At 33.6% G+C, this 535,245-nt stretch overlaps 5 protein-coding genes and 1 pseudogene across 18 annotated transcripts; 3 read left to right on the top strand and 3 right to left on the bottom strand.

Moving 5' to 3' along the window:
- Positions 1–28,671: 28,671 nt before the first annotated feature.
- Positions 28,672–57,275, bottom strand: LOC143233998 (bifunctional 3'-phosphoadenosine 5'-phosphosulfate synthase-like; annotated as a pseudogene). Its single transcript, XR_013018468.1, has 12 exons — positions 56,944–57,275; positions 50,947–51,061; positions 45,269–45,504; positions 41,631–41,769; positions 41,019–41,137; positions 40,305–40,530; positions 39,138–39,343; positions 38,224–38,355; positions 36,969–37,100; positions 35,889–36,031; positions 31,679–31,804; positions 28,672–30,074 (listed from the first exon to the last, which is right to left on the bottom strand). The product of XR_013018468.1 is annotated as a bifunctional 3'-phosphoadenosine 5'-phosphosulfate synthase-like (transcript).
- Positions 57,276–123,001: 65,726 nt separating this feature from the next.
- LOC143235694 (protein spaetzle-like) lies at positions 123,002–126,077 on the top strand. The gene is made up of 3 exons (XM_076473909.1): positions 123,002–123,323; positions 125,082–125,250; positions 126,012–126,077. The coding sequence occupies exons 1-3, from the start codon at positions 123,076–123,078 to the stop codon at positions 126,075–126,077; spliced, it is 483 nt and encodes a 160-aa protein (XP_076330024.1). The 5' UTR covers positions 123,002–123,075.
- A 28,177-nt stretch (positions 126,078–154,254) lies between these two features.
- Positions 154,255–313,286, top strand: LOC143233996 (calcium/calmodulin-dependent protein kinase type II delta chain-like). 6 transcript variants are annotated; one of them, XM_076470977.1, is made up of 20 exons: positions 154,256–154,552; positions 161,739–161,833; positions 191,528–191,587; positions 254,006–254,060; positions 266,711–266,776; positions 276,013–276,085; positions 278,472–278,574; positions 280,820–280,903; positions 285,003–285,097; positions 286,263–286,385; positions 289,062–289,142; positions 291,027–291,069; positions 294,192–294,281; positions 298,778–298,831; positions 301,183–301,260; positions 301,934–301,966; positions 303,114–303,189; positions 303,736–303,830; positions 305,113–305,227; positions 308,751–313,286. In XM_076470977.1, the coding sequence occupies exons 1-20, from the start codon at positions 154,425–154,427 to the stop codon at positions 308,878–308,880; spliced, it is 1,677 nt and encodes a 558-aa protein (XP_076327092.1). In that variant the 5' UTR covers positions 154,256–154,424; the 3' UTR covers positions 308,881–313,286. The 6 variants fall into 6 exon arrangements, with proteins under 6 accessions (XP_076327094.1, XP_076327092.1, XP_076327093.1 ...); XM_076470976.1 differs by having other exon boundaries at positions 154,258–154,552; positions 289,059–289,142; XM_076470979.1 differs by lacking the exon at positions 266,711–266,776 and having other exon boundaries at positions 154,255–154,552; positions 289,059–289,142.
- An 8,358-nt stretch (positions 313,287–321,644) lies between these two features.
- On the top strand, positions 321,645–361,997 carry LOC143233993 (heterogeneous nuclear ribonucleoprotein F-like). Of its 7 annotated transcripts, none has more exons than XM_076470966.1 (11): positions 321,645–321,809; positions 327,347–327,451; positions 328,391–328,480; positions 331,840–331,983; positions 342,118–342,256; positions 350,164–350,336; positions 350,551–350,616; positions 354,713–354,903; positions 356,196–356,331; positions 357,105–357,365; positions 357,671–361,997. In XM_076470966.1, the coding sequence occupies exons 2-11, from the start codon at positions 327,361–327,363 to the stop codon at positions 357,718–357,720; spliced, it is 1,341 nt and encodes a 446-aa protein (XP_076327081.1). In that variant the 5' UTR covers positions 321,645–321,809; positions 327,347–327,360; the 3' UTR covers positions 357,721–361,997. The 7 variants fall into 7 exon arrangements, with proteins under 7 accessions (XP_076327081.1, XP_076327083.1, XP_076327082.1 ...); XM_076470968.1 differs by having other exon boundaries at positions 328,391–328,546; positions 331,847–331,983; XM_076470967.1 differs by having other exon boundaries at positions 321,651–321,809; positions 328,391–328,546; positions 357,105–357,279.
- LOC143233991 (cell adhesion molecule Dscam1-like) lies at positions 360,643–445,090 on the bottom strand. 2 transcript variants are annotated; one of them, XM_076470961.1, is made up of 19 exons: positions 444,807–445,090; positions 421,140–421,541; positions 417,380–417,541; positions 416,326–416,607; positions 408,022–408,141; positions 403,866–404,039; positions 401,532–401,679; positions 400,487–400,623; positions 393,734–393,868; positions 391,108–391,275; positions 390,153–390,223; positions 384,543–384,780; positions 381,331–381,429; positions 376,105–376,296; positions 375,128–375,412; positions 372,908–373,078; positions 369,474–369,652; positions 368,767–368,915; positions 360,643–361,934 (listed from the first exon to the last, which is right to left on the bottom strand). In XM_076470961.1, exons 1-19 carry the CDS (start codon positions 444,862–444,864, stop codon positions 361,847–361,849), a joined length of 3,258 nt encoding a protein of 1,085 aa, XP_076327076.1. In that variant the 5' UTR covers positions 444,865–445,090; the 3' UTR covers positions 360,643–361,846. The 2 variants fall into 2 exon arrangements, with proteins under 2 accessions (XP_076327076.1, XP_076327077.1); XM_076470962.1 differs by having other exon boundaries at positions 369,482–369,652.
- A 62,149-nt stretch (positions 445,091–507,239) lies between these two features.
- Positions 507,240–509,066, bottom strand: LOC143235693 (uncharacterized). Its single transcript, XM_076473908.1, has 2 exons — positions 508,920–509,066; positions 507,240–508,163 (listed from the first exon to the last, which is right to left on the bottom strand). The coding sequence occupies exons 1-2, from the start codon at positions 509,064–509,066 to the stop codon at positions 507,240–507,242; spliced, it is 1,071 nt and encodes a 356-aa protein (XP_076330023.1).
- Between the last annotated feature and the right edge of the window lie 26,179 nt (positions 509,067–535,245).

Raw genomic sequence — 535,245 nt, 5'->3', positions numbered from 1 at the left:
TGAACATTATACTCACATGGTTATCACAGAAAAGTATGCATAAATACTAGTTCAATATCGCAGTAGTACGTAATGTTTTCAAGTTTTTCCACGCAACGTATGTGTTTTTAAATACAAAACTAATAGTGTCATTAATGCATTGTTTTTTTTTAAAGCGCAGATAGCCCTCAGGTAGCTTTGCGGAAATTTTAAAACAAAGAAACAAACACGTTTTTAAACATGCTCCGTCAGTATTAACCAAATAAGATTTATCTATTTGTTAGTTATGAAAACTTTATTATTTCACGAATTTTTCACTTTGCTATTCCTTCAAAATAATGTCTTAATGAATCGTATTCTTGCTAAAATGTTTTGTTCGGTAACATACCATTGTTAGAATGTTCACATTTATCGTTCATATTTCTTTGCAGAAAAACTCTGTTTCTGTTTCATGTAAGACAAAAACAGACAAGCATTTTTGTAAGTAACTAGTTATTATATTAACTCCTTTATGACACAGACATAACGTCATGTATCTGTGGTTTTGAATTTTGAACTTTTCATAACGCAGACACATACACAAGCAATCAACAGTTAACTAACTAAAGTTATTTAAAATTAACAATTAATCATATCTTTAAAAGGTATATATTTATAAGAAAATACACAATAAACACAAGAAGTTATAAAATAGTATGGCAATCATCGAACGTCAAAGTTTTGTCGGATCATTTCCAACATATCCACTTTGTCTTGGCTAGACATGACCACGTGGTTAAGGCACTCGATTCGTGATCTGAGGGTCGCGGGTTTGAATTCCTATCACACCAAACACGCTCGCCTTTTTAGCCGTGGGGACGTTATTATGTTACGATCAATCCCACTATTCGTTGATAAAAACGTAGCCCAAGAGTTGGTGGTGGCTGGCGATGAGTAACTGCCTTCCCTCTAGTCTTACGCGGCTAAATTAGGAACAGCTAGGGCAGATAGCCCTGGTGTAGTTTTGCGCGAAATTTAAAAATCAAAACAAAACCAATAACTACAGATCAAGACAAGTTTGCTACATCGATTAAAACTAAACATGACCTCAGTAAATAATTTAGCTAATTTTTACATACCATTGTAAGGTGGAGTACTTAGTGTCATAAACCGATAAAGATTATAATTCTTATATTCGTCAGGTAAGTTTCCTCGCTTTTAACTCTATTTTCGACTCTGTATTTTTGGACTTACGTTTATCGAAAATGAAGACTGTGTTAACCAGAAGTTAATATTAATTAATTATCAATTACAGAGTAGCTGAGTGCGCTCACTTTCCCGCCCTTATTACGTTGTACGTAAGTGTCAGTTAAACGTTAAGGACTTTTGTTGTTTCATTATTAAAACTTGGAGCCATTCATGAATTTCGTTGAACAAGGCTTAAATAAGACTTGTAGTAATAACTTTGAAATAAAAATAATGCATTAATAGTTAATCACGAATAATCAGATTAAATTTGAAAAAAAACAAATAACAATTTGAACTGTGTTACTGGTTGCTTTGCTTTGCTTGTAATTAGGCACAAAGCCACACAACAGGGTATTTGTGCTCTGCTTACTACGGGTATCGAAACCCAGACTTCAGCGTTGTAAGTCTGAAAATATACCGCTATGTCGCTGGATGGTTACTGTCCTAACATTCTTATCGAGTTAGGTATATATTAAACTTCGTGTTCTTAAGTATTAGAATAAAGAGTCGTACACCATGTTGTTTGTGTAGATATTAACAGTAGATTTCAACAGTACGTTAATGACAAAAATATTTCCCTCTCCATAACTAGGAAAATCCACCATCTTACTGTAATGCACGTATTGATAAGTATATTTGTATATGAACTTAGGTCAGGTGGTTAAGGCATTTGACTCGTAATCTGAGAGACGCGGGTTCGAATCCCTGTCACACAACACATTCTCGCCCATTCAGTCAGAGGGGTGTTATAATGTTATGGTCAATCCTACTATTTCTTGGCAAAAGAGTAGCCTAAGACTTGGCGTGGATGGTGATGACTAGTGGTCTTTCCTTTAGTCTTACAATGCTAAATTAGGGACGGCTAGCGCAGAAAGCTCTCGTGCCGCTTTACATGAAATTTATAAACAACCAAACAATTTATTTAATATTCTTGTTTACCGGAAAGTAAAACGATTGTGCTTTTCTAACCTACGAACGCAACTGACATATTAGGGTGTTTTTATTTAAATATAAAATGATAAAAACTTTGAGATCCTTTAATTTTTAAAAACGAAGGAGGATTAGTTCTTTAAGTATTTTTATAAATTATCAGCTTGATGTACACAAGATGAAGTTGCCAATATAATGGTGATACGCTCACCATCCATGTGTTTAAACATTAAGTCCCATTGTGTTCCCTTTCCATATCTGCAATAGAAGCATTGGTTATTCTAAAGAAATCTATATCTGTGTCTCTCTTGTCAAGAACAAAAATCTATCGCACTGTTTGGTATTACACCACAAGGTCTAACCTCGAATAGAAAACCGACCTTTGTAAAATAGACGCTATGGATTTTTAGTATAGAGGCGTTATTAACTTGCAATAGTCTTTAAAACAAGTTTATATCTTACATCATCGCTGGCTTGGCAAGATATTTTAATGCTAGTTACTCAGATAAAGGTAACCTAAAAAACTTAAAGAAAAGTGCAGTCAGAAAAATTCCCATCTTCAAACTCAGATGTTTAGACATCTGACACTAACCACGTGAGGAAGACTTAGCCATACGTGTACGTCTAATGGATTGGAATGATTTATTTTTTCTGGTAGAGAAGTATTAGTTCTTAAGAAAATGAGCATAACGAACTAAATTACTGCAGAAGCTAAACATAAGCAGGAGGTCAACGTCCCTGGAGTGGGTGTGGATTATCTTATTGGTTTTGAGACGAAGTACCCCCCAAATAACCTTAAAGGTTTATGATAGAGGTAAGCAAAAACAAAGATAAAAACATACATGTCGATTTAGATATAATATTGCTGAGGCCTTTTGGACACTCTGTAGAAGAGGTAATGCTTCGAGAAGTTTGGTCTCGTTACACCAAAATTGAATATGAAACTGGAATTAGTACACCAAGATATTTTGTGAAGCGCTCATCAACATTAAAAAAAACAACTGGGCCAAGAAATAAAGATTTAGGCAAAGTAGAAGCCGTCATCAGCTGAGGAAAGTTTACTTTTCAAATAGAGTGACTGGCCTATGGAATGGGTTGTCTTTGGATGTTGTAGAAGCAATACATTTGAGTTTGCTTGGAAAAAAACTTGATAAATAAATGAATAATAAGAGCTGGCTTTTTTTTATTACATAATTTTTGTTTGAGTTACAGGTCCCTTTTGTCCCTAAGCATTATGTTATGCTAAATTAGTGCCTTATAGACAGTACCATCATTGTACTGGCATCAACAAGATGAACAAAAAAATTGATATCTTTGTAGCATCTGTGTATACTCTATGAAGTGTTAATGATGCGTTATGTACAATACACTCATTCATAAATTTGGACATTTTCCTTTTTCCTGTGGGTAAAATTAAGACATTTATATGGTCATGCTGTTGTTCTCTTTATTATGTAAGCAACGTAATGTTAAAACTCTGACAATGTCTTAGAATTAGTGAACCTGTGGCAACTGGTGGTAAATATATATCTGTGTTGAATTTTTATAACTTTGTATTAATATGTGTAATTGAATCAAGAACTTACAAATAAAATAAGTACCTTTATAAATAAAATACTTTAAGTATAACCTTTCCAGCAGAAAAGTTGAATACGCCTCCCATCTCATGTGTTTAGTGTGTTTGTTTGTATTAGAAACAAAGGTTTAAATCCATATATCATATATCCATCATTGCCTAAACATATTGAGAATTTAAGGTCCTGTGAAGTTTCATGTGATGGACATTTTATAGATAATATAAATACTCAAAATGCAGACTATTTGTATTTGAATTTTACTTGGAAATATACTTTAAAAAATAGTGGTTTAGCAACTTTTGTCTTCACCATTCATCTTCTATGGAAATGGATCTAGTCCAATATGGTTTTCGATAGAGTCTGCACTAATCAACTGGATTAACTTAAACTCAGTATTTATTGTACGTAAGTCCATGGCATTGTTGGCTACAGAATACGTATATATTCCATAAAAAATCTTCAACAGAAAATACCATGAGGAATCTAATTCATTCATTAATTACTGCTGAGATCTCCGATGTATCTTGTATAGGATTTCACCCAAATGTTTTGGTCTGTTACAAATAGAAACGTACTAATGCATTACATAATGCAGTTTGTAGTGGATTGATAGTATAAAGCAAATCGGTAATTTCAGGATTAACTTGAAACTAAATTAATTGAATATGAATTTATTTTACGTATTTTTACTGCAAGAAAAATTGAACTTCTCGCTTTCGTCTGCAGTTGTTGCGCAATATTACAACAAAAGTATGTGTTTATTTCGTAAACACTTGTTTAGTTGAAAGCGTAAGAGGTCGTTTCACGTTTTCGTTAATTGTAACTGATTCTACTTTACCTTCACATTGTATAAATTGCATTACTTGTGATCTTATGTCCTTTTAGGACGAAACTTAGATGAAAGTTTTCAGAAAAAAAGAATTATGAATTAATTTAAATCAAAATTATCTCTTGGTAAACATTGCTTATTTAAGAAGAACATTTTTTTATTTTAACTTGTAGTAAATGCAAAACTGGCAAAATTAAAGGTGTTGAAAAGGGTAAAATTAAAATCAATTTTTTTATTAAAATCATTTTAAGTTGTTGCTTCTGAATTAAACACAAAGCTACACAAAGGGTTGCCTGTGCTCTGCCCACCATGGGTATCGAAATTTGCTTTCTAGCGTTGTAAGTTCGCAAACATACCGCTGGGCTACTGGGGGCGCTGAAATTGTTTTAAATAAGAAAGCTGGAATATAATGTTACGTATTGACTGCAGTAAAAAAATTCCTTTACTTAGAACAAAATCAGTTTGGCATCAGTTTTTATAAATAAAAAACAACAGCATTGATACTATCCTGCGAGCCGTCTCAAAATTTATTTTAAAGAAAGAGCCCAAAGTACGGAATTAACTTCAAAAATCAATAGTTGTGGTGAAACCTCACATCACTGACGCTTGTTTTTTGGTTGTTGTTCTCGTTTGAAACGTCCTTAACGAGGAATGTTGTTTTTCATTCCAATCGAGACTTATCAAAGAGACAGACATAAGTCAAGTATATTGTTGTTTATTATTGTTCTTCTACCTGCTTGGAAAAGTTCGATAAAAATATTCTAATATGAAACGAAGTCTTTCTCATTATTATTTTTAAAACTTTCTTGAACAAAATATAATTAACATCTTTTCATTCAGTCCAAACACTTTTTCATTAATAGATACAATGTCTGGCCCTTATAATATTAATTAATTACTTATTTATGCTTTATTTAATGATCAACGACTCTAACCCGTTTAACAATAATTTTAATGCTTCACTCTGCAAGGCTCTATTATACTGTTGTAGTTTGATACTATTTTAATATGCTTCACTCTGCATGGCTCCATTATATTATTATAGTTTTATACTATTTTTGGCTACTAACATTTAGTTTTGTAACCTATGGCGCTAATAATATATGGTATTGCAAGTCATAAGTATCAGGTTATCTTGTTGAAATCTTACGTTCGAATAAACGTTCTACCTTAATATTACATGTTTAAGGCAAAAAATAAAACTATTTATTAAATACTGGTGCACAAGAATCCACATTGTATGAAAGCAAACTAGCTTATTCCAGAAAGGTTTTATCTTAAAACGTGTTTGTTATTCTTGTTATAACTCTTTTATTTAGTACATTTAGAATATCGTCCTTACTTAATCAGTTTTATTTTTATATTTTGCCAATTTTGACCAACTATTTATAACTACCAAATGTGCTTTAATTTTAATTGTTAATTTGCAGGTAAACACAAAACTATACAATGGACTATATGTACTACGCCCATCACGGATATCGAAAACCAGTCTCTAGCAGTAGATACCCGCAGACATACCGCTACGCCACTCGGATAAGCAGTAATTGTAAGCATAATTTCATACTGTGCACTTGAACAGTTTTTTTTTGTTTGTTTTTTTAAATTGTGAGGCTCAGTATTAATTACTACTTACCTGACTTGTCATTATCTGAGCAATATACTTGTGTATCTAAGCATAAATGATGTACCCACTATATTGTTGTAAAGGATTTACTATTATATATTTATTTTAATATCGATGATTGTTTCATTTAAATATATATTAAAAAATGTATGCAACTTATACTTTTAAATCTGTATTGCGAAATTCCAGCATATTCACTGAATTTAGAAGATTCTCGAATGTAATAATCAAAAATATGATTTTTACGAAAGCAGTAGCGTATGATCAATATTGTTGTCTCAGCCGAAGTTTCTGGAAAATCTTCTCTCAAGCTTATAAATGGTAACCAACACAATGCAGAGAGGCAGTATATATTGCTGATTTGTTACAGTTGGTATACCATAAACCTCGAAAAAAACGTTTATAGATTTCAAGCATTACAAACCGTTTAACTTTAGCAGATTAACTTCGGACGTTAGCATTTCTATGAGAACATTACGCATCTTCGCCTGTGAAAACTCACATGGAAGCAGCTGGAGAGAGCTTACCGATAAAGTGAACTGCATCAATATCAACTTGAAATTAGTTTGCTCATCGTGAACTGTCGATAAAATATTCAGTTACAAACCAGATAAAAAACTCGATATTCTTTGTAAATTTATGCAAAGGTTTTATAAACACACAGTTTTCTTTCTTATCAGAAATATATTTTAAATTTAATATATAAACAATAATACAATACATTTCTGATAAGAAAGAAAACTGTGTGTTTCACTCTTATTGGCAGATATCATAAATTTGATAAATATCTGCATTAAATTAATTTTTAAATGAAAATTTAACTCAGCTTAAAGCTATTTTGAAACATAATTCGCAACATAATAAACTTGAGGCTCGTCCAAGATAAATTATGATACGTAACATTGTACATTCATAAGCTAATAACCAAATACGCAAGTTCATTTTGGTGATGTTTATTTTAACTAAAAACCATATATGTTAACAACAATAAATTTGTTAGTTGTTTCATGGACCGAAATGCAAGCCAAATGTTTTTATTCAGTTACATAATAATTTATAACTATAATAAAATATAATAATTTACAGTGTTATTCGGAATCTTGCATGTTACAGTATATTTGTTTTACTGAAATTTATGACGTAAAATAATTTTTTTTAAATTTTGAAATGTTAGTATTTTCATCCAAAATACATTAATATCAGCTATTAATGTGGTCTTATTCTATTGTTAGCCAATACAGTTGTATTTTAAAAATAGAACAGGCATGCCAGATGATTAGAGCGCTCCACTCGTAATCTGAGGGTCGCGGGTTTGAATCCCAGTCACACCAAATATACTCGCTCTTTCAGCCGCGGAAACATTATAATGTGACGGTCAATCTCACTATTTGTTGGCAAAAGAGTAGCCGCCCAAGAGTTGCTGTTGGGTGGTGATGACTAGTTGTTTTCTTTCTATCTTAAACTGCTAAATTAGGGACCGCTAGCGCAGATAGCCCTCGTGTAGCTTTGCGAGTGTGTGCGTGTTTTTCATATTGCAAAGTCACATTGGGTTGTCTGCTGACTCCACCGAGGGAAATACAATTCGAAAAACGTTACTATAGCATAACTATCATACAAACTTATCGAACGCTTACAAAGTATCCATATTTAAAAGTATTTAATCTTAAAATAAAATAGTAGTGTTTCTTTGCTGGGCGTACGTTTTAAAATAAAAACACTTCCTTTTCGTAGAAAGTTCCCCTGAAATTAATACATTTGTTATTTTTTCTAGTTGTATTTATCTATTGAACAGTTTCATTTAATAATTTATTTGTGCACAAGCCCAAAACCCAGCATGCATGTTTTCACTTTGATCATTTGTCCTGTATCCACCAGCTTTCTGTTACGTTTTGTTTTCCTTCCAGTGTCTCCACCTACAATAAGTTTTTTTATATAATGGTAATGACTGATTTAAATATTTGTGTGGATAATATTAAATGGGTCACCATAGAAACCCATGACGTTACTAAATGTGTTTTAATGAAATAACAAAACTTTTGATCACGAAAATCCACTTCAAATAAAAATGTATCTCAGAACGACTGGTATGGGTATTAACATTTTAATTTATAAGCAGAGAACAACGTTCTGACCTTCCTAGGTCATTTTTAGAGCCTATTAACCTGAGGATGACCTAGGAAGGTCAAAATGTTGTTCACTGCTTACCAATAAAAGAGTTAATATTTACCAGCCGTTCTGAGATACATTGAAATAACCAAGATTTAGAAATGGCTGTGAATTACTAACAAAAATTATGAAGTAAACAAAACTATATTCAAAATTAAATGCTAAACTTTTGCGTTTGACCCTGTAATGTGCAGTTTTGCACCTACCAACAAACAAAGTTACACGATAGGCTTTCCACGATTTGACTACCACGAAATATCTAAAACCGGATTTTCGCGTTGTAAGTCTTTAAACTTACTGTTAGCCCACTAAAAGACAAATCCAAATGACGATTCGGTGTATCTAATTTAATTTCCTGACGGTGATTTGTGACATCATATACTTCTTGTTAGTTTGTTGTGTAAAATTAACTTCACTAATTTGTGCGCTGCTTTCTGTTTCTATTAATAGAAACTAATTAAGTGCTATTAATAGAATAAATTCAAATTATTACGTCTGTATTTTAGAGTTTCTTCTCTATCGGGTTTCATCACATATTTGCTATTTGGTACAATTTGACTTTTCGTGGAAAGTAGGCGATTTTATTTTACTATTTCTTTTAGATTATTGATGCGTTAGTATTTTTTGAAAACATTTAAAGAGGACTTGGTTCGATAACATAAATCTGTCCAATAGGAAACAAAGCTAGGAAAACAGGTGCGGAGGTCAAATTCCATGATTTCGTTAAGATAGAATTTGAAGTTATAAGCAAAGAAAGTTATTCGCTTATTTAAAAAAATAATCGTTTGATTTGACACTTAAGGCTCGTTGTATCAAAAGCCTCTTTATAGTTGATTTTATAATAGTTATCGAGTTATAAATTTATATTGTTATCCTTACCATTTTTAGTTTGGGCACCACTAAATTTGGATAAATGCTAATTACTTTTGTATTTGTATGACGTGCCATAAGAAATTATTCATTTAAAAATATCTTGTAAAAAATATTTCCGGTGCCATTATATGAAAAATTGTGAAGAAAACTAGTACGTGAATAGGCTCACTAATTAAATTCTTTCAATGAATAACATCGGTCAAAGACCTAATTTAATTTTGCTTAAAGTAATAAACATTATTTCTATATGTAAATATTTTCTCTCCCATACATGAAATGTAAATTACTTTTAAAATTTAGCTTCAAAGTTATTTTGCTTCATAAATAGAACCACAGCATTTTTTGTTAACAACATTCAACAATGTCACAAGATTACCCGAGAAAAAAATCAGTATTTTGTTTTTGTTAAGATAGCTTGCAGTGAAACTAAAAAAAAAACACAAAAAGCGAACTTTTTTCACATTTCTGTTAACATACAGGAAAATACATCTTATCTGTCACTTAGTTCGGTGGGTTCTGTGAATACCGTTAAATTCGATAGAATAAATTATCTTGCTCAAAACGTGGAAAAGTTTCATATTTCGGGCAAGAACAGCACACACAGAGGAATAGATGAATTGTAGTCGTGCCACAACAAACCGCTTTTTCCAACTAGATTACCGAACTCGCACATGACAAAATGCTCTTTTTTTTTTAAATTTTGTTCAAAGCTAAATGAGAACTCTCTGCGCTAGCCGTCCCTAATTTAACAGTGTAAGACTGGAGGGAAGGCAGCTGATCATCACCATCCACCGCCAACTCTTGGGCTACTATTTTACCAATAAATAGTAGGACTTACCCGACACTTTATAACGCCCCCACAGCTGAAAGGGTGAGCATGTTTGGCGCGATGGGGATTTAACCTAAGACTCTCAGATTACGAGTCGAGTATCTTAACCAGCTGGCCATGTCGGACACTCTTATTTTTACCGAAGTGGTAAGAACTGTAAATAAAAATTTTTGAACGAGTACAACTTCTAATATTAGTGTTACTTAACCCATATAAGAGCTACCAATATTATTGAAATATTTCAACATTATTCTTTTCTAAAAAGGGTGATGAATAAATATAAACGTGCAGTCAATTCAATCCCTTGTATCAGAGAGTATACAAAATATGATTGTTTTAATGGGCCGTTTAAAACCGTATTTTATCATATAACGTGTTATTTCAATAAAAAAAATTGCATTGCATTTGTTTTAAAGTAAAAGAGACTGAATACAGTGCATTGTTGGTAAAAATATGTTTTTCTACGCAGAGAGTATATTTATCAGATTCGAGCGCTCAGTTCTGGTAAGTAGTTGCGGGAATGTTTTTGCGCGGTATGCCACAATTCCTTGCCATTTCACTGAGTGCAAGGAAGAACCGCTACGGAAGTAAACACTTTCTGACAATTGTCATTTCTAAATGGAGTGTTAAAAGGAAAATATTCAATTCATATCAGCTTATTTGCCATATTATACCAAAATCATCCATGTAGGTACTTTTTTGTCATGAGTATCACATAAAGCTACACGAAGGCTATCTGCGCTATCCGTTCCTAATTTACAAATGACAGACTAAGAGGTAGGCAATTTGTCACATCAACCACTCTCAACGTTTATAGTACTCTTTTAAAAACCGATCAACAATGAGATTAATCATCACACTGTAGCCCCCAAGGCTGAAAAAGCAAATGTGTTTAGCGACAGGGATTCAAAACCGTAAACGGTAATTGCCAGTCAAGCGACCTTACCACCAGGCCATACCAGAACTGATTGCATACAACATCGACATGAAAGAAACTTAAAAACTCATATTGACGAATAACAAGAAATATTCACTGAAACAAATTACTTTATTTATATGTCTTTTCGTCCATATTTCTATTTCTTTTAGTCAGTCGATGTAGAAAGCCCCGTTTCTTTACATGAGAAAAACCTAACAAAAAGGAACCATATTGTTAACAGTAAAACTGACGATTTAGCACACATGAAAACTGATGGATCGATGTTCATATTGATTAAAAATTTGAGGAGTTGGAAAACAGAAGAATACGTTCCCTGTAATGTATACTTGCATATAAGCATCTTTACGTATAATTGTGTCTTTCTACGATTAACCGTTTAAGAGGTACAGACCACGACAAGCAGACACACATCTGACTATTATATAAAAAATACATTGTATATTGTATAGAGCATAAGTATAACGATTTATGATTGATTAAGTATTATATTTCAATAACACATTCGTAAGATGTTTTTAACGGATCAATGAGTTTTACAAAACATTCTCTTGTATATCATGTGAGCAGACCCCCGATTAGTACAGCGGTATGTCTCCGGATTCACAACGCTAAAATCAGAGGTTCAATTCCCTTCGGTGGGCTGAGCAGATAACTCTTTGTGACTTTGTTACATGAAAAACACACACACTCCTGTGAGCATTTAAGTCTAGTGTTTGTCTTAAAAAAATAATTACATCAATAAAAATATTTTCAACCAAGTACCACATAAGGAGATTACTACTATTCATTGGTAAAAGAGTAGTCCAAGAGTTGGCGGTGGGTGGTGATGACTAGCTGCCTTCCCTCTAGTCTTACACTGCTAAATTAGGGACGGCTACCGCAGATAGCCCTCGGTAACTTTGTGCGAAATTCAAAAACAAACAATATACTTATTTTTTATTTCTTTTCTTATAACGTTGTTAAATTCATGGATGGGTTTAACCGTACCATGTCGAATCAATTGATTGTAGTTGAACGAAACTGAATTGAATATCTCCTCTTTGACAATGGCAATTGTCAGAAAGCGTTCATTACGGTAGTGGAATGCAACCAATATAATTCCAGCTCTATTTAGCGAAGTTGCGCACTCTCTTGTATTCAAACCTAGATATTTTGAAAACAGTTTAGTATGGTCAACTTGCTTTTCTTTTATAAAATCAAACGCGATGAAATTTTAATAACACTTGGAATAAGAAAATACGGTTAAAAGTGATGTACAAGACAACCGTATTTCATATACGTTCTAAGTTAAGGAGTTGGAGTGGCTGTGAATTCTATACTAATACATCAATATCTTTAGGAAAATTACCGTTAAATTATTTCAACTGACATCTCATTGTAGTTATATAAACCATTTGGCTGAAAATATTCTTAGTCTCTTTGTTTGTTTTGAATTTAACGCAAAGCTACATGAAAGCTATCTGCAGTAGCCGTCCCAAGTTTTGGAGTGTAAAACTAGAGGGAAGGCAGATAGTTATCACGACCTAACCGCTAAATCATGGGCTATTCTATTACCAGCGAATAGTGGGATTAAATACAGATTATAACGCCACCACGGTTAAAAGGGCAAGCATTTATGGTGTGACGGGAGATTCGAAACCGCAATCCTCAGATTATGAGTCGAGTGTTTTATCTTCCGGAGATTTGGCCATTCCTGCTCTAAACTTATCAATTACGCCACTTAGCCATCAGGTAGCAATTAAATAATACAGATCTTATTTATTATGCTTAGTACCATGTAAGATTATTCAAGTCTAATCAGTGATTAGTTTACAACCAACTTATAACTGCTAACCTATTGCCTTCAACAGTAAAGTTCTGAGAAACATTGTACGTTATAGTAGCAATCTCGATTCAACACTGAGTCTTCTTGGTAAATGTGTTATCAGCGCCTTCTATATCTCGCTGATAGAGGGATGAAATAATTAATTGCACAAGATAATCGATGTTTTTTTCTGACTTCTGTGCCATACTCATTAGTATAAGTTTATTTTAACTTGTCTTCTTCTCGTATATGGTATTATTCCGTTTTTATGCAATCTTTGTATTTTATTGGCACGAGAGACTACTGCAGATCGATCGCAATAGAGGGGTTTAGTATATTTATTAAGATCCTTATTTCTGTCTTTTATTGGTGTTTTTGCTCCATCGGTATATTAGATTCCACATCCTCAAGAGAAACTGTTAGATATTCATTAAAATGATTTGATGCTTACATACGTGCGACTTTTATTATGGATACGTTTATACTTTATGATATTTGTTTTGTATATTTTCAAAGAGACCTTGACATAAAGGAATATGACTATCTCTTTGGAACTTTTTCTCTGATTATTGTTAATATTTATATATTTATTGTGAGAGCTAGGTACCCATTGTGGAACAGGATTGTGTAATGGTGTGCTTTTTTTTTATCCTTCTATCACGTACAATCCTACTTAAGACAGCCCTGAAGACAGCAACAAATTTAATAGACTAAAGCGTGCGGTGATTAAATTCAAGACTGGTATCGCATGGAAACTTTTAATTACATGGTCCTATTTACGACACTTTTAAATCCGCTTCATCATTCTAAGAAGATGGAAATAAACACGTTATTTTAATCAATAACAGGGAACGTAACTAAGTAAATACAATTTGTATTCCAGCTGACGCGATTGTCTGATATTATCCATGTTCTATCGTGCGTGTTTTTATGGGTGTATGTACGCATGTACATACATATATATCCTTTTCTTTGTTCGCCTCTGTTATGCTAGGCCTGGCATGGCCAAGCGCGTAAGGCGTGCGACTCGTAATCCGAGGGTCGCGGGTTCGCGCCCACGTCGCGCTAAACATGCTCGCCCTCCCAGCCGTGGGGGTGTATAATGTGACGGTCAATCCCACTATTCGTTGGTAAAAGAGTAGCCCAAGAGTTGGCGGTGGGTGGTGATGACTAGCTGCCTTCCCTCTAGTCTTACACTGCTAAATTAGGGACGGCTAGCACAGATAGCCCTCGAGTAGCTTTGTGCGAAATTCCAAAAAAAAACAAAACTGTTATGCTTTTTTCCATTATTTAGCGCATACAGCCCTCGAGTAGTTTTGCGCGAAATTCTAAACAAACCAAACCTTGCCGCCTGGTGTAATGCATCAAACGTATTAGACCAATACATTACAACGCCTTCTACTAGGTGCTTTTTTTTCAGCTTAAACATTGTAGTGCATATCTTAACAATTATCCCCTTATAGTTTTAAGTGTTTAAGCGTTTCAAGAAAGTTTGTTTGTTTGTTTTTTGAATTTCGCAAAAGCTATTTGAGGGCTATCTCTAATTTAGCAGTGTAAGACTAGAGGGAAGGCAGCTAGTCATCACCATCCACCGCCAACTCTTGGGCTACTATTTTACCAATAAATAGTAGGACTTATCCGACACTATCTATTGGAGGGCTATCTGTGCTAGCCGTCCCTAATTTAGCAGTGTAAGACTAGAGGGAAGGCAGCTAGTCATCAGCACCTACCGCCAACTCTTGGGCTACTCTCTAACCAATGAATAGTGGGATTGACCGCCCATTATAGCGCCCCAACGGCTGAAAAGTCGAGCATGTTTGGATGCAATCCCGCGACCCTCACATTACGAGTCGCACGCCTTAACACGCTTGGCCATGCCGGGCCTGTTTCAAGAAAGAAAACGTACTCCATGAGTAATATATAACAAATATTCAAGTACAACTGCAGGTGTTATAGTTAACTTCAGATAAGCGTGGCTATTCCATTACTACTAAAATGTTCCATGAAGGTCTTTTAGAAATGCAAAAGAATGCTTATGAATTGAAATTAACATTTGAACTGCCACAGTAGTATTTCCTAATCATGTTACTGTTTGGGTAGAGGCCAGTTACTTAGAATATACGGCAGCTGGATGGATGGAAGCAAAAGATAGTCATTGATAGAGTCCAATCAATTTGGACTAGTGTCACTAGTGAAGCAGTGGTTGGACCTTTTATCTTACATACTTGTGTTAATGATAATGGTGTTGTGGAATAATTATTAAAGTTAGCTGATGACATTAAACTATTAGGTATTTCTATCTGTATCAACGATGAAGAAGTATTATAATATAATTGGAATCAATTGGTAAGTTAAAACGAATACCTTTAAATGTCGTAAATATGAACAAAGTGACACAGTTGAATCACACTCTCAATATAGGTAAGTTTGGCATGTCAAACACACCACCATAGGTATCGATACCCTGGTTCTACACTACACTACATGTTCGTGGCAGAGGTTTAGTTTGAAGAAAGGGAAACCAGGGGACTTCTCTCCCCAAGTGGGGCGTTCAGAACATTCTTGTTTCTTTTCAACCCCTCCTGTGGAATTTTGAGTTGACCCCTTGCGATGAAATCATGACCGGTATTAAGACTTAAAGGACAGTCGGCTTTCCCATCTGGAGTACAGGATGTCAGTATCCCGTTTTGTCCCGCACACGATTTAAGTTAGTTATTATTTTCATGGTTTGTGTTGGTTTTTGTTTTATTGTTTCGGAAGTTTTGGTCAGTTGTGTTTCACCATGAGTAATTCTGTTAGTTTAGACAACGCCTGAGCTATCTGGTCTGTTCAAAGTAGTAGAATGAAGATCAGCAAGGCCGATGACATGTCGTTGGTTGAGGTGACCGATGATTTGGCCAACGAAGGAAAACAGAGAAACAGCAAGGCAGGAGGGGGTATACGGTTTCTAGCGTTGTAAGTCTGCAGATATACCATTGTGCCTGGATGGTGGACAGTATACATAGGAAGAGTTACTAAAGAAACAGATCGCTACATGAACTCCCTGATATACCTTCATTTGTTTCTTCCTACTGCTTGTCTGATTTTCTTTATGCCGACATTTTGGAAAATATGTCTAATTTGCCTTTATACCTGTTGCCTAATTACAAGCTTTTGTCTTGTTTGTATGTCTGTTTGGTTGACTTGTTATGTTTAACGAGGAGCTCCTCACTAAACGACAGATGAAATGAAAAGACGCAATGTGTGAAAATTATGCGATATTTAGTTGTTCTTTTCTCAGCAAGTCCGCATAAACGTGTGTTATTTTATGAAACATCCAGAGGGATACGCCAATCTATGATTGGTTTCTGCCTGTAGAAATGGGTGATTTGTTATCCTAATTCATTATCTATGGAACTCTCAGCGTTCTTCCGAACTTCTTGTAAAACGTATGAAGAGTCACTGAGACAACGAGACAGAATCTCAATATATTTGTTCCTGTCGAGATTGAAACAAAGTCGGATTCCAAGGTAACCTGAAAATTTTAAAATGAAAATTTCCGAGTCATTATAAGTGTCACAGGTTTGGGTATGACCACGATAGCATACCACTTAACTAACTAACTAACTAACATGACAGTGTTCTTGGTTATATATCTCACAAACCCCGAAGAAGCTTGCCAGACAACCAGGAACGCTGAGAACCATTTGTTTCTCTTCAGCCTCACACGCGGTTTTTAAAATATTGAACAAATAGGAGGCTTGGAAGTTAGTTGAAGATGTGAATTATACCATTCAGCACTGTCAATGTTTCTTTCTTTAAAACGCTAATATTTCATACTTTGAATGCTCTATAATGAAACTATTTTGAAACTACTAGTTACATAAAGTCTGATGGTCAGATAATCTAGTTCAAATTAGATGTAATAATTAATGAAGCTATGTATTTCCTCTCCTAGATAACACTCTTGCAATGTAACTCCGTAAACTTTGTTTAGTTACAACTCTGCTAAAAGTGCGATACCACAGGGTATTTTTGTTCAGTTGCACAGTGAGCCCAGACATACGTAAAATCAGCGACATATTGTGCAATAACAAACACTTTTAACGACTCGCACACGTTACACAACTTTTGTGGTCACTTTCTAAATAGTTCGTTCTTGTGAAATGCCGATGTACTACCGAAATATTTTCATGATAAATACCTCGGAGCACGTGTAAAATTGTTTATTTTCTTGTCTATATCACTACGACCTTGCTGTATTGCTTTTCCTTTCCCTGTAATTATGTTGCTGTTGATGTGTTGAATTGGCATGAACGAGGTCGTGACTACCTCTGTCACCACAGAGAATACAAGTTGATAGGTCCGAAATTACTGTATATAGGCTCTTGAACGTCTAAACAACATAAATATACTATAAATGGATAAAGATACAGATAAATCATTGAACATATAGCAACTAATATGAATATTATTGTATAAATAAAATATAATATAGATGTAATGACAGTTAAGCTTTCTCATCTCGTTACATGTTACATTGTGTCCAGTACTTGTCTGATTTTCAATAATGGACATAATAGTCTGTATGAATCAGGTACTGTAGACAAATTACTAAAGTTTCATGGCAAACGTATCAGTAGAAAACATATTTCTGTCACAAATGTGACGGCCAGATGTTAAGGCTTTAAAAGACTGAAGAAGAATGAATATTTTATTTCATTATAGTGGAGATGCTGACACTTAAACGTCTTCATTAAAATAAAAAAAAATTAGTAATAAAATTTTCATTCAAATATTTTGCACAAAGGTGGCACTAAAAACAAAATTCAATAATTTGGTTTTGTCTTTTCAAGGATAGCATCTTCACAAACAACGTCTTATCACTTCGAAAATAGTAAAAATTCTGGAGTTGTAACGAAGCTTCTTTTAGAATGTCAATGTTAGAAAATACGGGTACTTTTACAATGTTTGCCAAGCATGAAGCCAAGACTTTTGTAATGTTCGTGTTGTCTAACTTAATTAAAATGCGGCTTGAAAGAATGGTTAAGTGATTAACTTATTCTACGTACAGTTGTTTTATTGTGGAATCTACCGAAGAAATTTAGTTTTTATTAGGATTTGGTTTGGTTTCTTTGGAATTTCGTGCAAAACTACACGAGAACTATCTGCGCTAGACGTCCCTTATTTAGCAGTGTAAGACTGGAGGGAAGACAGCTAGTCATCACCACCGACCATCAACTCTTGGGCTACTCCTTTACCAAGGAATAATGGGATTGACCGTCACTTTAGAATGCCCTCACGGCTGAAAGGGCGAGCATGTTTGGTACTACGGGGATTCAAACCTGCGACTCTGAAATTACGAGTCGAGTGCCTTAACCACCTGGCCATGCCGTGCCTTATCCTATATTAACTTCTACATAAGTACCAATCGGTCATAATCATAAAGAGTGTCTTATACTTCTTTTGTACAAAATAAATCGACCCCAGATAAATATTTTTACCTTTTGAGATCATTGTCAGTAAAAATGTTCCTCTCACCTGTGAAACAAACTAGTTTCTAAACCAACAAAAAGTTTCACTTAAAATTTCGATTCACATAAAAAAGACGTATATATTCTTTCATTGATAAAACACAACCATTACCATACCTAATGTGTTCCAGTTTTACACAAAAAGTATACCAACAGTTTAATTACTTTAATTTAAAATATATTTCTTAGATTAAACGTATCCGTCTTGATCTAAACCAGGACTCAAAAATAAAACAACCCAAACCTGAAAAAGTTTTACCATTTTTACTGCTTTTATTACAAGCTACAAATAAAAAAAATAAGTTGAATTTTTAACTCACAATATAAAAGAATGTAAGTCTTTACTGTTGAGGAGCCCGGCATGGCCACGTGGTTAAGACACTTGACTCGTAATCCGAGGGTCAGGAGTTCGAATCCCCGTTGCACCAAATATGCTCGCCCTTTAAGCCATGGGGGCGTTATAATATGACGGTCAATCCAACTATTCGTTGGTAAAAGAGTAATCGAAAAGTTGGCGGTGGGTGGTGATGACTAGTTACCTTACACTACTAAATTATGGACGGTTAGTACAGATAGCACTCGTGTAACTTTTCGCGAAATTCAAAACAGGGTATTCTGGTTAGCTTTCACCCACCACATTTCGTGAGTAATTAAAATATATCTTAAAATCCAAATATCTTTTATTTTGGGTTTTACTTCAAAAATCCAGTTTATTGTCAAAAATAATTATCAGCCTTAGCGTTTTACATGATTAGATTTTGTTATTTAACAGAATTCTTGTTGTTGCCTTCTTGGTTCAAAAATCCACTTTGTTTTCTTGGGGTAATCCGTTTTCGGATTTTAGCGTTGTAAATCCGTAAAATTACCGCTGACGTTCTGTAGAGTAAATATTCTTAAAAAATTCGTCTTCACATTATAAGGTTCAGAATATGTATGGTTTGTTTGTGTTTTGTTTGGGAATAAGCACAATGGGCTATCAACATATCGCTGTGTCATTGAAGGAGGAGAAGCAAACCTGATCTGACCGAGAATTGTATGCTTTAAAATAGCCTCAATATACTAGAATTATAGGATTTTCATATTCTTTTATTATTCTATACCTGCCTAACATCCTATCATTATATTAAAATTTATTTCCTGTAATAAATGTAATCTTTTCTATCTTAATCTGAAGATTCCACTTTTGAAATAATAGTATAAATATTACTACATCTAATTATAACTGCTTGTTTCAGACTGAAAGGGCAAGTATGTTTGGTGGGAGGGGAGATCGAACCCCCGCACCTCAAATTGCTAGTTAAGCGGCTTAACCTCCTGGTCATGTCGAACCATTTTCTCGAATGAGAATTAATCTGTCTTTATACACGTATACTAAAATAACCTTTAATAGGTATTCAGAGTACTGTGTTGGAAAAATCGATAATTAAACTAAATTATTAAATGTGGAAAAATAAGTGTTCTCATGATGATATGAAAATATGGTTTGTTGTCCCTGATAGACTAAAGGGAAGGCTACTAGTCAACAGTATCCACCAGCAAGTCTTGAGCTACTTATTTGCCCCTACATCCACATTTTTGGTTTTTTAACATGGATACGCGAATCGAGATACTAGGATTCATTGAATGGCATGCTAAATTCCAAGTCATGCCTGGTGTATATGTCGTTACAACATGGTTACTAGCTATTAAGATGAAAATAAGTACGATGCATAATTTTACACATTAACTGGTTAATTTAAACTGCTTACAATAAACTGATCATATGATATGTTAGGTGGTTTCGGGAAAGGCGTGATATAATGGTTGTTTTTTAAGTCAATACATAATATTTCAGTCTTCTTGACTTTTAAAGGAAATGTCAGGAGATACTGGAACAGAAAGAAACATCTTTATCAAACAACATTTCTTTTACTAGCTGTCCAAATATAATCTTCATCAGAGTCCAAATACAATAGTAATCGAAAGGGAAAGTGACTCTTCCTTTGAACTATCAACCCCTATGAACTGACTGAATAGATGATTTAACGTGTTTCTTAGGTGTACAACACATCAGAGTCTGTCCTGATGGAGTGATTTAATTAATATTGGACCGGGATTCAATATGACAACTGATAAACGAGCAAGAAAATATTTTATGTAATTCAGCCAATACTTTAAAAATAAATCAAATTGAAACGTTCATTATCATTCTGTACATGCATTTTATTAAAGTATAAGCTCCAAGAAATGTTTGCACATTTCAAGAGATTTTGATAAGTTACTAATAATGTCACGTTGAGGCATTTTCAAGAGATTTTGATAAGTTACTAATAATGTCACTTGAAAATGCCTCAACGTGACACTATATGAGCTTTCACTGTGAAGTAGAGTTACGTTTAAATTACTAAAATATTGCGTAAAATGTTGAAAATATTTTAAAATATGTAAAAAAGTGTTTTCCATCAGCAAACTGTAAACTATTTTATAACTAATTGTTGAATCAGTGTAAGCAGGCGTTTTGTGTTTACCAACAACACAAATAACGTGCACTTTACAATTCAAAGTTGTCGCCATTTTGATATTTCGTTTGTTTTCACACAAAGCCAAACGTTCCGTCCCTAATTTAGTAGTGTAAGACTAGAGGGAAGGCAGTTAGTCTTCACCACTCACCGCCAACTCTTGGGCTACTCTTATACGAATAGTAGGATTAATCGTCACATTATAACACCCCTACGGCTGAAAGGACTAGTATGTTTGATGTAACAGAGATTCGAACAAACGACCCTCAGATTAAGAGTAAGCACCTCATCCATCTGGCCAGAGTTCACTTAGAATGTATATATTCTGAAGCTAAAAAACTAGTTATTATCGATTTCCAAAACAAATAGAAGTATAAGAAGTAAAAGTGGATCCTTTCTTATACGTAGACATTATGTGGCTCAATTTAACTTCTTCGATAGAAAGTTTAAAATATCAAACTTCCGGAACTGAACATCTTAGAAATTAATAAGCCTTACATTTGGGATAAAACACTTGTCAACTACAAATCTTTTTTACATATATCTTAATTAGCTTTTGCTGATTCAAAACTAAAGTTGTGTAGGAAATTTCATTTTATGTCTTTCAATCGCGCCCTGGCCTGGCATGGCCAAGTGGATAAGGCACTCGACTCGTAATCTGAGGATCGCGAGTTCGAATCACCGTCACAACAAAAATGCGCACCCTTTCAGCCGTAGGTGCATTATAATATTACAGTCAATTCCACTATTCGTTGGTAAAATAGTAGCCCAAGAGTTGGCGATGGGTGGTGATGACTAGCTGCCTTCCCTCTAGTCTTACATTGCTAAATTAGGGACAAATAGTGCAGATAACCCTCGTGCAACTTTGTACGAAATTCAAAACAAACCAAATTTTCGTTCTCTCTGTGGCTCATTGGTAGGTCTAAAGGCTTATAACTATAAATCGGGTTTCGATAACTGTGGTGCCAAGAGCACAGACAGTTCATTATTGCTTTCACCACCAAAGTTGAACAGAGGTTATGTTTTCATCCTTATGTGTGTTTGTTTATGTGGGTGTGGGTTATTTGTCGGCAAAGATTTCTCAAACTCACCTAAATGGATTTGGTCGTAGGTTGGTATATGTTTAGACTACGACTCAACTTAGTAGTGGTTAATTTTTGGAGTGTCAAGGTCACAGAAAGGTTAACAAGGAGACTGGTTTTCTCACTACTTTCTTCTCTATAATCCAATAACAAATTATAGGACTTTGGTGGAACTTACTGAACATATCTAGAATATTATTACTCATTGTCCTGCCAAAAATGTTCCGTTTTCTATGTTAATAACGGACACAATTTCATTCTTTTCGAAAAACAAACATGATCAAAGGTACGTGGCGAAGTATGCACTCAACTGAAAACCACTCAACTTAACAGCAAAGAAGTAACTTATTTTTTGTTCCCACAAGTCATTGTCCAAAAGACATTTCTTAAGTAATGCTTCAACAGCATTCGGAGTTCAAATCATAGTTTTTAAATAATTATACTACTATATATATATACAAAAAAAGCGTTTCAAAAAATCATGTGTCTCTCATATCTAAGCCTAACCAAAAACTTCTGATATCACTGTGAAACAAAATTTTTACTTTTTCTTCTTCCTGGACAGAAAGTGTTATTTCCCAATTGCTTATGCATAATGTAAATGGAAAATACCTATTTTTGTCTTCAAACTTTGCTTTTGTGATCTCGGTAACGAAATTTTCAAATTTACCCATTTTCCAGAACATTCCAGGTAGATTCGGTGCTAAGTAGCTGATACAGAATTTTCTCGAAGTTACAAGAATTTTCAAGAAATTTCTAGAATGTTCTAGAACTTACGAGAATTTTCAAGGACCTTTTAAAATTTTCTAGAACTTTCCATAGCAATATGTATAAGGGGCTCACCACTCTCCACTTCAGTTTTGCTCTAGCTGCGTAAGTGAACACATAAACCTCTTTGATTTTATCAAAGATGACATCAAGAAGCTACAAGCATTTTCCAGACGCTTTCTGTTATGTATGTGGCCAATTTATTAAGACAATTGCAAAATAGTACTCTACGACAGCATCTGACTTAGTGTGTGAAGACTGCAAGGCATATTTCAGCATGCCTGTCTGGGATCAAGACAAACCCTGGATACTTCATTTCACCTGCAAGCACTCTATAAAAACTATAGAAAACTCTAAAACTCTAGAAAAAGTAAGGCGGACAATTTTTGCTTGCTTGAATAATAAGATTTTATATTATACAAATTTCTGACCTTTTAAAATATAAATATCTTTTAATGCGTTTTAATAGTATTGGAAAAAATATCACATATACAATATTTTGCATGAACCTCTTACACATTAGTTGGTGACGAAATAAAATTATTCTTCATAATAACAATTTTATTTTGCTCTTTTGCAGTATGGTACAGAGAGAAAAAGAAAGCCATGAAGTTTTCTATTCCAAGAAGTTGGCGTGAACCTACTGACCTCTCAAGCAATTGATACTTCTGTAAGGTGGACCCTTCCAAATGTTGAGCTGGCAAGAATGCATCTGCTCTCAGGTATCCGGATCTTCTATCATCCATCGCAGGGACACCGCAACGCACTACAACAGGAAGCACTGGTCACAACGGACCGAGTTCTCTGTGGGGAGGCACAATGTCAAGTATGGGCCACTAGTGGAACTTCAGAATGCGTTTTTCCTACCATTGTACATAAAATTGAGTCTTATGAAACAATTTGTCACAGCTCTTGATAAAGAGTCTGCAACCTTCAAGTACTTTCGATACTTCTTTCCTAAAGTGTCTGAGGCAAAGGTCAAAGTTGGTATCTTCGTTAGACCACAAATAAAGAAGATCTTGGAGTGCACAGAATTTCCCAAGAAGTTAAGTAGAAAGGGAAAAAAGCGTGGGCAGCTTTGTTGCAGTGGTTTTAAGCTTCTTGAGCAATCACAAGGCCGAAAATTATGTGGAACTAGCTGAGGCTCTGATGAAAATCTAAAGCCAAATGGGCTGCAGGATGTCACTGAAGTCCATATCCTTGACGCTCTTCTTGATAAATTCAAGGATAACATGGGAGCATACTGGACTTTTAATGCCGCTACCAAGGAGCGTATAACGAAAACATGATGAGAGACTATATTTGGGAGCTGACACGTGAAAGTGGTTTACATTACAGTCGCAAATCTCTAAGAACTACTCACTGCTAAACATTTTTGTTCATTTTTGTGTAGCTTTAGTATAAATACATGTAAATCGTGATTCATATGTTGTTTTATTCAGACGTTATGTAAATGAAAATGTGCAAATTTGCCAGTTTTTACATAGAAAATATGATAATTTCTAAATTTCATTATCCAGGCCACAAAAACAAAGTTTGAAGGAAATAATGGCCATTTTCTGTACTTTTACGACATAAGCAATAAAGAAATAATACATACTATCCAGGAACAAAATTTTTGTTACATAATGTATTCAACAAACGGGCCTCTTGAACAGTGACTTATAGAAAAAAAAGGTAGATATAGGATGCTATTTGAAGAAAAATGTGATAAAATAGATATGAAGTTGGCGTAATTTTTATCATAAATTTTAGGCCTATTAGATTCAAATATTTTACCAACTACCAGCGTTAAACGGTGTATCCGTTAAAGTCTGTTAAAAGTCTTCCTGGTTTGTATTTGTTGTTGTTTTAAGCCTACTGAGTGAAAACTTACGATTAGCAGAGAATTTATGAGATACGTTTTACACAATGAACAATTTTACGTACTTCATTGTTTGTTAATCAAGTGTTTGTGTCTCTAGTTTCTACTTTTTCTAGTAAAGACCTCGATCTAATTTTTTTTAACATTGTTGCTTGATAATATTTTCTTTATTTTTTCAACTTCTTTGAGCTCTTTTGACTTCGGGCCCGGCATAACCAAGCATGTTAAGATGTGCCACTCGTAATCTGAGGGTCGCGGGTTCGCATCCCCATCGCGCCAAACATGCTCGCCCTTTCAGCCGTGGGGGCGTTATAATGTTACGATCAATCACACTATTCGTTAAGAAAAGAGTAGCCCAAGAGTTGGCGGTAGGTGGTGATGGCTAGTTGCCTTCCCTCTAGTCTTACACTGCTAAATTAGGGACGGCTAGCACAGATAGCACTCGAGTAGTTTTGTGCGAAATTCAAAAACAACCAACAACCAATCTTTTCACTTCACACTAAATGACGTTTTGTTGAAATTTTCGAGAATATCCTGACATAACTGTACGTAGGTTGTATTTGAACGAAATATGTTAATGTTCTAGTTTTCTTTCTAAAAATATAAAAATACAGCTTATATTATAAAGTTAAGACATTTTGTTTTATACAATAACACCTGTTCACAAACAGAGATGCACTTCCCTCATATAAAACAAAAGAAAGGCTCAATTACCTATTTTCTACTTGTGTAGAGAATCACATTATGCTTATGTAGTATATAGGTAACAGACAACGGTGTCTACAAGTTGAACAGAGATGAGTTTTCGGCCTTACCACGCTTAAATCTTGGGTTTAATTCCCTGCATTGGATATATCAGATATCTCAAAGTGACTTTGCTCTAAAGCAAGTAAATTAGCAAATAGACATCAGTTTAAAAGCATAATGAAGTGGTTTTATCTATGGCAACATGTTCCTAAGTGTTTCGACAGAACATTGGTCGTTGTTCTTGGTCTAATTTCTAAAGAATATGTTTACAAATTCTATATTGCAATATACAAGACTGATTATTGGTTTAGAGCAAAAGGTGCATTGGAGTGTCTGCTGTGTCCACTGTGTTCAATCGAACCTCTGATTTTAGTATTGTAGGTCCCACCGGAGGACAACAGATAAAAAAAATAACATCTGATGAAGAAACTTCTTGAACAACGTAGAATGGAGTGTGTCATCTTTCAATTGGTTGTGATCCGTAGCACAGTATGACTTTCAATCTATTCTTTAAAAAAAATCTTGTAGCCGGACCTGACCCAGTGTTAGCACACCAGACTGTGAATTCCATGTTCCGTGACGCTAGCATTCTATTGCTTCAAAATAGCTTTTCATATTCTCGGACCTTATATTTGTTGTAAGAGTCATGGTCAAGTCCCACATTTGATTACAATAGTACAAAAATTAGCGGTGGGTTCTATTAACTGACTGCCTTCTCTTAAGTCTATCAGTTCGAAACTAAACCCGGCTAACCTAACGTGAATGTTGAAAACAAACTATTTCAGCAAATGAATAAGAAGGCCCGGCATGGCCAAGCGTGTTAAGGCTCGCCCTCCCAACTGTGCGGGCGTTATAATGTTACGGTCAATCCCACTATTCGTTGGTAAAAGAGTAGCTCAAGAGTTGGGTGGTGATGACTAGCTGCTTTCCCTCTAGTCTTACACAACTAAATTAGGGACGGCTAGCACAGATAGCCCTTGAGTAGCTTTGTGCGAAATTCAAAACAATGAATAAGCATATTTTAAAAAATAAAAATGCTTCGTTTGTGATTATTGGTTCGAATCAAATAACCAGAAAAAATATTTGACCGCTTGTTTACAAGTATCATGTTTTGTTTGTTTCTTTTCAAAAAAATAACAGCTATTAACAAGTTAAGCAAAACTAGCGATAAACATGGTATTTGGCTGTATGAAAATTTAATATTATAACTTACTTTAAAAGAAAATCATGTCCCATCCTAGTAACTATGCATCTGTAAAAGCTCTAGAAATTGGGCCTAAAGCTTATGCATTAACAAACTGATATAAAAACTAGATGGTAGTAAAAAAAAATTCTCAATACAAATATGAGTGTTCACGTTGAAAGCCTGAAAAGCTATTTAACCTAATATCTTATTGTGAGAACACGTCGTTGATTTTCAAAAGCTACAGAATAAGGACGCTTACAAACATATATGTATGATGTATTATGTGTTATAAATTCCAAAAATGTATATATTATAACTGTGCCTTGAGTGGCCCAATGGCTTGCGCAATCAGACTGTGAATTCAATAAATTACAGCTTGTGTTTCTTTCTCGTGAGTTTGTTATAAAAATTGAACAGAGACAGTATCACATCAGATGAAATAGTCTAAAAATGGATGGCTGTTGTTTTACCTTGTCTGTCGGTTTAAAATTATAAATAGAATCAACTATACGTCGATAGTTCTTCATATTGTAAGCACGAAAATCTGAACCGATCGAATAAAGTGTTTGCTTATTTTTTTGGTTTTGAATTTCGCGCAAAGCTACACGAGGGCTATCTGTGCTAGCAGACCCTAATTTATCAGTGTACGATTTGAGGGAAGGCAACTAGTCATCACCACTCACTGCCAATTCTTGGGCTCCTCTTTTACCAACAAATAGTGGGATTGAGTGTCACATTATAACGCCCCCACGGCTGAAAGAGTGAGCATCTTTGGTGCGACGGGAATTCGAATCCGCGACCCTCAGATTACGAGTCGAACGTCATACCGAGCCACAAATAAATGTAATCGATTCTGTACTATGAATTTACTTATTTCAAACATCTTTATCAGTGAGGTTTCAGTGTAGTTTATATTGTTTTAACGCAGTAATTCGATAAACAGTCTATGGTGTGTAAAAAACTCAAACATAAACAGGATTCCATGTCGATGATAAACTGCAAGTCAAGTCTACAGTTTACATTAATGTATTTCTTAACATTTATCTTTTTGTCTAAAAGAAATGATAATAGATATATCGATAAAGCTTTGCTTTGTGAATTTTCTGTTTTGATTTACAAAATGAAACTCCACATAAATCCCGAGCATTAAATAAAATCTTAGAGGGTCAAACGTAATAAGAAAATCCTCTTTTTTCATTCTCGTGCCTGACAAAAACGAATAAGAGATACAGGAAAATTATTGCTAAAAATCGTGTGTTCGATAAAAAGATTTACTTGTTTTCGGGTATTTACAAAAAACCGCTTAATGGATATTTGCCCTAAGTCGTCGCTAAGTTTGAAGTGATTCAATAGAAGAAACTGTAACACATCAACAGGATCCACAGATATGTCTTTGGTTATCCAATTTGTAAAGTGTACATTTGCATTCTAACCGTCTGAATGCAACAATAACGCAATTATGTTTTTGTTTTATTTTGTTTGTAACTAATTTGATATTATATACTATGTATTTGTCCTTCGCGGTAAGTCTACGGGGTTACAACTCTAAAATCAGGAATTCGATTCCCGTCGGTGTACTCTGCAGATAGCCCGATATAGTTTTGCTATAACAAAACAAACAATTATATATTTATTTCGGTTTAATATATATTTAGAAATGCATGTAACGTACACTGTTAAATGTGTACTCGAAATTCTTGCCTGTTTACTAAATTTGTAGAGGATTCTCGAGTGTAAGAATCAACAATGTAAAATAGATATCTGTACGTACAATACTTGTGATTGGCAGTATTATGACAGCTGAATTTTCGATAATCTTGCCTAACGAGTGCGCCATTGCAACACGCGGGAAAATAGTTTTAATAATACTGTTGGGTCGCTACAGTCAGTACACCATAAACTTTGGAAGATATAATTTTTGATACATGCTCATTAATCGGAAAGCTACAGATATCTGACTAGGAACGTAAATAAATTTCGAACATTACGAGCCGTTCAACTTCAGAAAATAAACTCAGAACATTAGTATTTTCACGAGGACATTAGTTATTGTTGTCGGTGAAACAGCTAGCTAGCTTCCCCGTCAAGTGAAGTATACTTGTGTGTCAACACAGAATTAATTTGCTATCCGTGAACCGTCCACAAATAATTCAGTTCCAGATCAGATAGAAGATATTGTTTGTAATTTTGGAAGTTTTGCTTGATGACAAAAATCATTTGAACAATTGAAAGTCATTTTTCGTACGATAATTTTAATTTTTCATATAGCAAAATACTTATTATACAGTGTTTTGAAGGCGTTAGTGTGTACTGGATACCTTAACGTAGATAAAGTAGATTTATAAAATTATTCAAATCTCTTTTTCTTCATGATTGATATCAGTGTCATAACTACGTTGAAACGACACTTGCCATCAAACTTGTATATAAAGGGTTTACAAAAGAAATAGGGTCAACAGCAATTTAAATGCATAAGTTATACAACAATTTTTCAGCTAATATTTTTCTAGAAAATATACCAATCACTGTAACATTGATTACTCAGATTCCAAAATCAAAATGTACAAGAGTTTCGTTACCATGTTTTTAATTAAACTACACATCACAAATCTAACACTTTTCATTAATTAAGAATGGGTTTATATATTTCGACTTAAAACTCAAAAAGTTTGTTTTATATAAGCTATAATTTTTTTTAATTTCTTCTTCAAAAGCTCCAAAGTCTCAAAGTAATGACTTTATTTATCAATGATGTATTCACAGTATTAATTTAATTAACGGTCAAGCTGAAAACGAAAAGCATGACCTATGATTAGTTTTAAAAAGATTTACGTGCACCCGGAATGTATCATAAAAAGTAGGTGTAGGAACAGCTGTTTTGTGTTTTTTAGAAATTACTCAAATGTGATACTTAAATTACGCATTTGAGTTTCATATTTGATTTAGAAGTTACATTATCTTTTACACAGTCTTATATAAAGCCACGTTTTTGCATAATTTTAGATCTTTACTGTAAAAGCTACAGGTCTTCACATACGCTTTAATCGCTTGAAACGTGTTAATAAAAAACTAAATATAATGGAAAAGTTATTAGGAAACAAGTAGTTTATCTATAAGAAAATAATGTATTTCGGTTACAAAATTACAACGTACGTAAATCGTGTTCTCAAAGTTTTTATACTGATTAAATAGACTTTTATATTAATATCTTTCATGTTTCATTGATCTGTATTTAAAACTACAATCGTAATAGCGTTAGTACCTTTAAAATAGAATCCACTTAAGTTCACTTTGTAAGTATTTATTGTATCGGATAAAAACTGTTCGAAATTCGATATCTTTGTACTTCGTGACCTAGCGGTTTAAGTTTTGAATAATTGTTTATAAAACTAGTTTTTTTCAGCCGAGGATTGGTAATATTCTGACAGAATTTTCCATGCTGAAGGTGCCATAAAGCCATCTGGAGGGTCTTCACCATTTCTAGCTAGCTGACGCATTTTTGTTCCCGAGATGAATATAAAGTTGCTCGCTCTTTCTGGTTCAAAAAAAGCCATCTTGCCTTCTTTTTGGTTATAGGCTGCTACCCGGAAAGGAATTATTTCCAGTTGTGTTAAACCAGGAGCCATAACCAAAACCTGGGAATTTAGTACACGTAACAGTCATTAAATAAAAATTGTTTCTATGAGGCTTCACCATGAGAGAGAAACATAATTTTGTACATAAATTAAGGGTTATAATTACTTTACATCGTTGGTAAAAACAACATAAGAGAATATGTATAGTATTCAAGTAATGTGTTTTGTTGACACTCTTACAATAAATTTTAAATGGCATGTTCTTTAGCCTAATTTAATTTCCCTATTCCCATATGTATAATTCAGAATACTTAAAACCAAAGCAATAAATGCTAACAAAAACGCCTTATTCTGTAATACATTTAATACTTACGTATTTTGCACGTCACATTGCCTTGTACTTTAACTATTCACGATGATTTAAACGAATTAAAGAAATAGAATTCATGTTTTCAGAAAATTATTATTTTTTAACTTCTCCTTAACGTATAGTCGGTAAGGTTATTTGTTAAAAGATAAATATAAAATAACAAGTATTTTGATAATTTTATGGAGTTTATAAGTCACACCCATACATGTAAAATAATGATTTTATTCGTATTTATTGTTATTATATCTTTTGAAACGTTATAATTTAACCAACAAGTTTCGTTGAATTTCTATGAATAACGTTTTGCGTTCTTTACCACACAGTTATAAAATAAAACAACTGCGCTTTACCTGTCGCGAACAAATGAACTTCAGATGGTAGCGTGTAATTCCACAAACCTACAGCTAGCCCAATAGAAGGCGATATTTATAGAAGAAATGTTGCTTCTGTTGAAAAGTTCCGCAACAGACTCTATTTTCATTGCATATGAATATAGTGTTTTCAAGGTGACAATAGCCTTTTTAACTTTTTCTTTGTGGTATTCAAAGTAAAAAGTTAGTTCGGTTTCAACTATCATTATTGAAACCATTTAAGCCACAGAAGATGTCAAATAGTATATCATTCTATAGAAATCTTTTTTATTTGTTAATTTAATAGCAGGAAAAAAACATACAATTAAAACTATTCACATCAAATAAAAAGGTCTAAGTCGTTTCTCCTTGTGGCTTTTCATAAAGCAACAAAAGCATGCTCACACACAGAAATGTTAAATGACATATTTCAATCAAATATCGATATTTTAAAATTGTGATTAGCAAAATAAATCTATACTTGGTTCATATATTTCTGAGACAAGCGTAACAAAAGTTTATTGATATTAAAGTGTAAAATAAAAGGTTACTAACGTATATGATGAGTTGTTTTAATTTTCCTTATAGATTTCTCCACGAGCCCTCTGAAATTCTTACAGACGTTTTATAGGTTTAGCTATTAAAGCTCTTAAAAGGACCGATATATAGAGGAACTTTGTTATTGTCTTTATCAAACTGATTACTCTTATTAACTTGCTATTAAGAATAATTTACAATGATTACAAGATATGTATATTTGTGCATTAATTTTCGTGCACTTAACTCGCTTCATAATGCAACTTCCTTGCATTTATCACCAAAATTAAGACTTTTAATAATATTATTATATTAAGTCAAGGTATTAAGTGGATAAATGTTACTGACAATACTTACTGTGTATGATTGTGAAATTTGTTCATCATGTTTAGTTATCAAAGCCTTACCTTCCCGCCATGAGTTGGCTCATACAAGTCTTCCTTGGTAACAGGATGAGGCATTCCTGCAGGATCTCGTCCAACAATGTAAAAGTTGGCTCCAGTAGACATTCTGGCTTTGGCATGCCACTGCACCTACAATCAACCAAAACAGTGGGACAAAATGATAACTTATTCCATCTCCATGAGGTAAACACAGAAAGAACATGGAATGTAGTAAGTGTGTAATTTTGTTCAGTAATATTTTCGAAACGTGAGGAAGTTCATGAGTTATACAAAACGAATTTAAGTCACTCTGAGAGACAACTTTTCAGACATGTCCCTATGACCATTTTGAAGCCAATTCATTCTTCTAAGCATGCATGAGTCAACAAAAACTTTGTTTATCAAACATAAACAAATGGTCTTTCGAACGTAGGTATATCTTTGTTCGCGGGTAATCTTTATAATCTAGTAGTTACTTCAGAAGAAATAAGTGCTTTGTTGTACGTCTGAATAGTTGCATTCATTGCATTTATTTAACATTGGTATCTGTTAATAATAAATTTTAAATGACGAATTAACGTACGACATGAAAGCTAAGAACCTTTCTGTTTAACCAACTTTCTCTTCCTTCTGACATCACACGTTTTACGACAAATCCACCTTGTGGACATAGTTTAGTCAACATTTTTCCATTGCTAATTAATTCTAACGAAAGATACTTTATAGCAGTCTCCCAGTAATACTGTATTGACCACTGCAGCATCAATAAGACATACCACATTATCATTTTTCTTGTGAATGCTACAATATTTTTGGCTTTCTTCGTGCCTGTTACTGACAACATGTCTTTATCCTAGTCATTTAGTGCTTCAGGTGACCAATCTAACATTACATTTGTAGTTTAGACTAAGTCGAAGTCTCAAAAAGTAAGTAATTCTAATAAATTACACGATTATAATCGAAGAAGTAATTTATTTCGCGAGATGTTATCCAGAAAAAAGTTTGTTTGTTTTTGAATTTCGCGCAGAGCTACACAAGAGCTATCTGCGCTAGCCGTCCCTAATTTTGCAATGTAAGACTAGAGGAAAGGCAACTACTCATCATCACCCACCACCAACTCTTGGACTACTCTTTTACCAACAAATAGTGGGATTAATCGTAACATTATAACACTCGAGTGCTGGGCGACTGGAGAAAAGTACTGACTGTATTTTCTACAACCATCACCACTTACAACTTTTCATATCTTCGTAAATAGAACGTTTAGAATGTGCTCTGAGGAACTGGACTTATAAGAAATGGACGAGATTCCATAAAAAATATTGCTAAAGATAGGAGCTTCAAGTTCGATATTATAAAACGCATCATAAGTTATATGTATAATGGTGATACCATCATGCAGAGCCCGGCATGGCCAAGCGTGTTAAGGCGTTCGACTCGTTATACGAGGGTCACGAGTTCGAATCCCGCTCACATCAAACATGCTCGCCCTTTCAGCCGTGGGGACGTTATAATGTGACGGTCAATCCCACTATTCGTTGGTAAAAGAGTAGTCCAACAGTTGGTGGTGGGTGGTGATGACTAGCTGCCTTCCCTCAAATCTTACACTGCCAAATTAGGGACGGCTAGCGCAGATAGCCCTCGAGTAGCTTTGCACGAAATTCAAAACAAACAAACAAACCATCATGTAGTTTACTAAATTAAATAGTGTCTGTAGTAATAAGACATAAGCTATAGTTTTATTATCATAAACCAAACGAATACATTTTACACCCTTGTTTTCAAACCAATAAATATAATTAGGAGTACAATTTGTAATAAAATCGTGAAAATGAATACTTTACACGTGAGTGTAACAAGAGATGTACACGTCAAACTAAACACAGTTTAAAATACCTCATTAACGAATATATAAATAAGACTTCCATCCCCCACTTCTCAACAAACAGGTTATATACGTAACAATAAGACTTCTATCCGCCACCTTAGATGACACCCACAATGAATATTTTTTTCTAACTGAGTTAGCTAACATAGGCCTGTGATGGTTTTACTGTTTTAAAACTTTTACATGTTCTACTGTAGTTCCTGTTCGCTGAATCTGAAAACGATATTCATTTTTCTTCGTTACGTACAGTTTTTTATGCACAAAACGTCATATGCACATTTACACAAGTGAATCATTTTCATTGAAGTCGGGTCATATTCTGTAATGCTTAAAATATTGGCAACCACTGGCTATAGATTTCTCTAGACTAATCTGGATCAGAGAGCCTTATCGATCATTTCATAACCCAAAGATAATAATAATCGATTGTGGTAAGCCAAATAATAAATTGATCTAAATAAAAAATTTTCTTCTTCACATAACACAAAAAAATGAATATTATTTTCGAGATCTGCATAAATAAATTGCAGAAAATCCGTTATTAAAACTAAAAAATGTTTATTAAGTTTAAATTCACAGGTCTGTGTTATTAACTGTTTGAATTTGTTCTGAATTTCGCACAAAGCTACTCAAGGGCTATCTGTGCTAACCCTCCCAAATTTAATAGTGTAACACTAGAGGAAAGGCAGCTAGTCATCACCACCCACCGCCAACTCTTGGGCTACTCTTTTACCAACGAATAGAGAGATTGACCGTCACATTATAACGCCCCCACGGCTGAAAAAGTGAGCATGTTTGGCATGATGGGGATGCGAACGCGCGACCCTCGGATTACGAGTCGCACGCCTTAACACGCTTGGCCATGCCGGGCCATGTAATTAACTAAAGGTGATGGACCAGTAAGTAATTATGTACAGTAATGATCTACAATTTGAATATGTTAATAAACTTCCATCCTCTTCAGACCCAGCATGGTCAGGTGATAAAGGCACACAACTCGTATTCTCAGGGTCGCGGTTCGAATCCCCGTCGCACCAAACATGCTCGTTCTTTCAGCCGTGTGGGCGTTATAATGGGACGATCAATTCCGCTATTCGTTGGTAAAAGAGTAGCCCAAGAATTGTCAGTGGGTGGTGATGACTAGTTGCCTTCCCTCTAGTCTTACACTGCAAAATTAGGGACGGCTAGCACAGATAGCCCTTGTGAAGCTTTGCACGAAATTCAAAACAAAAACCACCCTCTCACTTCCCTTGTAATAAGATAGCCTATGTTTCATAAAAACTGCTGAACGTTGTCTGATGTACACAAGTCATTCCTGACAACAGAAGTTAAATACAATAAAAACACGTTGAGTAATTGAGTGCTAAATTAATATTTGATTATGAGTGAAAATTTGTTGTTTTTATACGCTTCACAGAACTCATGCTGTTTATAACATTAAAAACACTTCACTTTCTTTGTTAAAAGGTGTATACAACAGCTTTTTCCAAGCTGCATACACCATTGAATTGCAGCTGAAAGTTTAGCTACTTAAACGACGCCAAGAGAAACACTTCTTAATCTAACAGGGGCAAACAAAACATTGAAGATATAAAATAAAGCAATTTGGAGTAAACTGTCAGCTGTTCACTTGACCCATATATAGATAGCATAACATCTGCTACCCGAATCCATGATTACTCTTAAGGCCCGTAATATATGGCTGTAATCGAAGATGTGTTTATGGCTAAATCTCTGTGCAACGTTAAAAACATGAAAAGTAAATGTGGCTGAAAAATTTATTGTTACTCGTTAAGACGTCTACCTGAAGTTATTGAACATAAAGTCAGACTGATTACAGATATTTGCGATGGTTTTACTGTCTTGAAATTTTTACATGTTCTACAAAAATTCCTGCACGCTGAATACGAAGATTCACTTTTCCTCATCACGTACAAAGTTTTTACAGAACGCCATATATACACAAGTGAATCATTTTCATTGAAACTGACTCACATTTTGTTATGCTTAAAATATTACCAACCATTGGCTATAGATTTCTCTAGACCAATCGCAACGTGAAAGTCTTATCGATCATTCTAGAACCAACGAGAAAAACACTGCTAGTATATATACGTGGTAGAAAAAATATACATTATTTTCAAAGTCTGTGTACCTGAATTATAGAAAATTCATTATTAAAACCAAAAATTTTTTTGATGTCTAAATTCACGTGCATACGCTCTTCTTACAGTTCTTCTAACAACTAACAATCAAAACCAAAAGTTCTGGTTTGAATCCCAAAATGTATGAAGATATTTATTTTATTTAAAGAGCTTTCATTATCGTTACAAACTGCTCACGTACCTCTGATGGTCCTGCATACATCATGGGTGAAGGAAAGATGGCTAACACAGTGTTTTTTGGATTAAGAATGCCCTCATTCAATACTGCTTTGTATTGTTTCATCCTGACAGATAGAGGTACATCGTCTTCCTTTGTCCAACCGCCTGAGATAAAACAATGAGGATAATTATTGTAAATCGACGCAATTAACTATAGTACTAAAGAATTTTGAGCCCTACCGTACAAATGTTAAAATAAAAGCACCAAGTAAATTTGTTTTCAATGTGTAAGAATCACGGTGTGGAATTTTCAGACAAAATGTCGTAAGCTTTAATAATCGTTATCAAAGAGAGTTTGTTTGTTTGTTTCAAATTTCGCGCAAAGCTACATGAGGGCTAATTGCGCTAACCGTCACTAATTTATTTGTATAAGACTAGTGATCACCACCTGCCGCCAACTCTTGGGCTACTGTTTCCAACAAATAATGGGATTGAAAGTCACATTATAACGCGAGCATTTTTGGCATGATTCGAACCACCGACTCTCAGATTATGAGTCAAGCGCTGTAATCACCTAGCTATGCCTGGCCTTTATCAGTGAGAACAGTGGTTTTACATATATTATTGCATTCTGAACACATAAGGGATTAAGTAAAAAAAAAACACGTCATTAAAACACACGATCCCAAATACATTTCAAACCAATTTAATTCATTTCAAAATTCATCAACACTATACCAAAATTCCAAACACTAACTTTAATGAAAACAATTACGGAAATGTTTTGATCAACAAACAGGATTTAATTGGCTGTCTACAAATTCGGGTACAACGCTTTTTCTGAACTAATACAATCAGTTCAAGAAGTTAACAAAGAAAATGATATCAAACATAATTTGCCCTCGTATACTTTTATTGTAGTTTCGTAACAAATAAACGCTTAGTTTCATAATTTTTTTGACAACAAACCAAAGATATATAAGTATATATATATATATATGTAAAACAAGAAGCGTAACATATAGACTACGTCCATACTGTAACTATGAAGAAATTAGTTTCACCTTAGAGAACTTGTAAGCCTAATCACTCTAGTATTTACCTAGAGGATGAAGAAGGAGAACTGGTTTTTTTTGTAACCCCTCTTCAAGAGTCTCTCTTCAGTATCTTGCATTAACAAGGCATGCCCGTTGTGAACTGGGTTACGTAATTGAAAAGCAAACACTGCGTCTGCCTGGAAAGAAAGTTTACGTTACAAACCTATTTGTATAATTTCTCTCGTTTTCCAAATTAAGGAAAGAATTTTATCATCACGAAATCAAGACTTGTTAGTGTTTTAAGGTATATTAAACTTAAAGACAACTTTGTACTATTTTTACATAACATCTGCAAAAACTGTTGGATATACACTGCTGGCCAAACTCTTAAGGCCAATGAACATAAAGAAAAAATATGCAACCACTTCATCGGAGTCGAGCTTCGAAAGATGAAAATAAGAAAAGGGAAAATAAAAATAAAAAACTTTTTTTAACATTTAATAGGGAAAATGTGAACACTATGAAATTATCCAAAATACTATTTTAGCGTCCTGGACTTTGCAGGAATATCATTTGGTCATTTTCAAACGTTCTCCTGATATTTTTAAAAAATTCGACTTTATTGTATCAATAAATTTGGTAAGAATCAAATTTTCCTGTTGCTTCCTTCACGGTCAGTAGCACTCAGCATAGATATATACACGACCCGTAATAAAGTGCTATTAACCTCATGGATATACCTGACAACATTCATCATATCAGTTTCTTTAGAGTATGTAAATTAATTTTATATCTTTTGATTCAAACAAATATTCCTTATCTACGAATATGGCATATAATTATTACTTGTACATACATATATCATGATACATTAACAAAATCTGTTTCTAGATATTTATTCGCATGAATAATTGCATACTAAACTATAGGTTTGTTTAACTATTGAATAATATTGTTTATAGGGTTCATATACTCTGTTCATCGACAACAGATAATCAACTTATTCCTATTGGTAAAAATAAATATACCCTATAGATAGATGTTATAACCATCATGTCTTTTTCTTTTGCACGCCAGTGGCTCAGCGGTATGACTGCGCACTTATGACGCTAAAAACCGGGTTTCGATACCCGTGGTGGGCAGAACACAGATAGCCCATTGTATAGCTTTGTGCTTCATTCAAAAAACATTTTTTCTCTTAATTATCATTTTTAACGAAACGTTTGATAAATGAAATAAAGTGACAAACGTTCCCTAACTGTTAAATACTGCTCCATACTGCTATGCGACTGTCATAGAGAAAGCATATAGGTGTCTTACTTTCATATCTTTGAATTTTTCCCGAAGTTCCAAAGGTGTCAATCTATATTCATCTAAACCATCATTCCACCGAATTCTTTCAAGAACATCTAATTCACCGCCAGCCAACCAATTTCCACTTTCCATAATCATCTAATAAATCAAACAAAAACAAATATTTAACGCTGATTTTATGGAACTAACACATTCAAGTGTCCTTTTTTCAAATAATTATAAATTAAGACAGAATTAAAGAATCTTCCAGTTCTAAAAAAAAGAAATGGTTATGTCAATTCCAATTCTAAAAAAAGAAATGGTTAAGAGAATGGTTATGGTAGTTTCAGTTCTAAAAAAAGAAATAGTTAAGAGAATGCTGATGGGTGTTCCAATTCTAAAATGATTGGATAAGAGAATGGTGATGATTGATCCAGTTCTTGAAAGACTGGATGCGAGAATGGTGATGTTGTTCTAGTTCCAGGAAAATGTATTTGGACTGATAAAGAAAATTAAAAAGTGCTATTGTTAATGAAGCACAGTGTTAAAGGATGGCACAAGTGCATGTATTTGTTATACAATAAGGATGTTCATACATCTTACCATCCATACAGACCAAATACGACCAAATATTCTAAACTCTTTAATGTATTACTGATGGCTCTCACTGATATACAAAACAAATATTCAGTTCGGATTTAAACGTATTTCTAATGGTGATAAAATCTGGAAAACGCGATAAGTTTTAATCAATATCTGGTAGGTTGTCCGGTGTTAGTTTTGCATATTTTAAAAATAAAAAAATAATAGTGTTACTCGGCTATCGTGGTAAAGAATAATTTTAGTATGTAGAAAATCTGTTTGGGTTTTACTGTTTTAACAACATGTTTTCATGATATGTGTTGTTGTTTTGTAACTATTAACCTTATTTTTCATCTCACCTTCACGTAAGGATGACCTATATTGCTGGTTCCGAACTGCCTACAACAACGTTCCTCTTTCCTATGTTCGTAAATTTCGGCTTTTCGGAGAATGGCAATGTTCCTACTCTCATATCTTAAAGTAAAATCCGAACAACCGGATAGTCTCTCCTTATCCTCAGTTGATATGGGCAAAACGATTGGAATAGACTGGTTACTTGTTCCTTCTATGATGTTTAAAATATATTAAAAATATTACATTCTAAGTTATTCATTCGACGATTTATAACGGAAAGTCTACCCAACTTTCATTACGGAAATCAAAGAGAAAATGAAATTAGGGACTATCCCATCTTACCATGGGCGTCCGCAGAAATTTTTCCGAAGAGGAGCAAAGTTTTCTGGAGAAGGGCAAATTAGTGAAAAATTGTGGTTAGAATTTTCAGAAACATTATATATATATATATGCTGAATAATAAAGAAATAATTATGTTTCTTATTTATCCAGAGGGACAAGCTCTTGCTCACCTCCGAACGACCATACACCTCACTTTGAACTTTAAAACATTACTACCAATGGGCTTGGCATGGTGAGGTGGTGAGCATAATCAACTCGTAATATGAAGGTTACGGGTTCGAATCCCTGTCACACCAAGAATTCTCGACCTCTCAGCCGTGAGGGCGTTAAAATATGACGTTTAATCCAAGTATTCTTTAGTAAAAGAGTAATCCAAGAGTTTGCGATGGGTGGTGATGACTAGCTGCCTCCCCTCTTGCCTTATGCTACTAAGTTAGGAACAATTAGCGTAGTTAATCCTCGTGCAGCTTTGCGCAAAATTGAAAAACAGAAAACAATTACTACAAAGGACAAACGGCATTTATGCGCCATTGACTTCTGACTTGTTTTTACTCAAACTCAAGTTTGACGAAATTCAAAATTGTTCTATTTAAATATGTTGCATAACAAGCCTGTGGCACAGCGATATGTCTGCGGACTTACATCGCTAAAAAACGGGTTACGATAAAAAAAAAGCCCAAGTAGGCCTTTCTGTAGTTTTGAGCTTAATTACGAACAACAACATTTCGGTTAAATAATACAATAAAACAAATAAAATATTTAACACCAATGTTGTTGACATATCATAATACGAAAACAGTGATTATAACATGTAGTATGAAATACACTACCGTCAAAAAGACAGTTAAAATGCATGCATTGTAGAAACTGTCGCTCTCTCATAAAACCCTGCAATGGAGTAGCCCAGCCCTCGGACAAAACTTGCACCCACTGTAGATCTAATACATTTATATCTACGTGAGGTAGGGATTTAGCCTCATTCTTGACCTCATCTAGTCGTTCTTTTGGAACGAACAATTCCTTAGCCGTGTCCACAGCTGACTCAGGGATGATCCCCTGAAAACGAAAAAAAAAAAACATAACTTGTACAATGAAATATCTTTTTGGCTTTCTAATATTATCATTTAGAGTACCAACCATCATCTGAAATAACTAATTTCAGTTTTAAAATAATAAATTAATGAAAAGGAAGTTATTTCTTAAATATAGAATTGATGCATAGGAATCGAATCGAAAGCTTGTTCTCCATTTATTTGATGATAGTGTTTATGTAGTTAACAACAATTTTCAGGTCAACTAAAACAAATGTGCTAACCACATCACGTGTAGTTGCAAAAAACATTCTTAAAATGTTAACGTTAGAAAAAATATTTAAAATAACAATAAATTTATAAATAAAAGGACTAAAAATTAAACGTTGTGAAAAGCGACATCTCTTCATTTTCAAACGACAAACAGGGATCTCTGTTTGTTGTTGCTGTTGTCGTTTTCGTGTGTAATAGTACTGAATCCATAACTTCTCAAAATGTACCTAAAACATGTACCTTGTTCTTTAGTAAGTGAATGACCTGTTGAACACATTCATAAACAGTTTGTTCTCCGGCCTTAATAACAAGTTCAGGCTTGCTTGGCGGTTCATAGGAGGAGTCAATGCCCGTGAATGCTAGAAAGTAAAAACATTAAGCCAGCTGCTGAATAAGTATTCTGTATACAGCGTATAATCACGCCATCAATACTATTTGTAGCCATGATCACAAGTGTGTTAACACGTTAGTGAATGAATACGCATATTATCAGATTGTTGCAATTACATAAATAAAAATTATATATTTATACCAAATTTAGGAATAGGAAAAATAGTACCCATACTAAATGCCTGATAGTCAATGACTAATGTATTGTACCACACACTTATTCATATGCCATATAGTGAAATAGCACAAAAATATATATACCAATCTTTTATGCTTAAGGTCAAGTCTTCCCTGTTATTTGAAAGAAAAAAAATATTGAATAACGCATTATGTTAAGACGATGTTAAAATCACATCTTAAAATAAATACTATCTTCATTGTGCCAGTTACAGTTCTATAACCTACGTATTATAACAATATTGCATTATTTTATTTAAACAATATATTATTTAAGAATCGTACCTTTAATTTTTCCGGCTCGGGCCTTTTTGTAAAGCCCTTTAATGTCTCGTTTTTCACAAATTTCGATTGGAGTGTCAACAAAACATTCGTAAAATGGAAGACCGGACTCTTCGTGTATGACACGTGATTGTTCTCGATCCTGGAATTCAAAATTAATAATAACGCAAAAGAATACAATATAACAGTCCAGATGAGGGAGTATAAGCAATGGAATGTTGTAATAGCGTCTAGACTAGCGGTATGGCATGTTCCAAATTAAATGGTTTTCAGATCATTGAATCAGGATGTTAGAGAAGTCGTCATATCTCTGGTAATAAAGTTATTGTTTAAATTAACAAAATAAAAAACACTAAGATAAATTCTGTTCATATTCAGTCTCAAAAAATCGATAATTGTTGGTGTTGAATAAAAAATTCGCAGATACTGATTTTTTTTCGATTTCGCATCTTTATCTGTTTGTTGTTAAGCATAAAAGTACACAATGGGCTATTTGTGCTAGATCCAATGAAGGCATCAAACCCAGATTATTAGAGTTATAAACGACCAGACTTGGCGTATTTGCTAAGCCTACATGGTTTTGAGAGTATAACTGATTCAATACATAAAGATATTCCTATTTTTTTTGTTCTGTATTACTGGACTAAAAATCTTTGACAACAATTACCCGATTCATTTTAGAGTTCTGATATTCCTAACCTCAGCAAAGCCAACCATGGAGCAGTCGTAAATGTGTCACACTGTAGATGAAGATCCAAGGTTAAAGCAACGATAGTCCTCTAAACGTGAGATTCAATTTTAACTGTAAATGGAGGTCATAGGTGTAACAGTTAATGCTGCTATTTCTTTAAGAGGATCCTCATATCGTACAGGTTTAAGTTTAGTAATGTACAAAACTTATTATATCCTTATTTATTACATCACTTGCAATGGTCAAGATCTCAAGGTAGTTTATAATTGGTTTTCTATCACAGTTATTGTTGAGATGTGTCTTGAATCTGTGACTAATTCTAAGTTCTTGCACTTAGATATTATTCTATTTACAAGATTAAAGTTTCTTTGTTTGGAACTAAGCTCTGATAACCTTGTTATCAGTATTCAACAATACTAATTGTACGAAATACACGGGTATCGAAACCTGGTTTGTAGCGGTGCGAGTCCGCTGAGCCAGTGGAAACACGAGGGTAAAGAATGAACTGTTAATGCATTGTATCTCGCCACAGTGAGATTAAATAAACTGATACACGATATGTAAGCGTTTGAAAACAGAGGGCAGTTCTTTAAAGAAAAACTACTGACTAAGAAATACTTAAGGATTGGTAATAAATTTAAAATTAATGTGCATACAGATCGGCTCAATAATGCGCTTATGTTTCGTTACGCTGTGCAAACCTGTAAATGTTAAAGGTACATACAATGGAAACTTTGGCACATTGTCGAGGGTTTATGTAGTTTTGTCGAGAAATAAAGAATTCTGAACAATGCTGTTGCCAGCATGGATGATAAAGTATTCTTTTTTAACACCATTTTCATGTTTTATGTATCTTTATTAAACCTAAAAAAGTCGCTTGTAATACAATATGCTTAATAGAACAGAATCTTGAATCTATGAGAAATTTCGTACTCCCGCCGTGAGAACAGAATTTGTCACAGATTGAAATGCATTTCAACCGTAAACTTCGCTATTTCGTCTTAACGTATACAAACATATGCTGTTTCTATATAAATGAAATATAATCGACACCCTACTCGCTAAAGTACATCTCCTGGGAAGTGATATGAGATACTACAACTTCCCACGTTTGTAACTTTACAACAAACATGTTTGCATAGCAAAAGAACTGAAACGTATCCTTCAGTCAACCAATACGCACATTGATTTTAAATCTATCATGAAGCCTCTTATCTGACGAAATCAGTTGTTTTCATTTAAAGAACGAATTTCTATTTTCAAACGCCCACAAGTTGGGTATAGGCTTACATGAGTTCAGTGTGGACGACACCGCTTGTTTATACACACTTATAGAAGAACAGGTGTTGGTGAGCTGAATCCGGCAAAGATTCGAAAGTATTTTCAAAATGACTGTGAGAGGAAACCAAATGTGAATGAATTCAAGATTTGAGCGGCACAAATGATATGCTGAGTGACAGGATAAAATAAAATTCTTGTATTACGAAACTTAATTTCCATTAAGTACGAATCACTCAGTTATGCAACTGTTTATTTTTTTATAGCAACGCCATGTCGGGCTAACTGCTGAATCCACTAAGGGGAATCGTATCCCTAATTTTAGCGCTGTAAATCCATGGACTTACCGCTGTACTAGAGGAGACTTATGCTTTGTTATTGAAATTTTAGTCACTGTTTTAGAACTAGAGCTCAAGAGCTAAACGTTACCGCCGTATGGAAACAAAATGTAATTGGTTGCTTTTTTTTTTAAACTGCAAAATCTAAAAATCGAACTATTACAATTCCGTAGCTGGATCTTTTGAAATATATTTTTTTAAAAATAAACAAAACTTCTTGAATTGAAGAAGAAAGAAACATCTCTAAGTTAAAGTATGTAAGATTATACTTTATATGCTGTTACTTAGTGTGCCTGTTAACTCTATTTCCACGTTATATCAATTACACAAAATCAAAATCAAACGCCCGGCATGGACGGTGGTCAAGGAGCTCGACTCGTAATCTAAGGGTCGTGGGTTCGAATCCTCGTTACACAAAACATGCTCTCCTTTACAATCCCTGAAGTGTTGTAGTATTTCGGTCAATCCCACTATTTGGTGGTAAAAGAATAGCCCAAAGGTGGGTGATGAGGACTAGCTGCCTTCCCTCTAGTCTTACACTGCAAAATCAGGGATGGCTAGCGCAGATACCCTCGAGTAGCATTGCACAAAATTAAAAAAAACAAACAAACAATACACAAAATCAAAAGTTCTTACTTATTTCTGCAATAGTTTTTTAGTCAGTTTAACATCTGTTTCTAATTTTGAGCTGATTCCTTAGAGAGGAGACACCCAGCGAACATCACTCATCACCCATTCCTGGGCTACTACTGTATGACCGAATTGTGGGATTTGTTTGTTACCATTTAACGCACCTACGAACTCAAAGTGCGCAATATTGTCGTAACAGAACGTGAACTATGGACCCGCGTATTCAGTGTTCCGTACGCTACCCACCGAGCCTCACTTGTCACAGATATTACTTTGACTCTTTTAATCGTCACTATTAATGCTATAAAATCTGGAAAAGCAGCATTGAGCTGAAAACCATGAATCTTCGGATCCATACTCTGGACGCATTAATATCATGATCATGCCTGCTCCACATACTAAATCAGAAAAGCAGCAATAAAAGTCATTTTTGTAATACAGCATATCAAAGATTTATTTTAACTTTCTAAACTGGTGCTAGTTTTGGCTCCAAATACTAATATCAACACACTGTTCATTTTGATAATTAATGCATATTTGAACAGTGCTGAAGACAGTAAGTTTAAAACTGTTTAGGAACTAACCATACGAATTTAAAACTGTCAATTATTTCGTCGTCAATATTTGGTTTTTGGATATAATAAAATTCATTTTACATCATTCAAGGTTACAGCTTTCAATTCAAGAATACTCCATTCCCGTACCTTGGCAAATGGACTGATAAAACTGGTTAGAGCCACTACACCACTGTCAGCAAATAGTTTGGCCACTTCAGCCACTCGACGGATATTTTCCTCTCGATCTTCTGCGCTGAAACCTAAATTTTTGTTTAAACCATGACGAACGTTATCTCCGTCTAGAGCATAGGCTGGAATTCCTTGAGCACAAAGGTAATCTTCTACTCCGAACGATATTGTAGTCTTTCCAGCTCCTGATAAGCCTTTACAAGAAGAGAAAAAAAAGACATTGTTCAGCTGAAGAAAATGCTACTGATATCGCTAGCTACGTTAGTATCACCGTAATTTGAAGATAAAAGTGAAATATATCGAATCACATGGGAAAAGAACAAAATACAAGTGTTATACCATTGTATAACGCTCAAAATTATAGAGACTTTTCCCTCATGTAAATAAGTGGAGTGATGTTTTCTGCTAATACAAACGTATGAAATATATATATATATATTGATTAAATGAAAACTGCTTAGAATATTTCACCTTCAGATATTAAGATATGCTTAAAATACATCTAAACACGGAAAGTAATGCTTGAAAAAATATTTTTGAATCTCTGAGAAACTTTTCGTAATTGTTACTCAATCTTTACCACGAGCACCCCAGTGGCATAGCGGTATCTCTGCGGACTTACAATGCTAGAAACCCGCTTTCGATATTCTAGGTGGGCAGAGCACAGACGTTCATCGTGTAGTTTTGTGCTTATTTCCAAACGAACAAATGTCGTTTTTTATGAGACTTTTTATAGCACTCAATATTAATCGCAGTAAAGAAGCTTTAAAGAAGGGACTTTACGATTTTACCAGAAACAAACGACATGTATGAGAAACGGAAGAATTGCTCCGATAACTCAAGGTATGCAGTTTTAAAAAAGCATGTCACATAATAATGACACAAAGATAGGTCAATGTGTAATATGCATTACTCACGACTATACGTGATATTCGCCTTTTTCTTTTGTTAAAAGTCGTAAGCAGTAATATGTTTATTTGTAAAAATGTATAAAAAGTGCATGTTATTATTTAGGGTTTCAGTTTGTGTTGAATAACTACTGCATAATATACAACAATCCAGGCAACACTAAACTGAACATGCTATTGTGCGCTTTGATTGCTGATGTAAGAGTATGAATGAGAAGATTATTTCCTTAGGTTTTCTATTGAATTTCTCACATTATTAGTCTTTGTTCTTTGCATTTAAATAATATATATTTGTTTAGTTCTGAACTCCAGAAGGAAAAACAACACACAAAAATACCTAACAAATCAGAATAACTGGACGAAAAATGAATATGAAAATTCGAAACCCTTGAGGTACATGAATCAGGCCAAATTCTGTAACTTGTACGAAAACATTTTGAATTTTTTTATACGGTATGCCATATGAAGTCAATTATCTATTTTAAAAAATGATAACTTATGAGCAAAGAGCTTAGATCTTTTAAGCTTACGTCAGTATTTTTCTTACAAGGGTAGTTTGCTGTTAAACGTAACGTTATAAATTTTACCTCATGACGCCTAATTATTTTTAACACTGGAAATCTTGTTGTTAGAGGCTTTAAGGGGTATCTTCTTACAGTAAAAATAATGTCTTCATCTAATATATATATAGAGAAGTACGTATATTGAGCGACGTATCGAAATGTCCAGATTGGAGACTCAATTCTGATGAGCACTATAGTGAAGTTACAAAAGTAGCAGAACGCCCTTCACTTGATTTCAAAGAACAGAAAAAGCCCTTAAGGTAGCAGATGGTGTTAGGTGGTTGCTCTATCACTCTGATTAAAATAGTTAAAAACTAAGGAAAGTTATCCCTGACTTCTAGTGGTCTCTTTTTAAAGGTTTAATATTTCAGTTCCAGTTCATAATATATAATAAAACTTCCAAGTCAAAAAATATGGATTCAATTGGAGCTTAAAATGACTCATCTCAGGTGTTGATAATAAATTGCCCTAAAACAACGACGGGTGTTATTAGTAACTTTTTGAATATCGCTTGGAATTTATTATACAGGTGACTTGTAATATTTCTAATACACCAATTATTCCCAAGATAGCCGCTACTAACAATTGTGAACCTATATATAGTGTTAAACACATATTTTCTGTGTTATTTACCTCTGTCACCGAAGGTGACGGAAGCAATGTTTCCAATCCTGTGTGTGTGTGTTTATGTGTTTGTCATCAAGAGTTCTCGTTAATGGCTGAATGGATTTGGATAGAAGTTGGTATACGTTAGGCAAATTACCCAAAGTGTAAGTGATTAGAATTTAGAGAGTCAAGGATAAAAACACTATCTGTTAACATAGAGACTGATTATTCACACTGTTTTTGCTCTATAACTCAGTCAGAATTTTTTTCATAACTGTCCTTCCAAAAAGGATTCTTGTCCGTTGAAAATTACGAATATAAGAACGCATTTTATGTTTTTTAAGGGTAGAATATGACCAACGATGCACAGCGGGAGACACTCTCTGGGACAGCGGTAAGTTTACGAATTTACAACACTGAAATCAGAGGTTAAATTCCCCTCGGTGGACACAGCAGATAGCTTTATGTGGTTTTGCTATAAGAAAAACACACATACACGTACCAGGTTTATGCACTCTTCTGAGTGCCCTCTAGTAATTTATAAAGAACTCACAAAAATATTATATTTCAAGGAACAAATTCGATCATTTATATACATATATTCTAATGGATTTACAATTATACGTTTATTTTAATATCTACTTGTGTTACAGTTTTATGCATGAGACGTATATTGTTGGCGGTGTATTGCGCAAGTCCTGCCTGTTCTCTAAATTTGTAGAAGATTCTTAAGAGTAAGAGTCAACGATATTTGTTTTACAAAAACACTGGCGTGTTTTCAAACAGTGTTGATCATTTAAAAATCTCTCCTTAAACTATATAAACTGACACGTCAAGAGACAATTATTGTTATTGGGTTGCTACAGTCGGTGTTCTATAAAACTCAGAAGTTACAATTGTAATTAATATTTACTAATCGGAAAACTACAGAATTTGCCCAGAGACATTTATAAATTTCGAACGTTATAACCCATTTAACTTCAGTGAATTAACTTCAGATGTTAGTATTTCTGCGATGACATTAAATATCTTCATCAGTAAAAAGTCAGCGGTGTGAAGCTAACAAAACTAGCTTGCTTAAGCAAGGTGTTACAGTATGAAATCAGAATTAATTTATTTGTCATTGACTTGAATCGTGGATAAAATATTCAGTTCTAGATCGAAAAAAAGACTCAGTATTGTATGAAATTTTGTAAAACTGTTGTATATAAATCATCGTTTGAGATAACTATTTATAATAGTCCTTATTATCAACTGTATTACTATTTGTACATTAAAATATATTTGGGTTGAAAAAGAAAATTGTGTGTATTAATCTTGTTAGCAAATATCATAAATTTGAAACATATTAACATTTACTTAGTTTCTCAATTCAAATTCGAATTTCCGGCTGTTTGAAATCGAAATACCTAACGTACGTAACATAATAGGAGATTCGTCCGCGATATATTGTAATACTTAACATATATATATATATATTATAAGGTACCAAATGGCGGTATTCACTTCATGACATTTCATCATGAGAACCTGAACAATAATTAAATTCGATAGCAATATATTAGCTGGTGTCGCTAGTTCATTCAAGGTTTCTGTTGGAAACAAATCTTTGTTTTATGTAATTTCCACTCGAATGAAATTACGTTCTTGTTGCTTACTGATTCTGCCTTTCGTCAGCATAAGTTTATTCCTAATCAGGTCCATCAAGCATCTGTTTTGCCATTTTCGATTTGCATGCCACCTTAAATGATAAGATTAAATATCACTGAGTCAACCCTAAGTACCGACCACAGGTAGTACAAAAAAACACCAGTACCTGCTGCCTGTGTCACTACTCTGAAATGAACAGCGAAATTGATTTTTATAAGCATATAATCCCAGAGCTGAAACTGTGGCGTACGTACAATAGCGTATCACAGCTCAAACCTTGAATCTTCTTATCTACAGCTGGACGCTAATCACAGTAGTGGAAGTCACAGTGATGTGAAGGCGTAGATACTTTCAAAGGGACGCAATATGAGCACGCATTCACATTCTGAAAAACAGTGGTAGTACCAGCTACGTGAGAGGCGACCAACTGAAACAGTGCCTAAGAGAAAAAAAAATCCATAGGGTTTAAAGCTATATTGCAATGTGCAACGTCTGGATTTTGCACGTAAAAAGATTGACGTCATACGTATAATAATGATGAAACAGAACGTGAAATATTTTTTTGAGTATTCGACTTTTCCAGTTTCGAAAAGAATAGTAAACATGGACGAAATCGTGCGTGCAGTCATACAGCAACGCTGTTTTAAGACGACCTTCTCTTTCATCTGCATATCATCTGACTGAAATGAAAATGACAATATTTTCTGCGTCGGTGAAAGTCGAATGGAGTGCGTTGTGGTATAAGTAAACAATCCGACAATTAAGTTATGCCAGCTAGACTTCTAAAATTACTGAGTCCTTAATAAATAAATAAAGTAGTGTATCTCTCCCTAATTAACGTTGTTACACTTACTGTTATGTATCGTTCATTAGGCTTAATTTCATGAGATTGGCGATTGCGGTAGAAAATATCAGTAGTGACAAGTGCACTAAATTAGAAATGCAATAAGTTAAAATATAAATTTATATATCTTATAGCTTATTAACATTGATATCTCTTTAACTTAAATATGTAGCTACACTACAGTTATTTACCGACATTGATTGTTTGTTTGTTTTTTTTAAATTCGCGCCAAACTACACGAGGGCTAGCCGTCCCTAATTTAGGAGTGTTAGACTAGAGGAAAGGCAGCTAGTCATCACCACCCAACGTAAACTCTTGGGCTACTCTTTTACCAACGAATAGTGGGATTGACTGACGAATTATAGCACCCCAAAGGCTGAAAGGGCAAACATTTTTGGTGGGACGGGGACTCGAATCCGTGACCCTCGGATTAAGAGTCGAGTGCCTTAACCACCTGACCATGCCGGGTCTATTGACACTAAACATAATACAATCTAACTAATTATCAGAGTGGAATTTTAGATTTAATAATAGATTACTTCTCTTCAAGGCGTTTCTGGTTTAAGTAAATGTAGTTATCGAGTTGGAGTTTTATGGCATAAATAAAGAAGATCGGGATTGAACACAGAATAACTTGAACAAATAATGTCTACTAATCTGTTACACAGCACGTGGAGAACAGGTTATAGTCGTCGATATTTTTTATAACAGGTGATATTTTCACATAATTAACCGAATGACAATTGCTTCTTTTGTTATAAAATGACTACAGATTGATTTTGAACTGCCCATCAAATAAATACACAAAAAAAAAAATCTAATGTAAGCCTCCATACAAATGTAGCCAACATTTTAGGACGTAGTTAGAACATAACATAAAAATCAATAAATCAATCATTCTTTCAGGTTTCTAAAAGTAAAACTAAGTAATGCATTAAAATGAACCTCAGTGGTATCGAATACCTTATTGCTTGGCAATGATACTCTTATTTTTTATGCAAGTTAACAAACAGAAAAGAATTAGATCCTGACAGTTTACATAAAGCAACAAAATTCAAACCTTACCTGTAAACCATACAGTGCATCCACGAAATCCTCCCCGTTGGCCCATAATCTGGCCTCGTTTTGCTCTGGAAACATGATGTGTTTGTTCGAAGACATTCGTAGCTTTCAGTTGAGACTGAAAAACAAATTCGGATTAGCTTCGCAAGAACTCATGTTATAGTAATTAGAATAAATTATTTACGTTTTGTATGAACAATTTGCATATATTAAAGAAGTGATAAATCGCTAAGTATGATATCCCTAACACCACAATCATGTTTAGCACCTATATATATATATATATATATATATACATATATTTATATGTATATTGTTCAGAGTAAATTTCTGTTAGAAGAAATTTATGGTTGGACAATTATCTTTTTATTTATTTTTCCGAAAAGGGACCGAAGATTAACTGGAGAAGTCACCTGCTTTATTCACTCGCACCACAGTGCTGTACTGTCTGTTAGCAAGTCAGTAGACATTAAAATGACGTAGCATAAGGAACACTTAATGTTGCGCTTTGTTCTGTCGGAACGTCAGTGAAAAGTGCGCATGTCATGAATCACGAGAAACATTATGCACATTGTAGGCTATAGCAGAGCATAACATACGAACTTCAATACTAAGAAACAAAAATATTTGTTATTCTTAATTTTGGTTTTATTTACTCTTGAAACAGAACATTTTGGGGAACCTAAGAAAGTACTTCTAGTGTATGTCGTATTTCTGAATGGAATTAATCATACAAGGATACTGTTAAACATTGTGGAGACAACAAAGACATAATTTTAAAGTAAAGAACCATCAATGTTCTCCTAGAAACGGATGAACTCGCACAGCGGTTTGAGTCAGTAATTGGTTTTACTCTGTTTTGAATTTCAGGCAAAGCTACACGAGGGCTATCTGAGCCTAGCCATCCCTAATTTAGCAGTGTAAGATTAGAAGGAAGGCAGCTAGTTCTCACCACCCATCGCTAACTCTTAAGCTACTCTTTTACCAACGAATAGTGGGATTAAATGTTATATTATAACGCCCCGACGGCTGAAAGAGAGAGCATGTTTGGTGTGACAAGGTTCGAACACGTGAACCTCGGATTACGAGTCAAGTGCCTTAACCACCTCGCCATGCCAGGCCAGCAATTGGTTCAGTAACACATCTTAAGTCAATATGAATAAGCATATTTATCCGCGAAATGACATTTACGTCTAAAATAAACACCTCAAATTCAAAATCAGTCACTGTAAAACATAAACAAGAATGTCGAAAGGTCACAAGCTTTCATTTATACCTCGAAATCAAAGATTGTTTTTGTGGAGATGTTAGAATAACATAGAATGATAGCAGTTTTATTTATCCATATGCCTGATACGTTTCCCAATGAGCGGCGTGAGGAGGTGGTTAAGGCACTCGACTGGTAATCCGAGGGTCGCGGATTCGAATCCCCGCCACACCAAATATGCTCGCTATTTTAGCTGTGGGAACGTTCTAATGTGATAGTCAATCCCACTATTCCTGGCTAAAAGAGTAGCCCAAGCGTTGGTGGTGGGTGGTGATAACTAGCTGCCTTCCATCTAGGCTTACACTGCTAAATTAGGGACGGCTAGCCCATATAGCCCTCGTGTAACTCTGTGCAAAATTCAAAAACAAACAATTTTCTACTGAAGAACCTTAATGAACTTTAGAGCCGTTGTTTTAAGCATGCTTTTGGAAACTGATGTCTATATAGAGTGGAAGATATTTTCATATTTTGTTAAGTGAATACAAATTAAATTGAAATCACGAATTCAATCAATAGTATCTAAACATCGTCACCTGACAATGGAAAATGTGTTTCGAAGTACATTAAGGGTCCTGAAATCTTGTTCTTATATAAACTATGGTTATCCTGAACCATATAAAATAATAAGAATACAAGCTACTTTCTTATAAACACCTATATGTCAAACTCAATATTAGTGAACGTTTAAATTTGTTTATTTCAAGACAGTTTTAATTATAATATTTCTAACCTTGATTTGTTGTCTTTCATCATAATATTATTTTTATCATTAAATATTCCTGGTGTTTTGTGGGTTTTGTTTTAATTATTTGAAAATTTATGGTAGAAATATTTATAAAGTAATTTTTTTCCGTTCTTGAAATGACTGAATTTGTGCATAATTACTTCAAACCAGACCCTACGTCAAAGGAGTGTTATCAATCGCTCTAACTTTGATAAAATATTTACACTGTATTAACAAACATCCCGTCGAAACGTGATAGCAGTGGATAAAAAGATAAAACCAATTTTTTAACGCTTGTTAAAAAACGTAAGTGGTTGAAAAGTGCCAAGAAACATAAATATTTAAGAGTTGTTTAAAAATGGAGGTAAGTAACTGTCAAATCCTTTAGGTAGCAGTATATAGATTTACTCTTTAAATTAGATAAGACAAAATGTTTATTTTTTATGTGAAGTTAAATACAAGAATTCACAATGGGCTGTCTGTGCTATTCCAACCACGAGTATCGATACTCGACTTTTAGCATTGCAAGTCCGTTGACATGTCGCTGAGTAAAACAAAATGGTTTGTTTGTTTTGGAATTTCACACAAAGCTACTCGAGGGCTATCTGTGCTAGCCGTCCCTAATTTAGCAGTGTAAGACTAGAGGGAAGGCAGCTAGTCATCACCACCCACCGCCAACTCTTGGGCTACTCTTGTACCAACGAATAGTGGGATTGACCGTCACATTACAACGCCCCCACGGCTGGGAGGGCGAGCATGTTTGGCGCAACTCGGGCGCGAACCCGCGACCCTCGGATTACGAAGCGCACGCCTTAACGCGCTAGGCCATGTCAGGCCCCAAAACAAAATGTATGATTAACTTTGGATTTTTATCACTTGCTAAGTTTTCATTTTTTTGTCCCTGATTATCGTTTGGTATGACGATAGGTTTAAGAAATTCAATAAAAAGTAAAACATAAAATCGAGTTTGCGAAAATATTTACTTCATGATTTTTGGTTTTTTATTTACTTTTACAACTAACTATTTTTCATTAAAAATCCACTTTGGATTTATAATTTTTCTTCAATATGGCGAAGATAGCTCTAATATCAGCTAAGAAAATAATTTTTTGTATTAAATATCATGAAAATGTAATTCGAAATTCGCTTATGTAAACTTCGGTTATAAATAACAAGTGTTATAGATTTATACATCTTATGGTTTTGTTTGGTATGTTTTAAATTTCGCGTAAAGCTACACGAGGGCTATCTGCATTAGCCGTCTCTAATTTAGCAGTGTAAGACAAGAGGGAAGGAAGTAATCACCATCCACCGCCAACTCTTGGTCTACTCTTTTACCAACAAGTAGTGGGATCGACCGTATCATTATAACACCTCCACAGCTTAAAAGAATAGCATGTTTGGCGTTACGGGGATTCGAACCTGGGACCCTCAGATTACGTGTCAAGTGCCAACCAAGTCGGCCCGGCATGGCCAAGCGTGTTAAGGCGTGCGACTCGTGATCTGAGGGTCGCGGGTTCGCATCCCGGTCGCGCCAAACATGCTCGCCCTTTCAGCCGTGGGGGCGTTATAATGTGAAGGTCAATTCCACTATTCGTTGGTAAAAGAGTAGCCCAAGAGTTGGCGGTGGGTGCTGATGACTAGCTGCCTTCCCTCTAGTCTTACACTGCTAAATTAGGGACGGCTAGCCCTCGAGCAGCTTTGTGCGAAATTCAAAAAGAAACAAATAAACAAAGCCAACCAAGTTAAATAAACTGTTAAATATCAGAAGAATCAGGATATAACAAACGGGCACTTTAACTTGTACAACGCATAGCTAATTAACAGTAACTGCTTATTTCAAATTTAAAGACTTCCAGTGGTAAATTTCCTTGGTGGACTCAGCAGACAGCCCGGGTGGCGTTGCTAAATGAAATTACACACACACACAGTGGTAATAAAAAATATTTTACTTTCGTTTCCGGCTTTCGTCTTTATCATAATGGAACTTCTTTTATCAAATATCCAATGAGATTTATTTCATAGTTTCGTAAAAATTAATTTATAAAACAGCAAAATTTGGAAAGAAAGAAAAACTAAACTTTCAATGAAAGAGGTTAAAAACAATGTCAAATATTAAAAAAAAACAAAATATCAGCTAAAACTTCGAGATGTTACGATGAAATCGAAAAGAAAAAGGATAAAAACTGGTACCACAAAAAAAAGATATTTTAATATTGACAACAACTTTTGTTCGTGGTATTTTTTCTTCTCATCTCTTGTTTATCGTCAAATATTATTTGAGAAAATAAACATTTAAGGCAATTAATCCAATTGAAATGATTAAGAAGAAACAAGACTGGTACTTAGAAATGAAAAAAAAAAAATTGAAGTATGTGTTTTCGGTGTACGAAAATCACATCGGGCCATCTGCTGAGTTCATTGAGGGGAATCGAACCTCTGAAGGTAGCGTTGTAAATCCGTAGCCTTACCACTGTACCAATGGAAAATTGTTTTACACTTCGCACGAGGAGTATCTGCATTAGTCATCCCTAATTTAGAAATGTAAGACAGCTCTTTATCACCACCACCAATCCTTGGATTACTCTTTTACCGACAAATAGTGGAATTATTCGTAGCATTATAATACTCCTGTGGCTGACATAGGAAGCATATATGTTGAAGGTGGATTCGAACCCGCTACTCGTAGATTACAAGGGTAAAGCCCCTTAACCATCAGACTATCCGGCGCCCAGACTAACGTTCCTAATGTATAAACTTTGGTGGTGTACACTGTAATACACAAACCAGTCTTTGAATATCGAAATATGTATTAACAGTTTTCCAAATGCTTCTTCACGTATATCATGTTCATGAAATTTTAAATAAACTGGGATATAAAGGCAATGCTGAAGCTTACAGTTGTTACAGAGCTTTTAACCGTCGTTGATTTCCCAATACTCCGTCGTACATAAACAACGTGAGTGAGGTTTACGTCTCATATTTTTTCCATATATAAGATCACCTTAATTATATTTTCGTCGTTTTTCTCCATAATTTTTTTCTTTAAGTATGAGAATATTTATAGAGAAAAAAATTAGATCTTTGCAAACTGTAAAAATATTTTCTTTCGTCTAGTCAATTCTTATGATGTTAAAAACTCTTTCACAGTACTTTAAAGACGAAAAACAAATAACAATAACAGGTAAAAGTATCTGCTCCTTTCTCGTCATTATCATATCGACTGAGAATCGGTATTGTACAGATTGTATTATATTATATAGAAATCGTAAAATGCTTTAGTTGCATTTATTGTTGAACATAGTTAGTTCATAAGACAATATTTAATTTTTTAAAATATTTTATATTATATGTTTACAAAATATACAACAAATGTTTTATCGTCACTTCCTGCAAATAATAATGGCTAATTTGGGTCCAGGATATTGCATAAACATATGTTGCATTATTATACTAAAATTATCAGAATTATACTAGAAGTTTTGTTGTTGTTGTATTTTGTAAAAATTAGAAAACTGGACTTTATCAAAGCGTATACTGTAGCAAACTTCTGGCATTTAACTTCTACTATCAAAAAGGCTCACCTTTCATTCAGTTTGTTTGTTTATTTTTTGAATTTCGCCCAAAGCTACTCGAGGGCTATCTGTGCTAGTCGTCCCTAATTTAGCAGTGTAAGACTAGAGGGAAGGCAGCTAGTCATCACCACTCATCGCTGACTTTTGGGCTACTCTTTTACCAACGAATAGTGGGATTGACCGTTACATTATAACGCCCCCACAGCTGAAAGGGCGAGCATGTTTGGCGCGACGGGGATGCGAACCCGCGACCCTCAGATTACGAGTTGCACGCCTTAACACGCTTGGCCATGCCGGGCCACATTTCATTCAAATAAGCTTGTAAAAACTAAATATTGTTTTTTATAATTACAAAAATTAAACCAATAAGGTGAAAAAACTTATCTATCAAGTGATCGAAATTAAGAACAATATATATTTTAAGTCATGCATACCGTGTATAAAGGTGCAGGGCGAGACATAATGACCAGCAACTACGAAGTCCGTTCAGTTCTTAAAAAAATAATAAGTTACGCTAGTACATCGAACAAAATAAATACAGTCTGGGTTGAACTTTCAGTTTCTTTAGTTTTCTCACAAACGTCTTGACCTATTTTCTTCTATACATCTGTTATTCCCAGCCTTTTAAATATGTGTTGAAGACACACAGGAGAGAAATCTCCACTGATAGAGTAAAGTCCTTGAAACGTGACGTTGTCTACCCCTACTCACAAAACATAACAAAGTGAAAAATGCTAAGTCATTGCTATTGGTTCTTGAAGATTACTATGTGTATTATCTTTATATTTTTTATCACTTTGAAGCACTTTACTAGGTGTATAATGACTAAGCACTTTAACATACTCAGTATAAACGAAGGGCATCGTGAAAACGTTATCACAACATGTATTACTAATATTAGTAATACATTAGTAATATATTAGCTAAAACGTAACCTCAAAATTAATGTCAAAACAATCTGAAAAACATCTAAATGTTACACACTCTTGTCCTTACGCACATATTCAGTAATGACATGGCGCCGTATCGCTATACTTTAACACTATACATGTACATTGACCCTACTGTTACCCTCAAATATTATTCTAATCAGTAAAGATTAGCACGTGGTCTTTAGTGCTGATAGATATGTTCCTTATGTACTGTACCGATATATTCTTAATCCAACTTTTTTATTTTTCTTTAATATTTATTAATTATTTGTAAATTACATTCGAAACAATAAAATAGAGTACTTTCGTTTGTTATTCTATGAATGACTCTCATAATCTAATTCCCGATCGTTAGAATACTTTTGAGTGGAAGAATTTGAAACTTGCGTAGACTTATTGGCGTAAATAAATATATATACATACACACACATATGTTAGTTTGCTTAAGGTTGTTATAGCATGAGAAATCTCTCCATGTGTGTCTATTACAGTGTGTTACATAAGTAACACCCACGATTCTATTTAATGAATACTACCGCATGATTAGTTTGTTCCTTACTTTATATTACGTTTTGTTTGAGAGCCGTTTCCAAACTATAGTAGCTTCCGCCTAAAAACTATTCTTCTGACGATTTGAATATTCGCCGTTGATGGAAGTATATGGCTAAAATGCGATCAGTTAAAAATTCATTCTCTGTTTATTCGATTTCTTAAGTAAGTGTGAAGAAATGGTTCATTTCTGTTATTTAATATTGATTCTTGAAATTAATAATTACACTTAATATATTAGATTGAGGAATAATTCGTGAGCGTTTTTAAATAATTTCATTCAAGCATTACATGCAAGACTATACAATACTTCAATGCATGAACACATTACACCCAAAACATTTACTATGATACTTTATTTCATATAATACCTAGGTATATAGTATGCATTGTTTTAAACGAAATTGCAAGAAATTAAATGCGAAAAGCAGATGGTGTCGAAAATGCTCGATTTTGTCCACTTGACAGTCCATTTTATGAGCTGAAAATGAAAGCAAAAATTAAAGACATATGAAAATCAAACACACCATCTATTAGAGCAAAAAATTATCTACCAAATGACATGAAATAATTTGCGAAAGCGTTTCATTTATGAATATATTTTTTTTAACTTGAAAAAACGCTCACGAATTATTCCTCAACCCAATAATTACTCGTCGTCTCTCGAATTATGCACTTAAATGATTACATACACTGTTTATTTTGACGAGATATTTTATTCATTCAAGTAAGATTTACCAAATCATATTATCATATACATAATAGATTTATATAAACCTCGGGGTCAAATTATATCAACATTTTACCGAAGTCCTCGTGAAAAAAAATGGATAGAGATTCAACCATAGACAGTTTAATGGGTAAATAAGTTATGATATCATACATACAACAAATCATGTCACGTATTTCACAAAGATAAGTGGATTTTTGTTATTTATTTTTTCCCCTATTTTGGTAAGAGAAACTGAGAGAATAATTCACGAATGTCGCTTTGATGAAGAATACGTATTCTTTGTTAATATAAGTAAAATAACCAGCCTATGGTTAACCAAGGCGATTGGTCTCTGGGAAAGTGTAGGGAATTTTTATGATCGAAGTTATAACTTTTGCACCTCAGAATGCCTTTTCTTCTAAGTAGTTGAACATCAAAAACATCACGTGACTTTCAATGAGGCCATTCTATGAAAAAAAATCAGTAACTTATACAGCCCATTTCCTAGTGAGTGGGTAGTAAGTTTATAGACTCCAGACACTAAAATCCGGGGTTCTATTCCCCGAGGTAGACAGAACGCAGATAGATATTTTGTAGCTTTGAGCATAAATTCAAACAAGCACTCTAAAACTCACCAACTTGACACATTTCTGATAATATCAACAGCTATTGAACAGAACAGTAACCATTTGCTCTATAGTACAACTGGGCATACCCCTAATGATCAACGTGCTTAATTTGATATTTGTTTCCTGTTAGGAGTTAAACAAAATCACCTTTCTCAAATTGAGAAGATCAGATAAAACAAACCCAGAAAATGACAGTGAGCGTTGTTGATTAGCTGCCTTTCCCTCTAGCGTATCAGTTCAAAATTAAGGACGGCTAGTGCAAACAGTCCTTAAGAAGCTTTGCAAGTATGTCCAAACATAAACTAAAATCGTACCTTTTCTAGGGATGAAACGCAACTCTTGAGTCCATGTTGGTCGCTTCAAATACAACAGAAATGATAAACGTACGGCATATTTTTACAAGTTGCACATAGGAGAATAAAGTAGGCTTATATGAAAATAAAGTTTCGAATATTTTTCTTAGTAATATTTTTCGCATCACAATAAAACTGTTCGTAAAATTTTAATTAACAAAGAAAAACGTCACTATTATCTAACATTATAAGACAGTAATGTACTAAAATATTTTTAGGAAGTCAAATATCTCAGATTTAAACAATAAAAAATAATTCTAACATAAATAATTCAAAATTTTCATTAGTCACAGCTCAATGGCGCAACGTACTAGCAGCAGAGCTTAAGCAACAAGTATGGACACATTTACTGATTTCTATGTTTTTTTGTTCACAGTTAAGCTACATAAGATGCTATCTGTGCGCTGCTCACCACAGGTATCGAAAGCCGGTTTCTAGCGTTGTAAGTCCACATACACACCGTTATGCCACTAGGGGCCTAATTGTTATGATAAAATTATAAAAGAAAGCTCACAATGATTGATTATTTTATCATATTTGTGAAACACAAAATTCTAATTTTTCAACCGTAGCACTACCTTGAACAACAACTGTAATTTTATAACAATAAAATAATAACGCAATTAGTAAATAGACTGAACGTTTGGTACAAGAAGATCATTTCACCTGAAACTTTCTTAATAGGAAGAGCATAAACATTTATAAATGTGTATGGGAGTGCATTTCTCTTCATATAGTTTAAGACCTCAGGCTGTTTTAGAGCAGTCTTTTTATGCAGGTTACATCACGGACGTGAGTTAAGATATCAAAATACTGACTTCAAATCGACACTAATATGTAACCCATCATTATAAGTAGTCTAACTTGTTGATATTTTCATATTGCTTTAAGCCTAATCCTGTTGTTGATTTTTTCAACTTGCCTTAAGCCTAATCTTTTTTTGTTGTTGTTTACAACCTGGCCTAAGTCTAATCATGTTGTTGTTTTCAACTTGGCCTAAGCTTTCTTCTGAAGTAACCGCTATAAATCAATGACAGAGAGCGAATCGAATGATAGATTAAGCATCCTATTTCTAAATTTTTAGTAACTTTAACTTTGGTTTCGAATTTTTGTTCCCATATTTATATGTTGGTGCATTTCATTCAAGTCTCGAATCATCTTGTGGTGGAACGAATATATCAGCTGATAAACTAGTTTGAACAATATCAAAGCAACTTCAAGTGCGAAAAATAAAATTGTATTATGGTTTTTTTAAACATCTTACATAACATGTTCTTTCTTGTTTAAGAAAACGTCAGACTATATTATATCTCACGAACCTTATAGGTATCATGATTGAGGTAGCTTTTATTACATTTTCCGATGGTTTCTTGTTTATTTCAAGTTTTTAGTGATGTAGAGAAAACCCTCTTTTAGAAAAATATATATTTAAAAACCGTTCATTTGGGTTGAGAAAATTTTTTACGTAGAGGAGCGAACAACGAACAGCGAACCTTCTTCGGTCATCGTCAGGTTCACAAAGAAAGAAAGAGGTAACTGACCGGAAGCTGACCACATGTTTGAAAGGGGTTCTGTAACTGAGTGTCGAAATGTAGAGGGCGTGCTTAGATGTTTGGATATATAATTTTATATTATTTATTTTATTATTTTTAATATAGGTCTAAAGGTGTTCCTTTGTATTGGTTTATTTTGGGTTTAAGTTGTTGTATAAGTAAGGCTTCTTTAATTGTGCGTTTGTTTATGTTTGTTTCTTTATTCAGTATTTGAGTGTTTTCTATGGTTATGCTGTGTTTATTTGACTTGCAGTGTTCGAAAACGTGTGAAGGTGACTTTTTATGTTCTTTGAATCTGGTTTCCATTTTTCTACTCGTTTCTCCAATATAGAAGTCGAGGTATTTGTCACATTGTATTTTATAAATAATGTTGGTGTGGTGTTTGTCAGTGTAGTTTTTACATAGTATAGACCTCAGTTTTGTGCCTGGTTTTTCAATAAATTTGGTATTAACTGGAATGTCATATTTTGTTACAAGTTTTTGCCAAATGTTGGTTATTTTTCTACTGATGTTGGGAATATATGATAAGCAGTAGTATATGGCTTCCTGATTTTTTGATTCGTGAGATATATTTACTTTTGTTGGTTGATTTTGCTTTCTGTCTAGGTGTGTGTGTATAGTGTTTTCTACGGTTTGTGGAGGAAACTTATTGATGTTGATGACGTATTTTTTATTTTGTCTAACTCATCGTTAATTTTATCTGGTGTTTCAAAGATCATAAAAAGTCACCTTCACACGTTTACGAACACTGCAAGTCAGATAAACACAGCATAACCATAGAAAACACTCAAATACTAAATAAAGAAACAAACAAACAAACGCAAAATTAAAGAAGCCTTACTTATACAACAATTCAAGCCCAAAATAGACCAATACAAGGGAACACCTTTATACCTATATTAAAAATAATATAATAAATATTAATAATAAAATAAATAATATAAAATTATATATCCAAACATCTAAGCACGCCCTCTACATTCCGACACTCAGTTACACAACCCCTTTCAAACATGTGGTCAGCTTCCGGTCAGTTACCTCTTTCTTTCTTTGTGAACCTGACGATGATAGAAGAAGGTTCGCTGTTCGTTGTTCGCTCCTCTACGTAAAAAATTTTCTCAACCCAAACGAGCCGTTTTTACATATATGATTTCAAGTTTATGTTGTTGTTTGTAAGTATAAATATGACTATGCTTGTTATTTGTTTGTCGGATGTCAATAAAATGTTTCTTAAAATTATTTATGTAAAAAGTTATTATTTACTTTATTTAGTGACGTAATATTTAATGATTATCTGGTTTCATAAAAAGAGTTTTAAAGTTAATTACTTTAAAGGCAATAGTTATAATATGATTTGCAACATAACTCAGTAAGAGGCTACGTTGTGTGTTCAGTTCAATTGTAAATTGTCTTTGTCAACCTGAAGATGACCTAAGAAGGTCGAAACGTTGTTCTGTACATTGTTTTAATTAATTGTAATACTTGTACTAGCAGTCTCTAGAACAGATTATGTCAAGTACTCAAACCTTCTGTATTTTTATCGTTGTCTTAAATGACAATTGCTACATGATAGCGTCTCGTAGTTTGTAGAAATGTCTATGCTTCAGTTGGGTAATGTGTATATACAGGGTGGCCTCATTCTCGCTGCATAATATTATGCGACACCATGTTCTGTGAGACATTTTCCTGAACATAGCAAGGGTTATTGTTCCAAATTCCGCGGTAACAACTGCCTTTAACTCATCATTAGTATAACATAATAACATATGGATCAGTAGGAACTTACGGGCCACCCTGTATGTATATATAAATGCGACAAAGTAAGCGCAAGTTAAGTCGGGAAACGTTAAGTTAGTGAAAGTGAAGTTAAACTGTGTAATTGTCAGCTTAGCAGTAACGTGCGATACCTGAAAAGAGTTTCACAGGTTAACAGAGATAAAAAGAATAATTTGTTTTGTCACAGGGTGTTATAAAGTAATTGAAATTTAAACGAAAAGGAGACAGTTATTTAAAATTCTGAATACAATTATAGTAACCAAGTATAATGCAGGTAAATCTATTGCAGGTTTTGTAGTAAGAAAAAATTAATTAATTTTCTCAGTTGGATTCTAAAGTAATTGAATCAGCAACAGAATTATTTAGAATCTTCGATACAACTGTGATATTCTACAGTGTAATTTATTTATACATTTAACTTGCTTTGAATGTATTGTTTTAAAACAAGTGGATTGTGTGCTGCTCATGTGTGATTTTTATGAAAGGCATCTTATTAGATCCACTTATTTGCGTTATAACAATATATACATGTCCTAAGTTCAAAGATTATTTATGAATTTCTGAAAATGCAAAACATATTTTAAGTGTTAATTATGGGTGTGGTTTGAATTTCGCGCAAACCTACACGAGGTCTATCTGTGCTAGCTGTCCGTAATTTGACAGGGTAGGCAGCTAGTCATCACCACCCACCGCTAACTCTTTGGCTACTCTTTTTACCAATGAATAGTGAGATTGACTGTCACATATAACTCCCCCACGGCGGAAAGGGCAAGCATGCTTTATTAAAGTTAGAAATGAAAACAAAACTCATTCTCTTTTTAAAAGTTTCTGTTAGTATTTTCAGAGATATTGGATTTTTTTTTTCGCAAATACTTCCACCTCATACTATGCCCACTATTATCCACGAACAAAAAAGAAGCAGTTAAGTCTCAAAATGTTGTGAATCTGAAATCGCATTGCTTATTTATCTGTATTTATCGTGTTACATTATACGAGTCCTACTTATACAGAAGTCTTCTAGACTTCATACTTTAAATATCTTCTTTGAAGAGAACAAATAAGTAGAGGTCTTATATGTATTTGTTGTTGTTTCTGTTTCTTTTCTAGCAGTATTACAACCTTCACTTATCAAAAATATTATATTAGTAATAGATAATGGCGCATTGTTGCCACATGAAGGCTTCAGTAAGAGGACGACAGCTCACAACTAAAAGTATTTTAACGTAGAGAAAGATGTATGTATAGTTTTACAGATAATGGTAAAGTTCGTGACGTCTAATCCAACTTACATACGTTCATCGTTCAGGCAGCTTTTAAACCAGTGCACAAACCTTTTACTCGCTAAGAGCACACTTCTTACTTGCTCAGAGCACACTTCTCACTCGATATGAATAACGACAGACTGTACATTTTGTTGTAATGAAACTGTTCACTTGTTTGTTTTTATTTCGAGCAAAGCTACACGAGGACTATCTGCGCTAGCCGTACCTAATTTAACAGTTTAAAACTAAAGGAAAAGTAGCTAGTCATCATCGTCGACTGCCTACTCTTGAGCTACTCTTTCACCAATTAATAGTGGGATTGACCGTCACATTATAACGCCCCCACGGCTGAAAGGGCGGGTATGTTTCGTGTGACGGGAATTCGAACCCGCGACTGTCAAGTTACAAGTCGAGCGCCTTAATCACTTGGCCATTCTGCAAAGAAATATACACATAACCTGAATATTTTTCCTAAAGTTTTCTTTAGGAACAAAAACATGTTTTTTGATTGGCGAATTAAAATTATATATGTTTCGAAGATCAGCTGTACACTTTACATTTTTTAGCTTTGTTTCCTATATATTACTTCTGTTCATAAATTAATTTATGAGTTACAACATCAAATGACTCAAATGAAGTATAAACAGACCCAGTAAAAATAGACAAGTGAAAGAAAATTTGGCGAACGAAGGTTCCAGAGCACAACTTCTTGGTCCATTGTTCCACATACATAATTAAAAGGATCTCCCGACGAGTCAATAATGAGCTTAACAATTACGACACTAAAATCTTTGATTCCTTGCAGTGGCCAGAGCTCACACACATTTATCACTGTGAAACTCTACACTAAAATCTTTGATTCCTTGCAGTGGCCAGAGCTCACACACATTTATCACTGTGAAACTCTACACTAAAATCTATGGCTTTGATTCCTTGCAGTGGCCAGAGCTCACACACATTTATCACTGTGAAACTCTACACTAAAATCTTTGATTCCTTGCAGTGGCCAGAGCTCACACACATTTATCACTGTGAAACTCTACACTAAAATCTTTGATTCCTTGCAGTGGCCAGAGCTCACACACATTTATCACTGTGAAACTCTACACTAAAATCTTTGATTCCTTGCAGTGGCCAGAGCTCACACACATTTATCACTGTGAAACTCTACACTAAAATCTATGGCTTTGATTCCTTGCAGTGGCCAGAGCTCACACACATTTATCACTGTGAAACTCTACACTAAAATCTTTGATTCCTTGCAGTGGCCAGAGCTCACACACATTTATCACTGTGAAACTCTACACTAAAATCTTTGATTCCTTGCAGTGGCCAGAGCTCACACACATTTATCACTGTGAAACTCTACACTAAAATCTTTGATTCCTTGCAGTGGCCAGAGCTCACACACATTTATCACTGTGAAACTCTACACTAAAATCTATGGCTTTGATTCCTTGCAGTGGCCAGAGCTCACACACATTTATCACTGTGAAACTCTACACTAAAATCTTTGATTCCTTGCAGTGGCCAGAGCTCACACACATTTATCACTGTGAAACTCTACACTAAAATCTTTGATTCCTTGCAGTGGCCAGAGCTCACACACATTTATCACTGTGAAACTCTACACTAAAATCTTTGATTCCTTGCAGTGGCCAGAGCTCACACACATTTATCACTGTGAAACTCTACACTAAAATCTATGGCTTTGATTCCTTGCAGTGGCCAGAGCTCACACACATTTATCACTGTGAAACTCTACACTAAAATCTTTGATTCCTTGCAGTGGCCAGAGCTCACACACATTTATCACTGTGAAACTCTACACTAAAATCTATGGCTTTGATTCCTTGCAGTGGCCAGAGCTCACACACATTTATCACTGTGAAACTCTACACTAAAATCTATGGCTTTGATTCCTTGCAGTGGCCAGAGCTCACACACATTTATCACTGTGAAACTCTACACTAAAATCTTTGATTCTTTGCAGTGGCCAGAGCTCACACACATTTATCACTGTGAAACTCTACACTAAAATCTATGGTTTTGATTCCTTGCAGTGGCCAGAGCTCACACACATTTATCACTGTGAAACTTTACACAAAATCTATGGCTTTGATTCCTTGCAGTGGCCAGAGCTCACACACATTTATCACTGTGAAACTCTACACTAAAATCTATGGCTTTGATTCCTTGCAGTGGCCAGAGCTCACACACATTTATCACTGTGAAACTCTACACTAAAATCTATGGCTTTGATTCCTTGCAGTGCCCAGAGCTCACACACATTTATCACTGTGAAACTCTACACTAGAACAACAACTATCAATCAAAAGTGGTTTTGTTTTTAACATGAAGTTTTGAAGGCGACAACTAATTATCCCCTAATTCTATCATCGATATAAGTATTTAGTAATAAACTGTGATCATTGTTATTTGCTATATATCAGTTCCATGTGATTTATTTCTATCCGTCTTTCACGCGATTGACGGCTCAGTTAAAGAACATTTTGTGTTAACATCTGGTATTACTCAAAGTTTTATGTGTATGATTACAACTGTTTTGCTATTGAAATTTACACGGGAACAGGAACATATGCTACGTCAAAAACATTCAATGTTACTTAATTTTACCACAGGCCCGGCATGGCCAGGTGGGTTAAGGCATTCGACTCGTAATCTAAGGGTCGCGGGTTCGAATCCCCATCGCATCAAATATGGGAGCGTTATCATGTGACGGTCAATCCCACTATTCGTTGGTGGTAGGTGGTAATGATTAGCTGCCTTCCCTCTAGTCTTACACTGCTAAATTAAGGACGGCTAGCACAGATAGCCCTCGTGTAGCTTTGTGCGAAATTCAAAAACAAACAACTTTACCACCTGTCGACTAAACTTGTAAATGTTTTTGTAATATGTACTATAAGAATATTGTAATATGTACTATTATAAATAATACGCTAGCGTTTTCTCGTGGAAAAGCTGTAGACTTAAGCTGCTAAAAACTGGGTTTCGATAACTGTGGTAGGCAGAGTACAGTGAGTCCTTTTTCTAGCTTTGTGCATAACAGATTACAAAGATAAACAAATTTAAATAGAACTAAACTTCTAGTTACTTATATAACATATGTATCCAACAATAAATTATTTCAGCACTAGTTACGCTCATGGTAAAATATGAATAAGTTAGCTAAGCTGATCATATGAAAATAAAATAAAGTGTTGTTGTTTGATGGCACATTTTAAAAACTAACAATTATAGTTTACCCTAAAAAGAACTTTGTTTAGAGTTAAGAATAATACTATAATTCTTCAATTTATCATTTTCTTTTAGCCCATTAAAAGATAGGATCGATAGTACGTGGGAGGATGGGTTTAACGTTTTATGGCGCAAAGCAACAAGGTTATCTGCGCCTGGATCGATAGTTCGCTCTCATTAAAAACGTAATAAAGGACCTGTGATTTTTCACTTTAGAAATTATGTGCCGCGCAGTAAAATTATTCGTTTGTTTTTGAATTTCGCGCAAAGTTACTCGAGGGCTATCTGCTGCACTAGCCGTCCCTAATGTACCAGTGTAAGATAGCTAGGCATCATCACCCATCGCCAACTCTTGGACTCTTCTTTTACCAACGAACAGTGGGATTAACTGTCACATTATAACGCCCTCATGTCTGAGAGGGTGAACACGTTGGATGTGATGCAGAAAAACTGGAGACTATTTAATTATTAAATATTAAGCAATTCTTTTTACAGACGTTTTAAGTCCGTTTAACTTAGATCTAAATTTATCTATCATAATATGAGTTTAATCTTAAAAGCTAGTCATTTGCCTTTCAGTCACACGTAACTTTGATTATAACGATACGTGTGTGTGTGTTTTTTCGCATAGCAAACCCACACTGGGCGATCTGCTGAGCTCACCGAGGGGAATCGAACCCCCTAATTTTAACATTGTAAATGCATAGACTTACTGCACTTATTGATACGTGTTTCTTAATTTATGAAATGATTTTTGTCTTTGTTATCGCAAAATCAAGAATTATTCTTCGGTCTAAAAAAAATTATGTGTTCAATTGACCTGATTTTAATCATTACTACGTATTCGAAAACGTCACAAGAATATAACTCAAATTAAGCAAAAATATATATTAGTTATCAGGATAATTTATCAATTTAATTTTACTTTAAAATCCAACTGAAACTCTTTTATTGGTGATTGTAACTTTTTAGTTGTAACTTTCGTTTATAGACATTTTTTTTAAAATTTATATTTATTTATTTTCGTATTTTAAGAATAGTAATAATGTTTCAAGGCAACAGGTGTCGTGAAAAATATTCTCATTGAATTCGATGTGAATATGGTGTAAATTGACATTAGTTTTATTTCTAACCAATAGAGGGCAAAACTTATGCCGTAAAACATATCACCAAAAATATTTGAAAAGGTTATGGTTCTGATAATGATTTATCTGCTAAATTATCCATGGTTAATTTTTATAAGCATAAGTATATAGACTTGAAACGTTAGCGGTTGTACTAATAATATGTGTGGACACAAAAGACATTTCTCAAACCAAGTAAAAATAAGATATCGAAGCCGTTTGTGAAGGTGACAAACATTTTTAAAACATTAAGTTAATTGACGAAGGTAAATTTATGTTAAATATTGTTTGCGTAACTAATGAAATTTAACACACACACGTGGTTCTTCCAGTGCATGACGTGTATTTACGCAGCTTAAGATTTACTTAATCACATTTGGATTTTTATTATTACAGCATCGTAATTCTCTATATTATGGTTAATAAGCTTTATTATCACAATTTGTAGGCCCGGCATGACCAGGTGGTTAGGGCGCTTGACTCGTAATTTGAAGGTCATGGGTTTGAATCCTCGTCACACCAAATATGCTCCTCTTCCAGCCGTGGGGGCGTTATAATGTGACGATCAATCCCACTATTCGTTGATAAAATACTAGCCCAAGAGTTTGCGCTGGGTGGTGATGACTAGTTGTCTTCCATCTAGTCTCACACGGCTAAATTAGGGACGGCTAGAGCAGGTAGCCCTCGTGTAGCTTTGTGCGAAATTCAAAAACGAACAAACAGACAAACACGAATACTCTGATATCCCGTTATTATCATAATTTCGATAAAAATGAGCTTCTAAGTAACCTATACAGCTACAACATGCATGATGAGAATGGTCCTAAGTACCTCTCTCCTTTAACTATAGTAAATAGACCTGAAAGGAAAGGCCACTTAGTGCTAAGCTGTCTTTTAGGTACTTAGTTTTATTTTTAAAAGGGTATTTATGTGCAGAAATAAAATATTTGTGTATATCGAGGTACACATGTAGGTCTATTTTGTCTCTACAGAACTCTATGTGCAACTTAACATGCACAAAACATAGTGTAAAACAGAGCAATAATTGTATTTAATATATGAACATGGCAGTAAAGGGCAATACGTTACTGAAATTAAGAAATATCAAATTTATCAGAAATATGCTAAAATAAATCTACTAAAAGTACAGGCCTTAGGGTTATGGGTTAAGTCCCCGTCGCATCAAACATGCTCGTTCCTTCAGCCATGGGGGCGTTATAATGTTTGGGCCAATCTCAATATTTGTTGGTAAAAGAGCAGTCTGAATTTGGCGTGGGTGGGGATGACTAGCTGCCTACCCTCTAGTCTTACACTACTAAATTAGGGACTTCGTGGAGCTATGCGCGAAGTTCAATAAACGAACTTACGGTACAGCACCCAGACGCAAGTCAATAGAAGGATAAGTACAAGAGAAGACTTGAGGTACCTGATCATTCCATAGATACAAATGTACATATAAACAACGACGAAAAATAGGGACTCTCAGAGTTGGTGTTACCGTTAAAATTAAGCGTAAGAGGTTGTGTTTTTTTTTAAATAACAGGAAACCCTATCTCCTTTCCTTTTCCCTTGGGACTTCATGGCATGCTATGCACGTCACTATTATATGTGTGTGTTTTCTTATAGCAAAGCCACAGAAGTCTATCTGCTAAGCGCACCGAAGAGAAACGAAGCCCTCATTCTAGCGTTTTAAATACGTACACTTACCGCTGCACTAGCGAGGGGTTGTTATATGATAAGAACTTATATTTCTAATTCCTCAAACGTTATTTGTTACGTTTATTAATTCATTTTTATTTTTGTAACCTGCATATTTAATTCTTAGAAACTTTTATTTCTTAGCTTTGTTATTTTCTGTCATTTTCAATAAATTTTTAATAAGGTCACTGTTTGTTGGTTTTTTTTTTAATATTCCTGTGAGTTTATATGCAGTTGTGTTCGTGACATTTCAGTAACAAAGTCTGTAATTTGTTTGTAAGGTATATTACTGTATTCAAAATATTCCACTGATTGCTAGAATACAAACAATTTCAATGTTATCGTAAAATATGGCAACTGCTAATGAAATAAAATCGCTTGAAGTAAGATACACAAAATTTGTACCTTTGCTTATCAGTAATAAACGTGATGCAGTAAACCATTGGATTGTGATGAATAAAAATGAGAAATTAGATTTCTTAAATTTCGCGCAAAGTGACTCAAGGGTTATCTGTGCCATTCGTTTATTATTTAGAAGTGATAGAATAAAGAAAAGACAGATTGTCAACACCATTCACTATGGAGATGATCTGTACCAACAAAATGTGGGATTGGCCGCAGGTTATATCGGTCCTACGGCTGAAAGTGCAAACATATTCCGTAACAGTCGATTGCAAGTCGAGTTTTCTAACCGCCAGGAAGTGTCCATTTCAAGGATTTTTTTACCTTTAGAAAATTTAAGAGTGGCATATTGCTCGGGAAGAAATTTTGTTTGCTGGTTTCACAGAGCAAAATCAAAAAGAGCTGGGAAATTGAACCCCAAATTTTAATGTTGGTTAACGGAAACAACTGACCCAACATAGGAAATCAAAGCAATTACACTTTTTATACACCTCCGGAGGGCCACACGATTTATCTGAGACTCTATGAAGCACGATTTTTTTAAAAGTGGGAAAGAAGCAAAAGATGTGTTGGTCCCTTCAAAAAACTATTAGGACCCGATGTTTCTTTTGTACTACATTTCAAAAATATAAGCCATATAACATGGAATCACCTTCTACGAATGTCTAATGATAATCGTTCTTGACTTGACTTGTATTTAGTTTAAAATTCCTAATCTTTTATAAGTTATCAGAAAACTACCACACTTTCTGCATTTTATAGTAACATTTTTTATAAGCTTGAGATAATTATTTTTAAAACACCGAATGAAGTCAATAAACGTATACAGTACTGTACAAAATTGTAAGTAGAATAAAATAGATTTTAGGCTACTTTCAAAGCACAATGGACGGTAAATCATGAGTTAAACGTCAAAATTTGATCAGTCTTCCTATTTAGTACAACAGGAACCCAATAGAAGTTCTTGAGTTCAGCAAACACTTAATATTTTTTGTGTGTATTCCTACTGCTTTAATAACTGCAAACAATCTTTCAAGTGTTGTCACAGCATATTTCTTCAAAATGTACATTGGGATTTTACTCCAAATATCTCTAATACACTCCCAAAAATTTATATGGAGATATCTCTTGATTTGTCAAATTTCTGATATATCAAATCCAAGATCTGTTCAACTGTGTTGAGATCGGGGGTCTTAGTGGGTCATTTTATCATTTCAATGACTCCAGCTACTTCTTTCTTAGCTAAGTAATTTCTGCATAAATTGGATGAGTGTTTGGGGTCATTACCTTCTTGGTGACAAAATCCTTTGCCAATAACACGCAAACTGCTGTATTTACTATGATAGATCAACATCTGATGGTACTTTTACTGGTGTATTTTTCCATCTATTTTGCAAATATCTTCTGTCGCCTCAGCATTGTTTTCTTGTTTGGTTTTAGAATTTCGCACAAAACTGCACGAAGGCTGTCTGCGGTAGCTGTCTCTAATTTGATGTAACGGGGTTTCAAACCTGCAGTCCTGAGATTACGAGTCGAGCGCCATAACAACCTGGTCCCGCTGGGTCACAATTTAGCAGAAAAATACCCCTAAACCACCTCACTGCCTTCGTGGTAGATACTGTGCATTGAGGGAAGTATTTGTTTACTTTTCTTCCGCCGAACATACAACCTTTAAACCAAATATTTAAAATTTAGACTCATGTTTATCTGTTCATAACACCCTTTCCCAATTATCAACAGTCCAGTTTTTGTACTTTCTATCAAATTTCAGTCTCTTGACAATACTTGGAGATCGAAATTAAAGGTTTTTTTTTTAAAGTGCTAAAAGACTAAATATTCCATTCTCTTTGAGTCTTTTTGATATTGTAATCTGGACACATTTCTGTCGTTTGGTACTTACCTCTGAGCTTACTTCATCACTACCTTCTGCCAACATTTGGGGTAATTTTTTATTATAGGTTGTGGTCCGATATGACCACGTGTTTAAGGCGCTCGCAATATGTTCAACTCGCAATATGAAGGTTGCGGGTTCGAATCCTCTTCACAACAAACATGCTCTCCCTTTCAGCCGTTAGGGCGTTATAACGTGACCGTCAATGCCCCTTGATGATGAAGAGAAACCCACATGAAGTAAAAATGTATTCTCAAGACGGCTGGTATGGATATGAAAACTTTAATTAAATTAAGTACAGAACAACGTTTCGACCTTCTTGGGTCATCTTCAGGTTAACATGGAGAGTTTGAAACAGAGTATAGAAAAATAATTTGTCTTGTGAATTGGATTCTAAAGTAATCGAATCAGCTTGTGTGGACTTTTGACAAGAACAGAAAATTATTTAGAATTTTAGATACAACTGTGATATCCTATAATGTAAAGGATTTTTATAAATACGTTGGACGTGTTTTGAATATATTGTTTTGAAACAAGTAGCTTGTGTGCTATCCATTTATTGTTGACATTTATCGCCAACAAGTTACAGACACCTACTGTAAGAGAATCCCAACCCATATTCAATCCCCTAATACTTTTTACGGTAAGGAGCCCATGACTGAACACAGTTCTAAAAATGTGGCCTAATCATTGGCCTATACAAATGCACTGTATCCTGTTTAGATTTGTATTCAATATTTCTGTAGACACAACGTTAACTTCTATTTGTCCTACCCCTAGTAACACCACAGTGCTTGGACTACTTGAAAGACTGATCAACCAGAACACTAATCTTCCATAACAATATTAATGTTATTCCCATCAAATTTATACTCACATTTAAAATCGTAATATCATGCACGCATTACCTTGCACTTATTATAGTTAGAATTCATTTGATATTCATTCACCCAACTCACTAAATTATCCAAGTCCTTCTGTAAGACAGTAGGACCCTCCTCACATCTAGCAATATCCAAAATGTTAATGTCGTCAGCAAATTTAAATAACCTAACTACCATTCCTTCATCTACGTAATTTATTTAAATCAAAAACCATTCAACGTATTTGCCACCTTATCAAATACTTTTTGAACCTTCCATTCTTGTCATATACGTTGTTACTAATGTATATGATATTTCCTTGCCCAGTGGTTAAAAAACTTGATAACCAGATGGAGTTCTAGGACTTCCTACGACTATTAGAGTTACATTTAGGAATTTATTTAGCTGATTTTTGGTGTCATCTCTCTTCCACAAAGAACTAAAATTTTCAAGAAGATACAGAAATAAGTCTCAGTCTAACCACAAGTGTTACTTATTTCTGTGTTCTGACTACCACGGGTAAAGAAACTTGGTTTTGAGTATTATAAGCCGTCACACGTACCTCTGTACTGCTGGAGGCCCATGGTAATTACAATAATTGCTGTTAAGACATACAAGCTCTGAACTGAGCTGTGAAAAATTAATGTCATTTTAAATATACAAAAACCCACGTACACAAGTTGGCTTTGTGTTAAATCTTATGGTTATTACTTATTTTATAAAATTAACTGCATTATCTTATAAAATCTCCAATATATAAATTTAAAACTGCACAGAAGTAAGTGGATAAAAATCGACAGGATGTTTGCGTCAAAACATAACAATTTAGGAGATGTAATAAACAGGAATAACTATAGTTCAGTGACTTGTAACCATTACAGCAAGTTGCCCAACAGTCTAGAAATAATACGTTGAAAGTTCCACTTGTGCCTTGTTTATTGCTATAATACAAAACGTTTATTTCAAATTCATTGATTCTATGAAATGGCTCGGCAAGGCCAGATGGTTAAGGCACTCGATTCGTAATCCGAGGGTCGCAGATTAGAATCCCCGTCGCACCAAAATTCTCTCCCTTTCTACCGTGGGGGAGTTATAATGTGACGAGCAATTCCATTATTCGTTTGTAAAAGAGTAGATCAAGAGTTGGCGGTGGGTGGTGATGACTAGCTGCCTTCCCTCTAGTCTTTACTGCAAAATTAGGGACGACTAGTGCCTGATAGCCCTCGTGTAGCTTTGCGCGGAATTGAAAAACAAACTAAAGGTACAGCATCTAGACGCTAGCCAGTAAAAGCATAAGTACAAAAGAAGAAAGAAGTTTTGCAGGACTGTTCTGAAATACACGAGCCTAAATTTTCTTTAGAAAGGCTACAGTTTTGCAGGACTTTTGAGATGCATCAGTTATGTTCTGAAATACACAAACTGATCATCATTTACACAATAATCGATTAGTAACTGTTAAATTCGAGAATCGGCGAAGTAGAAATATGTTTAATATTAAGAGAGCCAACAGTATCATGGTGTGACACAACTTGCGGCTCACGTACCTGTTGCCACAGAGTACAAGTGAAAAATGGCGGCCGGTTATCTTCATGGCGTCCGATACATCATAATAATAGCAATTACACTTTTTATATACCTCCGGAGGGCCACACGATTTATCTGAGTCTCTATGAAACACAATTTTTTTTTAGTAGTGGGGAAGAAGCAAAAGATGTGCTGGTCCCTTCAAAAAACTATTAGGACCCGATGTTTCTTTTGTACTACATTTCAAAAATATAAAACATATAACATGGAATCACCTTCTACGAATGTGTAATGATAATCGTTCTTGACTTAACTTGTTTTTAGTTAAAATTCCTAATCTTTTATAAGTTATCAGAAAACTACCACACTTTCTGCATTTTATAGTAACATTTTTATAAGCTTTAGATAATTATTTTAAAAACACCGAATGAAGTCAATAAACGTATACAGTACTGTACAAAAGTGTAAGTAAAAAGAAAAAAGATTTAGGCTAGTTTCAAAGAACAATGGAAAGTAAATCGTGGGTTAAACGTCAAAAATTGGTTAATCTTCCTATTTAGTACAACAGGAACTCAGTGGAAGTTCTTGAGTTCAGCAAACAGTTAATAATTTGTGTGTGTGTTCCCACTGTTCCAATAACTGCAATCTTTCAAGCATTGTTACAACATATTTCTTCAAAATGTTCATTGGGATTTTACTCCAAATATCTCTAACAAACTCCCAAAAAATTATATGGAAATAACTCTTTGTTTATCAAGTTTTTTATCTATCAACTCTAAGTTCTGTTCAACTGGATTGAGAACGGGGGGTTTTAGTAGTCCATTTTATCATTTCAATGACTCTAGAAACTTCTTTCATAGCTAAGTAATTTCTGCATAAGTTGGATACAAACCAGGTTGTATGAAACTCAATGTTAAATAATATGTAACAAGTAAAATTAATGGTTTTATATTTCATATGAAAGTAAACTAAACTTTATAGTAACGTAGCTAGAGCGAAGAAAATGTTTAAGAAGTTAATAACAAATGAATTGTGAGATTGTGGTTATTGAACCTCAAGTGGACACTGAACAATAGACTAGCTTTTCTGCCAGTTATTGGTCATCGTTCGCTCTTGTGAAAACTTAAAACCATCTCAAAAATGAACACACTAATACCATGTTTACAGATGAACATCAACAAAGTCCAACAAACTTGTGAATTTTTAACACCAAAGAATCCTATTTTCAATTCAACTACCACTTATAGGATTGATTACATGGAGTAGTTACACGATAAAGATTAATCTTATCACTTGCGAGTTGTTCTTTCGCTCCCCGCTAGTAGAGCGGTAAGTCTACGGATTTACAACGCTAAAATCAGGGGGTTCGATTCCCCTCGGTGAGCTTAGCAGATAGCTCGATGTGGCTTTGCTATAAGAAAACACTTGTTCTTTTACTATCATGAAAGTTATTGGTTTGAAAATTGTCCTTTGTTGATTTAGACTAATATAATAATAAAAAAGCATGAGAAAACTTCCACTATTCTTAAAGATTCTGATCCTGTGGATACTTGCATTCTTTTTTAAAGATTCCAACCATGCGAAAACTTCCATCATTTTTAAAGATTCTGAGCATGTGGAGACTTGCACTACTCTTACATATCCTGAGTATGTGGAGACTTGCACTACTCTTAAGTATTCTGAGCATGTAGAAACTTGCACCATTCTTAAAGATTCTAAGCATGTAGAAACTTCCATTATTTTTAAAGGTTCTAAATATGTGCATGTTATTATTTTGCATAAAGAGCTTAAAATATTAAACTTTCTTAAATAAAAATGCCTTTCCATAGGTACTGTAAAATGTATTATTTCCAATTATTTAAATGAAATAAACATTCCATGGAATGTTTGTTACTAAATAGAATATTGCTGTAATACTGCTATAAACAGACAAGCTATTTCAATTTAAAATCAACCTTTTAAATGTCTTTAACAATTCCTATCTTAAATAGCTCAGCATCATGGTAAATAAAGGTGTGTGTATGTGTATGGTATGTGAAACCATATCAGGTTATCTATTATGCCTACCGAGCGTAATCGAATTCTTAATTCTAGAGTTGTAAATCTACGGACTTATCCCTATCCCCCACCAGGGAGCATTAAATAAATTATGTTCAGTTGTTTTCATGAAGGCTCACGGTCAGTAGAAATAAATAGCCCTTTAAACTTCCAGTGAGCCTGTCAGCAAAGGCAGTTGCCGTCCATTAAACTTAGTTTCATCGTGAAACAATAAAATCTCCAAAACAATAATAATAATAAAGAATGAGTTCGAGTATTTATCTCTCTTTTTCTTCACATTTTTTACGTATGCACATGTCTTGTATTATCCTGATATCCCATGTCACTCGTACTCTGCATCCTGATGTTAGGCCTAATAACCTCATAAAGTGACAAGTTAAAAAAAAAAAAAACAGCAACAGGATGACGAGATTTCTGTGTTACCTTTTCACACCAGCCAAAGGGCTCTTTAAAAGCTCAATTATCAGCCAGGTTATAGCCTCAGGTGTGACGTCATACAATAATTTATAACTTTCCTTGTAATCGGAAGTCCGCTATTTACTTGGGGCATAGTTCTTCTTTGGTAAACCTTTTTACGCTAATATTTTTATTTTATTTTTATTTCCTCCTTCTTTATTCCCTTCATTTTCTTCCATAGAATTTTTAAGTTCATTTCATTGCCGCCCCTGTTTTATTTTGTGTTTCTGTTTCGTCTTATTTTTTAAAACACTTTTCTCCATACGTGTGAAAATTTTTTTTCTCACACACGACGTGCAATTTGTATTGCATACAAAGTGAAATTATGTCACTCTGTCAACCAATAAAAGCTTTATTTCTACAAAATAATAGTATCTACGGTTTCCGATAAAAGAAGTGAAAAATTTTAACCAGTTACATTTTCTAAAGTGTGAAGGAAAAAATGTTTTCTGTTGTCTTCACAATAACGATAGATGGTTCGAAGCTTATCGATGAATATGGGGAAAATCCAACTCCATTGTTTATGTTTTTCAGCTTAATTTCTAAAATGAATGCTCCATCACTGCTGCCCAAAGAACATGTCATCGAGAACTTGGTGTCAAAGTTGCACTCTCGAAACAGGCCATCGGCGGGAACTATAGTTTCTAGAAGATTTAGCACCTGTCTCTTGGCAAGAATAACTGAATTGTTCCTAAACATTGTACTTTATTGTAATTAAGACATAAGCTGACCTCCACAATTATGGCTTTGTTTAATTACTGACTTGTTTCTGTGGGGTTACTTAAAGGAAATGATTTATATCAAATAGTCAGGGAAACTACACAATTTGTAAGATAATCTAAAGACAAAAATTAATAGTCTCACTAAGGAAGCCTTGACCACTGCAATGGAAAGCGTCATCCTTAGGGCACGCCAATGTGTAGCAGTTCGTAATGGCCGACAACCGCATGATATTTTATTGTTTGTGTTTTCTTATAGCAAAGCCACATTGGGCTATCTGCTGAGCCCACCGAGGGGAATTGAACCCCTGATTTTAGCGTTGTAAATCTGTAGACATACCGCTGTACTAGCGGGCGCGATCTTTTATTTTATTAATACATTATGGTTACAATAACGAATCGCATTCAGCTACAGTTTCATTAATAATAAACACAAGTTAAGCCAACAAATTTTGTTGTCAATAATTTCAGTTTTAAATAACTACACTTCTTTTAGCAGACTCTGTGTTATCTTTTGATTTATTTCGAACTTTATAGTTGTAACTCTGTTATTCTAACATTGACGTTGGTGGAAAATCTGCATAAAAGTTGTTAAATAAGGAAAATTAATATTTCTATTATGACATCTGGTATTTTAAAGTCTGAATTGTGCATTGTGTGACACTTGGTCTAACCAGATCAGGCACTTCTAAGCTAGAATAGGTATTCCTGACCTATGAATGCTGACCAGAAGTGGAGCAACAATCAATAGCTCTCCTGACCTATGTAATCATTCCGAACAGAATAGCGAGATAGTTCACAATTATAACTTCCACAGTACCAGAGGCGAACGTCATTGAAGAAGTAATGACATAGATTTTTCAGTTTGTATATATATCTTTCTTTGTGGTCGCCGTCATGTAGAAATATGATTAAATTGATTTTTAACTGTTATTGTCCGTCTAGTTAGCAAAATTTAAATGTTGTGGTTCAAACTGGTTTCTCTACATCGAAGAGAATGGACATGAAATTGGATTTTTGGTTTAAAAAAGTTAAAGATTTATTGGTTTGGATATGCAATAACAAGTCATGTGTGGTTACTCAACACATATTTAAGATAAAAATAAGATATATATATGTAAAAACGGTTGGTTTGGGTTGAGAAAATTGTTTATGTTGAGGAGCGAACAACATAAGATGTATTTTCTCTGCCCACCACAGAAATTAAAAGACAACTTTCGGTGTAGTTATAAAAACGTATATTATTAAGATATCGTTTTTATATAATCAATACAACCTACCTTTACCTAAAATGATATAGCTGATTAAGCAAGAACGCATATATTGAAAACTCTAAGATACCAGTCGATGTTGTTTTTTTAATAAAGCACAAAGCTACACAATGGGCTATATGTATTCTGTCCTCCACCTGTATCGAAACACGATTTTTAGCGTTGTAAGTCCGCAGACATACCGCTGAGCCACTAGGGGCGATACCAGTCGCCTTTTTGTGTTGTTATAAATGCGTAACTCGGTATTATGCTTGTCATTTATATAACAAAAAATTGTTTTTGTAGACGCTATGAATATGCAAACGATGCGTATCTCATTGCTGGCGTCGATACGAGCGATATGTCACAATTGTTTGTTTTTCGCACAAAGCTACTCGAGGGCTATCTGTGCTAGCCGTCCCTAATTTAGCAGTGTAAGACTAGAGGGAAGGCAGCTAGTCATCACCACACACGCCAACTCTTGGGCTACTCTTTTACCAACGAATAGTGTGATTGATTGTTAAATTATAACGCCTCCACGGCTGAAAGGGCGAGCATGTTTGACGCGACGGAGATGCGAACCCGCGACCCTCAGATTACGAGTCGCACGCCTTAACACGCTTGGCCATGCCGGGCCATCCCGTGATTATGAGAAACCCACTTGAAATAAAAATGTATCTCAGGGCTGCTGGAATAGATCAAAACTCAGAGACACCAGAAGAGTGCAAAGGTTTAAATAATTCTGTAAAACCTCAGTTCCAACTGATCATGAAACTGTTGGTAAAGTTGAAATATTTGAATTGTTCTTATGAATACATATAAAAAATATTATGTTTGTCATAGATAAGCATGGTACGAATGTGCTAAAATCTTAAACTGTACATAAATATCGAAAGATAATGTTTCTATGCAGGTCACAACAATCCATAGTTCCACCAACTCACTATTAGAACATATTTAAGGTAAGTCTTAAATTTACTGTGATTGATCCTCACCTTTTAACTTTCCCACAGCTGAAAAGGTAAACAGAATTTAATAGTATAGAGTTCGAACCCAAGATTCTCAGCTTGCGAGTCAAGCGCCGTAATTACCTGGCCATGATTCCACCTAACTCAACCGACGAAACAATGTTACATATTAAGTAGTCCAAAGGTTTAGAATACCGCTAATATTTATTTAATTACTTATTAGCTAAAACTCTTATTAAACTATTCTGTTTCGGATATAAAACACTCTATCCAACTACTTTGCATAGATATTATTAAAATTTCACTAAAATTAAAGGAATACCACAACTATGTTATACATTTATATTGCTATAACTTTGAAAAAAACTACAACAACTATTTTTAGATAAGTTGATATATAAATACTGGAATCGTCGTACCGGACTCCATTCCTTTCACTTGGAAGCGACGAATGTTCTTTTTGTATGTTTTTGTTGTTGTTGATATCAATGGCTTGTGTCATTATTGTGAAAAACCGTCGTATGTAAACCGGACGAAAAAAAAATTCAGTTAACGAGAATTTTCCGCGAAAAGGAAAAAAAACAGAAGTTTCAATGAAATGGGAACTAATGATTATCTCGTGTTGTTTCGCGGAATTACAATATGTAACACTGGAGATGTTTTTGGCGTTAATGAAAGTTCTGTAATAAACTTACTAATGTAACCCAATAAAGTAGACGTTTGTTTATTTCTGAAGTCACCAACCTTAATTTCGTACGTAAAGATTGAGATAATAAACACTGAACTAACGGCTACATATGTTATAATAAGACAATGTCATAAGAGTTTTATTTGAGGAAATCAAAATCATTGAATTATCTTCTGATTATGGTAAATTGTTTCAAATATTATGTTTTCTCCTGTAAAATTATTACACGTAGATACGACCAAAGTTACATGTCAGTATTTCCAATACATTCATATCTGTCGTTAAAAGAGTTTGATAGTTTCATAGATTCTGGTTAACAAAGATTTACGCTTCAAGCCCTCTTTAGTCATAGTTAGTCACATAATGCGTAAAATTACAACACTATAACGGCACACGTGTGTGTTAACATAACAAGCTAAAAATATTACACGTCAGTAGAAAGCAGTATTGCGTACGTTCAAAATAAAAAATATATAGGGAGAAAATAACATTACGTCTTTTTAACTGCATATTACAACTGTCTCAACTACAGTCAAGTTGTCATTGTCCACTTCTTAAAATAATGGAATTACGTTGCGTATTTCCTATATCTTCCCAAACATAAGTAAGATGTGTAAACGTCTACTAAACATGTTCTATAGATTTCATTAAATTCTACAATACGCATTATGCCGCGACATTATGTGTATTGACGGCAATTTTGTGTTGTTTTTCCAATACCAAGCAAAGAAACTGCCCACTCTAATTAAATATATTACAATATCTTTATGTAAAGGAACTCGTTAATCTTCACCACCAATGTGCAATCGGATAGATGGCGTAACTTGAAGATTCGTTGAAAGAAGTGAGGAGTGATGAAGGGTGGGAGGTATAAGAAAATTACCCATGTTTTGTGGCAGGCTACATCTTTCATAATCTGTTCGTAGAGAAATTCATCCTCGCATTCTAATTATGACGTAACAGGATATTTCTATCGAATAAACGACTGTCGTGTTGTTCAGCGAAGTATTGTATACCGTATTATCATCTTCAGACACTAGGCTTAAGGGTATAAATAAGCTTTTTTTTTATTGATAATAGATAGGAGTAATTCCATTTGCGCGGTTTCTCCATTGTTTAAATGGAAAGCGTCCTCATGCATGAATGGCTTCTATAAATGCCGTTGTATTTAATTCGTCATTATTCATAAATTTTACGTTCAGGAGAAGATCATACCAGAAGAAAGAGAGAAAATGAAGTAAATGGTTTATCTTGATTTCCTCTTCCGCTAACAAGGCAACAGTTGGATTGGTAGCTTACATCCCTTAGGTGTAGAACATATAGCTAAAAGCTGCAGCTGGGATCTAGAAATTACCCTGTAATCGCACGAGAAATTGCGTCACTGCAGGCGATGGCAAGAATGTCCGAACTGGAAAGATGGTCATGACCATTTCTAACACGTTGCGCCAATAGCACTCAATAACAGCCTTATGTTATTTTTTTTGTTATTATTTCTAGTGAAACGTAAACATACTTTCATAAATTCAAGTCAAGAACTCGACCATAAACCTTAACCTAAAACTACTATTTACTTTATGAAACTGTTTTAGTTATTACATAATACATGTATACGGGTTGAAAACTTGAGACATGTAACTCTGTTAACTGTTAAAGGCCTTCTGAGGGACATTTTACAAAATATGAGTAGAATGAATCCGTATTTGTTATTTCCATAACCTTCGAAATATTACATGGAAAATGATCATCAGTGAATAGAAAACCACTTATATCAACGAAACGGCCAATTGCAGACCCAATTATCCATTTAATAATACTATACTTTCAACTAATTTTCATCAAGTTTCACGCACCTGTATCTATTTCACCAATAAATGATGTTTTACCAGTCCATATCACCAATAACTGATGCTTAAACCAGTCAATATCAAGAGTTCGCGTTAACAAGCAACCGTGGGGAAATAAGATAATCTGTCGTACTCTAATATATTTAACCCCCTCACTCCAGAATCTACGGGCTGGAGATGTCAAGAGAACATTCTACTGTTAATACCAATATATCTCTTCGTCTTGCCAAGAACTGACTTCATATAGCTGCAGCACTGTGCCCAGGAACTTACGTTGAAAATGCAAAAGGCGACACTTGTATTATATTGCAGCAATACGAGTATTAATAATAGGAACCCCGCAAGACCTGATGGTTATGGCACTCGACTTGTTACCTGAAGGTCGCGGGTTCGAATATTCTCACATCAAACATGCTCGTCCTTTCAGCCGTGGAAGCTTTATAATGTTACGGTTAATTCCACTATTCGTTAGCGGTGGGTGGTGATGACTAGCTGCCCTCCCTCTAGTTTTATACTGCTAAATTAGGGATGGCTAGATCAGAGAGCCCTCGTGTAGATGCTCGCAAAATTAAAAAAAAAGAAACAAAAAATAACGGGAAACTGATTTGGAGTACATTTGAAAGACGTGATAAATAAACTGCAAGCTTATATCGGTTTAACCTTGGAAAGGTGTATCACACAGGTTTCCTACTTGATCCTCAGTGTCTGGGTGAAAAAAAAATTATATCATCAATAATAGCATTTCGTTCACAAGTCAAAAGACAGTTATGTAACTACGGTAGCTATACCTATTATGGACTAGTCGTTTTTTGTTTTCTGCAATCAATATTTGCTGTATTTTGTATTTTAGTTCTGTACCATTGTTAGCCCATAAATTGTCTGTGCTAAAAATGTGTCTAAGAACGGCTGCTATGGATAGTAACACTTTTATTAATAAAGTAGAGAAGAACATTTTGACCTTTCTAGGTCATCTTCAGGTTAACAAAGACAGAGTTTGCAACTGATCGTTGCCGGGGATGTTTTACGGACGAGAGTATAACGGGTACGAGATTGTAGGGGCGTTGCAATCAGATGTTCGGTTATTAATTAGTTTTGATATAAAGGTGTTCCCTTATATTGGTTTAATTTGGGTTTTAGTTGTTGTATAGGTTGGGCTTCTTTGATTTTGCGTTTGTTTATACTTGTTTACCTACTTAGTATCTGAGGGACCGGCATGGCCAGGTGGGTTAAGGCGTGCGACTCGTAATCTGAGGGTCGATGGTACGAATTCCGGTCGCACCAAACATGCTCGCCCTTTTAGCCCTGGAGGCGTTATAATGTGTAACGATCAATCCCACTATTAGTTGGTAAAATAGTAGTCCAAGAGTTGGCTGTGGGTGGTGATGACTAGCTGCCTTCCCTCTAGTCTCACACTGCTAAATTAGGGACGGCTAGTGCAGATATCCCTCGTATAGCTTTGCGCGAAATTCAAAAACAAACATACAAAAACAAGAGCATCTGTGTGTTTTCTATGGTCACTTTGTGTTTATTTGATTTGCAGTGTGAAGGTGTTTTTCTGTGTTCTTTTAATCTAGTTTCCATTTTTCTGCTTGATTCTCCAGTTGTTGTATTGTATTTTATAAATAATGTTGGTGTTGCGTTTCTCAATACAGTTTTTCTCTGTGCTAACCTTCTTTTCTGATGCAGCATAATATTTAGCTACGTGTTATTTTCATTTAATAGGCAAACATCAAACATAAGTGTTAGAGTTTAGAAACCAAACAAAAAACGAATTCAGTTTTATACTTAACTGACTACCATTACGTTACCTATTGTAAGTATGAAAATAATAACACTATAATATCAAGTTTCCAGATAGATTGTACATAAATTTGATTACACATATTTTATGATACTTTATATAAAATATAAGAGGTAACACTATAATATCATTATGCTACCTTAATTATCTTGAACTATTTTAAGACCCTAAACATTTATTTTCATGATAATAATAGCAATCCATATGAAAGGAACAGTTTCGGTCTATCCACGTGATTACATTGTGAATCTTCCTCAGCGACGGCCATTTTATTCGTAGCATTTTATGGTTTTGGTGTTAAAACACAGCTTGACAAAGAACAAGTTCAGATTCTGCTCACTTACGCTTTGAAAAGAAAAGCGCTTGCTATCTTTCCATAGAAATTCCTCTCGAGATGAATTTTTATCAAATTCAACTTATCTCGATAAGGAGAAATATTCCTAGTTACCTGATATGTAAGCTTTTATAAATAGAATACACTCATAAAATCGATGTTTCGATGTCCGAAGTAAATCTTTATCAACTTTCAAACATGTAAAAGAATCGAAACGTTCTCTCTCACTCAAGTTTCCACATAGATTGTGCATAAATCCGATTATTACACATATTTTATGTAGAATATAACAGGTTATCATAATATAATTAAAATCTAGTTGTCTGTAGACTGAGTGAAATCGGTATGGTATTTCATATTCAAATTATGAAAGTATCAACTCGTTAAAGTTTCTCAATATTGCTAATGTATCGAAATCAATGCATTGTTATCTTCCTCGGCGTCCTGAGAAAATACGAAATGAAACATCTTCTTGATGAAACTTAAAAATAAAACAAAAATTCAACCTTTTATTGTATAATCACAATTATTGAGATATTAATTTTAGTTAAAAGACATCATTAACAGTTTTAATTTGAGCGAAGATTAGAACACATTAATTAATCCGTATGACATTTTGACCAAACCGAGAACTAAATGTCCGTGAGAGAAATAAAGCTTCTTATTAAATCGCAAATATAAAACATAGGTTGTGCGATAATTGTTATTATCATTGTACTAACTGTAATTAAAAACATTATGCTGTTTTTTTTAAGATTATTAACATCTCCTTTTAACATCGAATGTTAAATCATTTTCATTAAAGTTAAAAGTATTGATATAGATAATGTAAAATCTACATAAACAATGTGTCTTCTTAAACATCAATGGTTCCCTTATCCAGTAAAAAAATGTTGATAAACCAATGATAAAACCATAACTGATTAAATAAAAAGCTAAATAATTACAATAAGATTGTAGTAATCTGATAAGTTGCTATCATTATTACCTATCCTATACCATCACACTAAATGTCCCGTGATGATTGTTTGTTTGTTTTTGAATTTCGCACAAAGCTACTTGAGGGCTATCTGTGTTAGCCGTCCCTATTTTAGTAGTGCAAGACTAGAAGGAAGGCAGCTAGTCATCACCACCCATCGCCAACTCTTGGACCACTCTTTTACTAACGAATAGTGGGATTGACCGTCACATTATAATGCCTCCACGGCTGAAAGGGCGAGCATGTTTGGCGCGACCGGGATGCGAACCCGCGACCCTCAGATTACGAATCGCACGTCTTAACACGCTTGGCCATGCCGGACCATCCTGTGATGATGAGAAACCCACTTGAAATAAAAATGTATCTCAGGGCTGCTGGAATAGATATTAACAATTTTACCAAAATAAGGCAGAGGACAACGTTTCGATCTTCTTAGGTCATCTTCAGGTTAATACTAAGTTTCTAATTATCAGTTAGTCGCTATTTTGTATCAGTAGACACTAATTACTAATTATATTGTAGTTTACGTTTCGTCAACATTATAATTCGCTGCTTTCTTCAAAGAAAATATTTATGGTGGGAAGGATTCGATATTGGATTTTCCAGATAGAAAGATTTGTGTACTATAATTCTTTCGGGGTTTGCTCCGTAAGAACGCGAAACAATTAAATACTTGGATGGTTTTAAGAGAGAGATATTCTTTGCTAGATTACCTGAGTGTGTTAGAGATTTCATGGATGTATGAAACTTCTTTCGTTTTATTTTCACAAGTGAGGTACATATCTCATTATCTCCCTATTATTAAGTTTTATTGTACAGTATTCTTCTATGACATAATAAACTATTGGAAATAAATCACTGGTAAAACATTACGTATGTTTATCATCTTCCTATATTCTAACTTTTTTTGTATTTTATTGTTCGTTTGTTCTCTCCAAATGTGGTGGAATCTACATACGCAAGAAATGTTCTAAGCGATTATTTCGCTCTTCATTGAGTCTTTGGGTGGTTATAGTTTCTAAATGCTACTTTGATTTTATGTTGTTTACATATTCATTTGACATAGGTGGATCTGGTCGTTTTTCTGTACTTTTCTTCCCATTTAATTTTGATGTTTATCTTTGTTACTTTAATTCTTTATCGATGGTCTAGAGAATCCATTGTCAAAGAAAGTTTTAAGGATGTATTTTCTTCCTTTTTTTTGTTTTACAAATCTCCATTATTCTGGAAACTAGGCTTATGTTACGGTCGACTTTATAAACTATACTACTCGGGTACTTTGACTAATACGAGTGCGTGTGTTGTCGAGGCACTTACCAGTGTCTGCGGGTTTCCTATAAACTCATGAAACATAAAAGGTGTATATCTTAGTAACCATAACAAATAGGTATGAGAACTTGTCATATTTTTTATTTCTATTGCTAATTATATCGCTGGATGTTGTCTGCCAAAGTGGTTCGCGAGTCCTTGTATGGGTAAAACGTCCTTGCACTTTCAGAATTCAGTCCATTTTTTAGTGATTACAAAAACAGTCACGATAATTGTTAATAATGAATATATTAAGTTTCACGATATTTAGTAATTAGTTAACACTTAAAATATTGTAAAGAAATTCTAACTCATTATTTTTCAAAATTATTGTAAATGGTTTGTTTTGAATTTCGCATAAAGCTGCACGAGGGCTATCTGCGATAGTCGTCCCTAATTTAGCAATATAAGACTATAGTGAAGGCAGCTAGTCATCACCATCCACCGCCAACTCTTTTACCAGCGAATAGCGAGATTGGCTGTCACATTATAAAGCCCCCCGGCTGAAAGAGTGAGTATGTTTGGTGCGACGGGTATTCAAACCCGCGACCCTCGGATTACGAGTCCAGTGCCTTAACCACCTGGCCATGCTGGGCCATTATAAATGGTCTGATGAACCTTCTATATTTATAACAACTTAAGTGTATACAATTACTAAAAAATAAAGATGTGTCCAGCAATTACATTGTTCCTTTAACAATCTACAGCATACTAGGAACGTTTGGACAAGAGAATCGTCACTGAGTGACAAGATCTTGAGACGCTAAACCTTTTAGCTTGGTTATGATTGACCACATGATAAGACTTTTCACATACAGTTTATGTTAAATGTAGAGTTTGACTCTTCAAAGATCTGATTCGCCCAGCATCTACTTTTATATTCTTAAGGGTTAACCAACGGAAAACTTTCTAGTCATATAATACCTTTACAGTTTTACTTACATAAAACATTCCTCTAGAAGGGTAATATTAACCATTTTTAACAGTGTATCTTTGTTTACATTTAAGTGCAGAACTTTTTGGTCTGTTTTGAAACTTCGCCCGAAGCTACATGAGTACCATCTGCACTAGCCGTCCTTAATTTAGCAGCGTAAGACTAGAGGGAAGGCAGGTAGTCATCACCACCCACCGCCAACTGAAGGGTAATATTCTTCACAAAGAAACCCGACAACTTTTATCGTGGGGAGGATAACCATCAATAATGGAAAGTACTATCCTATTGAATGATTAAAAACAATTCAAACTTTGGTGTTGTATTACGAATGTAAAAATTAAAAAATAACGTTAGTAATAATGAAATTACGACCTTTTAGGGGCAATGGGTATGTCGACTATTCAATCAAAATTGTAGTGCAGATAGTCCTCGTGTAGCTTTGCGCTAAATTCAAAACAAACTAATCAAAATTGTAGCAAAATTAACGAATCTGCTGGATATTTAACACTTTGAAGCAAAGATTCTTCAAAAGCATTGATTTTATCACTCATATTGGTCAAAGGGTTTTTGAAAACATCAGTGAACAACACAACCAATGTAGTCAGTGATGTCGAGAAACCCACTTGTTGAGAAATTTATATGCAAAAACGGCTCGTTTGGGTTGAGAAAATATTTTACATAGAAGAGCGAACAACGTTTCGACCTTCTTCGGTCATCGTCAGGTTCACAAAGAAAGAGGTAACTGCAAGTCAAATAAACACAACATAACCATAAAAAACACTCAAATACGAAATAAAGAAACAAACATAAACAAACGCAAAATTAAAGAAGCCTTACTTATACAACAACTTAAACCCAAAATAAACCAATATAAAGGAACGCCTTTATTCCTATATTAAAATAATAAAATAAATAAAATTATATATTCAAACATCTAACACCGCCCTCTACATTCCGACACTCAGTTACACAATCCCTTTCAAACATGTGGTCAGCTTCCGGTCAGTTACCTCTTTCTTTGTGAACCTGACGAAGGTCGAAACGTTGTTCGCTCTTCTATGTAAAATATTTTCTCAACCCAAACGAGCCGATTTTGCATATAAACAACCAATGTAGTTTTACACAATGTGCGGAACACAGGGTAATAACAAAGTTCCAATAGTTCCCTTGTTGTTGTTTTTCCTTTTTATCCTACTTATCCTAAAACAAATAATTGGTTCAACTGGTTCCTAGCATTATGGCCTCTGAAAACATTATGTTAGTATTTTAAAAAAGGTCTGGTATGGCCAAGCGTGTTAAGGCGTGCGACTCGTAATCTGAGGGTCGCGGATTCGCATTCCCGTTGCGCTAAACATGCTTGCCATTTTAGCCATGGGGGCGTTATAATGTGACGGTCAATCCCACTATTCGTTGGTAAAAGAGTAGCCCAAGAGTTGGCGGTGGGTGGTGATGACTAGCTGCCTTCCCTCTAGTCTTACACTGCTAAATTAGGGACAGCTAGCACAGATAGCCCTCGAGTAACTTTGTACGAAATTCAAAAACAAACAAACAGTATTTTAAAATTTGGATTGAAATATGAGGGAACAGTTATAAAAGAGACCTCGTGTCAGATGTATTTGTGTTTCAGGGATGGATACGGAATTGCAATCATGAAACAATATTTATAAAACAACCATCTTAAATAAAAGGAAAGAGACTGGTTAAATCGCTCGCCAAGCTGGTTTGGCAGAGAAGGTTGACGGTGGCTGGGTCCCCTCGGTTCATCGACCGTCTAATGTCAAGGGCAGCTGAGGTGTCATATGTAAAGTGTCTGAGGTGTCCTTTATTTAACATAGTCAACACATATTTAGACGTACAAAAAAAAAAAGGCATTAATTAAAACACTCGAAGTATACTCAACATACAAGACAAAAATAACTAAGAGCTAATAAGGAAATGTTTATTGACGCCGGAGATGGAGATCCATGAAACCTGGACCAACTCGTCCTTCCTCTATTCTGTAACTTAAACTAACATCTAACAAGCCCGGCATGGCCAGGTGGTTAAGGTGTTCAACTCGTAATCTGAGGGTCACGAGTTCGAATCTCCGTCACACCAAACATGCTCGCCCTTTCTGCCGTGGGAGCGTTATAATGTGACATTCAGTCCCACTAGTCATTGGTAAAAGAGTAGCCCAAGAGTTGGTGGTGGGTGGTGATAAATAGCTACCTTCCCTCTTGTCTTTCAGTGCTGTATGCCCCCCAGTGGCATCGCGGTATGTCTGCAGACTTACAACACTAGAAATCGGATTTGGAAAACACAGATATCCCATGTAGCTTCGTGTTTAACTTCAAACAAGTAAAAACTAAACACTGCAAAATCAAGGACAACTAGAGCATATAACGCTCGTGTAGCTTTGCGCGAAAATACAACCAAACATCAATATTTAAAGACAATAATATATATTGGGAGAAAAAAGTCCAAATGTATCGCACTATTTTAAAGAATAACGTTTAAGCTTTCTCTCCTGCTCATTTTCATTAATATATTATTTTGTACTTCATAATTTTCGGCAGAGGACGCTGCATGTTGTGCAAGTTTAAAGGCCAAAAGGTTGCAGATACGATTCAGCTCACTATTCCTTTTTATCATCCGTATTCCCTTCCGAAACAGGTCGTGATCTCGTGAGGGCGGAGTCGAGAAGACGGTAGCAAACGAAAAACATCTTCTTGATAGTAGACACTCATAAATTAACATTTGACAACAGGATCTTTCAGCAGCACTTATATCGGTCGCAGTGTAGGAAAGTAGAGCGTGACGTAAGTAATAAATATATTAAACTATTCACCTTTTATCACGGGAAAGAATGTACATATATCTCACTCAAACCTGTTGAAAACTATTTATTAACTGTATAAGTAACAAGTTTTTAACCCTTTCCTCACACATACACGCGTATATAACTCACGAAACAAGCCGAAACCATCAGCTAAGAGTCATAATTTGACGTTTTATGCCTACAAATGAAAAAAGCTGAGAAAATAAATAGTTCTGTTACTATTAATGTAAATTCGTCGTATGTTACATTGCTTTTTACTGCAAGTAAGTTTTGATATCAATCAGTATTTCAAAGTACAACGAAAACAATGACTATTTCATGTTTGTAGTTTAGCTCAAAACTGCACAATGGGTCATTTGTGCTCTGCCCATCACGGGTATCGAAACCCAGTTCGTAACGTTGTAAGTCAAAAGACATTCCCCTGTGCCACTTGGGCGACGTTATTATTTAGTTTCAGCATAAAACAGTAAACTAACTGACAGACTACTCAAGTGGCATCCTAGGACAGAGTGTATCATTACAATTTCATTAGGTTACAATTAATTACAAAATTAGTGTCAAGCCTCAGGAAATACTGGTTGGAAAACATGTTTTCAAACATCAGTCACACTTAATTAATGTTTTAGCAGCGTAAGGGATGGATTCATATTCTGAACAAAACTCTCAGTGTATGAGCATTAACAAATGTAATTCAAAAACATAAAATAATAATTTTTGAAATATGTATGCATGCGCCATCTAGTGGCTCAACGATAAGTCCGTGTTTCAATGCCCATGGTGTACACAGCACAGATAGACCATTGTTTTGGTTTTGCATAACAACAAATAAACTATATATGTATATAAGTGTGTGCTTAACTTATCAAATACTAAGAACCAGGCGTAGGCATCCTAGTAACTAGTGAGTTCTAGGTGCAGATAAAAAAGTTCTGGATTCGAAAACGAAATTTTAGCTTATGAACGTCCACAGCGTTATTGCGACAGCCAGTTTTGTTATTCAGCTAAAAGTTTGTTTGTTTTTGAATTTCGAGCAAAGCTACACGGGGACTATCGGTGCTAGCCTCCCTAATTTAGCAGTGTAAGACTGGAGGAAAGGCAGCTAGTCATCAGCACCCACCGCCAGCTCTTGGGCTACTCTTTTACTAATGAATAGTGGAACTGACCATCACAGTTTTACGCCCCCACAGCTGAAAGGGAGAGCATGTTTGGTGAGACGGGGATTTGAGCCCGCGACCCTCAGATTACAAGTCGAGTGCCTTAAAGACCTGGCCATGCCGAGCACAACGTAAGGTATTTAGATAGAGAAGAATGTTGCTGACAAGCTAGTCTTCCTCCGGTCAGCAGTTGTAAATCAGAAACGGTCAAGCCTGACTATTTAGCTTATGTCGACGAAACAAGAAGAAGAAACTTAATTACAAAACTACTGTTTGTTTTGTTTTGGAATTTCGCACAAAGCTACTCGAGGGCTATCTGTGCTAGCCGTCCCTAATTTAGTAGTGTAAGACTAGAGGGAAGGCAGCTAGTCATCACCACCCACCGCCAACTCTTGGGCTACTCTTTTACCAACAAATAGTGGGATTGACCGTCACGTTATACACCCCCACGGCTGGGAGGGCGAGCATGTTTAGCGCGACGCGGGCGCGAACCCGCGACCCTCGGATTATGAGGCTTGGCCATGCCAGGCCTTACAAAACTACATAAAATAGCTCCCTTTAATATATGCTATTATATATATATTCTTACGTTTATAGAAAATAACAAAATGTCCTGGAGTATGAAATTTATACTAATTGGAAGGTTAGACAAGTAAAGTTACGATTATAACTTTATACAAGAAGAGATTAAACCAGAAAGTCCTTCCACGTTTAGCAATTGATATTCAAATATTGTCGCATATCCTGACTGAATGATATTTTTGTAAAACGATCTCGCCATAATCAGAACAGACCTTCCAATAGCTTTTGTTGTTGTTTGTTTGTTTGTTTTAATTATTTATTTTGAAACAATAGAGAAGTAATATGATAGAAAACTGCCATTAAATATGAACATATAACTTATTTTTAAAGAACTCAATTTATTGCATTTTTAACATTTCCTCGTATCAGCTTCTGATTTCGAATACATCCTGATGAAACTCCACTACAAAATACTAATTATTATTATTTAATAACTGTGTATAAACTATGCTAGTCGGCTTTTGAATTAAAGAAACTACTTACTATATTCTGGATTAATTGTATGTGAACTTGATATAGTAAGCTATATCAGTTTGAAAGGTGATTAGATAGTCTTTAAATCAGATGATTTTAAAATTTCTCACAAAAAATCTCAAAGCGTAAGAAGTTTGAAGTTAACTATATTATGAACAGATTTAAGCATGATCAGTATTGATTTTACCCGTAAGTGTGACTGACTCATACCTGCAATTTCATCCTGAGACAAATTTTGCAGTAGCAGTTATGCGTTTTTTGTGTGCGTGTGTTTTTGTCAATTTAGTGTATTCACTCGTCGCCGGTATGCATGATTACTTCCTGGTGCTAATCCTGCACGTGCTTTACTCTACCCATAGCCAAATGGAACATTATTTCTTCCTTCCCTCGCCTCGAATAAGGTGCAAAACTACACTACGTGTTCGGGTCTGATGAAGCTCTGCGTTAGAGTTGTTTTCCAATATTGTAATTGCAGGTCACAGGCAAGAAGCAAATACTGAGTTTCCCTTCGGGTGTGCACATCAAGGCCGTTCTCTTGCTCACCGATGATTCGAATTTAAAAAAAAAAAACCTCTAGCGGTTAGCCAGTATATAAGCTTGAAGTCGGTCACGCCATCAAGAATCGCCCATATAATTTGAATAAGACTAAACAGTTCACTCTTCCTATCGAGGCAGCTATGAGCAAGGTGAGTTCATACATTTCAATAGTTATTTAAGTGTCATCTAGAAAAGTCTAAAATTTAAGCAAGCGTGAAATATATCGTATGAACTTCCATGTTTCTTAACTTCACACTCATTTGTTTATGTTTGATTTTTTTTTCACAATTCAATAAATTATTGATTTTCCCTGCTCTATCAAATAACGGCCTCTCTGTAGTTCATAGGAAATTCCAAAAATTAATGATCGAAAAGTAAGGAAGAATATGTTAATATGTCAACCAAACGACAATAGCTACATCCAGTGACAACGAGGCTTTTTGTTTAATACCAGAGCTCATCAGACTAGAATATAATATTTATGTCATTAACTGGCTGCTTAGTTAGCAAACAGCATGCATTTTCGTATATAATCTTGGATGGTGCTTATCTAATTAGGCTGTTTTAATGAAATTATATTGTATACAACCACTTTGAAATATAGCAAGTACATTTCTATCATATATTTATGACAAAATGGAAACCAAATTACTCAGTAAAATAGCCGCCATGTTTAGTTTTTCATATGTGCTTTTCCAATACAAACTGGATGTCTCAGAATTTATTTATTACTATACACTGTAGCTACGAAAATAATGGATTATTAGTACGTTCCCACGTAAATGAAAAAAAAAAGGGTTCGTGATTATAATTCTTTAATTCTAAAACTTTGAGCTGAAGCCTTGTTTGAATTAGCGCCCTCTACAACTACAAGAACTCTACCTACTAAATATTAATTACCGTATTGGAGATTTCTAACTACCTAGAAGCTGCAGTTTTGAGCTATATCACCTCTCATCAGTCCATCTAGCTCAATGATAAATGTAAAAAACTCATTTAAGTGAAATTCATCATCATCCATCTATCTGGACTGATGATAAATACATACCTCAAATGTACAGTCCTAAGCTAAGGTTTGTTTGTTTGTTTGTTTTGAATTTTGTGCAAAGCTACACGAGAGCTATCTGCGCTAGCTGTCCCTACTTCAACAGTGTAAGACTGGAAGGAAAGCAGTTAGTCATCACCATCCGCCACCAACTCTTGGGATACTTTTTACCAACGAATAGTGGGATTGATCGCAACATTATAACGCCCACATGGCTGAAAAGGCAAGCGTATTTGGTGCGACGGGGATTCGAACCGCGACTCTCAGATTACGAGTCGAGCGCCTTAACCACCTGGCCATGCTGGGCCGCCTAAGCTAATGAAGAAAAGCCAGTCTGGGTATTAAAAATCATCATTGATGGATGATATTTATTTTTGGTTGTTCTGGATAATTGAACCTGATTCAATATGTTATTGTTAAAGCACTTTAATTTTTTTTTTCTGATTTGGTTAATTAACACTTAAAGAATGACGTTTATTATTGGTAGAAATGAAATAAAACCCCTATAAACCAGGCGCTTCCAAAAAATGGAAATTTCTTCTTCAGGAGCAAACTGAAAATGATGGTGTAATCGAAAGAATGATATATATATATATATATAAAGGGAATTTAGTAAATTCAGGAAGATCATCTGGTGTTCCAGGAAATGCTTATTTCTCTGTGTACTATTGTAAGCATCTATTTCTGGTAGAATGTGGCTGATGGCGAGATTTACGTGAAAAGGGGATATTTTAATTTCTATCGATTCTTCTCAGATTTAGTAATACGTCTTCTTTTAACTGCTAGAGGTTAACTCGGGTTTCCCATGAGTTAAAGTCGGTCTGGTTTTATTTTATCCAAAACGAAACTATGGTTTAACAAAGTTTGGTTTAAAGTTGCTTCGTGTGAAATATACCTACAATATCTTTATAATTTTTTAATGTTTATCAACTTTGTTTATTACATTTTTGTTTGATATGGAAATTAAATAGAGCTGTTACAAGGGTTAGGGATGGCCTAGTGATTAGCCTGACGGGCTGCAGACTGAAAGGTCCAAGGTTCAATACATCATGCCACTGAGCAAGCCCTGCACTTTCACTGTGAGAAACTTGTAAAAGTGACAATTAATCCAATTATTTGGCTCATAGAAACAGACAACGCCCTTATTGGCCACCCTTCTCTTCTCATTTGATCGTAATTAGTAACGGAATTCTACGCCCAGGCCATTCAGCTCATGTGTCGTATAACCAGCCATTCAGGTTGAAAATTCCGCTTTCAGTACTTGTATTAAGCTATTCTAATGGTTATCGCTACATTTGAGCATTTTAAGCAAGACAAGTTTATGTTTGTTTATATGAAGTTTTCATAGTAATTTTCTTCTTCTATCTGAATTCTGCTGTAGATAAGTTTATATTTACACAAAATATTTGTAATAATTATTTTCATTTCACTAAAGTGTATTGTGGATAAAGTTACGTTTGTAAATATTCTGGAGCAGTACCTGTAACAAACAGTTGTTAAAATGATTTATGAAAAATAATATTGTTCAACCGATCTAATAACAAAATATTTAACTTTTGTTATTTTAATTTGTATATTTCATTCTGGTGGTATTAGTAAAACCAATCATTCAGAACTTAAATAAATCTAATTCAAATTTATATTTATATGTAATATACTGATCCAACTTCATCCCAAGTTATATATAATATACTGATGTGACTTTATCCCAAAATATATGTATATAATATATTGATCCGACATTTATAGCCACTAAATTGGTTTATTTTTGTACACATTTTTTCATTCGATTCACGAAAGAAACAACTTATTAAAACATTTATACAAATTCAAGTACCTCGTTTATATTACAATCACGAAAGGAAACTTTGAAACCTTTGAGAATACAAATTACGCGTAAAGGAATACACTATATAAATACTGTTACAGAAACAGAACTAATTACAACGCCTTAAATATACGAGCAAAATGCTAATAAATTTCAGTTATCCTACATTTTATTTTGCTTTAGTGCTACACTAATGTTTTAGTGAAACAATGTCGTAGCGACATATATTTAGACAAGCAGATAGAGTTATTCATGATGTTTTATATATACATTATTTAAGTCTACTTTTGAGTGTAATTACATCTCCCTAACTTTCGAACTTTAGTTATTTATGTATACGTAACTTTAGCAAGGAAAAAAAAGCTTGCAACTTCTATGAGTTGCAATAAGATGTCCGAAACGTCCGGAACCACAGGCACCTCAATTAATTTTACGGAGTGTGCTGTCCTTGTAATTCGAAACGAGTTTGGATTAATAACAGGATCAACTCGAACTTCTCATGCTTTGACAGCGCCTAATCAGTCACGCGCCTGAAATTAAGAAAAGTTGCAAATCAACTTTGGTTCCTGCCTTACTCCTGGATAAGGTGTATCTAAAGTATTGTAAGTTGCGGAAGTATTTGAATAATGAAAACGAGTTATATAGCTTTAGGATGACAAAGTTGCCTCGAAGCTTATCCAGAAACTCCGTTAAGAACTGGATCAGTTCCTTAGGCTTAACTGGGCAATTAAACTATAAATATGATATTATTATCAGTGCATTGCTTTTCAATTGGTTGGTATTCTTTAGTAGCCTGTCCACTCATTTGTCGAGGTGACGCTAAAAGACCACAACTGTATCTTGCTATGTAGACATTCATCGTATATAAGCCTTTTACCCTTGACGATATTAAACCCACACTTGCTAGAGTACAAATGTACTTCAGTTGCACCTTCTGTTTGTTCTATGTTCTTCTGCTACAAACATAAGATATATTTGAAAATTAAAAACTATATTGAGGTAGAAGTCTTCACTTTGAGGCATAATTGTCCTGTAGAAAGTTTGAGAAAAGGTAAAACTGTTAAACCTCTTGAAAAGAGCTTGCTCGTGTTAACAATTAAGACGTATATTTCATTATAACAGAAATCCGTTGATATAGCATTTAATTTATATAGTCATGAACAACTTACTGTATAACTTGCACAGCTTAGTTGACACTTACGAACAACAGTGAGAATGCACAGTATAGAGAAATGTTGTTATTAAGAATACTCAGTTAATTAGATCCTATATTGCTTCCACCGTCAAGATTTATTTTATTACTACTTCGTAAGATATACGGGAATGCTCCTGACGTGAAAGTTGGCAAGGAGTTTCTTCAATTATCAACAACTATTGTGATATTATCCCAACTTTCATGAATTTCCGTAAATCAACATGTTTAATAAATATGACGAAATATTTACGATCAAGCCTGTATTTTAAGCTGTCGATTTGCAAAATTGCATATCGTTTATGCAATTCATAATGCAATGTGGTATAGTTTATGAAAAGCCTGTGTATAACGTAAGTGTTGTATACAGAGAATTTGCAGTATAGTGGTATCATACTGGAACCGAAACCACAGTCCTGCGTTGACTCTATGGTAAGCTACAGAGCTTAATTTGATGCCTGTGGCGGACAAATATCATAATTTAGGGCTTTGAGCTAAAATAAAGAGAAACTTAAAAATAATTAAAAGCAGGTTCAAGAGAGATGTGTGATGTCCATTTCTTGATAAACTCCGAGTAGATATGTATAATTAATCATTTTTCTGAATATTTGTGGAATACACAATATAAATACTGTTACAGAAATAGAACTAATAACAACGCCTTAAAAATACGAGCAAAATGCTGATAAATTTCAGTTATCTTACATTTTATTTTGCTTTAGTGCTAAACTAATATTTTAATGAAACAATGTCGTAACGACGTATATTTAGACAAGCAGATAGAGTTATTCTTGATGTGTTACATATACATTATTTAAGTCTACTTTTGAGTGTAATTACATATATTGAGTAAATGGCATCGCTTGATCGTCACCATAACAATAAATACATACCATCGGAAGTTACCGCGTTCACCAACCAAGACATTTTAAATACGTATATATTGTATATGTTCAAACTAGCTTGTGTTATTGGTTTAAACCTTACTCAAAACTTGTTGGTTTTAAACTTACAAACGACACTTTGTCTTCATTCTGGTCTAGAACTGAACACTTTAACGATGACTCGCAATGAACAAATTAGTTTTGAGTTGATATTAGTATAGTTTATTCTTGGTTGGTCTTACGCCGTTTACAAGCTAACTTTTCATCAACGAAGATATTTAATGGCTTCGTAGAAATACTAACGTCTGAAGTTAATTTTCTGAAGTTAAATGGTTTATACTGTTTGAAATGTATAAACGTTCCTGGTCAAATATCTGTAGTTTTCTGATTAATAAGCGTTTATTACAGTTATAGCTTACTAGATTTATAGTATACTAACTGTAGCAAACCCACAATAATAAGCTGTCTCTTGACATGCCAATTAATAAACGTTTAGAGTGAGGTTCCCGAAAGTTCAGTTGGCAACAATATTCGAAGATACTCTAGTGCTTTTGTAAAACATGTTGTTGATATTTAGGTTTGAGAATCTTCTATAAATTTAGAGAATAAGCGGGACTTTCGCAATACATATTTAACAATATAAGCTGCATACATTTCTAAATATATATTAAACTGAAACAAACATAGACGTTAAAGTAGATATATAATGGTAAATCCGTTATAGTGATTTTTAAATTAAACTTACTTTGTGTTATACTAATACACGTATATCATACACTCGATTAAGTAAGCTAATTGAAATCGTTTTATGAATGTTAGTTAAATATAAATTTCTATAGAGAATACACTTAGAATATGCTTTATATCACATACTTATGAATCTTACCCCATTTTTCCAATAATGTTATTAATATTAAGTCATTTTACCAAAGTTAATTCATGTTAATAAATTTAACTAAAATAAGAAAATTGCATGTTTTTAAAGAAATTAATTACTTATTTAAATAAAGATACGACATCTCTCATTATTTTGTGTTTATTTCTTAAATATGTTTCTTTTAATGTTAAAATCAGACTGCATAAGATTGTGTGTGTACTACATACAATTTGTTTTACTTTTTCTTTCTAAACAAACGTTGCATTATTTTGTCATTTGTTATATGTTGCAATGTTTTATTTGGCACATTTCTATGCTTAGCTATTTAAATACTGAAGTCACATTATCTGATCAACTGAATATGGCATCTTACCGATATATATATATATATATTGTAAATCCTGTTGTTACTTGTATTAACACGTGCATTCTGTTACCTGTTTTAATGAATAAGCATGTATGTTCTGTGATATATTATGGTTTTTCTTATTTTTCCTACGTTATCCCTCAATTGTACATTTTACGTCTATGGAAACTCTATATTTTAAAAAGTTAAATGACTCTTTTTTTTCTGTTTTCATTTCCAGTAGAGAAACATCTGATATCTATTTCTTTGTTATATGTCTTTCTTTTTTACACTGATACGCTACTTTAAATTTATATATTTTCAGGTTTCAACACATTATTTTCTGCTAGCTGCAGTGGCTACGTTAGTGATAACGGAAGACGTCAAAGTGGAAGAGAGCCAATCTCGTGGGGTGCACAAGCTACCAGTAAAATATCGAGGTCCTGTCGTTTATAGTGGCCTACCACCACCAGTCGTTCACTTTCCTTCCTTCCCAAAGAATCCTAAGTCTATCAGTTATAGAAATGGGGAAGAAGGAGATGGTCCCTCTCGTCCAGTTGAGTACGTCCCTCTTCCTTATCATGACCTTCCTGTTCTCATATACCAATCTCAGCACGATCCTCCAATACATGTTGTAAACCAAACAGACACGTACAGCAAGAACTACAATGGAAGAAATACTGGTTCTTCATCCACTAAAAATAGGGATGGATATACCAATGGTGACACTATATCTTATGGTGTTGAGATAAAGGAAGATCGAAGATATGGACAAAATGCTAGCGCACTTGATGTTAGCAAAAGTAGCATAGATGTGAGCGGACCTGTGGTTCATGCAAATGGAAAGGTTGCATTCAAGAATGGGTCTAAACAAGATCATGGAAGTTACGATGGAGTTGAAAATAGTTATAGTGGAAGTTACGATAAAGGTATTAGGGGAATTGACACTAATAGAAGCATAGATAAAGAAATAAACGGTTATAGTAAAGGTTTGGGGCAGATTTTTATAGATCGTGAAAATGATATTAAAAGTTATTTAGGCCAAGGTGTAAATGGAAATGATTACAGAGAAATCATGAATGATGGATATAGACGTGTAAATCAAATTGAATCTAAACAAGCAACAGTTGGTTCTGGAAGAAGTAATGAAGATGGATATAGGCAAGAAAATCAAAGTGACTACAATAAAAGAATAATTAATTATGAATTAAATAATAACGAAGATTACAGGCAAATACATCAGAGTGACTACACAAAAGCATCAACTTCTTACGAAAGAGGCAGAGAATATAATGCACCAGGTAGCAATACTGCCTTGTCCGACATCTTTAAAATTTTTGCCACCCAACCAATCTTTATGGAAGCACCAAACGAACCTCAACCTATATATGTCCTTCCACACCCCGTAGACTATAGTAAACATGAAGTAAACCTGGATTACAGAATTTCTACTGGAAGCAAAGAACCATTAAGAAGAGAGAGAGAGAGAGGATACATAATTCCATCCATCGGGGGACTTGCATTTCGGAACGTTCAAGGACAGAGACGATTTCGTTTTCATAGTAAAGATCTCAATTTTCCAAACTGTAAGCAAGTAGCCGTCTCTTCTCTTCCCATTCAAATCTTCCCCTCACAAACTATCGTTCACAAAGCAGAAACATCAAAGGGTGGTCCACTAGCAAGCTTGAATGGAAACAATAATTTTGTTGTTTTGGAGAAATGTAAGGAATCGATCAGCGCCCCCTATACTGCGTTTGGTAAACATGGTAATTTAGAAGTCCATAAACCATCAACCAGTATTCTGTTACAAAAAGAAACTACTACTAACTATAAAGCCCCTGAAGAATATATCCTTCGTAAATACCAAAGTTATCAGCTATCTCCTACTGGCTTTCAAAATAATAAAGATTATACGTCCTCTGCAAGCACCCCAGAAACGTCTGTTTTCAGATTCATCAAAAATGGCCACATTTTGAACGTAGCGGGAAATGCATACACAGATAACATCCAAAATTATCCTTCAGTTTCCCAGCGTTATTTTTTACTTGAAAGGTTTGGAGATACCAATAGATATATTGATCATTTTGCAACAGATATTGGAGCAAACGTAAAAAATGAATATTATGATAATTCGCCAACAGGATATGAACAAGCGTCTGTAATAAGTGAACCTGAATCTAAGTATGGGAATAGGAACCAAGAAGAATACGGTCTGTTAACAAATTATAAGCCTAATTCTGGTAGCTATCAAGCTACATTGAATAGACTGGGAGGAGCTTTACCTCAAGGAAAAAACTTCGGTCTGCATGACATGCTTAACCTCAGGTTCCGCAATATTTTACGAATAAAAAGACTACCTATGTCTAAAGATTTTTCTGAATATAACAGCCGAGGTTCAGAATATGGAAGATCCTCTATTCATAATGCTCAGTATTTGAAGATGGGAGGTTATAGCAACCGGAATTTAAAAGAGAATCGCCACGACCCTATTAATGGCGTTAAATATTACAATGATATAGATCAAAAGAAAGTATCGTACCAAGTAGATAACTTTCCAAATGGAACACAACAGGTGCAAGATTTTGGAGAGAAACTAAAAGTTAATAAAGAAAAATATAATAATCAAGAATATCCCTACCCAAAGATTAATTATAGAGATCCCCCTACATTTGCAAGGGCAGCACCTTTCCATAACAGACCACCTATCATCATTTACCAAGGTTTAAGACCTCCTGTCCATGTATACAGCAGCACAAAGTCTGAAACGCCTACTGAAAAACAAAGACCGCTACTTCCTGCGTATAAACGTACCAAAGTTGTTCGCTCAGAAGAATTTCCAACGTACGGAGATCAAGCTTCTACAACATCTAATTATTATCAATCCTCAAGCGATGTCATGGAAGCCAATTTACAGAGCTATGAAATTGGAACATCTTCATTGAAGGCTTACAACCACCAACCAGCTCAAGATGAAAAGTCAACTTATCCAAAAAAGTCCCTAAATAGAGGCCCATGGATACCTGTGCATTTATTGGATGAATACGTGTGATTGACGTCGCGGAAACCAAAGATGAAACAATTTCTGAAAACGTTCAAACAGACACTCCTCGTTCAGCTGCTCAACAGAAGAACTTTCACATATCACCTGACCAAACTGACAAAGAAAAATCTAATGCACTCGAAACTTTAGCTTACACATCTCAAGAAGAATCAACGGTAGAAAAAATAGCGTATATAATAATAATCATATTTTGGTCTTTAACTAAAATAGGTTATGTTTTAATTTATTTTCTTTGGGGTAAGATAGAAACTTATAAATATTATCATCTTAGATATACACAAGTATTAACTAAGTTTTGATAACTTAAAATTAAGTATAGCTAGTAGAGACTAGCAAAACATTTGCGATCGGATTAATATCTTTATTAAAGCAGTGCCTATTTAACTATAGGATTTGAAAAATAATATAAAGGACAACGAAATCTAAAAGTCCACTTTCCTCAACCTTGACATTAGTTAAACATTTTATTACGTGTGGACCATATTCGATAAAGAGATAAATTATTACTGTTTCTTGTATACGATTTTTGCTTCACTTCAATTAGGGCTAAACTTTACCGCATTTAATGTTTTTCATAAATAAATTTACGATGTTATTCTACGACTTAACGTTAATCAGTTTCATTTAACGTTGCTGAGTTTTTAATATGTTATACAAAATCTCTTCTGAAATATATTTACATGAGCCATTTGTTCACATCCACCAGAGTAACGTGTGCAGACACATACGCATTTAAATAGTAAGGTGCGAGCGCATTTTTGGGACAAACAAAAACTGGTTATTACTACAAGAGATTATTTTTGTGTATAACAGTAAACCATTTACTAAAAGAGATGTTTTAAATCAATCATATGCGTATATTTATGTTTACTTAGCTTCAATTAGTTTCGTACGTTTACGGGTTATTCTTCTAAGTTAATCGTATTTAATTATATTTCTGCTCTATTTACATATGTTATTTGACGAAAGTTGTTTGCTTGCAATGTGTATAGTCAAGAAAATGTGTGTTTTATTACAGTTTCATTTGCAGTTGTTGTGTATTTAAAATGCTATATATTATTTCTCATCCATTTTCCAAACGAACGTTATGTTTTGCATTTGTTTTAATTTACACTTAGTGACACGCATTCACATTCAACGAATTTTAGAGAATGACAATATGTTTTTATTATTCGACCAAAAATAGGTCGAAATTCTTCCACACTCCACACACACATTCCATTTTTAATAATAAGCCTGTTCGTTTTAAATTTATGATAACTTTAGGAAAGGATATAATGTCATGGTATTCGAGAAGTTTCTAAAGAAGTAAGTACTAAGAAAAACTGGACCAAACCAGTATTTTTACGAATAAAATATATTTATATTACAACAAAAGATGGGTGATACAAATCCATTCATCACACTAGAGAACAATAAAACGGGATGTGAACGTCGTTCTATTGGATACAGATAATTTTGGACATGTAACCTCTCATAAACAACAGCAAAAAAGTAATGTTGTGAACGCCACTTAATGTAAACTGAGTTTTAACAGCAGAGAACGCAATATTTTAGGAAATGTTATATAAAAGAAATGACTCCTTCTTGAAGTCCAAGTTTCACTAGGAGATTTATTCTGATGAAATCTTCAAAGCCATTTTTTTATAGATCTTTCATGTATAACACATCAACGACACCTATTTAGTCACCAAATTTTTGTGACCATTGCCACTTAAGGACAATGACAGCAGGAAGCGGTCTTAATCAAAAATAAACCTAAAATTTGACTAATTGGCAGCATTATACCATGGCTTTGCCGCCATCACCAGGACACATCAAATTTCCTTCCAACAACATACACGCAGCATGCACTACACTTGAATAGTTCTTGAAATTTCTCGACGAAAGTGCTTCACGGGTAAAATGTCTAAATATGAATATTCTATGTAAAAACTGCCAAAATGAAACGCATTCACCTATTATCATATCAGAAGAAATGTATAATCTGGTTTCTTCTTAAATTTCTAACATTTTATAAGTATTTAACATAGAAAATAAAGACACATAGGCTCGTATAAAATAGGTACCACCATCTTGGTTGGTTGGTTGGTTGATTTAATGTTTTATGGCACAAAGTAACTAGGCTATTTGCGCCAAACATCTGGTAAAAAGTTAAAAGTAAAGTTAGTAAAATTCATGAAAGGAAATTAAGGTAAAACAAAAATAGTTTTAAAAAACATAAATAGCATAAAACCAATGTTTACATCTAGTCTACAACGTTAAGAGAAAAACTACAGTAATTCAAGTTGTAAAGGACTTTCTGTAGCGTAACTGTAATAATCATAATTCGCCAGGAAGACTAACAAGTAAGTACAAAAACCACTGTCAGTCACTTGAAGTTGGCCCTTCCATTCCTGGTTCCGAGTTATTTGACGTTATGGCCATTTTCAAAAGTAAAGTAATAAAAAGGTTTTAAAAGACGTGTAACAAAATTATAATAATAACTCGCCAGGATGACTAACACGTAATTCAAACAGCAGCGTAAGTCACCTGAAGCTGGCCTTTCCAGTCCTGGTTCTGAGTTATTTAATGTTACGGCCAGTTTATTATTTCAAATCGAACTAGACTAACTGTGATTTTTAAAAGGAGCCACATTAAAAATGTGTAATGTACAAATTAAAAAAAAAAACTTAAATGGTATTAAAAAGATTAATAGCCTTTAAAAAACTAAAAACATTACCAAAGTGGACAGTGTCACCATCACCAATAACACTGTCTAGCGTTATGGGCAAACCTTGGGACAGAACATGCTTAAAATGGTGCCGTCGTTGAGAGTCGTAACGATGACAAGAAAGTAAAATGTGCCTTATTGTGATCTGAGTGTTACACAAACTACACACTGGTGCATGAGTTTCAGATAAAAGAAACGATGAGTTAAAAAACTATGACCACTACGTAGTCTGGTTAGAACAACTTCCTCTTTCCGATCCTTACGGAAGCTAAATGGCCAAAGTCCAATAGAGGGTTTTATTTGAAAAAACTTGTTTTCTTGTCGCTCACTCCAAGTTGACTGCCAGCTGGCACGGAGCCGAGCCTTGAATACAGGACCATAGACCATGTATGGGAGAGGCACAGCGGTGATAGTGCCAGAGCAGATAGACTTAGCTGCAGTGTCGGCGAGCTCGTTCCCGCGAATATCAACGTGATCCGGTATCCAGAAACACTGGATAGAAGTCGATGTTAAAGAAAAATGGGCCAGTCGGTTTTAAATATCGGCAAGAACAGGGCGTAAACCAACGTGAAGCGATTCCAGAGCCAGTAGAGAACTAAGAGAGTCAGTATAAATAGTGCAGTTTGAGTACTGCTTAGCTTCTATGTGATCCAGGGCAAGAGAAATGGCATACAGTTCAGCAATGAACACAGAAGCTGTAGATGGGATTCTGCGCGCAACTAACAAACCACAACAAAACATGGCAGAGCCCACACAGTCACCTGATTTCAAACCATCTTCCTTTGAGATTTGAGTTCCTTTCAGTTTGAGTTCCACGATGGAACTCAATGGACGATTATAGTTACAGAGACAATCAGTTCGAAAGGAAAGAGGTGTTTGCTCTGCTCGAGTCTTGATGGCTAAGAAGGTAGAAGAAGAAGCAGAAGTGCTAGATACCCGGCAAAAGCTTCCACCTAGAGTATCGCGATGCTCCAGGTATCATTTACTTTCTGGCCGTCAGAGAGCAAGATCGAGAGGGGGACAGAATTATATGGCCCATTGATTTTTCGAATCTTGTCCCATATGACTTTCGAACTGGTGATAGAAAATATGCTGGTTGTGTACTTAATCCAAGATTCCTTCTGGCTCTGACGTCTTACCCATCGAGCATGTGCACGGGCCCGCTGTAAAGCGATGCGGTTCAAGAATGTGGTATATCTACGAAAAGTTTCCCAGGCTCGTTTTTGAGCCTTCCGTGCCATGTAACAGACAGGATTCCACCATGGACGAGGATATAGTAGAAAACGTGTCGAGGTTTTAGGAATACTCTCAGCAGCTGCTTGTATAATACAGTCAGTTACTGCTGCCACACAGTCGTCTATTGATGGCTTACAGACGATGGCAGGATCAGGTTCTGCGAGAGCAGTGAATGAGGACAAGTTTGCTTGATCCAGCTTCCACCGGGGCACGCGGATCGGGTGGCATCGACCACGGCCAGTCTCTCTCAACATTATAGGAAAATGATCACTGCCTCGTGGATTATTGTCTGCCCTCCATGAAGAAAAATAGGAAAATAATGAAGGGGCAAATTGAGAGATCAGCAGTAGCAAAGTACTGACTAGGCACATGGAAATAAATAGAAGAACCAGTATTTAAAAGAGAAAGGTTGTGATCAGAGAGCATACACTCTACAGAGCGACCCTTCCTATCTATATCAGCACTTCCCCAGAGGGAATGATGTCCATTAAAGTCTCCCAGAATGAAAAAGGGAGACGGCAACTGTTCAATGAGAACATCAAGGTCTGATTGATCACATGTCTCTCCAGGCGACACGTAGAGAGAACAAACAGCGATGGTATTACCCAAGGAAACACGAATGGCTACGACCTCCAAGGGTGTGTCGAGTGGCAAAGACAGGGTGGGCACAAGCTGATCAATCAACAGTGCCACCCCTCCTTGCACTCGTCCATCACGTAGTCTGTCATTTCTGTATAAAGAAAACCGCCGAAAGGTGATTGTATTGGCAGTTTTCAGAAATGTTTCCCGTAAGGAAAGACATACAGGATGGTAGGAAGCAATCAGTGTTTTAATGTCATCCAAATTAGAACGTAAACCTCGACAGTTCCATTGTATCAGGGTGGCCAATTTTATTTATGTGTAGGCGAATTTGGTGGATACTCCCTATGTTTACAACCACGTTTTTTTTTCTTTATTGTCTTTATTTGAGAGAGGTCTCTCGACCTCCATGGATCCTGCCCTGGGTAGATTGGGCAGGTCTTTGTTGTTGAAAGAGGATTCCAGCTACTGGGGACGTGAACGAATGATCATATTGCATCTTGGAGTGAAAGAAGAAGATGTACTTGAGGAAATGCCCGTACCTAGAACCAAAGGAAGTGAATCTTGTGGTTTGGTGAAATGTATATAAGGGACATAGATAGGTGTTGAAGTTGATTCATCAACTCTTTTAACCATGGAGGTCAAAAGACTTTTTATTTGTTTGGAGAACGATTCTTTAGGAGGCACAGAGAGATCTGTCTGCACTCTCATAGAAGTTGTGGAACGAAGTATAGCAGCATATGTTGGAGATGAGGTGGTGGATAGCAATTTTTGAGCTTCAGGGAAGTAATGTTATGAATCGTTTTCAAATGCTGAACCTCTTTTTCTTCCAACCGTTAAGGGCAAGAACGAAAGTAGGACGGGTGAGAGTCATTGCAATTGATGCAATGAGGGTCCATTTCACACTCATAGGCATCAAGATTCTTGCCACTGCAATGAGCACACGTCAAGGAACCACGACATGACGTCTTCGAATGACTGAACCGTTGACACTGGAAACAATGGAGAGGGCTTGGAATGTATGGCCGTACTTTGCAATTAAGATAATCTGCCTTGATGGTGGCAGGCGGACGTGGTGACGTAAATGTCAGAATGAGGACATTGTTCGGCACCATAATTCCATCGTTGCGAATGGATATGTACTGAAGAAACTCCTTGGGTGAAGAAACCAGCGAGAATCTCCGACTCTGGGATGTTCTTCAAATCCCTCTCATAAATAACTCCTCATGATTAATTCAAAGTAGCATGAAGTGTAGCCTCAATAGGTATATCCCCAATTGCCTTTGAACGCAAGAGGAGTTCACTGTGTTGAGATGTGGATGTTTCCACCAATATGTCACCAGACTGAAGCTTTTTTACTGACTTTAGAGTCTCTCTAGTCCCTTCTGAATGAAGAAGGAAGACATTTGCCCTAAAAGTTTGTCTGAAAGTGAATGCAATATGAGAAAATGAGGTACAACAAGTGGTACAGATGGTTAAGATTGCTTCTAAAAACTTCAAAATGTGGTTGTTTACCTATAGACAGTTTTATTCATTATTTTATTAAGATTTTTAATTGAAGTATCCATAATAAAGAGAGGGAAATTTCGGTACCAACTGACCCCACCCACCATGGAGCTCTAAGAGGGAATGCACTACAATGTCAAACATTGACACTGCAGCAACGCCAGGGTTTCGTGAGCACAATACACAAACACCAGCATCAGATACAATGTCCACAACACCTGTTGAGAACATCCAACACTGGTACTTGGTGTACCCTAGCTCGAGTGGACCAGCAGATTGATCCAAGAGGAGCCACCCAGAGGCCGTCCGTCTACAGAAATTCAGGGCCAAAGTGGCATGTTAGTGTTGGCCCCTCAACCACCAAGATCCTCCCCTCCCCTTCACGGGTTGCCATGCATGTTTAGACCCCAGAGAAGTGAAAGAACAGAACCTTCTCTGGGAGGTTCCCTCACCACGTACAGCAGTGACACACAAACCTTTTCAGTTAGGGGCCACAAACAGACTTCTCGTAACCGTTGGGGGCCACAAAAAAAGTGAAGATTAAAATTGTCCCACAGTTGTTTCACACAAGATGAATATCACATTTGAGAACACACAAATAACGATTAAATCAAAGAGTTTGCACATTATTCTAAGAAATGTTATGATACGTCAACTGTCACAAAGTCAGTGCGATGGATGGTGCTGCATGTCATCTACGAGCTTAGAAATGTCCGGCTTGATGTTTGACGTTGAAAGACGCAAAACTGCTTCCAGATGATCATCAGTTAGTTGATTGCGAGTGTTGTTTTTGTTCAGTTTCATATGCGGGAAAGCCTGTTCCCAGCAGTACGTGCTGCCAAACATGCTGGTGTGGACAAGTGAAATTCTCTTTCAGATTAGCAAATGTATCAGGAAACGTTTTGCAGAAGTCAAGCAAACTGTTTTCTTGGTAAATAGCACGCAGTTTATCAGATGCCTGGAGATCAGTAAGTTCGAGCTGATATTCTGCTGACAAGTCATCCACTGACACACTGAATAGATCAGCAAAAAGTTTCATCAACAATCTGTATTGGTCAAAGTTATGAAACTGTGAGTTGAAGGATTGAATCAAGGTATCTAGCTTCCCAACATAAACATGTGTGTCAATGTCCAAATTCTTCTGTAGCTGTGACTGAAAAGTGGGAAAGTGCACAAAGTTGCCTGATGCTGCTTACTGACGGAACAACTGCAACTTTGTCCTGATAGCTAAGACGTGATTTGCAAGCTGACTTTTTGCCTTGCAACTTCAAATTCAGATCATTCAAGTGTTGTGTCATGTCGACCAGAAAGCTCAAATCAGCTTGCCATACTGGATCAGTCATGGAAATCACTTCTGTGTCTTTGTTCTTGCTTCTGAGGAATTCTATCACCTCATCAATCAACTCCCAGAATCTTCTGAGCATCTTTCCTCAATTCAGCCTGCATACTTCACAGTGATACACAAGGTCAACATAGTCTGAATCAATTTCTTCAAGAAGATATCGAAACTGACGGTGATTGAGTTCTCGTGATTTGATGAAATTAATGGTCTTTGTCACCAATGCCATCAGTGCCTGAAAACCAAGTTCTTTACTGCACAGGTTCTGTTGGTGAATATAACATGTTACAATACAGTGTAACTTCACCAACTGTCTGTTCTGCTTTCCTCGATGCTTCATCAACAGTGCTACCAGCTCGCTACTTTCTCCGGTCATGGCTGGTGCTCCATCAGTTGTTACATTTACCAGTTTCGTGAAATCCAATGAAACACTACTACACAGTCGTACTGTCTCCTCGATTAGTTCCTTTGTGATATCAAACGATGACAAAACACCACGAACAAAAACTAGTAGCTGCGCTGTTGAACTGAAGTCAGTCAACTCGTCTCCTGTCAAAGAGAAGTAGACAAAGTTGGCTGCTTTATTTGTAAGCTGCCTTGTCACGTCTGCTGAGAGGTGTGAAATTCTTCGTTGAACTGTCATACGATTCAAAGCCACCGTCTATAGCTTGCGAAATGCTTCCGGACACAGATTTTCCGATGCAATAACCATACATTGCATGACAAAATCACCATCAGTGAACGGTCGGACAGATTTCGCTATCATCAACGAAATATCGTGACTGATCTCACATGCTGCACCTAAATCTGCTGACTGCTTTGAGAAAACGTTCTCCTGGTGATCCAGCGACTGCCGCAGAGATACAATTCGAGCTGTTCGTTCATTACTGACGTTGTGGAAATTTTTATGCTTCGACTCATAATGACGCTTTATATTGGATACCTTCGCCACTGCTACTGTCGAATGACACAGCAGACAAACCACGTTTTTCTGTTGTTGAATAAAACAGTATTGTGCACTCCAATCATCATGAAACTGCCGGTTTTCGTCATCCACTTTTCTTTTGTTACGAAATAATATCAAAATAGAGCTCGTAAGTAAATCTCGAAAAACAATTGGAACGCGTGAGATTTCGTAATTACGGAAATATTACGTCATTGCGCCAATGATTAAATGCCCATGCATTAACGAGATTTGCTTATTAATTTTTTTTATTGCTCGACACAAATATGGAACCATCCAGTATCTAATATAATGCATATTCTTTTATAGCTCTTAATCTTCGCGCAGGCGCGAACTCTCTATGTTTGATTTTCCCGTTGGACAAGGCGGGCCGGATTTGACCCGCGAGCCGGACTTTGTGCACCACTGACGTACAGGAATCCACACCGAGGGACCACCATCTTGGAAGTATCATATGGTAATAATGTATCATATCATAAATTTTCTACCGATTATGCAACTATATTTCTGTTACTATGCTAACTTTTCCATCTAACTCTTATATGAGTCATGTTAAGTCTTTGCTGATATAAAACATGCAGTTGTTCAAATACACATTTTTAGACAACTCAGTCTGTAAGCTGAATGCTAAAATAATTACATAGTGATGAAAAGATTACTTTGGAGAAATTCATCACTTCATAAATTAGAGGGAATGTCATAATATTGATAACAGATACTGTACGTCTTTTTTTTTTTTCACCTGCTAAACAATATCAAAAAAACACATTCAGTTAGGTTACAGTTACTTAAAACGTTCCACATAGAATAAGCTTTTCGTTTAAAAATATATTATTTTACATTGGTATGAATAGAATCAAATGTGTGAATAGACAATAGAACTGACCACCTACATTACATCAGTTTCAGATAACACCATGTTAGCTTTTACATGGTCAAGAAAAGTTGCGATCTGATAAACATATATTGTGTTAATGTACATATACATATATGTACGATCTTTACGCTTAGTAATTTTTCAGTAGTACTTATTTATCCATGTACATTTGATGTTTGTACTCCTTCCAGAGATTTGGAAGAAAAACAGTTCAGTATTTTGCTTGTAGGTTTATGAACCTTTACAAATCACGAACAAAGAAAACGTTTCAAACAATGGTGGTGGAGTCTCAAAAATTAGAGGGGCTTTCAGATTTCGCGGAATTAATTCACTTCAAAATTGATACGAACATGTAGGAGGACATTTATAACAATAATTCATATTTAGAATTTGGAATATTTCAAACTTCTGTCTCCTGGTGATGATCAAAGATATTTTGTAAGCTTTCATAATAGGAAACACGGATTTATAAGAAGGTCGCGATACTCACATAAGAAATTTTGCGAAATAAGGAACTGTGATTAGACTTCTGAATTTCATATCACGACCCTCCAAATGGGATGTTAAAAAGGTTGTTGAGGCGCACACAATTGTTTCCACTTAATTACATGAAAACGAGATGGATATATAATGGATTGTTCAAAAGAAACATTTACGTTTAGATTACGAAAGTTACAAATTTTGACCCATAATGGGAGAATCAAAGGGGTTTGGGAGTTTACCTGAGAATTGAGAAGAACATAAAAAGGTGTGAAAAATATCATTAGTAGTTGTTGTTTACCCTGAAATTTCGGAGATAATTTACAATTTTTTTATAAGTTGTTAAGATTAAATATCAGGTGTACTTAAATTTAACACAGTATACCAGTTGCATGCCTGTACGAGATAACGTTTTAGCAAAACACGTGAGAAGATTATCCCGCGAGAACTGTTCATTTGCTTTTGTTAGAGCTAAGCCACATTGAATTACACTATATAACACAAATTTTATTCCTGGATAGTATGTGTTATTTCTTAATTGCTTATGTTGTGTAAGTACAGAACATGATCATTATTCCCTTCAAATGTTGCTTTTGTGACCTGGATAATGAAATTTAGAAATTAATCTATTTCCTGTGTGAAAAAGGGCAAATTTGCACATTTTAATTTACATAAAATCTGAATAAAATAACATATGAATCAATATTTACATATATTTATGCTAAAGTTATACAAAAATGAGCAAATGTGTTTAGAAGTGAGTAGTTTTTCGAAATGGCTGCTTTCTCTCTGGCGGAGTGGGTACATGGAGCTCAGGGCAATGTGGCACTGGAGCGATGGATGATGGAAGGTCCGGATACATGATAGTAGATGCATTCCTGACAGCCGGACGTTTGGAAGGGTCCACCATGCAGAAGTAGCAATTGCTTGAGTGGTCAGTGGGTTCACGCCAAATTCTTGGAATAGCAAACTTCATGGCACTTTTTTCCCCTTTGTACCATCCTGCAAAAGAGCAAAATAAAATTGTTATTATGAAGAATAAATTTATTTCATCCACAACTAGTATGTAATAGGTTCAGGCAAAATATTTTACACGTGATATTTTTCTATATCATTGGAAATTTAAAAAATACAATAAAAGATATTTAAATTTTAAAAGGTTTAAAATTTGTATAATATAAAATATTACCATTCAAGCAAGCAAACATTGTCCGTCTTACCTTCTAGAGTTGTTCTGCAGTGCTCGCAGGTAAAATGAGGTACTCAGGGTTTGTCTTGATCCCCGACATACCGAAATATACCTTGTAGGATTCACACATTATAGCAAATGCTGTCACAAAGTACGTTTTCGCTCTTGTTTTGATAAATTGGCCACATACAAAGCAGAACGCGTCTGGAGAATGTTTGCAGCTACTTGATGCTATCTCTGATAAAATCAGATAGGTCTATGTGTTCACTAAGGCAGCTAGAACTAATCTGAAGTGGTGAATGGTAAGCCCCTGTATATATATTACTATGGAAAGTTCTAGAAAATTCTAAAAGGCTCTTGAAAATTCTTGTAAGTTCAAAAAAATTCTCTATCAGCTACTCAGCACTGAATCTACCTGGAATCTTCTGGAAAATAGGTAAATTTGAAAATTTCATTACCTAGGTCACAAAAGCAAAGTTTGAAGAGAAAATATGTCTTTTCCATTTACTTTAGGCATAAAAAATTGGGAAACAACACTTCCTGCCCAGGAATAAGAAAAAGTAAAAATTGTGTTACCTAGTGTCTGTATCTACCGTGGGAAATCGAATCTTGGATGTTAACGTTGTATTTCGGCAAAATGACCGCTATTCATCAGGGGCATTTCCATCAAAACAAAATATAATAATAATTATCAAGCAATTTGTTGCTGTAGTAATAACTCTTCCAACCACTAATGTAAGAATATTTAATTTCAAACAAAATATGTTTTAGTTAAGCTGTCACATAGATGACAATTATTATCATTATTTTAAGAGAACATATTATATCATTCGTCATGATGCAACAGTATTCGAATTTACTTTTAATTTGTTCACCATAAACTATCTACTTCAAATTTTCACACACAAAGAAATCTGTTCACAGCACAATATTAAATATTTTCTCGTTCGTAATGGTTTGTTTATCTCGGGGCAGATGTAATAAAAACATTATATATAATCTGTGAATGTTAAGAAATAATATCATAATTTTTCTAGTCCTCCGCTGGTACAGCGGTAAGTCTACGGATTTACAACGCTAAAATCAGGAGTTCGAGTCCCCTCGATGGACTCAGCAGCCAACTCGATGTGGCTTTGCTATAAGAAAACACACACAGATCACAGTGATCATGTTATAGACAAATTATGTCTTTATGCTAATAACGACACTTATGGAATAAAACACAACTTGACAGCATTCAAGCTGAACATTCACGATTCGTTAAACCTTATGTGTAATTATTTAAATAGGTGAAAGACATCTTTAATACTTTAACGACTACTTTCCACGGATCAGTGCTTACCAAAAGCCTGTCACCTGAACCAGAAGTCACACAAGATCTCCTAGGTTATAATTCTTCCAGGGTCACAATCTTTACAACACATGTGACCCGTTACGGAAAGGACAATACCATATCAAAAGAGTTTAAGAAAACAACTACTGACAATCTGCCTTTTTAACATTATATGGACTCTGTAATGACAAAAACGTTTTAAACTGAGATCTCGACCCTTATAGTCTCAAGACCGTTAATATATATATATGTGTACCTCGTCCCACTAAAATAAAGTGTAAAAAATTGAACTCCCAGCCCAGTACCATTACACAGCTATTTTTCTAGATTGTTTAATACGTAGCAGCAGCAGTTAAGTTTTGAGGTTTTATATTGAAAAAATATAGTTTAGGCATACTTTACCATCTAAGGTAAAACTTGAAACTCTTAAATTGGTATTCCTTCATTGAAGGTATACGACTTACAACGTAAAATATCTTACGGTTTGCATAGAAACAGACGTCCAGAAATGTTCCTTGTAAATGTTTATCCAGAAAAGTACAACTTGATAGCTATTTGGGTAAGTCTGTTTTGTTAATTCTTCGTCATTACATTATTAGAGAAAACTAGTACCTATTTACATCAATAAAGCATTACTTAAAATAATTTAATTTATCATTAAAAACTATAATAGCATGAAGAAACTTTGTAGAATGAACGGCAATTGCCTGTTGTGGAGACACAAGTGTAGAGGACGGCGTTTCGTCTTAAAGACGAAAGGCAGAAGACTTTTGAAACGTCGTCCTCTACACTTGTGTCTCCACAACAGGCAGTTTCCGTCCATTCTACAAAGTTTCATCATGAATACTCTGCCTAAACAATCTATCAAAGAATATAATAGCATGCATTTCTTAGTTTAATCGCGCTAATTGTAATGCTATTACATCTTAATAATTATTATCTTATTTGTTAGAAAATATGCAAACGTTTTGTTCAAGATGTGAAAATCAGATTACTATCTGAAAAGCAACGTACATTTAACGTTTTAAGAGGAAGAGTTATATATTATTATACATAGATGATGCCCGTCAGTGGCACAGTGGAAGGTCTGTGGATTACATCACTATAAATTGGGTTTCGATATCCGTGGTGGGCAGAACACAGATAACCCATTGTGTAACTTTGTGTTTAATTCCAAACAATCAATCAACCAATCATAGTTGACATCTATTAAGTCTTTGAAGAAACTGTCACAGTGCACGTTGTTATATACAGGAGATCCCCCAGTGGCATGTCTGCAGACTTTAAACGCTAGAAATCTTGTTTCGATACTTGTGGTGTGCAGGGCACAGATAGCTAATTGTGTAGCTTTGTGCTTAACTTCAACAAACCAATCTTATACTGTGTATCCGAAAAGTCTGGAACAATAATCACTTCAACTAATTTTATAGAATGTAATCCCCAACTGTCATTGTAATTCGAAACAAGCTTGAAGAGCATATTTCCACTTTCCTTGAATACTGCGAAACATGTTCATGTTGTTGTCAGTGGTACGACATTCGTCGCGAATTCGTTATTTCAGATGTTCGGTGTCCCTGAGTTTCTTTTTGTGTGCAGGCGTTTGCCTCGAGCAGTCCCCAGAAAAAGAAATCCACGGAAGACAAGTTCGAAGATCTTGGGACCCATTCCTGGGAACCACGTCTGCTTATCTAATGTCCTGAGAAGGTGTCATTCAATGAAGCTCTAAAATTAAGAAAAGCGGCAAATCACCTATGGTTACATACTTTTCTAACACTGTATAAATACTGCTCAGTAAGTTCCTGTATGAACTCTCACACTGATGTGTAGGATTATCACTTTCTATCACAAAACAACGAATAATCCATTAAAATGTCATAATGTAGTTGAATAGATTGAAAACGTTTTACTACGTATTATACAACTGGCGTGCAGGGAAACTCATTATATCCAATTTGCCCTTAAGCAAACTGTCTCACATTATTACATCACAGATAAATAACGATAAAGAAAACTGTTGCAGCATCTCATAGCATTCAGAACTTTTTTGTCCTCCCAATCGTCTTTGAAGCATTGTGGTTCTAACTTAACAATGTCTAAAACATTTTTGACCAAAACAGTTAACTTAATGACCGGCGACCGATCACTGTGCGAGAGTTGATAAGTTTTAGTTGACGAAACGACAACATCGATACTTCCATGTACGAACTATCACATCTGGAACATTACGTTTCATCAGGATTGCAACGAGACATCTCTCATTGTGTTTATTACGTGTGTACTTAAATGGGACATAAACGTTCTAAGGTAGTAAAGGAGTTCAAGAAAACTGGGATATTGTCAATACATTCCAAAACATCCTAAATTCTGTTTAAATACATATTTGAGTTCAAACTGTGTAAGTTGTTCTCGTAGATAAGTATATTTTCTTTTTAATAATAAAAACTTGAAAGTTTGTAAATGACATATTAAAGGATACAGTTTTAGAACACCGCATTTGGTGGTACACCTGTCTTATATTTTGCTTGCATCGTTTCTCGTAAATGGCACCGGAAAATTGATTATTCGAAAACGGTATAACCTCTTGATGATATAACCGTGAGATAGGATGACTTTCCTACTGCATGATTTTCACTTGATTTTAATAATTTGTTACTCGTGTTTATGTCTGAAATACTTGAATAAAAAATACATTTTGAATAGAAACCTCTATGATATGTACCCATAAAAAACCGTTTGTTTTCCCTTTAAAAATTTCTTAGTAGTTTCACCAATATACATACTGTACAACCATTGTTTTAATTCTGGTATACTCTTATTCAACCATTATAAAACATGAAGGCAACTGAAATTATAAGGTAAAAATTACAACATATACTAAGCCTGCCCGTCTTACTTTTAAGTAAGTTATATGTTTTTAAAGCCTAATTCTTAGAGATTGGTGTCTAGGAACTCTGCTGTAAAATTAATTTTATTTACCATAATTTTTTTCCAGACGCGTCTACATTTATGGTCGCTATTAGTAATATTTTGTATTTCCATGACAACTGCTCAAGTGCAAGGTAAGCCAGAACGGATAAGAAACCTGTATTCTGATCACAGTCAAATTCCTGTTTCAAGCGGACCATATGGAAAGGGTTACAACGAAAATTTATTATCTACTAAGCAGTACAACTTAAACTACAACAAAATGCAACCAACAAACAAGAGGCTTGTGCAAGGCTACAGAATACGTGCACAATCAAGTGAACCTTACCTGTCAGGTTACAGCATAGAATCGCAATCTAAAAACCAATATGGACCACATTACAACAGGATTTTGCAATCTAATAATCAGTACAGACAAAACTACAATAGAAGTCCACAGTCTAACGAGCACTCTGAGTTAGCACACAATAATAATCTACAGGTCAATGACCAATATGGATCAGACTATTACACAAAATCACAGACCAATGGGCAGTATGACGTCTCAGACCATAATAAACGTTTTCAACCTACAATTCAATACGGATCAAAAGGCAGCAGTAAAAATCCATATTTTGAGGGACAGGATGGCTCACGTAATTCTTTTAAGAGTCCAACTAGTACTTCGTTATCACATTTTTCCAAGGATAATAATAGGCCACTGAATGACAGAGGTCAACAATTGTATCAAAAAGTAGATACGCCCAATAAACAACACATTAAAGAAGTTCACCTGGAACATTCAGCTGTTCCAAAACAAAGTATAAAAGATTTGCATGACAAACCTCACAGATTTTCGTCTGATATGATGCAGTACCAAACACTGCCATCTACCTTTCCTCGATTTCAAGATGATCAACAAGAAACTTCAGTCTATACAAAACCTTATCAACTTTCATCTGCTTCCGACTATGATGAGGGAATGCTCGACGGGGATTTCTCCAAAATTGTAAACGAGATCCCAAAATATGTGGCACCTCCTGACCAATCAATGCAGAGTTCAAACCCTAACCCTCAGTCCTCGATACATTCAACTTTAAAGTATCATCAGGTAAGTAAATTATTTAAAACCAAATCTAGGTATAAGTTATTAGGGAGAGCTTTGCGGTATTCTGAAATAATACCACGGAGAGCAAAGTTACTGGACAAATTTAAATCTAAAAAATAAACTTCCGTAGGAAGTGACGTAATTAACGAAAACAAAACCGTTTACCCAAACTTATTTATTCCATTTTTTAGGGCTTGAAAATGTCCACATTGTCGAAGCAGAACTTATTCTATGACTATATAAATATGACCTTTGCTTCCATAAAGTTATTTTTCTCTCACATACAACGTTTTTGGCACGAGCTCTTCGGGCGTGTGTGGGCTACGGGACTAGTCTACCATATAGGATCACTTTTTATGTTATTTTATATTTCAATCAATCTTGTGTCTTCTCTGTTTCAGTACTTCTAAAATCAAATAAGGTGTAATTAAACTTTCTTATTTTGAAAACAAGAGATTAAATGAGACTGTTTATAATATTTTTTTAAAATATAATGATTGATTTGGAATTTCGCGCAAAGATACATGAGGACTAGCTGCGCTAGCTATCCTTAATTTAGCAGTGACAAACTACAGAGAAAGCAACTAGTCAACACAACCCACTGCCAGCTCTTGGGACACTCATTTACCAGCAAATAGCGGGACTGGTCGACACATTTGTATCGCCCCATGGCTGAAAAGGCGAGTATGATTGGTGTAATAGGGATTCGAACCTATGACCCGCAGATTGAGGGTTGAGTGGCCTAGCCGCCAGACCATTCTAGCCCAACTATATTGATACTGAGCATGATTTATCTAAGTTGTATACCTTTAAAACAGCTTTAAAGTATGTTCTTAACTTTAGAAGTCTATAACTAGAAACAAAGGAAAGTATGCTATTGAAGAGTAACAAGGAATATATCGTTTAATGAGTTTTATTATTTTTTATATTAAAAGAAAAATTTTAGCAAAAATTAAATGGTACTTTATGACAGTTATAATGAAATTTTTGGTACTTATAAAGTCAATTCTGTTTAGTTAAACCTTCCTCTACAAAATACTCGCCTCCCACTCAGTGGCATAGCGGTATGTCTGAGGAATTATGTCACTAGAAATCGGGCTTTGATACCCTTAGTGGGAAAAGCACAGATAGCCCTTTGTGTAGCTTGTGCTTAATTACACACAAAATACTTTTAAATGTTTCAAACTAATAACAAAATAATGGGAAAATTAAAAGCACACCTCAGTTGTTGTGACTTTAGAAGAAGCAGTTTTGAAAGTATAGAATATGTACATGAAGAGACGTCCGAAAATAAAAACTCTTCAGATAGGTTTATATAGCTCGTAAAATATTTTTTGCTTAACTGATTTGTTGTTTGTTTTATTAAATAAACTTAATATTCATTATTAACTATTCCATGTATAAATATTATAGTATGCAAACGGGTTTTTTCCTACCTATTTGTTAATATTACGTGCCCCCATAGTAATTTAGCGATATGTTTGCAGATACACACAGCTAGATGCCAGGTTTTGATACCCGTGGTGGGCAGAGCACAGATAGGCCATTCTGTAGCTTTGTGCTTAATTCCAATCAATTAATATAAAATATAATTCTAAAATAGATATTCAAAATAGACAAAATAGTTTTTATGTATTTACCATAAACATTTTTTGAATAAATGTTCTATATAGTTCGAAACGTTTATATATATATATAGATATATATTTGTTTTAATTTAGAGCCTTCCGCTCCAAGCTATTTATGCTGAGCAGCAAAAAAGCCATACTATTCTTAAACCACAAGAAGATCCACAATCCTTTGCCCAATCCATTGAGATTCCAGAGCGACCAGTTTCTGTTCCACTTAATGTACAGTCCCCCAAATATGAGGTCGGTTTTGTTCCCCTGTCTGGTCAAAATGTTCCAAAATCAGAATCAGCAGTTATCAGCCAAAATTCACCAAAATTTAAGTCCACTCTGCTATCTGAAACATCTCTTAAGAGTCAGTTCAGCGGTGTATCAAACTCCAAGAGCTTCAACATAGACTGTGGGAGTTCCAGCAAAACTGGTTGGTGTGACGTTGGACAACATTATCCAAAGTTTGTATATTTCTTATTTTTATAACAAGAAATTAAGAAATATAGTGTACTTCGAACATTACAAAATACTAGTTTTTTATACGTATATTATTCAGCATAACGACATATTAGAAACGTTATAATATATTTTGATTTATACTTAAAGCATCTTTTCATTATTCTTTTTAATTACGGATATTGACTTATATCTTAAATCTTATAAATTTTAAAGTTTTTAACTTAAATTTATCAATTAAAAATTGTAGAATTTTAGCTATGTTCTTCAAAAGTATATTCAAAAACGTTTTGGTTAGATATTTAATAACGCAACTCTAAAACATTTATATTTATATTTGGATTATAAGGAAACAGTCAGCTAAGGATGAAATTTTGACACTTTAAAATTATTATTATATATATATATATTGAACCAGTGGAAAGTGAAGTAAGACTGTCTGTCCCTTTAGGTAAAATACTACCTCTCTAAATCATCAGATGTGATACGCTATGACCACGTGCATAACCAAACACACTAGAGGACGTATTGAATAATCAAAGTGTGAAATCATTTTGTTGTTCTGATCGCTTTTGATCAAAGATAAACACTGAACTTTTTTGTGGTAACAAAACAAGTATTTCAGAAAATGTCATATCCTTGACTTCAAACAATTAGTAATTGTATACAGCGGAATATACCATAAAAAACGCAGTTCCAGTACACTTAATTTTTATAACCCCCTCTTGCTTTACGATGAGCAGCATAGGGTATGTTATTTCAGTTGCGAGGGCGTTATAATTTTTCGGTCAGTCTCATTATTAGTTGGTAAAAGAGTAGTCTAAGAGTTATTGGTGGTTAATGTTCAGTAATTGCATTCCATATCACTATCAAATTATGGACAGCTAATGCAGAGAGCTCTCGAGTAGCTTTGCGAAAAATTCAAAACAAATTAAATCAGACCACTTTTCGTTTTAACTATAAATGACATCTATAATAAAAACTGTTTATTTTAAAACGTGTTGGTGTTTCATAACGCTGCTCTTAACTGATGGTTGTTGTTGTTGATGATCGTTTTTAAATCAGGGTACTCGACTCGTAATCTGAGGCTCGCGGGTTCAAATCCCCGTCATATCAAACATCCTCACCTTTGCAACCGTGGGGTCGTTATTATGTTACTATCAATCCCACTATTTGTTGTCAAAAGAGTAGCCCACGAATTGACGGTGGGTGATGATGATTAGCTGCCTTCCCTCTAGTCTTACACTGCTAAATTGGAGACGGCTAGCTTTGCGCAAAATTCAAAACAAACAAACAAAATTATTCTGCTTTTTTTATTTGCCACAGAAAAGTGTTTCTGTGTGAAACGGTAAATGACTTCGCTGCTGAAAATATGCACGTGAATTTTAAATACAGATAGTACGAGACCACATGAAAAATCAAATGGAGTTTGAATAAGATTTTATTAAGCTAATTTGTAGTATTGCACGAAAAGTACTTCATCAGTATAATAAAATAAATATGTTTTCACGTATCTGCAGCTTACATTTACTTTTTTTTTACATTTATTAGGTCAGAAGTAAATTACGTCATACAAAAGTGTCTGGATACGATTAGAAGAATGTATGTGCAGTTCCCGGCAAAACTGGAAACTATAGGAGACAATGAACCCTTTGGTTACTTTTACAATTTTTCTGGAAACGGTTCAGATCAACGTCAATGGAATAGTTTTCCTTCCCGCATGGTGGCTCTATGTGATAGTAAGCAAAAGCTGGTATATCCAAGCTATGCCAAAGATTCAACTGGAAAATGGAATCTAATCGTCCAAACTGACGAATTTCCACAAAGAATACCAGTGGAATTGTGTCGGTAGGCATTTATTATTGTTATTCTTAAAGATTGTATGTTGAATTAAGAATCGTAAAATCGTGTACTCAGTATAAGAAGTTAAGGCTTACCTTTTAATCTTGTACTTAAACAGGTTTACGTTACATCATTCGAGATAACTCTCATAATTTATAATAGCAGCATTTACCGTATATATTAGAAAAATAGCTCCTTCATTAAGCCCTATTCTGTGTTGATTGAAAAACAATTGTTATAATTTTTTCTTCCTGCTTTGAAGATGGGCTTGGCATGGCCAGGTGGTTAAGGCGCTCTACTCGTAATTTGAAGATCGCTGGTTTGAATCTTTGTTACACCAAAGATGCTCGCCCTTTCAGGCGTGGGAGCGTTATAATGGTACGGTCAATCCCACTATTCGTTGGTAAAAGAATAACCCAAGAGTTGGCGGTGGGAGGTGATGACTAGCTGCCTTCCCTCTTGTCTTACACTGCTAAATAAGGGACGGCTATTGCAGATAGCCCTCGTGTAGCTTTGCGCGAAATTCAAAAACAAAAAACAAATACTTTGAAGGTAGTTTCTTTCATTATCACATTCTTTCCTTATTTGTTTAAACGTACACAATGGTTTTTCTGCACTGTGCCTGTTGCGGGAATAGAATCTCGAAGTTCAATGCTATATCCACTGAGGTTTACAGCTGAGCTACGAGAAGTTTAATGTTAGTTTAAAAAATAATGCATTTATACTGGTAAAGACAAAATTAGAACTTGTGATGTATACATTCAAAACTCGTATTTCGGATCATCACCAGTCGTAGTTGGGCAATATTTTTATAACTAGGTTATATTTTTATAGCTGAGCAATAAAAAAACAATTGAATTTTTCACAAAAGTGACAGTTTCATATTTAACCAATAAAAATTACAAACAAAAAGGAATAAATTTTAGTCCCCCGCTGGTACAGCCGTAAGTTTTCGGATATACACGGCTAAAATCAAGGGTTCGATTCCTGTCGGTGGACTCAGGAGATAGTCCAATGTGGCTCTGCTATAAGCAAACACACGCACATTTAACCGATAAAAATTACAAACAAAAAAGGAGAAAGTTTCAGATTTAACCAATAAACATTACAAAAGAGTGTGTATGTGCTTTTCTTGTAGCAAAGTTACATTTGGCTACCTGCTGAATCCACAAAAAAGTGAGTGAATTTCAAATATAGAACAAACTTAAAAATTGTTTTTTTCTTTAATAAAAAATCTTCTGAATAGAAAGAGAATAGAAAAAGCAAAGCACTTTCATTAATAATTACATCTACAAAGAAATACTTCAATAAATTATATTCTATGAATTCTGTGATTACATTTCATTTTTAAACTGAAATTTTAATAAAATTCATCATTAATAAGAAAAGAATTTTATTGAATGTCAGATACGAGTACGTTGTTTTAGAACTGTCAGACAATTGCAGAAAGGGCTACTGTCCCAATGGTCTTCCGCAGGAACTAGCAGTTATATATGGCTGAAGGGCAGATATTTCATCTCGTAATAACAATATTAATAGCTGATATTTTTGTCTTCCAACATTTTGTAAGAAATCAACTGAAAGTTCCCTTAGCATGGTTGAACTTTACCTAAAATTAACAACTTTAAAGTTTCAATTGAAATCATATGTTGAAATATTTTAATGCCATTTTTTATTTTTAGTTTTTAAACTTTTATACTAATTTCTCATACTTATTTCTTGTTACCAGTGTCGCTTTCAATGATTTTTATTTTTGGTTTTTAGGTCTCAGGATGAGCCTTGTGGCAACATAGCAGCTTGTGGGCTCAGTTCTCGGTGTGTGCAAAAGTACGCTTATCAGCTATTGTTGAGTATCGATCACGAAAAGCCTGAAAAATGTCCAACCATGAAACTGTATAAATTTCATTCGGCTTGTGTATGTTTTGCGCAGAGGGTAAAATTAAATGGTTAAAAAAATTCAACTTATTAGTTTTTGGCTTTTTTGCTTCATCTATTTGTCAGTAAAAATATTATTACATTCTAATTATTCGTTCCTGTTGAATGAGCGTCAGATAAAATCGTTGGTTTAGGATTCCGTGACTAACGACATCTAGTAAGCTGATCGTAAAACAATCTCGCTATCGTAATTTTGAAAAACATTGTCATGCATTATTTGTTAAAACACAAAATAGGTTTAGCTACGTTTTCTGTTTTATATTATTAAGAAAAAAAAACAGAATTTTTTAGCTTATTTATCAAGTGTATTCTATGTTCATTTATGCGATTGTTCATATTGATAATGTTAACTAAACTTGATAATCATTGTACCATATTATTACACACGTGAATAACTTTAAATTACTTTTTCACGTGTTTTATAAACCACGTCATTCTTCAAACAAAATATGTTGCTGTTTAATGAAATGTTGAAAGAAAAGCAAGACAAATTAACAATAAAAAGACTGTGCTTTCGGGAACCTGTAATGCACGTGCCTTGCACATTGTTTGAATAAAAACATTTTCAGTTTTAAATACGCCGCCATTGTCTTGTAATATTCTCGACGATTTCACTCGATTTAACACGCGAGGTACAATCGTTTTACCATTTATCACAATGCACCATAAAACTGCAGCACAACTTTAGCTAGCACCAAATAGCAACTTCGTCGCATGTTATTGATAGTAGTATAACTAAACTGTAGTACTTTTTTATAGGAGAAAGAAAATTGGTTTTCAAAATTAAAAGCCAACCAGTGGCACATCGATATGTCTTCGGACTGACGCCACTAGAAACCGGGTTTCGATACCTGTGGTAAGCATAGCACAGATAACCCATTGTGTAGCTTTGTGCTTAATTCTAAACAAACATTCAAAATTTAAAAAAAAAGTTTCCATTTAGCTGCATGTATGTTTTATTTTATAACTGTGTATGCAAGCTTCTCTGAGGCATCATAGCGTGTCGTTGGGTCACAGCATGAGTAACCTTCTAAAATATGCATGTTCGTTAATCTTTTCTTATTTTTTGGAAGAGTTGAAATGAATCTTCACCAGAACGAAGTCTGTAAAGAAACAAAGTAATAGCAAAGATAATATCATGTTTTTGTCGATTGTAACTAGTGTTTTCTTATCCGTCCTTAATAGCTTTTATAAACAAAACATGGTGTATATGCCGACAAATGTATATTTGGAAAAACACAATTTATATAAAATTTACATATTATGCACACGTCAGGTTTACTAACTTTCATGTGTGGTATTTATATATTTATAATATTTTATTTTAAGTTCCTTGTTTTTTACATATATGTTACTTTTCCATATTATTGTATTTAAACTGCTGTAACCCAATGACTCAGTGAATATTTCTTTATGAATATTTAGTGTTTAAAATAATAAATATTTTTACTTAAAAGTCACAGATCTGTGTTGTGAATTTTTACTTTATTTTTTTTTTTAGAAATAAGCAACAGAAAGAGAAGCCAGTGTGATACATCTGTCAAAAATATATAAATTTTATTACTTACAGCAGAAATATTATTAATCGTCAAAGGTTTTTCTAATGATTTTTTTTCAACTACACAATCACGTTTTAACATTTATCATATTTTAATAAAAGACGCCTTATCGTACCTTGTATATAAAAGACTTAGTAACAACTGATCCAAAAAATGAAGAATATTTTAGTTGTGTTTTCTCACAGCAAAGGCACGTCGAGCTATCTGTTGAATCGAACCCCTGGCGTTATATATCTGTAGACTTACCGCTGTACCAGCGGGGGACAATATATTTAGTTTGACGACAATATTTTCTTTTTTCTTCATAACTAACTAAATATATGCAACGTAATTAACATTAACTTTTTATCAAAACACGCTACTTATATAGATTAGAAAAACAACAACAACTTAGCAATGAATATAGGTAATTTAATATTCTGTTCTCAACTTCTCCTTATAATAAGGAAAATGAATTATCTCAGCAATTGGTACCCTTCTTGTTATCCATAATTCCGATAGCATTTCACAAGTTTCGGCCAACTTATGAAATTTAGGTTAACCATATAGCCATATTCTAAGCTAATAATGCACGAAAAATCTGTGCAAAACATAATATAAGCCCCTGCCAATGTCTTCTCATCAATAAAAGGCCAAATAAATAGAGCAGCTTTAAAATAGCGTGGCAACTGAGACAAATTACTATGGTACATTATACTGTTTAATCACACTCAGATGACAGCTATCACAAAAAAACTATTTATTATCAAGACAAAAGTGATTATAAATATAAAAGTAATTGAATAACAAAATCTTACAATATATAGTAATATTGTTTGTACTCTAATTCAAAATATATGTAAGTGAAATGTAACAAAACGAGATTTTCTTATCTGACTTTAACTATCCACTGTTTTCCAAACTTTAAATAGCGGTGCTCCTATAACTCAGCAAAGTTTTAGTTGCACACTCCACCATTTCATATTAAAATATATAACAGCAAAATTAACATTTTATTTTGATGTCTGTAACTTTAATTTAAAAAATGCCTGTAAGTAATGAGTTAACGTGGGATTAAGAAAACAAGCTTTGAGAGCAAAGTTTTATAGTTTTGTTAGATTATTGTCGTCTGCAGCTTTTCTGTAGTTTTATAGTTTTGTTAGATTATTGTCGTCTGCAGCTTTTCTGTAGTTTTATAGTTTTGTTAGATTATTGTCGTCTGCAGCTTTTCTGTTTCTTCGGTCGTTATTTTGTCTCTCCCTCCAAAAGGCTGCCGCTTCCCTTATGGGGACGCGATCAAAGGTTTGAAAAATATTGAAGAAACCTATATACTATATAGGTATATATGGTGCACATAAAATGATCACCCACGACTAATAAATAAAATGTAACCCCTAATTCTCACTAAAATGTATAAATTATAATAAGATTCTGGAATGCTCTCAATAATAACGTATCTTATAAAAAAGATATAACTACGAAGGTTAGTATTACAATTTAAGTATTTGACAGAAACCGATATAACTTAACTAATGACGTAATGTTAACCATACAAGGAGCTGATCACAAGTTACAGGTAAGAGCTTTCATTGACGTAAAGCAAAACTAATGGTTGTCGTCATATTACAGTAGATCATTACAACCTTTTAAAATGAGTTCGAAATTATAGCTTTGGAAAAGTAGTGATATTCTGTAAAACTATTACTTCAATAACTATGGCAAGATTATTGTTGAATTCCTTGTGAAACTGAATAAAAATTGTGTTAAAAGTGCAAGAGCAGAATCCTTGTTTGTTTGTTGTTTTTTTAGATGTGAGAGTGGGTTTATAAGCTTTGTCTACGAAATTTTGTAATGCTGAAGAACTTCTGTTGTACTTAATAAACTTTGAAAAGTAAACATTGCAATATAGTTCATTTGCAATACATATTGCAATACAATATAGTTGTATTGAGAAATGAAAAGTTTACAACTTCCAAATTAAAACTTTTATCGAAAACTGAACTTAAGTGTTTGATTAATGTTACCCGTGTTTGTACGAGTGAATCCAAAATGTTTAAAAACTTAAGTACATGAAGATATAACTACCTGCAGTGTACTATACTTCAAAATTATTCTAAGATTTTTTAATAAATAAATAATGAGTTAGGGTTTATACTGTTGTCCTGTTTAAAGAGAGAGATGGCCAAAGTTTTTCGTAATGCGTCAGTAATCAATATGAATAAAAATATTAACAGTTTTCACATTCCAAAGCATGAAGGTTTATATTAACTATGCCTTCTACGAAACAAGCACAAAGTATTGCATGTCTTTTTAACACATAATTTTCACTTAAAATTCATAACTTGTTTCAAAGAATTACTTAATAAATTTTAATAATGAGTGAATATTAATAGTTATTATTTATTATAACAATAATCACTTTGTCCAACTACGCATGTGCGCGCACTTAACGGGTGTAAATCAGGGTTGTCAGAAAATTTTCTTGAATTTTACCAAATAATTTTCTAAAATATACCAAAAATTCTTGGATTTTACAAAGTTAAATAAAAAAGCATATAACTAATCTTATTTCGTTTAAAACTTACTGTTTTTTTTCTTCTTCATTGGTATACAATTTAGTTTCCTTCATTTATTTTGCACAATTTTTCAGACTGTTTCCATTCTTTACATGTCGTGTTTTCTAAAAGATTTTTGCCATATAATAAGGTATATAGTGTTTCCATACTTAACCGGGTACGATTTTTTTACATTTATATTGTTTATCAAAGAGAACAGCCTTTCTGTTGCAACTGAACAATGAGGCAATGATAGTAAGTTTATCATTAATTTGGAGATAATTGGGAAAATAAATTTATCTCCATATTCTTCTTGAGAAATATAATACCAGTATTTCTCTGGTTCTGAAATTTCGTTCTCTTATAAAGTTAACTCTCGACATTCTATATTGATATCTTCATACTCTATTTTTTCAGTAATATTAGGAAGTTTAGTGGCCAGTGGGATAATTGAATGTGGCTGTTTTAAGACACTTTACGAGATCAAAAGCTTCAAATAGCTGTAAATATGTGAACATACCAGATGACACAAACCATTTGTACATTTCCTTGCTTAGTTTGACATAAAAATTCAATATCTTAAGCTGAAATTCTTCGAATTCATTGGTTTGGATTTTGGAAGAATATTCTAGAAAGATACTTTCAGTTCTTGCTTCACGATATATTTCACTAAAGAGAAAGTAAGTGGAAAGATCATTGATGTTAACCTTCGATATATCTGCATCTTTTGGTAGTTCTCTTTCAATAAAATTACCAAGGATGCCTTTCATACTACTGTTGATGGAGGCACGTAGTCTTGGAATTCTGAATTTCTCAGTTTGAAATATGGCAGAATAAAATTTAGAAATGCAAAGTACATTTTTACAGTTGGATTCTGTAAACCTTTTAGTGTTGTAGGTGCTAAAGTCGTCTCATCTTCTAATGCCGCTAAAGTAAGAAATAAGACAAGTGCTGGCCAGTAATTCAGTAGTATTTCTACTACTTGTTGAGTAATAACCATCGAGTACAGCCATGATGTAAAATCTTTTAGGATCAGTCTGGGTAAATTACTGAAATTCATATTTAGATAATCTTTTTAGGCTGTTTGACAAAAATATTAATAAATAATTCTATTCAGCTCCTCTAAGGAAGTTGGAAGTTCAGAACATGCATAGGATGCACATAAATGCAATGAATTGCATACACAATTTTGTACAAAGAAATATGGCACTTTCTACTTTAGAAGACTTTGAACACCACTTTTTGGCCCCATCATTACACTTGCATAGCCTATCAGATTTTTAAATGGAATTCCATGTTGTTCAAATAAATTTACTATAGAATTGTAAATGCCTTGGGGAGTACATCAATTGATTTTCAAAAGAGTTAAAACTTGTCAACTGTTTTTTTTAATGTGACTATCATAATATCTAGATATTATAACAAGTTGATTTTTTGTAGATGCATCTGTACTTTCATCAATATTACTGAAAAGTTAATATTATTTAATTGTGCTATCAGAATTTCCAAGTATTCCTTACCATTAACATTACGAAAAATAGCTGTTCCTTTTGTTCTTGCACATTGACTTAGTAATTTTAGAATCAGGGCATGCATTAGATAGGAAGCCTGGAAGATGATCTAGTATTGAAATGGGGAAATTGTGTTCTGCCACAAACGCACACATTTTCAGTTCAATCGAAGCCACTTGAGACATGCTATATAAAGAAGTAGAAACCGTAAGAATCAGTTACTTTATAAGTCTGGGCACTTGCTTCAATATTTTTAAATGTTTTTCACTGTCAAGATGTTTCTCAAGCATGGTAACAGCCCCAGATGAGTCACAACTGCATATTTTACAAAATGACTTATTTAAGTTTTTCGAACTTCGACTAAAATAACTAAACTTATGATCATTAAGCCATTTTTGTGGCAACTGACGTTTCTGTTTGTAACCAGGCTTATGCGGGCTTACTTTCTTGCATGGATTTTCTACTAAATCACTATACTTATCTTTCCTTTTTCATCCATTATGATCTGTGGGTTAGGTTAAATGTAAATTAAATAAAATTATAAAAATCAAACAAAATACAAATTTAAAATTAAACAATACATTACACTGTAAACAATACTGACACGTACAAGTCACATCTCATAAAATCATAACAATAGATACAGTATATAGAAACAAGACTAAAAGAACCCCAGGTGGATCATCATTGTCTGAAATTATCTTGCGCATGCGCAATGAGCCCTTATAAAACATATTCAAACATTTAGACATAAAACTCGCCCTTATGAAGCATTATCACAAGGTCAAATTTCACGTAAAGGAAGCAATGAATTTGAAAATCTTTTTTGGCTATGCAACAGATAAATTAGCAAAATTTTCCAAATTTCATGAAGGTTTTACTAAATTTACCAAACAGAGTGAAATTTGCCAAATTTGGTAAAAAATTACCAAATTCGGCAACCTTGGTGTGAATATAGTTTAGGAGACATTTTGTACAACATATTAAAAGCTTATCAAACTTTTTAAAAAGATCTAGTTTTATATCGTAGAATAACATTATAAATTTATTTATTTGTAATATTAACCATGGTAATGTTTATCCCTAAGTAAATTAAAGCGGAAAATGTACACAAGTTACAGTGTCAGTTTATCTCTATTGAATATAAGCCATACTTAATAAAGGCTTTAACTATGTCAGGACTAAGGAAATAGATTTATAATTTTGGTGTCTGCAATTAGAATTATTTTGTATTGTTTTAGAAATTATAATTTAAAGAATACTGTTACAATAAAGATACTAATATGATGGCAAATACTTTGCAAGTCTCTGCTAGTTTAGTATATTTCTAAGTGTATTTCCTGGGTTTTCTTCGAAATTGAAACTAAATGGCATTTAAAACCACTTTTTTCTTCATGAACTAATGGAGTATAGCAGCGTTTCCTAAACCTTTCTAACTGGGGACCGGTTTATTTTTGTCTTTTTCATGAGACCCGGCCTCCTAAAATGCCTAATTAAATAACCTACTAAGAAATGGCTAAGTCTTAACATCAAGCTGGAAGCATTAGTTTTATCAATACATCATCGATTATAAAATATACATGCGTTTTATAGTACTACTGTGCAAAAAAATCATACTCCATTGTTATTTAATCTTTACGTTAATTGTATATTTCTTCATGTTATTTTAAGAAATAAACTTATCTAATGAGAAGTATATATATGTAAAAACGGCTGGTATGGTATACCATACCAGCCGTTTTTACATATATATTTTTCTCTACAATTGGGTTTTCTCGTCATCACGGATTATCTAATGAGAAGAATGATGCTGCTTTTCATCATACAGCAGCTTCAGGAAGAAAAGAAGTCAGTTCAATCCTCAAATCTGGCTTGATATCTTATGTGTTCATGTACTTTTTTTTAAAGAAAACCAACGTTAAGAAACCTAATTCGCATTTGTAAGTCGTGACAAAGGGCATAAGAAATCTCACTGCTTAATTTCAAAAAATTAATTAACGAGACATTACTAAAACGGTCTATCAGTGTGGTGTCACAAGACAATTCAATAATAGAGTTAATTTCTGATTCAATGAGTTGTAATCCTTCCTTATTTTCTTCATTAATCAAAGAGCATCTTTTGGGTTTAAAATCATGCTCTTTGATTGATGAGGAAATCTCATCTGGAATATTATCCTCTTCATCTTGGTTTTGTAATTCTGTTAAAGTAGAGAGAGACTTATAATTTCGCTTCCCAGCTCGATGTACCCACAAGTTATTTTTTTACAGCTGCTTTTATCTTTTCCTGGACTTTAAAAATACTTATGTTAGCATCTTGTAAATTTAGATTTAACGCGTTTAAGAAGCCAAAAATGTCACATAAATGGGCCCCTTTAATTAACCAATGGAAATTATGAAACCTGTCTCTAAATACAAATATTACATCCTTTGCTGATGGGGTATGTTGCCAAAACAACTTCATTGTTTATTTCAATGAACCTTTTTAAGACATTTTCTTTTTATAACCATCACAGTGTAATAGGAGATGCTCGTGTTCACATCCTAATTTTTTGCACAAAGCAGTAAAAATCCCTGAATTCAAGGAAGGAGATTTTATATGATTTATGAATTTAACACCTTTTTCAAAAGTGAATTTTCTTCACAGCTAATGCCTCTCTGTAAATGCTACGATGCACTCGTTCACAATCTAGTGCCACTGCTCGGGTCCTTTGAAAACTCCTATATAGGAGCATGCCACTGAGCGAGCACCATGGGTACTAAACATAACACATTTTTATTTCACTGAATACCACTCTGAATTATAAAATTATTGATTAAATTAAACGTTTCGTCAGCCGTTGTACTTGTTGGAAGTGATTTACAAAACAATAAATCTTCATGAATTGTGTCCTTATAATCATATCTTAAAATGCATATTAAATTATCATTATCTGCTATGTCTATGCTTACTTCCACTTGTAGTAAAAAAACTAACTCGACGTATAAGAGTTTCTTCAATAATTTTGGCCATACCCGCAATTCTACGCTTCAATTTATTATAAGATAAAGACAGTATACTCTACTGATTTCCTTTTTTTTTATATAAACGCGAGACGTAATTATTTTTACTGCAGGAAGTATTAACGTTTCACCAACAGTATGTGGACAACCTGTCTCGGCTGTTAGTTCTCAAATTGCATAAGAAGTCATAACCAAGTTTTCATTGGAAGATCTCGTGGAAAAAAAATGTGTGAAAATATCTTTTGGAAAAACTATTTAATCTACCTCATTTATAAAATAATCTTTTGGCTTACGCGAGTATTCTGGACGTCTGGTAATCAAATGGCGTTTTAATTTTGATGGTTTTATGCTGTCATTTGATAATGTTGAACAACAAAGAACACATAGTGGTCATTATTGGTACCTCCACTTATAAAACCATACTTCAAACATTCATCACAATACTGTTGAATCCAACAGGTCTTTGTTGTTTTTTTTCTTTGCTACCAAGCTGAACATCTCTTAAACGTTTATAATTAGGCCTATTATTTTCACTAACTTCAGTTTCACTAGAACTAGGCTGCATTTGCGCATCCCTTGAAGTTTTTTTTTTTTTCTGTGACGCATGTTTCTTCAGCCATCTATCCATATTGGAGAGGGGTTTTCTTTAAAATGGAAACTAAAAAAAAAAAATAGTCAGTACAAATTAAGTCACAAACATTTCTCTATCTTCTCAGAACAAACTGGCGATTTTAGCACCGACCACCAACAAAAAACTTGTCTGCTGCCACCTCGCACTACCAGATATAATACTCAGGGCACGCATGTCTTAAAATTTCCATTAATAGAGTAAGCAACTTGAATACATTTGGAATAAACTCCTAAAACCTTGATTTCAAAAAACCGGTTAACATGAATGAAAAAATGGTATATGAGACAAAATCATTTCTTTGATCTTACCTGAAAACAGGAGAAGATCAGCTTGGACTCAGCAAGGGGACGTCTCTAGCTAATTTTTGGTTTAAATTTACGACATTTCATAAGAATTTCAAGATTATCAACAGCGAAAACATAATATTAGGCTCTCTAAATTGCACTAAGTGAGAACATCTTAATTACTGAAGGGCTAAAGTTATAAAGGCAGCTGTCAATTTGTGAGTTCTATAGTTTCGTAGTACAAATTTTCACATTTTATTCTTGTTATGTCAATTTAGTTAAAATACTGAGAAATTTAAGCGAGGTGAAGTGAAAATTTAAATTATAATATATTGGAAAATATTAATTTTAGAATATATTTATATTAAGCGGTTTAATTACATTTTTCTTTAGTATACAGGGTTTGATTCCCCTCTGTGGACACAGCAAATAGCCCGATGTGGCTTTGCTATAAGAAAACACACACACTTTAATATACAACAAGGACTCGGAGAAAGTTTAGAACTGGCAGTTAGTAGTGAAAAGGTTAATATTAATTTAATTTTGTCTCTTACGTTTTCTGCAGACTGGCTTTTTTTTTTTCATGGACTAGTACCGGGTCGCTGACCTCACTTTGGGAAACACTGGAATAGATTTTCACCGTTATGCACTTTTATTGGTTTATGTAAACACTTAAGGATATTTCACCCATATTATAGAGAGACTGAGTAAAATAATTCAGTAAGAGAACGATTACATGCAAAGTATAAATGCATCGCTTAAAGCTCACCTGTGAACAGAATGTGTGGACGTTTTCTTATAGGAAAGCCACATCGAGCTATCTGCTGAGCCAACCGACAACAATCGAACCCCTGATTTTAGCGTTGTAAATCTATAGAACGAATAATGGGACCGTCACATGTACCAGCGAGGGCGAGGTTTAGCGCGACGCGGGCACGAACCCGCGACCCTCGGATTACGAGTCGTTAACAGAAGGAAAGTAAATAGTATAAAATCGTTATTTTAGAAACCCAGTAATAAATCCAGATTCTGTGATTTTGCGGAGATCAGTAAGTTGTCATGTCTTGTGGTATAAGATTAAACAAACACTTTATACAAACACTCAGAACGTATAAAATTGGTTTATGTTTAACTTTATGCTACTTTTATTTCTCTGTGTAATGAAAACAAGCCGCCATTTTTAAATCATTTGTCCTCTAATGGCTAACTTCTTTCCACGTCAAATGATATTATAGCAAATCACAATTTTTTTTAACTGTAGATTCGGCTCACTTTGCTTTTTCAGAAGATTTTATGTTATAAACCTTTTCGATTTAAACTATGCGAATATTGTAGCTATATAAAAATGGGATACATTTGCTGATGAAAATCGAATTTAATTCTAAGTTATAGCAAAATTGTGGCGAAATCACAATTGGATAAAATAGGTTTTCAGTTTACTGTGTTTGTCAATTTCATTCCAGGGAAGATTAACATAAAAATTTCCTAAACTCAACGATAAACAGCAGTGTATTATAAATACAAGCTGGTCTGTATACCTGTTTTCTTTGTTTATTTCTTTTTTTAATTTTACTCAAATCTATCTGCGCTCGCTGTACATCAGGTAACAGTGTCAGACTAGAGAGGAAGGCAGCTAGTCATTACCACCCACCGTCAACGTTAGGGCTACTTTTTTACCAACGAATAGTAGGATTGACCGCACCTGATAATGCCCTCACGGCGTAATTGTAACATTTCATTTTATTGTTGTTGATTAGGCTTGATAGTGAAACAGATTATGAACTTGATATCTTGTAAAGACATGTACTGTTATCCCTCCTTAAGAAGCATTCTTCCCACACCTAAAGAAAAAAGTTCGTTTTCTATTTACATTTACATAAAAATTGTCTTGATATCTATTTCAGGAAGTCTTATATTTTTCTAACCAGATACAAATGTAATGACGCTCCCATACTGTCGCTAGCTGTTTTATGTCAGTGAAACCATTTATTATTCTCTGCTTAATAACAATTCATGCGATTGAGACACAATTTAAATAGCAAAAATTAAGATTTATTTCAAGTAGGAATTTGATTTGCGTTTACTGCAATGGCTTTTGTGAAGATGGAATGTGTGTGCTTTGAAATCTTCAAAAACTTTGTTATTATTCGCCACTTATAAGATTATTCATTATTATAGAATGCTCTTTCCTCCTCATGAACCTATTTGCGTAAAATATTTTGAATCGTTCTAATAACTAAATTAAAAACAGATAACAAAAATCTGTATTTTCATTTATTTCCAAATAATATCTGTTCTATCTTTTTACTTCATTTTATTGGTCTTTCAGGTAATATAAAAACTATGCGACCAACTTTCCAAATGTTACATAAAACTTTCTTTTATTTCCAATAGCAATATCATTAAATTTGTTAAACTAAAAAATATGGTTGTGAAAATTCGATTAACATGGTTTATCATTGCAATTGTGTAATGCGGAAAGAGAAATAAGTTCAAGTTTTAGATATTAAAGAATAAACACAAATTATCTTATACTTTTAAGAGCCCCTCGTGGCACACCAGTAAATCCGCTGGACTCAAAACGCTAAAAACCTAATTTCGAAACCCATGGATGATGCTGAATTATAAACATGTTTCTAATCATTCGTGTTTCTGTAAAACGTTTGGCTTGTATAAGGCTGCTGTCATTTTAACTTGATAAAGATCGTTCAAAAACGCTAATAACATAATTTGTCAACCTTCTGAAACTTTACTGTACTTTTCACTAACGTAACTATAGCAACAAGATATTTAACTGACTTCTTCTGGTCTGTTTCCATTTTATTCCTTAAAAAGAAAAGAAAGTTAATTCATGTTTGTTTCCGATTTAATGAACCACTTTGAAAAGGCTACATTAGGAATGCATTCTTAGTCAGTGAAAACAATTATCCTTTGATGTCTATCTACAGAAACCATAATTCTATTATGTCTTTCTTCTCTTTTGCTGGATAAAATGTAAGTTTCATGGTTACATCAAAGATGAGTGGTTTTTTTACCCTTAGTTTCCGTGGTGCGCTGCATCATACTGAAACGCCACGGTCAAATAATACATATTTGCTCTACTATTCACTTCTCATATTATAACCAAATTACTTAAAGTATGTTACGCTACATCTTTAGTCAGTTTGAAGTTATCCATTTATACAAATAATTTTTTTTGCGTCACATCTACTGTGTCTTTCGTTCACCATAGAGAAAATATATTTCCATAGGTTTGGTAGAATACACAAGAAACTGAAGATATATATTTATATAGTCCAATATATCATTCATTACGTCATTTGTCATTGATTTTACTGGTAAAGGGTGTAATTCACCGAAGCCAGCATGCCTCAATCACAAGAGACGAACTGAATGATCAACTGTGTTTTGTATTTAACTTTTTACAATACTTGCATTTTCGAACCCAAACCAGTTGTTTATGTAAAAGACAGTTTCCAATATATTAAAAAACTCCATTCTAGGGTTGTCACATCTTCCATTGTTATCTACTGTCACCTATGGGCAGTTTTAGTCATTAACTATAAAAATCATCTAATCGATTTGGTACCCGAACAATCCAAATATGAAATAATAAGCATTCTTCAAGATATTGTAACTTAGAGAGGTACTCTAGGCTCGTTTCAGCTGATACTTATTTTAAATGTTGTACGTCACTTATTTCTTGACTAAACAATAAATGATGCCCCTCCACTCAAAATTTAAGTCAGATGAAGATGCTCTTTGGAGATCTTCATCTTGGAGAAAAAAACTAACCACAACCTTCTGCTACAGAAGACGCTTCCAGAAACTAATATCCAACAGATATAGTTTTCTCAAACTAAAGTGGCATGAAAATTCATCGCTTATTCGTGTAATTACGCCTCTTTCTTGGGGGCCTGGCATGGACAAATGGTTAAGCGCTCGACTCGTAATCTGAGGGTCGCGGATTCGAAGCGCCGCCACACCAAACATGCTCGCCCTTTCACCCGTTGGGGCGTTATTATGTTAAGGTTTGCCCGGCATGGCCAGCTGGTTAGTGCCCTTACTCACAATCTGAAGGGCGCGGATTCGAATCCTTGTCCCACCAAGCGTGCTTGCCCTTTCAGCCGTGAGAGTGTTACAGTGCGACAGTCAATTCAACTATACTTAATTATAAAAGAGTAGCCCAAGAGTTGGGTGGTGATGACTAACTGTATTCTTTCTAATCTTACACTGTTAAATTAGTAACAGCTAGCTCAGACAGCCCTCACTTGGCTCGCGCGAAATTTAAAACAAACCAAACTGGTTTAAAATTGACGTTTGTTTTATCCGGCATATCCTAATAATTTGACCCTCGCTAGTGACACAATAGTATGCCTAAGGATTTACAACGCTAGAAATCTGGCTTTATTACCCGTAGTGAGCAAAGCATGGTGTAGCTTTGTGTTTAACTACAAACAAACCTAATAATTTTAGAAAATTTTCACACAAAGTTCCACAAGTGTTATATACTAATAGACTAGAAGAAAGGTAGCTAGTTAACAGCACTTCCCGCCTTCTTTTGTGGATGATTTTTTGCGGAAACGAGCCCGAACCACGAACAGTCCGATCACTAGCCATTCTGATGCGTCCAATCCTAAAGTATTAGACACATCTATTTAAAACAGAAATATGATATCCTATAACCCGAATGTTTTCGAAAAATGGACTTTTCTTCTGCAGGGGTTGAGGGGTATCGTACCTTTGTGTTACATTGATTTTTTGAACCTACGTATTTTTCTGACCTATTAAACATATCATAAGGCTGCCAAAACAAAATCCTAGATTATGAACTCGTTTTTGCAAAACAAAACAATGACAGTTTTTTTTAATTGTGTTACTTAAGTTTACCGTAACAACCGAATATTTATGTACTTAAGCATTAAATCTTATTTGCAACCTTGTCAATGCTAACTCGAAGAAAAATGTTATATCTGTCTGATATAGGGCAGTAAAATGTGAATATGAAACAGCACTCCTCAAAATTCAATATATTATTAAAGGAATATGAAGGCGATAACGTAATCGTCTTAATTTCATGAAAACAGAACTTACAAAACTCTTACCTTTTTGTCTTTGCTTCTCTTCTCATTAATATGCGAAGTCTAGGATTCTTTTTAACTTTATTATTTACGTTTAAGTCTTATTATCAAGTTGTAAACTTTTTTTTAATCAAATATATATCGGAATTAAAGCTTCAACTCAAGAGTATACTATGTATTAATAACTACGTAGAATAAACCTTATGCTGTTTCATCTTTCATCAAAGACAAGCTTATGGTCTGAAAAGATCGAGGTCAGGCCTCGACAAATTTCATGCGCCTAGTGGTTTATCCCATTTTATTTGTGGGAGGGTTGTGCTAAGTCGAACATAAAATCTAGAACAGTTATGGACTCTTAAAAGTTCGAAACTGTTTGCTTTTCGCGTTGTCTTCCAGGGGGGAAGAATCCCTAGACTTCCGTAGGGAAGAGGTCCCGCCCCTAGTACAGCGGTAAGTCTACGGATTTACAATGCTAAAATCAGGGGATCGATTCCCCTCTATGGACTCAACAGACAACCTCTTGTGGCTTTGCTGTAAGAAAGCACACACAAACACACTTTTCGCGTTATTTTAGTCCTACATCGAACTTTGTTTATAGGATTTTAATAACAGATTCATTACCTCTATATGTGTTTTTTTTTTTGTTATTTTATTTTTATATTTTCAGAAATGAAACACTCTGGTAGCACAACACTTTACTAATCTCGCGCCATTTTGTTTTTATTCTTTCTCTCAATTCAACCAATCAGTTTACAACCACGATATATTATCGCTTTTGTTGATATCACGTGATCGTTAGAGGGATCAGTTGTTGATGTGAGAATTGACAAATATACACTGGTACAATGATTATCCACGCTGGTCTGGGGAAACAAAAAATCGCCGGAATACGAGTGATCGAAGCACCAGTCATTCCATTGTTTTAACCTAAATATAACTTGTCAATATAATCAAGTTTCCTGTTCAAATTATAATCTTTTTACTTATGTTTAATTACATTATCATAAAAAATTATAAAAGTCATCACAAGCATAATCATAAAAACGGAGTGTATATTGGTACTTCAGTCGGTTACATTCGCATTCTCCGAATTTCGTGAGTTTCACACGTTCATTACCACTTTTTATTATATAATTATTATTTTTTAAAGTGCCCATTCTCATTTCAGTTTAATGTAATTGCTAACATTGGTGTAAATAACTCCAAAATTTTGGGCTTTTTTCTGCTATAGACACAAGTGCTTTACTATCCTATATCCACAGCGTCATTTCCGCGGGTTTACAACGCCAGAAACCGGGTTTCGATACACTCTGTCGACATAGCATAGATATTCCATTTTACAGCTTTATGCTTGACTTTAGAAAACAAACTTTCTTTCAATATGCATTTTCGTTTCCCAGTAGCACAGCGGTATGCTTGTGAACATACAAGATAGAAACCAGGTTTCAATACTCTTGAGCAGAGTACAGATAGCCCATCAGTTAAAAATCAGCACAAATCTCTGCTTTGGTTTGGTTTGTTTTTAATTTCGCGCAAAGCTACATGAGGACTATCTGCGCTAGCAGTTCCTAATTTAACAGTGTAAGACTAAAGGGAATGAAGCTAGTAATCATCACTCACCGCCAACTCTTGGGCTACTCTTTTTTTACTACAAAGAGTGGGATTGACTGTCACCTTATACGCCCCTACAATTGAAAGGGCGAGCATGTTTGAGGTGAAAGAGATTCGAACCCGCGACCCTCAGATTACGAGTCGAGTGCTTTAACCACCTGGCCATGCCGGACCGAAATATTTTGTATTCCCGCTTTAACAGTTGAAGATAAAAGAAGCAAATCTAGGTTAGGCTTGAACCAGATGATTTACGATTTGAATGTATGACAGATCCTCCACGCGAAAACCCACGATATCATGCAACACCTGAACTTTTGCAACCAAAATAAATTATTGAGCAACAGTTGTTGTTTTTTTCAACGGATAACGAAAGCTCGAATAATCTACACACTAGTGTAGCCCCATGTTCCGTTAAATAGCAGTGAAATTAGGTTAGTATGACTGGCTTCTAAATGTTTGGCTGGCTCTTAGATCTGAAAATATTTATCGAGGCCTGTAATAAAATGAGGAAAACTGTTATTAACGCATTTCCTATTTTAATTATATTTAAAATTTTAAAATGTGGGAACCCTAGGCGTAAAAAAAAAGTCAATACATTATACTTGAGTTTAATGTTGTAAATCCTGCAATGGATTTACTTTATATATTTATTTTAATATCTGCATTTGTTTCAGTTTGATGCATGTGACGTATGTTGCTGAATGTGTATTGCACAAGTCCCACATGTTCACTAAATTTGTAGAAGATTCTCGAACGTAAGAATCAACAATGTGATTGCCAGTGTTGTTGCCAATTGAACTTTCTAGAACATCGATTAAAAGTTTATATATCGACGCGCCAAGAGACAGTCATTATTATTACTGGTCAGATACAATGTTGTTATTTTGTTGTTGTTATAACATGCAAATTGATATACATAATATGGTTATGTGTTATATAGTTGGACAAGCTATTTTGTGCTATATGATTAAAATAATGCCATTTACAGTTCAGTAACGATAACCGAATCAATTTGATTATTCAATAATTTTGTTACATGCTGCATTCTCTTTGAATAAAAATATAAGCTTAAGTTTACAAACAACGTTTCAACATGTATTACAAGGCTAGTGATACATAAACCTTATATATAAACTTACTAATCGATTGAGTAGTGGAATAGACTTTACAACTGAATTCGCCATTCATTTGTTACTCGTATTTATATCGTACCTTTGTTTCTACATACGCTGCGCTCGGTTAACCATGCGTTCTCTAACTATCTGCCCTGATAGTTGTTGTTTTACTAGTATACACCTACACAATAGACTACCAGCACTATGTTTACCGCATAAAAAAAAACACGAAACCCTGAGTTCAGTTTTGTATGTCCATAAACTTACCGCTAATCTACTAGGGGGACACAATTCTTATATCTACATGGCTGACTTTTTTTTTTAACTTGCTTACATTGAAACAACTCTCAGATTTAAATTATGCAGTTATTAATCTATTTGATACTGAAAGTTTTGATTTTTATAAAGTATATGAATAAGTTTTTAAGCTGCCGTGTTTTGAAATGCCATTAGTATTTTAATCGAATTTACCTTTGCGTACGTTATTCATTACAGCAGTTTTCCAAACTGTGCGGCGCGCCCCCTGAAGAAATAAGAATAAAAAATAAAAAATAAACATTTAATAACTTAAATTTCGTTGTTAATTCCATTTAAAAAAAACTGATTCAAGGAATACAAAAAAAAACAGTGCATTTTCTCCTATTATCAGTTTAGTATGAAGTCTTCTCGGTTCCTAAGAAAAATAATACTGAGAAGGGGGCGCCACTATACTAAGTTTGGAAACCATTGGTTGAAAGGATATTGCTTGTGCTCGAGACACTTGAAAATTTAATTACATTCAAAAAAGAAATAATACTGTAAATAACCTGGAAAATAAAAGCTTCTTATAAAAATTTAGTTTTCTTAAGCGCAAAACTACACAATGAGCTCTGCCCATTGTGAATATCGAAATGACATTTTTAGCGTTATAAGCCCTCAGACTTACCGCTGTAAGTCACCTGAAGGAATAGATTTTGCATTGAGAACTGTGCTTGAATAACATATTCTAGAATCGATTAGTAATGCTAAAATATCACATTAACAGCGTTTGTAACAGATAGGACTGTGTTATTTATGTGTCAAAACTCCTAGGCTTATATCCTTTCTTAAAGTAATTTATAACTATTTTACACCCAGCTAGTTTGCTGTCTTGAACACTGTATGGTGACTTTGATTCTCAAGCCATTCCACAAGTTTTTCACCTTCCAATCATGTAGTCCTGTCGCAGTACATACGACAGCACACAGTGCAGGCCACGTGACATCGTCTGTAATATTGAGCTACTGTTCACGGGATTTGAATCAATTGGAATCAATCAACTGTTACTTTTATATTTGTTTATCGATTTATTTACATTACTTCATTTAATTATTTATTATAATGATTGTTTTTCATCAAATTCCCAATCTGAAAGAGAAAGCCTCCCTAGAGAGAGCTAGTACAGCGGTAAGTCTACGGATTTACAACGCTAAAATCAGGAGTACGATTTCCTTCGGTGGGCTCAGCAGATGGTCCCGATGTGGCTTTGCTGTAAGAAAACACAAACAAACACATGTTTCTGAAAGATATATTTTAAATGTTAATTAATATAAGGAGGTGTAGATCGAGACTGCAAATTGCCGCTCGATATTGTAATAACAGTACAAACGAACAAAAGTACAATCTTGCCTCAAAGGTAAGAAATATTGTATTGCAAATGCATGAATAAATTATGATTTTTTGCTATTAATGCTCCACATGTCTGAACTTCTTGGTCCCTCTCTGTGACAGGGGTAAGTCTACGGATTTACAAACTCTAAAATCAGGGGCTCGATTTCCCTCGATGGTCACAGTAGACAGCCCGATGTAATTTTGCTATAAAAAAAAAACACATACACTGAACTTCTTGTTTCGTATGTGATACGTAATAGCAATTTGTTTTTTAACATGTTGTCCTTTATTCGCCATTAATAATGTAAAATGCTTTATGTTATTAGTGGAGAACAAAGAATTATACATAAAAACTGAATAAACTGTATGAGGATTACTTTTTATATGCTTCCCTCTTCCAGCCAGCAGTAATGAACTGTGAATTCAGCATAACTAATTAGCTGCAGCGGAACTAGAATATCAAAGAATGGATTTGGTCTCTATGTCATATGTTCTTCACTGAATTTCACGTTTTGGCAAGGAAAAAATCAGAAATAAATAATTTAACTTTGTTCTTTGGTCGTTGCAAATAGAGTGAAGCTTTGACACATTTTGGCAGAGATCTTTAACTTTGACTAACAGAAAACACACTACTGTATCGTGTGAGTGATTAAAACAGGTGACCTTCTTTGTTTGTTTTTATTCATTTGGCACCGAAATTTGGATTTACCGGCCAATCACTAATGTACCCATTTTCATTTTATGCTAAGACTTTACATAAAATAAAGTAGGAAAAGTACTTCGATAACGCTTCTCACTAGATGACGCGCATAAAGTAATGTTTTCTCTAGTTTTTTGCTGTATTGCTTTTTTCTGAAAAAAATAAACAAACTACAAAATTAAATGTCTACATTAGCATAGATTGTATCATAAAATTTCTAGAAAAGCCACGTCACATAGTAAATAGAAAAATTAAGTATAACTATTTCGAATATATATAGTATAGAACATGTCACGTAATATCAAAAAATCGACAGCTATCATGAAATAAAGCTACTACAAAATTATTACATAATGACGTAGACGAGAAAGTTTTTCCCACATTAAGCTGTATTGTATAACTTTAGCATTTTTACCTGGTCACCAGAAACGCACACTCTAAGGATTTAAATTTAGGCATCTACGATGTATTATAAATTAGCATTTTAAAATATTTAGATGGAAAACATTAAACACGAATTTACACTTAAATGCTGTAAAGATGGTGCAAAGTCACGCAGTTGGCTATCAGCATTCTATCCAACACTGGAATCCGAACTACGGATTATAGACTCGTAAAAAATTTAAATTTACTACAGTGTCACTGTAGAATAAACACAAAAATAAATATTTCAAGGAACAATTTCTGTGACTGTCTGGGCTATGAGAAAAATTTACTATGTTTTTTACATCAAATTTTGTGTAACAGACGTAAGCCTACTGATATGCCATTTAATACTGTCTCCAAATTCCGCCATCATAAATCTTGAGTTTAGGTCAGATCATGAGACAAATGTACTTAAATTACTTTCACCAATACATAATCGATTAGTTTTTCCGTTTTACAAATGCGCGACCCAATTTTATCAAGTATAGTGTAAGAGAAGAGTTTCTTTATTTTCAACTATAATAAATTCAAAAAACAACAACCAATAAATGTTATTTTGATATTTACATTCATTGGTTTTAACACTTCCAGTTTCATTATATTTACACAGTAAAAGAGGAGCACTGTCCTTTCATATAATTTTCGTATCCGAATATACTCGTAATATTATAGTATTTATTATTTGTTCTTTTTATGTGTAGGTTTCGCATAATATTTGGTCGAGAAAGCTGTTAAAATTATTTCATTCCAGCTGCCTTTGTCCACGAGTAGATGACACCTGTTCTGCCTGAAAAGAGAAATGTCTTTGTTTAAGGTCGTTAGCAGTAGTGTTCTTCGATGGTCGTTCAGTTAATATCAAGATGTTATGACCTCACCTGTCTCGTAATGAGAATGACCAGAAACGTGGGTAGCCCTAATCACCTTGGGTAAGTGTAATGTTTCTTGCTAACTAATAACAGTTTGATTTAGATAGAGTGTAACAGGATCTTGAAGAAGAAACAGTTAAGAAAGGCCAATGAAAGCGACAGTCCCATGTATTTAAAAGTAAATGCACACACTGTGTTTATGTTTACTACTGTAATAAAGACTATTCATTTTAAAATATCTTGATCGAATCTCCTTTTATTAAGAAGACCTATCCCATTGCTCGAAAGTTAATTCAGTTTTATTTGAATGTGCAGTTAGTGTTGAAATAAGAACGAGAGAGGACAGGCCTCACAACTGTCTTGTATGAATATGTATATTTTGTATGTTTTTATTTCAGTTCATTTAAACGTATATGCATGTTTATAAAGATGTGTGTCATTATGATGTTTTTATTTTAATTTTGTCTTGTTTAACTACCTACTTTTTGTCCTGGGACAGCGGTATGACTTACAACGCTAAAATCCTGGTTTGATATGTGATTATGCTCTAAAAGAAACATTTAAAAATTTATCTTGACAGATTTAATTTGCATTTTAATATTTTAGTATGTTTTATTAAGTATAATTATTTTATGTGTTCATCTGTGTTATAAAGGATTAGCGTAAATAGTTTGTGTTGTAACTTAAACATATTGATGTTGGTCTATATAAGAAGGTTCAACTTTGATCTGCTTTTCATACTTATAAAAGGTTTTATTTGAAAAAGCATTGACTACGTCATTCTTAGAAAAAGTTCTAATTTTCGTTGCTAATATCAACGCTAAAGAGTTTTGTTTTGCTGGTTTATATTAATTAACTTTTCAGCTATATAACAGTCAAAGAACCCATATTTGTATTTTTTTTTATTTTCCCTTTTCTTATTTTCATCTTTCGAAGCTCTACTCAAATAAGTGGTTGAGTATAGCAACGCAAAATGCATATTTTTCTCTTTATGTTCATTGGCCTTAAGATTTTGGTCAGCAGTATATGTCGCACAGATTTATGTTTGCGGAATTATGATGCGAGAAACTGGGTTTTGATACCCGTGGTGGGTAAAGCACAAATAGCCCATTGTGTAGCTTTTTGCTTAATTCAGAGCAACAATAAAATCCTATAGAATAATTTGGCAAATATGATTTTGTATTATTTTAATGTTTTGTCTTGTTTGTTTAGATTACGTTTTTCCATTTTAAATTTTATTTTTATTAAGTAATAATGATGAACTAAATACTTGTAACTTTACTTTTTGGGGTTGCATCTAGTGTATTTTTTATTATTAACCATATCTTTGTTTAAAAGATCTTAAACTATTGAAATACTGTTTCAATGTTGAAGAGTATATGTTACTGGTTATTTCGAATTTCGGGCAACATTACACAAGGTCTATCTGCACTAGCCGTTCCTAATTTAGCAATGTAAGACGAGAGGAATGCTAGCTAATCATCACAACCCACCGCCAACGTTTGAGCTACTCTATTGACAACGAATAGTGGAAATGACATGTCACATTATAACGACTCCAGGGCTGAAAGGGCGAGAATGTTTGGTGTAACGGGGAATCGAACCCATGACCTTTAGATTGCGTGTCAAGTACCTTAACCACCTGACCATGCCGGGCCTTAAGGTTATTATGAAATCGAAATCATGTTTTATGTTAAGGTGTGTGTTTGTGTCAACGTCAAGTGGTCTAATATATTTTGTATGTATTATTTTATCTGTTAAAGGTTTCTTTTGGATTTATTTCTATGTTAACAGGTATTATTGTCACTTGCACTGTATTTCCTTCGTTTAACTAAGCGTTTGACGTCTACGCTAAATGTGAGTCTTTTCAGGAGCAGGAGAAAGTTAGCGCACTCCCCCACCAGACGCGAATTCAAGGTTTATTTGGCTTTTCATTTTGAAGAGAAGCTTGAAGACGGAAAGTAGGGTATATGGATATATAATGTGGTTATATTTTCTTGTAACATTATGGTATTTATTTTGAATTTATTATCTTTTTCCACATGTGTGCTTGTTATTGTTTCCACCTAACACATGGTCGATAATGTCTGTAAGCTTATTTAATTCTAGCTCTCTTTATTTATGTGTTCTTAAGTGGACATTACTTATTGTGACCATAGTCTACCATGGGCAGGACACTGTTGCAGAGTTGCACTTATGTACGATTGACGACAGCGATCACTCAGGTGATATCTAAGAGTTATAGCCGCGCATATGATGTAATAATTGTTTATTGATTTGTTTTTGAATTCCACGCAAAGCTGCACGAGGGTTATCTGCGCTAACCGTACCAAATGTAGCAGTGTAAGACTAGAGGGAACGCAACTAATCATCACCACCCACGATCAACTCTTGGATTACTCTTTTACTGACGAATAGTGGGATTGACCGTCACATTATAACGCCCCCCCGGCTGAAAGGGCTAGTATATTTGGTGTGACTGGGATTCGAACACGCGACCCTCAGATTACGAGTCGAGCGCCTTAACCACCTGACCATGCAGAGTCTGATGTAAAAATAATAATGAATAAAATGTGGGTCGTGGCAGTTACTTGTTTCTTGCAAGGTACCCATTCTGGAAGAGGGTCTTCAAAGAGTAAAAGTAGAGCCAAGTAAACAAATTATGTTTTTACTTAATGTTATATTTTATGTTTCACTTTGCGTTTGGTCTCTCTTTTTTTTTGTCTCGTCTAATATCATACTCAGTTACTTATTTTCGGAAATTTATCAATACTTCATAATTACTATCATAACCGAATATTCTGTTATTAAGTAGTTATCCCATTATTCAAAACTTAACTCAATTTTCTCAAATATACCAAATCATCAATTTACTTTACTAAGAGCTTTAGATTTCTATTGTTTTACTGAGAATCTGAACGGTTATTCAATGCCATGTATTAGACAAACACCAAATCTGTCTGTGATGGCATAAAAGCTTTGAAAACAAAATATTAGTGGTTCGTTTCTGCTTAAAGGAGTGTTGAAGGCAGAGCCTAGCTGACTTTATCTGGGTTAAGAAACACTAATTTTATAGTAAAAAATATATAACAAATATAACCGTCATATTTGAGCTTAAACACGATAACCACAACTGAGTACTAAAGCTCTATACGTGTTAGAGTTTTATACACAATGAAAGTAAAGTACCGTATTACAGAAACTTTCACGATTATTCCGTGATTGTTTAAAACCACAGCACTTGCATTTCCATGGAAACGATGACTATCGCTAAAATTAGGATACTTTTTGATATATCTTCTCATGAATAGCTCAATTGAAAAGTGTTTAACATACCTCTTATAATTTTTTTTTCTAAATTTAAAAGCAAATACAAAAATCATTATAAACACAGCCCATTTAATATCCAGTCTGCGAGCCAATATAACCAAATTCGAGGAACGTGATTGGTTAAAAAGAGTTGCCATGGTTTCCAGTATTTAATTTAGAGCAATAAAAAAGTATTTCGGGAGAAGGCTCGATTTGTTAGCCTAAAAAATATACATTACTACTAAAAGTGCTTTTTCTTCAATCGTGTTCGACCACTATGATACGGTATTTATGGCGCGGGGTGGGCTGGACTGAGTTCCTTTTGCACAATATATTGGAAGTGTTCACGTTCAAGCAAGTACCGCCACCTTACAGCGGTAAAAAAACGATATTGAGCCTTCCTCGGCTACTTCTGTCGACAGGACCTCCATGGAAGAACCGAGATATCAGATCTTCTATCAGCAATATGTAAGGGTACTACTGACCGTGCTTTGTGTAAGATTTTGAATTGTGTTATGAGTTTCATTCTCTTCTAACCCGGAAATTAGTGCGAATTCAGCCACGTGGATGAGCAGTTCAGATTCCAAATATTGCAGGATGTTTAAATCAATATTAACGATTAACAACCCAACGAACGTGTCTGCATGACTCTCAGATTTTATTTTTAAAACAAACAAATTATTTATATCATGCTAATATCAGACGGTAAAGAAACAGTTCCAAAAAGTTCGCTTTAATGGAAAAACTGTTTGTTTGATTTGTTATTAAAAGCAAAGCTACATGATGAATTGTCGCTGCTACGCGCACCACAGACATAGGACCCTAAATGTTAGCGTTATAAGAACTCGCGCTTGCCGCTGAATCATTGAAAATAATCAAATTCATAATTTAATGACTGTATCTTGATATTGGATAAAACTTACATTTCATTAACCTTAGACATGGAAAAGTATATATACATGTTTCATTACGCTTAGCTAGTAAAATATATAGTTCCAAAATAATGTTATAAAGACTAAAACACATTCATTTTATTCTTTGCAGGATAATTTGAACTCTGTTCTTATGACAATAAAACGAATTCACTATTATTTTGACGTTTAATAACATTCTAAACGATTTTTAACGAGTGTCTTACCAGTTACATATTGTTTATAAAACTAGTATTTAACATCACTTTATCTAAGTTAGACTGACTTCATCAGTTAGCGACAGTATGCATAACACAAGAATGTTAGTGTCGATATCCACTTGGACATTGTCCTGAAAGGGGTCTGAGTAAGTGCGGTTTACTTTGACCCTTATGTCGTATCAATATTCACATTCACTAACAACCTTAAACCATAGTACGTGGGAAAGAAAAATATAACACGAACCTGATCCTCCCAGGTATTTAAAGACCTAAATCCCCGATAACGAAGCAAAGCTGAGCTGACTATATTGACTTTGGATTGAAATAATAAAAATGGTAATTATGGATAATGTACATTAATAGAAAATAAATAATAAATAAAAAGCACGAAATAAGTCATATTACAACACCTTTTTAAGGATAACTTTAATTTCATCAATTTGCGTATATAGTATATCGTGGATTATTAACTTTGCGTGCACATGGAGACAATGAATTGTATTTAAACATAATAAAATATAAACACCACTGGGACCAAAATGTTTGTTTGTTTTGGAATTTCGCACAAAGTTACTCGAGGGCTATCTGTGCTAGCCGTCCCTAATTTAGCAGTGTAAGACTAGAGGGAAGGCAGCTAGTCATCACCACCCACCGCCAACTCTTGGGCTACTCTTTTACCAACGAAAAGTGGGATTGACCGTCACATTATAACGCCCCCACGGCTGGGAGGGCGAGCATGTTTGGCGCGACTCGGGCGCGAACCCGCGACCCTCAGATTACGAAGCACACGCCTTAACGCGCTAGGCCATGCCGGGCCCGAGACCAAAATGTAAATTATGATATTAGTATTCGTAGTTTCTATTTCGTGTCTCAAGAGCCGTCCGTGGCTAAGTCGGTAGTGTGTCAATCTTTTGAAGGCCCGGCATGGCCAGACGGGTAAGGCACTCGACTCGTAGTCTAAGGGTCGCAGATTCGAATCCCCGTCACACCAAACATGTTCGACATTTCAGTCGTAGGATCGTTATAAAGTTACGGTCAATCCCACTATACACTGGTAAAAAGAGTAGCCCAAGAGTTAGCTGTGAGTGGTGATAACTAGCTGCCTTTCCTTTAGTCTTACATTCCTAAATTAGAGACGGTTAGCGCAGATAGCCCAAGTGTAGCTTTGCGCGAAAATGAAAACAAACATATTTAGACTAATGGACGAATTGGCATTAAAGGGCCAGTCCAGGTGCATATTAGATTCTATTTCTAAGAATGTGGCACACCGGGAAATTGTCGGATTTTCTGTTGGGCTAATCAGTGCCTATCGACGACTACTAAAAGAGATTAATTGGTGACATATTTAATAAATCAAATACATTGAAACTTTAATATTCGTTTGTTTGTTTTTTAATTTCGCGCAAAGCTACACGAGGGTAATCTGTGCTAACCGTTCCTAATTTAGCAGTGTAAGACTAGAAGGAAGGCAGCTAGTCATCACCACCCACCGACAACTCTTGCGCTACTCTTTTACCAACGAATACTGGGATTAGCCGTAAGATTCTAACTCCCCCACAGCTGCAAGGGCGAGCATGTTTGGTGACGGGGATTCAAACGCCTTAACCCATCTGGCCATGCCGGACCCATTTGTTTAGAAACAATTATTTTTTCATTTAGTATTATAGTTGACCGGTCATGGTACATTTTCATTAAATGTTCGTTTTATTTCGAAATCTGAATCGTTTGTTCAAGCCGAGATTATAAATATATAACTATGTATATTTTCATTAAGAAGTTTCTCTCTTACATTTTTTTTTACATCTGATGAAACAAAACTATAAATATGATAAGAAGTAAACGACTTGCAACTTTAGAAAAAGTTATCCTTGAGCATACTAATATTTCGACCTACACCTTCCTAAGAATTCCATGTAAGGCAAAAACTAAGTATAAACAACATGGGATTACGTGAGTATATAACAGTATTCCGAAAAAGGGCACCTATTGATCTCGCGACATCACATCACTTAAAAGGAGATATCGGAATGTTTGTCCTCCTTTGAAATAGCGTTAAGTATTCGGATTTACAACGCTAAACTCAGGGCTCTGATTTTACATCGGTGGACACTGCAGATGGCTCGATGTGGCTTTGCTATAAGAAACCACATGCGGCGGAATATTTAGAATAGCCTTGAAATAAGGCGGCCGTTCGGGACAAATAAACGTTTTAGCTGAATGTTTTAAAGCGTAATACAATGGATTGGTTGTTGACAGAAATATTGTCTTTGAAATACTGGAAAGAAAAATAGTGAGGGACATTAAATATACTAACTGCAAGAGATGCAGAACTTACACGTAAGAAGTACAAATGATTCTTACATTAACGGCACGGCATGGCCAGGTGGTTAAGGCACTGGACTCGTAATTCGAGTGTCATGGGTTCGAATCCCCGTCGCACCAAACATGCTCGCCATTTCAGCCGTGGGAGTATTATAATGTTTCGATCAATCCCATTATTCGTTGGTGAAAGAGTAGCCCAAGAGTTGGCGGCGGGTGGTGATGAGTAATTGCCTTCCCTCTAGTCTTGGTTTGGTTTGTTTTGAATTTCGCGCAAAGCTACTCGAGGGCTATCTGCGTTAGCCGTTCCTAATTTGGCAGTGTAAGACTACTGGAAGGCAGCTTGTCATCACCACCCACCGCCAACTCTTGGGCTACTCTTTTACCAAGGAATAGTGGGATTGACCGACACATTATAACGCTCCCACGGCTGAAAGGGCGAGTATGTTTGATGCGACCGGAATTCGAACCCGCAACCCTCGGATTACGAGTCGAACCCCTTAACACGCTTGGCCATGCCGGGCTCCCCTCTAGTCTTACACTGCGAAATTAGGGATGGCTAGCGCAGATAGCCATCGTGTAGCTTTGCGCGAGATTCAAACCTGTATAAATGTACGCGTTTTTTTGCAATTTCTTTTTTAATAGTTTCGTCCAGTTTGTTTAAACAAAGAATATTTGATATATTTCAATATACTAACTTTCACGTAATTATTTCATGTTGGGGGTAAAAGTATAGACAAATTACAGTACAGGAATGTAGTTTGAAAATATGAAAAATACCACTGGCCAAAAAACAGCTTCGTTTTATGTTGAGTCGTTTGCATCAATATTGTAATACTATAGTAACGAATTAATTTATAATAATAAATTCCTTATGTTCCTTCTTTAATTAATTGGACACTCAACATTTCGCTTTACAGCCTATTCAGGAGCGTTACATTAAAATACAGACTGTAACTCCAATATGCACAACAGAAATTATATGATGTATCAATATTGTTTTATTTGTGTTTTGTTGCATTTATTTTCATGAAACTGATTGAACCATTTTCACTCTGAAATTGTTCCCTGAGTTTTACTGGTAGAGCAATACCAATGACAGTAAAATTTCGTCACGTTGCTGATTTCAACTCCTTTATATTATGCTGTAAAATCTTTTTATCGTCATGTGTGAAAATATAAACAACTGCAATTACGAGCGCGATAGAAATATATTTTCATAATTTTATCCTTAATGTTCCATGTTCAATACGTCTCTTGTTTTTCTAAATATTTGTAGTTAGGCTAGAATTAGTTGTCAAACTTGGCGTTAACTGAAGTTAACATGCAGCGAATACTTTATTAGTGAACCCGTGCAACAGCAGTAGAATGCCATGTAAAGTATATAAAAGCCCGCATGTAATGGTGCATGAGACGTTAAAATGCGCGCGCAGTAAGATATTAAGAAGAGCGCAAGGAAGGGTTCATGAGAAGTACGGTACTCTGCACGAAAGGATCTTCATCCCTCTCTCACTCGTGTAGAATCAATATGAGCGCTGCAACAACTTGTACGAGATTTAGCGATAATTACGAAGTTAAGGAAGAACTAGGAAAGTAAGTTTATGCATTCCATTGATCTTAAGAATTATTCGTTACAAGTCTTTATTTAATATACCTACTTTAAAAGATATTTTAGATTTCTATAAATATTTATTATCGGCTCGCCAAAATATATTTATTTGAAATACTCTTAGTATAGTTTTGAGAAGCTCCTACGGTTACATATGATACAGCTGTTTTGTAAATTGTAGTGAAGTTTTCATGTTTAGAGTTAAAAGATAAATTTTATTACAACTACTAATAAATGCACAGACTCGTTATTAAAACCATAAGAGTATAGAGTGAAGTGTAAGTAACAGTATTTTCTTTAATAAAATATACATATTTGAGTGGTATTAAATTATGTTTGCTATAGCCTACACTAGGTCACTAGTGATGTAACGGTTAGCCTGCTTATTACTACTAGAAGCTAAATGGGTAAGTATAACTAGTGTATTTGAAAATAATAATATGAAAGTGTTTTAAGTACTGATATTACTATTGTTGATAAAACACAAAAGGAGAAACACCACTATGCTAACTTGTTCATTTTTGTAGAGATTTTCTAGATAGACTTTCACATCTTTAGATACAGATCCCGAAGAACTGTTGGTGTGCTAGCTGAAAAGAGTGTCAACATTAATTGATAATATAATTTTCTCCACATTTTGTGTGGTCATGTGGAGCTTTCACTATGTCCTTTCATACTAGGCAGATGAATTATCATGTTGTAAAGATCTCAATCTGAGGTGTCTGTGTAAGATATAAAATACCTGATTTGCAAGGTTTTGACATCTGTTGCACTTGCTTGCATTTCATAATAAATAGTTTCACAACGATGTGAAAATTACTAACCACTGTACAGCTCTGGTGCTGTGATTGTGTCAAATGGTTGCTCATAAATTTTGTTTTGTGGGAACCCTACAATGACAGATTCAGAAGTTGTTTTGTGAATGGTCCTAAAGCAAGTTGTCCTTTCTCTTGAAACAACTGTTTAGAGAATAACTTAAATCAGAAACGGCAGTATTCTTTAAAACATCAGTATCATCATGGATGGGAGTGAAACATTGCAATGTTTGACCATATGGGGTGATTTGGAAAATTTTCACAGCACTGTTTTTTTTTTGTGTGTGTGAATAAGGGAGTGATCTGGGACACTAAGGGACCACTTCTTACAGTTTTCACTGAATAAATTAAAACTTTAATAATTTACTTGTATTACACATATTACACTAATGGGAGATAAAAAAGCAATATAAATCAGGCATACTTTGAAGCATGATGTATAAAATAATATTAATTTTAACATATTTTTAAAATATTCACAGTTGTGGTTTTGAAAATTTTAAGCAATTTTAATATATGTGTATTAATAGGTGTTATAACTATTTACTGTAGTTTAATAAAATATCTTGCATTTCGCTCATGTTTTTTGTAATAAAAAATAAACAATTTGAACATAAATTATTTAAAAATAAAATGATTTATCTTCAGATAAAATATTTTTAACATTCTTTTAATTAGTAAAAATTTTATTATTAGATAATTTATAGAAATTGCGAACTTTAAAAATAAAATCATTTATTAAGTTTGTTAGTAACTGTACTGTAACATTTGAGCTGTTTCTTCTGTCTTTGCTTCGGTAAAAAATGAAATTTCCAAAAGTCCTTAAATTTCCGAAACACAAATGTTGGTATATTTGAAAAAATATTGCAAGTTAAGTAAGTATAATTATGCTGAACATTGTACCATAACATCATTCAGTTTTATTACATATCTAACAGGTGCATATTGTTCAGTATCAAACTTACTGCATTCATAGTAAAAAAAAAAAAAAAAATTTAAGACAACCAGTTTTATATGCTTTTTATGAAAGTAGAAAGAAACTGTGCACCACATATGTTTTAAATATACTATTTCTGAGTATTTAGTAAACACCTTTCATTTTATCACCACATATGCTCAATTTATGATGTATAGTTAACCAATTATAGACATCAAGTGCTATGCTGAAACCATTATTATAAATTTACTTTTAATTGTCTGAAATCAATTTTATTGTGAAGTAAAAGTCTGCATCAATGAAAATAAAAATGATTTTAAGATGATAATTTGGAACTAACAGACTGTACATTCAATAAAAATGGCTTCATTTAACTTGTTTATTAGTGTTTAATGACAAGTTTTAAAAATGACTTGTATGGATTAATTACAAAAACATTTTAATTATTTCTCTTACAAAATAAAGTGAAAATATACCAAAATAAAACATTTTTTCACTTAAAGAATAGCAACTTTGTTGCTATTCCTTAAGCATTACTTGCATGACACTCAATATTTCCTAAATACTTAAGCCAAACATACATATTATTGTTATCTTAATGTATACAATGGTACATATGTACATATATTGTTCATGAAGTATGTTTTTATAATTTAATGGTATAAAACTTGTATCAAATATTATACTTAATTCTAATCACCCTTTATATTGTAAAATATCTGAAGAAGCTACTGGGTTAAAGGTCAGGGTTAAAATATCGTTGGTACATGAAGAAAATTTTCCCCGTGCTTATAGACATGGTATTTCAGTATAGAATAAATGCTTATTAACCAATGTTATGTAACAGGTACTACATACAAAGTTAACTTTTAACAATCAAACTTCAAGGTAAAATAGATAATGGTACACAAAAAATTTTAGTCTAATATTTAGGCATAATATTGAAGACTAGATAGATGCATTTTGATTAAAACTTGTAGATAGTTATTACATCATCAAATTGGGGATTTTAAACATTAAGTGTAGCATAAATTGGAGAGAGTGTAGTTATTCATTAAACCCAACTTGCACATGTTATACTTTGATATAATTGTTATTCAAAAATGTCCTTAATTTGGGTTATCACATTCTTGTTGATTGGACTATGTAAAGGTTTTAATTTTCAGTAACAATTGATGATTACGACTGATTTGAATTTTAAATAAAATTTAATAGCCACTATAAATTGTGTTATAAGAAATGTTTGCTTGGAATGGAATGATTACATATTTATATAAAATTTGCAACAAAATGTATTTTTTGTCTACACTTTTGAATTTTGTATGTAAATGAAGAGCCAAAATGGTTGAAGTTGAAGTAGTGTACCAAGTTATGTTGATTTATTTTTATTTTCTTTTAATAATTCAAAGAAAATAGCTATGAACATTTGTATGTAAAAAAAAAAAAAAAAAAAAAAAATTGGTGATATGGAAAGCAATGTGAAAGCTTATTTTCAAATTCTAATTATTGGTGATTTATTCAAGTTTTGTTAGGTTGTACGTATGAAAGTTAGTTAACGAAATTTGAAATTTTGTACATGTCTCTTGTGTTATAATTACATATGTATTACTTTATGATTTATCTAAGTAAGAAAAATTTATCACATACTGAATATAGGCCTAGTTTTCCTCCAAAATTGTATTTCCAGTATCACTTTTAAGTTGTACAGGAAAATAAACTGTGTTTTGAAAACTCTTTGTTGTGGTTTAGAAAGTTAAGCATAGAAAATCTTGTTTGCTTATTGAAGAAAAATATTAACATAAACATTTTTCATTACTATTGATATACTTTGGTAGGAGAGGGTTTTTTTACCTGCTAATAAAGATGTATTGGTAAAAACAGTTATTTGTTAGGCTTTGATCATAGGGTTGATTACCTAACATTGATTTTATTATTAGTATTTTGTATCATGTATATATAAAAAGTTTTCTTTAAAAAGCTGAGTTAGGTTACAATTATATTCAGCTGCATTATAGCTTCAAACATGAAGCATTCCTTAATATAATTGTCATATATAGCATGCATTTAATATAATGATAAATTACTGCACATTGTGAGAAGCTAAAAAATGTTTAAAATTATAACAATGTTCACAACTATTTATGTTAGTATTTCATAGCCTTAGTTTTTAAACTATTTGTCATACAAAAGAAATTTTAATTAAACAGGTAGTTGAACTTTGGAACACAGTGTTTTTGTTTTTTCCATTTTTTTATAGGTAGATTTTGGAAGTGATAGTCCATATTAATACCAGAATAGGCCAGTGTATTGTTAAAGTACACTAAAACTGCAGTATTTGAGTTTTGCACTTCATGTCAAGTAGTCTCTTAAAGATGAAAAATAAACTTTCAAAGTTATGTAACTTATTTAAAATGACTTTTACTACCTTAATGAGAGAAACTGTTAACAATGTTTAAAGTTTATTTGGATGTATTTACAACTTGTATTTAAGTTGTAATGTCACCTACCTCAGGTATGTTAACACTCCTACGAAAAGTGGGGCCTAATAGGCCCCAGAGCAACTTGAAAAGTTATTAATATTAGGCTAATAATTTTGTATTTAAATGAAATTTAAATGATATTTAATGAAATGAAATCAAATGAAATGGCAATGTCATTTAAATACAAATTTATTAGCCTAATATTAATAACCTTTCAAGTTGCTCTGGGGCCTATTAGGCCCCACTTTTCGTAGGAGTGTTAAACTACTTGGAAATTATTTTACCCCAAAATATCCCAATTGCTTTTATCTTTGTGTTGCCACTTCAAACATTTTGTCATATGTATGTATATTAAGGATCTTGATACTACCAGATCTGTCCTATTTCCTGACCAGCTGCTTATGGATTTCATCTAATTATGTGTAATTGTTAGTTGCAGTGTTCTATTACAAGCTAGTCAAACTACTTTCTTTTCTTCAGAAATGAAGAATGTATAACAAAGAATGACACAAGCTTAGTTTTTTAAATTTCAAGGAAATAGTTTTTTACTATTATTTACAATTTACCTCATAAACCTCCAAAACTTTTCATGCAGACTGAAGAAATCTGTTGTTAGAATGCATTGTAACATACCAAATATTTATAAATATTTCATTTATAAACTGCACAATTATACTTTTTAAAGTATTCTTACCCATAGTGATTTTTTTCTTTTCACTTTGGTAATACTACAGTTTAACCTAATAAACTTTAGTTTCTTATAGGAAAACACACACACACACACACACACACACACACACACACACACACACACACACACACACACACACACACACACATTTTACATTTTTAAATATAAAATTAAGCTAAGAAGTTTTAATTTAGTGTATTTAAGGTGGTATAGTTTCATTGAGTTGAAACAAAGAGCTAATCAGTTGCTTTAGTGTTAACTGTAAAATTGGGGAACCTTTATTTTATATTTGTTTCATTATTTATCCATCATGATGGTTGCATGCTAACTTAACATATAAGAGGGTGATATAATTAGTAACTTGCCTGTATTTGTTTATACCTAAACAATAGAAAAGTGTAATTGAAACAGGATATAAGGAAATGTTTAGCAGGTGGTTGAGTAGTGTCAATGTGTGTGTTACATAAAATGGTCTGGTTAGAAACTCTATTTGTACAGGACATAATGAGAGAGGATGTCTTGGTAGTTTTATTGAGATTGGGTATATATTTGAAAAATAGTTGCTGTTTTATATGCACATATTAAATATGCCTGAAAAAAGTTAAATTTAGTTCACCTATTTGTTATTAATAAACTTAATCTATTGGCATTTTAGTTTGTATAGATTTAACTGTCATTGTTGCAGCTAGTTGATTGGTACTTCAACTCATTTAAAAACAGCTATTATTGAAGAAATAAACCTACTGAGACCCACGTTCATGTATTTATTATTAACTGTTTTATTTACTACCAGTAGCTTCCAGATTTTGTTTACATGTAAATGCTATTGATTTTATAAGTCTACTGACATGTTGTTTTGTGTATCTGTAACTGATACAATTGGTCAACACATTTCCAAACTTCTATACTTTTAGCTATTAGTGATGCAGTAAGTACATTCTATTGGTTTCCTAGTTACCAAGTTTGTATAAATGTAGCAAGTGTTGACCTATAGGGTACAGGTTTGCTTGACTTACACTTTTATCTATCTATCTAATATATAATGTGTGTGTGTGGACATAAGGTACACACATGCTAATACATGTTAATGTTATAACAATATTGTTCTGCAACACGTCTAATAGCAGCTTTCAGTTGCTATTCTGGACACATTATGTTTGCATACATCGGCTTAGCATATTTTGATGTTGCACATGTACAATAATTATGATAACCAACCAATAAACATCTTGTACATCAAACGTTGTGTAATTGTTGAGTTACACCATACACTGTAGCTTAAGTTTAGATAAGATGACTGCATAAAATGTAAGTAGGAAATTTGATAAGTATTATTAAAATAATTAATTTCTACGTATGTAACAAGTGTATAATGGTATGATAATATGTCATGATTAATAAAATATATATAGATAACTGCAGTTGAATTAAGAAATAATGCTACTTCCACTCCTTCTCCTTGTGAGACATTAAAGTAGTTTGTGGAAATAAATTTCAAGTTTGTATAATCGTAGTGTTATTGCAGTAGGTCTAGGTTTACTGATCCCCATTTCCATGTTCTCTGCTAGTCTTGCAAGTTTTATTTCATAGCAACAGGATTATTTGGTAATAGTTTGGGTGCATGCTAGAAAAAAATTTAAGTGGGTTTGTCCTTATCAAAGAGACTGATTAAAATTGGGGATAATATTAGACACTCAACCTCATGTTATTTCACAAGATGTAAGTAATTATGATAGCAAAGTTAAAATTATTGTTTTATTAAAATAACACTTGGTTCTAATGAATCACTTATTTTCTTTTATGCTTAAGACCAGCAGTTAGTGTAGCTGGTAAGTCTAGTAGGTTTACTTGTTTAGATGGAGTTGTTATTGGTCTTGCAACATCTCTGGCTCCCATGTTCATGCAGCTCTCTGTGTTTGGTTTACTTTGTCTACTGGTTTAGCAAAAAGGTTTATGTATCTATAAAGATATTTATTTTTATATGTCAAGTGCTTCCCTGGCTGTTTCAGGGCTAGTTAACAAGAATGCCATTTTTTTTCCAGTATTCTTTCAAAACATTTAGTATCAGATCTGAAATTATTTTAAATATTTTGTAATTTAGGCATTCTTATTTTTAATAACTTATACAAATATACTATTTTATTTAAATTAATTTAGAGAAGCATCCATCCTGCCATATTTCTTTTTGTGTCAATGTATTCTACTTTCAGTGTATGATTTATGAACATTTTTTAAAAACTCTTTCAGAGGTGCTTTTTCAGTTGTGAGAAGATGTGTTCAGAATGTAACTCTATTAGAATTTGCTGCAAAGATTATCAACACAAAGAAATTATCTGCCAGAGGTAAGATGAATTAATGTTGTATATTTACTGTTATTATTAATTTTCCACAGTATGTGTAAAGTGGGGGAAATTTTGTTAATATTTGAGTTTAAATAGTGAGATACTTAGTTGTTTCTCAGTCTGGATTTGACAGTGATATTTGATACAAAAGATTATATACTGTCATTAGGTATCACAAATGTTTTCATTATTTTCTTATGGTAGCTCTTGTATGATAAATGTATGCTTGTTGTGAATGTTATGTAAATTAAAAGAAGCCAACTTCTAATGGGGCCAGCAAAGTATATACCAGTTAAATTAACTTTTTTATAGGATTACTAACTTTCAAACATGCACGTTTCTACAACAACAAAAAAACCTCATCTAAGACATGTAAATGTACCTAGAAATCATTTGTTAGTGATACCTTACAAAGACAGAAATGTTCACTTATGCCAGTTGGTTATGACTTTTGGGAATATTACATTAGATCATGATGTAGTGTTACATGAATAAATATACAGTAGGCAAAAATCAAATGCTATGGAAGTGACTGATTTGTTGCTATGGTTTTAGCTTTTTGGCTTCATGAATAGCTAAAATATAAGAGCAAACTTACAGAATTGTCTTTTTTTTTTTAGTTGAATTTTTATGTAACTGTGATTTTACTTGCACAAATTTGTCTTTTCCTAAGGTTTCTAGATATATTTTTGAATAACTTCAAAGCAATATTGGAAAACTGAAAAAAAAAAATTTAATGCACAAAGTGTGTCACAAGGAAAAGAACTTTCCAGTACTCTGTGTGTTTGCATTTTCCCTCATATATATGTACATGTTTTCTGATGGTATAACATGTTTCTTATCTTTTCTGTACTATTACCTTTGTTAAAGCCTGTATTTATTTATTGAGACTATAATAAAACAAACAGTGTGATCTCATTCACTTAATACTTATGAAAGTTGTATAAATATGAAGGAAATGATGATTTAGAAGAATGTTATATAATATTGGTGATTTTGTACTTTTTTGTAATGATTTTTGACCTTAATACCTTTTTAAATTAGTATATCATGCTCTCTACCTTGTGGTCGTAACTATTGATAGTGGCTTTTCAACATGCTTCCATGAACGTAGACTGTTTCTGAGAAATTAACTCCCATTCGTTTAAGAACTTCTTTCTATTAAAATGCCATTAGCAGTTTATCTGTTAGAACTCAATGGATATTCTTATGTGAAGGAACTTGTAATTTTCCCTAGTGTATTTTATTGCTATAACAAATGAAATATCTCTGCATATGAAAAAGATTTTTGGTATAGTTTTATTTAACAATGAATAATACAAAATGCTCAAACCACAATTATAACATTAATTCATATCAGTTACCAACAACATGATTTTCATAAATTCTGCAGTTATTTTTCTTTTATTGAAAATAAAATTGCAGTAGCATTGTAATTAATTATCTCTGTAAAGGCTTGGAGAGGATTATTATTCTTTAATTGTATGGCTATTTTTGTTGCAAAACTTGCTATTTGGTTACATTAAGTACTTTAATATTTTTGGAATGTTATGAATTTTAACTTTTAGGTAATATCAATCCAATTTTATTTTAATATATATATATAAAAAATATATATATATATATATATATATATATAAAAAATTAATTTGAAATACAGAAATTTTTTTCTTCCCAACACAAAATCAGTTTCATACTTGAAATCTACAAAACTGACTTTAATCTACAGCATATTCTAAAATGAGTTTGTAACTTAGCAGTTTGTTCACATATAAATTATTAGTGCAATTTTGTCTTTTTTACAAACTATAGCAGCATGAGATTTTATGTATATTCCAGACACTTGTAGATAAATGCACAAAATGCCTATAAAACATTGAGCCAAAATTACATTTCTCGTGATCATAAATTTTCAATAATCATTAATTATCTTTCTATATCTAATTTTACTAAACATTTTGTCTGTAATTTGCACTGTATAAGATTAGCTTCATAGATTTTTAATGCAGTAAAAACATTGCTTCATTTACAGGTGAATAACATCTTCAAGAATAATTTACTTTAATATATTGTATTTTTCAGAATGTTTGTTTTTTTCTGCTATAAATACTGGTGTTAGTTTATGGAGCATACAACAGCCTAGAATAATAATAATAATATTTTAATACCCTTCAGCTTCTATAAATTCCTTATTTATATCATTTCTCGTTTGTTTTTTACGTAAATGTATACTAATTATTATTTTTGTTGATATACCAATAAATTGTAATTTCAAAATGGTTTATTTATATATTATGGCCTCTTGAATAGGTGTCACATTTGCTGAAATGCCTGAATTTGTCATGAGAGAAGCATTATTCCCATAAATAACAAAGTTTTTTATGCAAAAACATAATTTCTTGTCAAATCCCAGGTGTTTTCTGATTTACATTATAATTATTGTGTATTTGAAACTTAATTAAGCTTTGCAACAATACAAGTGAGTAATAGTGTAACCTATTGGAAATTGTTTAAAGAATGATATAAAAAAGTGTTTGTCACCAAGGTGTCTTTTCTAAACATATTTAATGGTATAAAACATAATTAGCCAATGATAACAAGTTTCAGTTTTCTCAAATAATAGAATCTTTGGTAAAAGCCCTTAATTTCCAACTAATTTCTGAGGTATTTATGATTTTTAAACATCTTTTGTATATTTTCTCCTAATGGTTTTTTTTAAGACAGCAAAATTTAGCACTTGTTTTTAATAACCCCTTCAGGTGGATTCCTAAACATACTGAGGAGATCTTGAGGGGAATGTTCTGTATTTTCAGTTTACCTTCTCTGGGATCTGAACATTTAGCCATGCGTTTGCAATGCATGGTGACCTGTGAAGAGATGAAGGGAATTCTGATGTTTGAGTGGTGGCTGGGTCACTGCAACATCCTACTCTGTTCTTGAATTTCTGGAGATTGGTAGCCACCCAGAGTCAATCAGCTGTTCTTTTCAGGCTAGTGGCAACTGAATGCCAGTGTTGAGCATTCTTGGTGTGTGTTGTACATTGTGTTTGATGCTGGTGTTTGAGGATAGTGCTTGCAAAACCTTTGGTGCTGTTGCAGTCTCCTTATTTAGCATTAGTAGTGTGTACCCTTGTTAAACTTCATGATTAGTGTGGTCAGTGAGCACTGAACCATTCTCCTTTTCTTATGGATCCTCAAATTCTAAAAAAAATAATGATACAAAAACAGCTTATGGGTAAATGACCATTCATAGATGACTGTTACATAGTCACCACCAAGTTCACTTCTTATACCTCTTTTTTTTTTAATTCATTTTTTTTGTCTGACAAATCCATTGAGTAAATGTCACCTCTTTTCATTCAGAAGGAATTGGATTGGCTTGCACTCTTGCATTGCATTCCAGTAGGCCTGTGCCCATCCTATCAGGTAAGACATCAACGCCAAAAGGAATCTTGGATTATGTTTACAACATTTCTTCTATCACCAGTTTCAAATTCAAATGGGACAAAATTTGGTAAGTCACTTGGAGGTATGCTTTTCATCTTGCTTTCCAATGGTCAGGAAGTTGCTGATGTACAGAGCATCGTCAATACTCTTGGCAAGAGCTTTTGTTGTATCTAGTACTTCTATTTCTTGGCCATCAAGTCTTGAGCAAAGCAATCACTTTTTTCCTTTCAGGCTGATTCTCTGATTATAATCATCCTCTTACAGTGGTGAAACTTATCCTTGTTCTTCATTGGTCTTGTAATGCATTGGTCAGACCTCATGATGTACAATATGAAATGCTGTGCCATCTCTTTCCTCTTCTCTTGCTCTTTTTGTGGCTTGTTTTTCCTGATTGCTTGATGATGGGCTGTTGCTTTACTTTTCTCTAAACCTGGGAAGGACCTCAAGATTTCTTTTAATTATTGTCCAATTGCTTTTACAAGCTGTCTCTGTAAAGGCTTGGAGAGGATTGTTATGCTTATCTTGTTTGGTTCCTCGAGTAAAACAACTTCCTCTCAGCTACCCAGTGTGGGTTCCTTCAACAGCACTCCACCATGGACCACCTGATTCAAGTTAGGTCCTTGATCTAGAAAATCTTTCTTAAGCAGGAACATCTTGACATCTTGTTTTTGTTTTCTTCTTCTTTAGAAGGTTTATGACGCAATGAGGAGGTATGGTATTTTGGGGGACCTTCATTCTTATGGATTGTTTGTTTGGTCATCTACCCATTTTTATTCAAAACATTTTACTTGACAGACGATCCTAAGTCCATGTTGGTTCAACACTTTTCCTTTCACATAGGAACTTGAAGTCGCTCAGGACTGTCTTTAGGGTTACACTCTTTATTATCAAGATCAATTCTGTCACTACACAACTTCCTCCTACTGTTACAAACAAACAGGTTCCATGTCGGTGATTTCCACATTTCTTGTTGGTTATTGAACATGAAGTTTATTCTGCAGCAACTTTAGACTGCTTTCAATCGCTTGTTGAAGTGGATCACAGCAAATGTTTTTACTATTTCTTTTTCCAATACCGTTTGCACGCAATATTTAGCACCAACAGGGTCTACACCAAAATTCCGAGCTCCATCTCGATGGTGATATTATTGATGTGGTAACTGAGGCAAAGTTCTTGGGGCTTATCTTTAGCTATAATCATAGTTTTACTTTTCACATAAAACAACTACGTGTAAAATGTAAAAGGACATTGAACATCCTCCATGTCTTCTCTTCCACCTCTTTGGGAGCAGACTGATGTTCCGCGCTCAAGATTTATCGTGTCTTAATTTAATCCAAATTTGTTTATGATTCTCTTGTCTATGGATCTGCCAGGACCTCAGCCTTGAAGGTGCTGTACCCTATTCATCATCTGAAGCTTTGGCTCTGTACAGGAGCTGTCTGAATTTCTCCAGTCCAGAATTTGTACGTGGAGTTTTATGAGCCTTCCTTTTAACCTCTGCCGTTAGCAACCTTTTTTTGCAGTATGCTACCTAGCATTGATCCTTATTGCAGCATCACACCCCAGTTGTCTTTCTTCCTTGATAGGTTATACTCTTTCAGAAAAGATGGTGTGATATTGTGCCAATCAAGGCACAATTGGCGGAATTGAGTTTTGCATTGGATGTCGTTACTGTCCCCATTGGTCAGCCCATTCCGCCATGGCTTATTACCATCTCTCCATGTGACCTTTTCTTGAATCATCTGAGTAGGGTGAATACAACCAACTGGAAATGTCATCTTCCCTTTGCAGAACATCGTTCAAACTATCTTCCTATTTCCGTTTATAGAACTCGTAAATCGGGTACCTGTGTGGGCTCTTCCATGGTTTATTGTGGCTCAGTGGTTTCTCATAGAATTCCCTCTACAGTTTCTTTTCAATACCGAGTTGTGTGTCATTTCTCTTGTCCTGGACCAAGTAGAAGCAAGGCAGTACATCAGTTGTGCAATTTACACCGACTCTCTTGTATCTCTAATGGTCCTGGGATCGGTTACCGTTAGTTCTTGTCGATGCTCACTAACGACTGTCCCATTTTTCTTCGTCTTTCATTAATATTCAGTTTTTCTGGATACCTCGCCATGTTGGCATTCGTGTGAACGAGCTCGCTGACACATCAACTAAGTCCATCTGCTCTGATACTGTCACAACTGTGTCTGTCCCAGTATGGAATACAATCCTGTATTCAAGGTTTGTCTTCGCACAAGTTGGAAACCTACTTGGGGTGGAACAACATCATAAGTTTTCAGATAAAAACAACCGTTGCTCATAGGCTGTCTTGTTTCTAAAAGATCGAAAGGAGGAAGTTATCCTGGTTAGGCTATGCATTGGTCACAGATTTTAACTTTAGTACTGACCTCTCTTCCTCAAATTTATATCCTTGTGACACTGAAGTCGCAAAAGTCCACTGTTTTCTGTCATGTCGTTATTACGACTGAGCAACGGTACCATTTTAGACGCGTGTTTTCTAAGGATTCAGCCCTGACATTAGACGATGTCATTGACGATAGTGACCTTGTCCACTTTGGTTGCATTTTTAAACTTTTACGATCATTGACCTCTTTAATTCTGGATGAACCTTTTATCAGGTTTTTGCACATTGTTTTGTTTTAATTCTATCCATTTTTACTATTCGTTTGGCTAGATAACCATGGTGCTTTGCGCGGAAAAAACCCAAACAACCAACCACGTCTAATCAATCAGGTTAGTAATTACGCTGTTTGTCTTTTGTATTTTTGTGCAAATATAGTTTGGTAATTTTTTCCTCTTGTTAATTGAAGGGGTAATTGGTCAAAAACAATGTCATCACAGAAAATTTCTTATAAAGAATACTGTTTTGGTCAAATAATTATAAAGAATGTTGCACTGAAGATGTTTTTTTTTTGTGTTTATTGTTCCAGTTTAGATTATTCAACTTTATTTTTGGTTGCCAACAGACAAACTTGTAGGATTCAAACACGTAACATATACCGCATTATATTTTAATAAAGGAACAACAAGGATCGTTCCACTGAGGCAGTCTCATTCACTTACAAATAAGAACAAAATCAAATTAAATATTTATTAAGTCTTTCATTTAACCCTCTTAACTTTACTACATTCAACGATCACTTAAAGTAAAGCGTTTTTAAAATCAATAAATAAAAGAAAATGGATGATTCGATAACAATGTTAATTCTCTTAATCTTAACTTCGAACTGATTCCTTCTAGAGAATTCTATTTTTTCATGAGAAAAAAGTTTCAAATGCCTGTATCTTTGTATGACAATCTTTCCATCCTAATTATCATCTTACTATCCTTCATTTGAATCTCTTACAAATATTCACTATCCATTTCAACGTAATGTTCTAAGACTGAATATGTTCAATTAAATGAGGCTTAACGAGTAACCCATATAATGAAACAATATCTTTAAACTTACATCTAGTGTGTTTTGGTTTTGTAAATATGACTCAAAATTTCATTTGCTCTACCATTAGCAACTGCACCCTTCTACATGGCGTAAGAGATTGATCACTTTAAACACCAATATCATTTTATTCCATAGCACTGTTGAAGTGATTTTCAACACAGCTACGATTTAAATTATGATTACTCACATTTATTAACTTCCATTTTATTATACTTAAGTCATCTGTGAGTTATTTGCCCAATCACTAAATCACCAAAATTATTTTGTAAAGCATTAGCATTCTTTTCACAGCTTGCAACATCTAAGACCTTAATATATTGAGCACATTTAATCAATTTAAATAAATAGTAAATACTATTCCTTTATCTCTGTGATTAATGTGAATCAGTAAGAAGAAAGGTCCCAACACTGAGACATGAGGTATCTCATCTGTAATATTGATCCAGTTTGACTTAACTCTATTTACAACAATGTTTTGCTTTCTTCACCCAGCCCCCCCCTCTCTTTTTAATCCAACAAGCAAACTTTCATACTTCTTTTCTTAGGGAATTTTTTTAATTATAATTTTGTATGAGGCTTGTCAAAAGCTTTCTGAAAATGAATCTAGATATTCAAAATTCACACTTTTTATACTTACTTATCATGAGTAGTAACTTCTTCAAAGAAGGATAGAAGATTAGCAAGGCAAAGATTTTTCCTCGGTAAAACTATGTTGACGATCTAACGAAGCTCCAAACTCTGTTAGGTTACTTTGCAAAAGCGTTTTTTTATCAGCTTGTGTGTATATAGTTAAAAGGAGTACAACGTTATAATAGATAATTATTGAAGAAAGGGACCAGCCCTGAAAAGAGTACTTATTTCACTGTTCTTATGCCACTCTATTCAGGAGTAAAAGTAGAAGTTTAGTGATGTCGAGAAAACCCACTTGTAGAGAAATATATATGTAAAAACGGCTTGTTTGGGTGGAGAAAATTTTTGACGTAAAGGAGTGAACAACGTTTCGACCGTTTTAGATATATAAAAAGTAGAAGTTTGATTGAAAGTTATACAAATAAAGCTATATAACATAATCATAGGAAGTAATCCTTCCTATATAATTGCTTAAAGGTTATTAACTGGAATTTGAAAACTGACCCTCCAATCTTTTAAACACGTTGAGCAACACAAAATAAGCGACGTAGACTCTGACCTTCCATTGTGTTTGGTATTGTGCTTGAGTGAAAAGACAGTTCTAGACTCTCATTGCTGGGGGTGGGGTGTGTGTTTTGGGAATATCGGGAATTTTAGGTTCCACTTATGACAGATAGAAAATGGGAAGAATGTTCCATTCACCCCCCGCAGCTACGTCCCAATTAAATTGTATTTGTTTTAAAGCTTCATGAACTTTGTTCTGTGAGAAGATATATGGTAAGCTAAGGTTAGTATGTAATAACGTAGGTGGCGTCAAAATGTTCTGATGACCCAAATTATTGTTTATTAAATAATATTTTTATGTTTATCGTATTCAAACAACGTGTGTGTGTCTATATATAAGTGTGTGTGTGTGTGTGTGTGTGTGTGTGTGTGTGTTTTGTTTTGAATTTCGCGCAAAGCTACACGATGGCTGTCTGCGCTAGCCGTTCCTAATTTAATAGTGTAAGACTAGAAGGAAGGTGTTCACTCACTGCCACCTCTTGGGCTATTCTTTTGTCTACGAATGGTGGGATTGGCCTAACATTATAACGCCTCCACGCCTGAAAGGGCGAGCATGTTTGTTGTGACTGGGGTTCGAACTATCGACTCTGAGATTACGAGCGCCTGGCGACAACTTTTAGTCTTGCGTTGGTCAATTGTGGACGACTAACGCATATAGCCTTCGTGTAGGTTTGTGCGAAATTAAAAACCAAACAAGCATTTCTCATACAGCTTATGAGGAGAAATAACAAGATTAACTAACTTATGAATACCTTAATAAAATATACTATTTTTGTTAAAAAAATTATGCAGGCACGATTTATTAAATTAATATTCAACTGCTATAAAATCTTTATCATGTGTTGCATTTTTAAAATCTTAGTTGTGGGCTTCATTTGTGCGGTGTAGAATGTAAGCTTGTAAATGAGACCTATGTAATTTGAATTAACTATGACTGAGTGGATTTTGTTGACTTTTCAAGTTTTCTGTGTTTTTATAAACAAGTTTTTAAATTGTTGCTTTTTATGTCTATACGTCAATACCTAAGCTGATATACCTTTTTTTTTTTTTTGGAATACTCTAATAACTATAAGCTCTTCATTTAGTGGTAGAAGATGTGTACTTGAACATTATGAAAACGGGAAGTGAAATCCCAACTGGGAATGAGTGAATTCTATGGAGATGTTATATACATGTTGCTGTCGTGTTCGGTGTGGCATACAAATATTGATCCCACTGTAAATGTCAGATCTATTTGTACGGCGGAACGACAAAGATTGTAAAAACTTCTAGACGTTTGTCATCAACATACTTCGTTCGGGCCTGGTTATGTTCAAGCAAGCATGTAAGTTCTAATTCGTCTTGCTTTGAAGTGGAGAAGAAAATTTGGCGCAAAAAAACGAAGTGTACTTGATAGAGAAAATTAAGTGAACAAATGAGTTACAAGGGACCTTTACTATTCTGTGTATTTGGAATATCCGTTGACGAATATACGCTAAGGTTGGAAGGGGGAGCGAAAATATGTCGAGCTCCCCAAACAATCAGGCCATGCTAGGCCTAAAGTTTTAATGGTCTAGTGAGAATTAAATTTAAAGACCAGTCCTCCATTTCGAAGAACAGTCATGGCAGCTATTTGGTGTTCTTCCAAAAAAGATGGATAAGAAAAAGTACTGATTGAACATGCAGAGTTTTTTGAAAAAAAACTTCCAACAGTAATGGTGCTTAAACCTAATAACAAGTAGTCAAATATTAAAGAAAATATTTCGAAATTATTACAAAAAGCCTGAAAATGTATATTATGTGCGATTTTTTTTCACGTTAAACTCTTTCCAACTAAATGACAATTTTTAGAAAGAGTTGGATTAAAAATAGTCTAAAACATTGCTTTTGATTATACTTCGTTTAATATGTTAGCAAGTATATACTAATGACGTATAAATTGGATATACAATAAATCCTAAGGCGTGAAACAGCTGCCCATTTTATTAGGCTTTCACCACGCACATTTGTGGAACACTCCAAGTATTTCCATACGCAAAAATAATTTAGTCGTGTGACGTGTCTGGGTTGTTTGAACTCTTAAATGAGAAAAATGGCCACATTATGGTGTGTATGCAAAGCAACAGGTAAAAGAAGGGAAGGAATCTTTCTCAACCTTCATATTCAGGGACAACCGCATAGCCGTCGTTATTAAATCGCTTCTTTGACCGGTGGTTTAAAAATATCTTTTATCAGGTTCAATCAAGAGTAACTAGTGACAGGAAATACTTTTTGTCAAAAATCAAATACTCTTAAACGTAGCATGCGGCGAGGATTGTGAAAGACTGTAGTATAGCGCCTGAGAACGAGTCTAAAAATTGTTCATTTCAAATGCCAAAAGAGAAAGGCTAGACTTAAAATAAAATTAAACGTTTAACTAGTTTTGAGTTATCAATGATGTCATTCTCATTTCATACAAACGTTTCGAATTAAAAATAATTTTAAAATATCTGCACTTGTTTAGGACAAAAACAAGTGTCAAGTTCGTATCATGCTTGGATATATCGGAACAGCCTTGTTCACAAAGTTGTTTTGCTATTTATATTAGAAAGCTTTGGAATACTTCGATTCTTTATTCTTCCTGAAAGAGTAATAAATGTCCACTAGAGGGAGGAAAGTTAGACAACGCCACTGGCTATCTGTTTTTAATCCAACGTTACACAATTGGCTTTCTGCATTCGACCCCGGATTTTAGCGTTGTAAATAAGTAAACTTAACCAGCGACCCACCAGGAGACATTTCCAAAGAGAAGTAATATAAGACGTGTTAACAACCTAAGAAAATTAATGTATTAATTATTTTTATTTTTTCGCCCTAAGCGGTTGCCTATTTTGCTAACCCAATATCAAGGATATTGCAAAAACAAGACTAGCTTCGTAAGAGTTAATGAGAACACGTATCTCCAAAGTTAGATTTATGTATTGCAACAATCCCGACTATCAAGTCTCTCCATTTACAAGTGAATCTGTCGAATATTAAAAAAATCTTTTGTTATTTCCAGACTTTTGTTATTTCTAACAGATCGACACTGACCATTTTAACTGGTACCCTGAGACATTGTTAACTTTTGGTGACTATCAATCATAGACTGTTACTGTATTATGATATTGCTTAATTAAAATGAGTTGAGATTAGACCTTCATTTTTAGTTCTTTCTTTCAATAGGAATAAAGAGCAGTAACTTGTAAGACTTTTTTTTTTTTAATTTGATCTTTCTTTACCGATGTATCTGAATTATTACTTTAGTCAACTAGTCATATTGTTTATTTCAAGGTAAAAAAAAACAACGAATAACAGAACACAGAAGTTCCATTTTTATGTGAATTTCGGCGTTGTTTTCACGCGTTTTCCTTCTTTCGTTTCATTCTGTATTGTACACATACGTTTTGAACGATTTTCACACATCTCTCCCATTATCAGGTCAGTGCTTTCCAGTTATATCCTTCGAGACTGTGTTTGTTGTGGCCAACTTGTTAAAATTTCTGTTACGTTATAGTGCCAAATTAAATAACGATGAACAACGTTACCTATTAAAGAACTTGTGGAAAGAATAAAAGTTAAAAACGTAAATTGTATGCACGATTACTTATGCTTGAGAGTTTACCGTTTCTGTTTACCATATTCATACAAAAATAAATGAGCAAACAATTTATATTAAAATAATTTATGGAAACACGTGGACATTTCATTAGTGTAGAGTAATGCACATTAGTCTAAGTATATTTATGAAAATCATCTAATGACTATTTCCTCGGGTTTGGTCTTGCTGCTTTTTCAGAGCTGATTCCTGTTACTCTAATTAATAGTTTCAAGAAAGAAAATTCACTGGATTCTCGCTGATTCTTTTTACTAAACATTTCTGGAGCCATTTTATATTTGAAAAATGCAGTTGAAATCATGTTCATTAACAAGAGGCCCGGCATGGCCTGGTGGGTTAAAGCATTCGACTCGTAATCTGAGGGTTGTGGTTCGAATCCCCGTCGTATCAAACATGCTCGCCATTTCAGCGGCGGGGGCGTTATTATGTGATTGTCAGTCCTACTATTCGTTAGTAAAAGAGTATCCCAAGAGATGGCAGTGGGTGGTGATGACTGTCTGCGTTCACTCTAGCCTTACACTGCTAAATTAGGGACGGTTAGCGCAGATAGCATTCGTGTAGCTTTGCGCGAAATTCTAAAACAAACAAACATTAATAAGAAGCTTATGGTCATTCTTGTAATCTAAATATCGTAAGATGAATATTTTTAAAGCATTCATTATAAATATATAGTCAAACCATGATCTATATTCAGGTATTATAACTTTAAAACCAAAAGTAGGATTCAAGTAAAAGTTAAAAACAATTTCCCTTCACATATAGATATAATTTTCAATGAAATAGAGTTGTACTGTATTAATTGCATTGATATAAAATTGTCATTATTAATATATTTTGTGGAGAAAACTTGTTAGCTATTTCAAAATGGCTACTGGTCATTTGGAACTGAATGGTAAAATTGAACATCTGCTTTATCAAATGTAATAATAAAAGATAGTTTTTAAGAATGAAATCTTTGTTTAGTTTTGAATGTTCATAGTATGCTAATACGCTCTGGTATTCGTACTCAAATGTTTGATTTGTAGATGTGGTAATAACACTGCACAACATTTTTTGTTTTTAAACTTTTGCTTCCTGAAAAGTTTTTGCTGAATGTGATAGATACCTGGTGGATATGCACAAATATAGTTTTGGTTTTGCTTTATCACGTAGGAACTCTGAGAAATAGACAGTTAACTGTTTACTGGCAATAACGTATTTAATTGCGTTTATGTTTCTAATACGCTATTAAGTTCAACATAATTAAAAGTGTTTTGCTCCTGATTTTCGTTTGTATTCAATGTCCGGTGCATCAGTTGCAGTGTCCAACAGTAGTCAGCAAGCATTGACGGATTCCAGTTGCCCTGATATAGTTTTTCCATTGTAGCAGTGTCCTGGTGAAACTGAAGATTTCTATGAAATGTCCAAACGACAAATTTGGATGTGATTTTCATGATCAGCAGCCAAAAATCTATAAGGGACACCCAACAGTGTTCAAAAAGCAAAATTTTTGTTGTGCAGTGTAACTAATTGAGTCCTTACGTTTATTTAACTTGCGACTTTAAGTTTGCCTCGATTGGATAACTGAGTTTCAATTTTAAGTTATCAAAGTCATAACCTACTTATGACATTGAGTGGTAGGACTAGTTCGGGGACAATATTTCGAACTCAGGATTTCGTCTATTCACCGTGTCAAAATGTTATTTTAGAGATGAGTTGTAAGACCAGATTAACCGACACACTTGCAGAGGGCCCTGTGATTACTGGAGAAAAAGTCTGTTTCAGTTAGATTCAAGAAGTCGCATGTTTTTTGAAAATTAAAACGTGCTCAAATTGCCTCCCAGTGGTACAGCGACATGTATGCAGACTTAGAAAGCGATTTTCGATACCTGTGGTGGGCAGAGCATAGATAGCCCTTTCTGTATCTTTGTGTTTATTAAGGAACAACAAAAATAACCGCACAGTTGGTTTGTGATTTACAATGACCTAACGTTTTTATCCTATTGTTTTAACATGGTGAAGAACAAGGATATTAAATAATTTTTTACATCAGTGCAGTTTGTGTATTTTACTGAGAAAAATGTAATTGTTTCTATTTGGGGAGGGGCTGTACGATATAGGGATATGTTTTATTACAAAAAGGATGCATATCGCAAGATTCTTTAATTAGATACCAATTAAGTACCCCGTCACACCAAACATACTCACCATTTCAGCCGTGGGGGATGTTATAATATGACGAATCAATCTCACTATTCGTTAATAAAAGAGTTGCCCAAGAGTTTGCGGTGGGTGATGATGACTAGCTGCCTTCCCTCAAGTCTTGCACTACTAAATTAGGTACGGCTAGCGCAGACAGCCCTCGTGTAGCTTTGTGCGAAATTCAAAAACGAACCAAACAAATAAACGATCAGTTTCTTTGAGAAAAGTGTGAGCAAGTTAAAAATTCGATACGGCAATTCTTTGCAAGCATGTAATTTTGTGGTAAATAAACGTCCTCTAAGTCTTCGAACATGCAAAGCTAAAAATAGGAGATTGTTTCCCCACGATGATCAGTGCACAGATAGATAGCCCTTCTGTAGTTTTGTGCTAAAAAAAGAAGTTGCTGTTCTCTTGGCGTATATTTTTTGTTTGGGTTGCATTACTCGTGTTTTCTTCTGCGTAAAAATTTTATTTACTCATTTTATTTGCAACGCCTTGAATTCTGTTTTACATATCACACAGTTTGTCTGGCAAAAAACAGTATCATTCCTAATCTGCATTTTATCTTCTCTCCAGGACGTTGTTTAATCAATTTTGCGCTAAGATACTCTAACACTATCTGTATCAACCGTTCCTAATTCTAGCGATGAACGTGAAGAAATGCAACCAGTTAGTCACTCGCCGCCAACTTTTAGGCTACTCTTTTTACCGACAGATAGTGCGATTGACCGTCGCATTTTAACGCCCTTATCGCTAAAGTACAACATGTTCGGTGATAGGGATTCGAATACGCGACCCGCAGATTGCGAGTGCCCTAAACATCAGGTTATCCCGAGTTATCTCTCCCGGAGGGCTCCATATGTGAATAGGATAAGATGAAATAGATTTTTAATATACCAGATATGCTCTTTATATCTAGTTAAATCTGAAAGCACACGTTTATTTATGCCTAATTCATTTTGTTTGTATTTAAGCCCAAAACTGTACAATGAGCTATCTGTACTCTGCCCACTACGGCTACCGAAACCCAGTTTCTAATGTTGTAAGTCCAAAGACATACCACTGTGCCTCTAGGTAGCAGATTTACTTGCAGAATTTTTTTTTGTGTTTCATGTGATGTTATAGTTAATACATGTGTCCGTATTGTACTTTACTTTAAACTTACGTATAGTATTTATAGCGTTCGTTTTACTTCAAACCCATTAACTTTATTCGTTAAAATTTATCATTCATTATTTTGGGGACATAATTTTCTTTTAGATTACATAGTACTTTCATGATGAATCGAAGTTGATAAAGGTGAGTAAAACCCTCGTTGTCTGTTAGTGGCACCTTTATCTGCGCCAAGGGGTTAAACTGTATATTTCTAATGTAATCGAGTATATTTAACACCTTCTATTGGGAAGTAAAGAGCTTCTTCTGCCGTGTTGTCGTTTAGAAAAATCACATCAGGCTATCTCGTGTGTCCACAGAGGGGAAACGTCCCCTGTCTTTAGCGTTGTAAATCCGAAGACTTGCCGCTGTTCCACCGAAGGACTAATAATATATATTTTAAATAATAATAATACTCATTTGCATACGACGCCGTCACATTATCTTACACACACACACACACACACACACACACACACACACACACACACACACACTGATTTTCTTCGAGATATTGAATATTTTACTTCCAAATCAGTAAGTAGTACTCATCTCTACACGATTAGAACTCCAAACGAATTGAATCTGATACGGTAAAGACTTTCATAGAAAGTCAGAGAAGCTTGTTAGTCGATTTTAAAGAATCTTTGCAGAAAGTGTATCAGACTTTGTGAGGAGCTTATTAAGCTCCATATTCGTCGATATGTGAAATGAGAATGTACAAAGAAGTCTGAAGAATTGCAAAGGAAACTTCGATCGATTTGTGAACTACAACTCTTCAAGAAACTACGGCCCATTTGATTTATTTTATACTAAATGACTTACCCGTCCAACTCACTTTAAATGCGTAAGAGTCCCCGGGGAGTGTATAATGGGGATAGATCCGATTGCCGACCCCCATTGTGTCACTTCTTTTCGGGGGTTTTTAAAGGTATATTGAAGATTTGGTGACAATCGGTCTTGTAATTCGCCAGTTGGAAGACGGTATACTTACTTTCGTCAAATAATGTTTTATAACCTGCATATTCAAATGACATTTCCACTCCAACAGAAAAGACAGAAGAACTAAATGGCGTTGTACGAATTATCATAAGTCGTTTTTGTCTTGTAGCAAAACTACACAGTGAGCTATCTGCACTCTGTACACCGCGGGGGGAGAGATCCCCTGAGTTTAGAGTTATCAAAGTACAAAGACTTGTTCGGAAAGTGCATGTTGAAGAAAACAAGTAATTATCTGAAAAGCAGATTTTAGATGGCAGAAGCGCTATCTTTGAACATAATTATTTGAAATAAAAAATGTGAACTTTGTCACAGGGCTTGACATAGATTGGTGGGTAGTGCGCTTTACTCATTTGTGGGTTTCAGATTCGATTCCCATCGCCGAATATGCTCGCCTTTTCAGCCGTAAGGGCGCATTATGTGACGGACGTCCCCGAATATAATAGTCCAAGAGTTGGCAGTTGTGATATTGACTACTCGAGTTTTCTCTAGTCGATCACTTAAATTTGAAACTACTAACTTTTAACTAAATTGAACAAATAAACAAACGAAATATTCTGGCATCATTTTGTCATTTAATTTGTATGTATGTGTGTGCAGCTTTTAAAGCTTCTTTAGGTAATTAAAACTTCGTAACAATAATTAAAAATGTATTTATTTTTATGCCTCAAAGTAGTTTTTGATTTTCTCTCGCCATTTTTTAATATATCGTTGTGTTCTTTCTTTATAATTACTTAATTCAATCTATTCATTGCTTTATCTTTCATGAGAGCCCTTCTTCCATTGTGAAGTTTTTTTTCATTCACCATAACAGTACATCTTTTCTTACGTTTAAGTCTATTTTCCATAACATGATAAATGATGAATCTCCTGTGATCAAGAAGAAATATTGTATTAACAACAGTGTGTCATGATAAATGGATAAATTACCGTAATGAACTAAATGCCTTTGGTAATTATCGCATTACTTACTATAAAGACACGCTTGATCATACGATATAAAAAGAAATTTAATAGCGAAGTAATCGCACTTGGATATTTCAACTTGGAATGATTCGTGTCACTTCTATGGCGTTTATTTTTAAGTACTCTCTCCAGATTTCGTATACTTCTCACTTTACTAATCAAATTTCACTAACATCAAAATTAACTTTTCTTAACAATTTAAATGCTTGCAAAACTCAAGTTTTTTTGTTTTTTTGTTTTTTTTTTTTTGCCACGAAGGCAGTCTTAACTCATCGCCATAATAAGACGAGTTTTGTTCATCTACAACCTAGTGGATTGCTGTGAAGAATTATGACGAAACAAAACACGCAATCAGTTTAAGATCCAATGAATGTGTTGGAATACTGTTCGAGCCAATAAGAGAAAACTTGATTATTTCATTACTTTCTTAACAAAATACGTTCTAAATCAAGATGAAAATACAATATTGTTTGGGGAGGGGGGGGTGGAAGAACAGGATGTATATTTTAGAACAATTCAGGTACACTACCTTTTCAAAGAAATTGGGGCTGGAATGTTAACTTCAAGAGGTAGGTTTATTTAAATTACTTGCCCCAAATGGTACTTTGTTTCAATTAATTTTTAGTTGTTTTTTTTTTCTTCATCATGAAGAACAGTCACATTTCCACAACTGTCTCCAAGCAGTGAAGGGTGGTATAGCTGTGGGACGTTGTGAAGTGGAGCATCTACATCTAGCTCTCCAAATTTCTATTTTTTTATCTATTTTAATTGATATTTCTTTATATTATTTCTGTATGTGAGACTAGCGGATGAAAGTTAAGACTGTTAGACGGTGTATCCCCACCGCAGTATGGGTCCTACTTACGGAGTCACCTCCTAAATGTAGGGTAAGTTTTCTATCCCACATTATAGCTTGTACCCTGGGACCCCTTCAATTAGTGGAGGCACTGAAAGAATGATTGTTAACTTTTCTACTCAGTCAGACATGAGTAGCCTATTCATTGATGGGAGCTGTTTACAAGCTCCACTCTCAAAAATATCTTAACTCAGGTTTGGGGATAGTGTAGTTTTGCACGAAAATTCTGAAACAAACCGTATGTATTATACACTTAGTGTGTATCAAAAATATTATAAATTAATTTCGTCTTGTAATTTCACAATTTAACTTTTCATTTAAACGTTATGAAATGTAACAATAAATGTTGTTAGATTTTTAGCAGGTTACGATAATATCACCTATTGTAATTGATTAATTTGAATAAAAAATATTCTGAGTAGTCAAAGAATTGGCACTAGGTTAAGATATATATGTAACTGAAGTAATATAAATTTGCATAGGCTGTATAAGAGGGACAAGTTCATTAAATAGTTTAATTAGTACGTACTAAATATATAGAACACTAAAATGCCCCCCAATAGAAAATTCTATTTTGAACACCGTTACTATGTTGCAGGAAATTATGTTAATAGAATATTTTTTATTTTCATTCAGTGAAAAAAAAAAGTTACTCAAACTAGTATTTTACTGATGATATTAATTTAGATATAATAGTGTTAAACGAAATTGTTTCTTATAAGACCAATAACAAAGAAAGCAGTTCTCAAACCCAAGAAAGAAACGTTTTCTGAAATTTTGTGGTAATTAAATAAAGTTTTGATTTAGCGAAGTTTTATAATTTTGTTGCTTTTCGAAGTAAATTAGCTACACAGAGCGGTGAACAACTTGCAACTTAAAAGGAGTTTGTGTTTCTCCTTCAAACGTTTACGTGAACAGCTTCCATAACTAAACGTCATACTAAATTAAAAGAGGATGCTATTAACCATTATTTGATTAATTTTGTTCTTTCTAGAGTGATATAGTAATATACTGCTTGAACAGTGGAATTTGTAAAATTCGTTGAATTCGAAAATTCCTTTATAATGCCGTCATACCGACAATCCGCCAAATTAAATATTTTTTATTCATGATGAACATTCGTGATAGTTGAAAATATTTTGATTAACAAAACATAGGTATGTTGAAGTGAGATTTCCTATTGTCGAAGAGTCTTAATTTGTTTGTTTGTTGAGTATACTTGGCTTATGTAGCATAATTAAACCAGTTCTAAAGCAGTATTTTTAACTATATAGTTATCTCTGATGTCAAAGAGCCAGTGTTTATCATTGAGTTTAAGAAAATGTCATGAAATGCATTGTTCTTGGTAAGACCAGTAGATGTTGAAGTGTCTGATGCATAAATCATTTTGCTCGTCTAAAGCACTTCTTTTAAAGATGGAACTTTAGACAAATATTTACAAGGCAAAGAACATCAGGTGGGATATGTACATTTGAGAAAATGTTTTTAACAAAACAACAGTCGCTTTTGACGAATTTCGTTTGTGTGAGACATAACACTTTTGTTTATTCTCTTTCTGTGTACGGCGATGAGTGTGGAATAGGACAGATCCATTGTGTAGTGTATATAATGCTTTGAATGTGTATGCTTTTGTATGTAAAGAACAGCGTCGAAACTGACTTGATAATGTTTGCTCGTAATTAAAGTCGAGCTGTATCGCATAATATCAGGTGCCTTTGTACGACTTCGACCACCTTTTATAATAATTTCTTTCTTGTATAACTCTTTCCTTTGCATATAGCCCCTTTAATCATTATGAGATATACGCCTTCTGAAATGTTTAAGATAACATATCTATAAGGATAAAACAACTTAGTAATTTACAGGACATGTCGTTTTACAACTTATCCATCTTTCTCTTTCTTTTCAATAATCTGTCTATTATATCTATACATCAGTTCACCAACGATGAATCTCTCTCTGTATGTTAACTTGTTTTGCTCTGTTTGCGTACATTTCTTATACATATATCTTTGCTATTTCTTTTATATTTCTTGTTATATACACGCACACGTGTATTTTATGGTTTTTGTCTTTCCATCTGTGTGTATTAGGTTCTCTACGTATAATGTGTCTGTTTACGAACGTTATTATAATTAATTTAAGGGGTATTAATCTACGTATATGTACATGTTTTAAGCCTTAAATTCCATGCTGTGAAGCTGTACAAATGACTCTCACTGGTGATTATTTTTACTTCATATATAGAGAAACTGATATATACGACATAACTAATCTGTCTCTAAATATATCTATGTTGAACGCATTCTGCAGCGGGAAAACAAAGCTTGAGAGACGATCGATGGAAGAAACAGTTTTTTTAATACAGGCAAATATAAGACGGACAGATATATTTATAGGTGAGGAAATTTTACTTCCAAAATGTATACACCATTGAGGTGCAAAGTGTTTGTGGGGATCCTTACTTAATTTTAAATGTTATTTGTGGGCCATTGAAACACACATGAAGAAGAATGGAAAAATAACAACCCAAAATAACTCTCGTTTAATTAGGATCGAAAAAAAATGTATGTAAGGGATATTTTACGTAATTGATATAACAAAGTGAGACAGCGATAAATCCACCGACTTCCAAAGCTGAAATCCGGGGTTCAATCCCCTACAGTGGACGCGGCAGGTAACCCAGTGTAGCTTTGCTCTAAAACAAACACAAACATTATGATACGTGACTGCATTTTCTGAAATCATTTATAATATAAAGGAATTATTTAAGAAATAGTCGCATATATTTTTTGATGTATTTAATTAACTGTATAAAAGTTATAATGCATATATAGTTTGCCCCTGAAGAAAAAAGGTTCACGTCTCGAAAGCGCTCGGGTTGCAGGATTTTTCTTGTTTCTTTCGAGACATCTTGAACCAACGTGTTGGCCCAGCATGACCAGTTGGTTAAAGCACTCGATTTGTAATCTGTTAGTCTTACACTGCTAAATTAGGGACGGCTAGCGCAGATAGCCCTCTTGTAGCTTTGCGCAAAATTCAAACCAAACCAAACTAAACCTGCGTGTTTTTCAAATGTCATGAATATACATCACAAGTTTGAATCTATGTTAATAAATCAAAAGAAACAAAAACGTTGTTGATGTTTATGTAAAGTTTGAAAAAAAATAAAAGCTAGGACTCGCAAAATATCTGTGTGTATATATCAAAGATACCATTGCTTAATGAACTAATACACTACAAACCTGACACCTAGCTTTGAAACTTTTTACGCATGTACAAAATCTGTATAAAAAAAGTTTCAAACAGGATTTTCATAAGTTGCATGTCTGTGGGCAGTTAAGAAAAACAATAAAATTATACTTGATTCAATTACAACGAAGGCAGTATCAAGACTGTCATATATTTTATGTCTGTGTGTTGCCATGTATATTGTAAGAATTGTTCCATGTGACGTACATAAATATCAAATATTCTGGGGGCTATACCTTTTGCTCCCCAAATAATTACTGTGTTCCGGTCTTTCATGCACCCCAAACTGTACTCTTTCTAAGCTGCGATGTTCCCGTGACCACACAACAATCAATCGTCCTGCACTTCGTTATTCTAACCGCGCACAGCCTTAGTGATGGGTGAGAAGTCTCAACACGTTGACTGCCATAATTTAATGACCCTGCCTGTCGATAGAACTTAAAGCCCAAATAACCAACTAGTGGTAGCATTGCGTGTGGTTCTCTACGTGTTTTTCTTATAGCAATGCCACATCGGGCTATCTGCCGAGTCCACCGAGGGAAGCGGCCTAATGATCCAATAGGGTCGATAGTCTAAATATATCCCTACTCTTTTAAAAAAGACTAGTAGTGAATATCCGCACATTGCCTCGAGATAGTCTAAATATATCCCTACTCTTTTAAAAAAGACTAGTAGTGAATATCCGCACATTGCCTCGATATTGGTGGACATGAAAATATTAATATCGCACATGGATTGGAAAAAACAAAATAGAACCAAGTAAATTTGCTTTTTCTGACGGGAAAAAATATACATAAAAAAAAAAAGACTTTAAGTGATAACGTATTTACTTTTATCATAGAAATCTATTATTGTGATAAGTCGTCTTCATTATGGTTAACTGCTAACATACCTGATAAATTTAGTGTCCCAAAGTGTGCTAATGTTAAGCCTATATATCCACACGATTATTTTGAAATAAAGATAATTAAATCTATTATTTTAAATTATACATCAGCAGAATTTTAGTTAGTTTTTTTTCTTATGATTGCATAACTAACTCTACAGAAATCATTTAAAAAAAAAAAAGGGGGGTAAATTGTCACTCATTTGAATACTATGCTAAAAGCACCCGTCGAAGAATACCTTTATTTATGTCGGACAATTCCCTACATGCTTCTGGAAAATTGTAAACAATTTCGAAAATCTAAATATCTACACTTTTAAACAATAAATGTGTCCATTCAAGTTTTCACGTAAGTCAGCAAATCCAAATCTGAAAGCCCTAGGAACCCCTCTTGGTACCTTATCAGGGAATCCAGCTATGAACACTTGGAAGATCTAAATATTAATGCTTGTTGTAAATTATCGCTTGCGTGACTATGTTGGCTTTCATACAGTTCCGTAGATCTAGTCCTAACAACTCTCCAAATGCCTTTGGACCCGAATTTGAAATCTTCAAAAATCTACATAGAAAATATTGCTTTTACACACTACTGACATGTAACATGCTATTGCAGTTTCACGAAAACCGATTCATTTCAGTCTGATTTCACCCGCTTAGCCTCCCCCCCCCTTCTAAAACGAAATTCCATTATCCCTTTCTTTTGGGGCTCCGTTGTAACTTTTGAATTATTTTCTTTTGACCGAGTGCCAAGAGTCTAGTACGAATTTAAAATAATTCATACGTAAATAAATAAAACTAAAAATTACCATATGTAAAGGTCGAAGAATTAGTGAATTCCTTTCAATTTTATTCAGAGAAGGTAGAAACTATGAGTGAGGATATCACAACTTTGAGAGCTGAAGTTAAGGAGTGTAAACAGGAAAATAAAACATTAAAACATGAAAATGAAGAATTGTGGAAGGAGATGGCAAGTTTTCGGAGGAAGATGTGTGATGCGGAACAATATTCTTATAACTATAATGTTTTGATTGGAGGTATTCCAGAGAAGCCTAATGAGAATTTGCAAGAAGTTGTTGAGAAGATTACAACTATTTTTGGGGTTGACTGTGCTCCTACAGATATTGACACTGTTCATCGTATAGGAAAGAAAACAACTGAAAATAAGAGTCTGAGACAGATTGTTGTTAAGTTTTGTCGTAAGCAAATTAAATTTGATCTGCTTAAACTTAAGAAAACTAAATTTCGCTCTCTTAATACTAATGATATTAAGGTCTGTAATGAATCTTATCCAGTTTATGTTAACGAACATCTCTCCCCATATTATCGTGATATTTTCATGCAAGCAAAACGAAAACAGAAAGATCTTGGCTATAAATTTCTTTGGGTATCGAATGGTAATATTCTTATTAGGAAATCAGAAACTACTCAGCCCATTGTTTTACGCTGCTTGATTGATCTTAATAATTTATAAATACTGCAATGGCTGATGATTTTGATGATATTGTTGGTGTTACACCAACTTTGTCTTCTCTTTCTGATTTACCAAATGTTTTTTCTGTTGGTCATTTAAATTTAATACATGTTAACATTCGAAGTCTTACTCAAAATTTTGACCAATTTCTTGTTTTTTTACAATCAAGCGTTGTTAAATTTCATATAATAGCTTTTTCTGAAACTTGGTTTGTTGAGGATGGATTTGTTTCCTTTTCGATTCCAGGTTACTCCTTTTATTCTTCATCTTCTGGTCTAAATAAGGCTAGTGGGTGGCAGTTTTGTTAAATTTGAGATACTGACTACGATAAAAGAAGTACAGTACATTAAGTCTGATGCTTTAATTTTATTTTGTATGATTCAAAATAAGAAATTTAATCTCTTTGTTGTTTATCGATCTCCTAGATTGCCTGTATTGAAATTTATTGATGAGCTTTCATTAGAATTGAATTTATACAAATATGATATTAATATACTTGTTGGTGATTTTAATATAGATGTTTTGGAATTTGATGATGTTTGTTACAAGAATGCATATTTTAAGTTTTTGTCTGAGAACAATCTTCGTATTATTATTTCTTCTCCTACACGGATAACCAATGTTACTAATTCTTGTATTGATCATTTTTTAATTAGTGGAAATACTGTTAAAATTGTTATTCTTATATTGTTGAGAGTTTTTGACCGATCATTTTCCAATTGTTTTATGTATAGACATTTTAACAGATCTAGAACATGTCTCAAATGTTCAAAAGATTAAGTTTAATGATTTGAGTTCTTGTTTAAAATTTTCAGATTGGTCCTGTGTTATGAATTGTTCTGATGTTAATGTTGCTTATGATAATTTTGCTGAAGTGTTAACTGATTGTATTCAAAGTTGTACTACTACTGTTTCTGTGTCACGAAAGTTTAGAAAAATTAAGCCATGGATTACCAGTGAATTGGTTTTGTTAATGATTAAAAGAGATAAGTTAAAAAAGAAAGTACATCAATTTCCTGATGATATTTATCTAAAGATTAGATTTAAGTGTTTAAGGAATTATGTTGTTAGCTTGACCCGTAAGACTAAATGGACTTATTATCATAACCTGTTTAAGAATGCTAAAACTATTAAACAGAATTGGAATATTGATAACTCTATTACTGATGTTAAAAAAAAAAAAAAAATTGTAATTTTGGTACTACTGATTTATCTGATTTGAATTATTTTTTTGTTAATGTTGCTAAATCTACTTGCTCGATCCTAAATTTTGTTCTCAGGGCATGCCTCCTGCTCCTTCTTCTTCTTGTTACCTATATCCTGTTACTGTATCTGAAACTATGAATAATATTTTCTCCTTATCAAATTCAGCTTCTAATGGTGTAGATGGTGTTTCGGTTAAGATTTTGAAAGCTAATGCTAATCTTTTGCACCAATTTTGACTTTTTTATTAATTTATCTTTACTCAAGGGAAGTTTCCTAATGCTTTAAAGTTATCATTGGTCATTCCTATTTATAAATCTGGTAATATTTTGATTTTACGAATTATAGACCTATTTTTTATTAATACATTTCTCTAAACTATTTGAAAATCTATGAAGATTAGAATTTTATCATTTCTTGATAGACATTCAGTTTTGTCTCCTTCTCAATTTGGCTTTCGGCCTGGGCTTGGAACGGAGGTTGCTGTTGCTAAACTTGTGGGAAGTATTACAGAAGCTTTGGATTCTGATCTTCATCAATTGCTGTTTTCTTGACTTACCCAAAGCTTTTGATTCTGTTAATCATAAAATTTTGTTAAATAAATTATCTTATTATGGTTTTAGAGGTATTGTTTTTGATTGGTTTTTTCTTACTTTCACAATAGAAAGCAATCGGTTTGTATTCATAATAATTATAGTGATTGGCTTACAATTAATGTTGGAGTACCACAAGGTTCTGTTCTGGGCCCTTTATTATTTCTCATTTATATAAATGATATTCTTTACCAACAGTTTTCTGGAGATATCCAAGCTTATGCCCATGATATTGCTGTTGTTTATAGTAAGCCAAATCTAATTAATGAAGCCATTATTTCTAGTGATCTTAATAAAATTAAAAATTGGCTTTTCTGTAATGGCTTATCCTTAAATATATCTAAATCTTTTCTTCTTCAGTTTAACCTTTATGGTGTCATTCCAGCTTTTCCTTCTATTTTTATCATTCCAGTGATTGTTATACTTACCCTAATTGTAAGTGTCCCAAATTGACTCAAGTTTCCTCTGTTAAATATTTAGGAATTATTTTAGATCGAAAATTAAATTGGCAATTTCATATTAATTCTTTAGTTAATAAATTAAAATATAGTTCTATTTTAATTTTTGAACTTAGTCATTGTGCTCCTTATCATATTTTGTTAAGTGTATATTATGCTCTCTTTCAATCTTTCTTACAATATTGTATTTCAATTTGGGGTGGCACATATAAGACTTTTTAATTCCTATTCACAAGTTGCAAAAAGTGTTTTCTCTCTTATTTTTACCCATAGGCTTGATACCGATTTCAGTAAATTTAACTCCCCTCTTTCATATGATAAACTTTATTTATATTTTTTAGCTTTATCTACAGTGCATGTTTCTTTTAATAGGCCTTTTAAAGTCACTTCATATTTTACACGATTTCAATCTTTTTTTCCAATTAATGTACCCACACCACGTAAAACAGTTACACTTCATCAATATCTTTATTTGGCACCTCGTATTCATAATTTTATTCCTTATAGTATAAGATCTTCTATTAGTCGTGTTAATCAAAAGAAATACTTAAAACAATGGATCTTAAATACTGATGATAATATTCTGGGAATTTTATTTTGATTTTGTAAGTTTTGATTTTATTTTATTATGTGTTTAACCATCACAGGACGAGTTAACTCTTTGTTGATGGTTTTATATTGTTATTTGATTTTTTGTGTCTAATTTATTGCTTAATAAATTTATTATTATTATTATTATATGTTAAGTTTAATGACCGAAACTGCTTATTTAACAAAGCAAGTAACAGAAATGAACTATTATTATTATTTGGGGTCCTGATTATTTTAAGATAACCCGAGTGTTTGCTGTGTATTCATTGACTGCAAATCACCTACTATAAAATAAAATTTAACATTTTTGGCTGATTCATTTCAACCATGACGACTTCTATTATTTACCTGCCTGCAACAATGTATTGCAGCCGTTTCGTCACCGCCAACAAACCGAAATACTTTATTTATGGGAGTAATGCCAATTTTGTAATCAGTCGCAAGACCGTCGACAAGTAGGTGTTTAGAGGTGCTGAACATGTTCGTTGACATTGTGATAAAACACTTTTGTTCTGTATTCATTCTTGTATAAACTGCACATAATACGTATCTCTGTCGGCTCGTTTAGATGATTTACGTATGATGTTTGTTGTTATTCAAATTAGTCTAGGAAAATGTTAAGGGTGAAACAGTGCCCTATAGGGTGTTAAAAAAATTAATATAGCAAGTGAACAAAGCTGGCAGCTCGGATCCGACTCTATTTCGTGTTCAGTTCTTCAGGTAAAATAATACTGTATATGTGGCTGCACCACTATCAAATATTAATATCTATTCCTGAGCTATATACGTGAGCTTTAAACAATTGGTATATTTTCCAATCAGGTTATTATTTAATCTTGCTTGTTTTCGGTGACTATTTATTTCGAACAATAAAAACAGAGATAAGGCACATCTTTACAGAGAAAGGCCTTGTTTACAATGATATGCGTTGTATAATACTAAGTGAGCACACCCCGTCATTTTATGCGTTGAGTAACAAATGCAGATCAACAGATCGTTTTTTAAAATCATCATTTGTGTTTTTGCCTTTCAATATGAGGCCCAGCATAGCCAGGTGACGGGGACGTTAAAATATGATGGCCAATCCTACTATTTGTTGGTAAGAGTAGCCCAAGAGTTGGCGGTGGGTGGTGATGACTAGCTGCCTTCCCTCTAGTCTTATACTGCTAAATCAGGGCTGTTTTCCATTAAGCATGGTACGTCCTAGTGGTTAGCGGGCTGTGGATCGGAAGGTTTAAGATTTAATTTGCGATATGAACTTTGAGCTGTGAGGGTATTATAACCATGACAGTCAACCCCTATACTCATTAATAGTTGCTAGGAGATTCTGTTGTGTGGTTACCATCTCTGTGATTAAAAAAAAAAATTCTGAATTAGACATGGCTATGCCTTAACCTTGTGTCACGTAAGGTGCTAATCAGGGTGTAAATATCAAATACCTAAATTAAAACTTAAATTATTTCATTTGCGAACTCAGGTTCATGTGTAAAAGGGAATAGTCGGTCACTTACAAACACACTGATATGACGTATTAAGCTTAACAAAAAAACAATGCGTCTTAAATAGTTATACCACTTATTATATTATGTTTAACAAAAATCCTTTTTAAATCAGATAATGGTTATTCTACAAGATTAGGACCTCATGCTTTCCGTCAAACAATCTTATTATGATTATAACGTTCTGAAATTCAAATGGAAAGGTGTTGTATCTAGAAAATTCACTACGAGTGCTCTGTTAAAAGTACATGATCAAATTTAAGTCTCCACTGAGGTGGTAAAAATCAGAAGTTTGATTCTGGATTGAGGCATGATATCAATCGGTTATTAGTAAGTATAGGTTTTATTCTATTAAAAATTGATATTATATATATTTCTTGTATTTTTACAATTCAACCCAAGTAAGTTTGGAAAGTTTAGGCGTAGTATTTGCTACATACAATATGTATGCATATGATATTTTATACACACACATTGTGACGGTCTGAACTAAACTTGACATACATTTTCTTTAATATATGTTGTTAGTATAGCCAAAGTTATACTTTAGTTACATATTTATTTATTTATGTTTCAACTTGTATATGATTTACGAATCCACCGCTCATGTTGTTTCAACGTTTAGTCAAATGTTTGTATGCAAATATTTAAATTATATTTTTATTTACATATCGTTCTTCATTTGGTTTATATGAACCAAAATATTTTACTTCTGATTTTTTACTTTCATTCTGTCCTGGACGTTACTTCCAGTCAAAATTATAGAATTAACCTATTCTAAGTTACACGTTTTTAAGACGTGAAGTCAGAAGAGAGATTTGTATATTGAGGAAATAATGGCCACACTAAATCTCAAACATTAAACTTGTTTGTTAATGTTTTGTGGGATTGCATTTTCACTTTAAGCTACCTGTCTTGTTTCTGTTATTTAACCCCTACCATCAGCCATCACCGCCGATCCGATGTAAGAAACTCTTTATCTTTTTAACAACGGCTTAAATATTTCTGTTATTGTAGACAGCACCAATGTTTGTGTAACATGACTGAAATCAATCATGAAGCGGTTAAAAAAAAACAACCAACTATGATCCCGTCAGGCATCGTGTCTGAAACGGCAGAAACGATGTACAGAAATTATACTGTTGCATTTCTATTAATGTTGCGTAAGCTAATAATCGCTATGGTACATGCGTCATACCTTCCATTTAAAGGTTAAATTATATCTACGGACATTTTGACGTTCTCTGCTCATACAGCGGTAAGTCTACTCTTTTACAATGCTAAAATCTGGGGTTTGATTCCCTCAGTAGACGTAACAGTTAACCCCATATGACTTTATTATAATAAAATACACACACGCTTTTGACAGGCATTTTATGTTTCTCACGTAGTCTGGCTCGCTGTGACCTTTGTCCACATTGAAAGATATGTGTAAATTTAATTATATACCTCAGATTCGCTCTTACAGTTTCTTCCAATATTTCATACATTAAATGTTTGTTGTATGTGCTGGGATTTTTACTAAAATTTTATATTTTTGTAATTATACATTAACAAAACGAAATGTTTGAAGTTAACCCAGCATTTAATATAAGTATGTATGTGCGTCTAAACAGAACCAGTAAGCATAAATGTTTGAGTTAAGATGAACCAAGATCGGTAGAAAGATTTATATCCATACATAACAACTTCATTTTTTTTGTATTTGGTGTTGGATACTATACAATCAGATATCAACGCCAGATTGGTGCAATTATTTTTGATTCATTATTGAATTACGCTGATACATGCTATTATCTAAGCTGTTAAATTCATTGTGTACTTTTAAAGTGCTTGGGTTTATTACGTAGCTGATATGTTTGAAATACTGTATTTATTTCAGATTTCCAGAAGCTAGAAAGGGAAGCCAGAATTTGCCGCAAGCTAAATCATCCAAATGTAGGTGAGTACATGTTTTGGTAAAATAGAGTTGTGCATCTTTACATGCCGTATGATGATATGCATATTTGTCATTGCACAGTTCCTCGTATGTACGTATGCAGACGTTTCTTGACTGAACGTTTCATAAATATTCTTTGTTGTATGATCGATAGTCTTAAAAATATGTACTATCTGAGATAAGTGAGCACTTTGTTATTATAATATATAGTTGAAGTAATTAATTTAATCACATCTGTTTACCACAGTTTTTGAAGCGAGTTACAGAAAGGAGTAATTTATAATAAAATGTATTGTTGCATATAATAAATGAGTACAGGTATATGGATATATGAAAGTTAGGCGTTCTAACTCAACTTATTTCCGAATATGGACTCATCTTGGGATAGTGATATGAATAATTGTGGTTAATGGAAGGGCTGATACAGTGAAACCTCTGACAATCACGAAAGGGCCTTTTAACCTGATACTAGAGCACGGATATTTTATGCCAGTTACAATAATATTTCGATTATCATAATTCAGGATTTTTCACATTATTGTTAAAAGCGCAGTTATATTGATAATTTCGCTTAGTATAAGCATTGTACATTTATTTAATAACATACTTTTCAGATATACTATTTATTTAACTCAGTCATTCATTAATTCATTAAAACCTTAAGGAACGTAATTTTTATTTTCTTTAATATTTTAGCCGGACCCTTTTATTTTTAGTCTAAAATTAACTTTTGTAGCATTGATTTTTGTGGATTTTAACTATAAATAAGTAACGTGATGCAAATTGCTTCTTATTTTTAAAAGAGTAATAATAATAATATTATACTTGTTACTCACGTAACTTGTATGTGCCTGATTTTGAAATAGACTGAAAAAGTATGCTGGACTGCTATTTTAAAAACTTTTTTCGCGAAATATAACTTTATGTTTTAATATAAAGAAATTTAACTTTTAATGCAGTGCAAGTAATAATGGTGCACTTAATAATAGTAAACGAACTTTCAGAAAAGTGTTACCTTGCTTTCAATAAGTTTTCTTGTTTTCTGATGAGATCATCTCGGATGTTTATTTTCGAATATTCCCCTAATACTACTGAAGAACTATCTGTGCTAGCTATCCATTATAATTTACAGATGGACCGGGAAAAAATTGGCTAATCAATAGAAACCGCCGCCAACCTTTGTATAGCCGAATACTGGGATTTGACCGTTATTCTTTCTTTTAGAAAATAGTAAAAAAACAAACTCTTCAGATACACAGTTCAACTTGTATCCAAATATCACATTTTTTTATATATTTCAAAACTGTTGACAAACTAAAGAGGTCAAGTCAAGATCAACAAAGATTTAAAGTGTTCCGAAAAGTTACAATCTGAAATACAACTTGAGGCCCATTTCTGGACTTATTTGGGGTTATACCGTCAACTATTCAACTACCCTCCCCGTCTTCTAAGATAGCCTTAGAACTCTATATCCGAGACCCTAACCCAACTATAGACATTCCCAGCAACCAATTAGCAACCCGCATAGAATTCACCACGATGAAGACAAACTCCATGTTCAACAACCACAACTATATACAAACAAATGACCTAAGCATGGGCAACCCAGTATCACCAGTTCTAGCCAATATTTATATGACCCAAGTTGAAACACAAGCAGTTAACACAGCATTACATCCACCACTATACTGGTACAGATATGTAGATGACAAGGTTGCGGGATTCAAATCTACAGAACACATACTTAATTTTTTCAATCACATTAACTCTATACATCCCAACACTAACTATACATGTGAACAGGAAGAAAGCAATCAAATATCATTTCTTAACCTCAAAATTACAAGAACCGATACACAATTTAAAACAGAAATTCACCGAAAAATCACCCATACTGGACTATACATTCTTTGGGACTCAGCACATGAAACAAAACAAAATTTCAACACACTAGGAAACCAAATAAACACAGCCATAAAACTATGCTCACCAGAAAAAATTAACGATGAATTAGACAAAATAAAACAATGTCATCAACATTAAGTTTCCTCCACAAATTATAGAAAACATTATACGTACACACCTAGATAAAAAGCAAAATCAACTAACATAAGTAAATATACCTCGCGAATTAAAAAATTACGAAACCATATACTGCTGCGTACCATATATTCCCGACATCAGCAGAAAAATAACCAACATTTGGCAAAAACTGGTAACAAAATATGACATTCCAGTTAATACCAAATTTATTCAAAAACCAGGCACAAAACTAAGGTCTATACTGTGTAAAAACTACACTGACAAACACAACACCAACATTATTTATAAAATACAATGTATCAAATCAAATAAACACAACATAACCATAATACTAAATAAAGAAGCAAACATAAACAAACGCAAAATTAAAGAAGCCTTACTTATACAACAACTCAAGCCCAAAATAAACCAATACAAAGGAACACCTTTACCTATATTCATAAATATAATCAAACATCTAAGTACCCCCTCTATATTCCTACACTCAATTACACAACTCTCTTCAAACATATGGTCAGCTATCGGTCAGTTACCTCTTTCTTTCTTTGTGAACCTGACGATGACCGAAGAAGGTCGAAACGTTGTTCGCTCCTTTACATAAACATTTTCTCAACCCAAACCAGCCGTTTTTACATGTATATTTCTCTCATCACTGATTGTTTATGTTCGATGGGTTCACTTTTTCTTTCTTTTTTTTGTTTTCTCGTGTGTGGATATTACTTAAATGTCGCAAACAAAATTCACTCTTACAAATAGAACCCTTTGGAAAGAGAAGGATTATATAGAATTGGAATTAATCCCATAAGCTGGTTTAAGCAGACAAAGCCATTTTGGTATAAATCCATAGATATACATCCCATAATTCATCTGATTTTTTTTATTAGTTAATCTCAATAGTAGATCTTTATTTTATCGAGATTTATGGGGTTAGGGTGGGTAGTAACTGAAGTTGATATTGTACTCTTTCTGTGTTTACTAGGGTCATGCAACTAGAACAAGAAAGCTGTAAGCCGTAGCGTTTATATTACTGTAATATTGTGCCGGAAAAACTGGTGATTTCCGGACAAGTATCCAGTAGACGGATACTCGTATAACTCCTAGATTCGTTCAGCAATTAATGAGTGATCCCAATCGTATAACTGAATCTTCCTAGTGTATGTAAAGTAATGAGATTGAATAAAGTTGGTAAAGATAGTAACTATTTGTACATAATTGCATATACAAAAACAAATCGTTTCCTCCAGGCTGTACTTACCTTCATAGATTTATACTTTTTGTGATAGACTAACATCGAACTAGATATAATGATTTTAAAACTAAGTCTACTGTGTAACCTTCTAGTGGAAAGGGGTAAATAAAACACGCCTGAATTCAACGTGAAAACTCGCTTTCTTTGTTCAATCGACAATGTTACGTCGTAACCTTTATTTCAGTACAACGTTTCGTCTTTAACAGTGAGACATGATTACGTACAACGCTTAAAGCGTGCGTCTAATCAAATAATTGTATTTATCGTGACGCTAGCTCTCTCTGGCTGTTGACTCGTTACAAAGGTAACTGTGCTTCTGATGCTTTATTTATGTTAAGTTTTAATTCTTTGAATCATGTTGAAGTTAACTTGTTCTAACTGCGCTAACTTGACTGCCTGGACCACGTGTACTGCCATCACAGCAAATAAACTAAACAACAGAAAAAAATTAAAGTATTTCTATTACTACAGCAGGTAGTAACATATGACATACCTACATATCACACTAAGATATTGTCGAACGATCAATGAATTTGTAGAGCTTGTATATATGTAGAAATTGACATATGTTAAGGTACTAACATTCAGTCTTGCAATAATTATAGAACATAAAACACAGATTACGCACATTTCTGCAACATTTATTTACAATTCTTATAAATTCAAGGAAGTAATTATTTAAATTGTATTTAGCTTAATGTCATAACGTACTAATCCTGTTTCAAACATATATTTTTAATAATTTTAGTAACTTAATTAGCTACGAATATGTGCGTAAATTCGCGTTATTTACCAAGATAATTTTCATTAAAGGTTTAGTTTAACAGATTTAGCACTTTATTGAAACATACTTCAGTTATCTTACATTGTTTATCATATATAATAACTCGCGTCTGAATGCAATGATTTTGTATTGTTTGTCATATATTATTATACGTAAAATAATGCGTTGAATATTGTTTTAAAACATTTAAAATACTAGAATCGCGGGGGTATTTTCAGATGAATTTCTACTGAGATGTGAAGACATAAAATATTACATTGTCTTTGAACGAAATTATTATATCGTGAAACTTGCGCATGTCATAGTAGCCATGAAAATTTGAGAAAATATTGTTACTATTATATCCAAAATATCGATTTAAAATTAATTTCACGCGTAATGTTGATTGTTTTTACCCCATATTTCCGTGATATTAACAGTAACTACATAAGACAATTTGATCCAAAAACTGCGATGTCCCAGCATCGTCAGGTTAATAAGGCACTCGACTCTTAATCTGATGGTCGCGGGTTCAAATCCCAGCATGCTCGCCCTTTCAGCCGTGAGGTTATAATGTGACGGTCAATCCCACGGTTCGTTGGTAAAAGGGTAGCCCAAGAGTTGGCGGTGGGTGGTGAGGACCAGTTACCTTCCTTTAGTTTTACACTGCTAAATTAGGGACGGCTAGCACAGATAGTCCTCGTGTAGCTTTGCGCGAAATTGTAAAACCAACCCCAAAACTGCGACCATAGAGACAGTTCAATTTACAGATTTTATAATTCACGCAAAAAAAAATGTAATAATATCTTGCTTATTATAATATTAAGCGTGGAAGAATATAAAAGCAAATTTTTAAATATATACGATGTACAAACTTACAGGAATAAAATTATAAATCTGTAGGATTCAGCTTAAATAGGCATCCAGGCAATAATACAGAATATATACTCTTCAAAAAAACAAAAAAAAAAAACTCAAAAGGCAAAATTTGAGACGTATTGTTAACAAGTTTATTCCGGGTAGCTCTGTATGACATGTGTGAAACTTTGCACAAACACTGCTGAACATCCAAAGTCTGCAAAGGCGAAGTCCACGCTCACTAGTTGAAGTTTAACGTCACTCAACGTCAATAACAAGTATGCCCCCCGTGAGCATCAATAACTGCTTGGCATCTCCTGCCCATGGAAGCGATGAGATGACGAATCACATCCTGTGGAATGGCTGTCCACTCAGCCTGCAAAGCTGCTGCAAGCTGAGGTAGAGTCTGCAGTTGAGGTTGTCGCCGTCACAGACGTTGGTCCAACTCGTTCCAAAGATGTTCGATGGGGTTTAAATCTGGTGATCTGGAGGGCCAGGGAAGAACGTTGATGTTGTGGTGTCTCAATAAGACAGTGGTGAGTCGGGCTGTGTGAGGACGGGCGTTGTCACGTTGAAAAACGTCGTTGACGTTCACCATGATGGGTTGCGCATGGGGCCTAAGAATCTCGTAGACGGTTGCGTACGGTCTGATCGGAAATCCTACGCAGCCCTGGTATGGTTGAGGCAGTAGACGTCGCAGTGGTGGTCGTATCCCGAAGGTGACGTAACCGGATGTAGCGATCTTGTGCGGGCGTGGTCACACGACGTCTGCCAGATCGTGGACGGTCACAAGTTGATCCATGTTGTTGGTGACGATTCCATAGCCTTGTGATGGTGCTTGGGTAAACATTCACAGCCCTGGCAACATCTGATCGAGATTTGCCTGCTTCGAAGCGACCAATGATGTTGTTGCGTTGTTCTTCAGTCAGTCTTGGCGTAACTGTATTGCGTGTCGGTGGCTTAACACTGAGCTATGGAAACCGAGAACGCGTCACTTTTATAGGGATTTTGCACATGTTGCACTTGCAGAACATGCAGATCTCTCAAACAAATTTATTGGTCACGAATGCGTTTTGGCGAAAAATTTGATGTTTTCCTCCGTTTTCAAAGTGCACAACTTTTATTGTCATTTTGGTCTGACAATCAGTGCCTTAACACGTGTAACATCACATACTCTGAGCTTGTAACGTTATTACATATATTTCTCTTAAAAATAACAAAAATATCCCTTTTGCGTTTCTTTTTTTTGAAGAGTATAGATAACTCATAACTGATATCTTCCACTTCATTTCTATAATTTAAACTTTTGTTATGTCAAAAACTTGGAAGTAAGTTTTTCGGGAACACGATCGACTTTTGCTTCATTGTTAATTAGTATTGGTTTTAAATAAGTATTATCATTTTCATAATGTATAATGCTGTAGTAAGGTTCAATCGGACTGCTGTACATCCCTATTTAAGGCTCCAAACAGAGCATTTATTTCCATAAATGCGCTTCTCTGATTGACGTAACCATTCAAAACCGATACAAGTTTGATTTAATGGATTATTTCAAGGTTATTCTTGAACCAGCAAAATGCAGTTAAGGTACGTGATCATATGTGTTACTTAACATTCTCTTAACACCAAAAATGTTATCTTAATTAATATATGTGTTTAAACAAAAAGGGCATTCCTAATGTTCGTTGTTTTATAATTTTCTTAGTTGTTAATAATGTTTGTATCGTTTTCGATTTATTCTAATTTTATTAGAGTTCTCATCAGTATTTCATTATGTATAATCCAGACACTGTTCATTTTTTTTTTATATACTTCTCGCCATCCGAGGGTCGCGAGCTTAAATTGCCCATTCCATGAAACATGTTCTGGCCTCTCAGTCGTGAGGGCGTTATAATGTTAGTCAATCCCACTATTTGTTGGTGAAAGAGTAGTCCTAAAGTTGGCGGTGGGTAATGATCACTAGCTGCCTTCCCTCTAGTTTTTCGCTGCTAAATTAAGAACGGGTAGCTCTTATAGCCCTCGTGTAGCTTTGCGCTAATTTCCAAACAAACCAAATCTTACTTTGTTCTGGAAATGCAGAAAATAAAAAAAAAAAAAAATAAAGTGGGGGGGGGGATGGGATAGTTTAGGCATTATTCCATAGTGTGATTTTATTTCCCTAAGCAAACACACACAAAGTAAATAAACCATATTAACTCCTGGAGGTAGATTTGTACATATTCATCTAGAAACCGCTTATTTAATATATTTACCATGTAATCCATAAATGCGAAACCTTATAACCCGAACGCTTTCGAAAGGTGGAATTTTCTCCACCAGGGGCAATTTGAAAATGATTAGGTAAAGTTTTTTGTGAGTGAAGGTGTCGTGACGTCATGGCAGACCACCATGAAAGCCGACAGTGAATTAACAGTGTATTGTTGTAGGTGGTGTGGATCATTGCCGTTGTGTAGTGATTTGCAACAACTGATTCATTCTTTGTCTGGAAAATGTATTTCCCTCTGGTATATGGTGTGAATCCTTTATTTTAAACTCTAATATTTCTTGTTTGTATGTGTGTAATTCTCTGTGCAAGTTTTTGTTTTATCTTCTCATTTCTACCCCTTTTAACATTTACTTGTTAATGGATCTTCATTTCATGTCTTTATTTTACTTTATTAATATCTAGTATAATTTCCTTTCACTTTTGTTTTAGCTACAACTTTTCAAAAGTATTTTACTTGGTTCCGACTGCCTTTTTAGAATGGCATTGACATCCGCAACAATCCGTTCAATGCTAATCCAAACACTTCTAGGTTGTCATGGTGCTCCACCGTAACGTCACTCCATCTTCACTCACCCTTAATTTTACTAAGTCATTGTTAACTTGCCCCTGATGAAAAGGCTCGTCTTTCAAAAGCGCTTGGTTTATAGGGTTTCGCAATTCCGTCTTGATATTTTGAATGTGAAAGTTTTCAAAATATTCATCATGAAACACTATTGTCTGTAAAATGAATTACACGGTCTTTTTATGCATGGCTTCGTACGACTTTCAAGTGTTAAGCCATAGTTTAGAACTTTTAAATAACAATGCTCATTATATTATAACCTCTCAGATTTATCCTACATAGTATTACGTGGAAGTTTTAATGAATCCATTTTCTCTCCTGTCGTTGCTCGGTACTTATTACTAACATGGAAAATAATTTTATTTTGACGACTTAAGTTTTCTTGACTATTATGCTTTCACACACCAATCGTTCTTTGACTCCTGTTACATCATAATGTTTCATGTAGAAATTATTTGATATTTCTAGTGAGGAAAGTTCTTACCATTGTTTGCTTACTTTCACTTAGCAAATATTAAATCGTTATTTTCTTTAAAAAAGTATAGCTTACTAAGGATTTACCTCAGTTTTACATGGTGTTTGTTAAAAAAAAACAACAATATTGAACTTGTTATGCGTGAAACGCGGAAAGTTTTAGTAGGCTGTTTATCAGTGTTACTTGATAGAATCATCTTCATAGAAAACGATCAAAGCAAGACTTGAAGGGGAGACCGTAAGGGAGGATTCCAAAATTGTGTTGTTGTTTTTGTAACAGATTAGTATCTTTAGGAAAATGCCAAGAAAACTCGGCCCGGTATGGCCAGGTGATTAAGGCGCTCGACTTGTAATCCTACGGTCGCGGTTTCGAATCCACGTCGCACCAAACATGCTCGTCCTTTCAGCTGTGAGGGCGTTATAATGTTACAGTCAATCTCACTATTCGTTGCTAAAAGAGTAGTTCAACAGTTTGCGGTGGGTGATGATGACTAATTGCTTTCCCTTTTGTCTTGCATTGCTAAATTTAGGACGGCTAGTGCAGATAGCTCTTGCGTAGTTTTGCGAGAAATTCAAATCAAACCAAACCAAAAACATTCATTGCAAGGCCCTTCGTGATTAGTTAAGTTTTGAAAGTATGTGGTAATGTTAAACAAGGAGTTGATCAGTATAACTGACTTACTTTAACTCCTAGATGTCAGTGTTCTCTAAGAATAGCTAGAGTGAATGACTAATAAATCCAAACTCAACCATCTAACAAAATGCTTTGTTGCTTATTTTTTCGAATTTATGGTTTTTAAACCCAAGATGTTTATTGAAAGGACTTCCAGAACCATGCCTTTTTTAAAATGAAGAAATAGATAAATAAGACAGAAGGACCTTTCCTAAACTGATGGAAATTTTGACTATAATGTTATACCACCACAGCAAAGCAGCATCTTTTAGTCTAGATCAAACATCTGATGTCAAGTTTTAAATAAACATTAGCAACTTAGAAGAAACACAAACTAAACAGAGAGTTATGAATGTCTTCGATCCTGTCGCAGATCCCAAAGTTCTAAAAAAGTGCGAAACAAATTAATTTTCACACTAGGATATGTGTGTGTGTGTGTGTGTGTGTGTGTGTGTGTGTGTGTGTGTGAGAGAGAGAGAGAGAATAACTATTTTGTTTAATTAACATGAAATACAACAAAGGCAAAGTTATCATAAAAATTTAAGTGACGTTACTTCGACAATGTGGTAGAAATATGCTACCTAGAAATGTCCGACAGTCCAGAAAAGCTGTTTCATAATACGCTGTACGTACAAAGTAAACCTCGTAGACCTTTCGTTGAAATTATTTGGCTATTTTCAACACCTAGAAAAAGCTAATTTGATAGGTTAAATGTTGTGTTTGGTCACAGGAACCTCAGAAGACAACGAGGACACGGTAATTGTATTTTCTAAAAACATGGCGTAACTTGGGGACGTTCCCTATCACAAATATTTCACTTGAAACAAACTTAACATATTGTAGCTCATGACTGCAGTGTACGGCTCGGCATGGCCAAACGTGTTAAGTCGTGCGACTCGCAATCTGAGGGTCGCGGATTCCCATCGCGCCAAACATGCTCGCCCTTTCAGCCGTGGGGGCGTTATAAAGTTACGGTCAATCCCACTATTCGTTGGTAAAAGAGTAGCCCCAGAGTTGGCGGTGGGCGGTGATGACTAGTTGCCTTCCCTCTAGTCTTACACTGCTAAATTAGGGACGACTAGCACAGATAGCCCTCGAGTAGCTTTGTGTGAAATTCAAAAACAAACAATAAACAAACATGACTGCAGGGTAATTTTGTGTTGCTCCGACTAACCAACTTCTGCTGTGACTGCGTCCCAAGAGGAAGACTTAATTTCTGTCGTCCTTTCATCAGAAAATAAACATACGTTTGTTTTTTTCAGTTGGTTAATAGTTATAGTCTGGAAGACTTAAATTTTTATCAGGTGGCTTTAGATCACTTTCTCCTGAAATGAAATATCGGAGAAATGCTCATTGGGCCCATCAACCCAGTGACAGCTTTCTTGCTATTAAAATATGCACAGTGATTCCACCCGTACTCTTTCTTTCTTTCTTTCTTTTTTAAGAGTTCGTATGGGAACTTCTCTGCAGTGGGTAAATCAACCACAAGCGCGAGTAAGCACACAAAAACAGTGCCCATCTGTAAGCTTTTTTAATATCGAACGGAACTACGTGTGTTTTATGGCTCGTGAGACGCCATTCCAGTCATAATTCTGAGATTCAGCAAAAAATACTGGTTATAAAACATGTTCATAAGTTTCGTCTGTTCCCGTTTTAAACCCAACAAAAGTTTGGTCAGAGTGTGAGTTCAAACACTGCTGTTCTCATAGAAATGCTTTTATTACTGGAAGTGACTGTTAGAAACCTTCTCTTTTATAAAACGAGTACTGAATTTAAAGATTGCCTCCTAGTGACAGTTACAGTCGTAATGCCTCATGTTCGTTACGATCAACTGTTCAATATTAAAACTCCAAAGGTCGTAGGAAGTTCGTCTTCTGATAACGTAAACAAACTTAACCCGATATTTATTCCTTAGAGTTTAACGAAAAATATTTTGATTTAATATGTCATGTATTTCGTTTTCGGATTTAAATAATAAAAAACATAAGAAGATAAAAAATGGGTATTTTTTTCGTTAATTGTGTAGTCATTAAAAAACCTTTGTTAAAAAACAAATAACTAAAGTTTCCTGGCTCATATTCATTGAAGTTTTCTTTAATTGAAAGATAAAAATGTACAAACTTTCTGACATCTTTTTTGTTGTTGTTGTTGTTCATTATAACACGCGCCATATCATTGTTTAATTATTCACGTTCATTAATATGTGACAAGGAACAGGTCCGCCGGAAGCATTTTGGGATTTGGGGCCAAAAAAAAATGTACGAGATTGAGGTCATTATCAAAATGAAGGCAGAATTTTGACAGATACCCTGAAAGCGCGTTTGCGACCGCCCTTGCGTCGTTGGTTTCATGGCACAATGCCTCCCCCCCCCTCCTTTCCCCGTAAAAAAGATCTCTACTGCCTTTTTATTAAGAACACCCCCAAAATGCTACCTAGATTTCACTGATTTAAACTGTACGGTCGAGCTGAGTTTAGATAAATTTTGTTTACTGTATGAAAAATTTTTGTGTGGTTAAAAAGACACGCCTGCAGAAGGGAATATTTATTGATTCTGAACTCTGGAATAAGCGAAGTAAATTTCTTTTTTCAGTCTGTGGATAAATCGGCGAAAGATAATGTTTTAAGCCTCCTTATTCCTTTTTCCATATTCTTTACTCCTCTGTTGTCATTTGCTAGTGGCCTGGCTTGACTCGTTATTTGAGGGTCGCGAGTTCGAATCCCTATCACACACCATACATGCTCTGCCCTTTTAGCCATGGGAGTGTTATAATGGAGCAGCGTTATATTCCGAAGTTCCATTCCCTTGGATCAATGTGGCTTTGCTCTAAAATAAAGAAGCAAGATTTGTGACTGGAATGTGTCTCAGTTATATTTTACCCATTGTGTAAGCAGTTTTGTTTTTACTTGTATATATTATTTCTAATAAAACTTTGAAATTACTGTGTCATCACCATTACAAAACTGAAATCGCCAATGCTGAATTTGAAATACAGCGCAAGCATAAACACGTAAAATTAATAAAATTTATATTTTGTAAATTATGAATTCAAATATCAGAAGTAGAGCTAGCTTATAAAAATTGCGTGTTTTTGGTTGTTGTTTCTTATAATGTAAAATATGCCCTGCATTTTTACATAATAGGTCAAAATAGGTTATTACCGACGTAACAGTATTTGAAATTAAACACGTTAACATGCAAGGAGTAATGCGTTATCTGTAGTACGTAATGCTTCTCACTCAAGCACCACGCACATGCGCATTGGTATATAAGTTATTGGATTTATCAAAGCTATCTGTTAAGTTTTTACATTATTTAACAATTAAAAACAATTAAACATTTACTCCTATTGCAACAATATTGTGTAGATCTTACTAAATGTTTTTATTCCATACGATCCACATGCATGTTTGCGACAATGTGTTAGATCTTTAAGTACGCAATTATTCAAACACAGTGTAACCAACCGAGTATCAGACAGGCGGTAGCTATGCTTATGGTAGGGATGAGTTGGACTTTATATTATTGCCGTATATTATTACTTAGCCGTAATAAAAAACAAAACAAACTTCAATAGCCTGATTTTAAGGTCAAATAATATAAAGATTGGCACATAGCCAATTAATTTTGGGAAAAATAACAATTTACAGTTTTCATAGTAAAACTACTTTTTTACTGTAAAAGCTATAAATGTTAATAAAATGTACTTAATCAGTAAATAAACTTAAAACAAAAATATAACTTATCTTGGAAAGTTTGTAAACCATTACGTCATAAATAAGAATAAAACTAGAAAACATATTCAGGTAATATGTGTGTTTTTCTTATAGTAAAGCCACGTCGGACTATCTGCTGTGTCCACCGAGGGGAATCGAACCCCGTGATTATAGCGTTGTAAATCCGAAGACTTACCATTGTATAAACAGGAGATTCAAATAATATAGTCCCGGGTTCGAATCTCCGTCACACCAAACATTCCCGCCCTTTCTGTCGTAGGAGCGTTATAATGTTACGGTCAATCCCACTGTTCGTTAATAAGAGTGCAGTCCAAGAATTGGCGGTGGATGGTGATGACTAGCTGCTTTCTATCTTGTCTTACACTGTTAACTCGGGGACGGCTAGCGCAAGTAGCACTTGAGTAGCTTTGGCGAAATTCAAAACAAACAAACAAGCAAATATACTTGGGACTATTGTTTTTGCAACAGTTGGTGATTTCTTCGTGCTAGCCTATGTAATGTTATATATTTTACGACGAATATGTGATACCCATCACCTTTTTAAAAGTTCTATATATGTATATATAGGTAACGAAATTCAGTATTTTTAGCATGGAAGAAAAGAAACTTCTAATATAACATGTTGACCATATAATTCTAAATAATTCAGTGTTGAAATAAACGTTTTTATACTACGTTAACATAAAAGGCTTAATTGTTATTGCTTTACCTTTCATAGTTAAAAACTTAATCAGTCTAAGCAGGTAAATTAAGTTTTATTGAGGTAACAGCGATGGTTAAATTCTAAACTAGGGGACGGTACTAATAAAAGGTTAATTCACTCCATGTTGAGGAATTCCTGTGACATTTATGTAAACGTATACAGGTATGTTGTTGTTGTTTTTTTTTTTACAAGATGGTATTTCGAGCAGTAGAACGTTTATCTTGTGGCATTACATAAAAAGGAAAAACTTGAGATAATTTGAAACAGTAGATACTGTTACATCTGTGATTCAGAAACAAAATGTTATTTTTTTGGTATTATATTAAAATTTCCCGCGTATGTGACATAAAATTCTATGTGAGTACGAACCATAAAAATGCTTCATCACATTGTTTTGGAAGAGGATTTACTACAAAAAACAACCTAGCAGGTAATATTTGTAAATTTAAAGGTGCTGTTTGTTTATAGAGTTAATAAACGTGTAAGGAAGCAGGCTAGTATTGACAATGCGGTGTCTAGATTTATTTCAGCACATAAAATTATACCAGCGAGACTAGAGCAAGAACAGAAGTAAAACCAAAGGCTTATAGAAATCAAGATGGAGAATATGTAATTTTTATATAGCAACGGTAAAAACAAACAAAACTTTGCATGAAAACCGAGAAATAACATTGTGGGTAAATACAACACTAAATTAAATTTTAAAAGAAAATTGTTTTATGTTGCCGTATGTCATGTACTCAGATCGGATATTCTCAGTGTTGGTATGTTTGGACTGGATTGCATTTTTATGTTATTTACCTTTACGAAGCAATTATTATTATTAATCACTAAGTGATTATGTATTTATGAAGGTCATTTGGTCGAAATGTTAGTTTTGGTTATCGACAAACAATTGAGTTTGAGGTTATCTGTTTGTTTTTTTCAGTTCGCATGTCTTTAATACAAGCATAGGGCACTTGACTCGCAATCTGCGTGTCGTGAGTTCGAATTCCCATTCCACCAAATATGCTAGTCGTTTTAACCTCAGGAGCATTATGTGTGACATTCAGTTCCACTATTTGTTAGTAAAATAGTAGCCCAAGAATTAGCGGTGGATAATAATAACTAACTGCCTTCATTCTAATATTTTATTGCTAAATTAAGGACGGTTAGAGCAGATAGCCCTCGTATAGCTTTGCGCGAAATTCAAAAGAAAATAAAAACATGGTACTTTTAATGTTTAATATTGAATATTTAATTAGGCGAATGTTTTATGCTTTTAAGATGTTTTCGCTTCATGCATATCACTTGAAATAAAAATACGTACAACACAATTAATGGAGCTTTGAAGTATTATATTTGCTTATGTTAAGATTTAAATTTAAGAGCCGAATGTCATAGAAAATCCTGTCGTTGTGACATATGCTCCCTTTCATGTCTGGGTACGTAAAACATGGAGAGTGGTATTGTGTTGGTATCTTGATCCTGATAGTATTCTTACCGTGCGCAGGAAAATAGTCCACAAAATAAACCAGCAAAGTGGGCCTCATCAGAATTCTAAGCGAGTAATAATGTTTTGGATACGAGGTGGGACGTGTATGTAACATCTTATCAGTGTTGTTGAAATTCTGGTATGCCACGAGTTTAATGTGTAATGTTAAGCCTACTTCTAACTGAGGCCAGAGATTTCTTCTTCTTCCTCGTGCTGTTGGATGAAGTAAGTTGTAAAACTGCACTACACCGTGCCCGCTTGGGAAGGTATGCGGTTCTTCTATGGCTCGTGGTTTTTCATTGTTCCAGATGGCAAAGTTATGGGTGTGCATATGACCATGAATGTGAAATGGACCTCATCTGGTTGTAAGATGCATGACGGTATTTTTCTAGCAACTGGCACAGGTAACATAAATGGTAATGCGAACGTTTTTCTGTTTTTTTTTTATTTATAGTCGCGACTTAATAGCAGATGACGCTGGTTGGTATAAAGGGTTATATGGTGGGTAATGTGTACGTCTTTGTATGATAAACCACTTTCCTTTTGTACATTGTTGTAGTACGTATTATATTAAGATAACCGTCACTACGTATCGACAATTCATATTAAACACTTTCGCAACTAATTTTGTATGAAAACTAATGTTTAATGTAAACTGGGTAAAACTGTGTAGAATTTAGTTCCTACTTTGCTCGTTCCACTCAATGTGTATGTATTATTCCAGTTCTACAGAGGGTTGACTACCATATATTAAAAATGCTCTTGAGTATGAAAAACAGAAAGTCGCCTGAAAAACACAACCAGTATAAATTCGGATAAAACGACATGTATTAGAAGTATATTTTGATACGAGTGTTGCGTAATTAGCGTGATGCAGAAAAGTGATACCTTCTGGACAGGGTATGTTACAGCCCTTCTCGACACAAAATATTCGTACATTAAGATCTTAATTATGTCGTTATATCGAGGGTTTAGCATTTCCATGAAGAGGACGTCCTTTCTATTCATTAGAATTGAAAAATAGAGGAATATGTATCAACTTAGGATTCAAGGGTCATCCAGAAAATCACCTGTAACATGTCGCTTCCCTGCCGTTGTAAGTAAAATGCAACGTCTTGAAATCAGTTTAGAATACACGGCCACAAAGGTCAGTAGCAAAAGCCATCAGCATCTGGAAAATCACGTATACACAAATTGCTTCTAAGATGTATTCATTCAACAGTTCCATAATTGAAGCAGTACTAGTATTTGTGCCATTCTAAATGAAGACGTCAGTCAAATTGTCAAATAAATTGCTGTCCAAACGAACTTGTTGAAATGGGCCTTAAGAAACTATCGTCCATTAGGTGAGTTATGGGTATGGAGAAAGATGACCTTGGTTACGTGAGTTTTGCATTTGAGCCCTCTGTATTGGACATTACGCTACGAAGCTATTTGCAAGATGCACTGTCGTCGGATACAGCATAACTGGACGTGGAAATAAAGACTATCTACAAGGTAGGATTCTAGAATCGTTTTAATATAACATAATCGAACTTCCACATTAAACAAATTCGACTTAAATTAAAAACAACAACAACACGCAGTTTAATAGATTAGCAATGCGTAACTGAATGTTTATTGAAAGCATATTACATTTCGCTGTTTTCACAACAGTTGGGATACTATTAAGTTAAGTCGTCTGGTAGTTTTTGACTTAACATTTTTGATGTTTCACGTGTTTCTTCTCTCTTGGCCCGGTATGGCCAGGTGGTTAAGGCACTCGACTCGTAATCCGAGGGTCGCGGGTTCGAATCCCCATTACACCAAGCATGCTCGCCCTTTCAGCCGTGGGGACGTTATAAAGTTACGGTCAGTCCCACTATTCGTTGGTAAAAGAGTAGCCCAACAGTTGGCAGTGAGTGGTGATTACTAACTGCCTTCCCTCTAGTCTTGCACTGCTAAATTAGGGACGGCTAGCGCAGATAGCCCTCGTGTAGCTTTGAGCGAAATTCATAAACACATCAAACCAAACCAATCTTCTCTCTCGGTTATGGCCCCGCGCTAGTACAGCAGTAAGTCTACGGATTTACAACGCTAAAATCAGGTGCTCGATTCCTCTCGGTGGGCTCAGCAGATAGCTCGATGTGGCTTTGCTACAAGAAAACACACACACACACACACACACTGTCGGTCATGGATCGCAATAGATTACTTTCTACCCATTTTCTGTGGCGCAGCACTAGGTGAATTTTAGTAAAATCTTCTCAATCGTTAAATTATTTTAAATTCTCGGATAATAAATGTTTGCAGAAATAGTATCATGTTTTAAGTGTGTATGTATATCGTTATTCTTAATACCTCGAATAATTTGTCTTGCAAACATTCAGTTTTATATTCAATTCGGACAAGTCTGATATATTAAAAGAAAATAAAACCGCGAACTCTAGGGCTATTATAATCGAATAGTAGAATTTGACTATCATTCTTATAACGCACTCGCAGTTCTGAGGTGCGGAGCACGTTTTGTTTTCGAAAAAGGGATGCAAACCCTGTACCTTCAGTCCTATCGATTGACACGATAACTACTAGGCCATATCGTATGATAAGTAAGTTGGTATCATTCGAGTTGCTGTTCATAAGTTCTTCCATCTGTGTATATGTGTATCTTGTGTTCGATAAATTAGCTTTATTTATTTCAAATAGCAACAGCCAGACAGTTGACACAACTTCAAAGTGTGTGGGTATGTATCATCTCTAGTTTGAATAGTGTTCGATATTCCATTTAAAGATTTGTCAATATTATAAAGGAGTAATCTAGTGTAACAAGGCTCACTGTTTCGTAGTACTTCTAGTATAATTATTTTAACGTCACTACATCTCTTAAATATGTCTAGCTTTGAGAAAATTGATACAAATTACCTCGTGGAAATATACATGGTAAGAGTTATGCGATGTTAGGTATTTACGTATTCTTAACTATATATGCGTGTATACTTGTGTGGTTGTGAAATATCTCAAACTAGTTATGTTATTCTCGTTCGTATGTATTGCTCCAAATTACTCGTATCGAGAGAAGTGTTAAGTATTCTCACTGATGTATCTCAAAATGTTTGTCTGTCTGTCTGTCTGTCCACATGAATGAATTTCGGCGTAAGTTAATATCTATATTTTAATCGATGTTATAATTAATGAATATAATACTAAAGTATGACAATTTTCTGTGCAATATTAACTGTTTTACACCCGGAAGGTAAGTTAGACTCAACGTAAAAATCTGTATGTACGCCCCGTGTGTGTGTGTGTGTGTGTGTATATGTAAACTTAAAACAAGCCGAAACAAAAATAAATTAAACAAAAAACGCTGCACTATATGAAAAGGTCCCAGGGTACAAGCTATAATGTGGGATTATAAAATGTTCCCTAGGTTTTGGAAGTGACTGAGAAAGTAGGACCCACATTGAGGTGGGGATACACCATCTGTCTCACATAAATAAGAGTAGCAGTAGATATAGAAATTGGGATAGCGATATGTGGGCGCTAAAGCTCACAACGTCCCACATCTATATCACTCTTCACTGCCTGCAGATAGTTGTGGGAAGATGACTGCTCTCCCAAGTAATGCTTATTTAACATCATTAAAATGTATTCATTTTCATTAAAATATATATATTACAATTAGAATTTAAATTCACCACAGTAGAGTAATAAAAATATAGTGGTGTTTTACAAACGCTATTAACATTTAATTCCGTCTTAAAAACAATCTTTATATATATTTATTGTGAAAAATTATTATTATTATTATTTTTTTTAAGTAGCTTCTAGCAGAAATGAATAAATCCAGGAAAGGAGACACATGCACCGTGTAAGACGTTTTATTAAGAGAGAGAGAGAGAGAGAGAGTTGTAAAAGTAATATAGAAAACTGCAGAAGTAGTGTTCCAGAAAAACAACAGTAACAAAACAAACCCTGTGCATTTATTTTCAAAACAGGTTAACCTGAAGATTACCTAAGAAGGTCGAAACGTTGTTGTGTACTTTATTTGAATTAAAAGTGCTAATACCCAGACTAGCAGTCTTGAGAATACATTTTTACTTCAAATGGGTTTCTCGTCATCGCGAAACCCTGTACATATTTGTTTTTAAGTGTTGTTAAATAAGGAACAGCAGCAAATCTTTTACAGTACCTGAAGTAATTTCTTCAAAAGTTCGTGGTAATTTTCTTTTACCTTAGTTATTAAGAAGTTTATTGAAACTAACGTTTCAAAGTGAACTATAGCTGTAGGGTATTCCGACATTTTCAAGGAACTATACTGGTGTGTGACAATTGTGTATTACTCATCATCCGTTGGTCACGTACCCTTCATATAAAATATATACGTGTATTTATTTATACAAACAGAAAGGGAGAGGAAATTATTTTGTTCAAAAATTATGGTGTTTATGTTCACGTTGACAATAAAGTCTTGATGCAAGACAGCCTCAAACACAAAACATGTTTCTCCTTTCAGAAGAACTGCCACTTTGTTCATTTGAAAAAAAAAAAAAATCATAGAATTGATATAAGCGCATGGTGAAAAATCGTATTTGTAGAATACTCTCTGATCTTCCTGATAGCAATAAAAGCAAATAGCGCTATTTTACCCACGCAAAGTTTCTAATAACGTACACTGTAATACATTTAAGTCATAATGCCGGAGCCTGGCGTAGGCAGACATATAAAAGGAACAAAAAATAAACCTGCTCAGTAACTACAGGATGCTTGATAAATGGGTAAACTTTCAGACAATGAAATTATATAAATATAATAATTTACAAATTATACAAAGAGCAGATAAATATATTAAATAAGACACAAGTGTCTTCTATCAGAATATCGTTAGACTACAGTCATGTGAAAAAGTTAGGACACTCTATGAAAGCCTGTGTATTTTTGTAACATTTTTGGATATATAGACATTTAATTTCAATTTTAACAATACTGAGAGATTTTAGGAATAAAACTGACTGTAAATGATCTTCTGTGAATGTAATTCTACAAAAATGCATATTCAAACCGAGGAAAAAGTTAGGACACCTTACCCCCTAATAGCTAGTGTTACCTCTTTGGCTGAAATAACTGCAGTGAGACGCTTCTTGTAGCCATCTACCAGTCTCTGACATCGATCTGAAGAAAGTTTGCCCCACTCCTCAATGCAGAATTCTGTCAGCTGTGAGATGTTTGAGGGGTTTCTTGCATGTACAGCCCGTTTCAAGTCACCCACAGCATCTCAATGGGATTAAGATCTGGGCTTTGACTTGGCCATTCCAAAACTCTCCATTTCTTAGTTTTCAGCCACTCCTTGGTGGATTTACTGGTATGTTTTGTGTCATTATCGAGTTGCAGGGTCCAGTTCCGCTTCAGCTTTAAGTTTCTTACAGATGGTCTCACATGATCCTCAAGCACCCTCTGATACACCGTAGAATTCATGGTGGTTTCGATTATTGTGACCTGTCCAGGTCCGGTCCTGCTGCAGCAAAGCAGCCCCAAACCATGACACTTCCACCTCCATGCTTCACAGTTGGTATGAGGTTTTTTTCCGGGAATACTGTACTTGGTTTATGTCAAACATGTCCTCTGTTCTGGTGTCCAAATAATTCAAATTTGGACTCATTTGTCCGAAGAACATTATTCCAGAAGTCCTGGTCTTTGTCTACATTCTCTCTGGCAAACTTCTGTCTGGCCTTGATGTTACTCTGAGAGAGCAAAGGTTTCCTCCTTGCACACCTCCCATGCAAGTTAAACTTGTGCAGTCTCTTTCTGATTCTAGAGACATGCACATTCACATCAACAGTAGCCAGAGCCTGCTGTAGGTTTTGTGATGACATATTAAGGTGTTTGGAGACTTTTTTTAGCATCCTGCGGTCTGTTCTCGGGGTGAACTTGCTAGGACGACTAGACCTGGGCATGTTGGCGGTTGTTTTGATAGCCCTCTACTTGTTGACTATTTTCCGGACAGTGGAATGGCTAATTTAAAAAAATCTTTTGGGATCCTTTTAAATCCCTTACCAGACTCATAAGCTGCTACAATTGTCTTTCCGATGGCCTCACACAGCTCTTTTGCTCCCACCATGGTGCTCACTCTTACTTTAATAGTCAAGAGCACACCAATCTAAATGTCAGAGGTTTAAATAGGGCAAGCCTCATTCAAAATGCTGAGTAACGATCTTCTAATCATGTGCACCTGGTGTGATACACCTGTGTGTGAGTTGAGTTATTTTAAGTGGGAATAAATGTGGGTGTGTCCTAACTTTTTCCTCAGTTAAATATGCATTTGTGTAGAATTACATTTACAGAAGATCTTGAAAAGTCTTTTCTTCAGTTTTACTTGTTTAGTTATATTCCTATAATCTCTCAGTATTGTTAAAATTAATATTAAATATCTGTAAATCCAGAAATGTTACAAAAATACTCGGGCATCATTGGGTGTCCTAACTTTTTCGCATCTGTTATTCATATTATAACCATAAATGTTCAAGCCATAAACAAAACACATTAACATGAAATAAAATATCCTGTGTGTGTGTGTATATATATAATACTTTATCGAAAATGTGCACACATTTCGAATAAATTTGGTCTTTTTTATTATCTATACTGAAACTTTAACATTTCCTCAATTTTCCTCTTTATCCCCTCAGTGACTCGGAGTTAATCTTCTGGGCTTCTAGTGCTAAGTTTCTGGACTCAATTCCTGTGGTGGGCACATCACAGGTCAGTGTGGAGTTTTTACTAAATAAGTAAATAAATCAGTTATTTTTGGGAGCGAACGTGACCATCCCGTCGGACGGTCGATATGTGGGCCCGATAATTGAGTGTTGCTACAGCAAAAAAAAAAAAAAAAGAATGTGTGTGTCACACTTCGCACTTTTTGTCCGTGGATGCGTTATAAAGGTAGTGGTCAAATTTCACTTCACTATTAGACAAGAGTTCAAACAGTTGACTCTTGGTACTGCTGGCAAGCTTGCTTCTTATTAATTTATCAGTTCATAATTAGGGACGGCTGAAACAGCAAACCTTTCAGACATAAAACTCATTATTATTATTATTATTATTATTACTGGTTTACGGACAGGAAAGAAAATAACACGTGCCAACAACAATTAAAACAAACAGAATATTTAAAATTTACATTAGCCTAACGAGTAAATGGCAAGATGAGAGATCGTTCAATAATCTGACAGTATACTCGACTGCCTTAGTGCGTAACAGTTAGAATCGTTAAAGCTAAGGGTGATTTTAATATTTTATGAAAGTGTGTAGTCTTCTGAATCGTGATTTTCTTCATGACCCAACTGCTTTCGATGTGCCTTTATGGTTCCACAACAGTTTTATGTTGCCTTTTACTACTGTTGCTTTTGTTATATCTCTCAAGTTGCACAGCAGTTTTACGTTACCTTTGATGCTGTTACTTTTGACGGGTGAGAAATTTGCGCTTTCTCAGTTACAGATGCCTCTAAGTGACATCGTCATCATTCTTAATTTCAAGTGTATTTGATTTTTACTGGAAGCACAGTGAGAGTGGTTAGCCGTTACGACACGCACTTGTTTGCGAACTATGTGACAATCGCAGGGGTTGCGCCGACGGGTGCTGATCCTTTACATCGGAAGCGGTTGTCTCTCAGGTACTAGAAGAGAACTGAATCCTTTGCCAAAGCTGCCAGTGGCTTTCTAGCTGTGTACTGCTTTCTTGATTCCCCGTGTATTTCTTTTCTATGTACACAAAACCGTATCCTGTTTTCCAGCGTCTCGTTCTCTGATTGTCTGGATGATCTTCTATGATTGCCGCTCTGATCTTACTAAAGCAGGGATGGGTGTAATGACTGCAGTCCGTCAGTAATGACGGGGCAAAATACAAATATCCTAACTACACATTTCATAGGGAAATAAATTTTGTGAAATGTAGCTTGACAAACATAGGCAAAAAATTGTAGTCGATGTAGTGAAGCATTGGTAAATCCTTTTTGTAAACCGGTCAAAATTAAGATACTTCACGAAATTCGTGGCATATTTATAGAATATTTCTTTTTATGAATCTGTTAGATTAACCTCTTCTGTTACATAGAAAAGCCTGTACGTTTTGGTAACACTACGTTCAACAACGGCTTTTATGTCATGTTGCTTAGCAACGAAAGCATAACAAAGTATTGTTGTTTAATCTTTGCACTGAAAAGTATAAAATGAAATGTATAGACAATAAAACTGGAGAAACGTTTGTTAGTGTATTAGTCTTTGTTGTTTAAAGATATTTTTTATTAAAAATGTTTTTTTATATTACAAAGTAATTTAATTTAGAAACGATTTAAATTTGAATTGTTATGTTTACTTCAGTAATAAATTTTATGCTCTTAGCTCTAGACCTTCTCGCCACCCCTATAAAACAAAGAGTATGTCACAGGAGACGCGGGTACGTTTGTTACTTAATACATCTTTATTACGTCCCCCAGTAACTCATAGTCTCCTGGCTTGCAGCACAAAAATCCGGGTTTTGATACCCGTAGTGAAAAGAGCACATAGAAGCCATTGTTTTGAGTTCTTATGCTTAAAATATGTGCTACATAGTTTCAGTGAAAATGGAATAAACTCGAAGTTTGTAGCAACGCTATAGTGTACCGACTTTTCCCTTTATATTCTACCAAAGCGTACAAAGACTTTAGTCTGTGCTCAATGGAATGTCTGTTGGCTTGTGCGCTAAAATTCAGGTTTTGATACCTGTGGTGCGCGGGGCGGAGTTAGCCCACTGTATAGCTTTGATCTTAACAACAAATAACTCAAGACTTGTGAATACCATTTTGTCGTTTTCCACACTACCTCTTAGAATATTTAATTCAAACAATTTATCTGCGTTACTGGTAAACTGACGCATCTGTTAGGATCGTTTTGGTTTATTGAATATATCTTATTGTATTACTCATCGACTTGATAAAATGATTTGCACCTATACTATGAGCAAGGTGTATTATTATGAGCAAGGTTAATTATTACTATTATTATTTTATATGGACCTTTGTACTTGTAAAAATTCACTTGTTTGTACGTGTGTTTGTAGCAGGGGACGTAATTGTGGTAGGGTGTAAAAAGTTGTTCATATTAATTTTTACAATAACGCATGTTATATGATTTTTGTCTGTTTAAAAACGTATTTTGTGTTGGTTCTCGCTGGGTTATATTTTATGATTTATAAGTAATTTAGCTTATAAAGAAAAAAATATTACTGTTGAAATGTAAAGAGAAACGACCTTTCCTAATAAAAAAAAAAAACAACAACAAAAAACTCCCAACAAAAACAAAAAAATTGAGAGGTGCATGTCGCTGTGTAAACGTATCAGGAAAAGGTTTGATATAGCAATTATTTTACAGTGGTGTAATTGTTAATTATATATATATAAGGAACGATCTAGTGTGACGTGCTAGAAGGGAATGTTGAATTAATAGAAAGGAACTATGAGTTAATTAATCTAATATTTTCTTTCTTCCTGATCTGCCAGAATTCATCATCTCATTACCTTGATTGCATCAAAATGTTCTTGAAGGAACTGTTCTTCTTGTGAAACGTTTCGGCAACTATAAAGCGTTTCCGACATATTCCATGAACTGTATCTGCTATCACTTTCGGAGCGTTATAACCTTTAATAAAATACTTTCTTTCTTGGTGAAATTTGCTTTAATTAATTATAAAATTTAACTGTAGGAGAACAGTAAGGTTGAAGCAGATGTGTGAATGAGATGTAGTTTGTTAATCATTATAACAAATGCATTTCTGCTCATTTCATGAAAAATCTTCGAAGATCTTTTGATGGTTCTGTCCCACCAACATCCACCTTTGTTCTAAACGTAGCATGTGTTTATCTCCCACTGATAACTACAGGATAATAGAAGTTCCATTCTACTATTATATATCGACCTAATTTGTACCCATTTATTTATATTTGGTATCGTTTGTGTCGTTTCCGGAAACTAGTAGAGTGGATTTGTATTTTACACGTTTGTGTAGTAGGGTTCGCCTTGTAGACTGTTCCAGATGCTCTGTTTAATGTCTGTACACATTACATACAAAGTGAAATGGAAAATTTTAAACAACTGCTGGTGGGTAATAAACAATTACAAAACGTCCTTAAATACATACTTTTTCATAGAACCTGTGCAACACGATGGTAATGGTAAAATACTAATTCGCCCTTCTTTAGTACCTGTTCTTACACGTGCTGACAGAATATTAGAGGGCTGTGAAGATTTATAAACAGTTACTTTGGAAACGGAGATTTAGCTCGTTGTCAGAACGCAAAAGGTACAATCTCTAAACTATTGAACTGTGTGTGTGTGTCTGGGGGGGATGTAAACACATGTAACAAGGCAGGGAAAATTCGAGCATACACAATGCTTGTCGGGAAAGTGATACATAATATGGAACACAAACGGTGTTTCGTGGTTTTCAATGTGTTATGTTAATCATGAGCAAGAAATGCTATCGATAAAATGTTTTTTTTTAATAAGTAAAGATGTTTGTTAATGTATTAAAATTATTTGTGAAACATTTCGCAGTATGATTACAAAGTGACTTAAATAAAACGTAAAAAAAAAACTTTTTTGCCTTGTATATAATCTTACGAACAAAGCATAACTTGGAAAAAACATTATATAAGTGTTTAAAGTGGATAAAATTTAGTATTGTGTAAAATACTGTACAAAATTTACCCATGATTGCACGAATTTATCTGCGTTTTTCATGAATATGTTTTCAAGATATGCTGGAAGAAGTATTTCTTTACAGTCCCTTGCTGGTACAGCGGTAAGTCTACGGATTTACAACGCTAAAATCGGTAGATGTGGTTTTGCTATAAGAAAAACATACACAAACACATTTCTTTACATAAAGTGATACATATGCTTAGATTAGAGTTTATTGATAAAGTATAAGAATGTTTGTTTGTTTGAAGGTAAGTATGAGGCTACATCATGGAATGTATGTGCTCTTCCCACCACGGGTATTGAAACCCGGTTTATTGCGTTGTAAATTCGCTGACATGCTGCTGTGCTGTTGGGGAAAGCATACAAGTAAGTATGATAAAGTCCTCCGCTGAGACAGCGGTAAGTCTTTGAATTTACAACACTAAAATCAGGAGTTCGATTCCCTTCGGTGGACATAGCAGATAGCTCAATGTGGCTTTGCTGTAACAAAAACACAAAATAATGATAAAAATTGTTCGTTTTTTATAGTTCGTGATGCGTTATAGAAATAATAATTTATGTACTGATAGAAATTCTTTTTATTAATATGGAAGCAATTTAAAATGATGAAAAAACGACACATTGCCTTTTTTTGTGTGTTTAATGAATGCAGTGTAGGGCCACAGGCATGTTGTTAGACATAAACATTAAATAAAAACTACCTGATAACAGTGGCACTTTATAAAACAAGTCTAACATATTAACAGCATACTGGAGATTATAAAAAAGGTGCTCATAAGTATGAAACGTTTTAACGTTTTTAAGTAACTTTTTATAAGGTTGGATCCACATACCACTTTTTATTGAGGAATGTGTATGGTTTTATGAAGCACAGCACTTAGTACTGAATACTCTACAAGGATCTTTGATATCGCTAATTTTGTACGCACAATACACCCTCTGTGTTTGTGATAAATCCGTAGGCTTATTTATATCACTAGAAATCGATAACCACGGTGGGCAGAGCACCAATCGCCCAGTGCGTGGCTTTGTGTCCAACATTAAACTAAATTTGTGTAAAATATAGAGTAAACCACATCTGTAATTAGTGGGAATTAATTGTAATATTGAGAGTATTTTTGCTTGAGTGTATGTGTGCATATCAAAGATTTTGTAACGACGAAGAGGCGAATCCAAGACGAATTTGGTGCATAAGTAGTGTGACAAAAATTGTTTAACCCTTAAACGGCGGCCATAATCAATCGATGACGCTATTTACAACATTCCCGTTGTTTAAGAATCGAAGATCCCACAATGACCAAATGAAACCCTATCAGCAATTCTACAGGTTAACTACTTTCACAGTTAAGACTTTGACTTGTCCAATGGCTGGGGTTCAAGATACATGACCAGTTGAACTGTAAATACTTTATCTTCAGGTTTATCTTGAGGTATTGTTTTAGCGTGTTGTTTACGGAAGATAGGAAAACAAAATCGTAACCATTAATTGGCTGTATGTCAATGTCGTGTTTTATCCGTAGCTTCTTACTTTAATTTGGAGGTGCTCGTATGTGATATTCATGTTTAAATCGATGAAATTTTAGTAGCAGATCCATTTTGCTGCTACGTATATTGCATTCTAATTGGACGTTAAAGTAGGTAGAGACTTAAGTGTCAGATTTGATATCGTTCTGTAACCATAGTTACAGACATTTCGTTTTTTCTTGTATGTATATTAATATGTAATCAGAATGGTTATCGAGTACAATTTATATGTAACTTTTTTGAATAATCTGTTGTTTGTTGTGCCTTTTTTGTATATACGACTCTTCAAATTTTGGCAATTCTCTCATTTTATTGAGTTTGGTATTTTCTCAAACCAGTAATAAGCAGGAAAGGTGCATAATTTAGGGCTGATTTGGCATAAGAGGGCCATTCCTTGCCACTTACATTTCTCCCACAAGATCTGAATAGTAGAGAGCTCCTGTCTAGCTGTTGTGCGGTAAAAATGTGTTATTACGTTACAGTGCTTTTCTTTACGAAGTTCTTTGTACATTCCCCGACCTTTGTTTTTCACTAAAACGTAACTCTTTGGCCTGTAATAATTTTTTTTTATACCTCTGCCTAGCAAGTTTGTTTTAGATGATTTGTATTACATGCGTGTGTTATATTTATTTATTTAGCATCTTAACAACCTCAAACTGAACTTTATACTTTAACAACAGTTTTTAACTGTTCGTGAATGTAGAGCAATAGTTTACTGTCTGTTTTATTTCGTTAAACCTCACGTGCAAACAGATTTTATGTTGTGATCAGAAGATTATATATTTCTTTTTTATGTGTGATATATTTTTGTCATTAATCACATTTAAAAATTTGGTGTCACGTACTTTTCTACAAATAAAGGTAATTGAACTTGTTTGGGTTTGTTATGAATTTCGCGTACAGTTACACGAGAGCTATCTGCGCCAGCCGTGCCTAATTTAGTAATGAAAGACTAGAGGGAAATCCACTGCCAACAAATAGTGGTATTGATTATAACTTGATAACGCTCGTAAGGCTGAAAGGAGGAGCATGTTTCGTGGAACGCTTGATTTAAACCCACGACCCTCAGATTGCGGGAAGAAAAAGTATGCAGTTTTTCTCTTTACGGATTATATATACTGATGTATTAACGAAAACAAAACTGTGATAAAAGTAGAATAAAACGAAAATAATATGGCCATGGCCATGTTGTTTGGTCCAGACAAACAATGTAGACAGGTGTTAGTCACAATTCAGGGTAACGTACACATTACATTATTTCACAAAACATTTTGCAAAAGTATTTTCTCATTTTATAGAAGAATAGAAAAACAATGTAGACAGGTGTTAGTCACAAATCAGGGTAACGTACACATTACATTATTTCACAAAACATTTTGCAAAAGTATTTTCTCATTTTATAGAAGAATAGAAAAAATTGTCTATTTACCTCCATCTTTCTATTTCTATATTTCTAGTGTTACCACTGATCACGTTTTATTGGATGATCATAAAATTCAGTCAAATGTTTTTGTTTAGATTAAAATAATGTGTGGTTATAAAAACCTCTCTGGAAAGTAAGTGTATAGAAAACTGTTTGTTTAGAATGATGGAGAAAACACGATAATTTGTTAGTTTCTAGAATGGATGAGTATATTTATGTTTTGCTTCTCTGATGTTTTATTTGTACCTCGCAAAGATTTAATCTCGCTTTGTAAGAATGATATGCATATCCTGACTCAATGAGTGCAGATATGAACCTTAGCGCCATGGGTAACGTGTTTGTTACCTACATTGACTATTAATTCCCGACCATTCGACATTGTCGTCAGGAAGAATATGTATCAGTCTTTTTAGAGGAAAATTATACGTGTTTCGCAAGATGGTTGAATATTATGGTACCAAAATGTACATTTCAAAGAAAGGGCCCTCAGTGTCCTCTTTATAATCGAAATAAATCTCGCACTGAGGAGCATTTAGGATAGCAATGTACACCAAACTCGCATCCCTTAATCCATACCAAGAAATGTTCATATTCCTGAAGTGTGTCCACAGAGGGAAATCGAACCTCTGACTTTAGCGTTGTAAATCCAAAGAGTTACCGCTATCCCAGAGGGGGACCTGTGACTGTTACTGTAGAAGACAACCTTTCAACCCACTAAGCCATTGCAATGAAACTGAACATATCTCTTGCACCGCTGATAAGGAAATAAAACAGTATTTCAAATGAACAAAGTTTCACAGTTTTGAAATAAATGGTTGGTTTTAAGAAAGGTGTGACAATAAAAAACAAACAAACTGGAATCTAGCAATCCTATTTGGTCATGTCTCTCATCCCCATGGATAACTCCAATAGTCTTTGGTCTACATAAGCGTAGTGTGTAGTACAGTGGAGAGTTTGTGAAAAGTTTGTCAAAATGTAGGATCTGGAAGAGACCCATCTTTCTAGTCGCAGAAGGTTGTGACAACGGTGCATTTCAATATCAGGGAATGGTGTTCAGTGATCACCATCAAACTGGCATAATCGACATTTTTAATAGTTGCACATCGTCTGAAATATCATTCTTAAAGATTGTAATTAAACCTCAGGTTGTTATTATGCATAGCTTTTACATAAAGGGAGCAGTCCTAGTAACTTGTTTGTTTCATTAAAAGTTAAACACAAAGCTTCACAATGGGCTATCTGAACTCTGCTCACTATGAATACTAAAAGCCAGTTCCTAGCGTTGTCAGTTCGCAGGCATAGAGCTGTGTCACTGGCATGTGGGTTGGAGAGTGGGGGCATAGCATTACGAGCTTACAAAAATGAAATTGTGGATATTGTTTCATTTGAAGTTTTTGTAAAACAGTTACATGTAAGTCAAACGAATAAATACCACAAACTGAACGAGATTTAAAGAAGGCGAGCTATCTTGTACAATTACTTTATAGTTGTTTACATGAATTTCTACAACAATTACTGAGTATACACAAAACAGTTAACGTGAAATCTGCGTCATTTTCAAAGGAGATTACGTGTAGTGCGTATTGAATACCTAGGCGAACGCTTTTGTAATCATAGATTTAAATGATATCTTGTTTTAGCTTGGTTGATTATTTTAGGCCAAAGCCACATTGGGGTATTCGCAGCGGGTATCGAACCCCTAGTTTTAGCGCTCTAAATCCATAGATTTATCACTATCTCACGGGGAGGGGCAGTAATAACTGAAATAAAAACCTTCTTTTACTTAATAACACAACTGCTACTATATTTTAATGTAAAAATATGTTCGCACACGCATCGTTAGTGAAACAAAAACTTGGAATAAGACGTACAAGTATTGTACTGCATGTATATATCCAAACATGATAACTATGCTTTATTTGTTCCATTAATGATATAACGTTACTGTCTTCCTTAATTTTGACTCTGCTATTGTTTCGTTCTTTAATTATACAGATTCTATGTCCTGTGAGAAGTGTTCTGTTTATAAAAGGCAAACTAACGTATGGCGTTTATACTGTTTAAAAAAACAAAGTGTTGAAAAGTAACGCCATTAGTACGTTATTTCACAACAACAGTGTGTTCTCAAATAAAATCTTTGTGAATTGGAACACAATTGATCCTTGTATTTATATAAATAAATAAGTTTTTGTGTTTTATCATAACACAACGTGTGCTTCGCATTTAAAATTGTGTTTATTTAGATACATTATGTTGTGCAATCACATTTTTACTGTACATATAGGTTTTTGTAACTTACTGAAGTACAAGCATCACTTTACAAACGAACTCAAGATTTATAAATAATTAAATGAAACGTATAATCTTACAAAGAAAAACCACATTTACTAAACATGTAAAATGTATCGTTGACAAAAAAACTTCTCCTGGCAAAAAACAAAACGTTTCGTGTTTGGTTCTAGGGTTTGATTGCCTTTACGTTTACCCCGACAGCAAAAGCCCTTATTGAGTATATTGATAAATTCTCTAAAGTAATGTTCAACGCAAAAGGTATTCTTAGAGAAACAAAACTGGAACTTTTTATTTGTCTGGTACAGTCTGATGGATAAGGTGCTTGACTCGCAATCTAATGGTCGCGGGTTGGAATCTCCGTCACCGAATTGCTCGCCCTTTCATCCGTAGGAGCTTTATAAAGTCACTATCAATTCATTTGTAGCCCATGATTGGGCGATGAGTGGTGTTGACTAGCTGCTCTCACTCTAGTCAATCACTGCTAAGTTATGGATGGCTAGTGCAGATAGCCTCCGTGTAGGTTTGCTCGAAACTCAAAACCATCTTTACTTGTGTGTCGATGTTATTCCTGGCCTTCTACCCATCATCACATGGGTTTGTACAGGATGTGGCCCACTATGGCCAGGTTGTTAGGGTTCTTGACTCGTAATCTGACGTTCGCGGGTTGGAATTTCTGTCCCATCAAATACGCTCACTCTTTCAGCCGTTGGGGCTTTATAATGTAACGGCCAGTCTCACTATTCGTTGGTAAAAGACTAACCTAAGAGTTGGCAGTGGGTGATGATTAACTGCTTTTCCTCTGTCTAGTGTTTCATTATGGACGGCTTATTCGGATAGGCCTCGTGTAGCTTTGAGTAAAATTGGAAAACAAAACGATACAAGGAATTTAAAATGTATGTAAGCACTGCTTGAACACTGTATTTCAGTCAGTTTTTGAAGGAAACATCAACTCATTTCATACTTTAAAGTAAAATGTAATTCCAGCTCTCGTTCTTTGTGCTACAGAAATATTAATCCTTAATTACCTGAAATTAACAAGTTTGTTTTGTTTGTTTGTTTTGGAATTTCGCACAAAGCAACTCGAGGGCTATCTGTGCTAGCCGTCCCTAATTTAGCAGTGTAAGACTAGAGGGAAGGCAGCTAGTCATCACCACCCACCGCCAACTCTTGGGCTACTCTTTTACCAACGAAAAGTGGGATTGACCGTAACATTATAACGCCCCCACGACTGGGAGGGCGAGCATGTTTGGCGCGACTGGGGCGCGAACCCGCGACCCTCAGATTACGAAGCGCACGCCTTAACGCTCTAGGCCATGCCAGGCCCAAATTAACAAGTGTGCATTCGTTTTAAGAGTTAATTCGATAATGTTATAACCACTGCATACACAACGCCCTTCACAGCTTCCTTTGGTAAGCCTAATGGCTCTTACTGGAACTTTTACTATTGTTTTTCTAGTCTTCACAGTTTTTCGTGCTATGCAGTACAGTTTTGTTGTTTGCCGAATACTGCATTTATTTCAAAAACAATAAAATGGAAAACGCATGTACCAAGAATGCATTACCCATTTTTATGGTATATTTTTCTTTTTTTCGATTTAGTTTTACCACAGCAATTTGTGTAGCTGATGTTATTGCATTCATGTCACTTTGTAAGAGTTTTTTTTGTTTCAGATATACTGTTGAAACGAAATAAACAAGTACTTTGTTTAATTTTTCATTACATTTTTCTGTTAGGGACATTGAAGCCAAGTTAATGAAGGCATAAAGTAAACGATTCAATACACTATTGCTGACACCGACTAATTCCGGTACAAAAAAATTATAACTCCTAAAATGTCTGTATTATAATACGTATTTTACAAAATAAATTAGGTAAGTTTATTTGTTTTTTTAATTTCGCGCAAAGTTACACGAGGATTATCTGCGCTAGCCGTCCATAATTTAGTAGTGCAAGACTAGAGGAAAGGCAGCTAGTCGTCACCACCTATCGCCAACTCTTGGGCTACTCTTTTACCAACGAATAGTAGGATTGATCGTAACATTATAACGCCCCCACGGCTGAAGGGGCGAACCTATTTGGTACTGCTAAATTAGGGACGACTAGCGCAGATAGCCCTCGAGTAGCTTTGCGCTAAATTCAAAACAAACAAACATTCGCCGCTAGGTCAGCAGTATAATTATGGACTTAAAACGGTAAAATACGGGGTTCGATTTTCCGCGGTGGGTGAACAGAGAACAAATAGTTCATTGTGTAGGCTTGCATTAGAAGATAACAGTATGTAAATTATTCATTTAACAAACTCCAGTGCATTTGCCACTTCAGTGGTTACACAGCTCTTTATGACGTTTGAATTGCACACAACAGTATAACAGAAGACGCCATCACTGTAGTAGTTAGACTTCCCTAACTGTTGCTGGTGTTCGATGTATGTGTTATATAAGAATTCAGTAATTTCGCACAATGGTTTTAGTCAGTCCGTTATTTGGAGTATCGCAACATGCAAAACCATAAAACTACGCATTGTATTTCAGTATTTGTGGACCTCATCGATAATAAACATTATTAGACACGTATGAAAAGCGTGTCTTTGTAATCTCGTATGTGACTGATTCGTATATAATTATGAAACCTATGATTAAACATAATAAAGCCAGCTAGAATCTGCGGCTTTAATTTGTATTTTATATGAGTTTATAAAGTTAGTAGAGTTATGTAAGACCTTTATACCAACAAGCCAAGCTCAACTGGTTTAATTTAACGTATGCTATCAAAACGAGCTGGATTCGATTTTGACCTCTCACCATGATTCCCCTTCATAGAATCTAAGGTGCACTAATTCGTAATAAATATCAATGAAAAACTCCTTTTGTAAAGTTAATTTGCAATCAGTTGGGAAACACGTACCTCGTTAAACGATAGATATCTTTAATATTAGCTTTCAAGCGTTTTCGTTTTAGGTTTCTTTCGTTCTTGCTTCAGTAACGAGTTGAAATGTTGTATGGTTCTTATCGATTAAGATTCTCCATTATCATCTTTCCTCTTGAGTTCTGTATGTAATAGCGCTCTCGCTGTTCTAAATGTCAGTCTTATTAAATGTTACGCAGATGTGCTTGAGGTACGTACGTTAAACTAACTGTACTCGGATGTATCCTGTGAAGCTAAGCATGGATCAGATGAGGTCTATTATGTTCTCACAACAATTTCATGTTAAAGAAAGACGATGGCGAAGCATGAAAGATGGAGTTAAGCATTATCACCCGTAAAGTCATATATCGGGTCCAATAACAGTAGCGAAATAATTCACTCTTTATAACACGCGTGCGCGCGCGCACCATCTTCTCTGGGCCCGGCATGGCCACGTGGTTAAGGCGCTCGACTCGTAAAATAAGGGTCACGGGTTCGAATCCCCTTCACACCAAACATGCTCTCCTTTTGAGCCGTGGGGTCGTTATAATATTCGTTGGTTAAAAGTAGCTCAAAAGTTGGTTGTGGGTGGTAATGGCTACCTTCCCTCTAGTCTTAACTCCTAAATTAGTGACGGCTTTGTGCGCACTTCCAAGCAAACCAAACTTATTAATGATTCTTCCATTTTTTTCTAGTAAACCTACCGCTCTTCGTTTCGCCCCTCTTTGTACATTTGATATAAAACGTGCGTGAGTTGGACAGGATGTTAAATTCACTGAAAAACGTTACCGTATTCACTGTTTTATTTTTTTTCTGCGCCTTCCTCTACCTGTAAACTAGTACGTCTTAGTCTGTTATGAAACAGTATCTTTTTTAATGGAAAATCTAACAATATTTTAGTCCGAATTTTTGTTGAGAAAGTAAAGATGTTTCTCAAAATGGCCAATAAGAACGTTTTAACAATGCTGTGAATGAAATATTGAGTAATGTATTATTTTCACTTGGTGTGGAAGTAAACAGCATTGGTTTAGACGAAAGTTGCTTGCGAACTATAAAAAGGTACGGCACTCTGAATCTAAAGATGCAATGTGGAACAAGTGAACGAAAAAAAAAAAGATTTTCTAGGGCTTCTATAAGGACTGTACAAATATTAACTTTCATTATGAGTGCACCGCGATAGATGAAAATTTCTTGGCAGAACAGGACGATAAACAGAAGAGTGATATCAGCCAGTGAAGTTCATACCATTGAAAGAAACAAGCCAATTCTAAAGGATATAGTGTAAAACATCACACTCTGTGGTAAATTCTTTTTCGTGAGCGTACTTCAATGGGTGTGGACAGCAATATTTTTGACGGTTGTGAAATATACATCGCCCATTGTTCAAAATGAAATTTATCTACGTAGTAATTCAGTGATTCTTAACCTTTGAAGGGGGAGTCGCGTGTTCGAATCCCGTCCCACCAAGCGTACTCACCTTTTCACCTGTTGGGACGTTCTAAAGTAACGGTCAATTCCCAAGAGCTGGCGGTGGGTGTTAATGACTAGCTGTCTTTCCTTTAGTTTTTCACTGTTAAATTAGGGACAGCTCACATATATAGTTCTCGTGTAGCTTTTCGCGAAATTCAAAAACAAACGTATACAAGCCACGTATGTGCGCTGTCATGTACAGTATCTGAATCTGTCAGTTGTACATTCTTCAGATAAACCTTTAGTGTACTACATGATTAGAAGAATGCAATAGAATAACATTGCATTTACATATTCTGCCTGCACAATCCAAAGGAACCCCTCATTATCTTGAAAGAAGAGCAAAGTTATGTAGTAAAGTGAAACATAAGATTTTACACAGTTTTGATGTAGCGGTTGACTGTTTTGTTTACGCTCGCAGACAACAGTGATGACAAGGCGCAAGCATCTTCTCGTCGTCCGAGTCAACAATGGAAGTCAAAGTGCTGAATCTTAAAAGCATGTATCTTGTAGAAGTTTTACAGGAGGCTCAAGTGGCGAAAACCATTCAATCGGATGAACGATGGGAAGAGACTCTTTGAGCTCAACAGAGAAGTCAATATGACACACTGTGGATGCCCAACGGTCACGACTTGTGGGTTGCCAAAGACATCATGTTGACTAATTAGCTGGAAACACGTCATGCTATTGCTAAAGATCACGGTATTATTCTTTTATATATAACAGTCTGGCTGGAGAAACAACCAACAGACTTATAGCATTAGAGTGATTATTTAAGTCCCTGTTAGAAATCAGGATGACACTTGCAAGAATATGCAAACGAACTACAATTGTCACACTAAGCTTTTGAGATATTTTAGCGATGGACAGTTCGGTGGCATTTGACTCGTGAGAAACTCGAGAGGACTATTGAAATTGTGCAGTGACATCCACCAACTTGTCAACAGTGAACAGCAGAGAGAAGACGTTCTGAGCTATGATACGCATTTAAAACTTTTTATAGTGAAAAATGGGACGAGAAACGTACATGTCTTTGCACGTTTTATGTTATCACATAACATTTTGGATATTGCCCATACAATAGAAACTTGTTGGAAGTTCATGAAGTTTCACAGAAGCTTCAAATTTCACTATGAAAAAGTCCCCTTCAAAAATTCATGGACACTAAAGAACGGCGTATTCTTTTGGAAATAGTGCATTACAGTTAAAAGAATTACATTTTTATCACCATTTCTAATATATAATTTGCATTTACAATTAATTTAACTATCATTACAAGTACTTGTTTGATTAGCGTGTTTTTGAATACTGTATAATAATACATTTTTTCAAAATCATAAATTCATATGTATGAAACATGCCATTTTAAATCGAAAATATCATGAAAATAGTTCAGGAACGTGGTAGAATGTTTCATTTTAGACACACAATTTCAAATTCTCTCTGGTTGAGGCACTTGTTGACTTTTGTTTGTCTTAGTTGAAACATGCGATTAGGTATTGTACCTACGCACTTCTAAGGTCCTCAATACGTCCCTTGAATATGATTTAAATGACACATTCGTTTGCTAGTATGTTAAACCAAGGTAATTGAACGAAGGCAGCATCAACATGTATTTATCTGTTTACAAAAATGCCTGAAGTAAAGTTCTTACTACAATGCGTACAACTAAGTTACCATAAAACGTTGAAAGCAAGCAAACAGAGAAGTGAACAGGCCGCCTAACGCCATAGACTGTTTTTAAATTTTTGTTCTAGGAAATACCTTTTTCCTTAGAAGCTTGCCACTGTACGCTTCCAAATGAAACAACTGGTAAATATTCAACAGTAATATAAGAATATCTATAGTGCTAAATTGATATCTTTGGAAAAACAACAACAAAAGTTTGCACTCCTGCAGTTTTGAGTTAATTATTAAGAAATATGTAATATAAAACAACACATTTTCCGTAACACTACAAGTAGATTACCGTGGAGATGACTTCTTTGTAACCTTTTGTGGTGCGACTTGACCCTTTGCATTACAAGTTCGTGAATACTGACAACTCATTGGTGCTTGTTCAACAATGTGTGAAAAAAAAAATCAAACTGAAGGAAGGAATCCACTGCTTGTATATTATTGTTCGGGAAAATTATTCTCTAATAGATTTATCATATAATAAGTATGTAATTTTTATACGAGATGTAAAGGTTCTGTTCTGACCCTGTGTTCAATATACCCTCAACTCATTGCTGATTTTCCGTATAGGGAACGGTGCCCCTACGGCAGTCGAATGCGAGTGTGTCGTATATTATGTACGGCTTGCATAAATACCGCGCGCATTTGGAGCAGCCGCAGTCAGTGGGTTAAGTCGGCGGTGCAGCCAAACCATGCGAACTGAAGACGACGTCTTCATTACAAAACATCATAACTTTTAAGCAAACGTAGAAACATGTTTTAAAAAAAAGAGCACGTGTTGATGTAAGAATCCTTAGGTGTTATACCACATCCTCTTGCTAAAAATATCAATGCATTACAACAGGAGTTTTCACCACTTATGAAATGAATTTTGACAAGCATTAGTCTGGATTTGCATCGATTATTTCTTAGATGTGTAGCAAGACTTAGGATGCGAACTGTAAAATGGATGCGTCCCGAGAACCAAAATTCCATTAGTATACAGCCAACTCAGCGGGTCTGAAATTGCTTGAAATTTCACGAATAAAATACACAAAATGTGTTGGTGTACGTTCCGTCTTACCGGAAGAAACGCGTAAAACTGTCAGTTTCTAAATACAGTAAGAAAGTATTCTGGCGTGTTCAAATATATGAGCCCAGCGAAATGGCTACTGAGGAAATAGTACACATTGGATCATCCACTTACTACATAATACGCACAAATCCCATGTCTTTGTACGTTATATGTTATCGCATAACATTTTGGATATTGCCCATACAATAGAAACTTGTTGAAAATTCATGAAGTTTCACGTGAGCAACAAACTTCAATTCCACAACCATTTTTTTTTTCTTCTCGATAGTCACAGTTTTGGCGTAATTTAGTTACGAAATATTAAATTATATTATACTACCAGCTTAAGGTAATACGGATGGGATAAATTACGCTTTAATGGATTTTTTTACAATAACATGTTTCTGTGCTGTGCCTTTTCATCTCTTCGTTTAAAGGTTTTTACTTGAAGGCTCCGTACGTTAACATTGTATTGATTTTCATTTGTACTGTTAAGATCTGAACCTCCTACATCGGTTAAAATACGCTTTAACAGCTAAATACCGCAAAGAATCTTGTATATTTCTATTTAACGCAGGTACGTGTTTATCCCTCGCTGAGGATTTTAACCACTGGAGAACATTTTTTAAACGCTGGAACAAAGAAGTTAAGTACGCTGTGAAGTTGATGCTTCATACAGTCAGCTCGAAAATCAGACAATAGTTGCATTCGCAATCTTATTTTACGGGAGCTTTGTGCACGTTTATTTTTATAACTCTGCTATACACCAAACTCAGAGTAATGCCCACGCTACAAAATTAATAGAACAATCCTTTAGTAACTTTTTAACTAAATGATCGCCTATTTACTGTCTAAATACCTTTTTTAATCTGTATTATTAATGATTCTTTCTTGTGTAAATATAGCAGAAGTTGGTTTTATTACCGAAATGCTTGGAAATGAACAGACAGCGAGCTTTTTCTTACAAGAGAATCAAATATATTGCGTACTGAATTATAATGTTAAAGTAACGGATTGATCACATTGCCTTCCACACAAATAGCAAATACACACACTCCTTAAATTGTATTGTACGTAATAAAGTTTGATTACCGTTTAACCATGTCTTTGTGGAATTTTGATCTGATTAAATTCATCTTAAATTATACTGTAATACTTTACAATTTACAGAAAATGGAATATAAATGTAGACGTATATATATATATATATATTTGGTTGGAATTTCGCGCAAAGCTACTCGAGGGCTATCTGCGCTAGCTGTCCCCAGTGAAGTAGTGAAGGCAAGTACTCAACACCGTCCACCTCATCTCTTGGGATACGCTTTCACCAATGAATAGGATGGTCCATCACACTTATAAGCCCCCATGTGTGAAAGGGCGATCATTGTTTTATGACGGAGTCAAATCCACGATAGGTAGATTGCAAGTCGTTTCCTTAACCACCAAGCCATGCCGGGCCCTGTATGGTATATATCAGTATACGAGTATGTCATTGCAAGCTGAAGTACCTAAAAGTAACAGAAGTGTTTCATTGAAAATATATAGAACATAACACTCATGTTACTAAATGAGGCAGTACTGTTTGATTCAAGGAGTCGCCTACTTCATGCCTAATAATGGGGAAATATCTATGAAGTTTGATGTTATAAAACTTAAATATTTATCTAATACCACTTAATGTGCAATTATAATGAACATAAGAAATGTCAGTTGTTACAAACATCTGTGTTCGGTTCTGCTATAAGATAAAGAAATAGTAAAAGTAAATGAAACAGGTACGTGTTTAACCTAACAGCACTAGTACTATAAATAAACTTAATATTTCAAAAATAGTTTTGTCGTCCATTTTACACTTTTATCAACGTGTGATATTGGGTTATACTAATTTCGGATAATTCCACTCATTGTCAGTTACCAAAGATATACAAGCTGGACTATATCTAGTCACAGTGACTTTATATTATATAAAGCATGTTCACATCAACAATGTTTGAGTACTGGTATTAAAAAAGCAATTCTTTACATTCAATCCGTTTCTGTTCATTTCACAAGCAAAGATAGCCCTCGAGTAGCTTTGTGCGAAATTCCAAAACAAACAAACAATCATTTCACAAAGACTTGTTTATTAATATCGTATAATATTCAGCCTTTTACTTTTATATATAGGTGTAATTACTTACAGGAGTGGTTCCCAACCAGGGGTGCGAGATAGCGTTCCAGGGAGTGCGTGATAACATTTGTCTTTTTTTTTGTTTATATTAACGGTACTATCCTATATATTAAAAAAAAAATACGTTCGATTTTTATTTCTTATTTTTCTTGTCACAGATGTAGCTTTTTACCTTGTTACGATAAACTATTGTTTCTACCGTCACCGGCGCAGACCGAAATCTTAATGTACAACTGTAAACAAACAACACACGAAATGTAAACGTGACCTAAATACTCGGCACAACTAATTAGGTTACGTTCGTGAACGCCGTCTTAAAGTGTCTATTATTTATTTATGTTATGTATTTACGTGATGGTGACATCGACATGCTTTGGCATCAAAAACATTGCCTCCAAATTTGAAAAAAAGTCCTTGACATTTCTGTGAAGACCATCAAATGGATTGGGGGTCGCGCTCTGAACCACTGCCTCTTCAAGTCGCTTTGTGAAGATTTTGGAAGTGAGCTTTCAGTTTTGCTTTTCCACACAGAAGGCCGCTGGCTGTCACGTGGGAGAGCTTTAACGCGCTTCTTTGAACTGCGAGAAGAAGTCAAAACTTTCTGAAGGAACGTGACTATGATCTATCTGCCCGGAGAAATAGAATCACAAGAATTCAACCAAATGCTAGCCTATTTGAGTGATTTTCACTCGTATGAATGACCTGAGTGTATCTCTTCAAGGTAAATCATAAACATATTGAAATGCTGCGAAAAGTTAAATGATTTCAAAGAAAAGTTACATCTTTGGTGTTGACGAGTTAAAAAAGGGAATCTTTTAAATTTTCCATCACAAAGAAATGGTAGGTGAGGATGAGTCCCTAATTCCATGTGTGTGTGAAGAAATTGTGGATCATTTGGAAATACTATCAAAATCATTTGGATATTTTGGAGGAGAACTGGAAACTTCTGAAGAATGGATTATGAATCCATACTCCTTCAATTTGGATATGTCAGATGATGAAGAACTGAAGGAAGATCTTATTGAACTGCACACAAATCGAGTTCTTGAAATGCAGTTTGAAAGCAAAACCTTGGAACAATATTGGTGTTCGGCAATGGACATGTTTCCAAGACTTTGTGAAAAAGCACTAAATGTGCTCATCCCATTCGTGACGACATACGTATGCAAGTTTGGATTTAGTGCCCTTTTGTCAATCAAGACAAAATCTAGAAATCGCTTGTGTGCACAGGCAGACTTGCGGATTGTTATCAGCAACAAAGTGTCACGTTTTGAAAAACTCGTAAGAAATAAACAGGAACAAAAGAATCATTAAATTTAAATTGGCTTATAAACATTTGAACATTTCAAAGTTAAAGAAATTTCATTTCATGCATGGATCAAAATTTATTTGTTGTAGGCCATGTAGGGTTTATGCAACTTTTAGTTTGTTGTAATATTTTTTTCTTTTTCCAAATTTTTCGATTTTGTTTATATATCATTAAAACCTAACTATAAAAATTTGTTTTGGCCTTTATTTTTAAATAAATAACTACTGTGAGGGGTGCGAGAACCTATTAAATGTTGGGAACCACTGACTTAGAGGATCCACTGAGTACTTTCCAACGTGTACACCTTTCTTTTTTTTTAACTAGGAAAATTATCATTATAATTTGTTAGAATCTTAATTTCGACACGAGGATGGTTAGTGTACGCCCTTTTTCTGTATTAATTATGTTGTAACCAAATGATCATCGGTGGATCAGTGGTAAAGTTTACGGACTTTCAAAACTAAGATCCGGGATTCGACTCCCAGCTGCGCAAAGAATGCAGATAGCCCATTATAAGGCTTCTCGTTTTCACCTGATCTCGAACCTTATGACATTTGAATTTTATAAAAAACAATGGAAATTGTGGTTTGATGCTTGTGTACAGCATAGAAGTATTATTATTATTGTTTATAGTCTCTCGTTCATAACCGGAAGATAATATGAGTTGATGGGTTTATTAACTTTATTTTGCTGCATGAGAGTAGTGGGTTCTGTTTGATACGTATATGTTGTGGATCCCACAGCACTTAATTCTGAATGCATAGAGATTTTTCTCATCAATTATGTTTGTCACGGCTAATGCACATGCTGTTCTGTAATTCACGTGATCGTCAGCATGCGTAAATTCGCGATTAACGAGACTTTTTCCGGGACCTGATTTTTGTATCTTTAAACCTTAAATAATACAGATTTTTTTTCCTCTTATACTGAACAGAATTTTAGAGCTTATGATTTTGATATATTTACAAAATAGTATTTAAGAGTTATTAACACGGGGCCAAATAATAAACTCTTCATCAACTCGTTTCCATCAACTGCTCGTTGTGGATAAACATCTGGGCTAAAATTCTTTAGCTTAACTTTATGACATATAACCTTTAGATGTGTTTTGCTTTATCAGCGGTAGAGTTATCCTTTGATCGATAAATTTTGATGAAATAAAAAAGTAAATACCATGGAGATCGGAAAAAAGTATCTTTTGAGTTTCGGTCTAATGACGTCACTGGCTGCGAAAAGTCTCGTTGGTATAGCTGGCAGTGTCTCGGATAAAGAGTACCGACAGGACAGCTCACTTTTATATATATTAATGCACATATACAGTGAAAATAACCACCCTGACTAATGGAGCACGAGTTTTTTGTTTTCTTATGCTTTCAGATTGCTTTTAAGAGAATGTTATTTTTACCGTCTTCAAAGAAAATGTGATGTATGCTTTTTTGCACAGTTTTTTTTTTTAATTCTTCAGACCTTTCTTAGGTATTTCAAGGTTCAAAAGCCCAAGAAATGATAAAAATAAACTCATTTTATTCAAAGTAACTTGTAGTTGTAATGAATTGTGTATCTTGATGATAGAACGTCCTCTGTAGGTCAGATATAGGATTGATTTTCAGAAGACAAACTCCTTATTAATCTGAAAACTACGGCGTGAACCTTCTGACGGGTTCGGTATCAATTGAAACATTAGGCTGGGTACTGCGTCGAATAATACTTCTGAAGGTAGGAGGACCTGTCTAAAAAAATTATATTTGATACCAGTATTTTAAGGTAACTTGTGGATATTTCTCTGTTTTTATTTTCATCACTTTATTTTGTATCATTAAATATAGTTCTTTTTGTATTTTTACATTATTGTAACTTGTTGTGTCTTTGTTTGTGTTTCGTATCCATTCGTCATACATTTATAAGCTGGGTGTGAACTGATCTGTATATCTTCAGTTTAACATAACTTTATTAAACGATTTTAGCTTAAAAACGTTAAACTACGACTCAAGGAAAATAATGAATTATGTTAATATCAGATTTGGAATTTTGGCTAAACCGTTTACTCTGTTGTAATTCCAAATTTCTACGAACAGTATTAATAATGTTTCGTTTTAATAACTTCAGAGAAATGTTAAATATGTAGTACAGAGGAAGAGGAATCTTCCGTTGGAGCCATGGTGACAAAGATTGATGTACATATAGTCCAAAATGAAAAAATATAGAAAGAAAAATATTTTCGTGTGTTTGTCGTCAACAGATACTAATACGTTTTAGTAACAACAACATGAATGTAATTGACAGTTATAATGATTTATTAGATTTCTTTTAGAGAGTAGAAAACACCTCTAAAATTTTGAAAGGGTACTAAGTGTCGTATAAGTTTGGAGTAAGCTTAGCTTGATTTTTATAGAAGCAACAAGAAAGCAGAGCTATTTTGAATACGTTTTTACGTCATAGTTATCAGTGAGTAGACGATTCAATATCTTCCATATTTGTTTGTTTTTGAAATTCGCGCAAAGCTAAGGAGGGCTATCAGCACTAGCCGTCCCTTATTTAGCAGTGTAAGACTAGAGCGAAGGCAGCTAGTCATCACCACCCACCGCCAACTCTTGGGCTACTCTTTTACCAACAAATAGTGGGATTGACCGTCACGTTATAACGCCTCTACGACTGAAAGGGCGAGCATGTTTCGTGTGACGGGGATTCGAACCCGCGACCCTCGGATTACGAGTCGAGTGCCTTAACCACTGGGCCATGCCTGGACCCCATCTCCCATATATTAATGCTGTTGACTTTCATATTGTCATGACGTTATAAACACATCCATAAAGTTAACTTTACGGTGGACAAAATGAATTGTGAAACCAAGTGCTAACCTTGTTTATGAATATTTATAACAAGTGCTTAAAAAAAGTAATTCAGATTTGTGTTTGTGTGTAAACCTCAGTCTGGCCAGTATCCATGAATATAAATGTGAATTCGAAGACTTATGAAATTAAAACGCTGAACTTTTGTAGGATAACTGAGATGAAGCAAGAAACTTTTAATTATTTGGAAATAACATCTTCTCAATACCAGAAGTTTGACAGCTGTAATATGATAATTATTTTAATTTGTAAAGAATTAAGTGGTCCAGCACATGCAGGTGGTTAGGATGCTCGACTCGCAATCTGAGATTCGCCCTTCCAGCAGTAGGGGCGTTAAAAGTGACGATCAGTCCCACTATTTGTTGGTTAAAGAGTACCCCACGTAATTTAGTGACGACTAGCAGCCTTTCCTATAATATTTCACTGTTAAATTGGGGAGGATTTGCGCTGATAATCCTTGAGTAGCTTTGCGCAAAATTCAAAACAAACAAAAATTGTTAGATGCATCATAATTTCGGAGTTTGTTGTTTATTCGAGCTTGCAGTTGTTTAGGCTAAACTTGAAATCAGTAAAAGGCTACTTTATGCATTAAAGTAAAACAGAATTTCACGTTTCAGCAAGAGCTGTATGGATACTCCGAAAGAGGTAGTGAAACTAATACTGTTGGTAGAAGAAAGATCGTATTGGAAAGTCCAAACTTTTCACAAGTATGTGCGCGTTTTCTTATACGAAAGCTACATCGAGTTCTCTGCTGAGTCCATCGGCAGGAATTGAACCCCAAATTTTAGTATTGTAATTCGTAGACCTACCGCTGTACCAGCGGGGGGATCTTTCACAAGTAATGTTAAGTAACACGACGACAACTAAGTATAGATATTATCAGTATCCTGATTATAGGTACAGGTGTAAATGTTACTACCAGAATATTAAAATAAACATTATTACGACATGACCTAGGCCTGCCATGTCCAGGTGTTTAAGGCACTCGACTCGTAATCCGAGGGTCGCGGGTTCGAATCCCCGTCACATCAAACATGCTCACTCTTTCAGCCGTGGGGGCGATATAATGTGATGGTCAATCCCACTATTCCTTGGTAAAAAGAGTAGCCCCAGAGTTGGTGGTGGGTAGTGATAACTAGCTGCCTTCCCTCTAGTCTTACACTGCTAAATTAGGGACGGCTAGCGCAGATGGTCCTTATGTAGCTTTGCGTGAAATTTAAAAACAAACAAACGAAGTGACCTTAATGAATGTGTAACAGCTCGTAAACCACTGCTTAGATTTATGTAACCAAGCCAAAGGTTTATGGCCGTCAGACCTCACAAAATAGATGAACGAATCTGCAGATAAATTCAAACTGTTTTTTAACGAACAATAATAGTTTGATGGGAGAGACTGTAACAGTCAACGCACAACATCTACAGTGGAGTAGTGTGGGGAAGCAAGTGAAAGTGGGTTTCATCTTAGCCGTTAGTGAGGGAAATTTGGACATAATGGATGACATCTTGAATGCTGGCAGGCAGTCAAATTTTTTTCATCATTTTGTTCCTTCAAGAAAAAGGTCTGAGTAAGGATTCATTTTCCAGCAAGATAATGACCTCAAGCATGCAGCAAGTGTTGTAAAACAACATATGGAAGGAGAACTGATGGAATACTCGCAACATAGGTTTGGTCCAGATATTAATTTTATTAATACTATGTTGGTTTATATAGAAACAAAGGTTCAAATGTCAAGCAAACAACTTGATTGAATTGTGGAAAATAATACAGGACGTTTGGAACAACGATTCACAACCATACTTTGATAAATTAATGAGAACATAGAAACAAGGCGTGCTGGTGTACTTAAACCAAATACAAAGAATTAGTACAGTGTTAAGCTTATTCGCTACTAGTTTGTATTTCTTTTTGGAATCATTATTTTGCTAGAAGACGAATCATTACTCAGACCTTTTTATTGAGGAAATGAAATGATGAATAGAAGTTTGCTTATACCTACCAGCATTCAGGATACCATCAGTTATATTTAAATTTCCTTCACCAATGGCTGTGATGAAACTCGCATATTCCTACCCAGTTACTACTTGTGAGGTCTGTATGTGTCGCCGTTTTCATAATTATCTTCACACGTTATACAGTTGATCTTTATTATTTTTTACAGATTTTAAAACTTGTAAGTAAGCAACCGAAAGAATGATCAGTTAGCTTACAGCACCCAAATGAAATTACTTTATCGAATGCTACACGATCTGTAAGAGTTTAAAAATCCAAAGTAAAAATCAAATTCTGTATGCTTTGTAGATCGTTTAAATTGATATCAATAGCACTTGTTTGCACATACTTGCGTATAAATTTGTCGAAAATTACATGACGTATTAAAAACTTAAACTATGATAGAGATAGTTACAAACTTACGACTTGTTTGGACGAAGGACACGTGTATACAGTTTTCTCTTACCATTTTACGTCGCTACACTTTTAGACTTGCTTCTTTGGTGGACTTCAAGATATCGAGTCAATATTTGATGTCCAGCCGTGTATTAGTCAGCGTGTCAGGCATCACAGTAGCTGTTTATCTGTGATATGTTCACGTAGTGGCACCTTTGACCCATAGATGATACCCTTTACATAACCTTAGAGAAAAAACTCTGAAGTAGTGATGTCTGGATGGAGACCGTGCTGGCTAGGATGTTGGTTCATCACGGCTCTCTTTCTGTAACACGCTTCATGACCCTTTAAATTGACGGTACAACGTTTCTATAGAGTCCTTAACTTTTTGGGGCTTTTCCATGTAGATTAAAATATTGTATTGGCACTGTAATAGTGGTTTCCACCTCTGTTAGCCAAAAGACTCGCATAATCTTCTCTATTACCGTGTTTAAAGATGTTTTTAACATCAACGCAATGTGTACATGACTATACTTATGGAAACTAACTGCGAACTTCCACAGTTGGTAAACTGTCTAAATTGGTCAATGGGTATGCTTGTCTTGCGAAATACCCTTTAATTCGTATCGGCTTGTTTGTTTCAGAACGTGGCCCATAGCTACAAAGAGGACTGCACTAGCCGTCCTCAATTTTGAACTGATAGATTATGGTGGAGTCAAGTAATCACCAGAACTCATTACCAGTACTTCGGCTGCACTTTTTGTGATCGATTGATGGGATATGATAGTTACTCTTATAACGCACTCACCGTCAGAAATGTCGGATTACGAATCATAAATCTTTGAATTTATTGTCTGGGTACGCTAACCAGTAGAACTTCTTACGGTTCAAGTTGCCCAAAGTTCAAGAAATAAACAATTTTTTTTTTTCTCTTCTGCCATTAAAGCCCAGTGAATAGTTCTCAAATTTACAGTGGAAAAACACGTTCGTTTCGTGTAACGTAAAGTTACTCATTGATCTATCTGCGCACTGTCTACCATGGGGATTCAAACCCTGCTTTTAGCGTTTCTAAGTCCGTAAACTTTCCGCTGAGCCACTGGGGAATGAAGAACACGAAAAAGTCACCACTTCAATTATGTTGTGTGTATTACTTATAAATTATTAATCCAAAACATTATAAAAAAAATATATATACTGTGTGCTTCCTACTGGAGACGCTAATTTTAGTCTACGTTTTGTTAAGTTTTTAATGGAAACCTTCTAGAATAAATACTAGTGCTTAAATGCACTGATAACAAATGGAACCAAAAGCCTAATCACAGTCACGCGCCTCCTAGTGGCGTAGCGGCATGTCTACGGATTTATACTGCTAGAAGCCGTTTTTCGATACCTGTGGTGGGCGGAGTACAGAACGCCCTTTCTGTAGCTTTTTGCGTAAATACAAAACAAACACACGCGTGAAACAGAAATGCATTTATCGTAAGTAATATGTAATAATACACATTGGAGATGAGTGGTGTATAACATTTTCTGTTAAACATTACAGTGTATTAATTAAGGCATATTTGACAATTCTTTCAAAAGATAATTTTAGGGTTATTCAAGAAATCAGTGCTCTTTTCTAAAAAGGTATAAAATGGAAATACTGTGGTTTATGTTAAATAGTTACTATTCTGTTTCTTTTATTTACAACAACCATACATTCTATCATAGCGTTTGATGTGGAAAGTTTTACTTTGCTCGAAACATAATAAATCATAGTTGAAAAGCATAATCTAAACGTTTCTGTCTATACAATGCAGAATTTCGTAAGTAGGGTTAACTGTTTGAAATTAAGTATATTTATAAAGATTTATATGGATAGGTTATGAAACAAATTTCGTAGCCATAAAATGGAAAGTTTCTGTATTAAATGAATACCCATTCATTAAGTAATTTAATATTTTATTATATATACAATGTTTTAGCAGGACAGGTCCGGCATGACCAAGTGGTTAAGGCGCTCGACTTGTAATCCGAGAGTTGCGGGTTCAAATTCGCCCGTCGTACTAAACATGCCCGATCTTTCAGCCGGTCAATCCCATTATTCGTTGGTGAAAGAGTTGGCGGTGAGTGGTAATGACTAGCTGCTTCACCCCTAGTCTTACACTACTAAATTAGGGACGGCTAGCGTGTAGCTTTGTGCGAAATTTGAAAACAAACAAAAAGTAAACAACTAGTCGTATCTGCCTATTCATACCAATATTGACACGTGGTAAGCAGAACATTGCTTCGGTGACACTAATTGGTTATTTTTTATGAATAAAATTATATACCTTTTTTAATAAAACGAAAGGTTTTTTATTCCACCTCAAACTTCGGATCTGGTTCAAAAGATCAAAGGTATTGATCTTTTATATATTGTCCAGACCCAATATAATCACAAGGATGTTAAAGCAATATTTGTACAACGAACCAATTTTTCATGTTTTTAGCCAAACGTTTCTTATGGATGTCCTGTAAGAATTTTTAAAGTGCAAGTTATAAGTTTATTTCTCTTACGGTTTCTTTAGAAAATATAAGTAAATAATATTTTCGACGAGTTTCAAAGAAATTCTAGTGCTAAGGTCTACGTTAGTTGTTATATATAAATCGTAAACGTCTGAGCAGGTTATTTTATAGAAAGATTGCAGATGACGTATTTAATAATTAAATAAATAAATGAGTTTTACATGTCTTAAAGGGAACAGCAGGGAATTACTAACCGTAGGAGCAAGTGAAATCAATTTATTATGACGAGTTTGCATAAGTTGGACAGAATATTTCATTACACTCACTGTAATTTGGCATTTATTACGTTTAAAACTGGAATTATTTTATTAAATACCTGCTATATTACTTGTTTATAATTTTATCATTCATTGGTGGCAGCTTTTTCTGTATTTCCACGTTATAATAGCGCCACCTATCTGCAACCTGCAAGATAGACATACTTCTAGCGTCTATGTATCAAACCAAATTTAATCCCTTCTCTCGGAAGACCTACTATATCGACTTCTTAGTTCTATATTAAGAGAATGTTTGGTTGAACGAGCAATATAAGTGATGCCTTGTTTCTCATCGAACCATGTTATTTTTGTTTGCCAGTTTGCATATACTGTAGTTATAATTTTAAATATTTAAAAAAACAAACAAACTGCGTGTTTCTGGACATTTACCATTTCAGTTGTTTGTGGGTGTTGATTCTATGCTTTGTCAAAATTCATCTTAGAGAAATAGGTTGTTTATTTTGTGATACTCTAGTGTTTGTGGTAATACAGATAACGGAGTAATGGATAACTGTATACGTATATGGAACTGAACACTCACAGAAATATTGTATGAAAGATATATACACGTCTTATATTTTGTTCTACTTTTTTATTTACTCGTTTTAATGAATATTTTAAACACAAGTTTTTCTTCGAACCTTTCTTTTCATAGCTTTCAGCTATTCACTGGCGCTTGGCTGAACGAGAGACCGCCCATCTTGCTGTTAGTTGCTTGTGCGTCTATCGATCTAAAAAAGGTCGGTTGCGTGGCTTCTGTCTCGTTGTTGAACTTGTCAAAGAGAGAAATGTTACTCTCGTTGCTTCTGCTTCCAGTTGTCGTGTAGTGTAATATGTTTAGTCATTGTTAATTCCAAGAGATACAATACAGCCCTCAGTGGGAATATTTAACACCACTAGATACAATACGTAGCCCTCAGTGGGAATATTTAACACCACTAGACACAATACATAACCCTCAGTGGGAATATTTAACACCACTAGATACAATACGTAGCCCTCAGTGGGAATATTTAACACCACTAGATACAATACGTAACCCTCAGTGGGAATATTTAACACTACTAGATACAATACGTAACCCTCAGTGGGAATATTTAACACCACTATAGTATTTTTGTGTTTTCTTCTCAGTTACTCCCCACCCATTATCAGAACGTGGCTGCCAACCTACGAATTACATATATACATTCTGTAAGTGTACAAAGTGGCTTCTCGCTGGTTACATACATGCAGTTAAAGACAATGAAACCGGCACTTCACAGATGTTCAATAGAAACAAGATATGGCAAAACATTTTTAATAATGATGGCTGGTAATTTGTCTTCTTCTGATATGCTTCTGGTCGGGCGTGTCCTAATTGCCACGAGTTCACCTTCTACTTAGGGGGTCGTGTCGTGAACGCTTTCTAGGATTAACGAGTAAATCTCTTTGTTTGGGACCCGGCATGACCAGGTGGTTAAGGCACTCAACTTGTAATCTGAGGGTCGCGAGTTCGAATCCCCGTCACACCAAACGTGCTCGCACTTTCGGCCGTGGTAAAAGAGTAACCTAAGAGTTGGCTGTGAGGGTGATGACTAGCTGCCTTCCCTCTAGTCTTACAATGTTAAATTACAGACAGCTAGCGCAGATAGCCCTCATGTAGCTTTGCGCGAAATTCAAAACAAACCAAACTGTTTGGTTAAAAGTAAAAAAAGGTAGCAATAGGTGCTGTTGGCCATAGCTGTTCTCCTTGTAGTCTTATCAGTTCAAAAATTATAAACGGGTAGCTGAAATAACCATTTTATAACATTGAAGGGGTACCTGAAACAAAATTTATGTATGAAAACAAACTTCCCTTGACCTCTGTTTTATCTGCGTAGTTTATCGTGTAATTTATTCTTGACAATCAAATATCGGAGCTCGGGTTACTTTTTTTGGTAGTTATACATAATTCCAAAACAGATAAAAATATTCGAATAGTATTTGTTGGGTGCTACAGTAAAACAAGTATGCTTCCCTTTTAATTTCTTTGCAGTTTACCACGACCTTTTGTATTAGAAATCTGTAGTAATTTGGTTTAATATAGGAAAAAAAAGTCGTTTGTCTTTAGTACGTATTGTTTATTTAAAAAAACAATGCGCTATTATAGTTTATCTGCCTTTTTTAAAGAATAGATATTTTTGATTAATATAATGGTTATTATTATTTGAAATTACGTTCACATTAACACTTAATAAAGAGTTTTGGTTAGGAGAAATATGATAACGGACAGAGACATACTTGACACTGTTGAATAAAACAAGATGGAGTCTTCCTAATAGTGTGTATGATACTTGTATTCACATTTTGTTACCACTTCACTAGCTATTATGGCTATTAATGGGAAGTTTACACACATTACATATGGTCTTCTTTGCGTTCTCTTCATAGAATCCCGTTAACACAGTTTAACGTTTTTCTTTTAATTCTTATGCTAATTACATTCAAGACACATTTTGTTTTTAAATCACACTGAGAAAGTAAAAGCAATTGTGTTAAACTGTCCCGAAACTTGAAAAACTTTCAGCATTAAAAGTATTTGTTTTACTTCGCAATTTATATTATTTCAGATGTTATTTTACTTGTAGTAGTCTGTTACATAAGTTGTGTTCGATCCTGATATATGTCCCACACTTCAACGTTTTTTTTGTGTGTTTTTTTCTGAACTTTGGTAATAAATAGAAAATCCCTTTATCTTTCTCCGGTTCACGTATTTACTTAAAATTATAATCTAGAAAGCTTTTATAAATATTCCTGAAGGTATATGTGTGTACTTTGAAATGTATATACATTTTTATGCATTTTTGCTATACCATTTAAAGAAAATTTAATGCCTGTTATCATATTTACAGCCTTAGGTTTTTTTTTTTTTTAGCTGTTTGTAACGAATATGTTGGTTGTTGTACAGTGCCTCATTGTGCAGCTGTGAAAATGTTACCCCTGAAATGGTACCTTTTGTCTAATTCTATTTAACATAAGCTAGGGTAACATATATTTCAAGACTAAATGTATTTAAGAAGATGACCTAAGGTGAGTCTTCATAGTGTTTACTCTTTATTTACCTGACCCGGCATGACAACTGGTTAGGGCGCTCGATTCATAATCTGAGGGTCGCGAGCTCGAATTCCCCACACACCAAACATGATCGCCGTTTCAGCCGTGGGGGCGTTGTAATGTGACTCTCAGTCTTACTGTTCGTTGGTAAAAGCCTAAGAGTTCGTGGTGAGTGGTGATGACTAGCTGCCTTCTCTCTAGTGTTACACTACTAAATTAGGGACGGCTGTCGCAGATAACCCTCGTGTAACTTTGCGCGGAATTCAAAAACAAAACAAACCAAAACTAGCTGCCTTCTCACCTGCAGGGATAAATGTAAGTAATGAAACTATTACAAGCCAAACTACAAACAATACAAAATACACTACTCACAACAACTTATAAAGTGTCCAGAACTACTTCATCAGAATTCATACATAAATACGTAAACATAGCAACAATAGCAGATAGACTCCTACATAGTACAAAAAAAAATTATTTTCACAAATATTTGAGAAAAAAAACGAACTAGTAAGCGAGCTAGACAGATACTGCATACATGATGAGGATAGTCCTAAACACCTTTTCCCAATATATATATATATATATATATATCAAATAAAACTGAAAGGTCACTTACCAACTAAACTCCATGTTAGTTTAGGGATTAACTAATAAACATTTAAAGAGGATTTATGTAAATGTTTTATGGTTAATACCTATCTAGTGATAGTGCAAATTGTTATGGAACTTTTGAGAGAAATGATATATTTGCACCAAGTGTATATGTAGATAGTGCATGAACATTGCCCTGATAGGGGCCTGAGTAAGTGCGTGTTACTCTGGTCCTCGTGTACAGTGTATAAATACACTTGACAGATGTTATACCAATGCAAATGAAGGAGGAATAGATAGACGAAACCTGACCCTCCCGGGTATACAAACACAAATATCCAAATAAACGATAAGAGAGAGAGAGCTGCCTTCCCACTGTTAAATGAGGGACGAGTAGCGCAGATAGTGCTCGTGTAGCTTTGCGCCGAAATTCAAAACAAACAAACTTTATTTACCAACTTCTCCTTTCCCTGGAGTCGCATTTTTGGAAAAGGTTTTATTCTCTATGGAATCTTTTTATTGATGTTTCATCACGTATTAAAGATGGATCTCTGAATAATTTCATACGTCTATAACTATTCTTTGGACATCAATAAACAGAGGTCACTTTGATATATGGGGGAAGATTTTTTTCTCTAGTTACAGTCTTTTAAAATTTATGAAGAACAAAGAGTATTACAGTTGCTGTTAAACTTGTGCAACGAAAACACCACTTAGCTTGCATGAGACTTGTGTACTTTCTTAGCTGCAGACGACGGTGATGATACTGTCGACTATGAGTTCGTGTAAATATTTGCTGCTTGTAGCCAAAATCTGTTACAATTTCTGGTTTGCGATTAGCACTACGAATGTGGTAACGTTTGTCCGAGGTCACTTACTTTGTTTCTACGGGCTAAATACTTGTCACTAATAGCACAACCAACGGATAAAACGAGTGACAGAAGTTGATCATTTCTGTTTATGTAGGTTACGAATTACTAGCCAACAAAAACAAACGGTACTGCAGTCCAAAAACTCCAGGGACTACAAGGTGAAGAGGGCGTTAATAAGGTGATGATCAGGTAACTAACTGCAGCGATCAGTACATGAACCAATACAGTTAACTGTGTACATTGCGCACAAGACCTAAATCGCCAATACAAATAAATAAGTAAACCGTATCAATAAACAGAGGGCCTTTTGTAGTTTTCAAGCTAAAACCTACGCGCGCAGTTATCTGCTAACATAAAGGAAGTTGCTAATATTGTTGTTATTGTGACGTTAAAAAAAACGAAGTACCAATGTTTGTTACAAATAATTATCGATTATTTTAAAATGTGTGCATAGTTTTAAACTCGCTTAAAGGGATTGAAAGGTTCAGGTATAGTGGTAAAGTTATATGTTTATACAATGTTTTTATCTAATTTTGAAGAATAAATAGAGTTAAAATTGGGTCTTCAGTAAATCGAACGTAGCTGTCTGAGAAGGGAATAGTCAAATCAGTACTAACTCGATTTGATCAACAGTTACCTTAAAGTAACTGCATATTTAATATGTACGTGTCTGAATACAATAACACTAATGGATTGTCAGTTGGGAATGGAAGTGGTGTGTGTTAAAGCATTTTGAGTGTTTACTTTCGTATTGAATTTTAAAATTTCCAGTGTTGCTGGTTTACGTGTCTTGCATTTTGCTTTGGAGTATATCTACAAATCTGGAGAGTAGCAATATTTTCAATGGCGTAGCTGTAGGGGCGGCGAGAGGAGCAAAATGGGGCTCGACTCGCTATTCATTTTATCTTTCAACTGAAATATGACTAAGGTACGGTTAGATCATACAACTGAATTACGGCAAACCCTGTATTTGTTACCCTGACAGATCGGTGATAATAGGGAGAGGTGGGGGTGGTAGTGCATGATATTTAGAAATATATACTCTTAACAAAAATATACCTGCCGTAAATCATGACAGAAGAATGACTCCCAAAGTCGCGTATATTTCAGCTAACAACCGGATGGCTTCAAATCTACTTCACGCTCAACTCAAACGACTCGTGATTATCCATGGAATTGTTGTGAAATACTAATGTTCGTTTTTGTGCGAAAGATCCGATTTCTAGTTTATTTTGAAAGGCTTTACACCGATTCGCTACCCGTACTTAACTGTGGCGTACGAATAAGTTCCCAAACCTCTGTACGACACAGGGGTAGGGGCCTTGCTCTTGGCAACTAACCTCTCCCCCAAATTAAAAAAAAAAAGCTATATACATTAAATGCCCCCAATACCTTATTTGCAAATATTAAAGCGGATATATTTCTATAACATTACACATTTTATATACTTTTGAAGATGGTACAACTAAGTTCATAACTATTTTTGTTCGCGCAATCTTACCATTGCTTTAATAAGTAATACTCAGAAAATATCTTTCTTTACGTCCACGTATTTGCTGACAATCTTTCTTCTCTATTATTATCACATGTTTAAATAATATAGAACTAACAACATAAAATAAAAAAATTAAAGAAATTTCCACTGTTTTCCGTTAAAGCGAAAAAAAACCCTGAAAAACGGATCGTTTCAGGGCAACAATCTGAAACAAACCTAAGCTATTTCAGATCAACCTTTATAACCAGTAAGACAGTTCGGTGATGATGATAAACCTTGGAATCATTGACAGATAATGAACAAGAATTTGAAGTTGACGAAAACTACAAATCAGAAGTTCATTCACAATCTTCTAGCTACGTATTCTCGAAATCAGTATTTCTTGTAATGAGGGGGAGATATTCCTCGGTGCAACTTCAATAGGCTTTTGCATTGTGGTCAACTCTAATGTCGTCTTGTAAGCCAACGGTTATGTACAGTGTAAGGCCTATTTCAAGTTTGATAGTTTGTGTAATTTAAGTTTGATTTCACCATCTTTCGTACTTGTTACAAACAAAACCTAATCAAATCAATTACACTGAATACCCTCAACGGTTAGAGAGTTGCTCCAAGATAACACTGTATCTGGAATATTGTTCCTTATACCTTTAAAAGGAACTAACGTTTCGTTACTAGTGGTATGTATAAATATGTGTGCTTAAACAGTGCTAATTTCATTAGATTTGTAGTGTTGTTTATGCAGCATTTAATATGCTTATGTCATTTAAATTTAACGTCTAGCAATTTTTATATCCAGCAAAATCTGTTTGTCGCTCTATAAGAGTAATGAAGCCATAGTTGAGATATACCTTTGTTCCTCCTTTTTTTTATACGAATACCAGATTGTTTTTAGAGTACATGTTTTGAAAAGTTTTAACATTTGTTAGTAACGGTTTTATAAATAAAAACTGCATCACAAAATCTCTCTCTATCGTGCAGTCGAAACAGAATGTATTATTCATGTTGAATGCATGTGATCTTCAAACGAAAGAGAAACTCGCTCTCATGTTTCAAAGTTGATCTTAATTGAAGTACCATTTTCTTATCACACATGTCCTGGTGTGTTCAGTACTCGCATATGGGCTGTCATCATATGCGGGATTAGGTGTTGGCAAAGAGGGAACAGTTGCGCTCAGTTTTTGTTATTTTTCATGGGATGTGGTTTGGCTGGTTTTGAATTGTGCGATAAGGTACCCAAGGGTTATCTACGCTAGCCGTCCCTAATTTAGCAATAATAAACTCGACGGAATGTAGCTAGTCAATACCACTTACCGCCAACTCTTGCACTAACGACTAATGGGATTGATCAATCACAATATAACGTCCCAACGACTGAAAGGGCTACCTTGTACGGTGACGAGGTTCGAACCAGTGACATTCAGATTGCGAGTCGAGCGCCCTAACTACTAAGCAAGCCAGGCCTCTAGGACGTAGTATATACACAACATTCACAGTAAATAAATCAGGCTTATGTTAGCTTATTTTACATATTGGTCCAAATCCCGCCCATGGCCACCACTGTTACTTGCATATACAAAATTGTGTAAAAGTGTTAGGAAAATATAGTATTTTGTCTTTCTTTCCATTTCACGGTGCTAATTCTTCCATGCCATCACAAAACGTAACTTTCAACATTTTAGTAATAGTTCAGTGATCCCTGTTGACAGTGGAATGAGCCAGAGTGAGAATATTTATAACTCATTGGAATTTCCATATACTTATACCAAGGATGTGTCAAAAAGACTCTGCCTGAATGAACATACTGATCAAATTTAGGGTCTGAAATAACCATCATGGTATTCTATATAGAAATAATTTAACATATGGTATTGGTATAAGCTAGAATAAATCAACTTGATAGCACTGCACAAAAATGCCTTGATACAAACAGTGTTTAACACTATATGTTAAGTTTTGTTGTCATGCCACGGCACAAATACCGTAGAGAATTGTCAGTAAAGCAGAGAGTTCGCGTGAAAGCTTTACGTTATACTGGTTGGACTTTTCGATAAATTGCAGCAGACTTATAATGCTCCCCAGACAATGTCAAGTACACCCTAGATTGTAAGACAGAGACAGATAAATTTGAAAATAGGAAAGTAAGAGGTAGAATTTCTAAAGTCAATGACACTGATGTTAAGTATCTTCGTTTATGTAGCCTTCGGGACAGAAGGAAGACTGTCACTGACCTCAACCATGAGATAAACAACCAAATGACAGAAAAATGTCTAGATCAACAATATCAAGAAGACTTAACAAGAATGAAACATTTGTCTGTGTAGTAGTTAGAAATAAGAAAAACGTTTACTTTGATCTGCAAATATTCTCTCTAAAATTTGCTAGAAAGTACAAAAACTGTACTGTTGATGGTTGGAAGAGGATGTTATGGATTGATGAGCCCAACTTTGAAATATTTGGTTCAAAGTGTAAGTTGCATGTCCGGTAGCAGTGAGGTGAAATATACCACAATGTGTAGTACCTACCATGATGCATGGGGGGTGCAATATGCTGGTTTTGGGGTGTTTTTCTGCTGAGGCGACAGGAGATATTTGCAAAATAGACTGAATAATGGACCAGTGCAAGTGCAATCAGATATTGATCCGTCATGGCACACCCTGTGGTTTACGTATTTATCGGTAAAGGACTCTGCTACCAAGGAAATAATGACCATAAACACTCATCCAACTTATGCAGAAATTACTTAGCTAAGGAAAAAATTGCTGGAGTCACTGAAATGGCTTCCACAGAGTCCCGATCTCAACCCAGTCGAACAGATCTTGGATTTGATACATCAGAAACTTTACAAATCAAACGTTACTTCCAAGGAAACTCTATGGGAATATATTAAAATCATTTTGAGTAAAATACCATAGGACAGTTTGACGAAATGTGTTGTAACAGCCCAGTTATTAAAACAAAGGGGGGGGACACGAAATATTAACTGTATGATTAACTCAAATACTTTATCCTAACACTTATGTAAATTACTGCATACATACCTTGTATTTTTGTGATCTTTAGTCATAAATTGCTGAGTATTGTATAACTTTTATTTTGAATTTTAAAACTATTAAACCTGTATGATCGAACACAGCTAACCTGTCTTGTAAATTAATATTACGATTCTAACCATGCATCGACAACGGCTGTTTTTAAACCTGTGTTACTATTAAGGACCATTCATATAAAATCCATTTGAGAGCAGAATAACATATAGTAGTCCAACAGAATTTCTTTTCTCCGAGCTATTAAGTATTCCTTCTCTTCCTCAAGGAGAAACGTGTATAAGAGTTGGCTTAACATATGGAATCGCATTATTCACGCATAAATTCTTGCATTTTAGTTTGGGATAACTGATCGCATGACACCAAGACCTTATTTCTTTATTCCTCACATATTCTGCAGTATTAGATTATAGATTTCGGCTTGTTGTTTATGCAGAGAATTGTTTGCCATATATTACTTTCTTGAATTATTCGATTACTCCTTTGTGGTGAATGACATAAAAATAAATGTGATTCCGTCCTTTATATACTTTAAATAACTAGTAAAAAAAAAAACAGTTGTGGCAAGAAACGATGCGATCGTCAAAGGTAATACCCAAATGCTCATCTTCCCAATGAAGAGCTCGAAAATTCTGTAAACACGTTGAACTACAGAGCTTTTACCATATATATTCAATTTTGATTTTAATCGATGCTAAACAGTACAAAATGATAAGGTACTACTTAGAATGAAAAAAAAAAATTGCCCTTAATAACTTGATAGCACAGATAGCCCATTGTGTAGCTCTGTATTCAGTTGATGGACTGATACCACAGATAGCCCATTGTGTAGCTCTGTATTCAATTGCTGGACTTTAATTTTGTGTGCGTGCATGTCCCCAACACCAGATAAATTGTAATTTTACAAGTGTGAATCTCCTGATTATATTTAAATATTTAAAATTAGAGCCATCTATAAATATGGACTTATTGAAAATCTAAAAGTAAAACTCGTCTTGGATAATTTAGTTACTGAAATAGTATTTTATGCAAAATAGAAGCATGCATTAACATACTTAACGGAGATTTTATTAGATGTTATATTAAGTTCTTCCTCTTTTTAGCGTTAAACTTCTGCAATACATTTAGGAGAATGTGTTCAATTTATATGTAAATTATGAGCTAATAAAGGTAGCAACTTTCTTTACAGTACCGTGTTTTATTGACTAGCATATACATACGTGTGTGCATTTCACTTCGTGGAATTTCTTGATATGTCAAAACGCTATTAATTAACGTCTTTTCTTGGCTGTCATGTGTTATAACACATTTGTTTTTTACGTTCTGTTCAATTTCGATTACTTGTTGATTCTGTATACTCTTCCTCTGCATTTCTTTCTTTATTCTCAGAGCCTGGCAGAAGAGGTGGTCATAATAAATAAATTTAGGTTTGGATGTATAAGCGAAAGAGAGCGAGAATAAGTGTCTTGCTTCAACAGGAAAAATGTAAAGTAACGACTTGTAAAGAAACAGATGACCTGTTTAAAAAATAATTTTATTGATTCGTGAAGCTAAAACTCTAATCCTTGAAACTTTTTGGAAGTAAATAAATCTTGCAAGGTATTTCTTTGCTTGTAGTGTTTTCTGTCTTTTGGATACGTTTACAAGATGTGTCAGATGAAGGTTATAAGGTTATTAGTCTAACTTAATTACAAAACATAATATGCATTCAACTGAAATTTTATAACCAGTTTTATATTCTTGAGAATCGTCAAACGGTCCTGGTATAGCCAGATGATTAGGGTGCAGCCTGAGGGTCAGGGTTTCGAATCCATGTTTCACAAAACATACTTACTCTTCAGCCGTGTGGGCGTAATCCCTGTCGCACCAAACATGCTCGCCCTTTCAGCCGTGGGGGCGTTATAATTTAACGGTAAAAGAGTATTCCAAGAGTTGGCGGTGGGTGGTGATAACTAGCTGCCTTCTTTTTAATCATTTGTTATTAAATTAGAGACGGCTAGCATAGATATCCCTCGTGTATCTTTACGCTTAATTCATAACAAATGAAGTCAGTCGTCAAAAAAATATATCACATTCTTATTTAAATATTCTTCATCCGCCTGTCCGTCTACAGTGTCCACCAAGTAACTATGTTTCTGCTCGAAAGTTTAAAGTCGGTGGAATGCTACTGCACACTGGATGAAAACGACTGGGTAAATAAATATAAGTGTGAATCTTACATTTCAGAGTTATACGGAAGACCTTTCGAGCTTTGAGTACAAAATATCTTAATCCAACGTGCTCGTTTTTGGTTGGTTTTTTGTTGTTCTTATTGTTAATTATACTGTTGTAACAGTTTTAAGATTTGACTATTTTTTTAAGTTTTATAACATGCTTACTTGATAATAGTTCGGTTATTCATTTATAGGTGCAATATTGCGCTTACCTCGATAACTCAAATAAATGCGTCTGAGGGATTACGTTAAAACCAGGGTCTGATATCCGCTACAGGCAGAACACAGATAGTCCATTGTGTAACTTTGCTCTTAACAACAAACTATCGCGTCGTGTTGTACATTGAGATTATTAACGTATCAACGTATTACTGAATTTTTACAAATTATACTCCATAATATAATTTTCTTTTTTAAAATATATTTTTGTCTTTTCGATTAGGCTTATTTGTATGCAATTGCATTGGATTTCTTAAACGTTTTAAATTTAAAATATTTATTATCGTTGATGAGTAAATATAATTTTAATAATACATAGTTCTTTTACTCTTTTCCCACACAACGTCAAATAACAATGAATCACACTGTGGCTAAATAAAACACAACTTATTTTATGTTGTAGTGCGACAGTTATTTTCATGAAGTCACTAAATTGCTTATCTAACGTAACGAGTACGCCTTTAATGTGTAAAAAATGCGTTGTTAATACATCTGCAAACTAGAAAATGGCTTTACAAGATATAGAATATTGTAGTATTTCTTTTGTTTGTTTTGAGAGGTTAAAGCTTAGAACTATTAAAATATCAAAACTCTGTTTAAGTCATAAATGATCATGTCAATGGAAGGATGAGGGCCAGACTTAGCCACTTTGACATGTTTTTAAAGAACGAATTACTTTAGATTTTATATAATACACTTGGTTTGGTTTGGTTTGAATTTCGCGCAAAACTACACGAGGGCTATCCGCGCTAATGTAGCAGTGTAAGACTAGAGGTAGGGCAACTAGTCATCCCCCGCCCACCGCCAACTCTTGGGCTACTCTTTTACCAACGAATCGTGGGATTGACCGTACCATTATAACGCCCACACGGCTGAAAGGGCGAGCACGTTTAATGTGATGGGGATTCGAACCCGCCACCTTCGAATTACGAGTCGGGTGCCTTAACCACCAGGCCATGCCGAACCTTTAATATCCTTCTTCCAGTTGAAATATATTAGTTGTCATGCAGTTTTTTGTATCTTAATTATGCATATTGTAAAATAGTCCGAAAACAAAAACTATCTTGTCAATAGATTTGTAGTTTGATTTTTACTAAAACTATGTCTCTACATGAACATAAACAGGCATTTTTTCTAATCCTGTTTTTAAAATGAAACTTTTGACACACCTACAGCCCTAAAACTTATGCATCTGATCCGCGAACTCTGTTAGCAAAATATATCGATACTAAACCATTAGAATTATAAACGATTTTCTTTACTTTTCTTTATGAAAATCAAGCCAAAGTAATTTGTAAATATTGTTTTATATCTGCTCATGTAGAGTGCTTCTTGAAAATTTTTTAAAAGGATTCGTGTTTAAAACTTTTTTAATGCAAGCATTTGTACTGGATATTTGCTTCCTTCAAAATCCATATCTTCGTGAGAAAAAAGGCGAATGACGAATGTTAATCCATAATTGAGGTAAGTTCAAATGTTTTCTCCACATGTAACTACCTACACTTTATTTCGTTTTCTGTTTTATTTTACAGTTCGCCTGCATGACAGCATCCAAGAGGAATCGTTTCATTACTTAATATTTGATCTGTAAGTACGGTATTGATAAAGTGTTTTTATACATGAAGCTTGATTGTAAATGTTTTGTGTGTTGTTACGTTTTTCTTATTAATAGTAACAGGAAACCAAATGTAAGCTCAGTTTGAAATAATGTTTTAAGGTCATAAACGTAATGTTATATATTGCCCTATAAATCTTTATTAATAGCGGACTGCAGATGTTAAACATACAGTTTAACACAAATGTTTTGATTTAACACATTACTGTGTTACAATTTGCCTTATAAACGGAATCTGTTGATGCCTCAAATTATTGTTATTTATCACAGAGTTATATGAATATATATTTGAACTAAGTTAAATATATCAGACGAATAAAGTTATCTTAACTGTATAATATACGCACTTTACCTGCTTCACTTATATTTAAGACGTTTTTTGTTTTAATTCTCTATAATAAATTCGTATTAACGACGATTGATTTCACATTTTAAATCGAAATTATCTCCCAAAAGATAACCACGATAAGACTTAATTACCTGAACACATAACCCTGGTTATATTTGGAACAAATAGCGTGCCAACTTTTGTGACTTTATCTAACTTCATTGGTAAAAACCTGCAGTGTCATTTAAATATTAACTTTCGAACAGGATGTACGCCATTTTATTAGCATATGGAAAATTCAGTCATTAGTAAACTCAAGTAGTGTAATGCTAACTTGTAATAAAATACATCAACGATAAATCAATACCGATTCTAACCCACTGGTAGTCTATTAATCGAAGCGTCCGAAGTTCGAAACGTGATGCTTATGGACACTCCTAACATATTGAGCGGTGGGCGTATTATAGAAGTGTTAGTAAATCCCGTTAGTCAGCTCGAAAAATTCAGACAGAGTTGTGGCGAGTAGTGTTGGATGTCTACTTTACCTCTGGTTAGTAGTTTAAAATCAGGGACAGTTTTCGCGCGAATCTTGTGAGTCTAGGACCTCGCCGTTTAGCCCACTTTTACATAACGTTGGGGATTTCAATTCCATATCATCAAGGATAATTTAGTTCGATATTCGACTTTTTAATTAATCTTCATTAAATTCACGTGAAATGTCACTTTTGCCAGTGCCTAATTTTTTAATTTTAAGCCCTGAAAAGCCCTTTTCATGTTGCATTAACTAACACAAGTGTTGAATTTCGTGTTTATACTCGCATATCAGGCTATAAAATGAAAATAATTACAACTTTAGACAAAATAACAATGATAATTTGTTTCGATTTTTAAATAATCCTCCCTTTCCTATGGCTGAATTAAAAGTTCACTAGATGCTGAAACTAATTAATGTTTTATTTTACTGTTGAACAAACAAGCAACAGCGGAAATATTATTTACAAAATTAATGCATTAAATCTGCCAACAAATAGTAACTTCTGAAACGGACTAAGATACAAGTTTGGAAACAACTTTAAAAAAAAAATTGTTGTTAGTTGTTACTAAGGTTGTATGCCTTTCACGAAAATAAAAATTTTTTCCCTTGGTGGAAATGCCCTTCATTTTCATTTTGTTCATTTCTAAATATGTTTTCAAGTAAATAAGTCGAAATAGTAAAAAATATTAACATGGTTGGGTGAAAAGTCAAGTTTATATTATACGACACATAATGGCCCGGCATGGCCAGGTGGCTAAGGCACTCGACTCGTAATCCGAGGGTCGCGGATTTGAATCCCCGTCCCACCAAACATGCTCGCCATTTCAGTCGTAGGGGCGTTATAAAGTTACGGTCAATCCCACTATACACTGGTAAAGAGTAGCCCAAGAGTTGGCGGTGGATGGTGATGACTAGCTGCCTTCGCTCTAGTGTAACACTACTACATTGGGGACGGCTAGCTCTCGTGTAGTTTGCGTGAAATTCAAAACAAAACAAACGACACGTTACCTGGCCCTCATTCGCAAAATTGTTCCCAACAGCTTGTTATGATTAAGATAACGTGCTTCCATTTTAAGACTTTTGTTCTTTCTTTTCCTCTCGAATTTAGGAATCGCTCACCATTGAAACATAACAAATTGTATTGGCGAATATTTTCCTGGGATCATATCCCATTCATTTTTGATGTGGTCATTCTGGCAATTAACAATAAAAATAAAGAAACGATCTGTGTTCGCTTCCTACACAAATGACTTCACTTATATAATAGGACTGTAATTACTTATGGACTGCTGTTACCTTACTTTTTGAGTTAGAAACGAAGAAAAAGAAGATGCCATATAGCATGATATACCAGGATATTGATGTTCTGTGCACGTTGAAGATGAAGCCTAATGGGATGTGGGTTTTATGAGTATACAAGAGAAGTATAGAAAGACTATTTATGTGTTGCAAAACCGTCATTGAAATTGAATATATATGAGGATTGAAGAGCATCTTACAACCACCGATCAAGAGAAAAAATACGTAATGCTTCATCGTATATGAGGTTCTTCCAAGTAAAACTCATGATATAAATTTGCCACAAGATATATATTTGTGTGGATAATGTTTAAGACAATTTCTGAAAAATTGCAAAGGAAATACAGATGCCTTACCTTTTCATCTGCTGTGTATAAACTCGAGGAGATGTGTTAGAGTGTTTTGCACAAAACCGGCATTCATCTTATAAAATAATTGATTTGGGCTATTGGCCAGTTCTTAGATGCATAAGCAATAAAATTTCATTTTTTCATCTTTCGGATAGAAGTTGTTCTTTTTAGTAACTGAACTAAAAGTACATGTACTGATATACTTAAATGCATTATCGTAGGTTTTATATTTCTTAATAAAAAAAACTCCTTGTCAGCCTCGTTATTCAGCGCACTCGCAAATAACCGTAGTTTAATTTTAAATTCGAAAACATTTAATAATAATAATAATACAACTACGTTAGACCTGGCATTGCCAAGTGGTTAAGGCACTCTACTCGTTATTTGGACGTTGCGGCTTCGAATCCCCGTTACACCAAACATGTTCCTACTTTCAGCCGTGGGGACATTATAATGGTACGATCAATCCTAATATTCGTTGGTGAAAGAGTAGTCTAAAAATTGGCGGTGGGTGGTGATGACTAGCTGCCTTCCCTCTAGTCTTACACTGCAAAATTAGGAACGGCTAGCGCAGATAGCCCTCGTGTAGCTTTGCGCGAAATTTAAAAAAACAACAAAAACACATACATTAAAGTGAAACGATTATAATAGTACAAGGAAAACGGTTTATATTTTTATTATTTTGTCTTCAAAGTATTATCAGTATCATTTACATTTATTTGTTTGGATCAGTGAACACACTGTGAGAGGATTAGATGTGTGTTTGGATCAATGAATACTCTGTGAGAGGATTAGATGTTTGTTGCTGGATCAGTAAAATTTCTATCAAAAGATAAGATGTGGCCTTGCGGGAGTGTATCGTGCATTTGTGAATAGCGTACCTCTCTGCCTTAAAATTGCTCTCTTGAGGCCAAATTTCTTTATTACAGTAACTGTCAAGTCCCAGTGTTTGGTTTGAATAGCTCATGAGTGTGTTTGTGTGATTTTCGTATAGAAAAGCCACATCGGGCTATCTGCTGAGCCCACCAAGAGGAATCGAACCCCTGATTTTAGAGTTGTAAATCCGTAGACATACCGCTGTACTAGCGGGGGGCAGCTCATGAGATATGGATGGATTATATTGGCTACTTCCATTCTCTTACAATTAATCAGTTCAAAATTAAATACTTATTGTGTAGCTTTGCAAAAATGCTCAAAAACAATTCTAAGAATGTTTAAACTATCATATAAAAATATTAAACGATAGAAAAACTCTAAGTATTTCATATTAATTTCTGTACATGAGAATAATTAAAAGTTTTTCATTACAACTACGCTAAATCAATTTTTTATTTGTTTTTGAATTTCGCGCAATGCTACACGAGGGCTATCTGCGCTATCCGTCCATAATTTAGTAGTGTAAGGCTAGAGGGAAAACAGCTAGTCATCACCGCCCACTGCCAACTCTTGGGCTACTCTTTTACCAGCAAATAATTGGATTGATCGTCACTTTATAACGCCCTCACGGCTGAAAGAGCGAGCATGTTTGGTATGACGGATATTCGAGTCCGCGACCCTCGGATGACGAGTCGAATGTCTTAACCACCTGGCTATGACGAGGCCTGTTTGTTTTTAATCCTCAAAATGTTTTAGAAAAATTGTTCATGTTAGTATTTCTTTATTTGTATTAGAAATCCTATATCATATTAAAAAAACAAAGTGATACAAATTGTTAAAGGTAGTTGAAAATTATAATAGGCAACATAATGCTAAGCTTTCTGAATTTACGTTTTTGAGAATTATGTTTATGCAAGTTACATATACTATAATTTGTTTTATTGCTACGTATAGGTGTGCATTTTTGCTTTATGTACATTGTTGTGATTTTTATTTGTCATATTTAAAACAAAACTACTAATGCTATGTGTTGTTTTTCTTCATTTTGTACTACTGACTTTGATAAGGTAACAACTCAGCAGCACGCTACCACTAACAATCCATGCTAAGGATTGACTGCCACTCGTATCACTCCACCACTACTTAAAGTGTGATGTATATTTCGTGATATTGTATGGATTTGAACCCGATTTGCTAGTTTTTGTATTTAGAGCTCTACTTTAGGGCCAAATTATGTCCATAACTGGATGATAATAGGAACAGTTAATGTGTTAATCTAATGAATAAACTTAGTATTCAGAAAACTGTTTGATCTCGAAGTCTAAATTTAAGGGAAAATCCAGTTCAATACACTTTTTTGTTCAACATGTGTTATTGGTTTATACTGGTTTGGGAGGTTTCCACTCATCTTTAGTAACCATGAACGGAAGTTAACAGAAGACCTATATCACAGTGAAACGTTTTGTTCTAATCTGGTAATTTTATGAATATTAAGAGCATAAGATTGGTATATAATTTTGAACGGGCATTTAGTAAAAGCGATTGAAATTATCGTTTATTTAAGCGACTAAATTTATTGACCCACGATTATTTATATTGGAAAGGAAAACAAAACATGCTTGTACAGAAAATATAAAATTAAAATGTTAATATTTTTCATATCTCTACACGCTAACTAAATTCCCCAATCATCGTGGTTTGTCACCTGTAAGGTTTATAGTTCCAATTCGTATTTAATTTATAATTTATTATTTTGTTCTTTGTGTCACAGTGATGTTTGTGGAATTACAAAGCCGGAAATCGAGTTTCGATATCCATGGTGAGCAGAGCACAGATATCACATTTTGTAGCTTTGTGTTTATTACAAACACTTTTTTTTGTACTTCTTTAAGATGTATTGAAAAAGAAACGATCTGAATAGGATAGATGTATTTTTTATTTCGTCTTTTTTTACTTATTATATCAGAACTACTAATGCATTATGGGCTTGAGGTTACCTGGTTCGTTTGTTTTTGGAATTACGCGCTAAACCATCTATGCTATCCGTCCATAATTTAGGGACGTAAGACAAAGGGAAAGGCATCTAGCCACTACCATCCAACTTCCACTCTTGCGTCACTCTTTTACCATCGAATAGTAGATTTAACTGTCACTTTATATCGCCCCCACGGGTGAATTTGTTTGGTTTGTACCCGCGACTCTCAGATTACGAGTAAAGCGTCCTCATTACCTGGCCATGTCGGACCCCATGGTTCGCGTTCTGTTTACTGTAAAAACAACAGAAAGAACGCTTTGGAGCCACGGGTGCATTATATGAGTGATGTTCGAAAGTAGGTGGTGAGCAATGTTGATTGACTGCTTTTCTCTCAAATAAAACAGTTCCGTAAATCTAAACAAAGATTAATTACGCGTATAACATTTCGTTAAGTTGTACATATAATTCAATCCTTTTTTCAAGAATTATCATGCCACTGTTGACTTTGAATTCCGACTGTCTGTGGCCATCTTGAGATTTCATACTGATAATATTGTCTGACGTTACAAAATACTGTAATTTATATAATAATCTCGGCAAGACTAGCGTCATGTGGAACCTACATTGAAAATTCATCTATTTAAGTCCTTCGGTAGGATAGTAGTAAGCTTACGGACTTACAGCACTAACATCCGGAGCTCGTTCCCCGTGGTGAGCACAGCAGATAGCCCATTGTAAGTTGCTTTACACCAGACAAACGAATATCCATTTCGTAAAATGGCTGTGCATTGTGTAATGAATTTTCAAGAACTTTTGTTTAATCTCTGAATAAATCTGTCAAGTAAAGTAAGGTGCTTCTTTTTTCAATTTTTCATTTCTTTTTCATTTTTTTTCAATGCAAGAGTTGATGTGAGTTCGAATTCTCACAAACTACTAACATACGGATAAAAACATAACCATGACTTGAAAAATACTCATAAGATAAATTTCATAAAATACTACAGCTCGTAGGGCTTAGTAGTATTTCGGACGTAAAATAAAGCTTAACGGTGCTTTATGCATCCTCAAACAGTAAAAATAATGTAGAATTATTGATCTCTAGGGTTGTTAATACCATCTATATTTTCATGCTATATTACGTGCTATGGAGCCATTTCGTGAAAAGGACAACTCATCGAAGATACGTATTTCACCGTTCCTTCAAACAGTGACATCTGCTGGATAAACATGTAATATATTTGTACAAAAATTAACGAACAGCTGACTACATAACAACACAATGAAATCGCCTCTTCTGGTTTTTTTTTTTTTTTGAACAAGTAAACCACGGAAATTTTTACAGTTAATACATTTTACAGCTTTACCACTCGTACAGAAGCGAAATCTGTTGAGAGGTTTTGTTTTTCTTCATCTCTTGAGATAAACTGGGGGAGTCGCTGATCCTATAGATTGTATTCGTCATCAGACTGGCAACGTTTCTTCCTCAATAGATCGATTAACTGAAGTATCTTTTATAACTGAAATGTTGCTTTACGGTGTAAGTATTGAAGTATCTTTTATAACTGAAATGTTGCTTTACGGTGTAAGTATTAAAGGAAATTTAGATCAACTCATTTTTTCTCTGATTTCTTTGAAAATTTTAAAGTTTTATTTAGCAAGTTCCAAAAACATCCGCTTGGTTCCCCTTCTATCATCGTGTTTCCAAAGCCAATCACAGTGAGCGTCGCTTTGTTTGAGTTACTTATTCTTTCACATATTACACCAAATTTTGAGAGATCTTTGCAGCTTTAAATTTGATGTTACACTTCTTTGTCTTCGAGTTCTGTAGTAGCCACTCAGTATCTCATCAGTGGAATCTGACTCGTTAGCGGTTTACATATATATGTATTTAATCTTCATTGGGAAACTTTAGTGTCAAACTTTCTTACAAAATTAACGATGTGTACCTATTATATACCTAACAAAATAATTTTTGTAGAATTGTATAGATTTTTTACCATCTACAGAATAACAGTAAAAATATAAAAACTCCGTCGTAAGGAACTGAGAAGTACAATCCATCGTTTAATTTCCTGTAGTTCTATAGCTCACAAAGGAGAAAGACAGTTTTTATACCAAATTGTAAGTTTCTCGTCCTACATAGTCCAAGTTATTTAAATGAATATCGTTTTACGTCATTTTTTCTGACTTTTTTTGCTTTCAGTAGGTTACATGTACGATAAGACATGTACATCAGTTAAATGTTTAACTTTTAGATAAAACGACAAAGTATAATACTATTTGTAAAAATAAATATTAATCCTATGATGTGTTTGTTTGCATCATTAAAATGCACGAAATAATGAACCCAAACGTTAATAACATTTCATTTTAATTGCGCTTCAATGCTTTTTTTTTTATCATACCATCAGTTTTTGGGATTCTTTCCTTTCTCGAAGTGTTCTGAAATTTTTGCTCATATCAGAACCAACCTTATTCAAAGTAAAACATCCAACCCAGTGTATTTTTCTTCAGGAGTAGCTATCGACATCAAGTCGTCAAGCTACCGTCAACTTATAGAATTAGCAGAGTGCCTCTATTCTGCTAGTAGTTCCTAATACAACTGTTCTTTGTGATTTTTATTTACGTAATTTGAAATTCGGTAGAGGATATTGTCCCGCAGTTTAACGTAATCTAATGGAGACCGTTTTATTTTAATATATGTATTGTAAAGACTTCTTGTTTTTCAAGATGGTCTAAACATTTTGAAACTCTGTAAAATGCGATTTTCCACTCTTCTGTAAAGAATGTTGATTTTGTTATTCCTAACATTCATTCACCATAGAGTGTGGAAAATTGGATGCATGTAGTTAACTTGCCGGCATTTCTTTATCGAGTAGGGTAAAATTGTTTTAAGGGAGTTTCAACTCAGAGTAAAATTTCATTTGAAAAGAAAAAACAAAAACAGGTTCTTCCACTTTATTACTATCAAACATGCGTTATTTCGCTTGGAGGAATGTTTCAGTCGAGAAACTTTGAAAATAACTTTACCGCCATTTTGTTTTTCTCAGTTCGCTACAAATAACTGGGGCCCAGCATGACCAGGTGGTTAAGATACTCGACTCGTAATCCGAGGGTTGTGGGTTCGAATCACCGTAACACCACACATGCTCGCCCTTTCAGCCATGGAGGCGCTATAATGTGACGGTCAATTCCACTATTCGTTGGTAAAAGAATAGCTCAAGAGTTGGCGGTGGGTGGTGAAGACTAGCTGCCTTCTCTCTAGTCTTACACTGCTAAATTAGGGACGGCTAGCGCAGACAGCCCTCGTATAGCTTTGTGCGAAATTCAAAACTAAACCAAACAAATAACTGAAAATGCCAGTTATGTCTAATTTATCGTTCATAGATAGGGAAAAAAAGTTAATCCAATATAGTTTGTCTGTATTGTTGGCAATATGTATAGAGTTACACCATCGATCAAAATAAATCTCTTTTGTGGGCAAATTTCATATAATTTTATTACCTTGCTTGTGAAGACCTTAACTTTTGGCGATAAGCCTCCAGTACTAACTCATATGCTTTAAGAATATCCTCTTTACTCTTATCATAATTCGTATAATATTTTGAGAGAGAGAGAGAGTAGCATAAGTTTTACCAGTTAAATTACTTCGAAATAATAATGACCATTTTTTGGTGGGCTATTCTGCAGTCTGGAAAACTTTCTCAATATTTTAAAAATATTAATCTACTTATTTTCCTTAAAAGGTGGAACTTTAACTTATCAATATATTTAAAGTTGTCGTTTTTGCCATGGTTTATTAGAGCTGAGTCTAATTTCCATTTCATTCAGCTTAATATATTTTAAGTTCGATTTAAATATTAGCGAAATCTCTAACTTATCTTTACCATTCAACTCCGAATGGCCAATGCGGATACTATAACATTCCCCTAATAATTCCTCAGACAGCAAATTGTCGTCGACTGATATTTCAATGATATGTTTTTAGTTCATTATCTCATTGATTTTTTAACTTCTAGTTTTAAAACTGGCAACTTCGATCAATTCACTTTTATTATATCTTTTTAGTTGTTCGAGGGAGGACGATTCAAGATATCACAGAATGATCAAATCTTGTTGGTCCTGATAAATATAAATTGGATTATGATCTAAATTTTAATTTATATTGAATTTTGTCTACAACTCAGATTCGGACGAGCTCCCAATATGTTACGTAACGTATTGTAATTTCGAATAATCTGAAACCAAATAGTTAAATCACAGTTTGGATTTAGAAGCTAAATAAATATCGATATGTGTCCAATTTATGATATTTGCCAACAATATTTTTACATAGTTTTCTTACTGAATATAAATATATATTTTAACATGCAAACAATAATGGTTATCACAAATAATGATCCATGTACAAAAGTTTTACAAATAATATCGGTTCTTCTATCTGGTCTGGAACCTCCTCGATATGTTGATGGTTCGCGATGAATTAATTAATTTTGAGTTGATCTAAATACAATTCAATTAACAAGGAGCTAGCTAACTCTGTTTTTTCTTTGCCTACCACACATTCCACCGCTGGAATTATGTAATGTTTTCCTAAAAATACTAATGGATGTTGCAAATCCGCTGAAGTCAAATGGATTGTTATGTTTGAAGTCTTCTAACGTTTTTGTCAAATATCTGAAGTTCCCGAATAGTAACTGTCAATCAGAATTATAGATCCCGAGGTTTAGAGCCACTCCAGTAACGTTTTTGTCAAATATCTGAAGTTCCCGAATAGTAACTGTCAATCAGAATTATAGATCCCGAGATTTAGAGCCACCCCAGAGATGCCAACCATTACGATTTGAGCGTAATCATTACGATTTTGGTGTATACATTACGACTATACCCTCATACAGACAAATATTACAACTTGTTGCAACTCCCAAATTATAATATATTTTATATTGGCCTATACAATAAAGTGATAAATTGTTCCTCCAGGGCTTGAAAGGAGTGAAAAGAAAAATTTTAGTGAAATACAAATAAATTTTGATAATAAATAAAAGACATAATCCAAATGGCTACTTGCGATAATCATGTTTGTACTTGAAATAATAAAAAATATTTGTATCTTCGACGTCTACCAATAGTTTGAGTGAGGTGCCATTCCATACTGGGTACGTGGGGGTAATCCATAGTTACGTCATCAATGCTTGTCAGCCAATCAGTGCTCGCGAAGATGGGTATTTCTCGTTTTCTGAGCGGCATAGAAACACCAATGCGATCGTTCACAAGATGAAAAAAAAGAGCCCACGTTCACCAGATTGTCTTGTTTCTGGCAAATCTAAAAGGACTAAAACTGTGAATCAAAAATTTAGGAAAGAGTATAGTGCAAAATATCCGGTCATTGCATCAAAAGACAGTGACAGTCATGCGTTGTACAGTTTGTCACATCGATTTTTCTGTGGCGCATGGCGGGATAAACAATTATTCAGGCATACAAAATCGGCATCTCACCAACAAAAGGCTGAGGCGAAGACATAAACGATGCAGATAACGGCATTTATGAGTAAGAATTCAGAATATGAAACCATAAATGCAGAAGTGATGTTTACGCAATTTGTCACTGCTCATAATTTACTCCTAGCTGTAGCCGATCATGCAGGACATATGTTCAGAAAAATGTTTTTAGACTCTGATATAGTGAAAAAAATATGGCTGTGCTAGAACCAAAACTACAGATATTGTACAAATATTGGGTTTTGAAAATGACAAAATGATTGCAAGCATTCTTACTAACAGTGTTTACAGTTTAGCCACAGATGGATCCACAGACATGGATGACTCAAAACTGTATCCAGTGGTTGTACGATATCTGTACAGGCTCTATCTACAATCATTACGCTCAGTCATTTGAAATAGTTGGCATCTCTGCTACCCCAACTTTAGCAAATCAATAATATATACTGTCTTTTGGCGCGGTGCGTTTGTTACATTTATAGGCGTAAAGAGTTTCTAGGAATTTCAGACTGCACAACAATATAGAGTATACACTGGTACACACACACGTTGGTTCTGACACTCGATAATTTCCTAGAATTTTAGTTGGTAGGCCTGAATTTCGCAACACAGATTTAACAGAGTGGATCATGTATATTTCTGAATATTAATTTAACTTAAACAAACATCGATATTATATATATATATGTGTATATAATAGGCATATAAAAAAACATTAGCTTTCTTCTTGTGTGATAGATTTACTATGTTCGTATATAAAGTAAAGAATGTGTTATACATATGTTTAACTAGTTCTCAATAGGTGAGCCCGTCATAGCCAGATGGTTAAGGCACTCGACTCGTAATCCGAGGATTTGTGGGTTCGGAACCCCGTCACACCAAACAAGCTCGCCCTTTCAGCTATGAGAAGTTATAATGTGACGGTCAATCCCACTATTCCTTGGTAAAAGAGTAGCCCAAGAGTTGGGGGTGGGTGGTGATGATTAGCTCCACTCCCTCAAGTCTTATGCTGCTAAATTAGGGACGGCTAGCACAGATAGCTCTCGTGTAGCTTCGCGCGAAATTCAAAACCAAATCGAATATGTATATTATTTTGAAAACAAATGAAGGCAGTGCTGTTCTTTTTATTTCTTTTTAATTTATCGCCAACAAATCACTGCCACCTACTGTAGAAGAATCCGAAGCCAAACAGCAATGCATTATATATTTATACACTTGAGAAATACAAGTAAAAGCCTTTTATTGACAATTGACGAACATAGAAACACGTAAGGCTTAAGCATAACCATACTTAAATTTAAAGTATTAGAGAACAAGCTAGCGGCTCCCGTTGCTCCAAGGGGTTTTCTGACTTTGTGAACTAAACAGCAAAAATTGATTGTCCCTTTTATAACCAGTTTATCGCTGAATGTTCGAAAAGTATTCTGTGGCATCACGTTTCGAACCTTGATCTGCAACCAGATATGCTAATAGTTGGTCCACCAACCCCTTCCCAAACCTATTCAAACAAGTACTATATCACCAAACCAAACAGAAATTTTGAAACTCGACTTTGATAAGTAGAAGATATGATTTCCATCAAACAATCCCTCATTTAATACCTTTTTATTACAGTTATGTCTAAATTATTGTTCATAGATGGGCAAAAAAAAGTCCAATATAGTAAAATAATAATAATAAAAGTTAGTTTTTAATAATTTCAGTCGTTGTAATGTAACTTAGTATTGACTAGATAACATTTGTGTGATGTTCTTTAGAGTTACAGGGGGAGAGCTGTTTGAGGACATTGTGGCAAGAGAATATTACAGTGAAGCCGATGCCAGGTAAGTCTAATCATTCACATGTTTCGCTTTCTTTCTTATCTAAATTTTCAGCACGATTTAGCGAATTAAGCCTAAAGCTCATCTATAAATATATGAAACTACCATATAGAGCACGTATGATCTGCTAGGTAACTTGAAGACATCGATCTGAAATCGAAACCAATCCATTTATGTGTAACATTACGTTAGGTAGGATGAAAACAGAGATATGACGGAGAGGGAGCTAGTTGGTAATGTCGTGTCACAAAATATATTGACTGTCATGAACATGGTTTTAGATGCCTCTAAAAGGGCAGTGACACCTACGATCGTTAGCTGCAAAAAATGTTTATCGTAGAATATTCGTCGCATCTATATGATTCTGTAATTCTTATGAATCGTGAATATGTAAATATGCACTACAAAGGCACATAGAAGTTTAACTTAATTTGCCTCACTTTCATGTGTGCATACGTTGAGAAGGTTCGCATGAACTGGAATAGAATTGCTTTTTTTTTCCTTTATTTTATGAATGGAACTATTCAGTTATAAAGACTGCTTAAAAAACAAAATTCTCAAGTTCTAGACAGAATTCTTTCCCGCATCTTATTTCATCTAATTCTTACTTTTATACTGCATGTAACTGGTTGTTCGCTTCCAAAGAAGAATGTATGTGTGTATCAGGTATATGGCTGAAAAGACAAGGACATGTCTCCATGGTAACAACACGAATAGTAGCATAAATATAGAAACCAATGAATCGGGCAAATAGAGGACCGAAAACTGTCTGGTAAGAGTTAAAATCTATTAAGGACTCTAGAATTGAATATAAACGAGTTTTATCTCTTCCGTTGTTTACTACATTTTTAATAGTGTTTAAGGCACCACGTGAGTCTTGTTGGACATGTACATTTGTAAACGCGTTTTTAAAAAACAGTAATGATATTTTTATGTTTTTGTTATCAAACAAAACCCAAACATGGAAATACACTCATGGGGCATAAGTTTGCTTCATTTCGTTCGTTCTGTGTCTGTGAAGCGAGATAACGAGAAGTGAATTTGAAATATTCCTTCATGTATTTTTCATTATAGGTATGGCAGAGCTTACGTTTTGTACGTCGATTTTATTTTTTAAAATGTTTAAAAGATAACGTAAATATTATTTTCGTTTTTATTAATGCTTGTCGTAGGGGTATGTATGCATTTACTAATAAAAATAAATTATTATCCATCTAGAGTTACTAAACTCGTTTAGATAATAAACGCCATTTGTCAAATTTCGTGAATGGCCTTTGTCGACTTTAGCATAAACCTTGTGTAAATTCTAATATTTTCAATTGTGTATTTTGTGATTATGCTCTGAGACCGCTATTTAAGGTAGTTAAATTGATTTAAATTTCTAACTCGCTAGGTAAAAAAAAAATCCATCATGTGTACATCTTTGTATTATCCATGAAAACACATTTAGGAGTGTTGTTTACATCTACTTCATCAGATGTTTATGGAAAGAATGAAGAAAATCGAGACATTCATTTATTTTAGACGTATAGTAAGGACTGTTGACACTTTCGATGATACAGAATTCCTCCTCCATTTTGATTTTGTTGCGTCTGGAGGAAACTGTTGCTTGAGCACTAAAGTATTGATCTCTGGACAAGGAGTTCATTCAATATTGGATAACATTGCATGACTTGGTTGATTAATAGCGACAGAGAAAATCGAATATTCATGTGTTACTACTTAACCCAAAGATATAATTATGAGAAAGTATCTGGTTCAGTGGACAATTAAAGAACATTACATTTTGTTTACATACGTAGCATAATTAATTCGACGGCCGAGAACTCTATTCTTTAAAAAAATTTAAAAAAGACGAAATTTTTTAAATGTTGATCATTTTAAACTATCATTGAAAATTAAGGCCTCTCGAAGTAGATCATTCAATAAGTTAATAAGAAAAACAGTAAAAGAACTATGTGGTTATGACTTTTTCGACTGAAATAAGGTAACAGTATAGATAAAAGTGTATATGGCGCGTGGATGAGGTATTGATTAAATGATATAAAAGTAATTGTTTTGAGATTAATTATCTGTCTTTTATTTTGATCAATTCGCTCGACAGAATACATGTACTTAAATGAATGAGGAACTTTCTCTATCACGTGATCGTATTTTAATTCAATTCTTAAATGCTTCAAAATATAAATTTACTTTTAATTTTTTCATTATATAGCTTTTGTTTCTTTTAAAGTCTCATCACACATAGCCGTGACCATTCATACTCTCTGACGTTCGTGCGTATTGTTAATAGTCCTGCAGCGTAGTTTCCTTTGAAAAAGGCTCCGTTGTAAGGTTATCATATCTAAATCATACACCTTTTCCATACTGCTTCCATAAGCCATTTAGTATACAAACAACTGTTTCCCAGCACCCGTTTCAGTAGTCTGATATCACTGAAAATTATAGGTGCTGCGTCTGGCGATTTGACCAGTATATCTTCTTATAGAATGGCATTAATACCACTTACGTTTTCCAGCTGCTTGAGGTATGCAATAACTTAACAAATGCTATGATAGTAATTTGTGTGTACTTGACTTCTATCGCCTTTCCAGACAGCGATCTTTCTTGATCATATCGTGTGGGACATATGGACAACTTTTACAAGTAACGTTTGTGTTCGTGGATTATCACCTATTACAAGGCGCTGCAAGTCGTTTTCTACGGTTGGAGTACAATTTCGTTTAGGTCTCTTTTCGTTGGCCGTAGGTCCCCAAATTGATCCATATTTATTTATTTTCCAATGTCATTAAGTACAAGGAATATTGCCTATTGTATATTCTAAATAAAAATCTGAGTACATCTTTATATTTTGAGTGTATGCATGTTTAATGACCACTTTTATGTGACATCACGCTATTTATGTAACGCCAAACAATGTGAATGTGTAGCTGCAATACATTGTGTTTCACTATTACTTCTTATGTGCTGTGGTTATTACTTAACTTTATTATTTGGGTATTCAAAATCGTCTTAATAAGGGGTGTGGCGATACGATACGAGTATCGTATCGTGAAGCGATGATACTATTGTACCAACGAATATCATATCGTGAAGCCGTGATACTACTGTATCGATACTTCGTCCAATACAATACGATTAATGTACCTTTATGCAATCTGGCAAGCTTTATAAGTCATTTGTACATAAAAAAAAATATATCATAATCTCTAATAAACTATTTTTGCTAAAGAATAACGGAGTCAAAGTATTAACTGCTCCAAGTGTAAAGCAATTTACATGTTACAATTAAAAATAGTTTTTTCTATCAAACATTTAATAAATTTCTTTTGCGTAATCTCTGAGACCTCCGAAATAAATTTTCAACCCTTTTTTGGTAAATCTTCGTATTTTATCTGCTATATTCACTACCCTAATTTTATGTGAGGCCGATCAGATTGATCAGCCTTGTAACCACCATAAAAATACAAAATTGTCCTCCTTTTTTCTGTTTAGAATTACTTCATATTGCAGCGGGAAACTACATTTGCTTATATAAAATAAGTTAAAGCTTTTGACATCATACATTTATTTCTAATTCTTGAGTGACTGAACAGTCATTTGCTGTTTTGCTAGTGTATCAATATTTAAGTGTATCAATATTTTAATAAGGCTATTAGGACTGTACCTTAAATACTATAATTGTGGTTGAACCATCACTTTATGTATTTTGTGTCAAGTTAGCTTAACAATATAAAATTTACTTTATGAAATAGCTAACTAGGAATATTATCAATGAATATACTTCAGGTGTTTAAAAAAAACAACGTTATTCAACCACCGTCACAACTGACGCAGTAGTATTTCTACGTAGTTTCGCTAGCAGTGGTGAGCAGAACACTGATAACCCATTATGTAGCTTTGTGCTTAACTTCAAACAAACGTACGGCCTGGCATGGCCAAACGCGTAAGGCGTGCGACTCGTAATCCGAGGGTCGCGGGTTCGCGCCCACGTCGCGCTAAACATGTTCGCCCTCCCAGCCGTAGGGGTGTATAATGTTACGGTCAATCCCACTATTCGTTGGTAAAAGAGTAGCCCAAGAGTTGGCGGTGGGTGATGATGACTAGCTGCCTTCCCTCTAGTCTTACACTGCTAAATTAGGGACGGCTAGCACAGAAAAGCCCTCGAGTAGCTTTGTGCGAAATTCCAAAACAAACAAACAAACAAAATCAAACAAACGAGATTTGGTAAATTATTCAAATGAAATATTAAATAGAGACGAATGAATTGTATGAATATTCTAGGTGCATAGTATTTTATCACTTATTATAAATCAATTGTATCGAATTAATATTAAGTAATTAGGTTTGTGGTTTTTACCAATTTCGAACAGTTATTTTCAATCATTGTTTTACGATTTTTTAACCTATTTAAACTAAGATTTGACAATATTTAATATTGGTCCTTCTGAAACAGTTCCTTTTAAAATAGCTACTACAAGCTACTACATATCGCTGTGAAGGTTTATTGTTTGCAGTTGAAAGAATGTATTGCTTATTGAAATTGATTGAGGCTTAAATTGTAAACAGACACGTAGAAAATGTGAAATATGTGGAAGGTTCAAGCATTTTGTTTTCAAAATAATAAGTTACTTTTGAAGATGAACACTATAATTAGTAGTAAATATTAATACCTATTTATTATATGCGTAAAATTTGCTCTTTTTGTTCTCTCTCTGATCTATTAGGTTGAGGAATAATTCGTGAGCATTTTTAAATAATTTCATTCAAGCATTACATGCAAGACTATACAATACTTCAATGCATGAACACATTACACCCAAAACATTTATTATGATACTTTATTTCATGTAATACCTAGGTATATAGTATGCATTGTTTTAAACGAAATTGCAAGATATTAAATGCGAAAAGCAGATGGTGTCGAAAATGCTCGATTTTGTCCACTTGACATTCCATTTAATGAGCTGAAAATGAAAGCAAAAATTAAAGACATATGAAAATCAAACACACCATCTATTAGAGCAAAAAATTATCTACCAAACGACATGAAATATTTTGCGAAAGCGTTTCATTGATGAATATATTTTTTAACTTGGAAAGTATTGGGTTGAGGAATAATTCGTGAGCGTTTTTTCAACTTTTTCACTTGTAAAATTAAATATTGACATTCTGAGAAAAGGAAAAAAACGGAGATACTTTTATTAACATATGGCTCAACAGTCACTTCATTATGATTTATTTAAAGCCTAGAATAACCAATTGGTTAAGGCGCCCATCTTGTAATCTGCAAGCCGTAGGCTTAAATCTCCGTCCTCGAATATTTTCGTCCTTTCAACCTTGGAGGCGTTATAATGTTACAGCTAATCCCACTATTCGTTTAGCAAAAAGAGTAGCCCAAAAAATGACAATGGTCAGTGATGATTAGCTGCCTTCCCTCTGATCCATCACTACCAAATTAGGGATGGCTTACACATATAGTCTTCTCATAACTTTGCGCAAAATTTAAAACAAATTATTATGATTTGATTTACACCTGTTCAACCAGTTTTCAAATTACATCAGACTTGTTTAAATTCAGAGGTTAAATAAACACTTTTTTGTTTTTCTGATTTGTACAGGAACAAATGAATTCTTGAGTTTGAGCGATAACAACGTGTTAGACGATTAGAGTGGTCAAAGGTATTCGATAGACCTAGAAGTCACGTTACATTGCAGATGTTCACTCCTCTGATCATCTTAATTTATTCCTAGATATTGTTGAAAATGTTTAATTACGTTTTAAACACTGAAAAATTGGAAAACCAATAGCATAAAAATTATAAAAAGTTGATTGCAGGTTTTCTTGTACCAGCATGGCCAGGTGGTTAAAGCACTTGACTCGTAAATTGAGGGTCGCGGGTTCGAATCCCTGTCGCACCAAACATACTCGACTTTTCAGCCGTATGGGCGTTATAATGTGACGGCCAATCCCACTGTTCATTGATAAGAGTAGTCCAAGAGTTGGCGGTGGGTGGCGATGACTAGCTGCCTTTCCTCTCTAGCTTTATACTGCTGAATTATGAACGGCTAGCGCAGATAGCTCTCGTATAGCTTTGCGCGAAATAATAAAATAATAAAAGAAACAAGCTTCTACGAAAGATTATGAAATCGATCTTGAATTTTACCTCGTAACATAGAGCCTTATTTTAAATGAGCGTTACTTTCCAACACCAGCTAAAGGAAAATAAATATACATTAGTTCATGGGTATTCATTCAAGTGATTTCAGATATATGTTGAAGAAGGGAGTATCTTGAACACCGCTTTCATTTTCTATCAGTTGTAGAAACGCTGCTATGAACTTGTACGTGTGACTACGCTCTATTCTGATCTAACCATATTTTCCTGGGGTCTTGTTACCAATTAGGAATTTCATTGCACGTGATTGGTGTTAATGTGTTCTATTGAGGGAGAGTAGCAAGCTATCAGCACTCACCGCTACAATGGCTTTGTTCGATCCTTGAACCAAACAGAGAGAGTTTGACTGTAATACATCCACGGTTGAATGAACGGAACTTGTTCAGAGTTACCACTTTTTCGAACAACCGACTTTACGATTCGCAGCCCGACACATTCACCATAATATACAATATCTGTTCTATGTAATAACTTGTAGGAAAATAATGACAGAAATAACACGCCACATCCATTTCTTCAATTAACTTCCCAGTAGCAAGAATAAATTTGCAACCAAAGGAATAAAAAAGAGTAAGACCTAGGAACATAAGCTCTCAAAGCTAGTGTATGACAGTGATGATAGCCTTACAATACCAGGTTATAAAGATAACGAATCCAACAAATCTATGTTTAAAATATTTTCTATCTTTATAATCCAAATCTCAATGCAGAATGTAAGTATTCCATTCTAACTGTAGATCCAAGTATTCTTCGGATAAGCTAACTCTGCTTTATAGATGTACACGTACGTTCTCTATTCATAAAAGCTAAAATTTTATAAGACATAAGTTTCAAAACGACAAGTTTGTACGCTTTAAAATACTCGAAGAACTTTACTGTTAGCTATTTGTTATTGAGCACGAGAGTGTGAAATCACGTACTCGCATCACTGGCTGTCATTTTGAAGATTTCAAAAACGTCACTTTTAACTATATAACAGAGAACAACATTGAGAAGACGCAACCCCATTGTTCATCAAACCGAAAGACAAACCAGCAGTGACTGACATTATCTTTTGGTTTTTGTTCATAAAAAATACTACTTACTTTACATATTTACAGTAGATATAATTTTGTCTACTCCACGTTATTTATGTAATCAGTAAAATATACTATAATCTACGTAGATGTGGTGTTCCATATAAAGTTTAAAAACTATTCATCCTGAAGTCATAAGTATGATAAATTCAAATGGTTCAACGTTCTACGAGATAGAATGTTAGAATACATTCAGATGTTGAAGTCGATAATATTTTAGAGACTAAATAGTAATGTTACACAGAAAAAGAAGCGCAAATCCAAAAACAGGCAAGTGAAGGAATTTTAAAGATTAATTAGACTAAATAGCGTTTGAATTACGTGCTTAAAGCACCTTTCACGTCGAGCCGCGTGTGAAGAGAAAATCAAATATACTTTATTTGTAGAGAGAAAAAACTTGCAAAGTTGTTGCATTTGTTTCTTTCAAATTAGAACTTCTTAAAGCTCACTTTAAGTTCAACAGTGTGTAGTTGTGTACCGGAAGTAAAATGAACGCCAAAACAGACGTAAAACACATTTATTTATATATTTGGAAATACTGAATATGTTTAATAAAGATGATTTTTGTCTGGAATAATCTTGATCAACAGAAATTCTAAGCGACAGCTTCATTTTCTTATACATGTCGCTGCTATTCTATACAATAGTGATTAATTTAGTATTTTCAGTTATTTGTGTATTTTTAAAACCAGTTTTTAGTATGTCTATGATGAAATTTTGGCTCGTAACTTCGGTAACATTTTTATATAATGATTTTGTTGTTAGTAACATATGTTTGTTTGCGTTTATTTTTCTGCCGTTGAGTCTTCGGTTCAGAGCGTATTTTCTACCTAAATATTTAATTTTCAAGAAAAGTAACGTCATAATCGTAAAAAGGTTGCCAGAAAACCAACAATACGCACATAGATGCTTCACATTTACCATTGAATCCCGGCATGATCAGGGTGATAGGGCACTCGACTCGTAATTTTATGGTCTCGGGTTTGAATCCCCGTCACACCAAACATGATCGCCTTTTCAGCCGTGGGGTCGTTATAATGTACAGCCAATCCCATCAGTCGTCGGTAAAAGAGGAGCCCAAGAGTTGGTGTGGGTGGTGATGACTAGATGCCTTTCCTCTCGTCTTACACTGCTAAATTAGGGACGGCTAACGCAGATAGCCTTCTTGTATCTTTGCATGAAATTCAAAAATTTGTTATTAGAACGTCAACCTTAAATAAAGATTTTCATCATAAAGGTCACGTTTTTTGTTTTCAGTTGATAAACTTAAAATAAGTCAGGGAACGCTATTAAAAATGTAATTTGTACAATTCTCTTAGTTGTTATTTTACTCATTTTTTTCAACATGAGATGATCCCGTGAGTATATCAAGGCTTCTAATGGCTATTATCTGGGAAAGAAATGCTAGTTCTAACTTCGTTAGTGGTGTGTTTATTTGTAAAAAAGTGCCTTCGGAAATTTCAATCAATTTGTTTTTTTGTGAAATATTAAAGGAAAATTTTATAGCAGGAATTAATTTTATTGTTCATCACAATAGATGTATCTTTTAATTTTAAGTCGTATATATAAAACTATTTCAATAGATGGCAATTGTAAATATGAGCGACCTATAGCAATTCAACTTTAAATAGTGCCGAATTTAAAATAACTAAGAAATGTGCTGCCATCTAAACCATAAAAATATAACTAAATGGTGTGGTTAAAAAATTTAGCAAATCCTTATCGAAATAAAAAAAAATCCACAGAACGATTTTCTGAAGAACATGGACTTGTTCAAATATATGAAATACAGCATTAAAATATTTTATATGAATATCGTAACTTATAGCTGTAAAAGTGAATATAATGCTTTTACTTTCATATGCTTTTTACAATAAAAGAGAAAACAGGCTCTTAGAATTTACTAGTTGTTGTTTATAATGTATTATTTTGTGCATATAAAATAAAATATTAATTTATAAAGTATATAATTTTCACTATCTAGCCATTGTATTCAACAAATTTTGGAAAGTGTCCACCACTGTCACCAAAATAATGTGGTTCACAGAGACCTCAAGGTATGTAGTGAAACTTTAAACCTGTTGAATATTGTATAATGTAATATTATGTAGAAGGTTAAGTGGTTATTAAAAATAAAAATAGAGAATTGTCTATTTGAACGTTCTTCATAAGTTTATGTGCCCAAGTGGTACAGTGGTAAGTCAATAGATTTACAACACTAAAATCAGAGGTTTGATTCCCTCAGTGGATACAGCAGATAGCCTGATAGGGTTTGCTATAAGAAAACACACATACACACAAGTTTGTATTGTATCTACATGACCTGTTTTTACAATCATTGCCAATGAACCAGTAGTATGATAACTAGTGGTAGTGTTTTACTTTTATTAAATTAAACTCCTTATAAATCCTGTTTCTAAACAAAATTCAGAAGAGTAGATGTTTTAAATTAAACAGTGTAATCTGCATTACAAATGAGTAAATTCTTCTTCACATATTACCTATAGTGTAGATGATTAGTACATCTCACAATGTAAACCCTAAATGAGATTAAGTCCATACGAACTGAATAATAACAAATTTATATGCATACAAGTTTCAACAAATGTTGGACTGAAAAAGACACACAAAATATGGAAAGTAGTATTCGTTATCACCTTGGTATTGTTTCATTAGTGTTTCATCTAAGTTTTATGATAAACTGTTTTATGTGGTATTGTATTTTTACCTGTCATTATGAATGAGATAATCTGGAAATGGGTACAACATGAGAGAAATTCATTTGACGTGTCTTAAGTAGTACTTTGAGGTGTTGCTTTATGGTTTTATATGTTCTTTTGGGGTCACCAAACATTACATAAGCAAGTTCAAGTGCTTGATAATGTGAGTATTGAAAATGTTAATAATTGTTTAATCATTTCATTAGATTTGTACATTTATCATATAATACCCCCAAACCTCTTCAAATGGGAAAAAATATATATATTGTAATCTATTGAGACACTGTACTTTTTGAAAGAATTTTTAAGTACCAATTCTTACAATTATATCTCTCATATGATTATCCCATAAATTCAGTGACGATACATCATTGAAAGGTGCATAACTGATGTTAGAAATTCATGATTCTCCAACTAAATCATAACTTGTGCACTACATATGTGCATGATTACAATATTTCCCCATTATTATATACAGAATAATATTATTGAAAAACAAACTCAATAACTATAATTAGTGTACAACAGTCTATGTAGGAAACTAATTCAATTCAAAATTATTTTGTTATTGTTATTTTGATAATTTTCAGCTCTAAACATACACATATTGTATAAACTACTTCTCAAACAATTCTCAATGGAATTTCATCTTAAGTGATATAAATTTAAAAAAATGTATGATACTCTTGCCAAAAACTTATCTGGATAGTCTACATTCCTTTAAATATAATGTATCTAGACTTCATAGTATCTAATTTTTGTAATATAATTTTTTCTTAGAATTTCATTAGCTAAGTTCACTCAGTTTTACCATAAATCTTCTTAGAAATCTGTAGATATGCACATGATATAGTAATGATGCCTAAATTAGTTTTTAGCATGATTTCAATAATTTCAAGGACATATTTATATTGATGTTTCCACTAAGGAATCTTCTTCAGTAGAACCTATAGATTTTGCCTTCTCTATTCACTTTTCAATTATGAATACTTTGAGAAAAGGTATTTTCTGAATACAGTATCCCAAGTAAACATACATCTACATTACTTGTATATAAGTATTAAAGTTTTTTAATGTCTATTCTATACTTTAAAGCTTTTAACACTAAATGTAGGTTTTGTTCATCATATGAACAAAACTTTAACCTTTTTACAATAGTTCTAAAACAAAATGCACCATTGAGCTTGAGATATTCTAAGAGAGCCAAAATGAAAAAACCTAAGACTTTTTATTGAAAGTGTTATCATCTTACTGAATACACTGTCTGAACCCACTTGGAATGAATATTAGCCATAAGGTGAAAAGTTGAGAAATAAGAAATTTCAATGGGTACTGGCTGTTTCTCTTCCTAAAACACATTTATTGTAGACTCACCATTCTGTGTTGCAGTGATTTATTATACTGACACATAAAGAACTAGTTTACATTGGTTCTACATAACTTTCCAGGTGCCCCAAATTATTGTTGCCTTTCAGTTAAAAGGTTGTCGAATTTTGTAGAGTTAAAAACCATAAATTAAGAACAATTATGAGTTGACCTTCAAGTTTATTTTGTTTGTTTCTTTGATAGTTTTTAAATAATAACAAGACTTTATTGCCAGATTTTATACAGCCATTGAACTAGTTATGTGATTTAATTAGTAAATTTAATCACTGACTATAGAACTTAAAAGGCCTTTTCTTAATATCAAATATACATCTGTTTTATATTTTCACTCTAACAGCCAGAGAATCTCCTCCTAGCAAGCAAAACTAAAGGAGCAGCTGTGAAATTAGCAGATTTTGGTCTTGCAATTGAAGTGCAAGGTGATCAACAGGCTTGGTATGGTAAGTTTCTTCATGAGAAAGTGCAAAAGGGGTCTTAAATTTTCTGTGCACAAATAGTTAAGTGCTAAACAATAGTTTCAGACTGTTCTAGCAGTCTCTCTTTAATAGAGACTTAATTAAAAGTAAGTTGTATTGTACAACAACCAAGTAATAGAGAAGCTCTACATGTGCACTTCAAATAGAATGTTATGTAAATGCTCTTTCTTTCTATTGGACTGTTTGCTAAGCTGTTTGATTAGTATCACAGTAAACAAGACTGAAGACTAAATTAGTTTAATATCATTTAAAATTAATATATTTAAATGCATCAATGAGCATTGTGCAAGACTGATAGGGAAACAGTGCCTTTAAAGCATTGTATTATACAGCTTTAATGCTTTGTGATGGATGTTTTTGTTTATACCATCGAATTATGGAGTCATATGTTTTTTTTGTGTTTGGGCAAAAACTCTATTCACAAACCTTTAGTCATTTTATTTGTTATATGATGTCAAAAAGCTACACACTTGTACTTGCAACATTTACTTTTATAGTTCTGAGAAAACCTACTTATGCTATATCTTAAAGACGTGAAGAAGATAATATGAACAAAGGTTCCTTTGAATGTGGTTTTTCCATTCATATTCATAACAGGTTTGACAGTAATACAACTGGACAACTAGTGGTATTTATTAATTGATAACCTTATTAACTGATTACAGTTGATTAATAAATTAGTATAGTATTTTTTGAACCATGTGTTTGTTCATAAACAAATAAAAAAAAAAAGAAACTTAACAAGAGATGATTATCCAGTTGCCTCCACTGTCAGTAGTTTTAAATATAGAGAGAGGAAGAGAAGAAACAACACATGGTTGTTGATGAGTACTGCTGGACAGTTACCCTTCCTCTGGTCAGGAGTTCAAAATTACTGACAGTGACAGATAGTTTTAATCTTTTGACTCTAACACCGAAAGCACAAGCAACCTTAATTACAATATTTTGATTACTTAGATAGTTGGTGTAATTAAAAGTAGTAATTGGAAACCATAATTTTGATTAATTGATTAGTTTACTTGACACTAGGTTATGTAATCAGTTATATCAGTTCATCAGTTAGCATCCGGCCTGGCATGACCAGGTGGATAAGGCACTTGACTTGTAATCCAAGGATTGTGGGTTTGAATCCCAGTTGTACCAAACATGCTCGCTATTTCAGCCATGGGGGCATTATATAATGTGTGGTCAATCCCACTATTTGTTGGTAAAAGAGTAACCCAACAGTTGGTGATGGGTGGTGATGACTAGCTGCCTTCCCTCTAGTCTTACATTGCTAAATTCAAAACAAACCAAACCAGTTAACATCCCAAGCTTTTAATCAGAACACTAAAATATACAACGTATATATCTTTAGGCTATGAAGACAAAGAAGATATTTATATATGTTTTGTTCTTGTCATCAAACAGGAGAGGAAGATGTGTTCTTTTTGTTTTGGTATTTTTTGTTAGTAATTCTTCATGGTCTTATTTTATAAAGTTTGTAAAATCTGTGGAAAGTACTTGTTTTGACTCTGTCTTCACATAGGTAACAAAAAACTATAGATTTTTGTATTTTCATAAACTATTAAGCATGTTTTTTGGAAGTAACATCTGCTGAGTGAATAAGTAACTCTAACTAATCATATTTGTCATAAAACATTACTGTTAGGCTAATTATATTTTAATGCTATCTAGTTTGTTGGGGATTTTCAAGAATTAGAAAAGTAGATTACAATGGTAATAATAGTATTCCAACCATATTTCTTTTGCCATATCCAGTGCCAATGGTGGTTTCACTTAATCGAGAACTCATTAGGCCAAATGGAACACAACCAGTATATAAGCCAATGAGAAGTTTTATCCCTGCTGTATGATTTAAAAAAACAAAAGCCTAGAATGTTGTCATCCAATCTCCAGTTGCAGTTAAGAATTAGTATTATACATTTCCTAACAATTTTGGCTTCTTAGCTGTGGACAACAAATTTTAGGAACATGTATTGGGAAACCTGTTCCCAAGCTAGGAAGTTTCTGTAGTTTTAGAAAATAGTTTTGCAAGTTAAACTAGTTAAAAAATAACATGGAGGGTATTATTTTAGATTTAAAACAAAAATTATGTGAGTACACTTAATGTATGATCAAAGCATTTTTTTAAATATTTGTATCTATAAAGTCTGTATTTAATTTCTATTTGGATTGAAACTTTTACTTAATTATTGCTATTTTACAGGCTTTGCAGGTACACCAGGATATCTATCTCCAGAAGTACTTAAGAAGGATCCATATGGTAAACCAGTTGATGTATGGGCATGTGGTAAGTACTGCCCTTATTTATCATCAATGTCAATGTTATTTCTATTTGATATACATATATATCAAAATCATCTATAGAATTAAGTATATGCTTCCTTTAAGTATATTCAACTTCAATGCAATTGTATACATTATGTACTGGGGTTATCTAACAGCAACATTGATTAACATGTGGTGTTGTAAGGTTGTTCTTAATTGACATCAACACATCTGTAGTTTCTAAATGTTTTTCTTACCTTACATTAATATGTCTGTTTCTTACCTACACTTCGTTCTTTAGATAAGTATATATGTAATTTTGGTATTAATGTTCAAACTTTACAACATTTATGTAAGTTCTTAAATAATATTCTCACTTCGTTCTCTGGTACGTTAGTGTTTAGTTTATGGATTTAAAAATGTTAAAATTCTGTGGTTTGATTCCCATGGTGGACAAAGCAAAGACAGTCCTTTGAGAGGCTTTGTGCTGAAAACAAACAACCAAAAACTGTCTACTTCCTTAATCTTAACATATTTGTACTTTATGAAGTACATTTATGACATCAAATATCTGTAGTTTTTCAAATATGCTTCTTACACAATTTCATCATGTCTGTAGTTTCCTAAGTGTAATCCTTACATTACTTTAACTTATTTGTACTTTTTCTTAAGTAGAGGTGATCTCAACATATCTGTAGTTTTTTAAGTATGATCCTTTTTTGACATTAACATTACTCAGTAATGTATTGCGTGTGGTATTCATGTTACTAATATCTAATGTATGCACAAAACACAGAGTCTGTAAATCTCATGCAGAAAATAAATCAAATGCAGACAACAAACGTAAAAAATAGAAAACCCTCTGTGAGCTAATAAATAAAATGTTTGTACACAATATTTGTCTTCGTTACCAAACTTACTGGCTTTTTACCTTCTGCTATGACTTCAACTGGCTGCTGTGGAAAGGGCTCTGCAAATGTTTGAACAGGAATGAGACAGGAAACAGTCAAAACCACTGAAATCAAGACATATGTGGACACTACTTTTATAGTCCAGTAAAAGCTTTAGGGTGGTATCCCACAAATCATTACATGACTCAACTACTATTATTCATACAATATGTATATGCACCTCTGTAGACTTTAAAGATATTTACACATTGAGATGGGTAGTACCTAAACCTGTACAAACTAGGGTGAGACTTGTGGTATGCTATGTAATCTTTACTTCTGTAACAGGACTAGCACATCCAGTTTATAGAGATATTATAACTGCATTAACATTTAGAAAAATTGTTTAAATATGTTTGAATAAGAAATATATTTCCTATACAGAATATCAAAAATGCTTTGTGTTAAGGGTTAATATATTTACGACAGCTGTTTTTTAAGCAAATATAATTTTTATAATATAGTGTTAGTTATATATACATTGTTAAAATTAACATATACTAACTACTTAAGATCTTCAACCAGTTTAAACACACAAAGCATAACACTCAAAGGCAAACTAGCTTGACACAGCCATTGCAATAATGTTAAGTTGCTTATTATAAAACAAATATTATGTTCTATCCATATTTCATTATCTTTGATTCTACTTCTATGTATTTCAGTTGTTTTATTTAATATTACATTGATGACAATATTTTGGTTCAGCAACAAGTTTAGTTTCTCCAAAATTAATTTTATGGTTAGTTTAAAAAAAACTGTGTGGCGATTGTTGATTTCTCTACCACTCTATGATAAGAGATTTTGTTTTTTTTAATCTAACTGTAAGACACTGCTTACTTTTCCCACTATAGGTAAATGCACATCAACATTAAATTGAATATATATTTCTTGGTTTTGTAAAATGCAATTAATCTAATTGGATTATTTTGAGTGGACTTAAAAATTATAGGAAACATTATATTTCTCATTTTTATTCTTTGGTTGGTTTCCATTTGGATCATTTTTAATCTATGAAAGCAATTTTTGACCAATTTAGCTACAGATTCTCTAGATAGAGCAATATATCTCAAACAGTTAATTTCAGTTTGTATAGCTGAGCAAGCATTCAACATGTGTTTATTATTTTATAAATGCAAATCTTCTGAAAACAATAACTTTATGACTTTATGGTTGGAAATATGTGGTGTGCAACATATTTCTTACTATAAAGAACATATGAAAAAAAGCTATTGTATTTTTTTGTAATTATTTATTTTTACTTTGTAAAACTAAACTATACATCAGGATTAATCAGTTCTGACTTATCATTAAACTTCTTAAGCAACATCAGTGTAGCATACGTAAATATGTGGTTTATTGTCCAACATTGCAAACAATTTGCTATCAAAATCTTCCATAAAAAATGTTGCAAAGAAGGGGAGGAAGAGAGTTACTCATACTTTGATTTTGTTGAAAAAATTGTCATTAAATTTAAAGTTGCAATTACTAATAAATAATTTAACATTTGTATAACTTTACCTGTTTCGTCCCCAGGTGTTAACACTTACAGGTTTGTTTGTTTTTTAAATATTTCAAGGCTCATTTATTGGAAACTTTGTGGATAAAGTGTTTATGTTGAATGGGACGTCATAAATTTACCTTCTAGATTATTATATGTTATCTTAATTACTGATTCTATATATTTAAATTTAGAGTTTTTACAGTATGTTTGTTCAGATATTGCAAAATAAATGTTAATTTATCAGTTACGTGCTTAATTAATGAATAAGCCTGAAGAGTAAACCTTTCTTATGTAATTTAATTTGAATAAAATATTTCGTGTGGATTATGTTGAAAGGTGAAATATTTTGTTTTTCTTTACTCAACACTCACCACATCTTCTTCATTTCAACTTTAATCTGTTGCATATTTTTCTGACAGTCACATTTTATGTAACAACTATCTAATGATATATTAACTTCATTATATTAATTTGTATTTGTAATAAACTATTTGTGTATCAAAAAACTATTCTATCAATTTTTTTATATAATATATTTCGTACTGGTTATGGAAAGATGGAATTAGGATCTATTTCTGTTACAACAATGTGTTCAACCTATAGGTTGTCAGTTGATGTGATATTGAATTTCAAAATGTTTTTTGACACGATGCACATGCATGTGTACAATTTACTATTTTATGTAAGCATTAATTGGAACATTATATTATGTTTCTTAATGTGTTGTGATTTGTTTGTGTGGGGGATAGACCTATGATGACATTCAGTATTTATTGTTTGTATTCCTAAGTATTTGTTAAAACTGTATTTCACACCTATAGATGTGTTTCTACATTTTACTCTTATATGCATGTGCTTCATTTCTGTAGGTATCTTAAAGCTTTGTTATTGATAGGGGACACCCACGAAATATTTGAATAATTTTATGAATTTAGGCTTACGAAAAATGTTATAATACGACTGGTATGATATCGGACAACTATGGAGATTATTATAGTGGTATTTCTTTTTAACAGATGATGTTCAATATTTGTTCTGTTACATTCGTAACAATTAGGTAATGGGTAATAAAGCATGCATACTGTAATAACTTTTTTTTGATGTGTTAGAACAAATTTGTTTCTGGACTTATTGTAAAGATACCAATTTTTATGTTAAAATGTCTAGAGATATAGCATAATGTTTGTTTTCTCTTTCTCACTTCTTTTTTACCAATGATATTTTCATATGTCTGTGGATGTATGTTGGAGCAGTTTATCATACTATCTAAGCATGAATATTTATGATGTAGTGATGATGAATTTGGATGTAAATGAATACTGTGGTGAAACTGATATATCTTGGATTGTGTTTAACATAAGATATTTACAAAATGTTTTGTATAGCTCACAAAAAAGGTATTAAATGGCTAATTATTATGGTTCTTCATGTGTATTTTTTTGTTTTGTTTGTGGTTTTAGCACAAAGCTACACAATGGGCTATTTACAGTGTCCACTATGGAGGATCAAACCCCAGATTTTAGCATTTTAAGTCCTTATACTTACCACTAACCCATCAAGAAACTCTTCATTTGTGTAATTTAATTAAATTATTCTGCATTCGACTATTAATCTTCTATGAGGTTACCAATAATTTGAAACATATTGCTTCCTTTTATGCTTTCTAGGAGTAATACTCTATATATTATTAGTGGGTTACCCTCCCTTCTGGGATGAAGATCAACATAGGTTATATGCACAGATAAAAGTTGGTGCATATGATGTAAGTATAATCCAGGATTAATCAAAATCTTATAATTGCTAAAGAAAATGTAAATTGAAACTAATGAAAAGTGGTCTTATTGTCTGAACGTTTTACATTAATTTTCAGTTATTATATTTACAAATCTGTACTTTCTATAATCTGCACATGGGGTTTTGAGAGTAATAATTATTTATCCTTAGAAACTCTGTTGTTTCTTTTATTAATTTAAAATTATACCAGAAAATAAGCTTAAGAAATGAAAATTAGTCTACTTGATAAAGGCTGGGTTAGAGGTTTCTTTGATAGTTTTAATTTAGTCCAGAGATTGGTACAACCTAGGTGAACCAATAGATTGCTTGTTGTCCCTAAGCATTTCATTTGTTTGTTTTGTTATTAATTAAATATTCATAAAACAGTGAAACTTTCAGTCCATAATACATTAAACATACAAGTTAAATTACAATGCTATGATAAAGTACTGAATTACTGAATTCATAATATCCTTGTACTTCCATTCTTTTTTGGGCCATGTTGCAATCAGAGGGTTTAAGATTTGAGACACTGAAAATGATCTACGCTCTTCTCAGTTGTGAACATTTTATGAAAATGGTAGTCAGTCCTGCTATTAAGATAAAAGTAACCATGCACGTCATAGGTACTGCTAGTGATGGCAGTGAGTGAACCCTGAAGTCTGACCTGACCAGAATTAGACTCAAGGGTGGACAGAAATAAATGCATTCCACCTACTATTTTGGAAGAACACTTTTATACCTCTGTATATAACATTATCAGTCTTGGACAATAGCTTTGAAGGGTTTGAGTTTTGTCAGTTTATCTCCTTGTTGATAACTTTATCCAATGCATTCATTGTTTACTGTATAGAACTCTAACCCTGGACCTGATCATGCAGCCCATGTTTCACATAAGGTGCCAATTGATTGATTATGTCAAATACTATAACATTTTTTTCTAATTTATTTATACAACAAATTTACAGAAAGGGAGTCACATGTATAATTCCTGATTAATAATATTTGTTTTTAATTTTATAGGAAATGTGCAAAAAAGTGTTTTAAGAGTTATTCAGTATGCCAAAAGCAAAACAAAAAAAAACTTAAAATGAATTGTTAAATATTTACAAAAATAACATAAAATAAAAGTGATATTTTTGACTGTAATTCAGTATCCATCTCCTGAGTGGGACACAGTTACACCAGAAGCCAAGAATCTCATCAACTGTATGTTAACTGTTAATCCTGCCAAACGGGTCACAGCTTCTGAAGCTTTGAAACATCCTTGGATTTGTGTAAGTAGCTGTATGATGGCTTGTATTTAACATTAATGCATTTATCATGTGGCTAAGTGCACTAACACGATTTTACGTTTTACACAAAATAACTTATAAGGAAACCAAACTTAACCAGTTGTGCAGAATCAGATTAGTTCAGAAATGCAAAGACCTTACAGGTTAATTTTATGAACTTTGATTCTTTTTATGTGTTTAAGTAATCAGAACAGTTATTACGATTAGGATGACACTTGCATAAGTTTTCAAATAGATGAATCAAATAAATAAAACCAATATTTAGAACACAATAAATATTTTAAAGCATGATCAAGATACAATAAAATATTGTTTTGCTTGATAACTTTCAGTAAAAGGATAAATAGAATACTGGGAGCAATTATATACACTATGTTTTGATGTCTCACTGCATCATCATAAGGAGTTAAATAATTTGTATAAAGTAACACACACACATATACATTCAAAATTCTTGATCCAATTTACTTACAATTTAACTTAATTAAAAATAATTTCACATCATCTATTGATAACATTCCTCTCTTGTCCTTTATTCTTATTTAATGCTTTAAAATGGTTTATGTTACATTTGGTATAATATATTCACAGATATTATTACCATTAGTGTTTCCAGGTTGTGTTAAAATTGCAGATTTTTCCTATTGAATTGTGTTTAAATTCGTTTACATGTTCAACTAAAGGCAAAATGTTTGTATTGCTGTTTTGTTTGTGCTCGTTTATTTCTGTATTTTAAATTCCTACTAGTTTTTCCTATATAAATATTTTCACATTTCTATGTTATATTCTATATACCAGTTTTTTGTTTCTATTAAATTAATTTAATCTTTAATTATAAGACCAGCAAATTTTGTTCATTGATCTATATATCAGAAATATAGACTGAGACCTAGAACTTTCTACAAACTACAAGATCTTATGATGCAACAATATTCACTTAAAACAACAAAAAAAATTCAAAAGGTTTGAGTAACATGATGTCAATTTACAATGCTTCAACTATGCAACAAATGATTCATCAACAGTTATATAAGCACACTTGCCATAACTATCTCTTCTAAAAATAAGTTGCATTAATGTTCTTTATAAGCTAAATAATATTTTCATATCATACTTGAAATGAACAGTTGTATACATCTAACAGAGGTAAATTTGACTTATTTTTTCAATGTGTATAAATAGTTCTTAACTATTGCACTGCTGATTATGATGTAGTAAGACATTAAAATGTGTAGGATATGTGAGGCTGTTTCCATTCTCACAGTATTTTATTTCACCTTTATACAGTGTAATTAAGTTAAATATTTTTATTGTATTTTAATATATTTATCATACACTAATATTGACTTTATTTTATAATAAATTTGTGTAATAAGAATAACAATTTTCCTATTTGAACAGTTCCTGGCAGTGAGTTCTGTTTTACTTTTTTACCACCTTATACTGAGTCTGAATAATAAAATTGAATTTTGAAAGAAATCTATCACTTAAATTAAACAAGCATGTACTGCATTTTGACTCAGTTTTGACACAAGAAAAAGATTTTTTTTTACCTTAGGTAAACGTGTATAGGTTTTTAAATATATAAAATATTTTCAATGAATCTTATAAAACATATTCAAATCATATATATTTTAATTACAAAAAGAATAAATTATAAACTTAGTCTTATTCAGTTCTGTTTTGTATATTTCAATATTTTTGATACAGCAATAAAGGTTGAGCAGCTTTTAGACATGCCATTTTATTATTTTACCTAGAGGTGTAAATTACTTTATTCTTAACCCATTTGCTGCATACTTTGGGTATATCCGAATAAACATTTATGCCCACTGACAACGAAATTTAAATCCACTCAATAACTACCAAAAAACGTTTCTCTCTACTGCAATATATGGGAATACTTCCCCACACTTCCAAAAATCACCAAACCTGTCTGCATCCTCCTATCTGTCCTATACTGTGAAGCCTGGATGTTTATATGCCTCATTACAAAATTGCCAACTTTGCAGGAACATATGTAGAATCTACGTAAAGACATCTTATTTATATTTTGAACATTGTTATCTTAAATAATTTTCATATTTTGTAATAGTTTAGAACTCTTATTCACTTAGTTTTACCTTTATTTATGCCAATTACTGGAGAACACTTTGTCTAATTTTCTTCAGTTTGTGATTTATACCAGTATTTTTCACTATCCAATACAGTTTTTAAGGAAAAAGTAATAAAGGGTCAAATTCATACTTTTTATGACTAACTGACACTTTTTGGGAATCAGCTGGAAGATTATTTGCACAGTGAAAGGGTTAAAAAAGTTTCATGATATATGGTTGAACCATACTTTCAAAAATTTATACTACATGAAGAATTGTTTTGAAATATTTTGTATCTATACTATTAATTCAACTTTTTTAAGTTGGCTGACTAAACTGTTGGTCATCAGTTCAAGCACCAAAGATACAGAGAATAGAAACACAGCAAAATTTAATGTTATATGTTATTAGTAATTACAGTTATGAAATCTAAAGTTTACTAAGTTTGTATTTGATTGATAAAAGATTTTATATTTGCATAATTTAATTATATGGCAACTGTATGGAAACTTTTAAATAAGACATTTTCTCACATTTTTTTCACTCTGCTGCGGTTTAGCAGAGAGAGAGGGTAGCTTCAACACTTCATCGACAAGAAACTGTGGACTGTTTGAAAAAGTTCAATGCTCGACGTAAACTCAAGGTAGTGTTAGATTATTGACTTTTTTTTTAAAAAGCTGGAACTAGTTTAAGTGTATAGTAAAAGTTTTCTTTTATTATTTGAACACTACATTTCAAACTGAATATTTATTTTTAAATGCAAGCTTTAATATTTCTAGTGTGGAAAAAAAATTGGTTATTGTTAGATTCTAGGAAAATAATAATTTTTAGTTTTTGTGATACACATTAACTTACACCTCAAGAAAAAATATTTTGCTAATATGCTTTTGATATATGTTTTTAGCTAGTCATAATATCTAGTAAGAACTTGATTTAAAAAAAGCAACTTATTATGATTTATGTCACATAGCATCATTCAAAGACATAAAGTAAGTCCTATTTTAAACTAAAAAGGCCAACATTCACTGGTGAATGCAACGTAGCTCCACCACACAATTCCAACATGGTTAATATTGACACCAGAAGAATTGTAAAAAAACACAGAAAAATCTAAAACTGTCTATATCACTGCTTGGTGCTTGCAAATAGGTATCTCTGTACAAACTCCCAGGTAAGTTGGTTGACATTCACACGAATAATTCACAAAAACTCCAAATTATGCTTTCCTTTCTCAAAAATTGAGCAAAACACAGAAATTTAAAATTTTTCTATCTCTGTTTGAGACATGTAACAGATTATCTTTATGCCAACTCCCATGTAAATTGGCCAAAATATGGATGAATAATTGTCAAAAAACTAAAAAATTTTCTTTTTTATGAGCTCTAACCCTCCTGTAAAGATTCAAAATGGTAAGATCCAACTTTTCTTGTATATCAATGTTGGGCACATGAAAATTTATATTTGTGTCAATTTTCATTTTGAAACCCAAGATATACATTTGTGGGTTGTTTACCTTTGACCCCATAAAATCCTTAAAAGACCTTAATCAAAAAATGAATAAGTTGTCTGGGCATATTGGATTAAGGTATAACCTTACTGAGGTTAAAGTCTGCCAAGAAATAAATGAATGGCAGACAATTTAAAAGAAGAAGAAACGATAGAAAAACAGTGTCTCTCTGCAACAACAAAAATATATGATAATATTTTATATTAAAAAATTGAATAGTATTATGGGAATTTACTAATGTAATACGTTTTCCTTATAACCATAGAAATCTTCTAAGGTTCTTGACATAATCATTTAAAATTGGCATAATCAATTTACTACAGATATACTGTAGGCTTCTTATAATACTCTCATACAAATACCATGGAATGATGATAATAGTATAGAAATACTACAAATAGGCTGTAATTATAATAACTATGGTGAATTAATATAGATACAATTGTGGATTTTTACATTACTTGATGTGATTACTAAGAGATTTACTGTGAAATTCACATAGAAACTTGTACTGCTAGTCTTATATCACAGGATTCTTTTAATAGTCTAATATTATTGCCACATATGTAGCAGATATCTTTGAAATCACATATATGAGATTAACCACAAACATCTACCACTTCCTCGTAGGTATGTCATTAATTTTGAAATTTCTAAATCTTACATAACTTGTTTATTGATATTAATTAATTACTGTACAAGTAAGCATTGAAGCAGAAATAATCTAATTTTTAAAGGCAAAATAATTGTAAAAAGAAAAAAAAGTAAGAAAAGAATGTTTTCTATCATTTGGATTTCTGTAGTAAAATAAATATGTCTGATGCCTACATTTTAGAAATTTAGTCACAAGAAACAGTTTATCTTTTATTTTTTCATTATGATCTTCATTATCATAATGTATGGTATATGCACACACACACACACACACACAACTATATATCCAATTCTGATAGAATTAAAATTTGTATTTCACTTTAAGATCCAATTTAGAATATTAAGTTAATTTTTTGTACTTTTCAGGGAGCCATTTTGACAACAATGCTGGTAACTCGTAACTTTTCTTGTGAGTACCTGTATCATATAATTGTTTATAATATAAGTTTCTAAGATATCTCATCTTCAAACTTATTTGTGTGATAACAGTACAACTGTTATCTTTTTTTTTGTGTGTGTGTTTTTAATATGAATTAAGTGTAAGTGTATTTTATTGTAAAATAAATATAACAACACACTTTATATAAGAAATGGATACTTTATACTTGTTCAAATGCCAAATCTGAATGTTTTGAAGTCCATCAATATATATTATAGCAGGGTTGAGTTTAGCGAGGAGAAAGTTTTCCTTGATGATTATAAAAGTCCAGATTCAGCTCAACAGTTGCATTTTGAAATGTGAATCCTTTTTTATAATGAAAAGGCCCTGGCGTGACCAGGTGGTTGAGGTACTCAACTCATAATCTGAAGGTCACTGTTCAAATCCACGTCACACCAAACATGCTTGCCCTTTCAGCCATGTGGGCTTTATAAAGTTATGATCAATCCCACTATTCATTGGTAAAAGAGTAGCCCAAGAGTTGGCGGTGGGTGGTGATGACTAGCTGCCTTTACTCTAATCTTTCACTGCTAAATTAAGGATGGCTAGCACAGATAGCCTGTAGCTTTGCACGAAATCCAAAACCATAATGAACAAAAGGAACTTGTTTTTCAAAATTTCCTGAACATGTTCACCATGCTCTTAAAATGTTTCTAATACATAAGTGTTATCAGTTAGAATTACAAAATTACAAGCAAACATTAAGTTCATTATTGAACTTTCACAATGGTTTTAGGAAATGTTTCTAATACACGAATTTTATTTAATAAAAATAACAAGTGATTTTCACTAGTTATTATCCATTACATTCATACCACAAATAGTTATAGATTTCAGCTCAAATTACTAGTGAATTCACAGATTGTATTGTTACACATTATTATTCATTTTAGATGAGTCCTACTTATTACATTATGTATGTCACATATTACTACTTCAAATAACCTGAATTTTAATTTGAGCTTAGTAGTTAATTAAATGTTAATATGTATTAAATTTATGTTATTTGCCAACAAGATTGATGCACACAATTTCCTTTTTTTAACATGAATATATTTTAATATACAAATATCAAAACAGTAGATTTTATAATAATAGTTATTACTAATAGTTATTACAAATTATGGTTTATATACAACAGTTTTACAAACTTACAGACAATACTGAGTTTTTATATCTGACTTAGAAACTAAATATTTTATCAATGGTCCAAGTCCATGCTGGGCAAATCAATTATGAGTTGATATTATTGCATCTTGTTTATGCTATCTAGCTGTTGTTTCTTGATTGGCCTCACACTAGGTACAAGCTGACTCCTTCCAGTGAAGATATTTGATGTCTTCATAGAAATTCTAACATCCAAAGTAATGCACTGAAGTCGAGCAGTTTTTAATGTTTAAAATCTATAACATTTCTGGTCTAATTCTGTAGTCTTCTGATTAATAGACATTAATTACAATTACAGCTTCCTAGGCTTATAACGTACTGACTGTAGCTGTCCAATATTATTCTCTTCCTCATGGTTAGCTGCTTTTTATAGGAATCACAAGTGTTTATAGAAATTTCAAAAATATTCTTGTTTGCTTTTGTCAAACAAATACTGTTGCTTCTCCCTTTAAAGAATTCTTTACAAGTCTCAAGATCAGGTGGAACCTGTGCAATACACAGTGAAGAATATATGTCACATGCAAAAAAGAAAACTATTCAGAAACAAACATAAGCATTAAAATAAATGTACAACAGTAAATCTGTTACAGTATGTAAAAGATAAAGCTAACATTTAAAGACAGTTATTATAGTGTGACATTGTATTACCTGGGCATATGTAATTGTAAAATCATATACAGTTAAATATGCACACATTTTGTGTTATCAGTTATACGTACATGTAGATGAAAGTTTATAAACATGTTTCTTGTTATGCCTCAACCAACATTCCTGTCTGTTGTTACAAGTAAGAGTTTTGTCTTTCTATATCCATTTGACTCTTATTGCAACATTTTGGTAACAAAGATGGAATATATTAATGTAAGAAACATCATGAATAAAAATTTTGTTCGAGTTATTTTTGCTTCTTTGTTGTTTGTGAAGTAACAGTTACAAAACTGTGATGTCAAGTATCCAGAAGTTTCTCCTACAAGATAAATGTTGCCAACATGTTTTATATCTTTAGTATTCTTGCCTTTATATAGAGGTCAAGTAATACATTCATAACAGCAACAACCCTATTTAAACCACAGTAAATAAATTGTAAAGGTGACAGTTTAGGAGCTAATAGTAATATAAAACATTAAATAGAATAAAACGAGCACAGGTCTGTCATATTATCTACAAAGAAATAATAAATACTTCCCATAAAAGGGACATGTCATGCCATCTATAACAGATCAGTCAGCAGTGACTTTGGTAGGTCCTCAGACTTATGACTTAGTAAAAGATCCTGTATACTTACTGAATCAGTTAACAGCAGCATTTAGTGCATAGTCATGCTCAATTATGATGAAACCTGAACTTCGTAGCATGTGATGATGGCATTTTATGTAAAGAGGCACAGAGTGGTTCTTTTACTGTGCCTTTAGAAAAACTATCATACACAGAGAAAGCTGTTATCAAAAGAGAGGAAATGTCATCTTAATGACATAATAGATGAGAGTGCAACCACTGAAGTTTGTCGTATTGCTACACTATCCGTAATGATCAATGCATTTCATAAAGATTGATAATTATTGAGACAACAAACGATTATGACTATTAAACAATAAATCCATTAAATAGTTGAAAATTAACTGATTTATGTAATGGATTATTCTAAGTTATAAAATACTAATTTAATACTTGAATTCATTTCTTGCACTCTGTCTGCTTCCATCTTCAATTTAATTTATAGATTGCTTATTTCAACCTTCATGAATGATATGTTAAATCTTATTCCATGGTGTGTAAGTGTTAATGTGCACATTGCATATTTTTGTTATATGAAAACTGTAGAGTATATCTTTCTTTCACACTTTTGCATCATTATTACAAACCTTAATGATTAAGTATAGTCTTGTGTTTGATTGTATGTTTATTTGATTCTTTGTGTCCATTAGGTCGAAGCATTATAAATAAAAAAGGTGAAGGAGCTCATGTTAAAGAATCAACTGACAGTAGTACAACCTTGGAGGAAGAAGATGTTAGAGGTAGCATTTTATATGCAATTTATATTCATCCTGAATTGTTAATGTGACCTTTCTATGCTGATATGTCGTATGTTTAACATGTGTCAATTTTTGCCACATTCAAACCTTCCTACAACTATTAATTTTTTTTCTTTTCTCTTTAAACTTCATTCTCTTCTTGCCTCAGTAAATTAACTCTGTGCAGCAAATTATGTGACTAATTGCATGATGAGTTCATGTTACTAAAATAATAAAGAAACCTGTGAATTTACATATTCACAGTCTTCATAGACATAGGGCAAGATGCAGTACAGCAAGTATAAGTATATCACACTCTCACGTTTTGAAATGTTTTACTCTCAGTACAGTAAGAACAGAGTCTGTTTACAAATTTATATTATTTTCGTAGCAGTATCAATGGGATTTTAAATTTTACTGTCCTGGAATGGTATTTTTCTGCAATCTAATTCATCTTTAACACTTCTGTTCATAAGAATTTGCCCTTTATGAGTTTTAGGTTGATTGTACTTTAGTGAATTTATACTTACATCGATGTGAAAGTTTTCTTTTTCATAATTATAGTAGATGCTTAACTATATTGTTCACCTGTCTTTATGTCCAAATAAACTGACTTGTATGATCAATATCACATACAGCAGCCATATATTATGTTCATATTTTTTGCACTTGCCCCAAAAAAACAAAACATGGTTAGCATGTTTGTTTATTTGATAATTTATTACACTATGTAACATAACTTTTGTTTCTGATAGTATGTGTTATTTCCTAATTTCTCATGCTGTAAAAGTACAGAAAATGGCCATTATTCCCTTCAAACTTTGCTTTTGTGACTTGGATAATGAAATTTAGAAATTACCCTATTTTTTATGTAAAAATGGGCAAATTTGCATAAAGTCTGAATAAAACAACATATGAATTAAGATTTCCGTGTATTTATACTAAAGGTATCAAAAATGTTTAGAAGTGAGTAGTTTTTTGAGATTTGCAACTGTAATGTAAATCACTTTCATGTATCAGCCCCCAAATATAGTCACCCATCATGTTTTTGTTATACATTCCTTGGTAGCAGCATTCAAAGTCCAGTATATCTTGGTGGAAGCACTTGCCTTGCTCCTATGAGTATGCTCCCATGTTATCCTTGAATTTATAAAGATGAGTGTCAAGGATATGGACTTTCAGGGACATCCTGCAGCCCATTTTACCATAGTTCTTCACCAAAGCCTCAACCAGCTCCACATAATTTTAGGCCTTGTAATTGCCCAAGAAGCCTCAAACCACTGTGACAAAGATGCCCCAAGCTTTTTCTTCCTTCTTACTAAGCTTCTTGTAGAATTCTGTGCACCCCAGGATCTTCTTTATTTGTGGTCCAACGAAGACACCAACTTTGACCTTTGCCTCAGACAGCTCAGAGAAGAAGTCTCAAAGGTACTTGAAGGCTGCAGACTATTTATCAAGAGCTGTGACAAGTTGTTTCACAAGACCCAGTTTTATGTGCAATGAAGGGAACAACACTTTCTGGAGGTTCACTAATGGCTCACACTTGACATTGTGCCTCCCCACAGAGAACTCTGTCTGTTGCGGCCAGTGCTTCCTGTTGTAGTGCACTGTGGTGTCTCTACTGTTCCAAAGGCAGAGATAACAGGGAAACGTGTTAAAGCCTGCTTGGAGACTCATCAGGAATGCCACCATTTTGAAGTCTCTGATAACCTCCCAGCCATACTCATTATACTTCAAAGCAGATGCTGTCAGAGTACTTTTTACCTCTTGTCTTGATAAATTTGCCACAATGTAGCAGAATGCTTGCAGCCTCTTGATGCCATCTCTGATAAAATCAGATAGATCTACGTGTTCACTTAGGCAGCTAGAACTAAACTGAAGTGGTGAGTGGTGAGCCCCTGTATGTGTATATATATTACTATGGAAAATTCTGAAAGGTTTTTGAAAATTTTTGAAAGTTTGAGAAAATTCTCTATTGGCTACACAGCACTGAATCTACCCAGAATGTTCTGGAAAATGGGTAAATTTGAAAATTTCATTGCCCAGGACACAAAAGCAAAGTTTAAAGAGAAAAATAGGTTTTTTTCATTTACTTTAGGCATAAGCAATTGGGAAATAGCACTTTTGCCCATGAACAAAAAAAAGTAAAAACTTTGCATGGTGTTATTGGTTTTTGTTTTTTTTTATTCTTTGTATTTTCTGCATTTAATCTAAAACTGTATTTAAAACATTCAATGTTTGCAAGTATTTATTTTAGTATATAAAGTTTTTTTTCTGACACAAAAAAATGGTAAAACCACTCTTACCAACAGAAGCTAGAAGATGTTCTTAATGTTTCTGAGAGGAACCATTTTATTTCTTATTTAATGAATTTTTCACTAGTTCACTCCTGAGAAAATTAAGCTTGGTGCCCTTGTTCCTTACCATACTGATCTATGTCATTCATGGTAATATCTGAAACCATATAACAATGTAATTTGTATGTAAATACCTTAGCCTGTAGTGTGTATTGTTTTTTAGACCATCTATAACTATAAACAAGAACTTCCAAGCAAAAGTGTGTAATAATATGTCTTTGATACTGTATCTACAATATTCAGTACCAATGAAGCCTTCACAGAGTATTATAGCTCTCCATTCTGGCTAGCAGACATCATGTCTTCAATTAACTCTGTCATACATCCATCATGCATGAATATTTATCTATCCATACGTATATTTATCATATGTTCAGAGTGTGCAGTTACGTTAATTTTTGTATTGTTCAAATAAACATGGCAAGTAAAAACTGTTAAATCTTGATGTATTTTGATATTTTCCAGCTACATTTGTAATATCCACTCTCTTTAAACTGTATTCATAACTTTTTTGACTACTCATATCTGACGTTGCGGGGTCTTACTTCATATAACTTGGTTCATACGTTGTACATCCATTATTACAATGCTCAACATATCTTTATGTACTCTATGTTAAACTTAATGTTTCTCCTTACTCATATTTTTAATAGAATCTGTAACAAAGCTCATAATGTCCTTATAAGTAAATTGAATCAACATTTCTACACAAAATTATTTTATGTTTATAGTTAAAACTATACTCATTATATATATTTTTATACTAATATTTATGTTTTATTATATTATATTTTATTATCCCATTCTTTACTAAATTCTTTGTGTGTGTCTTTTTTTAATTATTATTAACATTTCTTTATGTGTCCCAGCTATTTTTGCTATAAATATTATAATATTTTACATGTTTCTGTATCCACTAATAACCACCTTCAGCCAGGAATTTTCTATTTTACTTTACATATAAAGTATAACTTAGAAAATATTGATGTAAAAATGAAGATGATGCCAGTAGTAGAAAAATTTATGCTAGTATTCAGTAGTTCTATACATATACATGGTATCCCTGTAAAACGAATGAAATAATTACATTAAAAATTTGAAGGTGAGCTAGGAAGGTTGAAACATTGTTCTCTGCTTTATTAGTAAAAGTGATAATACCCATACCAGCCCCTTTTCAGGCACATTTTTATTTCAAGAAGTAATTACATTGTGTAAAGTGAGAACCTTTGCTAGCTATTTATGAAACAAAAAGATGTCTTAAGTAATAATAAAGGATTGTTGCTTAATCTCATCTTTGTTAACATATGCTCCAAATAACCTACTTACAATAAGATATGTTGCTAGAAATAGTGTAAACCATTTGAACCATTTACTTGTGTGGTTCTCTACTGTATATACAAATATAGAACTATATTAAAACTTCACCACATGCATGAAATAGTGTAATATCTGAAATTTAGCTGCATATTTTATAAAATTTTGCTTTTCATGATTCCTGTTGATTAATATAAGACATGAATGCGTACAACTATGGTATTTTTAGGTAAAACAAATTTCCCACAAGTGTTAAATAGGAAAACCTGCAAGTAACTGCAAATTCAATCAACAAAAGGAGTGTGTTTTGTAATAAATAACTTCACTGAGATCTTTCAAGAATAAAATACTGAGCCTAGAAAAAACTAAATAAATTAATAAAATCATTAATATAACAAATAAATGGAAAATATAGTGTGGGTGTGTGTATATGTAGCTTTCCAGATAACTCCACACCTTTCTCTCGTTTGTGATTAATTCCCTTAGGTCTAATGCATTATTCTTAAAAAAATAATGTTCATTTGATGTTCTCTTAGCAGAAATTGGCAACTGGCTAAAGAAAGCATATCTAAATTGAACGTAATAAACTTACTTTCTTTCTCCAATTAACAGTATCACCTTGTGACCTTTGTTCTTTTGACTTATTGGGTGGCCCACAAAGGACATTAAAGTGCAAATGTTTTAAAGCTTATAATGATTTTACTTGTTCTATACGTTGCAAAATAATTTTTTCTTGTTTTATTCTTTTTACTTGTAACTACTTAACTTTGCTATTACGTATGCTCTTTTTATTACCACCTTAAATTTTCTTTCTGGCCGTCATCATAGACAGTAACTCTTCTGGTCCAGATCGAAGCAAAACTGTCATCCATGTTGATTCAGGTAGGCAGGTGAAGTTTACTCTATTCATTGTATTGTTGATCATTTCTTAAACATTTATCTGGAAGTATTATTTTATCCATGTGATTTAAAAACATTCAAGGAAAATGATTTGTTCCACTTTATTATATTTTCATTCTCTAGTTCAATTTCAGTTTTATTTTTGTTTTCTTACATTATTGCTCTTAGAAATCTTTCAAAATGTCTTCACATTTTTGTCTCCTTATTTGATTCTATCAACCTTTTGCCTACTACTTCAGTATCAGAGTACTTTATGTTGCATTATGTTTGATAAACCATTCAAACTTTAGTACCTTATATATATTTAGATTAAAACAACAATAATAATAATAATAATAAAACTACTTTCATATGATTTATTGTTTTATTTTTTAATTGACCAAGATCTTGTTTATCTTTGCCTTGTTTATAGTTCAGCATAAATGTTTTTGTTAATGTATACTGGATCATGGTTTACCACAAGTACCTTATTTTCAGAAAACAAATAGTAATATGTACTAAGCAAATATATCTATGTAAAACATTCTAAACATTTTTTAAAACCATACATATTAAAAGCTGTTTTCATTAGTTATTCCCCCTCCAGTAACTCACTGGGTAACTCTGAAATCTTATAATGCTTAAAATTAGCTAACATTACTTGCATTGAACATAATACAAATATTCTGTTGGTTAGCACCGTGCTAAATAACAAGTAAACCATAATTATGACCTTGGTCATAACTTACAAAGTAGGTTAAATTTAAAAATAACACATACTTAAATATGTCAGTATGTTTATATACATGCTATACAGTTTTATAGCTCTCTTTTTACTTTACTTTTGTGTAATTTTCAGATTGAAACTAACAGGATAGAAAAATTGTTTGGCTCTAGAAATTAGTTTTCAATAATTTTAGTCTTTCTAGCCATCTAGTTATTTTCATGGTGTTATTTAAGGCTTTTGAGCTTCCTGTTATTTCAATATGAGTTTAGTACATATTTTTGTACAGAGGTAACTGAATTTTTTCTCAATTCTAAGAGACTTGTAGTCATAAAACAGTTACTTTTGAAGATTGTTTGCTGTTAAACTAGCTCAGTCTATCACTCTTGTGAGTTTGTTGTACTTAAAATAGTACACAAATGGTTACTAATTTTTTTCAAGTAACTAAAGTTCCAATGGCACCTTTAAAAAATATTCATTTATTTATAACCTTATTGTTTTGGTGCAAGTGCTATACAATTAAGTAAAAATTAAGCATTGTCCTTGAAAAGAAAAAATAACAAAATGAGGCAGAATTGATTTTTTTCAAGTACTGACTAAAGAGATGTTTAACCGAATCGCCATGCACTCACACCTGTGAGGACAGTTAAATATTGTACTTGCAGAAGGAAAGGTATCGAAAAACAATTTTGATATTCACATCTTTCTTCAACTAACTTATTTTTTTGTTTCATGATTAAAAGAAATTATATTAAGATTATAGTTTTGACTATTTTTAAAACTATACTAATGCCCCACTGAGTTCCACCTCTGGGACCAATCAGTATTTGTCACCCCAGGGTTGTCCAGTTTGATTTTTACTGGACTACATACAACTTAGCATTTAGATGTAAATAGCCACTAACTTAAGTGGCAAAACAGACTTGTCTGTTTTTTAATAAATACTTGAGTGTTTAGCTGCATTAAGTGTTGCAAAAATATCAGTAAACTACAACTACTTGGATCTTTCTCTTAATTATAGATTTGAGTGAGATATGTATCATAAATTAGATTGTTTGTTGAATAAAGGCGAAAGAAAATGATTTTTACTGCTTAAAAGTCTTTTATTTTTTTTACGTGATATGGTGATAAGACTTATACAAGAACATGTCAAGAGTCTGTGAAACATTTCATTACTAGTCATGAAAACTCACTTGTGCTTGCTATGTGTAAACATTTTTGGTGTTTGTTTAAGAAATAATATTTCCAGCAATAGTATACTGAATACAAGTTGAATTGGCAGAAATTTATTTTAAGAAAACTGAGAACCTATGAGATTTTCTTATGTTTGTCTAAAAACATAAACACATTTCTCTGAATTAATATATAGCTTTTAAATAACAACAAATTTCATGACATGTAAAGTTAAGTTGTCAAATCTACTCAATTGGTGGGCAAAGGGTTGGTAGAAATATTTGCTTCTTTCTTTTATTTAATTTATATTAGATGGATGTACAAATATCTGTATTCAACTTTTTCTTTATACCTTGCATTTACCAGTAAAAGCCCCTTAGATTATTATTTGTTTTAGCTTCATTTGCTTTATGTTCACCTGGCTTGGTGTGCTCTTTCTTCTTTTATGTTTTTAAAGTCAAAGCTCCAATTCCTGACAGTAAACTCGTAGCCAAGCCTGAATCTGAGCCTGGCCAACTCTCTTCCTTTATTCGAGGTGGGTACCTCTTTCATTGTGAACTGATAGCCTTCCTTAAGTATTTTATTTTGCCCCATGGTTTACTTCAGCTTTAAAAGGTTGCTTAGGGTCTAGTTATATCACAGTTTCTAAGATGCCATTAAATTAATAAGTTAATCTTATTGTATTTGAGGAAGGATTACTTGAGTGAAAAAAGAGTGTTACCAACCAATGATCTGTAATCATATCTCATAATTACAAACATTACTTAAACGTTGTTGCACTGGGAAAAATACTAACTCGGAGATATAATGTTTATATGTTTCACATTAATATATCTAGGAATAAATACCATATATCTAATAATTTTTGGTTACAAATACTGCAACTCTCAATTATTAGTAGCAATATAATTTGAAAATTAGCTAATGCAACTTACTTAAACAAATATGAAATAAAACATAATTTTTAGTTACTTTTTTATATCACAGGTTAATTGCAGTTATTATGTCATGCTTAACCCAGTTGCTTTAGAATATGAAATAATTTTGAAGTGTGGTCTTTTATAGGAAGTACAGTAGAAGAACAGTGTTTGATACAGTCATATGATAAACTATGAAGTATCTTTTGTTTTTAAATTTTTCCTACTTCCTCTTTGTAGATAGCTGTTAGTGTCCTTGCTTTACTTACTTGTCTTTCTTTGTCCCTTTAGCCATAAGGATTAATAAGGTTGGTTCGATTGATCGTAAGTATCATGTTATTTTCTTGATCAACCTTATTCTATTTAGTGTGTGTATTGTAAACATTCATAGTGTATATTTATCTATATTACTTTTCTGTATTTTTGTTGCAATATCTTTGTACTGTTTGTTTTTGTATTCAAGTACTTCTTGTTGGATATACAAATGAAGGATTTCCTTTAAACTGACAACCAAGCATGATTTTATTTGTCAAACCCACAACTTTATTTTATGTTCTATGATAAAATAAAGAGAAATCTGTTAAGCAATTTCATACGAGGCATTTATAAAGTTTTTTTTTATCGTATTAGAAAATTTAGGCATCAACGTTATGTCACTAAAACATTAAACATGCTAACATTACATAAGACCAGGGGCATAACCTTATTGGAATGGAATTATCAAATCAAACAGGCATTGAAAAGTAATTTTGCATCTCACTTATATATGAGAATGTCATAAAGATGTGAAACTACAAAAATCTATTATTTATTGCAGGAAAAGAGAATTCTTTAGTGTCACTACCAGTCTTCCATATTACAAGATGCATGTGTGATGTCACTTTCAAAAAATAAAGTTTCTATTAGTTTGCCCTTAGCATCACATCAAAATTTAGTATATCTTTATTTGCAAATAATGGAAGACCAGATTGAAATTGTTGTGATTGCATCTCACTTGAAATACTTTAAGGATCTCCGTATTATATACGTTTTTGATCTATGAGCCCTTGATTTTCAGTTGTTTTTACTGTATACAAATGTAATGACACCTCGGTTTTATGAAATTTGGTTATGTGTCCTCTTAGATAAATATGTATCATCTTCATTCTATGTAACTCTTTCAAGGCTGAATACCTTTCCTGTGTCCCTGTTATGTACAATGTAATTCTTATATTTACAAGATGAAGTTATAACCATAAGTGATATCATTCTTTAAGTTGCATATATTTAATTATTATATTTCCTTTCAACATGTTTATGGATAACTTGTAAGGTAAAAGTGAAATTTTAAACTATTAACCATCATATTACTGTTATTTTGTATGTAAATTTATCATCATTATAAACATAATTATTCCTATTATCATGTAATTGTGGTATTATACAGGTGGTTATATAAATAACTGATTGTTTTCAAACATTGTCTTTGAAGCACACAAGTCAGAAATCATAAGAATGACAGAGCTGCTTATCGAGGCCACAAACAATGGGGATTTTGAACGTTACACGTAAGAAATAATATATTTTGACTGGAAATTCTAGGTGACAGTTATTATCTGCATTCACATTAAAACAACTTGGTTCAATTTGATAAAATTATTTACTGTCAACAGTATATCAGCTGAATATATTCCACCTTTTGTTGAAATGTTATATAGTTTATCAAAAATATCGAGAAAAATTTGAAATGTTTCAAGTTTTACTACTATCTAAGATCTGTATAATCAAACAAAATACTCCAAATTGTTAGAAAATTATTATTATTATTGTTTTTTTAGTTTTGGATTTGTATGTTAAAAATATATTTTAAAAATCAAATTAAGAAATATGTTTTAGTAGGAGTATTTTTTGCTTAGTTGTGTAATTTCTTTTTAATATTATTTTATCCAAATATATTTACAAAACAGAAGTTAACTTAACAATTTTATTTTTTGTGAGATAGTAATTTACAGTATTTTTTCAATTTTATAATAAATACCAGTCAAGATGTAATAATAGGTTGGTGTGATTTCGTTGGTAGAGGTAAAATATTCAGTTTCATTTTATTTTTTCAGGAAATACTGTGATCCCCAAATAACAGCCTTTGAACCTGAAGCCTTGGGTAATTTAGTTGAAGGGGTGGATTTTCATAAATTTTACTTCAATAGTGGTAAATGAGTAATTTGTGTCGTTTTTATTACAGAAATACTTAAATGTTGTTTTTAATTCCTTTTAATGAACATTGGAATACTTTTAATGTATAAATATATCAGTTTTAAACCATGACTTCAGGTCAATTTAAGTGATGAATATTATCAGGTCTTAAGTGTTTGTTGGATATAGACTTTCAAATTCCAAGATTCAAAATGTTACAAGTGAAGCTTTGTTTTTGCAATAACTAAAATTGATATGTTAAGCATGATTTGATACAATGTCCTTTCTTACCCAAATATATGACCAAACCACTTGTATAATAAAGTTTTAACAGTCAAAAACTGAAGTTTTCATTTCATTGATTTATTCAAGTATTTTTAAAATGAGCAATGCAAAATACTCTTTGTAAACCATGCCAAAATTAAATTTTCTATTGTATTAGAAATAGATAGTAATAGCAGTACACTGTCTTTCATTCTGAAGCCAAACAAGTTTTAACTCTGTATTCCAGCTTACATATTAGTACAGGTGTTTTGTTTAAATGATTTTAGGTTTAATCCTGGAAACATGTACTGTGATGAACAGTGTTTTTTGAGAAATATATATGAAGATATTTAGTTACTGCAACTTGCAATAAAAAAATAACTTGCAACTTTCCATTATTGTATACATTATTGCATTTAAATCTAATTTGGAAATTATAATATTTAAAGATATCATTATTTTGACCAAAAGAAATTTGAAATAAAGCATGATTTGTTAAACAACAATTGAGAACACAAATAACTGTACCAGTTTTATCTTTTTCTTTTGTTTTAGTATCCTGAATTTTTTTTCACAGATTTTCAGTAAAGGCAAAAACAAAATTTATTATAACACATATATATGCAAAAATGGCTCGTTTGGGTTGAGAAAATATTTTACATAGAAGAGCGAACAACGTTTCGACCTTCTTCGGTCATCATCAGGTTCTCAACCCAAATGAGCCATTTTTGCATATATATTTCTCTACAAGTGGGTTTTCTCGACATCACTGATTATTATAACACAATTTACAGTTGCCCAGGAATCCACTTATCTTTGTACAGCTTAGATGATTTACTTTTGCCTTGGTTTAGGTGGAATATATCAGTTTTAAATGCTTATTAAAGTGATTTCTGCCCTTGATGTCAGTCTTGCCTTATTTTATTTTATCTCATCCATATTTGTAATAGCACAGTGGTTTTTGAAATTACCACACTAAATAACTTTCATAGTGGATATAAAATCACTATATTAATGTTTTTTTTATTTTGAAGTTTCAGGAAGAAATTGCAAGCATATAAATACAACAGTTCTCAATCCTACAGTCCATCTACTCGGTGAAGACAGTGCATGTATTGCCTATGTACTCCTTACACAGTATGTGAATAAGTAAGTGGTTAACATCATATATGGTATGTACAGTAAAGCATGTGATGGCCAGGATAGTGAATGATCTGCATGAGTTTTGGACTTGAAGCCCTGGTAACTCAGTTAATAGAAACATCAATCAATAATCTTGGAGTCCTGGGTTCAAGTCTTGATCAGGTCAGATTTGCTTTTCATTCAGATGTCATTATAGTCTCTCATAAGTAGACTATCTTCCTGCAGAGAAAGTATGTATTACTCAACTTAAAAATGTGATTATTCTAAATGTGAAAATAATGAACTCTGGTGAATCTGCACACTGAAAACATTTTTATCTTTTACTTCATTATGTATTGGTTTTATATTTATGTACTCTTAATTTAAACATCAGTGATCCTTGGGTGGGTTCATATGGGGCAGCAACCCCAAATAATCAACTGTTTTATTGGATAGTTGTTTTGTGTTCTGTTTGACCTGATTTATACAGGACACCTAATGACTGTTACATTATTAAGTGATGTTTTTTTCTGAATTCTGGTGCCTATTATCTGATTGGTCAAAGCTACAGAGAGGATGTGTACTCTGAATATAGTTTTGGAATTCTCAAATTAAATTCATCCCAATTTTTACAGTTTATTTCATATACTGAGAGCATCAAGACTTTGTTGGCAAAGACCAGTTCTTCTTTCATCACAATCCTCGCCTGCTCATATACTGTTTTAACTTTACTTAAACATAGATTTTAACTCCTTTTATTTTGTAGTAGTCCTTCTTTACAACAGTTTTGTGTACTTATCTTTTCCTTCAAATAAACCATTTCATTTTGACTTCTGTGTGTTTGTTTTAGAATTTCATGCAAATTTGCATGTGGGTTATTTGTACAAGCCATCCCTAATGTAGCAGTGTGAGACTAGAGGGAAGGCAGCTAGTCATCACCACCCATTCCCAACTCTTGAGCTACTCTTTTACCAATGAATACTGGGATTGACCATCACATTATAATGCCCTCATGGCTGAAAGGACAGTTATGTTTGGTGTGACAGGGATTCAAACCAGGGATTCAAATTGTGAGTAGAATGTCTTAACCACCTGGTCATGCTGGGCCCATTTTTTACTGCATCACTTTCATTTAACCTGCAACAAATAGCTACATGTTACACTTGCCCTTTTTTGTATATTAGGTTCATGAGACTTATTTTTTGTGGTTATTGAGTGACTTTGAGTTATCATAAATAATATCAGTCAAACACATTTTGGTGTCATCAACCAAGATCTAATTATTGTAGAAGAGATAACTGGCTTGTTTCTTTGATTCTTCTGAATTATTTTGCCTCTTGGGCTCTTTGTGAAATATTATTCAACACATGTCTGTGCACCTTAAAAAGACCTTTAGCAGAGAAGAAGAGAGCTAGCTGAGCTGAGGATAAGATCAGAGGAATTTTGATTAACTCAGAGATGTCCTCTTTTGAATATTGAGTGTTTCCCTGCACTACACAGATTTCTAGAACTTTATGCTGTATATGTCTGATTCATCAGTCAATTTAGGTAGCATTAGCTCAATTTGAAGGCATAGAGGTGGAGAGCTACAAAAATAAATAAATGTGGCCAACCATGTATTTGCTGAGACCAATAGAGGAATCAGTACAGTTAGCTGTAGAAATAATTATTCAGCACAATAGACACTCCTCATTGAATAATGAATTCATAAGCAGCCACAGATTAGTTACAGTGAGCAAACCAAGTTTACCAACTTAGCTTTCACAAATATGGTTGCAGTCACAGCAATTACATGAATTGCCATCATGGCTCACATGTATCCTGGAATAAGTCAGAAGCCTTCTCACTACAGTAAGAAAAACAATAATGATTTACACCAATTTAAACGTAATTTTTAACTTGTCTTAGGTAGAGATACCATTAATACAGTAACATACAGCTTGAGAAACCAGGATTGAAAAATTAACTTTTTGCAGAATATTTAAATTCCAGCCACTAGAAAAGAGCTAATGCTGACAATAATTAAAAAGTCACTGCCTTGAAATGAAAGATACAATGGTAAGAAGTAGTGTATATAAGTACTACGTAGAGTGCTTACAATCCTTGTTAGTTGATGAATTCAAGTTCTTATGTCACCAGATAGAAAAAGCAGCAAAAATACAAAAGAAAATGGGTTAAGATGGTGAAAGAACATCAGTCTGAGCAAGAAAACTAGGTATAGCTGTGGTAAATTTTAGCAATATGTAAATCATCCAGGTACAGTTGGATTGAAACTTACTTGATATAGTTACATTGTACCCTACTCGATCTTATGTATGGAAAATAATTACATTGTAACTGTAACATGGAGCAGAGATATGTCCATATCCTGGAGCTTGCTCTTAGATTAGTCGATACTGGTTTATTCCATTTGCTTCGTTTAAAAGCAGTTCAACTCATTTATTTACATTTCATTCCTTACTTTTGTAGTAATCCTAACATCACTTTTGTATTTTTTTTTCATATTGCTCTAAGTAACTTTTAATTTTATTTTAAAGAAAACTACAAAATCAGCACAACCTAACACAATGATACAGAGTGAACCATGTGACAACTATTGTTAGAACAGCATATCATTCTTTTCAGTATTGATTCCTTTATGTATTTTAATTTCATTTTTAATGTTTATGTATATATTATGTTAAGAAAAAAAAACAAAAACAGATGCACAATTTCCTAACTTTGTTACAAACTCGTTTTTATTTCACCCATTCAACAGATGGATACTCCAGCCAATATTCTATAATTAAGATGTCTTAAAACTTTTTTACAGACTATGAAAGAGACTGATGTGTGGCTGTAGTCAGTGTCACTTGAACAACTGTAAAAATCAGGAAGTTTTCATTTCATACTGTATTTACAACTTCAGTTTATAAGACACTAGTATCACAATGGTGTTGGGAGTTAAAGGTCTGGGGGTGAACACCCTAAGTAAAGAAAAGTGTTTCTTAACATTTTGATCCATTAAAAATGAAAAGATGTCTTTGCATGTTTCATCATAAATACAATTGTATTTGATAGCAATATATTTCTGCTTATATGTAAATTTAGGAAGAAAATTTATAAGCATATTGTTCCAATATATTTGAAGATATTTACGGTATACCTTTTCCACTAAGAGACACATGCCTTAAGATTTTGCATTATTAGTTTTGTATGTTTCAAAGTATTTCTTGACATTTATCAAACATACAGTTTCATCTATTTTACATTGATAAAGGTTTCATTCAGAAATCATTTTGGAATTAACATTCTGTGTTAAATTAAATCTGCAGCTCAAGTGACTAACAAACATGTGATCAATAAATTTTAAGCCATTAATTAGTTCTGTAAAATAATCATTAAACATGGTAAACAACAAGTGTTAATTTAGTATAGAAGCTATAATTATAAATTTTCAATAGATTATTTAGGACTCGTTTGAAAATATTTCTACTAATATAACCCTTGTGAACCTCAAAACCTATTTTAATTTATAAACATTCACAGTTGACACTTCTGTTGGTTACAGGTCAGGGACTGTCTATACTGAGCAAACGAAAGAAACCAGAGTTTGGCGTAAAGTAGATGGAAAATGGCAAAATGTTCACTTTCACCGCTCAGGGGTAGGTTCCTCTTCCATTAAAACTTCCCCTAAATAAAGGAGAGTCAAGGTAGTCCTTCCAATTTGTCATTTGTCAGCTTTGTGGACAAGCTAATGGCCAGTTTACAGTGGCCCCAATATGGTCACCCATTGGCTCATTTTATGTGTTTTGAAGATATGTGTGATCCAAGAACTTTTTCCCACCTGCTCCTACTCAAGAGTTCTCCAAAGCACTGAGTCCTGTGTATGACTTCTCAAAGGGGTTGAGGTTATAGGTCAAGAAAGCAATGTCAGTGCAGAAGCCAATACCTTACATTTTATGGGAAACTTACGAGAATGAATTTGCTTTATGTATTTCATATATTTTCTTCTCTCTATAATCCCGATATCCCAGTAATATGGAAAAATCAAGAATTTATTGATTGTCTGTACTTTTAATGTTCTCAGCTGTCTTCATTATATTTTCTTGTGAATAAAACTGAATATCTGGTTGAAAATATTTAAAAGTTTAATATAGGCATTTGCTCCAAGGTTTTTGTCAACCTTCATGTAAAATATTTATGTTACAGCTACAGTATTGTATATCTGTGTGATTTTCATGTCTTAGTGTAGATTTAAAATCAAACAAATGTATTTCTCATAACTAGATTTGATAAAGTGCAGTAGTGAAACATAAAGGTTGAATAATAAAGACATACTGAACGATTATGAAAATATTGTGTTAAAGAAATAATTATTGTATTTTTAAACAGCCAAGGTTGCATAAGTATTAATTCTTATTTTGTGTGGTCAAGATCTCTACATATGTGTATTAAGAAAAGTAATGAAAAGATAAATAAACCTTTACTAAGTAAGAGACGTGTTCAGATGCATTTAAATGTGTTATAGCTAACTAATTGGTATATTTAACTACAAATTATGACCTATTTATTAGTTTATTATATCAAAATCACAGCAAGAGCTTTACATGTTTTTCTAATTAACATGGATAGTTCTAACTGTAAAGATAAAAGAAATATTGTTTATTAAGCATCATAGTTATAATGTCCCATTTGAATGTCTGTGTGAATGAGAGAGTAAAAATGTACATTCAATGCTATTAAGTATTGTAGGTGAATAAAAATTATCAAAGATGTGTTATGAAATGTGCTAACCACTGTACCAGTTGGAGATGGTTTGGGAATGAAAAATACCTTGTATAATAAGACAGTAAATATAGTCAATTATAATTGCATAAAATATTGTAGAAGATAAAGGATTTTTAATGCATAATATGTTCTGTTTGTGTTTTTATGACCATATTGAATATGCTAAAGAATGTTTAGAACCTTGCACTAAATAAGGTAATTAATTTACATTTATAGTTATTTCAACTCAGTCTAACTTTGTAATCATTGGTACTGAAATAATGGGCAAATTTTAATTGCTTTTAATTTGGTTAACAAATAGATTGGCATTATATATGATTTCCCAGTATTCTGTAATACCTTTGGCCATTAAGTAAACTTGGTGATAACAAACACTGACATTTTTCATTATAGAACTATATGTAGGTAAGATAGTTTCATGAATTAAATGAGAAAGTTTATAAATGTACAGATATCTGCATTAAATATTTCATCAGTCTATTTATAAGGTGTGAAAACTATAGATTTTTTTAAAGATCTATTTAACTCAGTTTTTTGTATTTGTTTCATTTTTCGTATATATTGATTGCTTTGTGGTGTTATGAATTGAGTAAGTATTTTCCATATTTAATTTTTCCGTTGATAAAAATAATCCATAAGACTAAATCAAATAAATACTTCATTAATGTTCTCTTAAAATGAAACAACTGTTTTAATTAATGATTGTTTAAATGATAAATAACAAAAAATTAAACAAAGACTTGAATATCCATGGTCTGTAGTTATTTTTACTAAATATTTTGCTTCTAAAAACTTTAAAAGCTAAGCTCTCTATGCAGTCAAGCAAATGTCCCTAATTATTAATAAATCATTGTTGGTATTTCAGTCTTTATACGATACATTAAGATTTATTTAGTTAAACTTAACAATATTATGTCTCCTGGAAAAAATATTCAGTGCAATATTTTGTACTGTGTATGACAAATAAAAGTCATTTTTATTGTACATTTATACATTTCACTGTTGTACATTTTTAGTATATTGCTAGTTGTATTAGTTTGCTGTCTCTGTTTAGTTTCCTAAATTACTTTATCTACTTCTTCTCTATTAACTTTATGTTGATTAAATTCTGCATTCATTTTTTTGTATGTTTTATAATTGAGCCCATTTTAAAAGGCAACCCAAGTAGCCCCACTCAATACCTGGTAACAGTAGTATTTTTTGTTGTTGTTTGTTTTTTGGGTATTTAATCAAATTTCATAGTTATTTTTATAGCATGCTGGTGGATCCTAGTGGTTTAATTAAACAATTCTATACAATTAAGATACAATACAAAGGTATGAAGTATAAATGTGGATTATCTAATATTTTGTTAAAAGTAAAAAAAACATAAAAATATCTTAAGACATTAACTGCACTTAAGACAAAAAACACTCCCAAACAACAAATTGATATAATTTAATTCTAAGATACAGTATATAGTGGGTTGTTACAGAATACATGCACAGTTTTGTTGGCATTTTAAAGAAACTATTTTATGACCATGTTCCTTAAAATTATTATTGATATTTTTTTCCCTTCTTTATTCATGTTATAAACACTTAAACCATTGGAGATGTACTATTTATTTTCAATCCAAATATCAGATTTAAGTAATTCCCAAATAGGGCAACAACTTAATACTTATTAAAGACTATGTCTTACTTTAAAATTTTTGTGATATTAATAATGTAAGTAAATAGAAAAAAATATATATATAATATATATTCAAAACAGTTGTTGTAAAAAATGTATTTTTTGTTCACTTGCAGTAAGTAAAATGATTCTTAAGATGATAAATTTGTTTTCCTTTTTTCTTTCTTGAAATTATAATTTCTACTGATGTGCACAGATAAGATCTTGGAGTTTGTTATAAAAAATCTACTTATGGGTATGACCATTCCATGATGCAACTAATCTGTATCTATTCATATATTATACCTAAATATCAATGAGAAAAAAACTGACTAGTAGAGCAATTATTACTTGTGTGACATTTACTTTATATTGTCATATTCTTTACACCAAAAACATAAACTCAGTATACAGATAATAACTGCTATACAGAAAAAAGACAAATTAGTTATGCACATAAGTATTTCTTTGTGTTTTATCTCATTAAAAATAATTAAGAAATGTATAGCTGTTTTTGTTGTTATTTTTTGTATTAATTTATAGGAGGTGTTAAACTTTCATAGTCATTTATTTCTGTTCTTTGTTTGTGTTAGATATATAAACTGTGTACAATAAGGTCTTCACTGAAACTTGTTTGGTTTCTATTATAAATGATTTTAAAGAACTAAGATTACAGTGAAGTTAGAAACAGTTTGCACAAAACCCTTTTTTCCATGCAAACGATTATAAACGATTTATGATTTTTAAAAAATCCATCACACACACAGTAAAACTAATTAGTTGTTTCCATACTTTGATGTTGTTTCTTGCGTTCAAAGTATTAGTGATAAATTAACACAAGATTTAGGAAATGCATATGTACGAAACAAACGAAAAATGATGAAAACCATATTGTGTAATATAAAGCCACAATCTTTCTAGAAATTATACTCTAACATCTTTATCGTAATTATACTTTGTTGTATTGCTGAAGCAGAAAAACCTTTAAAAATACACTTGTATTTATAATAAAGGGCAATGAAAATTATTAAAGATTTCGATTCAGTTTTTCTTATAAGTTACAAATATATCATACCATTGAATAATATTCATATATTCAATACTCAGTTTTATTTAAGCAGGAATTTCTAACAGCTAGTAGTCGTATCTCAAACCTTGTTTTGTCGATTAGTTGTAATGCAGGTCATCGCTGCTAAAGACACCTGCAGGCCCTTGAGAATGAAGACTGGTAGTCTTTGAAATGTGTGATTTTCTTACAATTAATTAACATTAATGTTTTATAATATCGGTTTTCTATTCCTTATTGTTACTCATAATATACATGTCTGTTACTTAGTTATTTTTCAGGTAGATCAAGTTCGCTTAAACAATTTTCACATTGTTATATGCTGATATGTTTCGCAAACGACAGACCAAATTAAAGGCTTTTTGAGATACAAGTCATTACTTAGCTCAGATAGCTTTGTAAAACACATCTAAGGTTGCAACATTCTGTTAGATGTATTCATAAACAATTTATATTAGTTATTTCGGTAATTATTAATATCTTAAAAAAATGATTTGTAATCAAAGATGTATAGTACCGTAAAACTTAAATGCTATATAACTTTTAAATGTAATTCGATTATCTTAAAACACTTTATGCTTAAATACGGGTACTTTTCTCCATCTGTCTGTCTTTAATCTGTCCAGCTTTAAATACCAGTTCTATCTGTCAGCAAAGAAAAATTAAAAACGAAATTACTAGTTCCGTAATATTGTATAATCAAATGTTACTGCTATAAACAAAACCTTTATTCTTTAATGCAAAATGGGGAAATACGTAAATATAATGACTATGATTATCGTAAAAGTTAATACAATAATAACATTTGTTTGGTTTGTTTTGAATTTCGCCCAAAACTACTCGAGAGCTATCCGCGCTAGCCGCCCCTAATTTAGCAGAGTTAGACTAGAGGGAAGGCTGCTAGTTATCACCACCAACCGCCAACTAATCATCAACTAATATTTGGAAATATGCAAATTGCATCATTTAATAATCAGTCCTTTAACAAACTAACTTAAAAAAACGTATCGTATTTTCAAACATGTTTAATAAAAAAAGTACTTCGTGTTAAAATAATTTACCAATGACACTTTGATTTCATTTCAGCCTCACTTAATGGTAATAGGACTGGTAAGTACAGTATAACATTTATTTTTCTATGTCGTCACACATGTGACTGGTGTTGTTTGTGTCTTATTTATAAAGCATGTGACATTTGTCGCATCTATTTCTTTCTACATTTACTAGTGGCACAGCAGGATATCTGTGGACTTACAAATTTAGAAACAGGGTTTCGATACACGTGGTGGGCAGAATACAGATAGCCCATTGTATAATTTTGTGCTTAACTTCAAACAAACAATTATTTACATGGGGTATTTTATCGGGCTTGTTTTGTTTTTCTTTACTAGGGATTTTTAGGGGTTAGATAGTAAGGTTTGAAACAACTTTTTCATCAATGCTCAAATTATTATACTAGATATTACTGTAAAACGCGTATTCAATTGGATTCGCAATATTACGCATGCATTTTTATCAGTTATTGCGGTATTTTTAGGTTGTTTTAGTTTCTTCAAAGAATATTAGGTAGGTCCATTTTATAACAAAGAAAATTAGTAAAAAATTTTGATGGTAAACACTATTAACGAGAAATAATTTCTATTGTGAAAATGAAGCGTCTCTCGTATCTTACCATTTTCAGATATTTTGCTGGGGAAGTCACTACAAATATATATATGTATATATAATGACTCTGCAATTTGCTAAGACAGTTCTGTTTACAACCGAGATGAAGCGTTATGTTGGGAGATTTCTGGAACTGAAAAGTTTTTTTCAATTGCTGATTGAACTCTATTATTCCTCTACTAACAAATAGTGGACTAATTTATAAAAAGCTGTCGAAAAATAATATATGTTGCACTGATGGTTATTATTGTTTTTCTTTTAAAAAGTGGCCCCTTTCCCTTAATTATAATTTTTAATGGTAAGAGTGACAAAGTTCGTCGAACATCTTGTTTAACCAGCCTATCGCGAAAATATATTTCTTAATGTTATACTTTCAAAAGTCTCTCTGTGGTACAGAGGCATGTTTGTGGACTTAATAGATATAGAAACCGGATTTCATTACCCGTGATGGGTAGAGCACAGATAACATATCGTGTAGCTTTGTGCTTAACAACAAATACATTTATTCGTTGCCCATTTCAAAGTTACACGGCCAGTTGGATAAGGCATTGGACTTGTAATCCGAGGGTCGCAGGTTCGAATCATCGTCACACCAAACACGCTCGCCTTTTCAGCCGTGGGGACGTTATAATGTGACGGTCAGTACCACTATTCGTTGGTAAAAGAGTAGCCCAAGAATTCACAGTTATAAATATCAATCAGCCAAGAATATAAGTACGGGGAGGAGGAAGAGGTCATAGAGAACCTGACCCTCCAGGGTATGAACTTTTATTACCCAAACACCGACGACATTCATTTCCATTCGATATAATGGATTTTAAGAAAGGTTGCATACGGTACTTTTCGTTTTTGTACTAAGTACAATTTGTTTCAATTAACTAGAGTGTATAATAATGATAGTTTCATTTATTTTCATAGAATAATCAATAAGAATTATTACGAAAAAATAATTTAAATTTTCACATCTTTGGCCCATACAATCAAACACAAACATAACCATTCCTTTTGTTTGTGTGTTTCTTTGGAATTAAACACAAAGCTACACAATGAGCTCTCTGTGTTCTGCCCACCAAAGGTATCGAAATCCGATTTTTAGCGGTGTGAGTCTGCAAAAATACTGCTTTGTCACTGGAGGGTGGCAACCATTCTACCTTCCAAAGGTATCATTTTATTCAAGTCTATTATAAGTTAAGCAGTATCATTTGTTTTCATGATGTCCTTGCTGACTTTTATATATCACATAATTAGTACAGTTTGTATAGAATATCATTAACTTGCTTTATTCTCACCTTACAAACACAAACGTTAATATAAGCATTTATTTACGATAGAGATTTAAAACTACATATAAGATATTTGACTTTCTTTAAACTCTCTACTAACTTTTACTAAATCATCTTCCCTCTAATTTGTCCTCTTTAAAAACGAAATGTTTATTGACTTACAATCATAAAATTTTAGATTTGATTCCCTCCCGTGTATGTAGCAGAGAGCTCAATGTAGCTTGGCTCTAAAACAAACAAACAAACAAACAAACCCTTTACAAGCCCCTTTTCTTGAGATTAGCCGGTGGGAATACTTTCTTTAGCAACGGCACTTTCAAATGCTATAGTGGATTGAGTTTGATAAAAGTAAAACAAGTATGAAAACAGTCATATATTTGTAAAAGCTGTGCTGTTGTTCTGTGGACATCAAGCTAGAACCTGCCAGGTACAAATTAAGATAGAAGTTTGCATGTTGTGTCTTCTAATTTATAGTAATTTACAATATAAGAATTAAATAATTCAATGTGTATTTTACTTATTTATAGTTTTAGCTATATTAATATATTACATTAAATTTCTTAAATACTAATAAATACATTGGTAACTGTCAACTCCAGGTTTCAAAAATTTTACACCTGACAGTTCTGATTTCATAATGAGTAATATCATTAAACGGACCCAAACTCTTCTGGTGTTCTTAGGTTTACGGCTCAAAACACTACTTGTAAATGATGACCTAGGACGAAGTTTTTTGCAGTTCGGCTGTTACTCATAATTAAGAATATTTATTATTAATTGTCATAACTGTATAATTTTATCAGTTATTTTGATAGAAATTTTTACATAATTAGTGATCTATGAAAGAAGAATGACGGAATGCTAAGGTTATGCACGTGCTTTATTATGGAGATGATTGTAAAATATGCATCAGGGCATTTCTTTTGCCACGAATGGACATACACTGCTGGCCAAAATCTTAAGGCTGATGAACATAAAGAAAAAAATATGTATTTTTCGTTGTTAGTCTCAATCTCTTATTTGAGTAGAGCTTCGAAAGATGAAAATAAGAAAAGGGAAAATAAAAACGAAAAACTTTTTTCGCATTTAATAGAGAAAATGTGAATACTATGAAATCAGCCTAAATACTAGCTGGTCAAAAGTTTAAGACCATATTGAAACGAAGCGTTAATCGGTAAACACGTAACGAAATTTAGTGATTTGTGTTCAAGCATTAGCATTTTCAACATCTCCCACTGACATCTCCTGTCAGAATGCAGCTCAAGCACAATAAGACGGCATCTACGAGAGAAAGGCTATAAAAACCGCAAACGTCTTCAAAGGCCACGCCTCCTTCCACACCACGAAACAGCTCGGTTAAACTTTGCTGAGAAGCACCAAGCATGGGACATGTAAAAGCAGAAGAAGGTTTTTTCTCTGATGAGAAAAAAAATTAACCTGGATGGTCCGGATGGCTTCCAACGTTACTGGCACGATAAGGATATCCCACCGGAGACATTTTCTACACAACACAGTGGAGGAGGTTCCATGATGATCTGGGGTGCTTTCTCCTTCCATGGAGCTTCAGGTTGTACAAGGGCGTCAAACAGCAACTGGCTACGTTGGCATGTTGAAGAGAGTATTCTTATTGACTGAAGGCCCTCACTTGTGTGGAAATGACTGGATCTTTTAGCATGACAACGCTGCAATCCACAATGTCCGCAGGGCAAAGGACATTTTCATGGCGAAGAACGTGATTCTTTTGGACCATCCAGCGTGTTCGCCCGAACTGAACCCTATTGAAAATGTTTGGGGATGAATGGCAAGGGAAATTTATAGAAATGGACGTCAATTCCAAACAGTGCATGATCTTCGTGAAACCATCTTCACCACTTGGAATAACATTCCAGCCAGCCTTCTGCAAACGCTTATATCGACCACGTCAAAGCAAATGTTTGCAGTTATTCGCAATGACATCCATGCGACTCACTACTGAGATCTCTTGTTGGGAATTTCCTACCATGTTTAGGACTTTTTTTTGGTATGGTCTTAAACTTTTGACCACCTAGTATTTAGGCAGGTTTCATAGTGTTCACATTTTCCTTATTAAATGCTAAAAAGTTTTTGTTTTTTTTCCTTTTCTTATTTTTATCTTTCGAAGCTCTACTCAAACAAGTGGTTGAGTCTAATAACGCAAAATGCATATTTATTCTTTATGTTCATTGACCTTAAGATTTCGGCCAGCAGTGTATGTCTGGATAGACTGGAAAGCACATGATGGTCTAGATCTGTACTTGCCTTCCGGTTGAACTTGAGTTAATATTCAGGAAAGATCTTATGAATTATACATCGTGGCATTTTGAAGATACTGGTCAAATTTGTATTAAGGTAGTTGCATTGTGAAATATGCTTTGTCTGTATGGATAGCATTTTGGTTGAACTTTCATACCATTACCTTTGGAATAATATTTGAACACAACAAAAATTCAGACTTGACAACTTAAACCAGGAAAGTGTGTGTTCGTATTGTAATAGCGGAACTTTTGGGTCATACAGTAAGTAGGCAGTAATAATGTTTATTGATTCTGTGATGATTGCAATTATTAATACAGGTCTCAACCAGATACCAACTGAGAAGTAAGCAGTTTATATGTTTTACATCATCTGGTTAACATAACTGCAACAGCTATTAATTTCACTCATACATAACTAGTATAATATGCTTTTATCTAGTTACCTTCAAGAAATTTTTCTAAATATTTGTGCAAATGTTCTTCATATATTTATAACATCCTTGGTAATCGGATGTTAAAAGGTAGTAAAAGCATATTAATTTTTATAGTTAGGTGAAGGTTGCATATAGTAATGGCTAAAATATTGTATCTCTTTGGCTCTGGTCCTATACCCATCTTTTGGTTAGGAGAGCCCATCCGAAGGGGTAACGCAGATACATATATGTATCTCAAAACCGCTGGTATAGGTGTTAAAACGTTTATTAAAATAGAGAACAACGTTTAGACCGTCTTAGATTTACCTGAAGATGATCTAAGAAGGATGAAACGTTGTTTTCTATTTTAACAAAAGTTGTAATACCCATACCAGCCGTCTTGAGATACACTTTTACTTCAAGTTGGTTTCTCATCATCACGAGATACATATATGGTAATTTTCAGGTAAAATAAATTCTCTAGAAGTATCAGATAGGTAAACTCGCGAATGACACCACTTTCGATTCAGGAATAAAAGAAGTATTTTGTAATAGATGACTGGACTACGTTCCTTTACGAATAAACTAACGAATATGAAGAAATTTAAATTAATAAACAAAATATTTCTCACAGCTAATAAATAAAAACACATTGTACGTACTTTTGTAAAGAAATGTCAGTAATTTTTATTAACCTTTGTTTATTTCCAGAATTTTCTTTCTTTCAGGACTAATATCTCTAGAATTAAACACATTGTTTTTTTTTTAAACAATTCTTATCTTGATAGTCTACTAATATAAACTAGTCAAAGAAAATTTGCCTTATTGAAATAGCTAAACCGCTTTCTTTGACCAACCAACAGCATCACCTCGTCACCATTGAATAGCTGTCAAATTTAGTCAACGTCATTATCAGGATATCGCAAAGGATATTACAGTTCCAATCCTTGCAATCCAAGCACGGCATTGTTTCTTAGTACCTTCTAACACTTACTGTAGGACCTGTTACTCTCATTACAAAGTGGAAACTACAAACTTAAAAAAATTAAAACTGTACAATAAAGCAGGTAAAAGACGTATAATTTACTCACATAACGTGCGTGTATAATTTGGTATAAGAAAGGGACTTGCCCACTGTATACGTTATTTGTAACATGTCGATTAGTCGAAGTATTGTAGACTGTGATTAGGGTATAGTGTACTTGAATTCATTTTCTGATTGGATGGTGTGACATATCATTTTGTTTTTCTGTGAATATTTAAGTCGAAAGGCTTATTAGCTCCAACAATCACTTTAAGCATAGACAATTAAAAATCTAGATTTGGTAAAATAAAAACTTACAAAAACATAGTTGTTGTGTATAATGGTATAGTTTTATTTGTGGGAGAGGTCCGAGACTCCAATCTAAGCCTAGAAAATAATAAAACCAAATGACCACAATAACAGTATTGGACTAGTTGCGCATACCGTTATTTCTTTACCACTAGCCTTATCAGATGCTAACTGGAAAATACCTTAGGTACATTATTCTAAGAAGGAAACGACAATAAGCTCCAGATAATCTATCAGTAACGAACCGATTTGTTTGAAAACTTACGACGCTAAAGACCGAATTTCGATACTTGTGGTGGACACAGCACAAATAACTAATTTTGTAGTTTTGCGCTTAACTACAAACAAATAATTTGCAGAACAAGCTCTTTTTAAATTTATTTTGCTCAGTTTTGGTTTATACAACTTCTTTATGAGCAATCTCCTACTTGAATTTCGAGAAAAAAGTCAAAGTATAAAGTCGCTCTTGAATAGGCTGTGAAAACAGAACATGGTTTTTACAGATGTTTTCCTTATGCTATTGTTCTTCATCAAGCTATGTTTTCTTAGAGCAAAGCCACATTGGGCTATCTGCTGAGCCCACCCAGGGGAATCAAAACCCTGATTTTAGCGTTGTAAATTCATAGACTTACCGATGTACCAGCGGGGCGGCTTCATCAAGCTACTAACTGCAATAGCTAACTTTTGACTCTGTAGAGATTAAACGAACACAGAAAATGAACAGATGGGAAGCAAGTTAGTGCTACATATATTGTTTATTTATTTAAAGAAGAGATATTTATGTGCATCTCGCAATATTGCTTAATAATTAAAAAGCATATAATGTGATTGCAAATATGACGTAAAAGTTAATTAATATTTTTCTGCTTATAAATTTTTTTTTGAATTTTGCACAAAGCTACTCGAGGGCTATCTGTGCTAGCCGTCCCTAATTTAGCAGTGTAAGACTAGAGGGAAGGCAGCTAGTCATCACCACCCACTGCCAACTCTTGGGCCACTCTTTTATTAACGAATAGTGGGATTGACCGTAACATTATAACGCCCCCACGGCTGAAAGAGCGAGCATGTTTGGCGCGACGGGGATGCGAACCCGCGACCCTCAGATTACGAGTCGCACGTCTTAACACGCTTGGCCATGCTGGGCCCCTGCTAATAAATATTATCATATTTGTCCTGGAGCATGTATATGTAGATATCATATTTTGATGAAGGCGTAAGTTGACGTAATACAAGGCCAGGTAGTTAAAGCACTCGACTCGTAATCAGAGGGTCGCGGATTCGAATCCCCGTCACACCAAACATGCTCGCCCTTTTAGCCGTGAGGGCGTCATAGTGTGACGGTCAATCCCACTATTCGTTGGTCAAAGAGTAGCCCAATAGTTGGCGGTGGGTGGTAATGACTAGCTACCTTCCCTCTAGTCTTACACTGCAAAATTAGGGACGGCTAGCACAGATAGCCCTCGAGTAGCTTTGTGCGAAAATTCAAAACAAATAAACAAAAACTCTCGACTTACACTTCAAAATTAGGGATCGCTAGCGTGTAGCTTTGCGCGAAATTCAAACAAACAAATAAAGCAGACGTAATACAATATTTATAAAATTTGAAAGTAAGAATTTTTGTTTTGTACTTTTACCTTACAAAGAACACAATATGATATTAATAGTAAAATCTACTTTTGTTACAAAATTCGCCTGAATGATTTTAGTAAGTGGTAAAGATATTTCATAAATTACTTTTCAGAAGTAAGATAACAATTACACCAAAATGGTTTAATATATGACAAAGAAATAATAGTTTATTATTTAAAGCACAATATAATATAGTTAATTTTAAACAATAACTTTGTCTTTGGTATTAGTATATTTGTTTTTATAACACCAAATGAAAAATAGGTTCAGTTGTGTTTAAACAATTTATTATTTATGATCTATAGCCTGGTAATAAATTACTTATTTACAATTAAATCGTGTTATGAGAACGAAGTTCAACGTATAAGAATATAACTGTAGATAGGAAATAAAAGCAAGATAGAACTATTTTTGGTTGATCACTGGTTGAAACAATGATAAATAATTTTAATTAGCCGCTTAACCAATGGTATATTGATCCTGTTTTTTGGTGTCTTGAGACTGGAGTGAAGTATAGAAATTTTGTAAGTCATGTAATTGTTTTTAGTATATTTTTATGAGTAATTTAAATTTGTGTATTGCAACGATTATTTAATTTTTTGCTTTGAAAGTTAGTTTGTGAATTTCCATCACTATAGTTCAAAGTTTATTTTTTAAATTATTAACCTTAGGCCTAAGAATAACATTGGTAACATTCTAGGCCTAACTAGCATAATTCAAGCTGACGTGAGGATACTTCATCATGCTACTACTACTACTGAAGCAAGTTGAATCGGTAACTTCTTCGTGCGATAAGTAATGTGGCATAATTATGTCTTGGTTAAATAACTGATAATGTGTTATAATTGAATTTGTTTGGCCCTTGTAGGTGAGATTGATTTGATTTGAAAATAACACTCGTCAGTGAGAGACACTAGTACTAGTTCTACTACCTAATAGTATTAGTTATAGTAGGGTGTTTCGTTGATTTTTAAATAGTGAAAAAAATTACACACCATTGGTTTCTACATTACAACAATTATAGATTTACATTGCAGTATGAATTATTTTTTAATAATTAATGAAAAAATTAATAATTATAACTGTATATTGTACTTTTGCACTACATCAATGTTATTGATAACCAGATATTGCATGTAATATATGAGATAAAATACAGCCCTAATGAAAATTACTTTATATAATTTTCAAAATCCATATGTGTAAATTTATATTGATAAATTATATATATATATGTTTATGAATTATGTAATAGGGTCATTCCATGTCAAATCATCCAGATTTTGGAAAATTTTTCAGGTGACCTCCTCAGAATGCCTTGAAAAAATTCACTGTGCTCATCTTCTTATATTATAAAAAATTGCCAAAGATTAGATCAATATCTCTAATAGTTTCTGATTTACAGCCCTGTAAAATTTAAGTAATTTTTATTTTTATTTTTGGCAAATTCATTTTCAGGCAACTGTAACAGTAACACACCTGAACTGAATTTTTTAAAAATAAAAAACATATGGTCAGAGGATACTTTAAAAAATTATAACTCAAAAACTAGGTTGAACACCATCCCGATTTCTTTTGTAGATCATATTCAAAGATATAAGAATATATGGTAAAAATCTGAAAAGGCTGAATAACTGGTGACATAGTCAAACTGTGGCCTGAAGTTGGGTTATTTTTAGCTAAATTATAAAAGGTTGCATGCAACTAAATTTTTTTACAGACAATCTAGCAGACTTTTACAACAATTGCTGATTTGTCAACTGATATGTTATAGGAAATTAGAAAAAATTCAGCTTTGTATCATATTAAGCCTTAGAGCTATGGTTTATTACATAAACTAATTTTTTTACGATTATGGGTTTTCAGGTGATTTTACTGCTTATCCTAAGAGAGATAAACTTGGTTTGAGACCATTTTCGAATTCTGTGAGATTAATTCAATCAGTGTAGCATATTTCAGCCTTCTACCACCATTACTCTTGCAGCTTTAAGCAGCCAAAGTTGCCCAAAAATGAATTTTCTAAAAAAAAAAAAAAATAACTTAAATTTTACAGGGCTGTAAATCAAAAATTATTAGAGATATTGATCTAATCTTTGGCAATTTTTCATTATATGGGTAGATGAGTACATGTGAATTTTTTCAAGGCATTCTGTGGGGGTCACCTGGATGATTTGACCTGGAATGGCCCAATATGGATCATGCAGTTTATTGTACGATTTTTTTTTTCAAATTCAATGACTAAAAAGTGATTATTAATGATTTTAAAGTTGTTTTTGTGTGTTCAAAAAAACGAATCAGTGTAAAGCATGAAGAGAATGTTGTTTGGTTATCATAGAATCTTATTGGTCAAATACACACTCACATGTGCTATTTTTTGTGTTTAAACATTCGTGCAGTTATTTTTTCAACGTTTCTGAGAAATAGATAGTAATCATGGCAGCCTTATAGTGGATTTACGACTAATGGGAGTATGTTCTTTTGGAATAAATAGTGCAAATTCAGCATGTAATAATCCTGTAGACATTTTTCACCTGTTTGGTGTATAATAATTTGGTATTTTGTTTATGGGATATGTGTATTTGCAATTGTGAATTTCACAAAAAAGGCTCCTTGAAATAACATATGAAATATTTAATATTAAGGTTCAAGACTCAGACTTGGCATGGTCAGGTAGTTGAGACATCTGATGGTCACAGGTCCAAATCTTCATTGCACCAAACATGCTCACCATTTCAACTTTGGGGGCATTATAATGTAACAGTCAATCCCACTATTTGTTGGTAAAAGAGTAGTTCAAAAGTTGGCAGTGGGTGGTGATGACTAGCTGCCATCCTTCTCGTTTTATGCTGCTAAGTTAGGAAAGGCTAGTGCAGATAGCCCTCATGTAGCTTTGTGTAAAAATAAAAAACAAACAAGAGTTTCAGACCTCTTGGTTTGTTGATAAAACACTGCTAACTCAGGTGTGTGTGTGTGTGTGTGTTAGGGATGTGTTGTATTTATTTTAGTATTTCTTAAAATATTGAAGGAAATTTCCTTTTTAATAGGCCATTACATAAATATACTTAATGTTTTGGGACAACCTGTACCTATTGGCCCATCTTGGCTGTTCCATCCTCTACACTAAAACTATATATATATTTATAAATAAATTTTAAAAAATGTTAAAGCCAGCCCTTATCGTTCATATACTTGCCAAACTTTCGCCTGAACTCACTCAGATGTACTGTCTCCTCAACATTTGAAGGCAACCTATTCCAAATGCCAACAACCCTTTCAGAAAAGTAAAATTGTTTTAGACAAAGATGACTCCTACTCTGCAAAAATTTATATTTGTGTCCCATAGTTTTACTGTTGTCATTGTTGAGTATTATAAAAATATGATGTATCATTACTTCAATTCTTGTTACAATTTTAAATACCTCTGGAAAATCCCCCTGTCACTTTTCATTATTCAAGATAAAACAATGTGAGACATTTCATTCTCTTGTTATATGACAGTCTCCATTCTAATAACCCTTCTCTGAGCTCTTCAACAATTCAGTGTCTTTCCTAAGGTAAAGAGCGTAAGACTGAACTCAGTATTCCAAATGTAGCCTAAAAAGTGACCTGTACAATAACATTATAACCTCTACTAAAGACTTGTATTCACTATTTCTTTAGATACAACCTTAAATCCTGTTTGCTCTACTACTAGCAATAGCACATCACTTTGATAGCTTTAGAGACTGATAAAATATTACCAGCCATACTACTTGAGTGACAGTGACATTTTCATTTATGACTTGTACTACAAATGTAACACACCTTAACAGTTTAGGAGAATAAGATTAGCTGAAATTTGAAATAAACTGAAAATAGTACTTCTGCCATGGTTAGTAAAGTATTTTCAATCCAATCCACAATTCAAAGTTCTCTTGATACATATTTTCTGGTGATGAAGTGTAAGAAATTTACTGATTTCTGGTTAATTTTTAACTATGGACCTGACAATTTTAACCAGTGTGTAATTGCCATGTAAAAGTGAAACTGTGTTGCTGTAACTAATTTACTAAGTGTGTCACTGCAGATCTTGAAAAGTCTCTAGTAAATACAATAATTCTGCTATACACACAATTTTTAATAAAATATTTATAGATTTATGAGTGTGATGATGATGATGGAATACAAATAATTCTTCTCAAAAAAGGCACTCCAAAATTATATGACCACCAATTAGCCATATTTAATTTATCTCTATACTCTGGATACATCCCAGTTTCTTGGAAGCAAGCTATTATTTTAATGTTCCACAAAGACGGAAAACCAGCCAATAAACCAAAGTTATCGACCGATCAGCCTGACCAGCTGTGTAGGCAAAATTCTTGAAAGAATAATAAGCAATAGACTCTCCACATTTTTGGAGATTAATTCAAAATTACCAGAAGAACAAAATGGATTTAGAAAATAGAGAAACAACAGATCACTTAATTAGATTAACTGAAACAATAATAAACAGCTTTAATAAAAAAATAATGCACTGTCACCTGCTTCCTTGATATCGAGAAAGCATTCGACACTGTATGGCACAATGGTCTTTGGTTCCGTATGTGTAAAATGGGACTACTGCGTGAAATTATTCGCTGGTTATTCAACTTTTTGGAAAATAGAAATTGTAGAATAAACGTAGAGGGAACTTTCTCGGAGTTCTTCACTCCAGAAGCTGGCGCCCCTCAATGATGGGTGGTTAGTCTTATTCTCTTCATCATGTATGTAAATAATATGCCACTTAAAGACCCAAACCATGGATAAGCATCACAGTTTGCTGATGATGTAGCATTTTGGAAAAGTGCCCCTACACCAGAAATAGCAGTCACTAACTTACAACCACAACTAAATAGGTTATGTGAATATTGTGAAAAATGTAGAATTAAAATAAATACAGCAAAGACACAATTAGTAATATTTTCAAAATCAACAAAACATCAAAAAGTTCAACCTCAAATCTACATGAATGGAAAGTTTCTCCAAACTGCTACATCTACAAAATTTTTAGGTTTAACATATGATTCAAAACTCACATGAATAAAACATGTAAATAACATAAAAACTAAAATTTGGCAAAGACTAAACTATGCTAGGAGTCCAACTGGTAGAAACTATGGAACAACACCAGAAAACATAATTAAAATATACAAGACATACATTAGACCTGTAATAAACTATGCAGCTCCTGCATGGATCAATGTAAGTGAAAAACAAATACAAACCAAATTCCAAACATTACAAAATACACTAATTACATCAGCATACAGAGTACCTAAAACCACTTCCTCAAAGTTCATGCACAATTACTCAAATACAAAAACAATACCACATAGACTTCTACATAGTACAATAAAATATTTTCATAATTGGCGAAAAATGAGTTGTTATGTGAACTAAACAAATATTGCATATATGATGAAGAGACATAAACACCTTTCCCTGTTAAATTTGTACATCAGATCTTTAAGATAAAATCATTTAAAATAATAATAATAGTAATAATTAAATAGAACTAAAATAAAACAGGCCACCTACAGAATACACATAAAATTACACATTATACAAATAATAATAATAGTAATAATTAAATAGAACTAAAATAAAACAGGCAAGCTACATTCTAGGCTTATTAAAATAAATATGAAAGAACAATATAAATGGACATTGCCCTGAACAAGACCAGTCTAAAGTTATGATATTACTCCAGCCATTCAGTATTTACTCGAAATATATTAATCAGGCCAATCCAACAAAGTAATGGAAGGAGGAAGAGGTCTAGTGTACCTGACCCTCCTGGGTATACAAATATATATACCCAAACACCAGAGAGAGAGAAAGAGAGGTCATTTTGATTCAGTTTTATTAAGTTATATCTTCATCAATATTCTAAGTATTTTTTCTCTCTAAAGTACACAATAATATGGCCATTATCTCTTTAAAATGTGTTTTATAAAAACTTGATTGATCTAGAACATGTAGTAATCATTTTGAATCTCCATTGATGAAGTATCATCCAATTTTATTAAAATTATGTTAGGAAACTTACTCAAAATGTCCAGTGAAGAAGATGAAGGATGTGTTCTTCGAGTTCGTGGTCTTCCGTGGTCAGCAACCAAAGAAGAGATAATGAATTTCTTCTCCGGTATTTGCCTTTTATTCTGTATTGTTGTGGTTATAATATTTTATTAGATATTTGATGGAAGAGATTTATGTAGCCTTACAGTGATAAGTTTTAAGTTTGTTCCATGAGATACTTATTAATTTGGTTGTGAAATATATAAGTATATTTAGGAAGTTGTATTTTGACAGAAGTAAGTACAAATATTGTTTAACCACTGGTGCACTTGGTAAAAAAAGTGCAATACAATTCTTCTTTCTTTCTTTCTTTCTTGCTGCTCATGGTGGCATGCTGAAATGTATGCTTAAGCATAGCAGAAATGTTCCATATACAAAAATGCACTGAACAGTGTAGTAATAGATTTTAATTGTTGCTGAAAGCAAGAAAACTGTTTTTAAAATATTTTACAGCTGTAAGAAATTGCAGATTATTGGATATAGTACTGATATAAACAGATTCTGGTCATATAATACAAATATTTGTAATATTAGAGAGTGTTTTCTTGTTGTTTCTTTGTCATAATATATCACTAAGTACCCAAATGATTTACATATGCAAATTAATTTGTGCATGCAAATCACAGAAAGGTTTGGTTAAAAAAAGAAAAAAGGTTCAAACATAGTGGCCTACTTATTTATTGACTAGGTTTTTGCCAGTGAGTATTTGTTGCCACTTATGACTGCATGCAAAGTCACATTCACCTCTGGTAATTGTACTTAGTCATTTACAGAAAAAGTGGATTAATTAGGAATAAAAAGTTTGGATTGTGTTTTAGTGGGCTTTATATTGAGAGTTTCACTGGTTTTGTTTTGTTGTCTTTTTTTAATGTAGCAAACAGAGACATGAAGTGTCACCATTGAACTACATTTATGCCAAAGATCTAATACAATTATTCATTTTCAGTGTTTCCTATTATAAAAGGTATTAATTTTTACAGTATAATTGTTTTTTGCATTTTTCAAGGAGTGAAGATTTGTGGAGGAGAAGATGGTATACATACAACTCTGTCTCGAGAAGGAAGGCCAAGCGGAGAAGCTTATATTGAAGTATATGGTGAGAGTGATGTGAAAATAGCATTAGAGAAACATAATGAACATATGGGACATAGATATATAGAGGGTAAGAAAAAATGTTACCACTTTATTAGATTATTAACTCTTGGAACTAGCTATGAGCAATTTTAGTCTTGTAGAAAAATTATATTCCTAGTCACAGTTATGAAAAAAATCTATTACTAAATGCAGGGTTGTAACTACAGTTTACCATAAACATGAAAAATTTCATTGTCAATGTTACAGTACAGTTTGCTTTGCAAGTAGCTCATTAGAAACAAACACTTTTCTTGAAAAGTGATGAAACAAATAAGGAAGAAAAGTCCACAGTAAAAAATATGCATACAAAATTAAAAAATGTTTCACACTGTTTCACTAATTCATTTGTACTTAGTGTGGCATATAAGAGAGTATCATTCACAGTGATACAAAGCCTGTTATGTTTCCAGTAAAGCTTATGTGGTGTGTAAAAATATTTTTAAAATTTTATGGATGTCTTTAAAATAAAAGAATGTCCTTGTGTCTTTTGTACAGATCTTTTTAAAAATTTCCTTGTGACTAATTTGTATCACATACTTGCTGTTAAAGATAGATCAATCAAATGTTTATAACAAATAGAGAGCAAAATTCAATGCATCACTGTCTTAGATTCCTATTTTTTTAATTTTTTGGAAGTCAAAAATGGCATGTTTTAATAAAATATTTTGTACTGAATGAAGTCACTGCTTTGAGTAGAAATGGAAGTTGTAACCTATTTATAGCTTAGTTGGAAAACCAAGTACGTTATTGTAGTTTTAGTGTCTGATATTCTTTTTGTATTATAAAATGGATATTTGAAAGTCGTTGTTTTGTGGATAGCCAACATAATGTGGAAAAGTAGTCTCCATGAAGTACGCTCCTGACTACAGATGGACTGATATACCTAAGGTAAATGCTAAGTCAGGAACATTACTTTCATGGAAATCACCTTTCACTCAGTTTGACATAGTGAACATTTTGTAAATTCATAGGCAACTTGTTAGAAAAATACTTTATTCAAAAATTTGATTTTTGTGTGTGCAACAAACTTGTAATGTTTACTAAAAGTGTGTCAAATCTTGTGAAATTGCACATGGTATACATTCAAAGTTATAGTATGTATTGTTTTATGGTTATGTTTTAGTTACAGGTTCAGTCAAATTTGATTGACCTTGAGATTAGATAGTGCTTAATCCACTTTTTGCAAAATCTAAAACTTATTTTTGTCCTCCTGCTATCTTTAAAATATAACATAATAAATTAGAGGCTTTTTATCCTGTTGAACCCTTGTACAATTTTGTAAGCTTAAGTGAGACCACCTGTGACCTTTCTTTTCTCATTAGAAAATAAGAAAACTTATTCCTGTTAGGTAATATTTCTACCCATAGAATTATCATAGCAACCATTCTCTGAACCTTTTTAGGTGTTTTTGTAAACCTTTATTCCTTATTTCTTGTATTCTATAGTATAACATTTTTTAATACTTTAAATTTTAACAAACAATTACCATTTTTTATCATAAATAACTTCAGACTCCTAACAGTTTGTCAGTTGGGATTAATGTTTATTGTCTTATTGCTCTTTGAACTGTGTCTAACTAGCAGTGAGAGCTTACTACAACTTACAAGAAATACAGTATGGAGTTGTATTGTGGACAAGAAAAGTTGGTGTGCACTAATTGTGTATAATTTATTCATATTTTTGTTTGTAATAAGTTTCTACTTTTACATTGTAGTTACTTCTAGAACAATAGAGACAAAAAAATGGTACTTCTGTGTTCTTGTCTTTTTACAGTCAGAAAGACAAGATAATATAAACCTACTTTGTTGTAATGATGTCAGGGTACTTAAATTAATTCTTATTTATATCAGATATGCAATTTAGAACACAAACTTTCATAACTTCTTGGATCAATATCTTAGGTCCACACCACATCATTTAGGAGGGCAAATTATTGAATTTTATTGTTAAATCAAAACAAATGGCTGTGTGATTGACATAATGCAAAATTTGCTCTTTGTGTTGATTATAAACATTGCTAATAACAATGTTAGAAAGATAATTATAGAAATTTTTATAGACAGGATGTGACAGAGGCAAAGGACATGAATTTGACTTTTTTGTTTGTCTTAATAAAGCAAGAGTATTGGAAACTATGAGTATGAGTTGTGGCTTAGCACTATCTATATCTTAAGTATATAAGTTATGCTAAACTGGGATTGTATAAGGAAAGAAGTGAAGAAGTAAAAATTAAGAATTTATTTAAATATTAACATTTGAATTATAAAACAATAATAAAGCTTGTTAATTCAATTTTGCATGTAATGGTAGAAAGGTTGTGACATGCAATTTAACCTCCCGTACAGACAGATACACACAAAGCAATCAGTGGTGACGAGAAAACCCACTTGTAGAGAAAAATATATATATATAAAAATGGCTGGTTTGGGTTAAGAAAATTTTATGTAGAGGAGTGAACAACGTTTCAACCTTCTTCGGTCATAGTCAGGTTCGCAAAGAAAGGAGGAGGTAACTGACTGATAGCGGACCACATGTTTGAAGGTGGTTGTGTAACTGAGTGTAGGAATTTAGAGGGCGTGTTTTAACTTTTTAAAAACTCTTTAATTTTGTTAATTTCTTTTCACCCTTGGTCACAGTTGGTCAAGTTTAGTCTTAACTACCTAAATTTATTGAATGCTCTCTGAATTTTGCCAAATAATTTATTAACTAACCTTTATGACTAATTCTCATCTTTTAAGATGTACCTTTATTTTGAAAACTATTCCACAGGCCTAACCAGTCCACCTGTTGTTTTATGCATATCCATTTAAGTTTTAAACCTTGTTAAATTGCACATTCAAGTATCTATCCTGAAGGAACACAGAAATTAAGTTCATGCTACATTTCTGAGAAATGTACAAGGCTAGGAAAATGTTCATAAAAATATCTTATTTCTGTTAATTTACTTAAGTTTTCTCAAGTAAACTACATTTCTGCATTTTCATTATTTATGCTATTTAAATTAGATTAAGGTGTCAGAATAAAAATGAAATAAAATTCCCCACAAATGTAAAGAAGATAAATGCGCTTGATTTCATGGAAGAGTTATTATGGCCAATACGATTCTTTATAGTCTACAGTTTGACTTTTATTGTCAAGTTGTAGAACTGCCATGGTGAACCACACTGTACAATATCAAACTTTTATACATATTTTATACATTTTCACACAGAAAATGTAACTTAATATTTAAATGACATGTTTTACGCTTTTTTGTTTTTGTATTTTTGGAATATTAAAATGTTTTGCATCTGTCATCACTTTTGTGAAAATATTTTAAAGTTTTCAGATCCAAGAGAAGTGAAATGGACTGGGTTATAAAACGGACTGGGGCCCATCAACAGGATGCTTTAAATGATGGCTGTGTGAGACTCCGAGGACTTCCATTTGGGTGTTCGAAAGAAGAGCTTGCACAGTTTTTTGCAGGTAAACTAAAGTGTGTTATACAGATGTTTATTCTATTGAAGAAAAGTGTCTTCTCATTTCAATAAAAAAGATTTGCAGTTATTTCTCATGTGATCAGTTATTGACATGACAGTTGTGAGTGCTTAAATGAAATGCATTAAAAATTACATTTTAAATGAAAGTATGAAAATCCATGACTTAAAGAAAAAAATTCCAACTTGTAATATAATAATTGGAATTAATTTGTTATAATTATTATTTTATTTTTTAAACACTACTGTATAACAACAGTGCTCCAGATAAGCTTTTGACGTAATGAGTATTTTCCTCATCATAATAAATTGCAATGCCAAAAATGAAAACTCAATTCTGAGAACTTGTATATTATTTTGAAGCTTAGTTACTTTTTGTATTATCCAATGCCTCACATTTTGGTCCTGTTTTGTTGTGTTTAATAGGCTGTTCTTCTTATTTCTGAATTATCTTCCTATTAAAGAGAATTTAAGGCAGTTATAACATAAATTCAATGCATTAACATTTTGCTAATATCAGTAAATGAAATAAAACTGGTAAAGTTTTCAGTTTAAGTATAATCCTGAACTACTGGTAATTACTGTGTAACTCATTTATGACTTTTTGTCTTTACCTTACTAAAATTTGTAATTTCTATAAAAGAATGAATTTGTGAATGAATTAGAGGCCTAATCTATTGTTTGATTCACTACTACTTGTGCAGTAGGCTATAATTTTACCAAAATCGCAGCTATTCAGTACTGTTTTGGAGAGCAAACCAAAGAAATACAGCAGGCCTCCATATAGTGGTGGAATGGAATGCAAACACTTTGTAGGATATTGATGTAAAGAGCTTTAAATCAACTCCCACAAATCACTGTGTATTTGTTGATCAGGTGAGAATGATCTTTGATGCTTTGTTTCTTACTTCCAACTAGCAAATACATATAACTGAATGATATCCTTTCTGGTGTATAGTATGCGTATTAGATATTCACAGTTTTTTTTTTTTTTATTTCAAATGCATTTTATGTAAAACAGTGCATGTTTATGCAAGTACATATCTTATCTGGAGCATTGTAGAAACTTAACTGTTTACTTATGATTCAAAAGATCAGTTAATCTTACTTGAATATAGGTTTAACCCTATGCCTACCAGCAAGTCAATATTAGGGTTTTAATCTAGAAATTTTTTCTCTTGTCATTTTAGTACTGTTTTACTGTTACAAAATGTAATTTTTTTCACCTTTATTTGTGTTTAAACACATCAGGAAATTCAGAGCAACTTAATTAACTTTAAGTTATGCAGAGAAAAGCCTGGAAACAACTCTTCTAAATATATGATAAATATATTTATGTTAACTAATAAAATCAGACAACTGAAACAGTAACAAGTACATCGTCATCAGAAATGATATTTGGTTACAAATTATAACACATGAATTTTCAGACATCTTTAGAAGTAGAGATATACCATCTACCAGATTTAATCACATTTTGCATGCCTTACGTGTAACAAATGTAATAATAACGATACAAAAATTAGGCGCGGGATCTCAAGATCATATCATATCATATGCCTGTGCCACCTTTTACAGTCTGTAGCCAGTGTTGGGAAGGTGGCTGCTTAGAATTAAATAAATAAAAGTTAAAGGTTATAGGTTTTATTTATTTCCAAATATACTCTTCAAAACAAGAAATGCAAAAGGGATATTTTTGTTATTTTAAAAGAAATATATGTAATAACGTTACAAGCTCAGAGTATGTTATGATACATGTGTTAAGGCACTGATTGTCAGACCAAAATGACAATAAAAGTTGTGCACTTTGAAAACGGAGGAAAACATCGGATTTTTTGCCAAAATGCATGCGTGTCCAATAAATTTGTTTGAGAGATCTGCATGTTCTGCAAGTGCAACATGTGCAAAATCCCTATAAAAGTGACAGGTTCTCGGTTTCCATAGCTCAGTGTTAAGCCACCGACACACAATACAGTTACGCGAAGACTGACTGAAGCACAACGCAACAATGCCATTGGTCGCTTGGAAGCAGGCGAATCTCAATCAGATGTTGCCAGAGCTGTGAATGTCCACCCAAGCACCATCACAAGGCTATGGAATCGTCACCAACAACATGGATCAACTCGTGACCATCCATGATCTGGCAGACCTCGTGTGACCACGCCCGCACAAGATCTCAACATCAGGTTACGTCACCTTTGGGATAGGACCACCACTGCGACGTCTACTGCCTCAACCATACGTAGGATTTCCGATCAGACCGTACGCAACCGTCTACGAGATGCAGGAATCCAACCTCGACGTCCAGTCAGAGGCGTCATCCTCACCCAGCAACATCGTCAAGCACGGCTACAGTGGACTCGGGCACATGTGCCTTATCGACGATGGAGGCATGTTTGGTTCAGTGATGAATCACGTTTTATGCTTCGTAGGCAGGATGGAAGGACCCGTGTTTACCGTCGCTGAGGTGAATGTTCTGCAGCAAACTGTGTGCAGGAAGTTGACAGATTTGGTGGTGGTAACGTCATGATGTGGGCTGCCATCGCCTACAATGCCAGAACAGACCTTTTGCACATTTGAGGGAATCTTACGGCTGAACGATACGTCGATGAGATTCTTAGGCCCCATGTGCAACCCATCATGGTGAACGTCAACGATGTTTTTCAACATGACAACACCCGTCCTCACACAGCCCGACTCACCACTGTCTTCTTGAGACACCACAACATCAACGTTCTTCCCTGGTCCTCCAGATCACCAGATTTAAACCCCATCAAACATCTTTGGGACGAGTTGGACCGACGTCAGTGACGGAGACAACCTCAACCGCAGACTCTACCTCAGCTTGCAGCAGCTTTGCAGGCTGAGTGGGCAGCCATTCCACAGGATGTGATTCGTCATCTCATCACTTCCATGGCAGGAGATGCCAAGCAGGTATTGATACTCACGGAGGTCATACTCGTTATTGACGTTGAGTGACGTTAAACTTCAACTGGTGAGCGTGGACTTCGCCTTTGCAGACTTTGAATGTTCAGCAGTGAATGTGCAAAGTTTCACACATGTCATACAGAACTACTCGGAATAAACTTGTTAACGATTTGTCTCATATTTTGCCTTTTGCGTTTCTTTTTTTGAAGAGCATATTTTAACAGATGCTCAATTATAAGCAAACAGTTGTGCCTTATCCTCTTATTAGTTGGTAACCATCATACAGTACTAATTTTATTGCTTTGAATCTGCTATTCATTTAAGTGGCCTTATATAAATCTACAAATTTTGATCATTAGTATTTGTATTTAAATATTGGCAAACCTTTGTGCATTATCTTTATTTGTTAGTAACATTCATGCAGTATCATTGCACATACTTTAATATTGTATTCATTGAGTTTTTGTTTTGTTATTTTAAATCTAAGAATTCAAATACAAGTATCAGTGTAAATGTATATATACAGTTCTACACAACCTATTTTATAGATGTGCAAGTTTGTTTACCCTTGAGTTCAGAAGCACACAACCAAGAGATTTGGACTAGATTAAATTCACCAAGTTAAAATGGACTAGATTAAATTCACCAAGTTAAAATTGTTTTACAACATGTGGTCAGTTAATTTGTTTATCTTAAATAAGCTGGTGTTTTGTACTATCTTAATGCAACCAAGGTCAATATCTTCCAAGAAAATTTCACTCTCTTCTGTTGGGATGGAGAGAGGTGCCCAGTTACTGTGATAAACAATGTATGAACAACATAACACTATACATAAGATAATATTACATGTTAAATTTTACAGTGTAATTGTCACCACTTAATAAAATAAAGTTAACCATCTTTGTGACTGGTGGTGGTGTTGTTTTTTTCTCTTTTATTTTATATCTGTTCTTGCCCACATAAAATAACCTGAATTAATGCTTGTCATAGAATAGGCTTAGCCTCATAGGTTTTCCTCTCCAAATGTCACCAGTTTGAAACAGTTTTATAGTTAACTGCAGTTATCATAATTTGTTAATAAAACAATAACTGATTTCTTTTTTAACAAAAAAAACTATGAAATGCACAGTTACATTGAAAAAATTTGGCCATTACTTTTTTAATGGTAAATCATTGACAGGACCTGAAATATACAATGAAACTGCAGAATGTCTACAGAACAAAAAATGTTAATATTAGTTACACTTATAAGCAACACACAGACCTGAGGACACAACTGCCTTTGACACAGTGCAGTATGATGATAATTCAGTTTAGTCTGTTTGGAAGTATATTAAAATATCTTTTAAAATGTTTCAGAATTGATATGAAAATGGTCAAGCAAATAGTCTAATAAGTGAAATTTAATTGTAAGGAAATAGTTAAAATATAATCCCATGACAAAAATGCACTATAGTTTTAAGAATTTAAATCAGTGGTGCACAAAGTCCGGCCCACAGGGTAAATCCAGCCTGCAACGAGTCGCTGAGTGGCCCGTGATGTCTGGCCGGAAAGTCAAACATAGAGAGTTCGTGCCTGCACAAAGAGTAAGTGCAAAAGAAGAATATGCATTAGATTAAATACTGGATGGTTTCATATTTGTGTCCAGCAATAAAGAAAATTTAATAAGCAAATCTCATTAATGCATAGGCATTTAATCATTGGCGCAATGACGTAATATTTCCGTAATTACAAGATCTCACGTGTTCCAATTGTTCTTCGAGATTTACTTATGAACCCTATTTTGATATTATTACGTAACAAAAATGGCAGCTAATCGTAAAAGAAAAGTTGACGAAAACCGGCAGTTTCATGATGATTGGATTGCGCAATACTGTTTTGTTCAACAACAGAAGAACGTGATTTGTCTACTGTGTCATTCGACAGTAGCAGTGGCGAAGGTATCCATTATAAAGCGTCATTATGAGTCAAAGCATAAAGATTTCCACAACGTTGTCAGTGATGAACGAACAGCTCGAATTGAATTTCTGTAGCGGTTGCTGAATCACCAGCAAAATGTTATCTCAAAGCAGTCAGCAGATTTAGGTGCAGCATGTGAGATCAGTTACGATATTTTTTGATGACAGTGAAATCTGGCCGACTGTTTACTGATGGTGATTTTGTCAAGCAATGTATGATTACTGCATTGGAAAAGTTGTGTCTGGAAGCAGTTCGCAAGCTAAGGCTGTGGCTTTGAATCGTATGACAGTCCAACAAAGAATATCACACCTCTCAGCAGACGTGACAAGGCAGCTTACAAATAAAGCAGCCAACTTTGTCTACTTCTCTTTGGCAGCAGACAAGTTGACTGACATCAGTTCAACAGCACAGCTACTAGTTTTTGTTCGTAGTGTGTCGTCATCGTTTAATACTACAGAGGAACTAATCGGTATGGGTTCCATCAAGGGTCAGACAACTGGGTCTGCTTTATTCGAGGAGACAGTACGATTGTGTAGTAGTGTTACATTGGATTTTACGAAACTGGTGAGTGTGACAACTGATGGAGCACCAGCCATGACTGGAGAAAGTAGTGGGCTGGTAGCACTGTTGATGAAGCATCGATGAAAGCAGAACAGACAGTTGGTGAAGTTGCACTTTATTATTCACCAACAGAACCTGTGCAGTAAAGAACTTGGTTTTCAGGCACTGATGGCATTAGTGACGAAAATTATTAATTTCATCAAATCAGGAGGGCTCAATCATCGTCAGTTTTGATGTCTTCTTGAAGAAATTGATTCAGACTATGGTGACCTTGTGTATCACTGTGAAGTATGCTGGCTGAATCAAGCGAAGATGCTCGGAAGATTCTGGGAGTTGATTGATGAGGTTATAGAATTTCTCAGAAGCAAGAACAATGAGACAGAAGTGATTTCCATGACTGATCCAGCATGGCAAGCTGATTTGACCTTTCTGGTCGACATGACACAACACTTGAATAATCTGAATTTGAAGTTGCAAGGCAAAAATCAGCTTGTCTGTCAGCTTGCAAATCACGTCTCAGCTTTCAGGACAAAGTTGCAGTTGTTCCGACCGCAAGCAGCATCAGGCAACTTTGTGCACTTTCCCACTTTTCAGTCACAGCTACAGAAGAATAAGGACCTTGACACACAAGTTTATGTTAGGAAGCTAGATACCTTGATTCAGTTCTTCAACTCACGGTTTCATGACTTTGATCAATACAGATTGTTGATGAAACTTTTTGCTGATCCATTCAGTGTGTCAGTGGATGACTTGTCAGCAGAATATCAACTCGAACTTACTGATCTCCAGGCATCTGATGAACTGCGTGCTATTTACCGAGAAAACAGTTTGCTTGACTTCTACAAAATGTTGCCTGATACATTTGCTAATCTGAAAGAGAATGCACTTGTCCACACCAGCATGTTTGGTAGCATGTACTGCTGCGAACAGGCTTTTTCGCATATGAAATTGAACAAAAACAACACTCGCAATCAGCTGACTAATGATCATCTGGAAGCAGTCTTGTGTCTTTTAATGTCAAACATCAAGCCGGACATTTCTGAGCTTATAGATGACATGCAGCACTATCCATTGCACTGACTTTGTGACAGTTGATGTATCATAACATTTCATAGAATAATGTGCAAACTTTTTGATGTAATCGTTATTTGTGTGTTCTTAAATGTGATGTCCATTTTGTGTGAAACAACTGTGGGACAATGTTAATCTTCACTTTTTTGTGGCCCCCAATGTTTACGAGAAGTCTGGTGGCCCCTGACTCAAAAAGTTTGTGCAACACTGATTAAAATTAAAGATTAAAAATGAGAAAATATAAAAAGAAAAATCATACCAAATTCCTTACTTTTGATTTAAATATTGTGAGTCATCATCTACAATATCAGGGAAGAAGTTGTTTAACAGACACAAAGTTGTTTATTTGTTAGAAGCTAGCACTGTCAAATTTCTTGACAACTGTCAAAGTGTGTCTATGTATATCTATATATAAAACTGAAAATCTGTTTGCTTCCTTGCTTGTGTGTCCATTATGTTCACTGTGCATGTCACACTTCCCTCATGTGAAAGTGTGCAAAATGTCAGTTTTTTTTGTAGATATATGTCTGTTGTCTTCCAGCCAAAATTGGTAAGTTTATCATTAACATATACAGTACGTGAATAATTTCTATGCGTACTTGACATTTTGTTGGTAAGTTTGAGTTAACATTTAATTTATAATATGGCATTGTCGGGTTATTTAGTTATAGATCATTAACTATACATCTTCTACTACATTGTATATTTAACTTCACACACTATAAAGAAATGTATAAAGACTTAGAATGTCATTTGTGAAAACGTAAACAGTAGGTCTACTCTGTATGTGTGTTTGTGTCAAAGTTGCTGTAAAAATTCATTAATTATCATTCATTCATTACTGTTTGGTTGTCAAGTTATCAATTGTAATGTCTTATTTTGTGGAGAAGGTGTTGGCCAAGGCATTAGCAGTATATCAAGTAAAGTTACAATTAATTGGACTTGATTCTTGTCCTGACAGAATGGCCCATTGTTGTACAGTACCAAAATATGTACATTTACCTTGTGTTTAAAAAAATAAATCAGAAGACAACATTTACTTGATATACAACAAGTTGAACACTCTTTGGCTCCCGTAGCTTTCTTCTTGCTTTCTGTGTTCTGCAGTTTATAGCTCTCAACTGCAACATTGTTTTCTCTCATCCTCCTTTCAAATAGAAGGAAAGCTAATGTCCTTTTGACTTGTTATTGATGCAACTGAATACACAAACACGCTACCATATTTGCAGGTTTGGAACAATAAAAGTTTGTCACAGTTAGACAATGAACAAGTGTACAAAATTAACAAAATGCTCCCTTTTCTTGTGTTATTTGTTTGTTCCTTTGCCTTTGTGGACACTGCACTGTGGGAATGCAAACCTCCTGTATGTCCAGCCTCAAGAATAAGATGATATTTTCCATAAGGACCTATTTATCTTTGCAAGTGAAGGAAAAACAACAAAAAAAATTCATAAGAAAGCCCTGATTTAAAACAGGTTCTTAGTTTATTTTCAAAAATCAAAAATGTGTTTTTTTTTCATAATTAACAAAATGTTTTTTACCTATGAAAATATAAATTGGGAAGATGGAGAGATAGTTTTTTTTTTCAAAACCCCATGTAATACCAGGTGATGATGCTAGTATGTATATATGTGACAGTAGTTAATGATAGAACATGTTGCATCCAGAACATTAAAAAGTTGTCAAGAAGAGAATCACTAAAAATACAGAATTAGATTAAAAAATGAAATAAACAGAAGAAACAGATCAATTCATTAATTTTTTAGTAATTGTTTCTTGAGGTTTTATTTGGGTGAGTACACAATATGATGCTAGTATTATATATTAAAATAATGTGAGGCTAAATGGTAGAAGTTACAGCTTAAAATTTGTCTCCATAAAGGATATAAGTGGTGGCTCGTAGTCTTTTGTGTAAAATCTGTCTCATTGCATATTTATAAAGTGTATGTAAATTGTGTGTTTATTGTGTAGCAGAAATTGACATATTAGGAAGGAAGAAAAATGAAAGAGCTATAATTTTGGTGTTTTGAATTAATAATTCAATTGAATTATTGAATATGCTTTATTCAATAGACATTTCTACTGAATACATAATGCTAATTTTGATGATGAAAATGATGGAGTCTTTTGCTGATATGATGGCAAAAAATAATCCCCAAACATTGTGCAATGTTACATTTTATTGGCAGCTGTGAAAAAGGTTTTAGTTAACTTTTTTAATAAGTTGTTGGAACATATTACATTATTACTTTTGAGATATAAACTGACTAAAATATGAAATGTAGAAACATGACTTTGAAAGCCACAGTTATATTTGGTATTTTTGTTGCTCACTCTAGGCTTAGTTTTTTTTTTAATGTATGAGATCAGCTGTTATGTTTAAATGTTTGCATTATGGCACATTTCATTGATTTTACAATAACCCTAAAGTTGATTAAAGTATCGTAGAAGATTATTGTTCTCTTAGATATTTTTCACTTTGCAATTGGTGGATTGGAGGAAATGTTTTTGTATAGTGCATTGACAACTTCTTCCTTGGTATGCTGCATGAGTGAATTCATGTATTAAGGTGTATTTAAATTTTCCTCATGTTTAATTATCAGATCTAATATTTGGGTTTCGGGGATAAAGTTCAGGTAGAAATCTGGTTGAATACATTTTAAAATTTGTTAAGGATCTTTTTTAAAATCATGTTGCCTTTTTTTTTATTGTTGGTGCTGAGTTAAGCTTTGCTCTTTATGTAGTAAGAGAAAGTATAATAAATAAATTCATGTATTTCCAATGAAATAAGTAGTTAATCATAAAAAGTAGGAAAATCAGTTAATGTTAATTTATACTTTTGGACAGTTGTATAACTATGTAATCTTGTCATTTATTACCATTTTTTGAAGTATGAAAACTTTGACTTAAGTGTTTAATTATACAAGAAAACTGCTTTGTGAAGAATAATAAGGTTTGGTACTTTTAGAAAACTTTTACTTAGTGTCTTCTTTGTGATAGTTATTTAATATGTGGTGGGCTTAGGGTTAAATCTGAACATAATTTAAAATATTTATTTGCAATATGATATGAAGTATGTTATTTGAAGAGTTTTGATATTTGAGTGACCTTTAACAATGTGGATGAAAGTTACTTTTTGCTTTTTTCATTCTCATAAAATAAAAGGGAAAACTTGACTGGTATGTTTGTCAAAGTTTAGGCATTTCTGCAGAGCTAATTATTAAGTTGATTTTTCACATTGAGTATTGTGCTATATTTTTAAATGTATGTTATATGCATTCACAAAAATTGATCATTGTTCTACATTTTCTGTTTGAAAAATTTATTCTTTTGAGTTATGAATAATGATTAATTTCAGTACATTACATTGTATTATAACAACTGTGGTTCACTTAGTATAATGGGTGAAAATTTAGTGAAAGTAAAATTAGAGGCTCTGAAATTTTAATTCCAGTTCCCAAAGCAGTTGATCTCATAAAGAAAGAGAATTGACAGCTTGATCACATCTTTGTTTTTGATAGTTTTTATGTGAGATTATCAGTTTTTACCACCTGGGACGTTTTATGTATCATCTTGTTTTTGTTGGGTTGGATTTCAACTGAAGGGTTGGAGATTGTTCCGAATGGAATCACACTACCAACAGACATCCAGGGGAGGAGCACAGGGGAGGCTTATGTGCAGTTTGCTTCTCGGGATATAGCTGAAAAGGCGATGGGGAAACACAAGGAAAAAATTGGGCACAGGTGGGAAAAAGGGCTTCCAGGCGGTGTTTTCATGCCCGTCATTTGGGCTCTCATTTATTGTTAATTCTTAAACATTTTTATGAAGTTGGTGGGTGTGTTATGTTCTTCAGTGAAGGGTGTTTTATTGTATTCAACATTCGTGTACTTTGGCTACCATGGGAGCTGGGTGTGGATACGTAACATTTATATTTTTCTATGATGTAAGTATTGTTAATTATTTTCTTACAATGTTTTCTGCTTTTATTTTTTGCATGTTACAAATAGATTTTTAGCAGTTGTTTTAATAATAAGCTATGTTCATTTTTGACAAGTGTATCAAGTTCTTAAAAACTGTTCTATCAAAGGTTTTTTTTTCCAACTATTGTATTAACAGTTGTTTCATACAGTTATAGATATATAATAAGTTTTGTTTGTATTAAAAGCATTTACAATTCTAGTCATAGATAGTATTTCTTGTAGATAAAGTGAAAACAGAATTAATGTAATGTTACAAGTATTATTAAATAGTTGTTTAGAGTATATTTTTGTGCAAGATTCATCCCTGCTCAGTCTGTTGTGTTATTTCAGTTCTTAACATGTTGGCTGTCATGTGACACACTTGTGGAACTACACCACTTATCAATTTCAATTTTAATTTTCTCCTTGGCATGTAGCATAAAATCATTTCCAATACCATATGGCATATCAGGAATGTCTCATCTTTTACCTTTATAATATTTCATTATATCTTTTTAATAGAGGAAAACAAAGAATAATGAATGTGAAGGTTTATTTTTCCTATCAAAAAAGCTGGAAATTCATTGAAATAAAATACATTTATGGTATGGTAAATAAGAATGAATTTTTCTATAAAAAAGACAATTATAAAACAAATATGAGGATTTCTGTGTGAAAAATGTGAAAAATTAAATTTTACATAGAAAGAAAGACATTTATTTGCTATGCAATCAAAAAATATTTATAATGTTTATTTACAAAGCATTCTAAGCAAAAAGGAGGATTCTCTTCACATGTATCACAACAGGTATTCACTTTCTTACATTTTTCTCATTAGCTTGACCCTGCCAACTCTAGTTTTCCATTGTGACTAGCTTCCCTACATTGAGTGTGTATTCTTTTATTTCTATTGTCCTTTCATATTTTTTCAGTTTGTGTTTAGTGAAAGAATCCTTGTGTTGGGGAACTTGTTCATGACATAAGGCTTCAATGATAGATTGTCTGAATTTTGCAATTTGCTCATCCATTTTTTGAACTTTACAAATTATAAGTGCATTTACAACAGAAGTGTTTAGAATCAACTCAAATGCAACTTTATGGAACCATCGAATGGTTTTTCTCAGAGGTGAGAAGTAGCTTGCCATTTGATCTTAAACATCTGTACCCTGCTTTGCAGAATTTTAAGCGATAATCATTTCTGGCTTCACTATTTCTTCATTGTTGCTGTTTTTCTTTCTAGTACTTATTATCTTTAAGCCATGTTTGTATTTCCATTTTGCTACAACTATTCCATCATTGTCTTTATGGCCTATGATTTCACCTTTTTTAGCTTTGTTGTTGTTATAACTTTTGGATTTCCCTTTCAATTTTTGCGAATGGTTCCAAGAAGATGTGTTTGCTGTTCAAGTAACGCTTTTGCCAGAGAGATAGAAGTGTAATAATTATCTGTAGTGATAGTTCTTTTTTTCTTTAAGTACTGTTCTGCAAGACCTACCACTACTTGAGTACTACCTACTAATTCCACAGTTGGTTTGCCTTGTTGTCCAGAAACTCCTTTCCTGATGTGCACACAGATAGTATACGTGTAGCCACTTGGACCACATAACTTGTATATCTTCACACAATACTTATTTACTTCATCTAGATTATACTGTCTGAATATGAGGCAACTGTGCTAGGGAACCAGAGATTCATCATCTGCCAATATTTCTCCTGAAATGTTAGCTGCAGTGAAATTTGTTTTAAGCAATCCAACCAAATTTCTAACTCTGGCCAATTGATCACTTTCAACAGGCAATTCATCACTCAAGTGTGTGAATCTCAGTAATAGCTGAAATTTATTTTGCCCCATAATCTTGGGAACAAGACTATTTTTGTAGAATTTGTCTTTAATAAAGTGAAAATTATGGATACTGTACAAGTCTCCTAAACATTACTATCCCCAGAAATTTCTTAATTTCTGCAACATCAGTCTCCTTCCACTCTTTTACACAATCTTCAACGTACTTGGTTTAGAAACCATTTTTCAGCATTGGCATTTGTCAGATGAACAAGTAAATAATATAAATCTTTTGTAACCATCAGATTAAATACATCTATTGGCCTAAGGAATTGTTATTGAAAGGTTTTTATTCCTGGTATGCTTGGGACGCCAGTGAAAGGAAAGCTTTTGCAATGTGTTCCATCTACTTTGTGCCAAGCATTGGTTATGAGTGCAGCATCATCATTTTCATTGTCATTATTGCCACTTTGACCAAGAAATTCCAGTTGACTCTAGGCATCTGACATAACTGACAGTTGACTATGATCATCTGACATAGTGGATTTATTAGAGTCAGGGTAACATAACTATCTGTATCAGAAAAGGAATTAAATGGCTCATAACTATATGAACCTTGTTGAGATTATAACCCATAAAATAATTTAGATGTAAATAAGGTTTTTTTGCATATTCATTTATAATTCAGTTTTTGTGTATTCAATTAGATGTTGCAATCTAAAAAGAAAAAAAACAGTGAATTATTGAAACTGCTATAGAAAATACATAGTGAATTTCAGTGTGACCTGCTGGTGGGTTGTGTGGCACACAGGAAATATATTATTACTGTGCTGTGTGACCTGCTGGCAGGTCACTGTATAAATATATATACTAACAGATTAGGGAAGTCAAATATTATCATATAAGACCACAAAATAAAATTATATGAGTCTTATTGCTTTATAATGCTAATGGCACAGCTGTAATAACAAATTTATAACATTATGGCAGCCAGTGTGTTAAAAACTCAAAAGGAATATTGTGTACTTTTTTTGTTAAGTATAAACAGAGAGTGATGTGATGAAACATATATGAAAGGAAAAAAAATCTATCCAACTTTACAATTGTCAATTTTTGAATAGGTAAGGGCATGCAAAGCAATATTTCATTTTTTCCAGCTTTATGCATAATATGTGGCATGATTTTATTATTTGGTAACATGTTTCGTTGCTAAATGGTTATCATTATGGTATGTAAATTAAAGGAAATCACAAAGAGTTAATAAATGATGACAGTCATATACTTTTATGAATATTTTTATGCATATTTAGTAACAATATAAAATTTACATTTATTTTAAGTGAGATTTCCAAAGTATTAACTTAAATAATAAGCAGTACATGGTTATTAACTGAGAAGTTGAAAATTGCATTTTTACAACAGTTTGGAATAAAATGTTACATCTAAATTTATTAAAAGTACATAAATTATAACAACACAACAGCCTTTCTCTCATTGAAATACAAAAATATATTTTGTAGATTACATATTAGATTTTCCATTATGCATGAAATGTCAATGTAAGTGTTTTGAGTTATAAAAATGAGATATAATTAAACACTATTACATTATGAATTTGTGCATGCATAGTAAAACATATGACATAGTAATTGATAATTCAATGGTTGTTAAGAAAAAGTAACATATTTTCAAATGAGTGGACTTCAATACTTCTTCCAATTTTGTGTTATAAAATTTATCAGATGTACAAGTTAATATAATCATTATTAAATGGATTATTTATAATTTACATCAAATATGATATCAAGAGATAGAGCTAGCTTATTATTTGTTGTGTCTCAGTTTTTTATGACTTATGCATATGGTTTTATTAAAAAACATATTAAGCTACTTTATAATTAATAAGTTGTACTTTCATTATTTCTAGGCCTGGCATGGCCAAGCGTGTTAAGGCTTGCGACTTGTAATTTGAGGGTTGCGGGTTCACATCCCCATTGTGCCAAACATGCTCGCCCTTCCAGCCGTGGGAGCGTTATAATGTGATGGTCAATCCCACTATTTGTTGGTAAAAGAGTAGCCGAAGAGTTGGCGGTGGGTGGTGATAACTAGCTGCCTTCCCTCTAGTCTTGCACTGCTAAATTAGGGACAGCTTGCACAGATAGCTCTCGAGTAGCTTTGTACAAAATTAAAAAACAAACAAAACAAACATTATTTCTGGTATTTCAGTGATGAGTAACTGTAATTATTACAAAATAATGTGGAATACTACTTTATATATAAACATGGTTTTAGAACAGATAATCGATAAATTTATATTGTCAGCTAACTTAATGCTTAAAACAAGATAGTATTTTCTCATACAGTAATTTCCAAAGTTTTTATATTTGTTTTAATTTTGAACATTTTTTAGGCATATTCTCTACCTAATCCTTTCTGATCTTGAGTTGCTACAATTTGATAATAGCAGAATAAACGAGAAATTCGTAGCAGCTTATTTTTTTAAGTCTTGTTGAATAACTGTAGTACTCTTAAGTTTTGAACTTTGTCTATTGCATTAAAAATATTTTTGATTAAGTGCTATGTTAATATCAGATCAAATACTATAGCTTTCCCTTTTTAAATCATATTTCAAAGCACATCACTCATTATATCTACATAAAGCTTGAACAATATAATTGATAATTTGTTGTTTTACTGTAGTGATTGCTCTTTATTGTATTTTCGAGTAGAGCTTGGTTAATTAATTGATGTGCTTGTTAATTATTACACCCCACACTCCACACACGTACAAGCATAATACAGGTGTGCTTCCTTCATGCCTATGCCCCCCCACTGGTACAGCAGTAAGTCTATGGATTTACAATGCTAAAATCAGGGGTTCGATTCCCCTTGGTGGGCTCAGCAGATAGCCTGATGTGGCTTTGCTATAAGAAAAACACAAGCATACCTTGATACCTTTTTTCAATTACTGCATTACTGTAACATATTGTTAATCTTATTCTTCTGAAGGTCACCATATGTTCATTTTATAAACAACTACATGTATTTCTATCAAAATAATTTTGTCACAATTTTTTAAAAAAGATAATCTTGACATTTAATACTTAGCAAATGGAATCACAAGTGTTGACTAAATACCATTGTTCACTTGGTGCTTTATTTTTAAAATATGCAGTAATCCCAAATTTATCTTTTGTGATCAAATAAATAATTAGATAATTGAAATACGTTTTACTGTTACTGATAAAAGTAATGTTTTAAGACATATCATGATTACAGTTAGAAATAATTAAATAGCCACTTTTTTTAGATACATTCATTAATTAGGATAAACATAAATATAAAATTCTATAAAAATATGAGTCATCAAATTATTTTACAGTTGCCTGACATAATCAATAAATAGTGTAAATTGATTTTATATTTAAAATTTTTATTAACTATTGTTTAATTATTCCACTTAAAATTGACAAAAATATCAAGACCAAATTAACGTTAATATGGCAGCCATCATCAGTTGATGCAGCCACCTACAACATTCTTGCTGTTTGAGGGTTAATAAAAATAGCTGTGTTCAGTCTTGTTAACTTCTTTTTATCACTTTTAAGTTTTTTCTTGTTTTAAAGCTAGAATATACAAAGCAGTGAGTTTGAAGTAATAAAAAATAAAATTATTTTCCATTGCACACAAAAAAAGGCTAGCTGATATCACCTGTAGTGAATCAGTAACAAGTAAATAAGGAATTGGTAAAGATTTGATCTTCAGACAAATGGATGAGTGCAGAAATTGTTTGCTGAATTCATATAAACAGTTACAAATTCCAAAAGAAGAATGTATTGAAATATCAGTGATTGAATTAGAACTTGTTAATTGATAGATACAGTTAGATACTCTTGTATTCAAGTTAGGTTCTAAACAACAGTGATTAATAAAGCGAGCCAGTATGACATGGATAAAAATAACTCTGTGGCTATTAGAGTAGTTTTTATATTAGATAATGTGTTGTATATAATATTAAGTATGTCAGTTATCATACTAAATGTAATAAGTATTACATTCTAAATCATTTGTGGTAAGGTAAAGGTGATTTTTGTTCTTTTTGAGACATTTAGGTATAAAAATGATAGTAGATTTCAATATAGTAAAGTGTATAAAACATATACTCAAGAAGTAATTTCTGTACAATTAGTAGCAGTTCAGCAGAAACTTTTTCAGAATATTTTAGCATTTTAACTTTAATAACAAAATGATTTGTATGTGTGTTTGATAACATCTCAATTTTTGTATTGTACTTTATAATTTTAGAAGAATTACAGTTTTATTGTGTTTTTAGGAAAAGTAGGAAAAACATAGTGTTGATAATGAAATGTAATAAATTAAGAAAGAATGACTGATATGCTGTATATGGTGTTGGTATTTGAAGGAAGAGATTAATTTTGTTTAAGATAAATCTTAAAAATTAGTTATTTTTTATATTTGTATACATATAAAAATTTGGGAAATGTGTCAATTAGTGTGAATTTCTTAAGTAAATATGAACATAGCAAATCATATGTTTTAATTTGTTTGAAAAATATTTAAGTCATCTTTAAATATAACATAATTTAGTTTACAAATTTTAAAAATAAAAGTAGATTTTATAAACTTGCATACATTTCAGAAGTGCTGTTGTTTCGAACTTTCTTTACACAGTGATTGGTAAAATATTTATGATTTGAGTATTGTGTTTCAGCTCATTTGTTTTTTTTTCAACTGATTTTAAATATAAGTTGAATTACTTTTTCCATGTTAGTATGTATTATATATTATACTACACTTTACACAGTAATCTAATTGTTAACCAATACCAGTTTTGATTTTTATTCTTGTGATATTTTTATGACTTATTATTATTTTAATCTGAGAGTGTATGAATAAAAAGGGGAATAGACTGAACAGAAATATAAATGTGTATATGTAGAAGATGTGATGAAAATGTTCTCAGACTTCACTTTTATTTTGAAGAGTAATGTACATACATCAGTTTTATATGCTATCTTCTTGCAAGTAATCTCCCCCAGCTGATACACACTTATTCCAACGTTCCTGTCATTTGCAGAAGTGTTGGAAGTCTTCAGGTGTTATGTGACTAAGTTCTACATTCACATTATTATGGATGTCATAAAATCTCTTTCCTTTCAACTAAATTATGATATTTGGAAACAAACAAAAAATTACATGAAGCAAGAGTGGGAGAATATGGGGAGGGAGGGGAGGTATCTCAGGAATTTTTTTTTTCTGCCAAAAAATCTTGAACAAACACTGCAGCATGTAAAGGTGTGTTGTCATGATGAAGAATCTAGTGAATATTCTCCCACAGCTCATGGCAGTTTCTTCTAACTTTCTCCCTCAAGCAAGTTGAGACCTCTTTATAAAAGGCCTGGCTAACAGTTGCCCAGAATGTGGGTCATCTTTGACTGATTCCTGGCCACCTTAGAAGCATTTTACTCACTGATAAACGGCAGCCTTACGTAAGCAGTCATCACCAAAGGCATTTCTTAACATTTCGAGGATTTCTGTTCCTGCTTTACCATTTTTCACACAAAACTTGATGCAAACACGTTGCTCTCCTTTTCTGTCCATTTTTATTACAACAGGGGCAAGAGATATATCTTTCTTTGAACACAAGTACAAGGTTTAGAGAAGTGGCATGTTCATGAGGTAGATCACTATTTCTGCTTTGCACACATACCAGTGAAGCTCACTGCCTCTGTACTGGCATTTGTAACAGAAGAAGTCTTAGAACTTTTTGATCAGACCTTTTATATATGTATATTTGTAGCAGTATTGGTGCATCTAATTATAAAATTTCCTTTGTGTATTACCTTTGTTGATAACAGAACAGTAGTAATTATAATTCTACTTTTATTAGGTACATAGAAATATTCAAGAGCAGCCTTCAGGAAGTAAAGACTGTAGTAGGAATGGGTCATCCCAAAATGAGAACACTCATGTCAGCTAGGCCTAGCCCCTATGACAGAAATGATAGGTTTAGTGGTCTTGGTAGTCGTTTTGGGCTTAGTAGAGGCTCTCGTAGTTTTAGAGGTCAGTAGTAAAAAGTCAGTATTAGGATTTAGTTACATTTTTTTTGGAAAAAGATAACATTTATATTTATTATCTTTCTGTTTGAAGTAAAATAAAGTATTTGTAATGACATTAGTTTTTCTGGTATAGAAATTAATTGATGTATATATAGTTAATTTAAATATTAATAAAATTGCTTATATGAAACTCTAATGATGTCTTAATAATTCTGAAGGATTCATAGATGACGATAACTATGGGGATTTTGGAAATAGCTATGGAGGATTACCAGGCAGAGGAGGTAATGTTAGTTTTTTTTTTATTATTATTATAGTATGAACTGAAGAATTTGTCATTGTTTTATTATCCTGTGAAAACGTTGATGCTCCTAAATACTTTTGTTCAGGAAGTACTGGTTTGTTTAAAAATGTTTCGGTAGAAAGTTGCTGTTTTACATATATTAGATATAAGGTGCATCTTCTTTGGCAGTGGCTTTTAAGGTTGACAAAGACTAGTGGTCATGCAGTAATAACAACATCTGTCAAATTAGTAGCTGCATAGAAACAAACTGTTTTTGTATGATTTTTGTAATGGTTCTATTTGCAAAATCCAAAGTTAAGTTTTGTGAAGAACATTGTGTAATAACAGATATCTTAATATTGACACATATTTAAAATTTAAATCAGTTCATACTGCAAATGCTACTATTATTATTATTTTTAATTCTATGTATAAATTCAATTCAATATAAAACTTACTTATTTCAATCTACAAACTTAACTGTTGTTACATAGGAAGAGATTGCTTCTACTTTATTGGCACAGGCATCCTTTATTGTATGTCACAAGATTCCAGTGTCTTATATTCAAGTTTATTAAGTAATTTTTTTTACCAATTAGTATAGCAGTTTCAACAAACTAAGACAATTATTTCTAAATGAAGAATTTAAATGCTGTGCAAGTGATGATCTAAAAACTTACTTGGATGAAAAGAAAGTTGAAACACTACAGGAAGCAGCTGTTCCTTCTGATGATTACATTTTAATATATAAAAGCACTTTTCATGAAAATAAATTATTGCCATCTCAGCAAAAACCTGTACCTTTTCCTTTTCATTCCAATAAAGTTGAGGATTCTTCTGAAAAACCCAGCTCCCCTTGTTTGAAACTCAAGATGAAACTTCATAAAAATCACAACGGCTTGGATGAATTTGTAACAGTTCTTGATACATAGTTAGAAAGCCCAAAAAATTATGATTCTTAGAGAAAAATGTGGTTTTTTGCATGTTGTTATTTTCTGTTTTTTGCTGCATTGTTTAACAAAACAGAAATTTAATGCACTGCTGCCATTATTATATAAAAAAGTAGGGTTCAGTGTCATCTATAATTGATAACAACAAAAATAAACAAATGAAATTTAAGATTTTTGAGATGAAGAAAAGAATTTTTAATCTTAATATGGAAATCACATAGCACATTGACTGTTAAAAATACTTTATATTTAAGGACAGATATAATTTAGTTTATTGAAAATTCTCAAAAGAATGATTTTTTTTACATATGAAAAGCATAATTTTTATTAAAAGACTGCCAAATTTCATGAAGATATACAAACATTAAAAGTAACTAGTATCAAATCTATAATGAGGGAAGTACAAAGAGGTCAATTGTGGTCAGTCAAATTAACTGAGCCTGTGTTCAGAGGGTTAATAAAATAAGTTATAGTAAGTTAATATTCGTTATTTTCTGCAAAATTAAAGACGTTAGTCTGACTTTAGAGTTTTTAGTGCTGTAACCTTTAAATTGTTCAACTTACTGATTTTTTCAGTAAACACTTATTTCTGTAATTTCTCTTAATGTGTATTTGTAAAGTTTAAACTTAATCATTTTAATGTTCTCTTTGTAACTTCCATATTAACTTCTTACACAGAACTTGTGATGTCTTTCATCATTATAAAAGTTTTCAATTATTTTTTGAGTTTTTCATGGTGATTATACAACTGAAAAGAAATTTAAAATGTTTGTAATTAAACATTTGTATTTGTAACATCTCATTTAACTTCATTTTAACCTTACTATGTGAACCATTTTTCTGTGCATGTTATCAGGTTTTAATGAGTTACATTCAAAATTTCGTTTATGTTCTGTTATGATGGTATATGAAAACTTGGCAACACAATGTAGCTAATAATCTAAATTTTATTGTTACATGTTTTAACTTCTTAAGGTAATTTTCTGAAGAAAAAAAATCCACATTCCTGGTATGAAAATTGTGACACTCTCTAGGTGTCTCCTCTTCTCTAAATGTGAAATTCAATGTAAATTACTCATAATGTTATAATAATTCATGCAAAGCATAATTTTTATTGCTTCAAATCTTATTTAATTAAAGAGTTATAAACTAGAAAATCAGACCTTCTTGTCATGTCCACCTCTCACATTTTCTCTTTTATAAATTGCCAGAAGTTTTCATTGACATTTAATACTATATTATTTAAAACCAATAAAAAGCTAAAGTTTTAATCTGTCAAATTACATATTACATTTTGCTGTAGAGTGAATTGTCAGTTTTACTTCCACTTCAAATTATTTCAGTAAATGCATCAACTAGTGTAGCTGAATTTTTAGTGGCTCTTGTTGCACAGTTAGAAAACCAGGAAAATTGTAATAGTTATAGAATGTTATGTGCTTTTTGTTTGCATCAAAATAAAACTAAAACACGTTCAATTTTCAAAAATTAAATGTTTTTTTATTAAAACTAAACTTTAATGTTATATGTATTCACTGATGCTATACCTAACTTTTTGATTGGGAAAATACACTGAAAAAAATTAACTATGAATTTCTTTGTGTGATGTGTTACATATTATAATTTATCTCAGATGAGTCTCTGATTTATTATATTATGTACATTACCTATTAGGATTTCAAATAGCTGGAAATTTTAATTTTAAATTAGAAGTTAATTAAATGTCAATATATGTTAAATTTTTGATATTTACCAAGAAGATTGGTGCACACAATTTTCTTTCTTAGCACAAATATATTTTAATATACAAACAATAACACAGTTTATAATAATGGTTATTACAAATGATGATTTATATACAAACATTTTACAAATTCACAAACAATATTCAGTCTTTTATCTGGTCTGAAATGGAATATTTTATTGATGGTTCAGGATGAGCGAATTAATTCTAAGTTAATGTTACACTTTGTTAAGTGAGCTAGCTGTCTATTCTTGTCTGCCCTTATGCTACTTACAAGCTAACTTTTTACTAATGAACATAATTAATGTCCTCGTAGAAATATTAATGTTTGAAGGTAATTCATTGAAGTTAAATGGGTTGTAATGTTCAAAATATATGAATGTTTTGGTCAAATATCTATAATCTTCCAATGAATAAGCATTAATCACAATTACAGAGGCTTATAGTTTTCTGACTGTAGCAAATCAGCAATATTATATACAACTGTCTCTCAGCATGTTGATTTATAAACTTTAAGGTGAAATTCTCGAAAGTTCAGTAGGGAACATTGTAAAACATATATTGTTTGAAACTCTTATACAAATTTAGAGAACAGGTGGGACTTGCACAATACACTTTTAACAATATAAATTATGTACATTTCTAAATATATATTAAACTGGAACAAGCACAGATATTAAAATAATATTAAATCCGTTACAGATGCCAAATGTAGTAGTGTATTAGTGCAGCTAACATCTTATTTGTGTCATAAAAACACAAGGAATAAACTATAAATTAGCTTAGCTTGCTAATATTCAAACTAAATTCTCTCACTGTGACAGTAATGTGCATTCTTCTATTGTAAATTATCAGAGTTCTAAATAACGTAGGCCTACAAGAATTGTAATGAAGCACATCTTTCCTTCTCATTTTGTAGGTGGATGTCTATTGCTTTATTTTATTATTTGTCACTAACATTTTTTTCACTTACAACACCAAACTATCTATTCATTTTTGCCATCCACTTCATTTTTAGTGGGAGAATGAAACATTCTATTCATAGCATTGTGGAAGGATACAGTTTTATGTTACTCCATATGTTTATTACTTAGAAAAGAGTCCTATAAGTGTGCATGTACTGTATTACACGATTCATGATTTGGCAATTTTTTTTTTCTCCAAAGATTATACATTTATAGTTTTTTTATGAATTTGGCAGAAAAGTGTAACTCCTAATTGGTTGTCTTTTAAATTGGTGCCTATTTCTGAATTAGTGTATGGAAGAGAAAATTTCAGACAACCATTGTTAATTAGAAAGTATTCAGTTGTAAATATTTAATGAACTGACTGTGTACATAAGTTGAAAATATGCAATTATTCCCAAACGAGTTTCTTTGCAAGTTCATTTCTCTTAAACTTTGCAGGAAGAAGTATGGAACCTATGGACAGTATAAGTGGATTTGGTAGCAGATTTAGCAGTGACAGTGGATTTGATGGAAGCAGGTTTAGTAGCAATAATGGATTTGATGGAAGAAGAAATGATTATGGTCCTTCAGGGCATTTTGTTCACATGCGTGGCTTACCATTCAGAGCCATACAACAAGATATTGTTGATGTAAGTCTGATATTATTTTGTCTGGTAAAAGTAAATTTTAAGCTTTTATGGAAATTGGTTACAAGGTTTATTTAAAAATACATTATAATTGATAGTTAGTCTTAAAATGGTATTACATATGTATGTGTATGGAGAGAGATTCTTTGTGTAAGTCAGCCCTGATGATAGAAACATGAGAAAGAAAAGCATGTTAATTAAATCTGATAATGAATATATATAGTTGTTTTTATCTACATCACTTGCAAACAGTATATACAGATTAAGGAACTTGATTGTTCCCCCAGAACAGAATAACATGTAATAAATGTTTTATGTACTAAGACAGTATTAAAACTGAAATAGCAGTTGACAAGACCAATATTAACATGCAACACATTAAAATGAGTAATTTGTGAATAGAAAATATAAATTAACACATAAGGTATTATTTTCATGTTTATGTGTTTTTCTTTTATACATATTTTGCTTTTTCATTTTTTTTTAAACTTGTCATTTACTTCTGCATAATTATAGCTGTTATTATTCTAAATTGGGAACAGAAATAATAAGAGGAGCCCACTTGAAGTAAAAATGTATGTCAGGACTGCTGGTGTGGGTATTGACACTTTTATTGATAAGCAGAGAACAACCTGCAATAACAAAGCACATATGACAAAAGGTCAAAACATTGTTCTCTGCTTTATTAGTAAAAGTGTTAATACTTGTGCTTTTATTTTCATCTTCTGCATTCATTGCATAAAACATACATCTTGAACAAGCATAACAATTATAAAAAGTGTTTAAAACTTACTTTGGAAAATACAAATGTCATGTTAATTAAAATGTGGTGTAGGTGTATTTGTACTGCATGTGAGCATTGTGCTATATGTGCCATATAGTATTAATGAAACTGAGTCATAGCTTATATCTAATTGTGTGTGACAGTGATTGGTTGGCATGGTTACTTGTGCCTAGTGTGTGTTGTTTCTTACATCTGTTTTTGTACATGACATTGCATCAGCATTTGTAGCATGCTTTGAATTACTGTAACAATATCAGAAGCTTTATTCATTGTAGTTTTGAAGTGTTAGTTGAGGTCTTTCATTTTTATATATGCAGAGAACATTCAGATTTTCAATTTGAGTGAAAAAGTCTGGTTTGAATATTCAGAATTTGGCATAAATGCAGTCTGGGTTAGAGTAAGGGCTAAGAAAATTATCGTGGTATCTTTTTTTATGAAAATTAGCTATATGTATGTTGAATCAATATAGTTTCTTAGTAGAGGGCAATTCACGAAGAAGAAACTTCTTTAGTTTTTCAGACCTCTATTGCCCATTGGGGCTCAGATACTGTATGACAAGCGAGGAAGGCCATCAGGAGAAGCTGATGTGGAATTTGCTACTCATGAAGAGGCAGTTAAAGCAATGAGCAGAGATAAAGCAAGAATGGGTAAGAATTTATGAACTGAGAATGTGTTACCTGTTTAATTTGAGGATTTTTACTAAATGGTCATATAAATGCATGTTTTTTAAAATAATTCAATATATTTTATCTTCCAGAACAGAAAAGGTTTGAAACATTCTATCCTTGATCTGCATTATTTAAACATATTGTGAAACTGGAACACAGCTATAGATGATTGTTATTTTGATATATTTGTCATATTTTAGTATTTTTATGCTTGAAAATTTTATATTAAGTCTGTTTTTGCAATTATGTTAGAAAGTTGTATTTTTTTCTAAACATATAGTGAAAAGCATAATTTTATAAACTGTCTTATTTCTTATCTTTTTCTTAATAACATTCATAGTAATAAACTGGTTATGGTAAATTAAAAGAGCATGGATTTGTCATGAGGTGTAAATTTGAAAAACTGACAATATTTATTACACTTTTTTATTAAGCGTGTCACAGTTAATGTTAAAATTTAATTATAATGTTACAAAAATACTGTAAAAAGAATAACACTACCAGAATAATAGTTTCATAAGAAGTAAGAAGCAGATTATGGGTTTGAAAGGTGTGCTGGTGGCATTAAGTTAATAAATTTCAGAAGATATACTGAATTTATTTTGATTCATTATTTACTATGGGCATTCTTCTCTCTGAGTTTTTAGAATTAACCGTATGAAGTAACCAAATAATATAATCCCTGCATCGTGTGTGAAATGTAATTAGAGTATGTAAAGAAATTAATTCATGTTTATATATTTTCTCTTTAGAACACCGTTACATAGAGCTATTTTTAAATTCAACTCCTGAACCAATGGGAGGTGGTCCTGGTGGCTTTGGCAACAATGTTATGGGTGGCATGGGAGGAGGTCAAGCTTTTGGTGGTGGTGGTATGGGTAACCAGATGGGTTATGGAGGATTTGGAGGTTCTAGTCCTGGAGGAAGGTATGGAAGTAAAGGTAGATTTGGTGGAGGTATGGGTAGTCAGATGGGCCCAGGTGGTGGTGGCAGTGGCATGGGAAGGTTTGGAGGTAAGAATTTTATATTAAGTTTAAAAGAATAAAAGAGCAGTTTTTATCTTTATGAAAGAAATATGACGTAAGGTTAGCCTCAGTAATAAGCTCTGGCATAACAGATGTTCTTAATGTTTTAATAGGTTTTATTTGTAAAGTTATATGAAACAGTTATATAAAAGAATGCTTGAAGACATCTGTAATTGGTTGGTTCCATATTGTGGATGTGTATTTGTTTATATCTTAATTCTTAGGCCTTTTAATTGAGATAGTGAAAAGAAGCACAAAATATTTTAATCATTCCTGACTTCTTTTTTTCATAGGTGGAGGTACGAGAAGTATGATTGGTGGAAGTAACTACACTGCTTTTTAACATCAGGATTTTCATTTTATTATGTTATCATTTTTAAGTCTTGTGATTTATTCAGAAGATGTTTGAACATCTGACATTTCTATGTAATAACCTTTGTGTACTTTTTCACATGTTTATATAATCTACCTAAAAGCTTCAGTTTGAGTTGAAGTCAAGCAAGTTATTGATAATGTGTTGTACGTGTTGTTTCATTTTCATTTGTGAGTATAAGTAAAACTAGTGTATAAATGTATACCTTCATCAGTGTATAAATGTTCAAAAATGCAACAATTGTATGTTAGTTTCTTTTAAAAATACATAAACTGGTATTGCGTTTTGTATTGAGTGAGACTTGTGTTTTTGGAGCTAATTGTTGAGTTGAATCTTGCAAAATACTGAGCTTTAGATTATCAGAGAGCAGTTGAATGAGTAAAAATAAAAACAAAATATTACAGTTAAAAGTTTAATTGCTGTAAAAAGTGTAGTTTCAGGCAATACAACAAAACATATAATAATAAATCACATGCTTACTAACAAAATAAGTTTTAAAATGTAATACAAAGCATTTAATGCTGAATTTTAAGTTTTTGTGACCAAAATTAATAAACTAGTAATTTCAGAACATTATTTTGAATTATTAGGTTTCTTGTGTTACAGATAGAAATGTTTTCATTTTTTTTTATAAGTGAAAGAAAATTTATTTTGTTAGTATTATATGTTAGTTAGCTTTCCCACAAAATACTTAATTACTAAAAATATATCAACTTGCATACCATTTCCTAGGTACATAGTTTATTCACTTATTTTAATTAAATCCATAAAAACAGGTCCAATATCTACATGTGTAATACCGTGTAATATCAATACTGTCCTTATATTGTTTTAGTAACTGAAGTGAATACATAGGTATGCTGTAAGAAGAAAGGATGAGAGTTTAATGAAAATATATTTAGATTTCTATTTTGGAATGATAAAGTCCTTAGAAAACCAACTAAAAACAAGCATATATAATTGTGGACATGTTAGTGCACTTTCAGTTAGAAACCATTATCCAGTTTGTCAATTTGCAAACTGGGTTTTCCTTTCGATTTTAAACACTTCTGTAAGGAGAAAACCTGTTTTCAAAGCTAATAAAATTGTATTTAATCTAAATTTAACATAGAACTATACATTGATTTTTGAAAATTAAATATAAAAAACATTTTGGGTGGGGAATAATAGTTTAGGAATTTCATAAGTGAAGTTATAGAAGAAAACAGGCTTGAGTTGAAAAAGAGATAAAATGAAACAGGTGGTTTAATTTATGTAATTAGTACTCAGTAATTTGTTGTCATGGTTAGTAGTCTATGTGTTATTCTAATTAATTATTAATTAGTTACTTATTTGTTCTTGTTTATCCCATATATTGGAGTTCTCCACAAACTGGAGAAATTGAAAGACTGACAAATTTTAGAACCCAATAATACAGTAGAGATACAAGACCCTTCAATACCAGTCTCTCTGTAAAAGCCCATCTTTTCAGAGAAGATGATTTGACAGTAATGCAGAATAATATGAAAATTATAGGATATAAAATATATGAGAAAACAAAAGTTAAAATAAATGTAATACCATAGATCCTCAGGATGTCAGGAATCGGGTGTGGCCTAATGGTTAGGGTCTATCAGTTCAAAATTAAAGGTGGCTAGTGCAGGTAAGCATTGTGCAGTTTTGCATGAAGCAGCGACACAAGCATGGGTAGGTTTACGTGGATAACCTTGACTGACAAATTGGTATGCTGTTCTTATGTTATTTTGTGAGATAATATTCTGTCTTAAATAAATACATCACTTTGGTGATGTTAATGGTTGTGATTTCTGTACGACTATCATAGGTGTTTTTATGATTATTTACATTATTATGTACATATAATATATAATTAGAATATTGCTCACCATAATGTAAAGCTATAACCAAAATGTATATCTTTTATACAGAATATGACTTTATTAGATTAAGTGTTAAGTTTAAATAAATATCTTGATATGATTGCACATTTTAGTAATAATCAATCCACTAATGGCGAGTTCTAATTGAACTTGAAATGGAACTCTGGATCTTTGAGGTAGTGAGTGAGGCTCTAATCAGTTTGACACCACAAAATATTTTCTTTTTTCTCCATTTTAAACTGTGGGTGAAATATAAAAATAATAGTAAATCCATAAGCATGTGTGGTAGGGCAGTACTAGCTGTCTGATTAGTAGTTCAGAATTAGGGACAGGCGGCAAGTAATCTTTGTAGTCCTGCCATAAATACAGTAATAACGAATTCTGAGGGGAATTCATAGAAATAACATGATATTTTGAAGCCTTCTTATTTTATAGATAAAATTATTTTCAACATCCAATCAGCACGTGAATGAGAATGAGTCTTACAACAAGTTTTATAAAGTTTTTAATCGAATATTGTATAAATTCATAAATATCTCAAGTTTCATGTTTAAATATAATTTTTTTTCTTAATCAGGAATATTCACCCATGTAGTGAAAATCATAAGCAACAAAAAATAATCCCAGTCTTTTGTTTTATATGGGGAAAAAAGTAAAGAAAACAAATCAGAATTGTAAAAAGTGTGTTGCATTGATAGAGACATTGAGATGACAAGGCCTCGAACTAGTAGTTACTTTGCTTGGAAAGTGAATTTGAGGGTTAAAAATACTGAAGAGGAACATTTATTGAATTGTTATACAGTAATTAAGCTTTATTAAAAATAGGACAGTTTTAAAAAAGGTTTTTAGGACTGTGCCCCGTTTTTGATAAGCCTATTTTTGTGCAACAATTCTGCATTATATGTTTGCTTTTAATATTTTACTTGTGCATATGCACTGTTTAACTTATTTAATGAGAGAATTCGTGTCCCTTTGCCAAAAAAATGCACTACACACTTTGTAGTCACTTGTTCACTATAAGAATCCGGTCAAATTTTAACTATTCAGCAAGATAAGAATAGCCCAAGAGTTGCTAGTGTGTGGTATAGACTAGATACAGTTACTCTAGTCTGTTATTTCACACAAGCTAGGGATAATGCATGTGTAACTATGAAGAAATGTCTAAACAAACCATTCAAAGTGGTTTATTTATTCATGGTCATGCAATTAAAGTTGTGTGATGCCATCCCTTATTTTGAACTGCTAACTAAAGGGAAGACAATAAGCAGCACCCACTGCCAACTGTTTTTCCAGTTTACTAATGAATAGTGAAATTGCTCATAACATTATATGCTCCTATGGCTGAAAGGACAAGTATTTTTGGCACCAAGTTTCGATTTTGCGACCCTTCAATTCTGATTCTAGTGCACTAACACCATCCATACATTAAATATTAACTATTTCGTAAGCCTATTACATAGATTGATGCAAGACAGAAAACTTTACTTAAAAGAAATAGGTTGTTTGATCTTGTTGCACTTTATTTGCATAAAATTTAATATAGAAATTTAAAAAAGTATACGTAATGGAGCCAGTTAGAGTATTGGATTTTTCTCATAGCAGCCAAATGTAATACATATATTGCGAGTTTTACATAATAATGTCAGATTTAAAAAATAAAACTTGCCGATACTTAAATTTTGACAGTACCGGCTAACTTTTAAATAGTTAAAACATTGATGCGTTAAGTTATATTTCTACAATATTGAAAAGAAAATTGGTATGTTAACATTGTATTTTTTTATTTTGGAGTTTGTGGATACAATTTGCACTTTCATTTTATAAAACAAAAATCCTCACATTTCATTGTATTACAATTAGGTTACAAAAGAAATTTGATCTTTAGAGATACCTTTTTAATGTTGAAATAAGTGATTCCCTGCTGTTATTTAAAAAGGTTCTTATTTGTTTCAAAAAAAGATTTTCCCCATATTAAAAGTGACGTAAGAAAATTATAGTAAAGTTACGTATGTGATTGAAAAAAATATTCACTGTACTCGCATCTTACTTGATACATTTTTAAAAAAACTGTTAGGTTTTAATTTTTCATTTTTGATTTGAGATTTTGGTTTAGACTAGCAATAAATATTTCTTATGTATTGTAAATAATACAGGTTTGTGAATTTTTGTTTAAAAACGGTTATGTTTTTAAATCTAAAATCACAGAATTGTAATGTAATTTATTGATTCCACTGTTTGGTGATACCGAAAGGGCTTGGAGCAGTAGTTATCACTGGTGATTCATAAGGCCGCTCTCGCTGAGTCATCCTGAAAGAAATGGTAATTAATTGAAACATGAACATTAAAACTTTTTTTTTAAGGTTAGAAAAATCTTTTGTCGTCTGACTCAATTTACTCTAATCTCATGAATATTAGATTGTCCAGAAATAAATGTCGGAATTCTCACAATGGCATTTAGAAGTTGAATATTGAGTAACTTATCTGTGGATCGTTGGTTTAATCTACCGTTTTTCGCCTACTAGGTGTTTAAATTATCTGCTGTTTCAACTCTACTCAGAGTAAGTTTTGCATCCCACAAAGCAGCAAAGACAAGGACTTTCGTCTGATTTTCCTCTCTGATTTCAAAGTTGGACGAAGAGATGCCGAATGTCTAGTCGATGTTCTGTATAGTTTCGGTATCTGTTGTCTTGAATTAAGCACAATGCTACATAATGGGTTATCTGTGCTTTGCCCACCACTGGTATCGTAATCCGGTTTTTTGGGTTATAAGTCTGCAGACATACCGCTGAGCCACTGGGGGGCTCGGCCATGGATCTGTTACTAAACGTACAATTCGGTGTTGGTTTCAAATTTTCGACATGGAAATTAAAGTCTTGAAGACCACGAAAGTCGTGGAAAGAAGCCATCCTCAGATGAAAACACATTAAGGGACGCAGCTGAGACAGACCCTCACACAACAGTACGTGAGCTTGCAGAAAAGCTAGGTCTAAGCAAATCAACCATTGCCTGAGTGCGATTGGAAAGATCAACAAAATCGGCGTTATGAGACCTGTCATGGATGACGCTCCGCAAATTGAACAAATTGAGAATCGAGGTTTTGTCTCATCCATCTTATTTCTCAGACCTTTTCCTTACGGATTTTCATTTTTTTCAAGCATTTTGACAAGTTTTTGAACAATAAACGCTTTTAAAACCAGGCAGCTGCAGAAGAAGCTTTCGGGGAGTTTATTGACCATAGAAACTGATTTCTTCAACAGGGGCATCGTTACACGTTAGCAAAAGTGTGTTGAAGCAAATGATGCTTACTTTGATTAAAGCGTGTTTTACAACACTGGTTTATACTCTTCCAAACTTCGCAGTTAAAAAACGGCATTTATTTCTGACAACCTAATATTTTTGATACATTTTAACTATTAACTAAAATACTTAAAAATTTTGTCAGAGCTTTCAGTAATTATATCAGTAGCCACAAAATAAATGTTTATTGATTACGATAACATTGCACCTAATGTATTTTTTGTGACAAAGTGATTTAATTACGAGGCAATAATTAATGAAAATTAAAGCAAAGAGAATAGTAAAGTGGTCAACAAATGATGCATTATGGGATTAAGTTTACTGTTACCCATCTTGTATGAATGGTGCTTGTTAGTAATTCGACAGAATATTTATTGTAGAATACCAAATACTTATTTGACTAAATTAATATTTCAGAAACGCACGAACTTAGTGTACAAACCAAACAGCTCAATCAACGTGTGCATGTGATTTCCATCTTGGGAAAAAAACTACTTTAAAAATCTAAAGACTGACAGAATTAGCAATGGATAATCGATTCAGGAGAGCAGAGTTGTTTTATAGATATTTCACGATTGTAAATACAGTATAATATATTTTAACATATATCAACGTATAATATGCACATGTATAATAAGTGCCATAAACGTGAGTAATGATCGACATCAGAGATATACCTGTTTGACCACAATAATAGAGTACATAAAAACGTATTTAATCTGGATGTTTTATTTCTTTGAAGTTGGGCGCAATGCTGCACAGAGAGGTATCTGTGTTTTGCCTACTACGGGTATCGAAACTTGGTTTCTAGCGTTGTAAGTTCACAAACATGGTCCTGTGCCACTGAGGGGCTAACATATATAAACTGTATACGAAAACAATACATTGTGAATAAACACGTTGAAACACATTCCAGTATATCACAAAAGTAAGTTCTTTAATATTGTGACTCAGCGAAAAGTTTGAAGGACTGTAACGCTAAGAACCAGGTTTTAATATCTGTGGTGGATACGTCACAAATATATCTCCTTGTGTAGCTTTACGCTTAATAATAACCAGATTAAAAAAAACACAAAAAAAAACTTTAGTATTAATTATTCACGAATTTCCTTGCGAAACCGATGCTATGGAAAAAATTTACTATAAGAAATAAAACCATTTTTATTAGGAAGTAAAGTTCTTTGCTGGTATAGTGAAAAGTCTTCGGATTTACAACGCTAAAATTAGGGGCTCGATTCCCCTCGGTGAACGCAGCAGATAGCCCGTTGTGGCTTTGCTATAAGCAAAACACGGTAAGTAAAACCTTTTTTTTTTTTTAGTTTTACATAAAAGTGGAAATTATACTCTTATTTAAAAAAAAAAGCAACAAGAAACAACTTATTATCGCATGTAAATATCGTTTTAGTTTTATAACAAATATGACTGTTAATATTATATTCGAAACCATCAAGAGAGTCTGCATAATACACTGGTTCTTCTTTGAATACGGTAAGATCAGGGGTCGCCTTAGGAGTTTCGGGCACTTTAGAGTATTCGTGAAAGTCGTCCAAAATATTGTTGTTCTATTTAAATAGGACTTCTAAGTGTATGAAAAACAAAATATCAAGGAAGGATAATAATTTGGTTCTATATGGCTAATGCGAACGCTTATTCAGCTCAGGGCCTAGTAGGCCATAATTACAGTAGGTGAAATTTAGTTATTATGAGACTTTTCAGCTATAATTCATAGAACTTAGATTAATATTTGTTCCGTCTATTGCAGTAAATACTAATACATGTTCAGACTGATGCAGGCTGTTATGTATTATAATTTATCTCAGACGAGTCTGATTTATTATGTTACGTACGTTACGTATTGTGATTTCAAATAACTGGAAATTTGAACTTGGATTTACAAATTAATTGAATATCGATATGTATTAAATGTATGATATTTGCCATCAAAATTGAGACACATAATCTTTCTTAACACAAATATATTCCAATATATGAACGACAACAAAAAGCAATATAATTTATAATAACGGTTGTTACAAATAATTATTTATATACAAAAAAATTACAAACAAACGATATTCAGTCTTCTATGTAGTGTGGAACTGATTATTTTATCGATGGTCTAGATCCAGGAGTCACAAATTACTTCTATATTGATACACAGATATTCCTCATTTGATGGTTATACTAGCAAGCTCTGTTCTTGTTTGGCTTAACGCGGTTTGCAAGCTTACTTTTTACAGACGAAGATAGATATCTAATGTCCTCATAGAAATACTAACGTCCGAAGTTAATTCTCTGATGTTGAATGGTTTGTAATGTCCGAAATCTAGAAAGTTACTGGTCAAATTGTAAAGTTTTCCTATTAATAAGCGTTAATTACAATTATAGCTTTCGAGGCTTATAGTTTACTGACTGTAGCAGAGCAGCAATATTATATATAGCGATCTTTCGGCGTGCTGATTTATAAACTTTAAGGCGAATTTTTCGAAAGTACAGTAGGCAACAATGTAAAACATGTTGTTGATTCTTACCCTTGAGAATCTACAAATTTATAAAATAGGTGAGACTTGAGCAATATACATCTAACAATATATGTCACATGCATCAAACTGAAACAAACGTTGGTATTGAAATAAATGTACAACAGTAAATCCATTACAAAACTAAGTATAACATTTAACATTAAAATACATTTACTTGGCTATAAACATCAGCAGTTGAATTATTGGTGTAGTGTAATGTTACTAAAGCTTGTATCACTGGAAGAAAGTATGTTTTAGAGATATCAGCGACAACCCTTTGATCTGGAAAATATTGGATTTTTTTCTTATTTCAACTAGTAAAGACTCTTCGGTGAGATACAGTCTTAATTCCTCAACATATTCAATGTTTTTTGTATGTGTGTCGTATGACTGCTACAACTTGTAATTTGTTGGATTGGGTCGTATACAAGAACAATAAAAACAAATCCATTTATAGCTATGTCGCACCTATGCCATAGACACGTACCGAAGGCAAATTCAATACCTGTACCTCAACTTTCACTTCTTCAATTACTTATTGTAACATTTATTCTGTCTTATTACAGCTTTGTTCAGCTCTTTATGCACAAATACAGGCCTCAAACATTTCATATATTCCTATAGCTCCTATGATATATTTGCTTTGGGTAGGTGGACCGTACATAACATCCAATTGAAGCTGTATTTCTTGACTAAAAATTAGTATATTGGGCAAATAATCTGCCAACATTTGGTTTGTTGCACAATATGTCAGCATGACGCGTGACACCCCACATTTTTCATAACTTTGCAAATATCTAGCTGTTGAAATAAGCTCTTTTATCCACGTGAATTTATTTTGGTAATCAAAGTCATGTTATCCATTGTCTGGGGAACAGTGACAGTTTGTTATAACATAAAAGCTAATGGAAAACTTCGGTGCACTTGGTGAAGAAATTAATATTGATCAGAATTTCCGTAATGACGAGAAAACGCACTAATAGAGAAAATTATATATGTAAAAGCGGCTGGTATGGATAAAGAAAGCACTATGTAGAGAAGCGAACAACGTTTCGACCTTCTTCAGTCATCGTCAGGTTTACCAAAATACCAAATGTGAACCTGACGATGACCGAAGAAGGTCGAAAAGTTGTTCGCTCCTCTACATAGTGCTTTCTCTACCTATACCAGCCGTTTTTACATATATAATTTTGATCAGAATTTGTTGATAGGTTTTATTTTACACACGGTAGACATTACATTGCTGGAGCCATGTTTCGGTGTTCTTATGTGGCCAGAAAAAGAATATTTTTACATATCAGTACAAATTTAGAAACACTGGCAGAAGTTTAAAGCATCTCCTGCCTAAGAGCTCTGGGTACTAGCAGTGGTTCACCCAATCACCCAAGTAATAACTAATGACAAAAACTTGGGTCGAAGAGAAAAGTTCTCTTACATCATAGTACATTGTTAAATTGTAGTTTCCGTTAAATATGAATGTGTCACTCATTCATATGTTCTTCACATGCAAAACTATGTTCCCAAATTACACTTAAATTAAAAAATTATATCCTAGGAGGGCACAACAGAAGCACAGTTATCACAAAACATGGAAGATTTCACAACAATAACAAAACTTGGTCACTAAAACGAAATATTTTTTCTTTCTGTCTTCCTTTGTGATAATCTTAGGTATTTTTATTTCCTATAGGTTAGAACAGTATCTCATAATATTAAAAGTTTGACATAATATATATCGCATAGTCAATCTAAGTCCCAAAAATGTACAACAGCACAAAAGTGCATTTCTTTTACTGAACAAGACAAACAAACAACCCAAATAACGTGTTTAAAAGACGATGACCATCAATTTTCTCTAATTATGGAGAGTTCTTAAGCAGATGAAAATCCGAACAAAAGTAACACATACATCTTACAATAGAATCAATTCTTCAAGAGTGCATTTGTTACTTAAATCGTTTGGTCAATCAATAAGTAGGAGGAAATAGTCAGAAAATATCCTCTAGACATTTCAAATTTCTTCAAGACTGGTGCTACTGTCAAATACAAAAGTCTACGAAAATACATATGTTAAGATGATAAATTCGCTTTTAATTGTATCTGTTGTCATTGACTTGCTTTAAATTAAATACAAAACAAGAATGCCATCCGAGTTCGAATTAGTAGTTTTAACTAAATTATTCATATAAAATTTCACTTTCAGATTCCATTAGAACATGTTTGTTATTCACAAAGCTATACAAAAGGTTAGCTGTGCTTTGCCCACCACGGGTATCGAAGACTGGGCTTAAGTGGTATAAGTCTGCAGATGAAGGATGAACACGACGATATGAGGTCAAAACAAGAATCTATATCTCTAGCGAAAATAAAAGTAGCGTTTGCAATAAAAAAACAACAACCGAGGTTTCTAATATGATTTTCAATAACTTTTTTTTCTGGTTTGGAAATTAGGCTATCTGTACTCTGTACAAAGCATGTAATAAAACTCAATTTTTTTAACCTTATAAGTCCTCAGCGTAACCGCTGGTTTGGTTGGAATTAAGCACAAAGCTAGACAATGGACTTTGGTTTCTAGTAGTGTGAGTCCAGAGACATGCCGCTGAGCCACCAGTACGTTTTATCTCTTCATAAATGTATAAATTGTATTTTAAAGTCAGCTAGAGAGATAAATAGTTCAAAGTGCTATTTAGTTACTTATTAGAATTTATTTTAAAATATAATTTAAACTTAAATGGTTTGGTTGTAATATAGCCTTCGATTAAAAACATGTATTTTCAGATTGTTGTTTCGGTTATGTACAATTTTAGTTATTTTTGTGCGAATTTATATATATATATATATATATATATATATTCGCACGCGCGTGTGTGCTTATATATACAACATATTACATTGGCGTAAGTCCATGGATTGAATCCTCTTGGAATAAATAGACGGTGCCAATGTTTTGGTTTCTGTGTTAATTTATTTGTTAGGTCTAAACTAAAAATCGAAACGTTTTTAATTCTAAACTGCTGGCAGTTTCAGTTTACTGAAGGCTCACCATCAGTCCAATTTTTAAAGTCATTACGTACTAGAAAAAACAACAGTATTAAAAGTAAAAAAGCTTTGGCATAATTTCTTAATTTATTTGCAATCCAGTTTCGCCGCATTAACATTTTTTTAATTACAATAAATTGAAACGGTATTTCCCTAATAGTTAAAAGCGGTTATATTAATATTGTTTGTGATTCATTTTTACATATATAGGCTACATGCCGCAATTTATTCTCTAATGTTTGAATCCAAGACTAAAGACGTTTTAAACATTTATTGTTTACCTGCTTGCTGTAGACATTATGGATTCGCACGTCTCTTTCCTTCCTTGTGAGAGTGCGGATAGTGGATGCTCCTGGCTGGTGTTGGTTATCGCTAGAAGGCGGGACTGGTAAAGTGTCATAGGGAGTTGCATATGGGTGGAGTTCCTCCTCTGAAAGAAATAAATTGAAAGGTATCCGTATTTTAATATATTTTGTGTGAAGTTAGTTATTTCAGGAAAAAAAATCGTTTCGAAGTTGGGGAAAATATACTCAGAAAAAGTCACTTTAACATTAGCCTTATCATTATCGATTTTTTTAAGTTAATATTCTTAACACTTGTGTTTTCAATTAAGCACAAAGCTACACAACGGGCTATCTGTGCTCTGCCCACCACGGGTATCAAAACCCGGAATTTAGCGTTGTATGTCCGCAGACATACCGCTGAGCCACTGGATGGCATTCTTAACACCTCATATGAGATTCATAGAATTTGTCACAAACTTGCAGTTATCAGAGTAGATACATTACACTCTGATACGTTAACTATACTTTAGTTTTCAAGGCAGTTAATAGACATTTGGGGTCAAAATACCCCAAGTAGAAGGAGAGTTTAAAAAAGTATGAAAATTGAAGACAAATCTATGTAGAAAAATAGTTCCTTAATAAAATAAGTTTTTCTAAAGTATAGTGTAAAACTGTGGTTTTAAATAACATAGACGTGAGCTCACATCTCTACCTGGCCGTGAAACAAACATCGATTGAGTCGCTGGGCAATGATTTGTTGATTGAGAATAGGGCGATGAACGCTGGGTTCCGTCTTCACTTGATACGTAGTCTAATGGAGATGAGTTTCCAATATCCTTCATTTGTATTACATTTTGTGTGGTCTTCCCATATATTTGGGTTTCTGTTAAAAGTACCAAAATTTATTACGTTACTTGCTTTGACCGACATGAGTTTCATTTTAAACACTTTTGACACAAATATCGAGAACTACTGTGAGTTTTTGTTTCGTCAAAAATTTATACAACAAAGATAACTTGATGCCAACGTAAGTTGACTGAACTGTTCTCCTCCAAACCGTATGCGTTTCTTTAATTTCGAAAATACAAGGTGGTCTAAATATGATTTTTGAGCCTCTTTTTTAAACGTTTTAAAATTGGAAGAAATATGTATTATTAAAACAACTTTTATAACACTGATATCAAGATTCATAAACAATATAATTAAGTAAAATGTTGCCAGAAAAGCTTATCTTTAAGATTTGACATTCAAATTTAAGAAACAAGTGTTGCGTAAACTTGAAACTGAAATGAAATATCATTTCTTCCATGTACACCCAGAAAATTTTTTCTCCAAGTTTTAATACATCATTTAATTTTCCCAAATATACCATAAATATGAAGCAGTTTTCATTTGTACACATAAATACATTTATACTCTTTAATTGTCTTTGAAATTCAATGAGGTAAACTTTTCTGTGAAACACATTAGGTAACAAATTCTACATCGAGATCAACCGTATTTACGTAAACTTTCAATTATCTCAACAGTTGTTGCCCAATGTAGCTTTGCTATGAGTTAAAATTTGAAATTGACTGGGTGTAACTTTTATTCATACATATATTTTCAAATACTCATTGTAGAGGTTGTCCAGTGTTCTAGCTAAAGTTACCATTTGAAAGGCTCAATTACTGTACGGTATGTTAAGGGAAGTACAGCATCCTGGTATGTTACATATTAGTTAGCAGTAGGCTAAGTCAGTATGAAGGCTAATTAAGTATTATTAATAAACTACTAGCCAGGACTTTCATCCAAACAGAAACATACTGAAGTTACTAGCATTTTTATTCAGTTACAGCTTGGATTTTCATTCGAATAACCATACTATGTAAAAAAAATTTACTTTTTTTTGTTCCTGGACAGAACGTTTTATTTCCCAATTGCTTATGCCTGGAGTAAATGGAAAAGATCTATTTTTCTCTTCAAACCTTTGCTTTTGTGACCTGGATAATGAAATTTTCAAATTTACCCATTTTCCAGAAACTTCCAGGTAGATTCAGTGCTAAGTAGCTGATAGAAAATTTTCTCGAACTTTCTAAAATGTTGTAGAAGCCTCAAAGCTGTGCTGCTCCATAACGGGAATAAGTATCTGTCTCTTCCCCTGGCTCCTTCGGTGCACCTCAAAGAGGAATACAACAGCGTCAAGACTTTGCTAGAAGCCTTGAAGTATGACGAGTATGGCTGGGATGTTATCAGAGATTTAAAATGGTGGCATTCCTGATGGATCTCCACGGAGGCTTTACCAAGTTTCCCTGTTATCTTTGCCTTTGGGACAGTAGGAACACCGCAGCACACTACAACAACAAGCATAACGGGAGGCACAATGTCAAGTGTGAGTCACTAGTGAACCTCCAGAAGGTGTTGTTCCCTCCATTGCACATAAAATTGGGTCTTATGAAACAATTTCTCACAGCTCTTGATAAGGAGTCTGCAACCTTCAAGTACCTTTGGGACTTCTTCCTTACGCTGTTTGAGGCAAAGGTCAAAGCTGGTGTCTTTATTGGATCAGAAATAAAAAAGATCTTGGAGTGCACAGAATTCCCCAAGAAGCTCAGTAGGAAGGAAAAAAAAGTTTGGAGCAGCTTTGTCGTAGTGGCTTGGGGCTTCTTGGGCAATCACAAGGCCGAAAATTATATGGAACTGGTTGAGGCTCTGGTGAAGAACTACGGTAAAATGGGCTACAGGATGTTCTTCGAAAGTCCATATCCTTGACGCTCATCTTTATAAATTCAAGGAGAACATGGGAGCATACTCAGGGAAGCAAGACGAGCGCTTCCACCAAAAAATATTAAACTTTGAACGCTGCTACCAAGGAGTGTATAACAGAAACTTGATGGGAGACTATATATAGTGAAAGTGATTTATATTACAATCGCAAATCTTGAAAAACTACTCACTTCTAAACATTTTTGCTCATTTTTGTATAGCTTTAGTATAAATACAAGTAAATCTTGACTCATATATTGTTTTATTCAGACCTTATGTAAATGAAAATGTGCAAATTTGTCCGTTATTACATAGAAAATAGGTTAATTTCTAAATTTCATTATCCAGGTCACAAAAGCAAATTTGAAGAGAATAATGGCCATTTTCTGTACTTTTACAACATAAGCAATTAAGAAAAATCACATACTATCCATAAACAAAATTTGTGTTACATAGTGTTAACAAAGCTCAACGGTATAACATTAAAGGATGACTTGTCATTTTTTGTTTCATCTTGTGATCATCTAGTTAAAAAAATACTCATCAGTTATTAGTGATGAGTAAGATCTTTCACAAATAGTCTTGATTTCAAGTTTTAAAATGTAACTAGTATTTCATGGCAATGCTGAATTTTTCCTACTCACATTCAGTGAAGCAGTTACATTTTAGTGTAAAATCTGTCACAATAGTTTTTGTAAGAATAAACTCACTCGTTTTTTTCTCTGCTTTAAAAATTTGTAATAGTTTAATAAAATTTACGACAAAGGTAGATACATTTCATTATTAAAGTTCTATTATATTTTTAGAGAAACCTAAAAAACTGTTGAAATTAAACTGAGAGACGAGAACCTTTCAAGTCTTTTGTTTGTTCGGAATTGAGCAGATAGCTACACAATAGGCTATTGGTGCTCTGCCCACCACGAGTGTCGAAACCCAGTTTCTGGTAATGTGAATCTACAGACATACCGCGGTGCCGCTTGAAGGTCATTTAAACTATGCTGATAAGAAATGTACTATTTAAATGTCTGAAAAACTAAACTTAAACTTTTTGATCCACAAACTTATGAAGATTTTGATAAAAATAATTAGAATTTACATAATATTTACGTAACGACTAAAACTATAAGTTAAGTAACTGGCATTGTTCAGTCCTCTAGTAGCACAGCGGTATGTCTGAAAATTTACAATGCTAGATCCCACGTTTCGATACCCGTAGTGGGCAGAACACAGATAGCCTATTGTGCAGCTTTGTGCTTAATTCCAAACAAACAAAAAAGCGCTTTTTTTAGCTAAGTGAAGGATAAGGCACACGTTGTTTACATTTCTGTCCAAATAAAGCAAAATTTCTTTTGTAACAAGCATAATTTGTAGTTATTAAGTTTTGTTGCCTCACCGTTCTCACGATGAACTGATCGTGGCTCTCGAATACACAATACACATCCAACAATGATCACAACCATAACAACGAAACTGGAGACAGTAATAGGTATGAGTATTTCCAAATCGATAATGAAGTAGGTGGTACGAACTTTCGGTTTCTTCACTGTTTCACGAGAAATAATTTCTACACAAAAATAAAGTCAAAAAGTCTTCTTTTTCCCATAAGGTTTATGAACAGCTAAATAATTATTATAAGGCCTCCGATAATCAAAAGTTATAACGTGAAAAATCAAAAAGGTCGAAATACAGAAAGTGAAAGAAAGGATACACAACGATCAAGAAATAACAGGCAACACACACTATATTAATTGTAACCATAAAAACATGGTAGGTTCTTTGATTCTAATGTTTTAAATATCAAAGTTTTGCACCTTTAATTTATATACTAACTGAGAAGTTTTCAAGATAAGCAAAGTGCTGTGCAAGACATCTAACTTATTCTCACCTTTTTAACGACAAAGTGGATTAAGAACTACATTAGAAATTACATTCATATAAACAAGAGTAGTTAAGAAAATTTAACCTTGTGCTCAGTTTATTAGAAGGTTCCTATCTGTTTATGATTCAACTGTTTGTTTCTTAAAGGGAAACCTATATTAATTATAACGGGAATGACACAAAATAAATTTAAGTATAAATTTATAGGTGGCGGGAGAATTATAAAACCTATAGGTTTACCAATTGGTAGAGGTGTATTAAAACAAGGCGTAACAACAAGTTTGTGAGAGAAGAAGGATCATTTGTTGCATTGAAACTGTATTTGTTTATCATATAACTACATCACAACGATGTCAGGTCGTTGGATTTTACCCCTTTTCGTGAGAGTTTCGGGTGATTTAAATTTTGTAAATGTGAAAAAGAACTTAACTAATTATTCAGTTTATTCGCTTGGAATTTTGGTCATTTTAAGCTTATACCAAGTGCTATTTGTTGTAAAACACACCTTTCGTTACTGAATTATAAGCAAAAGGTTTCATGTCATAAATTCTGTAAATATGTAACTATTTTACGTAATATTTTAACAGTCACCTGCATTTCATTGTTTTTAAGACTTCAATGTTGTATCAGTAATATATTTTATACGCATTTGGTTAATTATCATTCGTGTAATTAAGGTATTTTTTGATGTGGGTGGGGAGAATAGCAATTTTGAGTACATTCTGTGGCGATTCTGTCCTGAGGGCCTAGCAACACTGCTACGTTGGTAATTACAGTGAAAATTATGAGTTTGGTGTCAAAGCTCAACAAGTCGCTCACCAATAAGTAGGACTGTTACAAGTATTCAGTTATACTGAGAATTACTTAGTGCTAAAAGTGTTTCATCTTTAATCCGTGATGACGAGAAAACCCACTTGTAGAGAAAATTATATATTTAAAAACGGATGGTATTGGTAGAGAAAGCACTAATAGAGGAGCGAACAACGTTTTGACCTTCTTCGGTCATCGTCAGGTAACTCTTTCTTTCTTTGTGAATCTGACGATGACCGAAGAAGGTCGAAACGTTGTTCGCTCCTCTATTAGTACTTTCTCTACCCATACCAGCCGTTTTTAAATATATAATGTTTCATCTTTAACTTCCTCCTCGGCCTGGCATGGCCTAGCGCGTTGAGGTGTGCACTTCGTAATCTGAGGGTCGCGGGTTCGCGCCAAACATGCTCGTCCTCCCAGCCGTGGGGGCGTTATAATGTGACGGCCAATCCCACTTTTCGTTGGTAAAAGAGTAGCCCAAGAGTTGGCGGTGGGTGGTGATGACTAGCTGCCTTCCCTCTAGTCTTACACTGCTAAATTAAGGACGGCTAGCACAGATAGCCCTCGAGTAGCTTTGTGCGAAATTCCAAAACAAACAAAACAAACAAAAACTTTCTCCTCTGTCGTTGAAATGCATGATGGAATATTAAATATTTGACATGAGTTGCATCAATACTAGCGTATTCTTAATGTAAAATAAAACCTACTGTGCTTCAAGACATCTTGCAGCACCTTCCATATTTTGTTTCTTAATAAATAAGAGTGTCATGCGTTTGTTTTTATACACTTCTACCAGCTGTCAATGCTTTAATTTATATGGTTCTGCACTTACATGTTTATATCCAAATCTAATTTGAGCGTTAGCCATGTACTGCCAAATTTAACTATATATTAAGTTAATAAAAACTAAATCTTACACTTTTACCTCGTGTTCTAAAGTCGTACATAGCTTCTGTGGTTCCTGCTGAATTTTGTACAGTGATTAGGAGTTCGTACCAAGTATCCGGAGAAAGAGCCAAGAGCTGGAAAGGTGGCTTTGCTTTAAACTGGAGATTATCTAGCAGAGTCTTCCAGCGACTGTGGAACTTCTCTCTTAACTTGATGGTATAAGAAGTCATGAGACAGCCGCCATCTTTCCACTTAGAGAAATCCAGAGAAGCTTCAGTTACATTGACTGTGATGAAATCTTCTCGGGCTGGTGACACAGGGGCTTAAGTAGCAAAACAAAATACTACATAATACTATAATGGAACTCTTGCTTATATGATACTGGAAAAACGTTTTTATTATGCAATGTACAATCTCCAATTCACAAAATTTTTATTCTGTGTGCATGTAGATTTGCAATAGGGGCCACGATTTTCTCATTGCGCCTACGTTTCCCTTCATGGAGAACCTTTTTTCTCTCCATTCTCATGATGCAGATATGATGTCATAAACGCGTCACACGCGGATTTAATGTACTGGCGCTGCGGATAATCGGCTAGTGTATTTAATAAAAGGGCTGCTATTTTTAGAAAACAATGCCTCGGTTATAAATATTTACAAGGAGCAAATCAAAACATGGTAAACAAGATTTCTATTAAAAGTTGATGTAAAAACAATTACATCTGTTAAAGATATTTTAGTTATAAAATTTTGAGCTAACGTCAAAGCACGAACATGTGATGGATATATAAATTAATTAGTTCGTAACATAAGATCCAAGACAGAGTAAATACGTAAAGTTTTTGTTTTTTAATAAGAAGAACAATGTACAGAAATGAGATAAAAAGCTTTATTTATGTCTCGTATCAAAAGGAGTTTTGTAGAATGATTTCACAGAAGTTTTCGTTACTTTCATTATTGTTTTGACAAAAAAGAAAAACTCTCTCTTTACTGATAGACTGAAAATTAGTTTACCCATTCCTGCTGTCCTGATAATAAGCTTATTACTTGGTTCGCTTCTTCCAACGGTGTTGTGTGACGTCATAAAAAACTGATAGGTTGTGCCGCACTGAAGGTTCGTTTGCGTATACTGTTCTTGATCGGTTGCTATGGGGACTACCGTCCACCCTGAGTGTTCGTTTTCCTTTCGGTAGTGAAGCGTGTAGTCTGAAGATTAAATAAATAAATACTTTGAGTACGATAAGTATGACAAGTGTATTTAGAAGTTGGTCATAAACACAACCTCTCTATGTGTATTGAAATACTGCATTAAAAAGAACAAACAAACAACTAAAGAAAACTTTTCAAAAAGGAAGTAAATGTAGGGTTTGCTGATATCAATCCTTCAAAAACAATGAAAACAAGATAGAAGGAATAGTTTGATTTGTTTGTTTTTAATTTCGCGCAAAGCTACATGAGGGCTATCTGCGCTAGTTGTCCCTAATTTACCAGCGTAAGACTAAAGGGAAGGAAGCTAGTCATCACCACCAACCGCTAACTCTTGGGATACTCTTTTATCAACTTCACATCATAACGCCCCCACAGCTGAAAGGATGAACCTGTTTGGTGTGACTGGGATTCGAATTCTCGGATTACAAGTCTAGTGCCTTAATCACCTGGCCATGCTGGATAAGAATGAATGGCATTATGTGATGAGGAATCACAAAAGCCATCCATTCAATCTTGTCTGTATTGTTTTTGAAGGATTGATATTAGCCATCCGTACATTTACTTCGTTTTTGAAAAGTATTTTCTTTACGTATATACATATATCGATTAAATATATCTATAATTAATTCTAATCATGCTTCGCCAGCCTTAGCAACAATGTTAGCAGCATAATAGTTGTATCTGACATCGTAAGATTGAAATAATGAAAAGCTATGTATTCTATCATACGTTAAGATGAAGACTGCTTAAGCCTTTTTTTTCTCAAGGGGTTATACAATGTTTTTTAGTTAACAGATTAAATAGAATTTCAGCTTGAAGTTTCTTATCTCAGTTTATTCGCGTTTTCTTCAATCTTGACGTTTCATGATGGTTGTTATAAAATGATATCTTGGATATTATTTGTTGTTGTTTTTTGTAAGTGAACTGTTACTGGTTTCAATGTTCCTCTAGCTTTTAATGTTAAAATCATACTTAGTAGAGTACCAATGACAACAATGGCTCACACAGTGATCCAAAATCCAAAAAAGAGCAGTCACTGGCAGCTAATAAATCTTGTGTAATAATACCAACGAAAAGGGATAGTTTTCGCAAAAAAGAGAACATGTCTGGGCGGAAAGAGCATTACGAACCAAAAATTTAAGATAGTATGAAAAAGTCCTGTAAGAAAGATTGCCACAATTAAATATATTGACAGGTGCTTATACCGATTTCCAAATTAAAGCTTTCCAATGGTTCAGTAGTATGTTTGCAGGCTTATGACGCTAAAAATCGAGTTTCTGTACTAGTGGCGAAAAGACCACAGATAACTCATAACAATAAAACCAAATCCTAACTGAACGTAGCTTAAGCATGTGAAGGAACTTCAAATAAATAATACACGAGGAATGCATTCCTTATGTAAAAACAAACGAACAATTGATAATATGTAAATACCACCAGCAGATCTAATGTTATCGCAGTCACAGGTGTGCCTCCCCCACAAAAAAAGAAAAGAAAAAAGAGAAAAATAAACAAAATGTTGGATGAGAATAAATAAAAAACCAAGAAATATTTCCAAATGGACGAGTGCGCCCTGGTAGATAACATGACGGACTGTAAATATAATATTCCTTGATTAAAACATGGGCGCAGTATGGCCAAGCGTGTTAAGGCGTGCGACTCGTAACCTACCGGTCGCGGGTTCGCCTCCCGTCGCGCCAAACATGTTCGCCTTTTCAGCCGTGGGGACGTTATTATATGACGGTCGATCCCACTATTCGTTGTTAAAAGAGTAGCCCAAGAGTTGGCGGTGGGTGGTGATGACTAGCCGCCTTCCCTCTAGTCTTACACTGCTAAATTAGGGACGGCTAGCACAGATAGCCCTCGAGTAGCTTTGCGCGAAGTTCAGAAACAAACAAACATTTTATTTTCTCAAAGGTCGTATGGTTATTGTTTGCAATTAAAGTTAATTACTTAACAACATCATGGTTTATATATTATTGTTTTCCTTAGATGCATAAATCTAAGGATGTTTTGTGCATCTCTTAATAGAAAACAAAATCATGATGAGTTTTATTTGCTAAACTTTTTAACAAAATAATTGCATTTGAGCCATATGTTATATGTTAAATATAACTTATGTTGTTTATTTGGTTGAAAATTTAAATCGGAAGAGCAGTAACTAAGCCTTTTCAGCCGTGGGGACGTTATTATATGACGGTCGATCCCACTATTCGTTGTTAAAAGAGTAGCCCAAGAGTTGGCGGTGGGTGGTGATGACTAGTTGCCTTCCCTCTAGTCTTACATTGCAAAATTAGGGACGGCTAGCACAGATAGCCCTCGAGTAGTTTTGTGCGAAATTCAAAAACAAACAAATGATTCAACCATAGTTACCTCCGGATTTAAAAGTTTGCACTTTAGGATCTTTAGTGTGTTATAAAAGCGGTAATAAAATCTCCTAATTAGACGTGTAGCCCAAGAATGATTTTCTTATTAGTTCTCCTCATTTTAGTCTATCACATTAAAATTAGAAATAAATAGCGCAGGCAGTCTTTGCGTAAAATTCACTAAAATAAACAATCGATATGTTTTAATTTTCTTTGAATGAATATTACATTTCAGCCTCCCATTTTTGTTTTAGTTAAAAAAACATTTAATTAAAAAATTGTTAATTTATTTTAAGGAAATAAATACAAATCTGTGTGAATAATAAAATTTTTTTATAACTATCTTATACGTGTAATGAGAAAATACGCGTGAATAATTTACACTAATAACTATTTCACATGTATAATAAGAAAATACATGTGGTTTGGTTTGTTTTGAATTTCGCGCAAAACTACATGAGGGCTATCTGCGCTAGCCGTCCATAATTCAGCACTGTAAGACTAGGGGGAAAGCAGCCAATCATCACCATCCACCGTCAACTCTTAGTCTACTTTTTCACCAACGAATAGTGGGATTGACCGTCACGTTATCACGCTCTCACGGCTGAAAGGACGAGCATGTTTGGTGTGACGGGAATTCGAACCCGCGACCCTCAGATTACGAGTCGAGTGCCTTAACTACCTGGCCATGTCGGGCCAAAATACGTGTGAATAATTTAAAATTGATAACTATCTCACATGTATAATGAAAAAAATATGTGTGAATAATTTACACTAATAACTATTTCACATTTCTAAGGAGTTTTGGTTGATTGTTTGGAATTAACTATAAGGATAGACAATGGATTATCTCTGCTCTGCCCACTAAAACCCAGTTTATAGTAGTGCAAGCCCACAGATATACTGCTGTGCCACTGGGGGAATATTAAATGTGTGAGTATGTGTGAATAATTTGAGATTAATAACTATCTCGCATTTCTAAGGAGTAATATGTGAACTATTTACGTTATTTATAAGTACCTTATAATGCTCATCAAAATCACAAAAGTATCGATAATGACAAGCTATTGAGGTTCCAAAGTAATCTTCTTGTGGGTTTGAAGTCCTCGGCTTTAGGATGAAATATGCTCTGTAAATTTTAGGTGCAAGGTTTTCGCTAATCAGGAATGAGTGGAAACTGGAGTTTTTTTCATGCTGCAAAGTTCTTGTTTCGAAGGCTGCCCTTTGATACTGTACTTTGTGGCTAGGTTTTCCTTGCTTATTTGGTTGTCATTGATTCTAAAGTACTGACTTTCATAATACTGTCAATCTACAGAGTTCCCAACAGGTCTGGAAACATAGGTAATTTGCAGCTTTTTTTAATTTTGTATAAGTGAATGATTATGGCGCTGTCAAGGAAAGCGTTGTCAAGGTGTGAGGAGGTCGAAATAATTTCGCTGATAATCCAAACTTGTTTAGAATGATAACGACGCCATGTGAGACATATTCTGCAAAATTCTCTGACGTTACTATGGCTCCAAACGTTTTGGATGCCTTCTACAGTTATTACACTGGTGGTAATTTCTACACAACTAATTTAATCCTTTTGAGGTAATATTAAAGGTTAAATACACGATCATACCAAAACACTAGGTTAAACAACAACACGATAATAACACACAACAAATGAAATATTACAAGTAAGAATCCTGTCTTATTATTTACTTAAACCAAATAAGTCAAGAAATCTCTTTCGTCGATTGTCGAACGTATACTAAAAGATAGTTATAGGAAATAAAAACGGTTTAAAACCGCTAGATTCTTTTTCCACGTTAATAAAATAATGGAAATTAATTGCCTGTAAAACTTATCCATTAAATATTTCTTTTCTTTAAAAAAATCATTTTAAACTGCTTGGTTTGTGTTGACTCTAGAAGCTAGCTAAAAAAAAGACAAGTTTTAATTTTGATATGTTCCAAAACAAAAGAAAATACACGTTTGAATATGCCAAATAAGACGTTGATTTATAATAATATTCAATAAATCACATAATGGTTCGTATCTTATAAGTACGACCCCCCACTTGTGGTTTAGGACCAACTTCAAAGAGCATCAACTGGTATACAGGCCAACCCTAACTTTTACTAAATATAGCTGTACCGTGATTTATCTAATACCCATCAGTTTGAATTAGTCAAAAAATGTCACCTTTAGCATTGAGGTAACTTTTATTTCTGTCACATCCGTATGTGAGGTTTCATAACAAAGCTGGTAATGATAATTTGCTCTTTTACTTTAATCACAGCTGTTATATATGTATTGATAAACATATCAATAAGGAAGAAAAAACATTTGCAAATTGTATGAAGTTTTCATAACATTCTGTAAATCGATTAGAAATCCACGTAAAACACCTAAAATATTAGGTAGGAACAAATAAAGCTACATATTTATGTTGGGCTGCCACCTCACTCAAAAATCCTTCACATATCTGTGGAACAATGTGGTAAAGTAATGTCATTACAGTAAAATTTTATCCAGCGTTGTAGCATAAGCAATGTTAAACAAATTTCTAATCTAAACTTTCAGCATCGTTCAAATCATACCTAACCTATGCAGGTTTACTAAAAGACAGTTGTAGCTGAATAGAAGGAACAATGTTACAAAGAAAATTGTGAGTTCTCACCTACTACGTTGCTACCAAATGTTGTACGTTGAGACCACTGAAGGGTAATTGAAGAATTCGTCGATGACAATGACCTCAAATGAGGAGCACTTGGGGGAACTGAAAGACAATTCCACATTAATAAACAATATTTTTAATTTATTTAAACGGACGATGAATACAGTGAAAACAGTGTATTTTAAGGTTTCATTGTGTACCAAAAAACTACAGATGTTAGTTCAAAACCAAATAATTCGATGTTATATATTTTCTGAGCTATTAAACATAATGACTAATAAGCAACTGTGTGATTGTAAAAAAAAAAGAAGAAAAAACAAAACTACTTGGGCTCTAACATTTCCAAAAGCGGAATATATGAAGAGACGTCTTAACAAACACTATTTTGATTAGGTAATTTCAGCCCTTTTAGTATTTCTTTATATGTTTATTTCGTTCTACGGATAAAAACAAACTAAAATGTTTTATGTAATTTATAAAATATCGTCCGCTTTTATCTATTATTTACAATTCACAATAAAAAAACCTACAAAAACAGAACAGAACAAGGTGTACACTACCTTTCGAAACAAAAATATCCGGGCAATTTTCCAACGCAAGTACACTACAATACCGATTTCTTTGCAAACACAGTGGCATGAATTATAAATAATATAGAATTAAAGAGAAAAGGCATTTAAATTATATTTTGACAGTAAGATATCAATTTTTACGGTTTTGAAATTGTCTAGTGAATTTTATAAATGATCATGTGATAGCTTTAAAAACTTGTAACCACATTTTTTGCCATGTTCAGAGTTTAGGCATCAAACCAAGAGAAAGAGGACTTTGAAAACGAAAACGAAATAATGCTCACTTTTGTAATGTAGATCTCTTAATATACAATAAAATTCTAAAAGTGTAATAAGCGCAGAAATGTTGTTTTTAATAGAGTCGTCTGTATCAACTTTTTTTGACTTAGTTCCTTTACGTCTGACTTGAAATAATCAATAAACAATACTTTGGTAACTAAGCCGTCCCTAATTTAGTAGTGTAAGACTAGAGGGAAGGCAGCTAGTCATCACCACCCACCGGCAACTCTTGGGCTACTCTTTTTACCAACGAATAGTAGGATTGACCGTCACATTATAACGCTCCCACGGCTGAAAAAGTAGCAAATACACAAGTTTAGTGAATGCTGATTTATGGAATATTTGTGCTATAATTCATTTGATCGACAATAACGTGAACTCTGCAATGTAAAACGATTACGTCAGGCCAGAAGGTGGGAAACGTTTCATTGTGAAAGTAATGGTAAAAACAAAACAACCACAACAAGGATTAACAAAGGTAAGGAAAAAAAAACATCTAAATGGACAAACTTAGGTTTCTTAATCAATATTTTAGTAACCTGATGAGGATATATGTGAGTTTGGTATGTGTTAAGGAATAGTACGAGAGCTATAAATATAACCAGGGAAGCAATTCTAAATGAACAAGCTTAAATGTCTTAATTAATATTTTACTAACCTCATTAGGCTATATATGAGTTTTGTATGTGTTAAGCAGTAGTATAAGAACTATGAAGATGAGAAAGGAAACACTTCTAAACGAAGAAGCTTAGATGTCTTATATATGTCTTTGGTAAGTGTCAAATAGTGGTACGAGAACTAGAAATATGGAGGGAAGCTCTTCTAAATGAAGAAGCTAATATGTCTTAATTAATATTTTGACAACTGAATAGGATATATTTGAGTTTGGAAGGTGTCAAGTAGTGGTATGGGAAGTATAAATATAAGTAGGGAAGCAAATTTAAATGAACAAGTTTAGAAGTCTTATATATGAGTTTTGTATTTGTTAAATAGTAGTATGAAAGCTATAGATATAAGGAAGGAAGCACATCTAAATGAAAAAGCTTAGATGTCTTAATTAATCTTTAACAAACTGGTTAGGATATATATGAGTTTGGTATTTGTTAAAAAGTAGTATAATGACTATAAATATAATTAGGGAAGCACTTCTGAATGAAGAAGCTTAAATATCTTTATTACTCTTTTAGCAACCTTATTAGGATATATATATATCAGTTTGGTATATGTTAAGGAATAGTACGAGAGCTATAAATATAACCAGGGAAGCACTTCTAAATGAACAAGCTTAAATGTCTTAATTAATATTTTAGCAATCTTATTAGCATATATATGAGTTATGTATGTGTTAAGCAGTAGTATAAGAACTATGAAGATGAGAAAGGAATTACTTTTAAAAGTAAAAGTTTAGATGTCCTACATATGCGTTTGGAAAGTGTTAAGTGGTCGTATGAGATCTATATATATAAGGAGGGAAGCAATTCTAAATGACAGAGCTTAGACGTCTTAATTAATATTTAACAAACTGATTAGGATATATATGAGTTTGGTATGTGTTAAATACTAGTACGAGAACTATAAATATAAGTAGGAAGCACTTCTGAATAAATAAGCTTAGATGTCTTATATATGAGTTTGGTCAGTGTTAAATAGCAGAATGAGAACTATAAATATAAGGAGGAAAGAACTTCTAAATGAAAAAGCTTAGTTTTTTCAATTAATATTTGCGCAAACTAATTAGGATATATTTGAGTTTGGAAAGTGTCAAGGAATGGTATGAGAACTATAAATGTAAGGAGGGAAGCACTTCTAAAGAAGCAAGCTTAGATGTCTTAATAAATAATTTAGCAAACTGATTAATATATATATATGAGTTTAGTATATGTTAAAGAGTAGTATGAGAACTATAAATATAACGAGGGAAGCGCTTCTAAATGAACTAGCTTAGATGTTTTATATATGAGTTTGGTAAGTGTTAAATAGTTGTACAAGAACTATAAATATAAGGAGTGAAGCACTTCTAAATGAACTAGCTTAAAAGTATTGATTAATATTTTAGTAACCTCAATAGGATATATGTGAGTTTGTTATGTCTTAAGGAGTAGTGTGAGAACTATAAATGTAAGGTAAGGAGGGAAGGACTTGAAAATGAACATGCTTAGATTCTTAATCAAATTTTTAGCAACTTGATTAGGGTATATGTGACTTTGGTATGTGTTAAAGAGTAGTACGAAAACTATAAATATAAAGGGGGAAGTACTTCTAAATAAACAAGCTTATATTTCTTAATTAATATTTAGCCACTTCACTGGGAAATATATTTGTTTTATATATGGAAAGGACTAGTATAAATAGTTTCTTTGCTACCATCATCTAATGTCTTGACTTGTACTTCGTCAGATCTGGGACCTGGTCCTTTGCTGTTGAAAGCATGGATTGTGATATAATAGACTGTTGATCTCTTGAGATTAGTCAAGTGGAACTTTTCTTGTACTGTCTCGTTCTTCGCATGGAATGTTTTATAAACGTACGTCTTTTCGTCAACTGGCTTATAGCCGATGTAATAACCGATAATCCTTCCATTCCAATGATCATTTCGAGGAGGCTGGAGGGTATTAAAAGAAGAAGAAAGATCGACGTTGAAAGGTTAGTTAAGCGTGATTAAAGACTAGGTGAAAATTAATCGTGTGATACAATAGAGAGATATGAAATAACTTACTATAATAATATCCTTTCACTTACAAATGAACCACAGAACAGCAACATATATATATATTGAATGACTCAAGGTACTTGTTAGTCTATAATCTACATTGGAGAAACCAATGGATTTGAAAAGAATTATTGCAATTATCTGTACAATTAATGGCATAATGAAAAGCTTAATTACCAACAAGTCAAATGTGAAATGTCAACTGCCAGAAATGAGACTCAAAGTTCGTCATTATATCTTTCAACGATAAAATAATATTCTGTTTGTTTGGAATTTAGCACAAAGCTACACAATGGGCTATCTGTGCTTTGCCCATCACAGGTATCGAAACCCGGTTTTGAGCGGTGTGTGTCTGCAAATATACTGTTGTGCCACTGGGAGGCAAGAATATGTAAGCAAAATATTTTTTATAAATGAAAATGTCTTAATAGAAAACATTCTAGTATCAGTAAATATACGATGTACACACATTCACACAACTGACCAAACAATATTTGGAATTCATCCTTCTGATGTTTTAGCAGTAAGTTTGAAGGCTTATTGGCCTAAAAACACAGCTACCGCTACGGCACAACACAAATAGTCCATTGTGTAGCTTTGCGTTTAAAACAGAAATCCAAAGAAACAGATTTGAATTCATTGTTGCTATTCCTGATATGAAAATTATCACCGTTTTATTTTTTATTGTACAACGTGAAAAATGCCTTTTATAAGGTGATATACATAGAGCAATAACAACAAGATTATGTATTTTATTTTATTCAAAGTAGGAACTTTATTTCAGTTTTTCGTTTCCATTTAAATGAAAATTTCATTTTTTCTTACTTTTATCTACTGTTATGAAGACATAGATAAGGGATATAAAATCAAACGTTTGGTTTGAATTTCGCACAAAGCTACTCGAGGGCTATCTGCGCCAGCCGTTTCTAATTTAGCAGTGTAAGATTAGAGGGAAGACAGCTAATCAACACTACCCACCGCCAACTCCGGGGCTACTATTTTACCAACTAATAGTGGGATTGACCATCACTTTATAATGCCCCCATTGCTAAAACAGTGAAGATGTTGGATGTGACGGGGATTCGAACCCGTGACCCTCAGATTACGATTCTAGTGCCTTATCCACCTGGCTGACCATGCCGAGACAACAGTAAAGGAATACACAACATTTTATCCCATGAACGCAAATATCATACATCTCCTTATATTTATATTTCTATTGACTACGTACCCATCGGTAACCATGACGTTAATTTTTCTCCTTTCTTAGGGTGCAGATATGACGTCATGAACACATCACACGCAAATCTATATAAATATGATAGTACTATCTGATGTATGTCCATGTAAATACTTCGCAGGGTGTGGATGGATCTTCACCAAATTTTGTATGGAGGCTTACTAGGTCCATGGGAAAATACAAATTTTCAATTTTTCATTTTGCGATTTTTAAGAGTGTTTTCTTTAACCACTACTTCTCCTCTGTTGATGGATCTTTACCAAATTTGGCATAATACTTTGTTGGGACCATGAGAAAATACATTCAAATTTACGGTTTCACATATTGTGTTTTGCCATTCTTATGGATGTTTCGGGTTTTTTAAAATTATATGTAAAGGAAACAACTTTGCATGTCCTAAGATAACCTTTCATTGTTCATGAATTTGCATAACTTCCATTCAGGATACTTCAGCTAATTATTTATAAACAGATTAAATAGAATTGAAGACACACGAACCCTAAGTGCTTAGTATTCTTAATTATTTCACTATTACCAACAATGCACATATTACGAGTAACTTACAAGTTACTGAATAATTAGATTATTAACATAGGAGATATGTCATTTCTCCCGCCTCTGAAGCACATTACAAATTATTTTCATTTGTTAATGAAATTGTTACAACTCTAAGTAAAGGACTAGGACTTAATATAAACCATTAAAATTTTCAGCCAAAGAGGTACATAAATATAGTAAAACCTCCAAATAAGGAGATACATAAATATGTTAAAACTTTCAGATAAGGAGATAAATAAATACTTTAAAACCTATGTATAAGAGGGTATTTAAACACGTTAAAACCTTCAGGTAGGGCAGGTATTCAAATACGTTAAACCTCCAGGTAATGAAGTATATAAATACATTAAAATTTTCAGGTAAAGAGTTGTGTAAACACGTTAAAACTTCCACGTAAGGAAGTATATAAATACGTTAAAACCCTCAAACAAGGAGGTACATAAATATGTTAAAAACGTTAAGAAAAGTATTATACACAAGCACATTACACTTTTATCAGACTTTGGCGCATATTCTGTAAAGTCTGATAATGTAATATCTACCTTATTTTCGATCCCCAAATTACGTAAAACACCGTATTAATACGGGGTTATTATCAGTGCCTAAAACTGTATCTAAGAATTTACCAGTTTTAATATGTAATAGTCTGAAATACACTGAAGAGCATTTAAACGAATACTCAAATATATATAAAAAAGAACTGATACTAATACATACATTACCATCAGTAACTCCATAAAAATTTGTACATAAGTTGCAATTGTAAATATATTAATGATGCTCTTATAACTAATTATCAGTTTTTTGATACAGCCAATTAAACTGATTCACCAGAACTCATCCTGAAAAATAAAAGATATTCAACTGAAGACAGAACACGTTAAATGAAGCGTTATTATTCAAGTTCGATGTTTCCAATTGAACATATTTTTTTTTAGTTTGGGAAGTTCCAACCTTATAATATTTGCTCACAACTGTTTAGATGCGATAGAATGCGTTAAAAATTACAAGATTTCGTGAACAGAGTTCGTAAAGTCCATCTCAATTTTTACAAAGGAAGTTTCTCCCTCTAAATTTTGAACAACAGAATTATTGAATTTTGCGAAAAGTTCAACAACTTTCTTTACATAATATATAGATATATTTAAAACTTTTCAATCTACACGTTAATATTGTATAGATTGTTTAAGATAATAACGAGTCGACACATTTTAAAGATGGCTTTCGTACATAATGTAATATTACGTATTTAGTTAAGTTACGTTAGGCTTAGCTAGTTAATTTAATTGTCTTATTTATTATATTTATTACTTCTATTTCAAAACGTTATTGTTATCAATGAGCTTTCTCAAATCTTAGAGCGTTTACGCTTTGGCTACCACTAGGGATTTCACTCTAGTTATTGCTCAAACTTGTCAAATCCACGTGTTTTATAAAGTGACATGTGTTGGTTAAAGTCAGTTTAGTTGTGTTAGACGTGCTTCATAGTATGTTTAGTATATTACTTTTCTTTTTGTTGCGTTTGCCTTGGTTATACATTAATTGGAGTATCAGTATTTTTGAACGACTTATTCTTTCATTTAATTTACAGTTTACTATTATTTAATATTTCATATCTTTATAGACATGCGTTTGTTGCTGAACTATCAATCCTGTCCTGCTACCCGACTCTATAGCTGAACAGTAACATGTGTCGTTGTAATTTGTCTTTAGTTGGCAGGTTAGTGTAATGTTACACCGTCGGAGCCATTTAATAAATATTCATTTGTCACGTAACTGTTAGAGTGGATTGTGCAAAGTTTTGCTTTAATAGATAATAGCTGTTAGAAACATTAAGCCTACGACTGTAAATGAAGCAAATACAATTTAGCTTTTTGTCTTGTAAGTAAGATATATTTATTTGCTCTTTAATGTTGCTTTCATCAATAATATTGGTCAAAATGTTTAACACATTTGTTTCCTTTTCTTTTAAGCTTATTATTATATTTTTTATTATAGTTATTACTTCGCATTCTTAGTTTAGTGTATAGATTTAGGATAACCTAGATTTCCTAAGGTCTTCGGATAGTGTAAAATATTGGGATTATGGCCGAAAATACCGTTAGTAGCGAGGGCTCCTAAATAATAAAAAATGCTTTCTATTCTTCATGAGTGAGAACGTCACAACAATGTTTTATTAACTGCTGTCCTTATCGGGTTGATATTTAGTTTTGATATATGTTAGTAGCTACCTTTGATCAGAAGCTAATAGATATTGAGTATATGTTCTGTCCTTTCTGTTCTTAAACTAACTCATGAGAACCTTTGACAAAACAGTTAAATAGAAAGAGTATAGCAGCGTCTTCTAACAGTCACGTAGGTACACCACAAACACCTGCCACTCCTCTCCATTTGATGAATAGCACTCGTGCAATATAATACATGAGCAGACACCTAAACATAGAATAAATATATGGCACCAAACATCTAATAACCTCGCCTGATTTTATTATTTCCTTTTTCTCTGATCCGATCGTTTAACCCACGTGGGCATAAGGTGCCATTCAGGCTGAAAATTGCACTTTAAAGTTTTTGTAGTTTTGTTTGTTTGTTGTTGTTGTTTTTATTTCGCACTAAGCCACATGAAGGCTATTTGTGTTAGTCGTTTGTAATTTAAAAGTTACAGGCTAGAATGAAGGTATCTATACAACACTATTCATTGCCAATTCTTGGACTACTCTCTTACCAATAAACAGTGGGATTGACAGTCACATTATAACACTCCAATAGTTGAAAGGAGATTTGAACTTACGAAACAGAGATTGCGAGTCAAGTGTTTTAACCACCAACATACCAGCCATTTTTGTAGTCGGTGAATTTACTGGTGATACAAGCAGTGTTTTTGTTCTCTGAACTCGTGCAGTATAATAGAATAACTAGTTGTTAAAATAACATCGACAACAGTAGTAGAATAACTAACTGTTAAAATAACATCGACAACAGTAGTAGAATAACTAACTGTTAAAATAACATCGACAACAGTAGTAGAATAACTAACCGTTAAAATAACATCGACAACAGTAGTAGAATAACTAACTGTTAAAATAACATCGACAACAGTAGTAGAATAACTAACTGTTAAAATAACATCGACAACAGTAGTAGAATAACTAATTGTTAAAATAACATCGACAACAGTAGTAGAATAACTAATTGTTAAAATAACATCGACAACAGTAGTAGAATAACTAACTGTTAAAATAACATCAACAACAGTAGTAGAATAACTAACTGTTAAAAAAACATCGACAACAGTAGTAGAATAACTAATTGTTAAAATAACATCGACAACAGTAGTAGAATAACTAACCGTTAAAATAACATCGACAACAGTAGTAGAATAACTAACTGTTAAAATAACATCGACAACAGTAGTAAAATAACATTGATAATTCTGTGATGATATTATTATTATTATTATTTTTACCTTCCAAACCACTTTTAATGAGTTTGGGCCCGTTGCTTGTACCATGACTTCGGTTGGCGGACCACTTGGTGCTAAGAAATGTAACGAATGAACCTATTAGTGTGATAAATATAAATTATTGAATATATTAATACATCTCTTATCAAAAAACACTTTTTTTTCCTAAACTGTTCAAGCCAAAAACAAATAGCGTCGAGAATACTAATAGAAAACTTGATCCAGAATAAGAAAATAGGTGTTTCGTATGAAATATTATTATAAAATAATAAAATATCTAGTTTAAAGAACTTGTGTGTAAGGTATTCATCTCGAACTTATAGAGTTTTAATATGTGTTTTTTTCAACGCTTAGTTAAAAAAAAGATTTAGAAATCCCGTTAATATTTTACGCATGCAATTATTATAAATAATGAGGCCTAACTGTGTTTTTTTTTTTGCTTTGCTGACCCAAGCTGTACTGACGAATAATGAATAGACAAAACTGCAGTTCACTGTAGAACGTACAGCGAATCAAAAATATGCTAGACCTTACGTCATAGGTTATATTTTCAGTTTTACTTTTGGTGAAAATAAAATAATTTTTTTAATATCATAATTAGACTATCTATATGTCTATGTACGGTGTTTGGTAAGTTGGCTTTATTTTGGAATGTTTGAGTAATAGGATTGCTTTGAGATATGTTCGAGGAATTTGTTGCAAAAGAAGAACGTACAATCTTTTCTGAGTGTAGCTAAAAATATTGGGATTTTTCTAAATTTTGCATCATTTGAATCACTTATAATTTACACTATCGATGTATTAAATACAACTTTTGCTGATAACTTTTAGTGTGTTTTATGGGTTATGGATTCTTCGAACAATAAAACTTTTATCATCACGAAAGTGGTTTAAAACAGAAAAAACAATTTATTGTCATTCAAGAATACTGCTTATTTTTTAAAGTAACTTATCTAACCTTCTGGCTGCGTCTTGGTTGATACCCATTCACTCTGGCTACCCCAACCCACAGCGTTTTCAGCAGTGACGCTTATTAAATATGAACTGGCAGGTTCCAAACCACTGAGGACAACATCACGCTGGAAACCATCAACGGTGATGTTCATCATTAATATTTGTTGTTGACCTAGAATATTAAAATAACTTTAGAAATGTTAAACGACGTTATTTTATCAGTTAGAATTTACTTGTTTCTTTTATAGCAAAGCAACATTGGGTTACTTTCTGTTAAAATCACGAGGAATCGAGCCCTAGATATTAACATTGTAAGTCCATAAGATTATTCCTGTCTCCTCTGGGGACGTCAGTTAGAAAAACTATGTAAAATGTGATTAGGATAATAGAAGTTCAAGTCACAGTTTTGTTTCTACGGTGTTTAATATCTTTTTCCATCTCAGCTTTTATTTTTCCATTTACCTGTGTGTGTTTATTTGTTTGTTTTCTTATAACAAACCCACATCGGACTATGTGCTGTGTTCAACGAGAGGAATCGAATCCCCGAATTTAGCGTTATAAATCCGAAGACTTACCGTTTTCCTAGGGGGACTTTCCATATACGTACAATAATTGTATTTGTATTTTATTCTAAATGAAATATATTTAAATACGTAATATTATGTCAGTTTAAATAACTTTCATAGGTACAAAAGCGATACGAGAAATTGTGGCCATTTTTCTAACATTTAAATAATTAAATTAGTCCGCTTGATAAAAAAACTATAAAATTGGCTATCTGTGATATGCCCCCACGAGTATCGAACTCGATTTTTTTGGAGTTATAAGCTTTCAGCCTTATCGCTGAGCCGTTTAGGAGATGACACTATTATAATATTATTTGCTATTAAATTTCACTGTGAGCATTTTTTGTCAAATTTATGAAACTCTGCAGAAATATGTATTACTACACCAATCAATTGAATTTACTAAAAGTTATGGAAAAGAACTGTGTAATAAAATCTGATTTAAATTTACAAGTCTATTATTTTCCCTATCTTTGTCCAAGTCTTTAAATGTATACGTGTACATAGTGGGAATGTATAACTTAGTAATAAGATGTTACAATGTTTAAAAGCCTATTGTTTAGCCGTTTATACAGCAGTATGATACTTGTGCAGTGTTTCATATTAATGCCTTCAAGCGACAAAGTGCATTTTTAAAGTTCTATTCATTATACTCTCGACAGTTGTGCTGAAATATAAAACATTCTTATTATAAATACATTAAATGAAAACAACCTACAGAAGCGGTAGCTTATTGAACCTATTTCAGATTATCAGAATTATCTTCGATCGCCACGCTTTACATTTTTGTACAGTAAGTGTGTATTATTTCTTCCATCCTTTCATAAAGTATGAGATTAACATAAGATTATAGTAATCATTTATTTCAGAATTAAATGTTTATAGATCTTAACCACGGTTGAATAAAACTTTTAAATACGAGGGAATGTTGTTGTTTTTTAATTTTTATTACAACAAAGTCTCCCCTAGGGGTACAGCGACATGTCAGTTGACTCACACCGCTAGAAACGGGGTCTGGATACCCGTGGTGAGCAGAGAACAGATCGCCCGTTGTGTAGCATTGTGCTTAATTTCAAACAATAAATCAGCCACACCAAAGTACCTTTATTAAAACTACAATACATTCAGTTCGACTTACTTTTCCGAACACCCCGTGAGTTTTGATTAAATTGTAACCCGTTAGGGTAACATAAAATTCAACTGAATAACTCCAGTTTGTCTGAAGTTAAAATTAAAACTAACCTTTACGTTCATAACACCTTCTTCACTTTGATAAATACATTAAGAACATTACTCAAGAATATTTATTTATTTTATTCTCAGAATGTTGACAAGAGTAACTTAATTATTATATTACAAGATGACATTATTATTCTAGAATGACATTCAACTTGAAATGGAAACTTTAAACATAATGTGTCTTCAATAATCGTTACTATGATGTTTTACAAGTAACTACTATTTTTTTCTTTCTATGCTTTTAATTTGTTACTACTATTATTAATTTCATATTTATTTGTTTGTTCTTGAATTTCGCGCAAACCTACATGATGGCTATCTGCGCTAGCCGTCCCTAATTTAGCAGTGTAAGACAAGAGGGAAGGCAGCTAGTCATCACCACCCACCGTCAACTCTTGGGCTACTATTTTACTAAAGAATAGCGGGATTGATCGTAACACGTTACATAATGATTCCCCCACGGCTGAAAGGATGGGCATGTTGGGTGGAACGGGGATTCGAACCCGCAACCTTCAGATTGCGAGTCGCACGCCACTTCCGAAAGAAGTTCTTTTCTTACATTGAGTTGGATGGAAGAGTAAGTTGTCATCTTGATTACGAACATAACCTATGTCATTACGTCAGACTGTTTGTTTGTTATTGAGCGCAAAGCGACACAATGAGTTATTTATGCTATACTCGATTTTTAGTGTTATATGTTTCAGATGCATCGCCGAGTATTACGTTTAAAAGAGATTAAGTGAACATATAGATACAAATAAAGGAACAAAGAAAGAGCAGATTTATATGAACGAGATAACTCCAAGAATACAAAAAAAAACCTACCAGGAATTTCCTTTTGATATTTTATTAGATACCGAGAGATGTCGCTGTTGCCGGTGTATGGTTCCGTCCACAGCAGAGATATCGTTCTTCCAGTCACATTGGTTATGGTTATGTTGAATGGCGGTCCAGGTGCCTCTGCCAAAACAGTGTTATGAATGATTCCTTACTTCTAGAAAGAAAAACGTGCTATATAAAAGTTTTAAAGCCTTTGATGTGGGTTTTTAATAACAAAACCTCGTTCAAATTACAGTTGACACACGTAAAATGATTGGTTTGGCTCTAAGATTCGTAGTCAATCTGTTCAAATGATTTAAACATTTTATTTTATTTTTCATCCTACACACGTAACGATATATTGAAATAGTTTTAAGACCTCCACTAGGTTCATCTAAGTATTTTTATATATACATAAATAAACTAAGCGAAACGAGTTATACAATACGTAAACATAAACATTTAATGTAGAAACGCTGAACAGAGAAACACCAAACTGAACAAAAGATATCTTATGCTGTTGGAGTATGGGTAATCGTATTCTGGGATAAACAAAAGCAAATAAGTCTGTGACAGTAAAGTACAGGTTAATTGCTCGTGAAGAATGTATTTATCATTCATTGCGACGTAGATTAGAGTTATGGCAAATGTAAAAGTTTTGTTTAGGTTCACAGAAGGGCAAGACTTACGCAGTCTGTCACACTGGCAGTAATAAATGTTCTAATTACATAAACAAATTGCTCCTTTAGTAAGAAACAACACTAACTGTGCACATCTAAAACTGTCTTTAGAAAATATAAATGCATAAACAGTTGAATTCATTGTAAAATTTCTCGATTTTTCTTTCGATTAAGTAAATAAATAATTGGCTGGTAGAAAACGCTTTTACAATATAAAATATGCTTTTAAAGTTTAATTTCTTTATATAAACAAAAATGTTTAAATAAAAATTTCTCAGCAAAATTTCAAGTTAAAATTAAAGGCATTTTGTGAAGTTATTTAACAAATTCAAGACTTAGAAAAAATCAAAGTTATTTTATGTACACACGTTTCGAAACTGTTATATAGAAATAGAAATTAATTTAAGCAACCTACTGCATAAATATAACCCAGTTTTTAAAATAAATATATTGAGTATGATTATCCAGAATCAATGGTACTTAACATAAAAATATTTGTTTGTTTGTTTTTTAATTTTGCACAAAGCTACTCGAGGGCTATCTGTGCTAGCCGTCCCTAATTTAGCAGTGTAAGACCAGAGGGAAGGCAGCTAGTCATCACCACCCACCGCCAACTTCTGGGCTACTCTTTTACCAACGAATAGTGGGATTGACCGTCACATTATAACGCCCCCACGGCTAAAAGGGCGAACATGTTTGGCGCGATGGGGATACAAACCCGCGACCCTCGGATTATGACTCGCACGCCTTAACGCGCTTGGCCATGCCGGGCCGACATAAAAATAAGATAAAAACATTATTATATGATAAAGTAGGTTGGTGAATATAGTGCACGTATTTTATTATAAAATATTGTAATTAAAAGAAAATAAAGAAAATTTCATTTTCTTAAAAAAACCCAATAATTTTAAGCAATCTGAAGAACCGGAAATGCAAGTTACGAACATTTTAAAAATAAACTTTAGAGCCAATGATCTCTCACAGATATTCACATTCTATATTTTTGATTATCTGTTTTAGGACTATTTGGACCGTTGGATACACCTAGTTTATAATAGTTAACATTGGCGTAAATATACGAGTAGTTTAATTGTCTTAATTGCTTTATAAGTTACGTACAAAGTGAAATACATGATGACTTTGTGGAGGCCAGTGCAAACATTATATGATTCTGTACACACAGGTGTGATATTTGCATATAACTAAATATACAATATATAGTTGTGTGTGTGTGTGTGCCAATACGACTTTACAAAGTTACATTTGGACGTTAACATTCTTAAAGTTACAAAGTTAATTTATGGTAAAAATAGAGATATTTTATGTTATAGTTTAAGTTTTTGTTGATATTTTTATCTGCTTCCTTTGATAGTTTCAGTCACCCCTTGATGTTTTCTAATATGCATCTTCCTTTTCATTGTTTGTCTCTTTGTTTTCGTTTATAAGGTTATAATTTCGAAAAAAGCTGCATGAGAGCTATCTGCGCTAGTCGCTCCTAATTTAGCAGTGTAAGACTAGATGGAAGGCAGCTAGTCATCACCATCCTCCGCCCACTCTTGGGCTACTTTTTTACCAACGAATAGTGAGATTGACCGTTACATTATAAAGCCCCTACAGCTGAAAAGGCGAGCATGTTTGGTGTGACGGGGATTCGAATCTGCGACCCTCAGATTACGAGCCAAGCGCCCTAGCCACATGGCCATACCTGGTCTTTCATTGAATATAATCTGTTTATATATGGCAAGTCGAGTATGGAGTTTTTTTAAATTGCATTTTTAATTCAGTGATAAAGAATGAAGAGTCCACTGTTTAGATGTATTGGAATTAAACTACTCACCGACGAAAATATTTACGAACAGTGGTTTTGGAAACACTAGATTTTGAGAAATATACGTTTAAATTTATTTCCCTAATGTAAAGCAATAACATTTATTTTACAGCTGTTGTCACTCATGTTTAAAATCAACTGCCATTCACAGTGATGTCCAGATAAACGTTTGAGAGTAAGTTTACCCATAAAGGATTTTCATAAAGAAAAACTAAACTTTTAACGCAGTTAAAGTATTGCAGAGCACTCATTAGTTTTTTTTCTAGCGCAGACCGTTTTTAGAATCAGAAACGACCAGAAAAATGACGAAAGTCGTTTAAAAATCAAGATTACACGCAGAGAATATTTTGTTCTTTTCAGTGTTTGTTTGTTTGTTTTTTGGAATTTCGCACAAAGCTACTCGAGGGCTATCTGTGCTAGCCGTCCCTAATTTAGCAGTGTAAGACTAGAGGGAAGGCAGCTAGTCATCACCACCCACCGCCAACTCTTGGGCTACTCTTTTACCAACGAAAAGTGGGATTGACCGTCACATTATAACGCCCCCACGGCTGGGAGGGCGAGCATGTTTGGCGCGACCCTCAGATTACGATGCGCACGCCTTAACGCGCTAGGCCATGCCAGGCCCCTGTTCTTTTCAAACAAAATATCATTATTATAAGTATTCGAACAAGGACATTATGGAAAAGATGGGAAACATTCTAAATGATAATAAAAAATAGTCTAACTACGCAAACTTGCGTTAGGAATATGTATTTGTTAAAGTTAATCACAAAGTTACACAATGGGCTATCAATGCTCTTCCCGCTACGAGTATCGAAACTCAGTTCCTAGCGTTGTTAGTCCGCAGACATACTGTTGTGGCACTGAGAGTGTTAGAAACCTCCAAAGTGAAACATTAAACTAATTATTTCCAGAAACTGACTGTTCGCGAACCGCGAGTAATTTTATAAAGTAGAATAAGAGATCAATAGTTAGTTCCATGCGATTCTGTGGTAAATGTATCCTTTTTCTTGAACAATAACAAAAAATATGTTGCATACAGAGTTTGGCTAAGTCATGTCGAGTTTTCTGTAGTGAACAGCAAAAACGTATTATCAACTATAACGTTTTCAGTTATTTGAATACGGATTTGAGATTACATCAAAGTAAAGTTTCACTTGTGGTCTATTCTGTGTAACAACATAAGTATGTAATACAGTTACAAATAAGGTTTCAACATTCATATTTTCATGGGGGAGTTCAGAGTTAATTTATTTTTTCAGACTATGTGTAATATATGTATATCAAAGTATTGCGACAATATATTATACTTAAAATTTCATTTAGTACAAAAACACATTTAATTGGCAATGTTCAGTAAGTCATCATATATAATACTCGGAAACCATGAACAATTTTTATTCTATTTTTCGCTTGACATTAGTTAGTTTTCCTTTTTAAATAATACACAATACTTATAAATACTACTGCACATTTTTAATTGGATTACCATCAAAATTCCCCGCTAGTGCAATGGTAAGTCTACGGACTTACAACCCTAAAATCAAGGGTTCTATTCCCCTCGGTGAACTCAGCAGATAGCTCGATATGGCTTTACACACACACACGCACTTACCATCGAAATTATAGGATTGTAGCGTTTTAACCTGTATATCATTGACACTTCTCCACTCATCACCTTTTCTCAGTAAGGCATCTAATTCTGGGTCGTTATTTTACTCAAATTAAAACCAGACCCGATTAAACGTAGTCCACCCGTTATTGTATAAAGAACCTAGACTTTGTGACACAAATCTTGTACCATTATTTGATTTTCAGTGTCATTCCTATTTGTGCATGAAAAAAACGCACACTTCTATATCGTTATGGAGTTGCTCAGTGTTTGATTGTTTTGTCACACATTACTGCTTAAACATCTGAGGCTCATGTGTCCGCAGAAAACAAACAACAGCTATACTGGCTTCCATAAAACATGTTTTTCCAGTTGTTGAGATCTGTAGTTTTAACTCGGAACCACATTGATACGTAAAACATCAGTTGTTTGTTTTCTGTTTAAACTTTTACGTGCGGACCACTTTATTGTAGCCGTTTCGTTTGGACATTTTTATCGCTTATTGCAATTCCATGCATAGCTTATATTTTTGTATTTAGTTCCAGGAAGTTTGGAATCTCTTTGATTTTGAAAATCTTTAACCTGCACTACCTTTCCATCTTAACGCATTCTTCAACATTCATTTCTCTTGTTTGTTGGTCATTGAACATCGAATGGAACAGTAATATCCTTTGATCCGTACTTTTCGAAACACTAGCTTATGAGTGGAGTACACTTCATTTTTTTTTCTTACGTAAAGCGATAAATAATGTTCGTTTTTATTGCTTAATTTTAAAATACGTTTTCTTGTGTTTTCTTTTTGTTTTTTTTAGTTTTAGCCGCACTGAAACTTGGAAACAATGCTGGTGTTTTACTGTCATTCACTGCATTTAACATGCTTGAAGAATTTGTTTTTTGAATTTTTTGAATACTTTACATTGTTGTATGGCTTTGTTTTGTATAATTGACATTATGCCCTCAAAATTCACAGTTTATATGTGATCTGGCTGCATTATTGCAACACCAACATCATTTTGTACTTTGTTCATTATTTATATAGTTACATGGCTTCTTTATTATACGATTAAGTTTATTGTCTTCAATATATATCATTTATGTGGTACATGGCTTCCTTATTATAGAAGTAAATTTATTCTTCTCAACATTCATTGTTGATATTGTTACATGGCTTCTTTATTATACAACTACCTTTCTCCATTCAACATTGATTATTTGTATTATTACATGGCTTCCTTATAAAATAACAAAGTTTCCTCCTTTTAACATTCATACTTTACATTGTTGCATGGCTTCTTTTTGTATAATTTACATTATGTCCTCAAAATTATTGGTTTTAATTGTGTCCTTGGTTTATTATTGTTACACTAACATCATTTTGTACTTTCTTCATTGTTTATATAGTTACATTGCTTCTTTATTATACGATTAAGTTTATTGTCTTCAATATATATCATTTATGTGGTACATGGCTTCCTTATTATAGAAGTAAATTTATTCTTCTCAACATTCATTGTTGATATCGTAACATGGCTTCTTTATTATACAACTACCTTTCTTTATTCAACAGTGATTATTTTTTTAATTTTGCACAAAGCTACTCAAGGATTATCTGCGCTAGCCATCCCTAATTTAGCAGTGTAAGACTAGAGGGAAGGCAGCTAGTCATCACCATCCACCGCCAACTCTTGAGCTACTTTTTTACCAACAAATAGTAGAATTGACCGTCACATTATAACCGCCTCCCAGGCGGAAAGGGCGAGCATGTTTGTTGTGACGAGGATTCGAACCCGTGACCCTCAAAATAAGAGTCAAGTGCCTCAAACAGCTGGCCATGCCGGGCCTACAGGGGTAAGTACTTACAGATACAACAGATTCGCTTTCGCTCTGTCTTGTATATCCACGTATTGCTCTGTAATTACAATTACTTACGAATACTTACAAGCACAACAGGTTCTCTTTCGCTCTGTCTTACATATCTATGTATTACTCTGTAATTACAATTAAAGTTGCAATCCTCTTCACATATAATAACGGGCAAGCATTATCATGATAATGATAAAATTATCTTTACATATATCTGACTGAAAGTAATAACTCTCTTTCTTCATATAGGCCCGGCATAGCCAGGTGGTTAAAGCACTCCACTCGTAATCTGAGGGTAGCGGGTTCAAAGCCCCGTCGCACTAATCATGCTCGCCTTTTCAGCCGTGGGGGCGTTATAATGTGACGGTCAATCCCACAACTCGTTGGTAAAAGAGTAGCCCAAGAGTTAGCGGTGGGTGGTGATGACTAGCTGCCTTCCCACTAGTTACACACTACAAAATTAGGTACGGCCAGCGCGAATAGCTCTCGAGTAGCTTTGCGCGAAATTCAAAAACAAACCAAACCAAAATCTAGTAAAATATATGTAAATTTTATATTAAACATCACAAAATATACAAAGATATCTCTCTTCAGGCGAAATTCAAACCAAACCAGTACCCTTCCCTTTTGCAGTCTTTATATAGAAAACTAATCTTTGTTTTTTAAACTGAGCCTTATGACAGTGCTAACAGTTCTATGTAAAAATAAAATTCATAAGTACAAATTATTATTAATTATTAATACGCGTAAACTAGTTTCATGTATACACTATTTACCTTGAATCAATAAATGGATCGTCATCTCATCCTTTCCGTACTTGTTGCGAGTTTGACACAGATAAGTTCCCGAGTCATTCCTGGTAGTTCTTCTAATCTCCATATGACTCGATTGTTGTAGTTCTGATACTGAGATTCTGGAAATTGTGAAAAAAGAAATCCGCACACACACACACATGTATATATCTATTCATAGACTTTTAATATTTTAAAATTTTATCCACATATTTAAAGGTGTACTAAATCGTGCTTTCCGTTCATTTTCTGACTTTATTTCCTGAGGTGAAACACTTTTTTATGTTGGATAATAAATCTTCTATTTTATCAGCTTGGTACAGAAGATTCAATATTTGTTAAAACGTTTAAGCCTAGCTGAATCAAAGGGAAAAAAAAATTGTTCAAATGAACTATATTCATGTTATTTGAATTCAAAACTAGGCCTGATGAAACGTCGTCCACTAGTTATTATATAAAGTCTCAAAGTGTATGATTGGTTTCGCTAGATAGTAGAGAGTTTAAAAGTTGTATTACTTTTTCTATAAAGTTTTTCATGAATTTTTTGCCTAAAAAACCCATCAAAGAATACTACGTATAGGTTTACAACATTAAAGCAAAGTTAGAATCATTCTAAATATTTCTCTTTGAGGGAAAAAACAAGCAACTGTAAAATATATGGTAAATTTTCAACAATATACACCGATGAGCTCATAAACATTGATAATTTATTACTGTATTTACACAAGTAAAATTATGTTTTATAAGTTCATACAAAGAATATCTCTCACAGCTTTAAATAACAGTTACATTTTCGCACACCTGGTATAATAAAAAAGCGGATGTGCTGGTCAGCTGAAAGTTAATTATTCCTGTCTCCAAATAACTAAGAACAAATTGAAAAATCAACTAGTCGAATGCATTATATATAAATTCATGTCACCACGTAATTTCATATTTCATATACATGTAATAAATATTGTGACAAGATTTTCGAACGCTCTACCAGCTAATAGAAATACAGTACGTGAAATATATAAGCATAACTTACAGATATTTTGAGCTGTTGGTCAAGATGAGGCCGTCCTTTAACCAGGTAAACTTTATTGGTTGATCTCCTGCCACAACACAAGGAATATCCACTGACTGTCCTTTTTGTACGGAGTGAGATCTGAACTTGACGTTAAATATGGGTGGTTCTGTAAAAATAAGTTTCTAAGCAAGTACGTACACAGTTTCAGTGTGAGTCGCGTACATAATTTTCACAAGACACAGAGAGTGAAATAGATTAGTGTTACGAGAGACCGAGATAGAGATTGATTAAAGTTTTCACGAAGGACATGAGAGAGATGTACATGTATATTCGAATATATATATATATATATTTGCTTGAAATTTTTACTATGGCCGCTTGGCTAAATGCTGCATTAGGATTATCTCAGAAACTGTAAAAAAAGAAATTTAGGTAGTACGAATACACAATTTCCCGAGTTCCTTTTCAGACTACAGTTGGATTACTTTTTCTAACGTGTATTTGCATTATAAGAAACCGTTCTCAAACACAACAAGAAATAGGCTAGAAAGAAGTCACTTAGCCAACATCATCAACTGCTATCTCTTGGGCTACTATTTACTAACGGATCTCGAAACTAACCTTCACGTTTTAATGCTGAAAGGACAAACATGTTTGGGATGAATTTCAGTCCCGCCACCAGTAAATTGAGAGTCGAAAGCCTTAACTACCAGGCCATATCAGGCCTTCTCCGCAGAATCTGTTTTTTTTTTCGACTTTATTTGCTTGGGAAAAATAGATAGTTTTAATTATTCACTGTTCACCATTATCTATAACACATTTAGCATATACCATGATTACTAACATTTATTTTTACTGCTAAGATGACCCTTCATACCTGAAAGCACACGATAATATTTTTACTAATTTTTATGAAATCTTTTATATAGGTGTTTCTTCCACCTACAACTTTTATTTTATTGTTTTTCAACGAAAAACTAATTATAATATTTTTTCAAGCGTTCCTTCTGTATTTTAGTCTAAATACCAGATTATAACAATGAATTCATATTTCGCAGAAATCCATACCCATACTGAATTGAAACATGTTCTATAAATAAAATTAAAAACATTAGCGTTAACAACAGCGAAAGGATTGTTCGTTGTGAAACACAAAGCCACACAACGGTGCAACAATAAAACATAACTTATTCTTAAGAATAAAAACAAAGAACATTACTATAAAATGAGTATAAAATATGGCAACACAAGTTACAACTAAGCAAACTTAATTGTATTATCCTTACATTTTAAAATATTAAAAAAACAGTTAGACAAAGAGTGTACGAAAAGAACGTTTCATCACTGTTTTATTTGTCGTAGACGTTAACCAAGTGGGATCAGCTGTTTTTGTTATTTAAGACGAAAGAACTGACAGTGAACACCCCCTTAATTATTTCGTTATTTCAACATATTAATAATACTAAATACTTTGTTTTGTACATTTAAATCAATCTTGATCGTTGTCAAGATCAAAGTTCTGTGTCAGTCAGAGTATTTAATTTTAATCAGATTTTTTCTTTGCTTGTTGTAAAGCACAAAGGTCAATTTGTTTGTTTTGGAATTTCGCACAAAGCTACTCGAGGGCTATCTGTGCTAGCCGTCCCTAATTTAGCAGTGTAAGACTAGAGGGAAGGCAGCTAGTCATCACCACCCATCGCCAACTCTTGGGCTACTCTTTTACCAACGAATAGTGGGATTGACCGTCACATTATAACGCCCCCACGGCTGAAAGGGCGAGTATGTTTGGCGCGACTCGGGCGCGAACCCGCGACCCTCAGATTACGAAGCGCACGCCTTAACGCGCTAGGCCATGCCAGGTCCTCAAAGGTCAATAATGGATATCTTGTGCTCTGTCATCCGCGTTTATTGAAACTTAATTTGTAGCTTTATGAGTCCACTGGCTTACTGTTGAGCCACCGGGGGGGGGGTCAGTTAATTCAAATTTTGTCTTTGAATAAACATCCGAGACGTTGCAAGTGTGTGCATCATTTTATTCTAATTTTATTGTGAAGTTAAAAATCCAAGTGTGATACTTTTATGTGATTTATTAAGTCACTAACTTATATTTATATACCATTGCACTTCGTAAGCTATGTTTACGGTTCACAGTGAGGTTAATCAATATATTCGGGTTTGTTCCATATCCACTGTTTTATTAAGTCACTAATCTATATGTCATTGCACCTCATAAGTTATACCTACGATTCACAGTGAGGTTAATACATGTATTCAGGTTTGTTTCATATCCATTTTTGTATTAAATCACGAACTTATATTTATATGTCATTGCACTTTTTAAGCTATACCTACGATTCACAGTGAGGTTAATCAGTTTATTCAAGTTTGTTCCATATCCATTCCTGGCTTCACAAACGTAATATCCTTCTTCGCCTTTGCCAGCGGAATGAACAAGAAGCGAGCCGTTAGGATAAAGGGTGTGCTTATGACTGTTGTAAACAGGAGTATAACCTGCGGGTTCATTACCTGAAACAGGCACAAAAGTTTAAATTCAAAGATAAGTTAGACAAAAATGTGTTATTAACTTTGTAGCTTTTGAGTAAGGGTGAACACGAAATACAAAAATGCATAATATATCACAAAATAATTTTCTTTGCTACTTACTATAAGTTCTAAATACAATACTATAAAATATATTCATTAGAAAATGTATTTACTAAATATGCTGATATTTATTTGTGTCAATTATACAGAGCTACTATATAGTTAGTGCGGGAAAGTGTTTTCCATTGGATTTGGAAATGGCGCCAATGGTGACACTTTAACGACTATTTAACGTTGTCACCATCATTGTCAATTCCTAGGACCATTCTGACAACAGTATTAGATATCGCATTACGTCACATATCACCAAGAATCGTTCAAACGTATCTCGGTGAGAAATGGTTACTGGCTTATGGAAGGATTCTCACATCTTCAGAAAGCTCCGTAACCAGTAATCATAGGAGTATAGATGAATACACATAATGGAAAAATGGCAGTTGAGAGCCCAGGTACTAGATCAGGGATTGGATGTCGTCTTACATGACATTCTAGACACATTCATGCTATTGGAGTTGTAGTACAAAGAGAGTGTTCAAGCACCTACAGCAATTTTCTTTAATAATTATGTACGTCGTCAAGCAAATAGGATGTTTGTTCTTCAAAGTAGAACAAATTTTACCTCTGGTGAATACAAAGATATTTTTTACTTCCATAACCTGTAGAATGTTATTCATCCAGATGATAGTATTATGGATATATCATGATGTTATAAAATACTTAGGTTCAAAAAGTATTGATAGAAATCCATAAAAGTTTCAGGGGCAAACTAGGAATGTTTGACCCTGAAAAAGAAAGGTCCACCTTTCGAAAGCACTCGGGTTATAAGGTTTTTATTTAGTATTGTGGGTACAAGATGTCTATGAATAGTGAAATGGGTTTATACGCCATGAACAAATGTTATTACGTGCCACAGGTATCAAGGACTCCAATTCAAATGTTTATCAGGGTTCATATCGTGCACTTTAAACTCGTGAAAGCTTTGAGTGACTTAAAGGAATATACGAAGGGCATCAGTAGCGAATTTACTAATGTATATTTATTTTTAACGTCCATGCTTGTTTTGGTAAAATGTGTTTGTAGAAATGTTTGCAACTTATATTATTAAATGTGTATTGCGAGAGTCCCGCCTGTTCTGTAAGTTTTTAGAAGATTCTTGAGTGTAAGAATCAACAATTTACGATGTGTGTATGTAAAATATCAGTAGAAAGCAAATTTAGAAAAGGTAATCAACGCAACACGTGGAGAGATAATTTAATATTTTTGGGTCGCTACAGTCAATGAACATTGGAAGCTATAATTGTGATAAACATGCTTATTAATCGGAAAACTACAGATATCTAACCAGGAAAATTTTTGTATTTCGAACAATACGAACCGTTCAACTTCAGAAAATTATCTTCAGACGTTAGTATTTCTACCAAGTATTTCTAGCTTCAGCTTTGAAAAACTTATGTGGGGCCAGACAAGAATAAAGCAAGCTAGCATTCCCGCCAAGTAAAGTGTACCTGTGTATCAACATAGAATTAATTCACTCTCCGTGAACAGTCTATAAAATATTCAGTTCCAGACCAGATAGAAGATTCAGTATTATTTGTAAGTTTGTAAAACTATTGTATATAAATCATTATCTGTAATAACTGTTGTTGTAAATTGTATTGTTGTTTGTATATTAAAATGTATTTGTGTTAAAATTGTGTGTATCAGTCTTGTTGGCAAATAAGATATATTTGCTACATACCAGCATTCAATTAAGTTCTCAATTCATATTTCCGGCTATTTGAAATCGTAATACTTTATAATACGTAACGTAATAAACCGGAGACTCGTATGAGATAAATTATAATACAAAGCTTTCCATGGCAAATCAGTTTGATATGACACATCCTAGGAAATGATTGTACTGTAGTTGCAACAGAAGGTGTTTTAATGGTGTTTAGCAATAGTGTCCACTGATGTATTGGAAAGCATTGGTTATGGGTTACTCTCATTGAGTACCTTCTAACCATTATACAAAGAGAAAGAGATGTCAATGGCTCCAATCCTGGACTTCCTTGGACTTTCTGTGGTATGGTCGGAGTGCCGCTTCGTTATTGTGGTTATTTTCATGGTACACCTGAACAAATACGGCTCGTTGTTCCAAACTCTTTGTTATGCTTTCCGTCGCTAGCGACAGAATAATTATTGTATTTTACATCAATTACTTATATAGTAGCCTAATTCGTGCGTATTTTCAGTAATCTCCAAATTCCGTTTTCAAAGGCAAGTTGAACGCAAGTTCCACGATTCCTTATATTTCTCTCTACGGTACACGATTCCAAGTTTAATTTATCAACGTAATATTTTTGATCGAATTTAGATTCTTAATAAAATAACTATGTATTGTGTCTAAATGACCGTAAAGCCTATATTATATTTATTTCAAGTCAACTGGGAAAACATCTTGCTCTTTCTTTCAAATATTGTACATTATAATAAATACTTTACATAATTCATAGAGCCAATAGCAATTCATAAGTCGACTATTAAATTACGAAACTTGAACGTATCAAATTAGTAAAGGGTTAAACTTTAGAAATATAAATTAACACGTACATTTATTTGATTACTTTTATAGCATACTGTTTAGTTAGTTTTGTTAAATTAGGGGTGATATCAAAATGAGATGCGTGAAAGTAAATGTTAGCAACACACCTAAATTACAAAGTACTTTGATTTAAATGCAGAAATTCGGGGAGTTTAATAGCAAGTATACATTTACACAGTTAATGATGTAAGTTAGCGAATATATATTAACATTAAAAAGATTATTAAGTTAAGGAATCGTATAATCTGGTAAGAGAAAAATCGATGTTTTAATTAAAATAATCCATAGAATCACTTCTACTGAACGTATCTTTTTTTACCCCTTTGTTTTATTTTAAAAAATCAAACAAATTAAACAAGAAATTAAAATAACAATACTTTGGCTGGTTGCTAGTTTACGCGATCAGACAAACAAACTCAACTCATGTGGACATAACTATTGTACACACGTAACTCGATTTAATAAAACAATACGTAAACAATAAAATATAGTAATTATGTCTCTAGTAGTAGTGATACCGTGATATGGTTATGAGCGTTCAATATATGACACATGTTTTATGAGTTGAAACAGACATATAGAAAAGAAGAACAAAACCAGTGGTCAAAATAAGAGTAGCTAAAAGGTTTTATACCAATAGTATATAGTACACTTTTGTTTAACGTTTGTGACAGTTTTTTACTCGATTAAAGAGAACGAAACATTTAGCTCAGAAAAATAATTTCGAAAAGAAACCGTCTTTTTTCAGTTTAAAATTTTTACTTTAAGAAAAACAATAATTTAAAGTTAGTTATGCAAATTTTATTAAATTTATTTATTATAAAAATATCATGTTAAATAGAAATATTTAAAGATAGATGTTTTGTCCGAAAAATTTACGTTATAAGGGTTTTGAAAAACAAATCGAACCTTTTTAAATTTTTGGTTCCTAAATGATATTTTTTCAGTACTTCTCTTGTTATTTTTCTCTAAAACGGCTATTGCAGTGTGATACCTGACTACTTATCATTAGGAATATATTAACAATCTATGAATTTTATTATATTTTACAAATGGATAATTACTTAACAACAACAACAATGTGATCTCGTGTTATTCACGACACTTATCTGAAAGGTTCAATCATTATAATAAATTATTGAGAAAATTTCAGTTAATAACATAACTAATGCTCTAATTATTTTGATATTAAGATTGTTATTAATCTAATATAAATCATTAATCTGAAGTAAATTTTAATGCAATAACTTTCATTTTAGAAAACGACATTAAAATGCGCTATAAATTACATATATTTTGTACAATAACATAAAAACTCACTTTCGGATTTTTTCCATGTTATTTTAGGTTTCGGTAGACCATCAGCACTGCAGTCGATTCTAACTGATCTTCCAAGGACAACTTCCATATTTTGTGGTTCCACGATCCAGCTAGGGGGCGCTGAAAAAGACAATGTCAGACTAATAATTATAGTCTGGTTGTTTGGAGTTAAGCACAAAGCTGCACGATGTTCTACTCGTGCTCTCCGCATCACCAGTATCAAAACCCGGTTTCTAGCAGTGTAAGTCCGCAGACATGCCGTTGTGCCACGTCATAATTATGAAATGACGCACCAATAATTTAGGCTAAAACAATAAACAATTAAAAATATTCATGTTTTAATAGCTATGTATAGCAACACATGCATGTTTTGTAATAGAATAAATGATAAATATTTCACTTCTTTCTATTGGTTAATGTGTCTGCGTGTGGACCTAGTGGTTACAGTTCGCATCTCGTTGCTGCATAAAATAAGAAAAAAGTCGTAATCCATCTTTTGAGGCTGTTAGGGCAATATAATAGTGACAGCCAAATCACATTATCCAATTATAGTAGCTCAAAAGCTGACGGTAGATGTTATTAAAAAAAGAAAGTTTCCTCCAGGTTACCAGGGACGGCTCACGCAAATAGATTTTGTGTAACTTTGCGCGAATATCGGAACAAACAAATCCTTGCAGCTTGTATTTTTACAGCTTTAATAAATTTAAACTTCCCTAGTTTATTATAAGCTAACTGCAATCCTACAAAAGTCGAATATAGAAATGAACTGATTAATATTAACGCTGAAAGTTCATTAGTGTGAATTTTGATGTTATTGTAATATTAGGAAACAAATGGGTTTAACATTACTTTAACTCATCACTTAAGTATAAACGTTATTATTGTCTGTGACGTAATTCATAAAATAAACGGACCTATTAATTAGCTCATATAAATTAAAATTAATCATTAGGTGAAAGCCCGTATACTTGATATATACATATATGTGTGTCAGTGTGATAAATACATTTTCCTTAATTACCGTGATTAGTTGATATCTGAAGCAGAGACGGCGAAGAATAATGTTAGGAATAACAATAATGTTGGTGTAACATATATTATGGATTCAACTTTCAGTATCAGCTTTTACTGTACTTTTCTAGTAGGTTTGATATCATTAGAAACGTGTAATTCAAGAGTCTTTAACAGAAGGAACGAATGGATATTAAAGGTTTGAGATTATTTTATTTATCATTAATTATTGAAATAATTAATTAAAATAATCAAAAATATGTGATCAATACTTGTTATATTTTCATGTTCATTTGAAAAACAAAAATAAAGTCTACCAGACTATTAATATTTTAATTTGATTATAGTATAGTAGTGCACCTGTTGAAGAATAAGCCAGTATTCTAACTGTCTGTGTTACAGCAACTTTACATGTAATTTTTGGAGAAGATTGAATCAGGCTGAATTCACGGGCGTTACTTCTTGAATACAACCCTTATAACGCATGTTTCTCAAATGTCGTTGGTCAACACTGCGGTCACGTGAGATATTACATAATACTTAGTCAGTAGATAAGAAGTAAAATTTGAGATTGCTATTCTAATCATTATTTAAGCTATCTTAACACATGCTATCTTGGGTTGCTCTATACTGGAGATTTTTGTGTTTTCTACTTGCTTTTAGACATTATAGTTTAGACAAAGTAATATGTCTGAAGTATCTATGAATGCAAAGCTAATTATGATATCTTATTACAGTTCTTTTCAGTTGAATTATTTAAGTCTATAAAGTTTATAAAATTTACATTTTCTTTTAAGAAACGAATTACTTTTCACACTGAGATTGTACTTGAAGAACTTGAAGTATCGTTTTATTTTTTAAAAATCTAATATTAATAAAGAATAAACTACTTAGTGAATTATTCATACCAGATTTAGTAACATTACCATAAAACCAAAAAAACATTCACACTGATAGCACTTTCTCTGAGGGTCGCGGGCTCGAATCCTCGCCACACCAAACATGCTCGCCCTTTCAGCATTAGGGGCGTTATAATGGGACGGCCAATCCCATTATTCGTTGGTAAAAGAGTAGCCCAAGAGTTGGCGGTGGGTGGTGATGACTAGCCGCCTTCCCTCTAGTTACACACTGTAAAATTAGGGACGGCTAGCGCAGATAGTACTCGTGTAGTTTAGCGTGAAATTCAAATTCATTTAACACCCGTACGAAAAAAAAAATAATATGTGTAAAATACCGAATGTGAAAGGAAAAAAAAACATTTTGAAGGTCATTAATTTTCAGATATTTTTGAGATTGTTCCAATTTATTTAAGAAATTTGATACAGTAAATATTTGTCACATTAGTCTTAAGTCCTTCATTGAACATATATAAATTCATAAGTAGAAAACACAAACAATATGAAAAACTTGAAATAAAGCATATATAAACATAAAAAATCAGTTACCTTTACAAAAACAACTTTTACAATAGTTTTTTACCACAGCTATTACCACCTTCAGACACTAGATCACCTCGATATTCTCCCAAAGTACAAAACTAGAGCAGATCGACTCATATGTTATCCCTTAGAAAATAATGGTTTAGTTCAAGTTAAGTTTTTTTTAATTTAATGAATCAATTCAGCTCTGCTTGATCCAATATAAACAATTTTTACTCATAGCTTTCGTCTTAACAGTGCTAACTTTTGGTTTAATTTAAGCTCTAGTTTCAAATTATTGTTGAATAAAGCTTCTTTAATTCTAAGCACCTTTCACAGTCAACTGAGCCAATGATTTAAAACTTGTTACTGTGAACAGGAATACCATACTTCCATGTGTGCTCTTGTAAAAATGAGAGCACAAGCATGTCACCCGTTCTATTCGAGTGTTCCTTAATCCACGTGTCAAGTATTCGAATATTTGAGCCAATATAACCCCTTTTATAGTGAGGAAGGTTTGGGTACGACGTGAGAAACAAAATACTGACTTCGATGGAAATATTTTTTGAGCTATTTTAAAAAAACAATTTTCAAATTAATTTGTGGTTAACTTCTTTTTCCATTAGTCTTTTCAGTTCATTTCTTTTTTATTGAGTTTATACATGTGGTTAGATTTTGGTAGCACAAGAATCAAAGCACAACGTGGAACATTTGGTACTAGATGAATGGATGTGTTAACTTTTTTCAAAGTTATTAAGCACATTATAAAAAAAAATGAAGTGAAAACTAGTTTGTTGTTTTTGTAAAAATCATATGACGTTTTAAAACTGCTTTTTGAATTAGATAAAAATAGATGTTTTAAAAATTTCTGAAAAAATTTAATCAAAATCAAGTTATTTTTAGTTTTCAGCTGCGGCATTGTGGCTCATAGAACGGCTGTGAGCTTTTATTTTAGTTTTTCAAGTAAGAACTTTTAAGTCATAGTTCTGTCATCTCTTGACTAATTTCAGATCTAATTACAGCTTTGAACTCAAGAGGTCAAACGCTTTCAGTTGCTGTATTTAACTACACCCGAAATCTCACAGATTAATTTTCTTTATTCTTGTTTCTAAGCAATAAAACTTACTCAGGTATACGTGTGTACCACGACTGGTGTTGCTGGCACACCAAAACATAGCTAATAAAAAAAGATCTTATAGACTAATTTTCTCTAATCCAGCCTGAATGAATTTCAAATATTGTGGCTACTGAGGATTCCCTATTGTTTATAGGTTAGAATTTTTTTTCGGAAACAGTACTAAACACAAAACAATATATTGTTACACAGAAAATATTTCCAAATGTTAAGATTAATGGGAATTACCATTACAACACATTCTAGAATATCAACACGAAAAATAATTAATTTCTTTTAAAAACAATGTTTTTTTTTCAAGGCTTTATACTTTTAAATCGTTTAATGGAAGTGTGTAATGTTTCTATACCAAAACAATCACAAGCTATCTACTGTGTCCACCGAAGGAAATTGAACCCTTGATTTGAGGGTTGTAAATCGGTATAATTATCACTATTCAACACGCAGACTAATTAAAGAGAACTCTAATGAGATTTCAGTCAGAATGAGGTTAACTCGACTGAAGAGGTTAAATAAACCGAAATGTATTGTGTGGGTTAAGCTTCATAATGCTCTACCATGAAACCAACCGCCTTGTACCCAAATAATCTATACATATAACAGGTTTCGGGACTCTCTACTGTAATCCAAAAGTCCGATGTTCGACACTAATGTATTTTAAACTACTCTAATGAGTGATCCACGTGTTTCAGGATGTTCAAGTGTAAGCCAGTATCGTGCACCATGGTGATTTACAAGGATAACGTTTATGATTTAGCATTGTATTTCTGAGTAATTTACGCTGTTAATATGAATTCCAATGCTTTACCCAAGTAATGTATAATGTATTCCGTGGTGATTGCTGTATTCATACCCACCGATGTTCAACAGAAAAGTTAAAGTAAATTCAAGACGCAGGTTTAGAAATGTTAATCGAAAACTGAATGGAACCCATACGACAAAAGAAAAACATGCAAACACGAGAAAACTAATAAAAATAAAGTGTGTTTTTTTTCACAAATACGTTTATGTTTATTGCCAACTAGTAAGCTTCTGTTTCTCGTGGCGACTTCGATGGTCTATTGAAATAAGATTGTTTTTTTTTTAAAAAATACGTCTTCAAATAATAAGAACAACAAAAATATTGTTAATCGTACGTTCAAGTCAAAGGGCTTTAAGACGATATTTCTTAATCTATAGATTATGTAAGTCAGTGACTGTTCCAAAAGACGTATTCAGAAGAGATAGGGCTCAACTTCTAACAACTTGTACAGATTTTGTTACTCAATAGAACATTATACATAGATTGTTTGGTAAATGGTCATTTATCTCATGCTTGAGATTTGTGACAGTCTTCCTTATGTCCCTAAGGCTACGTAAACGTACATACTTAACATCAGTATCATTAAGTTTAAGTATTCTGCCTCTTCCTTTCCCATTTTCAAAGTTACTTGTCTCGGTCTCCCAATTTAGGGTATGCTTAACAGTGTTTGAGGAGCATTTCAAGTTTGAAGCAATTTGTAGGAGCGTCCAACTTCGCCTCACGTAAAGCTTTTATGCAATATCTCTGCTCTACTGACAGCACTATATGTTTTATTGGCTGTGGCATGATAACAAAACTTAATATATAGTGTTAAAAATTGTTTTTACCAAGGCTTATTTATGGAGTGCTATTAAACTGATTTTTTCCAGATATACCGGTACCATATTCTAGCTTCTAGCGATACTACATGGGATACCATGAGAGGTATTTCAGACCCTAGAAGTTGAGCAATATGCTCCATTAAATAAAAACTTTATTTCATACCCTTTATATAATTACAGAATAATTCTATAGAATGATAAGTAAACTTACCCTGGCTCATTCAGTTGTCAACAGGGATCAGTGAACTATTACCATAATGTTAAAATTTACATTCTGTAACGGTATTGAAGAATTGCCTTCATGAAGTGTAAAGAATGACATAATATTCCCTTGTCCTAACACTTGCACAGTACTGTAAATCATTGGATTCCAAGGTTCTAAAACTCAATATTTTATTGGGAGGGAGTGTGCGTGTGCTATCTTTTTTTCATGGTAAATTATTTCCTTGTCCCGATAAGAACGAATAAATAAAAAAGATAAACATTTGTACTAAAACCTTTGACTAAAAACTTTAATGTCTTACCTAGTTTATAATGATTTGAATTATGTTATTATTGAGGTTTTAAGTAATGAGAAGTGATCTTACTTGTGTTTTTCTTTTCAACATTCTTGCAAGCTACTACAAATCCAATAATTTCTTAGACACATGAAGTGTACGAGATCAAAAAGGCCCTGAAGGATGTCATTCGTACTTAAATAAATTTTTAGTACATCAACAATAACAGTAATTTTGGGAAGTGCGCCATCTGTCGCAGCTTCGAGACAAAGTAAATAAGGCTTCTGTCTCTCATTCCAGGTAGACCACACAGTGAATGTCAATATTTCTCATTAGGAAAACAAGTGTAGGGTTTCAACCAATTTCATACAGTAATCCTGCGCATAGTATAATAGTCGTTTCTGTGTGTTTACTTTTGCCTTTTGATTGAGGCAATTCTTAGATTGTATTATTAGTCCAAAATTTAACCCTCATTAGATTATATTTAAAAAATGGCTTTCTTTTTCTGATAATATTTCTCTCATTATTATGCTCAAGGTTTTTCTTCAAATATGGCGTTTTTTTACTGACAATAACTCTGAACAAAGGCTACTAAAACTAACTAAATTAACTTTTACTTAGCTAACATTATACTTTAATATTCGGAAAATATAAGCAAGAAAAGCAGAGAAGGATAATTATTTACATGGTACGAACATCCAAGTAAATATATTTTTTGAAGTCTGCGATGGAAGTTAAAAAGCCATGGATATGTATAACAACATCCGCTTTTCTAATAAGAGATTTTTTCTTATCAACAAACATATGTTGAAACTGTGCGGAGGTAAAAAACACGTAATGCCCTACGTATCGCAGTGTTAGTTATTTTATTCATAATACAGAGGTTGAGTACGTTGTATTAGAATGAGTTAAAAGCTTCAACACGTCGTTAACGTCCATGTCGTCACATCCAGTTGTACGCTATCTGAAGAACATACATGTAGTTTCTATTGCAAACGGCTTCATTGTAATGCTGTCATTTTTTAAGCACATCACTCTTCCTTACGTGCTTTCCATAAACCATGTATTGTACGCAGATGACGGTTACCCAGTGCCCATTTAAACAGTCCAGTTGCACAGAAATCCATGAGCACTGTGCCCGCTAACTATATCAATATATTCTCCATATGTATTAGCATGAATACCCCTTCATTCTCTAGCTGCTAGATATGTGGAAGGTTATGTTTCCCATCTCCTTAGTAAATAGATTTTTTTCAAGTTTTAAGCACATTTCAGGTTTTGTTCTTTATATATATAATCGACCAAAGTAATTGATAAGTTTCTCTTGTTTTAGTTACTAACAGAACTGGGTAAATTAGAAGGACATCATGTATGTTCTTCATTAGAGGAAATTATGTCGTAACATGAAAAAGTGCTATAGACAGTGATCTGCTTTGCTGGCGAATCCTGTGACTGGCCAAGAATATTACATCTCTTTTGGGCATAATAGTGGCCTTCTGTCACGTGGATAACGAGTTTGCCTGGAGAGAGACATCTTTGTATATTTTGTGATGTTCAAGATAAAATTTACATATATTTTACTAGATTTTGGTTTGGTTTGTTTTTGAATTTTGCACAAAGCTACTCGAGGGCTACCTGCGCTAGCCGCTCCTAATTTAGCAGTGTAACACTAGAAGGAAAGTAGCTAGTCATCACCACCCACTGCAAACTCTTGGGCTACTCTTTTGCCAACGAATAGTGCAATTGAACATCACATTATAACACCCCCACGGTTGAAGGGGTGAGCAAGTTTGGTGTGACAGGTATTCGAACCCGCGACACTCAGATTACGAGTCGAGTGCCTTAACCAACCTGCCATGCCGGGCCCCTAGATTTTGGACTTTAGAAATCTTACTGGACTACATTTTTTGTTTGTTTTATTCATAGCTCTAAGCTAAAGTTGGATTATCTTTATCAACTGTGAAAGAAGACAGAAAAGTTTCTTTTGCTGCAGTCGAACACATAAGCATTTGTTTAAACGTTGACATAAACTTGACTTCGCTTTAATAAAGGTTATGATTGTTTACAAACATGTGTCCAGTCTTTGTCTCTTATAAGTCAGAGACAAAGCAAATGTAGGCATTGCTTCCTTATACGGATATACCGAATTATTATATTATTTGAAGGTCCTGCATGCTACACTGAGAGAAGTTACGACAACCTAAGAATATTGCACGTCTGATAATATTTGTTTACAATTTTTTGGTAGCTACATTTTATTGGCACTCACTATCGGAATAACTGAATTATTTTGCTATATGTTCAGTGTTTAATTAATGTTCTGTTTGACACCAGTTTATTCAGTTGCTTAAAAACTGCACGTAAACTAACAGAATTCGTTGACTTTTCCAAGTTGATTTAGTGATAAGTAAGTGACTTTCTTGTCGTGCACTTTTATGATCTTACTCTAGTGAGTTAAAACTTAAAATTGAAGTGTCTATTTCTTATCATTATCTATCGAACAGAGCATAAAATGTTTTGCGAGGGGGAGCCTTTTTTTCCCCTCCACAGCTCAGCTCGTTAGTGGTGTTTTTGCTATTTATTTTGTGCACCTCTTTCGTAATTATGTAAACGGACTTACCATTCACTACTAAAAGGGCGCTATTACTCGCAGTCCCTGCACCGTTGCTGACGCTACAAGTGTAGTTCCCCGAGTTTTTTGGGACTAAATTTGTTGTCGAAAGAATACTGTAATCTTGAAAATACTGTACGCTTAGGCCGTAACTGGCAGAGAGAACGACTCCATCTTTTAGCCAAGAGAAGTGAAATGGAGGATCTCCAAGAATGACGGAGCACATTATTCTGATCCTCATCCCCACAACAGCATCTGAGGGGAACTGGAAGGGAGAGACAGCTGGAGGTTCTGAAACAACAACGACAAATACAATTAATGATAACATGTTTAGTGAGTTGAAACAGATTTAAGATTGAATAAAACACTAGGAAAAAATCTTTGAAAAGGTTATTTGTTGTTACAAAAATGCATTAGGAATGTGACACCAAGTTTCATAAAACGTAGGATGACAGTAAGCTAGCAAATAAAGATAAATATTATTCTAGACGCAAAGGTAGTTAAACCTTGAAATGAGATATTATTTCTAGGCATAGAAAGTAGGAACACTTGGTTTCTAAAACTTGAAATACAAAATGTCTTATAGATTTACTTTATAGAAATAGCTTAGTTATAAAGCATGCTTCTTAACATCTCTATAACTGAAGTGAATCTGAGAAAAGACGTGTCAATAATATTTTGAAATGTTTTAACTGAATTTAATATTATTTTACGAAATTTAAAACTTAACCTAAATAAACTTAAAAATGACGCATGACGAACATTTAAAGAAGAGTTTTCCAAATACCACGTGAAAAGCTTCTTAAAACAAAATATTTATTTTTGTGGGTTACAATAAAACTGTCATCGTCTGATTATGCTATCTTTTCACTCTTAAAAGCTAGTTCTCAATAAAAACACGAAAATATCTAACTGCAATTGCGTATATTACTTGGTCTATGTTTTTTTTTATTATTTACGTGTAAAATATTAAAACTGTGAAATTCATAAATCTGCAGACGTTGGCCAATATGCAAGATATGTCAAAGAAAGTTTAGTTTATTGAGAAATAATATATATATACCGATCACTCGCAGAATAACTACATGATTTCTTGATCTAAGCCGATTGTCATGGTAGCGACACTTATATGTTCCTTCGTCGCTATGTTTTGTTACTTCTTGTATGAGCAAACTTCCATTCTTCAGAATACTCTGTCTAGCGTTGATAGGCAAGGCGAAACTGTCTGAAATAATAAAAGTAAAATAAGTTAACATTATTCTCATAAAAAACATAAAAACAATAATACACCACTATTTTGTAGTGGTAAAAAGTCGAATCTGGTGAAATAAAAGAAAGTTATTAGGCCTAGTATTAACAATTGAATTTTGACTACCAAAGGTCAATCCTAATCGATGAATTCTGATATTAAACGAATAGGTACTAGACTAGAAATTTGTGGCAAAAAAACAAAACAAAACAAAACAAAACAAAAAACAACAAAGATACAGAGGAAGTGCTATTTTCACACATCTTTGGTTATACATTCGTAATTAGACTAATTACAAGGAATATTTCAAAACCTTTAGTTGCTATTCTCGGATGTTAAGCCTAATGAATGAATATTCTACGTACTACTGTATTTTATTAAAACTATATTTTCAATCAATATATGGTCTAGTTATTTCATACTTTTATTCATTGTCAAAGAAGTGTCATGTTTCATCCGTTCTTTTACAAACATTTACCTGTTGTGGAAAAATAATTATCCATGAAACGTGATTTACTATATGTAACAAAAGGTGGTACAGAGTCTGATGAAGGTTCGAAAATGATGGTAAAGTTTCACGTTCGCATCATTAGCTATGGTTAAACTTCCTTTCAGACCTAATGGTTCAGACTTCAACTGAAATTGCAGTGAGAGAAAATAGTGCAACAAGAAACATCCACGGACATCTCTATCTTTGTAGCTGGATAAGACTAGAAAAAGTAATTTTCATTCGACTTAAATTCATCACTGAAAAATTCAATTCAGAAAACCAGTCGATGTTATTATTATGTAAATTATTCTTTATTCACCATTATTATTCATTGAAGTATGGTAATTGCTTTTGTGCAGCAGGTTATGTAATCAGGTTCAATTTTGTAGATTTTTTGCCATGAAAGATTACACGTTTTTTTTTTTGCTATCGATAGACAGACTCCGGAACAAGTTACACAGGTGTATGCAGCCATGTGTATATATATATATAAATATATATAAATGTTTGGGTGTATGTATGCCTTCTTAATTACACTATTATATATATACATATATCTTCTACTGAATTTAATAAGTAACATTACTGATAATGATTGCTCTTGTTATTTGAAATTCGTTATTTTTTGGAGTTATTTTACAGTATTATACTTTGTGTACTGTTTTTCTTTCAGTTCTCTCGATACATAAACACAGCTTTTTGTTTCTTTTTTCTTACCATCCGGTCTAGAAATTGGATATGCCATTCTTTATAATAATGTTTTTTTTTCGTATGTCTTCATGGGTTATTTTTTTCTCAGCCAAGATTTAGAAATTTAAAAATGCTGTTACTGGTGAATCAAGACAAGGGAATCAGAGAAACGTGTTTTTTTTAGTCCTGACTTCTCATACATTTAGTATAGGCACAAACAAGTAAAAACAAACCTAGATATAGAGTTTTCCATTTCCATATAGATCAAAGTTGCTTGTTTATTATTTGTTGAAGAAATCTTATGCTGGTATAAATATATATATATATACTTCCCATGATACAAGAAGAAAGTAATAAGTAACGTAAAGCACGAAAATCATTTGATGACTTATACTCGACGGGAAAACAACTCGTTTCTTTTTAACAGCAAGAAAAGCTGTTTAAACCATAGATACGCACATGATCTCAACAGATAAGACTTCAAACCTGTATATAATGCTGTTGCTTACAACAAAAGGGCCCTGTTTATTGCATTTTTTATTCTAGTGGACAGTACAGAAAGGTTGTTCTTAAAATATATTTTTATGTAGCAAGTTGAAGGATATAATACGTTTTTTTTAAACTGCTATTAATTAATTAACGAGGAAATAATTGCTATTTGGCGTCTATGAAAAATACAATTTTTAACTTCCTTTAAGACACCGTTTAACTGAAAATTAGTCCAAATCTTTAATATTGCGAATAAAATGATACGGTGTTCAGCGAATTATTTGTCGGCACAGTTGTATGTATGAGGACTTATATTTCTAGATACCGGGTTTCGATACCTGTGGCAGGCAGAACACAGGTAACTCTTTGTATAGCTTTGGGCATAACAACAAACAAATAAATTATTCTAAGTACCTTAAATTTTAGTATTTTTTAAGACAAAAATGTTAACCCAAAATCATGTCTTCTTTAAAACATGTATGCTTTAAGATTGTTTATTTTTATCATTTCTCCACAAAATTCACTGATTAATGATTTAGTGTTAGTAATTTTCTACGAAACTGCTTGATTTAAGTTTAAATATGAAAATCAGCCATAAACTTAATATCAGATAAGAATTTAGAAATACGAATCCCACGTGTGTTTCAGCTCAAAACATTTTCCCCAAGCACTTGCAGTAAGAATTTGAATATATTGTTACGTTCTTAACGATTATTGGCTAAACAAAACAACAGCTATTAGCATTTCGTTTTTACAACAAATTGTGTTAAACTCACCCTACTACATCTTAATAATTAGTAGGGTGCGTGTGTTTTCGTAAATCAAAGCAACGTTAGGCTGTCTGCTGTGTCTACTGAGGAAAATTCTAATCCTTAATTTTAGCATTGTAAATCCGAAGGCTTACCGCTGTCCCACTGGAGAACACTTAGTAGTTTATTTATTTGTTCATGAATTTCACACAAAGCTACTCGAGGGCTATCTGCGCTAGCTGTTCCTAATTTAGCAGTGTAAGACTAGAAGGAATGCAGCTAGTCAGCACCATTCACCGTCAATTCTTGAGCTACTCTTTTACCAACGGATAGTGGGATTGACCGTCACATTATAACGCCCTCATGGCTGAAAGGGCGAGCATGTTTGGTGTGACAGAGATTCGAACCCGCAAACCTCAGATTACGAGTCAAGTACTCTAACCACCTGGTCATGCATGGCCCAATTATCAGAGAAACACTGAGATTAACAGGTTTTCTTCAGCACAGCTTACAACTGCTAAGATGACCTTGTCAGCATACTAAATTTATGAACAAAACTTTATAAGCTCACCAAACGTGCCTTTGCTAAAGCTGCTGTTATGAGTTGAGTGAATGTAATGAAATGGTATTTCCTTTTTCATCCACCGAATCTACTAATCTAAATACAGAAGCTAATAGCTTTTAAGTTCTATATAACTTTACTTCACTTCTTATTTTCTTTTAGCTTATTGAGCTTGTCAATGAAAATGTTGGTCACAAAAAATTAACCCACCAACCTGTGAAGTGCTTTGACTTTTCGACGGAATAACAAACAAATGAATAAACAGTCATTATTTGAACTTAAAAACTGATTTCGGTAAAACTGTTTGTTTTGAATTTCGCGAAAAGCTACACGAGGGCTTTCTGCGCTAGCAGTCCTTAATTTAGTATTGTAAGACTAGAGGGAAGACAGCTAGTCATCACCATCCACCGCCAACTTATGGGCTGCTCTTTTACCAACGAATAGTGGGATTGGCCGTAATATTATAACGTCCCACGACTGAGAAGGCGAGCGTGTTTTAGTGCGACGGGGATTCGAACCCGCCACCCTCAGATTACGAGTCCAGTGCCTTAATCACCTGGCGAGCGGGTAAAACTGTAAAAAATGGAGTTTCACCTTTGCTCCACACGACGTTTTTGGCATTTCTTTCGTTAACGGGACAGGTCAAAACTATGGTTTGACTACTAACAGCTGTTTTTGTTTCTTCTTTGACTTCTCGCCGGAATCTCTTCAAAGAGGAAAGGGAAAAAGGAAATAAAACCTCGGTTTCCACTTTTAGCTGAAATCCACAGAGAAAGTGTAGCAGTTTTAAAGCTTCATCTATGTTCCATGTGAGCGATGCTGATGTAAGTTTCGGTTTTGTTTTCTTCGCTTTAGAAATGTGTAGAAATTGTCTAAGAGCACCTAGCTCGTGAGACGTCAGAGGCTGTAGTTTTTCAGCGCTTCGCCTACACAAGCTAGGGATTTCTGTATGATCGTAGTTTTCTCTGAAGGTCCTCCATGGTTGGCCTCTAGTATCTGTGGAAGTAAGAAATGAATATGTGAGACATGTAAAGATATTATTTTAACATTAACATACTTAACTCTGTTAACGTTTTTGTTTGTACATATAGATATTGTCATTTTTACATATTTGGCATAATTCATCCAGAGGTAAAGTTTTTTTTCTATTACTTTTTCTGAAATTAGGATCATTTTATAATATAATTCAAAAGCCGTTAACATTTCGTACATTACGATTTGCTTACACATCGAGTGTGTATTTCAAAGTGGGGAGGGGAAGAGAACATTTTGAAAGCGCAAATTGTAACTAGCACATTTTATTTTCTACGTTTCAAACATAGAATCGAGTCAATCAGTCTAACTTACATTAAAATTTAATTTTAACTTACACAGTGATATTTTTCTTCATATTATTGAAATTTGTTTTACAACTAGTGTACCACAATATTTCCAGCCAGATCCAGTAAAGAAGAAATATGGATAACAAATGTTGAGTTGACTGCCTAAAAATTGTTAAAAAAGTACAACCTTAAAAATCTGATTTTGAAACTTCACATGATTTTCGAACATTTGCTCATACGTTTTACTTTAATTCATAAACTAAGATGAGTAAGTTAATGCAATTAGGTTTAATACATACGATCTACGTTTGAGTATAGCTCTTCAATTTAAGAGTTGTGGTTACTATTTATTTTACTGCCATTTAATCTTAAAGTTAGCGACCACTAATTGTCCTAGTGGCAGACGTAATCTCTCTCAGTTGCCAGTGTTGATGGACTCTCATGAAAAACGTGTCTTTGTATATCCAACCAAAAATACGTTAGTGATAACTATAGTCCCCTATGGCACCCTTTATCTATATATACCGCATTTATAGGATTCAAAAATCATCCGGAACATTACATGACTAGTCTGTTTTGTATATAAAATGATATGAAGTATTCTACTGACGTGTGCCCTTATATATATTGATTTTCAATACATATATATATATAATTGTAAATGTCCTTGCTAGTATACTTAAAATACGTGAGAACTAAGAATTCTAAGTTACTTTCCCACCCAGTGGCACAGCGGTATGTCTGTGGACTTGCAATGCTCGAAACCGGATTTCACTATCCGTGGTGGTCAGAGCACAGATCACCTACTGTATAGCTTTATGCTTAGATTCAAGCAACCAACCAAACGTACGTTACAAACTAACTTTCACCTCAAGAACTCATAAGTTTATATGTTGATACGTTACATATTTTTTTCAGTTAATCTTTTTTAGAAAAAGGAATAAATCGCGCATTTCTCTGATGAATTTCTATCAGTGTTATTTCTCAAAAGAAACTAATTAAAAACACAGCTCAACATCACGTATATGCAATATATTCAGTCAGAAACATCAAAAGACGAGATCTGATGCAATTATAACCAAAAATCAGGAATACAGAAAGTTACAAGGAAATCTTGACAATGTTATTTTATTTGTTTTCCGTGTTTCTTTAAGTGACTGCTTTACCAAATGATCTGTTTTATATTAAGTATTTTCCTTCCTGTTGTATATATACACATATATATTTCTCTTGCTTATATTTGGGTTTATATACAAATTCTGAACTGAACCGTTACCGATTACGATTTTGAATTCCCGATTTAGTTCCATACAGAATTCTACATTTTGTCTTAGATTACTTAGCGATGTCCTATATGCCACAGAGTAATATATATTTTAGTTCCGGTAGCGTATTTGTATCACAGTTTAGTGAGCTACGAAATGAAAAAAAGAACACACACAACTTTGAAATTGTTTCAAGCAAAAATACCGAAATATATTCTATAACATTGTAACGTTGCTTTAGGTTTAGACTGTTAGAGACAATTATTGACAATATTTCCTGTATCAGATTAAAAAGCAGGCAGAATTTATCGATAAACTAAAGAGTATCTTTGTATTTTTCGCAGATAATAGGTATTAAATCAAGTCATGTTTACAATGAGTATGAAGCAATTCAATTTCTCTTTCCACCATGAGGATGTTCAGTTGTGGCTTATAAATAATGCATTATGATGATCTACCTACTTTCATTACAATAATGTATTTCATTTTCTTAATCTTTCAAATCATAGATTGCTGGAACGGAACTATTATTTTTAGTGATATGTAATATAAATTGAATATTTGTTTAAAGTTCAGACTTTGCTGCAACGGATAAAACGTACTTACAAACTACTATATTATAGTGGTTCAATTCATATGAAACATGATATATGGAAGCAATGTTTACAGTGTACTTAGAGCACTTAATTTCCATAACTGTAGTTGACTTTTAGGAAACTGGGCGATTAATCGAATCTGGTAATAGGTCATGGTATGTTGCTTCTTCGCTTACAACCACAATAATCAAGCTTGTAGAATAATTATATAATGCCTATTCAATTTTATTACTGATTGATGAATACAGACTATCATACACAATTTTCTTCTCTGCGTACTTATACAAACGTAATTTGAAAAAAATATTCCACATGTAAAAGTAATTTTTGAAACACCTCTTCGTAAAATTATTATTAAGCTAGGATCTTTCTATACATTAGTTTAATATACAACATGCGTGGTTACATACCGTATGCTTTAAACGTTTTTATAAAATAGTTTTAAATGTGAACATATTAGTCCAACACGTCTGTTTCTGGAATACATTTCTACAACAAAGAAGATTACAAAGCTGGGTGTTCTCATGGATGTAATGAAGCAAGCCACAGCCACGCCTGGCATTGCTATTCCATTATTTCAAATGGTAGCTTCAAATATAGTTACTTTTACCAGAATTCATCAAGAGTTTTTGAAGAAACTTTTTTCTCCCTAATGTGTTTCCGCCTTTTTTATTGTTAGGTTTATTTTCTTTTAAACACAAGTACCACAAGGATAAAGGTAAAATGTTACTATACAAGTTATCAGCAGAGTAGTAAGCTAGTCGCTATTAATCTAACAGAAATGGTAGAGCAACTGTGGAATGTTATCAGGCGGTTAATTTTTTTGTCATTACACTTTTCATGTATGTGTGTTTAAGTACAATTTGTTGTGTTTAAGAGTAGAAGGAATTATTTCATTTCAGGTGTGTTGGGCGAACGGTCCAAGAGAATTTCAACTGAAAATGTAATAACGAATTAAATATTTTGAAATAGAGGTTTGGTTTTAAAATTGGAGCAAAGCTACACGAGTGCTAACTGCGTCACTCGTCTTTAATTTATCAGTGTAAGATTAAAGGGAAGGCAGCTAGTCATCAACATCCACTGCCAATTCTTGGGCTACTCTTTTACCTATGAATAAAGTGATTGGTCGTCACATTATAACGTCCCAACGGCTGAAAGGGCGAGCATATTTGGTAAGACGAAGAAACTCGAAACCGCAACCCCCTCAGATTGTGAGTCAGGCGCCTTAACCACCTTGCTGTGCCTTAAAATGAAGGTCGAAGATAAACATATCCCTCACAGTGTTTATATCAGATTGTATTTCTAAATCTTTACTAAAGAGTAGCCATATTCAAAATAATCTCACGAAATGTTTCTTTAAGCAAAACTAGCCAGTCCAGATTTTAAATAAGAAATTGCATTATTAAGTCTTATTGCCCCTAAAAACGTGACACTTCAATCAAAATATAATCAAGCTTTATTTGGGGGTCAGATATTGCATGAATATACTCATAATTACCTATAATTTCAGTAACACTGTGTGCTTTTTTTTAAAAGCAAAGCCACATCGGGCTATCTGTTGAGTCCACCGAGGGGAATCAAACCCCTGATTTTAGCATTGTAAATCCGAAGACTTATTGCTGTCCCAGCGGAGGACATTCAGTAACATAGCTCAGAAACTATATTCATATATATGTGTATATATATATATATATATATATATATACCAGTACTTGACATCACAAAATAACAAATATCATCTTCTGGCGGATTCAGTTAAATACATTAGTTAAAGTTGTTATATTCATCCTTACGGCTTCTGACTCATATCTCGAGAGATAAAGTCATACTTGCTATATCCAGTGACTTTAAAGCATTCTGTTAATCTTCTTACTTTTATACAAAGTTATGGTTTTACTTTTTTTAAATCTAGCTGCACATTTAACACTCTCAAAACACTTGATGTCCTAGTGAAATGATTGATTAAAAATAAACACGGCAGTTAATGGTCTCGGATTAATTAGATTGAAAAAAAGGCAAACTTCTTGGATAAAGCCACCCTATTTGGGTTTTATACGACATTTAGTAAAAACCTATATACATTTTCAGTCTGTAATACAATCGTAAAAACTGGATAATAAAATATAATTCCTAACTGCAACTATGCAAACAAAATCCAATGCAAAGCTGTAACGGGAATGCATATGTATGAACTAACATTTTACTTTGTATGGCGTTTCGTATGTTGTGTAATGTCACATACTTGGGAAAAGTATGTACCAGTCATTTTAAACAAAACTATTCATATAGTAAAATCGTAAAGATGCGTTGAGTTCGAGGAGTTTGAGTTTTCAAGACGAAAATATACTCTGTCTTTAATAACATTGAAAAACAAAATAATATGGATCAACTTGAGGTATCAAGCCCATCAAGAAAATGATTTGCAACAAATAGTTCCGCAGCCGTAAAAATCGAAGTGCAACGTCTTTTAAAAAGTAAGATTCTACGAACACAAACGTCAGTGACAAGAAAAATGTCCACATGTTCAAGGCACCAGCACATAACATCATCAAGAAGGACCTTTTCTGGAAAAGCAATACAAGTTATTTCCACGTATACTTTCAGTGTCATATATCTCTAGCAACTAAAGAATGTAATGGGTACTCAGGTTAATTCATACGAAGATATCTGAATATGTCACCTCTCGATTTTTGTGCGATAGATCAGTTGAAACAGACTTTGGAAAACCGTCGTTTCCGTATGCTACATGGATTATGAAAAGCAAGCAAGAAGAAATATTTTTTGAATATTACACAAATACGAATGAGTCTTCTATAATGAAAGATAGAACTCAAGGCTATTGTCAGAAATGCACGTTCGTCATACACAACATGATAGGACGTAGTGACATGAACTGTAACGACGTGTTGAGTTTTCAAATAGAATATGCTCAATCTCTGCACCATACCTTAAGTTCTTAACTATTTCTGCCTTATAGTCTGAAAATACAGTGATGTAATATAAGTTAAACTAATGGTTCTGTTTATCACGCAACCTTTACCAGGCATTTGTCACTGTTGTTCTAATTAACACTTTAACACGTTTGGGCTTTTTTATTTTTTGGTATACTTCCAAAGTTTATCCAGTAACACAGAATTGTTTCATTTACAAAATAAAATTGTCTCTCTGTAACATATTAATAGACGTTTTCCACCTCAAAACACACAGTTCTGTGAGGCGTTAGTTTTATCTCTCCTCAAACTTACCGTTGTAATTGATAAATCAGTGATTATTTATCGCAAAGGCCCGGCATGACCAGGTGAGTAGGGCGCTCGATTCGCAATCTGAGGATCGCAGGTTCGAATCCCTATCACACCAAACATGCTCCCCCTTTCAGACGTGGGGGCGTCATAATGCGAAGTTCAATCCCCCTATTCATTGGTAAAAGAGTAACTCAAGAGTTGGCTGTGGTTGGTGATGATTAGCTGCCTTCTCTCTTGTCTTACACTGCTAAATTAGGGACGACTAGCTCAGATAGCCCTTGTGTAGCTTTGCACAAATTTCAAACAAACAAACAATACAGCGCAGGATTGTTTTTAATAACTCACACGTATAGGATTTATCTTGCTATTACGAAACTATTCACTTAAAACTATCTTTGTTATTGTTTGATTATTTATTTACTATATGTGTGGTATTTTACCCATGGACTATTTCATGAGCTATCTTGTAATCACTTACCTAAGAAAGAGTTCCTAAAAATACACTTTAACGTTAGTTTAAATTCATGTCGTGTTTCAAATGGTTCAATGCAATAATCATGGAATCTCTATATGGCTAATGTATATAATCAAGTATTCAAATAAAAATGTATCTTTCTAAAAACATATATCACATTATTAAAATTTGAATAAATGACATACAATCCCAGACACACAGTAATGGCGTGTATTAATTAACTATTTTAGAATTATTTGTAAAAATCGTATAGCTTCAAGACTTTTTATGGGTGTGTTGTCTCTCCCCCGCTAGTACAGCGGTAAGTCTACGGATTTATAATGCTAAATTCAGGGGTTCGATGTGGGGTCAGTAGATAGCCCGATGTGACTTTACTATAGAAAAAAACACGCACATGCTGGTGTTTTTGGTCCATTAATGTTTACTCAAAGTGTATGCTTTTAAAACAAGCATTAAAAATAACGCATAACATGGGTATTGTTTTTAACCGTTACAAACAACTAAAACATACTTAAGGTTTTATCTTTAAGGATTCATGAGGGCGGAAAATATTAGTAGTAGTAACTACGCTCAAATGATGCTGTTAAATCACTCGTGTTTCACATAAAACTGTTTTATACTTCATACTATCATTCTGTTTTGCTAAACATATGTAATCCTACTATAAAAGTATTATAAATTACAGACACTTTTAAACAGATAGTAATGGTATTCGATTATTGCTTCATTTAGGTTTACTTATGATCATTTAATTAATTCTATTTTTGTAACTATATATATATTCTTTCAGTTAGTTACTGCTCTTCCGATTTAAATTTTCAACCAAATAAACAACATAAGTTATATTTAACATATAACATATGGCTCAAATGCAATTATTTTGTTAAAAAGTTTAGCAAATAAAACTCATCATGATTTTGTTTTCTATTAAGAGATGCACAAAACATCCTTAGATTTATGCATCTAAGGAAAACAATAATATATAAACCATGATGTTGTTAAGTAATTAACTTTAATTGCAAACAATAACCATACGACCTTTGAGAAAATAAAATGTTTGTTTGTTTCTGAACTTCGCGCAAAGCTACTCGAGGGCTATCTGTGCTAGCCGTCCCTAATTTAGCAGTGTAAGACTAGAGGGAAGGCGGCTAGTCATCACCACCCACCGCCAACTCTTGGGCTACTCTTTTACAAACGAACAGTGGGATTGGCCGTGACATTATAACGCCCCCACGGCTGAAAGGGCGAGCATGTTTGGCGCGACGGGGATGCGAACCCCCGACCCTCAAATTACGAGTCGCACGCCTTAACACGCTTGGCCATGCCGGGCCATATGGTCTTACTTTGTGATATTTTGGGTGTGTAATTCTAAACGAGTGAGAAACAGAAGAAACCTTTAGGTGAATAAAGTTTATGGTTAAGTATATGGTTTGAAAATCTCTGTTTTTTAATGATGAGGCCAAACAGAGCTATAGAATTTATCCGTGTTTGGTTTACTAGCATGATTAAACTATTTTAGTCGTGTACGTGTAAGTAGAGGTAAAAGCTTTACAGATCAGGGTTTGTAGTCGGTACCAGTATCGGTACCGGGCCGTCAATAGTGGCGGTACTGGTTTGTAGTATTTCATATGTTGAGAATAATGTTATCACATGCTCCATGTTTGGAATGTCGACTAAATACATTATCTGGTATTTTAGTTTCACTTTTTACAAATTATAAATGTTTGATATGGTAGTTTTGAGTTCATAATTCAGTCGATGAGCAAACCTCGCAGTGAAATATTGAAATTGATGACTTGCACTCTCTGGAAGAGAACGTGAATGTGCCTACGTGACTGATTGCACGTTAGGTAGGTGCGTGCGTGATTAACCCTTATCATGCGGACAGGTTAAGCTGCGTATGTCATGACGTTTTAGTGAGTTACATTTAAATTTTAATTAAACAGTTTAATTACATTTTAAATGTATCTGACCAAAACTTAATATCAGACTAGAGATAATAAAACAAATTTTAATAATATATAAGTTTTTAAATTCTTCTTAATTGTATAAATAAATGTTTATAAACAACCACAACTTCCCCTAGTCGGAGAATTTCGATATTTGTTAATGGGTTTTGTATTTGTACACGCCTAGAAAACTAAATGTAACTAAAATATTCTCATTTTGTCACCGATATTCTGAAGCTATGTTTTTATATTATACAATGCTATATGAATGACATTAAAAAATTAGAAACTATTTTCCACGTCTACTTCTGACATGTTCTAACTTGCAGTTTCGTAATAGGTTTTTCTGAGGCCTCAATTTCCATTAAATTTAATACCACGATAAAGTCTAGGTCTCAAATAAGTCATTGCCATAGTCGTCACACCATGGTGGGCTAGCAGATAATTGACAATTGGTTTGATGTGAAAAAAATCCACGAGAACACACGGGAAGAATTGTTGAATTTCTAACTGCTCAAGTCACATGATCAGAGATGCTCCAGTACCAGTAGCGGCAATCTAGCACCGCTGGTACTATTGCACACCCAGTTCTAGATATAAACACGAGTACGCAAATAGTTCAACATGTTTGATAATATACAGTGATAAAGATATTGAGCATAATACTAGAAATAATGCTATCACAGATTTAATTATCGATGACATCTAAATGTTTGGCAATAGGGGAATACCCCTCTCCTCCTTTGTCTGTAAAATCTTTGAAATTATTGTAATCATCGAATGTTGTTAGACTTACTTGGATAAATGGTCAAATCATCGTAGATAAAAAAAACACATCTAAATTTCAAAGGTTAACTTTGATGTTATTTTTCTTCATTATGCTAAACTACTTTTATGTAGCTGATTCACTCCAGCGATTAAAAACTTTGATAAAGCTGTTGTCTAACTCTCTTTCCTCCAATCTATCAGTTCAAAGTTAGAAACGGCTATGTACTGATGGTCTTTTATGTAGTTTTACACGAAACATTCCGAAGTTGTTTCTCCACATGACTTCATTTACATATACAAAATAAAAAAATCCAGAAAGATTTAGAAGTAATCAGGGAAAATATTTCCCTAAATACTCTTTCATCCAGGCAAATAGGCCTGGCATGACCAGGTGGCTAGGGCACTCGACTCGTAATCTGAGGGTCCTGGGTTCGAATTCCCATCACACTAAACGTGCCTGACATTTCAGGAGTGGGGCGTTATAATGTGACGGACAATCTTACTATTCGTTGGTAAAAGAGTAACTCACGAGTTGGCGGTGGGTGGTGATAACTAGCTGCCTTTCTCCTAGTCTTACACTGCTAACTTGGGGACGGCTGACGCAGATAGCTCTCGCGTAACTTTACGCGAAGTTCAAAAACAAACAGACAAGCCCAGACTAATGTCTCGACCACGACTAACAAACTACTCACTTAAAACCTCATTCAATTCTTTTAGAATTTTGCAGTCCTATTTGTAACGTTGTCTTCCTTAATCTCAAGCATTCTTTCCCTCCAGAAAAAAATAACTGTTAACTGCGAAGCAGGTGAGATGTCCAATAACTTTTTTTAACTAACTGTTAAGTTTATTAAGAAAGTTTAGTGATTAACAAGTGTCTCAGAAATTCAATTTTTTACTAATATTTTAAAAATATTTAGTGATGAGAAAGTTCGTAAGAGAAACTTGCCATATAGTACTCCAGAAAGACAAATCGAACTGATTCAGCTCTTTTTGGCTCGTCAATCGTGATAATGAAATGTTTGTTACTGCTTATATCCATGACAAACGGCATCTAAAATATTTGACATCAAGGAAAACAACAATAAAATATATAATAGGAAGGTGTTATAAATGTCCAGAGAGCAGCATTATTATTGAAGTCTCAATGAATGTAGATAGCTCACAAATTGATAAATCTACAATATTTCTCACTTTGTCTTACTTATTCTGTCTAGTAACCTACAAAGAAAGTTAGTTCGATAAATAAATGTAAAAATCGACACAGATAGGAAAATAAAGAAATAAGGATAGAAAAAAATGAACAAATAGTTATAGACGTTTATCGTATTGATTCAGAGGAAGACAGAAGAGTTAAATCGATTGGTTAACAAAGACAAAACTGGGATCGAAACAATAGTAACGTCTCAGATGTTGATTATGAAGACAGTTCGACTTCACGAGAAAAAAATAGGAAAGATAAAATCGATAAGAGTTAGTAATATAATTAAATTAATTAAATGAGTAGAAAAGCAGACAGAGAGAAAGCAAGGCAAATTACTAAACTCGCTTGCCTTCCCGCTGCTAAAAATATGTTAAGATAATAAGTTATTATTACTCGAATTGGGCTTATATAGTACCTGCTGTATGACAAATTCAAATTGGTTATTCTCCGCGGTGTCGTATTAGAACAATATTATATCGGAAAGTATTACTAGATGACTTATATGCCTACAGCTAAAATGCTTTGAATGACTGAAAGACATATCCCGCTTCTTGTATTAAAGTAAAACATGTATCTCTCTGTATAGACATACATGGTTTCGTGGATAATGGATGTTAGATAAGTGCAGAAGGTAGGGTTGTGCTCGAAAGAGTGCTTTTCGTGCACTGCACCCCACAAATAAAGCTTGCCGTCCTTCTACTTAAAATACTTTTCTACATTGTGATAATATAAAGAACAAGTCCATTAGCAAATAAACAGGTAATGTTTCGTAGATAACGTCTGGGCCATCTTTACTACGGCAATAATGTAACCGACGATCTACAAACATCTACTTTGTATATTATCTCTACTGAAAAGTCACTTTAAGTTTTCAGCATATTGTGGTTATTTAAAAAACGACAAATACCATTAAAAAGCTCATATGTCTTGGCTATAGTTTGTTCTTATTAATGTAACTACGTCTTATATTTCAATCACGTCTAATATATTGCTTGTAAGAAGTTCGTGAAATTGTGATCTTGGAAATAATGCATGATGAACTCATTAGAGTGTGCTTCATAATTGAGTCATAAATAAACAGAATGCTCTATTACGCTACACCTCTTTAAGAGTAGTCTGTTCTGACATATATTGGCACATGTTTTCCTGTTATTGAACGTTCCAAACGTTAAATAAGATATTTAATAGTTAACCTCACGAACAAATGTGGAGATTTTTAGAATTTTTATCACACCAACGAATTATACGATTTAATATCACTTAAGTATAATTTAGTTGCAATGCAGAGAAACTTATAAATCATCTAGGGGTAAAAAATCAGAGGAAAATTTACTTATCTTGTCTATTGGTCGAGAATAGAAAATATTATTTCTTTTCTTATTGAATGGCCCGGCATGGCCAAGCGCGTAAGGCGTGCGACTCGTAATCCGAGGGTCGCAGGTTCGCGCCCGCGTCGCGCTAAAACATGCTCGCCCTCCCAGCCGTGGGGGCGTATAATGTGACGGTCAATCTCACTTTTCGTTGGTAAAAGAGTAGCCCAAGAGTTGGCGGTGGGTGGTGATGACTAGCTGCCTTCCCTCTAGTCTTACACTGCTAAATTAGGAACGGCTAGCACAGATAGCTCTTGAGTAGCTTTGTGCGAAATTCCAAAAACAAACAAACAAACAATTTCTCATTGAAAAGAACATTATTTCTAATTCAGTATTGAATTCTCTAAACTACTCACTCAGAATTAGTATATTCAAGGAGTAAAAAAACAGCGAAGAAGTAAAACTAAAGTAAATAATGTAACAAAATTTAGGGAATGTGAAGTGGTTTAATTCAACCATGTCCGAACTTCACACACATGCACATACTGCAGTCTTGAAATTGTTTATAGTTGATCAAGTTTACCAATTTTGTGTAAATAAAACAACATAAAAACTGAGAGTAATGATTTAGATGTGGGTTCTCAAGAGGATTGTGGTCTGAGATGGAAAACGTATGTGTGGCAAAAAATAAAAAGGGACAATGTTTTTATTTTTGATTAATTCAATGTATAATGTTATTAATTCAATGTATAATGTTATTAATTCAATGTATAATGTTATTATTTCAATGTATAATGTTATTATTTCAATGTTATTATCGTTTACAACATTACAAAAAGAAGGAGCGAAAATCGAAACTTTTTAAGTCATATGTTTACTTAAAAGTAGAAACGTTAAGCTCTTAAGCAAACCCTTATGTTACAATAAAAACACAAATGTTTTTTGGCTATATGCTGGTACAACCTTACATAGTTAATTAATATCCCAAAATAGATTTCACCTCGTCGCATTTCTTAAAATTGTAAGCACAACCAAAAACTGATTATGTATACATATTTCCCAAGAAACTGTCTTTTTTAAACAAATTTTACTACATACATTTCTAGCAGTTGGGCTTACTTGTTCGAAGTTAAGCGCAAAACTACACAATAAGCTATCTATACTCTGCTCTCCACGGGTATCGAAACACGGTATCTAGCGTTTTATATCCGTAGACATACCTCTGTGCCAATAGGCGGGGGTGAGGACTAGCAACTAGGAGATGAGCATGAACTAGAGGTCTCCGTGCGGGGATGCAGATCGGCAAATCCAAACTCCTAACTCGTGATGTATTTCTGAAAACAATTCGTACTTTCAGCTGTTGGCGTGTTATTCAAATTATAGCTAACCCCGCTATTATATTAAGTTTGGTCGTGTAGGGAACTGGTTTTATGAGAAAGCTTTGACCTGGTCATTACCCAGGTTCCACATATAGTACTGTTTTAGTTGTAAATACTAAATGCCATATCGGAAACTTCACTTGTAGTGGAATATGACGTAAGAACATAGCTGTGTGTGATATTTCCCCACTCTTACCAATCTCACACATTAAACACGTACGTGATACTTCTCCAAAACAACTCCATTTTAGTCTGAGTCTTTTACTAACTGAGCGCTAAGCTTAGATGACCATACTTTACTGTGCTCTGTATTTTTCAGTCTATCTCCGTTGTTTACGGTAACCCTTGTTTTCACAGTTACCACTTCGCACCATCGTTGCTCTCAGAACCTCAATGGTATATTCAACGAAATTGTTTATTAATGTTTTTCTTTTCTATTATATTTCGCCATGTTGCTCAATGAATTACCAACATTTCCCTATCTCCATCCAAAACCGTTCCTTCCTTCTTTTGTATTGACATTCCAAGGCCATTTCATTTTTTTCTTATTATAATGTTTTTCCATTTTTTCACTTTTCTACACAACAATATATATTCAAGCGTGTATTAACTAGAACGTGTCTTTGTTTTAAAGTATTCATTAAAATACTGCTTGTTGTCGTACAGAGTTGCAGGGTAGATGATTTGGGTTCAAATAAGGCGTTTATACTTCAGTAAAAAAAAAAAAAAAAGGTATTGTAGGCTCATCAGTTCGGTATCTATAGCAAAAAAAAAACAAACTTTTCTTACAATAATTTTCACTTCTATCATTCTCGTTTACTTCTACATCACCAAATCACGGGAAAGAGGTAGACATTTCGAACATGATAAAACAATGAAATAACGGAATCCTGCAATACTGTTTCGATCTCAAACCTCTTTGCGTTCTTTTTTGCTATTTATTTTTGTACAAGTTATACATCCTTGAAAAAAAACTCTTGATCAACTGTCAACAGATCAGATGCATCGATACCATCATAATTTACAACTCTTTGTTCTAGATCCCACAAAATCAGTGGAATTTTAAACATGAATGCTACCTTATACGTACCTGCTCAGAGGCCAGATCGAAGACCCCCACTCCTTACTTAAGATTCATGCATAGCCATTCCAATTTTGGGCCACTAACTACAGGCTTATGTCTAGCATTTTGAATTGCATAACAGAACTGACTAAGCGTGTTTAGCAGCGGTACCAGGCTCGAACTCTGATCCCTTTTGTCCTTGGCTCGGAACGCTAACCACAAGGATCGAGCTTATACAACGTTTTTCGAATTCATTTCATTTGTACGTACCTCGAAATAAGAAAAGAAACAAACAGATAGAGAATGATGAACTTCTAATGCCAAATAAATATTATTGTAACGGACGTCGAAAACTAGGAAAGAAAAACTTGGAAAACGTGTTGTAAACAATGATCATGAGGTCCTCAAAACGTAGACCTTGGATGATTTTATCTCTGATGGAGAAAAGTCCTTCCAGCAAGAATAACTTATTAGTTTTCTTCTTTGAAGAAGAACGGTGTTATTATTATTATTTTAATTTAGCGATTCTTTTACTTTTCTAACTCAATAATTCATAACAAGCTCTTGAGAAGAACTTATAGATGATGACATAAAACTACTCTTTTTTAATTATAAGACACCATTAACATTCTTTACGCATAGAAAATGAAAGCCTAAAGTAACTTATAAATAACTTTGAAATTACTGTGTAAATATTTGTGGATGAAAAAATACGTAAAAATAGTGCAAAGGGTAATGTTTTTACTTATATATATATTCAACAAACTATTGTAATATTTTTATTTTCAAACTGTGCGGCCTAAATATGATAGTTATCATATTATTTTTATATTTACAAGAAACATAGCTAAAAAGACAACACATTCGTAGAGAAGATTCCCCTCTATTGATTACATTAAAAATAACATATTTTAAAATTTTTCTTTATTACTGTAGGTGTGTGCGTTTTCTTATAGCAAAGCTAATTCCCAGCGACCCTCATAGAATTCACCACGATGAAGACATTATACTGTGGTTCTGTAGGAAAGATTTGGTTTCGTGTTTTGTTTTCCACTATATAAACTCTTTTAATAAGTATTCCTTAATATAGCAGGCTCTGGAATGCCATCAAATCGCAAGTTAAGCATGCTCGATGCTCTGTTATAAGATGAAAACCTCCCATTTCTTTCAAAACTAAATTAGAGCAACATTTTAGGAGGTTGACAACGTTTAAATGTTCTATGTTAAAAGTAAGCGAATGAGCTATTAGAAGTATTAAACAGAATATATAGGAGAAATAAATTCAATGAATCTACCTTGAAGACCGAATGTTACACAAGCAAATGTGCCTCATCAGTGTTTTTAATGAAGCACACAAACTTTCTACTTTAAATATATATTTCACCATTTTATCTAGAACACCAAAACCAAATTAGGTTTCTTGACCTGTACAGACTTAAGCTGTTCACACATCTTTGTATCTATAGATGGCTAAGTGGTTAGGGCGATCGGCTCGCAGTCTGAAGGTTACGGGTTCAAATCTCTGTCACTCCAAACATGCTCACCTTTTCAACCCTTTGGGTATTATAAGGTGCATTCAATCCCACTATTCGTTGGTAAAGGAGTAGCCCAAGAGTTAACGGTGTGTAGTGACTAATAACTCCCTTCCATCTAGTCTTACAGGGATAAATGATGGCTAGCACATATGGCTCTTGTGTAGCTTTGCGCTAAATTCATAACAAACCCCTACCCGATATCTATACGCAGAAAGCATTCTAATAATTAATGTTTACTTTTACACAAACGCGATACTGGGCTGCAGGAAATATACTGTGAAGATTTCCATATGGTTTGATCATTAGCGCTGCCAGTGTTACGAAACTATTTATTTCTTTAATTGCTCCTTTACAATGTATAGTTACAACAGTTCTCATGTCCGTTTTCCTTGTTTTTTAGTTTTATTTCTTTAATATGTAACTGTAAGGAAGGTAGGCTTGACTAATAGAAACAGAAACTAATTAAATAAAATTCAAAAAGTCGGTTTTGAGGGATAAAAACACGTTAAAACATTTCTTATATAGGTTATTGAAATTAAGTTTTCGTTTGGGATTCTGATGTCAGGATTATTATTAAGAAATTGTTCACTGACTTGTTGTGTGATAATCGCGTGATAAGCAAAATTTAGGCCCGGCATGGCCAGGTGGGTTAAGGGGTTCGACTCATAATCTGAGGGTGGCGGGTTCGAATCCCCGTCGCACTAAATATGCTCGCCCTTTCAGCCGTGGGGGCGTTATAAAGTAGCGATCATTCCCACTATTCGTTGGTAATAGAGTAGCCTAAGAGTTGGCGGTGGATAGTAATGACTAGCTGCCTTCCCTCTAGTCTTACACTGCTAAATTAGGGACGGCAAGCGCAGATAGCCCTCGTGTAGCTTTACGTGAAATTCAAAAACAAGCAAAATTTGAGTACTAGAAAATGTCTTCTTGGTGATGTAGATTATAGTGTCGACCCAATCATTACTAATGCTATTATATATAAAACAAATGCTTATGTTATTGAAAAAAGTAATAAATCTTGAACACGTAGCTTGAATTATACTTGCGATTTCATGTGTTGTAAGCTAAGCAGTGATGAGAGTTGCCGATAAGAGCTAATAAAAAACAGCCAGCGGTAAGTGTATAAAGTACATTTAGTCGAGAATGTGACGAAACAATGGCTTGTGGAAACTAAATATAAAGTAGTAAATAAATATTTATGATACGGGCATATTGTTCAAATCTATCAACAGTTTTTAACAATTAGTGAATTTCTGCTTAAACGTTTGAGCCGGGCGTGGCCTTGTTAGTGTGCTTTAGCTTAAGATAGAAGAGTCCAAGACTCAACACGTAATGGCGCCGAACATGTTCCGTATTTTCAGATGTGGTCGTATTATAAAAGTGTGTGTTAGTTCTGTTATTTTGTTAGAACAAAACCATTGTGGGGCGGGCGCTACTGATCGACTTCCTCCCTTACTAGTAGTTCCAGACAACAGGTTGTCATACTTGAACCCTAGGTGCCTCTGATCTGATCATATAACAATCTAAAACGTTTTGAAAATATTAACTTCCCAGTCAATGTTTGAAAGCTGTATAAAATATTAATTTTTATGTATAACGCCCCCACAGCTGAAAGGGCAAGTATGTTTGGTGTGACGAAGATTCGAATCCGTAACTCTCGGATTACAAGTCGAGCGCCTTAACCACCTGGCCTTGCCGGGCCTATTCAGAATTATAAGCTGTTATTATTTGTGAAGGATACGCAATTATTCTTAATGATATTAAAAAAGTATATAAAAGTATATTATATTTCAAGAAAGTGTCCGAAACTCGAACATTTAGGACAGTGTACTTGAATAATACAATTATCTAAAGATAAGACAAATTATAGGTTTGAAAATTTAAAATTAAAATTCGTTACTTCTTACAATACAGAAAGTTTAACTCTTTTTCTATACACATTTATTAAATATGGTACATAATTTATTAAAGGTTTCGTAAAATGAGCAGGTCAATTTTTCAAACTTACAAAGGAACAACTTTTGTGCATTTTGCTATTTCTAAACATCACTTATTAGTAGGAAGACGTGTGTGAAAAATTCGTTTTAAAATAATACCAAAAAGGAGAAAAAAGCACCGGGATACTTGTTCACTAATCTAAGTTTTGTAATCTATAAGTTTTAATGATTCGACGTAAAAAAGTAGTTTGAAGCGTGTTTGTGCACGTCATGTTTCTTTAACAAAGGGGACATTTCCAGCGTGAACTTAACACCCCAAAGGGTGGATTCATTTGACATTCTTCGAACGTTGCACTCTTACAAGTGACGTGCATACATATGAGCTTGAAACACTGGATTCTTCTGCCACGTTCTAATTAGCGAAACACGCCAAACCGCAATCAAATATATTGACCGGCGACGCTAACGTACTTAAAAGTTTCGAGGAGTCACATAAAGATGTAATAAAGAAGACATTTTTGTAAAGAGGGCAAAAGAACGCCCTCTTCAATTTTAAAGTTTTATTTACACTGTTTGAATAAGATTATTAGTTATTTTGTATTGTTTTTATAAAGTTGAGGAATCCAAGCTTTAATATTGAATTCTGTAATAACTTGAATCTGTAAAGTCTCTTAGTGTATGAAAAATAAAACATTAACTTTTAAATTATTCTGACATTTTTTAAATATCCTATTTATTTTGTTTAGATTTATTAATGAATTATAAGTCATTTCACCCACTCTTCTATACACAGTATTTCTTTAAAGTAATAGATTTGGAAACAATCTAGGAATTTTTATGTGACCGTAGTTTATGAGCTAAAATTAAATTTCAGATTACTTTTACTTAAGATATACACATATTTTTCATTTAACGTATTCATCTCATCATGATAACTGTTTCTTATGGAGCTCCAGTTTGTTCTTTAAGAGTTAGTGTGTAGACCAGGAAAAGCAATTATTTCTATTCTACGGCGTTGGCCCAATATGGTTATGTGGTTAAGGTACTCGACTCCTAATATGAGTTCGAATTTTCGTCACATCAAACCTGCTCACCCTTTTAACCGTCGTGACGGTCAATCCCACTATTCGTTGGTAAAAAGAGGTAGCAGAGGGTGGTAATGACCAGCTGCCTTCCCTTTAGTCTTACACTGCTAAATTAGGGACGCCTAGCGCATATAGCCCTCTAGTAGCTTTGCGCGAAATTAAATACAAAACAATCTATGGTGTGTGAAAAAAATAACAGATAATTTCCTGACAGTTTTGTATGATTCTGGAATGTCATTTACTTTTCTGTTGCTGTACACAAAAAAAACCACAAAAACTCAACCCACTGGTACTGTAGTAAATTATAACATACCTTGGTGATATCGTAATTGGTATTATTGTTATTTATTGTCTCAAAATGATATATAGCTGGTTTCACTGCGTTCACACCTTCCACTTTGACGTTTCTGTGTCAGAGCCCTCTCAATTTTTTATGATACATTCCTGTTTCCAACTAATCCATCACCTTGTCTTGTACAGCGTCATTACCTTCGTTTTGATATGTCTCTACATTGTACACTGTTGTTTCCTTCCTACCAAGCAACCATTGTGTCTTGTACAAACTCGAGTTTCTTTGCTAAATAATATTTTCGTCTTCTACATTGAGAATAAGACAATTTTTAACTATACTTATCACACTGTGGGTCTCGGGGTTGAAAACTAAGGGTTAAATTAGAATTATTAGCAATTCTATTCTGAAACTTCTAACGTTTATCACGTCTTTAATTAAAACTCTTCCATTATCCATCTGTGATTATACGTTTCTTCTTAAATAGTTTTATTGGTGCACTTCGAACCAAGATTTTGTCATTCACAACGGTGTTAGACATACTATAAGTCTACGTTATGCATTTGTAACATAATTTGTGCTACATAATATTTTTTGTTATTCCGCACTCTACCTTGCCACTGTGTTATTATCACATTTTAGATCGATAATCAGACTGACTGTAGGTAATAATATTGTATAGTTGAATATCATATTTTCATACAGAACAGAACACAAACAAACCTCACTTTGATTAAAGTTTATTATAACAGAGGACTGAAGAGGCGAAAGACAATTTTAGAATAACCACTATTTTTTGTCTCATATAAACAATCTCTTTTTTCCGAATCTTTGTCTCATATAAACAATCTCTTTTCTCGGAATCTTTGTCTCATTTGGTATGAAACTGTCTGAAACGTTATCTTGTTTAATTAGATCTTAAACTTTTCTTCTTTTCACACCAAACTCGTAATTATTATCAGTAAATATTTAATTTACGTTTTTTTTTAAATGTCGTATAATTGAAGCTGATGTCTCGATTTGCCTCTCTGAACCTTTACGCTGTTCCAACTGACAACTATCTTTGTTTCTCTGCATCCTTATCCTATTTCATTTAAAACCTGTCTATCTGAATCTTTAACTTGTCTCACATGACGTTCAGCGTTGTCTTTCAGAACTATTAACGTGTATCACAAGGCATCAGACTCTGATTTATTGAGTCTTTTATGTCGTTTCTTCTGACATATATCTCTGCCTCTCTGAACAATTATTATTCTTTATCCATATCTGTCTTTATTAAACCTATATTGTTGCACTTACCTTCTGAGTCTGCTTTTCAATCTGTTATCTTGTCTAACCTAGTCAGTATAAATAAGTTAAATATATTTCTATAAACTTCATCTTGTCTGACTTTGTTTTACCTCAAACCTAATTTCTTTCATTCAACCTTTAATATTTGAAATCTTAGCATTGTTTATAAAATTTGTTGTTTTCTCATTTTCCCACTCATAACCAAAGCTCAGTATTCAGTAACCCTAAAAATTGATATAATTTCCGAAGACTGTTAAAAGTTTTCTTTAAAATAAGTTCTATGCTGCGGTTGAAAGTTAAAACTAGAACTTTAATTTTTTTATGAGTGATATTCCATACCGTCGGTGCTTGGTGAAATTGCATAATTACAGAATTTAGGAAAGAACTGTCTTGTTTCTCTTCAGTTCCGTAATTTAGTGTTTTAATAATATTTCTGATGAATCTGAAACAATACTATGTTCATTTTATTTTAAGAGTTTTACTCTATAAAATAAAACAATATACTTCGTCTTAAAAATTTTAAATCTTTAATTCATTCTAAATTCGAAAAATACTTCTTTTTTATCTAAAAATAATATAGCAAATTAGAATAACAAAGGTGTTGAAATTCATTTTTTAGCTACACATAGTCATGCCGCAAATGATAATATTAACTACAAAGAAATATGCTATATTACATGAGCAACTGATGTCCGTTTACGATCTGTTTTAATTGTTAGATAAATCAGGTCAGTAGTTATCTTTTCTATTGTTTAATTAAACAACAAAACACTACATTATTTGACAACTAATAGTAAACATATTCATCTATTTGTTCTACTCATCGACAACTAGTACCTATTTCTATCAGAACTGATAATACATTAATTTGATTCATAGTTAAATAGCGTAGCTTCATTTTATTAAATTTCTGTAAACTATTTTATACCGATATATTTTGTTCTGCTTGTTTCGTACCGATATTTTAACTTATCTTTTCTCTTTGACATCCTTTTCGAAAGTTCTAGAGTCTATTTCTTCGAACTTTCATATTCTATAAATATATCCATACAGATGTAAAGCCTGTTCTTTATGAAGATAGGCAAGTAAGTGAAATATCGCTCATAAAAAGGAGAAAAGTGAAGACGTTCAGTGAAGTTTGCAGAATGAAGAATCAGTAAATCATTCTCAACTATCACATGTCATTTACTTATTGTACCTCGTTTTCCTGTAGAGAAGGTTTTTTTATTTTTTCAGAAAGTTTTAGGTTTAAGTCGTTAGGTGGCTTCTAGTCTTTGAAATTCATTTTATGTGTCAATTGTCGTTGTTTCTTTGATATAAGGTTCTAGTTTGTAACATATGCTTATACCCTAATATGTTTTTAAGAAGAAAAGTAAATAAAATCATACCTATTTCTGAACAATTTGTTTATTAAGCGTGGAACGGAAAAGAGACAGAAGAAGTGTAAGAGAAATAATAATTTTATATATTTTGTCTTAATACGTATAAAGAGAAAGAGTTTGTTTGTTTTTGAATTTAACGCAAACCTACTCAAAGGCTATCTGCGTTATCCGTCCGTACTTTAGCAGTGTAAGACTAGAGGAAAGGCAGCTAGTCATCACCACCCACCGCCAACTCTTGGGCTACTCTTTTACCAACGAATAGTGGGATTGACTGTCACATTATAACGGCCCCACGGCTGAAAGGGCGAGCATGGTTGGTGTGACGGGGATTCGAACCCGGGACCCTCAGATAATGAGTCGAACGCCTTAACCCACCTGGCCATACCGGGCCGAAAAGAAAGAGAGAGAGAGAGAAATATAGAAGACCATAGACCATGAAGTAAAATTATGTAAGAAGGAACAAAAACGTAAATTCTGAATTAACAGAAAGAAAAATAAAATGTTACGATCAAATCAGCAAAAATAGAAGTTTGAAACAGATTAAAATAAAAAGCGGAGAAGTGGATTGCAGGAAATTAATAAAATCGAAAAAGGTTTTTAAGGAATATAAGAAAAACAATTATGCGGTGATGAAAACAGAAAATATTGAGATGTGATTGGGTGAAGCAGAGCGTAACTAAGCAAATAAAGAAAAATCTTATAATAAGAAAGAAAAGATAAAAGGAGAGAAAAATTAAATATGGCTGTTAACATTAATCAATATCATGCACTTGATATTTTATAAAATCTGACCTATCAGGTTGATACTGGATTTTCAGATAGATGTATAGTTTTTACATATATTGAAATACATATTGATAATTCCACTAGTTCGTGCTTCGTGTTTGTTTAAGAAGTATGCTTAAACTACAAACAGAAGATATTTAGTTTGAAATAGCAAGAAAAAAATTATTAAAACGTCAAACGTTATCCGAATATAAGACCGTTAGATCTGTGCGTTATTGTAATGGTATCACGGCGTTAAGGATTGACAAATGTCCATTTCTCGCTACATCAGCATGCTGTTTCTCAATAAATTTTCATCTTAGGAAAGAACAGTCACATGTCTAATCTTTTACTGTAACGGTTCCCCTGATAAGAAATAATTTACTGTAGTGAGTCCAATAAAATAATTCGGTTTGGGTAAAGAAAACCAATGAAAGTCACAAATAAAACTAAAGGAATGAAATATATCTCAATAAAATATCATAACTTTGATTTAGATCGTTTTAATGTGTTTACTTTCCTTATAGGCTAAGAGGTATTTTCAAGAACCCAAATTTCCCGCTAAAGTAAAATAAAAATATCATACCGAGAAACTCATCTGTGGGAGTTTTACTGCATTATGACTAAAGGAATTGAGTGAAACAACGACATCAATGTAAATCTAGAATTAAAGGCCCAAATTTATTGGAAGAAACAACGATTCCTGTGTTCTAAGTTTTTGCCGTAACAGTTTTCAATTATAAATATTTCTCTCAGACTTCTTATCATTGCAAATACATTTTGCTAAAAAATTCGCCTGCAGGCGACTCTTTCAGGCAGGTTTTGACACAAGTAATGCTGTTAGTGTTCAAAGTGAAGCCGTTTATGTACACATAAATACGCACAACATGTGAAAGTGTTTTAATGTCTTCATCTCAACAAATACGGACACAGGTTGTCTACTCTAATAAACAAGATAGTTAATTATTTGTTTTCTCGCCCAGTTATTACTCATAATAAAATAATCGTAATTATAAAATACGTGATCGTATGGAATATGACATAACTATAATTAAATTATTTTGTTACGAATCTGATGAACGTATTGTAATAGTAAATGTTTCTAGTTCAAATTCGTAAAATACGAAAACTATTTATATTAATAACTATTAATAATGGAAATTAGAAGCACATCAACAGTACCTAACTAACAGAAATATTAATCATAATTTCTAGAGATTACATACATAGAAGACACCTTGTCTGTATAATGCCTAATAGGTGTGATGAAATATGATAATAAAAACTAGCAATAGTTTTAGTCTTATGAATCTCAACTGGTTGCAAGCAATATTTATATGGAAATTGCAGAAGTATAACCTACCATTAGACACAGATTACGTTATCCCCAAAAGAAAATCGTACTTACATTTAGTGGACATCAATCCAATAAAAGCTATTATCCATAAAAACGAAGTAATTAACATTGTTTACAACTGCGAAACTACTACCAATTTGAAGACAATATAATAAATGCTCATAAATACATGGGTTGGGAGTTCAGTGGGTTTTAAACTGTCGAAAGTTGTAAACCCTCAAGTACTTTGCTACGAAACAGAATATCAGTACATGGAAAGCAGAGAGACGAGAGAGACTGTTTCATTCCATGGTCTCACTCAATCTAAACGTCGTAGCGAGGGTGCACGAGCCTGGTGCCTAACCCTCAAGTACAGACTTCAACTGAATTCAAGCTAAACATATATTGCTAGCAGCGACTGTTACATACGGCAGAACTCGTTGGTCTAATACCATGTGAGTGCATCTAGAAAAGGTAAAGGATGTACGTGATATTATAAACACTCTTTTGTGAAACAAACAAATGAATTTGCTCTTAATTTCAGATTGCAATTAAAGTTTTATACCGCAACACACGAATGCCAATATAAAACATAAAATAAAATTCCATCTGAAACACAGTAAGAAACAACAAACCAATAAAACCTTTGAAGGTGTTCAACATATAATCTTTTTCGTTCGACTTTAAGAAACAGTTATATTAAGACATTAGAAATACTCAGAAATTAAAAAAAAGTGTTATATTAACCAGACGATGACTGAATGAATTTAAAAGTGATACTCTGAAGTACTAATTCATATTTTTATTTATGAGTACATGAAAAAGATATTCGGAAATAATCAGATGTTGTTATAATAATTTCCTATCTCGCCAGGACTGACGTAAGTAGGATATATATATATATATATATATATATATATTTATATATTTTTGAAAAAATTAATAGATACGTAGTCTTATTATTTTACCACAGCAAGGTGTAGGTGATGTAACATAATGTATTATAGATGGACCTTAAACATTTACCATTCTTGTATTTTATTAATTTACTTTGCACAGTTTATTTTAATTCGTTATTCTTTCTGAAGAGTTTGTGCCAAGTGTCTAATGGTAAGAAGCTGAAAATATTTGTCTCTTCATTTGAAACGTGGCATTCAAGTGACGCATCCAGAATGCAGCTTTGAAATTAATACTCGGTAACCAAAGTATAGTTCAAGTCTCTTTTTTTGGATAACTTACAAAGAAAAAATTGCGCCTGTAAAATAGTAAGTAGATAAATTCATGAAGTATGAAAAATGTAGTATGGAGTGTGTTTGTTGTTTTCTTGTATCAAAGCCATGCCCCCAAATGGCCCAGTGGTACGTCTGCTAGAAACCGGGTTTCAGTACCCGTAGCGGGTAGAGCACAAATAGCCCTTTTGTAGCTTTGTGCATAATGCTAAGACAAACAAACAAACAAATCAAAGCTACATGAGACTATCTGATGTGTCTATTAAGGAGAATCGAATCACTGATTTTAGCGTTTTAAACCAGTAGACTTACCGCTGTCTCAGCGGAGGATATGCGGTAAGGAACCAAGTCAATATATAGGGGGGATATTTAGCACAAATAAAAAAACATATAACGATAATATGGAACTATTTTAAAACATCCTTACCTGAATAATTCTAGAACACTAAAGGATATAAGCACACAAGATGATAGATTATAAATTATAAGTAGCTAAGAGTTACAAATAAAGGTGACTTGAGTTGAGTATGTGAAGTGATGTTTGTTTGTTTATTGAATTTCACGGAAAGCTACATGAAGGATATCAGCGCCAGCCGTCCCTAAGTTAGCAGTGTAAGATTAGAAGGAAGGCAGCTAGTTATTACCAGCCACCGTCAATTATTGGGCTACTATTTTACCAAAGAATAGTGGGATTGATCGCCAGATAATAACGCCCTCACGGCTGAAAGGTCGGGCATGTTTGGTGTGATGTGGATTCTAACCCGGAACCCTCAGATTAAGAGTCGAGTATTTAAACCACCTGGCCATGCCAGGCCATGTGAAGTGATATAGATATGATAAGAAAACGACACGCATAGACCAAGGAATATTGCAAAGACATGGAGAAACGTATATGATTGTCTTCTCGTAATTGTTATATTTGATCCATTTTAAAAGTTTTAGGACATACTTCCTTCTATCAAACATATTTGTTGTTGAAAGTATATGTTTAAAAATATATCATACCTTAATAATTAAAAAACAAGAAATCATATGAAGCATTTAGAATTTTAAATATCTCATGTTATTATTTATGTTTTAACAGCTAACCTGAAAAAAAATAATTAGAAAGAACAAACGTAATGTGAAATATACAAACAAGAAATCCTTTTCGAAAAAACACATTTTTTATTTCTAAAATAATTTTTATCTCTTTAAAAAGTGAGGAAGTTTCATTTTGTATGTACACTCCGAATAATTTGCCGAAACAATTGTACAATTTTGTTTTAATTTGCAGAGAAGCGACTTTCTTCAGGAATAAAGAAATGTTTGTTGCAGAAAAGGGAGAAAAATGGAGGTAAATTACTATCTTAATGAACAAAGATAAGCGTCTTAATTTTTAGTATAGAATAAGTTATGTTTGTTTATTTGAATTTCGCGCAAAGCTACACGAGGGCTATCTGCGCTAGCCGTTCCTAATTTAGCAATGTAAGACTAGAGGGAAGGCAGCTAGTCATCACTGGGCCCGGCACGACCAAGTGGGTTAAGGCGTTCGACTCGTAATCTGAAGGTCGCGGGTTCGAATTCCCGTCGCACCGAAGATGCTCGCCCTTTCAGTCGTGGTGGCGTTATAATGTGTCGTTCAATCCCACTATTCGTTGGTAAAAGAGTAGCCTAAGAGTTGGCAGTGGGTGGTGATGACTAGCTGCATTTTCTCTTGTCTTACACTGCAAAATTTGGGACGATAGCGAAGATATTCCTTGTGTAGCTTTGCGCGAAATTCAAAACAATGCAAACTTAGTCATGACCACCCACCGCCAACTCTTGGGCTACTCTTTTACCTACGAATAGTGGAATTAACCGTCACATTATAACGCCACCACGGTTGAAAGCGCGAGCCTGTTTGGTGTGACGTGGATTCAAACCTGCTACCCTTTGAGTAGGAGTCTAGCGCCTTAATCTCCTGACTATGCCTGGTCAAATAAGTAATGCAAAAGTAGGAAAATTATTAGATATGGTTATATCTTAAGTATATAATATCAGAAATAAGGACACACATATAGATACGTTGGTCAAAGATATTTTCCCTCCTTTGTGTCAAAAGTTACAGTGTTAAGTATTATTGATGCGATGAAGCTATTGTAATATATATATATATATATATATGTGTTTTGCGGAAGTTTAATGAAAGGCACTGCATCACATGGAAAATTAATTTCAAAGCACGTGCTTATAATAAGATAAAATACTAGTTAAGTAAAGCAATACTTTCATTTAATTTAGTGATATCTTAAGTAACTTATCATAATAACAAAACATAATTATTTGTATTAAACAGAAAATACGAGCAGCTTAAATGTATATTTTATTTATTTTCATCGTAACTCCTTATTAACAGCAAACGTAGAATACCAACTGAACTACCTTGGACATCCTACATTTAATTTTCTCTTAAATAAACACGTAGACATCTAGAATATGAATTTACTGTTGGATATGTTTCATAAAAATGTTTCTAAGTTTTTATCCTACTGTGACGTCGAATAAAAGCTCAACTTTATTTACTTTTATTTAGTTCAAAATAAAAATATTCTTTTTAAAAAAAATATTTTCCCACGACGCATTAATTTTTGTATAATATTATTTTACACAAGATTTATTTGTCAAAACCCCATTGGCACGGTATGGCCAAGTGTGCTAAGGCGTTCGGCTCGTAATCCAAGGGTCGCGGGTTCGAATCCCGATCGCACCAAACATGCTCGATCTTTCAGCCGTGGGGGCATTATAATGTGACGGTCAATCCCACTATTCGTTGGTAAAAGAATAGCCCAGGAGTTGGCGGTGGGTGGTGATGAATAACTGTTAAGCACAAAGTTGAACAATGGTATGTCTTTGCTCTACCAATCACGGGTATCGAAAGTCCGAAGTCTAAAAATAGTTTACAAAAATTTTCTCCCTCTCGTTTGTTTCCTAAAAATTCGTTTAACACTGAGTATATTGGTTAGTCTTAGTAAATAAAACTTTCTATCTTAAGTATCTATTAACATATTTTAGAAATTGCTCATCAGTTTGCACGTGTTTAGTTAAATGTTACAAAAATTCCCGTATGAACGTTTCTCATACCGTATTGCTGTACTGTATGTAATATTAGTGGGGTTTTCAAACTAGAAGATTTTTAATCAATTTCATGGCTGGAAGATAAGGAAGTTCGTAAAGACACAGATCATTAACTTTAGAATACTAAATAAAACAAGAATGTCATTAAAGCCAACGTAATCTCTCGATATTCTAGAAAGCTTCAAAACTCTTTTGGCAGTTAATCTATTGAATAAAATTGCAAGGATTTAAATCTAGCCCTTCTCTGCAATTTTACCCTAAAATCTCTCTGTTGTGCAACATTGCGCTGAAGTTATTCCTTTGGAATAAGAAAAACAAACAAAGCCAATTTGAAGACTACTCACGAAACAAGATTGTTTCGCGAGAATAAAAAAATTCTAAACTGTAATGAACTGCACTTGTTTGTCTTTACAATGTGTTTCCTACTTAAAAGATATTTTCATTTTGTTAGAAAATTACTTTTTTGCCTTCGGTAAATAAATAAACAAAAATTCCAGCCTTGCCTTTACGTGAACAAACGTCTATACCATAATGTGTATTTTTTTTTGGCAGGGGCTATTATTCTTGCAGGTAACTTTAACACCATATAAGACAAATATACGGAAATGTGGATTTTATTCTAAGGTTGTTATAAAATCGCTTTCTTGAAATGTTTCCTTTTTTGTCGTCTTTTTTGTTTCCTTTTCAATAAGCTTAAAAATTGCAACATTTCGACAAATATTATATGTAGGATTATGTTTATTGCTTTCAACACTTGAAAAGATTACTAAAAGTTACTTGCAAATAGCAAAAGAAAAACAACAACAATAAAAAAACCAAAGGTAAAATTTTATTCAAAATATATCTTAAAGGCCTTTTATAATCTTGAGCAAACTGCACGTTATAATTCAATTTCCATGAGTAGAAGTTAGGTTTGCGCATTTTAGAAACATTTGACGCTTTGGCTTTGTAGATTTACAAATGCTGAAATGTTAGTATTATATAAATCCGAGATTTTATTCATTTCGAATTGAAAATAAATTGAGTATTATCCACTAAAGAAAAGTATGAAGCACATAAACCTTCAATGAATTGTAGCATAGTACATTTGGTATTCCAAACAAAATGTTTGAAAGAGGCTTTATCGAGATGTCAAGTCATTCAAGTTTCTACATAACAACTGGTCACATGCCGTTTTCTGACTTAATGAAAATATAATTTTTTGAATCCAAATGCATACTATATGTATCAGCAAGTTCACTCGTTCGGAAAAGGAAAGAATGATATTTCTTTCTAAATGTTCGCCAAAGCCATAGTTCAATGATTGAATAAATATATACGTCGAAGGAAATTAATGCATAGAAAGGATAAAGAAAACATTAAGAAATATGATATGTTTCACCTGCTAAAGGCACTTTTGATCGGAATTATATGAAGCAGAGTACAAAGATCTACACAGATTGTATTTACTGGTTAAATTACCATTAAATTCTTAATGTAAGTCAGGGTTTAAGACTTTAATTTAAGTGAAACGTTTATCAGATATCATGCACTAGGAACTATAATTAATCTGAAGCATTGAAGCGTCTCTCAGTGAGGGCTTCTAATACTAAAAATTGAGTTTAGGTTTAGACACCCGCCGCAGACAGAGAACAGGCAGCCCATTTTGTAGCTTTGTAATTAACAACAAAACAAACAAAGAAACAAACCGAAACATTTGCCTTGACAATAAATAAACACACGTGAACACTCTCACGAACTAATAAACTAATAATAATATTATGACGAAATTAATTATGAAAACACATAAAGTAATATTACAAAATCAAATATAATTTATTAGAATTAATCAAGTAAAACTAACTTTAGTAATATGACTAAAAATAAAAGTGGGAAATGTTAGAAAACTATTGTTGTTGAGGGGAAAGTTAAGTTAAAGAAGCTTTATTACGAAAATGGTAAAAAAACAAAACCATAATGGATTGGCTGTTTGTTTGTAGTTCAGCACAATGCTATAAGTAGAGCCATTCGTGCTTGGTCCGGCATGGTCACGTGGTTAAGACGCTCGACTCGTAATCTAAGGGTTGCGGGTTTGAATCCCTGTCATACCAAAGATGCTCGCCCTTTCAGCCATGAGGGCGTTATAATATTCGTTGGTTAAAAGTAGCAGGTAACCCTCGTGTAGCTTTGCGCGAAATTAAAAACAAACAAACAAACAAACCAATTGTGCTCTGGCCACCTCGGGTATCAAAACCTGGTTTATAGCGTTGTAAGTCTGTAGAAATACTACTATGCTACTGAGGGGTGGGAGAGAAAACATCAAAAAAGAAATAAATTAATGTAAATTAGTTTAATTTTGTAACATAGAAAAATTTTAGAAGACGTAAAATATGAAAGAGCAAAGTATACCAAGATGTGTGAAATATCTGAATAAATTGTGCATAAAGCAAACGTAATATAACATGTTAAAACCGATTGATAAAGAGAAAAAGAATATGTAAAGTAATAAAATATACTCAGATAAAACTTGTTTGTTTTTTGAACTTCGCGCAAAGATACACAAGGGCTATCTACTATAGCTGTTCTTAATTTAGCAGTGAAAGACTATAGAGAAAGCTGCTAACTAACTCTTGAGCTAGGGAAGGCAGCCAGTCATCACTACCCATCGCCAACTCTTGGGCTACTATTTTACCAACAAATAGTGGGATTGGCCGTAACATTATAACGCTTTCACAACTAAAAGGGCAAGCATGGTTGGTGTGATGAAGATTCGAACCGACGCCCCTCAGATTAGGAGTCGAACACCTTAACCATCTGGTCATGTCGCGTCTTTTAGATAGAATAGATAATCAAAAATAGAATATGTTTATTAGAATACAGAAAACTTACGAGAAAAACATAACAGGAAGGACTAGTTATGGACTTATGACGTTGAAATGCAATGGACAGATTGTGGATAAACTGCTCTGTGGCTTTGCGCTAAAACAAACAAAACGAAATAAATATAGAAAAATAAAGGTTGATATAACTGAGTTTATATTTAATGGGAGTAAAGTTTGACAAATAAATTATATTAAGAGTTTGTTTGTTTGTTTGTTTATGGAAAGCTACTCGAGAACTATCTGCGCTAGCCGTTCCTAATTTAGCCGTGTAAGACTAGATGGAAGGCAGTTAGTCATCACCATCCACCGCCACCTCTTGGGCTACTATTTTACTAACGAATAGTGGGATTTACCGTCACATCATAACGCCCCCACGGCAGAAAGGGCGAGCATGTTTGGTGCGACGGGGTTGCAAACTCGCGACCCTAAAATTACGAGTCGAGCGCCTTAACCCACCTGGCCATGTCAGGCCTATATTAAGAGACATTAATAAAGAAAGAGTCAACCATATTTGGACGATGTAAGTAGGCTTGGGTTGTTGACTTTAAATATTCGTTTAAAGCTAATCAACGAATAGTTGAATCAGTCATCCCTAATTTTGTAAGATTAAAACTGTATAAATACCTAAGATTTATATTTGTGTTGTGTATTTGTTAAGATCAAAACTACATAATGGTCTATCTGTCACATGCAATTCAAGAGTGATTTGGCATGGCCAGGTGGTTAGGGCGCTCGACTCGTAATCTGAGGGCTGCGGGTTCGAACCCTGTCCTACCAAACATTCTCGATGTTTTAGCAGTGGGACCGCTATGGTGTAACACTTAATCCAACTATTTGTTGGTAAGAAAAATAGCTTAAGAGTTAGTGAGTTGCTTTTCATGTAGTCTTTTACAGCTAAATTAGAGACCGCTAGATCAGATAATTCTCGTGTAGCTTTGAAAAAGCATATACAATCCACACAAAGTATCGAAACTGGGATTTTAGCGTTATAAGCCTTCAGACTTATTGCTAAACCATGGTAGAGAGGGGGTGGGTGAATGAACTATAGAAAGCCAGAATAAATATCCAATAATAAACCACTAGACTTGCAGTGGTGCACAAACTTTTTGAGTCAGGAGCCACAAACAGACTTCTTGTAATCGTTGGGGGCCAGAAAAAAGTAAAGATTAAAATCGTCCCACAGTTGTTTCGCACAAGATGGACATCACATTTAAGAACACACAAATAACGATTACATCAAAAAGTTTGCACATTATTCTAAGAAATGTTATGATACGTCAACTGTCACAAAGTCCGTGCGATGGATGGTGCTGCGTGTCATCTACGAGTTTAGAAATGTCCGGACTGACGTTACATGTTGAAAGACGCAAGACTGCTTCCAGATAATCATCAGTCAGCTGATTGCGAGTGTTGTTTTTGTTCAGTTTCATATGCAAGAAAGCCTGTTCGCAGCAGTACGTGCTGCCAAACATGCTGATGTGGACAAGTGCATTCTCTTTCAGATTAGCAAATGTATCAGGCGACGTTTTGTTGAAGTCAAGCAAACTGTTTTCTCGGTAAATAGCAAGCAGTTCATCAGATGCCTGGAGATCAGTAAGTTCGAGCTGATATTCTGCTGACAAGTCATCCACTGACACACTGAATGGATCAGCAAAAAGTTTCATCAACAATCTGTATTGATCAAAGTCATGAAACCGTGAGTTGAAGGACTGAATCAAGGTATCTAGCTTCCCAACATAAACTTGTGTGTAAATGTCCTGATTCTTCTGTAGCTGTGACTAAAAAGTGGGAAAGTGCAAGAAATTGCCTGATGCTGCTTGTTGCTGGAACAACTAAAACTTTGTCGTGAAAGTTGAGGTGTGATTTGCAAGCTGACAGACAAGCTGATTTTTGCCTTGCAACTTCAAATTCAGATCATTCAAGTGTTGTGTCATGTCGATCAGAAAGGTCAAATCGGCTTGCCATGCTGGATCAGTCATGGAAATCACTTCTGTGTCTCTGTTCTTGGTTCTGAGGAATTCTATCACTTCATCAATCAACTCCCAGAATCTTCTGAGCACCTTCCTCGACTTAGCCAGCGTACTTCACAGTGATACACAAGGTCACCATGGTCTGAATCAATTTCTTCAAGAAGACTTCGAAACTGACGGTGATTGAGCCCTCGTGATTGGATGAAATTTATGGTTTTCGTCAAAAATGTCACCAGTGCCTGAAAACCAAGTTCTTTACTGTACAGGTTCTGTTGGTGAATAATACAGTGCAACTTCACCAACTGTCTGTTCTGCTTCATCAACAGTGCTACCAGCTCACTACTTTCTCCAATCATGGCTGGTGCTCCATCAGTTGTCACACTCACCAGTTTCGTAAAATCCAATGTAACACTACTACACAGTCGTACTGTCTCCTCGAATAGAACAGACCTAGTTGTCTGACCCTTCATGGAACCCATACCGATTAGTTCCTCTGTAGTATCAAACGATGACGACACACCACGAACAAAAACTAGTAGCTGTGCTGTTGAACTGATGTCAGTCGACTTATCTGCTGCCAAAGAGAAGTAGACAAAGTTGGCTGCTTTATTTGTAAGCTGCCTTGTCATGTATGCTGAGAGGTGTAAAATTCTTTGTTGAACTGTCATACGATTCAAAGCCACCGTCTGTAGCTTGCGAACTGCTTCCAGACACAACTTTTCCGATGCAGTAACCATACATTGCTTGACAAAATCACCATCAGTGAACGATCGGTCAGATTTCGCTATCATCAACGAAATATCGTAACTGATTTCACATGTTCTACGTAAATCTGCTGATTGCTTTGAGAAAACGTTCTGTTGGTGATTGAGCGACCGCCGCAGAGATTCAATTCGAGCTGTTCGTTCATCACCGACAATGTTGTGGAAATCTTTATGCTTCTATTCATAATGATGCTTTATATTGGGTACCTTCGTCACTGCTACTGTCGAAGGACACAGTAGACAAATCACGTTCTTCTGTTGTGGAACAAAACAGTGTTGCCCAGTCCAATCATCATGAAACTGCCGGTTTTCGTCGTCAACTTTTCTTTTACGATTAGCTGCCATTTTTGTTACGAAATAATATCAAAATAGAGCTCGTAAGCAAATCTCGAAGAACGATTGGAACGCGTGAGATTTCGTAATTATGGAAATATTACGTTACTGCGCCAATGATTAAATGCCTATACATTAACGAGATATGCTTATTAAATTTTCTATATCGATCGACACGAATATGGAATCATCCAGTATCTAATCTAATGCATATTCTTATATAGCGCTTAATCTTCGCGCAGGCGCGAACTCTCTATGTTTGGTTTTCCCGTTGGACATCGCGGGCCACTCGGCGACTCGTCGTGGGCCGGACTTTGTGCACCACTGCACTAAAGTAATTTGTATTTAAATGCACAAAGTTTATAAAATGTAAGGACAGTGCTGCGTATTTAAAGTAATTAAAACACTTAAGTCTGGTCTCAGGTTAGGTAAGTAGAATTCTGACAAATTTAATGATTGTGAAGTTAAACCTATTCCACAGCACGTAGTATTCGTCAAACACCTACCAAAGAAAACACACTGAATAATCTGATCAAAAATGACAAATTAATCGACTGTCTAGTAAGAGACACCAGATATAGCAACGGGTTCAAAACCTGGATGTGAGTGCAAATAATAAAATTCGGTGATTTTGTTTCCACATCTCAGGGCGACTTTATCGGCAATAAATAAACGAATAAATTCACACAACAAACCTTAAAACATAAACGCTGCTTTCTCAGACGGTGCTCTGAGGGATGACAAGTCCACTTTCAAAGTATCTTTCTTTTGACGGTACATCGTACTCTTTACACAACACGTTCACTTATGCATATGGTGACGTCATCTGTTCTTTCCCGAATCTAATTATTTCATGGCTTAATGAATTTCAAAAGATTTACCACACACGTAGTCACGTCACTTTTTTAATTATATAGATGCTGAGATTGAATAAAGATGAGCATTTTAAGCCACTAAATTAGTCGAACAGATAAAGTATCTTTTTGTTGCTCTTTTACTCTGTCTACCGCGGTGAATCGAACCCCGAATTTAAAATTTCCGAGTTCAATTCACCGCCTCGAATTTTAGCGTTGTAAATTTGTAAACGTTTTGCTGATCCACCGGGGTACTGAAATGTATTTGGAAAGAATGAATTTGTAAGAATAGATTATATTAAGACAGTGTAAATAAAGAAAGACACATCATATTAAGATTATACGAATGTGCAAGAAAAAATCTTATTAATTTTACGTGAATGTGCAAAACCAGTGTATTAAGAAGGGATCTGTATCTAATGATAAAGCATATCAACATAAATTCGTTTGTGTTTAAGCTTAAAAGTGCACAATAGGATATCTGCAACATGATCACCGTGAATATCGAACCCCAAATTACTAATGTTATATTTCAACAAGCTTCAGTGGTTTCAGTCAGAGTGAATATGCAAGAATGAATTATATTGTAACATAATAATGTAATATTAACTTAAAATGAAACTTTACTAAACTAAATACGTATATATGTTAATTAATAAAATATTTTCTTGCGATAGAATGCACTCATGTAATAAGGAAAGAAGAAATACCTTGTGGCTAATACAATAAAGGAAAGAAATATATAGATCTGAAGACATCGTAAAGAACCTAATACGTTGCTTGTGGCTGTTAATCGGAAAGCTACACAGTGGTCATTTACGTTCCACATATCATGATGACCAAACCCAATTTCTAGCGTTGTAAACCCACAGACACACTTCTGAGCTTGTAGGGGTCAAAAGTAAAAGCGACAGATCAATATAAATCATCCTTCTGTGTGGTTTTCGGTTTTAATTGTAACAGATTATTCAGTTCTACTTTCGTGATCGCGAGAAAACCCACTTGTAGAGAAAATTATATATTTAAAAACGGCTGGTATGGGTAGAGAAAGCACTATGTAGAGGAACGAACAACGTTTTGACCTTCTTCGGTCATCGACAGGTTCACAAAGAAAGAAAGAGGTTACTGACCAATAGTTGATTACATGTTTTTGCCAAATGTTGGTTATTTGTCTGCTGATGTCGGGAATATATGGTATGCAGCCGTATATGGTTTCGTGATTTTTTAAATTGTGGGGTATATTTACTTTTGTTAGTTGATTTTGCTTTCTGTCTAGGTGTGTGCGTATAATGTTTTCTGTGGTTTGTGGAGAAAACTTATTGATGTTGATGAAGTATTATTTTATTTTGTCTAATTCGTCGTCAATTTTATCTGGTGAGCATAGTTTTATGGCTGTGTTTATTTGGTTTCTTAGTATGTTGAATTTTTGTTTTAAATTGTGTATCGGTTCTTGTAATTTTGAGGTTAAGAAATGATATTTGATTGCTTTCTTCCTGTTCACATGTGAAATTAATGTTGGGATCTTTAGAGTTAATGTGATTGAAAAATTTACGTGTGTGTTCTGTAGATCTGAATCCCGCAACCGTGTCATCTACATATCTGTACCAGTATAGTGGCGGATGTAATGCTGTGTTAATTGCTTGTGTTTCAACTTGTGTCATAAAAATATTGGCTAGAACTGGTGATACTGGATTGCCCATTCTTAGGCCATTTGTTTATATATAGTTGTGGTTGTTGAACAAAAATATTGTCTTTATCATGGTGAATTTTATGAGGGTTGCTAATTGGTTGCTGGGAATGGGTTAGGGTCTCGGATATAGAGTTCTAAGGCTATCTTGCAAGCTTCAGTGTTTGAGACTTCTGTAAGGAGGGATATGACATAGTGCTTTCTTTACCCATATCAGTCGTTTTTACTCATATAGTTTTCAGTTTTATTTTGTTGCTCAGTATCCTGAGATACCAAATTTCCAGTTACTGTATGTAAGGTATTAACTTACATCCATTCTAAATACATTAAGAGTTTATACCTTAAATATGTATGCACGAGAGGTTTCAAAGGAAGTTTCAGTTTACATCTATGTTAAATACATTTTTCTCTACGTGTTTCCAATGTTAAAATCTGAGAGCGACCTTTCATAAAGCGGTATAAAATTAGGCGAATCTTATTTTGGTTAATTCCAAAGTTATCCACGCGTTCGGCAAACGCCATATATTAACTATTTAAATTACTTTTTCTCCTGTTTACATTATTTCACGTCTTTACTGGCGTTTTCAAATAGTTTATATTATGCAGCTTCATTGATATAAGGCACATTGCTTTTGCTTTCAGCTGAATGAATTTTATTTCTGCATACTTCGGTCGTATGAACAAAGAGCATTACATAATTAAAGCATTACACAAAATATTTGTACTAATGCAATACATCCAGTTACGTTTTCATTTTCTTCTTAAACATAGTTACATGACGTCTTAATGTATTATTTAGTCATTAATACTTGCCAATCAATCATTCACAAAATAAAACTCCAGAAATGGATCCTACAGTTTTTGTATTATATGACTGATAAGTAAATCAATGAAACTTTTTATCTGCTTGCTGTGTCAGCTCTTGTCATAAGGATACTTATCAAAATGTTACAGGGAATACACGTAGTATAGTTAATTTAATTATTTACGTATACTAATGTTGTGTTGAAGGAATAGTAGTTTTTTATGATAGATTACTTACGGAAGATATTTTGATGCTTGAACAGAAAATTAAGGTTTAGAGTGATCTTAGCTTTGCATGAAGGGTTATTGATTGACATACTAAGATATAATAAATTATCGGGTTTCGCTGATTCAGATTAAAGTGTCATATAGTTAAGACAACTTTTACATACATGTATAATTCAAACCTGTCTTCTGTTGGTGTGTCAAATATAAGTATTATTGATGACTCTCTGCTTAATAAGATTAAGTAATGAACCGTGGCAGAGTCGCAGAATATCTTCACGCAAATATCGATGCCTAACCTGGTTTATAAGGAATTTCTCACAAACTTATTTCAAAGTTAACTGTAGCAGCTAAGAAATTCTGTTTGTATATCATCATCCGTTGTTCTATGTGCTACCTTACATGTTGATGTCAGTCCATGATTAGTCCTAGACACTTATACACAGTATTTTAAAAGAATGTAGGCAGTTTTGTTTCTTGTTTAGTTGATAATTATTATTGACTATATGGCACTATTTGTCAATCTTCTAAGATGTAAAGAGTCAAATACGATTAATATAAACCATAAATTAAATAATAGCTTTAGCATCCAACGTATCTGATTTACCTGGGCAGCAACATTCCTTCAGAATGAGAATGTTGTCTAACGATTGACTTTTGACACAGGTTGTTTTATGATTTAGATATGAATTTAAATTTGATATACGAAAACTTATGTTTGAACTACTTTTTATCTGTATCAGGCTTTGTCAGATTAGGTATGTTATTGATAAAGTAGGTGACCTAGATAAAGCAAAACATAATTAAATATTTAATTCGTTTTTTCTACAATTTGTATCAGTAAAAATTTAACTTATAAACATTGGTTTCTCATTTTAAAGTAAAAATTAAAATCAAAAATGATCTGTGAAAAATTTGAAACAACAAACTTATTGTGTTTTGTTTCAATTGTAATATATTACATTAATAAATGTTAATGGACTTTTTTATGAGAACAAACAAGTTCGTTAAGCCTAACATATGTAATGAAAGTCATGTTTGACTGCATAGCAGCTATATTTTTAAATCACATTTCTCTGAATTATTTTATTTAAGATTTTAAATCCAATGTTCGTGAAACTAGTTATTCCTGAAGCTGTCTGGCTTGTGACTAGTGGTAGAAATTAATATGATAAGTAATCGAAAAATAATCATAAGGCAACTTTTTTATAACCCGGTAATTGCGTTAAGTCAATATAGTTTTTATCTTCAGAAACAGATTCAGTTTTATGTGTTTTGGTTGAAAGTGGTTGCCAAGCAGCTAACGTAACAAACCTTAGTATTAAAGTACTTTTTTTCAAGTGAGAGAAAAATAAATAAATAAATATGCGGTGGAATATTAATCAAAGTAAGTTGAGACTTTCCATTTTTATTTCCTAGATTCATGAGTCTCGTAAAATATTTAGTGAAATGGGTATTATTCTTAACTTTCTTACATTTTAAAATATCTGTTGGCAAGGTGGTTTGCTAAAACACACATTCATACATTTTAATGACATTTGTTCTGCCCACAGGAAGTAGGAAACACATGAAGTACAAAAAAGCGGACGAAAACAAACATTATTATTACAAACTTTGTGATATAGTGATATAAGCTCCTTTTAAAATATTTCTGGTGTGTTATTTTGAAGTTGTAGTAATTTTCTCTTGCATTACTACATGCAGTCATTTTCTACTTTTTATTTGCTTTTTCTGACACCGTGTTTCAATTGATAGAACTTCCATATTAACCTTATTTTGACAATGTTAGTGTTGCAGCTAAACTAGCTGACAATGTCCATATCTGAGTCACATACTGTAACCACACAGTCGAACGTATCAGCTACCTCATACAATCTTAACACTGAACGCGAACTCGTGTTTTCAAAGCATGTCATTTCTTAACTAATTCACGTAGCAATATATTTAATGATCTGTCAGGGATTTTTACAAATATTGGACATGAAAGTTTGATTTGTAGATCTTTTACACGAATGTCACACATTAAATATACGTGCAAAATGACGATAAAATGTAGTAGAGGAAGAAATAAGTTCGTGACGCACGAGGAACATTCATATGATTTTTTTACTTAAAATCTTTTGTAAAATTTGACATTATTTATTTAAAGCTTTACTTGGAAAAATGTTTTCAAAAAACCCAACGTTATAATGTAAAAATAATATTTGAACTACTAAACTGACATATTTTGTCATCAAATACAAAATTCTATAAAACAAATTATATTTTAATACAAAAATATTTTTATTAAAAATATCGTGGACAAACAATTATACTATTGACATTAAAATCTTAATACCACGTTTATTAAAAGTTAAATTTTTAGTTAATGATTTTTACGCATCAATTCTCTAAAACCTTTTGATTCCAATTGTATAAGAACCTTGATATATAAATTTAGAACTCTTAATGTAGAAGTTGGTTAAGGCACTTGACTCGTAATCCGCGAGTCGCGGGTTCGAATCCTTGTCACACCAAACATGTTCGCCCTTTCAGCCATGGGGCGTTATAATGTGACGATCAATCACACTATTCGTTGGTAAAAGAGTAGCCCAAGAGTTGGCGGTGGGTGGTGATGAGTAGCTACCTTCCCTCTAGTCTTACACTTCTATATTAGGAAAGGTTAGCACAGATAGTTCTCGTGTAGTTTTGTGCGAAATTAAAAACAAACTGAACTTAATATAGAAACGTGACGATTTTCTCCTAAATGTGTGAACCTGCATTATTCTCCTGAACAACTCCTTATATATGAATATACCAAATTTTAGGTGTTTTGTTTTTTCACATCTGATATTGTCCTAACTCTTTGACCGACAACTATTTCGAAATTTTGTTTCTGTTTTTTTTTTACATACTACGTGAAATAATAGCCTATAAATAAAAGTCGTTTGGCCATGAAAATCGGAATAATTTCAAAAGCAAAATAAACATTCTCACAATGTATGCAAAATTCAGTCCTCACTACAGAAAATAAAATTGCGCGTACAGCAAGTTCAGTTTTCCTACACAATTCTGCAAACTTACTACCACTGTAAAGACCCCAAAATAGGTGGTTCGCTTACGTCCAGAAAAATTGAAACAAAAACGAACTGGTACTTCAATGGATAGCTACATCATACATAATGGAAATGAGTCTAATTTCGTCTCCCCTACAGCAGTCAATCACTTACTACTAGACTTACCCAGATTATTTGTGTAGTGTATTCATTATGTATTATTTGGGTATTAACGTTAAATACATGTTAAGTATATTATCAAACGAACAAGCAGTGGACTATATAGATTATTTGTGTAACTTAAGACTGTCTACATTCCAAATGGAGCAATGTGTGTGTTAGTGTTCAACGTTGAACATAAATGGATGTAGCCCTGATAAGGTTACTGTAATTATGAAAGCAATATTATATAAATGCAGAAGTGTCACTTAAGTGACGTTTAAAATTTAACAGTTCTATTACTTTAACACTGTCAGAGAAAGGTTTATTTGTTTTGAACTTCGTGCAAAGCTACGCGAGGGATATCTGCGCTAGCCATCTCTAATTTAGTAGTGTAAGACTAGAGGGAAGGCAGCTAGCCATCACCATCCACCGCCAATGCTTGAACAACTCTTTTACTAACGAATAGTAGGAGTGACGGTCACACTAAAACGCCCCCACGGCTGAAAGGGCGAGCATGTTTGTTGTAACGGGGATTCGAACCCGCGACCCTCAGATTGCGGGTCTAGCATCCTAACCACCTGAACATGCGGGGCCAACGGAGAAAGGAAAAGATATACTTGGTACTTGACCCTCTCAGAGTCTGATGAAGATCAAACAAACGTTTTATTTTTTTCAAAAAAGAGAAAATTAGTGTTCTGAGTATTTCAGTCTTTGATCAAGGGTGAAATACAGTGATAAAATTATCAATTTGAAAGATAATAAAAACAACAATAACAACCAATACCCTAAGTTTTAAAAATATTTTCGGTGCCTTGTATCGTTTAATATATACAAATTCAAAATGAGTGTCATATATTACTTGGTATGGTGTTTATGTTAATAGATGTCGAATCGTAAAGTTTAACTACATCTGGTCAACGTATTTCACATGTCCACAAACTAATAAGAGAGATTGAAGAGGTCAGTCTAATGAAGTGATAAAAATGCCAAACTATATAAAAGGGGGAACGATGTAAATATACACATATAAAAGTGTGTAAATTAAACAAGAAACATTCGGAGAAAACTTGGCTACAGTTTTAAATTCTAGAGGCATTCCAGCATTTGAAAGAATTGTGGAAATTCTATCAATCGAGAAAAAGTTCGGCAATGTTACTCCATTCTTTTAACTTGGCTTAAATCACTACCGCGTCTCTGGATGAGACTTAGATTTCATGTTTTTAAGTAGAGGTTAAATTGTGGCAGAATGGACTGGTATGACATTCTACGTTTTGAGAATTGGTGCCATTTGTGTTTCTGTTCTTCTGATTGCAAAAGAAAAAAAGTGCCACGTTGTGATCCATGCTGCTACTACAAAGTGGATTTCAAAAGAAGTTCAACCTCTTTCGTAACCTCAATGTAACTACTGTATTTAAGCGAGTAATATAAAAGTGTTTCAGCTAAGACAGGGATTTAATACACGCCATCTGAAGAGCTGTGGCTTAGAGTCAAAGGTTTCATCAGTGGCACGCAACGACAAATAAAGCGCAACTTGAATATGTTTATGTTCTTTTCAATATTAATATTGTGTCAGTAAAGAATACTGTGATGAAGACTAAAAGTCTCATTGTGATCTGTTGTCAAATTTATTGTCAACTTATCATTATCTTCTTGAAACACACAAAACACTTATAAAACAACAACTTGCATTTTCATATTATTTCACAATTACGTTTTAGTACAGAAATTGAACTGCTGAACTAGAGAAATAGTAGAAATGGAAAGATGTACACTGTTTTTTGATTCACACAGTTTCATACATCAGAGTGTATCATGTACAGATCATGTATGAATTTGAAAGCCATTTATCTTTAACTTTTTGTGGACATTAAGACAGTTAACAGTACAATTTTGTGCTTTTAACCTGTAAAAATTAAAACTATACGAAATTTGAAATGCAATTAATGCGGCATTAATTGCATACATTGTGGCAAGATTCAGAACACTAGAACTAGCTGTTGCCACACTACATGATAAATACACAATAATGCTACACACTGCTCTTAATGTGTAAATCTGGAATTGCAGACGAGGAATAATTATAACTGCTATGCCTGATCCTACCAGCAGCGGTATGCAGTTATTCTATTGTAAAGCGCTTAAGTCTTTTACTGACATTTTAATCACGGGAATTATCTGGTGTTACCATCAGTTATCATATGCTTTATTTACAAAAGAAACTAATCTTCAAACAAACTATTAGAATTTGTGTTCAATATTTTTTAAGATCTGACATATGCAGCAAATTACATCCATGTTTTGTTTTTTTCTCTAAATTGTAAATTTAAGAAATTATTACATATTTTCTCAGATCATGGACGAGTGTCTCTTTTATCTCCTTTTTATTTTTATCTTAGACAGTTTGTCATGATATAAAGGACTGTTTAGTATATATATTATTATTTAGTTTATTTTGTAAATAAATATTCTATAATTGTTTAGTTGTTGTTGTTTTTTAAATTATAAGAGAGTGAAAAGCAGACGATTACTGGAAGTTATGTTTGTAATTCGTTGATGTCGAGAGTGACTCGAACAGACGATTTAGGAATACACATATAATTAATATATGAAGAGCGGGAAATAACGGAAGAGTGCAAAGTGACGGTGAAAGAGAGACGTGAATCGAGTGTTGGTAGACGTAACAGTCCTAATGATTAAAATAGGCCTAATGTTTAATATTCTAGAGTAAGACTAACAGTAGAAAATAAGAAATAAAAAAGGTGTTCCATTAAATCGCGTGGTTCTAAAGTAATTGAATCAGTCTGAGTGGACTTGGACAAAAAGAACAGGAGATATTTTGAAGAAAGAAGATCTAATGATTACTGGAAGAGCATTCGTTATACGACTACGGTAACTCGAGTCAAAATTATAAACGAATTATACACAGAGAATAAATAGGGAAAAGTAGTAAGGCTTGCCAACTGAACTTCGTAAGTAATTGAATAGACTTAAGTGGACTTTTGACAACAAGAAGAGAACCACATATTGTTTATGATATCACTATGTTCTCTATAATGTAAATAATTTATTGTACATACGTTGAACTAGTTCGAATATATATATATATATACAGGAAAATCTGTCTAAGGCGGAATATCACGGGACCGAGTGAAATTTCCGGCTTAAGCAGATTTTCCGGCTTAGACATAGTGAACATGCATTACCTCAATTATATATACTTTTTGAGCGGAATGTTATACTTGTTTGACTCAAGGGAAGTAAGACGTTTGTGAGTAAAGTTATTATTCTGTTTATGCTATATTTATTAGAATAAGAACAAAAATAAACATTCAAAATACACATAAGTAAACAAAATATTAAATTTATTTTAAGAAAGCATCTAATTTCAACTTTCTTTTTTTTAATGGGCGTTCTCTTGCGCTAAAAGAGAACGCTAATTCTACGGCTTTTTGATGAAGTTCGTTTTCCCCCTTCATTTTTGCATACTATTTGATAGCGTTAATATAACTTAACACTTACGATGAAGTACGAATTTCTATTTCCTCGCTATCTTTTTCCATTTTGTTCATCTGAATCTTACACTGTTACCATCTTGCGATTCTATTATAGATTTTAAATCAATTTCATCAGTTTCTGTTGAAACATTCTTGTCAATGTTCACAAAACTTTCCGCGTTCACAGAATCATCTGCATCAATCTTCTCAATCAGAGTTTCACTAGAATCGTCTTAACAAACAACTTCTTCACAATCTCCGCCATTATCAAGAATAAATCGACAGTTTCGAAAGTACTTTTATTACGCAGTCATCTTTTACGCATTTGATAGAATGAGTTAAAAATGCAACTGCATTTAACACTCCAATTTTCATGGTCATTTCATATGCTCTCTTAGAGGTGTCCATGTTTGCAATAATATGCTGAAGCGTCAATTTTCTGAATTTCAATTTTATACACTTTATGATTTCATTATCTAATGGCTGTAGAACTAATGTTGTACGTGAAGGTAGAAAGACAAAACGAACATTTGAAAGTTGAATTTTTGGGAGACAAGTTGCATTATGTAGGAAAAGTATAATATTCCTATTGTCTTGTTCCATTCTTTTGTTTAATTTAACTGCAAGAGTAATGACGGCAGAAAAAAAGAACAGAATATATTTAACCAATACTTACTGTATAACAAAATGTGAGAATTTATTAATATTTAAAGAAATTATTAATCAAACAAGAATTTATTAATATTTAAAGAAATTATTAATCAAACAAGAATTTATTAATATTTAAAGAAATTATTAATTAAATAAATTAACATTTATATCAAAAACATTTTCTCCGCCTTACTCAGGTTCTTATCCTACTTGTTGATAGATGAGGTGAAAGATAGTTTTTCCTTCCGCGTTACGCATGTTCCGCCATATAGAGGGCCATTTATAAGAGAAATCTTAAGATAATGCAAAATGTTGATATTTCCGGCTTGTACAGGTTTTCACCCAATTGCAGTTTCCGACTTAGACAGGTTTTACTGTATATTATTCTGAAAATAAGTGGAGAGCGTATTATTAATTTTTCTTTGAATTTACCACCATAAAGTCAGACGTTTTGTAGAAGTATCTTAAGCCTAACAACACAGTATGCATATTTATTATGTAAAGAAGTATAAGTAGAGCCTTTAACTGACTATTGGCGAACATAGTCTTAACATCTAACACAGTTAAAAATGTCATCCTTTGTTGGTCAAAGAAGATGAATGTGATATGTTGTCAGATCTGCTTACCTATAACACAGCACAACAATTTTTTTGAAATTTTTGCTTCCTGAAAAGTGTTTGCTGAATGTGACAGGTACCTGGTGGGTATACACAAATATAGTTTTGGTTTTGCTTCATCACGTAGGAACTCTGAGAAATAGACAGTTAACTGTTTACCGGCAATAACGTATTTAATTGCGTTTATGTTTCTAATACGCTATTAAGTTCAACATAATTAAAAGTGTTTTGCTCCTGATTTTCGTTTGTATTCAATGTCCGGTGCATCACGTTGCAGTGTCCAACAGTAGTCAGCAAGCATTGAAGGATTCCAGTTGTCTTGATATCATTTTTCCATTGTAGCAATATCCTGGTGAAACCTTTCACCGTGTTCGTCACTGACAGAACAGAGACTTGCGGGGAAGAAGTCCAAGTGTGAGTGGAGGAAATGAATCTTGAGTGATAAAACATTGACTGCACAAAACATTGTTTATAGGTCTCTTACAGAAACGAAATTTTTTGGACACAAATATAAGAAAAAAATGAAAAATTGAAGATTTCGATGAAACGGTACGTGATGGGCAAATTTGGATGTGATTTTCGTAATCAGCAACCAAAAATCTATAAGGAACACCCAATAGTGTTCAAGAAGCAAAAACTTTGTTGTGCAGTGTAATTAGTGTGCTAGTTGTTTCTACGTTACTAGTAGAAATGATAAATTGTAGTGTAATTTGTTTCTAGTATACGACGTGAAAATTAACATACAGCAGACGAAAGAAACAAGACAAAATGAAACGACATCAAGGATTGTAATGCGCAAAGGCGAGTCTGTTAAAGAAATAGTAAGAGATTTTGGCACATGCCATGCTGGCCTTCAGCGTTACTGAAAGAAACTAACTGAATATAACTAATCAGAAATAGTGGTCTTACCTCACAGATTATAATCCACATATCTGAGTTTTCTCGGAAGGAATGGAAAAGGGGCTAGTCGATTATTTATTTAGAGATACTAACTTACATTACTGACTTTCTCCAAACGAAGTGTGGAAGTTTATTATATCTCTTGGATTTAAAATCTCCCACTCCACGGGAATAGCATCAATAAGGAAACAACGAGAAAAAAGATCAGTGCGTACAACAAGCTTCAACAACCCAACTTTGAATGAGCACTTTGATAACTTGTCAAAAGTTCTCAGGTGTTTTGAGTTTGAACCATAAGATATTTAGAATAAGAATAAAACTGGCGTAATAACTGTACAAACTCCAGTTAGAGAAAGAACATAGACTGGTACATTAACATCTTAGGAAAAAGGTGTGCTAGTGACAAGCAGTATCGCCATTAATGCCATAGAGAACAGTGTCTCTTCTTCCTAAGTAGGAAAAGTTTCATAAATACTCCACTAGAGACAGCCCACCAGGCTGTACTGTAACTACTAATGACTCAGGATGGATATATGAAGAAGAAAATTACATTACTTCGAGTAAAAATTTTACGAAACATATTAAACCAAGTCAAGAAATTTAAGTTATCCAACTGTTAGATAATAACGATTCGCGTTTATCTGTAGAGGTGTTTGATTTTTACAAAGAAGGAATTGTTTTGCTTTCTTTAACCCCTCACAGGTCACATAAATTACAAATTTTAGACAGGGTAATATTTGTCCCTTTCAGTATAACTGTGAACATCTTTTGCGACACCTGGATGTTGAACAATCCAGTCAAAACGATGCCAATACACAACATTTTTTGTTATAGTCTTTTAAGTCTTGATACATACTATGCCTAAATATATCATTTCAGGGTTTTGTGCACTGGAATCGTTCCTTTTAACAGGAATGTTTTGAATAACAGTGACTTTGTTCCATGATACGTCACGGAACACTCTAATCATGGTTATGATGCAGTGTTAGCCAATTAACTAGTTGGTAGTATTTCAGAAGAAACTTACCCTGGATCAGTAAATTCCAGATCAAATAATTCTTTCGTATGAAACGGTCACTATCATAAGATTCATTTTCTCATTAATAAGAGACCATCTCCAAAAGCTGACCCAGCATGGCCAGGTGGTTAAGGCACTCGACTCGTAATCTGTGGGGGCGTTGTAATGTTACGATCAATCCCACTATTTGTTGGTAAAAGAGTAGCCAAAGAGTTGGCGGTGGGTGGTGATGACTAGCTGCCTCCCTCTAGTCTTACACTGCAAAGTTAGGAACGACTAGCGCAGATAGCCCTCGTGTAGCTTTGCTCGAAATTCAAACCAAACTCCGAAAGCTGGACCAAAGCTACATCAAGAAAAAGAGAGGGTAAATTAAGAATATCCACAATTCTCACAGATACTTCAGTGAAGAAGACGTTAAAGAAATAAAACTAAAGACATATTAAAGGAAAATAAAGGGATTAGTTGATACATCAAGAATATCGGGAATAGAAAAATAAAGAAATAGAACTGGAGATTTTGATGATAATAACTATAACATTCGTGTAGTTCGTTGTGAACATTTCGAGAACAGTAGACCAGGAGAACAATGGGTCTGATTTATGTTACTTAAAAACTGGGTTCGAGAAACTGTGAGAGAGACATTGAATAAATTTCTGTTGTTGATGTTATAATGTAATTATGTGTTTAAAAGTTTAGTGCTGTGAAGGACCAAGATGATTTTGTGTGAAAACTTTTTGTTTAATGCATTATACTAAGACCTGCCCCCCCCCCGCTAGTACAGCGGTATGTCTATAGATTTATAACGCTAAAATCAGGGGTTCGATTCTCCTCGGTGGGCTCAGCGGATAACCCAGTGTTGCTTTGCTATACAAAAATACACGCTAAAACTTGGAGTTCTGTGGGTAATGTGTGTTGAAACACTTGTTTCTACTTCATTTTATTATTTATACATTGGTTTATATTCTATATTCTATAACATCTGTACTCGCTTATGCACAAGTTGTGACATTGTGAAGGAAGTAATTAAAAGGTACAATTAGAGAGGTACGAAATGATTTGTTGTAGTAGTTGAATTGTTATTGATCCTTAAAGGTGTTATAAATTGAGCCTAAGCATGGAGTCAGTTGTATCGTAAGATCTGTCTTAACTTTCCACCTTTACCTCAAAATTGTTTGGTTCATTCAATCAGTATCCAGTGAGATTTATAAAACAAATATATATCTTTAAACTAAAATATACTAGGGTAACTTATTCATAACGATGAGGCTTACATAATATTCTTTTACTATAAAAATGTTGCAGGTGTTTCCAGTTTACCCAGTAAGTGTTCTGCCGATTAAAGAACACCTTATCAAATAATGATCAAACAGCAACAAAATGAATCTTGCACTAAAATATGCTTAGACGTGTAAGAAGTCTTTAAAATATATTAAAAATAACTTCACACACGATATAGTGGTGATGTATTTTTTGTATGCTTCCTGGACATGAAATTGCAGCTTTTCTATTTTTGTTTTACTATTCAATACTTCACATATGGTGATATATTCCATTGCTCCAGTGGGAGGTCCATTGTTAAATGTAAAAGCCGGTGACGTACACGAGTGTTTGGTAAGGTTCTCAGATTCACCTATTCTTGTTCAACTTTATAGCTGCTCCAGAAACTTTCAATTATACTAAATATCATTTAATTTCCCTTTTGGCCCCTTGTTTTATATAGCTAGTGGGGATTTTCTCAACGATTGTAATTTCTCAGGATTTGGATGATAACGATATATATATATTGTTTTAAAGAGTCGATTATGTCAGTTTGATTAGTTTAAATCGTAATTAATGCGGTAGATGTTAACTTAAGTGAAAGAGTAAAATAATCATTGCTTTGTGTTATCCATCAGATAATTTCTAAATATCATTTGGTAGACGTAGCGCTTGGCAATTTCTAAACATCATTTAATACCTCTAATATCTTTAATACCCCCTTTTATGAAAATAGTAAAAACTACTTCTTTTGGTTTGTTTTGAATTTCGAGCAAAGCTACACAAGGGCTATCTGCACTAACCATCTCTAATTTAGAAGTGTAAGAATAGAGGGAAGGCAGTTATTCATCACCACCCTCCGCCAACTCTTGGGCTTCTATTTTACCAACGAGTAGTGGAATTGGCCGTACATTATAACGCCCCCACGGCTAAAAGGGCGAGCATTTTTGATGTGGCGGGGATTCGAACCCGCGACTCTCGGCTTACCAGTGGAGTGCTTTAACCACCTGGCCATGCTGGGCCTCTAATATTTTTAGTTGATATTATCTTTTAATCCTATGGCAGTTCATATCGTTATAGAATTGGTTGTCAACAAGAATGATATTACAGACGACATATAATCTACTTCACTCATAGATTAAAAAGTAACTGAGTCAGGCAAAATGTTATTTTTTACGCGCGACATCTGAAATGTGAAGGAATCGGTCTTCTTGCTCCAAACTTCATGTCAAAATACAATAACTGTGAACCACGTCACTAAAGTCTTAACAAGCTCAAAGAATTAAGAACTCTTTCTTACTTTGTAGATTTCTTTTGACGTTTCTCATACTTCCGTATTTATACACTTACGTAAAGTTTTGAATGTTCCGAAGGAAAAAAATGCTTTTTTAACTTAGACTGAGAGTAACAGAAAACTTTTTTCTGACAATATAATCTGTTAGTCAGACGGAACCGATGTCGTTGTATGTAAGCATTACTTCGAAAATATACGTAATTTAAATCAAAGTTTTCCATGCGATATAATAGTATGTTAAATGTTTGTTTTATCAAATCAAAAGTGCATTTACATTATATGGGATTGAAGGTGTGTTTAAACGTGATCGTTAATAGTTTAAAAAAAAGAATTAAAACGTTTTTCCTATGTATATGATGAATGATAAATTACTGTATCTTTGTGTAAAAAATATCAGTTTTTAAAGATATTTCACAATTGCATTGACGTTTTGAAACCATTATGCTATAGTAGGTCCAGGTTAAAATGATTCTACACTTAAGGTGGAATCATTCCGTGAATTCTTGTTTGTTTGAAGTTAAGCACAGAACAACATAATGGGCTACCTGTGTTCTGCCCATCACGGGTATGGAAACCCGGCTTCAAGCGTTGTAAATCCGTAGACATACCGCTATGCCACTGGAGGGTGCACCAAATGTAAAATCAGTGAAGAAAATAAAATAAAGATCTCCCCCCCAAAAAAAAAATCGTCAAAATAACGCAAATAATACTAAAGTATTGAATTTGGAACTTGTCTATACGTGACAAAAATTAATTTGTATTATGTTATTTAGCGCTAATATTAATTTGTTTCCATATAACAAAAATATTATCTTTTATATTATGCTTTGTACTTACCACTGAATAAACAATGTAATTATATAACAGCAAAAAAATTAATTAATTTGGTATGGTAAACCTCGCTAGATCACCGTGGAAACTAATAAGTCAAAGCACTTGGCTCTATAGTTATAATTTATTTATATTTGATTTAGGACTGAACTTATATATATATAAAGCAGAAACATCTGCGTATTAGTATGTTTATTCCTTATCTAAAAATTCCTAATATACTTAGCTAGTCTCAGTCGAACTTTATGGGATGATAATACAGAAATTGGGCAAGTAGTATGGGTTCACAACCCCCTTCGATCGCTTGTTTTTATTTATATTTGTGCTACTGTTATTCAGCATTTATTACACTATGTAACAATTTTGTTCATGGATAGTATGTGTTATTTCTTAATTGCTTATGTTGTAAAAGTACAGAAAACGGTCATTATTCCCTTCAAACTTTGCTTTTATGATCTGGATAGTGAAATTTAGAAATTAATTTATTTTCTATGTAAAACGGACAAATTTGCACATTTTCATTTAAAAAAGGTTTGAATAAAACAACACAGGAATCAAGATTTACATGTATTTGTACTAAAGTTATACAAAAATGAATAAAATGTTTAGAAGTGAGTAGTTTTCAAGATTTACGACTGTAATGTAAATCACTTTCACGTATCAGTCCTCAAATATAGTTTCCCATCATGTTTTCGTTATACGCTCCTTGGTAGCAGCGTTCAAAGTTCAGTATTTTTGGTGGAAGCACTCGCCTTGCTCCTCTGAGTATGTTCCCATGTTATTCTTGAATTTATCAAGATGAGCGTCAAGGACATTGACTTCAGGGACATCCGCAGCCAATTTTACGCTAGTTCTTCACCAGAACCTCAACAAGTTCCACATAATTTTCGGCCTTGTGATTGCCCAAGAAGCCCCGAGCCACTGCGACAAAGATGTCTCAAGCGTTTTTTTTTTTCCTACTGAGCTTTTTCGGGAATTCTGTGCACTCCAGGATCTTCCTTATTTGTGGTCCAACGAAAACACCAGCCTTTGCCTCAGATAGTTTAGGGAAGACGTCTCGAAGGTACTTGAAGGCTGCAGACTCCTTATCAAGAGCTGTGACAAATTGTTTCATAAGACTCAATTTTATGTGCAATGGTGGGAACAACATCTTCTTGGGGTCCACTAATGGCTCATACTTGACTTTATGGCTCCCCACAGAGATCTCGGTCCATTGTGGCTAGTGCTTCCTGTTGTAGTGCGTTTCGACATTGCTGCTGTCCCTGTAACAGGGAAACTTGGTAAAGCATCCTTGGAGATCCATCGGGAATGCAACCATTTTGAGTTCTCCGATAACCTCCCAGAATACTCATCATACTTCAAGGCAGATGCTGTCACAGAGTACTTTTTCGGTCTTGTCTTGATAAATTGGCCACATACAGAGCAGATGCGTATGGAGAATGCTTGCACCTTCTTGCTGTCATCTTTGATTAAATCAGGTCCATGTGTTTACTTAGGCAGCTAGAACTAAACTAAACTGGTGAATGGTGAATAAGTTGTAAGTTCTACAACATCCTGGAAAATTCTTGTTAAGTTCTACAAAATTCTAGAAAGTTCTTGAAAATTCTTGTAAGTTCGAGAAAATTCTCTATCAGCTAATCAGCACTGAATCTACGTGGAATGTTCTGGAAAATGAGTACATTTGAAAATTTCATTATCCATGTCATAAAAGGAAAGTTTGAAGAGAAAAATAGGTCTTTTCCATTTACTAAAGGCATAAGCAAGAGAAATAAGACATTAGAATAAGAATAAGAAAAAGTACAAATTTCATTACATAGTGTTATCTTTGACCTAGCCCGGCATTCAAGTAGTTATCGTGCTCGACTCGTAATCTGATGGTCGCAGGCTCGGATCCCCATCACATCAATCATGCTCGCTCTTTCAGCCGTGGATGCATTATTAAGTAACGGTCAATCTTACTATTCGTTGGTAAAAATAGTAACCCAACAGTTGAAGGTGGGTGGTAATAATTAACTGCTTTCTCTCTGGTCTTAACTGCTAAATTATGGACAACTAGTCCAGATAGCTCTCATGTAGCTTTGTACGAAATTCAAACATTCTTTTACCTAAGGTAATTTTAACTACATTCATAGATGGCGCCAGGTTCTTACCGAAACAAAACAAAAAAAATCTCTATATACAGAAAGAAAGCGCAAATGTCAGTCAGTCTGTCTGTTTGTCCCTTTTCTGATTACTACTGGGTTGCTGGGCCAATCTCAACCAAATTTTGTTAGATGATAGCTTGGAACAAGGAACATTTTGGTAGGGGTGGGGGTTCGCAATTTCTCCAACCGTGTTATTGATGTTATTGAGCATGTATTATCTTTGATGTAAGTTAGCGTTAAATACATTCAAATATATAGTTCTTACACCAAACAAAAAGTTTATTAAGTTTTCCTTTTCATGGTGGGATAGCAGTAAGTCTCAGAACTTACAGCTCTAAAATCAGGGGTTCGATTCCCCTCGGTGGATACAGCAGATAGCTGTGGCTTTGATATACAAAAACACAAACACACATTAAATGTTATATAACACAACAATCAAACAGTGTAGAGGATGTACAAAAACGTCTTACATATCTCAGAGTGCGCTAGCACCCTCTATTGAGTGAAAACAAATGGACACCGCTGTCGCAATAATACATAAATATCTGATGAAATTGATATGACAACAGTCACAATGACGCTGATATGAAGACTCATTTCTTGACTTATACCCATTTCTGTGACCTTACAACTTAATTACATAAGACGCTTCCGCGGCCAATGTCAGTTAATCAGTTAATAACGTTAAACAGTGTGGAAGGATATTAAGAAGTGTACGTTGAAAGTAGATATCAGTAATCATACCTACCGCCACTACCTTGACCGATATCTCTTCGTACAAAATCACCATGGTAATCACACAGCGTACACCATGTTTTAAGTACATATACAATAAGTTCTTATAATCTTATAAAAATGATGGTGAATTAATAATGAGTACTGTAATAATGTGTTACGTTATAAATAAATTGTGTGAAGGTCTTCTGCATTATTTAACATGTTATCCTCCACATTATTTAAAGTCCGTAACCCGGACAAAGAATGGTTATCTCGGCGTGTGCTGTTTGTAAATCGTTGCCAAAACGTCTTGCTCAAATATACATCATTGATGATTGAATATCTGCATATGGAGGTTGATTGATTTGCGTTAAAGCGAGTTTGAAGCATAGTTCAATCGCATAGCAATCTATAGGTGCTGCGCCCGCAATTTGAAGGCTATTCCTTCATGTGGAACAGCATGAATGTCTGTTTTATAATCAGTTGCTTGAAATACGAGACAGTTCAAAGGAGATGTTGTGAGATCAGCTTGCGTACACGTATTTTGTGTTATGTTTCCAGATGTAGATCTTTCGTGATTGCGTACTTTTGTCTAAGGCACATAGCTTTTACTTTTGAACTTTGTATTCGTGGATTATTACCTTTCGATGCTGCACTTTGCTTGAGCTAGGGTACGATTTGTTGAAGTTTCGTTCTATATTGTCCTGGTGTCCTAAGTTCACTTATTTTCATTCGTATCTCAATACTGTAACATAATAAATCTTCAATCTGAACACTTTGCTATGATATTAATGTATAAATATTTTGCTTCTCGTAGGTTCGGTTTGTTTGTTTTGAATTTCGCGCAAAGCTACACGAGGGTTGGTAAGTGTAAGACTAGAGGGAAAGCAGTTAATCATCACCACCCACCGCCAACAGTGGGATTGACCGTCACGTTATAACGCCCTCACCGCTGAAAGGGCGAGCACGTTCGGTGCGACGGGGATTCGAACCTGCGACCTTCGAATTACGAGTCGAGTGCCTTAACCAGCTGGCAATACCGGGCCGCTTCTGATAGGGCTCCTACATTTCTTTCACAAAAGCGATCAAATTTCGGTTGCATCTTACCAATCGTGACATTACAAATTATGTCAGAATGTGGTCTGTACATTCCGATCATCTTTGGCTGTGTGTTGGCGTATCAAAAGCTTTCTTAATATAGCGTAACACACTGTCTTTATATCAGCGAACAAATTCAATTTTGACAGAAAATGTAAATGAGAAATAGTATCGTTTATTTAAAAGTCAGAAGGTGTGGTAACACGAAACTGAGTCCTTTAAGCTTGGGCTAGTTTTTTTTTTATCCCAGTTATTTTAGATCAATTGTGATCGCTTTCCAAGCCAGACGACAATTGGTATAAGGTAGGCGGTAACTATACCTATACGAGGTCTGTTCAAAAAATACGCGGACTGTTTGAATTACGCGGCTCCAGTTGGTTCCAGGGGAATCCGCTTGGTGTCGCTAGGTTTGCACAGATCAGCTGATTACAACGCCATTTCCCGATTGCAGATATATTCATTTGTGTATTAGCTACGCGGGTTTAAGGGAAGTGCGATTTTTCCGTTTGGCGGATTTCAGAATGAATGACCTGAAGGAGCAACGACTTGCTGTGAAATTTTGTGTTAAACTTGGAAACTCTGCGACTGAAACTTTTGCTATGCTTAACACGGCTTACGGTGATGTTGCTATGAAGCGTACGGCATGTTTCAATTGGCATGAACGTTTTAAGGATGGTCGACAGTCCATTGAAGATGATGCGCGTCCTGGACGTCCTTCCACGTCAACTGACGACCCACACGTCGACAAAATCAACACCCTGGCGCGGGCAAATCGACGTCTGACTGTCAGGGGAGCTTGCTGAAGAGTGCGGGATATCAGTTGGATCTTTTTACGAGATTTTGACCGAAAAATTGAAGATGCACCGCGTTGCTGCGAAATTTGTGCCTCAGAACTCGTGAGTTTTTGGCCAAACACTCGATCACTGTTCTTCCCCACCCCCCCTACTCACCTGACCTTGCTCCTTGCGATTTTTCTTGTTCCCCAAACTCAAAAGACCCTTGAAAGGAAGAAGATTTGAGACGATTCCCGAGATTAAGGCAAATGCGACGAAGGAGCTGGAGGACATTACAAAAGAAGCGTACCAGGACTGTTTCAACAAGTGGAAACACCGTTGGGATAAGTGTGTTCGTTGGGGAGGAGAGTACTTTGAAGGGGTTCCAGACCTGTAACTTCTAAATAAAGTACATTTTGTATTATGACGTCAGTCCGCGTATTTTTTGAACAGCCCTCGTATTAGGATGGGTCAGAATTTTCATGGAAATGATATTTTAAATACTTCCTCAGTAATTCATCAGAACATTACAATACTCTACAGTGTTTCCTTTTGTAACAATATGTATGTAATGATTGAGTCACAAGTTCTGGAAATGTCTGTAAATCATAGTAAAAAGCTTGTGTATCTGGTTGTTCTTTCTACTGCTTCTTTTTATTACATGGTAAATTAAAAGCCAAAACAAATGTATCAACTTTTTTTTTTTACTTATCTAGATATAGGATTCTTGTAGGTAGCGAGTTTTCTATCAAAATTCTTATTCCCCATTTCGCTTATTAGCATTTTAATGTGCTACTTGCTAGACATTTAGATGTGATGTCTTATTCGTTTTACTTCAGTTCGTGTCCCTGCATGGCCAGGTGGGTTAAGGCGTACAACTCCTAATTTGAGGGTCGCGGGTTCGCATCCCTGTCGCACCAAACATGCTCGCCTTTTCAGCCGAGGGGGCGTTATAATGTTACGATCAATCCCACTATTCGTTGGTAAAAGAGTAGCCCAAGAATTGGCGGTGGGTGGTGATGACTAGCTGCCTTCCCTCTGGTCTTACACTGCTAAATTAGGGCTTTGCGCGAAATTGAAACAAACAAACAAATACTTCAGTTCTTCTCCAAGGCCTACTTTTGCATGAAATGGAGATTACAATAAGTGAAATCTTTCAAAGAATTTAATGTAGCAAAAATTCATTGTATTTGGAGTAAACGTACATACTTTCACTTGTGGTACTGACCGATTTCAAATATTATATTAGCTTTGTGTATAAACGGACTGATAAAACATTTTTTGTATGTTTGTAGCTTTTACATACTATATAGAAAACGCATACTTGAAATTATTTGTTATAGATTTCATACTTTATTCGTAAACAATAAATCTCGTTCTTCTTAATTGTGGATTCATTGCAAGGATTCTGTAAATTTTGATATTTTGGTAATGTTAATTTGTTATACGATAAAAACAGTTTTCAGTAATACTACTTATATAAGTACTTAGAGATTGGGGCCCGGCGTGGCCAGGTGGTTAAGGCACTCGACTCGTAATCTGAGTGTCGCATGTTCGAATCCCCGTCACACCAAATATGCTCGCCCTTTCAGCCGTGGGGGAGTTAATGTAACGGTCAATCCCACTATTCGTTGGTAAAGGAGCAGCCCGAGAGTTGGCGGTGGGTGGTAATGATTAACTGCTTTCTTTTTAATCTTAACTTCTAAATTAGGGACGGCTAGCGCAGATAGTCCCCGTATAGCTTTGAACGAAATTCAAAACCGAAAACCGAAACTTAGAGATTGGGGTACTAAATCCCCATATTAAGTTCTAGATGAAGTGCGTTGTTTCGATTGTAAGATAATCTTAAATAATAAATATTCTGGTTTGGGGATCTGGAATGACCTGGTGGTTAGATTATTAAAGGATATCGAGTTCGAATCCATGTAACCTAACCTATTTGTTCTAGTTTCTGAATAGGCTAGCCACCCGTGTGTAAAAATTCTTGGCTAACAAAAATACCGACCGACCTCAAACTAAATGGAATTAAGGTCGAATGACTAAAAAAAATGGTTTGCTTGTTCAAGAGCTAAGTTACATTGGGCTATTTGCTGCTTCCATCGCGGGGAATCGAACCTCGAATTTTAGCGTTGTAAATTCGTAAGCTTACAGCGGTCCCACCAGATGACTTCTAGTTTATAATCGCAGACGAAGACACAAGTAGCTGCATATAATAGGTAGCGTTTACTCTCTGCGGTATAGGAACGATCGTAAATGTTTTGATATCACGACTCACTAACGTGACACGTTAGCACGAGTTTCCACGTGGATATACTTCACACTGACCGAATAAGAGAGAGGGAAAGCAAGAGACACTTTATTATTTAGAGGACTGAGTCTACTTAAAAGTAGCGTTTACGTATCTCATAGGAGGCCAAAAAGAAACATCATCTATATAAATCAACTGGAGATACATTTATGGACTCTCTGCATTGCAGAGAGGAATCTCTATCCGAGATAATTTATGTACATTAATCAAAGTATAGAACGGTGTGAAATATAAGAGAATCGATTAGATGTGCTTTGATCTCCATAAAAGCAGCAACTTCGAACTTATAAAAAAGTTATAAAGTTTTTGGCTGATGGTTTTAAAGTTTCTTTTCGTGTTTTCTTTATTGTATGTCGAGCGAAAGATATAAACAAAACAAACAATTTCTAGGACATGCATCATCCATCTTTACTTAAAGGAGGGAAGAGTCTGTAAGACTAAGTTATTACCCTGACCACTTCTTTTACTGCAGATTAAATTTACTACTATTCTTCATCATAAGTCTCACGGCCGGGGAAAACATCTTGCTCCGCCTGCGACCATTTAGATCTTCCGTCTGACAACTTCAAGTTATTGATGCTTTCTCTTATTCTGGGGGTGGAAAAAGGTGGGAGCCACCCAAACGGCGAAGAGCTGGATCCAACCTTAATCTAGCCTAATGGATTAGATCAATTGATTTTTGCCCGCACTTTACTTCAGTTGATGCAACCACAAATTTTTCTCTGCGTTGTTTATGTTTCCATTTTCTTATTTTTGAGCGTGAGAGAAAAAACGATAAGGGCACCACAAGTCTACCAACCAAAAAATTATGGATTTGAAATGTTGGTGTAGGCGGAAGGGCTAATAATGAGCGTTTTAATTGGATAATAAAGTGAAATAATTATAATTCAGAACTGAAAAAAACAAAACATATTTGGGCGATTTGTTTGTAAATACATATAATTAGGAATAAATGTGACATTCTAGATGAAAATTCATATACAAGTACGACTCACCCCCGCTAGTACAGCAGTATGTTTACGGAATTATAACGTTAAAATCAGGGGTTCAATTCCTCTCGGTGGGCTCAGCAGATAGCCCGATGTGGCTTTGTTATAAGAAAAACACACAAGTACAACTGAACAAATAATCTCAGTTTGTTTCTCATATCGCGAAAAACAACAAAAAGAACTATCTGCACAATTTTTCCTAATTTTGAATTGATAGACTAGAAGCAGATAGTCAACAGCACACACCACCATTTTCTTGGTTGTTCTAATTAAGTAGTTGAATTTGACCGTCACTCCTATAACATTCTCACGGCCCACAATGCAGTAAGAAGGTTCGAGCCATGAACACTCGAGTTTATAGACTTCCATTCCAATCACTAGACGGCCCGGCATGGCCAGGCGGGTTAAGGCCTGTCACACCAAACATGCTCACCCTTTCAGTCGTGGGGGCATTATAATGTGACGGTCAATCCCACTATTCGTTGGTAAAGCGGTGGGTGGTGATGACTAGCTGCCTTCCCTCTAGTCTTACTCTGCTAAATTAGGGACGGCTAGCGCAGAGAGCCATCGAGTAGCTTTGCGCGAACTTAAAAAAAAAATCAAACAAAACAAACAAACCAATCACTAGGTTTCGTCCACTCCAAAGAAAAAAGCACAAAACAAGAATAGAAAAGAGGGAATGTATATAAATAGACATAAGTAGATACAGGTTTTCCAACTCAATAATTAAAAAGAGGGACAAGGAAAGTGCGTAGGTTTATTTCAGAAGTCAAGTTGAATAAAAACGTATAATACTGGGTGGAAAATTTCCAGTGTTATTACTATATAGACTTTGTTTGAATCCTGATAAAGAGTTGGAAAATACATATTTAGATATATTTATTGAGGGTGTCTTTGCTTTATCGTAAGATTTTATTTTAATCTATTATATTGTTATAAGTTGAGTTATAAACAAAATATGAAAAATATGATTTAAGTATGTTCATAATCAAGAAAGCAAATAAAAATACCTAATATGTAACTACACAAATTCGATTATTCTTTTATCATTTTAAGAGCATTTCAAGAAAAAATAGGTATAAAGATGAAGGTGCAGTAGTTGATAACTTTCACGTGATGTATTAAAAGACATTTACTGACATTTTGTTTCAGGAGAAACTATGACAATTATGTATGTATCAAATAGCAATACTTTTTTATGTCTTGTAGTTTGGTTTCTGTAATTAAGTAAAAGCTATACATCTTATCTGTGTTGTGTCAACCACGGGTATCAAAACACGGTTTTTTACGTTACAAGCTTTCAGATTTGTTGCTGAGCCGCTAGAGGGGCTTTACTATCCTGTCTACAAAAGACACAATAATAGAAAAAATAAATGAACATTGAGGTCTTAGTCATTGTGAGTTATTTTCTGGTTGCAGACAACATAAGCGTAATATCCCATGGTCACGAAATAACAGCAACCCTTCTCGAGTAAACGACCAGAGTTTAAATTGGTTCTGTAAATATATAAAAATAGGATATATGGTAATTTCCTTTAAGGAGAATAAGTAAGATTTTCTACATAGTAATATTTTAGGTGTTCAAGATGGATGGGAAGAGCATAAAAGTGTCTTAAAATGAAAACTAGAATATTATAGTATTCGCAAATTTTTCAATCATTCACTGAATAAAATGAAACATGCAAACGTCGAAACACAAAACAAAACAGAAGGATATATTAAGACAATTTAGGTATTTGATTATACAACCACTTAGTTTGATGTTTCGGAACGGAGAAATTTCTCGGAGAATGTTAATATATTTTTGCAGAACTATTTTTTATCATAAACCAATTGCGTGTTGCTCTTGAAGTTTTTTTTCATATACACTTGAAACTACATTATCAATTTTTTCAAGTCCACAGTGCATTAACTAGATAAATCATACTTCGAAAAATGTTTCTTTCTGTATTTTGATAACCTTGTATATTATTGTACGAACATTTAAAACCTGAAATTTACCATATAAGTTCTCCACTAAAATGAAGTTTCCATTTTGCATGAACTTAAATGGGTTGTTTTGCTAATTTCGTTTATGATTTTTGAAAATCGTAAAAGCTGTCATAATTACTGAACGATAGTATTTCCATTTCTGGAAAAAAAGCTATTTTTCTTGTTTTGTCACAGATGTTGTTAAATAACTACTTTGTGTTCTTTCGTTTTTAACGAGTTTATCAGACTAACACACACATATACATATAAATGTGTGCAAAACACATGTAATACATCAATTTTCTTGTAACTTTATATAATCTTTCTACCTTTTAACAGAATAATTACCATTTATATATGAAACATAAATATATCTAGTAATAGGATTTTCTAGTGAAGTAAATTCAACTTACAGATTTTGTGATAATGTCAGATTTCGTCTTTTAATAAAATCGTAAATATTACGTTTGTGTTTAATTGAACTGGATCTTTGTATTGATTAAAGGGCATCCAGCTGAAGGCAGAAATAACGAATTATAAACTTAATTCGATCTATGTTTTGTTTAAAGGACATCCAATTGGAGGCAGCATTCAAAAGTTCTAAAAAAACGGCTGAGTTGTTTTTAGAAAACATCTATATAAATACTTTTAGGACCTGTTGATAAAGTTTTTGCTTGAAATGAAAAATAGATACGTTTAAATACAAAGTATTATTGTATATAATAAATATAAATAGGAGAAAATTAACATAAAGTAGGTGTGTTTGTGTGTGCTGTCTTATTGCAAAGCCACATCGGGCTATCTGCTGAGCCCACCGAGGGGAATCAAGCCCCTAATTTTAGCGTTGTAAATTCATAGACATATCGCTGTACTTGCGGGGGGGCATCAAAAAGTAGGAATCGTTTGTTTTTAATAGAATCACTATAAGAAATATCCAAAACAAAATAAATGCAGCAAGAAAAAGTACACAAACAAGCAATACTAGATGGATAGCTTTTAAAACTGTTTTCAATCCATACTTTGTGATCTGTATACAGATCCTACTGTCCATTAAATTTGAATTTCTTCCATATTATTTGCTCAATTTTTGGTTTGCTTTTTTTTTTTAATTTCGCGCAAAGCTACACGTCCCTAATTTAGCGGTGTAAGACGAGAGGGAAGGCTTCTAGTCATCACCACCCACCGCTAACTCTTGGGGTACTTTTTTACCAACGAATAGTTGGATTGACCAACACTTTATAGCGCCCCCATGGCTGAAAGTGTGAGCATGTTTGGTGTACTAAGTTTTTATATGTTCACGGAATAGACACAACATCTATAAGTTTTCATTGTTAATTTTATTAGGTGAGTATAGTTTTGTGGCTGTGTTTATTTGGTTTCTTAATATGTTGAGTTTTGGTTTTGTTTCACGTACTGAATCCTAGGGAATGTATAGTCCAGTGATTTTTCGGTGGATTTCTTTTTTGATTTGTGGTCTTGAGGTTGAGAAATACTATTTGGTTATTTTTTTTCCCTGTTCACAGGTGAACTTGATGGGGAGTATAGAGTTAACGTAATTGAAAAAAAAAACTAAATGAAAGTTATAGAGCTCTGGAATCGACTTGGCCGGTGGAATATTTTTCTTTTGAATAATCTAGTTCTTACACTTTTTTTGTTCTAAAGCTTGCTTTGTATAATGGTTTGGAATAACGTGGTTGGGCCGCTTAAGTCTCAATCTGCTGATCACGGATCGAATCCAAGAGCCAGACATCTCGCATTTTCAGCCGTAAGGGTGTTATGAGGTTACGATTAATCCAACTACACTATTCACTGGTAAAGATTAGCACTAGAGTTGGCGGTGGGTGCTGCCACACGGATGTCTTCTATTTGTTCAACAGTTCAAAATTAAGGAGAGCAGCGAGTAACCTTAGAAGTTTTATCATAAGCTCACAAACACACACACACTCAAACCAGTCGTTATATGAGTAGAATTAAAGTATTGCGAAACATACCCCTCGTAATATTAACATTCAAAGCGAATGCATAAAAGGCGCTTTATGTATTGCTTTCGTGACATTTTTATTATGGTTCCATTTTCTACCTATGTAAATTTGCTTTCGGTGCTCCTGGGGTTACTGTATTTCGTAAATTCTGAAACTGAGTACTTAAATCAGATTTCCAACTTTTTAGGTAATTTAATTTTAAACGTCACAGTTTTTCATCACTAGAGAAACTGTAAAATGACAGTTAGATATACTGACCATATTTTCATAGTTTCAGCGTCCTGAACTTATAATGTCCCATGTGTCCTTTTGACCTATCATACTTTGGAGGTTGCACTTTATTTTAAACGATTTTTCCTAATACAGCGCTTACGATAAGACGTAAAACGATTTTCTTTAATAGACCGCCTGTGATAAGACGTAAAATAGATCTTCTAAGCATATGAAACGGCACGAGAAGAGAAGTTAAATATGAACACATACATGCAATATAGATCATCCCGAACTTCAACACGCACATTAGTAGACGTAAACCATCTAACATTCCTTTCAGTTTCGTTCTGTTTAATGACCAGGGGATTTTATTGGACGTCAACAGATGACGCTTCTCAGCCTCAGGAAAACCCTGATTGAGTCTTTGGTGGTTATGGTGTATGATTACTACGTTACACGTTAAAGTTGGGGTGCTCTTCCAGGCGGAAGAAAAAACCAACTACAGCTCTGGAAAATGATAAGAAAAATGCAAAGAAAAGAAAAAAAGCTAATGGCTCTTATCGAACAAGTATATGACACTTCAACTTCTGGATGTGTTTTTTTTCTACTTCTCCATTCGTTTATAAAAATAAAAAAAAATTAAACGTTTGATAGAACGACTAAACATTTTTATCACATAAAATATTTTATTACCGGAAGTTGTAAATAAACTAGTTGTTCGATCTGTTGATCAATGTACTTTATGATTTAATAATTTACGATTCATCCATTCAGACTGATTTTTAAAGCGAATTTTGAGAAAGAGAAAAACCTTATCCTATCGTAAAATAAATAGAACACAACTAAGGTTAAAATATAAATATTGGATTCGTTATGTATCTAATGTATATAATCACCTTTAGCGTTAATAGAAAAACAACAATAAAACACAATTAACTTTCGAAAATATTCCTTTTTCAAGCCACAATTTTGCTTTCAATACGCACGTGAATTGGAATATTGATATGAGTTTTTTATATATATTTCTTTAATTGTGAAACAAAATATACACTGATGACATATTTCATTAAAAATCTTGTTTTACATAACTATATGAAATATAACGCGTAATACAGTGAATTAAATTACCGATTAAAATATTACTTTCAGTGTATTGAATTACGAAATAAAATATTACTTTCTGTTAAGATTTTAGAATTCAAGTTTTCATATATCAGATGCATCATAATCTTCTGTGACGTAAAAACCCTGCTACACGAACTATTTCTGAGACGATATAAATACTAATAAACATGACGCTGAAATATTATGACTGCAAGTAAAAAGTATAAGCAAGAAGGATATTCGTATCATTGTTGACGTATGCGCCATATTGCGATAATGCTACTTATGTAATACGTTGGCACACAAAGAAAAGATCAAAGTACTGAATGAACATAAGCAGATTAAATTATTTGAATTTGTGGTAAGTAAACCTCAAACCTGGAATATCTCTCCTCAAATATAATTTTTCTATACTAGTAAGTTTACAGGGTGATAATATTAGTCAGATTTATCAAAATTTGTAGAAAGACACAGAGGGAGATAAAAAATATGTAAATAAATGTTATAGAAGTTATCACTTCTCTGAATTTTATTAAAGAAACAAAAACTGGATAAAAGTGATGAAACAGATTTTTAAATATTTATTCTAACTAAAGTCATAAGATTAACAAAACGAAGTGAAAACTACAGTATGATGTAATTTTGAATGCATCGAATATTATTTTGTACTAAAAATGTATGACCATAGTACGTAATTGTTTGAATGTTAAAATGTGAAAATTAATCCTAAACATTGTTATATGTATAATTATAGAATCCTAAACATGCAACGGTTTTGTGAAATATGAAGAAAAATACATTTGAAAGATATTAAAATACTTCTTTCGGAAGACATAGAGATAGTAACCGTAATTTGTTTTGTGCTTCATTCACTTTGGATAATCGAAATAATTTTGGTGTTTCCATTTATTTGGAAATTAAGTTTCACTGTATGCGGTTTGCTAAAGTTGTTATGACGTCCATCATCTAGTGAAATACCCGTGGAAATTCACGAAGAAGTATGCAAAAAGTTTTAACTACCTTGATTTGAACCAATATTTAGAAGTCCTTGTCAACTTACGATCCTTTTTAATGGTTTTCCTTCATTTATGTTATGTGGTAGTGAAGAGTCTACAAGTAAAATTTAAAATTATTATGTGAAAGATTTGGGATAAGATTTAGAAAGCTAGTGACTCTAGATATGCCCGTACATGCGTGCACTGAAAATTTCTATGTGGCTGTGTAATTTAGAATCTTTATACATAGTCCATGAACTAGTGTTATGTTGTTCTTAGTTACTGTAGCAATTTGTCCTTTTCATTTCACGAAAACATACTATTTATGCTGTTTCAATATATGACTTTACGGGTGATGTCGTCAAATTTTTATTACACGGAATCTTCTTCTAATGTGACCTCCTGAGGCTGAGTGAGTCATATACAGGACCATGCATTTTGCCTATTGAGTTGTATACAAGCAACACATAAAGTGTTGAAAAGTTAAAAGAAAGCAAAATTAAATAAATGACTAGTCTTGTACAGAAAGCTCATCTTAGCGATTCAAGGTGAAAGCACTAATATAATTGAAACAGCACTACGTACTACAGAATTTGGCCCGGCATGGCCATGTGATTAAGGCACTCGGCTAGTAATCTGAGGGTCATTGGTTCGTATCCCCGTCACACCGAACATACTCGCCTTTTCAGCCGTGAGGGTATTATAATGTTACGGTCAATCTCACTATTCGTTGGTAAAAGAGTAGTCCAAGAGTTGGCGGTGTGTGGTGATGACTAGCTGCCTTCACTCTAGTCTTACACTGCAAAATTAGGGACGGTTAGCGCAAATAGCCCTCTTGTAGCTGTGGCCGAAATTAAAAATAAACCAAACCAAACATTTTTGCGTAACTATGCATTAAAAAAACAGCAACAAATAAAGTGTTTGAGTACACGACTAACAACACAATCTATATTGAAACAGCATTTATCGCAAACTCTTGTCTAACCCGTAACCTCAAAATGCAGAAAGCTCTTTTTTTTTTAGGGTGGTAAAGGGACGCAAACCGCACATCAGCCGCTGACTCACGATAAGCTTCTATATTTGTTAAAATCGATTTATTACTAAGAAAGTTCCACGAAAGCGATCAGTTTAAATGTAACTTACTCCGCAACCGCATAACCTCTAGATGCAACCGGATGTATTTCTCTCTTATAAGGTAGTCGTAGCAGTAAACCACACAAATGTTTACTGTAATCTGTAGCTGTCGTGAAATGTTCCCTGTAGGCTGAAAGTCTGGTGAATATATAGCCTTGAGATTTATGAGTTTTTTGTGTTGGTGCCCAACTACTAAATCACAGCCATTAGCAAGTTCGCTAAACATTATTTTCTGTTAAGAAAGAATGTAGTATTGATGATCAAATACGGCCTATGCAGGTGACTTAAGACATGTAAACAGTTCAAAAATAACTGAAGTTTGCATCTTGTCGTATGTTAATAATCGAAGTGAAAGTTTAAACTGGGATATTAAACAGTGGAAACGTATGCTATAGAAAACTGCTAAATAATCATGTAATTACAGTAGAAAAAAGTGCAGTTTTAATAATATGATGTTTGTTTGCTGCTTACCTCCATGTAGTAGGTTAACTATTCTAAAACTTCATTAATTGGGTTGCTTTTACTGAAATACCGCGATACTGATCGATTACATTAAATGTCAATACATCAGGATATAAAAACAATTTCTTTTTTCACGAAATACATCCTCACTTATTAATTATAGTAGGTATCAGTACATAAATATATATATATACAAATTCCAGTTGTTTTCTTTATGCGTGAAGTTACACAATTAACTACCTTCGATTTGAATTTTGCGCAAAGCTACACAAGGAGTATCTGCGCTAGCCAATCCTAATTTAGTAGTGTAAGACTAGAGGGAAGGCATCTAGTCGTCACCACCCACCGCCAGCTCTTGGGCTACTCTTTTACTAACGAATAATGGGATTGACAGTACATTACAACGCCCCCTCGGCTGAAAGGGCGAGCATGTTTGGTGTGACAGGAATTCGAACCAGCGACCCTCGGATTACGAGTCGAGTGCCTTAACCACCTGGCCATGCCGGGTCAAACTGCCTTCGGCTATCAGTCCCCAGTCTTTCGCGTATAAGGACTTAAGCTGATTGCAAGGTCACCAGTGGTAAAATTGTACTTAAAAACTTGTTTATTTGTTTAAAATCTAGGGACAAAGCTACACAGTTTTTCTTACTACGGGTATAGATTCTTGGTTTCTAGTATTGTAAGTCCGCAGACACATTTTTGTGAAATATCCTATTAAAACACACACATAGTTTAAAGATTCAATTACTTAATTGAACTTGAGAATAGATAAAGTAATAGAAATAATTATAGAAACTCATGTAATATTCATAAAATAGTCACAAACAACGAGTAATGGCAACTGGATGGTGACTATATTAATCAAAGAAAATGTAAAATGAAAGCGAGTAAGTTGTGAAATGCATTAGTATTTGATAAGTGAGCATTTTGCTTTACACAGAGTTTAGTTTTGGTTTGTTTGGAATTTCGCTTGAAGCTGCACGAGGGCTATCGACGCTAGCCATCCCTAATTTAGCAGTCTAAGACTAGAGAGAAGGCAGCTAGTAATCACCATTCACCGACAATTCTTGGGCTGCTCTTTTACCAACGAATAGTGGAATTGAATGTCACATCATATCATCTCTGGCTGAAAGGGTGAGCATGTTTGGTGTGACAGGGATTTGAACACGCAATCCTCAGATTACGAGTTGAGTGCCTTAACCACCTGGCCATGCTGGGCCCTTTCCACAAGGAATTGCACCATACTATACTACAAAATAACTATTTTTTAGATATACGACGTTTCATCAGTTGTATTTTTTAGTCTTAAGTGTGATTTGTGCTGAAGTGTTTCAGTAATAATGGGTTTTGGGAACTGTAAACAAAATAGATGAAATAAATTATTGGTTGTAAATAGATTCTAGATACCACATATCATATTTCCAAAAAATCTTGAATACCGGTCATACGTCTGAATTCAAGATGTGAAACCTCACATTCCAGTAAAGGTTATACAATAATAGTATTAGGTTGAGGAATAATTAGTGAGCGTTTTTAAATAATTTCATTCAAGCATTACATGCAAGACTATACAATACTTCAATGCATGAACACATTTCACCCAAAACATTTATTATGATACTTTATTTCATGTAATACCTAGGTATATAGTATGCATTGTTGTAAACGAAATTGCAAGAAATTAAATGCGAAAAGCAGATGGTATCGAAAATGCTCGATTTTGTCCACTTGACATTCCATTTAATGAGCTGAAAATGAAAGCAAAAATTAAAGACATATGAAAATCAAACACACCATCTATTAGAGCAAAAATTTATCTACCAAATGACATGAAATATTTTGCGAAAGCGTTTCATTTATGAATATATTTTGTTAACTTGAAAAAACGCTCACGAATTATTCCTCAACCCAATATTATTACACTTATTGTCGGTATTAAAATATTACACACAATACATTCATTACGGACTAATATTAATTATCATTAAGTTTCTTTTAAATTCTAACTATACCAAGAAATGTTTTGTTTTATTTTTGCTGTACATTCCTCCAAAGTTACCGTAAGTTGCAAAATTACGTTTTATCTGGTGCTGCAAAACTGCTGTTGAATTAACATTGAGATGTCTGCCTTACGTTCGTATCACCAAGTTCTTACTTTCTATTCCAAATGTCTCTCATAAGAAACCAAAAGACAGTCATTTAAATGTCATCCGTTGGGTATTCGTGACGAACCAAGATTTTATGATGCTCTTCCTTCTTCATAATACCATTAATTTTGTCAATATTTCTCAGTCATGCAAGAAAACACATCCTAAAACATCATATATCATCACCGTGTTTCTCTGTTCATACTTATTCTCTTTTTTTAAACGTCTTACAACCACGTTTCCAGAAAACAATTAATATTTATTTATTATGTTCTTACTAGAATGTCCCTTTGATTTTTCCAATTATTGGTATCATTTTCAAAGTTTAATTGTTTAAATATGTTCATTAGCTAAATATTAATATTTTTGTTGCAACATCTTCATGTACACCGTTTTATTACAATCGTCTTCAATTTGAAATTCGAACTTGTTTTGTATCTCTACATTTATTTCTGGGAACACTTTGCGTCGATTTGATATTTAAATTCTTGGAATGATACTTGTCTTCTGTTTGTAAGGTTTTTCTTGTATATAGCTCTGTACAATTAAACTTTTAAACTTCCAGTGACAGTAACACGATCTAACCTGCAATCTCTGAAATATTATACGTCTGAGTAGCAAAACCGTTGAATTTTTATTTTCATTACGTAAATCAATAACTTTAGCTCATTTTGCGTTCCTGGATTTTATTCGAGAAGAAGACTTGTAATTGAACTTTGGCCTTAATGGTTGAGGTTCGTACCTGACTTTTTGGTTTAATGTTTCAGAATAGTTTCGGCATTACAAATTTTTTGTACTGATTTACTACTCCAATGAATTTTCAGTTACAGGAGAAAAGAATGTTAAAAATTATTAACATATAGTACTCCAGGATTTCAAAAATTAAAGTTATTGTCTTTAAATATTTATGCCTGTTTTTAAATATTTTTGAGCGATGTATTATCTATGTTTGTGCTCGGTTAATCATTTGTTCTAGAATGCAAAAGCTGATTTGCTTCTGGTATATAAAGCTGAATTTGCTTTCTTGTGTTTCACTTTATTTTAACTCGTTTTAATTTTTTATACTACTAGGTCAAAATAATTCGAATTGAAAAGGTTTGTATGCTCATTTTCCGTTGAGTTACTGAATTCCAGCAATTTTGAATTGTTTTTGTGTGGCACCATCTGTTGGCTACAACGTAATATTTCCAAAACAATCTTTACTGCTTCTTTTGTTTTGTTCACTCATTTGTCTACAATTTTATCTATAAATGTTTATTTAATCTCGTATTATATATACTATTTAAAACATTTTATTTTTTACTTTGGCGGACATTCTACAACTTCTAAAAGGGATATTTCAAGATATTCCTTTATCCAAGTGTTTTTTTAAAGTTTTTTATTTACAAACCTTTCGCGCAAGAACCTTTAACTGACATCTCCATAGCATTCACATTTAAAATAAGCTGCAGACTCAGGAAAATTGACAAGACATTTAAAATAAGAAATAACCTAAAAGCAAAACAACGAAGTAACTCTGTAAAATCGATATTGTTTTTGTTTGTTTGTGGAAATTCGAGCAAACCTACTAAATGTCCATCTTCTATAGCTGTTCCTAATATAGAAGTGATAGTCAACATCGCCCATTTTCAATTATTGAGTACTCTAATCGAATAGTGAGATTGATCGACACATTATAATGCCCATACAGTTAAATGGTAACTATGTTTGATAAAGAGATTTGGACTCGAGACATGCAAATTGTCAGTGGATCCTTCTAGCAGGCAGGCCACGTAAAACCTAAATCTACATTGAAAAAATAGGAAGAACAAACAGTCAGAAATTAAAATGGTATTTGCAGAAACACTTCATATCTCAACATTCTTACAATACATGACACTCACTTTAATGGAGAAGTAAGCAATATTAAGTACTGTACAACACTGGAGAAACTAAAATGGTTCTCGAAGTAAAATAAAATAAATATAAACACATTAACATATACCAACCTTTAGAAACTAGCAATACTTAGAATCGCATTCTACAGAATTTTAAGTGTTCATCTACATAATAAGCTATTTGTGTTCTACCCAACGATGGTATCAAAACATGATTTTATGGCGTTATAAGCGTTTACCACTGAACCAAGGTGGAAAAGGATTTTTAGAAAGCGCAGACATTAGGTCTTGTTGCTGTTTAACGTTGGAAATCTGTAAACGTATCGCTGATCCATAGCTAACCCTAAACCACGACTTTGTTCTGATGTTTTTCACATAAACAAGATGTAATATATTTGATAGTGCACAGGTAAAGAGTCAGTAATGTTTTATTCAAAAAGCTTTTCTACCAAACAATGTATAGCAGAATTTTCACTAGATTTTTCTTCAATATTTTAAAGAAAATGTGATTAAAACTTAACTTTAAAGAACGTTTAAATTGCCAGAAAATGTAACCTTTTTTGAAGCAGAAGATGAGAACGTTAAACAACTGCTTAGAAGTTATTTTCCACTATTGTAGTAGAATAAACCACACAAACACTACAAAACTAAACACCTCATTCGTTGTTATGTTAATGTCCCAAAGAGAGCTTTTAGTTTAGTTATACCTTACTTTGTCATTACTTCATACAAATTTAAGAAGAAAATTATCAGACAGATATATTCAAAAGTCTGGTTAAAATATGTCTTAAAAATAAAGTCTAGGCTAAAAGGGTTCTTTAACTTTGAATACAAAGAAGTGGTATAAGAGTGGTGTCCGATGTGTAATCAGGGATATATTGGATCAACCACCAGAAGTCTTTGCAGTCGAATAAGAGAACACTGTAACACTAAGCCCTACATCACTATTTTTATTATCAACCACTGAAAAAGCGAATGTGATGTTGTACCTGCCTTCAGTTTATTTCTTATTATCCTTTATTTCCTGGAAAAATTACACTTTAAAATATTCGAAAACGAGCTCTCAGCTAGAAGATGATTATGTTGCCATCACATATTCAATTGTAAATATATAAAGAAAGAAGAGATCACCAAATAGTGAAACAAATTCGGTATTAAAAAGAAATGTAACTACTTCGTCAAATCATCAGATTTCAGTAAACAGACGTCAAGATTATATGACATTCTAGTCAACGTTGAAAAAACAACCACGGTCTCACTTTTAAGATCAACATGAATTAAGTATATATATGAATTGTGTTAAAAACAAACTTGAAAGATGCTAAATTGCGTAAGAAATTCAGCTAGCAACAACAGAGATATTTTAGTAGAAAAAATCTTAAAATTTATATCATCTGTAATTGAGTACACCTCTCTGTATACTGGTTAAATGGTGCTAAACTCTATAAGCTAAAACCATCCAATATTTAGTATTAGGCCAATTTTTAGAGCAAGTAGATGGATATCATTGACATTTATATGGTATAACTAGAAGTGCGTATCTCATCACAGTGGACGATACGATACGTATTTATATATAGAGGTTTCTCAGCCTTGCAATTTCTTAATTTTCGTACTTTACTATTATTACTAAATTATTATATTAAAACATATATATTTTTAATAAAATATGTGTATTATATAACAAATATATAAAAATATATCAAATATATTAATAAATTACTGTAATTTATCACCTATATTGACCCGGCATGGCCAGGTGGGTTAAGGCGTTCGACTCGTAATTTGAGGGGCATGATTTCGAATCACGGTCGCACCAAACATGCTCGCCTTTTCAGTCGTCGTGGGGGGGTTATAATGTGACGGTCAATCCCATTATTCGTAGGTAAAAAAGTAGCCCAAGAGTTGGCGGTGGATAGTGATGACTAGCCTTCCCTCTAGTCTTACACTGCTAAATTAAGGACGGCTAGCGCAGATAGCTCTCGTGTAGCTTTGCGCGAAATTCCGAAACAAACAAACAATATTACCTATATTACTAACATTTTCTTATTTAAGTACTTCAAATTTTACAGTGCTTTTTCAAATTCTCAGGTTTGATCAATTAAATGGAAGCTGGTAAGAGAAATAAAATATAAAGTTAATATCTGTCCATCTATTCTGTTACTGTTAATTTGTATTACTTTGCATGAAATGTTTTTGATAAAAGCAATGAAGACAACATGTGGTACTCAGTACTCATATTCCTTTTTTGAATCATTAACCTTTAGTTTAATATTTACTAAAACCTTGTAGTTTCGTGTAGATGCACAGATTGTGTCGTATCTCAAATCCGTGATACGATACTCGACACACATTTAATAACTCAAACCTCCCTAAGCTGTCGAATATACTTGTAGAATATTCAATAATAAATTATTGAAAAAAAAAAAACTTATATTATTTATCTACATAACTTTATGATACTAATAGGATTACACCCACCATTAGGATGTATTTGTGCTTCATATCTAAGGCTATCTGACACTAGACGACATCAGGTTCGATTGTTTTTTTTTAATTTTATGCAAAGCCACAAGAGGGTTATCTGCGCTAGCTGTCCCTAATTTAACAGTGTAAGATTAGAGGGAAGGTAGCTAGTCATCACCACCCACCGCCAACTCTTTGGCTACTCTTTTACCAATGAATAGTGGGATTGATCGTCATGTTCTAACGCCCCCACGGCTGAAACAGCACGCATGTTGGATGTGACGGGGATTTGTACCCATGACTCTCAGATAATAAGTCGAGCGCCCTAATCACCTGACCATGCTGGGCACTTTTGGGAATGAAAATATTTCAATGAATGTCTCTGCACTAAACTGTATGTATATATATATTTTGAGGTAATTTATTTAATTTCTAGTATATCTAAATAATATAGAAATAAGTCATATCTTAATTGATACGATAACGACACAAACATTACTATATATATGTGTGTATATATATACTGTTATTTTGCTCTAACTGTCGCTTCTGTTGAAAATGGTGAGAAATCACCTTTCCCGTGTGTGTTATAATTTTAAACGTCATCACTAGATGCCGACTCTATAAAAAACGCTTATAATGAAACTGAAAATTTTCTTGCACAGCTCATTCGAGGGCTATCTTTATCAGGCATATAAAATTTTAAATTGATCTACTTAGGTAATTTTTTATCAACAAATGGTGGGAGTGATTGCCACATTATAACACTCTCTCCTCACAGATGAAAAGGCATCAAACAAAATTCAACATTTAGTCGTGGAGTATAACTTACAAATTAACGAATATAATGCATTAATTAATAATGGTGTTTAATAAGAAAAGATGTCCCTCTTCAAAGCAATGGGTCCAATATTACTTAGTGTTGTTTGCAGCCAAAGTTTAATTAATTGTTTGCGACGCTCTATGTAATGGGCTAAAAAGAAATAATAAGTACTAGTCACTGATATATTATGGTTGACAGAATAAGGGGGTTAAACCTACGAGTTGTAGAATTTAACCACAGGACGCAACAACGGAGAGAACCCGTACTGCCCTGTGATCAGTTGTATTATCGGGTACCTCGTTTACAGTGAGAATTATCATTGATTTTGAAACAGTCGCTGCTTAGCGACACGCATTCATTTATTGTTTTATAGCACATAAACTAGCCTAATTTTCGTTCCATTTATATTTATTAAAATGTACACTTCAAAGAATATCATTACCAATGTTTTGTTAATGTCGGATGATACTGGATCATTTCATAATTTCACACCCACAGTTATTGTGAAATCATCGTAGAATGAAGTTACAGATTTATTTTACAGCACATTTTAAACTACAGGAATTCTACGAAAGCTCGATTACTCTCATGCTATAAATATTAGATGTACTTAATTATGATGCTAAGAAATAACGTACGACTAAAATCAGTAAGCCACAAAACAGAAACCCGATAAGCAGAAGGTTTGTTTGTTTTTTGAATTTCCCGCAAAGCTACATGAGGGCTATCTGCACTAGCCGTCCCTAATTTTACAGTGTAAAACTAGAGGGAACGCAGCTGGTCATCACCACCAACCGCCACCTCTTGGGCTACTCTTTTACGAACGAATAGTGGGATTGACCGTCACATTATAACGCCCCCACGGCTGAATGGGCGAACATGTTTGGTATGATGGTAATTCGAACCGCGACTTTTAGATTACGAGTTGAGTGCCTTAACCACCTGGCCATGCCGAGCCAAGCAAAAGGTAGAGTTACTTTATTAGGAGTGAAGAAGGTGTGAGAGAAAAGTGTAAAGGATGAAAGTTAATGAAACGATTTCAAGGTCGTCATAGATACATGTAGCACTTCTCCATGGCAACAAGGAAGTGTTTTGGTCAGTTTTCATACAGAATATTACTGGTCTGACTGACTTTCAGTTAGGGTTATAAAATTAAAATTTCAGAATTCATACGGAAAGTAAATTGGGTTGGGATGACTAAGACAAAACAAGGGTATAAATAAATATTGTTAAACAGAATGATGTAAACACATGAAATAATAACTTCCAACGAGAATAAGATATGTACATAGAGAGAGAGAGAAAAAAAAACCACTTAATCTACCTGGCTAACGGTATAGTTAATTAAGTATAATTTTTGTTATACATTTTTACTTGTTAATAATTGCTTGTTTGTAGTTAAACACAAAGATACATCATTAGTTATTTGTGCTCTGCCACCATAGTTATCTAAACCTGGTTTCTAGCATTTTAAGTCAACGGACATGCCACTGTGTCGAAGAGAAGCAATGTAAAGAATTATAATGCACGGTTTTATCAATGAGGAACTCTCACTGTTAACGATAATTTCGACCATAATCCCAAAATTTTTTGATGTGTTTGTTTTGTTTGTTTGAAATTTCGCACAATGCTACACGAGGACTATCTGCGCTAGCCGTCCCTAATTTAGCAGTGTAAGACTAGATGTGTGAACTTTACAAGCAATTTGCTTGCTTTAGACTACCAACCTAAGTCGGCCCGGCAAAGCCAGGTGGTAAAGGCACTCGTCTCATAATCCGAAGATCGTGCGCGAAATTCAAAACAATCTAAGCTTTCTCTTATTGCGTTATTTTGAAGTTAGTCCGTAGAATAAAGAACAGTATCAATAAATTATTCTAAGGCATGTGAATTTAATTTCATAAATAGAATAACTGCTTAAAAGACGTAAATTTTATTATTGTTTATGCTTTCTCAGAAAAATGTAAGAAAGAAGAAATTTAGGAATATTTAAGAGAACCGTTAAGTGAATAAATATTTCAAACGTTTTTCTTCCATTCGGAATAGTAGAAATTGTCATTATTTTTTGAAAAGAATATTATATGAAATTAAAGCAATTACTTACCATCAGTATAAGGAAAGTTAAGGATGAAATTCAAGCGCTGTAAAATGGTTCGCACTCGTTTTATGTAGCGCTTCTGCAAGCTCCCCAAACATGAATAATTTATATCATATACATATAATGTTTAGTAAATAATTCGAGTAAAGATCAGGGAAAACGGTTCATTCGGCTCACAGCAAGATACGAAACAGCTCACCAACAACAGTGCCCTCAACGTATCCAGTTGGCTAATGTCATGTGGAGTAATTTTGTTTTATAGACAAATCTCTACATACCTTTCAGCAATAAACAGGTGAATATTCCTTTAGGAATAATTTGGAATGAAATTAAAATTCATTATTTTAGAACACCTTATTGCATACGTCGATAGTAGAAGTATGATGAAATAGGGGCGCACAACCTTTGACATCTTAAGGAGCCGTACCCTACAACCCTTTGTTTTGCCACATGTTGGTTCAATTGGTTCTGCTTCCAGCCTAAAGGCTGATAAGATCAACCCGTCGTGTTAAATTAATCAACACCTTCATTGAAGAACAAAAAAACAGAATTGGACTGAACAAGACATTTACTGGATATCAGTGTCATCTATGTAACGTTGTAGAATATAGTCAAGCTAACAGTAAATATGACTAGCAAACAGGTTTTTCTGGGGAAGATAGGGAATACTATAGTGTCTTATTCACACTGTTATTTCATTTAAGCAACATTGGTATCACTTTACCTTGACTTTCATGGTGATTCATGTTCACCAGTGAAGTAAAGTGTTAAGAATTGTAAAAAAAAATAAAAAAATGTTCATTTACAAGCGTGAACTGAAAAATAAATTATTTTGAAATCACACATTAGCCCATCAGGTGTGCTTAGTTTGCATGAAAACGAACTGTTGGAGTGATTGACTTTATTCTATATTAGAAAGTTTTGTGTGTGTGTTGTTGTTTTTTTATACCAAAGTCACATCGGGTTATCTGTGGAGTCCAGCGAGGGGAATCGAACCTCTGATTTTAGCGTCGTAAAGCCATAGACTTACCTCTGTACTAGCGTGGAACGAAGTGTTTTGTCCTCTCGTAGCTAAACCATTAAAAATTCAAATTATCATTCAGTAGTTCATCAGAGAATATCAGTCAACGTCTTTTCAATTGTATGATGAATTACTATCGTCTTTAGAAGACTCATGATATAAAAGTTCTCGTATAATGACCATAAACTATTTATTAATATTTATAAAACATGATGAATTTAAATGAATTTAATAATGAAGACTAAAAACCAGGAAATTATACATTTACTTTTTACTTTAGATGATTATAATTTAGCACGTTTAATATTTTTTTGTAATTTCCGTTTTAGAAGATAAATGGAACATTTTGATCCGGTTATAAAACGACTGAAAGTTTATATTATATTTATGCCTTCAATTCAATTTATAAAGATATATTATAATTAACTAACGCAATGACTTATTTCTTACTTCAAATAATGATTGTCGCCTTTCTTTACCTTTCTGTAATGCAAGAGAATAACAGTTTTGTTGGTCGCAACAAAACGGCTCATAGAATGGTTCTGAATTTTTCACACACAAACGTTTAGCTCATCGCTCCGTTATCTATTACAGATTTCAGATCTAATAAGGGTTTCTGACTCAGAAAGTCAAACCCATACAATTAATGTATTTGACCATGCCAAAGGTCTCATAGATTAATTTAAATTTTAGGGTAGATTGGTAAAGATCATAGCGAGTAATAAAGTAGAATCGGGTATAATCGCATCCCACGTCTGGTATTGCTGGCGTACAAAATATAGTTGATAAAAAGGGGAAAAAAAGTCTGGTAGAGTAATTTACTCCAATCCCGCTTAAAAGAACTTAAACTGCCGCGGCTGTTGAAGATTCCTTCTTATTTTCCAAGAAGAACTTTTATTTTGTTGGGTTATATTTCAATACAGATATAAGAATTCAAAAGGGAGGGCGCAACGCTTCATGCAACGTTAGAAAATTTTGACTGTCATGATCCGTCTTCTGATGATAGTGATATGGAGATGAAAGAAAGATAACATACTAGTTATTCACGTTATTTTTAACAGTGTATGTTTGTTTGTTTCTTTTGAATTTTTGCGCAAAGCTATTTGCGCTACCCGTCCCTAATTTAGCAATGTAATGCTAGAGGAAAGACAGCTAGTCATCACCACCCACCGCCAATTCTTGGACTATTCTTTTACTAACGAATAGTGGGATTGATCGTCACATAACGCTCCCACAGCTGAAAGGGCGAGCATGTTAGTGGAATTGATCGCGTATTATAACGCCCCCACGGTTGAAAGGACGAGCGTGTTTTATGTAACGAGTATTCGAACCCACGCCCCTTAGATTACGAGTGGAGCGTCCTAACCACCTGACCATGCCAGGCCTCTTGAGAACGTGGATGAATATCCATTGCTATTGCAATAGACTTGGGAAAAACAATTTACAGACGGACAAAATGTTAATTTGTTTGTTTTTTCATCATTTCACGCAATACGCATATAAATTATTTCATCTTTAAAATTGTCATATAACCAATTTTACTTCTGAAATTCACGCAAGAGAATTAATATTTAACATGCCCACCTGTATTTCCGATACAGTACATTATCTCCACTCATATGAATAGCTATTCTCGTTTAGTGCTGCACTCTCTGCGCAAAAAATGTTTTATTATTACGCATGACACAAATCTTCTTTATCCCCTTCACTGGAATTTGCTTATTCTAATGTCTCTTATTTGTGCCCCTCTGTGACACAGTGGTATGTCTGTGAACTCCCACTACTAGAAACCGGGTTTCAATATCCGGGGTGGGCAGAGTCCAGATAGCCCTTTGTATAATTTCGAGCTTAATTCTAAACAAACAAACAAAATTCTCATTTGTATTCTTCTTCAATGCTGACCTCCATATGCCAAAACGCTTTTACGCGTGTCAGAAGCCTTCTCTATTCCCTCCATTGGAATTAACTGATTCTAACTCCTCTCTCATTTGTATTTGTGATATACGTATATATTTTTTGGATTTTGTTGAATACAAAGCTGTACAATAGGCTATTCGTGTTGTGTCCATTACGGATATCTAAAACTGATTTTTAGTGTTATAGGCCATTAGATTTACCTCTAATCCAATAGGGAAAATTGTTTGTTTTAGTGTTAGAAATTTTAATGTCAGAGATATGCTTATGCCTATGGATGATTTAGAGATATACCTTAACGTACAGTTTCTGTTATGTGACTTCTCGAATTAGGAAATTATACTGGTATCTAGTTATTTAAATTGTTGATTTTACTATAACAAAACTACTAAAAATCAATAATACACGGATATTATAAAAATGTTAATCTTTTCAGGTGTGTACATGGTAATATCAAGCATCATTGCACAGGGAAAATAACCAAAATGAAACAGATTAACTGACACCTCAATCAGGAGTTTTGATTCAATTTCTTTGAACAATAGTTGAATTATCGTATCATATATACCCACAGTAAGAAGAATATTCAATAATTCTTAGGTTAAAATGCATGCTCATAGGTATGTAAATAGGCTTATAATGTTAAATATCTGGTTCGATATTCGTGGAGGGCAGAACAAAGATAGCTTATCGTGTAGCTTTGTGCTTCATAACAAAGAAGAAAAGAAAATATACACTGACTGAGCAAATCCGCACGTAGTCTAAAGCTGAACGCAGCTGGAAATATGGAATATCCATTGTGTTAGCTCTAAAGGGCTGCAATAAGCATTTTCGGAATTTGAAAGCATTTTATCGCTATAGGGGGCGCCTGAATATTCTGTCATATAGACTGTACAACATTTTTAGTAATAATAAGTGTTCTTCAAGAGACATTTTATTTGGAGTGGCTGTTTGTTTGTCCACAACGGATATTCAAGGGGGTTGTCCCTCGGACTGTCGGAGATGAAGTATTTCTTTATCCAGTTTGGAAGACTGAACCTTTCCAAGTATCGTATACCTGCCGCTATTGTTTATTACTTAATTCAGGGGTTCCCAACCGGTGGGTCGCGACCCCCAAGGGGGTCGCGAAGCCTTGGCAGGGGAGTCGCGTAGCCTTATCAGAAGTAGCCTGGGATAACATTAATTTTATTTCATCAATTACATTTTCATGCTCTTACTTTTTTTTTGTTTCGGTGCAAAGCAAAACGTGTGCTACGTTAGTTAAATGTCATTAGGTGATATTATGGGTGTATGTATGCGTGCCTGTGAGTGAATGTGCCTGCGTGAATGTGTATGTGTCTGCAACTGTATGTATGTGTGTACTAGTGAGTAGCGAGTATGTGAGTGCACGCGTATGTACGTATGCTTTTGTGTCTGTTTAGCTGTGATTAAGTGTGTGTGTGTGCTCGCTGTCGACACGTGAGTCACATGTCCGTTGCTGATTGGTAGATGACGAATCGCGCGACTGGCCACGCTCCCTTTCCTCCCAGTACTTACCCCATCATTACTCTACCTGCACCCCCCACAAACAGTCAGTGTAAGATCTACAGTTATTTTATTTTAACAAGGAGATAAGTAAGCAGTAAAGGTGAGTTGTGTACATGGCTAAACGGCACAGATACTCAGAATGCTACCTCAAAATTGGCTTCACCACTGTGCTCGCCAACGACGGCATCGAGAAACCACAGTGTGTTTTGTGCCATGCTGTCCTGAGTGCAGAGTCAATGAAACCATCAAAACTCAAGCGTCATCTCGAGACGAAACATCCAGAACACGCAAAGAAGGGTTTGGATTTCTTCAAACGGCATGAACGGTGTCTTAAAAGCCAAAGAATCGATAGAAGTGGGTCGTTTCAGCAGCAGAGTGCAGCCGTAGTGGAAGCTTCATATGAGATTGCATTCGAAATTGCTAAACAAAAAAAGCCTCAAACGATTGGAGAAACACTTCTTAAACCCTGCATGATGAAAGCAGTAAATCTTATTCTTGGAGAAGCCAGTGCAAAGAAGATGCAGCAAGTATCCCTGTCAAATAATACTATACATAGGCGCATTTCTAAAATGTCTATGGATGTGAAGGAACAGGTTTTGACTGAAATCAAGGGTTCCCCTTTGCTCTCCTTTCAGCTCGACGAGTCAACAGATGTAAGTTCATGTTCTCAGTTGCTTGTCTTCGTGAGATACGTTAATTCAGGTGACATCAAAGACGAATTCTTATTCTGCAGTGCACTTGAAACCACAACAAAAGCTAACGATGTCATGGAAAAAGTTTCAACTTTTTTTCAAGACGGAGATCTTCAATGGGAAAACGTGTGTGGGGTTTGTACGGATGGGATCGAAATCAGGATTCCAGTAGAGAGTGAAGAAGCTAGCGCCTCAAGCAAAGGGCACCCACTGCATGATTCACCGACATGCTCTCGCCAGTAAGACTCTCCCTGCCTCTCTGCAGGAAGTGCTTGAATCGGTAATCAAAATTCTAAATTATGTGAAGACTCAAGCACTCAACACTCGCCTATTCAAAGAACTATGCGAAGACATGAATGCTGACTACGAAGTCCTTCTCTTCTACACAGCAGTACGTTGGTTGTCGAAAGGAAACGTTATTAATCGTGTCTTTGAAATGAAAGATGAAATAAAGCTATTCTTGAAGACTCAAGAAAGGAAAGATCTTGTAGCTCACTTCGAAGATGAAGCATGGAATAAAAGGGTTGCGTACCTAGCCGACATTTTTGACCAGCTGAACAAGCTCAATTTGAAGCTTCAAGGAAGGGAAACACGTGTTCTCCTTTTTCAAGATAGTCTTCGGGCCTTTGTTTCCAAACTGCAGAACTGGCGTCGGAAAACCAATCTTGGAAACACCGCTATGTTTGAAAAACTTTGTGGAGTGACGGATGAGTCTCAGATCCAACTGGATCAGTTCATCAAGGATGAGATTACCGAACATCTTCAGTCTCTAGAAAAGGAAGTCGAGCGTTACTTCCCTGAGCTATCACCCATTTTGTACTGAACTTGATGTATCCAGCATCCCAGATGATATCCAAGATGAATTTCTGGATCTAAGGAAAGACTCTTCAGCTCGTGATCTCTTCAAGGTGAAATCCGTGACTCAGTTCTGGTGCGCTATGTATCAGTCATACTCCAAAGTCAGCATGATAGCTTTACGTGTCCTTGTTCCATTTGCTTCTACCTACTTGGGTGAGGCAGGATTTTCCACTCTTGTCAATATAAAAACAAAGAATAGGAACAGATTGGATGTTGGAGATGACATGAGACTGGCTCTAACAAACGATCGGCCACGAATTTCAAAGCTTGCTGCTGAAATGCAACATCAGGCATCTCACTAGCTGGATTGGATAGCTGTTCAAACCTATGTTAATATTATTTTAAGAAATATATGTTCTTTTTGTGAATTCAGGTTGGAACAACCAATCACAACCAATGTGATTTAATTTGCTAATAAATAATTACAGAATTTTTAAATATTTTTTTAGATGTTTCTTTCCTTCTCCTCTCCTTCACAGAAAATAAAAGAAAAATGAAGCTGCTGATAGTAAGCCCTAAGTAGGGGTCACATGGGTTTCACACTTTTAGGTAAGGGGTCGCGAGTGCCAAAAGGTTGGGAACCCCTGACTTAATTCAACAGTTTTATTATTATTATTCGTGCAGGTTGGAATTAAACACTGACTTGTAGATACCTTAAACCGAAATGTATTAACAATGTATCAGGTTTAGCAACAACAAGAAAAGGTCAAAGGGTTAAAAGGTACAAAATTTTGTATTCAGAATTCATACAAATCACAGTTGTTTGGTAGTTTCAACGGAGTTTTTGATAGTAGTATCTTATGATATATTTATTACTATTAGCAACATTGTCTATAAACTACTAAGTCTAAAAGTTTAAAATTGTTAATTTTTTAAAGTTTGTGTTTATAACCAAGTGAACGAAATTTACCGTTGTAAAGATACTAAGAAATACTTATAAATAGTGAATATAAAAAATAAAGATACAAAGAAACACTTATAAATAGTGAATATAAAAAATAAAGATACTAAGAAATACTTATAAATAGTGAATATAAAAAATAAAGACACTAAGAAATACTTATAAACAGTGAATTTAGAAAGTAAATCTATAAGGAAATATAAACAGAAAAATTCGATAAGAAATATTCAAACGTTGCTATACTTGACGCAAAAATATAAATAATGTTATACCTTAAAAAACATGGGAGAATAAACATTAAAACATCTTTTCACTATAACAATATATGTATATATATTTATATAAGTAGCTCCTCTTTTTTAATTTAACTCAATAACTCATTATAAGTAGAAAATATGTTCTCACTGTGAAATATTCAAATGCAAAATTACAGAAATTTAAAGAAATATTCCACAACAAAACTCACTTCTAGAAAGTAAAGCATTTTTTTCATATTTATATTTATGTTTTCGCTCAAAATGTTGCGTGCATGTTATGTCAACCGCAGTTGAAAGGTTAATTAGTAGTGTGAATGTAAAAAAAGCAGTATTTATATTATTAACTTATCTGACATAAAGAGTGTTCTCATAGTATAGTTTCCCAATGGAGCATAATTAAGTTGACGGGCTTACAACAGTAAATTCCAGAGTTCGGTTCCAAGTGTGAATTAGTTACATCCACAATCACGCCGAAAAACCCTTTTTAATTTACGTATGTAATTTTTCAGCTGGGTTTTTACCTAACTGAGAGGCTTGGCGTAATCTGGGGATCCCAGGTTCGAATCCCAGTCACACAAAACATGCTTGCTTTTTCAGCCAGGGGGCGTTATAATATTACGGTTAATCCCAAGTAGCCCAAAAGTTGGCGGTGGGTGGTGATAACTAGCTGTCTTCCGTCTAGTCTTACACTGTTAAATTAGAGACGGCTAGCGCAGATAGCCCTCGTGGAGCTTTGCACATTTATGAAGTTTAAATGTGTAATATATAACTACTGTCTGTATCCGTGTTCATACTTTATCAATACAAGCCTTTGTTTTGTCAGTGAATCTACTTTAAGTAGTTACGTTGCAAATTGCGAAGATTTGTGGATGATTTCATACATAGAAAATAGTAAATTAAGACACATTTACATTAAAAATGTTAATAGAATTTCGTCGTTCTATTTATTTTAAGAACGTTATATTAATTTAAAATAATGAATTTTAAGATGTTAATTGTGTCTCTGTCCAAGTGAGTAAAGTGAAGCATTTTGCAGTGATTATTTGATAAAAATGCTAGTTTCGAATTTCATAAATAGTTAGTTATTTGTTTTTGCGGGTTTACTTATTTCACTCAATTTAAGGGCGGTGGAAGACTGATCAGTCTTAAGTTAACTTTCACACCAAAACTATCTTTCAGAAACAAATTGACTGTTGTTTGATAACATCAGTGTTGGTTTAGTTTTTGAATTTCGCGCAGTGCTACACGAGGGCTAAATGCGCTATCCGTCCTCAATTTAGTAGTGTAAGACAAGAGGGAAAGCAGCTTGTCATCACAAGCCCCCGCTAACTCTTGGGCTACCTTTTACCAACAAATAATGGAATTGACGGTCACATTTTAACGCCCCCACGGCTGAAAGGGCGAGCATGTTTGGTGTGGCTGGGATTCGAACCTGCGACTCTCGGATTACGAGTGGAGTACCTTAAGCACCTGGCCATGATAGGCTTAACATCAATGTTTGTGGTCTCATAACTGAATATATTATAATTTTAGTTTAAATAAGCATTCTTTCAAAATTTATGAAAAGTAACGAATGAAAATGACAGCAACATTAGGATGTTCTCAAAAATGTTTTACTGGATTAAAATTAACTTTAGCGAATTTCAGTTTCTGTCGTAAGTGTTTTAAAAGTTTATAATAACTTTTTGTAATTTGTTACGAAACTTTGTACAGTTAACGTGTTACCGGCATAAAAAGAATAGTTTCATTAGTATATATATATTTATTACCTTTACTGACGTGGTTAACATTCTATTATATATTTTGTTTACTTTCGCCAATAAATTCTTAGAATCAACAACCAATAAGATATTTTTGGGATTGGAATCTCATATAGTTTTGTATCTTTTTTGCTTTTAATGCTATTTACCAAAGTAAGCATTGATAATATTGATATACGATAACGAATATATATATATATATGTACGTTTGTGTGTGTATGCACATGTATAAAGAATTTAAAACTTATTATATAATAATATATTTATTTGATATATATTTAAATACATTCATTTTCACACTTGAGTAATGCATTTTGTTTGTTGTGAAACAAAAAAATATGCCTGTAATAAATAGTTACCATAGGTTTTAGTTGATACAGTTATATTCTGTTGATGTGTGAACGGCGAGAACTATGAAATTAGGCTTATTTCTCTGAATATCCAGCCATCTTTTGTTTAATCATCTGAAAACATACTTAAAATAGTGTCTTGCAACTAAATTAAGGTTTTTCATAATTTCACGTGATGAGAACTAGAGAAAACTGATTTATCAAAACTATATTAATAGTTCTTCATGAGAAGTTATAATATTTACACCTAAATTACCGTTGTTACATCATTCAACCAATGACGAGCATAGACAGTATATTACTGAAATAGATTGGAACCGGACAGACGCAAGGTAATAATTTAAATTTGTTTCGAGTACAAACGAGGCAAAGATGTTGCGAACAGATAATTAAACTGTTTCATTTCACGGAACAACAGGTGATTCACAATATTTTGTGTTTACTGTTTTTGTTGCATTTTAAACAATCTTCTGTAATATTTCGGGCTGAGGTTTTTAAAATTGTAACATTAATAATGCCATACTTTAATGGCAATATACTAAAATAAGTTAGATAATAGATAATTATGTAAGACCATTCTGAGTATTACCATCACGTCTCATATAAAACAATACTACGAATGTTTAGTTTTGAGTCATATTGTGTCAAGATTGTTCGTTCTTCACCAGGGAAACTCCTTATGTATATTTATATACATGTTTACACAAATATGCTGAAACTGAGTTGTTCTGGTACAAGTTCTCAGTTAAGAAGAAGGATAAAGTGGACCTTAGAATAAGAGTTTTTTGCTATAGTCACCAAAAGAGGTCAAGAAATTTTAGCTGCCAGCGTAGCCATAATCATTATTACTTCCCATATCCTTTGCCATATCCTCCATAACCACCACCTCCACCATATCCTCCATGGACACCACCACCATATCCTCCATAACCTCCCTCTCCATGTCCTCCATAACCACCGCCACCATATCCTCTATGACCACCGCCGTGTCCTCCGTATCCGCCACCACCATGATTATTATAGCCTCCATAGCCACCTTTTTTGTAGCCACCTCCACCACTCTTATATCCATGTCCATCCTTGTAGTATTTACCTCCATCCTTGTAATCTTTGCCATAATAGTTATCATATCCTCCCTTTCCATATTTGTGGTATTCATCACCATATTTATTTCCACCATGATATTTCTTCTTATCGTAGTTCTTATAGTGTTTGCCAGCATGGTGGTCATAGTAATCATGGTAGTCTTTATACTTCTTTCCATAGTCTTTGTCGTGGAAATCGTCATAATATGATTTGTCATCCTTGTATTCTTCCTTGTGGTAGACGTTCTTGTTACCATGTTTTTTATGTCCATATGCTTTATAATAGTCATCTCCATGATGGCCTCCTCTCTTACCGCTGCCGCCATATTGGTCGCTACCGTACTTTTTCCCATGCTTTCCGCCATGACCATAATATCCATGTTTGTCATTACCATACTTATCATAATAATGTCCTCCCTTGTTGTACTTGTGCTTACCTCCATAATCACCGTGACTCTTATAATCTTTTCCACCGTGACGGTAGTCACCTTCATAATGCCCGTAACCATGACCAGATTTGTGGTTTTTTCCGTATCCTCCACCATAACCAGTTTCGGCAACTTGCAGATCTACTGATTGTGCTTCTTCTGGCGCGAGATCAGCAACAGTTTCCTCTGTTTTCTTTTCTCTGACATCCTCAGCAATGGCCGAAGAAACCAACAGGACACATAGGCCAACATGGACCTGTACAGTTCAAATGAAAGAATAGCAGCTCACAAACATATCTTATTTTAATAAATCATTCTAAAACATTTGGTAAAAAAATAAGACCGTCATAACAAAATATGTTTTTAGTAAGATAATCCACTCAAAATGTTTTAAGTTTCAGCAAATGGAAGTAATGAAGAGGTAGATATAATAACAACCTTTTATGATGCTTCTTAAATAGTCGTTAAATTTCTTATAAACTGGATCATCAACAGTTTCTGCGACAAAACCTCAATGTTGCTACATATACAGAAAACAAAGATAAGTGACTTAAGAAACTTTGGCTACTTCTAGGTTGGAATCTATAATTTAATACAACAATCGGTTCTGTTTACTTTAAGAATAAGTTCTCTCACAATTTCTTTGCAGGACATCAAACGTCAAGTAGTTTAATTTCATACACAATAAATATATAATGCATACCACTAGATCATCAAAATGACAAGTGCAGACTTACCCCAACGGCCCTTGATAAATACATTCTGATAAAATATCTAAACGATGTTATGACACTATATTATTTTCGTGTTTGTTTTTTTAACGTGTTTGGACAGGAGAAATGCTCTCTCGCAAGTGTGTCTGTTTACACTGTACAGAAATTTTTGATGCTAATCCATGCACTATTCTACCCTTAAATACCCTCTTTACGTCCTTCTTTTAGTCATAAAGAGAAAGAGAGGCGAATTAATTTGTTCGTGTCATGCATCTCCTGGCCCAAAGTAACCGACTGACATGTATCGAAACGCCAAACAAAAGCAATTCCTGTCGTGTAGAGAGAGTCAGCAACAGAAAGAGGAGTCTTCCTTGGCCACTTTGCTCTGACTCGTTAAAGGCGTCGACAGTTCCTAGCCGGTGAGCTTGTAGAGTCGTCCCAGCCATTCACTTGGAACTAAGTAAAAAGAAAGGCAAGTTTTGTTCCAGTTTACTTTTCCTAGTTTTCCCTTAATATCTTTTCGAGAGCGTTAGTACCAGACGTAACGCAATTATGGTGTTTATTGAAGGAGTTAGTGCCCAAGTTCACGATTACGAGAATATTTATTAATATCAGGTAACCGCACTCGGCAAATTTTGCTTGATTTCATTTTAGAATGTTGAAGTAATTCAAAATATAATTTTTCTTCAAAGGCACCATTAGTGTTGTGTATAAATAGGTTCGCGCCCGCGTCGCGCTAAACATGCTCGCCCTCCCAGCCGTGGGGGCGTTATAATGTTACGGTCAATCCCACTTTTCGTTGGTAAAAGAGTAGCCCAAGAGTTGGCGGTGGGTGGTGATGACTAGCTGCCTTCCCTCTAGTCTTATACTACTAAATTAGGGACGGCTAGCACAGATAGCCCTCGAGTAACTTTGTGCGAAATTCCAAAACAAAACAAACTTGTGTATAAATAAATTTGTATGTGTTTATGCTTATGTTATATATACACACACAAACATATGTATTAGTCTCTGTTCTATTTTAGTATTCAGGTGACATAATTATTTTTCTAGTTGTGTAGATTATAAATATTTTACCAATGTTACATTGCCGATGATGTGTTTTCTCAGCTTAGAGCTCATCAAGCCAGTTGGAACATAACAAACACAATTGAGAACGTAACACTATTTATAAGTTATTTGTTAAAATAACAGTGGTTACGGTGTGAATGCTTTTTTCAAGGTGGCGAAGCGTGGTTATAATGAATTATTCTTGTCACTAAATATTATTATTAAACCTATTGTATGTTTTAATACTGCAAGTGTGATGACCTTGAGAATGAGCGGAACTCATCGTTAGCAGTTTATATGGCAAACATCGTATGGTTGGAATAATAGTATTATACACACGTCTAGTCTTTGAAAATTCCTAAGGGGCCACACAGAAGTGTGTTAAAAATATAATAGATCTAATCCTGTTATTTCACTATAACATTACTAGGTATTGTTTAGCTATAACAGTGTTATTACGTATAAACAAAGTTGTATTGGGTGAGTTTGCTCTATTCTTAATAAATTTCAAGAAGTGAATGCTTGGTTCAAGTCTCTTGTTATTATTAAGTGCACACAAGAGCACAAATCATGAGGGGGTGATAAGAGTACAGTTTGTTTAGTTATGCTGTTTTTAAATGTAAACAAAATAATATTTAGAACCAGGCCTATAGTCCATGTATCTTAATTCATTATTTTCCAGCATAAACACGATACAATTCAAATATGAATTTTGCAAAGTGGTCAATTTTTTTATTTTTAGTTTAGCTTATCGTAAACATTAAACTGATTATACAATTAGCCAGTTAATACGCAAAATATTACGTTGTAGTTTGTATTATTATTATTAATTACTATAGTTACAGCTATGAAGATTAAATAAACATAAAAGAAATATTTTTTTACACACGTTATAAATCAAACATTAAGAAATGAATAAATACGTAATTGGACATTCTTGTTTGTTTCAAGTTTTTTCCTTCTTCAATATTATGGTATATTTCACACATTATTACGATGTAACCATAATGATTTACAGGATAAATTTTTGTTTTCACTTCACGCTCTTACTAAATTGTTTGTCAAGAATTAGAAAATGAAACTAATTGTAAGGAAATAGAACAGAATGAGAAGCGAAATCAACGACACGACACGACACGACACAACATCGAACACCTAATTGGCTTCAGAACTAGAACCCTCGCGACATCTTCAAACGCACTGTTTTCGCTTTTGTTTCTGTATCGGTAAAGCGTGATGCTTTTCCTTCTTACCTAATTAGTTGTGGAAGGTGATTTGATACTGGCTTACATGACTTTATACAAACCTATTCACAATAACTTAAAGTATTTTTTAATCAAAGTTCAATGCCTTCTTTATTCTCATGATGAGAAGTGGTTAAAAATAACAAGTGACACAACCATGTGAAATGTGCTTACAAGTAATAGGTGATGCAACACCTTACTAATATTCAGATGAGAGAGGAATAATTTCTATTTTTATTTAAGATTTTATTTTGATTCTAATTATATCTTAACTAAATTTTCATTTTTGTTTTCATTCTTTAATCTTTGCTAAAATGCTTTATTATGAGTTATTTTGAGAAATAAATTCAACAAATAGAAACAAAAACGTTTATAAGACATCACTTAAAAACGTCTCAGTTAAGCAGGCGAACATTTCTTTTTTCATATGCTTGTACGTTACGCAGACTGGACTGCTAAATGATTTGACTATGAAGGTATATTCAAGGCAGAATATCCATGTCATTTGGAAAGATGTTCAATGTTAGAAAACAAAAACAGAGATAAATGTCGAAAATAATTTTTTTACAGTGTTAAAAGAAGTTCAGTCTGTTAAGGAATTTGTATTTATAATGGTGACTTATGGAAAAATGAGCAACTGAAGCGACTGATAGCCAACAAATTCACTTGTCAACGTATTTGTTTTCAGTTAAAAATATTAGGTAAACTTCTTTTTCGAATGCATTTTACTATTATATTAAATTCTTTATGAGAAAAAGAGATAAAAAACACTAAATCTAGATGAATTAGTAGCTTCAAGTTTTATCCTTTGAATTTAAATAAATCTATGTATCTTATATTTTAGAATTGTTATGTGACTAGAGAAGTAAATTGTTGTATTAATAATGGTGGATAAATAGAATACATGTCATCCATACAAAGTAATTTCAAACAAAACGTACCAGAACGTCTTACTGTTTGGGGTTCAGTAGGATTTTTTTTTTTTTTTTGACATTAATAAGGATTTACTGAGAAAATAGTTCGTACTCTACGAAGGTATGAAATATACTGCTGGCCAAAATCTTAAGGCCAATGAGCATAAAGAAAAAAATATGCATTTTGCGTTGTTAGACTCAAACACTTATTTGAGTCGAGCTTCGAAAGATGAAAATAAGAAAAGGGAAAATAAAATAAAAAACGTTTTTTAGCATTTAATAAGGAAAATGTGAACACAATGAAATTCGCTTAAATACTAGCTGGTCAAAAGTTTAAAACCATACTGAAATGAAGCGTTAATGGGTAAACGCGTAACGAAATTTGGTCATTTGTGTTCAAGCACTAGCGTTGTCAACATCTCCCACTGACATCTCCTATGTTACATTGGGTAAAAACATGGCAAAGACTAATAGGTTGACAAAGTTTGAACGTGGCAGAACTGTCGAGCTGCAAAAGCAAGGTCTCTCTCAACGTGCCATCGCTAGTAAGATTGAGCGTAGTGAAACTTCTGTTGAGAATTTCTTAAAAGACCCTGAGGGATACGGAACGAGAATTTCAAGTGGTCGGCCCAAGAAAATTTCGCCGGCGTTGAGCAGGAAAATTCGACTGCTTGTCCGGCAAGACACCAACCGATCGTCGAACCAGATTAAGGCCCTTACGGACGTAGAATGCAGCTTAAGAACAGTAAGACGACATCTGCAAGAGAAAGGCCTTAAAAACCGTAAACGTCTTCAAAGGCCACGCCTCCTTCCACACCACCAAACATCTCGATTAACTTTGCTGAAAAGCACCAAACATGGGACGTATAAAAAGTTTTGTTTTCTGATGAGAAAAAAAATTAACCTGGATGGTTCAGATGGCTTCCAACGTTACTGGCGCGATAAGGATACCTCACCGGAGACACTTGCTACACGACACAATGGAGGAAGTTCCATCATGATCTGGGGTGCTTTCTCCTTCCATGGAACAATGGAGCTTCAGGTTATACAGGGGCGTCAAACAGCGGCTGGCTACATTGGCATGTTGGAGAGAGCATTCTTATTGACTGAAAGCCCTCGCTTGTGTGGAAATGAATGGATCTTTTAGCAGAACAACGCCGCAATCCACAATGCTCGCAGGACAAAGGACTTATTCATGGCGCATAAAATGATTCTTTTGGACTATCCAGCGTGCTCGCCCGAACTGAATTCCATTAAAAATGTTTGGGGGTGGAAAGCAAGGGAAGTCTATAGAAATGGACGTCAATTCCAAACAGTGCATTATCTTCGTGAAGCCATCTTCACCACTTGGAATAACCAAGTCTTAGCCAGTCTTCTGCAAATGTTTATATCGACCATGCCAAAGCGAAGTTATTCGCAATGACGGCCGTGCAACTCACTACTGAGACCTCTTGTTGGGCATTTTCTACCCTGTTTAGGACTTCTTTTTGGTATGGTCTTAAACTTTTGACCAGCTTGTGTTTAGGCTAATTTCATAGTGTTCGCATTTTCCCTATTAAATGCTAAAAACGTTTTTTATTTTTATTTTCCTTTTTCTTATTTTCATCTTCCGAAGTTCTACTCGAATAAGTGGTTGAGTTTAACAACGCAAAATGCATATTTATTCTTTATGTTCGTTGGCCTTAAGATTTTGGCCAGAAGTGTATAAAGCAACAATTAGACGTGACGAAGCGATCAGTTAATTTATTTGACCGCAGATGTAAGAGACAGTACAAGGAAATAAGTATAAATATTACATGTATTAACATTTTGTAACCGTTTCACAACTTTTGCATAAGTGTTTTTTGGTTCATAATTTTGCTTCACGTTTGATTTCAAACTTAAATTCAACATGATAACCAATGATCAAAGGCTCTTCCTGGTAGATATTTTTATTTTTTTTTGTAATTTTCTATAGTTTATGTTCTTAGTTTATATTGTTTTTTATCTGACTTGTGTTACTTGGAATTTTTTATGTTTTACTCACACAACAACAATATTTGACTCTACGGTTTAGAACGAAGTGTGAAATAACAACAACAAAAAGAAAGAATGATATCTTTTAGTCCTAACATAATTTCATATTTGTTTTGAATTCGATTAAACTACTTACGATCACCACAAAAGAAAGATGTATATGTTTAACTAGTCTCATCCATGATCGCATCACTTCCATATTGTACAGTATCGACTTGTTGAGTCACTGTCGATTTCTTCCATTAGGGAACACTGATCATTCAAAAAGATTTTAGTAGCTAAAAATGAAATTAATCATAGTATTTAATATGGTTTTTAACTCATTTGTTTGAGTACTTAAATTATCGTATTTTTTCGCTTCGCTTCTTCTTTGTGGGTATTTGGGTATGTTTAATTTTTGAATACCTAGGAGGGTCAGGTGCACAAGACCTCTTCCTCCAAAATATATTCTGTCAGAATTACGCAGTCCGGTCTTCCGGGCGTGGGTTCGTGATTTTTCAAAAATATAGATAGTTTTTTTTGTAATTTCGCGCAAAGCTGTATGAGGGCCACCTACTCTAGCCGAACTCTAATTTAGCAGTGTAAGACTAGAAGGAAGGCAGCTAGTCTTCACCACTCACCGTCAACTCTTGGGCTACTCCTTTACCAACGAATAGTGGGAGAGACCGATACATTATAACACTCCCACGGCTGAAAGGGAGAGCATGTTTGGTACGATGGAGATTCGAACCCGCTATCCTCAGATTACGAGTCGAACGTCTTAACCCACCTGGCCATGCCGGGCCAAAATATAGATAGAAATAGCTAAAATCACATAAAAGTAAACTCGTAGTTAACAGGACTTATCCAGATGTTTTTATTTGTTGTTATCTGGGTTTTACAGGATTTCAGATTTGACAGTTCTATTGTGTTGTTTACATTCACGCCCAAGTTTGTACACAATTAGATTATCTTATATTTGTGTTAAAAGGAGTATAAGCAGTGTTAATGAGTGCTTATATTAGAAGAGAAGAAATAATATACTTGGTTGTTTTTTAGAGCAACACCAGGCTGGGATGTTTGTTATATCCATTACGGGAAATCTAACTACATATATTAGAGTTGTAAATCAGTAGGATTATTGCTGCCACACCAGAGAACGAAATCAATGCATGGTATTACAGCAACAACACCATTTATTTTATTATAGAATGTAGAAAGACATCTAGAACTATTGTAGGCAGTAATTCAAGATGACGAGAAAACTACTTGAAGTAAAAATCGATTCTAAAGACGGCTAGTATGGGTATTAAAACTATAAATAAAGTACAGAACAACATTTTGACCTTCTTAGGTCATCTTCAGTTGCAAACTTTATTTGTTAACCTGAAGATGACCTAAGATGGTCGAAATGTTCTGTACTTTATTTTAATTTAAGTGCTAATACCCATTGCAGCCAATTGTGTTAAAAAAAAGTGTGCGAATACACTTGTTTATTAAAATTTAAACAAGCGCATGACTCAAATTTTCAGACATTGCTGACAATATTAAAAAAATAAATTCTACATATTTCCTATGCTGTAAAGGATTCCATACCTTTCGTTATCTTTAAATATATTAAGTTAAAAATTAGAATGAATTCAGATTTCACACAATTTAAGTATTCATGAGAAAAGTTTTACTTTTTGTCTATTTTTTTGCCTTTAGAAAAGAACAACATTGCTTCGATAAAGGTTTGCCTTTTTTGTAATTAATCACAAAGATACATAATGAGCTATCTGTGCTCTGCCCACCACGGGCATCGAAACTCGGATTGTAGTGTTGTAAGTCCTCAGACATACCGTTGTGTCACTGAAGGAGGGAGCAAAGGTTTCTGAAGAAACGTTCAGTGTGTGTGTTTGTGTGTGTTTTCTTATAGCAAAGCCACATGGGGCTATCTGCTGAGCCCACCGAGGGTAATCGAACCCCTGATTTTAGCGTTGTAAATCCGTAGACATATCGCTGTACTAGCGGGGGGCGGAAACGTTCAGACTCACAATATTGTGTTTCAAACACTGGTATAAAATAAACACTGAAAACGAAGAAATATTTGTTTGAAACGCAAATAAAAAATTATAACCCTGAAGGGTGTGTATGTGAGTTTTTCCTATAGAAAAGCCACATTGGGCTATCTGCTGTGTCCATCGAGAGGAATTGAAGCCATGATTTTAGCGTTGCAAATCCGTAGACTTACCGCGGTCCTAGTGGAGGACTAATCCTGAAGGAAGTAGGATAAATCATCCCAAAAAATTACTTTATCATTCCTGTCAAGGACGTCACGTGCACAATTTTATGTTTTTTGTCGAGTGACGATCATAGACATGTACGTATACAGTTAAAAGAACAAAAGAAAGCTAAACTGTCTATTGAGCTAGCATTAAAATCTGTACACTGCATACAAGTAATTTAATAAAGGCAATTAGCCGATTATGTCAATAGCTAAAACTGGAAATTTTCCAGAAATAAAAGTGCTTTCTTGCTGCTATTGCACCCTTACAACAGTCTTGGATTGTGTCATATTAATGCCAGAGTCATTGGCTTGTACTTGAATATTTGTGGCTGTAACGCATATACACGTAACATAGTAACATGGTACCTTGTAATGTTTCGCTGTCAGTTGAACTATTTCCACTTTGCTTGTTTTTCAAATGTAAGAATAAACTGAATAAAGCATGTATGATTCATGTAGTATTTTTAAACTAGTTTCAGCAACAGAAGACGTGAGTGGAACCAGAAATTTATTCCAAACTTTCTGTGTTCATCGCATGCATGTCATGACGTTATTTCTAGGTGACTTAGTTGAAAGAGTAAAAGTCTTTGTCCACTTCTTTGGAAAATTGCGTTGTATAAACAATCCGGCGTTTTGTTATTGCAAAGAACCTGATTCAGTCGTGCAATGTGAAGCTACAAAAATTGGAAAGCTACAAAAACAGAAAAGTTTATAACAGTTTGAAAATACCTTAAAAAGTTAAAATATAGCATGAAATGTTTGATTTTTGATAGTTATTGATACTGTTTTGTGCCAACAAAAGTTTAACTATTCTGCCTGCTAAATTTGTATTTTGAAGACAATAAAACTCATGGTCTCTATTGTTCGCAATACATTCGTTTGTTTGAAAATATTAATTTATAACATACATTAATTTAAAAAATTGCGTTCGTTGTTAAATAAAAAATTCAAATACATCTTGATTTCATTTGTATCTATTAATACAGTATTTATTACTGGTGGCTAAATAACCTATTCCCCTACCATATTCAAACATGTAAACAAGTTATAAGTGAAACATTTTTTATTTTTTTAATTTATTTGTATTTCAGCTTATTTTTGGTTATATAGTGTTATACACATTTATTCACATTAACTATATATATTTATTTAAAATAAGAAATAGGCTATTATTCCCAATATTTAGGTTTTTTTTTTGCTAAATAATTTTTGTCATTTTGTGAACCATGTTTCGTTTCAATAAAATGTGTAGAAATCTGTAATTAATATGCTATGACTATTTACTCACAAGCTTATGAAATGTACTCCTTATAATAGATAGCAAGTGTAATGGAACATCATGTCATATTAAGGACACTTTGAAACATTTTATCCTCAACTATTTCGTGGTGGTATTCGAAAAGGATATATATATATATAATACACGACAGCATTTTATATAAAACTATTTTTTAGAGATATCTGGGTGACGCTGAGTTTCAGAGTTAATCGAGCTTGTTTTAGACCACTCAAAGTTTTGATTAAAAAAAGCTATCAGTATTTTTTTAGGTTTACAACACCTTGTTTTGTTTTTTGTTGTATCCTGATACGTCAAAATTACGTCTGCTCTTGCATGGGATATTAGCTTTTCTTAAGAAGCGGGTATCCCCAGTGGCACAGCGATATGTCTTCGGACTCGCACTTCTAGAAACAGGATTTCGATACCCATGGTGGGCAAATCACAAATAGCCCATAGTGTAGCTTTGTGCTTAATTCTAAACAAACAAATAAATAAGAAGCTGGCCCGGCATGGCCAGGTGGTTATGGCGCTCGAGTCGTACTCTGAGGGTCGCTGGCTCGAATCACTGTCACATTAAACATGCTCGCTCTTTCAGTCATGGGGGCACTATAATGTGACGGTCAATCCCACTATTCGTTGGTCAAAGAGTAGCCCAAGAGTTGGCGGTGGGTGGGGATGACTAGCTTCCTTCCCTCTAGTCTTACACTGCAAATTTAAGGACGTCTAGCTCAGATAGCTCTCGTGTAGCTTTGCACGAAATAAAAAAAAACAAAACAAATAAACCTTAAGCAGCTGTTCTGATTTCAGTAGTTTTTTATCTAGTAGTACATACATTTAAATCTTTGATATTTGGATACTGTCCTTAATTTTATTTTCATTTCATTCTTGTAGCTGTGGTAGCATAGTCTCTACTTGAAGAGAACGTCGGATTTATGGAATACTTCGAAATACTTCACTGTTTTCTGAATTAAGTTTTACTCTAAAATTCATATACTAATAACAACTTCTTAACATGCGATAGCTAAAGTTACAGTTAGAAAAACCATGATATACAGTGCACGCTTAAATTAAAATATCTGAATTATCTCCTCCGGACAAGATTGAAAGCTCACGTTTGTATTAAGATGTTTAAACCACACAACACCCATGTCTTTGTTCTTAATTTCTAATAGGTAATGTGTATAATCGAACATGTATGTCTTTTTGTTTGGTTAATGAATAGAGGGAGGGTATTAGGACATATAAAAATACTTTAACAATACCAAAGTACCAGAAAAGAGGACTTCCGATAAATATCTGATTAAAGATACGAACAAAAGCCCCCCCAACCAGTGGCACAGCGGTATGTCTGCGGACTTACAACGCTAAAAACCGGGTTTCGATACCCGTGGTAAGCGGAGCATAGATAGGCCGTTGGTGTAGCTTTGTGCTTAATTCAAAACAACAACAACTACTACTACGAACAAAACTGCATTAGAAGTAAAGTTAGAAATTGCTCTAATAAAAATACATGAATCAAAATGATGAAAAAGCCATTTGAAGTAAAAATGTATTCAAAAGACGACTTTTAGGGTATTAAAATTTTAATCAAAATAAGATACAGAAGATGACCTGAAAAGTTGAAGCGTTGTTCTGTAGTTTATTTTAATTAAAGTATTAATACCTATATGAGTCTTCTTTAGAATGCAGATATAGGTATTATTTTACTATATGGTGGGGAATAAAAACATGGTATATCACTCTGTGTTGAATATAGATGCCATGATAAACATATTAGAGTGTGGGTTTGTAAATTAAATTACTTTAAGTGAATAGAAAGAAGATAAAAACAAGAAAATGTTTTGATAAGTAACAGATTATTTTAAATAATGGCCTGGTAAGCATTTGAAAATTTTAGCGTGACATTTAAAAGAAATTAAGGTTTTAGGCTTCAGTGCACATTCATGCATTTAAACTTTTCTAGTCCTTCAGAATAATGTTTTCTCTGAACTGTATATTACAAAATGGAGACGCTCTATTACCCTTGTTAGAAAGGGAAAAAAAAGTGGTTTGGTGACAGTAAGTCTAGTGTGAATAAGTCTAAACCACTTATTTTATAGGATTAGCTCCGTGTTCACTTTCTTTTCTTATTATTTTTAAAACATTACAGCCACTCTAAAACCTAAATGACTGTTCATGTAGTTAGCAATGTAACCAACCTAAGTGATGTCAGAATATTTTCTATACGATAATAGATGTCACTACTAGTTACTGCTATCTCTTATGGTGTATTTTCATTGTCTCCATTCTGTGTAATTTTAAGAAAATATTATTACTTTTGTTGTTGCTTGATTTTGTATGGTAGCTCATTACGTTTAAATATGAACTTTTAAAATTATAGATAAAACAAAAACTAAGCTAAGTTGTATAAGTCAAATGACCATTGGACATAGAACCAAAACTGAATAAGAAATTTCGCCCATTATATCTTATTGTACATTATAATTTTCCAGTGTAATGAACTTCGCATATACTGTATACTAATGCTTACTTGCATACATTGCTTCAGCATTTTGAAAAAAACAACAACTAATTATACTGCTGTTGTTTGTTCATGATATAGGATATTTGTCAATGAATTTGAAAACACAGAACAGTATAAATGAAGTATAGTGGTGTACATCTATCAGTCGTGATGTTGTATTTAAAAATAACTTATCTCTAAATTATAACGAAACTTTATTTTTGTTGCTTTCAACATATTTGATTTTTCTTAACGATGTTATCCACTTACACTGCATTTTTAATACCACATTAAGGATCTGCGTGTTCAAATCAATGTAATCAACTAAATGTAGTCATCTAGAGAATGCGTGGTGGAGTGTCTTTCTCACAATCAGTTAAAATATTAATACGTTAAGTGATGTTTCAAGAATGAATGTAAATTCTAAAAATGCAGACTAAACTAAATCAATGACTTAAATTTCCCAAATAAAGCTTACCAAATGATAGTACCTATTCCAGATAAACACGAATTTTATATTAATCAACACGTAACCATTGGTTTAAATATACTTTTAACTTCACGTTTGTCTGTTTAATCTCGCGCAAAGCTACACGAGGGCTATCTGCGCTAGCCGTCCCTAATTTAATAGTGTAAGACCTAGAAGAGAGGGGCCCGGCAAGGCCAAGCGTGTTAAGGTGTGCGACTCGTAATCTGAGGGTCGCGGGTTCGCATCCCCGTCGCGCCAAACATACTCGCCTTGTCAGCCATGGGGACGTTATAATGTGACGGTCAATCCCACTATTCGTTGGTAAAAGAGTAGCCCAAGAGTTGGCGGTGGGTGGTGATGACTAGTTGCCTTCCCTCTGGCTTACACTACTAAATTAGGGACGGCTAGCACAGATAGCCCTCGAGTAGCTTTGTGCGAAATTCAAAACCAAAAACAAACCTAGAAGAAAGGCAGCTAGTCATCACTACCCACCGCCAACTCTTGAGCTAATCTTTTACCAATGAATAGTAGAATTGACCGTCACGTTATAACTGCTGAAACGGCAAGTATATTTGGTGTGACGAGGATTTGAACTCGCCACCCTCAGATTAGGAGTCGAATGCTCTAAACTCCTGGCCAAACTTATATTTGTGTGTCATACATACGGTAACTTTGCATTTTTAACCTTTGTATTAAACATATTTTTAACTCTGAATTCTAATTTATATGTTTACGAATTTTATGTCTCGTACAGTGACCAAGCTTAATTAGGATGTAGTTTTTCAATGTGATACACACATACATACATATATATATATATATATATATATTCATTCCAGTTTCGTAATTGTTTTTGAAAATTAGTTTCTGTTTTATGATCTTAAGAATAAATAAGAAAACCAATTTACCACCAAAAATTATTTTCCTTTTAAGGATTCTTCCTTTTTAAAATTAATTGCACTTTAATTATTTCACCCATAAAAAGTATCTGTGATTTTCATTAAGTGAACTGAAACACTCCATCATTAAATCCACATTAGGTGATAGAGTAATACGTTCTCAAAGAATTGCTTTTTTTTTTCTTTTGCGGTTAATTTTGACATTTATGATTTATATTAAATCGTAATACGAGATATGAAAGAAGTCCTTAGAATAATTATATTTCACAATATTGTTTCTACTCGAAATGTTTCGTTTTAGAAGATGAATTTCAAATCATTTTTAGAAACATCAAAGTAGTGTTAGCAACAACACACTAGCACAGTATGAAAATTCAATTATCTTATTACGTAATTAAAAACAGATATATTATTTTTTACTAATACTGAAGAATTAGTGATAAACTACAGAATGAGAGACGTAACGCTGATTAATATTAATAAGACATACTGAGTTGTGTGATACGGATATCAAGTATTGGGATAATGCATTGCTAATCGTCTTCACAGCAGACTCTGGTCTGTATGTTGTTTTGTAATATTTATTGATAACATAAGAATCTTATCTGTTAATTACCAGAAAACATGTTACAAATATCAGTGGGAAATGTTGAATTACGTTAAAGCTTTAAAATTCTAATTTTCTTTTTACAAACACTAGCACTACGTTGTAGTAATAGTTGGCATATATAACAAATTTTATTTTATAAACACTAGCGCTACCTAGTGGTAATGGTTTGTATAAATACAAAGTAGTTTTTGTTACTAAATTAAAATCTAGAATTTGATACAGACTAGCATCATCACTCAGAATGTTTGTGTTTTCTAGTAATAATTACACTCTACAAATGGCTAACAAATTTTGTAGCAAGCTATCAATTTCAATAAGAAACCCGAATAGTGTTAGAATTTAGCTCCGATTTTTCGATTCCACCTAACAATAATTAGTATTTGTTTTTGTTTTAGAATTTCGCACAAAGCTACACGAAGGATATTTGCGCTAACCGCCCATACTTTAGCAGTGTAAGACTGGAAGGAAGACAGCTAGTCATACCACCCTCCGCCTTCTTTTGGGCTACTCTTTTGAAAACAAATAGTGTGATTGACAGTCACCTCCTAAAACTTCCACTGCCGGAAGGGTGAGCATGTTTGGTGTGACGGTGATTCAAACTTGCAAACCTCACATTACATATCAATCACCCTAACCATCTGGCCATGCCGAGCCTCAGTAATTAGTAAAGAATATGAAAGATTCTAGTAGCGTCAATAGTCATGGCAGAAATATATTTCTGTTATCTCTTTGTAAAGAGAAAACAAAAATGTCTTAGGATATTTATTTTCTATAAGATAAATTGTTTTTCCTGTTGACTCTTAGTAGTATCAAATCTGAGTTCCATTTGTAAATTAGAGTTTTATTCTTTCCGTATTTTTTATATTTAATTCATAACTAACATAAAATACGGACTAGAATAAGATAGTTTGTTCGTAGTGATAGGCTTCTAAAGATATGTTATTGTGCAAAAAATATTAAGTATGTCCTTTGAAATATTATTATGCATTTAGGTAAATATAACAGAACAGTCTGTTGTATCTACACGTAACTACTTCGCAGAATGTGGACGGATCTTTATCAAACTTGGTATGCAGGTTCAATGGATTCATGCAGCAGTGCATACAAATTTTGAGTTTTGCATTTTGTGTTTTGCTGTTTTTATTAGCGTTTTCACGTGTTTTATTTTATCTCTAATTTGCCTTCTATTGATAATTCTTCACCGAATCTGGCATGAAAGTTTGTCGGGTCGATGTGGAGATACAGTTTTACATTTTGTATTTTGCAGCTTTTATGGGTGTGTTTTACAGTTACATATAAAGGAAGCAACTTTTCATGTGCTGAGATAGCCTTTAAGTAATCATATATTTATAAAAGTTCCGTTCAACTAGTTTTAGAAATAAATGAATTGCCGTGTATCACGGTCATTCAAGAAAATCACAAAAATAAAGAGGAATCAGACCGTATGGATTTTAGTAGAAATGTAACTTCAATTTCTATATTTATGTAGTAAGCTTCAAGGATATCAAATTGAGACACTCAAAACATACTATAAAAATCCGTTAAATCGAAACTTCATCCCAGATAATTCGAGTAGTCACTTAAGAATGACTTCTGATGTTTTATATGATGGGTGGAGTGTGGCCTTAGCGCTTATCCTGCCGATCGAAAGGTCCAAGGTTCATATATCACTGAATACGCACTTCATTTTCAGCTGTGTAGCGTTTTAATAAAAACAGTTAATCCCAATTTTAGGTTAAGAGATGTCGGATGCTCCAAACATATTGCACTTCATTTGGTCATCTGGGATTAGTTATAACTGAACTTTAGGAAAGGGGGTTTGATCTATTGTCCATGTTTCGCATAATGTGTCTCATCGGCTGAAAAATATCAATTATTAAAAATTAAAAAGGTAACTTCGAAATAAATCGTGGTCATGCTTTACAGAAACGTTTTCCAAACATATGAGGGTTAAACAAATACCAGAAATTAACTATTTCTCTGCACCGAATTTCAGTTATTTCTTATTTAAATTAGTTATTTCTGTTTTGTTCGGACTCAATCAAGTTCGCACATAAGTGAAAGTTCTAATAAATTTACACTGAAATGTTAAAATGGTTTATTTAGGTAAGTTCTTTCAACTGCTATGGATTGGGAGAAAAATGTGAAAATTAGCAGTTAGTTTGATAAAATACTTAATTAAAATAAAGTCATTGACATTAGAGAGAACACTAGGGTAGTGAGTATTTTTATAGTGTGTATTCCTTTATCGTATGTATGTTACAGAACATACCATTTTATATTCACCAATTCATAGAGTTCTTGACTTAATGCTCGAATTCAAGGATCTATTCTTCGCGCTGAACAAAGTGTATGCAAAATATTCATGTAGTTTTGCACTAAAAAGATAAGTCTGATTGCTTGTTACGCTTAAACATTGTGTTTCGATACCCACGGTAGGCAGAACACGGATAGCTTGTTGCATAAATTTGCATTTTAACAACAAACCAATATTTAAAATATGTATATACTGCTAGAAAATACTATTTTACACAGGGTATGGTAGTGGCGTTATCTAGTGATTTATATTACAACTGTTTTATCACTTATTTATTACAGAAGTGTAGATTTTATAACTTTCGCGCCTAATAATTTTTTTTTTTTTTTTTTTTACAAACAACATAAATATTTATTATATTAACAACTGAGGGTGTACGACTAAAATTGTATTACTTAAATTGATTACACAAATAACCTGGCTATTAAATTTTTATTTATCAATAAGATATTTTATTTATTCATTATGTTACATTTTTGTTTTGCTTGTTTGAAATTTGTGCAAAGCTACACAAGGGCTATCTGAGCTAGTCGTCCCTAATTTAGCAGTGTAAGACAAGAGAGAAGGCAGCTAATCATCACCAACCACAGCCAACTCTTAGGCTACTCTTTTACCAACGAATAGTGGGATTAACCGTAACATTATAACGCCAACACGGCTTAAAGGGCGAGCATTTTTGGCGCGATCGGGATGCGAACCCGCGACCCTCAGATTACGAGACGTACGCCTTAACACGCTTGCCATGCCGGGCTCATTATGTTAGAAAAACACGCAGGGGTTTAAGAATTCTCGGAAGAAATGAATAAAAATCCTGTAACCCGAGCACTTTCGAAAAGTGGACCTTTCTTCTTTAGGGGCATATTTGCAAGATGTTTTATTTATTCATAGATTATGAGTTACATATAAAAATATACTCGTTTGACTAGTTAAATTGATTTCACATGATAGAATAGTGTATTGAATTCACTTAAGTGTGCTAAGTGAAATTTTTTATAGGCTTCATTGCCCATAGAAATCATAATGAAAAATCATTTTTACGGTGTTAAAGATGTAGTGGTAACAGCTTTGACATTTTGGGTCGAAATGTTGTAGTTATAAAAATTATAAGTATACCATAATTTGTTTCCTGGTAGTTCTATAATTTATATAACGACACTAAGTATCAGCTACAAATATTCGAATTGTTGAAAGTAGTTTATTGTCCACGTAAATCAGTCTCGTGGTATTTAGCATAAAAATTGTATTAATAATTCATTGTATATGTATGTGTGTAGTATTTTCTTTTAATCACTCGCACCACAATACAATAGTGTGTTGTCTATCAGCCAGTATACACTGAAATGATGTCACACAAGGTAGGCGTAACGTTGCAATTTGTACTGTTGTGACGTCGGTGAAAATAATGCATGCCATTCATCACGAGAAAATTTATGTACTCTGTAGTTTATAACAGAGCATGACAGATGATTTATTAGTTGTTGTTTTTTGTCATTCTGTTTGTAGAAAGAGCTACAGTATCAATACACTTTATAATATTTTGTTGAAAATTCAAATAATGAGATATAAATTTATTAATAAAGTCAAAGTGCCTAATTAGACAAGCGTATTGGAATTATCGTTTGTTTGTTATAAAGCACAATGAACTGTGTTTTGTACTCACTACAGGAATCGAAACCTAGTGGTTTGTGTTATAATCTTTCAAACTTAAGTATGAGCCACCGATGTGGAGAGGGGAAGTATTCTTTGGAAACTAACGTTCGAAAAGTAAATTTCATATGTATCTAAAAGGATGTTCAGTTTTCAATGGATTGTTTTTCTTTTTATAATACTTTCTTGTCGATCCGTTACAGGAGTTAGTAGGTGAAACACTTATAAGAATTTATAATAAGTTTATATATTTAATAGTTCATGGTATTGTAGTTATAACAATTACCAAGGAAACACAAACCTTTCATCCCTTCTTTTTCTTTAGATTAAAGAACAACTAAAACCATTTTAAGCTTTCTACACCCTGTTTCCAGTTACGCCCTTCTTAGGTCATGGACTAAGCAGAGTTTTCTCTTACTTCTCAGACTATGGGATAGATAGAGTTCTCTCTTACTTCTCAGGTCATAGATTAAGCGAAGTTCCATTTTTAGTTCTCATGCCATGGTTTGAGCAAAGTTCCATCTTATTTCTCAAGCCATAAGTTAAGCAAAGTTTTATCTTACTTTTCAGGCCATTGGTTAAATGTATTTTGCTCTTACTAAAACTTTCCGCAAAAAAGAACACTGTGTATTAAATGATTTAGTCTTTTTTCATTTCAATATACAATCATTAATTTATTTTGCGTTCGTTCAAAACATACCTGAGATAATCCTCACACGTTATTTTTGTACAAACTGTGAAAAGTTGTTCTTACAAATCAAATGCAGTATTTTTATATAGTCTGGATATATAACCTCAATGCTATCTTTTGTGAAATATTTAATACCATGTTAGAACAAATCATTACTGACCCTGGAATGAAATATATTTGATTAATTTTATGGTTTTCACATTTTAACTTTGATGAAAAGTGAAAGAAGTACAACTCATTGGTTTTAGATTCCACCAGCCTTATAGGAATTATTTCACTGAGTTTATCCTTAATGAATTATAGAAAAAAAATGTAATATAAGAGAAGTATTGAAAATGAATTAGATTTAAGTAAATCTCCTTTTAATCTCAGAATTTGCTGTTGAATACATACGCATTCATGATAAAAATTTAAGAAGTGTCGCGACAAAAACGGTAAAAAGAAAAATATATACAGCAAGACTTGAAATTTGTTTGTTTGAGTATTTAGAAATGATTAGTTAATGATAAATCGCAATTCAAGTCTTCAATTGGATCAAAGTTCAAAGTAAAACACGAAGTAGGAATGGGCGGAACGATGTCCACACCCTCTCTGAGGTTGCACTGTGTCAAAAACCATCAAGTGTTGTTTTGTTACTCACCCATTGCTACCTTGTATCCTTACTTTTAATGCTTTCATTCCTACTTGGTAATCTTTTATTTAATTTTTTACACATGTCTCATAGTTTTGTTTTGATACTACGTTTCGAAAATGATTATACTCTAGCCCTATCTTCTCGTAACTCTTTTTAAAGCTATCTCTTGACATTTCTTGGCTTCTAACGACATCTTTGCTAAAGTTATTCTTCCATCTAGCTAGGGTGGTAACCCTTTCTTTAGGTGGATTAATGGCTAAGACGTGTTTTGTAATTTCAGCATTACACTTTCTAACGTTACCATTCTTCAGTGATGTCGAGAAAACCCACTTGTAGAGAAATATATATGCAAAACCGGCTCGTTTGGGTTGAGAAAATATTTTACGTAGAAGAGCGAACAACGTTTCAACCTTCTTTGGTCAGGTTCACAAAGAAAGGAAGAGGTAACTGACCGGAAGCTGACCACATGTTTGGAAGGGGTTGTGTAACTGAGTGTTGGAATGTAGAGGACGGTGTTAGATGTTTGAATATATAATTTTATGTTATTTATTTTATTATATTTAATATAAGTATAAAGGCGTTCCTTTATATTGGTTTATTTTGGGTTTAAGTTGTTGTATAAGTAAGGCTTCTTTAATGTTGCGTTTGTTTATATTTTTTTCTTTATTTAGTATTTGAGTGTTTTCTATGGTTATGTTGTGTTTATTTGACTTGCAGTGTTCGAAAACGTGTGAAGGTGACTTTTTATGTTCTTTGAATCTGGTTTCCATTTTTCTACTTGTTTCTCCAATATAGAAGTCGTGGCAATTATCACATTGTATTTTATAAATAATGGTGGTGTGGTGTTTGTCAGTGTAGTTTTTACATAATATAGACCTCAGTTTTGTGCCTGGTTTTTGAATAAATTTGGTATTAATTGGAATGTCATATTTTGTTACTAGTTTTTGCCAAATGTAGGTTATTTGTCTGCTGATGTCGGGAATATATGGTATGCAGCAGTATATGGTTTCGCGATTTCTTGATTCGTGAGATATATTTACTTTTGTTGGTTGATTTTGCTTTCTGTCTAGGTGTGTGCGTATAATGTTTTCTACGGTTTGTGGAGGAAACTTATTGATGTTGATGACGTATTTTTTATTTTGTCTAATTCATCGTTAATTTTATCTGGTGAGCATAATTTTATGGCTATGTTTATTTGGTTTCTTAGTATGTTGAGTTTTTGTTTTGTTTCATGTGCTGAGTTCCAAGGAATGTATAGTCCAGTATGGGGTATTTTTCGGTGGATTTCTGTTTTGAATTGTGTGTCGGTTCTTGTAATTTTGAGGATAAGAAATGATATTTGATTGCTTTCTTCCTGTTCACATGTGAAGTTAATGTTGGGATCTTTAGAGTTAATGTGATTGAAAAAATTAAGTGTGTGTTCTGTAGATCTGAATCCCGCAACCGTGTCATCTACATATCTGTACCAGTATAGTGGTGGATGTAATGCTGTGTTAATTGCTTGTGTTTCAAGTTGTGTCATAAAAATATTGGCTAGAACTGGTGATACTGGGTTGCCCATGCTTAGGCCATTTGTTTGTATATAGTTGTGGTTGTTGAACATGAAGTTTGTCTTTATCGTGGTGAATTCTATGAGGGTTGCTAATTGGTTGCTGGGAATGTCTATAGTTGGGTTAGGGTCTCGGATATAGAGTTCTAAGGTTATCTTTCAGGCTTCAGTGGTTGGAACTTCTGTAAAGAGGGATATAACATCGAAACTGGCCATCAAAGCTTTATGATTAAGTTGATTTAGATTAGACTTGAAATTCCAAGAGTCTTTGATGAATGAGCTGGCTGATGTTACATATTTGGAGAATGCCCATGCTATGTATTTACCAAGATTGTAATTAAACGATTCATATGTGGACATTATTAGTTGTAATGGACAATCTGGTTTATGAGGCTTGGGGATGTCGTATATTTGTGGTGTGCGTGAGTCAGTTTTACGTAGGTAGGAATAAAGTGTTTGTGAAATTGTGTTGGCTTTTTTTATTTTTAGTAGTAATTTGTTTAGTTGCGTCTCGTGTGTCTTTGTTGAATTTGTGTGTATTGGTTTAAATTTGTTCATGTCTGATAGGATGTTTTTCCATTTTTGGATGTATTCATTCGTGTTCATTATGACTATAGCGTTACCTTTATCTGCTTTTGGAATTTTTATGTTTTTGTCTTGTTTTAGGTTTTTAATGGAATTAATGTCTCTTTTTGTAAGATTGTTTTTTAGCTTTCTGTTTTGTGAAATTATGTTGATGGTTTTGTGAGAAAATTCTTTGAAAAAATCGTTTAAGATGTTGTATTTAGGTGTTTCTGGAAAATATAAATTTTTAATTTTATCTGGGAAGTTTGGCTGTTGGATGTCAATGAAATTATCTAAGTTGTTTTCTTTTTGTTGGTTGTTTTCTTGTTTTTGTTTTCTGTAGAAAGTATCACAAGTCTCCTGGCTCAAGGAAGTTGAGTCCTTTGTTAAGTAGATGTATCTCGTCTGTGTTTAATTGACGGTCGGATCTGTTAATTATGAGGTTAGTCAACGGTTTGTCGTGATGTCTTTTCTGTTGTTTGCATCTTAGTTTTTCTAGTTTTTTTTGTTGTGGCATATGTTTTTGTCTCTGTCGTTCGTAGTATTGATTTGGTTTATGTTTCGTTGTATAAGTCCGTAAATCTCTGGTTTAATGCAGCATGCCAGTTGATGGTCTAGGTTCATTTTTTGTTTTTGTAAGTCATGGAGTTCTTTGTATTTTGTGTTCAACATGGCTTTAAGTCGTTGTTTCTGTAAATTTTGGATAATGCTTGAGTATTTATTAAAATTTTTTGAAAGTTTTACCTTTATAAAATTAGGGGTTTGTTGTTCTTTTCTACATTGTTGAATGAAATAGATGTCATTTCTTCTATTGATAATTCTTTGGTTTAAATTTCTTAGTTTTTTAACGATCGTGTGAGCGTGTACTGTTAATAGTGGTGTACGGTATGCTAGTTCAGACATTATGGTAACAGGTAAGTACAAATACACTGAGAAAAACACAAAGACTTTTTCGTGCAATCGCCGTGATGAAATAATAATCAGTGATGTCGAGAAAACCCACTTGTAGAGAAATATATATGCTATAAGAATGTTACCATTCTTCGTTCAGTAATACTCTTTTCACTGGGACAAAGATTTATCAAGGTTATCAACATAATGTACTCTTCTTTTCTCTCCTTTTGGTTCCTTGAAAAGCGTATTTTAAAAATCGCATTGTTTCAAGTATAAGCTCGGGTGTCAAAAATCACACTTAGTTTGAAAACGTTGCAAATATAAATTATTCAACTTATCATTCTTGTTTCCAGTTCAGGACACTCGAGCACTACGTAGGTTCTTCTTTACGTAGGAAGCACACGTGTCTGTGTTTTCTTATAGCAAGCTACATTAGGCTATCTGCTGGGTTCACCGAGGGGAAACTCACGTCTTGATCACCTACTGTGCTATGATAGTTTGTTTGTTTTTGTTTTTGAATTTCGCACAAAGCTACTCGAGGGCTATCTGTGCTAGCCCTCCGTAATTTAGCAGTGTAAGACTAGAGGGAAGGCAGCTAATTATCACCACCCACTGCCAACTCTTGGGCTACTCTTTTATCAATGAATAGTGGGATTTACCCTTACATTATAACGCTCCCACGGCTGTAACGGCGAGCATGTTTGGTGTGACGAGGATTTGAACTCGCGACCCTCAGATTACGAATCAAACGCCTTGACCCATGTGGCCATGCTGGGCCATGCTATGATAGAATTGCTTTGTCGAACACAAAACCCTCGTGTTAAATGTGTAGAACTTAAAACTTTTAATGGTTAGTTCAAAGTTAGAACATAGATCTAAAGAATCTAGGTAATTCACGTTTTGTAGAATCTAATTACAGGTTAATCATTTAGCGTGTGTGAATAAGCAATCTTGCACTTGAATGTAATGTGAGGCCGGATCGTTACGTGACTACTCACAAAGCTTGCTTGTAATCATAGAATACAGCTAATAGTTAAGAGTATTGCTTGGTTGTAACTAAAACAAAGAAAAACGCGTTTAGCCAAGGTAGCGTTGTTCTGTTATGTGCATTTGGATTTGCATGAGGTGAAGGCTGGAGGAAGCTATGCCTTTCTAACAATGTTAGCCAGTCAATCAAATAGACAAATTTGTGGTTTTATATATATTTGTTACTCTACCAACTTTATCAAATGTTTCGTTGCCTCTTTATTTTGTAGTTAGTTTATTTATTATTCAACAATGTGTATAAGGTGCACATAAAGTTTTGTTTACATGATTTTTGCACTGTGCTTGAGATTTTAATTTGTATTACACATCTGGCCCACTGTCCCCAATTTGCACAGCGATATGTCTGCGGGCTTAACGACGCTAGAAATTAGGTTCTCTATTATCACAATGATACTGACCTTCTATTAAAAGTAATTACGCTAAAAATATTATAACATTTTCTAGCGCATGAGTATTCATAAGTGTAAATAAGTTGACTGAAAGGAATATATATTAAATATTAATTTGGCTTCTATGTAAATAGTGTTAGTTTGATATGTTTTCTAACACTAATACCCATAACTGATATTAATTTCGGATCATCTATCTATAAGTTGCATCTTTACGAATTCGAGTACTTCCAGTTCATTTTACTATATTAGTAAAACTTCAAATAAAGGAACAGAATATATTACTGCTGGAACTGTATCTTCCAGCTTAAGCTCAGACATCTCCAAGGCAGATTGAGATGCAAGACATAATGTTAAAGATGGTAATGGTAAAAGATTCAAGATACAGATTGGCATTTAGTATCAAAATAGTAAGATAAACTAGAAATAAGTGTTGTTAGAAGAAGACAGATAGCACATTACTCAAAGTCTTATCTGATGGCTAGAATTAAAAGCACGTGCTAGGAGTTAAAATAGACGAAAAAAATACAAGAAAAAGAACAACTGAGAATAAAAAATCATTTGAAGATTGAATAAAATACGATATTTAGAACGTGAGACTAAGTGAGTGAAAATACGATTAGATTTACTGGTATTCACGGCACTCTTTCCATACTCGAGAAAAAAAACAGGAAAATTTGTTATTTTAGATTGGATAGTCAGCAATATATTTCTACAAGTGTTTTTATAATAGGTAGTTTCGGTCCATTTCACAGTCAATTCAATACAAATCGGATAGACAAAAGAAATCCTTTAGTTTTAGAATACTGTGAAACTCAGAAGAATTCAAGCAAAGGAAATAACTACAGGAGAGAGAGAAAAAAATTGTGTTGTAGAAAATAGGCTAAACCTATGTGAGAAATGTCAGATTTGTACATGATTGATGCGTTATAGATAAGAAAAGTTTTGTCTCGTAAAAGGATTATTTTTACTTACAAATACAGTTAAATATCATTCGATCCAATGAATATAATATAGCATGAATCCACAATAACATAAATTTCTATCTGTTACTTTAAAACATTCAGATCCATTTAAAGGATTTAACAAGACCCTCACTTTTTTTTTTACTTAGTAGTTCCATCAGTTAAGGAACACATATCCAGTTTAAATCACGAAACATCCTGTTCTTGCTCTTTTAGCTGTGGAGGCGTTATAAAGTATCAGTCAATCCCACTATTTGTTGGTAAAAGAGTAGCCCAAACGTTGGTGGTGGGTGGTGATGACTAGCTACCTTCTCTTTATTCTTACGCTGTTAAAATAGGAAGTGCTAGCACAGATAGTTCTCGTGTAGTTGTGCGCGATACTCCAAAACAAACACAAAACATCTGAATTATATTAGCACAAGGAACCACATGAGAAAATGCACTAAATCACTAACTTGAAAGCGAAGTATAAAAACATTTTGAAATTAACACGCAAACAACATTTCCTTTCTGTCCACGATTCCTAAATTGAGTGTGATAATTTGACATTATTTAATTCTTACACACATGAAATACATATTTGTAGCGCATAATTATAATTTGATAACAGATTTAAACGTAATCGACAAACTTTAAAGATAATGAATAAGTAACATGTCTAATATTAGGTTGAGGAATAATTCGTGAGGTTTTTTAAATAATTTCATTCAAGCATTAAATGCAAGACTATACAATTCTTCAATACATGAACACATTACACCCAAAACATTTATTATGATACTTTATTTCATGTAATACCTAGGTATATAGTATGCATTGTTTTAAACGAAATTGCAAGAAATTAAATGCGAAAAGCAGATGGTGTCGAAAATGCTCGATTTTGTCCACTTGACATTCCATTTAATAAGCTGAAAATGAAAGCAAAAATTAAAGACATATGAAAATCAAACACACCATCTATTAGAGCAAAAAATTATCTACCAAATGACATGAAATATTTTGCGAAAGCGTTTCATTTATGAATATATTTTTTTAACTTGAAAAATCTCTCACGAATTATTCCTCAACCCAATACATTAACGGTAACAGTAAGCTTATTTGCCATACGTTTGTATGGATTAATTGAATTCGCGCACAGGGCTATGTATGATAGCTGTACTTAATTCTGAAGAGATAGACCTGTGGGAGAGCAGCTCCGCCAACTACCAGTTCTTGGACAACTTTTGACCGTTTTGGGATTGACCGTTATATTATAATGCTATCATGGCCGAAAGAACGAACATTTATGATGGTAGATTATCATTTCGCGATCTGTGGACTGCGAGTCGACCGTCCTAACTGCCAGTCATTTGAGAATTCTTCGTGAACTAGCAACATGTATATTATAAATGCCATTGGTGGTACCACAGCCAGAACTCGTGGCGACACGCTATTATTACATCAGCATATTCAAAACGATGTCATAAAGTGGAGTTAATCTTATTTATATACTTTATTGCAAAATTTCATTTTGCAGTAGGTAAATGTCTGTAGATATACCTAGGCAGACAGAATGTAATAAACAGGAACTAACACGAACAAATGATATCACCAGTACAAAAATCCTTACATCTGTGATTATCTTTCATGTTATTTCGATTTTAACATGTTTATATATGAAATATTTTGTTATGTGTTTGGCTTGTCAGAGAGCATTCACCAAACATATCAAAGATACTTCCGCAGGGTACCCAAAAGTATTCGGTTTAAAGAATAATAAACCCAAAATTAAGAGCAACCAATAATTTTATTTCCTCATTTTGGAGTTCATATGATATGCTGTTCTGTAGCCTACAAAGTGCATAATTCGTCTCGTGATTCATGGTATGCGCACGCTTTACTAACGTCACAACAGAACAAATTGCAACGTTAAACGTCATTTATGTGACGTCATTTTAGTGCCTACTAACTGGCTGACAGATAACAAATTACTATATTGTGGCGCGAGTGGTTTAAACAGGTGACCCCATCCAAACTGCCTTGGGCCCACTTTCGATCAAATTATTATTGTGACACAAGTGCAATCCTTTCCTATATCAATTGTTTATTGCTTCATTGTCACACGAGACAGAAAGCATATTAAAATGAATTTTCTCATTCAGTAAACTACATGTGTCAAAATATCCGGACATCCGGTTCCTTAAAAGTAAGTGGGAGTCTAGTAACTCTAAAATTAGGGTTTCGACATTCCAAAATCAGTAGTATATCTGATACTTTAGATCGTACATCAGGACATGTTCTCCCACGCCTTATACAGCTAGAAGTCACCTCGTACACATATTAGGATGGTTAGTGGCTATAGAAAAACGTAGAGAGAGACATCTAAGAACACGGGAATCTCATATATTACAAGTTGCTGAGGGTTAATTTAGCACCTATTTTCATTAATCGATATTTTCTGTAACAGTTTTTGTGAGTTGATTCCCCAGAGGATCAGCGCTAAGGGTCTATCTACGCTTGTAACGCTAAAAATCGGGTTTGGATACTCGTGATGGGCAAATCATAGATACATTATTATATAGCTTTGTACTTAACAAAAGATAAACAAGTTATTATAAGCTTATGTCGTTAGGGACATTTTAATTACATTACATTACCTTTATTGGCTTTTCACAAGATAAATTACAGTTAGATGATTCATGAACGTTGATGTTAAA

This window comes from Tachypleus tridentatus, chromosome 12, assembly GCF_004210375.1.
Source record: "Tachypleus tridentatus isolate NWPU-2018 chromosome 12, ASM421037v1, whole genome shotgun sequence".
Taxonomy (NCBI): domain Eukaryota; kingdom Metazoa; phylum Arthropoda; class Merostomata; order Xiphosura; family Limulidae; genus Tachypleus; species Tachypleus tridentatus.
The sequence above is the reverse complement of the archived record's forward strand: the minus strand, read 5'-3'. Positions and strand labels throughout refer to the sequence as shown.

Excerpts from the sequence above, each read along its gene's own strand:
- LOC143233996 (XM_076470976.1), top strand. The coding sequence starts at position 154,425 with ATGAGAAGTACGGTACTCTGCACGAAAGGATCTTCATCCCTCTCTCAC. Across the intron at positions 254,061-266,710 it reads CATTACTTAATATTTGATCT|AGTTACAGGGGGAGAGCTGT; the intron begins GTAAGTACGGTA and ends GATGTTCTTTAG. Across the intron at positions 286,386-289,058 it reads TGAAACATCCTTGGATTTGT|CAGAGAGAGAGGGTAGCTTC; the intron begins GTAAGTAGCTGT and ends GCTGCGGTTTAG.
- LOC143235694 (XM_076473909.1), top strand. The coding sequence starts at position 123,076 with ATGTATGTGCAGTTCCCGGCAAAACTGGAAACTATAGGAGACAATGAA. Across the intron at positions 123,324-125,081 it reads ATACCAGTGGAATTGTGTCG|GTCTCAGGATGAGCCTTGTG; the intron begins GTAGGCATTTAT and ends TTTGGTTTTTAG. Across the intron at positions 125,251-126,011 it reads GTGTATGTTTTGCGCAGAGG|GAGAAAGAAAATTGGTTTTC; the intron begins GTAAAATTAAAT and ends ACTTTTTTATAG.
- LOC143233991 (XM_076470961.1), bottom strand. The coding sequence starts at position 444,864 with ATGTTAATTACTTCGTTTTTATGGATAATAGCTTTTATTGGATTGATG. Across the intron at positions 401,680-403,865 it reads GATTAACCTCACTGTGAATC|AACCACCCATATTTAACGTC; the intron begins GTAGGTATAGCT and ends TTATTTTTACAG. Across the intron at positions 376,297-381,330 it reads ATTTGGTAGCAACGTAGTAG|ACTACACGCTTCACTACCGA; the intron begins GTGAGAACTCAC and ends TTTAATCTTCAG.
- LOC143233993 (XM_076470963.1), top strand. The coding sequence starts at position 327,361 with ATGTCCAGTGAAGAAGATGAAGGATGTGTTCTTCGAGTTCGTGGTCTT. Across the intron at positions 331,984-342,117 it reads GCTTGCACAGTTTTTTGCAG|GGTTGGAGATTGTTCCGAAT; the intron begins GTAAACTAAAGT and ends TTTCAACTGAAG. Across the intron at positions 350,617-354,712 it reads AGGATTACCAGGCAGAGGAG|GAAGAAGTATGGAACCTATG; the intron begins GTAATGTTAGTT and ends TAAACTTTGCAG.
- LOC143235693 (XM_076473908.1), bottom strand. The coding sequence starts at position 509,066 with ATGGCTGGGACGACTCTACAAGCTCACCGGCTAGGAACTGTCGACGCC. Across the intron at positions 508,164-508,919 it reads TGTTTGGCGTTTCGATACAT|GTCCATGTTGGCCTATGTGT; the intron begins GTCAGTCGGTTA and ends TGAACTGTACAG.